Genomic DNA, 576716 nt, shown 5'->3' with positions numbered 1-576716 from the left:
GCAAGCATTAACTTCAGCAAGTGTAAGTCTATTTCTTGAGCTATTTCCATTTTCTATTTGTTAGTGACAGATGCTTGCAATTACTGGAACTTCAGGAACAAGACTTCCTTCCAAACCATTCTGCAAATATATGCAACAGAACACCTTCTCCTTTTGGCTGCTACATTGGGGTGGAGGATTAGGGTTGTTGACGGACCTACCTTCGATATAAAACAACAGCTTCAGAGCTGAATTTTTTTGAAAATCTCCTCCCTACTTGGGATGTCTGTGCACAGTGTGCACAGTGATTGTGTCCTCTGTCCCATTCTCAAACCCTTCTTTTCCTCACCAATTTGTTTGAAAGATGCGTCTCCAGCTTCACTGGGTTTGTTGTGTCATCCTTCTGAGACCAAGCGCTCCTGGTATACCTGCCCCATCTCACAACAACCTAGGCAGTGGTGACTTAGCTTGCAAAGTATAGTAACTCATTTGCAACGCAGATCCAAAGAGTCACCCTTTGATCTTGGAGAAGACAACATTGGATGTAATTACCCAAAGGGACTAGAACTTGGAAAAACAATCACATTTTTCTTGTTACTTAGAACAAATGAGACCTCACCTGGCTTTCCTGTGATCTCCAAGTGCCAGCATTTTCTTTCCTGCATAAATACAAAGCCTCTAAGCTCACCACCACATGCCATTCTTGCTCTGGCCTAGAAAAACACCCATCCCAGATATAAGACTAATGTTTTAAAACTCCAAACAGGGCCGGGCGCGGTGGCTCACGCCTGTAATCCCAGCACTTTGGGAGGCCGAGGCGGGTGGATCATGAGGTCAGGAGATCGAGACCATCCTGGCTAACAAGGTGAAACCCCGTCTCTACTAAAAATACGAAAAATTAGCCGGGCGCGGTGGCGGGCGCCTGTAGTCCCAGCTACTCGGGAGGCTGAGGCAGGAGAATGGCGTGAACCCGGGAAGCGGAGCTTGCAGTGAGCCGAGATTGCGCCACTGCAGTCCGCAGTCCGGCCTGGGCGACAGAGCGAGACTCCGTCTCAAAAAAAAAAAAAAAACTCCAAACAGAAGGACAGCAGGAGGCCTGGGGTTATGCGGGTACCTGCTTGAATGAGCCCTGGGGCTTTGCCTTCCAGCTTAGGCCTGCAGGGTTGACAGTTTACTGCAAAACCAAACTGAAAGCATCTCCCTTGAGAACTTTGAGCCTCTGAGTAGTAGCAGTGAAGTAGTGTCCGCTTGGGATACAGAGACTGAGATGAAAATGCCTGCCCCACTATTTATTGTCTGTAGGATTCTGGCTCTAAATAGGAGTGTATTTGAAAATGGCTGGCTTCTTCTCTGTTTGAAATCATTCACAGGTGATGCAACACCTTCAGCCACCAACCACCACAGAAGGTGCCTATAAGACCATCATAAGAGGAGTCCTTGTCAAAACGAGATTTAATCTCTCCTTGGTGTAGGAGAGACCTGGAACGGCAGAGCGTGTGTCCTCCTACAGGGAGTGGACTCAACCTCCCCAGGTATTTCTTCAAGGGTTCCTTTTTTCCACTTGGAGGGATACGCAGACTGAGGAGGAGAACAGGAAGAACAAGGTCTAGGTGAGAGCTGTTCCTCTCTAGCCAGGCACTGCATATGAAAATGAAGGCTCTGAAAACAGAAGCCCTCATTAGAAGCAGCTTCTGAATTATTTTCTTTAAGCTCCAACATGATTTCAATCCATTTCTTTGTTCCCATTCTTACCATCTAATCTGGAGTCTCATCAGTTCTCTCCTGAACTCTAAAGTAGTTCCTTAACTCCAGCCACTCTTCTCTCCAGGGCTCCAGCCTGCTGCTCTCCAAGGTGACCTTTCAAAATCAGAAACCTGGTCATGCTAACGCTGTGTTACAGACCCCACCATCTCTTACAGTCTTCCCAAAGCCTACCCACCCTGGTCTCTTTGCTGGTTTCTCTTGCTGTGTCCCTTAATCCATGTTCCACACAACAGTCAAAATAATCAGTTGAAAACCCTAAATTAGGTCATGTCTTTTTTTCCAGCTTAAACACCATCACTCTAAGAATTGAGATCATGGGGCCCTGTATAATCCCCTTTCCTGCTGCTCTGCAGATGCTCAGCCCATTCAGCAAACTGTCCCCTGTACTCCAGCCACCCACATCATCTTTTTATTCATGTGACCCACTCAGTTAATTCCAACCTTTGCTTTATTTCCTCGTGCTGAAATCTACCTCCCCAGATCCTGTGTAGCTGGTTCTTTCTCTCCACTATCACTCCTGCAGAGGCCTTCCTTGACCACCCTAAGATTAGCCACAGCCAGAGAATTGATATAATTATTGTATTTCTCTCTCCACTAGATGTAAACTGCACAAGAGTAGAAACATACTTTTCTTGTCTTATTCACCCCTCTATTCCCAACTCTGGGGCTAGTACTAGGCATACTCAGTTAAGATTTGTTGAATAAATGGATGGATGGATGGATAGATGGATGGATGGATGGATGGATGGATGGATGGATGGATGGGTGGATGGATGGATGGGTAGATGGATAGATGGGTGGAGGGATAAATCATCATTTCTCTGATCAAAACCAGTCAGTGACTTGCACCGGGATGAAGTTCACACTCTACCATAGCAGGCAAAGCCCCCCTACATCCGCCCTGCCTACCTTGCTAGCCTTATCTCTAAACCCTCTATAATTCCAGGCTTCTAGTATTTAGAAAACTATACGTCAAGGTTGAGAATAAGCCAAAAGACTTCCAGTGCCTTTCAGTGTCTCCTTAGCACACTGTTTAGCAAACCTACCTAAAGATCACCTGATGTTCTAGTGGGGGAGTAATTTTGTTTGGCTTACTATTCACTACTCATAAGACTAGGACTCTGTCAAAGTAAATGTTAACTTTAAAATACTGGTAAGTTTTAAATGCATAGAGATCTATAAGAATTTCCACAATAATTGTTATAGTTTGTATTAGGCCATTCTTGCATTGCTATAAAGAAATACCTGAGACTGGGTAACGTATAAGAAAAGAGATTTAATTGGCTCATGGTTCTGCAGGCTGTACAGAAAGCAGAGTTCCAGCATCTGCTTCTGGGGAGGCTGCAGGAAGCTTCCAGTCATGGCAGAAGGCAAAGGAGGAGCAGGCATTTCACATGGTGGGAGCAAGAGCAAGGGGAAGGGAGGTGCCACACACTTTTAAACAACCAGATCTCACAAGAACTCACTCACTATTACCAGAACAACACCATGGGGATGGTGCCAAGCCATTCAGGAGAAATCTATCCCCATGATCTCATCACCTCCCACCAGCCCCCACCACCAATACTGGGGATTACAATTCAACATGAGATTTGGGCACAAACAAATATACAAAATATATCATTCCAGCCCTGGCCCTTCCCCAAGTCTCGTATGCTTCTCACATTTCAAAATACAAGCATCCCTTTTTGATATCCCCCCACCAAAGTCTTAACTCTTTCCAGCATTAATTCCAAAGTCCCAAGTCCAGGCCGGGAGCGGTGGCCCACACCTGTAATCCCAGCACTTTGGGAGGCTGAGACGGGCGGATCATGAGGTCAGGAGATCGAGACCATCCTGGCTAACACGGTGAAACCCCGTCTCTACTGAAAACACAAAAAGAAAAAAAATTAGCCAGGCGTGGTGGTGGGCGCCTGTAGTCCCAGCTACTCGGGAGGCTGAGGCAGGAGAATGGCATGAACCCGGGAGGCAGAGCTTGCAGTGAGCCGAGATCGTGCCACTGCACTCCAGCCTGGGCGACAGAGCGAGACGCTGTCAAAAAAAAAAAAAAAAAAAGTCCCAAGTCCAAAGTCTCATTTGAGACAAGACACGTCCCTTCCACCTATGAGCCTGTAAAATCAAACAAGTTATTTACTCCCAAGATACAATGGAGGTATAGTCATTGGGCAAACATTCCCATTCCAAAAGGGAGAAATTGGCCAAAAGAAAGGGGCTATGAGTTTCATGCAATTTTGGAACCCAGGAGGGCAGTCATTAAATCTTAAAGCTCCAAAATAATCTCCTTTGACTTTATGTCTCACATCCAGGGCACAGAGGTGCAAGGGGTGGGTTCCCAAGGCTTTGGGCAGCTCTACCCCTGTGGCTTTTCCACACTGAGGTTGCAAACTGATGGTGGCTCTACCATTCTGGGTTCTGGAGAGTGGCAGCTCTCTTTCCACAGATCCAGTAGGCAGTACCCCATTGGGGACTCTGTGCAGGGGTTCCAACTCCACATTTCCCCTTGGCACTGCCCTAGTAGAGGTTTTCTCTGAGGGCTTTGCCCCTGCAGTGAGCTTCTGCCCGGGCACACAGGCTGTCTCATACATCCTCTGAAATCTAGGTGCAGGCTGCCAAGCCTTCACTTTTGCACTCTGCACAACCACAGGTTTGATACCACGTGGAAACCACTAAGGCTTATGGCTTGCATTCTCCAAGGTGGCAGCTTAAGCTGTACCTGGGCTTCTTTGAGCCCTGGCTGGAGCTGAAGCAGCTTGGATGTGGGAAGCGGTGTTCCAAGGCTGTAAGGCTGTGCAGGGTAGCAGGGCCCTGGGAATGGCCCACAAAATCATGATTCCCTCCTAGGCCTCTGCACCTGTGATGGGAGGAGCTGCTGTGAAGGTCTTTAAAATGCCTTCAAGGCTCTTTCCCAAAATCTAGAGAGAAAGCTATAAAAATCAGGGAGGTGTGTATATCGTGTGTGTGTGCATGCATGTGGATGTGTTTTGGGGTGTGTCAGGAAAGGCTTCCTAAGGAGTTGACATTATAGTTTAGCTGAAAGAGATAAACAGAAGATAACTTGGAGGAGAATAGGTTTGGGGACAGGTAGTGAGGCTAGAGGGTGATATAGGGAAGGGCTATGTTGTACCAGCAAATGGGGAAAACACTGCAGACTTGTGAGAATGTGGAACAGTTGCGTAAGTGTTAGTAATTCAGTGTCAATGATAATATCCAAAAATTTGTAGTGAGCATGTGTCGAAGATTAATTTAACACATTACAGAGGGAACCGGCAGAATGGTAAAGCTGGTTCAAAGGAGAATATGAGAGCTAAAAGCATGTGATTAATAAAAAAAAAAGAATGCTGAAATAAGATTGGTACATTAGATATCAAATTTGTTAATATTCCACATGGCAATAAAACTATAATATAGTTTGCCACCACTTGCTAGAAATATATGTGTAACTGAAAGGGAGCCAAGTGCCTTAGCACTTGAACTCTTCCCCCTGAAAATAGGTTTTTTTTTTTTACCACATGTCCAGGCTGCAAATTTTCCAAACTTATAATAATTAATTAATTAATTGATACATTCTGCTTTCCTTTTAAATATAAGTTCCAAATCTAAGCCATTTTTTGCTCCTATATCTGAGTTTAGGCTGTTAGAAGCAGCCAGGCCACATCTTGACTGCTTTACTACTTAAAAATTTCTTCTGCCACATATCCTAAATCATCACTCTGAAGCTCAAACTTTCACAGATCCCTAGGGCATGAACACAATGCAGCCAATCTCTTTGCTAAGGCATAATATGTGTGACCTTTGCTCTAGTTCCTGATACGTTCCTCATGTCCATCTGAGACCTCAGTATCCTGGACTTTGTTATCCATATCACTGTCAGCATTTTGGTTACGACCATTTAATCAGTCTCTAAAAAGTTCCAAATTTTCCCTCATCTTCCTGTCTTCTGAGCCCTCCAAAATCCTCTAACATTTGCTTGTTACCAAGTTGCAAAGTCACTTCAACATTTTTATGTATCTTTATAGCAGTGCCCCACTCCTCAGTACCAATTTTCTGTATTAGGCTATTCTGGCATTTCTATAAATAAACACCTGAGACTGGGTAATTTACAAGAAAAGAGGTTTAATTGGCTCATGATTCTGCAGGCTGTACATAAAGCACAGCTCTAGCATCTGGTTATGGGGAGGCCTCAGGAAGTTTCCAATCGTAGAAGAAGGCAAAGGGGGAGCAGGCACCTCAAATGGCAGGAGTAGGAGCAAGGGAGGAGCAAGGGATAGGGCAAGGTGCCACACACTTTTTTTTTTTTTTTTGAGATGGAGTTTTGCTCTTGTTGCTCAAGCTGGAGTGCAATGGCGTGATCTCAGCTCACCACAACCTCCGCTTCCTGAGTTCAAGCGATTCTCCTGCCTCAGCCTCCTGAGTAGCTGGGATTACAGGTGCCCGCCACTATGCCCAGCTAATTTTTTGTATTTTTAGTAGAAACGGGGTTTCATCATGTTAGCCAGGCTGGTCTCAAACTCCTGACCTCAGGTGATCCACCCACCTCAGCCTCCCAAAGTGCTGGGATTACAGGCATGAGCAACCGTGCCTGGCAGCCACGTGCTTTTAAGCAACCATATCTCGAGAGAACTCACTCTGTATCTTCAGGACAACACCAAGGGGATGACGCTAAGCCATTCATGAGAAATCCACCCCCATGATCCCATCACCTCCCATCAGGCTCCATCTCCAATACTGGGGATTATAATTCAACATGAGATTTTGGAGGGAACAAATATACAAACTATAGCATAGTTTTATTGCCATGTGGAATATTAACCAGTTTGATATCTAATGTACCAGTCTTATTTCAGCATCTTTTCTTTTATTGATCACATGCTTTCAGCTCTCATATTCTTCTTTGAACCAGCTTTACCATTCTGCCTGTTCCCTCTTTAATGTGTTAAATTAATCTTCGACACATGCTCACTATAAATTTTTGGATATTATCATTGACACTGAATTACTAACACTCATGCAACTGTTCCACATTCTCACAAGTCTGCAGTGTTTTCCCCATTTGCTGGTACAACATAGCCCTTCCTAATCTCACCCTCTAACCTCACCAGCTGTCCCCAAACCTATTCCCCTCCAAGTTATCTTCTGTTTATCTCTTTCAGCTAAACTATAATGTCAACTCCTTAGGAAGCCTTTCCTGACACACCCCAAAACACATCCACATGCATGCACACAAACACACACACACACACACAAACATACACACCTCCCTGATTTTATAGCTTTCTCCCTAGATTTTGGAGCCTAAACAGAAAAAAAAAAAAATGATAAGAGAGGGCATGTCCACCAGGCATGTGCAAAGGCTTGAAGAAGGGTAAGGGACCTTCACCTGTGAAGGGAATCACCCAGCTTCTCCTAGGGCACTAGGGATTTGGCAGAAACAGAAGGATTTCTGTTTCCAAGCATCCAAGTGCATGCTTGTTTTAGTCTGTACCTTCTGCTATAAAAAAAAAAAAAATCTGGGACTGGATGATTTATAAATAACAGAAATTTATATTCTCACAGTTTTGGAGATTTAGAAGTCCAAGATCAAGTCACCAGCAGATTCTGTGCCTGGTAAGCGCTTCTCTCTGCTTCCAGGATGGCATCCGTTGCTGCGCCTTCTCATGGTAGAAAGGATAGAAGGGCAAAAGGGGCTAAATGCAGTGTGAATCTCTTTTACTGACATTTTAATTCCATTCTTGAGGGCTCCACACTGACGATTTAATCATTTCCTGAAGGCCCCACCTCTTAATACTATCAGGTTGGCAATTATGTTTCAACAAGTGAATTTGGCAGACAAACTCAGACCACAGCATTCTTCTCCTGGCCCCCAAAATTCATGTCCTTCTCACATGCAAAGCACCTTTATTCCATCTCTTATCCCCTCAAAGTCTTAACTCATTCCAGCACCAAATCAGAGTCTAAGGACCATAGTTTCATCTAAATAAATATAGGTGATACTCAAGTGATGGATCATCCTGAGGCAAATTCCCCCTCCAACTGGGAGCCTGTGAAATCAAACAAGTTATATGCTTCCAAAACACAATGGCAAGTCAGGCATAAGATAGGCATTCCCTTTCCAAAAGGAAGACATAGGAAAGAAGGAAGGGGTAACCGGTTGCAAGTCTAAAACTCAACAAGGCAAACAATATTAAATCTTGAGGCTTGAGAACAGTCTCATTAGACTCCATGTCCTGTCTTCTGGACACACTGGGGCAGGGGCTCAGCCCCCAAAGTTTCAGGGAGCCCTACCCTCATGGCTTTGCTAGGTGTCACCTATACAGCAGCTCTCAGAGTTTGGGCCAGGTGCCTGCAGCTCTCCCAGGGTGGTGTTGCACACTGGCGGCTCTTTGTAAGTCTTTGTAGAACCCACTGTAGCAGTGACTCCAATCCCACAGCTCCACTAAGCATTGTCCTAGCTCTCTGTGGTGGCTCTGCTCTGTAGCAGTTCACTGCCAGGGCTCTGAGGCTCTCCAAGGCATCTTTTGAAATCTAGATAGAGGCAGCCATGCTCTCACAGCTCTTATTTTCTGTACATATGCACATGTATGTCACCAAGGCTTACTGTCTTGTGCCCTCTGGAACAGTGGCTCAAGCCCCACATGGGCCTACTTGAGCCACTGTTGGGGTGGCCAAGAAGCACTGCATTCAAATACAAGTAGCAGAGACTTGAGGCAGCCCTGGGCAGTGAGCCCTGAAGCCTCACACCTCTGGACCCCTCTCTTGAAACTATTCTGCCCTCAAGGCCCTGGTACTCCAGGCCTGTGATGGAAGTGGCAGCCTGGAAGAGCTCTGAAACGTATTTTGGATCACTCTTCCATTGTCTTGATGAATAGCATCTGGCTTTCTTCTATCCATGCTAATGACTTTATCAAACATTCACTTGGCCACACCCTTGGTATTCTTTCCTGAACAATCTTTTAAATCATTAGGTTGGTGCAAAAGTAATTGCAGTTTTGCCATTATAAAACCAGGCTAAGAATACCAAATCTTTAAGTTCTCTTTCCCTTTTGATGATTATAAATTTTTCCTTTAATTCATTTTTCTTTTATTTTTCCTTTTACATAGCCAGGCTGAGAATTTTCCAAATCTTTAAGTTCTCCTTCCCTTTTGACTATAAATTCTTCGTTTAATTCATTTTTCTTTTCTCAGATTTTACTATAAGCAGTCAAGAGAAGCCATGCTGCACCTTCAACACTTTGCTTAGAGATTTCTTCCACCAAATAACCTATTTTATTGCTCTTAAATTTTGTCTTCCACAAGGTACTAGTACATGGACACAAGTTAGCTAAGTTATTTGCCACTTTTTAACAAGGATAGCCTTTCCTCCAGTTTTCAGCAAGGCATTCCTCACTTTCATCTAAGACCTCATTAGAATGGCCTTTACTGTGCATATTTCTACCAGCATCTGGATCACAACAACTCAGATAGTTTCTAAGAAGACAAGGCTCTCTCTGTGGCTCTTTTCATCTCCCAAGCCCTCACCAGAAGCACCCTTGACGCTTCATCCACAGCAAATCTAGACTTTTATTAGCATGCACCTCTAAACTCTTCCAGCCTCTAACCAGTTTCAAACCTGCATCTACATTTTCAGGTCAGCTATTTGTTATAGCAATGTCATGCTTCCTGGTACCAATTTCTGAGTTCATTTATGCTGCTATTTTTTTCCACAGAGGTAATATGGTTATATTACTCAGCATAGCAGAGTAGTCAAGTGCACAGCCTCTGGAGATGTACTCCCCAGGTTCAAATCCTGGCTCTGCTGCTTGCTAGCTGTGTACCTTGAGCAACTTTCTCTGAGCCACATTTTTCCCTGCTGTAAAATGGGAGTAACAATCATTGTAAATCTGTCCTTATAGGCTGCTAAAAGAATCAAATGGATTAAAATATAACTAAAGTGCTTAGAAGAATAACTGGCATGTAAGCAAGTGACATATGAGTACTACCATGGTACTGATGTATTTATTCCAGCCTCACAAGCTTGTTAGAGTCACCTCTTCCCCAAGTCAGCTACAGCTGTGCAGATGAGACCTGGGACACTGGGAATCTAACTATGTGAATAGGAATTATTATAGCAGCAGCAGAAATAAGTCCATATGTTCATATTTCAAATATATTGTAAACAACTGGGGAACTTGAGTGCTTAACACAGTACCTGGAAAGTAAGCACTCCTTCCCTCTGCCATATCTTTTCTACCCATTCCCAATCCCAACTTTAACCTTATAGTCAAGTTACATTTTGGATGCTTTCAATGTTTTTGTATAACATTGAATCAAAGGGAAGGGTCTGTTTCAGATCATTATTCATCTTTTCATTACTGTCATATATTTTATTGATTTTTCATTGAAATGTTTTTTCAACATTTTAAAATGAGGCTTTGGCTTCAGCAGATCCCAGATCCTGACATCTGGTGAATTACAAACAATTGTGTAGGTTTGTTTTTAATTTTAATTTCAAAAAATCAATAAGTCATTGTGATGTCTTTAGAAGATATTAAATAATACAATCAATTTGGAATTTATTATAAAGATGCTCTTTTCAACAGTGTCTATGCAAAATCAGAATATTTGTGAAGCCTTAAGGTGCTTGGCTTTCTGGAATGGCATTAAGATCCAGAATAGAATGACTATAATCCCAGCACTTTGGGAGGCCGAGGAGGGCAGATCACCTGAGGTCAGGAGTCTGAGACCTGCCTGAGCAACATGGAGAAACCCCATCTCTACTAATAATACAAAAATTAGCCGGGCGTGGTGGTGCATGCCTGTAATCCTGGCTACTCAGGAGGCTGAGGCACGAGAATCATTTGAACCCGGGAGGCAGAGGTTGCGGTGAGCCAAGATCGCACCATTGCACTCCAGCCTGGGCAACAAGAGTGAAACTCCATCTCAAAAAAAAAAAAAAAAAAAGATCCAGAATAGAATCAAGAGGGCCTACGGAGAGCATCCAGGACAGAAAAAGTTTTGCTAAGAACAAGTTCAAGGAAAATTAACATATTTACTGGAAATTACTTTTTTCCATTCAAAATTTTTTTTAAAAATTGCTTTTAAAGTAATCCGAATTTCATCTGCTACTGAATGAATAGCAGAACATCCATGAGAACACTGATGCTGGTTTTGGCCACTAACAGATTTGCAACTAGGTCATGTGCGAAGATACAGGGTGAAGACGGCTTTGTAACCATTCACCTGGAAATAGATTAGAGGCCACATGCAGAAGCCACAGCCTTGGGGATCAGGTAGCTCACTGCTAATCCAGGTAGCCCATCTAGGGGAAAATGCGGCTTGGAGACTTGGAGAATCATGTGCCTTTCCTGAGTTTTTAATCCTTCATGGGGCAGAGTCAGGACAGACCCAGCCCTTCTGATTTCCTGCTCAACACCCTTCTGACATTCCAAGCTAGAAGTGAGAACTCAGAAATTCTGTCATTCTGTCATCCACCACCAGTAGGGGTGCTGCTCCTGGCGGTGCCCTTGGACTTGCTGACTGGAGGTCAGAGCTGAGAATGGCAGTCCCCCAGTTCCCCCAAGAAAGACACGTTGCCTCTGTACCTTGACAAGACCCATGATCAGCAACGAATTCACTGGCCACCTACTCTGTTGGCTGTTGGATTTGAAGACAGGGCAAAAGATAACACACAGACACACATATTTTGTTTAAATTGGGCTTTGCCCAACTCACAGAATTACCTAGGCAAGGCATAAGAGCCACAGCCCTGGCTGTTCCTCTGTGGCTGAGACAACACTGACATCTTGTGGTCTTGAATTCAGCCAGCCCTAAGCGTCACAGGCCAGAGTCTACCCAGCCCTGCCAGGAGGAGCTTTTCCCAGCCCTACAAATGGGAATGGATCCATTCTGTGTGGACTCTGCCTGCAGGGGGCTCATGGTTTAGCAGGACACCCAAGTAACCAACCATGTGCACACACTGGGTGACACAGACAGCGCCTGGCATCTGACCAGCCGCACACACACACTCAACCCAGACAGCAAATACTCAGCGTGCAACACTGCGGGCAGCTCCAGAACTGGCGTTAAATAAGAAGCATGCAGACAATTACAATACAGTGAGAAAGGTGCCGATTAAGGTATGAATAACAGCTGTGGGAACACACAAGCAGAGTGGACAGACAGCCAGAGGATACGGTAAGCCTTCAGAAATGACATAAGATCAGGAACACAAAAGATACTGTGGAGTAATCAAGGAAGCAAGGTGCGGAATGATTAAGTCAGAATTTCCCAGCGTCACAGAATAGATTCAGTTTAGAGGTGGAGTGCTAAGCCCCGGGAGATGGCTTCTACAGCATGAGAGGGGATCGACAGGGTTCATTTGGGGAGAAGCAAGAGTGCGAGTGAGAGACACAGAGAGGGAAAGCGTAAAAGACAAGTCTGTAAAGATAGACAGCCTTGAATGCTAGAATAAAGCGTTCACGTTATTCAATTGCTGAAAGTCACGTTATAACGCTGTATTTAAGAAGAAATGATCTGGCAAAGATAAAGCATGAACTATAAGCACAAGACAAAGACTGGAAAGATGCTCCCCCTCGTGTCAGCAGGGGCTGTCCCTAGGAAAGAGGACTATAATGCTTATTCCTGTCATTTTTCTTTTTTTTTCTATTGTTACATATTTTAATACTTTGGTAATGAAAGAAATGACGATCAAGCTATTGCCATATGAAGCAGATGGATGATAAGAGTGGGAGCCTGGCCACTCGCATAGTCATGGTCAGTTTCCTTCAGGAGGAAGCTCCTTCCCAAAAGCAGACAGGACAACAGGGCTATGTGAGACTCCGGATCAGAATCTCAGCATCTGTCTAACTGGGAGGACCCTTAGGTATCTACTCAACCCCCTGCTGCAGACAAGGGCTGGGGCTCTTGGAGAGGAAGTGGCTCCCCCCGGGACACACAGCCCTTCCTAGACCTCAGGATTCAGGCTCAGCTCCTGATTCCCTCTCAGGGCCCCCTCCTCTTCCCTTCCCACCGCTGCTCACCTCCTCTCATTATCTGTATAGCCAGAAGCCACCACAGCATGGCCAGGACCCAGAGCTTCACGAGGGCCCTCAGGTAGCAGCCAAGCCAGGGCTGCAGCAGCACGTCTGCCTTTCCACAGGTCAAGGCTAAGACATACTGTAAAGCTCCACCTGAAAAAGAAAGCAATGAAATACCAGGACCTGGCAGGGCACGGTGGCTTACACCTGTAATCCCAGCACTTTGGGAGGCCGAGGTGGATGGATCACCTGAGGTCGGGAGTTCGAGACCAGCCTGACCAACATGGAGAAACCCCGTCTCTACTAAAAACACAAAATTAGCCAGGTGTGGTGGCGCAAGCCTGTAATTCCGGCTACTTGGGAGGCTGAGGCAGGAGAATCGCTTGAACCTGGGAGGCAGAGGTTGTGGTGAGCCGAGATTGCGCCATTGCACTCCAGCCTGGGCAATAAGAGTGAAATTCTGTCTCAAAAAAAAAAAAAAAAATACCAGGACTTATTTTTTAAAAATGTAAGGACCGGGCACAGTGACTCACACCTGTAATACCAGCACTCTGGGAGGCCAAGGCAGGTGGGTCACCTGAGGTCAGGAATTCAAGACCAGCCTGGCCAACATGGTGAAACCCCCGTCTCTAATAAAAATACAAAAAATTATCTGGGCATGGTGGTGGGCACCTGTAATCCCAGCTACTCAGGAGGCTGAGGCAGGAGAATCGCTTGAACCCAGGAAGTGTAGGTTGTGGTGAAACGAGATCTCACCATTGCACTCCAGCCTAAGCAACAAGAGTAAAACTCCATCTCAAAAAAAAAAAAATTAAATTCTTGAGTACACATGCAGGATGTGCAGGTTTGTTACATAGGTAAATGCGTGTCATGGTGGTTTGCTGCACCTATCAACCCATCACCTAGGTATTAAGCCCAGCATGCATTAGCTATTTTTCCTAATGCTCTCCCTCCCCACACCCCACCTGCCGACAGGCCCCAGCATGTGTTGTTCCCGTCCTTGTGTCCATGTGTTCTCATTGTTCAGCTCCCACTTATAAGTGAGAACTTCCAAATACCAGAACTTTTATGTTATTTCAGCCAGTGGTTCTCAAAGTGTGTTTCAGAAACCCATGGAAGTACCCATGACCCTTCCATGGAGTCTGTAAACGCAAACTATTTGCATAAAAATACTAAGTACAATCTAGCTTCTTCATTCTCATTCTTGCATAAGCCTAGAGAGGGGTTTCCAGAGGCAACTTGCATGGAATATCACAACAGATTGAATGCAAACAGATTGACAGCGGCACCTGAAATAATTGTTGGAGGATGAAAAGGTAGGCTCAAACTTTATTGAATCTATTCAATTGAATGCAAAGATGGAAATGAAAACCTGTCTTCTGTTAAGCCAGACATTTGTAAAAGTTGAAAAAAATATAAAACAATGCTATTCTTCTCAATAATCTTTTGAAGTAGAATATAGTTATTTGAAATATTATCGTATGTACAAGTATTATGCTATTTTATTTTTTAATTCATAAATATATTTGAAAAATTTCAGTTCTAGTTTATAATATGGTAAATATTGATAGATACAACCCACATAAATAAAAACTCTTTGGAGCTCCAAAAATTTTTTTAAGTGCCAAGAGACCAAAACTTTTAAGAACCACTAATTCTACTTTCTAGCCTATCACCCTACCTCCTTCCCATTCCCTGCCGTTGTCTGAACCTGCCAGATCCCCCACCTTCAAGGGGCAGATCTCCTTTCTTACCATCTTACTCTCACAGGACACCTGGCATGATATTTCCTACTTATGGGTCCATATATCTATCTTTCTTTCCTCCTTCCTCTCTCCTGTCCTCTTTCCCTACTTCCCCAGGCTGTGTCCTTGGTCCCAGGCATGCCTGAGCTGGCAGAATCCTGGGCACAAAACATTTCTTCCCTCTCTTCTGCTTTCCTTCCACCTGTCGAGCCTTGAATCTGGCTCCTATAAGACACCTGTCTTTCTTCTAAGGGCTACTAAAACAGCACTTCTCCCCAGAAATTGGCCCCCAAACCTCTTTAAAAGGATCACAGACCGAGGAACCTGATGGAATGGAATTTGCCCCTGCCCTTTCAGCATTCAGTAATCATTTCAGGAGCCCTAATTCTGTGTCAGATGCTGGGGATCCAAAGATGAGTAAGAGATATCCCTTCAATCTGCTCACAGGTTCCTAGGGAAATGAAGAAGGAACCAATAGTTCTGTCTAGGGAAGGCAGGAGATGCTTCACAGAAGACATGACACTTGTGGATCAGACAAGATGGAGAGGAGTTTTCTGATGAAGAACTGAAGATAATTTTCCTAGTGAGGAAAGAATGCTTTCAAAGGCACACAGAGGCGAAATTTCATGTCATATCTAGGGAACTGACTAGATCAATGAGGGCGTGGGCACATATATGCATGTGTGTGCATGCACATATGTAAGTTTGCATGTGATGTACACACATGTGCACATTTGTGTGAGCCTATGAATGCATGTTTGCACCTATGCATGTGTGTGCTTGTGTATGTGCCTGTGTGCATGCATGCCTGTGTATGCATTTGTTGAGGGCATAAATGTGTCTGTGTGCCTGCATGTAACTTTGCATGTGTGTGTGCATGCATGCGTGTAACTCTGCATGTGGGTGTGTACATGTTTGCATGTGTGTGAGCGTGAGCCTAGGAATGCATGCTGCGTCTGTGCATGTGTGTGCCTGTGCATGCACCTGTGTGTATGTATGCCTGTGTATGGATGTGTATGTGTGTTTGCATGCCTAGGTATGCATACATTGAGTGCATATGTGCCTGTGTGCATAAGTGTGTGAAAGCTTAGTGCTGACAGACTGCGAATGCATCTTGAGCAGAGAGAGGAGGAAATGGGAGGAAAGGGAATTCTCCTAGACATGTTACATATGTAGTCTTACTTTGTCCTCACAACAACCTTACTACGTGGGTGGCATTGTACCCATTCTATAATAAGGATAAGTGAATTGCTCAAGGACCTAACAGTTATAGGTGATGAAGCTATAATTCAGGCCACACCTCTAACTAGTCCCCACCCACAGGGACCTGAGATTGGGGTACTTTGAAGTCTGGAAGCCCAGCTCTTTCCATGTGTCCCCCTCTCAGGTGGAATCTGGCTGAATTCCTGAATGCCTGACATTTCACTGGGAGAACTCCAGTGGATGGTGTGTTCATTTTCCAGATAATCCCTCTAGTGTGTGCCAGGGCAACCCAGCTCCTCTGCCACCAGGCAGAAGCTAGTACATTTTTCAAAGCTTTTTCTGCAATTCAGAGAGCCAACAGCAAAACACAAAACCATAATTTCAGTCTTTGAAAATGGCCAGTTGGAAAATGAAATGGGAGGTCATGGGTTTGAGGAAATTGGGAAAAACCATCAAATGCTCTCCCTGCTCAACAAAGCAGCTGAGAGCTTGAGTTAGCTCTGCAGAGAAATGACCAGACGAGGTCAGGTACTGCCAAGCTCACTGACTTGGCCTTTCCTGGCCTTCCTCCTCTGTTAAATTTGGTCCATGAAACAGCAGTGATTCCAAACAAGCTTGTTCATGCATCATTTCAGCTAAGTCAAAAAGGAGCACTCCTCATTCTAACAGATATTAGGACCTATTTTCTGTGCTAAACACTGTTCTGAGGCCTTTCTATATTCTCTCACATAAGTTACATCTGTTTTCCAGGGCTTACACCATATTTTCTATATTCTATTTATATAGGATGAAATTATACCATACAGCACATATTACATATTTAGTGTATTTTTAGTTATATATTTAAACACTTCCATGTTGCCTATGATATACTTTATGTTTTTAGCACAATCCTTTGAGTCAATTATTTATCACCCCATTTTTTAGACTAAAAAACTGAAGCCCAGCAGGCTAGAATAACTTGCTTTAAGTCCTGCAACCAGTAAAACTGACAAACAGAATGCAAACCTACATCCTCCTGTAACCCAGATTTGTACCTTTTCTTCTGTGTCAGCTCTTTCATCTGGTTTCATTCTTAGTCACAGTCAGGGCATAACCAGATGCTGTGGGATCCTGGGCCACCTCCGGGCACCCTCCTGAATCAGCGTGGTCCTGACCACCACCACCCTTTCTTCATGTCCCAAGGGTGGTTGCGTTGCTGTGAACATACTTAAAATCCCGGCCTAAAACTGTTCAGCAAATTGTGACTTGCTCAGAAATAGAATATTACAAAACCCTTAAAAATTATATTTCATGGCCACAGAAATAAATGCTTATATGTAAAACAAACAACAATAACAAAGGACACAATGTGGTCATCATAACATGAGATCAACATTGTGAAGAAATTCACAGAAAAAAGCCAGAAAGGAAAATCCAATTGCTTAATTAGGGGTTATTCCTGGATGAGGGGCTGATGGGTGCCTTTTCTTCTTCTTTTGACTTTTCAGTATTTCACAACTTTTCCACGATAGACATGCATCGCTTTACAATGAGGGGCAAAAATATTTAAAACCTGAGCGTGGCTTGAAAACTGCTCACACTGCCCAGTTTCATGCACACTTCAAAGGGCATGGGGCTGGAGCAAGTCTCCCTTCCACAGAGCTGGCTGGAGCCTCACAGCAAGAGGGAGTGCACCTGGGGAAAACTCCTCCTCCCGGCGTGGGCAGCCGGGTTTGTTGTGTCTGCCCTCCAGTTCTCCATTCTCACGTCGCCTGAATTTCCCTGGAGAAGGCACAGGCTACAGCCTGAAGCCGACCCTTCCTTCCCCAGCTGGTCTGCAGCATTCAGCTCTGCAACCTCCAAACCCAAACCCAGTCCTAAAACATAAGCCTGCTGGGTGACAGGCTTCACCTCTGAGTTTTAATCAGAAAACTCTCCTAGCCCTGTCTTGGCACCCAGGACCACAAGTGACACTGTAACAACTGCACCTGTCTACTCATTTCTTGCTTTAACAAACATGTAAGCACTTTCTAGAGGGGACAGCCCCGCCTAGACAACAAGTTCCATTGGGAGAGAGGGGCACCTGACACCACATTGGATTAGTGGGGAGATCTGCACATTGTCCCATGGGATAGCAGAGGAAGAGTAGCTTCTGTCCCTGGGAAGGCTGCCCACAAACAGCTGTGTCTGAGCGGGCTTCCAGAAAGATGAAGAGTGATCAAACAGAAGAGAGAAAGGTTTGCATTTTGCGCAAAGCCAACAGCATGAGCAAACACACAAGGAGGGCATTTGAGGTCTTTGGCCAGAAAGTAAGATGCTTAGAGCTGAACTGCCTTGTCGGCAGTGCCAGGGAGGTAGAAATTCCTCCTTTTGGCAAATAGAGCCAGCTAGGCCCCTAAGCACAGGCTTGGTCTTAGAGAGATGCCTGTGGCAGTGCAGGAAAGAGTGCCAAGGCAGAAGGACCACTGGGGATTGCAATGGGCATTTTGTGTGCTCAGCCACTCAGCACTTTAGTAGGAATCTGCCGTGGAGTAAGAGGTATATATTTATTCTGCCCTGGTGCAGAAATCAGAAAATGAAATCAGAAATGAGAATTTATGCAAACTGGGTTTCCCAGGGCCTTCTGCAGACTCAGGCCTGCCTGGGAATCTGGCCTGAGATGGCCAATGACTTCCACTCCTGGGAACTTGGCATCGGGAACCAAAAAAAGGTGAATTCCATCTCCCTGGGGACACTGGTCTGCAACCCAGGAAAAAAGAGAAGCTTGTGATTTTACTTGCTAGGCTGACTAGGGCATAGAGGGAGCTATTCTGCAAGAAATTAAGAAGCAAAGAGGGGAACAAAGAGAGGTCACCAGTGAGAACTGTCTGGACTCTGCACGGCCTTTGTCTCTGGGTCCATTCTGGAAGTCCAACTTTAGGCGTTCCTTCCCATTCCATGAGGTTGGAAGGAGAGTCTGATACATTTCTGCATTTCTTTTTTGTTGTTAAGGTTGCAAGTTTAGTTTCTATTACTTACAACCAAAAAGTCCTAAGTTATATAAAGGTTCTTATAAAAGTTCTAGCCTGAACTAAGTCATTGCAGTGGGGTTAAAAGGAACAACGGTTATTTAGACTATGAAGTCAAATGGGAGGAGACTGCCTGCTTTGTCATCTAGCCAATCTCAATTACTCACAGACTGTCCCCATCACATGCCCTCTCCCAAGGCAACTATGGACTTCAGAAAGAGAATGCTTTGGCTCTATGCTACCTAGAAGCCCCCTTTCCACAACCAGGCCTCAAAGCAGACCCGGAGAGGAAAAATAAGCAGGGTCTCTGCCACATGAGAAATGGACAGAGGGCTCGAATCATCTAGTGACTATCTTGGCCCTTGCCTCATTTAAGAAGACAGTTGGGCAACTAGCACTATTGAATCACCCCAGACTGGGTTTTCTAAGGCCTGGGGATAAGATGACATCATCACCTTTGCGGGGCAGCAAACTAACATCAACACAAGCACCGCCACTACCAGCACATAAAGAAAGATGGTAACAAGCTCCAGGGCGGAAGGAGCTCCATGATTGTCCCTCAACGACATCTACACTTCTCTCCTTCTCCCATGTTTGTAAATGTCACTCCAAAGCCATTTCTCCCTTCAATTAGAAAGCTCTTTATTCACACTTTCTCTGACAAGTTTAATAGTTTCATTTTGCAGTTTGGGAAATTTTCCATTAAAAAAATCTTGCTCAGATTTTTTTTATCTGTTCCAGATTTTCAAATTTCAGGGCAGCTACATATTGGTTGGCCCTATCAAAGAGAACAGGAAGAAAGCCCAGCCAAGCTGGAGCCTGGCACCATTTCGCACAGGCATCTCCTGGAAACAAGTTCCAAACTAAAGGAAAGGCGTATCCTTTCCCAGGTGGATGCGGTTCTGCCATTTCTTTTCTTTTCTTTTTTTTTTTTTTTTTTTTTTTTTGAGATGGAGTCTCGCTCTGTCACCCAGGCTGGAGCACAGTAGCGTGATCTCAGCTCACTGCCAGCTCTGCCTCCTGGGTTCAAGTGATTCTCCTGCCTCAGCCTCCCCAGTATCTGGGACTACAGGCGCCCACCACCACGCCTGGCTAATTTTTGTATTTTTTAGTAGAGACGGGGTTTCACCGTGTTAGCCAGGATGGTCTCAATCTCCTGACCTCATGATCCATCCGCCTCAGCCTCCCAAAGTGCTGGGATTACAGGAATGAACCACCGCACCCGGCCGGTTCTGCCATTTCTAACCCATACCTGCTTCCTAGGTGTTGGATGAGCAGAGTAGATGTGTGCAGCCTGGGTTGGGGAGCACTTGGAGAAGCCCATCCTTTTCTGCAAAAGCTCCTCATAGCCCCAGGTCTCTCCATTCCTGGATTTCAGCAGTCTCTGTTCCAGCGAAGACAAGATGCAAAGCTCCACTCACAGAATCAGACAATGGAGTTACAGCAGATTTTTTTTCCTTTTGACACATTCCAAAGATTCAGAAAATATTTAAGCACAAATGGCTCTCCTTCTTGGGCTGGAAAGTCTCTCTTCCGTCTTTGCAGAAGCCATGCTTTCTTTCCTCTCTAGTTCCAGATGGATTAAGTTATGAGACCAATTCTCCTGCTTTGTGCAGAAATTCTTTCCCTACCTGAGCCCGCAAACCCTTTTCTAATTGATGCCCTGAAGCCTTTTTAAAGAGCCACCTTAAAGCTCAGAGCAGAAGTGAAGATGCAGAAGGGACCACACAGCTGCCAAGAGAGCAGAGGGGAGGGGGTGCTGTGGGTTTGATGAAAGTGGCCTCATTTTCCCATGAAACTGTTCATCTTACAGCCCCCATGAGCATGTGTGAATCCCTTCAGGATGGTGTCAAGCTGTAAACAGGCAGCTCCTTTTATCTCCTCTGACAAAACTGCTCTCCTTTCCACCTTCACTGGATGTTTATTGAGCACCTAGTATGTACTGACATCCTCATCACTCCAACTTTTCTGACATTTTTCCTTTTTCCACTCCAAAGCAGTCAAGAGTTTTCAAGACTCCAAGCTTCCTCGCCTTTCCAGCACCTGTAATAATGCCATATCAGAAGCAAGCAATGCTGCTTCCAGCTTTGTCCAGAGCAGCCAAATGGGTGGCTTTTCAGGGTCAGCCACAAACCAGCAAAGATAAAGAAACTAAGGGGTGGTGCTGGACCTGAGAGACTGGCTCAAAGAAAGTTCCCTGCTGAGAGCCCAGCTTCCTTTCCAGCCCCAGACTTATCCTTACAGATAATCACTCTCCTGTAGCTTCCCAGATGTGCAGCCTCTCCCCTCCCCCACTGCACCTGAAGGGCAGACCAGAGACTGCAGGGGAGAAGCAAGACACCAAGGTCATTCAGCACCTCCACGAGGACTGCACCACCCTGTTGTCCCGTCTTCCTCCAGTGGACACCAGGGAGGGATCAGGATCTCCCCCTGCAAGGCTGGAACAAGGAGACCCATGGACCAAGAGCATCACCTGCCCCAGGAAGACAACAGCCTCAGAGGAGCAGGTAACCCCGGAGAGCCAAGCTAGGGAGGGGTTGAGCAGGTGATATTGAGACCACCCTCACCAGGGCCCAGGATGTCATGCAACTTCTAGGCAGGCTAATGCCACAGAGCCTTCTGAAACCAATGTTTTATTATTATTATTATTTGTTCAACTGAGTAGAAGAAGAAAGAAAAACGTATCCGCTGTTAAGACACATTGTATGTTTGTTTCTGTTCCAAATAAGGGATTGCTTTTATGTACAGAACATCACATAACATTGTAACAAATTTAGGATTGTCTCTCAATTCAGTTTTCTGCCTTTCTCAAAAGCATTAGTTACACTCACTGAAGATGAAGATCACTTACAAGGATACATTTACAAAATCTGGTTGAAGATATATTTAAAAGTTGTTTTTCTCTGACATTTACCTCAGCACAATATTTCCCTGTTATCTGGAGCTCTTGTTCTCTCCTTGGCTATGCATTTGTTTGTAGGGGTGTGCAATTTTCTGACACAGACACCTTCTTGAATTTAAAAATTACAGAAAAAAGTAGCTCTCTCCTTTCTAGTAATCATGTATTCTGAGGTCTCAGGATTTCAGATGTCATTGGCTGCCAACTTCAGGCAGCTGCTCTTTGGTCTCAGGCAGAGAGGTGCCGAGGTGTGCAGAAGGGTGCAAAGAAAGAGAGGTGCAGAGAGAGAGGTGCAGAGGAGAGAGCTACAGAGGAGAGAGGTGCAGAGAGAGAGGTGCAGAGAGAGAGGTGCAGAGGAGAGAGCTACAGAGGAGAGAGGTGCAGAGAGAGAGGTGCGGAGAGAGAGGTGCGGAGAGAGAGGTGCGGAGAGAGAGGTGCGGAGAGAGAGGTGCATAGGAGAGAGTTACAGAGAGAGGTGTGGAGAGAGATGTGCGGAGAGAGAGGTGAGGAGAGGAGAGGTGCGGAGAGGAGAGGTGTGGAGACAGAGGTGCAGAGAGAGGTGCGGAGAGAGAGGTGCAGACAGAGAAGTGCAAAGAGAGAGGAGCAGAGGAGAGAGGTGCGGAGAGGAGAGGTGCGGAGAGAGGTGCGGAGAGAAGAGGTGCAGAGAGAGAGGTGCGGAGAGGAGAGGTGCAGAGAGAAAGGTGCGGAGAGGAGAGGTGCGGAGAGAAGAGGTGCAGAGAGAGAGAGAAGTGCCGAGAGGAGAGGTGTGGAGACAGAGGTGCAGAGAGAGGTGCGGAGAGAGGTGCAGAGAGAGAGGTGCAAAGAGAGAGGAGCAGAGGAGAGAGGTGCGGAGAGGAGAGGTGCAGAGAGAGAGGTGCGGAGAGGAGAGGTGCGGAGAGAAGAGGTGCAGAGAGAGAGAGAAGTGCAGAGAGGAGAGGTGCGGAGAGAGGTGCGGAGAGAGAGGTGCGGAGAGAGAGAGAAGTGCAGAGAGAGAGAGAAGTGCAGAGAGGAGAGGTGCGGAGAGGTGCGGAGAGAGAAGTGCAGAGAGAGAGAGAAGTGCAGAGAGGAGAGGTGCGGAGAGAGGTGCGGAGAGAGAAGTGCAGAGAGAGAGAGAAGTGCAGAGAGGAGAGGTGCGGAGAGAGGTGCGGAGAGAGAGGTGCGGAGAGGAGAGGTGCGGAGAGAGAGAGAAGTGCAGAGAGGAGAGGTGCGGAGAGAGAGGTGCAGAGAGAGGTGCGGAGAGGTGCCACCTGCAGTTGCTCCCTTAGCTTTGCCTGCGTGTCACAAATGCACACGGAGACAGGTCAGCCCTGGAGAACACGGGGGGAAGGACAGAGAAACTCCGTGTGTGTATACGTGGTATGGAGTGTGCATTTGTGGCGTACGCGTGGTGTGTGGTGTGTGTGATGTGTGGTGTGTGGTGTGTGTGGTGTGTGGTGTGTGTGATGTGTGGTGTGTGTGCTATGTGGCGTGTGTGCTGTGTGGTGTGTGTGCACGGAATGTGTCTAGTGTGTGTGTGATGTCTGCTGTGTGTAATGTGTGGTGTGTGAGTAGTGTATGTGTATGTGTGCAGTATAGTATGTGTGGTGTGCAGTGTATGTGATATCTGTGCACGGGTGTGTGGGGAGTGTTCACGGTTACTCCCTGCGTGCTCTGTGCTCTGGATGCAGTGAGGCTGGTCACTTTTGCGGTGCAGGTGGAAAGGTGTTTTCTGGCCGTCCTTGATTAGCTCTCCTGAGGAATGGTCCACCCTGTACAGGTGTCCTAGAAGCTGCCCAGGGAGATCTCTACCTGGTTCTCCCTGCCTGGCAGGCAGCGCCTCCCGGGCAGAGGCTGAGGATGCTGAGGGCTGGGTTAGCGGACAGCGGGACAGCCTGGACACTCAAGCACCTGCCGAAGCCCTCTAGAACTCACTGCAGAGGCTCCATCTTCTTTTGATCAAGTCCCCACACAGAACACTGTGAGGCTTTGTCCCCCCACCTTGAGGGTGCAAGGAAGCCCCCCAGGGTCCAAAGCCAATCGCACTCCATGAGGAGAGGCCCCTGCAGTCTGCAGATGGACCCCTGAGGTCTCAGCCTCCCCGGGTCCAGTCAGAAGCAGCGCTTCTGGGCTGGGAAAGAAGCCCGCATTGCATTTTCTAGATCTGTTCCTCTTCCCTCATGCTGGGTCCCCAGGCTGGAGACCCATCTCCACTCACCCATGCTCCTGGACCCCATGTCTGTAGGTCCCACATTTTCTCTCCACGTGCCTGTGACCCACTGCTCCAGGCAGTGGCTGTGAGAGATGAATTCACATGTACAAATCAAGAGAGGCAGCGCCCACCTTCCTGTGGCAAGACGGAAACAGGCAGAAGCCCCAGACACCTCCTGGCAAATGAAGGTCCGTTGGCACACAAGCCCATCTTCCAAGGCAGTGTCCAGTCCTGAGCTTGTCGGAAGGTTAAGAGGTCCCATGGGGGAGCACAGGGCTGGGCCACGCTGCCTGCACATATGGCCCAAACACAGAATTTGGAGGAGCTGGCAGGGTGAGAAATCATGGCCTCTGCTCAATGTAATGCCCTTCCCTATCCCAAATACTGCACATCCTAGAGAGCAAAGTTCAATGATCAACCACTTAAAGCAGAAACAGGGGCAAGTGTCTCACCTCAGCCAGGCCTATGGGAAGATGGAGCTGAGGATGAGGACCAGGGTAGGAATGAAGCCACCATGGGTGCCTGACCATAAAGAATCCATGAGGGGGCCGGGCGCAATGGCTCACGCCTGTAATCCCAGTACTTTGGGAGGCCAAGGCAGGCGGATCACGAGATCAGGAGATCGAGACCATCCTGACTAACATGGTGAAACCCCGTCTCTACTAAAAATACAAAATATTAGCCAGGCGTAGTGGCAGGCGCCTGTAGTCCCAGCTACTCAGGAGGCTGAGGCAGGAGAATGGTGTGAACCCGGGAGGCAGAGCTTGCAGTGAGCCGAGATTGCGCCACTGCACTCCAGCCTGGGCGACAGAGCGAGACTCCATCTCAAAAAAAAAAAAAAAAAAAAAAAGAGAATCCATGAGGGATGTTCTGACCTGTGGGCTGGAACTGGCCAGCCCTCACCATGCAAATGCACACCTTCATCCAACACCTTCACCCAACACATTGACAGTTCTGCAAATAACACCTACATCCTACACAGTGAGAGTGTGCAAATGAAATAGACACTCACGGTCAGTTGTGAGAATGAAATGGGAGCTTGTAGTTAGGTGAGTGTGTGAATGCAATACGAGCTCATAGTCAGGTTCCACGCAGGGTGGGAGGCCAGCATGCGATCACATCTCCCCTCTCAGACAGAAATGATGCAACCTGGAGGGAGGGCCACCCTTCTCCAGAGGAAATCAGGATCCAGAAACACTCCCCACAGCTGAGCAGGAAAGCTCCAATTACGTGGAACTGAACAGAGACACAGAAAGGACTGGGCTTGCACTAAAACCATTTGATTAAATGGTCGTGGCAGAATATAGGTGGTGGGAATATGAATGCTCACTGTAAAATGGTTTCATCCTTGCTGTGTGTTTGAACATTTGTATAATAAAATGTGGAGGGCAGGGGTGGTGAAACAACATTTGCACCTGCAGAGGACAGGAGAATAGAGAGTGACAGCAGTTCATGTGAAAATCTCTAAGGTCTTCAGGCAGCAATCAATGGCCTCATCTCCAAAAAATCAGCTCCCCCATCACTACTGGGTCCTCAGACCCTAACCCAAGAGCACGGCCATCTTGTGGGTGTAGCATCTTCTCCTCCCAGGCCTGTGATTCCTGGACTTCTGCAAGACTTTGCTATATTTTGGAACTATATCCTTGCTTTTGGTATTAAAACGTCTATTTTAATGTTAAATGATGGTGATAACAGGTTTTTTTTTTTAATGCTTGCATCTAGCAGAATAAAATGTTGGCAACCTTGGACTGGTATCGAATATTCTTTTTGGAAATGTGACTGCCCTGTGGAAACCAGATCTAGGTACTTCCAATATGGTAGAATGTGTGGACTTGGATTCCCACAGCCATGGCCAGGGACCCCAGATTCACCACCTACTGGCTGAAACTGAGATCTCCCTCTTGCCTCCCATCGGAAGTGAATAAACTTTCCTAAGGCAAGTTAGGCAAGTTCTTCACTAAGGCAAGTTTATTTACTTCTGGTAGAGGGGAAGGAGAAGGCCTCAGTGTCAACATCCTTACAAAAAAAAAAAAAAGGAACATTTCATTGCACAAAACTTAATTGAATATTTTTTAAAAAGTCATTTGGGGAACAACTGGGGACATTTGAATATGGACTGGGTTTTAAATGATACTGGGTTTTATGAACTTCTTCAGATATGAAAAATGGTATCGTGGTTACATGGGAGAAGGTCTTTATTTTTAGATACATGTGCTAAAGTATTTAGAGGTAAAGTTTTCTGATGCCTGCAATTTCCTTTGAAATGGTTTAGGAAAAAAATAGAGCAAGAAGCACATTTGGCAAAATGTTAACAGTTGTTGAATCTAGGTGACAGATACATAGGTGTCCATATACTCTTCTCTTAAAACACCTCACTTACTGATTTTTGGGGCAGATTACGATGATATATCAGAGAAAGTACTGTGCCTGAGACCAAGGCAGGCAAGGACAGAGCCATGGCCCCAACATTCACCACCCCCAGGGTCCCAGCCATGCCCCATTCCAAGACAGGCTCATGATGAAATCTTGTGCAGAAGCCTTATCACCTTCCTGCATATTCTAAATGTTCAGCCCCACCAGTAACCTTGCCATTGTGTTTCTGGGATCCCAAGTTATTGAAATTGTTTGTATCTGCGGGGTTAGGCAACTGGCCAAGAAGTCCCAGAAATAACAAAGAAATTCTAAAGCAATGATTTGGGTGACAGAGAGAAAGAGGGACAGAGAGAGGAAGTGACAGGAAAGAGGGACATAAGGTGGGAGAGAGAGAAAGGAGAAGGAAAAGGAGGGAAGAGGAGGAGGAAGTGACAGCAGTGGCACATGACAAAATGTGTGCTCCCCTAGCTTCACTACCAACTCTGCTTATTGCTACTTTTTTTTATTATGCTCATAAGCTCAGCGTGGCCTCTATCATTATGAAGGTAGAGTGCTATCATTGATGGTGTTTGACCACTCACTAGCTGAGTATGTACTCATGTCTGAAATCAACGTGTCATGTGGATGGCAGACTGACCTGCAGAAGGCTAGGAGAGAAATATCTTGTGCTTCAGGGAGATCTGAGCACATAAAAGGACAATAAGGGAAGGCTTCTCGGGCAGGAGGTGAGTACAGTGTATTTCTTGCCATCTGATGCCATAGTCCTTCCCCAAAAGAAAGCTCTGGACTTCAACCCACTTGCCAAAACCAAGTAGAGCATCAAATGAAAGCAGCCACAGAGCACCTGTGACACCTACCTTGGTGAAGAGGCCCTTGAAAGGGCTCTGTGTCCAAGAGGAGAGGGAAGGTAAACCCAGTGATGAACTCCAGCAGCAATCTCCAACTAAAGACCAAAGAGTAGCATGAGGTCCAGACTGCCTTGGCCAGAGCCTCTGACAATAGCCCAAAACATCCTTCCACACTGTAGATAAGTTCCCCGTTCTTCATAGAAATTGACCTTTCTGGTTTTAAAGCTTGAAATTTGTATTTGTTTTATCTGAGTTCCTTTCTCAGAAAAGCATTTTCAGGACTCTTAAAAAATATATATCAAAAACTGAAACTCACCAGATCACTACATCCAGACAATGAGACTTTGGACCCCTCATTCATCATGATTGCTTCCTTGCCCCTCCCTAGTTCCTCTTTTCTTACACATTGTTACATTTCTTCTCTGCTATATAAAACCCTGGTTTTAGTCCATCAAGGAGATGGATTTGAGACTGAGTTTCTATCTCCTTGGCTGCAGCACCGAATTGAAAACTTATTCCTTTGAAAAAAAAAAATGTTTCCCATTCTTGGTCCAACAGTAGACCCAAAAGCTACCACAAAGGGGCTGGCCAATGAAGGTAAGGAGTGCCCTGAGATGGTAGAAGCATGTTTCCCTGGCTTCTGGAATCTTCCATAAACTCTGAGAGGTGTCAGCCTATCTTATCTTCTGTCCTCTGCAGAGACCATCCTCCCCAGCCCTAAGCTCCCTGCCAATGAGGGCTCCAGGAGCAGGAGTTGCTGAGTCAGAGCTGGTGCCTCCCAGCTACTCCAGCACCTGTTAGCTCAGTCTGCAGGCCTGAGTGCCTGCCTTGGTCCCACTCCTCTGTCTTTACATTACTCCTAAAATTCTCAGAGCCTGGAGCTTAGACTACGAGGTCAAGAATGCCACTCTCGCTGAGAACCCTCACTCATCATTTTCATATTTTTCCATCTCCTCTTGTCCCCCAGCCCCCAGCTCCTCAATTCCATACATCTATGATTCAAAGCCCACCACAGATTCCACATTCAAAAGCCACCAAGGGCAGGGAGAAGTGTCTGTTAGGCAGCTGTTCTGGCTGCTGCCTGCTGCAAGTACCTGTAAGTGCTGGGAGCCACAGTACAGAGAAACTGGAGGCCAGCAGAGGGTTGCGATTATAGCCCCATTTCGGGGAGGAGGGAGCTAAACAGAGATTGCAGCCATCACTCCTCACTTCTAGTCAGTCTTTTCACTTCTCTGAAATTTTATGTTGGGCAATTTGTCTCCATTTGCATTGTCATGTTCATCACTCAGGGACTGGCTCTCTCTTCTGCACCATTGCAATAGTTTGCCATTACTTTATGCACACATGCATGAATAAATGCGCATCAAGCTCTGACTGCAGGGCAGGTCCTGTGCTAGGCACTGGGGAAAGATGCCATTTCTGCCACTGCAAACCAGAAAATGAGCAATGCCAAGTTGATCTTCCCAAAGACCATCACTAACTTGTCACTTTCCTACTCTGAATTTCTAGAAAGGGGCTGGGCACGGTGGCTCACGCCTGTAATCCCAGCATTTTGGGAGGCAGAGGCGGGTGGATCACGAGGTCAGGATCCTGGCTAACATGGGGAAACCCCATCTCGACCAAAAATATAAAAAATTAGCCAGGCATGGTGGTGGGCGCCTGTAGTCCCAGCTACTAGGGAGGTTGAGGCAGGAGAATGGCCTGAACCCAGAAGGTGGAGCTTGCAGTGAGCCAAGATCGTGCCACTGCACTTCAGCCTGGGCAACAGAGCGAGACTCTGTCTCAAAAAAAAAAAAAAAGAATTTCTAGAGAGGTCGCCTTATCTCATGGACTAGCTCAATACCTAAAGGAGTTATTAAGACAGAAACTAACTAGTGTTAGTACCTCCTTGCCCAATCTCCACTCCAGGAAAGATAGCCCAGCTTTATTTCTAAAACTCTGAGCTCTCCTTATCTTTACCTCTCCCTACTCTTGGAGAAGCTTAAGAGTTTTGTGTGAGTGTGAGTGTGTGTGTGAATGCAATCCTAAACTAAAGCTGGTCATGTAAAAGGAGGGGATGAAGGTGAAAACTTTCAGGATAAAAGCAGAAGCCAGCAGACAGGAAGTTTTTTTGTTTGTTTGTTTGTTTGTTTTTTGAAATGGAGTCTTGCTCTGTTGCCCAAGCTGCAGTGCAGTGTCGCAGTCTCGGCTCACTGCAAGCTCTGCCTCCTGGGTTCACACCATTCTCCTGCCTCAGCCTCCCGAGTAGCTGGAACTACAGGCGCCCGCCACCATGGCCTGCTAATTTTTTTGTATTTTTAGTAGAGACGGGATTTCACTGTGTTAGACAGGATGGTCTCGATCTCCTGACCTCATGATCTGCCCGCCTCGGCCTCCCAAAGTGCTGGGATTACAGGCATGAGCCACTGCGCCAGGCCCTGAGAGGAAGTATTTTTGCCAGAAGGAGGGGACAATTACTCCTCAGCTGTATTAGGTAGCCAGAGGAACAATCGTGATCACATGAGAAAGAGGAACCTGGGTCCTCTCTAAATTTTTCCGACACCAGATAAGCTTCAGATCCTTTGATGACACCATGGTGGAGAGGAAGAAGTCTCATTAGTAATTGCTACTGGGTATCCTCCCAGCCAGATAGGTGAAGTCTGAGAGCAAATTTAATCTGATTAAGAGAAATAAAGGAATATGGCATGTCATACCCTGTTGCTGTGAAATAAGATTTATACCAAAGGTCAAAACTCCTTGACTGAATGCTTACAGCTCTCCATGACCAGATACAAGCTTGAGTCTCCAACTTAGCCCACCTCTCCACTACCTAACATCTAGGTAACATCTATACCATGTTCAAGCATCGCCTAAAAGTGTCCTCTTATTTCAATTTTTTTGGATTAGTAACTCCCATCCCTGTGCAACACTTGTTGCAGACGTCTTTCTAAATGTCTTATCTTCTTTTTAGAGGAACCAACTGCTGAGTGCCCCTCAGCAGAACTCATCTCCTGACTAATATTCCACAATTTAGAAGCCACTACAGCCGGAAATGTATCCATGTCTACTACATAAAAGATGTCAATAGTCACTGGTCACTAACAAGAGGAGGGGGAGGGGGCATGAAGCCCACCTACCAAGCGGACTGGCATCCTCAGTCGGCCTCACGCCAGCTGTGTTCCTTGGGCAGGTTAATCTCTCTTACCCACCTCAAAATACTGTTATGAAAAATGAGATGATGTATGTAATTATTGAAAAAGAGGCCCACACATAAAGTGCCCCAAGGATGCAAGAGTCCCTCCCACTGAAAACAGTGATCAGCAAAGAAAATGGGAATAAGATGCCATGGTGATAAAGGGAAGACTCAGATTCAGAGAAAACTTAGAGACAGTGCTAAAAATGCAGATGCAATGACCAAGGTGACAGAAAAAAGAAAGCTACGCAGGGCACCGCCAAGTAGAAACTATGGAGAATCTATAGACCCACATGGCCGAGGGCGGTGGCTCACGCCTGTAATCCCAGCACTTTGGGAGGCGAGGCGAGTGGATCACGAGGTCAGGAGATTGAGACCATCCTGGCTAACACGGTGAAACCCCACCTCTACTGAAAATACAAAAATATTAGCCTGGCATGGTGTTGGGCGCCTGTAGTCCCAGCTACTCCGAAGGCTGAGGCAGGAGAATGGCGTGAACCCGGGAGGTGGAGCTTGCAGAGAGCGGAGATCGCGCCACTGCACGGCAGCCTGGGCGACAGAGCAAGACTCTGTCTCAAAAAAATAAAAATAAAATAATAGACCCACACGCAGGGTAGGTCACCAAGTCCGTGACATGAAGCCCACTCCGGGAACTTGGGGCCACTTTTTAATTCTCACCCTGCGCTCCCCACACACCTGTGCCTCGCCAGTGTGACCCACGCTTTGGTCTTCCTCTCTGTGCCATCTGCAGACTCCAACTGACATTTTTTTCTGGCCCAACCTATTTGTGTCTGATAATCTTATACATGGGTCTCAGGCATGAGCAAAAAGGTTTAAACAGGAAAATTCAAAGGATTCATGGAATCAGCTTCTAAAGATCGAAAGCTACTGGCATGCGCTAGGGTATGCATGGCACAACCTGGGTCCTCACCATTTTCGAATTGGGATTTGGGGTCAAGCCAGCTCCCTCTTCCATCAGCAGAAGCCCTTCCCCTGTCCTAGGGCTTATTTGCATGGATGGCACATGGGTTTCTAGGCAAGAGCGAAAAATAGAAATGAACAAATGAAGGCTAGCTTGATTCTAGCTTACCCTGCAGGGAAAAAGTGACTGCAAGTAAAAGCCGAGAGTTGCTTTCATGAGTACGCTGTGAGGCTCCAGACACAGGCGGGGCTCCCGGGGCCTGGATGAAAAAGTGGCACAGAAGGGGGGGGGCCCCACTTCTCCCTGGCACACGGCCCACTTGAATTCAAGAAGACAGAAGCATATGCAATAATGTGGAGCCCCTTGGGGAGCAATGCTATTTGGAGAGCTCTGGGAAGCAGCAGCCAGAGTGAGAATTGGGGCTTTATAAAAGGGCAGGGAGGCGAGGGAGTGGAGGGGCCTCTCTCAAGCAACAGCCAGAAGGAATTCAACTTGGAGACCAGAATAGGACAAAAGGACTGGGCCGATTGAGAGCCCACCTGACTTTCCTAGGAACTCCAAGATCTCTAAGCATACATGGAAGGCTGAGATCCTGCCTCCACTGTGGGAGTAAACAGCCACCAGCATTCAGACTATACATATTGAAGCTATTTTATTGTTAAGTGCATGCTAATGGTCCTGGGGACCATAGGGATCACACACAAATGTGGGGTGAGCACCTCACATTTCAGAGGGAAGAGGCTCCACGTTAGGCACTGAGCTGTGGTCCCAAGGACCAAGCCTCTTGCAGGAGGGACAGGCCTTTATTTGACAAAGAGATAGGCTATAACCACATACAATGGCCCATGATCTAACGCCAAATGAATAGCACAGATGACAAGAAGTTTGAAATTCAGAAAAGGTCAAGGTCAGTGTGTTGAGTGCTCCAGGGAGGATCTCAGAAAACATTCATTTGTTCTTCCCCTACTTTTTGTTGCCCTCATGATATTGATTAATTAAGATTTAATAGAAGTGATCTTAGTTTCCTATTGCTACTACAACAAATTACCACAGTTAGCAGCTTGAAACAACACACATTTATTATCTTACAGTTCTTTAGGCTAGAAGTCCAACATGGGTCACTGAGCTAAAGTTGGAGTGCTGGCAGGGCTGAGCCGCTTTCCTGGAGGCTCTGGGGAAAATCAGTTTTCCTGCCTTTTCCAGATTCAGGAGGATCCCACAGCCCTTGACTTGTGATTTCTTCTCCATCTTCAGCCATCAACATGGCACCTCTCTGACCCTTATTCCATTTTCACATCTCTCTGATCACAGGCAAGAGAGGTTCTCAGCTTTTAGAGACTCGGGGTTAGATTGGGCCCACACAGTAATTCAGGATAATCTCTCCTACCACATTTTTAAATCTTCATCACAAAGTCCTTTTTGCCATGTAAGGTAACACTTACCAATTCCAGGAATTGGCATGGGGATCTTTGGTGGGGGAAGCATTATTCCGCTTATCACAGAGCAGATATTTTCCAAGGTAAAGTAAAAAAGATAAAAGTCTCTACCACAAAAGCATGTCCATTTCTCCTCATGCAGCCTACATTCACGGTATATTCCTAACAGTCACATCACACAGGAGCTCACATTAAGTTAACGGTCAACTAAAATTGCAAGATTGTTTTTTATGTTTAGGGCTAAGTCTTAAATAAACAATACCTATTTCAATATTTTTTTCTTGAAAGAAACTCCATTTTCAAGAAGTAAAGTGTTCAAATTATGATTGATTGATTGAGTGTAGCTGATATTAATCAGCCTTCTGGGTTAGCACTCACAGTCAAGAGAATCACGTTTTCATCTTAAATAAACAAACACATATTTACCTGTGGCTCTCAGAAGTGAGTTTTCATGAAAGACAATTTAGTTTTATTTAAGAAAGTTTGCCAGGCTCTTCTCATGGCTTATAATAAATGTAAATAAAGCCATGCTGCTTCCAGTGTTTAACAAATTCACTATCTATGGAGCACCTCCCAAGAGTGGACCAGGCACTGCTCTGAGCTATGAGAACACAGAGAGTAGTCAGAGCTGCCTTTAAGAACTCAGAGGCCAGGCTGGGTGTGGTGGCTCACGCCTGTAATCCCAGGATATTCGGACGCCAAGACAGGATGATTGCTTGAGGCCAGGAGTTCAAGACCAGCCTGGGCAACATAGTGAGACAACCATCCCTAAAAAAAATACAAAAATTAGCCTGGCATGCTGGTGTGCACCTGTAGTCCCAGCTACTTGGGAGGCTGAAGTGGGAAGACCACTTGAGCCCAGGAGGTCCAGGTTGCACTGAGCTCTGATCATGCTACTGCACTGTAGCCTGGGTGATGAAGTGATACCCCATTAAAAAAAATCAGAGCCTTGTAGGGAGAAAGGATTGTGGCCTTGGGAGAACCTCTCTGATGCAAGATCATATGGGGGTTATATGGGGGGACCAAGGGGGCCACACACCACCCAGGTGAGAGGAAGACACCAAGCCCTTCACAAGGTGACAACTGCTCCAGATTTAAAGTCAAGGAGCAGGAACAGTCCTGGCAGGGGGTAGAAGGAGCAAAGACATGGAAGTGTGAATGGTCTGCTCATGGAGGGTCTGTGGGATTAAGGGGCTGGGGCTGGGGAGTAGGAAGCCAGAGTAGGAGCAAAGGTAGAAGCCGGGTCCCAAGGAGCTTTGAGCCATGACAAGGTAAGAAGTAGCAGGAATGACAATTGGACACCTGGCTCTGATGGAAAGAGAGAGTGATTAAGGCTCTTCAGTCCAAGGGAACCACTGGAGGGGCCTCAGAGCACCAGGCGGGAGAAGGCATCATCTTTGACAGTGCAGGGTCTGCAGCTGGCACCATCTTTGCAGCCTCTGGCCAGGCTGCCCCCTTCCCCTGGGTTTCCAACTCCTCCTCTGGTGAGCAGGAGCCACCAACTCCTCCTCCCTATCACCGCATGATATAAAAACCCAGTGAACTGCAGCTCACGAGAGCCCTGGGACTAGTTCCAACTGCCTTACAAGAGCGAGGGCAGCCCATTGCTGTGAACGCTCAGTGCCAGCCCAATGTGTTCTGGGCAGTCTCAAGGAAACAAACAACCCGCTTAATAACCATTCATTCGGAATTGTATCCAAGAGTGCCCGGCCACTCTTCTCTAGGTGGAAACCAAATCTAACTGATTTATTTTAAGTGAGAGTTACACAAGTCATCACTAAGTACAGATTTAAGCTTTCAGAATTAATGAAAGGAAAAAATTGCGAATGTGCCCAAACCACAGTCCAAACGAGGCTTTGTCCTTGAACAATCGTAATTCAGGATTGTCGTCTCCGGGCCTGATAGTGAAAAGGAGACTTTATCCAGCCCCTTCTCCAAATAATAAAAATTGATTTTTGACTGGGGCAATCTATTGTTCCAGATCATTAACTTCAGAGAATAAATCATTTTCTGGGGTTTGCTGTTTCAGGTGGCTGGCAGTGCAGAACTAAAAGCTGCTTTCAGCTGGAAGGAGACTGGGGAGGAAAAAGCGGCCTCCCTTTTCTGATTCTCTGGGCTTCCTTTTAGGTATTTGAGTTCCAGCTAGAACTAAATGCTTAAGGCTTCTCATCATGAGGGTTGAGTTTCAGCTTTTCTTTCTGAAATGCCTTCTACCCACCCCTCCGGGTCAGCCTGGGGACATTAAGGATGGAGCTGACCCCAGCAGCAACTGATCCATGGGGCCCGGGACATGCCAACCCCACCCTGAGATCAGAGCAGGGAAACAGTGGAAAATAAGAAGTAGCAGTCTTAGTTTCCCTCTCTGTCCTCATCTTCTTTGAAATGTCCCTTTCTGCTAATGAGGCAGCTCTCCCTGGTTCCCCATCCTTGCACAGGTGTGGCTTTAGCCAGGGAAGAGAGGATGGTCTTACAGGTCACCTCCTCTGCCTTCTAGCCAAGGTCACTGGGATTGACAGTCCCTGTGGCTGTGGAGGGGAGACCTGAGGTATGCACTTGCCCTCCAGGTCCTCACTGGTTTCCTCTGGGTGAGTGGGGGCAGGGGGTGTTGAATAGCGTTGGCCCCTGAAATCTTCAGAGGAGACCACTGTTAGCTCCACAGGCCTGTGGCCTCTCAGCCACACCCCATGTGTCCTCAGCCACCTTCCCTACACCCGCACAGCCAGTAGGGAACCAGGAAAAGTGTCTCAAGCTGTTTCTTTGTTTAAGCATCCTACTCTGCCATTTTTCCCAATGCCATCACCAGCCTAGTGGGCCTGAGGCTGCCCAGAGCCAGAGGTTAACCAGGACTGGAGACGCAAGTCCCTATACTGTGGGCTTCCCTTGCAGCAGCCCCATGCCCCTGTCTTCTCGGTCCCAATCCCATGATCACCACTGATGAGGACAAGGAGTGGGGGACTGAGTTCCTCAGGACCCTAGGGAGAAGTTTCCCAAAATCCCTCCATCCTCATACCATGCCCCTTCCCACCTGGGGGAACAGAGCACTCCTGCATCTGTTCTTCCTTCTGATCCACCTGACAGATGCCCTTGTCCTAGAAACCCACACTTACTCCCCAGACTTCTGAGTTTTGTGGTCCAGGCCTAGAGTCAGACCCAATGCAAAGAGAAAAGCTCATTTAGCCTAAGGGAAATGGTTGGGTTTGAGTTGCTTTCTGCTATTTTTAGTGATTATTAATGAATGCAGGACTGGACACGAAGTTCCTGCTTGAATTTTCCCAAGGACAGTTCTGGGGGCCTCCTCCCTCTGAGACACCAGGGATGAGGGGGCTGGTAGGAGGGGTTCCACCTTGGATTCCATCTGTGCAGGGCCTCCCAGGGCAGAGGAGGGACTCTGCTGGCCTACACACATCCCTTCACAAGTGAGTAGGAAAACCAGGGGACCTGGCACCAGGCCAGCAGGAACAGAGGTGCCAGGCCTCAGTGAAGGCCAGCCTCTTTTGGACACCGAACTGCAGTGGCTGAGCCCTGGGGTTTGTTAGGCATCCTGATGTGAGATCTGAAACCCTGGATGCTCAGAGCCACCATCTCCCTACATCTTGTTCCCTGCAGAGGGGATTCTTCTCCCAGACACCAGATCCTGGAAGGGGGCTGACACACTGCCCACCTGCCCAGTCCTCTCTGTCCAGGTCTGAGCTTGTTCCTTAGGAGCCAACCCACCCACCATAGCATCACTGCCTGCTCCATTATCACAGCCTCTGAGGCAGTCACAGCCTCAGGCACTTCCTGCTGGGCAAAGAGGAAAGTGGAGCAGGAGCCATCCAAGCCAGACCCGGACCTGATGAGGACCACCTTTTTGGACACTGTCCTTAGGAAGCCCATTTCTCCTGCCCACTGGGTCAGAACTCACTCCTGTTGCCAGCCGCAGCCGCCCAGGAATGTTCCCCCGACCCCTAGCTCCAGGGCCTCCCACTCCCTCTGAGGCCCCAGCAAGTCATTCACGGGCCTCTGTTATGTGTCCATTGGCATGGGCCTACTCCTTCACCAAGAACCCATGGCCCTGTCTTCCTCTACTGGGGCTCTACTTTTCCTTTTTGTGGCTACACTGTTGCCACAAATTTATTTTCTGCAGATCCCAGAGGCTTGTCCTGGGAGAGGCAAGAGTAAGGACAGTCAGTGAGCAGGGCAGCAGCAGCCAAGGAACCTGCTGAGTGGGGGCTGCAGGGAAGGTGTGGGAAGCAGAGACGCTGGGCTCCTCCACATTGGCTGCAAAGGTCATGAGCTGCTTTCCTGCAAATGCATCTCCATCTGGGATTGAATGTCCTTTGATTGAGTTTAACATCTGATCCTAAAATGTGTTATCATATGTAAAGCCATCTTTAACAATATCATGCCGTAATCTTCAAAATTTAATAAGGCCTCCAGAGATAATTAATAAAATGTAACCTAACTTCAAAAGGAAAATGTAGTAGTATAATGTCTTAGATACTAAAGGACTGCTGCTCCCAGGTGTCCTGTCCCATGACCCTTTCACCACCTTTCAGGGAGCCTTAGCTTCTCCCAGCACCACCCTGCAGGGAGGAGGAAGGGAAGAGTCAAACCAGAACAAAGAGCTAAATTCTTGCCTTTGAACTCAATTCCAAGAGCTGGGTGCTTAAAAGAGGACTGGTTTTCCTTTGAATTTCAAAGGATTTGAGTTAAATGATCAGGAGCCAGAGATCTGAGACTATAGCATGGAGTTGTTAAAGTCCAAGAGTGGAGGAGGTGAGTGTGAAGAGGGTCTCAGGCTAGGATTCAGAACCATTTCCCTGCCGAGGGTCATCAGCAGGGTCTGTAAGTGGGGAGACACAGAATGGACATTACCTGGGTCCCTTTTAAGGGACTGAGAGAGCCAAGTTATATTGAGGAAGAATCTGAAGGCTCGCACAGTGCAGTAGGCTGCCCCACTTCCCATCTAAAATTCTGGAAGGAGATTATTGCCTCAACTAGCTTTTCAGCAACATGGGAGCCCCGGGAGAGTAGAGCTGGTGGTATGGCACGTTTGGGCAACACAATTATTAAGATTCTTGGTTTCAAACCCAATAAAAGCCAATTCTGGCTAACTAAGAAAAATTAACAGTATCTTTAGCTAACTAAACCAAAGATCATCTCTGGCAGGGTCTCAGTGAGAATGCCCATAGTGGACAGTCCTCAGCTGAGAGGTCAACATGGAGATCTCTGACTGTTGTTGGCCTCTGCTTTTGCAGATGCCACTGCTGAGGGTCTGCAGCTGGTGCATGAAGCTGACCCATCTCCTTCTTCAGACATGCCTAGCATCATTCTTGCACTACTGGCCCTCTGACACTCAGCCATGCCCACCATTGTCCTTAGCAAGACTAGGCCCTGCTCTGCCGTGATCTCTGGCAGGCACACAAACCCCCAGCCACCATCTGCCTCCTTCTCCTAGGGTTGTAGAAAATGTCTTGGCTTTTCTCCAGGCTCTGCTGGAGCTGAGAGAGACTGGGGTGGTCGGACAGAGGCTGGCTCAGGCCCTATCCTGCTCTGGAAGATGTTTTTTATTTTGGCTACTCAGAAGCCAAACCTTTTTTCTATTTGTGGTAATCCCAAAACAGAAGGGAGGTAGCTCTACCTCTGAAAACATGAGTGTTAGTAGGGAAGGGGACAGATACTCCCCTCCCCCACTGGCTGGCCATAGGGTGGGCGTGTAGCTGGAGTGTGGCCAACCAGGTGCTACCACTAGAACCTGGCTTAGGAGGCACTGAGTCAGGGCTCAGGTTGGGAAGCTGATTTTTTCCATGGTGGCAGAGGTGGGATGGAGCCCAGCAGTCTGGTGGAGCAACGCCTACAGCCAAGGTGAAGATGGCTTCATTATCAGCTGTCTGTGTCCACTGAGGGACAATGTCTTGCTAGACCCTGCTTTCTTGGGATTTGCCTGAGCCTTGGCCTGCAACCTTGCTCCAAAACAAGGACAACACAGGAAACTGCACTGAGAATTTCCCTCACACCGCATGCAAGGATAAGAGGAGAAGGAGGGGGCTGGGTGCAGTGGCTCACACCTGTAATCCCAGCACTTTGGGGGGCCAGGGCGGGCAGATCATGAGGTCAGGAGATCGAGACCATCCTGGCTAACACGGTGAAACCCCGTCTCTACTAAAAATACAAAAGCAAAATTAGCTGGGCATGGTGATGGGCGCCTGTAGTCCCAGCTACTCGGGAGGCTGAGGCAGGAGAATGGCGTGAACCCAGGAGGCAGAGCTTGCAGTGAGCCAAGGTCGTGCCACTGTACTCCAGCCTGGGCAACAGAGCGAGACTCCGTCTCAAAAAAAAAAAAAAAAAAAAAAAAAAGGAGAGTAAGGGGTCAGGTCTGAATTTGGTGAAATACGTAACCAAATCAACAATGTTTTAAATCAAAAGAAACTGAATGACCAAGATTAAAGTCGGTGTGTAGATGGTGAGAGGGGGTGGTTTTGCCCTCAAAGGATATGAGTTCAGTGATTTTTTTTTTTAATGAGATTGTTTTATGTCTGGTGTGGACGTGACCATAAATATAAATGTGGGGGCCGGGCGCAGTGGCCCACACCTGTAATCCCAGCATTTTGGGAGGCTGAGGCGGGCGGATCACCTGAGGTCAGGAGTTCGAGACCAGCCTGGCCAACATGGTGAAATCCCGTCTCTACTAAAAATACAAAAATTGCCGGGCATGATGGTGGGCGCCTGTAATCCCAGCTACTCGGGAGGCTGAGGCATGAGAATTGCTTGAACTAGGGAGATGGAGGTTGCAGTGAGCCCAGATGGCGCCATTGCACTCCAGCCTGGGCGACAAGAGCGAGACTCCATATCAGTAAATAAATAAATAAATAAATAAGAGCCTCCCAGGAGTGGCAAAGAGAACAAAGCTGCTGCACATCTGGACAGAGCAGTGCCTGTGACTGGGTGGGGGAAAACGGCAACTGCGTTTAACACACTGCGGGTCTTACGGGAGAGAGCCATGGCTGACTGAGGCCCTTCACAGGAATGGAAGGGATGCCTTCTGCATCTCTGACAGAAGCCAATCTCTCCTGGAAGTGAGAGAAAGTGGCCCTCACCAGCTTGTTTCTGAGATAGTTTGGGGCATGGAGCCAGAACAGTACCATTTTATTTCCTTGAACTCCTTCCCCAGGGTCTTCCCTGTGCCTTTCAGAGAACTGCACTCTCACTCTCTTCCCTGCCCTTGGACGACAGTGCCTTTGGCTCTGTGCTCCTTGGGTCACCCTCCTTTGTCCCACGTGTGCCACCATGAACCCACTCGGCAGCCCGGACCCAGCCTGCCTGGAGGGATGGTCAGACAAGTGGACTCCATCTCAGGAGCAATAGGTGGAAAGAAATGGGGGCTCACACCACACCACACCACACTGGACAGTGACAGGAGCCCCAGCATAGCCAGAATGGAAGACTTTGAGGAAGAAGCATGGGTACCTGATAGTGGGAGAAAAGATGATCAAATGGCCTCCCAGGGGCCTTCACCAGATTCCCCAAGAACCAGCAGACATTAAAAGGGGAGGTGGGGCTCCGAATCGGAGACTCCAATATTTGAGAGGCAGGTATCCCGATGGTTCAGCTGTAGATGTGGCCCAAGAAGCTAGGCTACTGGACTATCCAGTTAGAACTCGGGGGTAAAGAAGATTTCAGCAGCCTTTAAGAATGTTTGCAAACCCCCAGATGGAGAGCACATGTCTGGGGATGAGGGGTGAGAGCAAGAAACAGTGCTCCCTCCCCACCCACAACCATCTTCCTGCCCCCAAGCCAGCTCCTCCTTCCTGGGCAGCCACCAGCAGCTGAGGGACACGAAAGAAGTACAGTGCCTCTGACTGCCTCCCAGGAGCCCATCCTGACCTTGACTCTAAAGGGGTTAAACATCCAGTGAAGTGACATTCTTCCCTTTGCCTGAAAATTAGTGATGAGGGCTCCTGCCAAAAACATCTTCTATATTCCAAGGGGATGAGATTTAAATCAAGATTGAGATTGAAAGTGTAATTTTAGATTAAAGTTTAATATCCAAGAGACACCTGAAAGTTACAGAATCTTACCAGGATGCTGTGAGGGATGGGAAAGAGATTCAACAGAGCATAGATGAAAGAAGAGTCTGGGGGAAAATAAAACTGCTCATGTTCACACCTCTCTGGGCTGAGTCTTCTCAACCAGTGAATTACAAGGAGGCCTCAGCATGTCATCCACTCCCTGAAGTTCCAGATGGGCTGGTACACAGGATTTGCTCTGGAAACAGATATGCCTGGTGCTCCTCTTCTCTCATCTTCTGTGAGAGAGAGGGAGAGGGTAAGAGGCAGGGAGAGGAACGGAGCCCACACTGTGTTGAGCTGATGCTTCCCATCCATCATCTCCCTTGTCTAGGCAACCTATTTATCAGATGGCAAAACTAAGTCTCCAAGAGTGGAAGCCATGAGCTTAAATGTTCTTATATTTACATCTAGCTTCATCTGACACAAGGCCACACCCTTTCCTCTGTGTCACAAATAGTATTGGATTACACTGCCATGCCTGAAAACAACCCTCAACTTTCTCTTTATTTTCCCCAGTTCACATCACTCTGCACAAGCCCTCTTCCCTGAGGAGCCTGGCTTTGTTGCCATCAGTAATGCATTTCCCAACATTTTCCTGGACATCAGCTATCATACTGAACACTCACCAATCTGCTCTCACGTCCCTGCCTCCTACAGAGAAGACGGCCATGAAGGCAGATCTTTCTTCAAGAGCTACAATTCTGAGCCCCCACTGGGCAGTGCCTTTATCATGTGAAAACATTCCAGCAACGAAAAAGGCAAAATCTTCTCTATAAAACGTCAGTCTGTTTTCCCAGGCACAACTCCCTAAACATAGACAACCAGCCCAGAAACTGTGGCTCCCAGAAGGAATTTCTTCCAGGAAAACTTGGCCAGACCTAAAACAGCTCATTTTCTTCCTGAAACTGTCTCCTGCCCAGTCTGCAAAAGGCTCAGCTGAGCAGGAAGCTATGGTTTTTCCTTCAATCATTCATTCACACATTGGACCGCTGTTTGCAGAGTCCACACCTGGCCCCTGCCTGTGCTAAGCAGGAGGGGAGTGATGAGCGCAGAGGCTCAGGCCTGGGGAGATGTAGGCAAGTCCAGTGAGCACAACACAGGGGTCCCAAGGAGCTTGGCACAGCAGCAGAGGGCCAAATTTGAATTCAGGGGGCCAAGAACAGGCTGGGGAGGTGACGTGTGGACTGAGATTTGATGGACAGATATCAGCTAAGAGCATCTGTGCTTGCCAGTGTGCTTTGAGGAGTGATGTCGGTGCGGCACACACTGGGGTAGTCTTTGTTCAAGTTCAGAAATGGTTTCTTGGCCGGGTGAGGTGGCTCACGCCTGTAATACTAACACTTTGGGAGGCCAAGGCGGGCGGATCACCTGAGGTCAGGAGTTTGTGACCAGTCAGGCCAACATGGAGAAACCCCATCTCTACTAAAAATACAAAACTTAGCCGGGCATGGTGGCGGGCACCTGTAATCCCAGCTACTTGGGAAGCTGAGGCAGGAGAATCCCTTGAATCCAGGAGGCAGAGGTTGTAGTGAGTAGAGATGGCACTACTGTACTCCAGCCTGGGTGACAGAGCGAGACTCAGTCTGAAAAAAAAAAAAAGGATTTCTTCTGCTTCTGGAAAAGATGGCACGTGACGGGGAATTTACCCTCCTGCCTAAAACAACCAAATATCCAGATAACATATAAAACAAGGGTTTTCAAGACACTAGCATCTGGCTGTGAAAAACAGAGATCCCCAGGAGATGGGAAATCAACAAGGTGCCCTTCCTGACTTGAGAGAGCTCAAGGCTGTGGCGCAGAAGGGAGAGCCCAGGGGGCTGGAGTCCACAAGATCCAGTGCTGATGAGGACAGAGATGCCCAAGAAAGAGTACTGGAGATGTGTGGAGGATCCCGCAAGTATTCAGCAGAGTTCTGACCAGTGCATGCCCGTGTGTGAGGAAGCTGTGTGAGGCTTGGGGGTGGGGCATCTAAGGAATTAGAGGGAGCAGCACCCAACAGGGCCAGAAATGGTGCCTGTTCCCAAGGCCAGCCTGCAAAGTGCCATCATGAATATGGGTCACAGTGACAAGTCTCTGACTTTAGCCCAGCTATGAAATCCCCACAATCCCCATCAATCAAAACCCTGCCTCTCAGTGTCAACCATACCACGTGCTCCTGGCCAGCCCGCACTCCGTGCCTCTGCCATCCCTATCCACACCTCTCCCCTTGGGTAGCCCCTGGGCCTGTGACTCTGAAGTGGACCTCACCCTTCCTGGCTGAAGCTACGGCTTCTCTTCCCACTCCATTGCACACCGGCTGCTCTTCCCTTCTTCGTTTCTCCAACTCCTGCCTCAGCCTCCCAAAGTGCTGGGACTCCAGGCATGAGTCACCACGCCCAGCCCATTATTCATTCCTATTCATTGCTCTGAAGGCAAACTGTCTTCATCACACCAGTTTTGGACATTCTCTTCCTTGGCCAAGGTGCACCAGTGTGAGTGACTTTTCTTTTTCTTTGTGTGTGTGTGTACTTGTTTTAATTGATAGATAAAATTTGTATATATTTGTCATGGACAACACGTTTTGAAATATGCATACAATGTGGAAAGGCTCAATCATAATACACTATTACCTCATGTACTTACCATTTTTGTGGTGAGAACACTTAAAATCTCTCTTAGCAATTTTCAATTATACTTGTTATTAACTATAATCACCACATTGTACAAAAGATCTCCTGAATGTATACCTCCCATGTAACTAAAATTTTGTACCCTTTGACCAATATCTTCATATTCTCCCTCTCCTTTTTTAGGTTTCACATGTAAGTGAAATGCAGGATATGTCTTTCTGTCCCTGACGTACTTTAACATTATGACCTCCAGTTCCAACCTTTTTGCTAGAAATGACAGGAGTTCATCCTTTTTTTTTTTTGAGACTGGGGGTCTCGCTCTGTCACCCAGGCTGGAGTGCAGTGGCACAATCTCAGCTCACTGCAAGCTCTGCCTCCCAGGTTCACGCCATTCTCCTGCCTCAGTCTCCCAAGCAGCTGGTACTACAGGTGCCTGCCACCAAGCCTGGCTAATTTTTTTGTATTTTTAATACAGACGGGGTTTCACAGTGTTAGCTAAGATGGTCTCGATCTCCTGACCTCGTGATCTGCTGGCCTCGACCTCCCAAAGTGCTGGGATTACAGGCATGAGCCACCGTACCCGGCCTGATTTCATCCTTTTTATGGCTGACTAGTATTCCATTGTGTACATAAGACATATTTTATTTATCCATTCATCCACTGGTGAACACTTAGGTTGATTCTGTATCTTGGCTATTGTGAATAGTGCTGCAATCAACATGGGAGTATACATACCTCTTTGGTATAAGGATTTCATTTCCTTTGGATATATACCCAGAAGTGGAATTGCTAGATCATATGGTAATTCTATTTTTAATTTGTTGGGGGACCCCCTGCTATTTTCCAGAAAGCCTGTACTAATCTACATTCTCACCAACAATGTGCAGGAGTTCCCTTTTCTGCACATCCTAAACAACATTTGTTATCTTTTGTCTTTTTGATTAAAGCCCTTCTAAAATATGTGAAGTCGTATTTCACTGTGGCTTGAATTTGCATTTCTCCAATGATTCATGATGTTGAGCATTTTTTCATACATTTTTACATACACATTTGGCCATTCGTGTGTCTTCTTTTGAAAAATGTCTATTCAAGTCTTTTGTCCATTTATTAATCTCATTATTTGTTGTCTTGCTGTTGTTCGAGTTCTTTATATATTTTGGACGTTAACTCCTTATCAGAAGTGTGGTTTGCAAATATTTCCTCCCATTCTGCAGGTTGTCTCTTCACTCTACTGATTGTTCCATTGGCTGTGCAGAAGCTTTTTAGTTCGATGTAATCCTATTTGTCTATTTTCACTTTTGTTACCTGTGTTTTGGGTGTCATATGCAAGTAATCTTCGCCCAGACTAATGTCATGGAGCTTTTCCCCTATGTTTTCTTCTAGTAGATTTACAGTTTCAGGTCTTACGTTTAAGTCTTTAATCCATTTTGAGTTTATTTTTATATGGTGAGAGATAGGGGTTGTGAGTGCCTTTTCCTTATAGCTCTTTTATTTGTCTCACAGTTTCAGATGATTTGACACCCCCTTTTCTTAGGCACTTGGCACAGACCATCTGAGGACTGGTTAGGAGACAATAGATGTAATACTGATTGGCCTCACTCAAGATTGTCACTCAATACTGGCCCTGCACAGAGTCCCTGAGCCTTGGAGTACTTGGGATTCATACTTCTGTCAGAGCTGCTGGGCTGCTTTCTTCCCCATAGTACACATTGCCCAGAAGGCCACCAGGAGGAGGAGACTGGAAAGAGGAGATGGAGGAGGAAGAATAACAACAGACGATTTGCCAAGCTCTGCCTCATCCCCGTAGTGGACTGCAGCAGCATCCTACCCCACATGGGTGATCTCAAAGACAGTCAAAAATAACCATCCTCACAGCTGCCAAAGCTTTGAGAGGAACATTTACTGTCCAGTTGCCTAAAAGAAAACATGAAGATGCACAGATGTCCAGTCTGCTGACTGTTCAGAAACCACTAGTCACTTCTACTAGTACTGCAGCATTGACCTTGGGTCTTCATTCACCTCTTCCCCAATGGAAGCCAGGGACAGCCTTCTGGTCATTGGCAGTAGAGAACAAGCCCATTAACAATGTTTGGTCTGAAGTGGCTTCTGTTGTGTGGGAAACTTAAAGGTCACAAAACATTAAATGTAGAATATCAAGCTAGGAAAGAGTGCATGTCGGGGAGGCAGAGAAATAATAAACACATTGAATATTTTCCCTTCATGCCTTTCATTATTTGACGAGTTGGAGCTTGTGAAACTTACGCAGCTCCAAACGATCTCAATAGTTATCAGTGAGAGAGTTCTACAGGTATTGGGTATGTTTGGCTATTATCTCAAGTACCATGCATTGCAGGTCTCTAGATTGAACATCCATTTCCCTTGTTCTTCTCTGCTCATTCCAGCTTGCTGATAATTTTACACCCAGTACTTTCATTTGACTGGTATTAAGGGACTCTTCATTCTTCTCTTCCCCAAGTATTCTTCTCTTCATTCAATACGTTCTGCCCATCCTCATGATTCCAGCATTTCATTCAACCATCTGCATTTATTTTATCTCCTCTCTAATACTTTACTTTCATTTCTCCCACAGTTTCTCCAAGTTCTCACACATGGTAAAAGAAGCTCTTTATCTCTTGAAACATTTAAGTCCTTGACTAAAGAAACATGCTCTCAAAAAGCACAAAACTATTTGATTAAATAAACTCTCAAAAATATAGCATTAATATAAATACTTGTATACTCTCATTTTTTTTCAAAATTGGAAGACATTTATTTCTCACTAAGTTTCAATTGTTGGCATACTTAAATACAGCCTACCCCTACCCTCATATATATACACATATATATTCTACATATACAAACATATGTATACACATACACACACACACATATATACAGTCATGCATCACTCAACCATGGGGATATATTCTGAGATGTGTCTTTAGGCCATTTTGTCATTGTGCAGACATCATAGAGTGTACTCACACTAAATGATATAACCTACTATGCACCTAGGCTATATGGTATAACCTGCTGCTCCTAGGCTAAAAACCTGCACAGCATGTTAGAATACTGTAGGCAATTGTAAATAACACAATGGTAAGTATCTGAATCCAAACATAGAACTGGAACTGTAAAAAATACAGTATAAAAGATAAAAATGGCACACCTGTGTAGGGTACTTACCATGAATGGAGCTTGCAGGAGTAAAAGTTGCTCTGGGTGGGTCTCAGATATTCCCTTATAGCAAAACAAGAATGGCTTAATAAAGTTGTCTGTTTATTAAGTTGTATAGACTCTGGATACAAGTCCCTTATCAGACATATGATTTGCAAGTATTTTCTCCCATTCTGTGGGTTCTCTTTTCAATTTCTGGATAGTATCTTTGAAGTATAAGTTTTTCATTTTGATGACATCTAATTTATCTATTTTTTGTTGTTGTTGCTTATGCTTTTAGTGTTATATTTTTTTCTTTACAGAGGTAATCAAGTTACAGTGCTATATTTAATAAACCATTGTCTAACCCGAGGTCATGAAGATTTACCCCTATGTTTTCACCTAAGGGTGTAATAGTTTCTCTAACATTTAGATCTGTGGTCCATTTTATGTTAGTTATATATATATTGTGTGAGATAAGGTGTTCAACTTCATTTTTTTTGCATGTGGATATCCAGTTGTCCCAGCAAAATTTCTTGAAAAGACTATTCTTTCCTTCATTAAATTGTCTGGGAAGCCTTGTTAAAAATCAATTGACCGTACATATAATGGGTTATTTCTGCATTCTAATTCTATTTCATTGATCTATATGTCTATCCTTATGGCAGTACCACACTGTCTTGGTGACTGTAACTTTAGAGTCAGTTTTAAAATTGAAAACTGTGAATCTTCAAACTTTGTTCTTATTTTTCAAGATTGTTTTGAATATTCTGGGTTCCTGGCATTTTCATATAAATTTTAAGATCAACTTGTCAATTTCTGGGGGGAAAAAACAGCTGGTACTTTAATTGGAATTGTGTAGAATCTGTAGAACAATTTGAGGAGTATTGCCATCTAAATAATACTATCTTTCAATCCATGAACATAGAACGTCCTTCCATTGATTTAGGTTTTATTTAGTTTATTTCAACAACATTCTGTAGTTTTTAGTGTAGAAGTCTTGTGCTTTATTGTGAAAATTATTCCTGAGTCTTATATTATTTTTGATGTTACTACAAATGAAATTTTTAAATTTCATTTTTTGATTATTCATTCCTAGCATATAGACCTACAATTGAGGCCAGGTGCAGTGGCTTATGCCTGTAATGCCAGCATGTTGGGAGGTGAGGCAGAAAGATTGCTTGAGCTCAGGAGTCTGAGACCAGCCTGGGCAACATAGAGAGATCTCATCTCTACTGGAAAAAAAAAAATGTTTTCAATTAGCCAGGCACAGTGTCACACACCTGTAATCCCAGCTACTTGGGAGGCTGAGCCAGGAGGATAAGTTGAGCCTGGGAGATAGAGGCTGCAGTGAGCTATGATCATGCCACTACCCTTCAGCCTGGGTGACAGAGTGAGACCTCACTTAAAAAAAAAAAAAAGAAATACAGTTGACTTTTACACATTAATCTTGCAATACATTAATCCTGCAATAATTCTGAACTTATTAGTTCTAACAGTTTTGTGTGTATGGATTACTTAAGATTTTCTATATACAAGATTATGGCATCTGCAATTATAGTTTTACTTATTTTTTTCCAGACTGGATGCCATTTAGTTTATTTTCTTGCCTAATCCACTGGCATGATCCTGCAGCACAATGTTCAATAGATGTTATAAGAGCAAACTTCCTTGTCTTGTTACTGATCTTAGTGAGAAAGCATCCAGTATATCATTATTCAGTGTGATGTCAGTTACGGATTTTTTTGTCAATGCCCTTTATCATGCAAAGAAAGTTCCTTTCTATTGCTACTTTGTTCTCTATATGTCATAAAATAGTGAAATGATTTTGTGAGATTTTGTAAAATGATTTTTCTATGTCTATTAATATCACTATGGTTTTAAAATTCTATTCACATGGTTTAGTACATGGACTGATTGTTTTAAAATGTTAAACCAACCTTGCATTCCTAGGATAAATCCCACTTGGTCATGGCATATAATCCTTTTTAAATATTCCTGGATTTGGTTTAACAGTATTATATGGAAGACTTTTGCATCTATACTCATAAAAGATATTAATTTGTAGCCTCATTTTCCTATGATGTCTCTTATTGGTTTGGATATAAGGGTTATGCTAGCCTCATAGAATGGGTTGGGAAGTTTAATATCCTCTTTTATTTTTTGGAAGAGTTCATAAAGGATTTGTATTTATTATTTAAACGTTTGGTTGGATTAAACACTGAAGCCATCTTCAGTATGCCTTCTATTAAAATAAAAATAGTTTTCATATTTTAAATTACACAATGTAGAAATTCTAAGCTAATTTTAAAAGATTAATAAATGCTCAGATGTGTTTACAAAACTTTATTAAGTCACTGTGTACCTCTCACCTCTCAATATCTGCATTCGTAGATATAAATTAATAGCTATGATTTTAAGTTGGTAATTTATATTTAACATTCATTGGCTGGAGTTATCATGTGAATATTCCACTCAGCTAAGAGAAAGAAAGGAGGAAAGAATGGAGGAAAATGGAGAAGAAAAACGAGGAGGGTGGGGAAGGTGGGTAGGGGGAAGGAAAAAAACAAAGAATCAATTTGTTAGAGGTCACACTGTTGTTAAGTACCTGTCTGTAAATCAGACCCCAGCAAACCCTTGCTTCTTTCACTCTGGTCCTGTGTTGACACAGCATCATCTCCTGTGCAAATCTATAGCTATTATAGGCTACCAGCTACTTCTCTTCACACTTGAGAATAAAGCCCATTTTCTGTTTTTTTGTTTTTTTTTTTTTTTTGATACGGAGTCTCACTCTGTCGCCCAGGCTGGAGTGCAGTGGTGCAGTCTTCGCTCACTGCAAGCTCTGCCTCCAGGGTTCACGCCATTCTCTTGCCTCAGCCTCCCAAGTAGCTGGGACTACAGGCACCCACCACCACGCCTGGCTAATTTTTTGTATTTTTAGTAGAGACGGGGTTTCACCGTGGTAGCCAGGATGGTCTTGATCTCCTGACCTCGTGATCCACCTGCCTTGGCCTCCCAAAGTGCTGGGATTACAGGCGTGAGCCACCATGGCCGGCCAAGAATAAAGCCCATTTTCTATAAGAAGATCTTATATGTGATGCTGCCTTTTTCGTCAAACAAATGGTGTGGCTGGCCTCTCACCAAATTATCAGTGTGATAAAGTGAAAAGAGCCTTGGGGTCAGAAGATCTAAGCGCTGAACAAGATTCTTGCTCCAAAGTTAGGAAACCATTGCATACCACCTTTCCTTTCCGGGTCTCAGTTTTCTCATCATTAACATGAGAGGTTCAGCCAGACTGGCTCTAAAGTGACTTTCATGATGCTACAGTTGGGGACAGTTCCTCTGTGTCACTGCAGAAATAGTCCTCAGAGGCAATTTGTTCCATGGTTATAAGAAGGGCCCTTGGAGTCAAAGACACCTGAATTCCAATTCTGGCTCCACATTTTATTGGCTGTGTCACCTTGGAAAGTCTATTATGCTCTATGAGCTTCAGTTTTCTCATATGTAAAATAGGGAGCATTTAAAAATACCTCCTTTATAGGGTTCTTTTATAGATTTAGTGAGGTAATTTGTTGTGCTAGTAAAAAGTAGGCACTCGAAAAATGTTGGCAACATTGTTAGGTGCTAGGCCCTTTGCTGAAGCTACATAAATAAACAAGACAGGGCCTGCTTTTGAAGAGCTCCCACTCCAACAAAAAAGGCAGAAATCGACACAGAAAAGTTTCGAAACAACATAATGTGTTCCACAACAGAGGTTTGTGTAATAGGTGAAAGATGCTGTGGGAACACAGAGGTTAGAGTTTGAGGGAGGGAGGGAAGATTTCACAGAGACGATAACATCCCAGGTGTGCTATGGATAAATAGGAAAAAGCCCATGGGAAGAAAGAAGTGGAAAGACATTCTAGCTGGAGAGGGCATCCTATGCACAGTCACAGAGGCCTGGGGTAGCAGGAGTGTTTTAAAGAAGAAACAATGCAGTGTGGCTCCAGTTTTAGATATGAAGAGAAAGATAGTGAGAAATGAAAATGGAGGGAGCAGTATGAGCCAATAAAAGGTAGAATTTAATGAGCCTCATTAAAAGGTAGAATTTAATTCTGTTTGCAATGAACAGCCCACAGAGGAGGGCCATGGTGAGTGTTGTGTTTGGGGAAGATAGTTTGGAACTCTGGCAGCCTGTGGGTGGTCTATGGGGAGAAGGTTAATAGAAGGAATGAAAAGAACAGAAGGGAAGTGCTTCCATATGAGGGTGGGTTCTCTGCCATGGCAGTGGAGAAATTGTGGGTAATAGCATTAAAGGTCCCAGGCCTCCTTCTTCCAGAATCCTCAGTCACCAGTGCTCCAAATGGGATGCTTCTGTTCTACATGGCAGTCCTGGGGAGAAAGGCAATAGGAAATAGTCATTGTTTGAGCACCATCTATATTCCAGGCACTCACTCACAGAGGCACCATCTGCTGGCTAAGCATAGAAATTCACTACCAGGACACACCACAGTAACAATAGCTACACACCACAGTAACAATAGCTACAGGCAGGATCATTGATGAATGCTAAAAATTAGTAAGAAAAACTTTCGGAAGAAATAAGATTTGAATAGCCTCAAAGTATCTCCACCAAGATATTTGTTAGTTACCCTGATGGTTTTAATATATGTCCAGAAATTATTCGGTACTCTTCTCCTCAGGACTTTGGAACTTAATTCTCTTTCTTTTGAGTGTGGGCTGGACTTAGTGACTTACTTCTAAAGGCTAGAATATGGAAAAGGAAAAATAGAGGAAACTGGGAGACATCCCCTTAATCAAATGATCTAGGTTAACATCACACATAATAAGTCATGTTGATATCATATACCCTGTGATATGATAAGATGGGAAGGACACTTCACCTCTTATGTACTCATAACTGCAGCTTCATCACGAGAGAAGATCAGATGAATTCAAATTCAAGGCCATTCTACAAACTAATTGACCAGTACACTCTAAAAAGTGTCAAGATCATGCAAGTCAAGGAAAGTCTGAAAACAGTCACAGGTTGGAGGAGATTAAGGAGACCTGATTAGACCAGTACACTCTAAAAAGTGCCAAGATCAGACGGGTGTGGTAGCTCACGCCTGTAATCCCAGCACTTTGGGAGGCCGAGGTGGATAGATCACCTGAAGTCAAGAGTTCGAGACCAGCCTGGCCAACATGGTGAAACCCCGTCTCTACTAAAAATACAAAAATTAGCTGGGCTTGGGGGCACGTGCCTGTAGTACTGGCTACTCGGGAGGATGAGGCAGGGCAATCGCTTGAATCCGGGAGGCAGAGGCTGCAGTGAGCCAAGATCACGCCATTGCACTCCAGCCTGGGCAACAAAGTGAAACTCCGTCTCAAAAATAAATAAATAAATGAATAAATAAATGTTTAAAAGTGCCAAGATCATGCAACTCAAGGAAAGTCTGAAAATAGTCATAGGTTGGAGGAGACTAAGGAGACTTGACAACTGAAGGCAAAGCAGTATCTTTGACTGGATCCTGAAACAGAAAACCAAACAAGAAAAAAACAAAATACAAAAAACACTAGTGGATAAACTGCAGAAATCCAAATAAAGTCTGTAATGGGTGACTAACTGTCCTGGTTTGCTGGGACTGAGGGGATCCTGGGGCATGGAACTTTCAGTTTGGGGGCCTTTGTTTTTTCTTTTTTCTTGAAACAGAATCTCGCTCTGTCACCTGGGCTGAATTGCAGCAGCACGATCTCAGCTCACTGCAACCCCCACCTCCCCGGTTCAAACAACTCTCATGCCTCAGCCTCCTGAGTAGTTGGGACCACAGGTGTGCACCACCACACCTGCCCTCAGTTTTAAAATCAAAACAGCCCAGTTTGTCTGGAACTGAAGGCTTTCCTAGGATGCGAAGTTTTCAGTGCTAAAAATAACGAAGGCCCAAGAAAACCTGCATGAGTTGGTTACCCTAGTAATAACAGTATTACAATTGTACCAAGGTTCGTTTCTTAACTTTGACTAACATACCATGGTTGTGTAAGACGTCAACATTTGGGGAAGCCAGATGAATGTTTACAAGAACACTGTTATCCTTCTAACTCTTCAGTAAATCTAAAATGAGTTCAAAATGAAACAAAACAATTGAACTAATTTTATAAAGTGGAGCTGGTGTGAGAATAAATATAAGTATCCTAGTATTGTGTCAGGAATTGGTGGGTTCTTGGTCTCACTGACTTCAAGAATCAAGCCGCAGACCCTCGCGGTGAGTGTTACAGTTCTTTAAGGCAGCGTGTCCAGAGTTTGTTCCTTCTGATGTTCAGATGCGTTCGGAGTTTCTTCCTTCTGGTAGGATCACGGTCTCGCTGGCTCAGAAGTGAAGCTGCCGACCTTCACATTGAGTGTTACAGCTCTTAACGCAGTGCATCTGGAGTTGTTTGTTCCTCCTGGTGGGTTTGTTGTCTCGCTGGCTTCAGGAGTGAAACTGCAGACCTTTGCGGCAAGTGTTACAGCTCATAAAGGCAATGTGGACCCAAAAATTGTACAGCAGCAAAATTTGTTGCCAAGAGCAAAAGAACAAACTTTTCCCAGTGTGGAAAAGGACCCCAGCGGCTTGCCACTGCTGACTCCGGCAGCCTGCTTTTATTCTCTTATCTGGCCCCACCCACATCCTGCTGATTGGTCCATTTTACAGAGAGCCGATTGGTCTGTTTTACAGAGAGCTGATTGGTCCATTTTGACAGGGTGCTGATTGGTGCATTTACAATCCCTGAGCTAGACACAAAAGTTCTCCACCTCCCCACTAGATTAGCTAGATACAGAGTGCTGATTGGTGTATTTACAAATCCTGAGCTAGACACAGAGTGCTGATTGGTGCATTTACAAACCTTGAGCTAGAAACAGAGTGCTGATTGCTGTATTCACAATCTCTTAGCTAGACATAAAGATTCTCCAAGTCCCCACCAGATTAGCTAGATACAGAGTGCCAATTGGTGCATTCACAAACTCTGAGCTACACACAGAGTGCTGATTGGTGCATTTACAAACCTTGAGCTAGACACAGAGTGCTGATTGGTGTATTTACAATCCCTTAGCTAGACATAAAGGTTCTCCAAGTCCCCACTAGACTCAGGAGCCCAGCTGGCTTCACCCAGTGGATCTCGCGCCAGGCAGCAGGTGGAGCTGCCTGCCAGTCCCACCCCATGCGCCTGCACTCCTCAGCCCTTGGGCGGTTGATGGGACCGGGCGCCCTGGAGGAGGGGGCGGCGCTCGTCAGGGAGGCTCAGGCCGTGCAGGAGCGCAAGGCAGTGGGGGAGACTCAGGCATGGCAGGCTGCAGGTCCCTAGCTCTGCCCCACGGGGAGGCAGCTAAGGCCCGGCTAGAAATCCAGTGCAGCCCCTGTTGGCCAGCACTGCTGGGGGACCCCGCGCACCCTCCGGCAGCTGCGGCCTGGGTGCTAAGCCCCTCACTGCCCGGGCCGGTAGCGCCAGCCAGCCGCTTGGAGTGCGGTCCGCCAAGCCCACATCCACCTGGAACTTGCGCTGGCCCACAAGCATCAGGCACAGTCCTGGTTCCTGCCCGCACCTCTCCCTCCACACCTCCCCACAAGCTGAGGGAGCTGGCTCCGGCCTCGGCCAGCCCAGAAAGGGGCTCCCACAGTGCAGCGGCGGGCTGAAGGGCTCCTCAAGCACGGCCAGAGTGGGCGCTGAGGCTGAGGAGGCACCAAGAGCGAGCAAGGGCTGCGAGGGCTGCCAGCATGCTGTCACCTCTCAGTATCTTCACTTTTCATGGCAAAGAGTTGTCAGATGGAGGCTAGCCTCAAGAAGGGACCAGAGATGGAAAAGTCTGGAACTAGACTCCCCTCTGTGTCTCTCTAGGCTGCAGGAGCAGATCCCGCTTCTCTCCCAGCCCATTGTCTCCCAGCAGCCCTGCTTCAGTCTTCTGGCCACACAGCTTTCTCTTTCTCCACGCACATAGCTGTCCAGCTCTACATGACATCTGCTCCCAGCCTCGGCAGTCAGCAAGTAGAGTCTCCAAGTCCCACTGTAAATTCCAAGTTGAGCAAAGCTGGGTCTTGTGCCCAGCTCTGACCTCAATCACTGATAGCCAGAGTGTGGGTGACACAGTCTGTACCTTTCCATCTTCAGAGTCTAAGGAGGTGGGTAATAGGGCAGGCAAATGGGTCATCAGAACAGTAATGTTCATAGTGGTAAGATGTGGGAAAAAAATACAAATAATGTTAAAGGACAAATGATGTTTGTATTGAGCATCTTAGTGTTGCCTCAAGTAAGCAAAGCCATTTTGTAAACAAAAGGAAATGTAAGGTACATACCCATTAATGGTCAAGTCAAAGACCAACAGCTGCCATTCCCTGCCTGAGTCACATGCAGACTCCCATGCAAGACCCCCTACTAGCCCCCTCCTCTCTAGTCTCAGGGACCCTTTCCCTCTGCTTCCAAGTGGCACGGGAGGCATGGCCTCCTACTTCCTCTATTTTCTTTCCGGTCTTAATGTGATATAAATTCTGTATCTTGCCTTACTCAGGTCTGCCCTTTTGAATCTTAAAAGCCTGTTTGAGGAATCAAATAACTGAAATCTGACTATTTCTTGTCATTTTCCTTCCTACTTATCTTACTTAGCCTGAAGATTGTGTGAACGTCTTGATTGACTACAAGTAGAAATCAGGGACATGCATGAGGAACTGGGGAGGGGATGCATTAAGACCAATATTTTGAATTGGACATGTCAAACGTGTGCCTGAAAACGTGTTTAATGTGAGGAAAACCTGCAACAGACCTACATGTTTTAAGTGTGTTTATAGGTGGTTCCATCTCGGAAAGAAAAAATAAATATATTTTGTAATCCCCAGTTACTTCTCTCAAAAGATACAGTATCTTTGCCTCTATTCCTTAACTTTTTTCTTCTCCTTCACAACCAGACAGTCAACTGGTTCAAGCCCAGTGATTGTCTGATTCTGGAACAAGATTTATTAATTTCAGTACGCCTAACAATTTCCATCTTTATTGCTTTAAATTTACAAAACTTACACTACATATCTGCACTTTCATTTTTTTCCATCTTTCCTTCATTTTTATGAAACAGGGACAAAATGCCACCAAATGTTTAAGCAACTGCATAAAGGTGCCCTGGACAAATAAGGTATGCTGTGGCCAAAACTGGACTGTTGGCCAGTGAGTAGTGCCAGAAACACCTGTTGAAAGGGTCATTCATCAGTTGATAAGCAGATGTGTACATTCGATAATGCATGGTTTCTTCCCCATCTTATGTACTGTATTAGATAAGCTTAATTTCATAAAAGTTTTATGCACTCATTGTAAAAAGCTAAACAGAGTTGTGTGAAGAACAAGTTAATTCTCCAGCCCTCTCCCATGCCCCTCCATACCCAATGCCATACATGGAGATAACCAATGTTTGTTGCTTGGTGTGTTTCTTTCCACACTTTTCTCTATACAAACATAAATGTATGTAAATATATGTACACAAACATTTTGTGCTTTGTTGTGTTATTTTTAATCTCAATGGATTCATACTATGAACATTATCTTGCTTTTTTAGCCAATGGCATATAATGGACAGACTTTTAGACCTCTGTATAGAAATCTAATTAATTTTACCTTATGCACAATATTTCACATTATGGATGCATATAATTTATTTATCCATTCCTCAAGATGAACCTTCAGATTAGTTCTAGTTTTTTGACACCACTATAAATTGCCTCATATATTTACAGAAAAAATAATGACCTATTATTTCTGTCAGAATGATGGCCCAAACTGATTTTACTAAATCAAAGGATTTGTGTGCTATTTATATCACTAGACATCACACATTAGTTTCCCAAAGGTTATAGAAATTCACACTTCCACCAGCAATGTTTCAAAGTGCTTATTTCTCACTACCATGGGGTGTTGTTACTATAGGGGTGAAGAGAATTTTGCTCTCCCTCTGAAGGTTTGAGTCTGCTGAAATGAACTGAAAATAGATCAACAGGAGAAAAGGCATATAAATGTATTAATATGCATAAGCACAGAAGCCATACGAAATATGAGACTCAAAGAAGGGCCAGATGGTTGAGGCTTAAATACCTTCTTCTTAGGGGAGAGGAAGATGGGTGATGTAGGCAATGGTGAGGGGGTAGTAAATGATTTTCAAGGGAAAGGAATGGGTCCAAAGAGCAGACAGTAGTTTTTAAATGATTGTTTTAGGAAATTGAATGGGACTGGCAAGTTGTGGGAAAATGAGGGGTAGAACTGCACTGTGAACAAAGGTCATCTAATTATGCAGATAAACTCTTTTAAGGCAATCTCGGAGATGCCCTCAAAAAAATAGATGGGCCAGGCACAGTGGCTAATGCCTGTAATCCCAGCACTTTGGGAGGCTGAGGCCGGCTGATCACGAGGTCAGGAGATCAAGACCATCCTGACTAACACAGTGAAACCCCATCTCAACGAAAAATACAAAAAATTAGCCGGGTGTGGTGGCAGGTGCCTGTAGTCCCAGCTACTCAGGAGGCTGAGGCAGGAGAATGGCGTGAACCCGGGAGGCGGAGCTTGTAGTGAGCCGAGATCGCACCACTGCACTCCAGCCTGGGCAGCAAAGCAAGACTCCGTCTCAAAAAAAAAAAAAAAAAAAAAAAAAAATAGATGAAAAGTCTGTCTGGGTATGGTGATGACGTGTAGTCTTTCCTCTTCTCTGGTGGTTAATCTTTCCTGGTTATTTAATGAGATTCCTAGGGAGAGGGATTAAGATAATTCCATTTCTTTTGGAGAGAAGTTTCCTCAGTCAGATAAGGAAATTCCAGAGAGAGAGCCTCTCCCTGCACTTTGGGGACAGGCGAGAAACAAAAGAAGATTAGAAAATCCTTGGTTCGGAAGCAGCTTCTAAGATCTTTCAATTTATTTTAATTCAAAGTGCTCAGCATGCCAAAGCACCATACTTTTGGGTATTGTTTTCTGAGCATCAACATTATCAATTGTTTTAACATTTGCCAATTTAATGAGTGAACAATGAAATCTCATTCTTTTCGTTTGCATTTACCTGCTTCATTAGTGAGATTAAGCATCTCTTCAAATGTTAATTAGCTAACACTGTGAATTGTCTCTCCTAATCTTTGCTGGGATTTTTTTCTCCTGTTAAGTTGTCTTTTTCTTCCTGTATTAGTTTTCTATTGCTACCATAATACATTACCATAAACTCAGCAGCTTAAACAACACAAACTTATGTTCTAGAGGTCAGAAGTCTAAAATCGGTCTCAATTGGACTAAAATCAAGGTGGCAGCCAGATCGTGTTTCTTTCTGAACATTCTAGGGGAGATCTGTTTCCTTGCTTTGCCCAGCTTTTCAAAGCTACCCACATTCTTTGACTTGGACCCTCTCATCATCTTCAAAGTCAGCAATGACAAGGCAAGTCCTTCTCAAACTACTGTCTCTTTTGTTCTCTGCAGCCAGAAAAGGCTTTTGCATGTAAGGTCACATTAGATTGAGCCCACCAGGATAATCCAGGATAAACCCTGCATCTCAGAGCCCATTAATCACATCTGCAAAGCCTTATTCATAGGTCCAGGGGATTAGGGCATGGACATCTTGGGGGCTGTGACTCTGTCTAATACACTGATCAATGTATGGAAGCACTTTTTTAAAAGAATATAATCTCGTTGGCATAAATGTTGCACACATTCTTTAACCTATTATTGGATCTTTCATATTGTTTATGACTCTACCCTTTTTAGAATGTCTGCTCTCTTCAGACTTGCAAATAACTTTACTTTTTACCTTTCTTGTGGCTGAGTACTTCTGAGATAAATAATAGTTTCCTGAATTTCCTAATTTAAAGCATAAGTAGCGTGAAGAGCCAGAATCACGATGTCAGTGATATTCACACCCTCACCAGGTGTCTGATAGAAAATTTAGGGTAACAGTTGGAATTAATCCTGACAATGGGGTCATTTGGGTAGACTTGGATTAATTTGAATACCTTGGACTCTCAAATTCTTTTGAGTCATCCTTTACCAATAGAAGTGTCCCATGTCCCCTCAGTTTTGACCTGCATAGCTCTGCCTTGCTTCAAGACCCTAAGCAAAGCAGGGTCTTTCTGTGTTACCAGAAAGGGGTCTTAATCCAGACCCCAAAAGAGGGTTCTTGGATCTCACACAAGAAAAAATTCAGGGCAAGTCCATACAGTGAAGTGAAAGCAAGTTTATTGAGAAAGTAAAGGAATAAATGGGTGACTACTTCATAGGCAGAGCAGCATGGAGGGCTGCTGGTTAGCTATTTTTATAGTTACTTCTTGATTACATGCTAAACAAGGGACAGATTATTCACGAGTTTTCCAGGAAAGGGGCAGGCAATTCCTGGGACTAAGAGGTCCTCCCCTTGTCAGATCATACAAGGTAACTCCCAGACATTGCCATGGCATTTGTGAACTGTCATGGTGCTGGTGGGAGTGTCTTTTAGTGTGCTAAAGACACGCTAAATTATAATGCTATCAGCATTATAATTAGCATATAATAAGCAGTGAGGACGATCAGAGGTCAATTTCATCACCACCTTGGTTTTGGTGGGTTTTGGTTGGCTTCTTTACTGCATCCTGTTTTATCAGCAGGGGTCTTTTTGACCTGTATCTTGTGCCGACCTCTTATCTCATCCTAACCTAATTCAGGAGTTTATCATGCTTAACTTCCTGGGAATGCAGCCCAGAAGACCTCATCCTCATTTTGACCAGCCCTTCTTCAAGATGGAGTCGCTCTGATTTGATTGCCTCTGACAATTATCTTACCTGTAATCAATAGGATTGTAATTGTGAAAGTGAGAGACAGGACTAGCTGGATTTCCTAGGCCAACTAAGAATCCCTAAGCCTAGCTGGAAGGTGACCGCATCCACCTTTAAACACGGGGCTTGCAACTTAGCTCACACCCGACCAATCAGAGAGCTCACTAAAATGCTAATTAGGCAAAAACAAGAGGTAAAGAAATAGCCAATCATCTATTGTCTGAGGGCACAACGGGAGAGACAAGGATCTGGATTTAAACCCAGGCATTTGAGCCGGCAACAGCAACCCCCTTTGGGTCCCCTCCCCCTCCTTTTGTACGGGAGCCCTGTTTTCACCCTATTAAATCTTGCAACTGCACTCTTCTGGTCCATGTTTATTACAGCTCGAGCTGAGCTTTTGCTCACCGTCCACCACTGCTGTTTGCCGCCGTCGCAGACCCGCCGCTGACTTCCATCCCTCCAGATATGGAAGGGTGTCCGCTGTGCTTCCGATCCAGTGAGGCGCCCATTGCCACTCCTGATGAGGCTAAAGGCTTGCCATTGTTCCTGCACAGCTAAGTGCCTGGGTTCATCCTAATCGAACTGAACACTAGTCATTGGGTTCCACGGTTCTCTTCCATGACCCACGGCTTCTAATAGAGCTGTAACACTCACTGCATGACCCAAGATTCCATTCCTTGGAATCCGTAAGGCCAAGAACCCCAGGTCAGAGAACACGAGGCTTGCCACAATCTTGGAAGTGGCCTGCCACCATCTTGGGAGCTCTGTGAGCAAGGACCCCCTGGTAACAAAAGGAGTCTCATTCTCCAGCCCCCACCACTCCTTCTTGCTAGAAAACCCATAATTAGGATCAGATCCCAGCCTAACCTAGGGGTATGGATATAAATATGACATTAAAAAGGAGCTAACACCCTGAATTCCAATCTTCTGCTAATTTATAACAGCAAATACTTAGGGATTATTTATGGAAGGGATACTAAGGGAACTAGACCAGGGAGGAAAGGACATAATTGTGATCCCAAATTAATATATCCATATGGATACTCTAACTAGACATTCCGATGCAATATTAGATAAAGCAGTGGCTCTGTTAGACTTCAAGAATGGTAACCTAAACTGTGGATTCAGTGATGACCTGTATTAAATCAAGTGGAAGTGCTAAGATATTTTGGCATAATTTTCTTGGAGAAAATAACTCAAAGATTAGAAACATAGCAATGTTGCAGTGGATTTACATGTGTGATCTACTCATGCATAACCTAAATACGTCTCCCAGAAGACACAGAGAAACTTTATTTAATGAGGCACTAAGAAGTATATTGATGGCCAGGCACTGTGGCTCATGCCTGTAATCCCAGCACTTTGGGAGGCCGAGGTGGGTGGATAACCTGAGGTCAGGAGTTTGAGACCAGCCTGGCCAACATGGTGAAACCCCGTCTCTACTAAAAACTACAAAAATTAGCCAGGTGTGGTGGCGGGTGCCTATAGTCCCAGCTACTTGGGAGGCTGAGGCAAGAGAATCGCTAGAACCTGGGAGGCGGAGGCTGCAGTGAGCTAAGATCGCACCACTGCACTCCAGCCTGGGCAACAAGAGCAAGACGCCGTCTCCAAAAAAAAAAAAAAAAAAGAAGTATATTGATTAGGAACACCAGCATCATTATCAAAGCTCAGCAGTGGCTGTCCTCCACTGGCCAGGGGTGACATTAGTTGATACTGCCACAGAAATGGGATCCTTTCTTTCAGTAGAGGTGGTGGTATATTGCAGTGTTCCTGAGACATTAGCATGCATCAGAATCACCTGGAGGCTTGTAAAAAACAGATTGATGGGCCCCACTTGCGAAGTTTCTGATTCAGTAGGTCTGGGTGGGGTCGGAGAATTTGCACTTCTAACAAATTACCAGCTGATGCTGATATTGTTGGCTTAGAGCCCACAACTTGGGAACCAGAGAGCATACTTGAAAGGAATAGAGGAAGTAGAGGCACTCAACCACAGAGATAAGGGAGGTGCGGGTACAATAACTGGCAGCAGATTTAAATGATTTCAAAATGTTTTAACTCATGGAGATATCCGTCAGTGGTCAAATCATCTTACTGTTCCTGTGACTGGAATAGACTGGGGACTACCAAAGTCCTAATTTTTTTCTGTTCAGTTAATCAATAAACAAAAAAACAAAGATTAGGTCTGGTGACAGCACAAAGATTCCTGGCCTCTCATCCAATTCTCAGTGTTTTGCTACTTCACCAACGTGGAGCTGCTTGACTGAAAGGGAATCCAGCTCCCGTGTGGAAGAGTCCTAGGACACTGCCACAAGTGTGCACAGTAATTCTTCCTTCATACCCACCATGGGACCTTCAGGCACAGGGCTGATGGTGCATGGAGAAGGGACTGCCCGGGCTTGTCAGAGATTACCGGACATTGACTCTAAATTGACAGTAATCCCCAAGGACTCAAAACACCACTGCAGTTCAACTGTCGAACTGGGGGTTTTGGAAGACAGGTGATACAGAGAGCTTCTGCCTTAGTCCATTTTCACAGTTGGCCAGTGTCCATAAACCCACTCTGTAGATATTTACCCAGTTACTGAATACAAAATATATGCTCTCAGTTCTCACCATGGGGAGCTCTGCTGGTTTAAAGCCCATAATTACTAAGGAAGAAATGTTTCTACCAGAGGACACTGGAAGTTGAATCTTCCACTTGGCAATTTTGAGCTCCACATGCCACTGAATTAGCAAGTAACAAAGGAGACTATACAGGCTGGGTTCCCTGCTCCTAATTATCAAAGAGAAATGGGGCTGCTGATACCCAATAGGGACAAGGGGGAGAATGTCTGAAACAATGGAATATATATTTATTTATATATTTTTATATATAATATACTATTTATATATACACACATATAAATAAAATAATTGCCAACTAAAAATTTTGTAGCCATCATAAAAGTCTTTTATGTCCTTCAAAATAAAGACAAACTAGATACTTTTTTCAGATAATCAAAACCTAACAGACCCATGTTGAAACACTAAACACTAAAGGAAAATTTTCAGGCAGAAGAAAAACAATTCTAGATGGAATCATAGATTTCCAGAAAGAAAGTAAAAGCATTAGAAAGAATATTATAAATACACACGCGCACACACACACACACACACACACACACAGAGATCTAAATGAACACTGACTGTATGAAACAGCAATAATTATGACGTCATGCGGGGTTTAAAAACAGACGTGCAATTTTTAAGATACATGAGAATAAATAGTACAAAAGGCAAGAGATACACGAAGTACTTGAAAGCCCTTGAATTACCAGAGTGTGGAAGATCATTTTTGCTAGGCTTTAATAAGTCAAGAATGCCTACTGGAATCTAAGGTAACCATTTTTTTAAAACTGCAAAAAAAGATAAACCTATCAAACTAATAGAGAAGAATGGAATAAATAAAAACTATTTGATGAATCTATAAGAAAGCAAGAAAGGAAAGAGAAAGAAATATAGAGCAGGTGGGGCCAATAGAAAAAAAGTAAGTAAGATGATAGATTTAAACTCAAATATATTAGTAATTATATTTAAAACAAATTAAATATTCCAATTAAGAGGTAAAGGTTATTATTTGGATTAGAACTCAACTATTATATACTTTTTACAAGAGATACACCCAAAATATATGGATATTAAAAAGATGAAAGTAAAATTTAAAAAAGTACCATACAAACCCTGATTTAAAGAAAGCTGGTATGACTGTAGTAATTAATATCAGACAAAATTCACGCCTGTAATCCCAGCACTTTGGGAGGCCAAGATGGGTGGATGCCGAGGTCAGGAGATTAAGAGCATCTTGGCTAACACAGTGAAACACCGTCTCTACTAAAAATACAAAAAAATTAGCCGGGCGTGGTGGCGGGCGCCTGTACTCCCAGCTACCCGGGAGGCTAAGGCAGGAGAATGGCGTGAACCCGGGAGGCGGAGCTTCCAGTGAGCCGAGATGGCGCCGCTGCACTCCAGCCTGGGCGACAGAGCGAGACTCTGTCTCAAAAAAAAAAAAAAAATCAGACAAAATGAACCTTAGTCACGCCTGTAATCCCAGCACTTTGGGAGGCTGAGGCAGGCAGATCACGAGGTCAGGAGATCGAGACCATCCTGGCTAACACGGTGAAACCCCGTCTCCACTAAAAAATACAAAAAATTAGCCGGGCGTGGTGGCGGGCGCCTGTAGTCCCAGCTACTGGGGAGGCTGAGGCAGGAGAATGGTGTGAAACCAGGAGGTGGAGCTTGTAGTGCGCCGAGATTGCGCCACTGCACTCCAGCCTGGGCTACAGAGCCAGACTCTGTCTCAAAAAAAAAAAAAATGAACTTTAGGACCAACATGCTATAAGTGATAATGTGGGGTATTTCATAATTATCAAAAAGTCAACAATCAGTACAATTGAAAAAATATAAATTTGTATGTGCCTAATGGTATAGCATTAAAATAAATAATTTAGTAATTAACAAACCTAAGAGAAAAAAAGAGTCCATAACTGTAGTGTGAAATTTTTAATATACTTCTCTCCATAACTGAAAGAGTAAATAAACAAAAATTTAAAAATGAGAATACTTAAACAACATGTTTAGTATACATCGCCTGACATATATAAAATACAATAACCTAAACTGCAAAACATACCATTACTTTCTCTTTTTTTCCCACAAATAGCACTTTTTATTTGACACTATTTGAAGTCTGAATTTTAAACAGATTCTTGGACTGGTAGTTCATATCCATCAGCTCGTTCAACTTTAACACCTGTCTCGTCCCCAGTGGCTTTTCCAGAACTACAGCCTTCACCATGAAGCTCCATGAGCTTTCCCAATTCAAACTTGGGCTTCTTCAGCATTTTTACTTTTCTAACGAAGACATCATGGAGAGGATAAATAGATTGGCAAGCCTTTTCTACGTCTTTTCCAATGCTGTCTGGAATCAATTTATTGACCACTTCTTTCAAGTCATTTGTCTGCACCTCTCGGGTCATGATTTCCATCATCTTCTTCCGGATTTGGCTGGTACTGAGCATAAGAGGTCTTCCGGATTTCTCAGGACCTGCTGGTGCTGAGCATAAGAGGTCTTCCGTATCTGATTGTTGCGTTTTTTAGTAAAACCAACACAGAACAGACGAAGCAAGTAACCATCGGTAGTCTTGACATCAACGTGAGCTTCAATCATTGTCTGCCATTTTTTGACCATGGAACACATTTTGTCACTGGTAAGATCCACGCCATGGAAGTTAGTCAGGCAGTTTTTACCCTGAACATCTTCAGTAATCAGCTTGAATTTTCTAAATGCAACTTCATCATTCTGCAAATCAGCAAGACTCACTTCAAACACACGACCATCAGATGCAATTTTGGTTCCTTGGGTCCTGGTGACGAGCGTCTTTCCAATATTTCTTATATTGAACATAGCAGGTGCGTTCACATCGTACCAATCTTTCTTAGAAAATGGATCAACCACTTTCTTCTTGGCTCCCTTTTTGCCACCTTTCGTAAGGCGCTTGTTCTTGTCAACCACCATGGTGCTGGTCAGAGAGCCAAAAGGCATACCATTACTTTCAAATGCACATAGAAAATTTACCAAAATCAGGCCGGGCACAGTGGCTCATGCCTATAATCCCAGCACTTTGGGAGGCCAAGGCAGGTGGATCACCTGAGGTCAGGAGTTCGAGACCAGCCTGACCAACATGGTGAAACCCCGTCTGTACTAAAAATACAAAAATTAGCCAGGTGTGGTGGCACATGCCTGTAATACCAGCTACTTGGGAGGCTGAGGCAGGAGAATCGCTTGAACCTGGGAGGCGGAGGTTGCAGTGAGCCGAGATCACGCCATTGCACTCCAGCCTGGGTAACAAGAGTGAAACTATGTCTCAAAAAAAAAAAAGAAAAGAAAATTTACCAAAATCAGTCATATACTAACTCATAAAGCAAGCACCAACAATTTTTAAGAAATTAATATCTTCCAAAGTATATTCCTTAACTGTAATGGAAATAAGCTAGAAATCACTTCTTAAAAAAAGGTAACTAGAAAATTTCCAAATGTTTAGAAGTTAAGCAGTATACTTCTATATAGTACATAAGTGAAAGAAAAAGTTACAAAGGAAATTAGAAAACATCTGGAACTGAATGGCAATGAAAATATGACATATCATAATTTATGGGATTCAGTTAAAGTTATGAATAGAAGAAACTGTTTACCATTAAGTGAACATATGAGAAAAGATGAAATGCCAAAAGTCAAGGCTCTAAACATCCATCTCAAGAAGTTAGAAAAAGAACTGCAAATTAAACTCAAAGTGAAAGAAAATAATAAAGATAAGAACAGAAATTAATGAAGTGGAAAACAAATGCAGAACAGAGAAAAATCAAGAAAGCCAGAGTTCAAAATCAAGGCTTGCCCTTTGAACACTTGAATGAGATTTGTAAATTTATAAATCACTGGAAAAAATTAATCATTAAAAAAAAGAAGGCACAAGAAACCACTATCAGGAATGGAAAGGGGAATTAAAAAGAAAATTAAGTGAAAATAATGTGTAATCTGTTGTCAGTACATTTACTGATTTACATATTTAGATAGAAAGAATGAATTCATAAGAAAAAAAGAAATAGAAATTTGAATTGTACTATACATTTTAAAGAAATTAAACACATATCTGAAAGCCTTTTATCAAAAGATTTAGGCTTAGATAACTGCATTGGTGAATTCTTCCAAACATTTAAAGAAAGATAATGCCAGTCACACCCAAACTTTTCCAGAGAACAGCAACTGGGAAACACTTCCCTACTTGTTCTATGTAGAAGTATAACCTTAGATTCCAAACTCTGACAAGGTTATTATAAGAAAAGAAAATCACGAGCCAATCTCTCTTAAAACAGAATTGAAAGCATTACAAATCTAGCAATTTATAAAAATAACAATACATCACAACCCTAGATGTGCATATTCCAAGAAAGGGAACTTAACATTTAAAACTCAATTAATTTAATGTACCACATAAACAGAATAAGGGAGAAAAATCACATGATCATTTTAATAAACAAAGATAAATCATTTGATAAATTGTATATGTATTCACAATAAAATCTTTTAGCAAAATAGAATTAGAAGGGGACCTTCTTCATCTATTAATTTATAGATACCAGAAACCTACAACCAACATCACACCTAACAGTAAAATCCTAAAAGCTTTTCCCCTAAGATTAAAAAATAAGACAAAAATGACTGGGAGTGAGGGTGCATGCCTATAATCCCAACTACTTGGGAAGCTGAGGCAGGAAAATTGCTTGAACCCATGAGGTGGAGTTTGCAGTGAGCCAAGATTGCACCACTGCACTCCAGCCTGGGTAACAGAGCGAGAATCCATCTCAAAAAAAAGAAAAAAAAAAAAGAAATAAGACAAAAACACTTGCTATCACCACTTCTATTCAACATTATACTAGAGATTCTAACTAGTGCAATTAAGCAAGAACAATAAATGAAAGATTTAAGAATTGGAAAGAAAGACATAAAACAATCATAACAGATTACTATATAGACTACATAGTACACAATAGAAAATACACAAAAACTTGTAGACAAACTATTAGAATTAATAAGCAAACTTAGCAGAATCACTAGATAAAAGGTCAGTATACAAAAAGCAGTGGTAGCTTTAGATTCTAACAAACAAATAGAGAAAAAAATTTTAATATTCCAATTATAATATTGTAAATTTAAAAACTGGAGAATAAATCTAACAAAGAAGGTACAAGAATGCTACACAGAAAACTATACAACATTTTGAAAAATTGAAAATGACCTAAATAAATGGAGAGATATACCATATTCATGAAGTGGAAGAGAATATTATACAGATGTTAATTTCTCCCCAAATTAATCTATAGGTTCAATGCAATTCCTATCAGAATATCAGCAGGGTTTTCCAATTTGGCTTAGAAATTTATGAGCTGATTTTAAAATGTATATGGAAATGCAAAAGGCCAAAAAAAGTGAAAACCCTCTTAAAGATTTTATAAAAATCTTGGAAAGACTTAGGAAGAAGAACCAGGAAGATCTTAGAAAGAAAAACTATGTGGCTAATATGAGCTCCTCAATATCAAGACTTAAAAGCCAAAATAATTAAAGCAGTAATTAAGTCAATGAAATGGAAAATGGAATCCAGAAATAAAACCCACACAATACAACTACTTGGTTTATAACAAAGGTAATGTTGCATATCGGAGGAGAATATGATGGTCTTTTAATAAACATGGTGCTGGGTCAACTAGATAAACATTTGGAAAAATTATTGGATCTTAACTTCTACTTTATACCATTCACAAAGAAATCAAACATGCAGATTGTAAATTTAAAAGGAAACAGGATGGACACGGTGGCTCACGACTGTAATCCCAACACTTTGGTGGGCCAAAACAGGAGAATCACTTGAGCCCAGAAGTTTGAGACAAGCTGCAGCAACATAAGGAGACACCATCTCTACAAAATCAAATTTTTTTTTTTTTCCAAAATGGAGTCTTGCTCTGTCACTCAGGCTGGAGTGCAATGGCATGATCTCGGCTCACTGCAACCTCCACCTCCTCAGGCAATTCTCCTGCCTCAGCCTCCCATGTAGCTGGGATTACAGGCACACACCACCATGCCCAGCTAATTTTTGTATTTTTAGTATAGACAGGTTTCACCATGTTGGCCCGGCTGGCCTCAAACTCCTGACCTCATGATCCACCTGCCTTGGCCTCCCAAAGTGCTCGGATTACAGGCATGAGCCACTGTGCCCAGCCAAAAAAAAATTTTTTAATTAGCAGGGCATGGTGGTATATGTCTATATTTCCAGCTACTTGGGAGACTGAGGCAGGAAGATCACCTGACCTTGGCAAGTAGAGGCTGCAGTGTACTGTGATCACGCCACTGCATTCCAGCTTGGGTGACGGAGCAAGACCCTGTCTCAAAAAAAAATAAACAAATAAAAAATAAAAAAATTAAAAGAAACAAAACAATAAGATCCTAGAAGATAATGTTAAGATTTTTTTTTATTATTTTAGGATAAAAAGAGATTAACTAAACAGGAACCCAAAGGCACTAGCAATAAAGGAAGTAATTGCTAAATTAGACCTGATTAAAACTGGGAACTGCTGTACTCCAAAAAATACTGTTAAGAGAATCAAAAACAAGTCACAGAATAAGAGAACTTTTGCTACATATGTATACATACACACACACACACACACACACACACATATGTGTATGTAGCAAAAGTTACAATATAATATTATATATGTATAATTTTAAAAGGGCTTAAATCCAGAATATATAAAGATCTACTACAAGTCAATAAGAATAACGCAGATAATGCAATAGAAAAATGCAATAGCTTTATGTACATGATACGTAAAGTGGGAAACTTGAACAAGTACTTCACAAAAAAAGTATAGAAAAAATGGCCAATAAACATATTAAAATGTGCTCAATTTTATTAGTCATTAAGAAATTATATATTAAAGCCACGATGAAATACCATTTTACACCCATGAGAATGTCTAAATTTAAAAAGGTTGGCAATACTAAGCATTGTTTAGTACAGCAATTGGAACTCTCATATATGTTAAATAAAATATGGTTCAACAGATCCATACTGATATGGTTTGGGTCTGTGTCCTCACCTAAATCTCATGTTGAATTGTAATCCTCAGTGTTGAAGGAGGGCCTGGTGGGAGATGATTGAATCATGGGGGTCGGACTTCCCCCTTACTGTTCTTATGATAGTGAGTGAGTTCTCACTGGTTGTTTGAAAGTGTGTAGCACCTCCCCCTTCACTCTCTCTCTTCCTTCTTCTCCTTCCCTGTAGAGGTGCCTGCTTTCCTTTCACTTCCTCCATGATTGTAAGTTTCCTAAGGCCTCTCAGTCATGCTTCCTATACAGCCAGTGGAAATGTGAGTCAATTAAGCCTATTTTCGTCATTAATTACCCAGTCTCAGGTTATTTCTTTATAGCAATGCAAGAATGGACTGACACACACACAATGGAATACCACTCGACTTTTTAAAAAGAATGAAGCATTTATATGTGCTTGCACAGAAAAAATTCCAATTCATGTTTTTAAATGAATAGAGTAAAAGGATAAATAGTATATTTCTTATATGTATTAAAAAGGAAAGGATACAAATGTATAAATATTTACATATATTAATACACTATAATTATATAAACCTTTTAGGAAATATACACAGAAACTGTCAGTAGTGGCTACCTTTAAGGGATAGTACTGAAAATAGAAGAAGGCTTTTACCTTTTGTAGTGTTAAATTTACCGTGTGTATTTATTTATAGTGATTTATATATGTAAATCACACTCATATACACAATATACATATACAAAAACACATGTACACATTCATGCAGACGGTTCTTGCTTTAATGTCTAAACTTTGTAAAAAGGTTTCCATATACTTTTTAAATTTTGGCAGACACTTATAAAAAATAATGACTTGGGTTTTGGAATATTGATCTAATGTCCTACTTCTGGCAATGATTAGATAATAGTCCAATCCACCTCTAAGGACAGGCTTAATTCAGAGCAATAATACATTTCCTCCCATTTGGGAGCTTAGCCCTGCTTTAAGCAGGTGATCAAACTAACTGCAGAGTGGAGAGTCAAAGCAGGAGTCTAGTTCTGTGGGAATAAGGGTTCAGTTTATAAACTCTGGGCATCTATGGTTTGTTCAAGCAATTCACACACTATTCATCTTATAATTAATAGAGGTAAACCGGAGACTACAGATCATTGCCCACCACCTAGTACTTCTCTCGTTTTGCTTTTAGTCTTTTTCCTGATTCATCCCAGTCTTTCCTGGTTCCTGATTCTGAGTTCACTTTCTTATCTTTCTCTCTGCTTTCTCCTGACTTTTGCAACTTTAATAAAGTCTTGTTTTTTAGCTTGTCCTTCTTTAAGTACTTTGGTTCATTCTACTTTTAGCTGCATTTTGTAGGTAACCATCTCTACTCATTAGGATCCATTTACATTTTATAGTATTTACATTTGGCCATCACCAAGCCAAGCTGTACAGGCAAGAGAGTTTTGGTACTAATTATATCCAGGCCAAAATTTGCTTTATCTTAGACCACAGCAATCCCTAGTCTGCTCACAGGACAGCCCTGAGTAAAGGAATACAGGAACCTAGCATTTGCAGCCAGTTGAACAGACACAAGGAATAGTGACTATTGATTAATTCTACCAACCATACTTTCATCCATTATATTACTTGGGAAAAAAAAGAAAGAGAATTATCTTTTTTATTATTATTATTATACTTTAAGTTTTAGGGTACATGTGCACAACGTGCAGGTTTGTTACATATGTATACATGTGCCATGTTGGTGTGCTGCACCCATTAACTCGTCGTTTAGCATTAATTTATATATGACACAATAGTATTCCTTGAAGAGACTCATTTTAAAAGTACTGTTATGATGAATTCAAGTGAATGTGATTTGGTGACTGGATACAAGGCAATTATACAAAGATCACTATACTAGTTTGTTGTCATTGTGCTGGTTGTTGTTTTTCCTGCAGCAGTCAGAATTCTTTTTTTTTCCGAGACGGAGTCTTGCTCTGTCGCCCAGGCTGGAGTGCAGTGGCGTGATCTCGGCTCACTGCAAGCTCTACCTCCCGGGTTCACACCATTCTCCTGCCTCAGCCTCCCAAGTAGCTGGGACTACAGGCGCCTGCCACCGCGCCCAGCTAATTTTTTTGTATTTTTTTAGTAGAGACGGGGTTTCACCAAGTTAGCCAGGATGGTCTCAATCTCCTGACCTCGGGATCCGCCCACCTTGGCCTCCCAAAGTGCTGGGATTACAGGTGTGAGCCACCACGCCCAGCCCAGAATTCTTAATGTAAACAAATAAGTCAAGCTATTTTAAACAGAAATAAAATGTGTTAAAAGACAGGAAAACTCTGGAAGGACCAGAAAATCAGACCTGGTATTTCATCAGAGAAGGGCCCCCAAATTACTCCACAGAACTGAAACAGTGGAGTCACCATTGCCATCCTCCCTGGGCACAGACATTGCAGCTTGCCTCATTGACCCAATGGATGTAAAGCACTGTCTGTCACAATGAGAAAATCTGCCTCTGCAGGCTTCACGTATCTGCCACAAACCCTACCAGAATGCTTCGGTATTTCTTTCTATGTTATTAGCTTCTGAATCAAAGTCTGGAAAAGTATAACTAAGTGGCAAAGCCAGAGTCAAATGCCTAATTTTCAGCTACAAGGGAGGCTAGGAAATATCCATGGAGGAGATAGTCTTTACCTCTCACCATGATACATAAAGTGGGAAATTCCTCAAGCACAGGAAATATATCCAATGCTTCTGGATGGCCAAAGAGAATGAGAAATGTCTACTGTAGTTCACTCCTTTAACTGTCCAACACAGCACATGACCTTCTTCTATACTTAATCTTCCCAATCACACAACAGTAATGGTCTCATCTGAAATAATAAAACTACCCCCAGAAATATGTACTCATGTTCCCTAAAGCAATGCCTTATTGGGTATTTTACCCAGCTCCATATCTAGGCTCACTGTGTAATGCCCAATCCTTTTCTAGTTCTATATATTGATATTCTGTACACAATGCCCCACATAAAATAACATCAAAAAGAAGATGGATAAAAAATATAATTAAAATATATTATCATATGTATGACACACCAAGGAAAAAATGCCTATATTTAAACTTGCAAATAATAACATGCTTCTATCTAATGTAATGCAACTAGTACAAAGGTGTACTAACTAACACAAAGGTGTACAAACCCTCTCCCCAAAAAGGGAAGGCCCAGAGCCCATAAGTTCCTGTATCCATGTTTGAGTGATACTCATTCTTCATGTTAATTACAATTCTAGTATGCTTTCCTGGGTAGCCAAAAGTTACAAGGTTAACTCCAACTAACATACATAATATCAACCAGTAGAGAGAGAAGAAAGGGGAAATTAATTAATATATAAAAATATATGCATATCAAGGTGAGGAAGAATATGTATAGACATCACAATCCTCATTTCTTCAACTAGACATGAGGCCATATTTAGTGATTAAAATTTTCCACTACCCATCCCATAATCTTTTTGTCTTCACCAGCCTTTAGCTGACCATGGTTTTTTTTTTCCTAGATGTTTCCCAGGCCAGCTTAACTCTGTCCGGCAGTAATCAGCAAGTGTCAGAGAATGCTTGCTGGGAAAGAAGCCCGCAGTGTGAGGCTGAGCAGGTAGGATGTGGGAATCCAGTGCCACCTGCTGCTGACAACTGTCCTATCCATACTCAGGCCTTCTCAAAGCCCAGCCCCTTCTTTCCTACAAATACCTGGAGGGATCCCTAGAGTAGGATGAGGTCTGGCAACTGCATGTGATGGCTCTACAGATAAGAAAATGGGTCTGCCGGATTTGTTCCCAGAACCCAGAGCAATGCTTGACTCATAGTTAGAAGGCAAGGTGAGGTTTGGGTCAAAATCATAGATCTGGAGCTGTACAAATCTAGATATGAAGACAATCTCTGATTCTTTGTGAGCTCTGTGATCTTGGCCAAACTTCTTAATGTCTCTGAGCCTTGGCTCTTTGTAAAATAGGAATTAAAATGGCATCTCCTTTATAGAGTTGCTCTCATGATTAAGTGAGATAATGCACACAAGTGTTCAGCATGGTTCTGGGTCTGGGACACAGTGAATGTTCAATATATTCAGTTAATATTGTTTCTTTTTACTATTATGAGCACAAAGTAATTATTTTTTAATGAATAAGTTTACCTATATTCAGGGAACCTGGAGTCCCCAGCTCAGGTTGAGCGCCAGAGTCTGTCCCCAGCCTCTGATAATTTTGTTTTGCTCCTAAAAAGAGGTCTGGGGCTGAAGAGGGATCCTGCCCCATAGCCCTACCTATTGTCTTGGACCAAGGCTACCTCCTCTGAGCTTCTGCGTGTCCTGTTCTTGGCAGTGTTTGGGGTCTGCCTTAGAGGTAAGCATGCCTCTAGGAACAGAGAGCTACCACTGGCTCAATCATTAACCTGACCACCACCAATAGCTCAGGCTATTGGGCCCCACTTCCCACTCCCAGGTTTCCCTGCCCCAGCCCTGGCTGAGATGTAGATGTCAGACCAGATGCCACCTTCTGCCCCGTTCTCTATGGACAGATGGCCGCCCTCTCTAAAAGGGCTTTTCTTAGTGTTACCTAGCATACCTGAGGGCTAGGCTATGGTAGGGAAGGAAATAGACTGATTGACTGAAAATCCGCTTGCTACAGCCAATTTGTAAATGATTGAGCTACCAAATTATTGAAAATTGATTTTTGTTTTAGTTTCAGTGTCACTTTCTTACAGGTATTTAACCACAAAGCAGCCTGCCCAGGCTTGAAATCCTTGTCTATTTCACGGTTCAAAGGCAGAGCACTTCTTAAGTGGACATCATTTAACTGTGAACAGTTAGACTTTCTCGTAGATTCAGCTTCCTATCTTCTTTACTTTTGGAGACATTTGCCTTACTCTTTGCTTACCTTCTGAGTCTACTTCTACATGTATTTCTTGCTCTGACAGCAAACTGTCTGCGGCCACCCAGCCTACATATGGTTAAGGGTTGGACAGTGTTCAGGGAATTGGCCATTCAGTAATTTGATGATTCAGCAAATGGATTTTCAGCAAATTAACTCTTGGGGAGTTGGCTTTTGGCAAATAAGCCATTCAGTAAATTAGTTTTCATTGACTTGACCTAGATCCATAGGCAATCTAAGTTCCCAGGTAAAAGAATAGAATACTAACTGGTAGCAAAGAAAGAAAGAGTCACATATTTCTTGTACTCTAAAGGAATTAGGACTCACTAACTCCTAACCACTGTGTGTACCAGCAAGTGTGCACACACACACACACACACACGTGTGCGATCTTTTAACAAAACATGCAGTGGCCGCATTACAGCAGCCAGAGTCTTTCTGAAATGATCCAGAAGTCCAGGAAGCAAAGGAGAGGGAATGAGGCCACTTGTTGCATTGCCACCTAGAAACAAGAGACTGTGGAAGCCTGAATCCACTCAAGAGCTGGTTGCTGTGGGGAAAAAAAAAACCTGATTGAGAATCAAATTCAGTGGCATCACCCTAGATGGCTGGGTCTAATGTTTACGATGTTTGCAAGCTGATATATGCTGAGCACTTTCCATGCACAAGCACCACCCTAAGTGCTTGCATCTTACCTTACCTGAAGGTAAGTACTATTATTATCATCCCCACAACACAGATGAGAAAACCAAAGAACAGAGAAGTGAAGCAACTGACTCAATGTCACACAGCTAATGCATGGTGGGACCAGCACTTAAATCTGAAGCTCAAGACACATTTGTTCTCTGATGGTAGTCAAAGCTTGGTCTCAGCTCAGATGGAGGGCTGAGAACCATGGCATCAGGGTCACAGTCTAACAGTGTGGCACAAAGCCATAGCCCAGGAGTAGGAATAGGAGGCCAGAAGGGAAAACGAGGGGAGAGAACAGAAAATCAAAGTTACTGAGCTCCAGCTCTGTGCTAAAAATTGAGGTCACCACTTTCTTCCCATTAGTCCTAATACTTAGGCAAGATTCCTGTTGCAGAAAGGGGAAACCGAAGCCCAGAGTCAGGGCCCACAGCTAGAAAATGGTGGAGCCAGGTTTAGCATTCAAATAGGCTTGACTGTAAAGGCTACAGAAAGTGGGCTGAAATGTGGGGCTGCACAGACTGAGAAGAGAAGACAGGTGATGGGAAGATGAAGGTATTGGGCATTGAAGGTAAGCGAGGCCAGGCTCCCTGAGAAGGGTGACTTCTTTTCCCAGAAGCAACGAGGAGAAGTCAATCACTTGACCCTGGAAGTATTTCCCAAGGAGTAGCAGGATGTTCTAGAGAAAGCCCCAGCCATCTGGAGGATGCCAGGCACTTGCAGCCGTTTAGTAAACCCCCTCCCAGCTGTCAGACACAGCCCACTGAGGCATTTAATTTGGCAGAGCAAACATTGGTTATCAGTGAGAATGCTTATCAAATGTCAATTAGCATTCTGTCATAATTGATGTCTAACTAACATACCATCGTATGTTGTTGGGTGCCAATTAAATGCCTAAACAGTCCTTTCTATTTTATTGCATCAACAAGACAGTAATTGTACATTTCTCAGTTCAGTAACTTTGGAGTTAATTTTATTGTAAGCCTTTTGGAATACAGAAACCCAGAGAGAATTCTCAGGCAGATATTTAATCGATGTGCTGCTTTGATATTGCTAAAGCTTACCTTACGTTCACTACTTTCCTGAGAAATCAAATTATTCATTTCTAGAAAGGTCAAACTCCACGAGGTGTCAGTGCCACGCTCAGGCAAACATGTATGACAGGAATGAGCTGGACAGGCTGGGGAGGGAAGGGACAGAAGCGTGGCCTCAGCTGTCCTCCCTCTCTGCCAGCCCGAGTGTCTCTGGGAAAGGACTTGCTAAATGCCGGGGACTTACAGTTAGCAGAATATGGACTCCAAGGTACCCAGGGTGGGTATGTGTACATGGCCGAGTCTCAGGCCCTGCATGCAGAGGACATAATAGGTATGTACATTTCTCAGTTCCGTTTGGAGAGGGACCCTGGCACTCTGCCATCTGTACCCCATGGAAGAGGAACAATAACTCTGTGGGAATTGGAAGCAGAGCTCCCCAAAAGCTTAGCAGAGAGGAAATGGTTGAGGCGCATATCCTGAAGTCTAAGTGATAAGGCTTCAACCTTGGCCACAGAAAGGTGTACTACTTATTGTCTCTCAGCTCCAAACCCACCCTTCTATCTCAGCTCAGTGACGCTGAGGCTAGGATGCTGCAAACCACGTTTCTGCTTTGCCGGCTGCTCCCTGTTGGACTTTACCAGTAGGGGGCACTTCAGGGAGACTGGGGAGCTGGAGGATGGAGCAGAACTTGCTCCTTCCCATTGGCTTCTGCTCTTATGAGCATCACCCTAGCAATGCCTCTTCGCCCCAGCAAAGGCAGTTCCTTCCTGTAGCAGCAGCTGGATTCATTCTGCAGTTTTTTTCATCCCATCTACCCTCCCACCCATTGCAGAAACCCAAGCACCAGCCATCACTCCCTACTCAATCTGAGTTCCAGTTCCAGGGGCTTTGCCCAAGCCTTGAGTTTTAATAATTCCATTCTCTTCCCTTATTCCTCCAGCCCTAGGTGTGAGTGCTGCTTCCTGCAGTCACCACGTCTGTGATAGTTTAGAGTCTTTTTTATGTCCTTTCAGTTATGGAGTTCACAATTTTATGCCTAGTAAACAATTCTTTATATTAAAATACTCTCTGCTCAAATAAGTGCTGTGGTTCTGTCTCCCAGGGGGACCCTGACTGATATGGAAGGAAGGACTAGAACCAGAAGGAGGCCTTGCAGAGGGCTACAGGAAACACACTTGTACCAAAAGGAGGAGAACAAACTAGGGGTGAGGGATGGAGGGAAGCGGAGGTGTGCAGGTGAGGAAGCCCACCTGCATTGGGCACTGGGGGAGAGTTAGCCTGCAGGATCAGAACCCAGCTCTGCTTTGTGCTCTCTGTGAAACCTAGGGCAAGTTGTTCAGCCCCTCTCTGCCCACTTTCCTCATTTGTAGAATGGAGATGATACATAAATTTGCTACCTCATAAATTTGCTTTGTGTATTTGATGATGGTTTCCATGAAAGCATCTGACCGAGTGCCTGGCAAAAAAAAAATGCTCAGATGTTGCCTGTTGTCATGACCATCATGAGAGGCTGATGGGAAAAAGGAGGGTAGGAAAACGCACAGAAAGGGAAGTTGCTTGCTCACCTTGGACTCTCACTGGGAAGCATCATGGAGTCCCTTTATACACAGCTCCTCTGGAGAGCGGGGAGGTGATCCCACCAGCTGTAGCTGCTGAAGTTGCCAACAGGGACTTGTTTTATAAATGAGCCAAAGATGGCCTCTGTACATTAGCCCATGGATTGCTTATTTCTGCACTGCAGGCTGAGATCTGTTAGCTCAAAAGCCTGCCAGCACCCAGCTAAAATTTTTACACATCCAATTATTTTTAAAATAGCTCAAACAAGCAATTTTTTTATCCATTTAGAGACTGCTAGCTTTGCAAACTCCCCCCATCTCACCCAACAGCTGTCACCTCTTGATAAGATAGGGTCTTGCAATTATAAGGCGCCAAACTGCTAAGGCCCTTCAGAGCTCCGAGCTCAGAGACTCCCCGCTTTGAGGCTGGATAATCATTTTCTACCCTTTTGAAACACCATGTTTACTATGAACTAAATTATTGCATTACTTGGGTATATTTCAGCAATTTAATATTGTCCACTGATATATCCACTTCTATACCAGTACCATATTCTTTCAATTATTGTCCCTTTATAATAGGTTTTAATATCTGAAGCAAGGTTTAATATCTGGAAATTTTTCATATCAAGATTTCAGTGGCTATTCTTCTATGTTCTAGATAAATTTTTTAAATGATTAGATTAAATGTTTAAAAAAGATGATATTTATCTCATAATATTTTACTCGAATAAATGTTATTTCTATATAAACTCAAAGAGAATTGCCACCTTGATAATGTCAATTGTTCTGGTCCCTTCATCCATTTCTTAGATAAATCACTACTGAGGCCGGGCACGGTGGCTCACGCCTGTAATCCCAGCACTTCGGGAGGCCAAGGCAGGTGGATCACCTGAAGTCAGGAGTTCAAGACCAGCCTGGCCAACATGGTGAAACCTCATCTCTACTAAAAATGCAAAAATTAGCTGGGCAGGTTGGCGGGCACCTGTAGTCCCAGCTACTTGGGAGGCTGAGGCAGGAGAATCGCTTGAACTCAGGAGGCGGAGGGTGCAGTGAGCCGAGAGCATGCCATTACACTCCAGCCTGGGCAACAGAGCAAGACTCCGTCTCCAAAATAAATAAATAAATCACTATTGAGGCCTCCTAAGTGCCAGGTACATTTTAGGTGCTGGGACACTGGGCAACGTCAGCTATGATTCCTGTCCTCTCAAAGCTTTGTGTAAACTGTATTTATTTAAAGAATCATTCACAGGCAGGTAAGAGTTGAATTCTCGCCACAGCATGGCTGCAAGTGGTGCTTGGAAATTAAGGACGTGATGAGGGCTGGATTGGGCTCCACACTTCTCCCAGGCAGTGCTCGAAGGGGAGCTGTTAGCGTATGTTCCCTGCAGAGCACCCAGGGCTGCCTCGGCCAAGTGCATGTTCAAATGGAGACAGCCTGGGAGCCTGTTTAATGACTCAGAACGGGAGCAAGATTTGGAGAAACTGGAAATTAAATGTCTAACTGAGTCCTGAGGATTGCGGCTAATGGGCTCACCTTGGGAAAGGGATTGGGATCCCGGCATTTTGTAGAAGTGACCAGATTTCTTACTGCCTTCCAGATATCTCAGGGTGGCCTCTTGAAGAATTGTTGGCAACAAAGTCAGCAAGGCTTAGAGACTCTTCATGGAGGGTGGAGCCCAGAAAGGGTCCACTGGACTCAGCAGCCCCCTCCCCATCGGCCATCTCCCTGCCCAGTCTGGCTGTCACTGCTGTCTATCTGCTCAGACCTAGTGCCGAGTTCCCAGGCAGATCCATCTCCTAAACAGGCCTGTGCTCATGCAGGTCACCCCCAGGGGACAGTCAGAACAGCTTTGCAGGTTCCAGAGGGCTTGTCTTCTTCATTTCTCCCTTTTCCAGTAAAAATTTATCAATGGCTGGCCCCTTGTCTGGCACTGAGAAAGATGCAGGGATGTACTACTGATGGATAAGACAAGGTTGTGTATAACAAACAAAGGAGTTGGCTCCAGGGCACAGAGAGACTGACAACCCGTTAATTAGGAAAACAAGCAATTTGTGGAAGAGAAAACTTGAATGACCAACGAGCATATGAAAAAAGGCTTGGCCCCATCAGTCATAGGGCAAATAAAAATGAACCAAAATATGACTTCATTTTCTTATAGTCAGACTGAACTTGGAGAAAACTCAAGTAAAGTTTATTCATGTTTTGTTGTTGATTTTGAGACAGGGTTTCACTATGTTGCCCAGGCTGAAATGCAGTGGTGCAGTCATGGCTCACTGCAGTCTCAACCTCCTGGGCTCCAGAAATCCTCCCTGCTCTAATTCTTGAGTAGCTGGGAAGGCACTTGGGAAGGCACCTGGCCTTGACAATGTTTTTTAAAGCTGAGGATGCACACACCCTATGTAAAGCCAACAATTCCACTACTAGTGTACCTGCTGATAGATTCTTGCTTTGGCAACAGGAGATACAGGCAACAACATTCACTGCAGAAGGTTTACAATGTTGAAAAGTCAGAAACAAATGTACTCCCCAGGAGGGAAAAGGATAAGTAACCATGGTTTATTCTTACAATCAAAAGCACTCCACTGCGGTACAAATGAACAAAACATATTTATAAATTAACATGAATAATTCTGAAGAGTGTGAAATTGAATAGAGATTTAACTCAACTTCAGAAGCCTGGGAGTAGAGGGGAAGGGAATGGGAGTGTTGGGGCTTTAGTTGTATTCTTTTAATATTTTATTTCTTCAAAGAGAGAGACAAAGGTAAAACAAATGTGGCAAGCTGTTATCATCTATTAGATTTGGGTGGTGAACACATATTTAAATGTTTTGTTTTTTTTAATGTTTGAAAATGTTTCATAATAAAAAAAAAACTGAAAAGAATATTTTGGCTGGGCACAGTGGCTCATCCCTGTAATCCCAACACTTTGAGAGGCCAAGGTGGGAGGATTGCTTGAGTCCAGGAGTTTGAGACCGGCCTGGGAAACATAGCAAGACCCCACCTCTACAAAAATCCTTTTTTTTTGAGACAGAGTCTTGCTCTGTCACCCAGGCTGCAGTGCAGTGGCATGATCTTGGTTCACTGTAACCTCTGCCTCCTGGGTTCAAGCGATTACCTCTGCCTCCTGGGTTCAAGCGATTATCTGCTTTAGACTCCTGAGTAGCTGGGACTACAGGTGCCCGCCACCATGCCCGGCTAATTTTTTTGTATTTTTTAGTAGAGCCAGGGTTTCACCATGTTGGCCAGGCTGAACTCCTGACCTCAGGTGATCCGCTCGCCTTGGCCTCCCAAAGTGCTGAGATTACAGACATGAGCCACCACGCCCAGCCAAAAATATTTTTTTTAAAAGTAGCTGGGCGTGGTAGCATACCCCTATAGTCCTAGCTACTCAAGAGGCTGAGGCAGGAGGATCACTTGAGCCCAAGAGGTCAAGGCTGCAGTAAGCCATGATCGCGCCACTGCACTCCCGCCTGGATGACAGGTGAGATCCTGTCTCTAAAAAAAATAAAGAATACTTTAAAATACAGTCTTCCAGGAGCTCCTAGCCTCCTAGGGTCATGAGATAACAATGTGATAAAGAGTTTTACAGGGAGTCAGACCGTAGACAAATGCCTGGAAGAACTCGGGGAAAGCATCACAGAAGGGGTGAGACAATTTGGGTCCTGAGGGATCCATAGGAGTCTTTTGGTTGGAGAAGGAAAGTCTGGGCCCCTTGGGCAGATGCTCATGTAAAAGCACAAGGATGGAAAAGCACGCTGTTTGGGGGACCGGGATGGGTCGGAGAGGCAGCTGGGGTGGGAGGGTAGAGGCCTAACCAGGAAGGCTCTGGGCCACGCTAAAGACCTCTTCCTATGGGACAGGGAGAGGAGCAGTATGCGCAGTTTCTCTGTCCCTCGTTTCTCAGACAACAATGATTCAAGAAGGAAAAACAAACAAAAAAAAAAATGTGAGCCCAAAAGAAGATGAGTATGATTCACTGGACTTCTGGCAATGGCTTACGAAAGACCATTGCCTGCAGACCACGTGACTCAGGTAGACTCCATGGCCCAGGCCTGGCCAGTCAGAGTATTGCTTCTCAACTGATGCAGTTTTAGAGATGAACACATGGCCCAATCTAAGTCACAGGTAGGGAGTGACACCTTTACTGGGTTTCCTAGAAAGGGACTCTCCCTCTCCCCCTAGAGCCTAACAGATTGTGGCTGTCCTGCCAGGGGTAGGAGCCTGAGACCAGACATGACATGGAGGAGACAGGAGCGTAAAGAAGGATGGAAAGAAACAGCATCCGTACGGCTTCTGTCAAACCCAAATCAGCCACACCTGAACTGCTCCCACCTAAGCAAGTTTGGATCTGGTTCTCCATCATCTACTTCAGTTAATCTCATGACTTTATCCCTTGTCCAGCTTAGAGTCAGTTTCCCTATCTTCAACTTTGGGCCCCTTAAAGTATGATCGGCCTCCTCCCAGGCTGATGACCTGAGCTTTGTATCTATCTCAAAGACCCTTCTTGGATAACCCTGGGAGGCTGGCCCGTAGGCAGAGAGGGTCAAATGCCCGACAAGAGAAGGTGAGAGAGACGGCTTCAAAGATTGTGGGAGCAGGGCAAGGAGGGTTCAGAGAGGGGCACAAACACCCCCTTCTCCACAAAGCATACAAGTCACCCACCGTTTGTTCAGCCCACGTATTGAATGGGGCCTTCCACGGCGGCTGCATTGCAGCAGGCGTATTTAACATCACCCTTGTCAATCTGTGACAGCCGTTTCTGCATTCTCCTCTCATCGCCATTAACATAGAAATAGCTCCATAATGACACCAGGCCTTCCCGAGCACCGCTCTCTGCTTATCTCATTATCAATGAAACTATCTTGTTATGTGGGTAAACTGGAAACAGGAACGTTCTGTATCAGATGTCACGGGGCAATTCTCCCTCATTATTTCATCACGCCGAGAGAAACTGGAGCAGCTGCTGAAATCTGCTCCTGTTTTTGAGCTTTAGGAGCAACATTTTAGAAGAGAAGCAGCTCAGATGTCAGCTGCAGTGAGTCCTAGGGGGTCTGTGAGGGGCATATTTCCTGACAACTCCCTGGTATTACTTGTCTTTGCACAAAGCAATGCCCCAGAAAGACACAGGGCAGTAAAGGCTGGGGAGGAGTGGAGAGGGGGAGGGGTCCAGGCCTGGCCAGAAATCCCCCCCAGTCAACCACTGGGTTCAGCTTTGCAGCAAGGGAGGCAGAGGGGGCTGCAGTAGCCAAAGCCCAGCTGTAACACCCCGTGACCTGCGGAGGGCTACTAATGGGTAAAAGTAGAGGCGGAGGCTTGCCAATCTGTCTGTTCGCTCCTTTTCCAGAGTTCTAATCGGGAATCTTCATGGAATACGACCTGTCCATCACAACTCAGCCCACTGTTCGTATAATGGCTTTTCCTGGCTGGTGGCTAATTGCTTTAGAATACCTGTGCTGGGCCCGCAGGTCACCATCCACTGTGTTTTATGGCTCTTGCAAAGGAAACCACTTATCAGGTGTGTAAACTCGAGGCAAATCAGGATCCTTAGAACATGCTGTTGTACTTGAGCTACAGGGAAGGAAAGCTATGATGCTTGGAAATACCAGCGTAACTGGCGGTGGCGTCTTCCATGGCTTTGAATGAGACAAGACAGCTGCTCTAGCCCTACCCAACAGAGAAAAGGAAAGAAAATCACAATCTCTCTATGCGGTGTCAATTGTTCCATAAGTGGAGGCTACAAGATTTGGAGACAATTAATAAGAACACTGTTGTATCAAGTTGGGCCCCTCTATCAAGTCTTTGCGGAATTCCATCCCGGGGTGATGCTGGGTAGCAGCCTGGCCCCTCACCTTGTACTGGTGGTGCAGGGCATTTGCCTGAACTCTGACTGAAGATAGTGTCCTCCCCTGCCTACACACATACACCACACACACACACACACACACACACACACACACACACAAGCATATACACCATACACACCATACAAGCTCTTAGGAAGACAGCTCTGTGGCTTGCACAATTTTCAAAATATCATTGTCTCAATGATATCATTTGTATCATGGAATTGGGCTATGAGTCATTCAGGCCTGACTGAGAAAAGGACATTGGTCAGTCAGCTTTGCTGGACAACCTCCACAAGCTCTCAGTGGCATATGACAATAAGCACTAATTCCCATGCTTGTAAGTGTGGCCCACTGAAGACAACTGGATGCTTGTCAAGGCTGGGCTCAGCAGGTCGGCTCTGCTTCGGGCAGTGGGACTGCAGGGCTCGGCTTCCCACTGCAGGTTGGGCTCAGGCCTGCTCTATGTGTGCTTATTATGGGATCCAGGATGAAAGGGCAGCAGCTACCAGGAGGAAACGCTTCTCATTTAGGTTCAATCAGTGAAGTGCGGGGATGCAAAGCCAATCTCTCAAGCACATTGAAAGCCTCTGCTAACCCTATGACTGCTAATATTCCATTGGCCAAAGTCATCTGCCCAAACCCAAAGTCAAGGACCTGGAAGCATGCTCTGCACAGCCTGAGGCCATGGTGAGGGTGAGTGTGGGATCCTATTCCCCCTATGCCCATCCAGATGTGCAGCCTGCCTGGGGGTGCTGAGTGGTGTTTGGGGACCATGGCCTGTGGGAAGGAGGCCAAGCCCTTCTGCCTGAGCAGGGCAGCAGAGATTCCGCGCTCTGTCGGCCAATGCCCAACTAAAGACAGGAAATTCGAGGTGAGTGACACCCAGAGGTTCGGAGAGGAAATGACACCTGGAAAGCCTGGCCCTTAAGTCCAGCCTTTGCCCTGAGGGGTGGGAGCCCATAGGCCTTCCAGCTGGGTCCCCGCAGGAGAGGCCTGGAGAATGGAGGGGAGAGCACTTCGTTGTCATCTGGATCTGCCTGCAGCCCCGGTCACCTGGCTGAATCTGGGCAGGGCCAGGCCAGGCCCACCTTGGACAGGTGCCCTGCACCGCGTGGACAGGACCGAGGCTCGGGAATCCTTGCTTCCCACGGCAAATTTTCCCTCTGGAAAACGGGAGAGACAGAAACGTGTTGCACGGAAGCACCGGGAACGCGGCGCGCCCACGCTTCTGGCCCTGGCTGGGGGCGCCGTCGGGAGACCCATCCCTCATTCCGAGGGAGCCCCCCAGGACCCCCCCGCACCGCGCCCTCCCTCTCCCCTGCGCTTGAGAAGGACTTGGTGCCTCCAGGTCGCGGGAATCTTCATCACTTCTGCAGCACTGGAGGAGGGCGCCGTTTCCACCCCTCACCATAGGCTGTAGCCGCAGGCCAGGACGCTCAGCTGGCCCCGCTGGGGCGTCCTGGCAGACAAAGTCGTCAAGAGGATTTCCAAGCGCAGCGAAGTTGCCCCTCAGATGATCAGGCAGGGTCGGGGGACCCGGCCCTGGGATCCCGCGGCCCGTTAGCTAGCCTGACTCAGCCCCGGTGAGGCGGATCCGGAGCGGGAGCCGGGCGCACTCGTGTGGCCATGCCTGGGAACGCAGGTCCGGGAAATGGGCCGCCGGGAGCTCAGGACCAGCTGCCAAGACCCCAGGGAAAGAAACATCATCTGGAGGAAGGAGGCGAAGGGAGGGAGGCCCCGGGAGCCCCTTGACAGGCCTCATTCACGCTCTGCATGTTGGAAGGCCCTTGACAGAACTGAATCTTTTATGATGGCCAGAGATGCATCCCCTTTGAAAGGAGGGCTGCCAGGTAGCACAGCCCTGCATCCTGTTCCCCAAGTTTCCCTTTCCCCTGGGGACTCACTGAGCACCTAGTCACCCCACGGCTTTGCTCTCCCTTGGGAGCTCTAGCCTGAGTCCGGTGTGAGGCTCCTCCAAGGCTGCCCTGAAGATTTGGAGGCAGCCTAAGAGACATAGCCCAGGGTAACAGGAAACAAGACAGTAACAGACAACTAAGCCCTGTGGAATCCATTCATTCCACAGGAGGTGGGGCGTGACCACCATGAGCTAGCCACCCTGGAAGGCTCTGAAGCTGTGTCCTTTGCACGCTACAGGAGGCTTTTGAATTCGACCACCAAAATTCAGACTTACCAAAGGGCAAACCCCACAGTGAGTCCTCTGCTCAGCAGGGGGCTTCTGGGTTCCTTCCCTGCTTTAAGCCCAGAAAGAGACCTCACATACTTCTGGCTCCCCAGCCCTATGCACCTCTGACGTGAGAACTCACATTTAATGGGGAGTTACTGTGTGGGAGGCACACACTCCCTTCTGATCATTTGGGTGGGCACTGGTCCTACCCAGTTTCATTCAAGAATTGGAGTGTGACTGATGTGGTTTGGCCATGTCACCACCCAAATTTCATCCTGAATTCTCAGTTATTGTGGGAGAGACCTGGTGGGAGGTAACTGAATCATGGGGGCAGGTCTTTCCCGTGCTGTTCTTGTGATAGTGAATAAGTCTCGTGAGATCTGATGGTTTGAAAAACAGAGTCTCCCTGCACAAGCTCTCTTCTCTTGTCTGCCACCATGTGAGACCTGCCTTTCACCTCCTGCCATGATTGTGAGGCCTCCCCAGCCATGTGGAACTGTAAATCCATTAAATCTCTTTCTTTTGTAAATTGCCCAGTCTCAGGTATCTCTTTATCAGCAGCATGAAAACGGACTCATACAGTGACCTTAGATGTGCTAAGAGTAAACTGGAAATTTTGAAGAAGTTCATCCAGGCAGATTGCCTTCACATTTTGGCCAGCTGCCTGGGAGCTTGATGCCATCTTTTGGATTTAGCCCAAGATTCTCAAACTTGTGATCAGTTATACTCCAAGGAATCCATAAAGGAATTTTGCTTTATTTAGTCATTTCATGGAGCATGGCGCACTGGGATATGTTGACAGTCATTTGATGTGATTGTGAGTTTGTTATTGATATAATTAGTGCAGCCAGAGAAAAGCAGCTAAAACTTCTGGGAAATTGACTCGTAATATTGTAACACATAATATAGGGGAAAAAGCAGAACCACAATAATGATTGGGGACTTGTGGTTCCTGTGCGCTTGAAGATGTGTGTGCTTGGGATTTTGATAATTTACAAAGCTTTATGCCCTCATCTCTCTGCTTTCCAGCCTTTTTAAGATCTGAAAGGAAATTTGCAAATTGGCTTCTGAAAACTATAACTGATACATCAGCAAATCAGAGCTGGCCTTGGTGAGTGAAGTCCAAATGCTGGGGCCCAGACCTGGACCCCAGTGATGGAAGGAGCACTGTATACCTGGAGACCAAAGAATCCTTTTCAAAAGAGACACCCACTTCAGGTGCAGGGGTGGCTCATTCTACTTCTGAGAAACAAACTTGCCTTCCCCCTGCCCCTCCTTTCCCATTGTTGACAACACCCCCACCCCAATCCCTGGCCTGCTGACACAGAGAACGTGTCCCAACTGGCAGAGCAAAGTTGTTTGGAGCCACTGAACACTTTAGCCAAATTCTTCAACTCTAAGCTAGCCTGCATCTAGAAGACAAAGACAACTGTTCTCCCATAATAACACAAAAGGTTCTTAGGGTTTTGGGGCATTACCCGTGGTGACCAGAGTGCCTAGTCCACCTCTCTGGAGCCAGGAAGAGAGAGAAATACTCTCTCTAGAGTATTTCTTCTATCTCTAGACGTGAAAGAAATACAGTGCCAGCCACATACTCAATTTTAAATTTTTTAAAAGTCCCATTTTATAATGTGAAAAGAAATAAGTAAAATTAATAACTTATTTTTTATTAATCCAGCATGAAATAATTTATTTCAAGATGTAATGAGTATAACAATTATTAATGAGATATTTTTCCTTTTTTATATGAAATCTGCTGTGGATTTTATATTTCCAGGGCATCTCAGTTCAGACCAGCTGCAATTTAAGTGCTCAGGAGCCACATGTAACCTGTGACTGCCTTATTGGACAGCGCAGGTCTAGAGTACATCTCTGGAGCTCATGGAACAACAGAGCACTGTCACTGCCACCACCCAAAGTCCAAACCAAGGGGCCAGGCCCTCAGCGCTGCCTTCGAAACATAACTGAACCAAAACTACCACAAATGTGGGTGGTGCCTGGGCCCGAAAGACCTAGTGGATAGCATTTGCTGAAAGCCTTCATGGGTCATTCTCATCCCAGGAATGACTGCTTGGGGAAAGGCTGAGCCAGGGCCCCTATATAAACAAGCATACTTGTTCCATCGGGACCCTTGGTTGGCTTTTCCAGGTAAATGAATGTCCACAGGAGGGCACCTACAACATCTTTAGTGCCATTGTTGTTGAATTAAAAATGAAGTCCAAGGCTGGTCTTGTGATGGATTAATCGACTTTTTATTGTGCAATAAGCAATGGAACACACATTTCCTTCTTAGCCTTGGCTGCCAGGAAACTCAGAGCCAAGTAGGTTCTCAGTTAAAAACTATTGCCTCAGCTATTCCTCCATTATGATATGGTTGTTTTCCTTTCACTTTTATTTTAATACTTTGAGGATTTGACAGGGTTTCCATCTTCTGAAACTTCAAGCAACTGTAAATCATTTTTAGAAATGGGCGGGGTACGTATAAGGAAGGTTTCAGATTTTACCACTAGATGGCAGCATTGTACAATAGACTACCGCCTTCAGCCTCCCGCCGGCCCTCCCCACTATCGCTCCGGCCTATTCCACTCCTTTAATAGCTCTATGACTTGGGCCATTGACTTTTAACACTCTGAGCCTCTCCTCTGTTTTATCATGTGAAAAAGGAAATGCTATTGTGAAAACGAACTGAGATGAAATATAGCTGGAGATGTAGTAGTAGCCTTGTGATTAAGTGCATGGATTCTGATGCAGATGACCTGGTTTCAAATTCTATTTCGCCATTTAATAGCTGTAAGTGCAGGCAAGGTATCTAACTTCAAGCCTTAGTTTCTCCTCTGTAAAATAGTGAGGCTAGTGCCTGCTTCTTAGGAATGTTGCAAGAATTTGAGGGCAGGATATAAAGCGCTTAGAACAATGCCTGGCCACACAGAACATCAAGGGTTAGAAGCTACCATCATTATCATCATCAACACATAAAGCACCCAGCACAGCACATGGAGTCATGCTTCTAGACCCCAGTGTGACACTCTTGTGCCTGTTGGTCTACGAGATGTTGGAAATGAGGCCTCCGCATGGGCTCTTCTTTGTGCCAAGGTGGGAGAACTGACTTCTGGCCCTGCTGCTCTTTGGGGTCAGAAACTGGATGGGGAGGGAGGGATGTGGTAGGTGCACTGGGAAGAAAGATGTCTGGGAGCAGCTTGTGCTGTGGGGAAGGCTTGTGGGAAGTGGGCTGGAGAGGTGAACAAATCTCTTTACGAATGTCATTGTGCAGTGTATTTGGATCCCGTCACCATTTTTGACAAAGCAAGTAAAGAGTTGACACTATTGTGAACTTTTGGCTCCCGGACTGTGTTTTAGTTTTTCCACTGCACCCTCCGTCAACACTAAACAAGAGTGGTCCTTCATTTATAATGGTTGCATTTATAAAGCACTCAACAAACATTAACTATTATTGTTGAGTGTCAGAGAACACTCAATAAACATCATGTATTATTATGCGACCAGGCTTCTGCATTCCACACCCACGTGGGTGTAATAACGCTGGGTTTTCTCCAGCGCAGTCTCCACCTGCAGGACCATAGAAACCCCCAAACTCCCTGTTGTTTCCTTTGAAACTCGCTGTATTTTCTGTTTCCAAGAACAAAAATGATTTTGTTGAATTTAATTTTCAAGTTTATATTACAGCAAAAGAAACTCAGATTTGGAAAACAAAATTAAAATTATAGTATTGAATATTCTTTCTTTAAACTCCACCCCCTCAGATATTCTAAATAACCCTCTGAAGGCAGCTTAACCTTCCCTGAAGCTCCTTGGTTCCATGAGAAGTGATTCCCCCTCAACCTCCCTCTCTAAATCTCTTCCTGTGTTAAAAAATCAATATTAGACATGAGGCCTTGCCTCAGTTTGGGGAGCATATATCTAAACACCACAGGCCCTACAGTCTGGCATACTCAGCTTCCCAAACCCTCTGTGCTATATTCCTAAGATTCCCACTGCTTCACTCACTGATAAGGAATAATGTAAGACTAACTTTATTAAAACAATTTGGGGTCACCATGTGGCGCCCAGACAGTCATCTCTTGCTACACAGTGTGTTTGGAGGAATAAGGTAGGAATCAGATGCAAAATCTTCAGTGGGGCTCTCAGAACTAGGGATCCCAAATTAGAGGGTCCAGAGACCTGGGGCCATGCCCCATGGCCACATGGGCCTGTGATGGACATCTGACAGTGAGCACAGGCTTTGCCTTCCCACCCCCACAAAGTTGGAAGGCAGCTGTGGCTCATTGCTGCTATCCTCCTGGGCCACCAAAGGTCACAGCATAGGTCTATGGCCACGGGGAGTCAATCTCTCTTGGGGGTTCCAGCTTCAGCAGCATCAGCCTTGAGAGAAAAGGGGGCTGTGCAATCAGGCAAGTACAAGGTGGGGAACAAAGGCATCCACACTGGGAAAGGAAAAGTAATACTGTCTACTGTAGATGACAAGCTCCTGTGTGCAGAAGATCCCAAGGAACCCATAAAAGCACTATCAGAACTAATACAAAGATCTATTAGTCTGCTTTAATCCTGCTGATAGAGATATACCAAAGACTGGGTAATTTATAAAGGAAAAGAAGTTTAATGGACTCACAGTTTCATGTGGCTGGGGTGGCCTCACAATCATGGTGGAAGATGAAAGGCATTTCTTTTTTTTTTTTTTTTCTTTTTTTTTTGAGACGGAGTCTCGCTCTGTCGCCCAGGCTGGAGTGCAGTGCCGCGATCTCGGCTCACTGCAAGCTCCGCCTCCCGGGTTCACGCCATTCTCCTGCCTCAGCCTCCTGAGCAGCTGGGACTACAGGCGCCCGCCACCACACCTGGCTGATTTTTTATATTTTTTAGTAGAGACGGGGTTTCACCATGTTAGCCAGGATGGTCTCGATTTCCTGACTTAGTGATCCACCCGCCTCAGCCTCCCAAAGTGCTGGGATTATAGGCGTGAGCCACCACGCTCGGCCGAAAGGCATTTCTTATGTGGAGGCAGGCAAGAGAGAGAATGAGCAGGGGAACTCCCTTTTTTAAAACCGTCAGATCTCGTGAGACTTATTCACTACAAAAACAGCAGCACAGGAAATACCCACCCCCATGATTCAATTACCTCCCACTGGGTCCTTCCCATAACATGTGGTAATTACGGGAGCTACAATTCAAACTGAGATTTGGGTGAGGATACAGCCTAACCATATTATTCCACCCCTAACCTCTCCCAAATCTCATGTCCTCACATTTCAAAACATATCATGCCTTCCCAACAGTCCCCCAAAGTCTTCTTTCAGCAAAGTCTCATTTGAGACAAGGCAAGTCCCTTCCACCTTATAAGCCTGTAAAATCAAAAGCAAGTTAGATACTTCCTAGATACAATGGGGTTACAGGCACTGGGCAAATAAACCCACTCCAAATGGGAGAAATTGGCCAAAACAAAGGGGCCACAGGTCCCATGCAAGTCCAAAACCCAGTAGGGAAGTCATTAAATCTTAAAGTTCCAAAATGATCTCCTTTGACTCCGTGTCTCACATTCAGGTCATGCTGACAGAAGAGGTGGGCTCCCATGGCCTTGGGCAGCTCCGCCCCTGAGGCTTTGCTGGATACAGCACCTCTCCTGGCTGCTTTCACAGGCTGGCATTGAGTGTCTGAGGCTTTACCAGTTGCATGGTGCAAGTTGTTGGTGAATCTACCATTCTGGGGTCTGGAGGAGGGTGGCCCTCTTCTTACAGCTCCACTAGGTGGTGCCCCAGTAGGGACTCTGTGTGAGAGCTCGACCCCATATTTCCCTTCTGCACTGCCCTCACAGAGGTTCTCCATGAGGGCCCCACCCCTGCAGCAAACTTTTGCCTGGAGATCCAGGTGTTTCCATACATCCTCTGAAATCTACACAGAAGTTCACAAACCTCAATTCTTGACTTCTGTGCACCTGCAGGCTCAACACCACGTGGAAGCTGCCAAGGCTTGGGGCTTGCACCATTTGGAGTCACAGCCCGAGCTGTACCTTGGCACCTTTTAGCCACAGCTGGAGCAACTGGGACACAGGGCAGCAAGTCCCTGAGTTGTACACAGCATAAGGCCCTGGACCCGGCCCAGGAAACCCTCCTACGTCTCTGGCCTGTGATTGGAGGGGTTGCCTTGAAGTTCTCTGACATGCCTTGGAGACATTTTCCCCATTTGCTTGGTGATTAACATTGGACTCCTTGTTACTTACCCAATTTCTGCTGCCGGCTTGAATTTCTCCCCAGAAAATCGGTTTTTCTTTTCTATCACATCATCAGGCTGCAAATTTTCCAAATGTTTGTGCTCTGCTTCCTCTTGAACACTTTCCTGCTTCAAAATTTCTTCCACCATGTTTGGGCGTGGTGGCTCATGCCTGTAATCCCAGCACTTTGGGAGCCTGAGGCAGGCGGATCACCTGAGGTTGGAAGTTCGAGACCAGCCTGACCAACATGGAGACACCCCATCTCTACTAAAAATACAAAATTAGCCAGGCGTGGTGATGCATGCCTATAATCCCAGCTACTCGGGAGGCTGAGGCAGGAGAATCGCTTGTACCCGAGAGGCGGAGTTTGTGGTGAGCCGAGATTGCACCATTGCACTCCAGCCTGAGTAACAGGAGTGAAACTCCGTCTCAAAAAAAAAAGAAAGAAATTTCTTCCACCAGATACCCTAAATCATCTCTCTCAAATTCAAAGTTCCACATATCTCTAGGGCAGGGGCAAAATGCTGCCAATCTCTTTGCATAGCAAGAGTGGCCTTTACTCCACTTCCCAACAAGTTCCTCATCTCCATCTGAGACCACCTCAGCCTGGACCTTATTGTCCATATCACCGTAAGCAATTTGGTCAAAGCCATTCAACAAGTCTCTAGGAAGTTCCAAACTTCCCCACATCTTCCTGTCTTCTGAGCCCTCCAAGTCTCTAGGAAGTTCCAAACTTCCCCACATTTTCCTGCCTTCTTCTGAGCCCTCCAAACTGTTCCAAGTTCTGCCTGTTACTCAGTTCCAAAGTTGCTTGCACATTTTCAGATATCTTTACGGCAGCATCCCACTCTCAGTACCAATTTACTGTATTAATCTGTTTTCATGCTGCTGATCAAGACATACCCAAAACTCGGTAATTTATATTAATGGACTCACAGTTCCACATACCTGAGGAAGCCTCACAATCGTGGCAGAAGGTGAAAGGCACATCTTACACAGTGGCAGACAAGAGAGAGAATGATCAGGGAAACTCCCCTTTATAAAACCATAGATCACGTGAGACTTATTCACTACCATGAAAACAGCACAGGAAAGACCTGCTCCCACGATTCAATTATCTCCCACTGGGTCCCTCCCAGAACACATGGGAATTATGGGAGCTAACATTCAAGATGAGATTTGGGTGGGGACACAGCCAAACCATATCGTAAGCACAGTAAGTCTCAGGATACAGGATCAGTATACAAAAATCAATTGCACTTCTATGTATAAACAATGAACAATCTGAAAAAGATATTAAGGATACAATTCCTTGCACAACAGCAACAAAAAATAAAATACTTAGGAATAAATTTAACAAAAGAAGTATAAGATTTTTACACTGAAAATTATAAAACATTGCTGAGGGAAATTTTAAAAATCTATATAATTTTAGAGACATTTCATGTTCATGGATCGGAAAATTCAGTGTTGACAAGATGACTATTCTTCCCAAACTGAATAGTTTCCATGCAATTCCTATCAAAATTCCAGCATGCATTTTTGCAGAACTTAACAATATGATCCTAAAATTTATATGGACTTATAAAAGACCATGAATAGCCAAATAAATTTTGAAAAAGAAGAGCAAATTTGGAGGACTTTAATTTCCTAACTTCAAAACTTACTGTAAAGCTATAATACAATTATGAAGACAGTGTGGTCTGGTATGAGAACAGATGTATGGATCCACAGAACAGAGCTGACCATCCAGACAATAAATTCTTTTATTTACATTCAATTTACTTTCAACAAAAGTGCCAAGAGAGTGCCTTGGGTAAAGGATAGCCCTATTAACCAATAGTGGTGAGACAATTTGGTATCCACATGCAAAAAGATGAGCTTTAACCCCCACCTCATTCCATACACAAAAATTAACTCAAAGTGGATCACAGACTTACACGTAAGAGCTAAAACAATATGACTTTTAGAAGATGACATAGGAGAAAACCCTCAAGGCCTTGGGCAAGGCAAAAATTTCTTAGATATAACACCAAAAGCAAAAAACAAAAGAAAAAAATTGATAAATTTGACTTCATCAAAATCAAAAAACTCTTATGCCCCAAAAGACATAGACAAACAACAGACTGAGAAAATATCTGCACAACACGTATCTGATAGTGACTTGTATCTAGAATATACAAAGAATGCTCATACTTGATAAGCAAGCCCATCAAAAACCATGGACAAAGATTTAAATGGATATTTCACCAAAGAAGGTGTATGAATGTCTAATAAGCAAAGCACATGAAAAGATGCTCATTGTATTAGTCATTAGGAAAACACAAAGCAAAAGCACAATGAGACACCATTTCACATGCAGCACAATGGCTATAATAAAATATACAGTAACAAATGTCAAGAATGTGGAGAAATGGGAACACTTATACATCGCTACTAGGGACATAAAATGGTGAAGCCAACTTGAAAAACAGTTTGGCAGCTTCTTAACAAGTTATACATCAATTTTTCATATGATCCAGCAAATTCCACTCTTAGGTATCTACCCAAGAGAAACAAAAATATATTGAAATGGCCTCATTTTCTGGGGTGCCACCTGAAGTTCTTTGTCTCACAGCCGAGGAAATCAAGGACACATACATGCCAAGGGTGAGGTTACAGCAGAAGTTTAATAAGGGAAAGAAAGAGAGAAAGCTCTCTGCCACAGAGAGGGGTCCTAAAAAAGGGTTGCTGTTTCACAGCTGAGTACAGAGGCTTTAAAAGAAACCAATGAGAGCTGCATGTCTCATTTGCATAAGGCATGTATTTCTGGTAGCTCCACCCCATCCTCCTGAGAGACAGGACTACCTGGATTTCCTAGGCCGATTAAGAATCCCTAAGCCTAGCTGGGAAGGTGACCACATCCGCCTTTAAACAAGGGTCTTGCAACTTAGCTCGTACTCGACCAATCAGGTAGTAAAGAGAGCTCACTAAAATGCTAATCAGGCAAAAACAGAAGGTAAAGAAATAGCCAATCTTCTATCGCCTCAGAGCACAGCGGGAGGGACAATGATTGGGATATAAACCAGGCATTCGAGCCAGCAATGGCTACCCACTTTGGGTCCCCTCCCTTTGTATGGGAGCTCTGTTTTCACCCTATTAAATCTTGCAACTGCACGCTGTTTTGGTCCATGTTTGTTATGGCTCGAGCTGAGCTTTCGCTTGCCATCCACAACTGCCATTTGCCACCATTGCAGACCCGCCGCTGACTTCCACCCCTCTGGATCTGGCAGGGTGTCCGCTGTGCTCCTGATCCAGTGAGGCGCCCATTGCTGCTCCCGATTGGGCTAAAGACTTGCCATTGTTCCTGCATGGCTAAGTGCCTGGGTTTGTCCTAATCGAGCTAAACACTAGTCGCTGGATGCCACGGTTCTCTTCCATGACCCATGGCTTCTAATAGAGCTATAACATTCACCACATGGCCCAAGATTCCATTCCTTGGAATCCGTGAGGCCAAGAACCCCAGGTCAGAGAATAAGAGGCTTGCTGCCATCTTGGAAGTGGCCTGCCACCATCTTGGGAGCTCTGGGAGCAAGGTCCCCCCACAGTAACATTTTGACAACCATGTAAGGACCTCCAAAGCGGTGAGTAACATTGGACCACTTTCACTTGCTATTCTGTACTATCCTTCCTTAGAACTGGAGGAAAATATCAGGCACCCATCAGCCTGTTAAAAACGATTAGCGTGGCCGTGGGACTTAAGACTCAGGTGTGAGGCTGTCTGGGGAAGGGCTTTCTAACAACCCCCAACCCTTCTGGGTTGGGAGTGTTGGTCTGCCTAAAACCAGCTTCCACTTTCAATTTTCCTGGGGAAGCCAAGGGCCGACTAGAGGCAGAAAGCTGTCGTTCTGAACTCCCGGCATTAACCAGTTGAGATCATGGTGCAGCCAGAAGTCTCTATTCAACAGTCGCCCATGTGTGCGCCCCTACCTTTCCTTCTGACCCATACCTCCTGGGTCCCAACCACAACTTTCTTGAAAGTGTAGCCCCAAAATTCTCCTTACCTCTGAATCTACTTCCTCCAATCCCTGCCTCCTAGGTAATAATGGTTCAGACTTTCATTTCCTCTAGCAAGTTGTATTTCCAAAGGGATCTAAGGAAGCTCTACTCTGCATCCATAGGCCCCTAGGCTATGAACCCAGAGAGTCTTGTCCCTGTTGTCCCTCCCAATTTAGGCATACAGCTCTCAACATAGGCAGTTATATGGGACCTGTTCCCCACCACCCTTGCCAGGCCCCCATGTTTGTAAAGGGCTAGGAGAAAAGAGAGAGAGAGAGAGAGAGACAGAGGGGAGAGAGAGAGAGAGACAAGGAGGGAGTCAAAGAGAGAAAGAAAGAGAAAGATAGAAGTAGTAAAGAAAAAAGTGTGCCCTATTCCTTTAAAAGCCAGAGTAAATTTAAAACTTATAATTGATAATTGAAGGTCTTCTCCATGACCCTATAACACTCCAATACTACCTTGTTGTCAGTGAAAACAAGGGCATAGCCTGAAAACACTGAGACCACTGACAACCCGTAGCCTTCCTATCAAAAATCCTTAACCCAGTAACCCGCGGATGACCCAAATGCATTCAGTCTGTAGCAGCAACCGCTTTGCTAACAGAAGAAAGTAGAAAAATAACTTTTAGAGGAAACCTCATTGTGAGCACACCTCACCAGTTCAGAATTATCCTTAGTCAAAAAAGCAAAAAGGTAGCTTACTAACTCAAATCTTAAAGTATGAGGCTATTCTGTTAGAAAAAGGTGACTTAACATTAACCACTGAAAATTCCCTTAACCCAGCAGGTTTCCTAACAGGAGATTTAAATATTAATTACTAATCAAAGGTCTGACCAGACCTAGGAGGAACTCCCTTCAGGACAAGGATAGATGGTTCCTCCCAGGTGATTGAGAAAAAAAAACCACAATGGATATTCAGTAATTGATAGGGAGACTCTTGTGGAAGCAGAGTTAGAAGAATTGCCTAATAATTGGTCTCCTCAAATGTTAGAGCTGTTTGCACTCAGCCAAGTCTTAAAGTACTTACAGAATCAAAAAACTCTATCTCAATCCTGACTCAAAAGGTTACCTACACCCTCTCTGAAACGAATTTGCACAAGAACTGTTGTTTATGGGAATGCATCCTGATGGGGCAACTGGGTTGTTATGAAATACTCAGGAACCCAGCCCTGCTCTAGGACTCATCCCTGAGCACAAAGGCAATGTTGGGCACACTGGTAAAGGACCATTCGAATCCAGCAGCCCAGACCCCTTTCTTTGTGGTCAAGAAATGTGGGAAAAAGGATGCAGGACTGCTACGTCGGTGAGCGTAACTAATCTGATAAGCAGAGGTCCATGGGTGATTATGCACCCTGGAAAGGAATAAGCATTAGGACCATAGAGGACGCTCTAGGACTAATGCTCATCAGGAAATGACTAGGGGTGCTGGCCTCCCAAGGTTGTCTTTTTTTTTCAGATGGGAAACATTCCCCCCAAGACAAAAACTACCCTAAGATGTATTCTGGAGAATTCAGCCTGGTCAGAGTGTATGTACCTTTTTCCCTGTCAGACTTGAAGCAAATTAAAATAGACCCAGGTAAATTCTCAGATAACTCTGATGGCTATATTGATGTTTTATAACGGTTAGGACAATCATCCTTTAATCTGACATGGAGAGATATAATGTTACTGCTAGATCAGACACTAACCCCAAATGAGAGAAGTGCCACCATAACTGCAGCCCGAGAGTTCAGCGATCTCTGGTATCTCAGTCAGATCAATGATAGAACGACAACAGAGGAAAGAGAACAATTCCCCACAGGCCAGCAGGCAGTTCCCAGTGTAGACCCTCATTGGGATGCAGAATTAGAACATGGAGATTGGTGCTGCAGACATTTACTAACTTGCGTGCTAGAAGGACTAAAGAAAACTAAGCAGCAGCCTATAAATTATTCAATGATGTCCACTATAACACAGGGAAAGGAAGAAAATCCTACTGCCTTTCTGGAGAGACTAAGGGAGGCATTGAGGAAGCATACCTCTTTGTCACCTGACTCTATTGAAGGCCAACTAATCTTAAAGGATAAATTTATCACTCAGTCAGCTGCAGACATTAAAAAAAAAACTTCAAAAGTCTACCTTAGGCCTGGAGCAAAACTTAGAAACCCTATTAAACTTGGCAACCTCGGTTTTTTATAATAGAGATCAGGAGGAACAGGTAGAACTGGACAAACGAGATAAGAAAAAGGCCACTGCTTTAGTCATGGCCCTCAGGCAAGCAGACTTTGGAGGCTCTGGAACACAGAAAGTCTGGGCAAATCGAATGCCTAATAGGGCTTGCTTCCAGTATGGTCTACAAGGACACTAAAAAAGATTGTCTGAATAGACATAAGCCGCCCCCTCATCCATGCCCCTTATGTCAAGGGAATCACTGGAAGGCCCACTGCCCCGGGGGACAAAGGTCCTCTGAGTCAGAAGCCACTAACCAGATGATCCAGCAGCAGGACTGAGGGTGCCGGGGGCAAGTGCCAGCCCATGCCATCACCCTCACAGAGCCCCCGGGTATGTTTGACCATTAAGGGCCAGGAGGTTAACTGTCTCCTGGACACTGGCGCGGCCTTCTCAGTCTTTCTCTCCTGTCCTGGACAACTGTCCTCCAGATCTGTCACTATCCGAGGGGTCCTAGGACAGGCAGTCACTAGATACTTCTCCCAGCCACTAAGTTGTGACTGGGGAACTTTACTGTTTTCACATGCCTTTCTAATTATGCCTGAAAGCCCCACTCCTTTGTTAGGGAGAGACATACTAGCAAAAGCAGGGGCCATTATACACTAGAATTAGGAGAAGGAAAAAGGGTAAATATATATATACAGACTCTAAGTATGCTTACCTAGTCCTCCATGCCCACGCAGCAATATGGAGAGAAAGGGAATTCCTAACTTCCAAAGGAACACCTATCACACATCAGGAAGCCATTAGGAGATTATTATTGGCTGTACAGAAACCTAAAGAGGTGGCAGTCTTACACTACCAGGCTCATCGGAAAGGAAAGGGAAATAGAAGGGAACAGCCAAGCAGATATTGAAGCCAAAGGAGCCTCAAGGTGAGACCCTCCGTTAGAAATGCTTATAGAAGGACCACTAGTATGGGGTAATCCCCTCTGGGAAACCAAGCCCCAGTACTCAGCAGAAGAAATAGAATGGGGAACCTCACAAGGACATAGTTTCCTCCCCTTAGGATGGCTAGCCACTGAAAAGGAAAAAATACTTTTGCTTATAGTTAACCAATGGAAATTACTTAAAATCCTTCACCAAACCTTTCACTTAGGCATTGATAGCACCCATCAGAGGGCCAAATCATTATTTACTGGACCAGGCCTTTTCAAAACTATCAAGTAGACAGTCAGGGCCTGTGAAGCATGCCAAAGAAATAATCCCCTGCACTTCAGGCCATACACTTCAATCCCTGTATCTTTAACCTCCTTGTTAAGTTTGTCTCTTCCAGAATGGAAACTGTAAAACTATAAATGGTTCTTCAAATGGAACCCCAGATGCAGTCCATAACTAAGATCTACTGCAGACCCCTGGACTGGCCTTCTAGCCCATGCTCCAATGTTAATGACATCGAAGGCACCCCTCCCAAGGAAATCTCAACTGCACAACTCCTACTATGCCCCAATTCAGCAGGAAGCAGTTAGAGTGGTCGTCGGCCAACCTCCCCAACAGCACTTGGGTTTTCTTGTTGAGAGGGGGTACTGAGAGACAGGACTAGCTGGATTTCCTAGGCCAACTAAGAATCCCTAAGCCTAGCTGGGAAGGTGACTGCATCCACCTTTAAACAAAGGGCTTGCAACTTAATTCACACTTGACCAATCATGTAGTAAAGAGAGCTCACTAAAATGCTGATTAGGCAAAAACAGAAGGTAAAGAAATAGCCAATCATCTATCGCCTCAGAGCACAGCGGGAGGGACAATGATCGGGATATAAACCCAGCATTCGAGCTGGCAACGGCTACCCCATTTGGGTCCCCTCCCTTTGTATGGGAGCTCTGTTTTCACTCTTAAATCTTGCAACTGCACACTGTTTTGGTCCATGTTTGTGTTACAGCTCGAGCTGAGCTTTTGCTCACCATCCACCACTGCTGTTTGCCGCCCTCGCATACCCGCCGCTGACTTCCACCCCTCCGGATCTGGCAGGGTGTCCGCTGTGCTCCCGATCCAGTGAGGCACCCATTGCCACTCCCGATCAGGCTAAAGGCTTGCCATTGTTCCTCCATGGCTAAGTGCCCAGGTTTGTCCTAATCGAGCTGAACCCTAGTCGCTGGGTTCCACAGTTCTCTGCCGTGACCCACGGCTTCTAATAGAGCTATAACACTCACTGCATGGCCCAAGATTCCATTCCTTGGAATCCATGAGGCCAAGAATCCCAGGTCAGAGAACAAGAGGCTTGCCGCTATCTTGGTAGCGGCCTGCCACCATCTTGAGAGCTCTGGGAGCAAGGACCCCCTGGTAACACTCCTAATGTGCATGTGGGTCCTTAGCTTGAGTTACTCCACATTGTTTTGTTCCCCTTACTGTGCACGTGTCAGGGGACAGAATTTTCCATTGCAGGCATGTCTAGACAAATCTCCTGTATAGCCGCTCTTATCTGTGAGGCTGTGGGCATGTCTCAGGCTAGCCCCACTGTGCAAGGTCTCTTATCTGTGCCTGCAGGCTGTTCTTTTGTCTGAAAGAACTCAACCCAGGACCCCCCTTAATTGCCTGCCTGATGGGTTTCTTCCTTCCTCCTCTCTCAATATGTCCAAAGACTTACACATAAACGTTGCTAGCAGTAGTATTCATAATTGCCAAAAATTAGAAACAATGTAAATGTCTACAAACTGGTGAATGAATAGACAAAATAAAGTATGCTCATATAATGGAATATTATTCAACAATAAAAATGATGTGATTCATGCTATGATTTTTGGTGAACTTCAAAATTGTTATGCTAAGTGGAAGAAAGCAGACACAGAGAATACATCTGATATGATTTTATTTATGTGAAAGGTCCAGAAAAAGCAAATAAATAGAGACAAAAAGTAGATGATGCTTGGCTTAATCAAGAGGGGGCAGAGATTAACAGTTGGGGTAATGGAAATATTCTAATATTCTAAATGGCAAAGGTTGCACACTTGGTAAACTTACTAAAAAATCTTTTTTTTTTTTTTTTGAGACAGGGTCTCACTTTGTCACCCAGGCTGGAGTGCAGTGGTGTAATCACAGCTCACTGCAGCCTTGACCTCCTGGGCTCAAGTGATCCTCCCACCTCAGGCTGTCAAGTAGCTGAGACCACAGGTGCATGTCACCCCAGGCTCAGCTAATTTTTTTATTATAAAAAATCTCTTAATTGTATACTTGGAATAAATTATATATGTAAAATGTGCTTCAATAAAGTAATGACTCTTCAAACAAACAAACAAACAAAAAACAGTAAAATGAGACCACACAGCTTTTGAAAACTAACCTACTTGAAAAAAAATGGTTTGGCAAGCACAGTGGCTCATGCTGTAATCTCAGCATTTTGGGAGGCCAAAGTGGGTGGATCACCTGAGGTCAGGAGTACAAAGCCAGCCTGGCCAACATGGTAAAACCCCAGTCTCTACAAAAAAAAAAAAAAAAAAAAAATTAGCCAGGAGTGGTGGCGGGCGCCTGTAATCCCAGCTACTCAGGAGGCTGAGGCAGGAGAATCCCTTGAACCCGGGATGTGGAGGTTGCAGTGAGCCAAGATCGCACCACTGCACTCAAGCCTGGGTGATAGAGTGAGACTCCATCTCAAAAAAATAAAATAAAATAAACATTTAAAAAATGGCTTATCATCTCACCAGTGAGTGTTGAGTGGGGATGGGGATGGGGTGGCTTACAGGGCCTGATGCCTTATGCAAAGATGTGTCTTCAAATGTAATTTATAATGTGTAATGCAAAGGACTGAGGGAAACTGGGCAAAATTCTTTTGACTATTGGGAATACTCAGAAGCGGGAGTGACAGAGCACAGACAACATGGATTAAAAGATGCTAAGAAGAGTGTTCCCATCTTGCCTGCTCTAAGGCAGAAGAGGATAAAGAGCAGCTTCCCCCGCAGCCCAAATCCCTGTGCACAGAGCCTGACCTGGCCAGCACAAGTCTCTGCTCTCCCCTCCAGCCTGGCAGAGAGCCAGACAGTGAATGTACACGGTGCATAAAACACTTGCCTTTGATGTTCTGAGGTTGTCACAGGGCGGGGGGTTGGGAGGGGCTGCGGGGAGGGCAGTATTCAGAAGAAAAGAAAAAAAAATCCCATTTTCTCAGGCAGAGAAAAATGGTCACATAACTTTGCAGTTAAAAGTTATTAGAAAAGTGGTGGTGAAGTGTGGTTACAGAAAATTAAATATTGATAAAAAGAGAAAAGTAGTTGTTGTGGGAAAAATTTTACTTCTTTGTACAAAAGAAGTCAATACCTGCTTGGATTTTAACACAGTTGCTTGCTTTAGGATTCCTTTTCCTGTCCTATTTCTTTCATGCAGTCTTGTGTGTTTGCTCCTTAAGGAAGGAAGCTCTGACCAGGCCTTGTGCTGCTGAGAGCTGGGCAACTGGACTCTAGTAGGCTTTCCCCACTCACCCCAAACCAGAGTAGCACTGGCTTAGCTTTAAGGAAACCATAAGTAAACGTTATAATTAAAGGTTAAGGTCTCCTTCCGTGGCTCGAAACCAGTGAGCAGAATTAGATGGCCTGTTCTTTAGCTCATCCCAGCCTGGGAGGCAGGAGGCAGCAGAGCAGTGGCTGAACAAACCAGAGGAATCCTCAATCCTGTAACTAGTGTGTGGGGCAAAGCCCTGGGATCTGTCTTTTCTGGTTTCCAGCACCACAAGCCATGCTATAAAAATGTGTTCAATGCAATTTGCATTCCGTCACACTACGCACTAAGGTCCAGTTAATATACTAAGAGTTGACATCCCACAGCAAACAGCCCTCATGCAGCAGGACGCTGGAAAGGACTTGTCAGTCTATAAAGATTTTGTTTAGGGCACTCCTATTTGGGATGGTGTAGACGGAACTGATGACTAATAAGAAAATACTACACAAAGAACACAGAGAAGGGTTGACATAAATAAGGACGAATCTCTCCAAGCTTCCATGCTAAGGGAACAAACTATTCAAGTTTGGCAGAAATAGATTTTGTCACTGACAGTGGACGGATCCTGATTCATAAGGTAATGTGTTCCCAACCCCAATTACCAGAACAAAAAAAGGAGTAAAACAATAATGCAGTCTTACTAGTTTTGAGGTTAGGGAGATAGGCCATTTGCTATGTCATTGAATAAGTGACTTAAAATTTTCTGAAACATCATCCCATGATGACAAAGACCACTCATTAAATCTGTGGCAAGGGAGATTAATTATTGGATGCCTATACGCCAGGTGCCTTACAAATGTTGCCTGGGCAACAGAAATGACCCTGTTATTAAACACACAGACATACACATGCAATTTTGATTATAAGAGCATAGTCTCACCATTTTTAAAAAACAGAAAATATATAAAAAGATTAAAAAATGGCCAATAATTCAGCCATTAAGAAGTTATTCTTTTATATAGGTATTTATAAGCATATATGTATTCACATTGTACTACATTCATGGATTCGTAAATTTGCTTTTGTCCTCAGTTGTAATATGAATATTTTGAATAAATATTGTTATACATATTTTGAGTAAATATTCCCCAAGAGCATTAGCTGACTGTGGCATCATCTTGTCATATAAATAATGTAATCATTCTCCTACTGTCAGACTTTTTTTTTCCAATGCTCCACTCTTTTAAACAGTTCTTTGCATGTAAAGGTATGTAAGTAGCACGCCATTCTGTTTTGCATCTCTTTGACTAATAGCAAAAATCATTAATTTGTTCTGTTATATTGGCCCTTTGTACTTTGGTGGTTTGTTCTGTGACTTCAGTAATGCTTCTTGTAATATTCACAAATAGTTCTAAGTCCATGGTCTCCTTTGCTTCCCCCTTGAATTCTTTACGAGCTCTGAAAGGCAGGAAAGCACTGTGTGCTCTGCTTTCCTTCCCTTAGTTGAAATTTTTCTTAGAATGAGAGTAGTCAGACCAAGGACCAGGGTTCTGAGTGCCCAGGTCTGGCCCAAACCCTTTCCCAAACACCTCCTGTGAGCTCTGACTAGTCCTGAATCTTTGAACCTGGTGGAGGCGGCCCCTGGCAGCAGGGAGTTTAGAGCATCTGTGTTTGCATCTCAGCAAAACTCTGGAACACAATTTAAGAAACCATTTGCATTAACAATCCATCACAACTCCTATTACTTTTGTTTTTCATTGCAATTCACATTTGCACTTGACCTACTATAAATGCAAAACCTCAGCTAAAACTTGTGAAAATTTTTTAAATTCCTGATAATTCAGAAGTATTTTGAACTGATACGTGCTTAAAAAGGCCTCAGGTTCGTGGAATGTATCGTTACCACTACAGGTTATGTGATAGTGGCCTAGTTTTTATTTAGCTGTAATTAAAAAGAAATCCTAACACACATGCACATTTGTCAAGGATGAATGGTTTTGGAAGCGAGTTCACCTGTGGTCCCAAACGTCCCCTTCCTGCCCACTGGCTCTCTTACAGTGCTTTGTTTGGGATCCTTCTTGTCATGTTGCAATTTGATCTCTTCAATCGCAGGGTCTCCGTCTCATCCACCTCCTGCCACGAGACAGAAACGAGGGCTGTGCACAAAACAAGCATTTCAACCATGTTTCTTGTGGGGAATAGTTACCTTTCACTTTAGTAGACTGATATTTCAGGTATACTTTTGCTGCAGAAAGCATTTGTTCTGTAATCACTTAAAGTATTACCAAAGGATTATTCATACTCAAAATGGGTGTCTGAATGAATTCATGTGAGGATTAAGGAGTGGGTTGTTTTGAGATCTGGAAAGTAGCAATACCATTTTTCAGGTTGAGAAACCAGAGAAGTGCCTGTGAGGAACTGTTTCTTCCTCTCTGATTTTTGCACAGAAAAGATGCTAATTTGAGGGCTGTGTGCATGGGTGGGTGGGAGAATTCATCAGTGAGGAAAAGGCTTCTCTGGATGACCTAAATTCCTCCTTAGAGACTCCATGGCAAGAAATGGTAGGAAACCAGCAACAACATGAATGAAACTGGAGGTCATTATGTGAAATAAGCCACATACAGGAAGACAAATGTTGCACATTCTCACTCATGTGGAAGATAAAAAAGAAATGATCTAACAGAGGTAGAGAGTAGAATAGTGGTTACCAAAGGCTGGAAAGGGTGGTGGGGAGGTGGGATAAAGAGGGGATGGTTAATGGGTACAAAAATACAGTTAGAATGAATAGGACCTAGTGTTCAGTAGCACAGTACAGTGACCATAGTTAACAATAATTTATTGTATATTTCAAAATAACCAGAAGAGTAGTATTGAAATATTCCTAGCACAAAGAAATAAATGAGGCAATGGATATCCCAATTACACAGATTATAGTGTATGCTTGTATCGAAATAACAGGTATTTAATAAATATGTATAATTATTATATATCCATAAAAATTAAAAATTAAAATAGAAACTGAAAACATCAAGTAGACCATATTATATTTGATCTATCCAAGAGAATGGGATGGAAGGAAAAGCCCGGACATGAATTTGAATGTTAAAGGTAGACTTCAGAAAGCAACATCTTATGGGTTGAGGTTCTAAAAGGGACAGTGGCCTTAGGATAGTCGAGAAGTCTTAAAATCAAATTCCAAGAACCTAAAGTAGAAAGCAGAGTATTTAATAGTGGCTAAAGAGGAAGTTCGTTCTTGGATAAAATAATAAAAGGCCAGGTTTTCTAGGGAAATGAAGGCATGCAACCAAACAAGAATAAACATAATATAGAATCCAAGAGGAGAATAGTGCAAGGGAGTTAAAGCCCAGAATGAAATGAAACTGAAGAGGAAACGTCAAAAGAGACTGGTAGGTTCAAAGGAAGATAATAAACAGGGAATGCAAGGGAAGGGCTCAGTGCTGCAATGGATCGGATGATGTTAAAAATCCCCTAGGGTTCCTAAGCTCCATAAGGCAGAACCTGTATCATCGTTACCTTTGTACACCCTGCAGCCAGCACAGCAAGTGACACAGGTAAGACATCCCATCAAACTTACTTAAACCAAGTTAACAGAGGAAGAAGTCAATTCTTTAACTCATGCTTGTCTTTTCTGTAGGGATAAAATATTTTCACAATGGAAAACGCGCAATCAACAGCATAAATGAAGAAACTGAAATGACTACACTTAATGACAAAATTAAAAGGGAAAATTTTTAGTATAAGAAAGTACTTGCTAATGATAGATGCAGAAGGCCAATAAGGGGGAGGGTCCTCAGAGAATCTCCAACCAGCTTGTGCACTGGGAGAACTGGGTGGAGCCACGGGAAGTTCCAGCCTTGGGCAGGAGGGAAGAGCCTGAGCTCTTCAGCTCACATGTGTGGTGGCCTGGAACTTATCTGTGAGGTGGGGGCCTGTTAGCAGGATTCCCCCCTTGCTTTGCTGAGTTTTTTTTTCCTTTTTGCCCAATGAATTCCATTCCCCACACACTTCAATGTGTCCATGTGTCTACATTTTCCTGGTCCTGACACAAGAACCCCGATTTAGCCGACCTAAGGAGCAAAATTCTGCAACACTAAGAACTCAGATGGCCTTAAAGTTCATACAGGTGTCTTAAGAGGTAATAAGTGCTATTATCAAACTATTAATAAAATTTCCCTCCTTTCCCAGAATTCGTGTAAACATTTTGGATTAATAACATACCACTGCATCAACTTTTTTGTCTCTTATTACGGGACTATCGCATCTGACTAAACTGTAAAACTGAAAAAATATATATTCCTTACTCCTTTTGTTCCTAAAAATTATGTAAAATTTCACTAAACACCTTTCTTGCCTCAAGCTATTTTGTATACTGCTTAAAAACAATGACAAAATAATTAAAATTACAAGTGTTTTCTTCCTTGTACAGCATTCTAAATCCAAGGTGCTAATGTTTCTTGAAATGTCCATTAACCATTATCCCAATATTCTAAGATAAAGCAGGTATTTTATTACAATGGAAACGAAAGTACTAGATCTCTTACAGAATTTGTGAAGACACAACAACAAAATACTGATCAACTCCTACTCAATCAGGGCTTGGGGTGTCAAGATGTGTGTGAAGGCAGCATGTAAAATAAAGTATCAGAGTTGGGAAAAACATAAGCAAATGAACAGTATCTTAGATCTTTGTGGGAAAAAAGATATCAAAGAAAAAGCAAACTATGGGAGTCAATGTTGAGAAAGACAAGAGAACTTTTATAATTATGAACTTTATTTTTATTTACTATGCCAACATTTTCAGGAGAGACTTTACATCTGCTTTTTAGAATTCATTTTACAGGCAAATTCTAATATACAGTTTGTACTCTAAACTGACTTAAAATCAATGGGAAAAACAATACTGCAGATATTATTTTTGCTCTTTGTTAGTAATGACTTAGAGACCTTACATTCTCGGGTATTATTTTGTTAAGTAAACGCTTTACCAAGGAGAAAGTGGGTAAGCTTATTCCCAACAAGATTAAAACATGTATCTTCAGTTAATGACATAGTTGTAGATTGGTGCCCACCATCAGAATCATTTAATCAAAAGTACTCTCTCAAATTGCTGCAGCAAAAACTTAAAGGGAGATGTGAAAAATCACTAGAAAATAGAATTCAAGCATCAGAATTTAAAAAGGAACAAGGCCATCATCCCCAAGGAAAAACATCGGGTAGTACAGCTATAATTAATTTTCAAATGTGTGCTTAAGCATGCAAACATAACCACCCAAACGAATTTAAAAACACAAAAACTACTGGGTAAGATGGAAAGTAAATTGAAATGGTGCTGCAGCCTTATTGATCTTAATTGCAAGCCTGTTCGGTGATTTCAAAGTACATCCCCAGTGCCCTAGAGACCAGGAAACCAGTATGACAACTCTGCTCAGAAACCAAGAGTGCACCTCAGTGTCTGTAACACCATTTATGCTACAGGAACATTTGGAAGTGACAGCTGTAGGGGGATCACGCTCTCTCTGATGTACTGAGAAAAAAGTAAAATACTTATCGGAACAATGGAACATTCAAAGAAAACTTAGTGCTTTAATGGAAAAGTGACATGCTGGGAATATATTTCTGTGAACAGCTGTACTGATATCTTCAAACAGCAACAATTACAAATTTATTTCAACAAAGCCACACCCAATAGGAGGCAATTCGATATTTCAGGCACAACTTCAAGCAATTAAGCTCATTTAAAGTGCAAATCTGATATTTTCTTTCATATTCAGATTTTTACTTGTTAAAGTACTTAGTAAATTCTAATATATATATAAATACAATGAACAGTAGCCTATATGCCTGAAAATATTGCACAAATAAAAATGAGACTCCAAAAGAAAAATGTTAGATGGTCTCAGTTATTAGAAACAGTCTAAATGACATAACTCTATAATCCTTTAATGCCTTAAAATCATCTGCACCTGTACCAATAAACTCCTTAGGCCAAGCCTTCTTTTAAAAATTTGATATGCATCCCATTAACAGCCAAATATCAAAGTCTGAATACTCTACTAATTTCCTCTTTCACGAATGTGAAACTTAACAAACCCCATAAAATTTCTTCCTCAGGACTTAGAATTCATATACTGTAACTATCTTCATTGATACCACTAGAACTAAGACAATAAATGGTTTGTGGAGGAGGATTTGGCACAGAGTTGATTTACATTAATAGAAGCAATAAACACAGATCAAGCCAAATCTAAGATGATCTTTGATTATTCAGTAGAGTTACATCCTCACTTCCATTTCAGACTTAACATTTACTAAGAAGCAGACAAGCATGATATTCTTGCAGTTTTTAATGAAAACTGCAGGCAAATACTTTATGTCATGCAAGCATCCTAGATTTGTTTTCTTTTAATATATTATGCTTCATAAATATACGATAAGCCTATCTTCTAAAAGATTAAGACTCAACAAAGGTAGAGAAAAGTTGAGCTAATTGGTTAACATTTCTGCAAATCCATCAGGGAAGGAAAAAATAGAGAAAAATGGAGTAAATACATGGAGGAAAAAATAGAGAAAAATAAATTACTGGAGTCAACATTTTTATGTAATGGACAATAAAGACATTTCCCTCAGACTAGGGAATTAAAAATAAATTTAAAAATTTAGAACTTTTCCCTTAAGGATAAGGCCAACTCGTAAATAATGTTTCATAAGGGTCTAAACCAACTTCTAAATAAACCAAAAACCACTAAGTCACTGGTTTTACTTTAGGGGAATATAGTATGATTCACATATTTGCAACATGTGAGAACGGTTTTCTTTCTCCTTCAAAATGATAGAACATGTATGCCCACTTACAACTGCAGCCATCATGGGTCATCTCCATAACAAAGTGCTTTGCTGATTTGCCTGACTCTAACAGTATCTGGACTATGTGAAGAACGTTCTGAACTTCACTGCTTCTCCATCAGAAGTGCTGGTACATAAGAGTATGGTACAAGATTTGTCTTGCTCACCTCTTACCAAATCCAAGAATGGTTTCTATCCAGTGAATGGCAAATTCATCTGATAGGTAAGGGAATAATGGGTCAAAATGGTAGCAAACACTTCTTTCAAATTTCTACTAAAAGACTTGCTGTTGTTTTTCTTATAAAGGGGCAATTTCATCAACATACATCTTTTAAAGGAATCTCTAGAAATTTGAGTGACTTTTTGGCCATAATCCTGTTTGATATATTTTTGGTCAGCTGCTCAAAACAAACATTCTCCTTGTAAGGTTATCTATCTGAAAGATACTAATTCATTTAAAGCAGCTGCAGGTGAACAACCTAAAGATGACATGATTTGGGAGAAGAGGAAGGCAGATTTACTGAACTGACAAGTGACCCAAAGCATAATTAGGTTTGTGCACATGGTAGCATGGAGGTTCCACACCTACCTTCTACAGCGTATTAAAATAAGAATATTGTCTTTGAAACATCTTCTAGCACCTTTTTAATAAAACAAAATTTCCCATCTTCAATTCTATTTTTTTCCCAAATCTACCTTTAAAAAATTGTCTTTCAAAAATACACCATAGACGAGGTGGGTGGATCACTTGAGGTCAGGAGTTCGAGACCAGCCTGACCAACAAGGTGAAATCTCATCTCTACTAAAAATACAAAAAAATTAGCCAGGCATGGTGGCACATGCCTGTAGTCCCAGCTACTCAGGAGGCTGAGGCAGGAGAATCGCTTGAACCCGGGAGGCAGAAGTTGCAGTGAGCCGAGATTGCGCCACTGTAATCCAGCCTGGGCAATGGAGCAAGACTCTGTCTCAAAAAACAAACAGAAAAAAACAAAAAACACAGAAAAGGGAAACCTAGGAGACTGGAGATGGGGGAGGGGGAGAATATTATGAACTCCAGCTTTCTCAAGATAGTCTTATTTAAATTTGTTATTTTTCTCAAAATATTTTAACTTGTTTTGCTATAGAAAATAGTTTACAATCCCTATATATGGTATATTTATACCCCATCAAAGTTTTGTGCAAATGTTTCAAGTTCATTATTTCAGTCTTCAGATATTAGCAGAAAATCAATAAATATAAATATTACAATTAAAGACATAATGCTGTGGAACCTTAAAATGGCTATCATGGATCCACAAGCCTAAGGGTTCAAGCCTGAATTACCAGCAAAACTCTAGCACCAACATATGTTACAAATGAATACATCTTTAGGTACAGGTTTCAAGGTGTATCTCAAGCGCTCCAAAATTTACCCAGTAACAAATACAAACATAAATGGTATGTGTGTGTATATGTGTGTGTGCATGCACATGTGTTTGTAAAACAAGATGTAAAGGAATATATAACTGATTTATATGTAATAAGAAACACTTTCAGTCTGGGGAATTTGGGAAATGAATCAACAGTAACATTAGCTGACTGACCCTGGCAAGGAAAAATAAAACTTACATAGACTTTCCATTAAAAGCCTAATCTCCTTTATTCATCACAAAGCTTTTGCATAGACCTTTTAAATATACAAAACACTGGCCAGAACTCTGCTTACAGACTACCATCTTCCATTATCACCATATCTTTAGTTAAAATAGTAGCCATATTCACAGGAGAGACAAGTGAAAAGGGGTGAGGTTCTGACAACCACAATAAATACAGACCTTAATAGGACTAAACCAGCAAAGCACACTTCTTGCCTGCTCAGTAAAATATTATGAATTTTCTGACGTGGAGAGGGATGGATAACATGATTTGGGCCTTTGGCAGGCCTCTGAAATGGGTAAGCAAACTTTCGTGTTTACCTGAGATAATTATGCTCAAATGGCATGTACTTCAACCAGGATATAAAATGAAGGAGCCAAACTAGTAGAAGCTTCCACATTTTAATTTAAGATTTGCAGGCTTTCAATGGAACCTCCACCACAGTAGCAAGCTGCAAGCTGCACATAAAGCTATTACAGAAGAGATTGTTTTTAAGAAACAAATTGGCAGGTGATGGCTATGTACTTAATGTATCTTTGGTTTAGGAAGACGAGAATATCGATTAGAGGCCAAACAATCCCCAGAATGCAAATTGCCATTTGGATTCTGCATGATTTCTTTTCGTTGTGTTAGTGGCCTTGGGATGCTTGTCTTGGCCTGGAAGCTTTGAGGCTCTAGTTGGGGGCTGTTTGTTTGTTTTTGTTTGAAAGAGCCTGAGGGGGGGCGGAGCTTAGATGCTTTCAGATTCTGATTATTTGCAAGATTTGTTTGACTAGATGTTGGCTGAAGTTTTGCTGAATTACATGTTGTGATTATTGGTGACTTTTTACAAGTGGGAGTCCTACTTGGAGATGATTCAGAAACTGGAGGCGGTACCAAAGAACTCAATATGGATGGCTTTAAAAGCTGCAAGGACTTGGGCTGAGACATATAACCCACTGGCGGAGACTGATTTCTTCCAACTCTCTTAGCCTGGTCTACTGTACTTGACTCGGGAGGTGTCTGAAGAGAAGTGGGTATAAACTGCATGTCACTAATTTGATTGTTTGCCAAATGATAAGGCTCTTGAGCATTTACAGTAATGTTTAAGTTTGCTTCAGAAGGTGTACTCTTAGCCACATCCATTGTTAATTGTGGGCCTGATGAAAAAGGCTGCTCTTCCAAACCATAGTTGCTTTCTTGGTGCAAGACGTGTGTAAAGCTTTCTTCCGGATGTGCACCGCCCTGATGCATGTCTTGGATTGAGCATTCACTGCGGGCCTCGATACGTTGTGGCTTTATTAGTTTTCCCTGGGTGTGATCTGTGGGTCTGGGAAGGCTGCTGGAAGGCTGTAGTACTTGAGGCTGTTAAAATTAAAAACAACATTAGCAGCAAGTTCTTAGAAATTCCACCCAGATTTAATATAAATACCAATTAGGCTGTGTTGGTACTTATTATGGCTTTAATATGGAAAATATGTGGAGTTTCTTTTAATTAAAAAATGAACTGCAATATTCAAGCAAATTAGACACATACAAGAGTGATAATGCAAACAAAAAATGATACAGGCAGTAAACACTGAACAAGATCCAAAATTAAATGAGAAAAAGAAAACATTAAAGTACTAATTTATTATAGAAAAAATTCCTGCCATAATAGATTCATTAGGTATTTTAAACCTTAGAGCTTGACAGAATGATTCTACAGCTTTTGGTTTAACCTCCACAAAACATTCAGGTGTTAACGGTGACCTTCGGAATACTACTTACATTAAAGTTAAAAAAAAAAGTTGTACACCATGTTAACAAGTGTTGTTCTTCTGTCAAGAATGAAAAGCACCAGCAGATAAACAAGATTTAGAGTAAATCACTATATTCTCAGTTTATGTGAAATTCTATTTATTTAACAAATATAGGTCGAGACATTTAGCTAATGCTAACCTATTTTTAATATTCTTGTTGAAAAGTTTCCAAATAAAATGTTTCAAAGTTTATTTGTTCTGTCTCACTCCTATTATGGCTGACATGTGAAAAACAGATCTACCCTAATGAAAAGTAAACATTCATTTACTTAAATTTAGAATAATCAGCCTTTTGAATGATGGCTCAGAGTAAAACAAATGTGAAGTTGCCTCTAACTGCAACTAAAGAACAGAAGCCTATGACAAGGTTCTTAGGGTCTGTGTGCCTCACATGTACTTCCCTGAAGCTCATTGTGTAGTTATGTTTCAAAAACAATCAGAGGAACTATGCCATTTCCATGATTTGGGGGTATCCAGTAAAAAATACAAATCTGAAAGCTATCTTTCAATGGCCCAAATAGTTAAAATATATGGGCAGGGCCAACTGGGCCTGTCCTGATACAGGGGTATTTGCTACAAATGCATTATCTCTCTCCTCTCTCTCTCTCTCTCTCTCACACACACACACACACACACACACACACTGTTTAAATAATGTGGGCTAAAATGTCAAAAACTTTGGCAAAGGGCTTTACAACATGAAATTCAGAGGGCCATTTCTCACTAATAAGTTTTTTTTGCTATGCTAATCCACAAATAAATCTACATAGTAGCTCTAATTTCCCCAATAGAAGGGGCGGATCTATTTATACTGCATCATTTGTGTTTTTTTCAGTTCTTCCACCTCCCTGACCAGCACTGGACAATGGCTGCCCAGGATCAGCAGCCAGGGATTAGATTATGGCTGGATTGGGAGTGACTGAGGGCAAGGCTCATCAACTCATGGAGGATGGTTGGCTATGATGGCATACAGCTGACTTGCATTAAAAAAAAATCAAGACAGTGACTACTCAAAATTAATCTGTACAGAAATATGTCACATCAAATCGTATTGCAGAATGTTTGAAATAAACAAGTCAGCTCAATTGCTGCCTCAAGCTAAATATCCCAGACTTTAAAGTCACTGGGTATTTTCACAGCACATCAACACAAAAATGAATGAACTGTCCCGCAAAACGGAAGATACTAAAATCACCACATAATTAAATCAACAGATTCTCCCTGGGGTTCCCTAGATAAAAATGACCGTGCCAAAGTGATCAAAAACCTTGAAAGATTAGTGAAAAAATAGAGCAGGACCATATTAAACAAACCAAAATCTACCAAAGGGAATAAAAAGTAATTAGGAAGGAGGCACGATCAATTGGTTGGTTGAATGGGGATTTGTTTTTCCTTTTCACCCTCAAACATGGTAAGATATTCTAGTTCCAAGTTAAAACTCTTAAAGCAATTTAAGACTTCTGAAAATATCAGTGACAATTTAAAAATGGACTTTATTGTAATATGTCTATTGCCAATAAGAAAAAAGGTATAAACATGTGCTATCAGTGAAAAGCATAAAAAGATGATTTTTCAATTAAGACAGGTAATAAACTGATTATTAAGACAACCTACCTCCAGAAATGCCCAGGAAAGGGCCATTGTGCACTATAAATTTGTACTGTTTTGTACTCACCACTTGTACTGTTTTGATTACTCACAGTACCCAACTGACCACTGCTTATCAGAGAAATAAACGGAAATACAGCAGAGTCAGAAAGACAAGCTACTTGTATTAAATGCAATAAAGCTTCATATCAAATATTAATGAATTAGAAAACATCCAGTTTTTAAAGAATAACAAAATGTTGAGTCAACCGAGAGGAATTTAACAGTTTTATAAATAAATGTCTAAACTACAAGTTAGACATCTATACTACTAGTGAATTACATTAACTAAATCAGTGGTTTCTATATGCGAAATAAAATTTTATATTTTTATTAAAAATTAATTTTTGTGGCATGATATAATTTCCCTATCCCCAAATCAGTGTCTTGCTTTATTATTTATTTGGTAACTATATTTGGAAAATCAATTCCACTACTGTAAAAACAAAAAGTCTCTTTCACGAGGAATAAGAAACACCTATAATGTGAGGAACAAGGAAACAACTTGCTCCTGGTATGTGGAAGACTACATGGAAGTGGTTACCCACTAAGGACTGGATTGCCGCTAATTACCCCTGCTAGCAAGTTGAACAACAAGCTACCTCTTAACCTCTAGCAAGCAAGGCAGAGATGTGTTCTGATGGCTTGTTGCTACAATTTCCCCAAATACTAAACATTCAACTGTGTTCATATAAATGCCAGATGTTAATTCATCTTGCTCACATCCACTGCTGCTTCTATGGTCATTAAAAGGATGCCCTCAGACATTTTTAGAATGTAAATATAAAAAGATCCCATATCCTCATGGCTAAGACAAATAGGAATGAATATCAAAAAGCATACACTTTTTAAATGTTTATTATGTATCATGTACTGTACTAGGAGTGAGAAAATCTGGAGCTGAACATAACTTTGTTCCTGTGCTTGAGGAGCTTAGTGAGGGAGACAATAAGGTAAAGGAATGGTGAGATCATGTCTTAAGCGTAACAACATATGGGAACAAAAAGAAAACATGCCTGCCTGGAGAGGTCACAGGAGGCATTCCAGAACCGCGAACAATCTGCCCTGAGTTTTAACAGGGTGAATAGGAGTTTATCAAATAAACAAGAAGGGAAGAATATTCTGTGTAATGAGCTAGTACATGCCAAACACAGAGGCAAAAAAAGAACATGCCATGTTCTGGTCACTTCAAATTTTAGACTGAATTTGAAAGGATAGTGCAAAAGCATAGCTAAGGGCCAGCTCCTAGGACTCATGTCAGGCTAAGTAGCTATGACTTTGTGCTGTAGATGATGGGAGATATAGATGAATTTTAAGAAGAGGAATCAGAATATCTAATGTGTGTGTTTTAGAATGATCACTCCAGTGGAACCAGTGAGGAATGTAACCAGTGGGGACGAAATTGTCAGAAAAACCATATCACAAGCTATTTGGCATAAAATCTGGAGAGGACTGAAAAAGATTTGAAGGGGACAGGCAAGATGAGGTATTGGCTTGTATCCAAAAAAGGCCTTTGGGAAGGCTTTCCGCTAATCGATGGATTTCATAGCCTCGGAAGCCCACAAAACCTAGAGGGCAAAAGGAATCCCCCCACTACGAAAGATCTCATATCTTAACTACTCCCTATAGTCACAAATGAGTAAAACTTTAATCCTGAAACTTGTGGAGGGCTTGGTTACTGAAGCATCAAAATGAGGACCTATCCCCAGACTTACAGAGCTAAGTGCCTCTAACTGAACTCAGCAACTTCAAGTCTTACTTTAGTTATACATGTAAACTTCAGCACACCATTCTGATAATTCTCAGATTAAAGAGTTCCATGCGTCAAGTTCAATAATGTCAGCAATAGGCACTACAGGGGGGTTGTGCAAAGGCTTGGTAGACATCTTTAATGATAATTGTAAATGTCTATTTTAGGCTGCTTTACAAAGATAGCCAAAGACTTGGAGCTCCTTTCAGGCATGTACCATGCTTTATTCATTTTTCGTTATAGTTGGTATTTCTATTATTTGGCACAAAGTAGGGATTAAATATACATTTGCTAGATAAATGAATAAGTGAATAAATAAATATTAGTGGTATATTCAAGAATTACTTATTTGGCCAAGAATTACCAAAGTGATTTAGGTCAATGATGAAGCATTAATGATTAAATAAAAACTAGTTTCAAAAAATAAACACTGATGAAAAATAATCTAATAGGAAAAAACAATTGTTCCCTCCAAATAAGTCTGGTTAGCTTAATGATTCATGTTTAGAAGGATAGCAGGAAATACTGACTGCATGTTATACACAAGCATGTTATACATAAGTACCTCTCATAATGACCTTTTAAAATCTTAGCCACCAAATGTTTTTTATCTGAAGACTAGAAATAGGTTGGGGAAAGTATCTTAACAAGCATTCAGCTACTAGAAAATTCTAATAATTAAATATGACAACATATGTAAAACATTTAGCATAGGACTTCCTAGCACATAGTATGTCCTCAATAAATTTCTTCTATGATTATTAAAGCATATAAGAATGATGAGTTCAAGTCATAGCTATTTTGTAACTGGGTCTTCGAAACAAAAGCAAGTTCTTTAGCAATATAATAATAAACTAGAATATGAGGTTGCTAGGCTTCAAATACATAGTTCAATAATGTCAACACTATCTATAAGTTTTGAATCCACATCAAGCATATTTAATATGACACAGAAGTCAAGGATCTTTAACTGCCTTCCTGGAGATAAGAACCAGAGCAAAGACATGCAAGTTTAGAGAGAACTTTCTTCTCTCTACAAAGGAGGTAGTACAACACAATACTGAGTCACTTAGCTTTTACAATCAGGCTGATCTGAGTTTGAATCCTGGCTCTATCACTTATAGATCTATCACTGAGGTGAGATATTGGGTAAAAATAATCCCACTACCCTGAAATGGAATTTCATAATTTACAAAATGAGGGTAATACCAGTATATATACTTCATGGAATTGTTGCAAATAATAACCAGTAACAGTACAATGCCTGACACATAAACACCTGAGAAATGTCATACTCTGGGCTCTTAGAGAACAGCGTTCCCTTCTTTCCAAGGGTATAGATTCAAACTCTTGAGTCTGCATGCATGATCTCTAGTTACCATGAGACCCCTAGGTGAAACATACTGTTCTTTTCTTTCTATAAATGAGTAAACTGGGGTTAAAAAATGTTAACGTGTTCAAATTCAAACATTTTGGCAAGTGGCAAAGCCAGAATTTGAACCATCAGATAATTTCTTAAAATACAGCACTAAAATTTAATATTCTGTGCAATTTGGTTAGTTCTGATGAGTTCACAGGCTTTCAGAATATACAGTATAACCAGATGATTATTTTAATATATTTTAAAACACTACAGGCAGATATAATACCAATATTAAGGAACTAACTTTCCTGGATAATGTCCTATTTCCTTCTTAGATGATCTAGCCTACCCAGGATAACTTTCAGATACTAAACTCAAGCCACAGTGTGGAGCAGTATTTCTGGAAAGAGGTGATTCCACAGTGACCCATTGGGGGAAACATAATGAACATGAAAAAAGGCAAAGTAGTACCCACCAATGAGCAAAACAGTTCACCTTTACTGTTTTACGACACTTCAAAGATCTACAGCATTAGCATACGGAAAAGCACTCATGCCAGTTTTCATAAGCATTCTTGTTCTAGGGTTATTAGCAAAAGATGGCAGCTAAAATGTCAAGTCCTGATGGAGTAAAAATATGTCAAAGTGCACCAAATAGAAAGCAGGAAATGTTCTAAAGTGTAATAATGCTACTGCATAACAGACACAGAATTTAGCTAATTTTTTTCCTGGGTACATACAAGTTTATTGTTATTATTAAATACATTTTAACCATAAAAAGGAAGGTGGAAATAGAGCCATCTGTAACATGCCTGTACTTTCATGCAGGCTCTGACATGCATCATGCAAACTGGAAAAAAAAACCAAAAAAAGTGATTATGAGGAAGGTGGTAGGAAAAAATCCGAAATTGTACTGTACCACGCTTTGTCAGAGAAGTAATGGACTAACTTCTCAACTCCTTGCCAATGGCATAATGGGAGAGCAGAGACAAGAAAAAGACAGGACAATGGCATCAGAGACCACACACAACACCAAGGATTGCCATGACTGGGTGGCAGCCACAAGTATTTGCTTTGCTATTGTTGTGTTTTCCTAGGCATTATTCATTATTTCATTTAATATATTTGTACATAACAAAAACATTAAATAGATTTATACTTTCTTACTAAAGTAATTTGCGAGTTAGTACAAATACTCATAACCTCAGAAAGGCATGTGTAAAACTTCTCACACACACTTAAGAGGAATCACTTGAAGACTCTTACCAAACAAAATATTGAAAGTAATTCTGATAAAATTTAATATTCATACTCCAAATACCTAAAAAGTTTTAGTCCCAAGTAACCTCTTATGAAGGAGGTAGAAATGAATTTTTAAGTAATTTCAGAGGCTTCTGCATATTATAAGATTAAATAAGTGTTAGATTTATTTATTTATTTATTTATTTATTTATTTTTGAGATGGAGTCTTGCACTATTGCCCAGGCTGGAGTGCAGTAGTGCAATCTTGGCTCAATGCAGCCTCCACCTCCCAGGTTCAAGCGATTCTCCTTGCCTCAGCCTCCCAAGTAGATGGTATTACAGGCGCCTGCCACCATGCCCGGCTAATTTTTTTGTATTTTTAGTAGAGACGGGGTTTCACTATGTTGGCCAGACTGGTCTCGAACTCCTGACTTTGTGATCCACCCACCTTGGCCTCCCAAAGTGCTGGGATCACAGGCGTGAGCCACCACGCCCGGCCAGTTTAATTATTGCCATTGAAGACCACTAAAGGTATAATCTGATCTTAACCTGAATATGATGCAAATTATAAGTGAGGCTCTGCACATCAGTATAGAAAGACTTAATTTGTATCCCTAATACTGTATTACAACTAGATTTAAAGACTTTCGCTTTAGAGATCACATGAAGCCAATCACAGCTTCCAGTGCTTTTTGGGAAAAAGGAATGCTCTTATTCCTCTGTATCTCAAAATGGTGCCTCTAGACCTCAGAAAATTTAGAGGATAGCAGATTGATAATATAAATTGTTTAAAAATAATTTCTGAAATAAAGAGTTCAATGGCTTTTCTAAGTTGATGACCAGTTAACGGGTTTGGTTTTTTTTTTTTTAAGTATCAAAGTGATTAAGAGGGACTTAAGTAAGCATTTACTACAGAGGCACAATCACTCTTAGATGATTAATTTCGTGGGTCTATATCTCAAAGACACAGAATCCATTAACATCTACCTCTCAGATGATGTAGAGTAGTTCAGGAAAAAAAACCTAAATGGCATCATAATAGTACAGTTCCATTGATGTGATCAATAGACACAGTATATTTATCCAGAGTACAAGAATACTGTAAGCATTATGGTACAGAAAAAAGACTGGCTAAAAAAAATCCCACAAGCTGCAAAGCAGATTGTAATAAAAGGCTTTATACAGAAACCACTAACGCTGCACTTCTCATAATTCCAAGAAACTAACCCATGCCTACGTTTGTGGAAGGCCTATTGGACCATGAGTTAGATGCACATTTCTAGTCATTTAACCAATGACTATACTAGATAGTCCTTGAAATTGGCTGCGAAAAGGTACAAAATACCATATTTGATGTTAACCATATTTAAATTAAAAATGAGCATACACGAAATTGAATTAGTAAAGTTTTTTTACTGAGTTACTCTAGTTTGCATTTCATTCAAAAATATTTTATTTTTATGAAAAGTCACTCCCAGAGCTAATTTCTAAGGAAGCTGAAGCTATTCTTATGTATAAAATTGATTATAGTCACACATTAGAGTCAATCAGATTGAGCCTTGTTAATTTATACATTATGAGCATGTTTGACAATTCAACAATTGTCAAATACACATTTGACACATCAAGTGGCCTTAGAAAGTGTATACCCTTTAATTAAATGATATCCTTCCAGGAAATCTAAGAAAAGAGAGACACTGACACTGATTTATACACAAAGATAAACTGCTTACCAATATTCCTCTCTGTAACTAGAAACGACATTAATGCCCAATAGAAAAAAATTAATTTAGAATATATCCACATAATGCATTATCAAGTGGCCATTAAAATGTTAATTTCAAGAAATATTTACCATATAAAAATGTGTGTATATATATAAAATGATACTATGTGAAAAAAGCAGAACGACTGAAAATACATAAATTCAACTTTATAACATAATATTTAAAAGACTGAAAGGAAATATACCAAAATGTTTCTTCTAATTCCTCCATAATGAGTCACTACATTACTATTATAAATAGGACAAATGTACATTTTGAAGGAAGAGTCATTGTATTTACAAAAAATATTTAAGGTTCAGACTCTGGAAGTAGAACAGAATTTAATTATGGTTTGTTCACTTACCCTGAGCAAATTACTACATCATTTATTGATTTATTTATGATTTATTTGCATCTTCCTTATTATAAAATTGGAATAATATCTCTGGCTCTGAGTTGTTGTGAGAATCAAATAATTTAAATGAAATGCCCAGAAAAGTACTTAAGACATTAAAACACATAATAGGTATTCAATTAATATTAGTCTTTTCCCCTTTCTTAAAATGTATGGCTAAATTTTTAAAAATATACATAAGAGTTTCCTATAGGAATATTTGTGAAAGTGTAATTTTTAAGTAGCTCTTAGAAAGATTATCCAACTGTATGAATTTCAAGAGAACAATTCTCCAGCCAAAAGGACTAAAAGAATAAGTACAGTGAATTACTAAACTGAGACAGTGCAGTCGAGGATAAGCAGGCAAATGGCAAAGGTGGGCATTCAGTAAGATCAACGTTTTGGTTAAACTGAGGAAAAGCTGGCTCTTACAAAGGGCTCATCAGCCATTTAAGCCACTCTATTAATATTCAACAATAAACATTTTTTCCTGCCATAGACAATTCTTAGGAGGCACCACTTAAAAACAGTATTTCTGCAAAAAAAAAAAAAAGCTTTACTTTGATTATACACACAAAATCTATGCACATTAAATTATCTACACTTCTTAGCCTTCATATTTAAAGTCAGTATATTAAAACCTAAATGCTCATATTTATATGGGCAAAATAGACCAATGTTTTTTAACTGCAGGTTGCTAGCAACATTTAAAAAAACAGAATAGAGAGAAAAAATATGAGAGGATCAAATATTTTAAGAGAAAGTATTGTCCCATGAATCTTTTATCAGAATTTTAAATATACATACACAGTGAATCAGGTTGTTGTAAATACATACTTTCTCTCAGTAAATGTATACTGGGCTGTCATGTAAAATAAATTTATAATCACTGCATGTCAAAAATGTTTGTGAAACACCCCCTGAAATTTGTAAGAGAAAGAAGATGTAAGACAATATAAATTTGTCATTCTTAATATAATTATGGTGGACACAACACTACATCAAGAAACTGTCAGGCTATTACGACAAATATAGATGCATTTATGTAATTTTTATTGTTTTAAAAGAACTTTTTCCCTTCGCATTAAGTCACTGCACATGGAAGGTAAAAATAAATAGGATTTCTAAATTTATCAAGCCAGGTACTAAAGAGCAAGTTTTAAAAGCTTAGTTAGACACAGTAAGAAATAGGTATTATTTCGAAACATACTTTTTGAAAAGTCAAGTATTCCTGTAAGTACATGCTCTGGCAAGAAATGCTATTTGGAATTACCAGGAAGGCTTTCTATTTGCCAAAAACAATTATTTTTATTAAATTTTCCTACTCTGAGGTAGGTTATTTATTACTCCCAATTTTACACAGTTGGAAATTAGAGTAGAAAGACTACACCAATGCCAGTTAAGTGAATTTGTACAAAAGCTCAAATCCCTACTAACAGCAGGAAAGACCTAAATGTAGATATTTTCTGCTAACCTAGAGAAAATTTAATTTGAAATAAAAAAGTATCATGAAGTAGAGACTAGTAATATACTTAAGAAATGTAAGTCAAAATTTCCTGAGAAGGAAAAATAATAAAGGCCAGAACCTTCCATTTATCTCTATTTTCCTATATTCTTTTTTTTTGAGACAGAGTCTCACTCTGTTGCCCAGGCCGGAGTACAGTGGTGCGATCTGGCTCACGGCAAGCTCCGCCTCATGGGTTCACGCCATTCTCCTGCCTCAGCCTCCAGAGTAGCTAACTGGGACTACAGGCACCCGCCACCACGCCCCGCTAATTTTTCGTATTTTTAGTAGAGATGCGGTTTCACCGTGTTAACCAGGATGGTCTCGATCTCCTGACCTCGTGATCCGCCTGCCTCGGCCCCACAAAGTGCTGGGATTACAGGCGTGAGCCACCGCGCCTCGCCTATTTTCCTATATTCTTCAACGCAGTTTGAACACTGCTGGCCACTACAGCTTTCTAGAGTGACGAGGGCTAAATACTCCCTGTAAACATTAATTATCTCACTCTGCATATTTAGAACGGACTATCTTCATACTAGAAGGTCTACTATACTTCCGTAACTTAAAAAACAACAAACTGCTGTTACTGAAGACTCACAGCCAAGCTTTACCTCGCCTCCCCATTTAGAGGATAAAGGCAGTTCCCTCAAGCTGATGTTCAAGAAGTCATCAAAGAGGCCGAGCGTGGTGGCTCACGCCTGTAATCCCAGCACTTTGGGAGGCCCAGCCAGGTAGATCACAAGGTCAGAAGTTTGAAACCACCCTGGCTAACACGGTGAAACCTCGTCTCTACTAAAAATACAAAAAATTAGATGGGCGTAGTGGCAGGCGCCTGTAGTCCCAGCTACTTGGGAGGCTGAGGCAGGAGAATGGCGTGAACCCGGGAGGCGGAGCTTGCAGTGAGCTGAGATCTGGCCACTGCACTCCAGCCTGGGCAACAGAGCAAGACTCTTGTCTCAAAAAAAAAAAAAAAAAAAAAGAAGTCATCAAAGAACTTTTTAATGAAACATTATACTGGAGAAATCTCTCAACTATCTTCTTAAGCACAATCAACCTCTCCAAACATGAGTACTAGGACCCACATATTGATTAAATGTGGAGACAAGTATCATCTGACTACAAGTTTAGTATAGGAAAAGAAGAGATCTGTTTCAAAACCCTCTGGAAAACCACTAGATTTATTCTAATAATTTCATACCTTTCTTTTCTATATTTTATAACTAAAAAAAAACCCTTTATTAGTAAACTGCTTTAGCTGTTCTCAGGGTGAATTCAAAATAGAGTAGTAGTTTAGAGCATATTTCCCCTCTAAAGGAACCTTTCAAGCTCATTAATAGTTATTAAAAGGCTGTGAACAGGCCCTCTGGTCATTACTTCGCACAAACAGGGACCTACAAGTCTCAAAGATCAAATCCTAGGGCCAGTGCTTTTAGATGCACAGGCCGTGAGAACCTACTCAGGAAAAGACTCATATATATATATATGAGTATATATATATATATATATATATATTTTTTTTTTTTTCCCTAGATGACTAATACATCCAAACTCTGGAGAACCAAAACTTTCTTTTTGTTAATCTGAAGATGCAAAGAAGTTTTGATCTAGAAAGGTTTAAAAAAAAAAAAAAGCAGGTCTTACTAGTATTGTAGGAATTGTAGGATAGTGCTGCTTCACAGTTGGAAACAAAAAGGAAAGCTCTGAACCCAAGAAGGAAGGAGAAGAAGCACTTGAAAATGGAGAGCCACTGAATCAAGGAAAAGACAAGAAAATTCTAATGCTATACAAATAAACCAATGAAATGGGTATTTCTGATAAACATGTTTTTAAAAGTAAAGCTGAAACTCTATTTGTAATACAGAATAATTAATCCCAAACTTCAATTCCGTATTACAGCTAGCTGAGGAGAAGGAGAAAGGGGGAGGAACATGGTGACAAAAAAGGATACAGGCTAAAAGGGGGCTTGAGTAAGTACACAGGTGGGTGTGCTAATCTGAGGGGAAATCTCAAACCTTGCTGTTTACTGGCCACAAGCCTAAGAACATATAATTTGTTGTATCTGCCCTTTGAAATTTCAGATGACTTGACTAGCATTTTAGTATGATTCTTTTTGTGCTGGGATTATTTAAATAGAGGAGAAAAGAAAGCAACTTACTTGAAGACGAGAGAAGTGAAAAGGAGGAGTTACCAAGGTGGTGGGAGAAGGAGGAGTTACCAAGGTGGTGGGAGATAGAAAAGGAGGAGGACAAAAAAACTCCTTTTCTCATTGCTTCCAGTAAACAAACGAACTTGCTACTAAAGAACATCACATAAAAGCCTACAGAAACGATTTTTCTTTAAAACAAAAAGTACAGAAGGGAAGGAGAGGTGTAGCAGCCAAAAAATAAACTTCATGCCTTCTCTGGAATTCATGTCGATACCTCATAATTTTGGCTAATTCAAGAAATAAAATTTTCTTTAAATAAATCACATTCCTAATTGCTTAAAATTTCCTCCTTTGACACCTTTGATACTTCACATGGAAATGGATAATGAAAAAATTGAATGAATCACAAATCATGATAAATCCTTGGAGAAGGCATAAAAATACCTCTGATTGACTGTATTTACACTTCATTTTCATTAATAATAGCTTTTTATGGGTGACTTTTCAAAAAAGATAAAATATAACCAACTTACCAGGCATACTTAAGTACATAAAACAAAATAACCCACACTGTTTTGGAAAAGAGATTTAACATAAACAAAAATTTTAAGGTCAAACAGTAACTAAATCATTAGAAATGTTAGTAAACCATGCATATTCAAAAGCCATTTCTTCTGTGCTGTAAAGCTGATAAATTACAAAAACATCTTAGTTGTTTTAAACCACTTTTAGAAAAAACAATTAGAAATATCTTTATTTTAGATGACAGTGAAATGCAATCCAAGCCCTTAATTAGGAAATATTATTTAAAGAAATGTGCAATGGTCTAGTAAGCCTGCTCCCCACACATTATGCATCTGTCCATCATACCATTGTAGATCACATGTACACTTTTTAAAACAATTAGATAACACAACAATTTTTATTCACATATTTCAAGGTTTTGAAAATGCATTAAAGACAGATGCATGTCAGTAGGTCTAGGGTCACTGGCAATAGGTTTAAACAGTATTAGAATGAAATTAACCTCAGACAGCTTCCATAAGGCTCTAAGTAGAGGTCTGTTTACATGCAGTAAAAGGAAGTGTTAAGAGAGGAGACCACAGAGAGTGCTGCTTTAGCAGATGCCTGCAGAGCACTCAGGATAGAAAAGGAGGTGCTGGGGAGGAACAGGTCATGCAGAAGGGAAATACCATGAAGGGGAAGCCAGAGCAGGATAGGAGTGAGAGACACAGACTCACTCTGTCTGCGGTGCGGTGGAACAGTCCGTGGGATCCCCTGGAAGGAGCCCTGCCAAGGAGAGAAGGAGGGAGCAGAATACCCACCCTGTGCAGAGAGAGATGGGGTAGGGAGGTATAATAAAAAAGGGAACCAAAAAATAGAGAAACCAAGTCATACTTTGTTTTACTTTTAAATAACACAGAGCAATAGTGTTAACGAGAAGACAGATTTCATTTTTTTAAAATACAGGCAGCTCAAATTACTAAAAATACATCATAATCCAAACCTAGTTATTTTTAATATTTTTTTAAAAAATTATTTTCCTCTAATATTTGTAGTACAATGTACAAGAAATAATATATTCTTTCCGGTATACATTACATTTATCATCATATATCTCTTGTTAAAGTAGCAGATTCCAGTCTTTTGCAGAAAAAGAAGGAATTTAAAGGGGGAGATAGACTTTAGGTGTTAAACACACAGAAAATGCACCAATTTGTGAATCAGGCAATACAAAAAAATTATCATCTAAAAATTTTTATTTCGGCCGGGTGCAGTGGGCTCACGCATGTAATCCCAGCACTTTGGGAGGATGAGGCGGGTGGATCACGAGGTCAGGAGTTGAAGACCAGCCTGGCCAAAATGGTGAAACCCTGTCTTTACTAAAACTACAAAAATTAGCCAGGTGTGGTGGCAGCCACCTGTAAAACCAGTTACTCGGGAGGCTAAGGCAGGAGAATTGCTTGAACCTGGGAGGTGGAGGTTGCAGTGAGCCGAGATGACGCCACTGCATTCCAGCCTGGGCAACAGAGCAAGACTCCGTCTCAAAAAAAAATAAAATTTCTTCTTAAATCACAGGTTTTCAGAGGATTAGCAGGTAAAAATAAAGAACATTAGCTAAAGTTAGCAAAACCAACACAGCATTAAAAAAGATTCAGGATGTTGTAATGTGACATGTAGGCCACTGGTTACGTGGACATGCTTTTTAATTTCAATAACTTGTGGCTTTTTAGCTTTACTTATTTTAATCACAGATTATCAGAACTACGATACTCCTGAAATGTCATTTACTTCAATGTCCTCACTTTACAGAAAAAACTTTTTTCAAGAAAGTAACTGTTCAATGTTATACAAAGGGAACCATATTGGGTCTTATGTCCTTAGCCTCCTTACTGACTGAAACATATGCACAAAAAAATCTACTGAAACACTCTTAAAATATCATTAAGGAAAATCAGCCTATAAATCATGATCATACCCAGTTAAATCTGCAAAAGAAATTATGTATATTTTTTCAGACCAATTAATCTGACTTAAAAATAATATTGTATTAAAAATTACGATAATAGTTTAACAGTGTTTACAGATCTTATGAAGGGTCTGAAATGAAAAAAATTTTTCTCACTTTCCGTATCAACATTCTTTGACTCAGGTATAATCAAATACTTCTTTAAATTTAAGGGTGATCCCACATTGTTCAATATAAAACAGAAACATAAAAGATCCATTTTCTATGTTGATGAAGGGAAAAAAAAAAGCCACAAAAACTAAATTAACAATCTTTAGGATATTCTAGTAAATAAAAATCTTATCTTTTGAAATTATTATACTTTTTTCTTTTGCTAATTTGGCAAAAACAGCTTAGAAAACATTGAATAAGGTGATGACCCCAGATGCTCTCCATAGATACTACCTGCTGTTATGCTGTTTGTGAAATGTTTTGGTTCAAAGGCTATATTTATACTAAACAAATTCTCAACCAAATCCTCCCTATGCGTTTTGCAGAACCAAGCTTCTACCCACTGTACTACTAAGTAAAGAAACTTTCAGATGGTAACTTCATAGACATGTTTAAGAAAACAGTCATTGTTTCCTTCACCAAAGAGGTATGTTTACCTTTGCAGGTCTGTGGAAATAGCACTGACCTTGGAATCAGGGAAACTTTTTTTCCTTGGATCTTTCCCAAGCCTTGTAACCTTGAGAAAATTACTGATTTTTGAGCCTCAGTTTCCTTATTTGTCAGATGCAGAGGCTGGACTGGTTCATCTCGAAGAACCCTCTTACTTTTAGTTCCTATAATTTAGTTACTCATATCTGTCCCCATCTCCACTCCAGTAATTTTATAACTCTATTTTTAATTTTGTAACTCTATTTATATGGCATTTAAAACAATCAACTTTGTATTAAATTGTCTCTCCTGCTAGATCATTAATTCCTGAAATAATTTAGGTGAAAGTATCTGTCACAGTACCTATAAGTTCGCAGGAGTTTTAAAAGATATTAGATGTCCCACCTTCTATAGCCTAAAACTCCCCCAGCATGTAGCAGACACTAAGTTAACTATTTACTGATTTAAACAAAATTAAATTAATTTACTGTGTTTATCTAGAGATGCAGCTGTAGCATCTGTCAATCCCGGCCACACACTATAACCACCTAAGAAATTTTAAAACCAAAAACAATGATATCTGTCTTTATTTCCCCAAGACCAACAAATCATAATCTCTGGCATAGGTCTGAGTATAAGAAGGGAAAGACAACCTTGTGAAATAAATACATAAACAGCGCTGCCTGCCACCGCCAAGGGGCACCCATCTATTAGCCTATCAAACAGTTGTATGCCATCAGAGCTTATGCCCAGAAAGACAAAGAATGTTACTCATTTTATTTCTGCCACCTACAATGCGTCTTCCACTTCTCTACCCATCTGTCAAAATCTTATCCAGCCCCCTTAGGTTCTTTCAAACCCATTTCCTAAAAGCTTTTCCTGATCCTGCCTAAATTAATTATGATCATTCTTGTTTATAAACACCCACAGCAATTGGTGGAATCTTTCTTCCTCTTTTCATTACTTTGATTTGAGTATCTTAAAAATTCTTCTATTAAATATAACCACCCTGAAAATAATAGCTCTCTTACTTTCCTTGGTGTCAACTACTTAGCTTCTTGTCAATTTACTTATAGAGAGTAGAAATAACATACTCTGATCAGCATTTAATAGAACAGGGAATTCCAGTTTCAGGAAAAGATGGAGTAGACATACTTCTCCCTTTTCCTGCTGTCAAATACAGCTAAAAACCCTGGGCACTATATATAAAACACAATATTCTGAAAGGTAGAGAGAAAAAGTGAGACCAGCTTGGGACCCAAGGAAAAATATGGTGATTTTCTTTTTGCCTAATGTATCCTAAAATGAGTGATAGAGAAGCCAGCCCCTGGAAATGACAAGGAACACACACAAAAAAAAAATTTAAGAAAGCCTGCACACTCTAGCCAAAGGATCAGGAAAGAGGAAGACTAGCAATGCAGGAAACTTGTATCCAGTAATCTACCTAACACCACAGAAAAACCTGTGGCCCCAGCCCCCATTCCCATCAGAAAGGGAGGACTGGGAAGGCCGGGCGCGGTGGCTCATGCCTGTAATCCCAGCACTTTGGGAGGCCGAGGCGGGCAGATCACGAGGTCAGGAGATCCAGACCATCCTGGCTAACATGGTGAAACCCCATCTCTACTAAAAATACAAAAAATTAGCCGGGCGTGGTGGCGGGCGCCTGTAGTCCCAGCTACTTGGGAGGCTGAGGCAGGAGAACAGCATGAACCCAGGAGGCGGAGCTTGCTGTGAGCCGAGATCACCCCACTGCACTCCAGCCTGGGCGACAGAGCGAGACTCCGTCTCAAAAAAGAAAAAAGAAAGGGAGGACTGGGGAGTGTAGGCCTCCACCCTTGTATGGCTGTGACATTTTCTTATGTACTTCTTAAAATACGCATAAAAAATATTTAAGAAACTTATAAATGGGAGAGGAAAAGGGACTTAAAAGGACATAAAGTTTCTACATGTAGTAGACTATATATAGTTAAATATATATGTATGTGTGTGTGAAATATAATGCCTACAGCAACAACTAAAACATTATTATAAAGACATAAACTCAAAACACTATATATAAATAAAAATAGAATTATTAAAAAACTAATATACAGAAAAGAAAAAACAGAAATAAAGAAAAAAGAAAAAAATAAAATGGCAGACTTACATAGCAAAAATTACATTAAATATAAAGGGCTGAAATATACCCATTAAAAGACAGATTGGTAGATTCATGGCCTAACTATATGCAGATTACAGGAAATTCATGTTAGGTATAAAAATATATATATTTTAAAATAAAAGATGAAAACGATATACCACGCCAAAAAAAAAAAACAAAAGAAATTTGATGTGCTTATATTATTATCAAATAGACTTCAGAGCAAAAAGAATACCCACATATAGAAAGAGACCTCACAAAATGATAAAAAGGTTAATCTACCAAGAAGACACAGTGATCCTAACAGCACACCAAACTGCAGAAACGTATAGTAGCTGAAGCATAATCTCATAAAACTGAGAGAATCGCCAAATCTACAATTACAGTTGGAGAGCTCAACACCCCATCCCAACAACTGATAAAAATAACTAGACAAGAAAATCAGCAATGACATAAAACTCAAGGACACCACTAACAACAGCACCTAGTCAATGCTTACAGAATATTCTATCCAACAATAGCAAAAAGCAATCTTTTCAAGAATCCACAGAACATTTACCAAGACAGACCATAGTTTGGGCCACAAGACAAACCACAACAAAGTTAAAATATTGAAATTATACAGAATGTGTTCTCTGACCACAATGGGATCAAATTAGAAATCAATAACAGAAAGATGACAAGAATATGTCCAAACACTTGGATACTAACATTCATACCCCTAAGTTATCCATGGGTCAGTCAGAGAGGAAGTCTCAAGAGAAAAAAAAAAAAAACCATATCAAACTGAATGCAAAAGAAAATACATAATGTATAGGAAACAGCTGAAAAAATATATAATATGTAGGAAACAGCTGAAGTAGAGACAGAAAAGAGAAAAAAATTCCATCAATAAGCTAAACTGATGTCTTAAGAAACTAGAGAAAATAAGACCAAAATAAACCCAAAGTAAGAAGAAAGAAAAAAAAAAAAAAGCAGACATCAGCAGTTTTGTGGTGTAACCATTCTTTTGTTTCTTTACTTCTCTAATAAACTCATTTTCACTTTACTCTGTGGACTCACCCAAAATTTCCTGTGTGAGATCCAAGAACCCTCTCTTGGGGTCTGGATCAGACCCCTTTCCGGTAATATATTCCATAACGAACCATGAACAGATAATACTTTGGTCTCCCAAATATCGCCTTTTGTCAGGACTCAGAGTTATGAATGGCTTTCACCACATAGCTGCTTTATGACTGCGCTTCACTCTACCTTGAATACAAGAGACCCTACAAGTTAGGAAGGAATATCATCACCCCTATTAAGCCAAAGGATACTACAGAAGATGGATCTTGGTCCCTCTACAACCTTTAGGATTAAGGGTCCCCTTGTAAAGGGGAGGGGGAAATAGAAGCATTTGAATCAGAGCAATTCCATCTTGAACAGGGGCTGGGTAAAATGAGGATAAGACCAGCTGGACTACATTCCCAGGAGGTTAGGCATTCTCAGTCACCGGATGAGTCACTGGATGAGAAGGTTGGCATTAAGATAACAGTTCACAAAGACCCTGCCGATAAAACATGTTGCAGTAAAGAAGCTGGCCAAAACCCACCACAACCAAGATGGCAATGAAAGTGACCTCTGGTCATCCTTACTGCTCATTATATGCTAATTATAATAAATTAACATGCCAAAAGACACTCCCACCAGCACCTGACAGTTCACAAATGCCATCGGAATGTCTGGAAGTTACCCTACATCATGGGTCTCCAACCCCTGGGCCACGGACCAGTACCAATCCATGGGCTATTAGCAACCTGACAACACAGCAGGAGGTGAGCAGCAGGCCAGTTGAGTTGAAGCTTCATCTGTATTTACAGCTACTGCCCACTGCTTGCATTATCACCTGAACTCTGCCTCCAGTAAGATCAGCAGCAGCATTAGATTCTCACAGAAGCAGGAACTTTATTGTGAACTGCACATGCGAGAAATCTAGGTTGCTTGCTCCTTATGATAATCTAATGCCAGATAATCTGTCACTGTCTCCCATCACCCCCAGACAGGACCATCTAGCTGCATAAAAATAAGCTCAGGGCTCCCACTGATTCCACATTATGGTGAGTTGTATAATTATTTCATTATATATTACAATGTAATCATAATAGAAATAAAGTGCACAATAAATGTAATGCACTTGAATCATCCTGAAACCATCCACACTGCTCCCACAACCCTCTCCCCATCTGTGGAAAAGTTGTCTTCCATGAAACCAGTCCCTGATGTCAAAAAGGTTGGGGACTGCTGCCCTATATAGTTTAAAAGGAAGAGAAACCTAAAGTTTTGGGAAATTCTCGTTCCTTTCTCGGAAAACTCATGAATAATCCACCCCTTGCTTAGCATATGATTGAGAAATAACCATTAAAAATAGCCAACTAGCAGCCCTCAGGGCTCTGTCTATGGAGTAACAATTCTTTTGTTTCTTTACTTCTCTAATAAACTCACTTTCACTATAAAAGAGCAGGATCCTTGAAATTGAACATAGAAAAACAGAGAAAATCAAGAAAACAAAATGTTGGTTCTTTGAAAAGATCTGTAAAATTGACAAACCACTAGCAAGACTGACAAAGAAAAAGAGAGAAGGTAAATTACCAAAATCAGAATGAAATAAGGAATATCACTACAGACCCTCCAGCCATTAAGGTAATAAAGGAATATTATGAACAACTTTACAGTCATATATTTGACAACTGAGAAAAAGGGCCAATTCCTCAAAACCACAAACTATCAAAATTCATCCAAGATGAAAGAAGTCATTTGAATAGGTCAATAACTATTAAAGAAGTTGAATTTATAACTTTAAAACTCCCAAAAAAGAAATCTCCAGGCCCAGATAATTTTACTGCTAAATTCTACTAAATGTTTAAAGAAGAATTAAACATTAATTCTACACTATCTCTTCCATAAAGCAGACGAGAAGAAAACACCTTCCAAAGTATTTATGAGGCCAGGTTTAACTTAATACAAAAGCAGACAAAGACAGTACAACAAAAGAAAAATAAAGAATAAAAAGCATTAACCCCCAGAATACAGATGTAAAAATCTTTAACAAAATACTACTAACTAGAATTCAGGAATATATAAAAAGAACTACATACCATGACTAAAGGGGGTTTATTTCAGGCCTATGAGATTAGTTTACTATTAGAAAATCAATCAGTGCAATCAACAGGCTAAAGAAGAAAACTCATAGGTTCATAGCAATTACCAAAACAAAAGTAACAAAATCCAACTCATATTCATGATAAAAACTCTTAGCAATCTAGGAATAGAGGGAAACTACTTCAACTTGATAAAAACCATCTCCCAAATATCGATAGCTAACATCTACCCAAAGGTGAAAGACTGAATGCTTTTTCCCCTTAGATTAGGAAAAAGGCAAGAATGCCCATTCTCATAATTCTTATTCAACATAGTAATGAAAATCCAAGCTGGTGACATAATGCAAAGAAGGGAAATAAAAGACATCAGATCAAAAAGTGAGAACACTGTTACTATTTACAGATGACATAATGGTCAACATAGAAAACCCCAAACTACAGAAAAACTCTCCAAACTTATAAGTGAGTTTACTAAGTTCACAAAATACAAGGTCAATATACAGAAATCAATTTTATTTCTTTTTTTTTTTTTTTGGAGACAGAGTCTCGTTCTGCCACCCAGGCTGGAGTGCAGTGGCGCTATCTCTGCTCACTGCAATTATCCACCTCCCGGGATAATGCCATTCTCCTGCCTCAGCCTCCTGAATAGCTGGGACTACAGGTGCCCGCCACCATGCCTGGATAATATTTTGTATTTTTAGTAGAGACAGAGTTTCATTGTGTTAGCCAGGATGGTCTCCATCTCCTGACCTCGTGATCCGCCCACTTCAGCCTCTCAAAGTGCTGGGATTACAGGCATGAGCCACCGCACATGGCCCAGAAATCAATTTTTTTTCTAAGTATCAGCAATCAGCACAGGGAAAGTGAAATTTAACGAACAGTATCACTTATAACCACCCCAGAAAGAAATCTAAGAAAGCATGTAGATTACACCAAAGAAGATGGCCGAATAGGAACAGCTCCAGTCTACAGCTCCCAGCGTGAGCAACCCAGAAGAGGGGTGATTTCTGCATTTCCAACTGAGGTACCAGTTTCATCTCACTGGGGCTTGTTGGACAGTGGGGACAGGACAGTGTATGCAGCCCACAGAGTGTGAGTGGAAGCAGGGCGAGGCATCCCCTCACCCGGGAAGCACAAGGGGTCAAGGAATTCCCTTTCTTAGCCAAGGGAAGGGGTGACAGACGGATCCTGGAAAATCAGGTCACTCCCACTCTAATACTGCACTTTTCCAACAGTCTTAGCAAACGGCACACCAGGAAATTATATCCTGTGCCTGGCTCGGAGGGTCCCACGCCCATGGATCCTCCCTCATTGCTAGCACAGCAGTCTGAGATTGAACTGCAAGGTGGCAGCAAGGCTGGGGGAGGGGTGTCTGCCATTGCTGAGGCTTGAGTAGGTAAAGAAAGTGGCCGGGAAGCTCGAACTGGGTGGAGCCCACCTCAGCTCAAGGAGGCCTGCCTGCCTCTGTAGACTCCACCTCTGGGGGCAGGGCACAGCCAAACAAAAGGCAGCAGAAACCTCTGCAGACTTAAATGTCCCTGTCTGATAGCTTTGAAGAGAGTAGTGGTTCTCCCAGCATGGGGTTTGAGATCTGAGAATGGACAGACTGCCTCCTCAAGTGGGTCCCTGACTTCCAAGTAGCCTAACTGGGAGGCACCCCCCAGTAGGGGCAGACTGAAAACTCACACGGCTGGGTACCCATCTGAGACGAAGCTTCCAGAGGAATGATCAGGCAGAAACATTTGCTGTTCAGCAATATTCGCTGTTCTGCAGCCTCCGCTGCTGATACCCAGGCAAACAGGGTCTGGAGTGGACCTCCAGCAAATTCCAACAGACCTGCAGCTGAGGGTCCTGACTATTAGAAGGAAAACTAACAAACAGAAAGGACATCCACACCAAAATCCCATCTGTCGGTCACCATCATCAAAGACCAAAGGTAGATAAAACCACAAAGATGGGGAAAAAACAGAGCAGAAAAGCTGAAAATTCTAAAAATCAGAGCACCTCTCCCCCTCCAAAGGAACGCAGCTCCTCGCCAGCAATGGAACAAAGCTGGACGGAGAATGACTTCGACAAGTTGAGAGAAGAAGGCTTCAGAAGATCAAACTTCTTCAAACTAAAGGAGGAAGTTCGAACCCCATGCAAAGAAGGTAACAACCTTGAGAAAAGATTAGATGAATGGCTAACTAGAAGAACCAGTGTAGAGAAGTCCTTAAATGACCTGATGGAGCTGAAAACCATGGCACGAGAACTACGTGACGAATGCACAAGCTTCAGTAGCCGATTTGATCAACTGGAAGAAAGGGTATCAGTGATTGAAGATCAAATGAATGAAATGAAGCGAGAACAGAAATTTAGAGAAAAAAGAGTAAAAAGAAATGAACAAAGCCTCCAAGAAATATGGGACTATGTGAAAAGACCAAATCTACATCTGATTGGTGTACCTGAAAGTGACGGGGAGAATGGAACCAAGTTGGAAAACACCCTGCAAGATATTATCCAGGAGAACTTCCCCAACCTAGCAAGGCAGGCCAATGTTCAAATTCAGGAAATACAGAGAACGCCGCAAAGATAATCCTCGAGAAGAGCAACTCCAAGACACATAATTGTCAGATTCACCAAAGCTGAAATGAAGGAAAAAATGTTAAGGGCAGCCAGAGAGAAAGGCTGGGTTACCCACAAAGGGAAACCCGTCAGACTAACAGCGGATCTCTCAGAAGAAACTCTACAAGCCAGAAGAGAGTGGGGGCCAATATTCAACATTCTTAAAGAAAAGAATTTTCAACCCAGAATTTCATATCCAGTCAAACTAAGCTTCATAAGTGAAGGAGAAATAAAATACTTTACAGATAAACAAATGCTGAGAGACTTTGTCACCACCAGGCCTGCCCTAAAAGAGCTCCTGAAGGAAGCACTAAACATGGAAAGGAACAACTGGTACCAGCCACTGCAAAAACATGCCAAATTGTAAACACCAACGATGCTAGGAAGAAACTGCATCAACTAACGAGCAACATAACCAGCTAACATCATAATGCCAGGATCAAATTCACACATAACAATATTAACCTTAAATGTAAATGGGCTAAATGCTCCAATTAAAAGACACAGACTGGCAAATTGGATAAAGAGTCAAGACCCATCAGTGTGCTATATTCAGGAGACCGATCTCATGTGCAGAGACACACATGGGCTCAAAATAAAGGGATGGAGGAAGATCTACCAAGCAAATGGAAAACAAAAAAAAGTTAGGGGTTGCAATCCTAGTCTCTGATAAAACAGACTTTAAACCAACAAAGATCAAAAGAGACAAAGGAGGCCATTACATAATGGTAAAGGGATCAATTCAACAAGAAGAGCTAACTATTTTAAATATATATGCACCCAATACAGGAGCACCCAGATTCATAAAGCAAGTCCTTAGAGACCTAGAAAGAGACTCTGACTCCCACACAATAATAATGAAAGACTTTAACACCCCACTGTCAACCTTAGACAGATCAATGAGACAGAAAGTTAACAACGAGATCCAGGAATTGAACTCAGCTCTGCACCAAGCGGACCTAACAGACATCTACAGAACTCTCCACCCCAAATCAACAGACTATACATTCTTCTCAGCACCACATCACACTTATTCCAAAATTGACCACAGAGTTGAAGTGAAGCACTCCTCAGCAAATGTAAAAGAACAGAAACTATAACAAACAGTCTCTCAGACCACAGTGCAATCAAACTAGAACTCAGGATTAATAAAGTCACTCAAAACTGTGCAACTACATGGAAACTGAACAACCTGCTCCTGAATGACTACTGGGTACATAACGAAATGAAGGCAGAAATAAAGATGTTCTTTGAAACCAATGAGAACAAAGACACGACATACCAGAATCTCTGGGACACATTTGAAGCAGTGTGTAGAGGGAAATTTATAGCACTAAATGCCCACAAGAGAAAGCAGGAAAGATCTAAAATTGACACCCTAACATCGCAATTAAAAGAACTAGAGAAGCAAGAGCAAACACATTCAAAAGCCAGCAGAAGGCAAGAAATAACTAAGATCAGAGCAGAACTGAAGGAAATAGACACAAAAAATCCTTCAAAAGAATCAATGAATCCAGGAGCTGGTTTTTTGAAAATGTCAACAAAATTGATATACTGCTAGCAAGACTAATAAAGAAGAAAAGAGAGAAGAATCAAATAGACGCAATTAAAATGATACAGGGGATATCACCACTGATCCCACAGAAATACAAACTACCATCAGAGAATACCATAAACACCTCTATGCAAATAAACTAGAAAATCTAAAAGAAATGGATAAATTCCTCGACACATATACCCTCCCAAGACTAAACCAGGAAGAACTTGAATCCCTGAATAGACCAACAACAGGCTCTGAAATTGAGGCAATAATTAAGAGCCTACCAAACAAAAAAAGTCCAGGACCAGATGGATTCACAGCCGAATTCTACCAGAGGTACAAGGAGGAGCTGGTATCATTCCTTCTGAAACTATTCCAATCAATAGAAAAAGAGGGAACCCTCCCTAACTCATTTTATGAGGCCAGCATCATCCTGATACCAAAGACTGGCAGAGACACAACAAAAAAAGAGAATTTTAGACCAATATCCCTGATGAACATCGATGCAAAAATCCTCAATAAAACACTGGCAAACCAAATACAGCAGCACATCAAAAAGCTTATCCACCATGATCAAGTGGGCTTCATCCCTGGGATGCAAGGCTGGTTCAACATACGCAAATCAATAAACATAATCCAGCATATAAACAGAACCAAAGACAAAAACCATATGATTATCTCAATAGATGCAGAAAAGGCCATTGACAAAATTCAACAGCGCTTCATGCTAAAAACTCTCAATAAATTAGGTATTGATGGGACGTATTTCAAAATAATCAGAACTATTTATGAAAAACCCACAGCCAATATCATACTCAATGGGCAAAAACTGGAAGCATTCCCTTTGAAACTGGCACAAGACAGGGATGCCCTTTCTCACCATTCCTATTCAACATAGTGTTGGAAGTTCTGGCCAGGGCAATCAGGCAGGAGAAAGAAATAAAGGGTATTCAATTAGGAAAAGAGGAAGTCAAATTGTCCCTGTTTGCAGATGACATAATTGTATATCTAGAAAACGCCATCGTCTCAGCCCAAAATCTCCTTAAGCTGATAAGCAACTTCAGCAAAGTCTCAGGATACAAAATCATTGTGCAAAAATCACAAGCATTCTTATACACCAATAACAGACAGAGAGCCAAATCATGACAGAACTCCCATTCACAATTGCTTCAAAGAGAATAAAATACATAGGAATCCAACTTACAAGGGACATGAAGGACCTCTTCAAGGAGAACTACAAACCACTGCCCAACGAAATAAAAGAGGACACTAACAAATGGAAGAACGTTCCACGCTCATGGGTAGGAAGAATCAATATCATGAAAATGGCCTTACTGCCTAAGGTAATTTATAGATTCAATGCCATCCCCATCAAGCTACCAATTACTTTCTTCACAGAATTGGAAAAAACTACTTTAAAGTTCACATGGAACCAAAAAAGAGCCCGCATTTTCAAGACTATCCTAAGCCAAAAGAACAAAGCTGGAGGCATCATGCCACCTGACTTCAAACTATACTACAAGGCTACAGTAACCAAAACAGCATGGTACTGGTATCAAAACAGAGATATAGACCAATGGAACAGAACAGAGCCCTCAGAAATAATACCACACATCTACAACCATCTAATCTTTGACAAACCTGAGAAAAACAAGAAATGGGGAAAGGATTCCCTATTTAATAAATGGTGCTGGGAAAACTGGCTAGCCATATGTAGAAAGCTGAAACTGGATCCCTTCCTTATACCTTATACAAAAATTAATTCAAGATGGATTAAAGACTTAAATGTTAGACCTAAAACCATAAAAACTCTAGAAGAAAGCCTAGGCAGTACCATTCAGGACATAGGCATGGGCAAGGACTTCATGTCTAAAACACCAAAAGCAATGGCAATAAAAGCTAAAATAGACAAATGGGATCTAATTAAACTAAAGAGCTTCTGCACAGCAAAAGAAACTACCATCAGAGTGAACAGGCAACCTACAGAAGGGGAGAAAATTTTTGCAATCTACTCATCTGACAAAGGGCTAATATCCAGAATCTGCAAAGAACTCAAACAAATTTACAAGAAAAAAACAAACAACCCCATCAACAAGTGGGCAAAGGATATGAACAGACACTTCTCAAAAGAAGACATTTATGCAGCCAACAGACACATGAAAAAAGCTCATCATCACTGGCCATCACAGAAATGCAAATCAAAACCACAATGAGATACCATCTCACACCAGTTAGAATGGCAATCATTAAAAAGTCAGGAAACAACAGGTGCTGGAGAGGATGTGGAGAAATAGGAACACTTTTACACTGTTGGTGGGAGTGTAAACTAGTTCAACCATTGTGGAAGATAGTGTAGTGATTCCTCAAGGATCTAGAACTAGAAATACCATTTGACCCAGCCATCCCATTACTGGATATATACCCAAAGGATTATAAATCATGCTGCTATAAAGGCACATGCACACGTATGTTTACTGCAGCACTATTCACAATAGCAAAGACTTGGAACCAACCCAAATGTCCATCAATGATAGACTGGATTAAGAAAATGTGGCACATATACACCATGGAATACTATGCAGCCATAAAAAAGGATGAGTTCATGTCCTTTGTAGGGACATGGATGAAGCTGGAAACCATCATTCTCAGCAAACTATCGCAAGAACAAAAAAACAAACACCGCATGTTCTCACTCATAGATGGGAATTGAACAATGAGAACACTTGGACACAGGAAGGGGAACATCACACACCGGGGCTTGTTGTGGGGTTGGGGGAGGTGGTAGGGAGAGCATTAGGAGATATACCTAATGTAAATGACGAGTTAATAGGTGCAGCACACCAACATGGCACATGTAGACATATGTAACAAACCTGCACGTTGTGCACATGTATCCTAGAACTTAAATAATAATAATAATTAAAAAAGCATGTAGTGAACTGTGTTCTGAAAACTGAAAAATGCTGATTAAAGAAATCAAAAATGCTTAAATTAATGGAGAGACATACCATATTCATAAATTGGGAGAATCAACATCTTTATTATTTATTTGAACAGTTTATTTAAACTGTGGTACACCCATATCATGGAACAGTACTCAGCAATAAAAAGAAACTAACTACTGATGCACACAACTACTTGAATGGATCTCCAGGGTGTTATGCTAGTTTTAAAAAGCCAAGCTCCAAAGTTCAACACTGTAAGATACTATTTATAAAAAATCTGAAAATAACAAAATTATAAAGATGTAAAACAGTTTTAGTGGTTACCAGAGGTTAGGAATGGTGAGAGAAAGTGAGAATGGTTAGAATGCAAAGAGGTACCACACATGGGAAAATGCTGTGGTGGTACAATAGTTCTATACCTTAAATATGATGATCATTACTACACAAGTTATAAAATGGCACAGTTACTACACAAGTTATAAAATGGCACAGAAGCGTGCACACACACCATCACTAATGTCAATTTCCTGGTTTTGATATTGTACTACAATTATGTAAAATGTAACTAATGTGGAAAATTGGTTGAAAAATAAAAAAGATCTCCACATTTTTTGCAACTTCTTATCACTCTTTTGTAATTACACTACAGGCAAACTTTGCTTCTTCCAATGGATACTTTAAACAAAGTTTCAAAAATGCCTTCTATAGTTCTAGTATCTGGTATTGAAAAATACAGATTTAGGTAACTGTAAACTTACAACCAATAAACCACTCAACTGCTATAATATCCATATTTAATTTGTTCGTATCCTTAAGAAACAATTATGTTTTTTCGGTTATTGGTTTAACCTGTATACATGAAAGAAAGTCACAGCACTAATGTTTAAAAAAAAATAGAAGAAATGACAAACATAAAAGAATTCTTGTGTTGTCATAAATTCTGCATGCCACACAATGTCTCAGCAACACAGATGGCTCCTGTCAACATTCAGATCATCAAAACACAGGCTGTATTCCATGGCCAATGTCTAATATTGAGTAAAACATTGAATAATTTAAAAATAACTGTATGACCAGATCATAAATATCACTTATTTAAACACCAATGTATATGTGATTTTCTCTAAAAATACTTTTAGTGGCATTTAAAAATATAAGTAATAGTGAATACAAATAAAAGGCCTTAGCAAAGAAGTAATTCCCTTTGAAACACACACACACACACACACACACACGTGCATGCACACATGCATGCAACGTCTCTCCAGAGAAATAAATGGGCTCATTAAAATTTAAAATCAGGACATTTGGCTGGGCATGGTGGATGGCTCATGCCTGTGGTCCCAGCACTTTGGGAGGCCGAGGCGGACAGATCACCTGAGGTCAGGAGTTCAAGACCAGCCTGGCCAATATGGTGAAACCCCATCTCTACTAAAAATATAGAAATTAGGGCTGGGTGCGGTGGCTCACACCTGTAATCCCAGCACTTTGGGAGGCAGAGGCAGGTGGATCACGAGATCAGGAGATAGAGACCATCCTGGCTAACGCGGTGAAACCCCGTCTCTACTAAAAAAAATACAAAAAATTAGCCAAGCATAGTGGCGGGCACCTGTAGTCCCAGCTACTTGGGAGGCTGAGGCAGGGGAATGGTGTGAACCCGGGAGGTGGAGCTTGCAGTGAGCCAGGATCACGACAGAGCGAGACTCCGTCTCAAAAAAAAAAAAAAATTATATATATATATATATATATATATATATATATATATATATATAAATTAGCCGGGTGTGGTGGGATGCACCTGTGGTATCAGCTACTTGGGAGGCTGAGGTGGGAGAATCTCTTGAACAGGGAGGCAGATGTTGCAGTGAGCTGAGATCATGCCACTGACTTGAGCCTGGGCAAGAGAGAGAGATTCCATCTCAAAAAAAAAAAAAAGAAAAGAAAAAAAATTGACATTTTTCCAACATAAAAATTAACCAATAATTTTGCCCATTTCCAAATCAGGAAAGAATATGGTCTAAGAAAATGGATTTGGGGGAGATTATTCATAAGATAAATCGTTTGCCTGCACTGTCTTTTGGTTAGCGTTCCATCCCATTTCTCAGGCAAGAAAAAATAGAGTGGAGTTCTTTGCTGATAAATTTCCACGGTTGCTAGAAACTAGGTAAAATCTGTCTCCTTTGGAAATTATAAACATTTGATGTGATTTTTGTGATGTAACTGTGATAGTTTTCTGCTTTTTCCTTTTCTATTTTATAAATATTTATGATGGGAAAATACTTGACCCAGTATATCTGAGGCCCAAAAACCTAAGTCTTTTTTTTTTTTTTTTGAGACAGAGTTTCATTCTTGCTGCCCAGGCTGGAGTGCAATTGTGCAATCTCAGCTCACCACAACCTCCACCTCCCAGGTTCAAGTGATTCTCCTGCCTCAGCCTCCCGAGTAGCTCGGATTATTGGCATGCACCACCACGCCTGACTAATTTTTGTATTTTTAGTAGAGACGGGGTTTCTCCATGTTGGTCAGGCTGGTCTCAAACTCCCAGCCTCCGGTGATCCACCCGCCTCAGCCTCCCAAAGTGCTGTGACCAAAAACCTAATTCTAAGCACAAAAAGGGTGGTTGACAATGCTGACCATATTCCAATTGCTGAACTTATATAAATTACATATGCATATCTTTTATATATACCGTAACATGGATTAATCTTTGATTCAGTACTATAATTCCAACAGATCATTTTTAATGTATATAAAATCACCTTTTCTTGCCTCTTTGCTATATATAACAGAGTTAGTTCTTAAAAATATGAGAGAAAATTAGCATTAGATCGAATTGTGCCCATTCAGAATTTTAACTTGTAGGCACCTTTTCACACTGATACCGATACAACAGTCTGTGTATTCATGTACTCAATTTTCAGAGTAATCCAGGTCAGGTAATTACATGACAGGTCAGGTAGATCCTTTGGGTCTAACCTGTTCTCCCTGCGTAGAGATTCAAGGGGATAAGTAATAAGGCATTTGAAGGTATGAGTCCAGAAATGTTTCTTTTTTCTAATATTTTGGCTTCTCTGGTTAACTTGAGGTGTTCAAACAAATGGACTACAAAAGGTACATATCATAAGATTTTACAATTTACTTAACGTGCAGAATATTCATATTTTTAAATACTGATGTTAAATGCTTTTAAAACAGTATTGGAAATACATAAAAATAAATTCAGTCCAAGATAATGCTAATTTTTAAGAATATGCTTGTACATGGATCTGTACACTATGCTTAAAAATAGTTTCGTAAGTTTTTATGTTTAAAATGAATCTTGATTTCTCGCATAACCAACAACCTCCAGCAGTATTCACAGTAATATCAACTATTTTCATGTGAATGATTAGGCATCTTCCATATTGTTATTCTTCTTTTCGCGTTACTCATTTCACCATTGTATCCGGGTATTTTGCCCCTCAGATAAGAAAAATAATTGCCCCACTTTCCTCTGGAAGTATCATTTTCTGCTCTTACGGCTCATTCTTATCTCTTTTCCCTCTTTTTTCCTCCACCTAAATCTGAACTCCATGTTTTTTATTTTCCTTCATTTCTTCTGAAAACTGCTTTTACTGACTTGCCCTTTACTTATTGTTCTAGGTAGCTTTCCATATCCATGTAAGTAGATATCATTAGGTCCAGGGCTGCTTTGTCCAAAATGATGTCAATTAGCTACATGTGACTATTTACATTTAAATTAATTACAACTAAACAAAATTTAAAATTCTCTTCCTTCATTTTCAAGTGCTCAACAGTCACATGTAGCTACAGGCTACTACAATGGACAGCACAGAAAGTTGTATAGGACTGTGCCGCTCTAGAGTAGGGCATTCTCAATTCTGGAATACGGTCCTATGGCTGCCCTCTTTTTATAATGCAAGGCTCAGGGGAGTTTATAACACTACATTATTGCTTTCCCAAGCAGAAGATAGACCCCTTACTCCACTAAGACGTGCTTCACACTCTGGTCCTCAATGCTGAAAACACTGTTCTTAAAAACTTATACTTAAAAACATCCTGTACTATGCCTACAGCATGGCTTAGGCAACTCCCTACGGTAGTAGAAACCTTTGTCTTGCCCTAAATGAAGAGCACCCACCAGGTGACTAGCCACTATTCCCTTGCTGGGTTCAGTCTCACAAATAATAACCAAACCAAACCCAAACAGTTTTGATCTTTATCAGTACAGTTCTAACACCAAAAGCACCTGTAGCATGAAAGCCAAATTTTACTACAGGCAGAAAAAAACTCCTAAAATTCTGAGGATCAATATATATAAAATCAATATATATAAAATATATAAAAAATTTTGTGTATTGATATACACAAAAGCTGAGGTTGAATATATGCAGAAAATAGCATGATAAAATGGTTTTCAGGCCAGGAGGAAGAAAGAATTTGTAAGGTAAGAAAACATTACATAACAGGAATGGTCATAACATAAATAGTTGGGAGTGGCTTCCCAGTACCACCTGAAATGATAGTGTGGGGCACAAGGGGTAACCCTCCTGCCCTTGTATTTCCTCGTTTGTGGAGGGAAATATCAGGGGCTTTTTTTAAATAAACTAATGACATCAAACACTTGAATCACACAACCTAACATCACGGCCACCAAGCCACTTTCTGGTCATACTTAGTTGGTGGTAGTATAAGCCTGTATAAACCTTTCAGAAAAAAAACTGTAGTAATTTATTTCAAGAACCTTACAAAGACCATCCAGTAAAGGAATTAATTCCTTAACTTGATTAAAGGTAATGCATTTCTTCATTTTGGTTTAGTAAAAAAATCAAACCAAATATTAATAGCAACCACCATCACCACTACCTACGTAGGTTAAAATGCCACATATACAACATAATCCCATCTAAATAGAGATGACAGATGGCACATACACATATACACACAACACCAAACAAGGCTGGAAGACCATATATAAAATGTTAACAATGACTGTCATTGGCTTGTATGATTTAAGTACTTTAAATTTTTCTTAAGTTGTTTTGCTTCTCTATTTTCTATATTTGCTATAGAATAAATATATCGTTATCTCTCAATAAAAATAGGAAAGGAAAAATCCACTTTACAGTACTTCTCTTTTAAACGTACATATTTTGGCCTCAGGTTACTCATAAAGTATTCTTAGTATTCTATTTTTTCATGCTTTTAATGAGAGGTATTGAATTTTATTATTTCTATTGAGAAAATGACTTACATAATTTAATATGTCAAAAGATTTCTTTGTACTCACATTAGATTGAAACTAACTTGGTTGTAGAGGAGTTTTCTTATTACACTCTTACTGAAACTATGCCTTTTCAACCAAAAATACTTTTTTCTCAGTAATTTAAAATACAAGTATGTGGTCAGGCATGGTGGCTCATGTCTGTAATCCCAGCATTTGGGGAGGCTGAGGCAAAAAGATCACCTGAGCCCAGGAGTGTGAGACCCCTGTCTCTACAAAAAATAAAAAAATTAGCCAGGCATGGTGGTGCACACCTGTGGTCCCAGATACTTGGGAGGCTGAGGCAGGAGGATCACTTGAGCCCAGGAGGTCAAGGCTATAGTGGACCATAATTGCACCATTGCACTCTAGCCTGGGTGACAGACCAAGACCCTGTCTCAAAATAAATTAAATAACTTTTAAAATACAAGTATGTTTCTATGGATTATCACAGTATACTGCTAAGTCTTCTACCATGCAGTGCAAACCTGGGCACCTGTTTTTTTTCCTCTCAGGGAAGTTAAGTCCTTATTGTGATCTCTCACTAAGATTAAGCCTCTGTCCTCCCTTCCCAGAGCTATGATCCTTTTCTCTTCTCTATTCCTTCTAGCCCCCTCACCCTCCTGCAACCATTCAAAAGAAAAGCAACTAAAATAAGACTGCTGTATACAAGTTGTGTAAACACTTGCATAAGTCACTTCTTAGTCTTAGCTTCTTCACATGCAGAAAAAGAGTGAGCTTACTATCATTTAAGCACACTGGAGGTTTCTACAAGCATCTTGAGGGATGGAACTTTATATTTACACATGTATTTTTATATTCTTCTTTATATTTACACATCCAAATTAATACAGTGCCTGGCATGAAGTAGGCACATAAATATCTGCTGAATAAGCAAGTGAATATCTGCTTTTCCTCCTTTCCCCTTTTCTACTACTATATTTCTTCCTCTTATTTCCTGTTGATTCTCTACTTCAGAGATCTTATTTGCAGCCATTAAGTGACACAAAATCCCCTTGGACAAATCTCAATACATTCAAATTTTTGCTCTGCTGCTGTTGGCAGCAAACCACTCTCCTTCAAAGGCTCTTCAATGTGCTTTTGGGGAAAAGAACCTAGAACTAGCAGTCAAGAGTCCTAAGTTATAGTACTAGCTCAGCCACTTATTAATTATGGGAACTTTGCTATGCCAGTTAATCTCCCCAGCTTTTGCTACCTTATCTACAAAACAAAGGTATTTGGCCAGATGATTCCTATAGTAACTTTTATAGTTACTTTTTTTATAGTTACTTTTGTCTGATGAGGAGGAAGACTAACATCCAGTTTCCAGAACAGTGAGGCTGAAGGAGCCAGAGGTGGTATAAAGACTTCCATGAGGATGGCAAAATGGAACTTATCATGCTTAATGGAATCACCAGTCTTCTTAGTAGTACAATTATAAGGCATAACATCCCTATGGGGTAAATGGAGACACCTGGAAAGCCCAAACTTCCATCTAGAAGCAAGGGGCATGGTCTTCTATTAAACAACTGTCTGCAAACAGATGAGCTTCCACCGCCTTTGACATTAAATAATATCACATCATCTTTTTCTGTTGGTATCTTTTGCTTTCTATGATTCAAACACAACCTTCATTTTCTTCACCAAGCTCCTTGATTCTTTCAACTAGACTTTCCCACATCCTTTGAACCTTATAGACTTACACAGCACTTTAACTACATCAATGCATTCCCAATTTCTTAAGAAGTACTTATAAACAGAGGAATCCTTATTTGTCTGTATTTCCTTCCCTAATTCCCCACTTCTAGTTTGAAAGCCAAATATCTGGGATGAAAGGGGATCATCAAACTTTTGTTGAATAAATTAATTCCTACCATTGTATCTTATACAGAGCACAAAAAAAATACTTGTTAGATGAAAAGAAACAAAACTCTTTTATAAACTTTAAAGGCTTATGGCTAAGCTTTATAAACTGAATTGCTGATTATATTAGCCATTATATTTCTCTGTTCCTTTGTGTTACTAGGATTCCACTCCTAAATATAAGGCAAAAGAGTCAAGGCTGACTTATTAGGCAATCTCTTAACAAGAAATGTCTACTACCTGGCCCCAAACAACAGCAGAATGACTAATGTCCATATGATAATTCTCTGGCTCACACACATCCTGCACTAAGTTCTGAGAACTCAGATTAAATGATAGAGTATTTTTAGCACTAAACATGTTTTGAGATATAACATTTTTGAAAAACAAATAAGCATGGAATACATAGTTACTTCCTATTTAAAATAAACCATTCCCTAGTTCTGCCTAAAACATAACTTTTATTGTCTGTATCTTCGTGCATTTATATTTCCTAACACCCTCAACATTTGAGTAATTATAATAAACATATTTGAAAAGTTTTAACAAAAAAGGAATATGCTAAATCATATATTTTCAAAGTGTCATATGCTGCTAAAGTGGGATGACTGCATACAGGACTGCTATTTCCTTTAAGGCATGTGGAACTACTCTCATAAATCATGCAATAAGAGGAGAGTAGACACGCAAATAAAATGAACTATAGTATGTAGAATGAAAAAGCTATTAAAATGCACATTCACTTACATAAGACACACAAGAGAAGCTTTAGGAAAACACATAAACACCTAAGAGACAAGCAAAAATAAATTACCTACAAAAAAATTAACAGCCATGACAGATTCAAAATCATTAGAGATTGCTGTAAAAAGAGTGAAATAAAACATCAAAATAGCAAATGACTGGAGAGGAGGCTAAGAGCAAATGTTACTTACAGGAATTCGTCTCCAGGGTGTTTGGGTATATTTATCAGCATAAGTGCATTTTTCCTCTTTACATTTTTGGTGGCAGATATGCTGAGTTGCCTAAACAAAAACACAAAATTTTTACATTGGTTTAATTCTGCATATACACACCAAGACACACAAGAGAAACTTTAGGAAAACACATAAAACACCTAAGAGACAAGCAAAACTAAATTACCTATAAAAAAAATTAACAGCCATGACAGGAGGTAATCAGGGCTCTTTTAGGGGGTATGTAACCAAATCAACAAAAAAGTCACACATGGCAAAATAGTTCTGGCTACTTTTTTGAAGAAAAAATGTTATCACAGCCAACAATAAGGTCTATTCAGTGGTCTCTCATCTTATTCAGGGAGTGGGTTTGAGAGTCAGCCTGTAAGGTTAGAATTTTGAATAATCTAAATTACCCTTGGCAATCTCTTATATTGTCCATAAAACATACAATATATGATTTTATGTATATCAATATAAAGAGTTAAGTATATGGATGTAGAATATATAGGGATATTCAGTATATAAAGAATACAACTGCAGAATTTACAGTATTTCCCTAAACTGTCATGGTACTACAGTCACTAAAGCTCAGTTTCTTAAATCCATATTTTAATGGGACTCTGCTGGACATTGAATACCACCAGTCCACTTGTCAGGATGTCTGTTCTCATGTGCAGTGTGATGAAGCCTCTTTCATGATGTATTGACTTTACTGGACTGAAATATTTTGAAGAGTGTCAGCCCTTTGACAAGATCCATCTGACCATTTCTGTTCACAAATGATTTCTCCACACGATTCCACTCAAAGCACACTCATTTATATAACACAAAGTAACTTTCCCAAATAATCATCACTTTCAAAAAAGATCATGAAAATACTGATAAAAAGAATTCTCCCGGCCAGGCACGGTGGCTCACGCCTGTAATCCCAGCACTTTGGGAGGCCGAGGCGGGCGGATCACGAGGTCAGGAGAAGCAGACCATCCTGGCTAACACAGTGAAACCTCATCTCTACTAAAAATACAAAAAATTTGCCGGATGTGGTGGCGGGCACCTGTAGTCCCAGCTACTCCGGAGGCTGAGGCAGGAGAATGGCATGAACCCGGAAGCAGAGCTTGCAGTGAGCACAGATTGCACCACTGCACTCCAGCCTGGGTGACAGAGGGAGACACCATTTCAAAAAAAAAAAAAAAAAAAAAAAAAAAGAGAGAGAATTCACCCTTAGTGACAAGCTAGAAAATAACCACATTATTTGTTAAACAACCTCACTGGAGGTAGATATACTTTCTCATAGGAAACTAAAAAATTCTTGATTATTCCATCAGGTTAAAATGATACATTTCTACTTTAATAATATTTACCCATATTCAAAATTTTTCTTAACTGCAATCAGATCATTACAATTTCCTTATACAAAATAAAATCTAAAAACAAAAATGTCTATCATAGAGACATATTTCCCATTCCTAACAAATGAGACAGTCACTGAAACAAAATTCAATATAGGCTGGGTGCAGTAGCTCACACCTGTACTCCCAGTACTTTGGGAGGCTGTGGCTGGCGGATTGCTTGGGCCCAGGGGTTCCAGACCAGCCTGGGCAACAAGGCAAAACCCTGTATCTACAAAAAACACACAACAAAAACAGCCAGGCATGGTAGCATGTGCCTGTAGTCCCAGCTACCCGGGAGGTTGAGTGAGAGGATCACCTGAGCTTGGGAGGTTGAGGCCACAGTGTGCTGAGATTGCACCACCGCACTCCATCCTGGGTGACAGAGTGAGACTCTAACTCCAAAATAACCCCCCAAATTCAATATATAATCAAGTATTTACAGTCTCTTGGAATTCACTGTAATAGGATCAACTTTTAACATATATGAGGGGTATATGAGGAACAGAAAAGATAATTTAAAAACACTATCGTAACGAAAACACTTTACTTATTCCATCCTATTGCAATTCCAGAAATTCAGGTGCTCTTTGATTTATAATGGGGTCACACCTGGATAAACTCATAATATTACTAAAAACACACTTTTGATTTGGGATTATTTTCAACCTATAATGGGTTTATCAGGACATAATTCCGTCATAAGTTGAGGAGCTTACTGAATGAGTATCACTTTTGTACCATCATATAATCAAAAAATCCTAAGTAGCAGACTGTCTATGATTTATTTTCTGTGGTCTATATGCTCACACATGAAAAATAATATTTGGCAAATATATGAGTTTTCCAAAATTTGGAAAAGTCTAGTTTCTAGTGACATGTCAACATATATAAAATGACTAACCAAATCATTTTCTCACCATCTGCCTTCTTTATTGCTGACAGACTGTACAGATGCTCACCTTCTATTTGGTCCCACATTTGGGGAAATGTGTCCTAATCTCTTACCCCAAGGAGCTAGAACTTAATTAGTCTGAACCAATGTGATTAATCCCATTCCTCTATGCTTAGGAAGGGACAAGTAACTCAAATCTAGCCAATCAAACAGGAAAGTCTAGGGTATCTGAGAAAGGGTTTGTTGATTTTAAAAACAGACACTGGAGATCATAGGCCCTTAACCTATCCTTGGGTATTACTGTGTGAGAATGTGACACACAGAGCAACAGACATCTTGTGACCATGAATGGACAGCCAACAGGATTCCAAAAAAGCTGATCTGGAACCTAATCAATCAGCCAAATGACCAATAAGAAACCACTGAAATGGATGGGACCTACATAATTTCTTGTTGAGTTTACAACTGTTTTTATTTTTAAAATCACTTTTAGTTAGGGACTTTTACTCGGAACTTAAAACATCATAAGATATGCACTGATTTACACTGGGTGATTTAGGGCTTATATAAGAGTTGCTATTCATCATGTATCCATGGACCAGGCATTAAGTAGTTTACTATGTAGTTCTATCACAACATAACTATCATAACCCTATATGGTCAGTACTACTTTTTTTTTTTTTTTTTTTTTTTTTGAGATGGAGTCTTGCTCTGTTGCCCAGGCTGGAGTGCAGTGGCACGCGATCTTGGCTCACTGCAACCTCGGCCTCACGGGTTCAAGTGATTCTCCTGTCTCAGCCTCCTGAGTAGCTGAGACTACAGGCATGTGCCACCATGCCCAGCTAATTTTTGTATTTTTAGTAGAGACAGGGTTTCACCATGTTGGCCAGGCTGGTCTCGAACTCCTGACCTCAGGTGATCTGCCTGCCTCGGCCTCCTAAAGTGCTGGGATTATAGGTATGAGCCACCGTGCCCAGCCCAGTACTACTTTTATTATCCTCTAACAGAAGGGGCTTAGGAGAGATTATAGAACTCCCTTCAGAGAACATGGCTATAAATTTCAAAGTCAGGATCTGAACTCAGGTCTGTCTTGGTTTTTCAAATATACTATACTGCTAGCCCACTTAACCTGAGTTCCACTGTCTAATGTGTCTCCCATAAAGGAAATTCTACACTAGCAATTTCCCAAGATTATTCTGAAGAGTCAATGAGAAATGTATCTGAACTATTATTTAACTATGGTATTGTAGTAAAGATAAACAGGCATTCTTAGCATTTTTTAGTAAGGTTTGAATAGTTAAACTTCTATGCCTTTCAGTTAATTCTCAGAGCGCTGCAATCTGATTTTAAATCAGAATATTTTGAATTCAACACTTTATACTGTCAACGTATTTTTATGAAGGTTTGCATGCAAACATAGGTTGGAGTTGAATGTATATTTTTTAAAAAGATAAAAAAGCATAGAAGGCTATAACTGAAAGGGAAATTGGAAATCACCTAGAAAAACCTTCACATTTTGGATAAAGAAAGCACTAGAGAGAGGTGATGGAAACTGTCAGTGCCATTTAGCTAATTAAATTAGAAACAAGTCCTTTAATTCCTAGTCTATGATTCTTCTGATTTTTTTCCTATATTAAGAATAGAGATGTTAAAAAAAATTTTTTAATAGGTGATTTTAATTTGATAATGTGAAAAATACTGTTACTTATCTTTGTTTTCAAATGGTTTGTATCTGTTAAAACTCTCTTGGTTTGAACAAGTGACTTTCTCGAGTTCTATAACTAAACCTTATACTGTTAAAATCTTTGAGTGATTTCTAATTTTCTACTATAAAAAGGATACTTGGCCACCTAAAACTAAGGCATTCACTTTACAGAGATCACTGCTTGCAATGAGAAGCAGTGAATCTTTTCTAATCCTCTAAATTTATGTTGAGAAAACCACACTAACATTAGCCTTTACATGAACTGTAAAGAAAATATCACGAAGTTCTCCTGGTACGGGGCCACAGCTCCTCTGCAATTTGTAAACATGCTAATGAGATTCTAATGTGTTTACAGAGGGAATTTCTAGCTGAATACACCACAGCTTCCCAAGCAATCCACAGGAAAACTAGGCACACCACCTAGAAAAACAGGTGGCAGGCTCTTTTATGACAAATATGATTACTAGGTTTAATATATCGAGTACAGAGAATTTCAAGGTACCTACTGATAAAGATTAATGCTTTCACTTTTCTTTCTTTAGGATGCTCTTCAATATTTCTTAAATCTTTCTAAAAATTATTTTCAAGATGAGATATTATTCAGGACAACTGGTGCAGTCTCTTCAACAAATCAATACAAAAAGAAAAAAAAGAACAGTTCTAAATTAAAAGAGATATAAGGGATATAACCAGTTGTGCATAGTCCTAGACTGACTTTTAGTTTAGGGACATCAAAGTACAGGATGTTTTTGGAACAACTGAGAAAATCTTAGTATGGACTAGATATTAGAAGATGTTAAGGAATTACTATTAATTGCTTAGAGATAATAATATAATTTGAGCTATGAAGAGACCTGTTCTTATTTTTTTAAAGATACATTCTGAGGTTAAAAGAATACTTTATCAAAACTTCACGGCATAAAAAGATTCATCTTTCATTATTTATCATATGTCCATATAAAGTGACCTTTTACATAAATCTTTGTCTTAAATTTACTTTTCTAATTTTACTATTGCAATCCTAATATTTTTGATGAGAATAATTTTATTCTGTCTCCCCCAGTCTTCTATTTTATTTTTTAAGACAGAGTCTCACTCTGTCACCCAGGCTGAAGTGCAGTGGCATGATCTTGGCTCACTGCAACCTCTGCCTCCTGGGTTCAAGTGATTGTTCTGCCTCAGCATCCCAAGTAGCTGGGGACTACAGGCGTGAACCACCACAACCAGCTAAATTTTTTGTATTTTTAGTAGAGACAGGGTTTCACCATGTTGGCCAGGCTGGTCTCGAACTCCTGACCTCAAGCAATCCACCCACCTAGGCCTCCCAAAGTGCTCGGATTACAGGAGTGAGCTACCATGCCCAGCCTCCCCCAATCTTTTATGTTCAGCCTTATCGTGCCATTTTCCTTTAGCTAAATTTTTTTTATACAAAGCAAGTTACTGGATTTTGCTTTAGATCCTCAAGGAAAGTCTCTCCAAGACATAAGACTATTTGCAACTACTATTATATTTGTTATATTTGGTCTAATTTCTATTACTTTAGTTTTATGCTGTTTTTAAGTTTTCCTTATTTTTCTACTTCGTCTTTTTTTTAACTTTTAACTTTTGCAAGATACTTTATTCCAACCTACTAATTACTTTAAAGCATTTCATAAACATTATAATTTATCTAAGTATATTTTTTAAAATTAAGAATGTTGAATATTCATTTGTAGAAGATAAAAAATTCAGTACTTCTAACTTCCTTCAGCATATTCCTTATGTTCTTCCTCAAACTTATTTAATCTGAATATTTTCCAAAATTAATAGCAACTTAAAATTTTAAAATTAAAAATAATTTTTAATTTCAGAAAAATTAAGGATTTATAAATCCAAACAAATCCCAACATTAGAATGATATGTAATTTACATTAGGTAAAATGGGCAGTAAGTTTTCTCCAACTAGTGGCTCAGAAGTTTACACCACTTAGTTTCCATTTCACCGCTCATTCATTTTAATCTTTATCTCCTTATTCTTGAGTTATTTTTCAATTTACCTCTCAAATATCTGAAATGTATTAACTGGGTCTGTCAAGACATTAAAGGTCAGAATTTACCTTTGTATATAAATAAAAACTTGCTTGGATATAAAATAGGAGGTTCATAACCTCTTTTCTGAATTGCACAAGACACAATATCTTGTGCTCTGTAATATATTTTTGTAAAAATCGAAGCTTACATAATTTTCTTTGTTGTCTTTTTTCTTCTCCCTGAAAGTTGATTGGGTTCTTGTCTTTGGCTTTGAACACAAACACTAGGCCTTATTATTTTCCTTTTTAATTTTGTATGTGACAGGACCTCAATTTGTAATATTATGCTACTTTTTATTCAGTTTCATAAATTTTCTTTGTTCCTTTAATCATAATATTTGATTTATCTGCTCTATTTATTCATGAAATGGATCTCCGTGAGCTGACCCCAGTGGCTCAGAGCTCAGTATATGATATCCTTTATATTTTCAGTGAGATTAATATTTCACCAAATTGCTTTGTTAGACCAAAATGTGCTCTTGACTCACAACAAAGATTTCCTTTTGAGTGTTGTGATTTTTAGGCCATTATTTTCTTTTTATCATGGTCTTTTATATACAAACTAAGTAATAATTAAATTCAAGACACCATACATATTGTTTTCATATGAGACTAATATGTGAAATTGCACAATTATTAGATTATGAAGATTCAAACATGACTCTGATGGATCATTCAATAGCATCCATAGGAAATAAACATTTTCTTGGAGTACCCTTCAATCTGATAGTGATGCAGCTACCTAAATCTGAATACCCAGGCTAATTCTGCTCACAGAGAGAGAAAATACCCTGTTCTCAACTCACAAGTACTTGTTTCTTTAAATATATCTGAAGAAAAGCCATTTACCCTTGTATCAACAAAATGAATGTAAATTGGTAAATTTTAAATACCCAAAACTGAGGTCGCTGAATCAATGAAGAATTTTCCAAACCAAATACTTAATATTTAGATTAAAAGTTAAATCACATACTTTTATTACAGTGCATATAATCTAAAAATAATATAAAAGTGCAACTTTGAGAGCCAAAAATAAAGCTAAACTCTACTTCTGGCTCAGAGTTTTATGAAAAACACATTTCACCCAGTTTGAAAAGTCTCTATACATTATACTACAATACTTACAAGCTGAAGTTCTAATAGTTGGATCTTTTCATCTTTTTTCTTTATTTCGTCTTTAAGTTGTTTTATTTCATTTAATAAATCTTCATTCTGAAATATTAAAAAATCTTTAGATGAGGTATTTAAAATACCATAATGAGAGGCATGAAATCAATGATGAAGACACAGTAATGAACAAACTATCTGGTCATTTAGGGGGGAAATCCTCTATTAAAAAAAAATCTAAGATTTCATCCGGTAATGAAGTGTGACATGTTGACAATGAGCAATAGTAGCAGCAACAGTTAGCATTCATTGAGAACTTATTAGATGTTAAAAACTAAGCACTTGCACTTATTTAAGCATTTGATTCTACCCACACTCCTGAGGTAGGTACTGTAATCCTTTTTTACATATAAGAAAACTGGGACATAGGCCACAGAGTAAAAAAAAAAAAAAAAAAAAAAAATCACATACAAAAAAGCAACTTCAGCTAGACTTCAAGGGATACATAAGAGTAGCCTGTGAAAGAAAACAAAGGGCATGAGAAGCAGAGGCAATAGAATAATTAAAGGCACAGAGGCATTTCATGGCTGGTTTACAAATCAGCAAAAAAGATAAATGTGCCTGAAGGGTAACAAGGAAGATTCTTTGACCATGAGCCACTTTTTGAGGAGTACCTCCTGAATCAAAGAGAGAACACCTTCTCAATTGGATCTATAAGAAATGCCTAGTACTATTAAATGGAAACCTACTGTCAAGTTAAGCAGGAATCCAGTTACATTTCCAAAGTGTTAATCATTACCCTATAGTTAGCCCATGTTGTTTGTGTTTCATTATTCAGTTATCCAAAAGAGAAGGTAATATAAGCAAGGAAATTCAAATATAGATGTGAATAACATCTTTCCAGAGAGAAAAACAAGTAAGCAAATAATTAGGATGTGTTGTAACTAAGCAAAGAATGTCATCCCCTTTAGCTACATCGGGAACAAAAACATATATTCTCTTTAACAAAGAGATCAGAAATAGACATTTTACAAAGCCTTGAACATATCACATAAGCATCCCAAACAATGTGGAAGATTTTTAAAATGCTATTATGTACACTATAATTGAAAAAGACTTTATTACATACAAAAGATAATCTCCACTTGTTTTTAAGTTTAGGAATTATAAAAATTCATAAAGACAAAAAAGATGGATTGCAGATCATGAAAGATACATTTCTAAGAATACATTTAGAAGGACACATTTCTAAGTTATGTAGCAAATATAGCTATTCAAAAGAAATGATTTATATTTAATTATATAACATTTTAAGGCACCTTAACAATTAACATTAGTTAAAAGCTATTGATAATCCATGCAAATATGACAGAGGATTTATATCTCAAGTATATTAACAGCCTGTCTAAACATTTAAGATCATTTTTAAGGCCTCAACAGACAAGTAGCCAGTTCTCACAAATATACATATAACTGGTAAAATGTTGTATTTAACTTGTTGAATAAAGTATTGTTTTATAAATATTAAGTTAGTGGTGAAATACCCAATGTAATTAACCAGACTGCAGGAAAAAATGGCACACCATCAGACATAGCAGTTAACCTTTTTGGACAAATATACATCTGTATGTTTAAGAGCCATCAAAATACCTGCACTCTGATTCAGTTATCCTACTCCTAGGAATCTATATGAAAGAAATGATCCTTAGAAAGAGAAAACCTATAACAAGGTGTTATCTGAAAGTTAACAAGTTTACAATTGTCCTGTAAGAGGACAACGGGAATAAAATGTAGCAACTTCATGGAACACTATATAGCCATCATTCATGCAGTCACCAGTAGGTTCGGACTGTGTTACACAGGAAATGGACCCAAAAATGAAATCAACAAATAATGTGCTAAGAACATTAATAGCCAGCATGTATATAGCACTTGCTGTATGGCAGGCACTGCTCTAAGGATTTTTTTCCCCCACCAAAACCATTTCATTGTTTTAATTTTACTTTTAATTGACAGATAACATTGTACATATTCATGGTTTACACAGTAATGTTTTGACACATATAATTTATAGTGATTAGATCAGGGCAATTAGCATTTCCATCATCTCAAACATTTATCATCTCTTTGCATTGGGAACACTGATTTTATATATAAAGATAGGCAAAGAAGTGACATCACACATCAGAAATGAGGGACTACAGTGGAGTTCCAAAGGATAAGCACAAGATTCAGAAGATAGAGGAGTGTGGTAGGCTTGGAATTTTAGTTAAAGGATTCTAAGTGCCATACAATATAATACAAAGGTGAGGGAAAGCATAGCACGTCTGGAGAAGTATAAGCAGTGTCGCTGTTGCACATAGGTTCTGATTAATGTTGAGAAGCAATTGGCTAGTAAACTATGCAAGGGCCAGATCACAGAGAGCCATGACTATCACGCATGGCCTTAGCTAGGGAGTGACAGATTTGCATTTGAGATGGCTTTGACAGGTGTTTAGAGGACAAATTTTAACAACAGCAAGAAAACTGAGCTAGGCACTTATGAAAATATTATAATAATCTAGATAAGAGTAGGAGCCTGACCCAAGAGAGTGATAATATAGATGAAAAGGGAGAGAAGAAATCAAAATTTTGAGATTTTTGGCAATTCACTGCATGTGAGAAAAGAACAGAGGAGCATTCAAGGGTGACACTGTATTTCTAGCTTGAGTGACATGGTGAATAGCTGCGCCAACAAAAGAAATGGTGAATACAGAAGAACAACAAGTATGTCCAAAGAGGAATATGTGTGAATTTTAAATATATTGTTACACAGGTGGGTGGGCAGTAGGGGGGAGGTGGGGACATGATGGAGCCAGAAGAGATCTTGAGGTTTCTTCAGTTCAGTATGTCAAAGTACTGTATGTTGGGGTATTGGTTTCTGAGCTCAACAGTTATCAGTTTTTTCATTAAATAAATAAAATGTTTAAGACATCTCACATACAAATACACACACACACACACATACACACACATATGTGGGGGGTGAGAGAGAGAGAGTCTGTGTTAGAAGTACTTATGGGTGGGACATACAATAGAAGTGTGTCCAGTGGGCAACTGGATTACCAAGCATGAAAGAAAGGAGTTTTACATGTTAGCCATATATGTCATATTTGAAATTATGAGAGTAAGATGTTCAAAGAGGACTGGACTAAAGATATAAATCTAACATTTAAAGAAGAGGAGAAACCTACAGGAAAAAATGTTGAAAGGTATGAGGGATTCCAGAGAGAAGTGACACAAAAGCCAAAGGAGAAAGCTTTTAAAACAAAGGTCATGTCAAACGTCTACAGCATTGAAATGGTAGCTATTTTCATTGTTCCAAGTTTTCACACTAACTGGAAAGGAGTTTAAAAGGAGTCAAGAAAAAGTGTATTTGATTTACTGAAATTAAATGAGATATACACATTTACAAACAAATAATGACAAGAAAGTAGAGGAGGCGCACTCAAGACAGATGAGAGAGGAGGAAGAGATGCAGTTAGGTCCTTAAGCAACAGCAGAAGACAAGAGTTAAGAACACAGAAGAGCTGATCTTCCATAGCACAGTGGACACTTTTCCCCTGTAACTGGAACAAAGGAGTAAGAATGAGACAAATATAGATAAATTAGAAGGCAAGAAGGAGGCCGGGCGCGGTGGCTTACGCCTGTAATCCCAGCACTTTGGGAGGCCGAGGCGGACGGATCACGAGGTCAGGAGATCAAGAAAATCCTGGCTAACACGGTGAAACCCCGTCCCTACTAAAAATACAAAAAAAAAAAAAAATTAGCCAGGCGTGGCGGCGGGCGCCTGTAGTCCCAGCCACTCGGGAGGCTGAGGCAGGAGAATGGCATGAACCCAGGAAGTGGAGCTTGCAGCGAGCCGAGATTGTGCCACTGCACTCCAGCCTGGGCAACAGAGCGAGACTTTGTCTCAAAAAAAAAAAAAACCAAAAAAACAAAAAAAAGAAAGCAAGAAGGCAGGAAGCATAAGATATTTACTGGATGAACAAACATAAGGCTACCTGCAGAGGTTGAGAAGTATAGCTAAGCATGGAACTTGGAGAGAGCTATTTGGAAGAGATCATTAAGGGAATGGGAGAGGGATCTGTCCTGAGATTAAATAAAAGGATAGATTAGAGGCATGGTAGGTCCAATGGAGACTTTAGATCCTACAATTTTAATGGCACGAGATGCAGTATTTGTGTCATTTGAAACTGCACTGCTAAACCATTTTGGATGAAAGGTGACACAGTTGGGGATTTGCTGATTAAAATGCAAAAGAGACCAGAATACTGAAGAAAAGACAAGTATGACCTATTGCAACTCAGCTTAAATAAGAAAGACTAGGAATAATCTGCCTGGAAGGAAATGGAGCAGGGACAAGAAATAAATACTGTGTAACAAAATGTCTATCATATGGCCGGGCACAGTGGCTCACGCCTGTAATCCTAGCACTTTGGGACGCCGAAGCGGGCGGATCACAAGGTCAGGAGATTGAGACCACGGTGAAACCCCGTCTCTACTAAAAATACAAAAAATTAGCTGGGCGCGGTGGTGGGCACCTGTAGTCCCAGCTACTCGGGAGGCTGAGGCAGAAGAATGGCGTGAACCCAGGAGGCTGAGCTTGCAGTGAGCCAAGATCATGCCACTGCACTCCAGCCTAGGCAACAGAGCAAGACTCCATCTCAAAAAAGAAAAAAAAAGCAAAAAATGTCTATCATATAGCATTAAATATTTAGATGAACTAGAAAGGAACACTGGAAAAGAGTAAAGATACCAATTGTGTAAAAATGTTGGAATTAATTTTTTTTCTTTAAAACATAATTTCTTGTCCGGGTGCGATGGCTCATGCCTGCAATCCCAACACTTTGGGAGGCCGAGGTGGGTGGATTACCTGAGGTCAGGAGTTCGAGACCAGCCTGGACAACATGGTGAAACCCCATCTCTACTAAAAATATAAAAAATTAGCCGAGCATGGTGGCAGATGCCTGTAATTCCAGCTACTTGGGAAATCAAGGCAGCAGAATCGCTTGAACCCAGGAGGCCGAGGCTGCAGTGAGCCGAGATTGCGCCACTACATTCCAGCCTGGGTGACAGAGCAAGGCTCCGTCTAAAAAAAAAAAAAAAAAAAAAAAAAAAAATCTTTACATGTAAAAAACTTTTTCACACACACACACACACACACACACACACACACACACACACACACACACACAAATTCAGGAAAGAGGTCAACTTTGCTTTTAAAATGTCAGTCACAAATTCACAATTTTTTTTTTTCTAAACTGGGAGGTCATCAGAGATTACCTAAGTCAATGGTTCTCAACTGAGTGTTAAGAGATGGCCTGCTGTGAACCTGCTGACTTAATGTATTATACTGAGAGTAGGATGAAAGCTCAGGGTTGGGAAGCAATCTGGGCAAGGACAGGTAGTCAACAAGTTGAAAAGCCAAGATGAGAGAATGAGATTGACTACTGTACTATACTCTTATGATTTTGATTGCTTTATATACAATCTTCTTCCCAATAAATCACTCTGCAACCTACGAGCAAATAATGCTTTTCTGCCCTATTAATTCCAGGCCTGGCCCCTTGAATTGTTTTGAAAGTGATATGTGCCACATCCAAGCAGAATTCACATGTGATCCTATCAAAGTTCTCTTCCCACTGGCACAATAACATGTCCCACAATAGGGGCTGATCCGTCTCAGTATGGATCCCAGAATGAGGAAGACACATGAAGCAGAGTCCCAGCTGATCTACAGCCAATATGTAAGTGAAATATAAATTTCATTATTATAAGCCACCATTGCTTTCAGGTTGTTACTGTAGATGACTAGCAAACACTAATAAGTGTACCCTGAAAATGGGATGTAAAAGCTAACTATAACTTGACTTGGAAACATTAAATTAACCAAGAATCTCTGTGTGTGCTTAAGAAATAAATATGTGCTTAAATAGTTGCAAAATAAAAGAGTTTTCTTCAACTAAAAATAGACATAAATAAGAATTATAAAAAAACACTTTCACTCACAAAAATACATCTGTATTCTGTATTTTTAAACATGAAAAAAGAAATTAATCTCATTTTCAGTATACTTCTTCAATTTTGGGATTTATATATGAGAAGCACCTATAACCATTTTAACTTTCATTCCTACTCATATTTTAAAAACTCTTATCATTTATCATTATGAGCAATATATTTTCTTTTTAAATCCTGCAACAGTAGTAATACAAGGACAGATCATTATCCAACTGATAAATTCAAATTAAAGCACCACAGAGATATCATTTCAACTTAACAAAGTAGCAAAAGTTAAGAACAAACCTGATGCTTTAGGTATTAATACATTTATTATTGTTTTCATTGTCATTGTATCATTATTTTAGTATTTAAAAAGAATTTTGAAAAATCCAGCATGACTACATAGTCATACCTTATATACTTTATCACCATCTTCTGGTTCTGGACTGGATGGCAATGACAGTTGAATATCATGCAATGAACCACTTCCATCATGCTGTCAGAAAGAAGGGAAGAAAAACACTAGATTAATATAGTAATTGTGGACATTCAGTTCAACCTGAATTTACCCAGACCAAATGCTAGCATGGTGAAGACCAAATGCTAGCATGGTGAAGAACAAATGGGAGACAAAATTTTAGAAATCTTCATTTCCCCTATATATACTGTTAGAAGGAAATGTGGAAGAAGAAAAAAGGGAGCTACGGCAAGAATAATCTGTGGAAGTAAATAACGGATACTATATAAGCGGCTGAAATACAGAACCATTAAGCATTATGAGAAATTTCCTAAAGAATTTTAAGACTGTTTCACCTAGGAAAAGTGTAAAACAAAGGTCAACTGAATCTGCTTTGGTTTAGACATGTTTTGAGTACCAAGGAGCCATAAACAATAATATTAAGTAACCCAGTAAGGCTTAGCAGCAAAAATAACTGAATTAAAAATACTAGCTACATGAGGATATATATCACATAACTCCATTTATATGAAGTCTGAGAAAAGGCAAAACTAATCTATGGTGTTAGAAATCAGAAGAATGATGGTAGACTAAAGGGAAGGGGGTTACTGACTAAGAAGGAACATTAGGGAACCTAGTAGGAAGCTGGAAATGTTCTATGTCCTGAGTGTACGGTAGTTAAACATACATATGAAAAGCTTGAGCTGTACACTTAAGATTGGTACACCTTAACCACTTTACTGGATGTATCTCATGCCTCAAAAAAGGCTGAAATAAAGATTTTTGTTCCAAAACATTATAAATAAAATAGGATGACAATACTAAGTTCCACCCTTTGCTGAACTGGTTTAGTACTAAGAAACCACATGCTCAATGGTTCAGAAAGACAGCCTCAAGAAAAATGAACCAGTGAAGAATATAACTGGATGACGTGCTACCTTGATCAGGACTGAGCCCCTGACTAAGGCAGCACAACTGAGGTTCAACACCTTATTTGTTCATGATTCCTGGCTGCCTCAGTAAACCCAGTGACTGAACCAGCAACCTTCAAGGAACATAACATTGCAATCTTCCTCAGATATATCTTTTCTGGTTCTCCCATACCATGGATAATGTCTACAATAGGGGAGGTGAGCATGCAGGTTATTTTCTTCTTAATTTATTGTACTGTATACCCACTGACACAGAATCTCTAGGGATGGGGCCCAGAATTTCTAAATGTGTATTTAGGGCAGTTCAAAAGGTAATGCTGATTGACAGTCAAGAGAGTAAGTGTTTGCCAAATTTCCAGCATAGATAAATTACTTTTCTATGGTGGTGTCAAATGGACATTAAGACTTTGATCTAAGAACATAGGCAACATTCTAATGAATAGCAATATTCTCGGAACACATTTTTAAAAATTAAGAAATAAAGAAAGTAAAGTGAGTTTTACAGGACTCATCTCAGTAAAAAGTTCATCTCCGTTATTACTGCCTAGACATATAAAAGCATCGCCAGTCCTACCTACAAGTATATTTGAGAAGAGAGACAGACTGTAAAATTTGAATTATTTCCAAATATCTAAATGTCTTCTTCCCAACTGCAATGCAGGAACCCCAAGGAATATGAGACAACACAAGCACATACTGCTTTGCATTAAATGCAGGTGCACTTGTGGGAAGTGTACAGCAGAATAGAAAAAATAAAACAACAGCATTAAGGATAGAGGAAAAAAGAGAAGTCCAGCAAAACAGAAAATACCAGAGGTCACAAAATACCAGGAACTGAGTAAAGTAGCTCCATAAAGCTGTTGTAAATTCATCGGTTCATCCCTGAGCAGCACTTGCTTGGATCTGATCCTAAACAGCATAGCAAAGACTTTGAAAAATAACCTAAGATCACTTCCCAGGTCCCAGACTAGCCTCTGGAAGATGTATACTCAGAACAGATCTGGAAAGCATGGCAAAAGCTTTGAAAACAGAGCTGGCATTAAAACCACAATCAAGACAGCTAGCTGTACCTTGTAGCCTAAACTCAACCACATTGTTTGCCTGTTTAAAAACAAAATAAAATAAAGATTTAAAGAAGATCAGGAATCTCATTATACAACGTTCAAATATCTAATATATAATCCAAAATTACTCAACATCTAAACAGAGGAGAAAATGTCAACTCACAAAGGAAAAGACAATCAAAAAACACCAACACCAAAATGACACAGAAGGTAGAACTGGAAGAGATTTTAACAGAGCTGTTATTAAAATTCTCCAAAAGAATAAACTCTTGAAGGGACTACAAAGAGAAAATCTCAGGGGGAAAAAAAAAAAACAGAATATAAAAAGTAGAAACAAATGGAGATTTTAGACCTGAAAAGAGTCAAAAACCAAAATTTTAAAATGCACTATTGATGGGCTAAATACTAGCATTTCAGATTATACAATAAACTTAAAGAGTGATCAACAAAAATTATCCAATCTGAATGATGAAGAGCAACAAGATTGGTCAAAAAAAATTGACAGAGCCTGCTCAGGAACATATGCGGACAGTAATAAAAGAGCTAACACTCCTGTCATTGAAGTCACAGAAGGATAGGGGTGGGCAGAAAAAATATTTCAAGAAATAATGGATAAACACACCCCGAATTTGGTGAAAGACACAAACCTACAGATTTGAGAAACCAAATTTAAAAGAACTAAAAATACACCAAACATATGCTCTCTGAATATAAGAGAATTTAACTAGAAACTAATAACAGAAAGATAATCTCCATACACTTGAAAAGTAGACAACCTTCTAAATCATCCTTGGGTCAAAGAAGAAGTCTCAAGAAAAACAAGAAAATATTGTGAATTGAAGGAAAATAACAGACACCACATACCAAAATTTGTGGAATGCAACTAAAGCAGAGTGATAAGGGAAAATTATAGAATGAAATACTTTTATTAAAACAAAGGTGTCAAATCAATAACTGGAGCAAAATAAATGTACAACAAGCAGAAAGAAGAAAATAATCAAGAGCAGAAATTAATGAAACTGAAAATTAAAAAACACAAACAAATCAATGAAACTAAAAACACTTTCTTTGAAAATTGCTAGACATCTAGCAAAACTGCCAAAATGCAAAAAAGAAAGCACAAATCAAAACATTATCAGGAATGAAAGCAGAAATATCATTACAGACATCTCAAATGCTAAGAGTAAATAAAGCAATAATAATATGAATGACTCTACACACACAAATTTGACAACTTATGTGAAGTGGCAAAATTCCTCAAAAGCAACAAACTCTTGAAACTCACCTAAGATGAAATAGATAAGCTGTGTAAACATATGACTACTAATAAAAATGAATTCATGGTTTAAAGCCTCTCACTAAAAAAAAAAAAATCTGAGGCCAGATGTTTTACTGGCAAATTGTTCCAAAATTTAAGAGAATAACATCAATTCTATACAACCACTTAGAGAAAAATCAAATTAAATTAATAAAATCAATTAATGAGGCCATTAATTGCACTTCCCTGATACTAAAACAAAGACAGTATAAGAAGACTACAGATCAATATTCTTCATGTATAAGGATGCAGAAGTCTTTTAAAAAATCTCACACATGTAATCCCAGCACTTTGGGAGGCCAAGACGGGGGGGATCACCTGAGGTCAGGAGTTTGAGATGAGCCTGGCCAACATGGCGAAACCCCATTTCTACTAAAAATATGAAAAAAAAAAAAAAAAAATCAGCCGGGCATGGTGGCGCATGCCCATAGTCCCAGCTACTCAGGAGGCCAAGGCAGGAGAATTGCTTGAACCTGGGAGGCAGAGGTTGCAGTGAACCAAGACTGCACCCCCGCACTCCAGCCTGGGCAACAGAGTGAGACTCTGTCTCAAAAAAAAAAAAAAAAAAAATCGAAGAATCAAAACCAACAATATGTAAAAAGGGAAATACACCATGAGCAACTGAGGTTGATCCCACCAATGCAAAGCTGGTTCAATAGTCAGAAAGCAATGTAATTCACCAAATTGAGAAATAAAAGGTCTGCACAATTATCTCAATAGACTACACAGATAAATTTCCTGGCAAAATTCAATATCCAATCAGGATTTAAAAAAAACTCAGAAAGCTAGGAATAAAAGAACTTGCTCAACCTGATAAAGTTCATCCAAAAAACCCACCAGGCATGGTGGCTCATGCCTGTAACCCCAGTACTTTGGGTGGCCAAGAGGGGCAGGTCGCTTGAGCCCAAGAGTTCAAGACCATTCTGGGCAGCATGCTAAAACTCTGTCTCTACCAAAACTATAAAAAATTAGCCAGGTGTGGTGGGATGCACCTGTAGTCCCAGCTAATTGGGAGAATGAGGTGGGAGAATCACCTGAGCCTGGGAAGTCAAGGCTGTGGTCAGTCATGACTGTGCCACTGCACTCCAGCCTGGGTAACAGAAGGAGATCCTGTCTCTGATTCCCCCCCAAAACCAAACCAAAACAAAACAAAACATCCTACCAGTAACATCATATTTAATGGTGAAACATGGAATATTCTACCCCAAGACCAGGAACAAGGCACTCCTATTCAATATCATAGTGGAGTTTCTATCCAGTGCAATAAGGCAAGAAAAAGAAATAAAAGGCGAACGAATAGGAAAGAAAAAAATAAAATAACCTCATTTAGACACAGAATGTATGGTGTAGAAAGTCCCTTAAGTATCTATAATAAAAGTACTAGAAATTTGGGAGGCTGAGGCAGGCAGACCACATGAGGTCAGGAATTCAAGAACACCCTGGCCATCATGGCAAAACTCCATCTCTACTAAAAATACAAAAATTAACCAAGCGTGGTGGCACATGCCTGTAATTCCAGCTACTCAGGAGGCTGACGCAGGAGAATCGCTTGAATCCAGGAAGCAGGGGTTGCAGTGAGCTGAGATCGTGCCACTGCATTCCAGTCTGGGCAACACAGCGAGAACGTCTCAAAGACAAAAACAAAAACTACTAGAACTAGTACATGAATTTAGCAAAATCACAGGATACAAGGTCAATATACAAAAATCAACTGTGTATGGCAAACAACTGAAAATTGAATTTAAAAAAAACTACCATTTATGATAAAGCAAAATCCAAAAGACAAGGGAAAAAAATCCAAAATAACAAAAGAGAAATACTTAGGTACAAATCCAACAAAACACAGACTCTGTATATTAAATATATAGGTTGATTTCTTTCACATATATGTATATACATATATGTGTATGTATATATGTGTATATGTGAAGGAATATATGTGTGTGTATATGTGAAAGAAATCAGAGAGAACTAAATAAATGGAGATATCCTCTGTTCATGAATGGAAAGATTAAATATTGTTGAGATATCAATTCTCTTCCAAACTCAACTGGAGATTCAGTATTCTCCCTATCAAAATCCCAGCAGAATTTATTTTTTGTAGAAATAGAAACGCTGCTTCTAAAATTTACATGAAAAGGCAAAAGAACTAAAATAGTCAAACAATTCTGAAAAGAGAAAGTTGGAAGAGTCACACTACTTAAAGACTTACTATAAAGCTCCAGTAATCAAGAGAAAGTGATAATAGCAAAAAGATAAACATACATCAATGGAAAGAAAAGAGTCCAGAAACAGACCCACACATTTATGGTCAAAGGCATTTCTGACAAAATTACAAAGGCAAAACACTACAGAAACAATATTCTTTCCAACCAATGGTGCTAGAACAACTGAACATACACGTGATAAAAATAATCTTGGCCCATAACTCATACCACATACAAAAACTCTTCAAACAGATTATACACCTAAGTTTCAAACTTAAAACTATAAAACTTATCCACTTAAACATAGAAAATCTTTGCAATCTTGGGTTGAGCAAAGATTTCTTAGACCAAAACATGATCTATGGAAAAAATGGTGGCAAAAAAATGATAAATTTTACTTCAAGAGCAGAACTTTTGCTCTCACACCTGTAATCCCAGCCTTTTGGGAGGCCGAAGCAGGCGGATCACCTGAGGTCAGGAGTTCTGAGACCAGCCTGGCCAACATGGTAAAACCCCATCTCTACGGAAAAAAATACAAAAAATTAGCTGGGCGTGGTGGCATTCGCCTGTAATCCCAGCTACTCCAGAGGCTGAGACAGGAGAATCACTTGAACCAGGGAAGTGGAAGTTGCAGTGAGCCTAGATCACACCACTGCACTCTAGCCTGGGCAACAGAGCAAGACTCTGTCTCCAAAAACAAAAACAAAAACAAACAAACAAAATTTTATATATTTATATATAATATAATTATATATAAATATATATAATTTATATAATAACTAAAATTAAAAATAATATAATTATATATAATTATATATAATATATAAATATATAATTATATATAATATATAAATATATAATTATATATAATATATAAATATAAATTTATATATAATAATATACATTATATATAATTATACATATATTATATATAAATATATATGATTGCAGATACTTTCTTCCAGTCCATGTCTTTTATATATATATTATATATTTTATAATATGTATTTATATATAAATATAATTTTAAATATATTTTTTAAAATATATATTTAAATAAATATATATTTAAAATATATATTTAAAATAAATATATATATTATATATAATATATAATATATTATATATAATATATTATATATAACATATTATATATAATATATAATATATAATATATTATATATAATATATTTTATATAATATATAATATATAATATATTTATATATAATATGTAATATATATATAAAAGAAGACATGGACTGGAAGAAAATATCTGCAATCATTCAAGTAAATACCGAGCATAATGCGTAACTCATAGAAAGCCTTTTTAAAGTGTCAGCTAATTTTAAAACAATAGTAAGAAAATAATGAGAATGTGAAGGTGCAGGGTTATTACCTCACAATTGTACATAGTTGCCCAAAAAGCTAGTCCCATTTTTAAAAATATCCATTTGTTTCATCACTTACATACCTAATAAAGGAGCTATATCTAAAATATATAAAGAACTCTCAAAAATCAGTAAGAAAAGACATTTGTGTTAATAGGCAAAAAAGACACTTCACCAAAAAAGACATATAAATGGCAAACAGTCATATGAAAATATGCTCAATATCATTAATCTTTACACAAATGCAAATTAAATCAACAATGAGATACCACTAAACACCTATTCAGTGGCTTTTATAATACACTGATAATACCAAGTGCCAGCAAGAATGCAGAACAATAGTTACATTCTTACATTGCTAGTGGCAATACAAAATGATATAGTCACCAAGGAAAACAGTTTGGTAGTTTCTTAAAAAGTTAAGTTTACACTTACCATACAACCCAGCAATCCTACTCCCAAGTATTTACCCGAGAGAAATAAAAACACATGCTCACATGAAAATCTGTAAACAAATGTTCACAGCAGTTTTATTTGTAACTGCAAAAAAAGTAGAAAGCAACATAAATACCCTTCAGCTGGTAAATGAATAAGCAAACTGGTAGCATTAAAATAGAACACTAACTCTGCAATATACAGAAACGAATTCCTAATACACGGTACAGCATAAATGAATATTTCAAGTTGCATTATGTTAAGTAAAAAAAGCCAGACTCAAAGGCTATATATTATACTCAAAAGGCTATATCATATCCATTTATATGATAATCTTTTCATATCAGTGGTTGCCAGGAGCTAGCAGTGGGTGTAGAAATTGACTTTAAAAGAAAAGGAATTCTGGGAGGGGATTGTAATAGCTGCACAATTGTCAATTAAAGCTCATAAAACTGTACACTGAATTCATGCAGGTGGGGGTCTGTGTTTGATTTGAGGGCTCTGCATGGCGTTTCCTGTTCTCTCCCCTGTGTGGCTGCAGCTCGGGTCTTTGGCCTGACCCAGCCCGATCTAGGCTTTGGAAGAGCTACAGAAACATCTAGAAGAAGCAAAGGTGTTGCTGGAGAAGGCTACTAGGAAAGGAGTACGTGATGCCCTTACAGGTGAAAAAATCCAAAATTGAGACAGAAATCCAGAACAAGATGCAACAGAAATCATAGAAGAAAGCAGAACTTCTTGATAATGAAAAGCCAGATGCTGTGGTTGCTCCCGTTACAATGGGATATACAGTGAAAACCAGTAATTATGGATGGGATCAGTCAGATAAGTCTGTGAAAATCTACATTACCTTAACTGGAGTTCATCAAGTTCCCTCTGAGAATGTGCAGGTGCATTTTACAGAGAGGTCATTTGATCTTTTGGTAAAGAATCTAAGTGGGAGGAGTTACTCCATGACTGTGAACAATCTCCTGAAACTCATTTCTGTGGAAGGCAGTTCAAAAAAGGTCAAGACTGATACAGTTCTTATTTTATGCAGAAAGAAAGTGGAAAAGGCTGGGCGCAGTAGCTCACGCCTGTAATCCCAGCACTTTGGGAGGCTGAGGCAGGCAGATCACCTGAGGTCAGGAGTTTGAGACCAGCCTGGCCAACATGGCAAAAGCTCGTCTCTACTAAAAGTACAAAAATTAGCCACATATGGTGGCAGGCACCTATAATCCCAGCTACTAGGGAGGCTGAGGCAGGAGAATCACTTGAACCCTGGAGGTGGAAGTTGCAGTGAGCCGAGATTGCGCCACTGCACCCCAATCTGGGCGACAAAGACTCTTTCTCAAAAAAAAAAAAAAGAAAAAGAAAAAGAAAAAGAAAAAAAGAAAGAAAGTGGAAAACACAAGGTGGGAGGGATTACCTGGCTCAGGTTGAAAAAGACTGCTGTTCTTACACTGCTAATAAAGACACCTGAGACTGGGTAATTTATAAAGAAAAAGAGGTTTAATGGACTCACATCTGCATGTGGCTGGGAAGCCTCATAATCATGGCCGAAGGAGAAGCATAGGCATGTCTTACATGGTGGCAGTCAAGAGAGCATGTGCAGGGGAACTGCCCCTCATAAAACCATCAGATCTCATGAGACTTATTCACTATCATGAGAACAGCATGGGAAAAACCCTTTCCCCCATGATTCAATTACCTCTCACCAGGTCCATCCCACAACACGTAGGGATTATGGGAGCTACAATTCAAGAAGAGATTTGGGTTGGGACATAGCCAAACCAAATCAAGTGCAAAGAAAAAGAGAAACCCTCCTATGATACTGAAACAGATGCTAGTGAGGGATTGATGAATATTCTAAAGAAAATATATGAAGAAGGAGATAATGATATGAACCAAACCATTAATAGAGCCTGGGTGTAATCAAGAGAGAAGCACATCAAAGGAGACAGAATTTTGAGACTTAGAAGTCCTTTTGGGAAGTGTATTGTGGAAATACAGATGTTGCCAATAAGGAAATACTGGTGAGCTGCATATATAAATTTGACATCTATTTAACAGCCTTCTTCTAAGTAAAAGCAATGAATTCTTCATTTCCTATGAGAGGATTTATTTAAATAAAATATGCTTATTAAACACTTAAAAAAAACTGCACACCAAAAGGCTGAATTTTACTGTGTATATTGCATCTCAATAGAACTGCACTAGCTTGAATGATGTACCCCCTAGAAATTCATGTCCATCCAGAACCTGTGAATATGACATTACTTGAAAATAGGCCTTTACGATGTAATCAAGTTGAGTTCACACGGGATTAGGGTGGGTCATAAATCCAATATAGCGGATATCCTTATAAGAAGGGAGAAATTTGGACCCACAGACACACAAGGGAGAAGGTCATGTGAAGATGGAAGTAGAGACTGGAGAGATGCATCTACAAATCAAGGAATCCCAAGGATTGCTGGTAACCATTAGAAGGTAGAAGAAACGCAAGTTTCTCTTACAGAGCCTTCAGACAGAGAAAAGCCCTGATGACAACGCCTTGGTTTTGGATTTCTAGCCTCCAGAACTATGACAGAATAAACTTCTATTGATGTAAGCCTCCAAGGTGTGGTAATCTGTTATGGCAGCTCTAAAAAACTAAGATAAGATTTGATCAAAAAACAGCTAAAAGCAAGTAAAAAGGAGAGAGAAACACCAGATAAATCTCAACAATCACACCCACAAAAAGCTGAAATAGCAATATTATTGTAACACGAGAAGCAGGGTACCATTAAAGAAGGAAAGTATTAATAAAGATAAACAAAGAATTCTAATTAGTAATCAGAGGACCAATCTGCCAAGAAGATGTACCAATCATAAACATGTATATACCTGATACAATAGCCTGAAAATACTACAACAAAAATGGACAGCATTAAAAGGAGAAACTGAGACATCTGTAATTATAGCAGGAGATTAACACTACTCTCAGAAATTCACACATCAAAGGCAAAAATTTAGTAAGGATAAGCAAGATATAAATAGTACAATTAACAAGCCTGATATAATAGACATACTGCTACCTAAGATACAGAAAATATATATTCCATTCAAACGAACAGAGCCATCATAAAAACTGACCACGCTGTTGGCGAGAGATTAACAAACTACGGTTCACAGGACAAATCTGGCCAGCTGCCTCTTTTTACTACAGTTAAGAAAGCTTTCACATTTTTAAATGGTCGCATTTGAAATGTTTTATCTACATAATAGCCTCAATTTTGTGTCTTGCCCAAAATGGCTAAAATATTTACTACGTGATCTTCTAAAGAAAAGTTTTCCAAACTCTGTTCTAGCCCACAAAGAAAACATTAACACCTTCCAAAGAACTTATATCATAGAAATATATTGTTCTGATCAATTTAAAAATTAGAAATTAGAAATAAATTAAGTGAAAGCCCCATATACCAAGTCATTATTTTTGAAAACTGAAAAAAAAAATGAAATAAAATAAATGCATGGGACAGCCCAAGACAACTAGGAGTTACTAGTGTTTAAGTTATTAATATGCTTCAAAAAATTCTGCTCCTTTTTATTAAACAGTCTAGCAGTCCAGATTTTAGGAGATCAAAAAGATAAAAAAGCTATTATTTCCATTAAAGCACAAGAGCCTTAAAGATTAGGAATATAACAACAACTGAATCAAATAATAACCACCCTCCTAATAACTCTGACACTAACCAATGGTTAGTACTCTCTATTAATCCTTGACTAAAAGGAAAGTGCCCAGGCCAAAATTAGGAAACATTTGGTGGGGGGAGGGGGGCGGCGGGGATCATAAAATAGAAAACATACTCTTTCTAAAAAATACTGAAGAAATAACTTCATGCATTCAATTTTCATGTTTCACATTATACATACTAAAGAGCTAACATTTATTGACCAGTGCTGGGTACTGTTCCAAGTGTTTTGCATAAACATATTTAATAAATGCACAGGAGCAAAAATAGTACAAAAAATCCATAGCAACTGAACAAAAAATAAGTAATTCACAGTTAACCAACTGTCTAGGAATTCTGGACTGCTTTACTAGGTGAAATGTTTTAGCAGTCTCTACAGTTTCTAGTTAGAATTTCTGAACTCTGAATGCAATTAGGATGCTAATACATTATCAGCATTTTATTAAAGATGGATAAACCTTCCTCTATTCTCAAAGCATTAGAGGACTATTGTCAGCAAACCATCTTCCACTCTTCTTTTTTGACACATCACAATGGCAAACTTTTGTTCTAATACTATAATTCTTCCACATGTTAACTTGCTGAAAACCCTGTAACAAACTCCATCTTACCCAGGTGATTCTTCCATGAGTTTGCAAAAACTGAGATCTTCCTGTGAGTTCCAGAGCAGCTGCAATGGACATGGATACTTGAAATGACTAACAAAAACGTTTAGCAGCACTGACAAATCCCTACTAACAAGCATCATCAGTGATGTCAACAAAGCTGCCTTGTGTTTCAGATATGCTACAACACAATGACAAGAGGCATCCTAGGAAAGGGAGCAGAGGAAGAGGACAGAGACATTTTCTTTCTTTTCTTTTTGTAAGTTTTTTTTCTTTTTTAAATACAAAGGTATATAGATGAACAATCACATCACATCACACAGTCCAGAATGTGCACTACAAATAATTTTTGAGTAATACTGTAAAATTCAACAGTGGGATTTAAAATCTACTAATTCAAGCTACATTTGAGAGGATTTTAAAAACACTGACTTATAAAATCTGATTTTAATAAGCGCTTTAGAGGTGAAGTGATCCTCACAGATGGTCAGGGCAAAGACACTTTGAAATAAAAAACATATCTATCTGGCATCCAAGTTAACTGGAATGTTGTTATATATAAATAGAACCTTTATAATATTCTAAGCAAATAGTATTTACAAATTTTTTCTGTTTAAATTTTTTATTGAACCTACACATTTACATATCTGTTACGTCTGTACATATCTGAACCCAGATATCCCTTCCTGTAGGTTTGTTTTGGCACTTAAAGATATTCCTAATTTCTACTAATTTTTCTAGATTTTGGTTTTTAAAAAATATCCAACTCCTCAAGCCATCTGTGTTCTGCTACAGTATAAGAAACTAAGTTTTCCTAAACTAATAAATTTTCCTCAGTAACTTTTGCATAAACTCTTTCTATATGCAGGTGGACGCAACGGCACGTGCCTGTAGTCCCAGCTACTTGGGAGGCCAAAGCAGGAGGATCATTCGAAGCCAGAAGTTTGAGGCTGCAGTACTTTATGATCACACCTGTGAGTAGTCACTGCACTCCAGCACAGGCAACACAGCAAGACCCTGTTCTTTAAAAAAAAAAACAAAAAACAAAAAAAAAAAACCCAACCAACCAAAAAAAAAACCTTTCTATAGCCAATTATTTTTTACTAAATACATCAGCACATATTTCTATGTTTCCTATTCTCTTTCATTGCTCTATGTGTTGTGTCTATTTGTGTCAGTATTATACCCTGCTCTAAAGGGTTTTTTCCCCTTTCTCCTTTTCAATGTACACAAATCTTATCCTTTGATGTTTCCAATTTTGGAGTCATTTTGATAAATTCCAAAAACAAAGCTGTTATGATTTTGGCTGAAACTGTATTAAATCTGTAAATCGTACTGAGAAAAACTGTAGATACACACCATACACTCAAATTGTATTTTGTACAATCTTTATACAACACACAATTTATTATACACTCAGATTGTATCTTACACAATCTTTTTATAACACCTAATTTGTTACCCTTTGCAACACATCATTCTCATAATTATTTAATTTAATACATGTATATTCCCCTAGACTATAAGCTAGCTATCTTGATTACTACTTTAATATCTGTAGCATTTATAATATTTGGTCTTCCCACAGAACGTAAATGGTTTCTACAAAGTTTCTCAGGTTTTTAAAAATAAAACATCACAAATGTCTCTCAGTAAATTTATTGATAATTTCATGTTTTATTGATGCAGTGATAGCTGCCTTATTTACTACTGAAGTCCCAGCTCTATGATTTATTGGCCTTGGAGTCTTGAGCATAGTATTGTTTATCTACTAGAACAGAGTTTTCTATTTTGGGGGGTGGGGACACTGATCCACAATAAAAATACATTTTATAACACAACCAAGTACATATATACATGAATAGGTATGCATTTACATGTGTATGCACATATCCATGTGTGTAATATAGGGAGATATACATATATTTCTCTCACTAAAAACAAATTTCATGAAAAAGTATTTGTCCTTATTACGTGTGATGTCCTTTTGATAGTTTTATACTGTTTTACTTCATTACCAAAAATTCTAGTCATGATGAAAATTCATTTTAAGACCCACTAACCGGTTTTAACCTATAGTTTTCGAACAATGTACTGGGTACAGGTTAAAAACTGTGTCCTCTTTATTTTTATCTCCATTACTACCATGATCCTTGGTATGGACAGAATAATAATAAACAAACACAGGTATTGAAGTAAATAAAATTAGCTTTCTGGGCAGCTACATAAAATTGTGAGCAATTAAAAACCCTTGACTTTCATGTTACTATGAAACATGTTGTTGCTATTATTAACTGCTAACATGCATTAACTGCATTACATGTATCAGGTTATGCTGAAACATCAGCATACTATGCTTAGCATTTTAGAATACTATCAGCATAGTATGCTTAGCATTTTAAGATACTATGGATGATACTATGTTAGCAATTTAATGTGTTTTTTGTTTGTTTGTTTTGTTTTTGAGACGGAGTTTTGCTCTTGTTGCCCAGGCTGGAGTGCAATGGCGCGATCTCAGCTCACCGCAACCTCTGCCTCCTGGGTTCAAGCAATTCTCCTGTCTCAGCCTCCTGATCATTACAGGCATGCGCCACCACGCTCAGCTAATTTTGTATTTTTACTAGAGACGGGGTTTCTTCATGTTGATCAGGCTGGTCTCGAACTCCCAACCACAGGTGATCTGCCCACCTTGGCCTCCCAAAGTGCTGGGATTATACAGGCATGAGCCACCGCCCCCAGCCCTACGTTAGCATTTTATGGGAATTGCCTCATGCATTCTTCACAACAGTCCTGAAGTAAGAGCTATTACATTCTATTATCTTTTCTAGGAAACTGCAGCACAGAGAGTTTAAGCAACTTTTCCAACATCGTACAAGTAGGAAAATTTGCCTGAACCCAAAACTCCACCTTGGAATTGTCTATTCTGATTTTTTTCTTGAGACAGACTCTTACTCTGTTGCCCAGGCTGGAGTGCACTGGTATGATCTCAGCTCGCTGCAACCTCTGCCTCCCGTGTTCAAGTGATCCTCCCGCCTCAGCCTCCCAAGTAGCTGGGACTACAGGCACACGCCACCATGCCTGGCTAATTTTTGTATTTTTAGTAGAAATGGGGTTTCGCCATTTTGGCCAGGCTGGTCTTGAACTCCTGACCCCAGGTGATCCACCTACCTCGGCCTCCCAAATTGCTGGGATTACAGGCATGGGCCACCGCGCCTGGCCTGATTTTTCTTAATTACATTTATTCCTATTAACTTTCATCATTGAAACGTAGAGATTCAGCATTATCCCAATTATTCCACAACTAAAAACAACCTGAATGTCTATCAACAGATAAATTGATAAAAGTCAAATTGTGGTACATATATGTAGAATGGAGTCTACTCAGCAATAAAAAGAAATGAACTACTGATACTAGCAAAACACAGATGAATATCAAAACCATTAAGGCGAGTAAAAAAATTCAGAAACAAAAAGAGTACACAACAAATGGTTCCATTTTGATGAAATTCTAAGAAAGATAAAACTTTAGAACCAAAAGCAGAATAGTGGTTGCCTGGGCCGGGTTTGAGAAAGAACTGACTGCAAAGGGAAATGAAGGAACTTTATCAGTACAGAAATGGTCTATATCTTGAATGTGGTGGTAATTACACAATTGCATATATTCATCAAAACAAACTGTACACTTAAAATGGGTGCAGTTTATTTGAATGTACATTCTGTCTCAATAAAGTTGATACTTTTTTTAAATTCTCCTCTTCACCTTCCTATTCCTTTCTTAACAAGCCATTAGGTAAGTCAGAGCAAAATAGGTTTCCACCCCAAAAGCCCAGCAGGAAGTTTCAGAGCCTAAGTAGGTTGAAAGAGCATGTCTCCATAGGGAGGCAGCTTACCAATATATGCCATATCCCAAAAGGAGTGAAAACAGTATCCATGAGGGGTGGGGAAACAGCTTGATATTAGAGTCAAACTTAAGTGGAAAGAATAGAGTGTATGTGCATAATCAGCAGCCTGGCATGGGCTATCAGAGTCAAAGAAGAGTGAGGTGAATATCCACACACAGGATGGCCTGGCAAAGACTGCCAGAGCTCAGGCATGACAATGAGTAAAGGGCTCAATGCCAGGTTTCAGATCCAAAATGGGTAAGGAGGGCATCCATGCGTAGACTCAACTGATGTGCAGTGTCAGGCCAAGCAGAGTGAGAAGGCGTCCATCTGGAGATGGGGATTGGTGTGGAGTATCAGAGTCCAATGGGCTGACAAGCAGTCAGAGCTGGAGTAGTATGAGAAAAGGGTACACGGAAGAGTGGGAGCAGCCATGCATAAGGATTCAGAATCTTAGCAGGATAACAAAAATAGCCGGGTATGGTGGGGCATACCTATAGTCCCAGCTACTTGGGAGGATCGGTTGAGCCCAGGAGGTCGAGGCTGCAGTAAGCCGACACTGCACCACTGCCCAGCCTGGGTGACACAGCAACACTCTGCTGCAAAAAACAAAACAAAACAAAAGAAACGAACTCTTCACACTTTAAGCCCTGAATCCATCCACTGATCACCCACAGATAAAAACAAATAAAAGTGGACCTCTACCTCATACTTTAAATGCACCAAAATCAATTCCAAGTTATTTGAGATTTAATTGTGAAGGTCAAAATTCTTAATTTTTTAGAAAAGAATAGAATATTTTTATGGCCTCAGAGCAAGAAAGGATTTTCAAACAAGGATTTCTAAAAGTGCAAACCACAAAGAAAAAAGTCTGATAAATTCACTGTATTAAAACCAAGAACTTTTTTTCATCAAAGGATATCAGACAGTGAAAAAACACTCTACACAATGGAAGATAATATTTGCAACACATATAACTAACAAAGTACTTGCATCTAGAATATACAAAAATCTCGCTCTCATACACACAAAACATATGATCGGGCAACAAACATTCCATAAACATACAAAAAGGTTCAACTTTATTAGCAATCAGGGAAATGTAAATTAAAACCACAATTAAATGTCACTATATTCTATCCATATGACACAAATTCGTAAGTTGGGTATTATCAAGTTTGCACACATGTGAAACAATGAAAAACAACATCTACTACTTGAGGGGAGTAAAAAAGACTGAACTACTTTGGAAAACAGTTTGGTTTTTCTAGGGTAAACTATTTCCATGCTTCAGGACTCAGAAATTCCAATTCTAATTAGATACTTCAGAGGAACTTTCTCACGGTTGTACCGGGAAAATGTTCATAGGAATATTATTTGTCAGAGTCAAAAAAAAAAAAACTGGAAACAAACAAAATGGACATCAAGAGTAAAACAGACAAAGATATTATGTTTCGTTCATAGATTGGAGCACCAATAGAGAAATGAAAATTAATGAAGTAGAGCCAAACATGAATGAACCTTAAAAAAAAGTTGAATGAAAGAAGCCATAGAGGAATACTCACATTATAATTTCACTTATATAAAGTTAAAAAAGAGGCAAACCTTATATTCACGGAAATACAAACACAGATGGTAAAAATGAGAGGAAAAACAAGGGAAAACTCTAGGTTCTGGAAAGGAAAGGTACTGCAATCAGGAAGGAGCATACAGGGAGCTTATTAATGTCTTATTTCTTAATCTGGGTGGGTAAGAGTACAAGCTCCTTCACATTCTAAGTTAAACTGAACCCTTATGTTGTATATATTCTTATTATGAATATTTCATAAACTCCTTTTTTTCCTGGAGTGATGAGAGAAATATGGGGATAGGGAAACAGGCATGCTCTGGCTCTTCTTTGGTTCTTTGCTACCAAGTGGAAATCATTCAGTAGCCTCTTAGCTCTTGGTGAACCCCACTTAGGATGATGCCACTAACATTCCACCACCTACCACTGCCACTACACCCACTGCCCCCACACACAGTGAATCGGAGAATTATGTGAGGGAAAAATTATTGGTTTTATTCTCAACGTTGGAGGGGAGGGAATAATGAAACTAAACATTTGTATATCACATTTGACAGTTCATAAAATACTATTATATACTCCTTTATTTTTATCCCCAAAACAAGCATCCTGAAGTAGACATAATATAAATCATAGGAATCAAATATTTTGCAATGCAAATAAAATGTTAGGAAGAGGTATCATCATGCCTTTCCATTACTCCATCTTAAATTCTTCATTTCTTATTGCAAGGTCAAAACAGATGATGACTGTGATATGATAAGAGCAAACAAAAAATAATGAAAAGAAATGAGAAAGGGAAAGAGTGGGTAGGTATAACTACTTTAGAAAACCTTTGTAGTATCTACTAAAGCTGAATATTTACCCAACTTATAATTAACCCAGCAATCCCACTTACAGGTATAAATACAATAAAAATGCATACATATGTTCACCAAAAGACACATACTAGAATACAGCAGCAAAACTGTTCATAATAAACAACAAAAAAGGAAACCTGTCCAAATATCTATTATAGAACAAATGAAATAAACTGTGCCATATTAACACAATGGAATACTCTACAGCAATGAGAATGATGCAGAAAATGGATGACTCATGAATATAATATTAAGCAAAAGAAGCCAGATATAAAACAAGTATATCCTATATTATTTCATTTCATTTCAAAGTTCAAATACAGACAAATTCATCTATATTTTCAGAAATCCATTGGCCACCATGAGAATGGGCAAGCAGAGGATTCTGTTCTGGTAATGTTTCATTTCTTGCTAGATGCTGGCTACACAGGTATTTTCAGTTTCTGAAAATTCATTAAGATAAATACTTATTAATTATACCCTTTTCTGTATGTATATTACACTTTGTTAAGAAGTTTTTGAAACAGGGTATAGAGACTTAAAGAGATACCGGCCAGGTGCGGTGGCTCACGCCTGTAATCCCAGCACTTTGGGAGGCCAAGGCGGGTGGATCACAAGGTCAGGAGATCGAGGTCATCCTGGCTAACATGGTGAAACCCCGTCTCTTCTAAAAGTACAAAAAATTAGCTGGGCGTGGTGGCGGGCGCCTGTAGTCCCAGCTACTCAGGAGGCTGAGGCAGAAGAATGGTGTGAGCCCAGGAGGCGGAGCTTGCAGTGAGCCGAGACTGCACCACTGCACTCCAGCCTGGGCGACAGAGCAAGACTCCAACTCAGAAAAAAAAAGAGAGAGACAAGATACCACAAAAAAACTATCTTTTTCATCATGTCCCCACGTTCTTCATGTCAGGGTCAAAATTCTTATTCAAAATTTCTAAATCAGGCAATAAACTATACAGAGGTATTAAGCTAAAATAATTAAAAAGCCCTGAGTTTAAAATGCACTCTACATTAATATGCAACTGGGTGATCTTGCAAAGCACAATTAAATTTCAGTCTTAGTTTTCTGACCATTAAAATGGAATTACTACTGTTGTCATTCTTATCCCATAATGATGTTGTGATGAGTAGAATGAGGTACACAAAAGAGATGCTTAAACTATAAAGTAATCTTAATTTGAGTAAAACCACAAATAAAAGATCAAAGGCCAAATATAATGGTTTACAATTTTTTAAAATTTTGTGTGCAGGGAGAACTTTTTTCAAGTGAACTCTTAAACAGTACTATTTAATAAAACAAAGATTCCTTTGCTTGGGTTTGGCTAAGGGGACACAGAATGATGGTAGAATTAGTGTTGTATGTTTCCTTCACACTCTCTTCTCCCTGCTGTCCCTCAAGGTATCTTCTAGAACACCACTGTGTGCAACAGGCCTTGGAGTCATATAGATTAGGGTTAAAAAAAAATCCTGGTTGTATCACTAATTAGTTTTCTGAGCCTCACCCTTTCCAGCTATGAGGGTGAAGCCAATATTACCTACTTTTCAGACTAGAGATAATGTATATCAGAGAACCTAGAAGAATGTCCAAATAAATTTAACGACTTTAGCCTAAAATTTGAATGGATGCAACAGCCTCCTAAATATTATGACTTAAGTCACTCCCTCTGCTATTCATTTTCTACATATCCCTTACAGTAATTTTTTTAAAAAAATAACAATTTGGCCAAGTCGCTTGTTTGGCTTACTACTACCAACAGAACAATGCCCCAGCTACCTTTATGGCACACAAGGTCCTTGACAACCTGCCCTAAATCTATCTATGTCTTCTGCCTCTTCTCTAGCATCCTACATTTTTTTTTTATTATTATTATACTTTAACTTCTGGGATACATGTGCAGAATGTGCAGGTTTGTTACACTGGTATACATGTGCCATAGCGGTTTGCTACACCCATTGACCTGTCATCTACGTTAGGTATTTCTCCTAATGCTATCCTCCCCCAGCCCCCTACCCCCCGACAGGCCCTGGTGTGTGATGTTCCCCTCCCTGTGTCCATGTGTTCTCACTGTTAAACTCCCACTTATGAGTAAGAACATGCAGTGTTTGGTTTTCTGTTCCAGTATTAGCTTGCTAAGAATGATGGTTTCCAGCTCTATCTATGTCCCTGCAAAGGACATGAACTCATCCTTTTTTGTGGCTGCACAGTATTCCATGGTGTATATATGCCACATTTTCTTTATCCAGTCTATCATTGATGGGCATGTGGGCTGGTTCCAAGTCTTTGCTATTGTGAACAGTGCTGCAATAAACATACGTGTGCATGTGTCTTTATAGTAAAATGATTTATAATCCTTTGGGTATATAACCAGTAATGGGATTGCGGGATCAAATGGTATTTCTGGTTCTAGATCCTTGAGGAATCGCTACACTGTCTTCCACAATGGTTGAACTAATTTACACTCCCACCAACAGTGTAAAAGTGTTCCTATTTCTCCACATCCTCTCCAGCACCTGTTGTCTCCTGACTTTTAATGATCGCCATTTTAACTGGCATGAGATGGTATCTCATTGTGGTTTTAATTTGCATTTCTTTAATGACCAGTGATGATGAGCTTTTTTTCATGTTTGTTGGCTGCATAATTGTCTTCTTTCGAGAAGTGTCTGTTCATATCCTTTGCCCACTTTTTGATGGGGTTGTTTTTTTTCTTGTAAATCTGTTTAAGTTCCTTGTAGATTCTGGATATTAGACCTTTGTCAGATGGACAGATTGCAAAAATTTTCTCCCATTCTCTAGGTTGCCTCTTCACTCTGATGGTAGTTTCTTTTGCTGTGCAGAAGTTCTTTAGTTTAATTAGATCCCATTTGTCAATTTTGGCTTTTGCTGCCATCGCTTTTGGTGTTTTAGTCGTGATGTCTTTGCCCATGTCTATGTCCTGAATGGTATTTCCTAGGTTTTCTTCTAGAGTTTTTAAGGTTTTAGGTCTTATAATTAAGTCTTTAATCCATCTCGAGTTAATTTTTGTATAAGGTGTAAGGAAGGGGTCCAGTTTCAGTTTTCTGCATATGGCTAGCCAGTTTTCCCAACACCATTTATTAAATAGGGAATCCTTTCCCCATTGCTTGTTTTTGTCAGGTTTGTCAAAGGTCAGATGGTTGTAAATGTGTGTAAATGTAAATGTGTGGCATTATTTCTGTTCTGTTCCATTGGTCTATATATCTGTTTTGGTACCAGCACCATGCTGTTTTGGTTACTGTAGCCTTGTAATATAGTTTGGAGTCAGGCAGTGTGAGCATACTACATTTTTAACATATCCAGTTAATTAACTGATCACTGGATAAGGCACATACCTTTTAAAAAACCTTTTCTTCCCCCCAGAAACAATAATTCGTGGAGAATTAGAAATGAGAAAAGAGATTTTTTAAAAAACACACAAAAAAGAAATTACATTCTTACCATCCAGGAATCATCACTAGTAACACCTTAGAGCATATCCCTCTGGAGAAATATACAGATGTAGATATAGATAGATAAATGATCATAATATACATACAGCCTTATAACCTACTTTTTTCAGTCAACAATCTCCCCTTTCCATTTTAGTAAATTTCCATCTCATCTAATATACAGCCTATGTTCAAATTTCCCCAACTAATCCAAGATGTCCTTTATAGCTGATCTGTCCAAATCAATATACAATTCAAAATTTCACACTGTATCTACTTGTCCTTTACATTTTTTTTAATGTAGCACCATCACCTTCCCCCACCATCTTTTTAGGACACTAAGAAGCCAAAGAGATCTCAACTTTTCTTACTGAATGTCCAACCTTCTGAATTTGTCTTGTTCTCATTATCACCCATTTTGCCAGAAAGAGAAAAACATACATTTATGACCCCTTAAGGTTAAAAATGTGGGAATGAATTGAAAGTCTGTGTAAGAAACTAACATTTGGCTAGGCGTGGTGGTTCACGCCTGTAATCCCAGCACTTTGGGAGGCCGAGGTGGGCAGATCACAAGGTCAGGAGATCGAGACCCTTGTGGCTAACATGGTGAAACCCTGTCTCTACTAAAAATATAAGAAATTAGCCGGGCGTGGTGGTGGGCGCCTGTAGTCCCAGCTACTAGGGAGGCTGAGGCAGGAGAATGGCGTGAACCCAGGAGGTGGAGTTTGCAGTGAGCCGAGATCGCGCCACTGCACTCCAGCCTGAGAGACAGCGAGACTTCGTCTCAAAAAAAAAAAAAAAAAAAAAAAAAAAAAAAAAAAAAAAACATTTTCCCAGTCTTCTACTTTATTCCCAGCATAAAATCAGGTTTCTTCTTTGGATAAATTACAACCACCTCTGAAGGAAAAAACCTTCACTCAGTAGATGCTGAGGGTCCACTGATATCCACACAATGCCATAAAGTAAAACCAGCCAGTTGACAGGCATGGCCATGTACAAAGTCCTGAATAAACAACAAAGAATCATTATAAATTTGAATAAATATTCCAGAAGAAAGAGAAATCAAAATAAGCATAAAAAACAAAATGACCATTTAAAAAGAGAAAGAATACAGGGAACCAAAGAATTCTCAATAAAATGAAACAAAACAAACAGAAACTCTCTACTTACCATAGTTCCTGAAAAAACAGTTGAATGATATGAATAAGGAATAGTACACACAAAAGTTCTTGGAAATTGAAAATATGATTGCCAAGATAAACAGTTAAATAAAAACAGACAGCTGGAATATCAAGTCGAGAAAATATACCAGGAAACATAACCAAACCCAAAGAAAAAGAAAAACGTATAACAAAAAATAAAAAGGTAAGGAGATTCAATTCAGAAATTCTAGTTTCTGATTACTAAAGATTCCAGAAAGATAACAGATAAAATAAAGGAAAGAGAATAATCACAGAAATAACAAGAACATTTCACACTACATTAATCTCCAAAGAGCCTACTAAATGCCAAAACATCAAGTGGAAACCAACCAACCAACTACAACAAAACTCAAGTCCAAGGACATTACTGTGAAACTGCAGAATGCTAGAAATAAAAGATTAAAAATATTCCAGAGATAAAAACAGGCAAAACACAATGTACAATGGATCAGAATGTAGTAGACTGTTCAACGGCTAAATAAGATCCTAGAAAAGCAATGCCCTCAAATTTCTAAGGGAAAACTCTCTTCTATTACAACGAAACTATTTCATACCAACCAAACTTATTAATATCAATCAAATGTGAGACCAGGATAAAGAGATTTTCAGTAATGAAGTAACTAAAACAGTGTGCCATTCATTAATCCTCTCTTAGGAAGTAAATTAAAGATATATTCCAGCAAAGTGAGAGAATAAACTAGGAAGAAAGAAGACATGCTATCGAAAGAATGGATCCAGTCCCAGATTATGGCAAAAGTAAGTCCCTGCATGACAGCTCTAGAGAAGCTTTGGACAGTAACCTGTTCAGATGAGAACAGGTTGACTGAGGTGGGGAGGGGGCCAGACATACTGTTTTTTTCATTAAGCCTTCGAATAGTGTATGAATTTTTTTGAAAACTATATATACGTATCACATTGTTTTTTTTAAATTCAGTCACATTAGAAACAAATTTAAAGAGGCAATGACATGAAATTTTGAACTCAGTCATCTTTTAACTTCTATTAGCATTTGGGAAACTTTAAAGATGACCTACAAAGATTTTGCAATTTTCTTCTCATAATTTTGCTGTCATCACATAAACAAAAAATAAAGTCAATTTTACCCGTGTGTAGTACCTAAGAGTTCAGAGGCCATAATGACAGAAAAGAACCATTAAGAGATTTACAACTTTACACAAAGAACCTCAAAAAACACTTTTTTATTTTTATGGTACCAATCATTGGTTACCAATTCACCTACTACTACCTGAATTATGCTACTTTTTTCATTATTAGAAGTGGCCTGGTCTTATTAGCTGCTATTTAGTCATGCTTCATGATTCAGGGCAAAACACCCAAACACAAAAGATGGTACGTGGTACAGCTAGTACAATGACTGGCTCACAGTGGATATTTGACATATTTTACCTATTTCCCACCATTCCCTACCACCTCTTCCCTTTGACACTAAAACTCCTAATCAAAAAATCATCTCCCCAGACCAGCCAACAGAAAAACACTATATACCAATGCCTATTTTCTAGTTACAGTTGAACTAGGCTGTAAGCTCAATGTCTGGATAATTCAATCATATAATTTATTTCTGCCTCAAGAGAAGTTAACAATCTCATATCCAAAAAGGATTCTCCACTCTTTTGTTCCTTAGCTCAAAAAAGTTTCTTTTCAAAACAGTAGTCAAATATCCACAAGAATGGAGAGAAGTAGTACAGAAGATCCCTGAGTAACAGAAAACAATTTACCTGACTTTAACAGAATATTTACATTAACCATCATTTCTAACACAGGAGCCAAATTTCACTTCAACTAGCCTTTCGTGTGCATATACTGCATGTTTTGTTTTGATGGCCACCAGGAATTCTAAGACAGAAAGCAAACTGAGCAGCAGAGAGAAGTCAGGCTGTTCTTTCTTAACTGTAGTTTTAAGCTAAAGTTGGCTATTCTACAAAGTACAAATACAGATTTAAAACCAAACGAAAGGTATCTATGACTTAAAATTAGTATTTTATTCCTTGATTTTCTGCTATACATCTGACCTTGTCTGTAAGTGCTAAAACAAAGTAAATACTACTGAATCAGATGCCAGGATCCAACATCAGGTTATCCTGTGGCTTTGGACAAGTGACATCACTGCTATGAGTCTAGATTTTCTCAAAAAAAAAAAAGAAAAGAAAAAAAAAAACAGGAGAAGATTAAACTTGAAGATCCCAAACAAAAACTGAATTATATGACTATCATTATGTAAAGCAAAAATTGTTGTTTCTTATTTGTCACTTAGCTGAAATCATAGTAGCAGCCCACTGAATACTGAATGCCTATGTTTCAGGCATTGGATTAGCCAATTTACAACTATTATTTCTAATTCTCTCAACAACCTTATAATGTAGGTATTATGAAAATGAAGAAACAGAAGCAGAGATTGGCTTACCAAATATCACACAACTCATAAATACCAGGGACTGTGTAATGAGACCCTCATGCAATATCCCACAGGTTTTTTCCACAAAACTTTCTACTATATACTATTTACAAGCATTATTCTACAGAAATCTAAAAAGACATGAGAAACCCAGTAAGTATTTTTTTAAAAAAAACTAAAGTCAATCCATTTTGCAATTCAAAATATCAGAGCTGGAAATGTTCATTATGTACTCACCTGATGCAGGAGACGTTTCAGTTTGAGTAACTGAGTTTTTACAGCAGTGCAATCCTGAACCATGTGCCGAAGGGTCATCTCATCCAGTATCACTGTATTTTCTGGTACATCAACAAACATCTTCTGAGCCTGGAAAAAGGGCATCCCTCCATAGCTTTCAAAATGACCCAAAGGAGATTCTCTATAGGGAGAGCCTCTGGAAGGGCAGGGAAGAAGGTGGAGGGAAAAGATATACAATACAATTTCAGAAAGAAATAAAGATAATGAAATTATTGCAGTGATTATTACAAATCACTTATCATTATCACCATGGCTCTGACTTCCACTCACCTCAGTCACTGATGTGTTTCCACAAAAGGCGCAATCAGCTGTAGTTTATTAAAACAATTATCTTCTGTATCCCCCATCTTTTGTGTATTTTACATACTGGAAGAATAAACCTTCTTTAGGCACCGGAATAGAAACAATACTCTGGAAAGACTTTATGTGAAAAAGTTAAACTTATTCTTCCTTTTCTGCACTGACTGTTGTTCATTAGTTTTTAACTTTGTTTAACTTCTTAAATTGCACACCTTTTTTAGCCCCATAACGATGCTACCAACATTAACTCTCAGTTTGTATACATCCTTGGACTCCCATTTCTTGAAAGTCTCAACAGGCAGTTAAGATGAATTTTTTGTTTTTATATTACTAATAAAGCATATTTTCCAATAAAGGTTACTTAAGCTTTTATAAAAGTTTTATATATACCGCATATTTCCTAATCTTACAGTGCATTAAAAAAATCTACTCTCGGTGAAACCTCATCCCTACTAAAAATACAAAAAATTACCCCAGCATGGTGGCACGTGCCTGTAATCCTAGTTACTTAGGAGGCTAATGCAGGAGAATCCCCTGAACCTGGGAGGCGGAGGTTGCAGTGAGCCAAGATCGCACCACTACACTCCAAGCTGGGCAACAGAGTGAGACTCCGTCTCAAAAAAAAAAAAAAAAAAAACTACTCTAAAATTTTTTACATTTCCCTTCAGTTTCATACAATAACATACATGCTGAATAAGGAAAAAAATAAAAGTAATGTGTTTCATGGGAGTAAAAAGCAAAATATTTTAACCAGAAGTCATAGTTATAGCAATTTAAAAATTGCTACCTTAATTCCAGTTGGTTCTTAAACTGTGAGGAGAACTTTTTTTTTTTGAGACAGAGTCTCGCTCAGTCATCCAGGCTGGAGCGCAATGGTACGATCTTGGCTCATTGTAACCTCTGCCTCCGGAGTTCAAGCGATTCTCCTGCCTCAACCTCCCGAGTAGCTGGGATTACAGGCACCCACCATCATGCCTAATTTTTGTATTTTTGTAGAGAGGGGGTTTCACCATGTTGGCCAGGCTGGTCTTGAACTTCTGACCTCAGGTGATCCACCCGCCTTGGCCTGCCAAAGTTCTGGGATTACAGGTGTGAGCCACCATGCCCGGCCGAGAACTTCTAATATATGTGAAATCGCCCTCGCTGTCTGTCTGTCTCTCTCTGTCTCTCTGTCTCTCTCTCTCTCTCTCTCTCTCTGTGTGTGTGTGTGTGTGTGTATTTGGTTGGCTAGTTAGTAAGTAGAGACGGGTTGCTCAGGCTGGTCTTCAACTTCTAGCAAAATTTCAAGAAATAAGACATTGAAAAAATATTATCTCCAATATAATGGCTATTTTAAAATCAAGATTAAAATTAAATTCATAATGCATTAAATGTGCAAAAATTCCAACGCATTAAATTTCAACCATATTGAAAACGTAGAAATATGGTTTCTACCAAATTTTCTAGCTTTTAACAAATATTCCCACATCTCTGAATTCTCAAATATTCAGTATGAGGTCGATTTTTACAAGATTATTTTTCTCTGAAACTACTTCTCATTAAGTACTTCAGGCCCAACTTTCTTTTAACCCAAGAAAAAGATTTTTAGAAATTTACAAACTGTTGATTTTATGATGCCACAGACAGCCTGAATCCTATTTATTCTTCATCTTCTTCCCTCAACACACCTGCCTCCCGCAGTGACTAGTGACTTCCTTTTTTTTTTTTTTTTTTGAGACGGAGTCTCGCTCTGTCCCCCAGGCTAGAGTGCAGTGGCGCGATCTCGGCTCACTGCAAGCTCCGCCTCGGGGATTCATGCCATTCCTCTGCCTCAGTCTCCCAAGTAGCTGGGACTACAGGTGCCCGCCAGCACGCCGGGCTAATTTTTTGTATTTTTAGTACAGACGGGGTTTTACCGTGTTAGCCAGGATGGTCTCGATTTCCTGACCTCGTGATCCGCCCGCCTCGGCCTCCCAAAGTGCTGGGATGACAGGCTTGAGACACCGCGCCCGGCATTTTTTTTTTTTTTTTTTTTTTTTTTTTGAGACGGAGTCTCGCTCTGTCGCCCAGGCTGGAGTGCAGTGGCGTGATCTCGGCTCACTGCAAGCTCCGCCTCCCGGGTTCACGCCATTCTCCTGCCTCAGCCTCCCGAGTAGCTGGGACTACAAGTAACGCCACCACACTCGGCTAATTTTTTGTATTTTTAGTAGAGACGGGGGTTTCACCATTCACAGGGTGGTCTCGATCTCCTGACCTCGTGATTCGCCCGCCTCGCCCTCCCAAAGTGGTGGGATTACAGGCGTCGGCCACGGCGCCGGGCCCAGAGTGACTTCTTAATTCATACCTAATTACCTGAGATTCCCAAAGCATCCTACAATCTCATCTCCAAACCCACAACCTCTGAGTAGTCTTTGTCAGTCTCTCCATTCTGCCCTCCACTGTGCACACTTGATCTAGATAATTCCTCTTCATCTTAAATCAGCTGACACTACTTCAGAGAACACTTCCTTAAATCCCCTAAGGCAGGACTTGGCACTTCCACAGGTGTTTTTATAGCGACCTGTACTGTGTCCCATTATAGTATTTATTACAGTATACTTTGTTTGCAATTCAGGCCAAATTACAAACTCTATGAAGGAATGAACTGTGTACTCTTTTCCTTTGCATCTGAGTTTTTGGTTTTTTTGGTTATTTATTTTTTTGTTGTTCTTGTTTTTTTTTTTTTTTTTTGCACTGAATGGGTAAGGAACATGTATTTTACCCACTAGAATTTTTTTTAAAAGCTTATATCTCCAAGATTCTAAAATTCTGTAGCTGTCACATGACAAAAGCACTGCTTTAGAACTATAATCTGAATAGCTAATAATCAAATTAAAAGGTACTTCTTATTTTGTCAAGTGAGAGAGCATTAGAAAGGGAATACACTGAAGGAGACTGGTCTGCAGGCTACGCCATGAGAATCAGGTATGGAATATGGACATATATTGACATAAATGTGATCCAAATGCATGGAACTAATAAATTTAAAATGTTTTAAGGAAGAGTCAACAAGTCTTGTTCACTAACTGAAACAAAGAACTGACATCTAGAAAAGCCACAATAGCCACCTCTCACCTCAGATTTAGGTTTAAATCCTATCTGACAGTAACTAGCTGTTGAAAATATTTATTATCTTTGGGCCATAGTTTCTTTAACTCTCAATGTTCTCTACTGCTCATTGAACAAAGTTTATATGCCTTAGGTTGCATTTCAAATACCTCCACCATGAGATTCAAAATTAACCCTGTATTTTCTCTTAGTACTGAAATGCTACTTTCTTCAGAAGCCCTTCCTGATCCCCTCAACTAGATAAAACTATCATTTTATGATCCTTAATTTGTTTCACAGCATAAAGAAACCTATATACTTTTCAACTCTAATTGGATTGTAAGCCCTTTGAAAACAGAGCCATATCTTATTAATTTTAATATTATCTGCATAGATGATCTGAGTCCAAATTCAGCTGCCACTTACTAGCCACACAACACACAGGGCAAGTTACCAAATCCCTCTATGCTTCATTTCCTAATCTATAAAATGGGCAAAATAACAATACTTGTCTCCTTAGGTTAGTATAAGACTTAAATGAGGTAATATATGTTAAAGTGCTTGGACTAATACATAATATATAGTAAATATTAAATAAAAATGACTTACTATAATATTATTAAGTTTCCAACCTCTTTATCTTGAAACATTTCTTGAAATAGAAGTATCAAAAGAATACTACAATGAACAACAATATACCCTTCACCTATATTTACCAACTGTTAAAATATTGACACATTTGCTTTGCATCTATGTATTTGTTGCTAAACCATCTGACAATAAATTAAAAGTGACATAAAATCCCACTGGGAGAAACACATGAAGTTTTCTGGGGAAAAAAATCAATATAACAGAGAAATCTAAGAGACAGAAAGAGGGAAAGATGGAACAGAAAGCAAATATATAACAGGGATTATTTTCAGAAAATAAAAGGAGACTATGAAGATAGGAGGGAGCGGGAACACGGGACAGAAAGATAATGAAGATTTTAATCTCAGAATTTGAGATTTCAGATTCTGAGAAGATGATGCAGTTTCCACATTAAAAAATAAATCTCAGAATGGGAGGTAAAATCACTTTCTAAGACTAAAGACACAAATCCAGGGGCAAATGTGTAAGAAGGGTAATAAAAAATAAGAGATGAAGGGGGAATTACTGGCCATAATCCCCCACATTAAGTTGATACATTTGTACCTCTGTATAAATTTTAACATTCATGAATTTCTAACAGAAACTCCGGTAGTGAAAGCAACATGAAGACTGCAAAGCTGCTGTGGCATGAACACACTAGAATGCTAGTAGCCATGTGTTAGTGAAGTGAGATCTTATGTGGCCGATCATAGCCCAGGCAGGCAGGTAAATATGAAGAAATGAACCATTAGAGATATGGGTGAAGGCAAAAATGAGTTCAGTGGTTTCAAAGGCATGAGAATGAAAGCCCACTGTCTCCAATATTATCTAACCTTGCTCTTTAAGTGCTGCCAATAAAATCAACAAGATAAAAAAAAAGATGCAAACTAGAGAAAAGAATCTTGAAGAGATAACCGTCTTTACCCACTTAAACTGAATTCACATACAGTAGCAGAACCTGATATTAAACCCACAAGCATACAAATCATTGTTGCATAATTATTTAATGCAGTTTTAAAGGAATTTCTCCAAATTCTATGGCTACACCCATATACTTACAAATAACTTTATTCTTCCCACTCCCAACAGAACTTCTTGATTACTAAGATGTGTGATTTCATGCTAATCTAAAAGTTTGTGATTTATAGGTTAGACTGGCAAGTGCAGATGTTTGTATATCTGTGTGTGTATACTTGTGTATGTGTGTGTGTGTGTGTATGTGTGTGGGGTGGGGAGATTTTTCTTCTTCATTTCTTATGTAACCTGAGTCACAGTTTTGATTTCATAAAATCATTAGTGTTTCATCACCATTAATAAAAACTTTATACTAAAAGTTAAATGTACGTATTTTTATGTTTGTGGTAACATTTTAAGACAATCCCAATCAAAATTTCAGCAAGTTATTTTGAGGATATCGGCAAGGTGATTCTAAATTCTTTATTAGAACAGGCAAAAGACCCAAAATATCCGAAACAATATTGAAGAAGAAGAAAGTCGAAGGCCTAACACTACTCAACTTCAAGACTTACTATACAAAGCTACAGTCATCAAAATGGCATGTGTGGTATTGGCAAAAGAACCGACATATCAACTGAATACAATAGAGAGCTCAGAAATAGACCCACATATACACAGTCAATTGATCTTCGACAAAGGAGCAAAGGCAATTCAAAACAGAGTATAAAAGATAGTCTTTTCAACAAATGAGACTAGAAATGGACATCTACAAACAAAAAGAATGACTTTAAATCTTTCACAAAAATTAAGTCAAAATGGATCAAAGGCCTAAATGCAAAATGCGAAACTATAAAATTCCTATAATATGAAAAGGGAGAAAATCCAGGTGACCTTGGATTTGGCAATGAGTTTTTTGGATATAACATGAAAAGTGCAACCCAAGAAAGAAAAAATGGATGTTGAAAATGTTAAAAATTTTTGAAAATCTGTCCTGCAAAAAGTACTATCAAGAGAATAAGCCACCGACTGGAAAAAATTATTTGCAAAACATATATCTGATAAAGGATTGGTATCTAAAATATACAAAGAACTCTTAAAACTCAACAAGAGAATAAACAACCCAATTTTAAAATGGGCAAATAGCTAGAGGCCATTATTCTAAGCGAATTAACGCTGGAAGAGAAAACCAAATACCACATGTTCTCACTTATAAGTGGGAGCTAAACATTGTACTCACAGACATAACAATGGTAACACAGACGCTGGGGACTACTAGACAGGGGAGGGAAAGAGGAGCAAGGGCTGAAAAATTGTTGGGTACTATGCTCACTACCTGGGTGATGGGATCATCTGTATCCCAAACCTCAGTATCACATAATATATCCATGTATATGTGATACAAACCTGCGTATGTACCCACTGAATCTAAAGTAAAAGTTGAAATTATAAAAAATAAAATAAAAATAAGCAAAGATCTGAACAGACACATCACCAAAGAAGATATACAGATGGCAAATAAGCATGTGAGAAAATGTTCAACATCATTTATCATTAGGGAACTGCAAATTAAAACAACATTGAAATACCACTACATACCTAATAGTTAATGTCCAAAGCATAGTACCAAATGCTGATGAGGATATGGAGCAGCAACAGAAGTTCTCATTCATTGCTGGTGGAAACGCAAAAGGGTAAAGCAACTTTGGAAGACAGTTTGGCAGTTTCCTACCAAATTAAACATATGCTTCCCATATGACCCAGCAATAGTGCTCCTTGATATTTACCAAAATGAGGTGAAAAATGTACGCCCGTGCAAAAATCTGTATATAAATGTTTACAGCAGTTTTATTAATAATTGTTAAAACTTGGAAGCAACCAAGATGTTTTTCAGTAAGTAAATGAATAAACAAACTGTAGTACAGCCATACAACAAAATATTATTCAGTAATTTTTTTTGAGACAGGGTCTCTCTCTGTTGTCCAGGCTGGAGAGTGGGGTGATCTCGGCTCACTGCAGCCTCAACCTCCTGGGCTCAAGTGATCCCCCCACCTCAGCCTCCCAAGTAGATGGGACTATAGACACGTGCCACCACGCCCAGCTAATTTTTTTGATTTTTTTGTCAAAACGAGGACTCAATATGTGCCCAGGCTGTTCCTGAACTCCTGAACTCAAGCTATCCTCCTGCCTTGGCCTCTCAAAGTGCTGAGACTGCAGGCATGAGCCACTGCACCTGGCTAATTTTTTTTTTTAAATGAGATGCCACAAAAATATATAGAGGAACCTTACATGTATTTTGGTAAGTGAAAGAAGCCAATCTGAAAAGACTATCTACTATCTGATTATAGCTCTCTGGCATTCTGGAAAAGGCAAAACTGTAGAAACAGCAAAAAGATCAGTATTTACCAGGAGTTCAGGAAAAGAAGGGAGGGATGAATAAGTGGAACACACAGAATTTGAAGGGTAGTGAAACTATTCTGTATGATACTGTAATGGTATGGCATTATACATTTGTCAAGGCCCATAGGATATACAAAACAGAGTGAACCCTAATATAAACTATGAATTTTAGTTAATAATAAAATATCAATATTGACTCATCAATTATAATACAATCATGCAAGATGTTAATCATAGGAGAAACTGTATCTAATGGAAGGTGAGAAAGCATATGAGAACTCTATTTTTGCTCAATTTTTCTGTAAACCCAAAGCTGCTCTAAAAAATAAAATCTATTAGTTAAAAGGAAAGAAAGAAAAATAAAGCATGACAAATGAAGAGAAACACTGCCAGAATAACAGAGATTTCTAAAACTCCATTCCTCCATTAAAGCACTAAGAACACTGGCAAATTTGTCAAAATCAACTTTTTCAGAACTCTAGAAATCAGCCAAATGCTTGCAACAACTAAGGAGCATTTAATCAATAAAAACTGCTGAATCTCAAAGAAACAGCAAGCTCTGTGGCATTTTAATTTATCCAATAGCCACACCCATCTCCTTACCTTTGTGGTAGCTTGAGAACCAAAAGCATTACAACAAGCATGGCAGCTATGAAATCCAGCAGTCACTAGAGATTGGGGGACAAAATGGGTTTAGAACTCTCCAAAAAGCACCACTCCCAAAGAACTGCTATGATTTGATCTCCCTGGCCGCTCCCTAGAAAAAGCCCATTCTCAGGAGTTGGTTTGAGCTGATTCAAAGCTTGTTCGGTAATTCCCTTATCCCTAGTGCACTGCTTAAAATCTCAGCTGCCTGAAATGGCAATATCAATTGGGACAAACAAGAAGCTGACCAAAAATCATAAAAGGAAAACCTGAGGAAAGAAATGTCCACAAGAGGCTTTGAAATGCTCCAATATAGTCTTGGGAATAGAGAAGAACATATACATGTATAGGCTGTGTATGTACATGCCAAGGAAATACCAGAGAATCCCCTAATCTTCCACCTTTGGCTGACTTTGAAACTCTAAACAAGCAGGAAGTGAAGGCCAAGGCAGAGCTGCAAACTACTTACAGGACTGCAGGTGTGCCTAAGCTGCAAACTACTTACAGGGACTGCAGGTGTGCCTAAGCAAACACACAGAGCCCCCTGGTGGAGGCTGGGAGACTTACTAGTTCAAGGCATTCAATGAAATCTCCATCCAACCATTAGCTGACCACTAATCAAACCAAGCAAAGACGTCAAATATTTTTTTAAAATACAGACTTTTTACAGAATCTGTCTAGAAAAGTCAGTAAACAACCACAAAAAAACACAACAACAAATCCTGGCCAGGGAGAAATCTGATTTAAGTAGTTTTCACATTATTTGTATTTTTTTTTTTTCAAATTTTTTGTGACAAGCAAGGAATGATGCTCATACATTCCCGTAGTTAAGTGGCCAGAGCGAAGTGGGGAGGGGCAGAAAGAACGTAACTAATGACCAAACATGTCCCAAATTTGATGAAAAACATTAATCTGTATATCTAGGAGGCTCAACAAACTACAGATATGATAAACTAAAAGAGAGGCGCATTATAATTTAACTGTTGAAAGCCAAAGAAAAAGTGAAAATCCTTAATGCAGAAAAAAAGCTGGGGGGGGTGGTGGTGGCAGGGCGGGGGGACTCATCATGTGGAAGACACGCTCAGTAACATTAACAGCCGATTTCTCATCAGAAAGCATGGGAGTTGAAATATTACAAGGAACACTGCCAACCAAGAAGTCTACATCTGGCAAAACTATCCTTCAAAATAAAAGAGAAATTAAGACATTCCCAGATAAACAAAAACAGAGAATTTATTGCTAACACACCTTCCCTACAATATATAGTGAAGTTGGAGACTTGAACACCTCACTTTCAATAATGGACAGAACAATTAGAGATATATGAGAAGCAGAAGATTTAAGCAACATTATAAACCAACAAGACCAAAAAGACATCTACAGAATATCTATAAAAATTAAATTAGCAATCCAAAAAACTGCCACAAAGAAAAGCCCAGGCCCAAATAACTCCACTGGTCAATACTACAAAACATTCAAAGAAGAATTCACAAAAATCCTTCACAAACTCTTCCCAAAAGTAGAAGTGAAAGGAATACTTCCCAATTCAATCTGTGTGGTCCTGATATCAAAACAAGACAAGGATATCTCAAGAAGAAAAACAAAACAAAACTACAGACCAGTATTTCTTAAGTGTGTATATATATATATATATATATATATATATACACATACACACACAAAAAAAATCTTCAACAAAATACTAGCAAACTGAATCACACAACATACCAACACAACACGCAACATACCAAAGTATTACTCCACATTAGTAGAATGAAAGCGGAAAAAAAAGATTATCTCCATAGACACAGAAAAAGTAATTGACAAAATCCAACACCCTTTCATGATAAAAACACTCAACTATCCATGAATGGAAGGGAACTTCAAACTGATAGAAAGTATCTTTTAAAATCCACAGCTAACATCACATTAACAATAAAATATTTAAAATATTTATTTTCCCCCCATATCAGAAACAAGACACACCTATTGGCTTTCACCACTTCTACTCAACAGAGGTTGTAGCCATAGCAATTATGCAAAAGATAAAAAGACATTTTTATCCAAAATGGAAAGGAAAAGGTAAAAACTATTTGCAGATAACATATCTTGTATATAGAAAATCCCACAGCTGGGGTGCCCAAGCCCCTAACCAGGGACCAGTACCAGTCTGTGGTCTGTTAGGAGCCAGGCCACACAGCAGGAGGTAAGCAGAGGGCATGCATGTAAGCATTCCTGCTTATCTGACAGGAGCTCCACCTCCTGTCGTATCAGCGGCAGCATTAGATTCTCATAGGAGCACGAACCCTATCGTGAGCTGCGCATGCAAGGGATCTAGGTTGAACACCCCTTATGAGAATCTAACTAATGCCTGATGATTTGAGGTGGAAGAGTTTCATCCCAATCCCAAAACCATCCCCCAACCTCCCACCCATGGCCTGTGGAAAATTTGTCTTCCAGGAGACTGGTCCTTGGTGCCAAAAAGGTTGGAGACCACTGTCCTACAGGACTAAGCAAACAGAGGGTTAAATGACTCATGTACATGAACACTGCAGCCACTCAGGACTGCAGCAAAGCTTATAATAAAGAGGGAAAGTGGGCTAAGGGCCAAGCCTTTTGTAAGCTCCAGGTAGGAACCAGTAAAGAAGAGTTGATACAGCCAAATGCCCTAAGTCTCAAAAAATGGGACTTACAATCACTTCCTTTAGAAGTGACAATGAGAAATGAGGACAAAAACCCCATCTCTAAACAGTGAAGTATTAGGGTGACTGGAAAATAAGAATCTTTGGTGTAAAAATGTTACTGGGGAAGTAGTATATTTGGGAAAGAGCTAGGTTTCAGTTATGATTAGGAGAATGTAGGTGAAGAGATGAAGAATGTGAGTTTGCTAGGATATGAGAGAATTCCAGATAGCATATCAAAAGGTGTAGAAAAAAAGGAGGTCTGGGCAGAAAAGAAGAGAGGAAGATTAGGCCAGGTAAAAAGACAGAGCAGTATTACGATGAGAACATGAGTGGATGTATTAGTTCTCAACCACCAGTCTTCCCAACACCCCTGAGTTACGGATAAGGCATGATCCTATAACTAATGACAATAATAACGGGAGTTAAGGGACAGAAGAAAGCGAAGCAATACTCAGGAAGTTTTAGAATGGAAACAGGACTTTTGCACATGCAATATTGAAAAGGCCCTGGGGCTAGTATACCCAAACCTTTCTAATATTAAGGCACAGAGAGAAATTAATAGTTTTAAGGTATGCTGGGGTAAGGCTCGTCTTAGAGGAGGTTTCTTTTTGTACCACCCATTCCATAACTTGCTGAGGTGGATGTAGGTGTCTCAAAACCAGCACCAACACCCCAAAGATTGAGAGTTTCAATAAACGGATCAATCTATAACCATTCACAACAAACCAGTGTACCTCAGCCCAATTGTTGGGAAGTTCTGTGCTAAGTCAGTCAAATTAGCAACCCCTAAGAATGCTGTGCATTTTTCCCTCCTCAGTAAGAATCACTCATGTGGATGATCCACACCATAGTCCCTTAAAATACACTAAGTAGAAGGGATTTGTGATCATATGTTTTGGAAAATGGCTACATATTATATTTTTTACCACCTTTTGCAAAATCACAGTACTATATTTATACACAAAAGCACAATTGAGTCCACCATTTAAAAAATGTTTATGATCTATTCATTCTCATACTAATTTGACCAGGGACCCTCTCTTTTCTTACAACTGCTGACATCCAAGGAACACAGTTGTTTGAAAATGTTGCTTAACTTTTCTGACAAATTAATTCAGGAAAAAAACACATCCTTTATCTTATGCGTACTGTATATGTTGTAATAAATCAAATTTTATTCTTTGCTTTTGCTGCAAAGAATCTTAGAATCAATTTTTTCCCTCACTTTAGGAACTACACAACACCATGTTTTTCTTCCATTATTTCTTTAAACCAATTGTACTATTTGTATTGTAAATGCACTCCAAAATGACCTGAAATCCCTGTGGAATGAGATAAGAAAGTGAAAAGGAAAAACTAATAACTTCCACAGAGTGCCTACTGTAAACTAGACACTACTCTAGGCACTTTTATCCCTGATTCTCAAACACTGAGATAAAGATATTATTAATTATGTTTTAAAGATAGTAAAGTGAAGCAGAGACGGTTTAAATAAATTATCTAAGCTTGCAAAGCTAATCTGCGCCAGGTCAGGTTTTGATTCCAGGTTTGAATGACTACGGAGCCTCATTACAAAATAAGATCTGACCAATTTAAAGACTATCCTCTACTTTGAAAAAGAAAAGACTAAATAGTACCTTCAGCACTAAACAGTACCTTCTTCTGTTTTTAATGGTACTTGTGGAATTTTTAAATTTTAACTTATTACATGAGCAAAAGACCAATCACTTGGCACTAATTTTAAATATTATTTGGAAAAACTAAGAAATTTAACACAGTTAACATTTAATCATTTCCAAATGACAGCTAGAAAATCATACCATAACTTGAAGTCCAAAAAGCAGATATAAATAGAGTATTTATATTTAAGATAAAACTAATGAAAAAATATTTGGGCCAAAAAGAACAAATTAGACATATTATTCCAATTAGTACCACATAAAACTTGAAGTGCTTTTTGGTGCCTCTAAAAACAAACCAGACAAAAACAGGTTTTTTGAGGGTTCTGGGAAAGGGAGAATTATAATTCAAAATCAGAGGACAGCAAATGAAATCTAAGTCAGAACAGTACTTACCTGCTCAAGTCACTTTTTCCATGGTGATGATAGTGGTCAGGGTGGCTGAGGTGGTAATGCTCCTGTCCACTCCACCTCTGGGGTGGCCTTTTCCAAAAACCTTCCTGAGGCTGCCGAACATTTCTGTCTGGTCGGTCAAAGCGGTTCATATTGTCACACTCCACTAGACAGATTCAAAAGCAAAAGACTATAAACATGTACATACTCCATAAAAGTTGACTCTTATAGCTTGATAATTAAATGCTGTAAATCAAATAAAAATAATAGTTTAAAAATATCAGCCATTTATGTTAATCACAATATCAAGATTTCTAAAAGCATAACCAGTTCTTCTGGTGAAAACTGAACTTAATATTATTCAAAATGAAGTAAATTATAATACTTTTACATTACAGTCATGTAAACAATTAACTGCCACACTGTTTTAAAACAGGCAAATTAACCTTGAAATCAACATTATACATTTTAAACACTCATAATCAGTTTTAGGTGGTTTTCATCACTGTCACAAGTTGGCTCTGATTTCAGAATGAAAATGACAGGAAACAGCAGATTTTTAAGAGAACTCATTCCTATAAAGGACTGCTACAATTAATTTTCACTGATCTCAAGAAGCACAAATTAACTTTTCATCACAAACAAATCACACTTTTAAAATTAAGCTCACATTTTCGGAAAGTAAGACGCTTCAATCTGCCTGCAGTAAGAGCTTGTTCAAAAAGTCTAAAATGCCACTGAAAACAAAGCCAGTAGTTTGCAGCAACAAACAGTACACTCCCTTAAACCCAAATACCACAAAAACACGAAAAGAATCTCTTTGAAACACCCCAAGCTTCTTCACTTACCCAAATACTTTTTCCTCACATATCTGAGCACTCACTAAGAGAGTTACTTTGCACAAGGGAGACATTGTGTTACCGGCTGCCTACTCAGACATAGTTGTACCCAAGGCACTGCTGAACAGGCCTTCCTTCCTGCTCAAAACCCAGCCCTCCCTGTGGGAAGCAAGCCCAGTTTGCCCTGTGACTCCATCTTCACTCAGTGCTTACATAGCTACTGACTTAGGACGGTTACTAAAAATACTGCTAAACACTAACCCAAGCCACAAAACAGGAAAGGTTTCTCTAGTCTGAGAACTACTACATGAGAAAGTTCAAGTCCTGCATGTTCAGAATTCCTTGTAATAAAAAGCTATAAAAATCAACATAATCCCCATTAAAAAAAAAAACCTCGCTTATTTAAATTACTGTTTCACTGAACCAAAAACCTGAATTTGAAACATGACGAGTGTTTCATTACAGTATACCAGATAAAAACAAACTTTGGCATTCCAAAAAAGGATATTGTAGTTTTAAAAGTATAGATGTTCAGTTCTCATATATACTGAATTCATTTTAATGTATTTCCTCTAAATGTATAACAATTTAAAACATTTTTAAAAGGACACTGAAATTTTGTTTATATTCATTATAGTCACCTTGAGGAAGAAGAAATATACATTTAATAATGTGAAAAAAGAATTTTTGTTCATGTTTTAAAAGAAGCCTTACATTTGAACTTATTTCAATTTGTTGTCATCTTACAGGAATAAACCAAGTTTTTTTTTTTTTTTAAGTTCAGTTATAGAAAACTTCACAAATAAAGGCATGGTGACCATTATGTCCAAAAATGTCAGAAGTAGAAAATAAGATAGCAAAAGAAAATTTAAAGTAATCATCTCGAGAAGGTTTTTCTTTTTGTTTGAGACAGGTTCTCAATCTGTCACCCAGGATAGAGTATAGTGGTGCAATCATAGCTCACTGTAACCCCAAACCCCTTAGCTCAAGTGATCCTTCCACCTCAACCTCCACAGCAGCTAGGACTACAGGCACAAGCCGCCATGGAGAGTCTTTTTTTTTTTTTTTTTTTTTTAAGAGATGGGGACTTGCTATGCTGGCCAGGCTGGTCTCAAAATCCTGGCCTCAAGGGATTCTTCCACCTCAGCTTCCCAAAGTGCTGGGCTTACAGGCATGAATCACCATGCCCAGGCTTCAAGATTTAAAATTGCTTTTAGCTTAGTGCCTTTAGCAACATCATATATAAATTCATATTTGTATTATATTCATAGATTCAGTTAAGACCCAGTTAAGTATTTCTACATGGTATTAAAATGTTTCTTTAGTTTAAGTAACTCTATATAACGAAGGGATAATCTACATTTAACTGTTCTGAATTCATATTTTTCCTCAATTCAGGAAAGAGAAATTCCACTCACTCCCAAAGCAAGAAATATTGTCCAAAAAACCACTTGATAGGTTATTTGAATGATATCCACACAGTAGTCCACACAGAGGAAGAAGCAAGCAAATCGGGCGAATAGGCCAGGAGATGGGTTAAATATTGTGAGCAATTACAATGTAGAAACTGATGTGGTGCTTTTGTATTTGCTAAAAGTTATGGGCTCCACATATAGACTCCAAATTGAGGAATCTTTATTGAAACTTGAACTCAAACATGGACATAATGGTAAGTAAGCATTAGAAGCAAACATTTGCCATAACCACAAAAGACTAATGTTCAAACTTAGACAAGGTGGGCTTAAACTCTAGAGAAATGACTGCTCCAAGATTCTGCAGGAAGTATCATGTTTAACTTCTCAAGGCATCCATCAATCACGTGTTTATATATTTTTAAACGCTGTTAAGAAGATAATGTGGAATAACACTGCTGATGGTTTCTTAGAAAAGATTAAAGGTTCCCTGACAAAATAACTGAAACAATAGAGAAGAAATGAGAAAGCAAACAAAATTACAAGACAGAGACAAATTCGGTTTCCAGAGACAATTTTTTTTTTTTTTTTGAGATGAAGTCTAGCTCTGTTGCCTAGGCTGGAGTGCAGTGGCATGATCTTGCCTCACTGCAGCCTCCGCCTCCCAGGTTCAAGCTATTCTCCTGCCTCAGCCTCCCGAGTAACTGAGATTACATGCACACATCACCACGCCTGGCTAATTTTTTCTGTTTTTAGTAGAGAAGGGGTTTCACCATGTTGGCCAGGCTGGTCTTGAACCCCTGACCTCAAGTGATCCACATGCCTTGGCCTCCCAAGTGCTGGAATTACATGCGTGAGCCACCGCCCCTGACCCAGAGACTGATAAATTTAAATTTAAAACAGGACAGATAAGATTAAGAAAGAAAAGTCCCTCTGAATGTGTGTAATACCATAAGGAATGATGGTGGCTTGTGGCAAACTAAAGAAAAAAACTGGTGAACTTCAAGGTATCCCAGTTCAAAAACCCAATGTGCTGATCACAACCAGATGCAGATGCAGGTGAGACTGGGCCCTAACTATGAGTTGAGAACCCCAGCTAGAGAAAAATATAGGCCTTCTGAAGGAAGTCTTTAGCATGAGATAAGAAATAAAGAAGAAAAAAGTGTGATTAGCAAAGTATTCTGAGGGGGAAGTCAAGCACCAAATTTTCTGTTTTACCCTTAAGCTCAAAAATAAATTTCTCTAAATATTAAAGGACAACCTTACAAATGTTTTATTGATACAGGCACTAAAATATCAACCTTAGACCCCGCAAGTGTTAGCTTACACTCAGGGTCACCAAAACACTCAGGTGTGGACTTCTCTGTTGGGGATCAGAACATGATACTACAAAGTGTGGCACTTTGGCAAGATGAGTACTTTGAACTGAGGGAAACTGGAAATGCCTCAGAGGCAAGGTCTTTCAGATCTACCTATCCTCCTGTTTCCTGCCCTTCTTCCTTCTGCAAAGTGAGTTACAGAAACCAGAATTCCTCTCCCCAAGGCAGGTCATAGAAACTAAAAATCCTCTCCCTCAAAGGAAGCCCTAAAACCTAGAAAGGTCACTCACTCTCTTTTCCTTTCTTCCTTGAAGACTCTCATTCCAGAGGGGTTCTGCACCATACCTGGGAGGCAGGAATACTACAGAGAATCTGAACAGACAGGCCTTGCTGGGTCACCCTCCCCGCCCTCCATCTATCACCATTAGATCATAACCTTTTGTCCAATCACATTTCTATATAGCTGTCCATTCTTTACCAAGCCTAAGCATAAAATCAGGGTTTTCCCTAGGTCTTTGGGTCTTCATTTCTGAAGAATCCCGTGTCATGTACCATTTTGATTAAATAAATGTGTTCCACTTTTTTTGTTAACCTGTCTTTTGTTATAGGTGTGTCAGTCATGACCCTTAAGATGGTTGAGAAAAAGTATCATACTTTTCTGCCCCTACATTCTCTGACATGGTTTGGCTCTGTGTCCCTACCCAAATCTCACCTTAAATTGCAATAATCCCCATGTGTAAAGGGCAGGACCAGGTGGAGATAATTGAATCATGGGGGCAGTTTCCTCCATGATGTTCTGGTGATAGTGAGTTCTCATGAGATCTGATCATTTTATAAGGGGATTTTCCCCCTTTGCTCAGCACTTCTCTCTCCTGCTGCCATGTGAAGAAGGACATGTTTGCTCCCCCTTCCAGCATGACTGCAAGTTTCCTGAGGCCTCCCCAACCATGCAGAACTGTAAGTCAACTAAACCTCTTTCCTGTATAAATTACCCAGTCTCAGGCAGTTCTTTATAGCAGCGTGAGAATGGATTAATACAATCTCCAAAAACTTTCCTCCAATAACAGTCTCCAAATCCTAACTCACGAAAGTCCAGAAAACATTTGACCAACATTCTCTCCTTATTTTTGCTACTACATATGCCACATTTAATAGGGAAAGATTAACTGCACAAATGCATTCACCAGAAAAATACTCTCCTCATGGCTTCTTCCATGAAATGATAATCTGACAATTGTCATTCATAATGAGGTCACAGCAAACTTGTATCCAAATTAAAGATTTCAGTGAGGTGCCACTCTTCTGTGGGCCAAAACTCCACTGATACTGGGAGAATTAGTGGCAATTCATTATAGTTCATAGTGACCAATCTAAACCTTTTTTTTTTTTTTTTTGAGATGGAGTCTCGCTCTGTCGCCCAGGCTGGAGTGCAGTAGCGTGATCTCGGCTCATTGCAATCTCTGCCTCCCGGGTTTAAGCGATTCTCCTGCCTCAGTCTCCCAAGTAACTGAGACTACAGGCACGTGCCTCCACGCCCGGCTAATTTTTTGTGTTTTTAGTAGAGACAGGGTTTCACCATGTTAGCCAGGATGGTCTCAATCTCCTGACCTTGTGTTCTGCCCACCTTGGCCTCCCAAAGCGCTGGGATTACAGGCATGAGCCACCATGCCTGGCCCCCATCTAAATCTTTATCAAACCTGCATAATATCATCAACAACCAGAAGCTATAAAGGACTAAAACCTGTAGTGGAAAGCACATTATTAGACTCCCTAAATCTCTATCAGTCCCTGTAACATTCTCATCCTCCCAGCCAAAAAACTGTAATGGGTGTGTATAATTGTTCGGGACTTAAGAGCCATAAAAAGAAAAATTTCCCACTTTCCTATAGTACCAAACCTAGATACTATTTTATCTTTGGTGCCTCAGGAGGCTACATATTTTAGATCCATGTTCTTACATGCTTTCTTTAATGTTCCTTTACTCAAAATAGCCAATAGTTGTTTGCCTTCTTCTAGAAAAATCTAAAGTACTGTTTATGTGGGATGTTCCCAAGAGTTCCCTCCTACTTTTCACAAGTCCCCAATCAAGACCTCAAAGACTAAATTTCCCTGTGATTCTACTTTTATCTAATATTTGGGTAACTTTCTGTTGTCTGCTAAAGATAAGGCAGGCTCTAAGATCCTTTCTTTCTACTTCCACTCAGAAAGGGCATAAAGTTTCCAAGAGAAGTTGTTACAATTCTGTCAAAGTAAAATGCATTACCTAGCATGTGATTTATTCCGAGGAAGTAAATCCCTCACTCCTCACTACCAGCCCTAAAAATTACCATTAAATTTCCCAGATCATCAAGTCTCATTATTCTTCCCCTATAACTTTCCAATGGTTTATGTTTTTCCTCTGTGTTCTACAATATTTTTCTACTTGATCTTTCAAGTCACTAATTCAGATTCAATAGCAGTGATGCTTTCTGTCATTTACTGAATAAACTGTTCTGTTGGGAAGTCTTGTCTTTTAACTCCAGAAAGAATTGTGCTGCAATTCAATCTAAGTGATTATCTCCTTTGACTACTCTAATCCTCAGGGTTCTGTCATTTTCCTTGTTCTTCCTCAGTGTTGCCTGTGATTTTTTTCTTTTTCAGCACTAGAACTCAGCTGTTTGCCAGAGCATACTAAGCGACAGCAGAACCACAAAAAGGTGTAACATTCTCTGTCTCTGTGAGACAGTGGTGGATATTGTCCTCAACTTTTCATTCTCTCCTTACAGAATTATACATGCAATGTCCTCTATCATGTGCAGAGCCTTCATTATGAAGAGTACACTTCCCAGTCTCAAAGGTGTTAGGTTTGGCCATGTTACCTGCTTTGGCCAAAAGAATGTGCTTAGAAATAAGTGTCCTCTGTGAATGAAGATAGTTGTCAGGTTAGCTCCAGGGGTGTGGGTGTTTTTCTTTATTTTATTTTTTTTTTTTTGAGAAGGGAGCTGGTTTTATTTTAATTTTATGGGCTCCTTTCTCCCGTTTTTTGGTGATCTAACTGCATTGGTTAAAAGCAGCTAAGCAGTTCTTTAGAATACGCTCTCTAACCAAATCTAACTTTATTTAGACAATGTAGATGGACAAGCTTGACTGTTTGAACTAAAATGGGAACATTAAACAAATATCACAGCCCTCACTAACAACATTGTGACTTTGCTGTCAAGTGTAGATTCCCCTCTTCAAAAAATCTTGTGACCATTTCGTATGGCTTATCTGGAAACTTCTGTAAATCTTACGTTTTAGTAAAATATTTTTTGTTATTCTAAAAAAAAAATGTGCTAGTTCTTAGCTAAGACTTTAAGAGACATAATATGCATGTTTCTGCTCATCCTGTTGCATTTCTGCTGTCGTGAGAACAACCTGCCCCACAGTGGTCCTGGTCTCAAAATGAAGAAACATGGAACAGACCTCAAGCTAGTCCCATAGCCTGAGCTTCCCAGCTAATCCTTAGATCCATGAATGAGAAAAATACACGTTTATTTTGAAAGCAACTGAGATTTTGAGAATGCCATACAGCATTCTGGCAGGAAAAATAAAAGCCTCACCAGTATGACAAATATAAGCTTGTAGTAAAGCAGCAAAGCAGGCTACTAACACCCCAGTGAAGCACTGGAACAGACACCTCCCCTCTCTGAAATATTCCTTGCATTTTTCTAGCACCATGGATAAAAGGATCCCACTCACCATTTTCACTTTATTTCCAGCCCATGGAGGCCTGTGAGACCAGGCAAATGTTGATTGACAGGAAATTCTCAGATTTCTAAGGGCAGCCCTCTCCCCAGGAGTATCCCCATTTCAACCTTTGCCTCCAGGGCTTTTTTATGCTGGTTTCTGGTTCTCCAACAGTCTTTAAGATAAAAAAAATCCTACAAGTGCTATGTCACTGGAGTGAAAAGAACCTAAGGCCCCTCTCCCATATGGATTACCTAAAGCCTCACCCCAGCAGTTACTTGGCTCTAGAGAGAAAGATAGACTAGAATTGGGAGTAAAATGTACAGAATGATCCATTCAGAAGGTCATCACATTCCCAGAATTAATCTCTATAAAATATTTATCAAATTAAGATATTATAGTGTTTCACAAGTAAGATGGTATGTTTCTGTAAATACATTTCTTCCTAAAATCAAAATGAGATAAAGGGAGGAAAAACTGGGTACATACACAGAAAAAAAGACAACTCTTATCTGCAACTTACTTTATGGTATACAATGTTATTGGATGATAGAGAATTATATCTAAGACTTACAAAATCAGGTTTTAAATATTTAAGTTAGTTTGCAAATGAACCTATTTTACCTCACTTAAGACTGATTCTCAGTCTGAAAGGCTCCATTAAGATTAAGAAGTCTGCAAGTAACAAATATCAAATTGGCTACAGTCGAGTAGCTCAAGTATATACCTCTGAAGGTTCAATATTGTCTCAACTTACCATTTTCAAGAGGTGCATCCTCAGGCAGATCCACATCAAGCATAAGATCATCATCCTCAAGGTCACATGATTCAAGATTATTCAAAATATCCTGTGAACAAAAGCAGTAAAAAATATACCATAATCTAGCTCTAAGGATATGTCAACCATTATTTTTTAAAATCGAACTATATGATATCCTGAATTCACTCATTATCTGCACTGAAAGAATAAAATAGGTTTTCAAGTTTTTTAAAAATAAAAATAGATTCAACTAGTTTAATTAAGCTATTTCTAACATCCTTCTCCTAGTCTTCCTCCTAGTCTTTCCTCCCCAATAGATTTTTATTTTCATATTAAAAAACTTTTAAGTCCATGTTTTTAACATCTTCCCTGGTAAAATACTGAAGAATCAAAAATAGTAAAGAATTGCCCAAAATTTATTCATAATTGGTATAAGAGGTGAGAGGCTGTTCTATTATTTCCAGGGATTGGACCACTTACATAAATAATAAAATAAGTCTTTAACAATGTGGTTATTCCATTTCCTTTCTTGTGCCAAACCCATCTCCTGTTACCATTAAGCACTCTGTCACCTCCTTGGCTTGACTCAATTTGTTCTTTTTCTATGATAAGACTAGACTATTCAACCTAGCATATGCAGTCCCTGCTGGCTTTTATTTGCAACCTTACTAGCTATTATCTCTTCTTAAAAAAGTAGTGTTTTATTTTCAAAGACTGTTGTTCTGAAGCCTAAAGAACTGAATAAACAAAAACTAAGGTTAAGGTAATAAACTCAGTTTGACCTATAGCCCACTGGTGCGTCCTTACAATCCAAGAATGAATCCAAATATCATAAGACCTTTCCTTAGTATATACAAGTAAAAAGATCAAAAGTCCAACAAACTTTTAAAAGACTGAGACATCATGGTCATAAAAAACTCTTTTTTTTTTGAGACGGAGTCTCGCTGTCACCCAGGCTGGAGTGCAATGGCGCGATCTCGGCTCACTGCAAGCTCCGCCTCCTGGGTTCACGCCATTCTCCTGCCTCAGCCTCCCGAGTAGCTGGGACTACAGGCGCCCACCACCATGCCTGGCTAATTTTTTTGTGTATTTTTGGTAGAGACGGGGTTTCACTGTGTTGGCCAGGATGGTCTCGATCTCCTGACCTCATGATCTGCCTGCCTCGGCCTCCCAAAGTGCTGGAATTACAGACTTGAGCTACCGCGCCCAGCCAAAAAAACTCTTATAGAAGGGAAATATCTACTTTATTACAGACAATATGAATAAAATTAAAACTGTTTCCTATGTTGGGTGTTCCATGCAAATACATTCAATTTTGTGTTGGGCCCTCCAAAGACTAAAAGTAACTAGAAAAATTATTTGAAAAACAAAATCTCTGGAAATTTTTTTTTCATTTTTAAAAACTCCATTGCAGAATGTTTGACATGCAATTAAACTGTACACATTTAAAGCAAACAGGAGAGAGTGCCAAGATGGCCAATTAGAAGCAGTTACAGTCTGCGGCACTCACGGAGAGGAATGAAAGCAGTGAGTGAACTCAGCACCTTCAACTGAAATATCCAGGTTCTCACACTGGGACTGACTAGACAAACAGCCTGACCCACAGAAAATGAAGAAAAGCAGGGTGGGGCAACAGTCCACCCGGGAGCAATGTGGAGCCAAAGGAACCCCCAACCTCTGCCAAGAGAAGTGGTGAGTGATTGTGCAATCCCACCTGGGGAAACCACACTTCTCCCACAGGTCTTTGCAACCAGAGGATAAGGAGATCCTCTCATAAGCCCATGTCACCAATACACAGAGCTGTGTGGCGTCCAGGTAGAGCAGCAGCTTGGGCACACACACAGAGATACATGAGTTTTGCATATTCCACCCCCGGGATTACCAGCAAGGCAGATCTGTCCCTACATACCACTAGGAGTGGAGCTGAATCCAAGGATCCAAGCAGCATCGATCTGCAGGCCCACTTGCACGGCACCTTACACGTTAAGACCCACTGACTTGGAATTCCAGCCAGCCAGCAGTAACAAGGAGTCTGCCTGAGAAGGACTGAGTTTCCAGGAGGAGGGGCAGCCGCCATCTCTGCCGTCTGGTCAACTCAGCTGATCCAGTCTGCTGGCTCAGGAGAGTCCAGACAGTCCGAACAAGAAAGTGTCCCCCACAACGCAGCACAGCTGTGCTAACAAAAAGCAGCCAGACTACTTCTTTAAGTAGGTCCCTGATCCTGTTTCTCCTAAATGGATGAGATCACCCAACAGGGTCTCCAGCCACTTCCCACAGGTGCCTCCTTCAGGCTGCCAACAGGTCAGTAACCTCTGGAATGGAGTTTCCAGAGGGAGGATCAGGTTGCCATCTTTGCTGTTTCACAGCCTTCACTGGTGATATCTCCAGGTAAGAAAAAAACTGAGGCAACTAGGGTCTGAAGAAGAATGCCAGCAAACCCCAGCAGCCCTTTGGAGGAGTAGCGTGACTGTTAAAAGAAAAACAAACAGAAAACAACAGCAATAAAACCATCAACAAAAAAGACCCCACAAAAACCCAATTCAAAGGTCAGCAACCTCAAAGATTGAAGGTAGATAAGCCCATAAATATGAGAAAGAATCAATGCAAAAACGCTGAAAACTCAAAAGGCCAGAGTGCCTCATCTCCTGCAAATGACCGCAACACTTCTCCAGCAAGGGCACAGAACTGGGCTGAGGATGAGATGGCTGAACTGACACAGTAGGCTTCAGAAGGTGAGTTAACAACAAACTTCGCTGAGCTAAAGGAGCATGTTATTACCCAATGCAAAGAAGCTCAGAATGATAAAACAACACAGGAGCTGATAGTCAAAATAGCTGGTTGAGAGAGGAACATAACTGACCTGATGGAGCTAAAAATCATAACATGAGAACTTCCCAATGTAATCACCAGTATCAATAGCAGAATAGACTAAGTAGAGGAAAGAATCTCAGAGCTTAAAGACTATCTTGCTGAAATAAAACAAGCAGACAAGATTAGAGAAAAAAGAATGAAAATAAATGAACAAAACCTCTGAAAAATATGCAATTATGTAAAGAGACCAAACCTATAACTGATTGGGATACCCGAAAGAGATGGGGAGAATGGAACCAACTTGGGAAACATACTTCAGGATATCATCCAGAACTTCCCCTGTGTAGCAAGACAGGCCAACATTCAAATTCAGGAACTGCAGAGAACCCCAATAAGATATTCCAAGAGAAGATCAACCCCAAGACACATAAACATCAGATTCTCAAGGTCAAAATGAAAAAAAAAAATGTTAAGGGCAGCCAGAGACAAAGACCAGGTCATCTACAAAGGAAAGCCAATCAGACTAATGGCAGACCTCTCAGTGGAAACCCTACAAGCCAGAAGAAGTTGGGGGCCAATATTCAACATTCTTAAAGAAAAGAATTTCCAACCCAGAATTTCATATCCAGCCAAACTAAGCTTCATAAGCAAAGGAGAAATAAGATCCTTTTCAGACAAACAAATGCCGATGGAATACATCATCACCAAGTCTGCTTTGCAAGAGCTCCTGACGGAAGCACTAAATATAGAAAGGAAAAACCATTACCAGCTACTACAAAAGCACAATGAAGTACACAGACCAAGTGACACTATGAAGCAACCACATAAACAAGTCTGCAAAATAACCAGCTAGCATCATGATGACAAGATCAAATTTACATACAATAATACTAACCTTAAATGTAAATGGGCTAAATGCCCCAATTAAAAGACACAAAATGGCAAGCTAAATAATTAGCCAAGATCCATCGGTATGCTGTCTTCAAAAGACCCATCTCACATACAAAGACACACATAGGCTCAAAATAAAGGGAAGGGGAATATTTACCAAGCAAATGGAAAACATAAAAAAAGCAGAGGTTGCAATCCTGGTTTCTGACAAAATAGACTTTAAACCAACAAAGATCAAAAAAGACAAAGAAGGGCATTACATAATGGTAAAAGGTTCAATTCAACAAGAAGAGCTAACTATCTTATTAAATATATATGCAGCCAACATAGAAGTACCAAGATTCAGAAAGCAAGTTTTTAGAGACCTACAAAGAGACGCAGACTCCCACACAATAATAGTGGGAGACATTAATACCCCAATGACAATATTAGAAAGATCATCAGGACAGAAATTTAACAAAGATATTCAGGATCTGAACTCAGCTCTGCATCAAGTAGACCTGATAGATATATACAGGACTCTCCACCCAAAAACAACAGAATATGCATTTCTTCTCATGGCCACAGGGCACTTACTCCAAAATTGATCACATAATCAAAAGTAAAACACTCCTCAGCAAATGCAAAAGAACTGAAATCATAACAGTCTCTTGGACCATAGTGCAACCAAATTAGAACTCGAGATTGGGAAATTCACTCAAAACCACACAACTACATGGAAACTGAACAACCATCTCCTGAATGACTCTTGAGAAAATCATGAAAGTAAGGCAGAAATCAAGTTCTTTGAAAGTAATGAGAACAAAGAGAAAACATACCACCATCTCTGGGATGCAGCTAAAGCACTGTTAAGAGGGAAATTTATAGCACGAAATGCCCATATCAAAGAGCTAGAAAGATCTCAAGTTAACAACCTAACATCACAACTAAAAGGACTAGAGAACCAAGAGCAAACCAACCCCAAAGTGAGCAGAAGACAAGAAATAACCAAGATCAGAGCTGAACTGAAGAAGATGGAGACACAGAAATCCTTCAAAAAAAAAAAAAAAATCAATGAATCCAGGAACAGTTTTTTGAAAAAATTAATAAAATAGACAACTAGCTAGACTAGTAAAGAAGAAAAGAGAGAAGAATCAAAGAAACATAATCAGAAATGATAAGGGGAATATCACCACTGACCCCACAGAAATAGAAACAATCATCAGAGAATACTATAAACACCTCTATGCACATAAACTAGAAAATCTACAAGAAACAGATAAATTCCTGGACACATACACCTTTTTTGGGAGAAAAGCTGAGTAGCTGGAAGAGAAGCTGAGGCAGGGCTTACATGTCTGCTAGACTTGCTGGCTCCTTGCTTCTAGCACTCCCATTATCTCAAGTACCCATATGTTTCTGGTTCACTTGATACACCATTTCCTTTCAACCCCCACATCCTCACCACCTGTCTCTTTGAGCACCAATAAATAGCATGGGCTCCCAGAACTCAGGGCCTTCACAGCCTCCACATTCACAATGGCCCCCTGGTCCCACTTTCTCTCTCAAACTGTCTTTTTCTCATTCCTTTGATTCCACCAGACTTCGTCCCCCCACGACCTGCTGTTGGGTCTGATCACCCCAACAACCCTCCCAAGACTGAACCAGGAAGAAACTGATTCCCTGAACAGACCAATAACGAGCTCTAAAATTGAGCCAGTAATAAATAGCCCACCAACCAAAAAAAAAAGCCCATGACTAGACAGATTCACATCTGAATTCTATCAGAGGTACACAAAGAAGAGCTGGTAGCAGTTCTACTTAAAACTATTCAAAAAAATTAAAAAGGAGGGACTCCTCCCTAACTCATTCTATGAGGTCACCATCATCCTGATACCAAAACCTGGCAGAGATACAATAAAAAAAAAGAAAACTTTAGGCCAATATCCTTGATGAACATAAATGCAAAGATCTTCAACAAAATACTGGCAAACAGAAGGCAGTAGCACATCAAAAAGCTTATCCACCTGGGATGCAAGGCCTGTTTCAACATACGCAAATCAATAAATGTGATTTATCACATAAACAAAACTAAAGACAAAAACCACATGACTATCTCAATAAATGCAGAAAAGACCCTCGATAAAATTCAACATCTCTTCATGTTAAAAACACTCAATAAACTAGGCAGTGAAGGAACATACCTCAAAATAATAAGAGCCATATATGACAAACCCACAACCAATATCATACTGAAAGGGCAAAAGCTGGAGGCGTTCCCCTTGAAAACCAGCACAAGACAAGGATGCCCTCTCTCACCACTCCTATTCAACATAGTACTGGAAGTTCTGGCCAGGGCAATCAGTCAAGAGAAAGAAATGAAAGGTATTCAAATAGGAAGAGAAGAAGTCAAATTATCTTTGTTTGCAGATGAGATAATTCTATATCTAGAAAACCCCATCATCTTAGCCCCAAAGCTTCTTAAACTGATAAGCAACTTCAGCAAAGTCTCAGGATACAAAATCAGTGTGCAAAAATGGATAGCATCCCTAAACACCAACAACCGGCAAGCTGAGAACCAAATCATGAATGAAGTCCCATTCATAACTGCCACAAAAAGAAGAGAATACGTACGTATTAACACAGCTAACAATGGAAGTAAAGAACCTCTTCAAGGATAACTACAAACCACTGCTCAAAGAAATCAGAGAGGAAACAAACAAATGGAAAACCATTCCACACTCATGGATGGTTGGTAAAATCAATATCATGAAAATGGCCATACTGCCGAAACGAATTTATAGATTCAATGTTATTCCCATTAAACTACCATTGACATTCTTCACAGAATTAGAAAAAAACTATTTTAAAATTCATATGGAACCAAAAAAGAGCCCAAACAGCCAAGACAATCCTAAGCAAAAAGAACTAAATATATAGGCACCCAGGAGCCTATATACAGGAGCACCCAGATTCTGGTGGCATCATGCTACCTCACTTTACAGACAAGGCTACAGTAACCAAAACAGCACAGTACTGGTATAAGAATAGATACATAGACCAACGGAGCAGAATAGAGAACTCAGAAATAAGACTGCACACCTATAACCATATGATTTTCCACAAACCTGACAGAAACAAGCAACAGAGAAAGGACACCCTATTTAATAAATGGTGCTGGAAGAACTGGCTGGTCATACGCAGAAAATTGAAACTGGACTTCTTCCTTACACTACACATAAAAATTAACTCAAGATGGATTAAAGACTTAAATGTAAAACCCAAAACTATAAAAACCCTAGAAGAAAATCTAGGCAATACCATTCAGGTAAAGATTTAGGCACAGGCAAATACTTCATGATGAGAATGCCAAAAGCATTACAACAAAAGCAAAAATTGACAAATGGGATCTAATTAAGAGCTTCTGCACAGCAAAGGAAACTATCATAAGGGTGAACAGACAACCTATGGAATGGGAGAAAAATTTTTGCAATCTATCCGTCTGACAAAGGTCTAGTCACTAGACTCTACAAGAAACTTAAGCAAATTTACTAGAAAATAAGCAAACAATCCCAATAAAACATGGGCAAAGGACATGAACAGACACTTCTCAAAAGAAGACATACATGCAGCCAACAAAGATGAAGAAAAGCTCAACATCAATGATCATTAGAGAAATGCAAATAAAAACCAAAATGAGATACCATCTCACACCAGTCAGAATGGCTATTATTGAAAAGTCAAAAATCAACAGATGCTGGTATGGCTGTGAAGAAAAAGGAACACTTTTACACTGTTGGTGGAAGTATAAATTAGTTCAACCATTGTGATAGATGGTGTGGTAATTCCTCAAAGACCTAGGGGCAGACATGCCATTTGACCCAGTAATCCCATTACTGGATATATAATTGAAGAAATATAAATAATTCTATTATATAAAGATACATGCATGCATATGTTCATTACAGCACTATTCACAGTAGCAGAGACATGGAATCAACCTAAATTCCCATTAATAACAGACCAGATAAAGAAACTGTGGTACATATACACCGTGGAATACTATGCAACCACAAAATGGAATGAGATCATGTCCTTTGCAAGGACATCATTAGAGTTGGAAGACATCCTCATCAAACTAACGCAGGAACAGAAAACCAAAGACCGCACGTTCTCACTTACATGTGGGAGCTGAATGATGGGAACACATGGACACATTGCAGGGAACAACATGCACTGGGACCTAGCAGAGGGCAGGGGGTGGGAGGAGGGATTGGATCAGGAAGAATAACTAATGGATGCTGGGCTTAATACCTGGATGATAGAATTATCTGTGCAGCAAACCACCATGGCACACATTTACATGTGTAAGAAACCTGCATGTCCTGTACATGTACCCATAAACTTAAATAAAAGTCGAAGAAAAATAAACTGATAAATGTTGACATTACAGTCATGGTACGGAAACATCATCAAAATCAAGACAACAAACATATACATTAACTCCAAAATGTTCCTTATGCTTCTTCACAAATGTTTTCCATTTGAACATAGTTCTGTGTTAAAGAACTAGAAGTTAACTGGTTTAAGAAAAAAAAAAAGAGAGCAATCAAGCAGTTATCTAAAACAGCATGTACAGAATTAACCATTTTATGAAAATAAAAACACTATAATATACATAGAAAATACTTGGAAAGAAACCAAAATACAGATTAACTTTTAGAAATATGAGATTTCTGGATGGGCAAAGTGGCTAATGCCTGTATTCTCAGCACTTTGGGAGGCTGAGGCAGGAGGATCGCTTGAGCCAAGGAGTTTGAGACCAGCCTGGGCAACATAAGGAGATCCCATCTCTACAAAAAAAAAATTTTTTTAAATAAATAAATAGGCCAGGCGCGGTGGCTCATGCCTATAATCCCAGCACTTTGAGAGGCCACGGCGGGCAGATCACCTGAGGTCAGGAATTCAAGACCACCCTGGCCAACATGGTGAAACTCCGTCTTTATTAAAAATACAAAAATTAGCCAGGCGTTGTGGCAGGCACCTGTAATTCCAGCTACTCAGGAGGCTGAGGCAGGAGAATCTCTTGAACCCGGGAGGTGGAGGTTGCAGTGAGCCGAGATCGCACTACTGCACTCCAGCCCAGGCAACAGAGAGAGAGACTGTCTCAAAAAATATAAATAAATAAACATAATAAAATAAAATAGAAGAAATGAGATTTTTATTTTTTTGATTTACAGTACCTATGTTTTCTCATTTATCACAATAAGCATTATAAGTAATTTCATTCCCCCCAAAATCATATCCTCTCAAGAAACATTTGGCTGTTTGTGTATGTGTGTCTGAGTATGTGTGAAACAAGACAGTGTTGGGTACCCTGGGCCAGATCTGACAATTAAGGCCACGGCAAAGAATCCAAAGCAATATAGTGTTGTGCTCTAAGTCCAGAGCAGGGCCTGCTGAGCAGCACTGAATCAGTGAAAGGAGAACTGTCACCACTGTTAAAAAGATGCCAAACTTTTAATAACCAACTAAATGCTACATTTTATGTGATTTTCTGTACCTTTCATTTTATAATGAATGGTTAAAAAATACAGCCTCAAAGAATGGGAGTGAGCCTACTCTAATGAATGTAAAGGTGACAGAATAATTATATCACTCTATGAAGTTACTAAAAAAGCCCAGTCGAAAAGGAAAGGGGAAGAGGAACACGGAAGGAAAGAAGGAAGGAAGGAAGAGAGGCAAAAAATGGAGGGAGAGAGAGGAAAAAAAGAAAATCAAACATATATAAATAAATCCTTATTTATGATGTTTCAAACATTCCTCTCATTAGATAAAGATCCACTCTGTAAAATGGGGGAGAAGAAAATAAGCAGATTACATATGCACAATATGACTACAATTTTAATGCTGAAAAATACATTCAAATATCTGGCAGGTGATAAACTGAAGGACAAGTATAATCTTCCAATATGTGACAACGTAATCACATACTTATGTTTTTAATTTTTTTTTTTACTTTTCTGTAATAATAAATTTTTCCTTTATGTAAAAAGGACATAGGGCTTTTATAATAAGTAAAACTTCATGTTGGATTAAGTCCTGGCACCCCTGGGAAGTTCAAATCACACAAAACCAGCCTGCCATGTGGGAACCTTCAACCCAGCCCATTCACTAACCATGACAAATATCAGTGCCACCCGCCCCTCCCCTCCATGCAAACCATTGTGAACCAGTGTGGGTGACTGCCCTGTTCTCCCCAGAAAGTCTCATTTTGTGAGTTAAGTCTTTTCAAATACTTTTGGTACATGTGTGGTACCATCAGTCTTGGCAGCCAGCCAATTTGGGGGGCTAGGCATTGATCCAGAATAACATTCTCAATAATTTACAAATAACACTACTAATATATGCAAAGCACTAACCTGGGTACAGGATATGCCCAGGTAAACAAAACTAAAGAGTTTTAAAAAGTGACAAATTGAGATTTGCACTAGAGAAGTATTATTCTGGCTGCAGTGCAGAGAATGGATTTAAGTGAGACAGAAAAACCAGTTTTGTTGCTATTGCAGAATCCATGTGGCATATGTCAGTGGCCTGATACTAATCAGTGTCAGTGAGAACAAAGAATAAGCAGTAATGAAACACACTGAGGAGTTAGACTCTACAGGACGAAAGTTAACTGAGAAGTAAGCAAGAAGCCATGGATGACTCCTTAGCTCCTGGCTTGAGAAACAAATGTATGATGCTTATTAACTAAAATATAGCATAAAAAAGGAAGGCCAACCTAAATAAAGCTGGAAAAGATTAAACAAGTAAATAAAACAAATGATGGAAGCAAAACAAAAAAAGGAAAGTCAACCTCAATAAAGCTGGAAAAGATTAAATAAATAAAACAATAATGGAAGCAAAACCAAAAAGGAAGGCCAAATCTGGTAGAATGTAAAAGAATACATAGTTTTGAAGCCCAATTATTTTGATGTGCATGCTGCATCTTTGAGAAGACAAATTCAAAGGACAACTGAATATAGGGGTCTAGGTTAAGCAAAGAGATTTAAATTGTGGGAGTCATTACCAAATAGATGACAACCAGAAGATGTTGAACAGTAAGTCTGACAAAACACCGTAGAGTAAGATTACTGAATTCTAACATCTGCTTTAGGCAATTCTTCCCTTGTCCATCTTTTGGGGAGGTCTATGTTTAACATCAGATTTTGAGAAGAGTGACATCACAGATATCATTAGAATTAGAGTAAGGGTTCAGGTAATAGGAGAAAAAAAAATTAACTTACTCTAACTTTTCTTCACCAGCTTAGAAATCATCTGCACAGGGTAGAAACTGCATTTTTACAGGAAAAGAGGAAACCACGCAGTGCGGAAATTGGTTAATGTGGGAAAGAGTTTCTATTCCCTGTTTGTTGTGGCAGCCTCTTTCTCTAACTGGCAGTCCTGCACTTATTGGGAGCCAACATCCATATAGACCTGTTTTCCTTAGTAGACCATTAAAATGCAATCATTACTTGGGAGTATGACAATGAAAACCCAAATATGTATATTCTCTGGCTTCCAGAGGCTTCCCGTAAGACTGACTGGAATTAAAACTCTGAGCACATATGAGCAGGTTTACCATAGAACTTCCTTGGACTTTGAGAACACATTTCTATTCAAATAGAGTGAACTGTGAGACGGTGGGTCAGTGCTTCCTTCACACATATCTCCTCCACTACAAATGTTTCTGACAAATGAATGACACCATCATTAGTTTAATTACACTGTAAAATTAATTTTGGGGGGTATAGTTTATAAATTTTAAAGCACAAATAGATGTGTAAACACCTACGCAATTAGGATGCAGAACAGTTTCTTCACCCTCGAAGAAGTCCCTCACACTATCCAGTTATAGTTACACCCTCCTCCCATCCATACCTTCTGTCAAACACTGATCTGTTCTCCATCACCATAGTTTTGTCTTTCAAGAATATCATATAAATGGAATCATACAGCATGTAACATTTTGAGAATGACTTCATTCACTCGGCATAATGCCTTTAAGGTTCATTGGTTTCTTTTTACTGCTGAGTACTATTCCACTGCGAATGTACAGTTTGTGTACCAGTTTACTAATGAAGGATATTTCGATTCTTTCTAGTTTTTAACTACTATACATGAAGTTATTATAAGCATGCATGTACAACTTTTTGTGTGAATATAAGCTCTCATTTTTCTATGGTAAATACCCAGGAGTAGGACTGCTAGATGATACAGTGAGTGTATGTTTACTTCTCAAGAAACTGCTAGGTCATTTCCCAGAGTTGCTGTAACATTCCACATATCAATCAGCAATGAATGAGACTTCTAGTTGCTCCGCATCCTCAACAGCCCTTAGTTACTGTCAGTAATCTTTATTTTAGCTCTTCTAATAGGTGTGCAGTGGTGTCTCAGCATGGCCTGAATTTGCTAATGATGTTGAACACACTTTTACATGTTTATGTGCCACTCTTACATCCTTTTTGATAAAGTGTCTATTCAGGTCTCTTATACATTTTTTTATTTGGGTTGTCTACTTACTTATTGCTGACTTTTAAGAGTTCTTTATACATTCTGGATAAAAGTCTTTTGACAGATATGTGAGTCACAAATATTTTCTCCTAGTCTGTAATTTAACTTTTTATTGTTTCTTGACAGTATCTTTGGTATAACAAAGGTTTTTAATTTAATGTAATCCAGTTAATTTTTTATGGATCATGCTTTTGGCATAATTTCTAATAACTTTTCACCTAATCTCCAGGTCATAGTATTTTAAAATGTTTTCTTACAGTTTTACACTTCACAATTACACCAAAGATCGATTTTGGAATAATTTCTGAATAAGATGTAAAATTTTAGTCAAAGTTCAATTTTTGTTTTTTAATATATGAACGATCAAATGGTTCCAACAACATTTGTTGAAAGATTTCTCCACTGAGTTTCTTTTACATCTTTGTCAAAGATCCACAGGCCATCTTTATGTGGTTCCATTTCTTTTCTGGAGCCTCTATTACGTTCCATTGATTTACCTGACTGTCCCTTTGTCAATGTTACAGTGTCCTGATTGCTGTAGCTTTAAAATGGGTTAGTACAATTCCTCCAGCTTTGTTCTGCTTTTTCCAACAAAACATATTGGTACTCCTGCTGGGATTCTGATTGGTATTGCATCACTTTGGGATGGAGTGATGTCTTCACTACACTGAGTCTTCCAATTCATGAACACCACATTACTTTATGTATTTATGTAGGTCATATTTTTATTTAGATCTTCTGTAATTTCTTTCATAAGATCCCTATACTCTTCAGTATAGACTTTGTTAGATTTATACCTAAGTGTTTTGGTAGATCTTATAAACAACATTGTTATATTTACTCAAGTTTATAACTAGTCATTGATGATACAGAGAAACAAGAATTGTGTGCATTGATTTTGTATCTTGCAACATTGCTAAACTCACTTATTAGTTATAGGAATCTTGTTTTTTTTAAGTCAAACTTTTAAAAATTGACTTTTGAGGACAATGATCCAATTGGAACAGAACACACATTTAGTAGTTCACTAGCTAATCGGACAAACATGCTCGACTGTGGTGGCCCACCAGGTTTGTCCTAAACAAGCACTAATTTCATTTAGTGTGAAACAAAATCAAGCAGCTTGAGCTCCATATCCCGTTTGTACCAGTGGCATATGCTTGCTTCCTGTCCACTCACTTTTAAGTATTTGCATGACTAATCCTGTCCAATATTAAACAACACTTAAAATCAAGAAAATGGGAGCAATAGGTCAAAGGACTAAGAAGACTCCTTAAACAACTTTGTTAGTAAGCTGAGAATACTCCAACCTGCTTCCCCATCAACAAAAGGAACTGGAGGGGTAAGTTTGTTTCGAAGGGGTTGGCATAGTGAAATTACAGTCATTTGATACTGAGGATCAAGGCATGGAGCCCCCTGTGTATCCTGTGGATTTCAGGGGAGTTTAATGAAATCAGAACAGAGGTGGCTCCTTGTGTGCCACAGGATGTGACCCTTTGGCATCTGGCTACAGAGCAACCTGGGTAATGAATGTTAAATTTAAAGCTAGTCTTACTCCCTTGTGATCTGGACCAGAAAATCAAGATGGCAACCCTATTTTCAAAGATTGTTGGTTTAGAAATGAATTCAAGGTGTATTCCCTCTCTAAATCTGTAACTTTTGAATTATTTTCCATAATCTGAACAAAGACAAACTCTGTCTCTCATTTGTTATCTTCTAGAGCACAAAGAGGCTTTTTCCAGCCCAATTTATTTAGCTTGGAGCATTTGTATATATTTTTTCCAGCTGAACCATTTTAATTTCCATCAGAAATATAAGAAATGTTGTTTCTCGGCATTTTCACTAGCATTTGGTTTTATCACAATTTTTTATATTGGTTATTCTATAGGTGTATAGAATGTGATTTTAATTTGCAATTTCCTAAGGGTTAATTATGATGAATGTCTTTCCATGTCCTTATTTCCCATCCATATCTCCTCTTTGGTGAAATGTCAAAGTCTCTTACTCCTTTTCTAATTAAATTGCTGATATTTTGTATTGTTCAACTTCAGAGTTTGTTAGATATTTTGGACACGAGAACTTTGTCAGATATATGGTTTGCAAAGTTCTTCTCCCACGCTGTAGCTTGTTTTCATCCTCTTAATAGAGTTTTTTGCAATGCAAACATTTTTTCTTTTAATGAGGTTCAATTTGTCAATTTCTTTCTTATGGATTATGTTTTTAATATCAAAGAACTCTTTGCTTAGCCCTAGTTCCTAACGATTTTCTTCTATATTTCTTTTAAAGTTTCATAGTTCACATTTTATATGATCGATGATCCATTCTGAATTAATTTTAATAGGTGGTGAGAGGTTTAGGTTGAGATTTATTTTGTTTTACTTTGTTTTACCTATGGATATCCAATTGTTTCAGTACTATTTGTTAAACTGCCTCTAACCTTTTTCAAAAATCACTTGGGCATATTTGTGTAGGTCTACTTCAGGGTTCTCTATTCCGTTCCATTGATCTATGTGTCTATGCTTCTGCCAATACCACGCTCTCTTGATGACTGTAACTATTAAGTCTTTACATCAGGTAGAGTAATTCTTGCCACTTTATTCTTATTTTTCAAAATTGTGTAAGCTACTCTAGTTCCCTTGCTTTTTTATATAAATTTTAGAACAAGCCTGTCTATATCTACAAAAAAGTATTTCCAGGGTTTTGATGAAAAAATTGCATTAAGTCTTTATAAATTTAGGAAGAAGTGACATCTTAAATATGTTGAGTCTTCCACGTAGAGAATGTCATCTGAAAATAAAAATCCCTTTTCTTTCTTTCTCTTGGCTTATAACACTGGCTGAACTTCATTAACTACATTGAATAAGAGTGGTGAGAATGGACATATTTGTCTTGTTCTCGAATTTAGGAGAAAAGCATTTAATCTTTCTTCATTAAGTATTAACATAATGTTAGCTGTAGGTTTTTTGAAGATGTCAAGTTATTTTCTATTAGTTTGCAAAGGTCATTAATTGATGTTATATTTTGCTAAATGAAATGTCTTTTCTCCAACAATTGTTAGGATTTGTTTTCCCATAAGACTGTTAACATGATAGATTATACTGATCGATTTTCAACCTTGCATTCCTAGGATAAGCCCATTTGGCAAATAGTGTTTGGTTTTTGTTTTGTTTCATTGTTTTACATGTTGGTTTCAATTTGCTGACATTATATTTTTGTTTTGTTTTGTTTTTACATGTTAGTTTCAATATGCTGACATTATATTAAGACTTTTAAGACTATCTTTATTTTGAATAAAACTCTTCAAGTTTCTCTGTCAACACAGGCTGGGAGCTACTGTCACCAGCAGCCACCAGAGGCCCAGACAAAAGAGTGCTCATACGGTATTCACTTGCATGGATCGCTTCAGGGCAGGCATTGCAGTTATGGGTCAGATTGTGGACATGGCTTCAATGAAACACACACAATGCGAAAATTTAAGAGTTTTTAAGTACTTACAGAACTTGAAGCATACAGGGAATGCCTTGAGGCCACATGCGGAGCACAAGCAGGTAGAGAGAAAAAGAGTTTGGCAACTAGTACTATTGGGAAATAGGGTGTGGTCACTTTAAGTTCATTAGCAAATAAGTGAATGGTCCATTTAATGCAAGCTGTGGGAAAGAGAACGCTGTCTGCTAGGCAGGAGTCATGCCTCTCAATTCTTACCTCTGGCCACCAGCTTGTCATTTGGGTGTAGTATAGAACTGGAAACTGTGTCAAGGGTGACTATGGCCTGCCTCTGCCTCTGGCACTAGAAAGTTAAACCTGCATTTGAAATGGCTGCTGAAGCCACATAAAATTACAAGCATGCACTACGATGTTAATGAGGGATATTGGACTGCAGTTTCCTTTTCATATAATTTATTTGTCTGGTTTTAGTGTGAGGTTATTGCTGGATTTGTAAAATAAATTGGGGATCTCTTTCCATTTTCTTCTACTTTCAGGAAAAGTCTATGTAGAATTACTGTTATTTCTTCATTAATTGTTTGGTAAAATTGGCCAGTGAAACCATGTGGACAAGATCTTTTTTGGAATTTTTTTTTCCACAGAGTAAATTCTTTAATGGTTATAGGGCTATTCAAATTATCTATTTCAACTTGGGTGAAGTTTAGTAGTTTGTGCTTTTAAGGAATTGGTCCACTCAAGTAGTAAAAATTTATGTGCTTAATTTCTCATAGTTTTCTCTCATTATCTTTTTAATGTCTGTGGAGTTTGTAGCGGTATCTTTTTCCTTCAACCCTGTAATCTTTGTTTCACTATGCCTTTGTCAGTCTTGCTAAATGTTTATCAATTTTATTGATCTTTTCAAAGACCACCTTTCAATTTCGTTGCTTTTTCTCAATTACTTTTGGGCTTTTAATTCCATTAATCTCTGTTTTCCTGATTATTTCCTTCCTTCTACTTGATTTGGAATTAATTTGATTTTTTACTAGTTTCTTAAGGTACAAGCTTTGATTACTGATTTGAGACCCTTCTTCTTTTCTAATGCAAGTATTCATCACTATAAATTTCCTTCTAAGCACTGCTTTAGTTACATTCTACAAATTTTGATAAAATATATTTTCATTCTCATTCAGTTCAAGCGATCTGCCTGCCTCAGCCTCCCAAAGTACTAAGATTACAGGTGTGAGACATGGCACCCGGCTACAGATGGCATTTATTTATTTATTTAGAGATGGAGTTTCGCTTTTGTTGCCCAAGTGGAGTGCAGTGGCACGATCTCCACTCATTGCAACTGCCACCTCCCTGGTTCAAGCAATTCTCCTGCTTCAGCCTCCCAAGTAGCTTGAATTACAGGTGCCCGCCACCACACCAGGCTAATTTTTGTATTTTTAGTAGAGATGAGGATTCGTCATGTTGGCCAGGCTGGTCTCAAACTCCTGACCTCAGGTGATCCACCCGCCTCAGCCTCCCAAAGTGCTGGGATTACAGGCATGCACCACTGTGCCTGGTCTCAGATGGCACTTTTAAAATGGTGAAAGAAAAAAACTGTCAACCAATGGCAAAAGAATGAAGTCAGATCATTACCTCACACCATATACAAAAACATAAAATGGATCAATGGCCTCAATATAAGAACTAAAACCATAAAACTCTCAGGAAAAAAACAAAAGAGGCTGGGTGCGGTGGCTCACATCTGTATTTCTAGCACTTCGGGAGGCCAAGGCAGGCAGACTGCTTGAGTCCAGGAGTTCAAGACCAGCCTGGGCAACATAGCAAAACCCCGACTTTTTTAAAAAACAAAACGAAACAAAAACATAAGGATAAGTCTTTGTGACTTTTACTTTGGACTGGTAATGAATTCTTTGATACGACATTAAGAGCATAAACAATGACAACAAAAATAGATAAACTGGACTTCATAAAAATTAAAAACTTGTATATCAAAGGACATTATCAAGAAGCCTACAGAATGGGAGAAAATATTTGCAATTCACACATTTGATAAGAATCTGGTATCAAGAAAATATAAACAACTCTTACAACTCAACAACAAAAACACAAACAGCCCAGTTAAATGGGCAAAAGACTTGAAAAAACATTTCTCTAAAGATATACAAATAGACAATAAACACACAAAAAAGTTCAACCTCATTTGAGACTAAGCGAATCAAAACCACAATAAAATACCACTTAACGCCCAGTAAGATGGTTACTTAAAGAAAGAAAGAAAGAAAAAAAGACAGAAAATAACAAGTGAATATATTTGAAATTTCCATAAAGGGTTAAGTGATTGCCTGGTTTAAAAATAAACTCTATGAAATCTCTCAAAAAAAAAAAAAAGGCCAAAAAAGGTAAAAGAACAAAGGTTTAAAAAATAAATGAAAACAAAGAGAAAATGAAAAAGAGGCTCAACAGAGATATAACAGCCAATTATTAGAAGTTCTAGAAAAGGGGCACAGAAACAATGGAGGGGATATAATAATTAAATATGAACATTTTCCAGATTTAAAAGAATAATGGAACAAATTCTCCAGGAAGGTTTAAAAAAATGCCATTATCTTATTTAAAATTACTAGCTGGTAGGTACCCAAAACATATTTAGTGAAAATAAATAAATCCAGACTAACACTCATCCCGACTTCTAATCCAGTGTTCCTATCTCCGACTCTTATTGTGACACCCAAAAATTCCTACTCCGAGAGATTTCAGGTAAACTGTTTCTGGAAGTGTGGGAAATACACATACACCATGGAATATTACTCAGCCATAAAAAAGAATGAGATCATGTCTTTCACAGTAACATGGAACTAGAGGGTATTATTATAAGTGAAATAACTCAGAAACAGAAAGTCACATACCACATGCTCTCACTTATAAGTGGGAGCTAAACAATGGGTACAGCTGGACATACAGAGTGGAATAACAGACACTGGAAACTACAAAAGGTAGGAGGATGGGAAGGAGGTGAGGGCTTAGAATTTACCAATAGGTACAATGATCATTATTCAGGTGATGGGTATGCTAAAAGCCTAGATTTCACCACTACACAATATACACATGTGAAAAATCTGCATCTGTATTCCCAAAATATATAAAAATTAAATTTAAAAAATCTTTCTGGAAAATAGGCTCAGGCCATGACTCTAACTCTCTGTAAAACTCAAATGGCCAGATGTGGTAAGAGTGAACAACTTTAAACAAGCTTACAAAACATCACCAGAATACAGGCACTGTACAGAAGAAACTTCCTTAAAATATACTGGTTCCCAGACCAAGAAAACAGAACAAGGCTCTGTGAATATGTCTACATAAATTCTTCACAAAGAATACCCTATGAAACAAAATTATTACTTTAAAAAAAAAAGTCTGTTCATCATTGTATTCCCTGTGAATTATTAACCAAAGAGGGTAGACTTCAGCTATAGCTCAATTCTTTACAAATTTCTCTTCTGCTCTCAAGAAATGATCTTAGATTTTTCTCTATCCTTCCCTGGAACAAACCTACCTTAACACCCAGGAACTTTAAAAATAAACAGGAATAAATTCAAAATCTGAGAAATAAAGAGGAAGAAATGAGTAGGAAAGCATGTAGCTCCTTTCAAAAGGCACAAACAAATATTGTTTCATTTTGGCGTGTCTCCATGCTAAAATTATGGCTTCTCAAAATATTTTAAGAATTCTACTACAATAAAAACAGGAGTTTCAGAGAAATGAAATAATTTTCCTGATAAGCAGAATAATCCCTGTAAATATGATAGCTTACATAGCAAAGAGGGAATTATGGTTGCCAGTCAGCTGACCTTAAAATAGAGGTATTATCCTGGATTATCTGAGGGGGCCCAATGTATAATAATCACTCAGAATGGAAGAGGGAGGCAGAAGACAGACAGAAGGAGAATGGTCAAAGAGGTGCGGTGTTGCTCGGTTTGAAGACAGAGGAAGGAAGTCATGAACCAAAGGCAGTTTTTAGAAGGTGGAAAAGACAGGGAAATGGATTCTTCCCTCGAGTCTCCAGGAAGGCACCTAGCCCTGCTGACATCTTGATTTTAGCCTGCAGAGACATGTGTCTGACTTGTAAGCTAGAGAGGATAGTAAGATAACAAACAGTGTGTTGTTTTAAGCCATTGTATTTGTGGTAATTTGTCACAGCAGCCAGAGAAAACGAATACACCCTGTTTCTCAAATGCTATAATTAGGCTTATTTGTTTCTACTGTTTTAGAGTCAATCCTATACTTACTGCATTCACTTTCTATAATTTAAATATTTGTTCCTTCCTTTCTGTGATGCCTTACAAAGGCTGAAACAGAAATAGGCCACTACAGAAGCACATTAGCACCTGAAAAAGGAGAAGAGTCAGGTGTGACTGGTGGGACTTCTAATGGTTGCAGTAATGTAATATGTTGTAGACCTCAGCAGTAAGCTCAAATCAAGTTTTGCTTGACTGGACTTTACTTAAGCCTTTTAAAATTTACTTTTTTACTTCAGCCTTCACAGGCTTCAGATGAGTAATTTCAGCTATACTGATTATAACAGTCGGTGGCAGACTTCAGTTAACATATATATTTAATAAATCAAAATGCCAAGTGCATTAGTGGTATGTGTAGTCTTTTTGTTAGATGAGAGAAAATGAATGTATTGAGTGACCTCAATTCCTTTAGCAGTCAGAATTTCCTTATTTTAGGTTCAATTTTCTGTCCTCAAACCAGTCAAGTTACAGTGCATCCATCAGTGCCCATTTAACCTGAGGACAGCCCCATCACATTTTTGTATATTACATCAAATGAAGTTTCAGTAACATTTTTTAAAAGCTTTTCTTTTTGTTCTGTTTTACTGCAGAATTTCATATCTTAAGGACATTATACTTTGGGGGAGGTGGTAATAAAAATATCATAGGATGATTTTATGAGTAGATTATGGTAATACCAGAGATTTATTAATCAATGCACTTAAGATTTACCAGTAAGCTTTAGGTAAGAGTAGAAAGTCACTGGAATGTTCTAGGAAAATAGAATACCATGCATAGCAACTTTCATATAGTAATACTGACTAGCACTTTTATATGCAGAAGTTTCTACACAACTGAATAGGAGCTGGTATGGACACAAGTAAGGTGGTAGATGTGTTTTTTTATCTAAATTACAAAAATAATACTGCTCTATACTAGCATAGTCATTACGGCAGTTTATAACTGTAAAATATTGGAAACAATCTTGATGCCCATTGTTGGGAGAGTAATTGAATAAACAATGCACAATCTACAAAATAAGTAGTATACAGCGGTACAAAAAGAATAAGGATGATCTCGGCCAGGTGTGGTGGCTCACGCCTGTAATCCCGACACTTTGGAAGGCCAAGACGGGTCGATCACTTAAGCCCAGGAGTTCAAGACCAGCCTTGGCAACATGGTGAAACCCCATCTCTACCAAAAATACAAAAATTAGCCAGTCTCATAACCCAGTCTCAAAATAAACAAACAAATACATACATAGGTTAAAATTTAAAAATAAAATATTTTTTTAAAAAGAAGAAAAGGGAAGATCTCTATGAAGTAACATGAAATAAATGAGTACTTTAAATAAACCACGATGTGGGCAGAACCCAAAACGAAATACAAACAGCAACAAATGAACCTAAAAGTATTACAAATGAATAATACAATCACGCTGAAAGGATTGAGAACTAAAACAACTAACGTAAGTAAACTTGGAAAACAGTACTTATTGTATTCTGTAAGGTTAAGGTTTAAAAAAAAAATGCTAAACAAATATTGTAAGTTAGTAAATCTTTTTCATAGGGTGTAAGTTAGCAATTCTGAAACTGTGTGTATATAATATAGTATAAATATAGTATAGTTATGGTATATAATATACTATATATACTATATCTATAACTATGTATGAATATATACTATAATCCTTATACACACACACACACACACACACACACACACACACAGTGTTGAATAACTAAGAAAATATATTGTGGTTGAGAAACCAAGTTTCTCACTTTCTGAGAAAAGGCTTAAAAATAAGAAGAAAGGCTAGAACAAATTCTGTGGCATTTGATTGGAGTCAAAGGTATCCGTGTGAGCTCTTGGTCTTTAATATATACGGAAATGGATACAGAAATAAATATAGAAGAGAAGTGTGTGTGTATACATATAATTGTCAGTTCTGTCTGCCACAATAACTAAAAGTAATTACACCTCAGTAGCAACGAACACACCTAGGCCCCAGATCTTGGTTTCTAAATCTCATTCTCCAATAAAAATCTTCCTTGGAGACATAATGACTCAAGGGCTAGGGCAGGGAAAATACAAGATAAGCCTGGAATATTTTGTGGTCATATGAGACACTACTTATTCAGCTACGGCTGAAATCTGGGTTTCCCAATGGTTGGTCTAATGTTATCATGCTATTTTCTCCTTCACCATGTACTAAAAGGTAGAAAGAGGTTCCACAGACCAACTTTCCTATCTGTGTCTCCATGCAACCCAACTTAAGCTACCAAGCTGGCAGCTTCTGCTAATACAGGTTGCCTGACTCCCAGGACCAGGAAAGGGATAAAAGATTGCGGAAGTACCACACAAATGCCACTAGAAGTTGAAGAGCCTGAAAGCAATACTTATAATCACCACGGGACAATAAAACCAAATAACCTAAATTGAAAAATATTTAATTACTTATTCAGGCCAGAATAGCAACTTCAACAACTCCTAAAATTCATTCAATTAGTGAAAGACTCTTAGCTTCAGTGTCCTCATTAACTATAACAATTTTATAATAGCTACTTGATCCAAATTGCAGAATTCAATATTTTCTCCAAAAATATTACCCATTATACATCTACTCTATGCCAGGTACTATGCTAGGTAAAAGGAACATATTACACTCTGTTCTTTTTTTTTTTTTTTTTTTAAGACAGGGTCTCACTCTGTCACCCAGGCTGGAGTGCAGTGGCGCAATCATGGCTCATTGCAGCCTCAACCTCCTGGACTCAAGTGATCGTCCCACCTCAGCTTCCCAAGTAGCTGGAACCACAGGCATATGCCACCATGCCTGGCTAATTTTTTAGTGTTTTGTACAGATGGGGTCTTGTTACATTGCTCAGTCTGGTCTCAAATTCCTGGGCTCAAGCAATCCTACCACCTCAGCCTCACAAAGTGCTGGAATTACAGGCATGATCCACCGCACCCCGCCTACTCTGTTTATTAACAAATTACTTTTAAGTTCACTGACTTTTTCTCTGCAACACAGGCTTTGATCAAGAAGGAGTTTAGGTAATCCAGTAACTTCATTTTTATGAGAAAAAATGTTCAGAAAAAAAGTACTCTGTTCATGGTCTCATACATAGGTGGGGTGTATGAAGATCTGATACAGAAATATTTATAATATTTAATGTTATATCTTATTTTAAAAATCTGATTTATAAATATAATTTGTCCTTTCAGTTTGAGATACTGAATTTTTCTTCCTTTCCACCATCTTATTTCCCTGGGGTCATTTCTAACTACCCTCTACCCCATACCCTATACTCAGCAATGCTGATGTTCCTCTCACACATCATGATTTTGTGATATACTCATGCTGTACATGCTGTTCCGTATGCTAAAATGCTCACCATCTAATTTCCTTGGCCAACTGGTAAAACTTGCATTCATTCTTCAACACTCAACTCACAAGTTAACTTCCTCTTCAAAAGCTTCTGAATGACCCAACACACACACACACACACACACACACACACACACACACATACTTTCCTTTTGTTATTTCAAGAGCATATGCATACTAATCATTTATAAATTCATACTACGATCATGTGTTTATAATTTATCTGCCTATCAAACAAGATTTTGAACTAATTAAGGACAAGGACAGCCTTATCCACCTCAGTGTCCTCAGAAATTAAGAGTATGCCTGGAGCATAGTAGAAGCTCAAGAATTATTGAACTGAACTTCATATTGTAACATAATCTATAAGAAACATTAATGCTGAATGAAGAAAAATATAATTATGTTTAAAGAATCACAACAACTACATTTCATACATTTAAACTTTTCTTCACACCTAAAAGTTATATTAATAGGACAAAAAGATCTATACTGATAATTAAATGTACATGGAAGATTCACTACTGGAGTTGGAGTAGCTCCCTTCTATTCGTTCAAATTTTGTAACTCAATGTCAAAGCATACCTGAAAGTATCAATATCAGTTTGAGATTTCTATTTACCTACATTAGGACCATCTCAACTTTCTATAAGCTGTCCCTCCACTACCACATCTATGCTAGCATCACATTTTTAGTTACTTGCAGCTTGCTATTATGACACGTGATACCTTAGAAACTTACTTTGTAAATAGGTTATGTCATAATGTGTATACAAAACTAAGTGAAAAGTATTAAACAGTACCTTTAATTTTTTAAAGGTTAACAAGGATTTATTCACAGGAATACATGTAAGTAGAGAAAAATAACAGAAAAGCTAAACAAATGAAATGAAGAGGATCCAAACCAACTTTCACTCTGTAGCTTTTCACTTGCAACCTATGTGCATACATCTACGGCACAGAGGGCCACCAACATGCACCAAAATACAGCGTAGGAACCCTGCATTACACCCATTAACTTAAACATATCTTTAAGATCATGCTTTGAACAAAAAAAAAGAAAGCTTAGAAGGCAGTATGTTGAGTGGGGATAAAACACTGAAATACAGCAATCATTTTTCAACTTCTACAATTGTCTTTATGTGCCAACTGACATTTACGCAGCCTTTTACACATCTTTTACCACGTAATTTAAATTTTAGAAGTTTTGATAGAATCATGAGTAGTATATAACCATGCAGAAAGCACATCACACTGACAGCACAGAGGCAAAGATTTTGCACAGGTATATCAGCTTTCCACATTGTGCAGGTTACACACAATGCAATATCAATCTTATTCCTAACAGATCCTAAAAAAGACATTTCAAGGACTAGCTGTAAACTACAGTACTTTATATGTCTATATTCTTAATGAAAATAAAACCCACAAATCTTAAGAAGGAACAATTTAGTGTAGCAGGGCTACACTAAATTGGTAAACTGCAACACAAATTGCTGCAACATAGGTAAATGAATACCAGTCTCACTCTATGTGATGCAAGCATGCTACTTCCCCACTAATTTAAATTACTTTCAACCACTATGAGCCAGAAAGCATGCCTAACCCTTAAACTGCACTTTAAAAAATAACATATTGGCCTAGAAATTAAATCTAATGAAGTGCAACCATCAAATTATATCCGCTACATTAATGTTCAATGCAAAATTAAGATGTCATCTTTAGTTTGATATACCAAGCCCCATTTATTCCACCCAGCCTGCACACCCCAAAAAAGGTAAAAGGAGTGACTCATTTGGCATTTCACAGGGTGCTTCATTGTTCATGTTTGTTTTGTTCTATTTCCAACTTTTTTGGGGTACCTTAAATTGTAACTTCCAAGAACCTGCTTCTACTATGGGAAGGCAAGCTGATTTTAACTATATTAGTTCTGTTTGTGCAGTTCTTCATCAATATGCAAAACAAAGCCCCATCATGTGGGAAAACTTGGATTAAAAAAAAAACTTTAAATAAAAAAAGAAAAAAGCTTCTTTACTATTTGTAACTCCCATTCTTAGGTTTCCTTTATTGTGCGCTATAGAATTGTTCCTCTTTCTTGTCCCTATGCATCATTTATATGGTTCCTGTTTTGGTACAATTCTCCATAATATTCCACAATGTGCTGTTTTGTGAGTAGACTGAACAGATTTTTTTTTTTTTTTTTTTTTTTTTGCTTCTTCAGATCCAGTGCAGAGTTGTAGCTGGAGACATATTTCAACCCACAAAGGCTCCACATGTTAAAACGTTTCCCAACATCAACCTAATACAGTGACAGCAACACCTCCCTCCTGCCCCTTCCAGTAGGGTTGAGATTGTAGTGTATTCCCTACCGGTTTACCCTTCCCCCCGTAAAGGGTAGTATTTTCCCTGGGTGCAGAGGCTCCCTCATAGTCTCCAAGACTGAAGGACCCCTAATTTTGGGACTGCAGCTTAAGTGTATTAAACACCATAAACAGCTGCAAGACGCTCTTTTTAAGGGAAGAGGAAACTGGTCAGAGAAATGCCTCCAATTTTTATCGCCTACTTGATTTTTAAATCCATGAAGGATCTTACACCGAATGTGTCTCTGAGATCATCTTTTGGGTTAATCCATGATGCAACAGCATCACAAAAAAATATAAAATCTTGGATTACACTACTGGGATTCACAATGATCATGGTACAAATTCCACGGAATGCTGAATCCTTTTCCTCATTGTCTCTTATGTTTCTCAGAAAGGTGCACCAGGGTCTTCATACTGCTGTAGCATGGGGGCCACCTCTTGAAGACACACGTAACCAAGACGACCAATCGTTATTGCTGTATTCTCTAACAATGTCTTTGGTGTGTTGGGTCTGTTAATGATTTCTACAAGCTAGTGCAACACCATAGGAATATAAGGCTGCATCTCTATATCCATTTGAATGGAGATTTCTCCAACTGCCTATGTGGCATTGTTGCAGACTGAAATGAATTCTGGATTTGGGTTGATTCCCAGTATTGGCATGAAATCAGCTATACAAGGCTTAACATGCTGAAAGCAAGCTTTTGTGAGGTCACCTAACAGGGCAAAATAACTCTGTCGAACTTCTAGCATTTTATCCTGCATCCACTGATGCATTAGTGTTAGGATGTTACTTTGGGCTACCAGCTGTTCAATGTTGCCTCCAAGTCCTTCAGCCAGGCCACTCAGTAAATCAAGAGACACTAACATAAAATCTTTATCTGGAGCTTCATATTGATCTGGTTGAGCATTGTTTAGCATGGCTTGGGCAAGTTTTCCTCATTGTCTCTTACACAGGTTCACAGTATGGAAGAAAGCCAGACTGCAGTGCTGTGGCAACTGAAGATAGGCACTCAGGTAAAGGGAAGAGATCCTTATCTTCACCATTTAACATGTTCCATTTCTGGGTCAGTGGAGGCATTAGCATCTGAATATATTCTGGTTTGTTTGAATGATGTCCTACTGAATCTGCTAATGTTCCTAAGGCATTGTAAAGCACGAGCAGGTTCTTATGCTGGTATTTACTAAATGCAAAGACCAGGGTATCAAGTATATAAGCAAAGTGAGTAACAGGTGCTGTACAAGCCTCCTCTTCTAGGCAGCAAAACCAGATACATGTTAAGGTCTTAGAATATTTATACTGTGTCTGTATGATTAAGATTAAGATGTCCAAGATCATCTCCATAAATCCTCCTTCAAATAATCCATGTATTAATAGTATAGAGGTTTCAGAGCCCAAGTAGGATGAGAAAGACATTGATGTGGAAAAGGATACGGTGGCAGAAGTGAAGTGGGTTACAAAGATGGAAGTTAATCAAATAAGAACAGTCGTGCACCATATAACAACATTTTGGTCAATGACTGACTGCATATAAAACTGGTCCCTTCAGATTATAACGGAGCTGAAAAATTCCTATTGCTTAGTAACATAATGATGTCATAACTATCATAACATCATAGTGCAGTGCATTACCTTTTCTATATTTAGATATGCTTAGATACACAAATATCGTTATTGTTACAATTGCCTACAGTATTCAGTAAGGTAACATGCTATACAGGTTTGTATCCTAAGAGCAATAGGCTAATATCACATAGCCTAGGTGTATAGTAGGCTACAACTTCTAAGTTTGTGTAAGTACATTCTATGATGCTTTCACAACAATGGAATTACCTAACACATTTCTCAGAATGTATTTCCATTGTTAAATAATGCATAACTGTAAATATTTTAAGGATAATAATGGAAGTCAGGTTTATCACCGTCAGAGATGGGGACTGCAAATATAGAAAGGGAAAAAACTAGAATTGAATCCTGTGGTGTTAGGATGGAATTGGTGGTATTAGTTTGAATTCACGGTTTTCAAAATATATAAATAATGTGGACATAAATATTGATACATGTGTGTGGAAGTATATATGTATATATATAAATATATTCCCTAGCTCTCACCACTGAAGATGCCTATGAGCAGCAACTTTTCAATAGCAGTGAGCACATCTAGCCCCCAAAACTTGGCTCTGAAACAGCATTTCCTAATAAAAAGAACAAGGGCTCTAGGAGAAATCACTCATTCCAGGCCTAGGGCAGAAAAAAATGAAAGATGAGACTAAAACATCTTGTACAAAAGAGCAAGGGAGTGCTCAAAGAATTATGAGAGAAGAAAAACACACAGGAGTCTGTTTGAAGGAGCACTCACTGGCCAGGAGACTGAAGAGACTAAAGTCCCTGATTAACAAAACCAACGTGTGATTCTAACACGGATCTTTTTACTATAGAAGATATTACTGCCTTCAGTTTTTGGCTCAGAAGAGGCCAAGGTGCAACTCTCTTTGGTTGTACCAAATCCAGGTTCATCCAACACCAGCTGCCTCCACCATGCTGCTGAAGTTCCACCCCAGCTTTGAGATCAAAGTTGTGTATCTGAGGTGTATCGAGGTAAAGTCAATGCCACATCTGCACTGGCCCCCAAGATCGGCCCCCAGGGCAACCAGTACCTCGAAGGATCTGAGAATTACAGTGAAACTGACTATTCAGAATAGACAGGCCCAGATTGACGTGGTACCTTCTCCCTCTGCACCGATCATCAAAGCCCTCAAGGAACTGCCAGGAGACAGAAAGAAACAGGAAAATATTAAACAAGGTGAAAATATCACTTTTGATGAGATTGTCAACATTGCTCGACAGATGTGGCACTGATCTTTAGCCAGAGAACTCTCTGGAACGATTAAAGAGATCCTGGGGACTGCCTAGTCTGTGGGCTGCAATGCTGATGGCCGCCACCCTCATGACATCATAGATGACATAAACAGTGGTGCGGTAGAATGGCCAGCTAGTTAAGAAGCACAAAGGAAAATATTTCAATAAAGGATCATTTGACAACTAAAAAAAAAAAAAAAGTTATTATTGGTCAGATGGAGAAACTTGAATGGGGTCCGAGGATTTGGTGGTAGTAATGCATTCATGTTAATTTTATGATGCGAATGGTTATTCTGTGATTATATAGGAAAATGTTCTTGTTTCCAAGAAGTATACATTAAAGCAGGAGTCTAACCCCTGGGCCATGGACCAGTACCAGTCTATGGCTGGTTAAGAACTGAGCTGCACAGCAAGAGGTGAGCAGCAGGCAAATGAGCATTACTGCCTGAGCTCTGCCTCCTGTCAGATCACCAGCAGCAATAGATTCTCATAGGAGAGAGAACCCTATTGTGAACTGCGCACATGAGGGATCTAGGTTGCACACACCTTATGAGAATCTAATGCCTGATGATCTGAGGTGGAAGGGTTTCATCCTAAAACCATCTCCATCTGCACTCCAGTCCATGGAAAAACTGTCTTCCCCAAAACCAGTCCCTGGTGCCAGAAAGTTTGGGAATTACTGTATTAAAGTATCTGAAGGCCATAGGGCTTCAGGTAGGAAGCTTATGTGCAAATGGCTCAAGGGGGTGGGAGGGAGTCATTTGTACTTTTTGCTGTCACTTTTTAATAGGTACAAGTACACTGGTTTCTGCATCACTTTGTAGAGATCATCAACACCATCTATCCAACCCTTCCCACCACTTCATGAGTATGAATGAATGTGGAAAATAACATTCTACAGTGGCCTCAGTAGAAAAGATAAAAAAGGCTATGTATTCACAGTGAAAGGACAAATGTAAACAAGGCAAAGTCCAGCCATGAAATAACCTTATGGATCACAAACCAAACTTTGAGACTTTATTCTAACCCAAAGCAATAGAATCTAAACATTCATACTAAGAAGAAACTTAATACTGATGCAGGATGTACGATAAAACCTGAGTTAAAGGGGCATAAACATCAGAAAATGAGAATTTTACTGAAGAAAAGCCCAGGCCAGGAGCGCTGTAATCCCAGCACTTTGGGAGGCCAAGGCAGGCAGATCACGAGGTCAGGAGTTCGAGACCAGCCTGGCCAGCATGGTGAAACCACGTCTCTACTAAAACTACAAAAAATTAGCCAGGCATGGTGTTGTGTGCCTGTAATCCCAGCTACTCAGGAGGCTGAGGCAGGAGAATTGCTTGAACCCAGGAGGTGGAGGTTGCTGTGAGCCGAGATCGTGCCATTGCACTCTAGGCTGGGTGAAGAGCAAGACTCCGTCTCAAAAAAACAAAAGAAAAGAAAAGTCCAGTCCTTGTCTTCAAAATTACTTCAGTGTGGCCGGGCGCGGTGGCTCACACCTGTAATCCCAGCACTTTGGGAGGCCGAGGTGGGCGGATCACGAAGTCAGGAGATCGAGACCATCCTGGCTAACACGGTGAAACCCCGTCTCTACTAAAAATACAAAAAAATAGCCAGGCGTAGTGGCGGACGCCTGGAGTTCCAGCTACTCGGGAGGCTGAGGCAGGAGAATGGCGTGAACCCAGGAGGCGGAGCTTACAGTGAGCTGAGATTGCACCACTGCACTCCAGCCTGGGCCACAGAGCCAGACTCTGTCTCAAAAAAAAAAAAATTAAAATTACTTCAGTGCAGGTATGAAGATCAATACAAAGTAGTATACTATAAACTGAAATAAAGTGCCAAAAGTAGGAGGAAGCAACATGATTAGACGTACGAAGAAAGGAGTAATTAATTCTAACGGGAAAGAGCCATTTATCGAGCACCTAAACACACTAAGTCAGTATCACAGCACAGAAAGATGAAAAGAGGCTGTCCTCACGATACAACAGGAAGGAGAAAGGCAGAAAACCAGGGTGTGATTTAAAGTGCCATGGGGTCTCATCATTGAACAGTTAACCCTTAGAGGGAGGGGAGAAAATAAAAGTCTGAATACAGCCTTAAAGGAGGAATAGATGGGAGCATTAAGAAAAATATAAATAATCTCAAATGGTCTTAGCCTGGGAATGTAGGCAAGGTAGCAGTAGTATGAAAAAGGCCCTGAACATGGATACAGATTTTTTTTTGATTTTAGATTCATGATGTGTAAGTTTACTCCATGAACATGTTGCATAATGGTGAGGTCTGAGCTTCTAGAAACCCATCACCCAAACAGTGAACACTGTACCCAATAGGTAATTTTTCAACTCTTATCCCCCACCCATCCTCCCCACTTCTGAAGTCCCCAGTATCTATTATTTCCATGTTTATGTCCATGTGTACCCACTGTTTAGCTCCCACTTACAAGTGAGAACATGCAGTATATGATTTCCTGTTTCTGACTTATTATACTTAGAATAATGGCCTCCAGCTCTGTCCATGTTGCTACAAAGAATACAGCTTCATTCTTCTTTTGTTGTTGTTGTGTTTTGTTTTCTGGAGAAAGAGTCTTGCTCTGTTGCCCAGGCTGGAGTGCAGTGACATAATCTCAGCGCACCGCAGCCTCCGCCATTGCAGCCTCTGCCTGGGTTCGAGTGATTCTTGTGCCTCAGCCTCCCGAATAGCTGGGATCGCAGGCATTTGTGCCACCATGTCTGGCTAATTTTTGTAGTTTTAGTAGAGACAGGGTTTAGCCATGTTGGCCAAGCTGGTCTTGAACTCCTGGCCTCAAGTGATCCGCCTGCCTCAGCCTCCCAAACTGCTGGGATTACAGGCATGAGCCACTAGGCCCAGTCTCAGTTTCATTCTTTTTTATGGTTGCATAGTATTCCATGGTGTATATACACCACATTTTCTTTATCCAATCAACTACTAATGGACACTTAAGTTGATTCCATGACTTTGCTATTTTGATAATTTATATTTATTGTGATAAACATACAAGTGCAGATATCATTTTGATATAATAACTTCTTTTCCTCTAGGTAGATGTCTAGTAGTAGGACTGCTGGATCAAATGGTAATTCTATTTTTAGTTATTTGCTAAATCTCTGTACTGTTTTCCACAGAGGTTGTACTAATTTTCAGTTTTCATTCCCACCAACAGTGTTATAAGTATTCCCTTTTCTCCACATCCTCACCAACATATGTTATTTTTTAACTTTTTAATAATAGCCATTCTGACTGGTGTGAGGTAGAATCTCTCTGTGGTTTTGATTTGCATCTCTTTAATGATTACTGATGTTGAGTTTTTTTTATGTTTGTTGGCTGCTTGTATGTCTTCTTTTGAGAAATGTCTGTTCATATCCTTTGCCCATTTTTTTAATGGAGTTATACATTTTTTTTCTTGTTGAGTTCCTTGTAAATTCTGAATACTGGTCATTTTTCAGATGCATGGTTTGGAAATATTTTCTCACATTCTGTAGGTTGTCTGTTTACTCTGTTGTTTCTTCTGCTGTGCAAAAGCTTAATTAAGTCCCATTTATCTATTTTTGATTTGTTGCATTTACTTTTGAGGTCTTACTCATAAATCTTTTGCCTAAGCCAATGTCCAGAAGAGTTTTTCCTAGGTTTTCTTCACGGATTTTTATAGTTTTCGATCTTACATTTAAGTCTTTAATCCATCTTAATTTCTGTGTATAGTGAGAGACAGGGGTGCAGTTTCATTCTTCTTCACATGGCTAGCCAATCTGCCAAGCACCATTTACTGAATAGGGTGTCCTTTCCCCGTAGTTTATTTTTGTTGGTTCTGTCGAAGTTCAGTCAGATGTATGCATGTGGCTTTACTTCTTGGTTCTCTATTCTGTTCCATTAATCAATGTGTCTACTTTTATATCAGTACCATGCTGTTTTGGTTACTACAGCTTTGTAGTATAGTTTGAAGTCAGGTAATGTGATGCCTCTGGCTTTGTTCTGTTTGCTTAGGATTGTTTTGGCTGTTTGGGGTGTTTTTTTGGTTCCACTTGAATTTTAGGATTGTTTTTTCTAATTCTGTGAAAAGTGATGTTGGTAATATGATGGGAATTGCCTTGAATCTGTAGATTACTTTGAGCAGTATGGTCATTTTAATGATATTCTTCTAATCCATAAGAATGAAATGTTTCAATTTGTTTGTATCATTTATGATTTCTTTCATCAATGTTTTGTACTTCTCCTTGTAAAGGTCTTTCACCTCCTTGGTTAAATGTATTCCTGGGTGTGTGTGTGTGTGTGTGTGTGTGTGTGTTTATTGTAAATTGATTTCAGCTCTCAATTTGGTTCTGTTTGAGCACTGATGGTGTATGGATATACCAATTTTTGTATATTAATTTTGTATCCTGAAACTTTACTGAAGTTATCAATTCTAAAAGTCTTTTGGAGGAATCTTTAGGGTTTTCTAAGCATAAGATCATATCAACAACAAACAGATAATTTTACTTCCTCTTTTATAATTTGGATGGCTTTTACTTCTTTCTCTTGCCTGTTTGCTCTGGCTAGGACTATGCTGATAGGAGTGATGGGAGTGGATATCCTCGTCTTGTTCCAGCTCTTAGGGGAAATGCTTTCAACTTTTGCCTATTCAGTATGATGTTGGCTACAGGTTTATCATATAGGGTTCTTATTATTTTCAGGTATGTTCCTTTGATGCCTAGTTTGCTGAGGGTTTTTATCATGAAGGGATGCTGTATTTTATCAAATGCTTTTTCTTCATCTATTGAGATGATCATATGGATTTTGTTTTCTGTTTATGTGGTGGGTCACATTTATTGATGTGTGTATGCTGAAACATCTTTGCATTCCTAAAATAAAACCCACTTGATCATGATGAGTTATCTTTTTGAGTTGCTGTTTGATTTGGTTTGCCAGTATTCTGTTGAAGACTTTTGCATGTGTGTTCATCAAGGATACTGGCCAGTAGTTTTTTTCTTTTGTTGTGTCCATGCCAGATTTGGGTACCAGGATGATATTGGTTTCATACAATGAGTTAAGAAGGAATTCCTCCGCCTCCTCCATGTTTTGGAATAGTTTCAGTAAGATTGATGCCAGCTCTCTTGCATGCCTAGTAAAATTCGACTGTGAATCTGTCCAGTCCTGGGCTTTTTTTAGTTGGTAGTTTTTTTAATGACTAATTCAATTTCATTATTCATTATTTTTATTTCTTACTGGATCAATCTTGGGATGTTATGTTTGCAGGAATTTATCCACTTCCTCTAGGTTTTCTAGTTTGTGCACATAGAGATGTTCATAGCAGTCTCTGATGATCCTTTGTATTTCCATGGCATCAGTTGTAAAATCACCTTTATCACTTCTGATCATGCTTATTTGAATCTTTCCTCTTTTTTTCTTGGCTAATCTAGCTGGCAGCCTGTCAATTTTGTTTATCCTTACAAAGAACCAAGTTTTCATTTCATTGATCATTTTTATGATTTTTTAATTTCAATTTCATTTAGTTCTGCTCTGATCTTTGTTATTCAGATACAGATTTAAAGCAACAACAATATGATCTCACCAGAGTTTAATGAAAACAGTTTGACAGTAGTATAATATTGTTAAATAAAGTGAAAAACTAGCAAAATGTAGAGAAGGTGCAACCACCTGAGATAGTATATGTGAATACACATTAGAAAGAATAAAGCACCTCAGCCGGGTACGGTGGCTCACGCTTGTAATCCCAGCACTTTGGGAGGCTGAGGTGGGTAGATCATGAGGTCAGGAGATCGAGACCATCCTGGCTAACATGGTGAAACCCCGTCTCTACTAAAAATACAAAAAATCAGCCAGGTATGGTGGCGGGCACCTGTAGTCCCAGCTACTTGGGAGGCTGAGGCAGGAGAGTGGCGTGAACTCAGGAGGTGGAGTTTGCAGTGAGCCGAGATCACACCACTGCACTCCAGCCTGGGAGACAGAGGGAGACGCCATCTCAAAATAAAAATAAATAAATAAATAAAAAGATCAAAGCATCTCTGGTCTCTTCCTTAGAGTTAAATAACCCAAGCGAAGTAAAATGTCACAGATACAAAATTAGAGAGCAATTAAAAACTTCCTAAATTCATTCTAAAACTCAAAACCAAGTAAGGCAAATATAAACCAGGTTTGATATTTTTATATTCTTCTTCCATATTTTTGGACTAGAGAAATTCCAAATTTCAGTGCAAATAATCTAGGGAACTCATATACCCACGCAAACACTGCTAAGAATATTATGACATTCAGCAGACATTTAAATCTCAATAAAGTCTAGCTGTATCAGTCACAAGGTAGAAACCCAAATCTAGCCAGCTCTCCTCTTAGTAAAACACAGATTAAAAAATGTAAATAAAATGTGTTAGCCTCATGAAAATGAAGGCATACCTACTTGTTGGTGTGTCAAAAGCATACAAGTAAGTTTTTGGATCTACCTTTTAAAGTGAACAAGAATCTCATTTAAATAAGGAGTTAAACTTCCCCACTATGTGAAGATAAGGCAAGGCTGATAAAACAAAAATAAAGCCAGATACTTTCAGTGATGATCTGATTCAAACACTTCTTTGGGCCTCCTATAAAAATCATTCCAAAAATAAAGGCACTCCATGTGATGATTTAAAATTATCACCTCCTAAATATTTCAGTGTTAGAAAATCAATCATCATGACATTGTAGTTCAACTATTCTTCAATGAGAGCTCTTGTATTGTCCTAGCATTGCTGCAAAGAAGATTCTGAGTATGGCTCACTGTGTTTACAAGAGAAAAAAATGTTTTTGCCTAAGATTGTGCACATACAATGATTATAATATTTATCAGAAAAAATGCTATATTTAATCAAGAAAGTTAAATATCAGTTAAAAGTTTATTGAGTTCAAAAATTCTGAGACTGAGAGTGTAACAAGTAGTAAACTACTTCCTAACCTATTAGTGCCAATTTACTCAACTCCTCTAGAATTCATCCTAGTCTGAAACCAAAGGTAGTAGGTAGTCCATAGCTATTTCAAAGGACTAATATAAAAGATGAGGAACAAAAAAAGATGCTATCATGAAGTAAAGAAAGATAACTTCATATCAGTACCTGTGTCAGGAGTCCCCAAGCCCACTCCCAAAATAGAAAATTCACTAAAAGGAGTCAAAGGATTCAGCATACAGTAATATTAACAACTAAGATTTATTCCAGCAGGATACAAAGCAAAATAAGAAAGGAAAAGTCACATGGGGCAAAATCAGGTGAAAGCTTCCAAGAGTCCTCTCCCAATGGAGTTACACAGGATGTGCTTAATACCTCCAGCAACCAGTTGTGACAATACATGCAAAGAGTGCAAAGTCTTGTCCACGACGGATGTTCTTTTTTTTTTTTTTTTTTTTGAGAAAGCCTTGCTCTGTCACCCAGGCTGGAGTGTGGCATGATCTGGGCTCACTGCAACCTCTGCCGCCCGGGTTCAAGCAATTCTCCTAGCCTCCCGAGTAGCTGGGACTACAGGCACGTGCCACCACACTCGGCTTATTTTTGTATTTTTAGTAGAGACGGGATTTCACTGTATTGGTCAGGCTGGTCTTGAACTCCTGACCTCAGGTGATCCACCTGCCTCAGCCTCCCAAAGTGCTGGGATTACAGGCATGAGCCACCGCGCCCGGCCCACCGTGGATGTTCTTAAGAAACTCAGCTCCCAAGGTTTCACTGGGGGATGGTCTTGTGGGTACCCTCTGCCTCGCATGTATCAAAATTCTAGACTCCCAAAAGGAAAGCAGGTAGTCAGCATAAATCACATTATCTGTGCAAACAGTTTAGGCACAGCAAGCCTACTGTGCTCTTATCATTTATGAAAAGTTTTATAGCACTCTAAGGAACTGTTTACCAGCCAAGTGCCAACCTTTCAAGCGGGTTATCTAAGAAGAGGCAATCTTAGACCTGCGACATTAACTCTTTTCTGCATAGCACCCCAAGCATATTGTGGAAGAATATTAATGAGTGTAAATTATTGTGCCTAATACCAACTTCGGATGAAGTCTTAAATGTAAAACAAAACAATTAGAAAGCAAAATAACAAACATCTGCTGAGCTCTTGTTATATCCCTGGCATTAATAAGTACTTTATATATATGACCTCATTTAATGTTCATAGTAATCCCATGAGTTAGTGAGAGATGATACTCAAAATACACAACAACCAGTATCACCAGGGAATCACATGACTGTCATACCATTCAGGCATGTACTTCCTAACATCAGCCCTGGAGGTGCGTACAATTACCATCTATATTTTTTAAAAAGGAACACAGAGAGGCTGGGCATGGTGGCTCACGCCCTGGGATTACTCCCAGCACTTTGGGAGGCCGAGGTGGGCAGATCACGAGGTCAGGAGATCGAGACCATCCTGGCTAACACGGTGAAACCCCATCTCTACTAAAAATACAAAAAAATTAGCCTGGCGTGGTGGCAGGCACCTGTAGTCCCAGCTACTTGGGAGGCTGAGACAGGAGAATGGCGTGAACCCAGGAAGGCGGAGCTTACAGTAAGTCGAGATTGCGCCACTGCACTCCAGCCTGGGCGACACAGCTACACTCTGTCTCAAAAAAAAAAAAAAAAAGAAAAGGAACACAGAGAATCCAAGGAGACACAGCTAGTACATGACAGAGGTGAAGTTTTAACTTAGCTTGTTCCGGAGCCCTGGCTCTTAATCATTATGCAATAACATCTCTCTGTAAACAAAATACCTCTATGGCCTTAGGATGGGAATGGGTGTCTTACACACACACGCCATATATGAGCATGTGAAGCAAAAACAATGAAGTAAAACATTACTAGATTTAATTGTCAAAAGCAAAAACTATGAACGGTAAAAAGATACAAAAAACAAAACAGAAGCAACAGGCTCAGAGAAGATTACTGCAACACATTTAACAAGAATTAAATTCCAACCACATAAAAAACTCTTCCATATCAATAAGAAAAATGGCAAAACCCAACTGAAAAATCACTGAAGTAAAAATTTACATAAAAGGAAACAAAACTGCCAGTAAAATGTGTGAAAAAAATGACAAAATCAATAATAGTATAAATGTAAATTAAAATTATGTATCATCTCACACTCACCAGACTGATTAAAATGTTGAAGTCAGATGACGACATATGGGGTTCAGATGATAAGTGACAGAAATTCTCATCCTCTACTGGAAGGTATACACTGGTAGGACCATTTTAGGGAGAAGTTTGATAATATCATTAAAGTTGAAAATACACTATTCCTAGTTTTATATCCTAGGAACGCTATAGCTAGGTTTATATCCTAAAGAAACTGACTTATATGATCAAAGAGAATTGAATCCGAATGTTCACTGCTACACCATGTAGACATTATTATTAGCAATAAAGAATAACTGAAATGTAGATTAGCAGGGGAACAGAGAAAAATACAGGTATATTCAAATGACAGAATATTATAAAGTAATAAATATGAATTAGAACTACAATACAAATACACATATACACAAAAAACATAAAATTGAGTTAAAAAAGAAACCTGTAGAATATTACATATCACTTACCTAAGTTGTAAAATACGTACAAAATCATACTGTATATTGTTCATGGATATATAAATGCATTAAGGATAATGGCCTATACAACATGCCTTAGAATTCACAATTTTAAAACAACGCACATAAAAAGAACTAACTGCTATATTTACTACTAGGGTGTTTACTGAATGCATTCTTTCCCAAATAATAAAGGCTTCTCTTTATGAGAATTCATTCATATGCCAGAGAAGGGAGAAAGGCTAAAAATCAATTATCTAGTTTCCATGTCAAAAACTTTGGAAAAGAAAAAACAAATTAAACTAAAGAAAAGTAGAAGAAAGGAAATAAAGATATAAACCAAAATCAATAAAAACAGAAAATAAGCACAATATAGAAAAATCAGCAAAGCCCAAATTTGGTTCTTGGAAATGAAGAAAAAGAGAGGAAACACCAATAACCAGTATTAGGAATGAAAAGCAGACGTCCCTATAAGATGTTAAAAAGAGGATAATCCTAAACAACTTTCACCAACAAATGACAAGTTTAGATGAAATGGACAAATTTTCAAAAACCAACACGAATATACATACAAATTTTAATATGCCAATATCTAAAAATTAAAACTGTTATTAAAAACCTTCTCATAAAGAAAACTCCAGGTCCAGAAGGCTGAATTCTGGCAAATTCTTTTACATACCTAAGGAATAAGCACATTAGTTGTACACAAATTCTTTCAAAGGACAGAAAAATAAGAAACACTTCTCAACTCATTATAAAGCCAGCATGATCTTGATACCAAAACATGGCAAGAACAAGTAGAAAAACAAGAAAATTACAGAGTAGAACAATCTTACTCATGAACATACATGCAAAAACATAGACTATTAGCAGAGCTGGGTATAGTGGCATGCACCTGTAGTCCCAGCTACTTGGGAGACTGTGGGAGGAGGATTACTTCAGCCCAGGAGTTCAAGGCCAGACTGGACAAAAAGAGACAGACCCTATCTCTTTTCTAAAAATTAATTTTTAGGCCGGGCGCGGTGGCACATGCCTGTAATCCCACTATTTTGGGAGGCCAAGGCGGGTGGATCACCTGAGGTCAGGAGTTCGAGACCAGCCTGGCCAACATGGTGAAACCCTGTCTCTACTAAAAATACAAAATTTAGCCAGGCGTGATGGCAGGCGCCTGTAATCCCAGCTACTCGGGAGGCTGAGGCAGAAGAAACGCTTGAACCTGGGAGGCAGAGGTTGCAGTGAGCCAAGATTGCGCCATCGCACTCCAGCCTGGGTGAGAAGAGCGAGACTTCGTCTCAAAAAAAAAAAAAAAAAAATTTAATTTTAAAAAATAATTTTAAAATATAAAAATTAGAAAATCTAGTTTAACAACATTTGAAAAGATAATACATCACGACCAAGTGAATGTATTCTAAGAATGGAAAGGTAGTTTACTATTTGAAAATCAAGCCATGCAATCTACCACACTAACACAAAAAAAACTTCATTATCTCAACAGACGTAGAGAAAGCATTTGGTAAAACTTAATATTCATTCACAACAAAAATTCAGCAAACAAAATAAAAGAGAATTTCCATACTCTGATTAAACTCCCTCTCAACTCCCAAAAACTTTAATGGTGAACTATTAAGGCTTTCTCTCTGAAATTCTATCACCATTTCAATTCAACATCACGTTGGTGGTCCTAACTTGTGTAATAGGGCAAGCGCTGGGGTGGTGAGGCAACTTTTTTGCAAATGGTATGATTATAGAATGTATATACAAGTTCCAAAATCATCCAAAGGCAAATTATTATAACTAGTAGATGAATTTACAAGGTTATTAGAAAAGTCCAATATACATGATAAAAATCAGGTATATTTGTATATACAACAAAAACTCATAAAATTATAAAAATGGTACCACTTACAGTGTCAAAATCAAACATGCATAACATTTTATAGAAAAGTACAAAACATTAGCAAGAAGTATTTCTAAAGTCTGAAATTAATGGAGGACTATATCTCCATCATAAATATGTCAATTCTCTCCAAAATCATCTATAAATTCAATGCAATCCCATTCAAAATCCCTGCAGGTCCTTCCTGGAAACGGACAAGCTCATTCTAATATTTAATTGGAAATACAAAAGGTTAAGAAGTGCTACAGAAATCTTGGAAAAGAACAAAGCTGGAAGACTTACCCTACCAGGCAGCAAAATTTATTTTAAAGCTACGATAATGAAAATAACATATAACTGACAAAATAAACAGAAATATTTGTCTATGCAATGAAATATTTATATATGCAGTCACTGATTTATGACAAAGATGACCCTGAAGTACAGTGGGGGAAAGATGACTAAAATAAATTAATCGTGACATCTATCTCACACCATACAGAAAAATAATTTCCAGATGGGGACTAGAGACCTACAGGTAAAAGGTTAAAAATAAATAATGCTTTTAGAGCAAAACATTGAAACATATATTCATGATATTAAGGTGGGAAAAGACTTCACAAACAGTTTTTTAAAAAGTGGTAACGGTAAAGGGAAAACTTGTAAAACTGGACAATATCAAAATTGGTAAGTTCTATATCAACAGACACTAAGAGATTTCAAAAGCAACTCACAGTAAAGAATACACTCTACATATATAAAATGTAAATATACACATGAATACAAACATCTACATATTGATATAAAATAAATATTTATGTCAAAAAATATGAAGAATTTTTACAAATCATTAAGAAAACAAACCCAACACAAGACACTTCACAGAAGAGGATATATCCTAATGGCCCAATAAACATATGTGAAGGTGCTCTGTGAGTAGTTATCAAAAAATACAAGACAAAATCTCAATGCAATACTACTATACCCACAAAATAGCAAAAATGCAAAAAGGCAGAAAGCACCAAGAATAGACAAGAAGGTGAATTTTCCGGAATGTTCATTTACTGCCAGTGGGGAGTGTAAACAGGCACAATCACTTTGAAACACTGACAGCATCTTTATCCATCAGCATAGCCTATAACCCAGGAATCTCTCTCCTACACATTTTCCCAACAAAAATGAATAAGTGTTCACCAAAAAAACATATATCAAAATCTTCACAATCATGCAATACTCTAATAGCCAGAAACTGGAACCAACCTAAATGCCCATGAACAATAAGATAAGTTGTAGTATATTCACACAAAGGAATATGATACAAGAGTAAAGAAACTACAACTGACAAATACATAATATTAATGAAAAGAAGCTAGATATAAACCAGCACCTTTATGATTTCATTTATATAAAGTTCAAGAACAGTCAAAGCTAATTTATAGTGACCGAAACCAACAGTGATTGCAGAGTAAGAGAATGACTGACTGAAAGGAACAGAAAGGGAACACTCTGGAGCGATGGGAGTATTCTATATCTTAATATGGATGATTGTCAAACAAGCATACAAATTTATCAAAATTCTCTGGTCTGTCTGCAGAAGATTTGTGCATTTTACTGTACGTAAATCAGACCTCTGCATAATACTGGTAGCATGTAAACAAATAAATAGCCAGGATTCTAGACTGGTGTTATGAAAAGTAATCAGTCTACAAACTATTTGTTGGGATCCTTGACATGATTAGGAGATTGCATCAGAATGTATATCAACACATTGTTTCTTTCAAAAAGGAAGACTTACTACAAAAACAATGTCAGCAGAAATGAACAGTGGGTGGAACTAAACTGTGTTAGAAGTGACACAGTTGATGTACATTCTAGTGAAAGCTCCTTATCTTTACCTGGACTGGTAGAAGCAGTGTTGCAGAGACAAGAAAAGTGAGAATATGCTAAAGGTCTTGAGGGGTTAAGTAAGAGATACTACTTTGAACCACTGTAGGAAAAAAAAAAAAGAAAAAGAAACAGAAAAAAAAAGCAAGACAATTTAAATAAAAATAATAAGATGGCAGAGTAAATACAGTCCAAGTATAACAATACAAACATAAAAGGATTAAACTCACTAGTCAAAAGAAAAAGACAAACTGAAAATTTTAAAATAATAAACTATTTGCTATACATAAAAAAGGCTGATAGTAAAAGAAGAGAAAATATATAAATAAAACTGGTAAGGTATATTAATATTTGGAAAAAAAGGAGTGTGAAAACAAAAAGCATAGTTAGAGATAGAGAAGATCACTAAGTAATGATGGAAAGTCCAATTCACCAAAAAAAAAAAAAAAACAAACCAACAATTCTGAACAGGTACACGCCTAAAATTTATACAAAACAAAAAATTCACGTAACTTCAGAGCAAAAATGGTAAATCCTACATCACTGTACGAGAACTCAACACATGGTTCTCAACTTTTGCCATCAACTCTCTATTCTTTCTCAGACTTTGTCATCTTCTCCTTAGATCAGAAGAGAAAGACAGAAACACCATCTTGTTCCAAAGCACAGAATGGATGTTTTTTTCTTCCCATACCAATAGACATAAACCTACTGAACAAGGAGGAAACTCATGGATCTTAAGGACTAACAGTTAATCCAGATGCATTCTGAAATCTTTGACAGAAAGCTATTTTGTGATTAGTTACAGGAACAATGAACTGAATCAAGGTGGTTAGCCTCCAAAAACTGTCAGGTACTAAGTGGTTTATTGCTGCCATCTGCTGGACACCTTTTTCATTTGCACTTCAATCATATTTGCCTTAAAACTCCTAGTAAGACAGCATATAAGGTCTTAAACTGTTATCTTTTCTGAGCCTCCTTTATCTAATGAGATGAAGACACTGTCTCTAAATTAAATGTTTGTATGCAAGGTGTTGACAACGGTTAAAAAAAATGTTTGTGCAATTTAAGCCTCCGTTAACAATGGCTTAAGTAAAAGGTTTATAGGAGTATAGAAAATTACATTGCCTGAAATCCACTTGGAATTTAATATATCCACAGACTACCAATTTTCCCATACAACTACTGGAAAATCGTATTTTATATACTGAATAACTGCAATGAGTCACTTTAAACATACCAATTACACTTTACCCATATGGCATATTATCCACATTACTTGCCATGTTTCTTAAAATATGCACATATAAATTCATGGCAGGTCTTCTAACACTTGCCCATAGCTGATTCCCTTGCCTTCCAGGCACACACAAAGATTACACTTCCTGTCCCTTTAGTACTCAGATGGGACCACATGATTAGTTCTGGTCAACAGATCATGAACGGAAGTGCCAAGTGTTGCCTGCAGGCCAATGCAAGTAATTATATGTGTGAGACCCTCTGGCACTCTCTTCCTCTGCCATAGTGAAAAGAAGGGACCTCAAAAGATGGTCAAGCCCCAAAATCAAAGTAGTTTAGATCACTAAAGACAGCTGCCCTAGAGAGCTGTCCAGACCCACAACAAACTTTCTAAGAGTAAAATAATACACTTGTATTGTATTATCCCACTGAGAGTTGGCACTTCAATGTTACCTCAGTATAGCACAGGCCAAGGTTTCTCAACAGCAGCAGTACTGCCATCTTAGGCTAGATAATTCATTGTGGTCTCTGTCTTGTGGACTGTGGGATGTTAAACAACATCCTTGGCATCTACCCACTAGATGCCAAGAAGCACTCATCAATATGACAACCAAAACCACCTCCAGTCATTGACCTCCTCCCCCAGTCTTTGAGAACCACTGGCATAGATTAAACTACTAATATAGTATGCACATATGTATGAGGAATATATATGTAAACATGTTGAGTATATTTAAGTCAAATGTCATATATTCTCCATGCTTTATTTCATATTAGAGTCAGATATTTTATAGGCTCTTAACAAATATGAATTTCCATTTCTCAAAGTAGTAAAGTTAATTCATAAATTTTTTACAAAATCAATCATATCACAAGTCTCTCTATAGTAGGGTAAACAAAATATTCCAAGAGTATATAAATCCATACATACTATGCTGTTCATTTCAGAGGACTCATAGCTCCCAACTGGATGGACATTTCCAATGGGTTCCAAGCCTTCTTCATCCCACATGTATGTTCCATCAGAGCTATCAGATGGAGAGAGTTCAAACGAAGAACCAGCTCTGTAGTCTGTATCTGGTGAAACCAAATTATTCCCAGAAGTATGTTTTGTACATTCACTCCTGTCTTCAAGAGAAAAAAGGTTACTGATTCACAAAAATATAATTGTTTCTCGTGTCCTAAAAATATAAGTGCTAATAATTTGATATATCATAGCAAAAAAGCTGGCTCAAAAAAAGCACTCATAACTGTAGCATTTTCTATATCCTAAGCAATAAAAACATCAAGAGCCAAAATCTTTAAAATAACCTACTGAAATATTTTCTAATAGAGGAAAAGAAAATTCATTTAGTCATCTTTCACTTCTGTAATATTTCCAAAAATGTAAATAAACCCTCATATTCCTATATTTCCCAAGATATTTATTTTTAAACACTGGCCAGGAAACTCCTTTTCCTCTGTGTACACTATTTAACTTCATAGATTAAATAATGTAGGGTACTCATAATTGCCTCCCTATAAGGAAATAAACTTGTTCCGGCAGTCTCTTTTAGAAGACCTATAGACAATCAAGGGTTTGTACATGCATTTCTATGCACGATCTAGTCCCCTGATTATACCACATGTCTATATCTAATCCCTTTAGTTGTTCTTTATTCAGGTATATGGGCATACAAATACCAAATACATTTTATCCAGCATTTAGTAACAGGATAACCAAACATAAGAGGAAATGTTTAACAGGTATTATTTCACTTTCTTCAGTTTAATAAATAAATAAAGCTCTCTCAGGAAGTGTATCTAAAAAATTGCTAAACAAGAAGAATTTTCTAGGATAAAAAAATCCGTGAGATTAGACATAACCTATATTATCTCATTGTACCCTTTGGTACAGCTTTACTCTTAACAAATAGCAATGAAATGCTATCCTAAGAGAAGAGATGGTTTGTTTAATGGCATACCACACTGGTTGAGGTAAGCAGGGGAAGTCATTTAGAAGCACTGCATATACTAAGCAGGAATAGGCTGTGTATAACAGCCAAAGAACAACAAAGGTTAAGAGTGGTTTTATTAATATTGTCTTGGATAGGGTGAAAAATGGGGTATGGAGCAAAAGTCACAGGAAAATAAACGTTAACCCACCTCAATTTTGTCTAGATCTATCCCTCCGTGAAACTGATAATATCTTGAAATCTATCTGAAGATAATCCTAAATGTAAGTTCAGTTATATTATTTAAAAGAAAGCAAAAAAACTTAAGGTAAGTAATATTTACCAGAGACACTTATATCTATCCATTCATCAGTTTTACTGAAGGCTTTTTCATTTTCCTTGGGGGAATCAAACATATCCTGTGGTGGCCCATTTTCATGTTTCTCTTCTTTGAGAGACATTTCCTCTGGAGTTATTCTAGTTCTGTTGGAGTCTTCTATATCTATAAAATCATCACTAAAGTCTTCACTTAAATCATTCTTATCAGAAGATGACAAAGACGACAAGGAAATGTCATCCACATCATCACTCAGGTATCTCATTTTAGCATCATGTTTCATGGTCTGGTTGTTTTTTGTTCTATAACTTTCATTTTCAATCAGTTCTTGGTCCTTATTAGCAGCTCTGTCCTTAGCCAAAACTGTAGCATCTTCCTCTACACATGTGTCAGCAGGTGAATTTTTATTTCCATCAACTGTCATAGTCCCAGAAAATGGAGATCGGCTAGATTTCAGTAGAGAGGGATGAACCATTCTATAACCTAAAGTAGAAGTTACACCTGGGCCATTTGGTAAAGCCAACTTCTTTCCACCAGCAGCATAAGGCCTATTAAATCCATACCCCAAATGTTCATTCCCATTGAGTACTTCTGGCTGCCGGGAATTTCTTGTTAGCATACTTGACCGTAGAGGCACTCTAATGGATAGCTGTTGGTTCTGATAAGGCTTTGTAAGATCCACAGCTCTATTAAAGGAATGTGATCTGGTTATAGATGAAGGTGGAAGGAATGAATTCTGAATGGAATGTGAAAAACTTTGTGACCTTACCATTTTTTCACAATTAATAGATTTACTACTGTCTGGGGATTGAGCTAAGCTTTCTCCAGAACTGCTTCTGGTGGCACAGGAGTTCGCTCTAGGCCTTTGCATGCTACCAGCTGATCGGTTTCCATAAAATCCATTCAACTGTGATTTTGGAGTATTGATCGAAGAATATGAAGTCCTTCCTAATAATGTGCCTTTGGTGAATTTACCCAAATTAGATGGTCCAGAAAAAGACTTTTGGTTTAACTCCTCTGTAGATGACACAAACATAGTGGATGGCTTTGCTAACTTTGATGTGAATAAAGAAACACTTTTCAAACCTCCCTTTATCCCATTTTTATCAAACATTCCTTGAGTAGGAACACGTTTTTCAGGATCAATTATTTTATCATGTGAATTTTGAGTATTGTTAGGCTCTTCGACACCTTGTGCACAAAGCTGATATTTATTTGCTTTCCTCCAATTAAATGAATGAGATGATGGACAATCAGAGCCATTATTTTTGATGTAACTTTTGACATTACTATTCTTGGAAGTTCCTAATAAATTAACAGGTGTCCCATTTGGCATTGGCTGCAATGTACTTCTTACAGATTTTGTTCCATACTTTGGCAACTTGGAACCCAAAAATGTCTTGATTTGTGTTTTTTCTTCCATGAGCTATAAGGTGCATTTGTTCTTAAAAGTTGAAAGAATCTGTGAAGAGAAAAAAGAAGTACATTAAACATTCCTAAATAAGGATAATTACATGAATTATTACATAATATGATACTTACACTTTTATACGCAGAAAAACCCAAAAGCTACTCATGATTCCTACAGAACTCCTGGCAAATACCGAATGCACTAATTAAATTAATAACTTTATGTTGGAAGAAAATAAAGAACATTTTTATAAACTTTTATAAATGTATGCTATGAATGACAGCAAAATCTAGAAATAAAATTAAACCACCAAATTTGACTATGTAAAAAATAATACTTACAGAGTACTTCTTCCAATTTCCAATCCAAATAATTTTTTCATTTTGGGTAAAAGTCTCTCCTTTAAAAATAAGAACATATGGAAAGCCACAGCCAGTGCACTCAGGCAAGAGAATGAAATAAAAGGCATTCAGATTGGAAAAGAAGAAGTCAAACTATCTCTGTTTGCCAATGATATGATTATATATCTAGAAAATCCTACGGACTCCTCCAAAAGATTCCAAGATTTGATAAATCCAGTAAAGTCACAGGTTGCAAAATCAAAGTACACAAATCAGTAGCATACCAACAATGACTAAGCTGAGAATCAAGAACTCAATCCCTTTGACCATAGCTGCAAAAAAATAAAATAAAATACCTAGGTATACTTAACCAAGGAAGTAAAAGATCTCTACAAGGAGAAGTGCAAAACACTTCTGAAAGAAATCACAGACAATGCAAACGAATGGAAATACATCCCACACTCATGCATTAGAGGAATCCATATCATGAAAATGACCATGCTGCCCAAAGCAGTCTACAGATTCAATGCAATTTGTATCGAAATACCAACATCATTTTTCCCAGAATTAGACAAAACAATCCTAAAATTCATATGGAACCAAAAAACAATCTTAAACAAAAAACCAAATCTGGAGGCATCACATTACTCAACTTCAAATTATACTACAAGGCTACTATAGTAACAAAAACAGCATGGTACTGGTATAAAAGTACATACATAGAGCAAAGGAACAGAGTAGAGAACCCAGAAATAAAGCCAAATACAATCAACTGACCTTTGACAAAGCATACATAAATGAAAATTGGGAAAAGAACGCCTTATTCAATAAATGTTGCCAGGAAAACTGGATAGCCACATGTAGAAGAATGAAATTGGATCCCTATCTCTTACCATATACAAAAATCAACCAAGATGGATTTAAGACTTAAATCCAAGGCATGAAACCATAAAAATGCTAGAAGAAAACCTAGGAAAAACTCTTCTGGATATTGGTCTAGGCAAAGAATTTACGACTAAGACACAAAAAGCAAATGCAACAAAAAAATAAATGAGACCTAATTAAACTAAAAAGCTTCTGCTCAGCAAAAAATAATCAGAGTAAACAGACAACCCACAGAATGGGAGAAAATACTTGCAAACTATGCATCTAACAAAAGATTAGTATCCAGAATCTATAAGGAACTCCAACTAATCTGCAAGGAAAAAAATAATCCCATCAAAAAGTGGGCAAATAACATCAACAAACATTTTTCAAAAGAAGGTATACAATGACCAAGAAACATGAAAAAAAAATGCTCAACATCACTAATCATCAGGGACGTGCAAATTAAAACCACAATGAGATATCACCTTATCCCAGCCAGAATGGCTATTATTAAAAAGTCAAAAAACAATAGATATTGGCATAGATGTGATGAAAAGGGAACATTTAGGTACTGCTGGTGGTAATGTAAATTAGTACTACCTCTATGGGAAACAGTATGTAGATTTCTCAAAGAACTAAATCTACCATTTGATCCAGCAATCTCACTACTGGGTATCTACCCAAAGGAAAACTGTATCAAAAAAAAAAAAAACCTGCATATGTATGTTTATCACAGCAAAATTCACAATTGCCAGATGTGGAACCAACCTAAGTACCCATCAACCAATGAGTGAATTAAAAAAATACACCATGGAATACTACTCAGCCATAAAAAAGAATGAAATAATATCTTTTGAAGCAACGTGGATGGAGATGGAGGCCATTATTCTGAAGTAATTCAGGAATGAAAAACCAAATACCACATGTTCTTACTTGTAATTAAGAGCTAAGTTATGGGTATGCAAAGGCATACAGAGAGGAATAATGGACACTGGAGACTCAGAAAGGGGGATGATGGGAGAGGGATGAGAGATTTTTTAAAAACTACACAATGTAGTAGGGTACAATGTATACTATTCGGGTGGCACGTGCACTAAAATCTCAGACTTCACCACTACACAATTCATTCATGCAGCCAAAAATCACCTGTTCCCTTAAAGCCAGTGAAATAAAAGGTAATTAAAGAACATATTATTTTTTTAAAAAAATACATGGTTTTATAAAAGCTAGAAGACATTCGAAAAACCTTAATTACTAAAGTCATGAGAATTTTTTTTTATTTTTAAAACAACTGATTCCAAGTCAACCCTGGCCTAAGAAGTAGAGTTCCTATAATACATGTTATTATGTCAAAAGTAAATATTTAGAAAATCGTACAAATGTTCAAGTATAGAGTGAAAAAAGACTAAAGAACGTCCTGTTACCAACAACTAAGAGATATATATATATATTTGTGTGTATGTGGTTTTTTTCAGCAGAAAACCTATCAGTTACACACTGTAATACAAAAAACTATTTAAACTAAGAACTTATAAAGTTTAAAAAGTAGCGGACAGAAAAAAATTCTGTATGGTACAGTATGACTGGCAGCCTGATTACTGCCTGGAAGCAGTAGTGAGAAAGAAATGTGAACTAAAAAACTTGAAAATTTTAAGAAATACCTCTAGTTTGGATAGAAAAAATTTGATTTGCCATGCCCTACAAAAGTTGAGGAAAAATATCCCGAGCACAGAGGCTTCAAAACCTAGGCAGAGGCATCACCAGGATCTGCCAACTTCTAAGTCCCTATACTGAGTTGAGGGAAGGATCTGAAGCCCATAGACATGTACTGTACCCTCAGCAGTATGAAATGAGACTGGTATAGGACATTTAACGCAATCTAAGGAGATGGGAAAGCATAGGGCCACAGAAGGGCAAAAGCGAAGTCTTGACCTAGGTATCCAAATTAAGCCTGAGCAAGACAAAAAGAAATGCCCATACAATCATATAAACAGTTTCTTGTAACACAGAACAACCTAATAAGAACATGCATCTAATGAAACAAAAGCCCAAAGATGAAAAGACAAAACAGGTAAATTGAAAAGAAAGGCTTCAGCGTTAAGGAAACCAATTAAGAAGAACAATGAATTTGAAAGAAAAAAAAAAAAAAGCAAGGAAAAGAAGCAAAGACTTAAACAAATGGCAAGGAGAAAAATCTTAAGGTAACAAGAGTATATCGAGGAGGCTAAGGTGGGTTGATCACTTGAGACCAGGAGTGTGAGACCAGCCTGGACAACATGGCAAAACCTCATCTCTACAAAAAAAATACAAGAATTAGCCAGGCATGGTGGCACACACCTGTTGTCCCAGCTACTCAGAAGGCTAAAGCGGGAAGATCAACTGAGCCCACGAGGTTGAGGCTGCAGTGAGCCGTGATCAAGCCACTGCGCTCCAGCCTGGCTGAAAGAGTGAGACCCTGTTTCAAAAAAAAAAAAGTATCGAGGAGAAAAAAAAGACAAAGATATTGAATTAGAAAGAAAATGTAGGACAAAGGCTGAACAGAAAGATAATTAGTATCCCTGAAGTAGAATAACTAATTAAATGGAAGAGAAAAGGCAGGAGGACATAATAGAAAATATCCCTAAAATAAAGGTGAAAAAAAATCTATGGAGGGAAAGAAAAAATATATCAAATCACAGATGCAAATACGTATCCTATTTAAGTTAATGAAATACCAAGGATAAAGAAATAATTCTCCAGAAATACAAGTAGAGAAAAAAAATCACCTTTAAAAAATTTTTTAAACTTGGAATATACAAAGGAAATAACTGGATAACCTTCCAAAGAAATGCTGGAGCCTCTGGGGATAACTTAATCCTGTAGGAATCACATTAATTTTACCATTAAAAATTTATTCTAAATTCACCACTTCCATTCCACAATTCTAGTTCTTATGCTCATCATTTCTTCCTGTACTACTACCAAGGATTCCTACATTTGTCAAGATTCCAACCTTACTTCTATTCAAACTGTCAGCAGTTATCTTCTTAAAGCAAAGATCTGGATCACGTCATTCTACTGATTAAAAACCATCTGTGAGACTAGGAACAACAAAATAAAACCCAAAACTCATTGTACAGGGAGCAAGCTACTCTATTTGATTCTACCTTATCCTTGTTATATACTTAAGCCAAGATACGTTATTTGTCATTGCCCAAAATCCATCCTATATTTTCTAACTTCTTTGCCTTTGCTAAAGACCCCTTGGAAGATTCTATCCTCAAAGTCCAAAATCACCACATCCACCAACATTTCCAGTTAAAATTAATCTTACATCATTCTCTATTCTCTTCACAGCAATAATATAGCTGAGTTTGTCTTCTAATTGTGTGCATGTCTATTTGACCCACAGGAAAGTAAACCTGCTGAGAACATAAACTAAGTCTTATATACTGTACTTTGAGGCCAGCTACAGGACTACAAATTTAATAGATCCTCAACTTTTAAGTAAATTCATAATCTCTTAATGTAAATTAATTCAACAGTAAGGAAAGACTAAAAAAGAACTTTGTTTTGTGGACCTGTGATTGACTGGTAATAGCTCCCTTGGGCAATATGTTGAAAAGGATTCCGAGGCCGGGCACAGTGGCTCACACCTGTAATCTCAACAGTTTGGGAAGCTGAGGCGAAAGGATCGCTTGAGCTCAGGAGTTGAAGGCCATACTGAGCAACATAGTGAGACCTCATCTCTACTAAAAATTTAACATTAAAATTTTTAAAAAACAAAAAGGATGCTGAGGTCAAATCTAGCTTCTGAAGTAGTGACATGATCAAGCAGCAATGTTTGCCAGGAGCAGAGCAAGGGACAGTGGCAATATCCATGCCAGACAACTGTCTTCCTCATTTTTGATAATGGTCTTTTCCACAAAACATACTACCATACCCACAACCACTTTCGGTATAAACATAAGAAAACTGGTATTGATATTACATATTAGGGTCATTTTGCAAATCAATAAATAATACATGTTAAAGATTAAAGAGCCTGTGAGTCAGAAAGGCTTTAACATTTCCCCGCCTGTCACAAGTAGACCACGGAAAGAAAATTATATTCTTTCCTTTCTCTATGCCTCTATTTTCCTGCCTAAGATGAGGGTAATACATGTTATCTCCCAAGAGCATCTTCAGTATTAATAACTTAGAGGCACAAGATGAGCCCACAAGAGAGACACACTGTTACTGGTGTTTGTGGTTCCACCAGTTTGTGGGGGAAAAGAATAATGTTAGAACCTGAATGTGCTATTCTCTATGAAGAATAACGATTTCTAAATGTACAAATAATTGCAACACAAATCACATCAATCATCTTGAACTTTGGTCTTAAGATAAACTAGTCTGACAGCTCCACTATGAAGTTTACGTTATGAATATTATCACTTCATTCGTTGATGAGCTACCATCTGTCTTTAAAAGTTCATGAAATTTTCCCTTATATTTGCTTATAATTTTGAAATAAAATAAAATAGACATTGTGAGTCTGCTTCATTTTGGTAGCCATGCTGTCTTTGATGCACTTTACCTAAACTGTAATCTGTTAGGTGTCTAAAAAATCCATTCATTAACAATTTGAAAAAATATATGTTGCCTACATCATCTAATGATATAATCTCTGAGACACTTTAATACCATCTGTGAGCTTTAATTTAGTGGTGAACTAAGACTAATATCTGGACCAGTGCTTGAAAATGTCAGTTTTTTTTTAGTTTCTGCAAGAATAATTTTTTAAAGTATAGCAAATTTACAGTATTGGTATTTAATATTTAAAAATTTTTTTCAGGCCGGGCGTGGTGACTCACGCCTATAATCCCAGCACTCTGGGCAGCTGAAGCATGTAGATCACCTGAGGTCAGGAGTTCGAGACCAGCCTGGCCAATATGGTGAGACCCTGTCTCTGCCACAAATACAAAAATTAGCCAGGCATGGTGGCACACACCTGTAATCTGAGCTACTCGGGAGGCTGAGGCACAAGAATCACTTGAACTCGGGAGGCAGAGGTTGCAGTGAGCCGAGATCATACCACTGCACTACAGCCTGGACAAAAGAGCCAGACTCCATCTCAAAAAAAAAAAAACAAAAAAAAATTCAAAAATACTTATAAATGCCTTTTTTTAAAACTGTAAATCAAGCTTCTCGCTTTTAAAAGAAATCCACAATTGGATAAGGGAAAAGCAGCAGCAAATATTATTAAGCACTTACATGATAGGTACCATGCTTACCACTTCATACTTTTTGTTTAATCTTCATAACATTATAAGGTAGTAGATTTCTTCCCATCTTAAATAGCTAAAACCAAGATTCAGAGAGGCTAATATACTTGTCCAAAGTCACAAATTCATAAACTGTCAAAGAGGATTCGGGTTCAAGTTTACCTGATTCCAGGGCCAATGAAAACTGCCTTCATGACAAAGGAATGAAATACAGTCAGTGAGCCAAGCAATGATGTTACAGTCAATAATGGACTATATTTACAACGATGGTCCCATGAGATTACAGTGGAGCTGAAAAATTCCTATAGCCTAGTGACATGCTAGCCATTGTAACATTGTAATGCAATTACTTTATTTTTTACATATTTATTGTATCTGTTTGTACAGAGTTTATAAAGTCTATACTAGTGTGCAATGATGTCTTAGGCCTTCACATTCACTCACCACTCACTCACTAACTCATCCAGAGCAACTTTCAGTCCTGTAAGCTCCATTCAAGTGCCCCATACTGGTATACCATTTTTTTCTCTTTTATATAGTATTTTTATTGTAACTTTTCTATGTTTACATAACTTTAGATAAACAATTCCTTACCATTGTGTTACAACTGCCTACAGTATTCAATACAGTAATATGCTGTACAGGTTTGTAGCCTATAAGCAAGATAGTATACCATATAGCCTTGGTGTGTAGTAGGCTATACCATCTGCATCTGTGTAAGTATACTCTATGATGTTCACAGAACAACAATGGCCTAAGGAGGCATTTCTCAGAACAGATCCCCTTCGTTAAGCGATGCTGCCTGTATTCTGAGAAGCCTACTAACAACAAGGGACAAGAATGAAGGAAGGGACTGAATGGCTAATGTCAGAGGAAAACCATAAAGACTGCAAAGGACCTAGATATTAATTACAGAAATTTAGCAGAAGAACAGTAAGAGCTGTCACTTTTTCAAACTCCTTTCATATCCATTACCTCATCATCTGAGGAACCACCCACTCACTGTCTTTTTTTAGTTTTTCAAATAGTTTTTTAGAAGGTATAAATTGTCTGCATTTTAGGGGTTTAAACAGACATAAACTCACTACTAAGTACAAGAGCAATTAACTGAACAACAATACTGATGACTACACACGTATAAGCAGTTACTTCGGAAATCTGCTTTCAAGTTCAGACAACTAGATCAGAATTTAAAGTAATTTTTTTTAACCTTGTGTTACTCAACTACTTCTTTCATATCCCCTTTTCCCATTTTTTCCTGGCTGTCATCTGTGGCATAAGCTGATTCAAAGGCTTGATTATAGCAATTAAATAAGTGGCCAGGCGTGGTGGCTCACACCTGTAATCCCAGCACTTTGGGAGGCCCAGGCAGGTGGATCACCTGAGGTCAGGAGTTTGAGACCAGTCTGGCCAACATGGTAAAACCCCATCTCTACTAAAAATACAAAAAAAAAAAAAAAAAATAGCTGGGTGTGGTGGCTCACACCTGTAATCCCAGCACTTTGGGAGGCCAAGGCGGGTGGATCACCTGAGGTCAGGAGTTTGAGACCAGCCTGGCCAACATGGTAAAACCCCATCTCTACTAAAAATACAAAAAAAAAAAAAAATTAGCTGGGCGTGGTGGCAGGCACCTGTAATTCTAGCTACTTGGGAGGCTGAGGCTAAAGCATTGCTTGAACCCAGAAGGCAGAGGTTGCAGTGACCGGAGATTGCGCCATTGCACTCCAGCCTGGGTGACAAGAGTGAAACTCCATCTCAAAAATAAAATAAAATAAATTAAAATAAAATAAAATAAAATACCAATTAAATAAGCAAAAATGACAACTTTAGCCAAAGTAAAGGTTTAAAATGGTGCGCTTACTTCCAGATTCTTCAAAGTTTTAAAGAGGACATGCCATGCTCAACACAAAGCCTCTTTATTGTATCAATATGACCTTTCTGTGCTCCAGCTACAACTTCATTTTCACTCACATAAATGGAGTTCAAAGTAACTTGTAAAAGTTAAGCTCAAAAGGAATTTGTGGTTTAAGAACATTAAATAAGGTTATTATGCAGATCCAATGTATATTACTTCCTGAAATTTAAACTTAAAAGAACAAAAATACTAACAAGAGGAACCAGAAGTTCCCCTGGCCAAACCATAAAAATTTCTCCCTCCAAATTTTACCAGTTGGTACAGGAACACAAAACTCAAATACCTGTGGGGCATGCAAATGTCATTAATGTGCAGAGGGCTAGGAAAAGATGACACATGCCAAACTACGTCAATATTGACCCATATACTGCCTTTTAAAATAGTAGACACCTATAACAATTAAGTACAGACATTTTACAAACACCAGGTCAAATCAAAACAAGCAAACATTTAACATTTCAGTCTATACAGGATCTGCTTGAGCAAAGTTCCCTATATTAAATTAAATGGGCAGTAGGGACAGGGCCATAGGAGATCCAGCATCAGGAAGAACAGTAACAGGAGTAACATTAACATGGATGGAAGACTACTAGGCCATAAATTCACTAATGGCACATACTGGGTTTGATTCACCAGAATACACTACTCAAGCCCCAGCTTGCTCAGTATATGACAAACAGTAAATACCTAAACATGAAACATTTTGTAAACATCTACATACGTTAGAATTATAGTTTCATAGAAAAATGTTAGTGAGGCCAGGCACGGTGGCTCACGCCTGTAATCCCAGCACTTTGGGAGGCCGAGGTGGGCGGATCACCTGAGGTCGGGAGTTCAAGACCAGCCTGACCAATGTGGAGAAACCCTGTCTCTACTCAAAATACAAAATTAGCCAGGCATGGTGGTGCATGCCTGTAATCCCAGCTACTCGGGAGGCTGAGGCAGGAGAATCCAAAAATCCAAAACGCAGAGGTTGCAGTGAGGTGAGATTGCACCACTGCACTCTAGCCTGGACAACAAGAGCGAAACTCCATCTCAAAAAAAAAAAAGAAAAATGTTAGTGGTAGTTTCTACATAATAGAATACAACATGGTAATGAAGACCTAATTATTGCTATATGCAACAATACAGATAAAACTAACAGGATCCTTTAAACAAGAGAATCCAGAGACTTGAGGATAAATATAGTGTGATTCCATTTATATGAAGGTCAGATTTCCATTTTCGATGTAAAAAGCTGCAATTAATATCACTCCTACCTAAAAACCTGGAAGAGCCAGATAATCTTCAAAATCATAACCTTTCATAAGCCCATCAGAAAGCTGTTATTGTAAGGCAAGCAAGTCAACCAAATTCCAAAGGGAGACAAGCCCCTCCCAGGAGAGACGGGACATTTAACAGTTTCACTTTTGGCTGAGCATAAAAGACAGAAATGACCACCATAAAAAGGAGTAATAAGCTAACATTTTAATGTCTGCTTAAAAGCCAAATGTGGACTAGCACAACAGCAAGCTCTTCCTCATGGGCCTCAACCTAGCATTCAAGAGAAACATATAAGAAAGCCCCCTCTTAACGGCACAGGCATGCAGGAGGTGATGAAAGCCTGCACTGGAACAAACACAAACCCTCTCACTTCCCTGCCTCCTTCTGTCCTCTGAAGCAAAAGCCTTAAACTGCTGGGGAAGCAGCAGCAAGACTTCTCACCCAGGGGCACAGGAAAAAAATCCAGTGCATGTGGAGGAAACAGAATGGAATGGGAGAAATGTTCAGTTGATCCATTTATGTGAGAGTAAGGTCAAGAACTGATTAAAGTAATTATGATAATATGTGTTAGAATACAGCAGTGGTTCCACAGTGCTTGTGTGTATCAGAATCACCCGGAAGACTTCATTAAAACAAGATCTCTGGACTCCACTCCCAGAGTTTCTGAACCAACATATCAAAGGTAAGGCCTTAGGAAAAAGTATTTTTAACAAGTTTCCAGGTGATGTTGATTCTGCCGATCTGGAATTCATACGTTGGAAATCCCTGGGACAGAGACTAACTCTGCAAGAGCGGGCTAACTGAAAAGGGGTTGACTGAGACATTGGCAACTTGATCTGGATGGTGTAAAATTCACCAAGAGTACATCATTTAAGATTTATGTATTTTATTGTATGTAAGTTATACTTCATTTTTTAAAGCTTCTCTTAAAAAATTAAAAGCCTCAAACTGCTTCTACTCCTATAAATAGTAAAAATAAGCCTTACTGCAAAGACAACTTATTCTACAAATTGATAAAAGAAATAAGCATGTATCCTGCTCTTCTTGTATTTCAAAGTAACCAAAAAATTGATGGAAAATCTTCTTTATAGAAGAACCACAACTGATAAATACAGAAAAAAAGATAGAATCACAAAGTAAGAAAATCTGAAACACTCCATTAAATATCAAAACACCCCTCAAAAAAGGGAGTGTGACAGTTAAAACTGAAACTATTAAAAGGTAAGTGGTAAATAACACCAGGGATTAATTATGCTGTTTTCTCTACACATGATGTTTGAAAACATCCATATAAAACTTCCATTTAAAAAAGTAAACCCCAGCCAGGCACAGTGGCTCACACCTGTCATCCCAGCACTTTAGGTGGTTGAGACAGGTGATCACCTGAGGTCAGGAGTTCCAGACCAGCCTGGCCAAGATGGTGAAACCCCATCTCTACTAAAAATACAAAAATCAGCTGGGTGTGGTGGCAGGTGCCTATAATCCCAGCTACTTGGGAGGCTGAGATAGGAGAATCACTTGAACTCGGGAGGTGGAAGTTGCAGTGAGCTGACATTGCACGACTGCACTCCAGCCTGGACAACAGAGTGAGACTCTGTCTCAGAAAAAAAAAATAAAATAAAAATAAAAAAGTAAACCCCAAATAAGGATGCTTTCATCAGGGAAAGAGATAGGAAATAAATTTCAGCACATTCCACATTATCCTCCTTCTCTTAGCATTCATTTTCATTCTCTCTCAGGAGCACTTATATACCCCTATTCAGAGAACTCCCAAACCCTGGATCTCTACATTTAACTCCTCCTACAAAAGACAAAGGACTCTTGAATTAGCAAAATCATAAACTTCTAACTACCCTGACCAAGGCTGATCAGCAGTAGCATCAATAACACCTAGAAACTTGTTAAAAATAGATTTTCTAAGGCCTTACCTTAGATATAGTGCTCAGCAATTCTGTAGAGCCCAGAGATCTTGTTTTAATAAAGCCTTCCAGGTGATTCTGATACACACAAACACTGTGGAACCACTGCTCTATTTTAACCCCTATTATCGTAATTAGTTTAACCTGTTCTTGACCTGACCCTCACATAAATCAACTAAACATTTTTTACATTCCATTCTGTTTCCCCCAGATACAATGGACCCTTCAGAGTTGCAGGTGCACCAGGGGGAGATAAATGAAGTCCCCTCCCAATTCCACAACTGTATAAAATACTATTGATACAGTAATGCCTGAATTAACTCATCCTAGGGGAATTAAGTAATCCTTTGGACATAAAGCACTTTTTAAAAAGAAAAAAAAAAGTTGGGACAAAAAAGTGTATGTCCTGAAAATTAGATATTCCTGGTCTTGAGTCATTTCCAGTGGGAGAAGGTTACAGGAATCTTTCTGAAGAGCAAACTTCACTAAGCAAAGCAGGGTCCTAGGACCAGGAGACAGTAAATGCCTAGGTTCACAGGTCCCACATACAGAAACTCCTCTACTTTCAACTCATAAGCTTCTGTACATATGAACAAGGCAACCAATCAAAATGAAAGTTTCTCAGCAATGCCTGACACCAAAGGAAAATGTTAGCGATTATTTACAAAAAGAATTTATGAACAGCCTTTCAGAACTTAAAACTGTTTGTAAATAAATGAACTTCTGTACCTGAAAAGAGTGGAGATGGTGGAGGAGGGAATAGTTGAGGCAATCACATTACGTGTCTGTGTATAATTAATAAATATATATATACACGTGTGTGTGTGTATATATATATACATATATGTATATGTATATATATATACACATATATACATATATATATATTTAGATAGGGTCTCACTGTCACCCAAGCCAGCATGCAGTGGTGCTATCACAGCTCACTGCAGCCTCAACTCCTGAGCTCAGGTGATCTTCCCATCTCAGCCTCCCAACACATATATATTTGAATTTAGACAAAGTAAAATTACTTTCCAGAGCTAGAGGAACATTAATGGTATAGGTGATTCCACCCATCATTCCACTCTATAAAAATATACTTACAAAGTGAACATATAGGAAAAGACATGAATCTCCTCCTCTCTCAGTAAGTCTCAGTTTATACATGCTTGGCACAGTATGAACAAATTACCAACAGTGATATACTACTATCTGAAAATGGGTATTTTTTGCAGAAGCCAACTCTCTGAACTGACCAACTCTTTGGTACTCAACCAAAGCTGCAAGAAAAGATAACCAGGTTAAACTTAAGTCACCATCTGGCTTCTCAACGGCAACTATACAAGATTTTTAAACTCCATGCTAACTTTAGACCCTAACCTCACCCAAAATGTCCTATTTCATAGTTATCTATGTCTTCCAAACCACTGTAGGCAGGGGAAAACAGAGGTGAGCAACTCAAGAGGCATGTGTGTTCTTTACTGTCTAGATGGCTAAATTCCACCTAATGGGAAAGGAAAATCATACTTAAAATCATGCATTAAACCACATTCTCTTCTTCAACAGAACTACTATATGCTTTCCATAACACCATTATGTCACCCATAGAAGCATTATTTGTCTACTAAGTATTTACTGAACATCCATTATGTGCCAGCAACTGCACAAGTTATTGTGGATACAGTTGTCACAGACAGATATGAACCTTGCACTCCTAGAGCTAATGGCCCAGCAAAGACTAGACATTTAAAAACACAAAAATATGGCCGAGCGCGGTGGCTCACGCCTGTAATCCCAACACTTTGGGAGTCTGAGGCGGGCGAATCACGAGGTCAGGAGATCAAGACCATCCTGGCTAACACGGTGAAACCCCGTCTCTACTAAAAACACAAAAAAATTAGCCGGGCGAGGTGGCAGGCACCTGTAGTCCCAGCTACTCGGGAGGCTGAGGCTGGAGAATGGCGTGAGCCCGGGAGGCAGAGCTTGCAGTGAGCCGAGATCACACCACTTCATTCCAGCCAGGGTGACAGAGAGAGACTCCGTCTCAAAAAAAAAAAAAAAACACAAAAATATAATAAATGTCATAAAAAAGAAATATGAGGCCATACACTGGGAAGCAAGTCCAATGGAGGGAAAAGGGAGCTAGGGAATTTTCAAGGTTTCTATGGACGGTGTAGTTAGTCATCAGCCCCAATTATTCGACTAATTGTAAAGGTTTATGCCTGACTTGTTGGGAGTTCTGGGGTTAACAGACATGTGTTTACACATATAGTCTTGTGTCTGAAATGCACTACCCCTCACCCTTCACACATTCTTCATGGTATCAAACCGTCTTTGCAGAAGCCAAACCCACCAGCCTCAGATGTGGGCTCTCATTTCTTGTCAACACACCAAGTAATGCCCCTCAGACACTCAAAGTTTATTTTCCCTCCACTGGAGGCCAAGTTCTTTGAGAACACAGACTGACTTTCAATCATCTGCTGCCTCAGTCAAGCCCTAAGACATAGGCTGGCACCTAACTGGTTTTTTACAAATGTAGGTTAAAAGCAAGAATAAACAGCATATTCCTTAACAGTGTCTTGCTAGGTATTTTACTAATTTTTACCTCAAATTTACATTATCAGCACATCTATATGTATATACACACACACACATAATGTATAACAGCTTATCACACAATTGGCAGTATATTTCAATTAATATCTGAGGTCCTATAGAACTGGTTTATAAGCTCCTATTCATAGGTTCCTGTTTACGTAAGTAAAACAGGTACTAATGCATGATATTGATTTTTTTCCACCTCTCCACAAACTATATTGGGTTACTAACCCTAATGAAGAAACCGATCTCTTCCCTGATAGCTTCCTTCTTAATAATGTATTCTAATTTAGAATCTCAATCTCTACGCATATCCACGACACCTACTTCTTTCATTTTTTTGAAGAAGGAACTTAAAACTTTTGGCATAAAACATTTTTTTAAAAAAATACTAAATTACAAAAGAAATAGAGTATAGCGCAGTTTTAGTCTCAGTATGACTGTGCTCTTCAAATACTGGCTCCCTGTATGATTTAGTTACAAAATGTTTTAGATAATTGCTCACACAACTCTTAATAGCAACTAGGACACCCATACCTTAACATTTTTTAAAAGTAAAAATCCTTAAAATAGTTAACAGCATTTAACCAATCCCGAGTACCGACACTGAGAATCTGCTTGATTTGCCAAATACCAAAGTGACTAAAGTTAGGTGCAATGTTTGCCTCTATGAATTAATTATAATAACCATCAAATATCTCATTGTGCTTAGGACTAACAGAACTCAACTTCTTCCTTTGTAGAGAGGCCACACTTAATCCACTGCAAACCTCCACCTCAGATTAATACAACACCTTTTTTTTTTTTTTTTTTTGAGACAGTTTCACTCTTGTCACCCAGGCTGGAGTGCAATGGCATGATCTTGGCTCACTGCAACCTCTACCTCCCAGGTTCAAGTGATTCTCCTGCCTCAGCCTCCCAAGTAACTGTGATTACAGGCGCCCGCCACTACATCCAGCTAATTTTTGTATTTTTAGTAGAGACAGGGTTTCACCATGTTGGCCACGCTGGTCTCAAACTCCTGACCTCAGGTGATCCACCCACCTCAGCCTCCAAAAGTGCTGGGATTACAGGCGTGAGCCACAGTGCCCAGCCACAACACTTTTTTATAAAGTAACTATAAGACAAGATCCTGAAAAATAAAGAAGGTACATACAGTACTTGCCATAAGCAGCTTATGATCTGGTAAAGGAAGAAATGCTTTCATTACACCAATGACTTAAAATACATTCATTTAGTTATTAAACATTTATTGAAAGCCTATTATGAATCAGGCTCTAAGATAGAGGTTGTGGATAAAATAAGACCTTCCAATATAAGGGAAAAGACATGTAGACAAGAGAAGGGGAATGAAGTACTATAACTGCTAGAGCAGAGTATATGGGGTAGCACATGGGGGAACAAAAAAGAAAGTGCTTAACTGGGAGAGAGGGATAACATAAATGGCTTCGTAGAGGAGGCAATGCTTGAGCTGAGTTTCAAAAGATAAATGGTAAATAGAAATAAAGACACTGAATGTGAAAAAACAATACAGCCTAAGAGCATAAACAAAAACATAGAATCAGCATGACACATTCAGAAAACTGTTGTTGGCTGAACAATGGTAGTGAACAGGGTTTCAGAAATGCATAAGAAGAAAGGAAGAATAGTGGAAAAATACAGCCTACAGAGTGGCTTATGTGCCATACTAAGAAGTCTGGACTTTACTATGGGCAATTAGGAAACTAAAGGGTTTTAAACCATTAAAAAAAAAGATCTGACCTGAATTTTGAAAAGTCACTTTGATTTAAGTACGCAGGAGATGGGTTAAGAAGGGGAGATGGGTTAAGAGGTTAGTTACAACATGAGAAAGACAACAAAGATTGTAGCAAAAAGGTACAAAAGATATCAGCAATATTAAATCTAAAGAATTTTTGTCACAATAATGGGCACAAAATGAGAACATAATATTTAGCAAATAAATGGATGAGTGATTGATTAGATGTGGGAGATAAGAGGAAAGAGCTCAAAATTCTGGGCTTGTCTGACTGGACATGATGTTTTTCCCCAGGCATAATGTTTGCCTTTGATTGAGGGCAAACATTATGTCTGGGGAAAAACATCACAAACTTAGCACATCAAGCTAACTTTGAGGTGCATATCTAGAGAGCATACGCGAGGGTGTTTACCGGTCAAAGGAGTCTGAAATGCAAGGGCAAAATCTGAAAGGAAGATGATGATTTGGGAATTATCAGTACAGGAACGATGGTCAAATTTCCCACCAAAAACAAGTGAGGTCACCTGGAGAAGATGTACAACAAGGAGAGAAAGGCACAGTCCTGGTATCACCAACACTTAAAAAATGGATGAGGGGGAAGCGGGGCGGGGGGCGGGGGGTGGCACAGAGAACGTATGATCCAAGAGTAAAGAAGAGAAATAAAAAAGTAATTTGCAAGAAACTTTGAAGATAACAAGCAGTAGTGTCAAATTCCACATATAAGTAAACTAAGAACCAAAAAGAATAATTGGGCTTAGTAGTTTACAAATTTGGTCACCTTTGCCAAAGCAGTTTCAGGAGACAAGATGAGGACAGAAACCTGACTACAGCAGGTTCAAGAATAAAGAGATAAACAGTCAGGAAACATACTCTATTCTTTCAAACAAACCCTATTTAAAAAAAAAAAAAGTAACTTGAGACAACATAGACGTAATCTTGTTTTTTTGTTTTTTGTTTGAGATAGAGTCTCCCTCTGTCACCCACCCAGGCAGGAGTGAAGTAGTGCAAACACAGCTCACCGCAGCCTCGACCTCCTGGGCTCAAGCAACCCTCCCGCCTCAGCCTCCCCAGTAGCTGGGACTACAGGTGTGTGCAACCACACCTGGCTAATTTTTGTATTTTTTGTAAAGAATGGGTTTCCGCCACATTGTCCAGGCTGGTCTTGAACTCCAGAGCTCAAGTAATCCACCCGCCTCAGCCTCCCAAAATGCTGGGATTACAGGCATGAGCCACCATGCCTGGCCTGGGTTTTTTTGTTTTTTTGTTTTTTTGTTTTTATTTTGTACCCTCTTTTCTGCAGGAAAAGAGCTCAAAGAGGAGGTTAAAAATAAAGAAAATAGTGGGGACAATATTTGGAACAAGATCCCACCATGAGATCAACATGGGCTTCCAGTCCCATTAGGAGACTGAAAATGCTAAAGGGGAAAAGAAGGCAGAAGTTCTGATTTACAGCTAAGTCCAGAAGAAAGTGGCAGCTTGATGGGAATGGTAAACATTGTGCCTGTGGTAGCCATGCTAATTGCAGGCCCCATTCACCCACCTAAGTCAGGATTGGCTAAACCTGAAGGGTGTGGAAATCACACCTGCAGCTGAATGGGGCTGCAGGAAGTAGGGACTCGGTCTTACTAAACGTTATGAGCAAACTCAACCAACAAAAGCATACAGAACTTGAGCAATACAAGTAATTTCAAAAACATAAGCATAATGAAAATATCTACAACATATACTCAATAGCCTAATTAAAGACTCGTTTTTTTAATACTCAGCATCTAGCACAGAGCCTGGCATATAACAGATGTTAGTATATACAAATGAATAATGTCCTGGGGCTGGCTCGGGCTGCTATCTCAAGAGACAGGAACACCCATGGAAGACAGGCTATACAGGATCTCCATGACCGAGGCAAGAAACTGTCCTTCCTATGCAACCAGAGGGTGGAAAGGCTTAACCGTCCCTGCTGAAAACAAAAGAGGAGAACATGACTGTCAGGGCCCTTAACGATAACTAATTTTTACCAAGTAGGTATATGTGTAGCACTGTGCTATTCACTTATAAGAATTGTATCTTAGGCTGGGCGCGGTGGCTCACGCCCGTAATCCCAGCACTTTGGGAGGCCAAGGCAGGTGGATCACCTGAGGTCAGGAGTTCGAGACCAGCCTGGCCAACATGGTAAAACCCTATCTGTACTAAAAACACAAAAATTAGCCAGGTCTGGGGGGCACATGCCTGTAATCCCAGCTACTTGGGAGGCTGAGGCATAAGAGTCAATTGAACCTAAAAGGCGGAGGTTGCAGTGAGCCAAGATTGTACCACTGCAATCCAGCCTGGGTGACAAGAGACTCTGTCTCCAAAAAAAAAAAGAATTATCGCATCTTAACCTTAACCTCCTACCTTAACAACTACTAGATAGGTATATTTATTCCCATTTCACAGATGAAGAAATAGCTTTAGGAAAGTTAAGTAATTTGTCCAAGTTCACATAGAGAGTCAGGAATCAGGACCACTGAACCTGTCAGTGGCACTTAATATGGTAAGAGGAGGTGGTGGCGGCGGCAGTGGTGGTGGTGGTGATAGGTACTCTTTGAAATATAAAGATACTACCAACAAACTTTTATATATACAGAAACCTTGCCCACTCACCGAGAAGACTGCTCCCCACCCCCGTCATTCTTCCTACTCCCCAAGAGCTTCTCCAATAACTAGCAGGCCTGAGGAGACACTGCCACCTAATGGCCAGTGCCATGAACTATGTCTTGTGGCCCTGTTCCCACACCTCACCTTGGCTCCTCTACCTTCAAGATTGAGCCTCAGAAGGATTGTATGGACACAAATCACCTATTTTGTTTTTGTTTTTTTTGAGACAGAGTCTTCCTCTGTCGCCAGGCTGGAGTGCAGTGACGCAATCTTGGCTCACTGCAACCTCCGCCTCCTGAGTTCAAGCAATTCTCCTGCCTCAGCCTCCCGAGTACCTGGGACTATAGGCGTGTGCCACCACACCCAGCTAATTTTTTTTTTATATTTTTAGTAGAGACAGGGTTTCACCATGTTGGCCAGGATGGTCTCGATCTCCTGACCTCGTGATCCGCCTGCCTCGGCCTCCCAAAGTGCTGGGATTACAGGCGTGAGCCACCGCGGCCAGCCTACAAGTCACCATTTTGCCTATCTTGCTCTCATGAGTGATCCATCCCACACAATCTCTTATTCTGGCACTATCCATAGAACACTGTACCAAAAGAAATGTTCTCCACCTGCCCTTACCCAATACATATATCTGCCCTGTCAATACAGCAGCCACTAGCCAAATGTGGCTATTATTATAATGTGGTAAGGCCACAAAATAAGCATTCTTTAACTACATTAAAAGAAATACAGTCTTAATGCAGACTACTGAAATCTCACTTAATTCTAGTTGGAATGACTTTTCCAAGCATTATATTTTCTCCTTTCTTATTAAACTAATTATAAAATACTCTATATTTTAAAACTTCTGGGCCAGGCATGGTGGCTCATGCCTACAGTCCAAGCTATTCGGAAGGCTGCAGTGGGAGGATCACTTAAGCCCAGGAGTTCCAGTCTAGCCTGGGTAACACAGTGAGACCCAGTCTCTTAAATAAATAAATAAAGCCAGACATGGTGGCACACCCATAATCCCAGCATTTTGGGATTTTGGGAGGCCAAGGTGAGTGGCTCACTTGAGGCAAGGAGTTCTAGACCAGCCTGGCCAACAGGACGAAACCTCATCTCTACTAAAAATACAAAAATCAGCCAGACATGGTGGCAGATGCCTGTAATCCCAGCTACTCTGGACACTGAGGCACAAGAATCGCTTGAACCTGGGAGGTAGTGATCTGAGATCACACCACTGCACTCCAGCCAGGGTGACAGAGGAAGACTCTGTCTCAAAGGAAAAAAAAAACAAAAAACAAAAAAACTTCTCCCTATAATTCCACCACCCTAACACAACTATACAACTATTCTCATTACTTCATGTACCCTTCTAAATTTCATCTACACACACAGAGTCAGCTATATGAACTATCTAGGTACAATTTAATGTTCTACTTTTAAAATATCATTGTTTTATAAATATATCCCACAGTTCTACAGTTATATTTGTTATTTTAAGGGCTACAATATATTACATTGAATTAATGTGCTATAAATCATTTAATCACAGATGACTGGACCAAAGATTATAAATATCTTTATCCTTCATTAACCACTTTTAGAGCTACCCTGGCAAAAGGGATACAAAGGAGGTAAGGGTAAAGAAACATGTCACATGATGAAAAGCTGAAGCGCTTATAAATGGTTTAGCCTAACAAAGCCAAGAGCACACATAACGGTTGCTGTCAAATAGTTTAAGATACTATATGTAGGGTCAAAATAGTTTAAGTTGTGACAAACGGGCAGAACTAGGATCAATGAATAGAAATAAGAAAAGGGCAGTTTTCAGCCCAAAAACTAAAACTTTTCAAACTATCAAAATTATTCAACAAAGTAAACTACATAAAACACTAAGCTGTCCATCTGTGAAAGCATTAAAAAATAAGCTAGATAAGCACTTGACAGAGATAGTGCAGACTCTTAAATTGGTGGGAGGTAAGATTAGATAACCTCTCAGGTTTCCTTTCACTCAAATATTCAAATATTTATTAATCACCTAGCTAGTATAATCCTAGCAATGTGCTAGGTATACAAAAATGCACAGAACAGACCTGGTCCCTATGCATTTTGCACTTACAACCTAGTGTAGGAAATAGAGAAAAAGAAAAAAAAACAATTAAATAATTACAAATCATAAGTGCTATAAAGGAAAACGAAATGCTTTAGGAAAAATAACAAACTGGGCATCAAGTAAGGCCTCTCAGAGGGAGAATATTTTAAAGTTGTGGACTAAAGAAGAGTTAAGCTATGCAGAGAGTGCTCTGGCGCAGTGGAAAGCCACTTAATGTATAAACGAGCGTGATGCGATCTGATGTACTTTTTGTTATTATTATTACTTTTTGGAGACGGAATCTCGCTGTCACCCAGGCTGGAGTGCAGTGGCATGATATCGGCTCACTGCAACCTCCACTTCCCAGGTTCAAGCAATTCTCCTGCCTCAGCCTCCCAAGTAGCTGGGATTACAGGTGCCACCACCATGCCTGGCTAATTTTTGTATTTTGAATAGAGATGGGGTTTCACCATGTTAGCCAGGCTGGTCTTGAACTCCTGACCTCAGGTGATCCGCCTGCCTGGGCCTCACAAAGTGCTGGGATTACAGGCGTGAGCCACTGCACCTGGCCGATCTGATTTACATTTCTAAAAGATCATTCTGGCTGTTATGTGGAGAATGAATAGGAAAGAAGAAAATGTAGAAGCAGGAAAAAATCAGGTAGGAAAGTCGGTAGGAGTCCAGATGAGAAATAATGATAGACTAGGCTGGTTGAAGTAGATGGATAGAAAGGTACAAACAAGTTTCTTTCTTTCTTTTTGAAACAAGGTCTCTCTCTGTCGTCCCACTCTGGAGTACAGTGGGGTGATCATAGTTCGCTGCAGCCTCGACTTCCTGGGCTCAAGCAGTCCTCTCATCTCAGCCTCCCTAGTAGCTGGGACTACAGGCACATGCCACCACACCCAGCTAACTTTTTAATTTTTGTAGACGGGGGTGGGCGGGGGAGTGTGGTCTCAGTATGTTGCCCAGGCTGGTCTCGAACTCCGGAGCTCAAGTGACCCTCCTGCCTCCCCAAGTGCTGGGATTATAGGCGTGAACCACTGCACCCAGCCAATAGATGGGTTTCAAGATATATAGGGGAGAGAGAAACTACAGGACTCAGTGATGGGTTAAACTCAAAGGATAAAGTTAAAAGAGAAACCAAATAAGCTTCAGGTTTCTGGCTTGAACAATTAATGGGATTGTGCTGTCATTTTCTGCGACAGGAAGGTTTGTGGGAGGCATGGATGTGGATCAAAACAGGAATCCAACTTTAAGTCACCATGATTGTGTTTAGGCCCTTAATAGAAAGTTTCTACTAAAAATTACTCATGACTCATTCTTTGCTCTTTAAAAAGCAGTCTGTGGAAGGAGAAATACTATAAAGGTGACTGGGCCAATTGAAAAAAAAATTGGAATACAAATGGTAGATTAAACTATTGCGTCAATGTTAAATTTAGTGAAGTCCATACTGTACAATTTTTTTTTAAATCCCTATGACTGGGAAATACATGTTGAAGTATTTAGGAGATAAAGGGCCATAATATGCATATAAACATATATATACCTATTCATATATACATATATATGAAAGAGAGCAAATGGTAAGAAAATGGCAAAAAACATTAACAAGTAAATCTGGATAAAGAGTATTTAGATATTTTTTGTACTAATCTTGGTCTTGCAACATTTCTCTGAGTATAAAATTATTACCAAAAAAACCCAAAACTTTTTTTAAGACAGTCCCAGATTTCTCTTATTCATGCCAAATAATTCAAATTCCTTTAAACTCACCTCATATGTATCTCCCTCCTCAACCTACTCCATCATGTCTCATCCATTACACAGAGTAGTGGCCCCATCAGGGAGACAAGGAACATACACAACATACTCTATATAAATAAATGGCATAAGAAGTGAGGATTCTCCCTCGCCCTCGCCCTCGCCCTTGCCCTCTCCCTCTTCCTCTCCCCACGGTCTCCCTCTCCCTCTCTTTCCATGGTCTCCCTCTCCCTCTCTTTCCACGGTCTCCCTCTGATGCCGAGCCGAAGCTGGACTGTGCTGCCACCATCTCTGCTCACTGCAACCTCCCTGCCTGATTCTCCTGCCTCAGCCTGCCGAGTGCCTGCGATTGCAGGCGCGTGCCGCCACGCCTGACTGGTTTTCGTATTTTTTGGTGGAGACGGGGTTTCGCTGTGTTGGCCGGGCGGGTCTCCAGCTCCTAACCGCGAGTGATCCGCCAGCCTCGGCCTCCCGAGGTGCTGGGATTGCAGACGGAGTCTCCTTCACTCAATGCTCAATGTTGCCCAGGCTGGAGTGCAGTGGCGTGATCTCGGCTCTCTACAACCTCCACCTCCCAGCCGCCTGCCTTGGCCTCCCAAAGTGCCGAGATTGCAGCCTCTGCCCGGCCGCCACCCCATCTGGGAAGTGACGAGCGTCTCTGCCTGGCCGCCCATCGTTTGGGATACAAGGAGCCCCTCTGCCCGGCTGCCCAGTCTGGGAAGTGAGGAGTGCCTCTTCCCGGCCGCCATCCCACCTAGGAAGTGAGGAGCGTCTCTGCCCGGCCACCCATCATCTGAGATGTGGGGAGCACCTCTGCCCCGCCGCCCCGTCTGGGATGTGAGGAGCGCCTCTGCCCAGCCACGACCCCGTCTGGGAGGTGAGGAGCGTCTCTGTCCAGCCGCCCCGTCTGAGAAGGAGCCCCTCCGCCCGGCAGCCGCCCCGTCTGAGAAGTGAGGAGCCCCTCCGCCCAGCAGCCGCCCCGTCTGAGAAGTGAGGAGCCCCTCCGCCCGGCAGCCGCCCGTCTGGGAAGTCAGGAGCGTCTCCGCCCAGCAGCCACCCCATCCGGGAGGGAGGTGAGGGTCAGCCCCCGCCAGGCCAGCCGCCCCGTCCGCGAGGGAGGTGGGAGGCAGCCCCCGCCCGGCCAGCCGCCCCGTCCGGGAGGGAGGTGGGGGGTCAGCCCCCACCCGGCCAGCCACCCAGTCCGGGAGGGAGGTGGGGGGTCAGCCCCCGCCCGGCCAGCCGACCCGTCCGGGAGGGAGGTGGGGGGTCAGCACCCCCCCTCCCCGGCCAGCCGCCCCGTCCGGGAGGTGGGGGGGCACCTCTGCCCGGCCGCCCCTTCTGGGAAGTGAGGAGCCCCTGTGCCTGGCCACCACCCCGTCTAGGAGGTGTACCCAACAGCTCATTGAGAACAGGCCATGATGACGATGGTTTTGTCAAATAGAAAAGGGGGAAAGGTGGGGAAAAGTTAGAGAAATCAGATTGTTGCTGTGTCTGTGTGGAAGGAAGTAGACATGGGAGACTTCATTTTGTTCTGTACTAAGAAAAATTATTCTGCCTTGGGATGCTGTTGATCTATGACCTTACCCGCAACCATGTGCCCTCTGAAACATGTGCTGTGTCCACTCAGGGTTAAATGGATTAAGGGCGGTGCAAGATGTGCTTTGTTAAACAGATGCTTGAAGGCAGCATGCTCGCTAAGAGTCATCACCACTCCCTAATCTCAAGTACCCAGGGACACAAACACTGCGGAAGGCCACAGGGTCCTCTGCCTAGGAAAACCAGAGACCTTTGTTCACTTGTTTATCTGCTGACCTTCCCTCCACTATTGTCCTATGACCCTGCCAAATCCCCCTCTGCGAGAAACACCCAAGAATGATCAATAAAATAAACAAATAAATAAATAAATATATATATATATATAAAAAAAAAGAAATGAGGATTGCCAAGAGGCTTCTTGCAATCTTCCATCTCCCATGAAGTAGCATGTGCTCTCTGAAATGTACTATGTCCTGATCTGTAACAGATGGCTGGATGATAGACTCCTTTCAGTTCTGGATCTACTCTTCTCATGTAATATATAGCAATAAATCTACCAAATTAGCATGATCATGTGATATCTGCAGATTAGATGTTCCTCCTACATATGCCCATGGTTTAGCTGGGTATCCCTAGGTATAGCAATTATTACACTATTTTATTTTTAAAATCATGTTTTCCTGTGTTCTACTTTCTCCACTAGACTGAGACCTCCTTGAAGACAAGCAGCACAAAATATTTAGTTTTTTTTTTTTTAATTCCTAAAGATTATTCTAATACATGGCTGGGTGCGGTGGCTCACGCCTGTAATCCCAGCACTTTGGGAGGCCAAGGTAGGCGGATCACCTGAGGTCGGGAATTCAAGACCAGCCTGACCAACATAGAGAAACCCCGTCTCTACTAAAAGTACAAAATTAGCCAGGCGAGGTGGTGCATGCCTGTAATCCCAGCTACTCGGGAGGCTGAGGCAGAAGAATCGCTTGAACCCGGGAGGCAGAGGTTGCGGTGAGCCGAGATTGCGCCACTGCACTCTAGCCTGGGCAACAAGAGTGAAACTCCGTCTCAAAAAAGATTATTCTAATACATAAAAAGACACTTAATAAAAGCTATTGGGTGAAGAAATAAATATCACTGAAAAATCTTTCTTATGATTGCAGCTCTACTAAACATTACTTTTTTTGCCCTTGGATACAGCAGTATGTAGAAAGTCTTACTCTAATTCAATAGCAAAGGAGACATAACTTCTAGGGGTTGCTGACAAACAAGTGAAAATGCCTATGACCTTATACACAATCCCAAAATCTTGTTTACTTCAATAATTATCATTATAATTTTATAAAATATGATTAATAAAAAGTAAAATATCTTGGGCCTGAGTCTCAACCACACCTTAAAATTAAAGTACATTATATTTAACCCACAGTTCAATTGGTCAATACAACGTAAGGAACACTTCAGTGACAAGAAAACATGTCATAATCTAGACCTTTGTTCTCTATTATAAAATAATCTAAGTAAAATTATGTAAGGTAAGAACATTCAACTGAGTAAACAAATTAAAATCTAATCATTTTACTGGGAAAGGGCAGTTTTTCAAATGCCACAACGAAACTTGCCAAATAGAAGAGTACTCAACAAGAATGTACATAAAGTACTCCAAAAACAAAACTGTGTAAATAGACATGTATCTTTATCCAAAATGATTAGATGGTAACATTCAAAATGTCCCAGTACCAAATGTCAAAATACTAAATGCTTTTAAAGTATGTTTCTGAGTTGTATTAAGAGGAGGAAAATACAATGTTTCTTACTCAGCTAGGTATCCTGTCCATATTCTTGCTGTCAATTCTCCTAGTTCCCTTAAGATCTCCCCAACTCATGGAATATAATGCACGTGATAATTTGCAATAGTTCTCAAACCCGTCCTGTCCTCTCCTCATTTCTTAATCTAGAATCTTACTAGCTAGTATTCTAGCACAGGCCTACTTAATTTTCCGCCTTCAGTTTCTTCCCCTTCAATCCATTTTTTACACTTTTCCTGAGATTAGTATTCAAAATTCTAATTCCGATCATATCACTCTTCAATTTTAAAATCCTTCAATAACTCTCTGAAGTACAAATACCTAAAAACAGCAGCTGATATTTATTAAGTACTTGTGTGCCAGGTACAAATGTTACCTAATTTAAACCTCACAATCCTACAGTGTAGATATTTTTATTATTCTCATTTTGCACATTTAAGGAAATTGAAACTTAGGGAAATCACATATAGACACATAGCTAGTGAGTGCGTGCAGCTAAAATTACCCAAGCCTTCGAATTGCGGCTTTGGTATTCCTTTACAGCTGCTCCCTCTCACCACTAACCAACAAACCCTGCCTTCCAACCACACCAAACCACCTCAAGATCTGTAATCATAAGATGCTCTTTCAGGACTCCTTACCAAAGTGCACACTACTCCCTTGACTCAAAATGCCACTTGTCCACCGTGGGAATTCTCTCCAAAGCATTCTTCCTTTCTTTCCCACCTTCCCTAGGGAAAATCCTCTGGACAGAATAACATAAGCCAAAATGATACATACATCCCACTATCAACTTCAAAATGCTATAATACAGAGTACTCAAATAGATTTTCCAAGGTAATGTCCATGTGACAATCTAATGCCAGCCTCATAAACCCCTAAATTCATCAGAGGTAAATAAAGATCAACAATAAAGAAACATATATTCAAAAGATAACATTAAAAAAGAAAAAAATAAAGCAACAGCAAAAACTAACAAAAAAAAAACCTTTAATACTTTTGTAAAATATTCACAAAATATAAATTCAGATATTTTGAAATATGTGCAAAATACATTTAGAATGAGAGAATCTTAAGTTTTAAAGTAGAAAATACTGCAAATCTGGACTTTTCTTTGACGGCACAAATAAGACAAATCCTATCTAAGATCTACTATTAGCAAACCAAAAAAAATTTCAAGAGACTAAAGGGCTCTTCTATGACTATGTCTGGGGTCAAAAAATAATTCTTCAATACTAAACAGCTTGTGCTTATGAAACATATTAAATGATGCAGAGGTACAGTGATTAAGTTACCACATCTCAAGCATCAGCATATTATGCCAGTATCTTCCAGGAACATGACACATTGATATCAGGAGCTTCTCCTGGGTATTAACTGACAATTAAACAGCATCTTCACAGTACTAGTCAAATACATTAGGTTACAATTCCACACACTAATACTCAAATTTTGTCTATTCCAGTCTCAAGATCTTCCTGTAGTTAACTGCTCTTTTACTGTCATGTGGATAAATAAGCACCAAACGTTACCTGCAAACTTTTAATCTCTTTTCTAGCCCATTAATAAAATGTCTACAAGATCCTTTCTGGCACATATCCCAGCCAGAGCCGTTTCCATACAACTTTTCTTGCCTTTTCCCTGTAATACTAACACATCATCTTCTTAAGCCTTAAGTAAATTTTTTGTAAAAAGTAAAAATTACTTCATAACAACATCATCTAATTGAGATATTTAGGAAATCGACCTTTAATGGATACAGAATAATCAGTCCATGGTTTAAGCACTATTCTAGGGTGGTCAACTCAAAACTATATTTTGTGTTTGGCGTTCCTACTGGCTATAACCAAAATGCATTTCCTGAATACTTGTTTTGTATAATACCCAGGACCAGGTAGAGTACTTACACTGACGGGGCTTCTTATAGTGGTCTACTCTAGATATTAGACCTAGCCCAAGGAAACAGTAAAGACAATGAAGAGAGAAGAGATACCTCACAAAGACTTGACAACAAATGGAAAATGAGAGATAAGAGAAGTCTGGACTACTCCCAGGTTTATACTTTGGGCACCTGAATGACTGGCAGTATCATTAACTAAGATGGGAAAATTAGCTGACTACATGAACAAGAGACAGTAAAGACAGCTGGAAAAGAATAGGTATGAACAAGAAACAGGGCCAGGCATAATGGCTTACACCTGTAATCCCACCACTTTGGGAGGCCAAGGGGGCCGTTTGAGGTTAGGAGTTCGAGACCAGCCTGGCCAACATGGTAAACCCCGGACTCTACTAAAAATACAAAAATAAGCTGAGTGTAGTGGCAGGTGCCTGTTATCCTAGCTACTTGGGAGGCTGAAGCAGGAGAATTGCTTGAACCCGGGAGGCAGAGGTTGCAGTGAGCAGAGATCACACCACTGCACTGGGCGACAGAGCGAGACTCCATCTCAAAAGAAAAAAGAAAGAGAAAGAGAAACAGGAGAACGATGCTTTGGAAGGCAAAGAAAGTTCAAGAACATGGGCATGATGGTCTAAGGTTCACAGTGGATTTAACAATTAAGAACTATGTCAACAGATAGATACAGTTTCTGTGAACAGAGGAAGCAAAAGTAAAATGTTGCGGGGGAATGAGTAGTACACAACGCAAAAAAAAAGAATGTGTGAAGTGTGTTTGGAACAGAATGTAGAAGGTTTTGCTGCATGAAAGGTTCATGTAGCAGAAGACAAGAAAAGGAAGTCTGAGTCAAGGGCTTTGAATTCTAGATTTTATTTTTGGAGTTTATTCTGTGAACAGGAGAAGGAAAGGCATGTAACATTTTTTTCCCCCTTTTTAAGACAATTTTCTCAAAATGTCTGAGAAAATTGGATGACAGGGTACATGACAGGGTACATGAGGAACTGGAATGACAAGAGTTAAGGCAGGAGTAGCTACTAAAAGGTCTTACAATTATCTAAACAGTAATGAGGACCCGAAAGAGATTGGCAGTAGCCAAAGTAAAAAATAAGGAATATGTGACAGAGATATTCTTTATTCCCAGGCTGCCTGTGATACTGTGATATGATATCATATCCCATACACATTTGGTCTCTGCCCCTGGTTCCTGACACATAGCTCCTAAAACCCATGGAATCTCCAGAGTGATGAGTGTCTTTTGTATGCTAATGAGGACTGCTAGCTGGGGAGCCCTAGTTAACCTCAGGATGGAAGCTGGTTACCAGAAAGACCAGAGCATGAGTACAGGTTGGGACTTTTCAGCCCCATCCCCCAACCTCCAGGGGGGGGAAGGGGACTGAAGGCTGAGTTGATCACCAATGGCCAATGATGTAATCAATCATACCTATGTAATAAAACCTCCACAAAAGGCCAAAAGGACAGGGTTCAGAGAGCTGAATACGTGGAGATATCTGGAGAGTGGTACACCCAGAGAGGACAGAGAAGCTCCATGCCCCTTTCCATGACCTACCCTATTCATCTCTTCCATCTGGCTGTTCATCTATATTTCTTAAAATATGCTGTTTAATAAATGGGCAAACATAAGTGAAGTGTTTCCCTAAGTTCTATGAGCTGCTCTAGCAAATTAACTGAACCCAAGAAGGGGGTCATGGGAACCCCAATTTATGGCTGGTCATAGACACAGGTCACAACCTGGAGCATGCATCTGAAGTGGTGGGGGGGATGGCGCCATCTTGTGGGACTGAGACCTTATCCTACAGCATTTAACACTATCTACAGGTAGACAGTGTTAGATTGGAACTAAATCATAGGGCAACCAGCTGTTCTTCACTGGAGTCTATGGTGTCAGAATTGCTTGGTGTCCAGCAAAACAATCTCCATACATTTAGTGTAAGAGGTGCTGTGTGGCCAAGTGCTATGTGGCTCACTCTTGTAATCCCAGCACTTTGAGAGGTCGAAGCAGAAGGATCACTTGAGGCTAGGAGTTTGAGACCAGCCCAGGCAAGATAGCAAAACTCCGCCTCTAAAAAAAAAAAAAAAAAAAAAAAAGAGTTACAAAGGCCAGGTGCAGTGGCTTGTGCCTGTAATTCTAACACTTTGGGAGGCCAAGGTGGGAAGATCCTAGAGGCCAGGAGTTTGAGACAAGCCTGGGCAACTTGGCAAAACCCCACCTCTACATAAAAATGTTTAAAAATTAGCTGGGCATGGTGGCACACGCTTGTAGTCCCAGCTACTCGGGAGGGCACATCACTTGAGTCCAGGAGGTTAAGGCTACAGTGACCTATAATCAAGCCACTGCACGCCAGCCTGGGTGACAGAACAAGACACTGTCTCAAAAAAAAAAAAAAAAAAAAAGTGTTACATTGAGTGGTACATGAGAGTAGGAAAAACACTGTTTTTCTTTCCTATCTTCTAATAGTGCCCTAAATATTCCACTATTACTGTATTACCATACTTATCACATTGTATCATAATCATTTGTGGACTCGGACCTTCTCTTGTTCAGCCTCTTATTACTAACACTAACAAGTCGGGAACACAGGAAGTGGCCAAAAAACGTTTGTTGAACTCAGTAACTCATCAGATGTAGAAGTAAGACCTACAGATACTACAGAGAAACCTAAATAACTTGTAAGATGGTGACAGAGAAAACACTAATGGAGAAGCCAAGAGGGGGATCAAGTTTAGGGGATGAGTGTCAGGGTAAGAGGATGGTTAAGGTCAACATCCAAATAGAGACGTCAAAGAGGAAAAAAAAAAACCAGAGAAGGAAAAAAATTCAGACAAAAATAGAGATATGGGATAGAAAATAAATCATCAACAAGTCTCATTATTTGCTCATGAAAAGAAATATTTAATAAATATGAATTTCCTAAGACTTTAGGATATGACTGTGTTTAAGAACACTATTCGAATTGCTTATGTATATTCTGTACAAATTGAATGGCGTAAATTCCCAACCAAATGGGTCAATCAAAACTGGGTCAACATTGGATAATTATTTGCTTTACTCATTCATTCAACAAAAAATTTATTGAGTGTCTATAAGTGGGGGCAAGAGAGCAACCTGTCACGAAAACAAACAGTAAAATACAGCAAATACTATAACAAAAAAACCTCATAATGTTAACAGGAACACAAGTAACAGAATATAATGAAGGACAGATGGAAGAGGCATAATGAACATATGTCTAGCAGCTTTCCTGGAAGAAGAGGCATCTATGTTGGGCTCTTAAAAAGATAAAGTGATGGCCAGGTGCAGTGGCTCACACCTGTAATCCCAGCACTTTGGGAGGCCGAGGCAGGAGGATCACCTGAGGTCAGGAATTCAAGACCAGCCTGGCCAACATAGTGAAACCCCGCCTCTGCTAAAAATATAAAAAATTAGCCGGGCGTGGTGGCATGCACCTGTAATCCCAGCTACTCGGGAAGCTGAGTCAGGAGAATTGCTTGAACCTGGGAGGCGGAGGCTGCTGTGAGCAGAGATTGTGCCTTTGCACTCCAGACTGGGCGACAAGAGTGAAACTCCGTCTCAAAAAAATAAAAAAATAAAAAAGATAAAGTGATTTAATGAGAAGGCTGAGAAGATGAATGGTATTCTACAAAAAAAGAAATAGTGGCCAGGCACGGTAGCTCATGCCTGTAATCCCAGCACTTTGGGAGGCCAAGGCGGGCATATCACCTGAGGTTGGGAGTTCGAGACCAGCCTGACCAACATGGAGAAACCTCGTCTCTACTAAAAATACAAAACCAGCCAGGCGTGGTGGCGCATGCCTGTAATCCCAGCTACTTGGGAGGCTGAGGCAGGATAATCACTTGAACCCGGGAGACAGAGGTTGCGGTGAGCCAAGATCACGCCATTGCACTCCAGCCTGGGCAACAAGAGTAAAACTCCGTCTCAAAAAATAAAAAATAAATTTAAAAAAAAAAAAAGTAATAGTATGTGCAAAAGCAGAGAGATGTCAAAGCATTTCTCATTTTCATGGAATCTCCTCTTGGAGTACTATCTGTATGCTAATAAAAAATCTGATCTTTACTCTGTAGTCCTATGGTAAGAAACATCACATGTGCATTAGAATCCCCTGGAGAGGCTGGGCACAGTGGCTCACGCCTATAATTCCAGCACTTTGGGAGGCCAAGGTGGGAAAATTGCTTGACACTAGGAGTTCAAGACCAGCCTGGCCAACACAGCAAGACACCCTAGGGAGCACTCCAGATCCCCTAAAGCATGTGCAGGCAAAAGGTAGGTAAACAGGCAAAAAAAAAAACAAAAAAAAAAGAAAAGAAAAGAAAAAATTAACTTCTGTAGAGAATAGGGAGCCACAGAAGATTTTTTTTTAGCAAAAACAGAACCTGGTCAGATCTGTGTTTCGGAAATCCAAAACTTGGGGCATGGATCAGTGGCTAAGGGAAGAAAATCTGGAGAAAGACCAATGAAGAGGGTTAAGAAGCAACTGTAATGATGCTCCAACACTAAATATTGACTACTATTTACTTAAACATAAATGAACCACGAAAAGAGGCATATAAAGTGCTATAACTGTAATATGTGCTTTCAACACAGTTTCTGAATTCATCTCAAACATCAACTCAATAATCATAAGCAGTTACAGTAAAATGAGATCAGGTACATTAGGAAAAAAAGGGGTGGTAGAGAAGAGTAGCTGTCAAAATTTCCCTGGAAAAGTTGCTCATTTGTTCTGCAATTTAACTTTTATTTTTAAAAAGGTAAAACTACCATAACAAATAGGTTGCTAAATCAAAATTTTGAAGCTACTACAAGGCAAGCACTGCACAAAACTGCAGTACAGTCCATCATGATGATGATGATGGACCTTGAGTGCACAGATGAGGATAAAGTTAATTTCATTTACGTTTCAACGACGTAGATCCTGCATTTTTTTTCTCTGTTGAAACATTTTGTTAACTACATATATTTGTATTGTGAAAGTAAAAACTTGGGACCCTAATTTCACTATGCCAAAAGAAAAAAAAGTAAGCTGGAAGCTGAGTCACAAAAGAAGCTGCTTTTCCTTTTGTTTTTTGTTGGGGTTTTTTTGGTTTGTTGTTTTTGGGGTTTTTTTTTGTTTTTTTTTTTTTTAAGTTTTTCTTTGGAGTTTCTGTCTTGTTGCCCAGGCTGGAGTGCAATGACGTGATCTCGGCTCACTGCAACCTCTGCCTCCCGGGTTCAAGCAATTCTCCTGCCTCAACTCAGCTTCCCAAGTAGCTGGGATTACAGGCATGCACCACCATGCCCGGCTAATTCTGTATTTTAGTAGAGATGGGGTTTCACCATGTTGGTCATGCTGGTCTCGAACTCCTGACCTCAGGTGATCCAACTGCCTCAGCCTCCCAAAGTACTGAGATTACAGGCTGAGCCACCGTGCCCAGCCCCCTCTCCTTTTGTTTCTAAGCTGATAGCTACAGATAAAAAGTTAAATGTGTCCACGGGTAACTACTCAGTGTTCACCTTAACAAATACATAACCAACTATTCCCCTACCTGCTCCTTTTCCTTCGCAACATGTGGATTCAGTAATGTGATAATACCCTCTCTCCTGCCCCTCCAGCCTGCTTTTTCCATTTAAATACCGAAGCCCTCAAAATCATCTTTGGAGAAAGACAGACTTGTCTCCCTGGCATGCATCCTTAACCTTGGCAAAATAAACTTCTAAATTGATTGAGACCTGTCTCAGATACTTTTTGGTTTACAGTATGTAAATAAGAATACAAAAAAAGAAGAGCATCCATCTTTTAAAAAACAATTCCTTGACTGGACATCCCCTCCAGCTACCACCCTGTTATTTAGCTTTACTTTACAGCATACTCCTTGAAGAAACTGTCTATCCCAGCAGTCTACAATTCCTTTCCTCCAATTCTCTCTTAAGCCCACTCCAATCAAGTCTTCACTTCCACCACTAAACCAGAAACAACTTGTTAAGGTCACCAATGATTTTCATATTGCTTTATCTTAGTCCTCAATCTAATAGCATCTGACACAGCTGATTACTCACTCGCTCCTTCTTACAACATTTCACTTGGCTTCACTGATACAACTCAGTCTTAATTCTCTTCCTTCTTTATAGGCGTGCGGCTTCTTGGTCTCCTCTGCTAGTTTCTCTCCCTCTGAAAACATTACAGGATCCCAAGGCTAACTTGTGGGACTTCTCCAGCCACATTCACTCCCTAAATTATTTTAATCCATTCTCGAGGCATTACATACTATCTCTCTGCTAATAACTGCAAATTTATATATCTCTAACCCAGACCTCTGCTGTGAACTGCAGACTTGTGCATACCCAGCTCTCTTCACCATATCTCCACTCAGATTACTAACTTAAAATGTCCAAAACTGAACTCGTTACTTCCCCCGCTAAAACCCTGCTTCTTCTGCGCTCTTACCCATCTCAGGAAATGTTAACTCCATTTGTCCAGTTTTTCAGGCCAAACTCAGCCCACATTCAATCCATCATTAAATTGTTGGCTCTGGCTTCAAAATGTATACAAAATGTGGGCACTTCTCCCAATCCCTGCCTAAAATCATCATCTCCCACTTAGGATTACTGCTGCGCCTGCTAAATAATCTCATTATGCGCCACCCCTACATAGCAGCTGAGAGTTCTACTTATAACAAGTCAAAACTCTGGTGGCTCCCCACCTTTTAAAAGCCAGTCTCACTGGCCTACAATGCCATATATGATCAGGCATATCCCCCCAACCCAACCCACCTCTCTGACCTCATCTACCAATCATTTCCCCTCAATGCCTGCACTGGCCTACTTGCCACTCCTAGAACAGGTCAAGCAAGCTTCAGCCACAGGATCTTTGTATTCCAGTTCTATCTTCATCAAGTACTCTCTCTCTCCTAATATCTGCATAGATCACATTCTTTCTTCAAGATCTCTGTTCAAATACTAGTTTTTATTACAGCCTTCCCTAACCACCTTAGATAAAACAGCAGCATCACCCTCACATGTTCTTTTCACCTCTTCCTGCTTTTTCTCCACAGCAATGTAATAGATGACATATTACACATATACTTATTTTCTGTATCTTGTCATTAGAATGTAAGCTCCACAAAGGCAGAAAATTTGTTTTGTTGACTGAACTATTCCTAGCAAGTGCTCGGAATACATTTCTTGAATGAATGAATGAGAAAAATCCAGACTGAGAATCTATTCTCTAAGCCAGGATTGAAGGAATTTAGAATGTAAAACATCTCAAGTCCTGGAAAAACATGACTGCAAGAAAGGCCACAACAATGGCCAAGTCTACATCTCTAGCTAGTACCAATAATAAATAAAGGTTGACAAGCCATACCATACTACTCCTAAAATGAGGAAAATATACCTGAGAAAAAATTTTAAATAAGGAAAAGAAACAAAACAAAACAGAAAGATGGCCATCCCTGCCTCCCCACCCCGAAAAGAAATATCACCTGGATGTTTCCTATAAAGTGGCCTACCAACTCTGACCAAAATATCATCAAGTCCATTCTACAGACTTAAATAGCTATTATGAATAGTCCCTGTTTTTCTAAGCTAAGATCTTCAGAGAAAATTATTATATAACTCCCAACCCTAACACTGGCTGCCAAGAGATAATGGTCAGAGAAAGCTCTCAAATTGCCCTAAAGCACTCAGGCTGCAACGAAATATCATTAATATGATGACAACAACAATTCAAAGTACCTTCTGGTATCTGTCTTGCTTCTTTGTCCCTAGCGTATTCACTAGGGCCTTCGTCATCAAAGGTTTTGCAATCTTGACATGGGGGCAGTGTTGGGGAGGAGGGTAGGCAACTCAAAAAAACAGGACTGGAATTTAATTTTGCATTTTAAAGAAAAGCAGGGCCAGTTGTGGTGGCTCACACCTGTAATCCCAGCACTTTGGGAGGTAAAAGCAGGAGGGTCATTTGAGCCCAGGAGTTTCAGCCCAGCCTGGGTAACATGGGGAGACCCTGTCTCTATGGAAAATTTTTAAAATTAGCCAGGCATGGTGGTACATGCCTGTAGTCCCAGCTACAGGTTGAGTACAGGTTGGGAAGCCAAGGCAGGAGGATAGCTAGAGCCCAGGAGGTCAAGGCTGCAGTGAGCCATGATGACACCACTGCACTCCAGCCTGGGTCCAGAGACCCTGTCTCAAAAAAAAAAAAAAAAAAAAAAAGAGAGAGAGAGAAGTAGAATGCTGGGGAACAGAAAACACTTGCTCAGATACAAGATGTCACTGGGCTTTTCAATACCAGGCACCAAAAGAGAGATCACAGAAGGACCAAAACCCTGAGATGCCCATCGTTCCTCAGCTAAAGAGCCATGCCTTGCATTTCTATTCTCACACACAGAACTCAAGATACAGGGTAGGAGACCATGCCAAAGTGAACAGCTGGGAGCAGCGATGGCAGGGAGGAGAGCAGTAACAACTACCATAACAAAGGGAAGGAAGGAGTAATCCCTCATGCTTTTTCTCTTTTCCCTTTCCCACTGTCCTTATCAAGGACAGAAACAGGGTAGATGAAAACAGGAGAAGGCAGAGAACAGAGGGTAAGGATGGCCTGAAGCAAATGGTTGTAGAAAAAAATCAATAGCAAATTCCTTTACCAAGTAACTCTTTGAAAAACAGACATATGAAGTAAGTTAGGAGCTGACCAAGAAAATTTAAAACAAGCCCCTGTCTTACGTAGCTATAAAGTACAAAGAAAACAGAGATTCTTAATTATTTGGAATAATCTGTGGCATTTTTAAGACCAACAGTCTTCAAAGATGATCCAACTATACTGAAACTAAGCTACTGATCAACTTGAAAAAATAAACAGGTAAAAAACTTCAGTGCTCATGGATCCAACCTTTAAGAATCCTCTGGCTTCCCAATGGCTCCAAACCTTAATATAATCAACCAGAAGTCTTTAAAGGTAGAGAAGTAACTCTAGGACATTCCAAACCAATCAACTCATCAGAGAAGAGCTAAAAACTCAGAAATTACATCTCACATACTATGATTGGTCAATTCACTTAAAAAGAAAGGACTGTTCTCATTGGTTGATCTCAATAGGCTGAATCACACCCCAGCATCAGCACCTGTAGCAAGCAGAAGTCAGAAGCCAAAGAGGCAGAAAGCCATCAGATACTCAGAGAAAACTTAAGTAGTCAATAACAACGGAAAGACAAGTTCACCCTATACAACCACAATCAGCTTATGACAGCAGGGCACACCAACCACAACTGTTTGTAGCCTGAGGTGGCAGCATTCTACATGCTCATGTCTGTGCTAATACTTCCCTACCCCTCTGCCTCCTCCCTGATGGCTCTTCCCCCATCCTCCCTGACAGCTGTCACATTCTAGAGCTACTCTTCCTCCACCCACTCTTTCATTTTGGTAATTTGGTGTTTCCCAGTTCAGTCTCTTGACCTTTCTGTATTATTTCATCCTATATTCACTCATTCCTCTACTCAGTCCCTATCTTTGACAAGCACACAATCCAGTGGGGGAGACAGATATGTTACTAGAATAGGTACAATACATCACAGTCAACGCTGTGAAAGAAATATAACAAAGTGCTGTGAGCACATATTCATCTGTCATTACCCCACTCAATGTCTTCCAAATCAATACACTGCCTTCCCACTCTGTTGTGTATCAGTTACTAATTCCTATATATTTCCAAAATATCCCGATCTCCACTTCCACCTCAAGGTTTAGCCTTCATTTCTCACATGAATATTTCAACCACTTCCTATTATAAACATAATTCAATATATAGCCACATTGTCACATGAGCAATCTCCCTAAAAGAGATAACATACCATATCATCCCCTTGCTTTGCAACACCTAATCTTTCCAATGTCTAAGAAATGAAGTCCAAATCCTTGGCATGGATAATAAGATAATACTTTTGAAATAGCATCTTTTAAAAGCAGGCTGACTGAGTTCCAGTTCCAATGCTTACTACCTATGTTATCCTTGGCAGGTCACAGTCTCTATATTTTCATATCCACAAAATGAGGATACTAAAAGAACCTACCTCCTAGGGTTGCTGTGAAGATTAGGTAAGAAACTCCATGCCAAGAACCAGCAAAACACCCAGCACTCAATGTTAACTATTATCCTGGGATGTCTCATCTATCTAGAATGGGAGTAACCTGCTCCCCAGTGGGAGCAGATTACTAAGGTTTCCTTTCATATATTTTAGAATGATTAGCAATAAGAGTTAAAGACAACCCTCTGGTTAATCTTGAACAGACAAAAATTTCAATTAACCAATATATTGCTGTCATAAAAATGTTAGTTTAACTAAAACTTACCATAATTTATTAAAAAACAAGTACACATTTGTATTAAAGTTAGGTTATTTTGTTTTCCTATTTAAGTTCAGAAAAAAGAATGAAAACATAATAATGTAGTTTTCTATAATATAAAATACACATAAATGAAATTTTATCTCAGTTGTATATTAACTTTCCAAATATATATACATAACAAAATGAATTCTAGAAGCTTAAGAAAATAAAAGTATGCATCAAACAGGTACATGGCATTCATTCTCAAAAAACACAATCAAAGGACAAAAATCACTGACTTTTTTCTTTTATCTTTTTTCTTTAAAATAGAGATGGGGGTCTCACTATGTTAACAGCCCAGGCTGGTCTTGAACTCCTAGGCTCAAGCGATTCTCCCGCCTCACCCTCCCAAAGTGCTGAGATTACAGGTGTGATCCACCACACCCAGCCACACTGATTTTTTAAAAAAATATATAATATAGGGATTACCCCATCTCTATTAAAAATACAAAAATTAGGCAGGCGTGGTGGCGCGTGCCTGTAGTCCCAGCTACTGGGGAGGCTGAGGCAAGAGAATCGCTTGAACCCAGGAGGCAGAGGTTGCAGTGAGCCGAGATGGCACCGCTGCACTCCAGCCTGGCAACAGAGCAAGACTCTGTCTCAAAAAAAAAAAAAAAAAAAAATATATATATATATATATATATATAAAAAAATAAATTTAATAATATAAAATCTATAAAGCCTACAATAAGAAAAAATAGATCAGAAATGTTTTTCAAGAGATTAATATATTTATGATGTTAGTGCTAATGAAAATTGGTGAGAAGATTCCAATAAATTTATGGACGATGGACAAATAAAGGAGAAAATAAAACTAGAAGAATACTGCATTTGCTTGTCTATTATGGACTATGATGTTAAACTGCAAGGAACCTTATCCTCATTTTTAAAAAACAAACTTTTAAAAGCAAAAACCTATAAAGTATGATAGAAATGGTCAACCAAACTCTACTGGAGTCTGTAAATCAATATCTTTTAGAAGTAAATCTAGTAATATTTTTCAGAATTAACAAAACCTTCATACCCTCTGACTTTGTAATACTGCTCCTGGGCCTTTAGCCCAAAGGGAAGAAGCAAAATGATAAACAGCTATATACTAACGGCATTATCTGCAAAATAGTAAACAATCTAGATGTCCAATTATTAAGAAATGACATTGTAACACTGTATAATCATCTAAAGGTATAAAAACTATAGCAAAAATAAAACATCAAATATGAAAGCAAATATTAAGCATTATGTGTATGCTTTATCATATAAAACCACTGATATGACAAGAAATAAGAAGAAAAATTAAGTTTGTTTTGATTTTTAAAATTTCTTTGACCATTGTTTGTAAGATAAAAAGCCTTTTGGAATTGGTCAGGCCCACACCACTAAGTACACATTTCAACTTTTTAGAGACAGCCACAATCATCAATTTTTTCCCCCAAAATCCTATCACATAGGAGTAAGATAGGCTCCTCTCACAGACAAGCCACACAAGTAATTTTAGCCATGCTATTAGCCAGCTGCAACCTTCTTATATTAAAATCTCATTGTACCATCAAAACTTAACTGTATGTGAGATGTCCATATGGTGATCAGAAGCCACTTGTTATGGGGCATCTGGAGAGAGCGCCCCAAGCACTGAAGTTAAAACTATCTGGCTGAGAGGAATAGTGAAGGTTAGGTTTCTCCCATATCCCCAAATGAATTATCATGTTTCTCAGCCACAAGGGTTCTAAGTCCCTAGGAGTGGCAGCCATGTATTCAAAGAGGGAGAAAGTGCAAGCAGATTTGCACTCCCTCTGAAAAACTGGCAGCTCCTTCATTTCACCCCAAAGCACCATGGAGTAGTGAAAAACACACAATGATGAGGTCAGGAGATATGAGATGTAGGTGAGCCTAAGCAATCTCAAACAAGTTGTCTTTTTAGGCTGAGTTGTTTAACCGTAAAATTTTTAAAGTTGAACCAAATAATCTGTTAATTCTTTCAAGTTCAATATTCTATTGACCCTTTTTTCAGAACACATCCAAGTCGCTCACAACTCCCATTCAAATTGTAAAACAATTAAGATTTAGAATTAGGAGACTGGGGGCAAAAGTGAAATACACAGATGGTCAAAAGACCTGGACTGTAATCCCCGCCATCCCTTTCTACCTGCGTGACTTTGCGCCTCAAAATAAAGTTGTAGGACCAATGAAGCAGCAATCTTTATTGGTCATGCCCTTTTTATTCCTGTATCATAAAATGGATTTTTTTTAACATAACTGGGGTTTCATTCCTAACCAGCCTACAATCCCAGCACTTTGGGAGGCCGAGGTGGGCGGATCACGAGGTCAGGAGTTTGAGACCAGTCTGGCCAACATACTGAAACCCGTCTCTACTAAAAAAAAATTAGCCAGGTGTGGTGGTGTGTGCCTATAATTCCAGCTACTCAGGAGGCTGAGGCAAGAGAATCGCATGAACCCAGGAAGCAGAAGTTGCAGTGAGCCGAGATGAGGCCATTGCACTCCAGCCCAGGCCACAGTGCAAGACTCTGTCTCAAAAAACACAAAAGAAACCCCAAAACCTGGTGGAGACAGACACATAAACAAATCATTAACTACCAGTTGACAAATACTAACTGGAGAGTGTACGAATCAGTTAAGACAAGAGGGATGAAATGTCTAGACAAGCCTCAGAAGTGCTACTTTCGTAAGGTCTTCAAGGGCAAGTTGTTTACTAGGTAGAGAATTCTCAACAAAGAACACTGAAAAACCACAGAGGAAGATGTCATCTTCAGAGAACTGCAACAGTCTTATATAGAGAGGGCAGGCATAATGGTAGAAGATGACACTAGAATGGAGACAAATACCGCTAATCATGAAGGACTTTGAATTTTATCGATATAGACTATGGAGAGTCACTGAAGGACTTGTAAATATGGATTCAAAGTCCCTTCCTCCAAAATAGTCAAAGGAGTTGAGTCAAAGCAACAAAAAATGCAGGTCTGAATGTGGAAAGGTAGAATTTTTACAGAATTCTTAATAGAGACTTTCGGCTTGCTTTCAGGATGGCTTCTAGTGCTTTCTTAACTATGGCTTATGCTGAAGTACGACAGTATGAATTATGGCTAAAGGGTTCAACAAAGTGTGCATTTTTAACCTGAAGATTATTTGAAGCCAATGTTGTTTAGAACACAAACGAAAACAAAAAATAACAGTAACAAGCTTTCATAAATTAAGAGAAACAGTAATAAAGTCCAAGAGGAAGAAGACTGATTTCAGGCAAACACTCAGGAATATTTACATTTTTATCACATATGGATGACGGATAAGACATGTTTTGAACCCATCTTTTGCAGGAGAGCATCTTAAGTTCCTTTTGGTTAAAGAGCAGCTGCCATCTCTAAAGTCTCTAGTCTAAAAGATGATGCTTTAAAAAAAACAACTGGCCAAATGAATAGGTTCCGTCATATTTTAATGCTCAGGAGAAAAGGAATGCTTTTCATATGGCTATTTTAAAAAGCTTAAAGCTCAATTTCTCTCTTACAGGAGTGAGCTACCAACACTCTAATCTGAGACCAGAGTCCCTGCGTCAGTCATTTCCACTCCGCTAAGGCCTTGTCTGGGAGCAGCCAGCCTCATTGGTCGGGGAGCCCACACAGATGAATATGCAATTACTGAAATGGAAACAAGCTTCGCCACCAAGGACCACCACAAAGGAGTCCCTTCATTCCTCCTTTTACTTTATCAAGAAAGTAGGTGCATTATTTAAAAATGTATGAAAATACATGTCTAAAGACAAGAGAGAAGATCTGAACCTACGGCAACGGTGTGCCCCACCAAAGTTTCACCTCAGGATGTGTTTTAGGGTGTGTCTTTCATTTAGCCCAGTAATTGAAAGAAAAAAAAAATCGAACTCATTCGGGGAGCCCCGGTACTTTCCCTATCCACCCTCACACGCAACCAGGCTCCGAAATCAGAGTGCCTCAGCCTCGCCCTGATTTCTCCTGAAAGGCGGCGGCGCCCGCGGCCCGAGGCCCCGCGCTGTCACAGCCGCAGGGAGGGCGCCCTCCGGCCTCCCGGGTCCGCGCCCGCCCCGCGTCCGGCGGCTCGCGAGGGGCTAGAGAGGCTCACCCTGGAGGCCGGGTACGGGAGGGCGACACCGCCTCAGCCCGGGAGTTCGGGCCTCCGCCCCGCCCCGGACTGCGTGCCTGGTCTTGGGCTGCCCCCGGCGCCCGCCGCGACCCCGGCCCCGGCTCTGGCCCTGAGCCCGGATCTCACCGTGCGGAGGTCGCGCTGCCTCCTCGGCCGCGGCCCAGCTGCAGGCCGCCCTGCGACCTGCGGGCCCGAGGACGGAAGGTGAGACGAAGGGCCGCCCGTCACATCCCCGCCAGCCCCGCCGCCCGAGCCGCAGCAACCAGCATCGCGTCCGCGGCCTGAGGGAGCGCCGGACTCCAAAGCCGCCGCGCCCCCTCCCTCGGCCGGCGCCCGCCCGGACTCCGCCCTCCAGGGCCGGCGCACCGCGCACGCGCAGTCCCGCCCCGCCGCGGGCCCGTGCGCAGGCGCGAGCCTCACGGGGCTACGGGGACCGCCCCCACCGCCTGATCCGGCCTCAGCCCACCTCTGGCCCCGCCCCGCCCTCACGCCAGGCTTTCCCAAGCTCCGCCTCCGCTTCGGGCCCCGCCCCCTCCACTGACCTTGCCTGGCCGCCTCCTGACTCAGGTTTTTGCTGGGCCCACGCAGTGACGCCAGTCTTGCGGCTGACCTCACCTCTAGCCGTCCCCTGGACTACATTTGCTGCTTGAGTGCGGTCAAACCTGACAGCTCCTCCTCCTGGATGTGAAAAGTGAGGAGTGGTCTGAGCATTGGGCATGACTGAACCACGCACCTGCCTACCGCATCAAAACACAGGATCTTGCTAAAGCTGAGGGGAAGGGGCACCCCAAGTGCTGATCTGGTTTTCCCTTTTTTTTTTTTTTTTTGAAACAGAGTCTCGCCCTGTCACCCAGGTTGGAGTTCGGTGGCGCTATCACAGCTCACTTGCAGCCTCCTGGGCTTAAGCGATCCTCTCGCCTCAGGCGTGTATCACCAAGCCTCCGAAATAATTACAACTAAGACCACACTAGTCAAAGTAAACTATCACAAGTTGACCCAAATACCCGGCTAATTTTTATTTTTTCTTTTTAGAGTTGGGGGAAGTGGTCTTACAGGCTAGTCTCAAACTCCTGGGCTCAAGCAATCCTCCCACCTTGGCCTCCCAAAGTGTTGGGATTACAGGCGTGAGCCACAGCTCCTGGCCAATGTGGTTTCTTTGCCAGAAACCAGGTCTTTCTTCCCTTTGGGGCTTCCATCCCCCAGAGGCCATCTCTTCCCCTCTTGTTTTTCCTCGACGCGGCCAGTCCTGCTGCTGAGAGTCCTCAGCCTGGAAGGCTTCCGGGCCTGGCCGGCTGTTTAAAGCTCTGGAGTTGCCCTTACCTGGTTGTAGACTTGCAGTTCTCTGAAATCCTCGTCGGCCCCAACAGCTCGGTTGTAATAACATTTCAGGAGAACTGCTTGAAAAATATCCAGTTCTTTCCTGTCTCCAGATCAATGATACTCAAATGGAAAAAGCAGACGGAATGCCTGATTTGTATAACCACACTTCATTTAATAATACACTTTCATATTTAGAAAATAATGTCTTTTAAATATCAATCCCTAAGATATTTAATGTATTGGACAATAATGTGTGCTTAAAATATTGACAAAGACTAGGTCTAAATGCTGTGCAATCTCTCTTTGGATTAAGTGAGATTAGAAAAGCAAACACCAGGCCGGAGGCGATGGCTCAAGCCTGTAACCCCAGCACTTTGGGAGGCCAAGGTGGGAGGATCACAAGGTCAGGAGTTCAAGACCAGGCTGGCCAATATGGTGAAATCCCGTCTCTACTAAAAATACCAACAAATTAGCCGGGCGTGGTGGCGCATTCCTGTAATCCCAGCTACTTAGGAGGCTGACGCAGGAGAATTGCTTGAACCTGGGAGGTGGAGGTTGCGGTGAGATGAGATCATGCCACTGCACTCCAGCCTGGGCGGCAGAGTGAGACTCCATCTCAAAAATAAAATAAAATAAAATAAAATGCCCAGGCCAGTTGTGGTGGCTCACGACTGTAACCTCAACACTTTGAGAGGCTGAGGCGGGAGGATCACTTGAGCCTAGGAGTTCAAGATCAGCCTGGGCAACATAGAGACCTAGTCTATTAAAAAAAAAAGAAATTAACCAGGCTTAGTGGCATATGCCTGTAGTTCCAGCTATTCAGAAGGCTGAGGCAGTAAGATTACTTAAGCCCAGGAGGTTGAGACTACAGTGAGCTGTGATCATGTCACTGCACTCCAGCCTGAGTGACAGAGCAAGACCCTGTCTCCAAAAAAAAAAAAAAAAAAAAAGAAGGCTAGGAAAAAACTTTCCCATAATGCTAATACATGTACATACTTAGCAGAATCACAATAGCATTTTAGTGTATTTTCCTAATTTTATAAGCATCCTTGATACGTTTTATTTGCTTTCAGTTAATTTTCCTGGGTCTTTTCTTTTTTTTTTGAGATGGAATCTTGCTCTGTCACCCACACTGGAGTGCAGTGGTGAGATCTGGGCTCACTGCAGCCTCCACCTCCCAGGTTCTGCGATTCTCCTGCCTCAGCCTTCCAAATAGCTGGGATTACAGGCATGTGCCACCACGCCGAGCTAATTTTTGTATTTTTAATAGAGACAGGATTTCACCATGTTGGCCAGGCTGGCCTCAAACTCTTGACCTCAAGTGATCCGCCCGCTTCGGCCTCTGCTGGGATTACAGGTGTGAGCTACCGTGCCCGGCCTGCCCTTCCTCCATCTTCAAAACCTGCAAGAGTAGTTTGAGTCCTTCCCACATTGCATCACTCTGACCTCCTCTTCTGTCTCAGTCTTCCACTTTTAAGGACACATGATTATGTTGGGTCCAACTGGATGCTCTAGAATAAGAACCTTATTTTAAGGCCAGTTGATTAACAGCCTTAATTCCATCTGCAACCTAAATTCTCCTTTTTTGGCATCCTCTTGATGTAAGAGAGAGACATTCTTTCAGGGGAAGTTTTAGGATTCCATGACAAACAGCACAATGAAACAGTTGATCCAGAGCCCCAGTAGGAGATGATTCTGGAGACCATCCAAAAACAGACAAGTTGGGTGCAGTCCCACACACCTGTAATTCCAGCTACTTGTGAGGTTGAGGCTGGAGGATTGCCTGAGGCCAGGAGTTCAAGCCCCACCTGGGCAACATAGCAAGACCCTGTCTCTAAGAAAAAAAAAAATACAACAGACAAGAATCTCTGATGAAATCTCCTGGCTAGGCATGGTGGCTCAAGCAAGAGCTTTGGGTGGCCAAGGCAGGAGGATAACTTGAGGCCAGGAGTGTGACCAGCCTGGGCAACATGGTGAGAACCCCCCATCTCTACAAAAATAAAAAATAATAAAAGTTAGCTGGATGTAGTGGTGCACACTTGTAGTTCTAGCTACTCAGGAGGCTGAGGTGGAAGAATTGCTTGAACTCAGGAGTTTGAGGCTGCAGTGAGCTATGATTGCACCACTGCACTCCAGCCTGGGCAGCAGTGAGATCCCATCTGTAAATAAATAAGATTAAAAGAGAAATCTCCCCCTTTCATCTCACAAATATTTACTGAGCATCCACAGGCACTGTTCTGGATTAAGTCATGAACAAGGACAGGAGTCAATGGGATTGATTTTCTAGAAGAAATCACCAGTTCTTCACAGAAGGCAGTCTGATGATGGGAACTCTCGGCTCCCACAATCACAGAAAGTTTTCCTTGTTGGCCCTAATTTCGAAGACTTTGCATGCCTTGATGCCTTCTGGATCTAGAATCCAGCAACAAGGAGCATCTTTACCAGTAAAAGACAGAGTATCCACAAACTGGCCTCCTGGTGAAGATGTAGAAAGCCTGCTTCTCAGCTGTGAAGATGACAAACGGGAACAAAGTAGAATGAATTCCTTCTTTTCATTCCCTAAATTGATTGGCGAGGCCCAGAAAGATGAAAAATAATGTGTTAGTCAGGGTTCTCTAGAGGGACCGAACTAATAGGATAGATGTATATATGAAAGGTTGTTTATTATGGAGTATTGACTCACACGATTGCAAGGTGAAGTCTCACAATAGGCCATCTGCAAGATGAGAAGCAAGGAAGCCAGTCCGAGTCCCAAAGCCTCAAAAGTAGGGAAGGCGACAGTGCAGCCTTCAGTCTGTGGCCAAAGGTCCAAGAGCCCCTGGCAAATCACTGGTGTAAGTCCAAGAGTCCAAAAGCTGAAGAACTTGGAGTCTGATGTTTGAGGGCAGGAAGCATGCAGCATGGGAGAAAGATGAAGACCAGAAGACTCAGCAAGTCTAGTCCTTCCGTCTTCTCCTGCCTGCCTTATTCTAGCCGTGCTGGCAGCTGATTAGATGGTGCCCACCCGAATTGAGGGTGGGTTTGCCTCTCCCAGCCCACTGACTCAAATGTTAATCTCCTTTGACAACACCCTCCCAGACACACCCGGGAACAATACTTTGCATCCTTCAGTTCAATCAAGTTGACAATATTAACCATCACAAGTTCACCCCTTGTCAACCTTGAACCCATACACATCTCCTGAAATCATACATAATCTTCAAATAAAGATAATAATAAGGTCATAATTATGCCTAATAGAATACAGCCATCCTTCATACAACCGGAAGTGTACTAATCCTTAACCTAAATGCTATTTCGTAAAGTTAACAACACTTAAATGCTAATATGAAGTCAATAAATCTTATGTCACATGACAAAGGAAAAATAAAGGAAATAAAACGAAGATATTTTCTTAGTACAAGTGTACACATGCACAAACATGTTCTTAACAAAAGAAGGAGGAAAGACTAATGACAATTACAGTCCTCGTTGCTGCAACTGGTCATGTGGTCGTAGCTGGTCTTGACGACTACCTTCTTCTACTATTCATTCTGTATTCCCCTTGCCCTCAGCAAGCACCTCAACAGGTCATGGTTTTTTACCTGGTAGAGTGACCCAAACCTTCATTCATGAAGGGTCTGGGCTATTTGTATTCCTGCCTGAATTGGGTTGTTGTAGTTTCCCATTGACCTTAATCATAGGGCATGGTAATACTAAGAGACACCCTAATGGATCTCCTGTATTCCATTCATATTCTTCTTTACCTTCATTGTTGAGTAGTAGACTGATGTCATCTTGGTAGTATGGCTCAATCAACCCAGCCAACACTGTAACTCCCTTCTTAACCTGTTGACTTAGAGGTAGGTGGAGCCTAAAGTGGCCAGGTGGCAATCTTAACTTCCAGCTTAATGGAATCATTGTTGTGTCTCCTGGTGGCAGCATTCCTCTTTCTGGAACTAACACCTCCAGGCCAGCAAGACATAACGTTGCAGGAACAGGAAGCAAAAATTTTGCTAGTAGGTCACTAGGGATGATGATGAGTGGAGGTGATGGTGAGTGGTGCTACTTCCACTTCCACCCCTTAATTCCTGGATCCATGAATCCTCAAGGAGAAATCCACAGGAGAAATAGTGTCATACATTGGATGCGGATTCAGGGTATACACATCCTGCTGGAGAACTTTTCCCCAGCCCTTCAAAGTATTGTCACCTAGCTGACATTGTAATTGTGACTTTAAAAGGCCATTCCACCATTTTATTAATCCAGCTGCTTCAGGATGATGGGGAACATGGTAAGGCCAGTGAATTCCATGAGCATGAGCCCACTGCTGCACTTCTTTAGCTGTAAAGTGAGTGCCTTGGTCAGAGGCAATGCTGTGTGGAGTAACATGATGCTGGATAAGGCATTCTGTGAGTCCACGGATGGTAGTCTTCGCAGAAGCATTGCATGCAGGATAGGCAAACCCATATCTGGAGCAAGTGGCTATTCCAGTGAAGACAAACTGCTGTCCTTTACATGATGGAAGAGGTCCAATATAATGAACCTGCCAACAAGTAGCTTGCTGATCACCCCAAGGAATGGTGCCACATCAAGTGCTCAGTGTTGGTCTCTGCTGCTGGGAAATTGGGCAGTTAATGGTAGCCGTAGCCAGGTCAGCCTTGGTGAGTGGAAGTCCATGTTGCTGAGCCCATTCATAACCTCCATCCCTGTCACCATAGCCTCTTTGCCTGGCCACAGCAGGCAAGATGCCTGTACATTGGCAATCTTCCCTTCATCTCTTGTGCAGAGTGCACAAAATAACAGCTTTAGATAAAATTCAGCCCACAGGTACATTTTGTTTGGCCACACCATGATTTTTAAAATTTGAATTCATTACCAAAAATTTAAAAGTTGATGAATTTCACATATTTAAAAAATCCACATTTTCAGTTCTCTCCAATTGGCCAGAGTCATATAAGGCCCTTTTGTCTACACTAACTCCATCCACTCATTTGCTTGCCTGGTTCCTGTAAGCATTGCAGTCTGCCAGCCTGCTATAGAGGTTCCAGAGAGAGTATGGATTCTACATGATTTAGCTTACAAATTCATGGAGAGTTCACATTGCTTCCATGTTTTCCTCTCCTGTGAAGGAAAAATTAAACTAACATGATTGTGAACCTGATATGCACTAGATTTTTTTTTTTTGAAAATTGTTGTGGTAAAATACACATGACATTTACTCCCAACCATTTTTAATTGTATAGCTTGGTACTATTAAGTACACTCATGTTGCTGTGCAACCATCACCACCATCCATCTCCAGAACTGTTCTCATCTTGCAAAACTGAAACTCTATACCCATGAAACAACAATTCCCCATTCCCCTCTCCCCCAGCCCCTGGGAACCACTGTTCTACTCTCTGTCTCTATGAATTTCATTACTCTGTGTGCCTCATATATGTGGAACCATAGAGCATTTGTCTTTTCATGACTGGCTTAGTTCACTTAGCATAATGTCTTCAAGATTCATTCATGTTGTAGGGTGTGTCAGTATTTTTCTTTTTAAGGTGGAATAACATTCCATTGGATGCATAAACCACATTTTGCTTATCTGTGCATCCATTGGTGGACACTTAGGTTCCTTCCTTCTGTTGGCTATCATGAATAATGCTACTATGAATGTGAGTGTGCAGATATCTCCTCAAGACTGTGCTTTCCATTCTTTTAGTTATTTACTCAGAGGTGAAATTGTCGGATCACATGGTAATTCTTTTTTAATTTTTTGAGGAAATGTCATACTGATTTCTATAGCAGTGTGTGAGTCCATTCTCGCATTGCTATAAAGAAATACCTGAGGCCAGGTGCGGTGGCCCACTCCAGTAATCCTAACACTTTGGGAGGCTAAGGCAGGTGGATCACCTGAGGTCAGGAGTTCAAGACCAGCCTGGCCAAAATGGTGAAACCCTGTCCCTACTAAAAATACAAAAAATTAGCCGGGCGTGGTGGTGTGTGCCTGTAATCCCAGCCACTTGGGAGGCTGAGTCAGGAGAACCGCTTGAACCCAGGGGGCGAAGGTTGCGGTGAGCCGAGACTGTGCCACTGCACTCCAGCCTGGGTGACAGAGTGAGACTCCATCTCAAAAAAAAAAAAAAGAAAGAAATACATGAGACTAGGTAGTTTACAAAGTGGCTTAAGTGGCTCACAGTTCTGCAGGCTTTATAGGAAGCATGATGCTGGCATCAGCTTGCCTTCTAAGGAAGCCTTGGGAGGATTACAATCATGGCAGAAGATGAAGGAGAAGCAGGTACATCACATGGCAAAAGCAGAAGCAAGAGAGAGAGAGTGAAGGGGAGGGATGCCACACACTTTTAAATGACCAGATATCTTATGAACTCAGAGTAAGAGCTCACTTATCACCAAGGGGATGGCCAAACCATTCATGAGGGATCCACTCCCATGATCCAAACACCTGATATCTTATGAACTCAGAGTAAGAGCTCACTTATCACCAAGGGGATGGCCAAACCATTCATGAGGGATCCACTCCCATGATCCAAACACCTCCCACCAGGCCCCACCTCCAGCACTGGGGATTATAGTTCAACATGAGATTTGGCGGGGACATATATCAAACTATGTCAGTGACATAGGCAGACCTGCAAAAGCTAAGAAATATGTTTTTCTTGTGAGAATTAAATGAATTAAATATCATATAAGAAGCAACTGAAGTTAATCACGAACATTAACATGTAGGCTAACAATAGATCCTTAAGAGACTTAATTATTTAAAAATTCTGAGTATGACTAGTTTTGTAGTTATAAATTTGATAATCTCAATGAAAGAAAAATTTCCCCTGAAAATTATCAAATTTAATTCAAAGTGGAAGAGATCTGGAATGCCTTTTTAAACTCTAAAAGAAACTGTTGCCCAGGTGCGGTGGCTCACGCCTGTAATCCCAGAACTTTGGGAGGCCAAGGCAGGTGGATCACCTGAGGTCAGATGTTCAAGACCAGCCTGGCCAACGTAGTGAAACTCCGTCTCTACTAAAAATACAAAAATTAGTGGGGCATGGTGGCACATGCCTGTAATCCCAACTACTTGGGAGACTAAGGCACGAGAATTGCTTGAACCCAGGAGGCAGAGGTTGCAGTAAGCCGAGATCATGCCACTGCACTTCAGCCTGGGTGACAGAGCAAGACTCCGTATCAAAAAAGAAATTGTTAAAGTTACTCAAAAAATTGATACAATAAAAGATACTTAGATACTTGAATATTTTAAGTACATTATTTCATATTTTCAAGGAAAAACTAATTACCACAAGAAAACTGTGAATCTGAAAAATAACTTGTACTGAGAATACTTAAAGAACTCACCAAATTAATAATGAAAAGACAAACAACCCAAATTTTGAAATGGGCAACTGTAATAAATAGACACTTAACAAAAGAAGACACATAAATGAGCACATAAAAAGGTGCTTAACATCATTAGTCACCAAGGAAATGCACATTAAAGTCCAATGACATCTCACTTCACATTAACATATAATTTGGCTAAGAATTTCAAAGGACTGACAACACCAAATGTTGGGAAGAATATGAAACCCCTGGAACTCTCTCATATACTGCTGGTGAGAATTTAAAACGATAAAACTATTTTGAAGCTCACTCTGTTAGTTGTTCATAAAGTTAAACATGTCCTTGCTGTGTGATCCAGCAACTTCAGTTTTAGGTATTTACTCAAGAGAAATAAAAACATATGTCCACAAAATGACTTAAGTGAGTATGTTCATAAAGGCCCAAACTGGCAATAATTACTTGTTTATGAACAGGTAAATGGATAAACAAATCGTGGTACACACATACAAGAGAATAGTAGGTCAGCATTTAAAAGGAATGAACTACTGAGACATGCAACAGAAGCCAGACACTAAAGAGTACATACTGTATTATTTCATTTGTATAAAATTCTACCACAGAAAAAATTAGCCTATGATGATAGAAATCAAAATAATGGTTGCCTTGGGGGCAAATGGGAAGATGGTGAAGGAAAAGTCGCATGATAGTATTTTCTGGGGTCCTGGAAATGCTCTGTGTTTTGATTGACATGGTGGTTTCATTGGTGTATAAATTTGTCAAAATTCATTGAACTATTCAAATAAAAGCTGTTCGTTTTAATATAATAATTATACCTCAATTAAAGAGTATTTTTTTTTTTTTTGGCTAGGCATGGTGGTTCATGCCTGTAATCCCAGCCCTTTGGGAGGCCTAGATGGGTGGATTGCTTGAGCCCAGGAGTTGGAGACCAGACTGGGCAACGTGATGAAACCTTATCTCTACAAAAATTAGCCAGGTCTGGTGGCATGCACCTGTAGTCCCAGCTACTGGGGAGGTTGAGGTGGGAGGATCACTTGAGCCTGGGAGGTTGAGGCTGCAATGAGCCATGATTGCACCACTGCACTCCAGCCTGGGCGACAGCAAGACCCTGTCTCAAAAAAAAAAAAAAAAAAAAAAAAAAGTATTTTTAAAAGTCTATTATTTCCTCACTGGTTTAAGATGCTACTTTGTCATGTATTACCTTTTCAAATTCAATTTAGTCTATTTTTATATTTTAAAATGTTCTATATATTGAGCCATTATCAAAATGTTTTCTTTTTTTTTTTTTTTGAGACGAAGTCTTTTTCTCTCACCCAGGCTGGTGTGCAATGGTGCTATCTCGGCTCACTGCAACCTCCCCCTTCCCGGGTTCAAGCAGTTCTCCTGCCTCAGCCTCCTGAGTAGCTGGATTACAGGCGCATGCCACCACGTCTGGCTAATTTTTGTATTTTTAGTAGAGACGGGGTTTCGCCATGTTGGTCAGGCTGGTCTCGAACTCCTGACCTCATGATCCGCCTGCCTCAGCCTCCCAAAGTGCTGGGATTACACGTGTGAGCCACCTTGCCCGGCCTCAAAATGTTTTGAATACAGAAACTGAATAATATATTTTAATACCTGGTAAAGCTAGCCCTCAGCCTCTGCATTGGTTTTTTATTTTTTTCCATGAGTTTTCTGGTTATTTTTGTTTCTCTGTTCTTCCAAATAAATTTTATAATCAACCTATCTAGTTCCAGGTGAAAAGGTAGATGGCATTTTTATTGGAATTGCTTTATATTTATTTATTTTTTATATTTTTTGTAGAGACAAGAATCTCACTATGTTAATTAGGCTGGTCTTGAACTCCTGCCCTCAAGCAACCCTCCTGCCTCAGCCTCCCAAAGGGATAGGCATGAGCCACCTTACCAAGCCTGCTTTGCATTTATAAATTAGTTTTATAATACCTTATTTAAAACCTCATCTTTATAAGATTGAATCTTCTTATCCAGCAACTTGGCATGTCTTTCTATTTTTTCAAATTCATTTTTGTGAGTTCAGAATTATTTTGTAGTTTTCATCTTTTGGACGTTATCTCTTATTTTTATGCCTGGTATTTTGTGTGCTGTAATAAATGGAGTCTTGTTTTCCACTATGTCTTCTGTTTCTAGTTTGTATGTATGCATGTCTTTGGTGTTTATATGTTAATTTGATTGTAAACATTTGGTACTTTACTACATTATCTTGTTTGTATGAGTTTTCTCACCAATTCTTCAAGGTTTTCCAGACATAATCATGACCTCTGTAAATAGCATTTATTGGCTAATGCTGCCAACATTATGTTTTATAGTACAGGACATAATGAAATCTTTGTTTTTTTCATTGCTTTAGCAGAAAAGCTACTAAGATGCTGACTTTTGGGCTATGATACATTTTTTATCATGTTAAGGATATAGCTATCAATTCCTAGTTTACTGAATGTTTTGTTGTAAAAAAAAAGTACACCAATATTGAATTTGCTAAATGTCTTTTCTACATCTGTAGAGATGATCATATATTAATGAAACACTTTGCATTCTCAAATTTCAATTTGACATTGAAACACTGCATTCTTAAAATCAACCCCACTTGATCACAATGCATCATTTAATCTGCTGCCAGGGTCTATTTTAAGTTTTCTGCATTGAAATTCTTAAGGGAGAATTGTCTGTGGTTTTCTTTTATTGGAATAAAAATCTTTGAAATTTATTCCAAACAAATCTGAAATATATAGGAATAAAAACAATGCAATCTTTGTCAGGTTGGGGGATTAATAGTATAATTAATAGAGACTCTTGTCTCTACAAAAAATACGCTTCCTAAAATGAAATGTCCTGAAATAGTTTAAGTAACAATGGAATTAGCTGATCCTTAAAGATTACGTAGTCCTTTGTGATATCATTTGGCTTAGTGTTTCTTTGTTTTTATGAAAGAACTATTCAGCCTTTTCATTTCCTCCTCAGAAATTAGTTTTAGACTTTCTGTTTCTACTGGTTTCAATTTTAGTAAGTTGTATTTGTCTAAAAAATACCCATTTCTTCCAGATTTTCATACTTATTTGCACAGAGTTGAACAAAGTACTTTCTTCTTAAATTGCTTTCTATTTTTTATGCTATTATTTCTATATTTTTGTATTTGTGTTTTCTCTTCTTTAAAGCTTAAATTAGATAAGAGTTTGTGTATTTTTTGTGTTTTTCAAATATCTAGCTTTTAAATTTATTATTTTTACTCTTCTGTTTTCCAAATCATTATTTATAATTTTATCTTTATTAATTCCTTTTTTGCTTCTCTTGGTTTTACTCTGCCATTTTGTTTTCTATTTCAGACATTAAATTTATTTATATTTATGCTTTCATTTTTATTGCGCCAGATACTTAAAGGCATAAATTTTCCTGTAATAACTGCTCTTTGGGAAAAATTCTCAAACCATGTTTTCCCTCTGCTTTCACACCAACACAGCAATCGACACAGAAAATGTCTGTGACCAAATGTGTGAAGTTTTTTCCCCACCAACAAGCAGTGGACACCAGCTGCATATTCTCCAATTCCATTCTGATACTATCTACTTGGAGACAGCATCAGATCCCACAGGTTGAGGGCTCTCAGTCCCTTAAGCTAGTCTCCCTCCCTTTAGACACCCAGTGGCAAGTCCGAGACTCTGGAACTTCTGACTGATCGGCTTCAAGTTGAGGTTCCCAGCTGGGGATGGTGGCTCATGTCTGTAATCCCAACACTTTGGGAGCAGGAGGATCACCTGACGACAGGAGTTTGCCATCAGCCTGGGTAACACATTGAGATCCCATCTCTATTAAATAAAAATGTTGGGGTTACATGACCCTCTTTGGATTTGATTAATTTGCTGCAGTGGCTCTTAGAACTCAAGGAAACACTTATATTTAATGGTTTATTTTATTTTATTTATTTTTTTCTGAGATGGAGTCTTGCTCTGTTGCCCAGGCTGGAGTGCAATGGCATGATCTCAACTCACTGCAAACTCCACCTCACAGGTTTAAGCAATTCTCCTGCCTCAGCCTCCAGAGTAGCTGGGATTACAGGCCTGGCCACCATGCCAAGCTAATTTTTGTATTTTTAGTAGAGACGGGGTTTCGCCATATTGGTCAGGCTGGTCTTGAACTCCTGACCTCATGATCCACCCGCCTCGGCCTCCCAAAGTGCTGAGATTACAGGTGTGAGCCACCACGCCCGGCCTAATGGTTTATTTTAAAGGATGTAACAAAGGATACCGATGAAAAGATGCATAGGCAGAGGTAGGGGGGAAGGGGTGTGCCACTCCTCAGAAACTTCCATGTATTCAGCTACCTGGAACCTCTCTGAACTCAGGCATCTTGGCTTTTCATGGAAGCTTCGGGACCTCAGCATTCTTCCCCCAGGGAATGGAGTGGAACCCTCTCTGGAATAAGGGTTTTAGGACTCACAGTCAGAAACGAGGAAAGATTAGAGTCCTGCCTTTGGGCAGGTGAAAGAAGGGGAGGAGAAGGTCAGAGAGATTCTGTTTCCTGAGACTTAACACACCCAACATTGTAACAGAAGACTAACAAAAGTTATGGGAGTTATGCGCCAGGAACTGTGGACAAAGAACAATATACATATCATAACAACAAACACAGCTACTTTAGCATTATTACAGAGATTATATGTCTTGGTTTTATTATTATTTTCAAGAAATTCAATAATTTTATTTTTTCATTTTCCAAGGAGCTGCTTAAAGGAGTATTTTTAAATTACCAGGAAAAAGGAATTTTCAGATTAAAAAAATCTGTCATTAATTTCTAGTTTTATTGCATTATGATCAGATAATGCAATTTTTAATTTCTTTTCTTTTCTTTTTTTTTTTTTTTTTTTTTTTGAGACGGAGTCTCACTCTGTCGCCCAGGCTGGAGTGCAGTGGCGCGATCTCGGCTCACTGGAAGCTCCGCCTCCCGGGTTCACGCCATTCTCCTGCCTCAGCCTCCTGAGCAGCTGGGACTACAGGCGCCCGCCACCACACCTGGCTGATTTTTTATATTTTTTAGTAGAGACGGGGTTTCACCATGTTAGCCAGGATGGTCTCGATTTCCTGACTTAGTGATCCACCCGCCTCAGCCTCCCAAAGTGCTGGGATTACAGGCATGAGCCACCATGTCCGGCCACAATTTTTAATTTCTATTCTTTGGAATTTCTTGAGATTTTCTTGGTGGCCTAATATTTGGTCAATTTTCATGAATGTTTTATGTTCATTTGAAAAAGAAGGTAATTTCTCTTTTATACATATACAGAATTCAATATTGTTTGGTAGGATCTGTTATTTTGCCCTCCCCATTTAACAACAAATAAGAAACCAAAATTGCAAGACACTAGAGGACAACCTCTAACATGGAAAATAGAGACCCAGGCAAATAAACCTGAAAGGATCTGGAAACTCCAAGAGGAAGAAAACTAGCCCCCTTATGCTTCATTCCTAAAAACTATAAGTGATACATCCAGAGAAATAAGAAAAAATATTGCATCCATGAAACAAGAATAAATGTCATAAAAAACACAAAAGAGTCCTTCAAAATGAAAAAGATATAGCAGTGATGAAAACTCAATAGAACGGCTAGAAAATAAAGTTGAGGATATCTGCAAATGGGAGCAAACAGAAAAAGAGATTGAGAATAGGAGAAAAAGATGATCTTGAAAGCTTGCCAAATTCCTGGGGCACTAAGGGGAAGCCCCTCACTGGCAGCTGAGCTGTGAGGAGGTTTCGTGGTGGGACATGGGCTTAAGGGGTTCCCCACACTGGGCAGGGCAGACAGGGGACATGACCACCGCTGTAGACTCCTTTCCCACCACTGGGCCTGCCCTGCTGAGTTGCCTCTTGGTGCAGGGCGCCCCTTCTCTGGTCTGATATCCCTCCTGGGCATTTGTCCAGAACCCCCTAAAGCCCCTTCCTCCATTCAGATCTATTCCAGGCCACACACCACCGATGGGACCATTCATCAATGGCCAGGTTCCCAGCCTCAGGACCCAGAGACCTTGGCCCTGTTCCCTACTCCCAGTCATGTCTTAGGGTGCCAGCTCCAAATCTCTCTAGTACCACTCCTGCAAACACTCATTTTGCCTCCTTTCTCTCATAATAAGGCTTAACATCCTCTCAGGTAACGCTTCTCAAAAAGGAGCTCTAACTGTTAACGATGAAAAAAGTGTCTTCGCTCTAAGTTAAGGAGCACCCACCAGTCTTCAGAAACACAAAGACCAATCTCTACTTCTATTGATGAGAGAGGAAATGCCTCCATTCCTTCCAGATGAGTCACTATTCTTGAAGGTGGACAGAAGGCTACTTGTTAAAGCAGCAATATGCGGGCTTCATTTTTATACCCCACAATAAAACGTGGAATTCCAAGTGTCTCTTAAAACAAATGCAGTAAGTATATGCGTAATGAGGTGGGAAACTACCAGGAAGTATCTTTGTTTTTTTTGAGACAGAGTCTCACTCTGTCACCCAGGCTGGAGTGCAGTGGGTCAGTGTCAGCACACTGCAACCTCCGCCTCCCAGGTTCAAGCAATTCTCCTTCCTCAGCCTCCCGAGTAGCTGGGATTACATGTGCCCACCACCACGCCTGGCTGATTTTTGTATTTTTAGTAGAGACGGGGTTTCACCATGTTGGCCAGGCTGATCTTGAACTCCTGACCTCAAGTGATCCGCCCGCCTCGTCCTCCCAAAGTGCTGGGATTACAGGCATGAGCCACCACCCCTGGAAACTACCAGAAAGTATCTTTAAGTGAAAAAACAAGTTTCTCTGTGCCTGGGAATTGCACAGCCTCACCACCTTGCTGTAAATCCTGGCTCTGCCACTTGTCACTTCCATGTTGTGAGGCTTTGGGCAAGCTACTTTATTTTTCTGTCCCCTAGTTTTCATGTTTGTAAATGGGGAAAAAATTAGGTTGCTATGAGAATTAAGTGAGCTTATGTATGTAAGCCTGGCACGTAGGAAGTGCTAAATAACTAGATATTACAACATGCTCCCATTTATGTGAAAAATTTAAGATGTTACCAAGAAATAGGCTCACTGTCTGATGCACATAGAAGACAATACTAGGGCACCAGCTTTTGAAAAAATAAAAGGCTCTATTGCAAGGTCAACCAGCAAGGGGCTTTACTCAGATCTGTTCCCCCCATCTGGGGCTTAGGTCAAACTACTTTTTTGTTGTTGTTGAGATAGGGTCTCACTAGGTTGCCCTGGCTGGAGTACAGTGGTGCAATCACAGCTCACTGCAGCCTTCACCTCCGATGCTCAAGCCATCCTCCCACCCCAGCCTCCCTAGTAGCTGGGACTGCAGGCACACGCCACAACACCTGGCTAATTGTTAAATTTTTTGTAGAGACAAGATCTCACTATGTTGCTCAGACTGCTCTTGAACTCTGGGCCTCAAGCAATCCTCCTGTCTTGGCCTCCCAAAGTGCTGGGATTACAGGTGTGAACAACTGTGACCAGTCTAATGTATATATTTTTTATTTTTTTATTTTTATTATTTTTTTTTTGAGATGGATTTTCACTCTTGTTGCCCAGGCTGGAGTGCAATGGCGCGATCTTGGCTCACCGAAACCTCTGCCTCCCAGGTCCAAGTGATACTCCTGCCTCAGCCTTCCAAGTAGCTGGGATTACAGGCATGTGCCACCATGCCCAGCTAATTTTGTATTTTTAGTAGAGATGGGGTTTCTCCATGTGGGTCAGGCTGGTCTTGAACTCCCAACCTCAGGGGATCTGCCCGCCTCGGCCTCCCAAAATGCTGGGAGTACAGGTGCGAACCACTGTGCTTGGCGAGTAAATTTTTTTATACTAATAACATATTTTCATGTTATACTTCTTTTTATCCTTTTTTATTCTTTTTTTTTTTTTAAAGAAAGTCTATCAACATGAATTTTAAGAGGACACAATTCAGCCCATAATGGCAGGAAAAGAGAAATTCCTTTATTTGACTGTAACTAATCTGGATTTTTTCCTGAGTTTCTCTCTATTCGCTGTTTTTTGAGAAAAAATAATTACAAAATATTAATCTATTTAAAACTTGGATATAGGTGATCTTTCGAATAATACTGTTTAAGAAGTCTTCAATGTTGTATAAAAAGGCCCAAGATCTCAATGGCTGCCTCCGGTTTTGCTTTTCTTTCTAAGATGGTGTCTAAACATATGGAGAGAGGTTGTAGCTTTCAATACGTTATGGCAGCATTTGGGAGAAGTTGTGCTGCTGCACTAGGAAAAAGTAGAGAGTTGACCTGCTGTTTTGGGGCAAATGGGGTTGCCAAAAGCCCATGGTAAGAGGGGAAGCCAGCTGGACGTCCTGGGTCGAGTGGGGACTTGGAGAACTTTTCTGTCTTTCAAGAGGATTGTAAAACGCACCAATCAGCGCTCTGTGGCTAGCTAGAGGTTTGTAAAATGCATCAATCAGTGCTCTGTAAAAATGCACCAATCAGTGCTTTGGGGCTAGCTAGAGGTTTGTAAAATGGACCAATCAGCACTCTGTAAAATGGACGAATCAGCAGGATGTGGGCAGGGACAAACAAAGGAATAAAAGCTGGCCACCGCAGTCAGGAGTGGCAACCCGCTGGGGTCCCCTTCCACCTTACGGAAGTTTTGTTCTTTTGTTCTTCACAATAAATCTTGCTGCTGCCCACTCTTTGGGTCTGTGCCATCTTTAAGAGCTGTAACACTCACCAGGAAGGTCCACAGCTCCATTCTTGAAGTCAGCGAGACCACGAACCCACCGGAAGGAACAATGGGACCAGGTAATATTTAAAAAAGAAAAAACACATTTATGGCAGCAGGGAAATATTGGGGTCATCAAGTGGGATGTCTCCTGCTTCCTTTGGTTGTTGAAGCAGTATCTCCTGCCTATCTTTCCAGGCAGAAGACTCCAGCCACAGTTACAAGAAACATTTCTCTTGGCTTGTTCAAAGCTCAGTAGCTCTCCCTGATGCTCAACCTCATTCTCAGACAGTGGACCCTTCTGAGGTCTGCCTGCCAGCCAACTCCGTCCCATCTGGGAAGTTGGCCCAGTAACGGGCCAGGTAGGAAAGGGATGATGGATGATCCCCAGTCTAGGAGAACTGAGGACATTGTGAAGAGGACTCAGGATTCCCAGTTGCCATGCAGAGGTTATAGCAAATATAACTTATGTGAGCTGGCATCTGGCTCAGCCTGACATAGTGGATAGGGCTCAGAAGCAGCTTCTCCAAGCAGTGTGGATACCCTAAGTCAGTTGGCAGCCCCTGAGCACTTCCTGACCCATTGGGCTTAGAGCTGGGCTGGGGACCAGGAACCAGCAACCCAGAAAGGCTTCTCTCAAAAACTACGAAAATTGCCCTGGATCTTTAAGTTGGGTAAACATGCCCATGCCCCGCTGCCCAGTGGTGGTGCTAGCGATGGGGAACCATCAGTATAGTGACCCAGTGCCACCTCCCTCACTTCTTCCCAACTGGCTCCTATGCCAGTTCTGCCTCCAATTTCCTTGGTACTTGGGGTCAGCTGTGGAGAGGATCCTCATCCCAGGCCTCTGGCCAGTAGCCAGTTCTTCCAACAGAGATCAGAAAAGGATGAATGCCTCTGAGGAGTGAGTGGCCTGCTCATGTGGGGAGAAGCTGGAAGTCTGTTCCTGCTACTGTGACTCAGCAGGTTAGGCTGAGGCTCTATGCGCATGTAGGTTCCCATGGAGTCAGCTGGGTAACCTGGGCATATTAGAATCAAACCTCTTGAAAGAACAGTTCCAAAATCCTCTGTATCTCTCTGCTCCATTCTACCTGCACACTCCATGCACCTCTCTGGCTCATGCACCGAGCAGGGTGGAAGTTTCAAGCTGAAGTATTTCCTACAGGTTGGAAAGGCAGGAAATAAGAATAGCAGATACCTTTAAAACCAACATCTATAAATTAACTATTGCCATTGCTGGCAGCAGAGGTTCAAAAAATAAACATTAAAATATATTTATTTTCTTTCTTTCTTTTTCCTTGTTTTTAAAGAGATGAGGGCTTGCTCTGTCGCCCAGGCTAGAGGGCACTGGCCTGAACATAGCTCACTGCAGTCTTGAACTCCTGAGCTCAAGTGATTCTCTCACCTCAGCTTCTGGAGTAGTTGGGATTGCAGGCATGCACCACCATGCCTGGCTAATTTTTAAAATTTTTTTGTGGAGACAGGGTCTCACTGTGTTTACCAGGCTGATCTCAAACTCCTGATCTCAAATTATCCTCCCACCTCAGCCTCCCTAAGTGCTGGGATTACAGGCATGAGCCATGGTGTCCGGCCTTAAAAATCTATTTCTGATGGGATGGTAGTTCATTACTTAGGATAGATAGAGATTTAAATTTAAAAAAAAAGCAAAATTCAACATGACAGAGCTGTGACTAGATCAGAATTTACTTCTCCCCCATGGAAAAGTCATGATGAATGTGGTCCAAGGTTGGTATGGGGGCTGGATTCCTTCAAGTTTTTTTGCAGTCCCTCATTCCTAGACTCTGGCCCTTGACAAAGATTCTTTTCTTGGCCAAATTTTACTCAAACTCCTCTGAATTCTTTCTTGAGACAGGGTCTTGCTCTGTCACCCAGGCTGGAGTGCAGTGGTACAATCATGGGTGAGCTCACTACAGCCGTGACCTCCTGGGCTCAAGCAATCCTCTTCCCTCAGCTTCCCAAGTAGCTGGGACTACAGGCATGCACCACCATGCCTAGCTAATTGAAAAAATATATATTTTTGTAGAGACAGGGTCTTGCTGTGTTGCCTAGGCTGGTCTCAAACTGGTGACTCAAGCAATCCTCCCACCTTGAAGTAGGGAGCAATCCTCCCTCCTGAAGTGCTGGGATTACAGGGGTGAGCCACCGGGCTCAGCCCCTAAATTCTTTTTTAACCAAGTCTAACTTTGGGACTTTTGTGTTTGTCTCTGCATTGAATTAGGGTGGAAGAGGCTAAATTTTTAGGCGGTGGTAATTACACAACCCGCTAAGAGGTCCCATGCTTGAAACTTACATGTATGATGAAGGTGTAACAAAATTGAGATGCCATGCAGCCCTGGGCCCTGAGAAGGATGCTGACTGTTTCTTGTGCAAAGTGACCCCTTGTTTATCTTAAAAGAGAAGCATGCATATTAAGCAGGAAGGATTGCTGATTTGATATCGCTGATCTTGGTCCTAGTGGTATAAATGCCGTTTATCTGATATGGCTGGGAAGGTTTTGTGAATCTGGGCTCCTTGCCAGGCACCAGCATGTCATTGTTGAAAGTCCTCAGACTCCCTTACAGGAAGAGCCATTTCCCTTTTCAGCTCGGTGGTTCTTCGGAGAAATGAAAAGTTCTGTGGTTAGAATGGCTCATTCCTCTCCATCACTGGCAGGAAGGCCAGGGAGAGGGGTGGGGATGGTGCAAGTCTCTGAGGAGGGTGGGCAGAGGGTACCTCTCGTTAGAAACTGCAGTACAGGGAGCAGAGGGCAGGTTTGGAGACACTGCCAGAATGGCCCAAGACATTTTTTTCCAAGAGTCAAAGCCAAAGAAAAGTGATAGCAATAACAAAAATGAGCAGCTCTCTGTGCACTGAAATGGAGCACTTTCCAAGCTATGATGTCAATGGGGAAATGCCAGATACCAAACAATCTGTATAGTATGCTCAATCTGTATAGAAGAAAAGAAATATGTGTATATACATAAATATTTATAAATTCACAGGTCATCTCTGGGAAGATACTCAAGAAACTGGTAACAATGGTTACTTTCACAGAGGAAGATTCCATTACTATGAGATGTGGGTGAAAGGGGACTTAATTTCTACTGTACATATACCCTGTGTAGCTTTTTGATGCTGTACCATGTACATAAAATACCTATTCATAATAGGAAATCAATACAAATTAGAAAATAATAATAAGAAAACACAACTGAAAAGTACCAGAATCAGTGGTTGAAGCAAGCAGGCTTGAGGGAGGAAAGAGCAGGCAGCACTGGGAACAAGAATGTGAGATGCAGAAAAGCCAGGAGTTGGGACCACAGTGTGATGTGAATAAGCCATGAGAGCAGGTGGGTGAGTGAGCATCAGAGAGAGGGAGCTGTTCTCTGGGGCTGAGCATTCGTGGGATAGGGGGATGGGAGCAGACAGTTAAACTCCACCATAACTCACTTAAAATGGTCCAGAAAAATTCAGTCTTGTAAAATGTATGGGATCATGTTATTGAGAGGCTAATGAGATGAAAAGATGCAGGACAGGTCTTGTAATTGTCTTTTTTTTTTTTTACGTTATCTAGAATCATTAAGAAATAAGGTGGCTTTAGAGAGCCAAATTTTATCCTTTTTTCCAAAAAAATTATTTTTATTTTTCTAGAGACAGGGTTTTGCTCTGTCACCCAGGCTGGAGTACAGTGGCATAATCATAGCTCACTGTAAACTCAGCTTATTGGGCTCAAGTGATCCTCCTACCTCAGGCTTCTGAGTAATGGGGACTACAGGTGCATGCTACCATGTCCGGTTAATGTTTTAAAAAAATTTTCGTAGGCTAAGCGCAGTGATTCACACTTGTAATCTCAGCACTTTGGGAGGCAGTGGTGGGAGGATTGCTTGAGCTCAGGAGTTCAAGACCAGCCTGGGCAACAGTAAGACCCCATCTCTACAAAAATTAGAAAAATTAGCCAGGCATGGTGGCACACCCTTTGTCAAGAAGACTACCAGTTACCGGGAGGCTGAGGTGGAAAGCAGTGAGTCATGATTTTTTTTTTTTTTTTTTTGTAGAGACAAGGTCTCACTCTGTTTCCCAGGCCGGTCTCAAATTTGTGGCCTCAAGTGGTGATCCTCCCGCTTCAGCTTCCCAAAGTGCTGAGATTACAGCCATGACCCACTGCACCTGGCCAGGACAAGTGTTTATAGCTGGGAGTTCCCCAAATCCATCCAGGTCCTGGCCGCATTTGCTGCTATCTGTAACAAAGATTCTGTCCTCGACCAAACCTGAGTCAGGCTCCTCTGGCCCTTCTTCTTGACTAGGTCCCTACCTTAGCCTCTGTCTTTGGGCCACTTAGTCCAGCAAGATCCTGCTGAGTCAGTTTAGTGGAAGTGCCCCACCTTGGTAGTTGATTACTCTCAATATCTGATCAAATTCCTCACTCCCCACCCCCAATTCACATTATTTATCATGCTGGCCTGCCTTTAGCAAATAAGAATCCTGTTAAGTCAAAAACAAAAGATAAAAATGGCTGGTGAGGATATGAAGAAAAGAAAATTCTTGTGCACTGATGGTAGAAATGTAAATTGGTGCCACCATTATGGTAAATAGTATGGTAGTTTCTCAGAAAATTAAAAATAGAACTACCATATGACTCAGCAACCCCCCTTCTGGGTATTTATCTGAAGAAATTGAAATCAGGATCTCAAAGAGATACGAGATACCTGCACTCCCATGTTCATTGCAGCATTATTCACAATAGCCAAGGTATGGAAACAACCTACACATTTCTGTATGAACGAACAAGGAAAATATAGTATAGATTATGGAATATTATTCAGCCTTAAAAAAAAAAGAAAATACTGCCATTGGGACAGCATGGATGTATCTGGAGGATATTATGCTAAATGAAATACACCAGACACAGAAAGATAAATACTATCTGATCTACAACTTACATGTGGAATCTAAAAAACTCATAAAAACAGAAAGTAGAATGGTTATTTCTGGGTGCTGGATGAAGTGGGAAATGGGGAGGTGATGGTCAAAGGGTACAAAATTTCAGTTAAGAAAAATAAGTTCTGGAGATCCACTATACAGCAGATGCCTATAGTTAACAATACCGCATTGTATACTTAAAATTTTCTAAGACGGTGGCTCTTACATTAAGTGTTCTTACTACACACATACATGCATGCATACACACACACACACACACAAATAATAATAATAATAATAATAATAATAAAGACAGAGGAAACTTTGGGAGGTGATGGATATGTTTATGACCTTGATGATGGTGACAGCCCCATGGCTGTATATTCATCCCCAAACTCATTGAGTTACATACATTATATATGTACAGCTTTTTTCATGTCAATCATGCCTCAATAAAGTGGTTTTTCAAAAAAAAAAACAGTTGGTCTAGCAAGAGTCCCCCTAGCTTTGATGTTTCCTCTGAGGAATTTTCCATCCACTAACTCCCATTTCACTCAGCTAAACATCACATTTGTCCTTCTTGTATTTACAGTGGAGCTTGATCTCTATCCTCCACACTGCAAAACCCTCACTGCAGTAACTCCTCTTGAGAAAAGCCTTCCTACCATCCTTAACAAGTGTCTTAAGTAATGTTTCTTTAATACCTGCTAGTAGATGACTGCCTCAACTTAAATATGAGGGCAATGCTAGGTTCTATGGCTGACTTAGACATCCAGGACAGAAACAATCATCTCAGGTGTATTAGTCCATTTTCATGCTGCCATAAAAAACTGCCCAAGACTGGGTAATTTATAAAGGAAAGAGGGTTCAGCATTTCTGGGGAGGACTCAGGAAACTTACAATCATGGTGGAAGGCAAAGGGGAAGCAAGGCACCTTCTTCACAAGGTGGCAGGAAGGAGAAGTGCCAAGAGAAGAGGGAAGAGCCCGTTATAAAACCATCAGATGTTGTGAGAACTCACTATCACGAGTACAGCATGGGAGAAACTGGCCCCATGATTCAATTACCTCCACCTGGTCTCTCCCTTGACACATGGGGATTATGGGGATTATAATTCAAGATGAGATTTGGGTGGGGACACAAAGCCTAACCATATCATCAGGAATCTCGAGGCTCGTAGGTATCCAGTTGATTGGGGAGAATGGGTCAGGAGAATCCTGGGAAGTTGGTAGTCATGTTCTCTTCATTTCATTGCCCAATCTCTCCTCCTCTTAACATCCTCCTTCCTCTGTGGGAGATAAGAATTTTAGCTTGCCCCATTTGAAAAGGAAGAGAGAGTTCAGAAGAGGGAAGAAATAAAGCACCAATCTCAATAGATCTAAATATGCATTGTCTTCAAATTCACATTATTTATGGCACAAACTACAGCAGGATTTTCATGTCTTTAGAAATTAAAAGACAGTGATAATACTACATGTTGAAGTAATGGATATAGTCAAATCATATAAAAAGATAAGCTTCTAGGCTGGGTGCAGTGGCTCATGCCTGTAATCCTAGCACTTTGGGAGGCTGAGGCAGTTGGATCACCTGAGGTCAGGAGTTTGAGACCAGCCTGGCCAACATGGTTAAACTCTGTCTCTACTAAAAATACAAAAATTAGCTGGGCGTGGTGGTGGGCGCCTGTAATCCCAGCTACTCTGGAGGCTGAGGCAGAGAATTGCTTGAATCCGGGAGGCGGAGTTTGCAGTGAGCTAAGATCATGCCATTGCATGCCAGCCTGGGCAACAGAGCAAAAACTCCATCTCAAAAAAAAAAAGGAAAAAAAAAGTATAAGCTTCTAGCTTCAGATGTTTTATTATATAAGAAGAAAGATGCGAGGTGTGGTGCTCCTGTGAAGGGATGGTGGAGGTGGTAGTGGCAGAGAAGGCCTCTACAGTAAAAACGGCACCTATGGCATGATCCCATGTGTGTACAATTACATACTTCTATGTGAGTGTGAAATATATCTTTAAAGTTCAAAATGATGAAAACAAAAGAAACCTTCCATTCAGGATGTTAGGAAAAACAAGGAAAAAAAATCTAAAAATGAAGAACATAACTGTAGGAGACCAGAATATGCTACCCCAAAATATGACTGTAGGAAACCAGAATATACTGCACCAAATATGCTTCTTTGGCATAAGGATTATCTTGAGCTGATTATTTTCAGCAACAGTGGCCACAGGAGAAGCTCTGAAACAGAGTATAAGTTACGCTTTGGTAAAGGAAATTTAAATTTATAGAGGAAATCTCCATTAGTAAGAGTGTCTTCTTCTCTGTACCAGGAAGAGAAGGATGGCTGTGAATCACAAGATATGCAGCCATAAAAAAGAACGAAATCATGTCCTTTGCAGCAACGTGAATGCAGCTGGAGGCTATTACCTTAAGCAAATTAATGCAGGAACAGAAAACCAAATACTGCATGTTTTCACTTATAAGTGGGACCTAAACATTGGGTACTCACGGACATAAAGATGGCAGCAACAGACACTGAGGACTACTAGAGGAGGGGGAGCACAAGGGTTGAAATAATATTAGGCACTATACTTAGTACCTGGGTGATGGGATCAATTGTACCCCAAACCTCAGCATCATGCAACATACCCATCTAACAAAACTGCATCTATGCCCTGAATCTAAAATAGAAGTTGAAAAACTGAAAACAAAACAAAACAAAACTCTACTAAAAAATATACTTTAAAAAAATCACAAAAATACAAAAATTAGATGGGTATGGTGATGTGCACCTGTAGTCCCAGTTACTCAGGAGGCTGAGGCAGGAGAATCACTTGAACCCGGGAGGTGGAGATTGCAGTGAGCCAAGATCGCACCACTGCACTCCAGCCCGGGCGACAGAGCAAGACTGTCTGTGTCAAGGAAAAAAAAATCACAACTCTAATACTCTAATCCATTGAGAAGGCTCCAACTTCAGTCTGCATAACCTCTCCTGGTCACCTGGTTTTCTGGCTACCTTCCCATAGCTTGCCTCCCTCACACCTTTCTTCTTTTGTTTTAGCTTAAAGCCATGTCTTTGGTATCTCTTATCTATTTATTAGATATATATGTTAATAAACTTCTGTTTGTTAATCTTCTTTTTGGTACAGGATTCCAGAGAAAACCTAGAAGGGTAGAAGAAAAAATATAATAAATATAATAAGGTATTACATATAATTACCCTATGTAATAAAGGTAACATAATTATTGAGTCTGAAAATAGGAAAAAAGTAAAATTAATAAGTAAAATCAAATAAAACAGCATAAACAAATAGACAAATTCTGGCAAATGTAATGACGAAAAATAAAACACAATTACTATGTGTACCAGAGACATTTTGAAAACATTAAACTATATATTTTTAATATTCTATAAATTATATTCCCCAGAAGCCACTCTGCCATTATGGCCCCAGGGAAGGTGACCAAATGTCTACCCCCCGCCCCCCCCCCCGCCGCCACACACACACACACAACAAAACAAGGCATTAACAATGAAGGAGTGACTTCCAGACAAGAGGGAAACAAAAGAAAGGCTCTCTGGTTCTGGGAGGAAAGTGAGGAGTAAGAAAGAGATGCATAGGATGTCAGATAACAGTGACCCTGCGTCTATCTCTCTACACATTCAGGTTTAATGTTAAAATGGAGGAAGATGGCAGATAAAAATTACCTTGGAACAAAAGCCTGAAGTAAGGGGGGTGGGTGGGGGGAGCTTGTGTTTCTCTTCCCAGTTGGTGCTTTGGAAAGGCGCCTCTGAAAAGGAGCCCTCATATCAACCTGGGGGAGAGGAGGCAGCATGGGATGTCCTCAGAGGGAGGGCTGTAGGAACCACTCCCCCTTCCCCACTCCAATTTCCCTTATGGAAAACCAGGAATCTAGGATATCTCTTAAGCTCTTGGTAATGTGTGGGGAGGCAGCTCGGTTGAGAGCCAGAGACCAGCCAAGGTACTACCTTGGTGAGAGCAAAGTGACTGCACAGCAAGGCTGTGGTGAAGATGTAGATGAGGGTACTCATTTCCAAAGTGTGGCTTTGGGACCTGCCTCACCTGGGAGCTTGTTAGAAGTGCAGACTCTCCATCCCACCCCAGACCTACTGATCAGAATCTCTGGATGTGGTGCCTAGGAGTCTGTTTTCACAAACTTTCCAGGTGATTTGCATGCATGCTGAAATCTGAAAGCACCAGCCTAGACAGACTGGCCAGGAGGCTGATGACAAAATGGTCTAGGCATGGAGGGCTTGCAGGAGTTTGCACAGGGAGGTTCCCATGAGGCCAAGGTGCCTGCTCCACTCCATGGCCAGATGTGACAGGGCACACAGCTGGGGAGGCTGCTGAAGACACGCTGTACTCCCCATCAGCCCAGACGCTGATTTCAGAAGTAGGAGACTGAATATTGACAGAATAATCAGAGACATAAACCAGAAGAGATTGCTAAACTTTTAAATGGCACATCTAAGTTTTCCTCATTATTACACACAATGGAGACTATCTTATGATCATTGCAGAGAAAATTAAAAGCTATACTCTTTGGACCTGAGTAGACTGTGTGAGCTTTTTATCTCAGCACACACACAAAACTTGGAATAATAAAATGCTGTTTGTGATGGACAATGGGTACTAACAAAGAGTAATACAAACATGAAAAGGAATACTAGGCAGCCATTAAAAATTATTGTTGACTTTTTTCTTAAATGGAAAAAGAAAACTATAAATGATCTACTCTTTTTTTTTTTTTTTTGAGATGAAGTCACGCTCTGTCACCCAGGCTGGAGTGCAGTGGCACGATCTAGGCTCACTGCAAGCTCCGCTTCCCAGGTTCACGCCATTCTCCTGCCTCAACCTCCCAAGTAGCTGGGACTACGGGTGCCTGCCACCACGCCCGGCTAATTGGAATATTACCCTTTTCCCCCAAAGATAACCACAATATATTTGGTGTATATATTTCAAATCTCTTTCCTGTGTGTGTGTGTGTGTGTGTGTGTGTGTACGTATATGTATGTGTATATATGTATATATGTGTATATATACATATGTATACATATATACATATATATATCTTTCCTTTGTGTGTGTGTATACATACATGTATACATATATATATACACACACATATATACGCATATACACAAAATATACACTATATACACACATAACTCCAATGATCTATTCTTAACTGGTAAAAAGAAAACTATAAAACAGTATCACAAAACGAATTTTTCTAAGGAGTTATGTGTGTATATAGTGTACAAATATATTGTGTGTATATGTGTAAATATGTGTGTGTATGTATATGTATACATATGTGTATACACACACACGCAAAGGAAAGAGATTTGAAATATATAGCACCAAATATATTACGGTTATCTTTGGGGGAAAAGGGTAATATTCCAAGTAGCTTTTGTTTTCTTTTTTTGCTCATGTGCATGGTCTATTTTTTTCTTTAACGAATATGAATTTTTGTGTGTGATTAAGTTGTATAAGGAGGTTTATTAAAGTGTGCTTTAGGAAAAAGAAATCCTATATTTAAAATGAGGATGGCGGCCAGGTGCGGTGGCTCACGCCTGTAAGCCCAGGACTTTGGGAGGCAGAGGCAGGTGGGTCACCTCAGGTCAGGAGTTGAAGACAAGCCTGGCCAACATGGTGAAACCCTGTCTCTACTAAAAATACCAAAATTAGCCAGGCGTAGTTGTGTGTGCCTGTAGTCCCAGCTAGCTACTCGAGAGGCTGAGGCAGGAGAATTGCTTGAACCCGGGAGGCAGAAGTTGAAGTGAACCAAGATCACGCACTGCACTGCAGCCTGGGCACAGAGCGAGACTCTGTCTCAAAATAAATAAGTACATAAATAAAATAAAATGAGGATGGAGTCTTCTTCTTATTATTATTTTTATTAGAGACAGGGTCTTACTCTGTCACCCAAGCTGGAGTGCAGTGGCACAGTCATAGCTCACTGCAGCCTCAAACGGTTGAACTCAAGGGATCCTCCTACCTCCTACCTCAGTAGCTGGGATTTCAGGCACCAGCCACCTAATCTGGCTAGGATTGCTAAAAAATAGTAATAGCTACAATGTGTTATGTGTTTATTAAGCAGTGGGTCTTGCTCTGAGCACTTTGCATGTATTTATTTATTTAAATCTCACAAGTGCCCTGTGAATTAGGTACTCTTATTACCTTATTTTACAGAGATAGAAGCTGAAGCTGTGTGTCCCCGCATGTCACACAGCTGGAAAGTGACAGAGTCAGGGTTCTAGTTGAGAAAATAGGATTGATGCACCTGTACTCTTAGCCAGCACAGTGTTGTGTTTTAGATATGCCGTTAACATGGTATAGCCACACAATGAGACCAGATAGCATTTGCACCAAATTCCAAAAGATACATATTGCATAAAAATGCCCACAAGATAATTTTAAATGGAAAAAGCCATACACAGAGCTGTGTGAAACTGGAGAGTTGACCTGGTCTTCCCCAGTCAGGGCCAGCTGCCTCTCATGTGTGGAAGTAGAGAGAAGGTTCTGACCCATGGTTCAGGAGGGATCCTCTCTGGGGGTCCTCAGCATCAGGAGCTCTTCCCTGCTGGATGGCTGGAAGAGCATGACCTGCTGGATGGCTGGTCTCTACCAGGTCACCTGGGCCCTGGCTGCTGCTGGTCCTCCAAGGCAGCACAGGGATGGTAGGGCAGTGCATGAGGCCCCTCTCCTCCAACCCCCTTGCAAGCCCCAGGGTATCTGCTTCCTACAGCAGCCATCCCAGAAGGCACATTTTCATTTTACAGATGGTTGGGGCAGTTTTTCTTTATAGATGTATAAATTTTTAGTAAAAGTTATACACAAACATGGCTAAGAGTTCTAAGAGGATACATGATGAAGATAATGATAAAGCACTGCTTTGTGCCACCTCTGACCATACCCTATCTCTCCCCAAGCGTACACTCATAGTTGTAGTTTACTAAATTCGGACATTGCTGCTTTACCTCCTATAGATCATGATTTAGCCCTCTTACATCACCCTCCCCTCTCTTCATTCTCCCAATGTAGCTCTATTTCTATTTTTGGTCAAATCAATAAACAGGCTACCTTATTAGGTCCACACTGACAATGTTCTTTGTAGAGCTAAGGAGTGCGTTTTGACCACATTGTCCTTCTTGTATAGCTCTGTGTCTTTCTTTTCTAATGTCCTAACATTCTTTCTTTTCTTCCATTAGACAATAAACACAAAAACAAAGTCTCTGTGGTATCAGATACAGAATTATCTTCTTTTTTTTCTCCCCCCAGGAGAAAAAGCTCCCTTCCAATGACCTCTGTCTTCCTACTACAATCTGGGCTGTCCTGACATAATTTGGGGGCTTTGATTTGGGCAGTTGAGGAAGAAGATTTGCTTCATTGAAGGTAGTGATTAGCACTTCTCCCCAAAATCCAAAGGGATGGGGGCAGGTGTGGTGGCTCACGCCTGTAATCCCAGCACTTTGGGAGGCCAAGGAGGGCAGATGGTGAGGTAAAGAGTTCGAGACCAGCCTGGCCAACATCGTGAAACCCTGTCTCTACTAAAAATATAAAAATTAGCTGGGTGTGGTGGCACACGCCTGTAATCCCAGCTACTTGGGAGGCTGAGGCACAAGAATCGCTTGAACCCAGGAGGCAGAGGTTGCAGTGAGCAGAGATTGCGCCATTGCACTCCAGCCTGGCAACAGAGCGAGACTCCGTCTCAAGAAAAACAAACAAACAAACAAGACAAAGGGACGGCAATGGGTTGATGGGCCCCTCACAGAGGGTGTAACTGAGGACACATCCCAGGTCCAGCCTTGCTGTGGTGATGCATCGTTCTTTAAACCTCCATTCCGTTTTGGGCAACAGAAGCCCCCCGTCTGAACAACAGGATCTCCTGCCCCACTCCCATCCCTTTCTATGACTCCAGTGTCTTCCCTTAGTCTGATTCTTTCATCCTGAGCAGTCCCCAGGCTTCAGCAGATGGTCAGGAAGCCCCCCATTGAAGACGTTCCCTGTGCATCCTGGGATGGGAGGGACTTCGGTGCTCAGATACCAGGGGTCCAGGTTGACACTACCACTGGGTCAGCTTTTCTTGTCAACTTCCCTCCCAGTGTGACCCTTGGGCTCTTCTGCCTCCTTAAATTATGCACCTGTTACATCAAGCATCGCCACCCACATCTCCCAAGGACAAACACTAGTACCAACTGTCAGGGACCATGCCCAAACCCACAATGAGGAAGGAGCCCTTTCCTTAACATCCTCATAATTAGGAGCACGCCTCCCTTTTTCCTGGGAGTCAGTACACCACATTGTTATGCTGCGCCTGTGTCCTGTTTGGCTTGCTTCCTGCCTTTTGGGGCCAGCCTGAAAAATAAAAAAGCCACATTATGCTTCAAAGGAGGCTCCCTTGGTTACCCTGAGAGGGGCTGTGAAATGGCCTTTCCAAAAAGACCTTCATTTAGTTTTTAGCCAAGAGTCTTTGTTCTCCCAAGTCCTTCTGAAGGAAAGGGAGATAATAGCCAAGGATGTGTTACATGTTTCGTATTTTACATATATTGGTGGAAAACAGGCTGGAAGAAAATATACCGGTATTTTAGCCGTTGTTATCTCTGGATATGAATGTAGAAGTGATACTTTTTCTTTTTCATACTTTTCTGCATTTTTCTTTCTTTTTTTATTCGTTTTGGTTATTTTCTTTTTTCCCTTTCTCTCTTTCCTTCCTTCCCTCCCTTCCTTTCCTTCCCTCCCTTCCCTTCCCTTCCCTTCCCTTCCCTTCCCTTGCCTGCCTGCCTGCCTGCTTGCCTTCCTTCCTTCCTTCCTTCCTTCCTTCCTTCCTTCCTTCCTTTCTTTCTTTCTTTCTTTCTTTCTTTCTTTCTTTCTTTCTTTCTTTCTTTCTTTCTTTCTTTCTTTCTTTCCTTTTTAGACAGAGTCTTGTTCTGTCACCCAGGCTGGAGTGCAGTGACACGATCTTGGCTAATTGCAATCTCTGTCACCTGGGTTCAAGCAATTCTCCTGCCTCAGCCACCCAAGTAGCTGGAATTATAGGCATGCACCACTAAGTCCAGCTAGTTTTTGTATTTTTAGTAGAGATGGGGTTTTGCCATTTTAGCGAGGCTGGTCTTGAACTCCTGGCCTAAAGTGATTTGATCACCTTGGCCTCCCAAAGTGCTGGGATTACAGGCATGAGCCACTGCGTTTGGCCCACTTTCTGCATTTTTCTAATTGCAGAAACTATATCTAATTTTTGAAACTATGTTCACCATCTGGCCAGGCACCATGGCTCACACCTGTAATTTCAGCACTTTGGGAGGCAAAGGCGGGCAGATCACTTGAGGTCAGGAGTTCAAGACCAGACTGGCCAATGTGGTGAAAACTCATCTCTACTAAAAATACAAAAAAATTAGCCAGGCATGGTGGTGCATGCCTGTAGTCCCAGCTACTCGGCAGGCTGAGGCAGGAGAATCGTTTGAACACAGGAGGTGGAGGAGATTGAGCCACTGCATTTCAGCCTGGGCGACAGAGGGAGACTGAAAAAAAAAAAAAAAGAAAAGAAAAGAAAGAGAGAAAGAGAAACTATATCCCCATGAAATGCTATTTAACAAATGTTTAAAACTATTTAAATATATATAACATAGCAGGAGTAAAAGAGGTCATTTTGAGTTTGAACTGGAGTCGGATCTATGTGGACACATCTGCCACTGGTGTGCTGGGAGCAGAGGCCTCCTTTGTGAGGATGGGCACCCCAGAATGTCAGAGATGGTTAGTCACAGCTGTTTCCCTAGCACCAGCAGTAGGCACTCAAAATATGTTTTTAAAACACATTAGTGAGTGAATGACGGGGGAGGAATTCCTGTAGGTTGAGCCTGATCCAGTCAGGAACTTGGTTGGCACCAGGGAGGCAGCCAGACTAGGCGTCCCTCAGCTTTGTCTCTCAGCCCAGCCTTTAATGTCCTGGGAGAACAGGATGTTGTAAGTAAAGACGGAAAGGCCGTCATTATAACAACAAACAATCTTGCTTTAGAGCTGCACGAAGAAAATGCATCACAGAAGGCAGGGAAAGTATATTCACTGCCCTGCTTCTCTGTAGGCCACCCACATTCTTTGGCAAAGGGGACTTCTCTGTGAAACAGAGATGAAGCCCATTCCCTGGAACTAAGGTGCTTGGTGAAGCAACAGTAGCAGCCAGCAGCTTAAACCTGGTTTTAAGCACGCTGGAGGCGGCTTCGACTTTGTTTTCACCATGTAGGCTACTGTTACAAAACTTCATTAGAGAACAAGACACGCTTAAATTTTTCTACTTGTGGGGAGGGTAGTGGCAGTTTCTGTTTGTGTTTCCTCCCACCCCCACTTGGTCAAGCCTAAAGCTTATTCTTGAGCATCAGGAAGCAGAAGCACAATGGGAAGTGGGACTTTCCACTACAATCATCCTTGAGTATGAGGTCTGGGGGCTAATCCTTTCTTGTTCACATGTACAGATTAACAATGCAATGCCCATATGGGTGTTCACAGCATTTTTGCCAAACCCCCAGGCTCTCTGGGACAGAGACCTTACTATTTGGTTCAGGTGACTACTTTCTTCACTCCTCGGTGATGTACCTGCATGAAATGTCCCCAGTCATCATTGCTCGGCAGTCAGAAACTGAGGAAGGTGGATGTTCTCAGTCCAGTGGGTCTCTGGACATCAGTTGTCCACTTGAGGTACAGGAACAAATCTCTTTTTTTGTTTGTTTGTTTTAATTTTTTTGTTTTTTGTTTTTTGTTGCTCTTGTTGCCCAGGCTGGAGTGCAGAGACACAATCTTGGCTCACTGCAACCCCCGCCTCCCAGGTTCAAGCGATTCTCCTGCCTCAGCCTCCTGAGTAGCTGGGATTAGAGTTGCCCGCCACCACACCTGGCTAATTTTTGTATTATTAGTAGAGATGGGGGTTTGCCATGTTGGCCAGGCTGGTCTCGAACTTCTGAGCTGGTGATCCACCCACCTTGGCCTCCCAAAGTTCTAGGATTACAGGTATGAGCCACCACACCCGGCCCAGGAACAAATCTTTCTTACTTCATTTTTATCTCTAGGTTATGGAAAGGGGTGATGGGGGTGGGGGAGGATCCTCTGCATTGTCTTCCCTAAAAAATAGGATCAACTGGGGAGACTTGTGAGCATCCCTTGGAAGCAAAGATGGACTGAACATACCTGTCTAGGTGTCCACATACTCTCTTCAGACCCTGTGAAGGCTAATTTTTCTTGTCAACTTGGCTAGGCGATTGGGGCCAGTTGTTTGGTCAACTAGTCTGGATGTTGTTAGGAAGGCATTTTGTAGATGTGATTAACATTTACAATTGGCAGACTTTAAGTAAAGCAGATTACCCTCCATGATGTGGGTGGGCCTCATCCAATCAGATGAAGGCCTTAGGAGCAAAAGCTGAGGTGTCAGGGGAAGAAGGCATTCTGCCTCAAAACTGACATAGAAATCCTGTCTAGATTTCCAGCCCACTGGTCTGCCCTGCAGACTTTGGGCCCAAGATTACAATTTCAACTCTTGTCTGAATTTCTATCCAAAGGGCCTGCCCTAGATTTCAGACTTGCCAGCATCCACAATTGCATGACTCAATCCCTTAAAATAAATCTCAATCTTTCTCTTTCTTATTGTTTCTGTTTCTCTGAAGAACCCTGACTGAAACTGACAAAGCCTCTCTCATTGACCACACTCTGAGCCCTCTTCTCAACTAGGCCTCCTCCATGGCCTGCTGAGCCCAGTTTTAGCAAAAATTCTGCTGAGGCAGTTTATTGGGAATCCCCCCTGCCCTTGATATCTAATCAGGTCTCTCTCCCCTATCCCAAGTTCCCCATAGTAATTCTCTGTCCTCTGCCTCACTGGGCCCACTGGCTCTAAAGCCCCACTTGTCCCTGTTTGTATTTGAAGTTGAGTTCCATCTCTCTCCCTGTCCCCTTCTGTTTGGGCTGCTATAACAAAATATCATCAACCAGAAGGCTTATAAACAACAGAAATTTATCTCTCACAGTTCAGAAGGCTCAGAAGTCCATGGTCAGGACATCAGCAGATTCAGTGTCTGGTAAGGGCCAATTTTCTGGTTCGTGGATGATGCTTCCTGGCTGTGTCCTCATATGATGGAAAAGGTGAGGGGTCTCTCCCAATGCCTCTTTTAGAAGGGCACTGATCTCGTTCATGAGGGCTCTGGCCTATGACATAATCATCCCTTAAAGTGCCCACCTCCTAATTCCTTCATCTTGGAAGTGAAGTTTCAACTTATGAATTTGAGGGAGACACAAACATTGAGACCATAGCACTTACCTATTGCAATGCTCTTAAATAAACTGTCTTGCCATTTTTAACAAGTGTTTGGTGAATAATTTCTCTTTAATAATACAGACCCTATACCTAATGCCAGTAACTATAAGGACTTTATAATACTCCAGAGTCAGACTCAATTTCTCATCTGGCTGCTGCCTCCTGTGTTCCCACAGCAATCTGAAGTACTGAAGTCAAAAACAGCACATGGGCCTTGCAGCATCTGGGGTGCAGCAAGCAGGGTGAAGGGGGAGACTGCCTTAGAATGGAGGGTGGCAGCTCCAAGGAATGGGAAAGCTTCTCAATCCCTTTGGTCTAAGTGGGAAAACAAAAGAGCTGGCAGCAATCTGGGGTGAGTTAGGGCCCAGGAGCTAAAAAGCAGGCCGGTTTCATGATAACGAGCTTCTTTTTTGTGTAGGATGACTGTAGCAAGTTTATCTGCAAGACCCACAGGGACCTCAGCAATGACACATTGTGGGATAGATTGGGAAGCCAGATTAGGTAATCACAGAGCTGGAGCACCTCTCTAAGAACCAGCTGGGGCTCTGCAGGGGTGTGACAAGTGCTCATCCGGATGAGGGACTCACAGAGACAACTGGCACATTAAACAGATTGCACTGTCATCTTCCTGACAGCACGCCCACAAAGGACCATGCTCAGCTGTCATCTTCAAGTGTGGGAGCAGCTTCCCTCCAAGCCCTGGGCAAGAGGCCACAAGATCCAGGTGGGGACCCAGCCTCAGACAAGTGTCCAGTAGTGGAAACTAGTAGAAAACCAGGACAGATGGGCAGGGACAACAGGGCAGAGAAGGTGAGGCCTGAGGCTTGGTGGGTACCCCAAAAGAGGTTTGGCTTGGTACAGATCATGAGTTGAGGCCATGATATCCTCCTGTCTGGTAAGGAATGGTTCCAGACATGGCTGGAGTTGCTGCTTCTGAGGAGTGTCATGAAGACTGCAACAGGGAAGGCTTGGGGCCCTGAGGCCAAGTCCGTCATGTCATTCCAGCTCCCCTTCAGGGAATGTGGAGATACACTAAAGGAATGTCTCTCTTTTATTGTTGAAAATGTGCACCTTTTCCTTCAGAGGCCTGCATCACTGCACAGAAATAATAATAATAATAAAACTACCTAAAGTTTGTTGAATAATTTCCTTAGGGAAAGCACATGACATACATAATTGCATGTAAACAACCTTATAGTTCCCATTTTAAAGCTACAAAACCCACCGGGCACAGTGGCTCACCCCTGTAATCCCAGCACTTTAGGAGGCCGAGGCAGGTGTATCATGAGGTCAGGAGTTCAAGACCAGCCTGGCCAACATAGTGAAACCCCCTCTCTACTAAAAATACAAAAATTAGCCAGGCATGGTGGCAGGCGCCTGTAATCCCAGCTACTCGGGAGGCTGAGGCAGGGAATTGCTTGAACCTGGGAGGCAGAAGTTGCAGTGAGCTGAGATTGCACCACTGCACTCCAGCCTGGGCAACAGAGCGAGACGCCATCTCAAAACAAAAACAAAAACAGAAAAAAAAAACCTGAGGCTTATGGAGTTAGTGCCCCCAAATAACACAGCTGAAAACTTAAGTTTAGCACAGTGAAAACTTAATGCAAATGTAGGCAATCTGAGTCAATACTTAACCACCATGTTATTATCTTAGCATAAAAGTTCATTCTAAAGTATGCTGACCTGACCACATCTCAGGCATACTGAGATTACTGACAGTAGCTTTAGGACCAAATGACCAGGAGCCTAAATTTGCCTCTGCTATTTCCTGGCTGAGTGACCTCAACATGCACTGCTTATTGGCAATAAGAGTCAGATTCTTCATCTATAAAATGAGGATGGCAATGTATGTAGTATGTAGTAATCATCCGATATGATTACTTTCTGGTTTGAAACCCATCTTGAAGCCAGGCCTGAGATGTGGTTAGGTGAGGGCCCCATTCTGTTCATTGGGGACCTTACCACACACAAGGGGATCTCTAGGTTGGCATAGTCATTTCCTCAGGACATTACCAGCCTAAGTCCTCATCTTCTGGAACAGTCTCACTTTCTCCCACTGAGTAGGAATGTAGCTATTTGTATTCTCTTTCTAGAAGCAAGAGGACCTCTTCTGAAGGGTGAAGAGGAGGTATGAAGACATCAGCATCACCTGGATTCAAAGAAGAGAACTGACCATAATAAATTAGAAAACAATTTGTATTACCTGCTTCAAATACTCTTTAGACAGGTTGATAGTCCAAAGTGTTGTTGACATTTTGGAAATAGTAGCATCCAACGTGTGTAAGGAGCTGGGCTTTAGAATGAAAGATCTAGAATTAAATTCTTTTCCCACTGCTGATTAGCTGGGTGGCCTTCAGGGAGTTGCTTAAATTCTCCATGCCTCAGGTTCTTTGTCAGTAAGGAAAATGCTGCATTGGGTTGTGACTAAAAACAAAATGATATTTATAAAGCAACTATCCTGGTGATGAACACAGAATGCAAGTTCTATCAATGTCCATTCTTTTCTTCTTCTTTGTTAAAAAGGTATATGTGTGTAAAGACAACTCACATCAGGCTAGAAAGCCTTGGTTGATTGAAGTTTCATTTCATTTTAAGAGATTTCTTTTTCCTGGGGATCTCCAACTCTGCTAGAAAGCTTATAAGTCCACATGCTGCTGGTGGGCTGAAGTCAGAGCCCTTCTAAGGACACCAATGGGATCATTCAGCACTAGGACTAGGACAGCACTGGCTCTCTGGGTTTCCCTGTTCCAATTCTGTGGCACAACTTCTGGCCATGGTGCTGAAAGACACTTTTCTTGATTTCTTAACTACTTTCCCTTCTCTCCACTTCATTCAGTCACAGGGTGGCTCATGGTCTTGTGGGCAGCCTGGGCTGGCCCCTGGTGAGTCCCCATACATAAGCCTCACAGCTCTTCACTGGAGCCTTTTGCCCAACTTAGGAAGACGAAGAATTGAGGTTGGAAAATAGGAGACAGGTCAGTTCCAACAATTTCTGATTCAGTGTTCATTCTAATGAACAGCTCCCTGCTCAGAAATGTAATAACAATGCTGATAGTTAGCATTCATTTAGTCCCTACTGCTTTGCCTGTATTATTAAATTAAGTAATGATATCTTATAAGCAACTCTGGCCTGATATATAGTAAGTACTTATAACTGTTGTTTTTGCTATTGTTATTTTCACTTAATTCTCTCAAATCTCTGATGAGCAGAAATTGCCATCCTCATTTTACAGATGAAGAATCTGACACTTATTGCCAATAAGCAGTACCTATTGAGGTCACTCAGCCAGAAAACAGCATAGGCAAAATTATGTTCCTGGTCATTTGGTCCTAAAGCTATTGTCAAAACATTACACTACCTCTGAAGATCCTTCTGGCCAAACAGGCAGAGGTCAGTATGATTACTTGACCCAATCTATTTCTTCTGAGCTCAATTCAGTGGTGCGTTGGGGCTCATATGAGCTTGCAAGAACCAATTGTGTGCATTTCTTCCCAACTCTGTGTTGGTAGCATGATGTCAACCAGTGGGAATATTTGCACCACACAACTAGGTAAACACTGCAAATCAGGGCTTTCTAAATTTTTCTGGAGATATGGATTAGCAGTACTTAACTAGCCAGGATTATTAAACTAAGACATGGGTAATGTCAAGGACTATCATATATGCCTGTGGATTTTAGTCTATGGTTTTCTGACTACATATATACCATGAGAGAGAAATGGGATTCAACACAATTGGTGTTATTTATTTCTGCATAACAAATTACTCTGAAATTCAGTGGCTTAAATAACAATAAATATGTATTATCTCTCAGAGTTTCTTTGGGCCAGGAATTTGGAAGAGACTTAGTTGGCTCTGTTGGATGGTTCTGGCTTGGAGTCTCTTATGAAATAGCAGGCAAAATGCCAGCTGGGCCTCCAGTCACCTGAACAAAGTTGTGCCACTCACATGGTCGGCAAATTCGTGGTGGCTATTGTCAGGAAGCCTCAAGTCCCAATCACATGGACTTCACAGAGGGCCACTTGAATGTTTTCACAATGTGAAAAGATAAACAACAGCCTTCTCCAGGGTGAATAATCTGAGAGAGCGAGGTAAAAGCTGCAACATCTTTTATGAACATCAAATTCTGCCATTTCCATAATATCCTACTGGTCACACATCAGCCCTATTCTGTGCAAGAGATAACTACACAAGGGCATGAATAGCAGGAGATGAGAATCATTGGAGGAATCTTGAAAGCTGACTACCATGATTGTACAGAGAAATTGTGATTCCTTCATCCTTCAGGGCTGACAGCAAATAATTTTCTCCTAAATCCCATGCCACTTGCCTGACAGCTGTAGCACAAAGTTTTTTTTTCTAAGCAATGAAGAATGATGGCTATTGGATAAGAAAACAAATGACAGTGTCTACCCCAACATTATACACTCCCCAGATAAGAAACTCTTCTTGTACTCACCATACAATTAGCCTCTACATGTTTGCTCTCAGCTTATTAACCAGAATAAATTCCTCTTGTGTCTTTTTTGCTTGGTTTGCACAAGCCATCTTTGTGTCTCTCTGATTGAATAGACATCCTTTTCATGGGGTGGGGCTGAAACCAAGAATTAATCTCTGGGCATTGAGTAAAGGGGAAAATGAAGCTGATACGGAAAATTAAGTTAGTTTCTTTGGCTCTGAGAAGATAAGGGCAGATGATGCCTCTATCCCAATTGGCCTGATCACAGGTGCATTATTCTGAAGCTGCTGCTTACTGAGTTAGTGTCCAGGCTGAAGGAGAATGTGTATGACTCCTCTAAAGGCAGTTGTCTCTGGAAGTATCTGAAACATTTTAGTACAGTGTACAGTGAAGGAAAGAGAGGGGAAAGCCGTTTTACAACACAAAGTGTTTATGATTATTAACATTTGATTTCTTCATAATTTAAATGGTGCAGTAAGTTCAAAAAAAGAAAAATATTGTTGCCTTGACTTAGCAGATTGTGTTTTTCACTCAAAACTTTAGTATGAAGAGCTCAAAATAGTAACTAGTTAACACATCTTCACCTTGTAAAAAGGCTTGGATAAAGCAGACACTACGAACTCTCATCCTTATTCCTTCTAACCTCCAAATTGAATGTGCATAAATCCAAGGGTTCTCAAATAGAAAACATATGTTTCTTATAACTGAGATAGCTGAGTCTGGGATAAAATGCTTTGAATGTAGCATTTCTTATTAATTAGATTAATTGTCAGGTCCACCTATAATCTGTGTTTTGTGTAGAAAATCACACCAAGCCCAAGGCATGCCAGACTTACCTGAACCATTTGTGATGGAATCACCAGATAAGCAGATTAAAGAACTACTCAGACTGTGGTATCTGGACTTCTGAAAGATACACGATGAATGTCTTATTACCAGTAGGACAAAAGTGAGGAATGGGGGCTGGATAGCAATATTTTAGAGACAGTCATATAATTGGTTGTCTTGAAGGGGTCCCAAATGACAATCTCTATTGACCTGAAGTGAGTTTCCCTTTCTTCATCCTAGAAGAATTAATATATTCTTGTCAAAATTCTTACCTGTAGTAGTCAGGGTTCAATTAGAGAAGCAAACCACTGGGATATTACATATACCAGTGCTTTGTTAGTAGGATTCGGCCTTACATAGGCTGGTAAGATATTTAACCACCTTAGAAGCTGGTTAAATAGTCTCTATAGGGCTGTCGTCTTCATATCTGATGCTGAACCATGAAGTCCTCAGGGCAGGCTGGGAAGGGAAGGGAAGATGATTGCAAAGTGGTAGAGAGCAAGGACAAGCTGGAGATGACAAGCATGAGCTGAAATGAACACAGAAGGACTGGAACCCATGTTAGTATTGCACTGCCTCCAATTTTAAATATACGGTGTCTTGTAAGAAAAGCAGATAAACACATAACTTACCCATGAGTGGAGAAGCTGAAGTACAAATTCAGGGGAGGATGGAGCAGCTGCAAGCCTGGCTGGCATCCCATGCCAACAAGGTGACCCAGTAGATAAGTGACAAGGTGACTGAGCTGCCTGGTGCTCTTGCATAGAATTTTCAAGTGTTAGAAAAATGTCTCCATGCCTTGCAATTTGTCTCTTGTGGCCAAGCCTAACTGAAAACAAACAGGAAAGGGATTCTAGGAAATCTGCTTCCACCTAGCCAAGCTGACATGTTACTAAGCCACCACATCACTTCACAGGCTAAAGCATTAGGTTCCTGGTGCAAGGTCCTGCTCTTCGCTCTATCAGCTGTCCATAAATCTGATGACTTCAGCATCCAATATCTGCGACTCTTGTTTCCTTGACCTCCTTATTACCAGTGAACTCCTTGTCCACTCCACCTCACCCATGACTTGCATAGTCATCCTTGACCTTATGTCCCCTCCAAGATGGTCCATCTTCATAGTCTAATTAAAATTTCATTCTCCCTGACTGCTCCTTTCCAACCAGCTTGCATGCTCACTTACCCCACTCTGTGTTTTTACTTCATTAGGATTTCTAGTCTGTTGACTCTTGCTTTCATCCAAAGCATCACCTCTTTCTCTTCATTATCCTCCTCAGTCAGACTAGATTCTCAACACTGTCACTTTAATGGCCCTAAACCTTATTTTTCTTTTTTTCTTTTCTCATGGTCATCAACGAAACCCCACCTCTGGATGACCCCACATAATTTCCTCTCAAGGCCTTACCTGAGCAGCCAAGAAGTGCTAGAGGAACTTAAACAACAGGACTATAATCACTTATCTCAAATGGTCATGGCTACTGTCCCGAGCTTCTCCTACTACACTTTCCAGTCAACTTATATTTTTATATGAAACAAAATATATAATTGTATTAATTTATGTGTGGAAAAACAATTATAGATTCACATGCAGCTGTAAGAAATAATACAGAGATCCAGGCAGGGCGCAATGGCTCATGTCTGTAATCCCAGCACTTTGGGAGGCTGAGGTGGGCGAATCACTTGAAGTCAGGAGTTCGAGACCAGCCTGGCCAACATGGTGAAACAAACCCTGTCTGTACTAAAAATGCAAAAATTAGCTGAATGTGGTGGTGCATGCCTGTAGTCCCAGCTACTTGGGAGGCTGAGGCAGGAGAATGGCCTGAATCCAGGAGGCGGAGGTTGCAGTGGGCCAAGATCGCACCATTGCACTCCAGCCTGGGCGACAGAGCAAATCTGTGTCTCAAAAAAAAAAAAAAAGAAAGAAAGAAAAATAATACAGAGATCCTTTGCATAGTTTTCCCAGTTTCCTCTAATGGTAATATTTTGCAGAGTTATAGCATAATATGACAACAAGAATACTAACATGGATATAATTCACTGATCTTATGCAGATTTCCATTTTACTTGTCCTCATTTGTGTGTGTAAATTCTATACAATTTTATCATCTGTGTAGGTTCATGTATTCTTTATCATAACAAAGATACTAAACAACTGTAACAGCACAAGGATTCATTATGTATTCTTTTATAGTCACCCCCACCTTCCTCCCACCCCTACTCCATCCCTAACTCCAGAAAAATCCTAATCTGTCTTCCATTTCTAAAATTTTATCATTTCACAAATGATATATAAATGGACTCATTCAGTATGTAACCTTTTGTTACAGGGATTTTTTTCTCAGTATAAGTTTCTGGAGATTCATCCAGGTTGTTGTGTATATCAATAGTTCATTCTTTTTGATTACTGAATACTATTCCATGTATGTACATACTACAGTTTGTTTAATCATTTACCTTTTGAAGGACAGCTATGTTTATTCCACTGTGGGGCAAAAAGGCTATTATCAGCATTTGTGTATAGGTCTTTTTGTGTGAACAGAAGGCTTCATTTCTCTGGATTAAATGCCCGGAGGTGTACTAGGTGGTATGGTAGTTGCACTTTGTTTTTAAGAAAACTATCAAGCTATCTTTCAGAGTGGCTGTACCATTTTACATACCCACCAGCAACGTGTCAGTGGTGAATTTTCCTCATGTTCTCACTGGCATTAGATGTTGTCTCTGTTTGTATTTATTTATTTATTTATAACGACTGGGTCTTACTATGTTGCCCAGGCTGGTCTCAAACTCCTGTGCTCAAACCATCCTCCTGCCTCAGCCTCCTAAAATTTTGGGATTACAGGCATGAGCCAACATGTGGGGCCTGTTTTTAATTTTAGTCATTTTGATAGCTATGTGAGGTTATCTCACTCTGGTTTTAATTTGCATTTTCTTAGTGGCTAATAAGGTTGAACATCTTTTCATGTGCTTATTTGCCATCTGTATATTCTCTTCAGTACAATATCTCTGCATGTATTTGCCCATTTTTAGTTGCATTATTTTTTTTTAATTTTTTTTTATTATACTTTAAGTTTTAGGGTACATGTGCACATTGTGCAGGTTAGTTACATATGTATACATGTGCCATGCTGGTGCACTGCACCCACTAACTCGTCATCTAGCATTAGGTATATCTCCCAATGCTATCCCTCCCCTCTCCCCTCACCCCACAAAAGTCCCCAGAGTGTGATATTCCCCTTCCTGTGTCCATGTGATCTCATTGTTCAATTCCCACCTATGAGTGAGAATATGCGGTGTTTGGTTTTTCGTTCTTGCGATAGTTTACTGAGAATGATGATTTCCAATTTCATCCATGTCCCTACAAAGGACATGAACTCATCATTTTTTATGGCTGCATAGTATTCCATGGTGTATATGTGCCACATTTTCTTGATCCAGTCTATCATTGTTGGACATTTGGGTTGGTTCCAAGTCTTTGCTATTGTGAATAATGCCGCAATAAACATACGTGTGCATGTATCTTTATAGCAGCATGATTTATAGTCCTTTGGGTATATACCCAGTAATGGGATGGCTGGGTCAAATGGTATTTCTAGTTCTAGATCCCTGAGGAATCGCCACACTGACTTCCACAATGGTTGAACTAGTTTACAGTCCCACCAACAGTGTAAAAGTGTTCCTATTTCTCCACATCCTCTCCAGTACCTGTTGTTTCCTGACTTTTTAATGATTGCCATTCTAACTGGTGTGAGATGGTATCTCATTGTGGTTTTGATTTGCATTTCTCTGATGGCCAGTGATGATGAGCATTTTTTCATGTGTTTTTTGGCTGCATAAATGTCTTCTTTTGAGAAGTGTCTGTTCATATCCTTTGCCCACTTTTTGATGGGGTTGTTTGTTTTTTTCTTATAAATTTGTTTGAGTTCATTGTAGATTCTGGATATTAGCCCTTTGTCAGATGAGTAGGTTGCGAAAATTTCTCCCATTTTGTAGGTTGCCTGTTCACTCTGATGGTAGTTTCTTTTGCTGTGCAGAAGCTCTTTAGTTTAATTAGATCCCATTTGTCAATTTTGTCTTTTGTTGCCATTGCTTTTGGTGTTTTGGACATGAAGTCCTTGCCCATGCCTATGTCCTGAATGGTAATGCCTAGGTTTTCTTCTAGGGTTTTTATGGTTTTAGGTCTAACGTTTAAGTCTTTAATCCATCTTGAATTGATTTTTGTATAAGGTGTAAGGAAGGGATCCAGTTTCAGCTTTCTACATATGGCTAGCCAGTTTTCCCAGCACCATTTATTAAATAGGGAATCCTTTCCCCATTGCTTGTTTTTCTCAGGTTTATCAAAGATCAGATACTTGTAGATATGCATCGTTATTTCTGAGGGCTCTGTTCTGTTCCATTGATCTATATCTCTGTTTTGGTACCAGTACCATGCTGTTTTGGTTACAGTAGCCTTGTAGTATAGTTTGAAGTCAGGTAGTGTGATGCCTCCAGCTTTGTTCTTTTGGCTTAGGATTGCCTTGGAGATGCGGGCTCTTTTTTGGTTCCATATGAACTTTAAAGTAGTTTTTTCCAATTCTGTGAAGAAAGTCATTGGTAGCTTTATGGGGATGGCATTGAATCTGTAAATTACCTTGGGCAGTATGGCCATTTTCACGATATTGATTCTTCCTACCCGTGAGCATGGAATGTTCTTCCATTTGTTTGTATCCTCTTTTATTTCCTTGAGCAGTGGTTTGTAGTTCTCCTTGAAGAGGTCCTTCACATCCCTTGTAAGTTGGATTCCTAGGTATTTTATTCTCTTTGAAGCAATTGTGAATGGGAGTTCACTCATGATTTGGCTCTCTGTTTGTCTGTTATTGGTGTATAAGAATGCTTGTGATTTTTGTACATTGATTTTGTATCCTGAGACTTTGCTGAAGTTGCTTATCAGCTTAAGGAGATTTTGGGCTGAGACAGTGGGGTTTTCTAGATATACAATCATGTCGTCTGCAAACAGGGACAATTTGACTTCCTCTTTTCCTAATTGAATACCCTTTATTTCCTTCTCCTGCCTAATTGCCCTGGCCAGAACTTCCAACACTATGTTGAATAGGAGTGGTGAGAGAGGGCATCCCTGTCTTGTGCCAGTTTTCAAAGGGAATGCTTCCAGTTTTTGCCCATTCAGTATGATATTGGCTGTGGGTTTGTCATAGATAGCTCTTATTATTTTGAAATACGTCCCATCAATACCTAATTTATTGAGAGTTTTTAGCATGAAGGGTTGTTGAATTTTGTCAAAGGCCTTTTCTGCATCTATTGAGATAATCATGTGGTTTTTGTCTTTGGCTCTGTTTATATGCTGGATTACATTTATTGATTTGCATATGTTGAACCAGCCTTGCATCCCAGGGATGAAGCCCACTTGATCATGGTGGATAAGCTTTTTGATGGATTCATTTTGCCAGTGTTTTATTGAGGATTTTTGCATCAATGTTCATCAAGGATATTGATCTAAAATTCTCTTTTTTGGTTGTGTCTCTGCTCGGCTTTGGTATCAGAATGATGCTGGCCTCATAAAATGAGTTAGGGAGGATTCCCTCTTTTTCTATTGATTGGAATAGTTTCAGAAGGAATGGTACCAGCTCCTCCTTGTACCTCTGATAGAATTCAGCTGTGAATCCATCTGGTCCTGGACTCTTTTTGGTTGGTAAACTATTGATTATTGCCACAATTTCAGCTCCTGTTACTGGTCTATTCCGAGATTCAACTTCTTCCTGGTTTAGTCTTGGGAGAGTGTATGTGTTGAGGAATTTATCCATTTCTTCTAGATTTTCTAGTTTATTTGCGTAGAGGTGTTTGTAGTATTCTCTGATGGTAGTTTGTATTTCTGTGGGATCAGTGGTGATATCCCCTTTATCATTTTTTATTGTGTCTATTTGATTCTTCTCTCTTTTCTTCTTTATTAGTCTTGCTAGCAGTCTATCAATTTTGTTGATCCTTTCAAAAAACCAGCTCCTGGATTCATTAATTTTTTGAAGGGTTTTTTGTGTCTCTATTTCCTTCAGTTCTGCTCTGATCTTAGTTATTTCTTGCCTTCTGCTAGCTTTTGAATGTGTTTGCTCTTGCTTTTCTAGTTCTTTTAATTGTGATGTTAGGGTGTCAATTTTGGATCTTTCCTGCTTTCTCTTGTGGGCATTTAGTGCTATAAATTTCCCTCTACACACTGCTTTGAATGCGTCCCAGAGATTCTGGTATGTTGTGTGTTTGTTCTCGTTGGTTTCAAAGAACATCTTTATTTCTGCCTTCATTTCGTTATGTACCCAGTAGTCATTCAGGAGCAGGTTGTTCAGTTTCCATGAAGTTGAGCGGTTTTGAGTGAGATTCTTAATCCTGAGTTCTAGTTTGATTGCACTGTGGTCTAAGAGACAGTTTGTTATAATCTCTGTTCTTTTACATTTGCTGAGGAGAGCTTTACTTCCAAGTATGTGGTCAATTTTGGAATAGGTGTGGTGTGGTGCTGAAAAAAATGTATATTCTGTTGATTTGGGGTGGAGAGTTCTGTAGATGTCTATTAGGTCCACTTGGTGCAGAGCTGAGTTCAATTCCTGGGTATCCTTGTTGACTTTCTGTCTCGTTGATCTGTCTAATGTTGACAGTGGGGTGTTAAAGTCTCCCATTATTAATGTGTGGGAGTCTAAGTCTCTTTGTAGGTCACTCAGGACTTGCTTTATGAATCTGGGTACTCCTGTATTGGGTGCATATATATTTAGGATAGTTAGCTCTTCTTGTTGAATTGATCCCTTTACCATTATGTAATGGCCTTCTTTGTCTATTTTGATCTTTGTTGGTTTAAAGTCTGTTTTATCAGAGACTAGGATTGCAACCCCTGCCTTTTTTTGTTTTCCATTTGCTTGGTAGATCTTCCTCCATCCTTTTATTTTGAGCCTATGTGTGTCTCTGCACGTGAGATGGGTTTCCTGAATACAGCACACTGATGGGTCTTGACTCTTTATCCAATTTGCCAGTCTGTGTCTTTTAATTGGAGCATTTAGTCCATTTACATTTAAAGTTAATATTGTTATGTGTGAATTTGATCCTGTCATTATGATGTTAGCTGGTTATTTTGCTCGTTAGTTGATGCAGTTTCTTCCTAGTCTCGATGGTCTTTACATTTTGGCATGATTTTGCAGCGGCTGGTACTGGTTGTTCCTTTCCATGTTTAGCGCTTCCTTCAGGAGCTCTTTTAGGGCAGGCCTGGTGGTCACAAAATCTCTCAGCATTTGCTTGTCTGTAAAGTATTTTATTTCTCCTTCACTTATTTTATTTCTCCTTCACTTATGAAGCTTAGTTTGGCTGGATATGAAATTCTGGGTTGAAAATTCTTTTCTTTAAGAATGTTGAATATTGGCCCCCACTCTCTTCTGGCTTGTAGGGTTTCTGCCGAGAGATCCGCTGTTAGTCTGATGGGCTTCCCTTTGAGGGTAACCCGACCTTTCTCTCTGGCTGCCCTTAACATTTTTTCCTTCATTTCAACTTTGGTGAAACTGACAATTACGTGTCTTGGAGTTGCTCTTCTCGAGGAGTATCTTTGTGGCGTTCTCTGTATTTCCTGAATCTGAATGTTGGCCTGCCTTGCTAGATTGGGGAAGTTCTCCTGGATAATATCCTGCAGAGTGTTTTCCAGCTTGGTTCCATTCTCCCCATCACTTTCAGGTACACCAATCATACGTAGATTTGGTCTTTTCACATAGTCCCATATTTCTTGGAGGCTTTGCTCATTTCTTTTTATTCTTTTTTCTCTAAACTTCCCTTCTCTCTTCATTTCATTCATTTCATCTTCCATTGCTGATAGCCTTTCTTCCAGTTGATCGCATCGGCTCCTGAGGCTTCTGCATTCTTCACATAGTTCTCGAGCCTTGGTTTTCAGCTCCATCAGCTCCTTTAAGCACTTCTCTGTATTGGTTATTCTAGTTATACATTCTTCTAAATTTTTTTCAAAGTTTTCAACTTCTTTGCCTTTGGTTTGAATGTCCTCCCGTAGCTCAGAGTAATTTGATTGTCTGAAGCCTTCTTCTCTCAGCTCGTCAAAGTCATTCTCCATCCAGCTTTGTTCCGTTGCTGGTGAGGAACTGCGTTACTTTGGAGGAGGAGAGGCGCTCTGCGTTTTAGAATTTCCAGTTTTTCTGTTCTGTTTTTTCCCCATCTTTGTGGTTTTATCTACTTTTGGTCTTTGATGATGGTGATGTACAGACGGGTTTTTGGTGTGGATGTCCTTTCTGTTTGTTAGTTTTCCTTCTAACAGACAGGACCCTCAGCTGCAGGTCTGTTGGAATACCCTGCCTTGTGAGATGTCAGTGTGCCCCTGCTGGGGGGTGCCTCCCAGTTAGGCTGCTCGGGGGTCAGGGGTCAGGGACCCACTTGAGGAGGCAGTCTGCCCGTTCTCAGATCTCCAGCTGCATGCTGGGAGAACCACTGCTCTCTTCAAAGCTGTCAGACAGGGACATTTAAGTCTGCAGAGGTTACTGCTGTCTTTTTGTTTGTCTGTGCCCTGCCCCCAGAGGTGGAGCCTACAGAGGCAGGCAGGCCTCCTTGAGCTGTGGTGGGCTCCACCCAGTTCGAGCTTCCCCGCTGCTTTGTTTACCTAAGAAAGCCTGGGCAATGGCGGGAGCCCCTCCCCCAGCCTCGCTGCCGCCTTGCAGTTTGATCTCAGACTGCTGTGCTAGAAATCAGCGAGACTCTGTGGGCGTAGGACCCTCCGAGCCATGTGTGGGATATAATCTCGTGGTGCGCCGTTTTTTAAGCTGGTCCGAAAAGCGCAATATTCGGGTGGGAGTGACCCGATTTTCCAGGTGCGTCTGTCACCCCTTTCTTTGACTCGGAAAGGGAACTCCCTGACCCCTTGCGCTTCCCTAGTGAGGCAATGCCTCGCCCTGCTTCGGCTCGCGCATGGTGCACGCACCCACTGACCTGCGCCCACTGTCTGGCACTCCCTAGTGAGATGAACCCGGTACCTCAGATGGAAATGCAGAAATCACCCGTCTTCTGCGTCGCTCACGCTGGGAGCTGTAGACCGGAGCTGTTCCTATTCGGCCATCTTGGCTCCTCCCCCTAGTTGCATTATTTTTTAACTGTTGAGTCTTCAGGTTCTTTATATACTCTAGACACTAGCACTTTGTCAGACATATTGTTTCCAAATATTTTCTTCCATTCTGAAGCTTGTCTTTTCATCCTCATAACAGAGTCCTTTTGCAGATCAAAAGTTTTTAATTTGATGAAGAGCAATTTATCAGGTTTTCCTTTTATGGACTTATCCTTTTGGTATCAATTCTGAGAACACTCTTCCTGGCCCTCTATTCTGTAGATTTTCTCCCAAGTTTTTTACTGAAAGTTGTATAGTTTTACATTTTATATCTATATCCATGATCTATTTTGAGTTAATTTTTGTATAAGATGTAGGACATAGGTCAAGGTTTATTTTTGTTTGTTGTTTATTTATTTTTGCCTGTGGATTTCCATTTGTTGGAAAGATTATCCTTCCATTGAATCGCTTCTGCCCCATTGTCAAAAACAGTTGGGCATGTTGGTATGGGTTTGTTTCTGGGTTCTCTGTGCTGTTCCACCGACCTGTGTGACTATCCTTCTGCCAAATTACACAGTCTTGGTTACGTAGCTCTGTGTCTTAAAATCGAATACACAGATTTCTCCTTCTTTATTTTTCCTTTCCAAAAACTTTAAAGTAATCTTGCTTTTTTGCCTTTCTTATGAATTTGAAAATAATCTATAGCTACAAACATTTTGCTAGGATTTTAATAGTCATTCCTTTCTACCTGTATATCAATTTGGGGAGAATTAATATTTAACAGTGTTGAATAGTCTAGTTCATGAACATGATGTGTCTTTCTGTGTATTCGGATCTTCTTTGATTTCTTTCATCAGCATTGCATAGTTTTCAGTATACAAATCCTGTATATGCTATTTTATATTTGCATCTGAGTAGTTAATTTTATTTGAGCAATTATAAGCGGTATTGTATTCTAATTTCAGTTTCCATGTGTTGCTAGTATACAGAAACAATTTGCTTTTTATATGTTTATCCTGCAGCCTGCATTGATGGTGACTTAATTCTGGGAGCTTATTTGTAAGATGCTTTGGGATTTTCTATGCAGACAACCATGTCATCTGCAAAGTGATGCAGTTCGATTTCTTCCTTTCTAACCTGTATGCATTTTATTTCCTTTTCTTGCCTTAATTGCACTAGCTAGAAATTCTAGCACTATGTTGAATAAGATTGGTGAGAGCAGACAGCTTGCTTTGCTCCTGATCTCAGGAGGAAAGAATTCAGTTTTTCACCATTAAGTATGTTAGCTATAAGTTTTTGTAGATTGTGTATCAAGTTAAAGAAGTTCTCCTCTATTCTTATATTTCTGAGTTTTTCCTATGAACGGGTGTGGAATTTTGTCAAGTACCTTTTCTATATCTATTGATATGATCATGGGATTTTAAATTCTTTAGTATGTTAGTATGATCGGTTATAATGATTAATTTTCCCATATGAAAATTAGCCATGTATCCCTGGGAATAAACCCTGTTTGATCATGGTATATAATCCTTTTTGTAGGTTGTTAATTTCTATTTGATAATATTCTGTTAAGGGTTTTTGCATCTATATTCATGAGAGGTATTGGTCTGTAGTTTTATTTTCTTGTCATATCTGGTTTGGGTATAAGGTTAATACTAACTTCATAAAATGAATTGAGAAGTGTTTCCTCTGCTTCCATTTTCTAGACAATATTGCATAGAATGGGTATTTGTTCTTCTTTAAACATTTGATGGAATTCACTAATAAAATCATCTGGGTCTGGAATTTCTTTTTTAGGAGTTTGGAAATTATAAATTCAATTTACTTAATAGTTGTTGGGTTAGTAACTTTGTTTTCATTTTTTATTTTTTTGAGAGGGAATCTCGCTCTGTCACCCATGCTGGAGTGTAGTGGCATGATCTCAGCTCACTGCAACCTCCGCCTCCCAAGTTCAAACGATTCTTATGCCTCAACCTCCCTAGTAGTTGGGATTACAGGCAAGCGCCACCGCACTGGGCTAAAGGGCTATTTAAATTATCTATTTCATATTGGGTGAACTGTAGTAGTTTGTGCTTTTTTGAGGGATTGATCCATTTCATCTAGGCTTGGAGATTTATGAGTGTAGATTATAGTATTTCCATATTATCCTTTTGCTGTCTCCAGGATCTGTAGAGATATCTCAGTTTTATTCTTGATATTTGAGATTTTTGTTTTCTCTCTTCTATTCTTTGTTGTCTTACAAGAGTTTTGTGAATTTACCTTTTCCAAAAAAAAAGGTCTTTGTTTTATTGGTTTTCTGTAGATTTGTGTTTTTAATTTTAGTGATTTTGCTGTTATTTATTTATTTATTTTTGAGATGCAGTTTTACTCTTGTTGCCCAGGCTGGAGTGCAATGGCACAATCTTAGTTCACTGCAACCTCCGCCTCCTGGGTTCAAGTGATTCTCCTGCCTTAGCCTCTGGAGTAGCTGAGATTACAGGTGTGCACCACCATGCCTGGCTAAATTTTCTTGTATTATTATTTGAGATGGGGTTTCACCATGTTGGCCAGGCTGGTCTCGAGCTCCTGTCCTCAGGTCATTCACCCACCTTGGTCTCCCAAAGTGTTGGGATTACAGGCATGAGCCACCGCGTCCAGCCAATTTTGTTGTCATCTTTATTATTTGCTTTATTCTACTTGCTTTGGGTTTATTTTGCTCTTCTTTTGTAGATTCTTGAGGTGGGAGCTTAGATAATTGAGTTGAAATCTTTTCTCTTTTCTAATGAATGTATTCAGTGCTATTAATTTCCCTCTCAGCACTAATGTAGCTGTGTCTTATGCATTTTCATATGTTTTATTTTTTAATTTTCATTCAGTTAAATGCATTTTTAAAATTTCCCTTGATGCTTTCCCTTTCACTCATGAATCATTTAAAAGTGTTTTGTTTAGTTTGCAAATGTTGGAAGATTTTCCTGTTATCTTTCTGTTGTTGATTTCTATTTTGGTTCATTATGATTACAGAACATACTCTATATCATTTCAGTTATTTTAAATTTGTTGGCCAGGTGTGGTGGCTCACACCTGTAATCTCAGCACTTTGGGAGGCCAAGACCAGCCTGGCCAACCTGGCGAAACCCTGTCTCTACTAAAAATACAAAAATTAGTTGGGCGTGGTGGCACATGCCTGTAATTCCAGCTACTAGGGAGGCTGAGGCACGAGATTTGCTTGAACTTGGGAGGCGGAGGTTGCAGTGAGCTGAGATCATGCCACTACACTCCATGACACAAAATATTACCTATCATGGTATATGTTCTATGGGCATTTGAAAAGTATGTGTATTCTGCTGCTGGTGAGTGGAACATTCTATAAATGTTGATTAGATACCATTCCTTGATGGTGTGTTGAGTTCTTGTACATCCTGGCTTATTTTCTGCCTAGTTGTTCTCACAATTATTGAGAGGGAGTTGTTGAAGTTTCCATTGCTTCATTCTGCTTTCAATTCCATCAGTTTTTGCTTCACATATTTTTCAGCTCCAGCATTTGGTGCATACACTTTCAGAATTATTAAGTCTTCTTGGAGGATTTACACTTCATCATATATAGGGTTCTTCTCTCTCTTTGGTAATTTTCTTTGCTCTGACATCTACTTTATCTGACATTAGTATAGCTGCTCCTGCTTTATTTTGTTTAATATTTCTTCTCTCCCCTCCATTCTGCGGTTGAGTCCATTCAGAGTTTTTTCTTTATATAATCTGTTTCCTAGATGAGTTTTTCTAATTCTTTTCATTTGTTTCATGCATGTTCCAAATTGTTTGTTAAAATATTGGCCGGGTGTGGTGGCTTACGCCTGTAATCCCAACACTTTGAGAGGCCGAGGCAGGCAAACTGCTTGAGGCCAGGGGTTGGAGACCAGCCTGGCCTACATGGTGAAACCCCATCTCTGCTAAAAATACAAAAAATTATCCCAGCATGGTGGTGCACGCCTGTAATCACAGCTACTCAGAAGGCTGAGGCTTGAGAATTGCCTGAACCAGGGAGGTAGAGGCTGCAGTGAGCCGAGATTGGGCCAATGCACTCCAGCCTGGACAACAGAGCGAGACTCTGTCTCAAAACACACACACACACACACACACACACACACACACACACACTATATACATATATATATATATATATATATGAGCTACTTTAAAGTCTTTGTCAGATAATCCTAATCATCTCTTTCTCATCTTAGTGTTGGCATCTATAATTGTTTGTTTTTCATCTAGTTTGAGATCTTCCTGGTTCTGTATATGATGAGTAATTTTCACTTGCAATCTGGATATTTTCCTATAATATGAGCCTGTGGATCTTATTTAAACTTTCTGTTTTAGCTGGGATTCCCTGGCACTTTTCTGGCAAGGGAAGGAGGGGTCACCTCTTTGTTACTTCCAGGTAGAAGTAGAAGTCCAGGTTCTCTACCTGGCCTCTGTTGACATCTGAGGTTGGGGGAGGGCCCCTCATTACTGCCAGATAGAAGTGGAAGTCCAGGCTGATCATGTGGTCTCCACTGACAATTTGGGGTGGGCTCATTACTGATTGTTGAGCATAAAAGTCTCAGTTCCCTACTTGGACTTACCTGACACCATCTCAAAAGGGGTCTTTGTTGCCTTTTTACAGCTCTGACAGAGTAGAAGTCTAGGCTCCCCATTCAACCTTTGCTGGGCTGGTGGGGATGGGGGCCATGGTCTTTTCCATGGAATTTTGCTGGAGTGGGACAGCTATGCCTAAAGGCTGCCCTTTTCCCATTTATTTGGCTAAACACATCAGGCCTTTATTGGGGCTGTATTTTTTTTTTTTTTTTTTGCTGCACTAATTATCTTGACTGAGCTACTGGCTTCTTCTTTAGTTTCAAATGTGGGATAAATGAGGCAAAAAGAAAACCCAGAGAACTCGCCACTGTGTCATTCTTCCATCTTGAGATCTCTAGGCAGCTTTTCCTTCTCTGCGTCTTTCAGTCGCCTGTGTTTGTTTTATACATAAAACGTCGAGGGTGTTTAGTGGCACTTAGCAGGAGGAATAGGGAAGGGTTCCTCTATTTCGTTTTCCTGGAAGCAGTTCTCTCATTGTGGTTTTAGTTTGCATTTCTCTAATGCCAAATGATGTTGAACATCTCTTCTTGTGCTTATGTGGCATCTGCAATTCTCTTCCGTGAAATTCAACTATTATCTTAAGCTCTTATTCTCTCAACCTTCTGACAATCTTATTTCCTGCTTTGTTAACAGCAGATTTTCATCTTCTCAAAGAAAATTGAAGTCATTGAACGGGAATTTCCTCAAATTTCTAACACCAATCCCACAAATAAATCAAAATTTGCCCCCTTCAGCCTTTCTCTCCTGCTGCCTGGGGTCCTACCCCCTTCCTCTTTTCAGAACCCTATGCCATTAATTATTGCTTATCTTTCCCATATATTCAATTACTTCTCAATCAACTTTTCCCAAGAAAATTTAAACCTGCTCAAGCTTCACTTTGTTAAACAAAAGCATACAGGACCTCCCCTCCCTTGTGTTTTTTTGTTTCTCTCTTCTATCTCAGTCAAAATTTCTCAAAACGAACACTTCATTTCTATGAAAAAAAATTTTTTTTAATAGAGGCAGTGTCTTACTATGTTGCTTAGGCTGGTCTCAAACTCCTGGCCTCCAATGACCCTCCCGCCTCAGCCCAAAGTGCTGGAATTGCAGGTGTGTGCCTCCATGACTGGCAAAACAAGCACTTATCTTTCCAGTCTGGCTTCTATTCTCTTCCCCTCACTGAAAGCTCTTGCTCAGGTCAATGAAGGCCACCAAGTCACCAAATCCAGTGGGCATTCATCCACCCTTACTTTACTTGACCATTCTTTTTTTCTTGAAATAACCTCTTCCTTATACTTTGGGAAACTCTCACTCCAGGCTTTCTTCCTGGTGCTCTGGATACTCATTCTGGTCCCTCTTGCAGACTCTTCCTCCCCACCAGGCTATTCAGTATAGTGGATTCCTCAAGGCTCAGTCAGGCTCTTTTCTCTCTTCCATTTAAAACCTCTTCCTGGGAAACCTGGCTTCAGTTACCAACTCCATAGCAAAGACTTGCACATCTATATCCCCACCCAGACTTCTCTGAGCTGCGAACTCTCATATTCAATCACCTTCTCTAAATCTCCACTTGGCTGTCACAAAGACACATCAACCATAACAATGCCAGACAGAACTCATGCCCTTTCCCCATAAGCCCAGTCACCTTCTGTTACTCTTTTCTCCATTTCCACTACCACCACTACTGTCCAAACCATCACCATCTTTCACCTGGTTGTCCATAAATAGCCTCAACTGGACTCCCTGCATCCCCTCCACCTGGATGGATGGATGGTTCTTTGTACCACAATGCCAAAATATAAATTGGATTATATCAGCTCCTGCTTAAACCCTTTTAATACCTCCAATTACACTGAGCATCTATCAAGCCCCAAATCCTTTTTTTTTTTCTGAGACAACCTCTCCCTCTATCACTCAGGCTGGAGCGCAGTGGCACAATAATAGCTTACTACGGCCTCGAACTCCTGGGCTTAAGCAATCCATCTGCCTTGGCCTCTTAAAGTGCTGAGGTTACAGGTGTGCACCACCATGCCCAGCTAATTTTTTAAATTTTTTATTTGTAGATACAGAGTCTTGCTGTGTTTCCCAAGCTAGTCTCGAACTCCTGGGCTCAAGGGATCTTCCTGCCTTGCCCTCCCAAAGTGCTGGGATTACAGGCTCAAGTCACTGCACCCGGTCAGCCCCAAATCCTCAACCTGGCCTGTAAGGGTTTCTGTGTTCTGGATCCTGTCTCTTGTCTAGTCTCATGTCATATCATTCCTTCCCTTTCATTTATCACTTAAGCTCCAATGGCCTTCAATCAGTGCCTTTACCTTCATCTCAAAAATACCCCAAAGGGTATGATTTTCTCAAACCTCAGCAATATGAAGGTCCAGAAATCCAGAGGGGAAGCCACCTCCTGTTCTAAATGTGAACATTCTCTGCTTCAGGACCTTGAGTTACGATTCCGTTCCTCCCAGCACTGCCCATTTCCAAATCTGTCCTTCATCCATCCGCCTGGAGGCTTCCACCACTGCCAGTGGATTGTTTCTGTCTTCTGTCTCCTATTCAGATCAATACACTCCTAATGGATCCTGGCATTGGGACATGACATCCTTACCAGCATTGCTTCTGTGGCTGTGTTATGCTGAAGCATAGTGCTTCGTCACCATGCTTCCATGCTACAAGTCACGGAATAATGCCCTTTACACCCTGACATTCAGTCTCTAGTAGCCCCCTTCCTTTACATCCCTATAAGCAACCTTTCCCACCCAGCTCCAAACTTGAACATGGGGAAAATATGAGAATTTTTTGCAAAAAGTCTGTTAGAAATTGATTTAAAAATGACAATTAAAAATGTATTTAGGTGTAGAAGAAGCTTCTACTGAAAAACAGGTGAACAGATGGGGCTGGGGGATTTTGTGATTATTACGTAAAGCCTGTATAGAGGAGAGGAAGGCACTGGGAAGGAGTATCAGGATGTGAAGTAGGACCTTTCTACTCTGCTGAGACATTAGTTTTGAAAATAATTGTGCATGTACTATGCTTCAGGGCCTTGAGAGTTAAGAAGGGGAGAACTTGTGTCACTTCCTCAGGGAAGCCTTTCTGGATCCCTCCTGCTACTTTTGAGTTTCATCTTTTCTGAGTTCCCATTGCACTTTCCATTAATTCACTAAATTAATTAATTATTAATTTTTATTAAGATATAATTTATACACCATAGAATTCATTCTTTTAAAATGTACAATTTAGTGGTTTTCAGTATATTCAAAAAGTTATAAAATCATCACCACTATTTAATTTCAGAATGTTTTCAATATCCCCAAAATAAGCCTCATACCTAGTAGCAATCACCTCTCAAACTCCTGTTCTCCCAGCCCCTGGCAACCACTAACTTACTTGCTGTCTCTATACATTTTCCTATTCTGGACAGTTTGTATAAATGAAATAATTCAACATGTGATCTTTTGGGTCTGGCTTGTTTCAATGTTTGTTCATATTGTAGCATGCATCAATACTTCATTTTTATGACTGAATAATATTTCCTCTTATGGATAAATTACATTTTACTTATCCATTCATCAGTTGACTGACATTTAGGTTGTTTCCACATTTTGTCTATTGTAAATAATGTTGCTATGAATACTAGTATATAAGATTTTGTGTAGAAGTATGTTTTCAATTATCTTGGGCATGTACCTGGAAGTAGAATTGCTGAGGACATGATAACTGTATTTTTAACTTTTTGAGGAACTTCCAAATTGTTTTCCAAAATGCTGTACCATTTAACATTCGTACTAGCAATGTATAAAGTTTCCAGTGCCTTTACATCCTTGCCAACACTTGTTATTATTGACCTTTTTGATTTCAGCCATTCTAATAGATATGAAATGACATCTCATTATGGTTTTGATTTGCATTTCTCTAATAACTAACGAAGTTGAGCATTTTTCATGGGCTTATTGGCCACTTGTGTAACTCTTTGGAGAAATATCTATACAAATGCTTTGGCCATTAAAATATTGGTTATTTGTCCTTTTACTATTGAACTATAAGAGTTTTAAAATATATTCTGAATATTAGTGACTTATAAGATATATAATTTACAAATGTTTCCCCCAGTCTGTGGGCTGTATTTTCATGTTCTTGTGCATTTTTTGAAGCACAAATGTTCTTAATTTTGGAAAAGTCCAGTTTAGCCATTTTTATTATTGTTTGGCTTGTGCTTTTGCTACTGTATGTAAGCAACCACTGACTAATCCAAGGCTGTTAATATTTATGCCTGTGTTTTCTTCTAGATTTTCATAAATTTAGCCTCAGTTTTCTCACATAGGCAATGCAGATAATAAAACTTAAGATCATAATATTGTAATCTTAGTATTGTTCAGAGGCTTGGATATGTTGACACATGGAAAGCCCATAATAAAGGGTTAGACTCTGCTGTTTCATAATTACGAGTGTTTATTCTTCTTACCTTCCTAACTTCAAGGAGTCCTTTAATCACTTCCTGTTTAACTTGAGAAGAGTTGGCAAATACACCTGCTAACAGCAACTGATAAACAATGTTATCTGTAGCTTTCTAATGCTTGAGCTTCCACAAAGGCCTTCTTTAAACCCAGGTAGGCTGAACAACAAGGTACTCTATCCATTGGGCTCATGCACTAACATCACTGTGAACAGAGAACAACACCTGCTGTCTGTGGCACTGGCCAGGGGTGAAGAGAGGGACTATGAGGCCATTTTCCTGGAGTGGTTGGGGCATTAGAACTGGGGGAAGGCAGGCAATCTCAGAACTTACCTAAAAAGAGATGCAACCCACAGACTCCTAGAAAGCAAAGCAGAGTGGATTGCAGATTTCTAAGGTGGTAGTCATGGGGGAGGAGGCTTATCCCCATTCACCATCTTAAACATTTGGTAGGAGAAGTTATGCTGGGATTTCTTTAATTTATTTATATTTCCTCGTGTGTGTGTGTGTGTTTTTTTCTCAAAGAAAATGCTTCAGGTTTTTTATTTTTTTTGTGGGGGCGGTGGTGGGGGGAGATGAAGTCTTGCTCTGTCATCCAGGCTGTAGTGCAGTGGCACAATCTCAGCTCACTGCAACCTCCACCTCCCAGGTTCAAGCGATTCTCCTGCCTCAGCCTCCCAAGTAGCTGGGATTACAGGCACACGCCACCATTCCTGGCTAATTTTTGTATTTTTAATGGATATGGTTTTTATCATGTTGGCTAGGCTGGTCTTGAACTCCTGACCTCAAGTGATCTGCCTGGCTCGGCTTCCCAAAGTGCTGGGATTACAGGTGTGAGCCACAATGCCCAGCTGAAGCATAAGTCACCTACTTCCAGCAGGAATTTAACCAGTGACCTAAGGATTGCTTCAGTTTTTTAAAAAAAGTTTGAAAACGACTGATGTAATCCAACCCATCATAAATGAAAATGCAGCCCACAAAAATTCAGTGATTCACCCAAAGTCACACAGGAAGGGAACAGCAAAGCTGGAACTCCAAAGTGGGTGTCTGTTCTGACCAGGAGACCAAGATTCTTTCTATGTCACCTGCTGCCTCCCTGTTAAGTCACCTTCCACAGCATCTGAAAAATTCTTAGCATGTGCTGACTTGAGTCATAGAATATCTTTGGTTGTAGATATATTGTCCCCATGAATAGATTTATCTGATCATAGATGTTTGGATCTGCAGGGCGTGGGGACTAGATTTAGGATCAAGAGGATGGATTCCAAACTCAGGTTCTGGTGGATTTGGGGTGCCACTTAACCTGTGCACATCTCAGCTTTTTCATCTGAAAAATGGGATTCTAAATTCTCTTCCTGCTACCTTTCTTTCATTGTTCTGAGGATCGCTCAAACAAAAGACATGAAAGAGATGTGTAATTGTAATGTATTCATTTAGATCTTCATTTATTCCTTTAGTAGCAGAATATTGGTGCTCATGGCTTTATTTGGTTTAGAGAATCACTAGTTCTAACCTTCTCATCACAGGGTTTTTCTTCTGATTCCCGAGCTGGCAGGGAGAGGCTGTGCTAAGTGGCTGAAAGTTTGTCACTCTGTCCCACACCTGCCATGTGACTACATGATGCCATGTGACTACACCCAGGACAACTCCCTTCAGCTCTTGCTCATATTTCCAGATGCTCACTAGACCTAAATGCTCACTAGATCCAAATACCTGAGTATCTAAGAGGCATCTGTATTTATTCTCCCCCAAGCCTGGTTTGTCTTCCTCATCTTGGTATATGGCACCTCCAAAACCCTAGGTACCATCCTTATGTACTCCCATGTCCTCGATTCTCACCTCATTTACAAATGGAAATGGAAATTTTCTCTACAGCATCCATTCTGCCCTCTCCCACTACTCAGCAACTATGTCATTTGTGTAGGTCTGACTACACCCGTACCTTTATTGGTACAAGCAAATTAAAATAATTTCACCCTCTTACCTATGGTGATGGTTTCCAATAAATCCCATCTAAGCTAAGCTAATCAGTCCATTGGCAGCTGGGGATTAATGGGAGTATTAAGCCAACTATCATTTTAATTCTCCTGGAAACAGGGATTTGTTTAGAAGTGGTCGAATCAAGCCCCAACTCAAGATTTTTATTTTATGGTTATTGGGAATGATGCTTGCTTCCTCCTATATGTGAACAGAACTAACTCACAATCATGTACGTATATTGTTCTAGGAGCCATCTTGGAGTTATTAATAAAGTTAGCGTAAGAATAAATGGACACATAGAGAGTGGGAGAGAGAAAGGGCAGACCTGAGAATCACAGAAAAATAAACCTGGAGACCTGATCAAACCTTGCATGAAGCTTCCACTCTTCCACTTTTCATTTGTGGGAATCTGTAAGTTGCACTTATTTTTCAGACTGTTAATATTTACATTTTCTGTTACCTGAAATCAAAAGCACCCAAACTGATAAACTTACTTAAACCACTAGCAAGTCATGTAACATCTGTTTCTAAAACTGTGTAACAAATCTGTCCATATCTCACTGTTATCGTCACCACCACCTAGTTCAAGGCAGCAGCATCTTTGGTCTGGACTATTGTAACAATCCCTACTTCAATTTTCAGCCTCTACTGTTCAATGTAGCCCCCAAACAGCAGCCAGAGACATCAGTTAAAAATGGAAACCAGATCTGGTTACTTTCTTGATGAAAACCTTTCAAAGATTTTCATTTGCTCTTAAAATAAAACTCACTGTTCCCCTTCCCCATCCCAGCCAGCCCTACTGGATGGACATGTCCCCTGCGTCTCCCGTTGCTTCTCTTTGGGCTTTCTGCCCCAGCCTCATGCCTCTCCTCGAACAGCCACTCCCTTTCCCACTTGCTGTTCCCTCTGCCTGAAATATTTTCCTTTTGCCCTCACCTGACAGCCTTATTATTATCGTTTAAGTCACAGCTTGAATATCACCTCTTCAGAGAGGTCTTTCCCAACCACCTCTCCCAGCTTCCCTATCTGTTCCCTAGTTTATGTCCTCCAAAGTGCTTATCAAAATTTGTAACGATTTCTTTTATACATTTACTTGTTTATTGTCAGTACAATGTAAGCCCCTCATGAGGACCTTGTCTGTCTTGTTTAAACTTGACTTACAGTTAGGCTCAATAAATATTTGTTGAATTGTTGTTGAATGGTGAACACCCAACAGCTGTGCGGCAACAGGAAATGCCATAGGGAGGTGCACCAGAGCGCCACCCAGTGGCATCTTAGGCCTGGCATGGAGGTTTTCAGAGCTCAGTCCAATGACACAACTTGAAACATTGATCTGAATCATCTGGCAGGTGAGAGACAATGAACACCCAGTCAGAGGCTGGGAAGTGATGGAGGAGCAGCTAGGATCATAATCGGTTGCTTTGGCTGAACACACTGCAACTCAGTAACATCGGTTTACTTGGGAGTTTGTTAGAAATGCATCCTTGGTCCCTACCCAGGCCTACTGAACCAGAGTCTGCATTTAACAAGATCCCAGGTGATTTGTGTGCACCGAAGAGTTTGAGAAGTGCTGCTCTACAGCATCTTGGATGTGCATTGCCTGCACTGATATCCAAAAATCCCTGTGCCAGGAGGCACAAACCAAGCTTTCTCATTTACTGTATGACCTTCAGCAGTATTATTAACCTCTTATTCTTTAGTGCGCCCACTAAAAGCCCTGGCCCTATTATCTTGTGGATGATATCATGATAATAAAATAAAAAGCCTTGGGCTGAGGCTCTCCTGCTGGCCTATGGTCTTTGGAATTTGGGAGAATTAGTAAGAGAAAGATGAGAGCAAGCCATAGAACAAGAGCAAGTGAAGAAGAATGAACACCTAGAGAGAAATATATATTAATATAAAACAGCAAACAATGGCCTCAGAGATAACTCAGAGTAAATCTCAGTTAAATCACTCTTCATGAAACAGAACTGTTCATACCACTCCCCAAAAGTGGTGGTTCTCACTCATGGCTGCATATCAGAATCACCTGGGAGCTTAAAAAGCCCAAGCCAGCCAGCCCTTTAAACCTACCACATCAGAATCTCTGTGCCAGGGACCTAGACAGCTATAATCTGTAAGGCTCTCTGGGGCTTCTCAAGTTTTAAGGTGCACACAAACCAACTCTAGGGGTCGTTAAAATGAAGATTTGGATTAAGGAGTTCTGAGCTGGGCCCTGAGACTTGAGGGCCTGAGACATTTCTTTTTAAAAAATTTTTATTTTATGTATGTATGTATGTATGTATGTATGTATGTATGTATGTATGTGTGTATGTATGTATTTACAGAGACAAGGGCTCACTATGTTGCCCCGGCTGGTGTCCAGCTCTTGGACTCAAGTGATCCTTCCATCTCAGCCTCCCAAAGTGCTGGGATTACAGGCATGAGCCACCACGCCCAACCCTGAGACATTTCGAACAAGCTCCCAAATGAGGTTGGGGCTTCCAGTGCAGGGATAACACATTGAGTCACCAGGAACCAGGTGATTCAAATTTGCAAACGAAGTTGAGAACTGTGCTTGTGAGGATGTTGTGGGGATTAAATGAGGGAGTAGTTGGGACACTTGTGGTGTGTAATCGCCAGTCAATTATCACAATTCTCCTACACACCCTTTTCTTGAGTGACAGCAAAGAGTAGATGATGAAGTCCCTGATGGAACATATCTAATATCTATTGAGCACCTACCGGGTACCATGTGCTTTAAAGTATGCCACCCAAATGAGTCCATTCTTGTGGATGTGGAACAAACTCAGAGATAAAAAATTTGCTCGAACTTGCTTAGACATTTGTTAAAAAATACTATTCGATGACACTTGTGAAAGCATGGTAAAGACTTTATTCAGGACCATCGCTATAGGTGTAGGGACAGCTGCAATGGAATGTTGCAATGGGTGAGAGAGATGGACAAGTCGGAAACGATAGCCCAGGAGCAGGGTGTGGTTTGCTGGATGGAAAATTACTAAGATGAAACATCAAGAATAAAAGGGATTCTGGCTAAACCTATCGAACAAGATTCTTGCTGAAGACAGGCCAGGGTGATCAGAAATCACCTGGGGGATGGTGCAGGCTGAGGAACCTGATCAGATATCCAGGGCTGATGGTTCTTGCTAAACTAACTTAATAGGGTTCTTTGCTACAACTGGGTGTTACAAGGAAGTTCAGAGATGGGCCTAGAAGAAGGTTCAAGAGCCTGACTCGAGTTTGGTCAAGCAGAGAATCTTTGTCACATTGAATAAATGGTAAATCCTGGATTCATGCCCAGGGATTTCCAACACCCAAAGCTGAGCCCTTTCCAATCTGCCAAGCTGGCTGTGATCTAGAAGGCGAAGGCGGTGCATGTGTTGGACAGCTGCAGAGGGCAGGGCAGCTGAGCTGAGGATGCTGTGCAGGGGATAATGGAGGCCATTGTGAGAGCTGCCAGGTGGATGGAGGGAAGAGCAGGTGTGTGATGTTGGGGCCAAGGAGCAGCTTAAGAGAGGAGCAGCAAGTTACCTCAACCGAGAACAGAGGGAAGACTTAAGGATTATATCTCTGGCCTTCACCCAGTGCTTTCCCAGCCCTCGTTACCTTAGAAACATTGCCCACAATTGCCAAATGTCATTTATTGTGCCTCTGCCTGAGGAGTGGGGTGCTTCTCCGAACCCTCCTGCCCCACACCCCATAGTTTGCAGTGTTCTTCCACCTATGATCACAGCATGAGGGCTAATCACCACCACTTTTCAGATGAACAGTCCCAGGTTGGAGAAATCCAGGGACTGCCCTGACTTATCAGTCAGACAAAGACAAAACCCAGGCCCAGACCTCTTATCAAAATGCTGTGGTGTGCAGGGCTTTGGAGGCCTCCATTTGGCTAGACATTCAATGGCTGTTCTATAGACAGAGAAAAGGGACTGACTCCATGGGGCCATCAAAGACTCCTCTGGCCAACGTGCATGACACTGTGTTTCCTTTAAGAAAGAGAGAGATGTGGAATCATGTCATCATTTGAGGTAGAAACAGTTAAGTGTCAGGTTTCGTCTGTATCACGAGCAGGCAAAGGAAAACGTGTCGGAAATCCTGCAGGAATCAATAACCCACCCACGCGGCCTCAGCAGGAGACCCCCAGGCTCTGCGGAGAGGCACTACCATCAGGGCTGGCAGCTCAGGATGTACTGATCATTGAGAGGGCACTGCCACCTTGTGGTACCTGCTGAGCACTGCGCCACCCTCACATTCTGCCCAGTGCGAGTATTTATGCATGTCGGATCTCTGCTTTTCCCTTCTCTCTTCATTTACCTTAGATGACAGGACAGATAATAGTGATATTTACATACACAGGGAACACAAGAAGGGAGACAGTTGTGGTGGGAAGGAGAGTGAGCTTGTATTTGAGAGAATTGGACCAGGAGTATCTCTGACAGGGAGAACAGCAGAAATTCTATTAATTATGAGGCAAAAAGAAAGATATGAATAAATTAGGCCAACTTCTTTGCCAATGAATTTATTTATCTATATAGAAAATTTGTGGGATCCCTTTTCCCTTTAACAGGGAATATAGATACTGTATAGTTCAGGCAGTATCTAGTTGGTATCTACTTTCTTGCTAGACAATCAAATGCACAGCCCTTTCCCTCCCCAGGAAAATTGTGCCAGTGAAGGTCTCCGGAAGGGGCCAATCCTTTACCTTGGTTACAACTTTCTACTTTATTTGTGATGTCAAGTCCATTTGGCAATAGGCAGAGCCATCTTTCCCAGCAAGAGGATGAGGTGGGTGATAATATTCTACGGTACTTACATTTCTTTGTGAAAGAACTCAAATACATTCTAGAATCAATGGATCTTAGAGTGGGAGGGGATCTTAGAAGCCAAATTTTATAACTTTTAAATGGGATTTTTACAATCCCCGGGTTCTGCAGAAGTGGCACTGGGTGTTCCTGGGCTGGGGGCACCAGTTGGGCTGTTGGTCCCCTCCATTATCATCTGTTTCAATGATGAGCTTTGATGTAACACTGTATTAGTTTGTTAAAGCGGCTGTAACAAAATACATAGACTGGGTGGCTTAAGCAACAGAAATTTATTTTGCACATTTCTGGAGGCTGGAAGTCGGAGATCAAGTTGCCGGCAGTGTTGGTGTCTGGTAAGGGCTCTCTCCTTGGGCTGGGCCAACTTTTCACAGTGAGCTCACATGGTCTTTCCTGGACATATGCTTGGGGTGGGAGAAGAGGGAGCTCAGGCTCTCCGGTGTCTCTTCTCATAAGGACACAATCCTATGGGATCAGGGCTCCGCTCTTATGACCTCATTTAACTGTACTGGGTTTCAACATAGGTATTTCAGGGGACACAAACATTCAGTCCACCACAAACATCTAGTTTGGAGAAAAAAAATTCGATAGTGTTTGAGAATCTTCTGCCTGTGTCAGAGCCCTGGGGGACTGAGATGATAGAGGGGATGGGCCAGAGGGGGTCTTGACTCCCAAGGTTACCCAGCGAGGGGATGGCAAGGCCTGGTCACACTACAGGAGTGCATGTTATGGGGCCTTCCTCTGTGGATGCCAATTTAGGGAAAACTGTTCTTAGAAATCATGGTGGTTTTCTTACATAGGACTATGTGGTTTTAAAAAAATAGAGAAACAAAAGAAAAAAAATGGTGATTTCCAAGTCAAACAGAAAATTTTAAAAATCCAGAATGGGGCTAAAATTGGCTACACATTGAAATTCAGTGGGGGATAATTCTCTTGAAATACAATTAAATCAAGTACACAATGAAGCATAGAGTGCACGCTTAATTTATCTAGAGCCAGGGATAACTGTTTAGTTTTGTGATAAGGACTTGCAGAGATTCTGAAGGAAATTTCTGGGCTATCTTGATAACCTTATTATTATACCTGATTTCACTTACTTGGACATGGCTGTACCGTAATTTCTATCTTTGATTTCCTAGCTATTGTTAACACCTGTATTTTACTCACAAATGTAACGAAGAGACAAAGAGGCAGTGGACATTTTCTGGCAGTATCTGGAAAGGATCTTGGTACTGCGTCGTCGCATCGAGCACGTGTCTGACACACAGCAGCTGTTCAGTAGATACGTATTGGATGGATAGGTGAATATGTCAGAACTAAGTGACACAGACAGGGATTCAGGGGGTCAAATGGATGCTGGCTTACAAATGAGGAAGTGATTGCTGGAGGTGACATTTTCTGGTGCTTGATGCTTGCTGGTTCTGGACGTCCACCTCCTGGTGGCCTCTTCCAAGTCCAGTCTGTGTGTCTGCATATCAATGTGGTCTTTAGTGTAGAGTGTGGCTAGAGGCCAGGGCAGGAGAAGTTAGGCTGGTTCCCCGGGCCTCCAGTGAAGATGCCCTGAGCCCTCGAGCTCTGCAGATGAGGCTCTAGCACAGTCTCTGCTATTTTCACCCTTCTTTCTTCCTTCCTGACTTCTCCAGACTCAGTCTTCTCACCTTGCTCTTGTTCCCCTTTCCACAATGTGGCCCCAGTTCTCCAGGGCTGCACGGAACTTGGAGAGAGCACTGTGGTGCTAGTGATGACTAACATGGGCGGGGGGACCTTGTTGGTGTGTCCCCCTAAAATTCATTGTGTCTGCAGGGGGTGGCATTAAGGGGTCACAAGTGAATGGAGAAAAAAGACCAAGGGGTGCCCAGGAAAGGGTGAGCAGTTGCTCCAGAGGAGCCTAGGAGGGAGGCAGGAGAGGAAGGCTGGTGGGGAATGACGCTCAGCAAACTCAGACTGATGGGGCTTATCTATTCTTCCCCTCCGCTCTGTGGGACGGAGCTTGCTTTCTCCTGCCTCCACGGTCCTGGGTCAGCTGCGCCTTCATCATCAGACTTCCTCAGTCACCTTGCCCACCATCTCCATTTCCCTTCAGGGCCCCGGGTCTCACCAGATATACAGATATACATTCAGGGATGGGGACTCCTGCATTAGTGTCACAAACCCAGAGGCCCACAGGCTCTGCAGGGAACATACAACTACAGCCAGGGATAAAACACTTGAAGGAGGTAGAAGTAACATTACTCTTTACATGTTTTTGTGATTGCAAAAGTGGTACATATTCATTGTAGAAAATCAGCAGAGAGCTTGAGGACTGTGAATCCATCACCTTAGGGGTTGCGCAGAGCAAAGCGAGCCTGAGAAGGATTTAGGCCTTTGAGGGCTGTGGTCTAACTTCTGCCAGGCCAAGTGCCAGGGATGGGCGGACTCTGATTCCTATCCCAGCTCAGGGACTGTGCCAAGGGCCCACAGGGAGGTGGACTTCAGACAGGATTCAGCCACTTTCTTTGTCCTCTTCCCCCAGAGGCAGCTGAGCTGCTTAAAAGAAGGCAGGGGTGCAGGGGAGGTTGTGGGGTGAGTGGGAAGGAGGGCAGAGAAGAAGCCCTGCACGCAGTGTCACAGGGGACAAGATCCTAAAAGTGCTTGGGAACATGGGCAGAAGAGCCTGAAGGTGATGAGTCTCCCCAAGCCCACTCCATGAGTGGGAATTGGGGGGTGTGGGCCGACATGGGGCTTCTGAAGTGAGTAGCTTCAGGCGGGACTCTGGTCATTCCTCACCAGGTGCTGCTTCAGCCCTTCCCATCTCCTGCCAACCCAGGCCAGGGTGGCCATTCCCAAGCCCTCCTTTCACTCCTGCGGGAAGCCTTGGGGATGCAAGGCTTGAGCTTAAGCCATCCCTGAAAGCAGCCTAACCAAACCACCTTCCTCCCTGCCTCTCCTCTGAGCACAGATGAGGACGCTGATGTGTTCGGCCTCGTCTCTTTCTCTTGGGGACTCGGGATGGCTCTTGTCACAAACCCAGAGGCCCACAGGATCAACAGGGGACACAGGCACTGAGGTTGACACAAGAGCATGTGTCCTGGGCAAAGGGCCGAGCTGCCCTGAGCTCTACAAACTGTAACAATGTAGGAAGGCAGCCGGGTAAAGCCTCATCTTCTGACATCTGGATTTAAATAAACTGTCCTGATTTTTAAATGTTGGCAACAAACCTCAAAACATTTTAAAGTAATGTGCAGGCCTAGCCCCGTATTACCAGAGGCTGTCTTTGACTGGCATGTACTGGTGGCTGATACTCCATGAGCACTTACCATGACAGGGAATGTTCTGGTCCTTTCTGTGTAGTCAAGTTGCCACTTCCATCATCTCACCTCCCAACTTGGGAAACGATGCACAGGCAGAGGAAGTGACGGGCAGCAGATCACGATTTAATACATGGTGTTTGAATGCTGGCAGCCTGGCTTGAGGTCCCATAAGCAAACCCTGGGGCTTTTACCCCTTTCTATGTAAGACTGAGTCCCTGCAAGGCATGGCCAAGACTTAACGAACAGCTCTGTTTTAATGAGTATTTTCTATGTGCTTAGTGAGTACATGTTATCTTCAAGCCTCACAACAACCCTGTGATGTCCATGTTAACATCCTTATGTTAAGGGTTAGAGGATTTAGAAGGAGTGATGTTAGGACACCTTTTCAATAAATGGTGCTGGGAAAATTAAATTGCCATATGCAGAAGAATGAAACTGGACCCATATCTCTTACCATATATAAAAATCAACTCAAGGATAGACACGGTGGCTCATGCCTGTAATCCCAGCACTTTGGGGGCCAAGGTGGGTGGATCACCTGAGGTCAGGAATTTGAGGACAGCCTGTTCAACATGGTGAAACCCTGTCTCTACTAAACCCCAAAAAATTAGCCAGACATAGTAGCGCATGCCTGTAATCCCAGCTACTTAGGAGGCTGAGGCATGAGAACTGCTTGAACCTGGGAGGCAAAGGTTGCAGTGAGCTATGATGGTGCTACTGTACTTCAGCCTGGGTGACAGAGCAGGACTCCGTCTTAAAAAAAAAAAAATCAACTCAAGATGGATTAAAGACTTAAGTGTAAGAATGGACACTATAAAAATCTTGGAAGAAAATCTAGGAAAAACTCTTCTGGGCATTGGTCTAGGCAAAGAATTCATGACAGAAACCTCAAAAGCACAAGCAACAAAACCAAAAATAGACAAATGGGACTTAATTAAACTAAAAAAGTTTCTGCACAGCAAAATAAACCATCAACAGAATGAACAACGTGCAGAACCGGAGAAAATATTTGCAAACCATGTATCCAGAATATATCCAGAATATATAAGACTATTATATATTATCCAGAATATATTATCCAGACTATTATCCAGAATATATAAGAAACTCAAATAACTCAACAAAAAAAATCCAAATAATGCCATTAAAAAGTGGGCAAAAGACATGAATAAACATTTTTTCAAAAAGAATACATACACGTGGCTAAGAAGCATATGAAAAAATGCTTAACATCAAAAGTCATCAGAGAAATGGAAATTAAAACCACAATGAGACCTTATCTCACACAAGTGAGAATGGCTATTATTAAAAAGTCAAAAAATTACAGATATTGGTAAGGATGCAGAGAAAAGGGAACACCTATACACTGTTGGTGGGACTGTAAATTAGTACAACCCCTATGGAAAACAGTATGGTGATTTCTCCATACTGTCTTAAAAATAGAGCTACCATTTGATCCAGCAGTCCTACTACTGGTATCTACCCAAAGGAAAAGAAATCAGTATATCAAAAAGAAACCTGCACTTGTATGCTTATCACAGCTGTTTACAGTAGCAAAGATATGGAATCTATCCATCAACAGATGATTGGATAAAGAAAACGTTACATATATATAACGTTTATATATGTATATGGAATGGAATACTACACTGCCATAAAAAAGAACGAGATCATGTCTTTTGCAGCAACATGGATGAAACTGGAGGTCATTATTTTAAGTGAAATAACTCAAAAACAGAAAGTCAAATACCACATGTTCTCACTTGTAAGTGGGAGCTAAATAATGTGTACACGTGGACATGGAGTGTGGAATAATAGACATTGGAGACTCAGAAGGGTGACAAGGTGGGAGGGGGTGAGGGATGAGAAATAACTTAATGGGTACAACGTATATTATTAGGGTGATGGTTACACTAAAAGCCCAGACTTCACCACTAGGCAATCTATCCATGTAACAAAACTGCACTGTACCCCCTTACATTTATTATTATTTTTAAAAAGGAATGACTTTCCTGAGGCCTCTCAGCCTTGAGTGTAGGGGGCTGTGACCGACACTCAGGTCCATCTGGCTCTTTCTGTGCAGCCTGGTGTCTTTCTGAATCCTGTGTCCAGCCTAGGACCAGGATCCACGGGGCCACTGGGGAAGGTGGGTGAGTGTCTGGGCTTGGCCACTGAGGCTGCTGGGCAGGACTCCTGGAACAGCCTCCTGGCCTGGGGCTCACTCCAGGGTGGCAGGCTCACTTGGTTCGGTCCTTCTCCCTCTTCTGCGGTGAGAGGCACTGCCAGATTCCCCTGCAGACCATCTCATTGCCCAGGGCATAGTTGATGGCATTGATCGTGGGCACCATTTTGGCAATGAGGGCGGGCACCTGTTGTGGCAGAAAAGTCCAGAAAAGAAGCTTCAAAGCCACTGATCCTCTCTCTGGTCTCACCTGGTGACCCCGGTCACCCTCCACCTACAACTGCCAATCATTTAGTTCTGCAGCCTTGGAGGCTTCCCTGACTAGTTGGTGGAGATGCATGGCTCACGGAGTCCATGGAGCCATACTCTTGTCCAGACCCACCTGCTCCCAGCCTGGGGACTAATCTCAACCCCTGGTCACAGAGTCTTTATCTACACCATCTGGCTGGCTGTCCCTGTCATCTCACATGAGGTTTGGGCAATGTCAAGCAGCAGCCTGGTATGACTCAGAGACGAGGTGGGGGATTAGGGGGGCAAACTAATGCTCTATGCCTTGTGAGTATCCAAAGGAAGAAACACAGAAAGGAAGAGACTGACACAGAGGTCATAAATCCAGAAAGTGAGATGAGATGAGACAGAGAACAAAGATGGAGAGGGGTCTAGTTTTAGGTACTAGAAGTATCTGTACCATCTGCAGTTTGGGGGAGATGGAAGTCACGTCTGCGATGACTGCGTATAGATACAGGATGGCATAGGGGCCCCAGCCGAGCAGCAGCGTCCTTGCTGGCAGAGTGGTGTTTACCTGGGGAGAAATTGTCACAGGAGATGTCAGCTTGCTCCAGGTGGCCCACAGCCCTATGTGGCCAAGAAAACCAGGTCAGCACTCAGCAGGGCGGGGCAGCATGGACCAGGCTTCAGGAGGGGGCTGAGTCTGCAGGGGAACTTGGGACCAGATGGGCCTCTCTGTTGTTTAAGACTGTGTGACCTTAAGCCTTTTATTTAAACTTGCCTGACCTCAGCTGCTGTGTCTGTAAAATGGCCTGACAATACCCAACGTGGCTGGAGGCCGAGACTGGGTGGATAATGAGCGCTTCCTCCTGGGTCTGTACTCTTTGTTTGTCAAATACAGAAGGGGTCTCACTATGTTTCCTAGGCTGGTCTCGAACTCCTGGGTTCAAGGGATTCTCCTGCCTCGGCCTCCCAACGTGCTGGGATTACAAGCATGAGCCACTGTGCCTGGCCTGCGTCTGTGCTCTTTAAGAGGAATCCTGGGCTCTGTGACTGCGTGCTCAAGGGGCCCCAGGCTGAGCTGCCCTCAGGCCTCAGTCCTAGAACCAACTCGTCATCCACAGCTACAGCCACCCGGCGAGACCACCCTGTCTGGGCTCCCAATGTGAAATACAATCAGCGGGGGAGGGGCTTGTCCAGAGAGCGGGAGATGCTGGGGTGCCGCCTGGGGCCATGAGGGGGCGCAAGACTCGCGCTTTAATTTCAGCGGGAGCTGCCAAGTTCCAGCCCCGCACAAACACGCGGACGTGCAATTCTGACGCTCAAGTTCTTGCCTGTTTTCTCCCTGACCTGACTTTCTTTAACAAAGAGGGTGATTAAGCTGGAAGAGGGCATATTTTCTTCCATCTTGGATTATTAAAATATGTTGACCAAGAGACTTTTTTTTTCCTCTTAACTGTCCCTTATTTGGGGAAAAAAAAACCCACGAACAACGGAGCTCAGCACCTCGGGGCCCTCCCGGGAGCCGAGGCCCTAAGACGTGGAATCCCCTGGGGAGGCTACGCGGTCTCGGGAAGCCGCTCAGCTTGGGATGAGGTCCCTGGACCCCTGCGTGTGACCTTGGCGATGCCCACCAGAGACAATGGTTTAAAGTCAACGCAGAAAAATGAGGAGATCATGGTGGCAGCCTTGTCTCCCGGCTGCCTGAGCCTCCAGTAAATGTGAACTTTGCACCTCCAGACAGGGCTTGGGACCGGCATCGCGGAGGACAGCCTAGAAGCGGCGCCTATGCCAGCAGCCAGCTGGGAGCCAGGGGACTGGATTCTGGTCCCAGGAAAGCCCTTTCTCTCCTTCTGACCTCGGGGGAGCATCGGGGCTCCAGCTAAAATAGATTTGCACAGTCCTTTTCCAATTTACAATAAATAAATAAAGTGGCAGATGAAGTGACTTAAAAAAAAGAGTTTCTTTCATGCACTGTGATTGACCACATGGGTGGTGGAGTCCCAGACCTAGGTTTGAATCCAGGTGTGTGGTTTTTGGTGAGTTGCTTAGTTAACCCCCATCTCAGCCTCAATTTTTTAGTCCGCGACACAGGGATAAGAAAACCTCCTTCTGGCCGGCACGATAGCTCAAACCTGTAATCCCAGCACTTTGGGAGGCTGAAGTGGGTGGATCACCTGAGGTCAGGAGTTCAAGACCAGCCTGGCCAACAGATACAAAAGATACAAAAATTAGCCAGGCGTGGTGGCAGGTGCCTATAATCCCAGCTACTAGGGACGCTGAGGCAGGAGAATCGCTTGAACCCGAGAGGCGGAGGTTGCAGTGAGCCGAGATTGCCACTGCACTCCAGCCTGGGCAACAGAGTAAGACCTTGTCTCAAAAAAAAAAAAAAAAAAAAAAAAAAAAAGAAAGGAAAAAAAAAAGAAACAAAGAAAAAAAAAAAAGGCTGGACACGGCAGCTCACGCCTATATCCCAACAATTTAGGAGGCGGAGGCGGGCGGATCACCTGAGATCAGGAGTTCGAAACCAGCCTGGCCAACATGGAGAAACCCCGTCTCTACCAAAAATACAAAATTAGGTGGGTGTGGTGGCACATGCCTATAATCCCAGGTACTCGGGAAGCTGAGGCAGGAGAATCGCTTGAACCCCAGAGGCGGAGGTTGCGGTGAGCCGACATCACACCATTGCGCTCCAGCCTGGGCAACAAGAGTGAAACTCGGCCTAAAAAAAAAAAAAAAAAAAAAAAAGAAAGAAAACCTCTTTCCTCATAGAGTGGTTGCAAAGAAATAATATTAAGATCTGAATTTGTTCTAATCTTTGTTGCTTGTTACGACTCCTTTGCTAGAGGTCATCCAGGTGACCAAGTTAAAATAAAACCGTGGCAAGGGAATAGTAATTCAGAAACTAAAAAATGGCCAGGAGGGCTTATTTTGAAGTATTGTATTTCTTGGACAAATGTGCTTATAGGTTGATTTTTATCTTTTGGGCACCACCCTGTGACTGTGATTAAATTAAACATCTCAAAGCGGTTTAAAAGTAGCATTTAAAAAGCCTGTAACTTTGTGCCAAACCTCACATCCTTGGCAAGAGTTAAGTGGAACAGCACGGATGTGTCCAGTAGGGAGCCCTGGTCCCCAGAGTTACGGGGTCTGGGTGAATCTGAGCAGTCCTGATCCTTGCTCCCCAGGCCTTGGCGATCTGAGCAAAGGGAGGGTGGTTTCCAGTTCTAACATCCTATGCTGTGCACAAGCTGGATTTTCTCTTGATCACTGAAAACGCAGAAAACCCCTGGTTGCTGTCTGTCACATTGTTCATATTCCCTGGTGTCCCTGAGAGGAAACGAGAAATTACTGCTGCTCTTGAGGCAGGAGAATAGCAGAGGGAATTGGAGGTTAAAGGGCGGAATGAGTAGAAGCAGAAGCAAGGTGAAGAGGCAGTGAGCAAGAAGCAAGACAAGAAACAGAAGTTGAGCAACCAAAACACAAATAAGATTAAAAAGTGAGTAAGAAGCTCCTGTGGCCAGCTAGGTCTGGACCAAACCTGTCAGGGGCAGCTCCTCAGAGATGCGCATGTGCATTAGAGAGAAAAAGTATCCTTAAAATGACCCCGTATGATAATAAGCTTATTAAAGCTGATGCATATGGACTGCATATCATGCATGTACTTAAGATTATGGGATGGAGGTGACAGGCAAGCACACAAGGGCCAAAGTAACATAAGCAACCCACCTATCAATCAAAAGGCAGATGCTGGCTAGAGATTAGGCAGCCTTGGGAAGAGAAGAAAAATAAACATATAAAAGAGCCCAAAATACACCAAACTGGTGCTGATCTCACTTCGCAGAGATTGGTCCACCCTCCCCTCTCTGAGAGTGTAATACTGTGCTGAATAAGCTTTTGCTGCAAAAGCAATGAATATTTGTTTTGCTGTTTGTGTGTGTCACATCCAATTCTTTGTTCGGGACACCAAGAGCCTGGAGCTGCGCTGCACCATCAGATAACACTCCGGAAGGGGGTCCTTACCTGGAGATGGCCACTCTTCCCCAGTTTCTGCTCCATGAGACTGTAGGAAGTGATCGTGATGAAGAGGGGCATGGCGAAGTTGAAGAAGGACATGGTGAAGAGGAAGCTGGTGAAGTTTCTACAGGGAGAGCGGGTGGAGGATTGGGGTTAGCTCTCAGGGATGGCCAGCTGCCCTCAAGGACCCACCAGCTCTGCCCTAGATGATCGGTTGTGGGGAAATGCCCCATTCAGACAAGCTCGCAGTGTGGTTGCTCCCGGGTCCCAGGTGAACTCCCTTTAGGAGCCAGGGAGCTACAAGGAGGAAGAGGCCTCTTTCTTGTTCAAGTGCTCAGCCCTGCTTTCCTGTTTGTCCCCCAAGCATGAAGAATGGGAAATTTTAGTTTGGGAAACATGTTCACCCAATGGTGGGGATGTCAGTGGGCCAAGAGAAAGGAACATTCAAGGAGCATTCTAGGCCCAAAGGTTTTAAAAGGAGACGGGATAACAAGAAGACTGGATACTGTGTCACTGAAGAAATGGTTGAAGGCACCACAGAAGAGCTTGGGTTCCCAGGTAGTGGTCATGGGGAGGTGAAGGGAATAGTGGGAGTCCCAGGGAGACAGATTCCCATTTTCTGAAGGGAAGACTATGTCACCTTGGAGCCGTCCACCAGGGAGGGGCAGCTGGAAGGACTGGACCCTGGCTGGGGAGTGCCATGGAGGGACACTTGGACCAGGCCCAGCGTTCTCAAGAATGCATCACCTGGAAAGCCTGTCATCCAGTGCAGATGCCTCATGATTAAACACCATGGGTAAAGCAGATGAATGCAACTTGGCTCTGGTGGAAGCAAGAGGGGCTGGAGCCCATGTGACCATTCCTCAAGGCAGTTCCTAAAGGATCCCCCTAAGCCCTTGTCTCCCTAGAGCCTCCTGATGGGGCAGTACCAGAACACGAGCCCCATGAGGGTGGGGACCCTCATGCATTCTGTCCTATTTCTCCAGGGATTGCCTCATAGCGTATGCTCAGGGCATTCCCTCCCAATGCAAGGACCTTAATGTTCTTTGAATCTATTGTACCAAGGGCGTGGCTCCCTCTAGAAATTGATGAGGTCAGAGCCATGATGGTCGACTGTGCTGAAGATGGCTAAGAGGTGGTGCGGCTTGGTGACTGTTACCACTGACACAAGCCAATGGCTCCCTGTATGATGTCTCTTTTTGGGTTCAACTCTGGGTCCCAATTTTCACAGCATTCCCATCACCTGGCCAGTTTTCAGAACAGGCTTTTTCCAGTCCCACTGTCCACCTGCAGGTGGGTATCATGATTAAGAAGTTGAGATTGTCTGGCAAACGTTGACATTTCCCCATTTGGATTTTCAGCTGGGGCACCCTTGTCATAGGAGTTCAAAGCCAAGATTCCCATGGATAGGAGCCTCGAAGCTGCTCCTCCCACCTCACCTGTCCCCCTTGGAGTAGTCCAGGGTGCAGCATGTCCCCAGTGGCTCATAGTCGTAGTGACCCCAACCCAGAAGGGGCAGAGCTGCCCAGAAGGCAGAAGACAGCCACACGAAGAGCACCAGAGAGACGGCTGAGTTCCAGGCCAGCTGGCTACCTGCACAGGACAGAGGAAGAAGAGGAGGTTGTGAGGAGGAGATGGCCTGATAGAGTGAGAAAGAATGGACTTCCTGATCTCGAAGAGTGTCCCTTCAAGTGATCCACCAGCCTCAGTCTCCCAAAGTGCTGGGATTACAGGATTGAGCCACTACATCCTGCCAGAAGGAGGTTTTCTTATCCCTGTGTTACGGTCTAAAAAATTGAGGCTGAGAGAGGGGTTAACTAAGCAACTCACCAAAATGAGAACCCCAGCTCTGATGCTTAATAACTCAGAGCCTCAGGCAAGTGAAGAGCTTCTTTGAGCCCCAGTATTCTCGCCCACAATGGGAATGATAATCCTTGCCTCAGAGGATTGTTATGAAGAATGAAATAGATAATGGATGGTGAAGGTCTCCAAATAGACACACTATACCATCTTCTTCAGAGGACAGAGACGAGGGAGTGGCAAAGAGACAGATACGTTTTCAGAGACAAAGTTCAGGAAGAAGCATAGGCAGGGGTTCAGGTGAGGGTCATAGGGGATGGAGGCAGAAGTCTGGACTTACCACCATCCTCAGCACTTGCTCAGAATCAGGCCACTGCCCCTGCTTCCAGGACACCCTCTGAGAATGCTTGACTCGGGGGTTGGGGCTCAATCTCAGTGCCAATGGCAGAGGCTGGGTCCCAGCAGCATCTTTTGATATGAACCAGCCATGCTGATTTGACCTCCTCTAGTCCCTTCCCTGAAGCCCCCCTCTCTGCTGCAGTGTCATTGGGTCCTTCCCATTCAGTGGTTCCTCCTGGATCTGGCTTCAGGATGCACTTCCCAGGTGCCCTCCTCTGTCTACTGTTTTTTTGTCATACTCCTTTGTATATAAGATACCAGGGCAGAGGACAGTTCTCCAGATGGGTTTTGATCGGGAGAGAAGAGCATGTCTACAACCTCCCTCATCTGACAGTTTGCTTCTACTGATACGGCTCCAGATGGAGTTTGCTTGGATGTGACCTTCTGATATGAACTGAATGTTTGTGTCCCCTCAAATTTATATGTTGAAGCCCTAATCCCCAATGTGATGGCATTTGGAGGTGGGGCCTTTGGGAGATAACTAGGCCATAAGGGTGGAGCCCCCATGATGTGATTAGTGCCCTTATAAGAAGGGACACAATTAGCTGGACATGCTGCATGCGCCAGTAGTCCCAGCTAGTCAGGAGACTGAGGTGGAGAATTGCTTGAACCCAGAAGGCGGAGGTTGCAGTGTACTGAGATGGTGCCACTACATTCTAGCCTGGGCAATAGAGTGAGACTCTGTTTCAAAAAAATGAAAGAAGGAACACAAGAGTGACAATCTCTCTCTTTTAATGTGAGGACATGGCAAGAAGGTGAACATCTATAAACCAAGAATCAAGCCCTCACCGAACCTGACCATGCTGACACCTCGCATTTGGACTTCCCAGCCTGAATAACTGAGAAATAAATTTCTATTGTTCAAGCCACCGAGTCGATGGCATTCTATTATAGGAGCCTGGGCAGACTAAGACACCTCCCATCCCAACTGTGGGCACGATAATTACGTGCAAGGACAGGAAGACTCAATATAGTTAAGATGTCAGTTCTTCCTGTCTTTTTTTAAAAAAATTTTTGAGACAGAGTCTTGCTGTGTCACCCAGGCTGGAGTGCAGTGGCGTGATCTCGGCTCACTGCAACTTCCACCTCCCAGGTTCAAGCGATTCTCCTTCCTCAGCCTCTCAAGTAGCTGGGATTACAAGCTCATGCCACCATGCCCAGCTAATTCTTGTATTTTTAGTAGAGATGGGGTTTCACCATGTTGGCCAGGCTGGTCTCGAACTCCTGACCTCAAGTTATCTGCCCACCTCAGCCTCCCAAAGTGTTGGGATTACAGGCATAAGCCACCATGCCTGGCCTTTTCTTTTCTTCTTCTTCTTCTTCTTTTTTTTTTTTTTTTTATTGAGGCGGAGTCTCATTCTGTTGCCCAGGCTGGAGTGCAGTGGTGCCATCTCAGCTCACTGCAACCTCTGCCTTCCAGGTTCAAACAATTCTCTGTGGGCACAATAATTAATATCTACCTGGACCATTGTGCTGCCTCAGACTTTCAGCTTTAGAAACAGATGGCCAAGGTGACATGCCTACAACCACCCAGGGATGGAGTAGATGAATTCAGACCTCCTCATTCCCCTTTGCCTGCCTTCACACTGCTCTGCCATGCTCTCAGTATAGAAAGGGCTTTGATCTAAGGCCTCTGGCACAGGGATTAACTGTTCTATATTGAGGCAGAGAAGCCTGTTGCTATCTGAGAAGGTGGTGTGTGTGTGTGTGTGTGTGTGTGTGTGTGTGTGTGTATAAGATGGTCCAAGGGAGCATTAGGGGCAGGGGCTGGGATGTAAGGAGTGGGAGAAGTGCTCTGAGGCCAAGTGGACAAGAGGGCTAACCTATCGCCACTCAAAATGATGAGACCGATGGCAGCATTTTGGCCTGGAGAGAGGCATATGACAGGAGAGACCCATGAGGGGCAGTGAATTTTCAGGGAAGGGGGCTATACATGTGACTATGGCAAGGGAAGTTCTGTGGATTCCAAAGAGGACATGCCATGGTTTGAGGCTGTGCTGGCTATAGACCTCACAGCAGCCTCTGTGCTGGACAAATTCATAGCTCAGGACTTGGAGGTACCAGGTCATGCCCAGTGCTGGCTCTGCCCTTAGTAGCGAGGCAAGCTGCTTAACTTCTCTGTGCCTCTGCTTCCGAGGCTGTGAGCTGAAGGTTTGCTAGGAGGGTTAGCTGAGCCACAGCTCCCCAAAACATGTTTATGTACCCCTGGTGGTAAACAGGGTTCTAGATGGTCTCTGGTGAACAGGTTTTTATTTTAATTGTATTAAAATTATAAGAACATTAAACCTGTGATTTCCCAGATGTTGTTTAGAATGAGCTTGTAGCAGGTGTTTACATTTTAAAAAATGAGTCACTTTTAAGAAAAAAAAAATTAAGGAAAAATGGAGCAGTTTGTACACTGATATGGCCAATTATGAAGATGGTATTTGACAGTGCAGCTTGTGAAATCTAGAGCTGGACAGTTTTCATGAAGCCTCATGGAAGTGTGGGGTGCCAGGGCACATGCCCAGCTACACACACATACACACAGCCTCTCTGCGCCTGTCTGCAGAGTAGTGCCTGTCTGCAAGGGCATTTTCTGTATCCCTGATCTCATTTCATTTTCAAAATAAAACTGAGATTGGTTATTAAAATCATCTCAGCCGGGTACGGTGGCTCACGCCTGTAATCCCAGCACTTTGGGAGGCTGAGGTGGGTAGATCACGAGGTCAGGAGTTCAAGACCAGCCTAGCCAATATGGTGAAACCCCATCTCTACTAAAAATACAAAAATTAGCCAGGTGTGGTGGCACATGCCTGTAGTCCCAGCTACTCAGGAGGCTGAGGCAAAAGAATCACTTGAAACCAGAAGGCCGAGGTTGCAGTGAGCCGAGGTCACACCACTGCACTCCAGCCTGGGCAATAGAGCGATTCCGTCTCAAAAAGAAAAAGAAAATCATTTCGCAGAGGAGGAGACTAAGGTTCAGAGAGGATCCCTGACTTGCCCAAGGTTGCGGTAATGGCAAGAGAGGCCCAACAGCTCTCCTGCACACTCTCCCACCCTCCCTCCTTTCCTGAAATGAGTGCCTATGCATGCACACTCACACCTACCCACACTTCCCTGTACTGGGAAACACGGAGCAGTAGCTAGTTATGACTGCCCCTCCCTGCCTCTTATCCTCTCCACACTGCATCGGTGTCCCTCCACTCCAGGAGCCCAGATACATACGGGTGCAGTAGTGGTGATAACGCCCCCATGCGATGGCTGCACTGCTGCAGATGCTGGCCAACGCTGTCACAAAGCCCTGGAAGCCGTGAGCCTGGCAGCCGTCCGAGCCGTAGGGCCAGCGCCTGTGGGAGACACTGGGCACCAGTGACCTCTCCTCCGATCCTTTCCACCTCCCACACCTGCCAAGTACAGCTTGGAGTGTGTGTTCCTGAATGCTGCCCTTCTTCTCTGAAGAGGGCCTTAATATTGGTGTCTTTCCTATGAGGCGTTGGAGCTCAAGTAACTGGGCTGAAGGGGTGGAGCCCAATGCACACTCTCCAGGCTGGGTGACTTTGACTGCACCATGGTTGGGCCATAGGCTCTCTCTGCGTGATCAGATCCCTCTGTCACAGGAGAGCTCATGCCTGTATTTGATAGGTGGGGAAACTGACATTCAAAGAGGCAAAGATACTGAAGCCAAGGTCACACAGAAGATGAAGGCAAAGTCAGAGGGGAGATCCCAGGCCTCCCCAGCCTAAAAGGGCAAGCAAAGGTGGAAACTTCAATTCTCTGTGGGAGGAAGAGTTCTCACTGATGCAGACCCCCCAGGCTGGTCAGCACTGAGCATGCACATCCGGGGGGGCTCCAGCCTCCGTCTGTAGTGTCCAAAACCAGAATGAGAATGTCCAGTCTGCTTCAGAAAACAATTTTATAAACACCTTCTGAAGCTGTGATGGAAGACCCTGGTTTTTGTATAAGGAGGTATTAGACACTAGCTAGTTATGACTGCCCCTCCCTGCCTCTTATCCTCTCCACACTGCATCGGTGTCCCTCCACTCCAGGAGCCCAGATACATACGGGTGCAGTAGTGGTGATAACGCCCCCATTTGTGTTCACAAACACTTACGTAGAGTCCTAGGTATCAAGCATTATTTTAAGTTATTTACACATAATAGAAGTAAATACTTCCAACCACCTATATGAGTTAGGAAATAATATCCGATTTATGGAAGAAGCCCAGAACTAGAAATGCTGAAGCCAGAATGCAAACCTAGGTTGCTTGGTTACAGAACCCACACCATTGATCTCTACAGCCTACCATCTCTTTCATCAGGTTTCAGCAACCCCTGTCTTCCAGAAATCAGCTGTCGTTCTTCAGAATCAATCTGGAATTCAGCCCATTTTAGCCTGCCCACCCTCTGCCCTTGGCCAATTTTCTGTAAGTAGTAAAAATGCCCTTGGCCTGGCTGCCCAGGGCCCAGGGGTCAGGCCCCAGGCAGGACCCCAGAGCCTGTGGACTGGGGAGGGGGCTGGTACCGGAGAAGGCTGGATGTGGCTGCAACGAGGGCATTCAGGCTGATCCCACTGTCCGCAAGAGCCAAGCTCAGCACCAGTAGGTGGCAGGGAGTCCGCAGCTCCGGGGTCTTGCAGAAAGAGAAGATGGTCAGGGTATTGAGGCTGAGACCGGAGAGAGCTGAAAGGAAGGGTGGGGGCTGGCATTGGGGCTGCTGAGGCCCAGCTGGGGTCAGAACAGTGTGTGTGGGGTGGATGGAACATCAGCAACCTCCTGGACAGACAAGGAAGACAATCAATATAGGGTAGCATGCTTCATGCTATAACAGTCATAATCACTGACAGCTGCCAGGCACTTAGCACACACCAGGCACCAGGATAAGCACTTTATATGAGTCATCTCATTCAATCTTTACTTGGATACTCTCTTCTCCATTTATAGCTGGGAAACTGAGGCTCAGAGACACTAGCTAACTTGCCCTAAGTACACAGCTAGTAAGCGGTGGAGCTGGAACTTGAATTCAGGCCTTTTGGATTTCAAAATGCCTTCTCCAAGGACTGTAGAGCAAAGTCAGAGAGGCTCCAAGGAGAAGAGTCGATGTTAGAGCTGGGAGCTGCCCAGGACGCCAGGCATGGAAGTGAACATGAAGGGGGCGTACTCTGGCAACAGAGAGACCCGACCTTGAATTTTGGCTTGGTTGCCTCGCTTGCTGCTCCTTAAGCTCTCTGAACCTCAGCTTCCCCTATCTAAAGTGAGGAACAGGAAAAAATCCTGCCTTCAAAACTATGAGAAGCACTTACCTGCAGGACAGTGCATGGAAGAGCATTCCAGGAGGGAATAGCATGTGCAAAGACATGCTATGGTACAATGAGATACCACCTTACTCCTATAAGAATGACCATCATTAAAAAGTCAAAAAACAATAGATCAATGCCATGGATGTGGTAAAAAGGGAATGCTTATGCACTGCTGGTGGGAATATGTAAATTAATACAACCTCTATGGAAAACAGTATAGAGATTCCTTAAATAACTAAAAGTAGATCTGCCATTTAATCCAGCCAAAAACACACATGCACATCTATGCTTACCGAGGCACAATTCACAATTGCAAAGATACGAAATCAATGTAAGTGCCCACTGACCAATGAATGGATAAAGAAAATGTAGTATATATACATCATGGAATAATAGCTGTAAAAAGGAATGAAATAATGTCTTATTACAGCAATTTGGATGGAGCTGGAGGCCATTATTGTAAGTGAAGTAACTCAGGAATGGAAAACCAAATGCTGTTTGTTCTCAGTTACAAGTGGGAGCTAAACCGTGAGTACGCAAAGGCATTCAGAGGACACAATGGACTCTGGAGACTCAGAAGGGGAAGGGTGGGAGAGGGAGTGGGATTAAAAAAACCTACAAATGAGGCACAATGTACGCTACTTGGGTGATGAGTGCACTAAAGTCCTAGCATTTGCCACGATGTAATTCATCTATGTAAACAAAAATCACTTGTATCCCCAAAGCTATTGAAATTTAAAACATATTTTAAATAAAATAAAAACCAAAGCATTGTGTATATAATGACATTTCTAGTCATTAAACATGAAATAAAAATGTAAATTTAAACCCCTTCCAAAAAATAAAGTGGTAAAATTTTATGGCATGTTTGAGGACCTGGAAGGATGCTAGATTGTAGGGTTCTCAGGAAAGGGAGACACGGGCTGGGGCCACCAGACAGTCGTGTCCAGAGCCTTCAGGACCAATCTAATGACTGTCACTTCCTCTCCATTGTCAGTTCTCATTAGGTGAGAAAACGTGCTGATGATTTCTCTGGGTCTGCTTTGAACCAAAGCTGCGTTCTCCATCAATTTAGCTTGGGCTGGCCCAGATTCAGGATTGACACTGTCTCTAGCTCTGGCCTCAGCGAGCATCTTAGGGATTCTAGGTTGAGGTAGGTACCTCGCAGACCCAGGTTGCCTCCAGAGGTGAAGTGCTTGGGCTCATAGGAGTAGACACAGTGAAAATAGTGGTGGGGCTGGAGAGGATGGGAGTGAATGAACTTAAATACCCTAGAGTCTATTTAGGCTAGCACTTTATACCCATTATCCCATTTAATCTTTACAACCACCCATTCGGAATGTCAAGGCATTGAGGGCAGAGAGCTGAAGGGACTTGGTTCCAGCCACACAAGAGCAGGAGGCAGAGCTGTCTGTCCCCAGAGCCTTTTGGGGGACTGATCTTATGTGGGATTCTCAGCAGGATTTCCAAGGAGTGGATTAAATTTTCTCCCGGCTGGAGGGACATGAAAAGTCCTAAAGCCTGGCTCTTGATCATCTCCTGGGCAGATGTCCCCTTTCAAAGTCCCTCCCTCCCTGACCCTTGCCTGGCTTCCTCTCTGCTCCCAGCGGGCAGTGTGCTGCACCTCACAGGTTCAATTGTCAGAACACCCCCCGAGTCCGGGCACAGAGGGGAAGGCAGCCAATGGGACCGGACACCCAGCTGGGTTTGGGGACCTCTCCTCTCCTTGCCAGCTCCACACTGGTGGCCTGGGTCCTCAGAACCCACTGGGCCCCCGCTGCACCCCAGGTTCTGCCTGGCTCACCTTCCACCAGTAGCACCATCCCCACAGCCAGCACCTCGAGCTCCCCGAAGCCAGTGGGCAGGGCACTGGTCTCTGCCATCCTCACTCTCCCTCACTGCCAGTGGCCCAGCTGTCTCTGGCTTCCCACAGCCAGGCCCTCCCTTTTAAAGGGCCATCCCATGTGCGTGGAGGCACATGCAGGTTATTATGTTGGACCTTGGGCTGTTTCTGGATGCCTCCCCGCTGCAAATGGTCCTCTTGGCCCAAGCAGAAGGAACCCATTCACGAGTTGGACAATGCAGCCTTTGTGAAGCCAGAATGGAGCCCTGTCTCATTCATTTCAGCCCCATTGCACAGGATTAAGGTCGGGGAATCCAAATGGTGTGTGGCTGAGAGCCTAATTGGAAAAGAGTTGCATAACCAGGGGAGGGGAGCAGGAGGAGGGATTTGAGCCGCAGCTGTTCCCAACAAGCCTGGTGCCTGTGTGTGTGTCCTCAGGCTCACATGAGTATACTCCAAAGCGCTGGGGAAAGGATGAGGCTTGGGAAGTCGCCTGCTGTCAGAGGAAGAACCCCATCTGGGACCAGAAAATGGGGTTGGGGTTCTGGTTCTGAATCTGCCACTAACTAGTTATGCGCCTTGGAGTGGGACCACTGGACTCTTCCGTTTACTTTTCTGCAATGTCAATGTCTTTTGTCTGTGGCCTTTATATAAGTCCTGGTTAGATATCACGAATATAAACCTCAGGGCTGCATTTCCTGTCTCCCATAGAGCACCTGAGCATAAAAAATGTCCTAGGACACTGTCTTAGAACAGAGGGGCTGCCTGCCGTCTTGTCAGTCTCCGACCCCGAACCCGCCCAGCCTTGCCGGCCCCACTAAGAGCTTTGGCTGCTACAAATGACTTCTTGATACACTGGCTCTTTATGCACTGTTATGCTCTGGCTCATGATAAAATTTACACCAGGAAATACTGATCTAGGACAACTTAGTTCATTTTCAGATAAAGAAACCAAGCTCCAGAGCACTATCAGCAACATAGCTAATATTGAGTGAGGTCAGGCCCTGTGCTAGGGGATCTTCTGATGAGTCCTACAACAACTCCATGAGTTAGATACCATTATCCTTTCCATTTTAGATGAGGAAACTGTGGCTAAAAACAGTTAAGAATCTGCCTGAGGCCATGCAGTAATTTATGGATGGAGCTGGAACAAAAGCCGATCTCCTATTCCTCAGGCTCAGGCATTTTTCAATGGCATCTTCTGACTCACCTGGTAGAGCAACCCACTCTGTTCCAGGAATGCCCACTTCCCAGGCCTTTCCTCTCATGAGTCCTCACTTACATCCAAGCCTAATCCCTCTGCAGGGCTGAGCTTATGGCTGCGCCCTCCAGAGCGTTCCCTGTTCTTTCTCAATTTCTTTTTTGTTTTTTTGTTTGTTTTTGAGATGGAGTCTCGCTCTGTCGCCCAGGCTGGAGTGCAATGGCGCAATCTCGGCTCACGCAACCTCTACCTCCCCAGTTCAAGCTATTCTCCTGCCTCAGCCTCCCGAGTAGCTGGGATTACAGGCATGTGCCACCATGCTCGGCTAATTTTGTATTTTTATTAGAGACAGGGTTTCTCCATGTTGGTCAGGCTGGTCTTGAACTCCCGACCTCAGGTGATCTGCTGGCCTTGGACTCCCAAAATGCTGGGATAACAGTCATGAGCCACCCTGCCTGGCCTTCTGTCTCAATTTCTACCTTATGGTGTTGGTTAATACATATGTCAGTCCTTTTTTCATGCCTTCGAGATCACAAAAGCCTTCATGAGAGGAGATAAAGCAGGGCAAGGCCAAGATTAAAGGGTAAAGTTCATTTGGGCAAAAGACACAAGGAGGAAGAAGCAGAGATGTGGGAACAGGCAAGCTGACGGCTGGGTTTGGGGAGGTGGAAGTATAGCTGGGAAGCACTGAGAAAATCCTACTGGCTGCATTGGAAGGAAGGAAAGAATGAGAAGCCAGTATTGTTGAAACAGACCTGGCTCCGAGCTAGGCATTTTATGTGTGCACTGGGGCCCCAGATATCTTTGCAGGTCATACCTCACTGGTCTAGGCCTGCCTGGAGCCACAGGCATGAAGGACTGGGGAACCTTCTAGAAAAGCCAAACAACATAGGTAGGGCATGCTGGACCAGAGAACAATGCCTCAGGGTCAAATGTGAAGAATGAATGAATGAGTCGACTGAGTGTCTACTGCTGGGAATCATCCCTGGTCAGTCCCCACTGGCATCTTGAGTAGATATGGTGGGGCGAGATAGGGTTAGGAGAGAATAAGTAAAAATTGAAATTAGTCTGGGTGCAGTGGCTCAGGCCTGTAATCCCAGCACTTTGGGAGACTGAGGTAGGAGGATCGCTTGAGGCCAGGAGTTTGAGACCATCCTGGGCAACATGGCAAGACCCTGACTGCAAAAAATAATTTTTTAAAAATAGCCAAACATGGTGGTGGTTGCCTGCAGTTCCAGCTACTTGCGAGGCTGAGGCAGGAGGATGGCTTGAGCTCAGGAGTTCGGGGCTACAGTGAGCTATGATTACACCATTGCACTCCACTCTGAGTGACAGAGCAACCCTGTCCCTATAAAGCAAAACAAAGCTTTATGGATGGAGAATTTCCAAAGGCCCTTATTAGAGGTTGGGGTCCTGTCTCCAAAAAAACCTGAAAGTGCCTTCTCTAAGACCTCTCTGAGCTACCTCTCTGGGGCCCTCCTTGGAGTAGGGCACCTTGAGGAGAGGGGTGCCCTTGTCCCTTATGTGGAGACATCTCCACCTTTGGCATTCGTAGCAATGCCCAGAAGGGCTCAGCTGAAATAGTAGTGTGTTGAGTCCATATCCATGGGGCACTCAAGGCAGGCAGCTGTTTGCCTGGCAGCCTGGGACAGTTTGTGGGCTCATGAGAGACACCTCTGATGTCTCCCCAAAATATCTGAATCTGTCCAGTTCTTCTGTAAGTAGGGTCTTATAAGTACCAGTGAAACTGGGCACTTACAACTTGTGAGAGAGCTTCTGTTCCCACAGGCTGTCAAGGCCTTGGAATTTGAGTTTGATTTTCACAAACACCCTGCATGAAGTAACTTTATTTCTCTTTGTCAGATAAGGACACAGAGGCCAAGAGATAATGTGACTCACCCAAGGTCACAGCCCCTTAATGGAGCAGCTGGGATTTGACCCCAGGAAGCCTGGGTCCAGAGCTTAGCCTCCTTCCAATGCCTTTAGCACCATCAGGAAGAGTTGCTTCATTTCACTGCTTTTTTGCTATGAGACAGTGTCACAGGAAAGAATTTCCAAAGGCCCTTACTGAGGCGGGGGTTCTTTCTCCATCTTCCCTGGCACTCCAGTGGGGTCTGTGTTGTCCGTGGCCTTGTTGGGATGGGATGCTTTGCAGATGACAGTCCCATGGCTGCTCGCCTCTGGAAAGCTGCCTACTTGTCTTGCTTTGCTGTGCCCTGCCCTGGCCTCTCTGGGCCTGTGGATATTGCTATGGAAGGGGGTCCCCCGCCCCTACCCTCAGGACTGAGTGATTCAGAAAGCAATAAGCCTCTGAGTGCTGCGGCTGGGACTCCCCTCCCTAATCCCCAGTCTGTCCATGTTTATCCGATGGCCTCAGGAGGGGGTGTAAGGGGCTGGCGAGCAAGTGGGCAGCTGCTGAGCTTGCTGGGCCGGTGGGACGGAGCGGTCCAGGGACAGGCCCCTGCCTGGGCCAGAGAGGAGCCAGGAGCCATGAGGGTGGCATTAGGCATGCTCTGGCTCTTGGCCCTTGCGTGGCCCCCCCAGGCCCGGGGCTTCTGCCCCTCTCAATGCAGCTGCAGCCTCCATATCATGGGTGATGGCAGCAAGGCCAGGTATGGTACCGGGTGCGTGGGACGGGCAGCCCAGCCTCCATTGCTTTGCCAGCTAGGCTGGGTTGGGAGGAGTTGGAGCTGGGGCCCTGGGTGAGGTCTTCATCTCCCTTGGCCCTTGAGGACCAGGGATCCTATGGGGTGGACTGTGCTGCATTGTTTTCCAGCAGGCAAGGGGGTGACTCTATTCGAGAGGTACCAGGTATCTATACACATGGGCCCGAGGGTGAGGCACAAGTATGTCAGTTCTAAGAAGTCCTTCCTAAGTCCTCCTCCAGGCTCCTGGTGAAGAGCCCTCCTTAAAGGTCCAGGAAATCTCCTCCCTTACTGCTTTTTCTTCTCTTTTATTTTTTCTATTCCCTCTTCTTTTCTATATTTCCCCAGCCCCTTCTTTCCCAGGCCACTTGCACTCTCTTGCCTGACCTCTCTACAATATTCAATCATATCCCAGGCATTTCCTACAACCCCACCCATGATGGGACCACTTGCCTCTCATTCTCTTCCTCCTCTCCATCTTCGCTGGCCAGATCCCAGGAGCCTCAGCCTCAATACCTTTTTATGAGTGCTCCAAAAGCCAGGAGTGCCCATCCCATGACAAGCATGCTTCCTTCCATCCCCAGCCTTTTCCTTGACTTTCCCCACCCTCTGTCTGATCCCTCAGAGCACCTCCATTCTCTCCTCCTCTCCTTTCATGGGACATTCCCATGCCACTGTGGCTTGTGGACCCTTGCTCTTCCACTACTGCTCATTTTCTTCTTTTCTTTAGCAACGTTTAAATCATCTTTTCTCCAACTTCTTTAGCTTATCCATTAATGACCTCTGCATGGTTTCTGAGCCACTGATGGTTTCTGATCCTGGGAACAATGTTATTGGAGCTACCCTTTTAATAATCTTGGCAATGAATGTCGAGTTGATTGGGGGATGAGAGGAGAATGGAGAAGAACCACTAAGAAAAGACACCTCAAATGATCTGAGAACCAGAATGAGCTCCACTGTAGCCCAAGTGTCCAAGGCATCAACTCATATGAAGTGTAAGGGTCCTGTCCCCAGTAGAAGCCAGGCTGAGCCCTGAACAGCCTGCTGTTCCCAGCCTGGGCAGTGTCACTGGAGTGACAAAAAGCCTCCCACCACCCGTAGAAGGCATAGGGCTGAAAGCCACACAGCATCATTGACAAAACCGGTCCTGGAACCCAGGCATTCCGATTCAGTTTTCAGAACACTTATCTGGTGATGCTGCCATGGGCAGGGACCAGTGGTAAGTTCCAGGCAGCAGAGTTAATCTTAAGATGGAAAATGAGTTTCTAGGGCCGCTAATGTAAGTCAGTGGGCATTCCCTTCTCTGAAGCCAGAGCTCTTGGTTCTACCCGCCTGACTATCCCATGGCTAACATGCACCAGCCCATCTGCATGGAGGGTCCTATGAGGCCATGAAAGGTGGTAGCGGGCCCTGAGGTCCCCTGTGGCTATGGGCACAGACTGTGCAGTTAGACCAAAGCTCGTTCTGCATGTCAGAAGCCTTCCTCAGATCCCTCTCTAACCTGGGCCTCTCAGAGAGCCCAGCCTTTATGTCTGAGCTGTTGTATCGTGAAGTGTGTGCCTGTGGGCACTGGGGTTGCCTGGGAGGAGCTGGGCTATGCATCTGAATGGATTTGTGCCCATGCTGTTTGTCCCAGTTTGCCTCTGGTTTTACCCCACCCGGAGTTGTGCTGGAGGTTTGAGCTGTGGTGTAGGCTTGCATTGAGTTCTTATGGTTTCCTTTAAATGCCCCTTTTACCGTTTTCTCTCCCGTTCAAGATAAGTTTTCCAATCACCTGTCTTTCTCTCACCTACATCCAGACCTTCCTCCTTGCAATACCCAAACCTGTATTACTTTTTTTGAGACAGGGTCTTGCTCTGTCACCCAGGCTGGAGTGCAGTGGCACAATCATAGCTCACTGTAGCTTCCAACTCCTAGGCTCAAGCCACCTTCCCACCTCAGCCTTCTGAGTAGCTGGGACTACAAGCATGAGCTATCACACCTGCCCGAACCTATTGTAGTATCTGGAAATATCATTGCTGTAAATGCTCTTTCTTCCTGAGCTAGATTACACACTGTATGGAGACAGGGGCTATGAGGCTGATTCTCTTCTGAATTGCTCATCACTTAGTAAGAGTTCCATGTATATTTGCTCAAAAGGAGTGAGTAAGAATATCCGTGCTGTTTGTGGACACTGTTTACAAGAAAAAACAAGCCCAGCCCAGCTGCCTTTAAGTGGAGCATAGACTTATGCTGAGGGATGCTGGTGATATGTGTGTGCACCTCCAGGAAAGCCTGATATCACCAGTAGGTTATGCTATTACAAGAGAACAACCTCCCTTAGAAGGGCCTGTTCAGTGGCTGGGGGGCTTAGGATTTTGTTTTCAGTTTACGTAGTATAAAACATAGCCCTGAAATGTAGGCTTCTTGAGGGCAGGGACTGCCTCCTATTATCTCTCTATCCTCTGCTTTAGTCTCAAACTTAATGGAATAAGGTTTAAGAAGTCGTGGTTTGGGTAGAAGAGCTGATAAGACTGACCCGATCTACTTGCAGTGCTGAGATGCAAACATTGATGACAGTGATCCATACCCTTGGGCTCATGCAGGGTGGCAGGCAATGTGCTGGGCTTCCACATGCATTACCTCATTTAAACCCCATAACCACCTTGTGGGGTCTATTTGATGGCAAAACTGAGGAAAAGAGAGGTTACCTAATGTACTCAAGGACACACAGCCAGCAAGCAAAGAGCCCAGGTGTGAATCCAGCTGTGGGGCTGCCAAGTCCTGGCTCTTAAACAACTTGATCATCGATCGCATGGCTCCGCAGAGGTGGGAGAGACTTGAGGTGGTTTCATTTTTGATGTCCTTGGTATATTTTTTGTTAAACGATAAACCAAAACAGTTACAAAAATTGAGGTATAATTTAACAAACGAACACTTTTTTTTTTTTTTTGAGACAGTCTTGCTGTGTCACCCAGGCTGGAGTGCAGTGGGGTGATCTCGGCTCACTGCAACCTCTGCCTCCCAGGTTCAAGCGATTGTCCCGCCTCAGCCTCCCGAGTAGCTGGGACTACAGGGGTGCACCACAATGCCTGGCTAATTTTTGTATTTTTTAGTAGAGACAAGGTTTCACCATGTTGGCCAGGCTAATCTTGAACTCCTGACCTCAGGTGATCCACCCGCCTCCACCTCCCAAAGTGCTGGGATTACAGGCGTGAGCCACTGTGCCCGGCCAAACGAACACTTCTAACGCATATTTGCAAAGCAACAGTGCACAACGCGATCATGGGGTTTATTAATGCTGTTCATTCTTAGTGCACTGTGGGTGCTGCGGGCTGTTATGGGTCGTAACAGTGTAAGGGTGGGGTCTTGCCGGACCGTGAAGACCAAATCACCTTCCTGGGACCATTGTGAAAGGCTCTGAGAGCAAGACCTCTGCAAAGGGAAAAGTAGGTCTGCTTACTCCGGGCCCCTCTCCAGGTCCCCGTCATGGCTTGGACTCTGGTGTGGGTGTCCGGTGATAACAGGCAGAACTGGAGGCCTCGCGAAGGGAGGTAGCGGTGGGAGATCCCAGACCCGGCAGGATCCTTGCTCAACTATCCCTCATTTCTGCCAGCAGGACAGTAGTGTGCAACGACCCCGACATGACCCTGCCCCCGGCGTCCATCCCCCCGGACACCTCCAGACTGCGCCTGGAGCGGACGGCCATACGCAGGGTTCCTGGCGAGGCCTTCAGGCCCCTGGGCCGCCTGGAGCAGCTGTGGCTGCCTTACAACGCCCTCAGCGAGCTCAACGCCCTCATGCTGCGGGGCCTGCGACGCCTGCGGGAGCTGCGGCTGCCCGGGAACCGCCTGGCCGCCTTCCCCTGGGCGGCGCTCAGGGACGCCCCCAAGCTGCGGCTGCTGGACCTGCAGGCCAACCGCCTCTCGGCTGTGCCCGCTGAGGCCGCGCGCTTCCTGGAGAACCTCACCTTCCTCGACCTCTCCAGCAACCAGCTGATGAGGCTCCCGCAGGAGCTCATCGTCTCCTGGGCTCACCTGGAGACCGGTATCTTTCCTCCCGGCCACCACCCCAGGCGGGTCCTAGGTAAGGGTCGGCAACCTTCACCTGGGGTCTTAGGCAAGTTACCACGCTTCCCTGAGTTTCGATTATTTGGAAAATTGAAATCATACCTTCCTTCCAGGTTTGAGCAAAGACAGTGAGATCCACAAGAGCGGCGGGTTTAGGAGCTCAATCCACAAGCCAGACTGTGGCAGTTCATATCGCAGTCATAAGAGAGGTCTTTCCAGGTCATACAACCAGGAGAAGGCCCCTGAGACTCAATTTCCCAACTCAGAGCTGAATGGGTTAGTACACTACACCAGCTGGACCTGCTATTTTTTCGGTTCCTTCCTGTTCTTAACAAACCAACAGCTTACCATGTGAACCAGATCTTTCCTGCCCAAGGCACCTGCCTGGTCCTGAGAATGACAGAAGGGGCATAATTCATTCTGGAAAATTGATTTGAATTATACAACTCATACATGAATAAATACAAATGTTTAAAATATTGCAGAAGAGGTTAAAGACCCTTCTGTCCTCTCTCCCTATTCCAACCCCTTCCCAAAAGTAGTTACTATTATCATATTTATATGCAAGCTCCCTATCTGTTCAGATACATTTCATATGCATATGTATATACATATACACACATACATACATGGATTCAGAAAAGTTATGTGTATGTTTTACATAAAATTTTGTCATACATACTAACCAACGCTAACTTTTTGACCCAACACTATATCTCGTAGATCTTTCTAAATTACTACAAATGGATCAAGTTTATTTTTAAAACTACTGCACAATATTCTATAGTATACTATATCTGCACTATGTTATAAACATATTTATACTATAGTTTATTTAGCCATTCCCCCTTTAATGGACTTTTACATTGTTTCCATTATTTGGTAACACCTATGATGCAACAGAGAACATTCTTGGCAATACATTCCTTTTTTTTTTTTTGAGACGGAGTCTTGCTCTGTCGCCCAGGATGGAGTCCAGTGGCACGACCTCGGCTCACTGCAAGCTCTGCCTCCCGGGTTCACACCATTCTCCTGCCTCAGCCTCCCGAGTAGCTGGGACTACAGGCGCCTGCCACCACGCCTGGCTAATTTTTTGTATATTTAGTAGAGACGGGGTTTCACCATGTTAGCCAGGATGGTCTCGATCTCCTGACCTCGTGATCCACCCACCTCGGCCTCCCAAAGTGCTGGGATTACAGGTGTGAGCCACCGCACCCGGCCGGCAATACGTTCTTGTGCACATCAATGTTTCTCTAGGATAGGAACTGAGAAGTGGAGTTATCAGGTCACAGAGTGTGCATATTAGACATTTAAAAACCCATCTGGGCCGGGTACGGGGGCTCACACCTGTAACCCCAGCACTTTGGGAGGCCGAGACGGGTGGATCACTTGCAGTCAGGAGTTTGAGACCAGTCTGGCCAATATGGTGAAACTCTGTCTCTACTAAAAATACAAAAATTAGCTGGATGTGGTGGTGGGCACCTGTAATCCCACTTACTTGGGCGGCTGAGGCAGGAGAATCACTTGAACCCAGAAGGCGGAGGTTGCAGTGAGCCAAGGTTGCTCCACTGCACTCCAGCCTGGGCAATGAGTGAGACTCCATATTTTTGAATGCCTTCCAATTCTAGGTGCTGGGAATACAGCAGAGAACAAAAGAGGTGAAAACGTATACACTCATGGAACTAACAATTAAAATGGCCAAAATGTTTAACTTTTGTCAGTCTGGCAAGTGAAAGTTTCACTGTTGTTTAACTTTGCCTTTTACATTCATTCTTTCTGGCCCTATTGTGATAAAACGAAAGCCAGGTAGCTCACCACTGGAGCCAGGCATTGATGAATCTTGGGTTGCAGATGTATCATTAAGTGCGTTTAACCAATGACACAAGGCAGCAACCACTGGTGAGATGGGGTGAGGGGGAGGTGGGAAAAGGAACTGGCACCCGTGGGTTGTGCTCAAAGAGACCTGAGAGACATGAATATACAATCAGATCTGAATGCACCCACCCCAACCCTGTGATGCACGTATTAAATATATCTGTGTGAATGTATAAGATATCATTGATTATTAGATATACTATTAAATTCAATAAGTCTTTGGGGACTAAAAGAACATCATATCAAGTGTATTTATCTTGCATTTCAGTAATGCAACCCTATAAGAAGGAATTGTGCCTTAGAATTGAGGACACATAGTACCCCTCATTTATATGCACATGGTACCCCTCCATCTCTATAATGTTCTTTGACAGAGTGGGTACAGTGATCTGCTTTCAGCTCTGTAAGAATGTTCAATTTTAGAGTAAAGACAGTAGGGGATATAGCCTAGGATTTGATTTTCTGGCCCTGTCACCCTGCTGTTTACGCCCATTTAAGCCTATGTCAAAGGGACCATGGCTCAGAGCAGCCACCTTCATTGCCGGGATGATGCTGAAAATACCATTTATACTGGGAGAACTGGCATCAAGGATCAGGGGTCAGTGATGCATTTCTGGAAATGGATTTTGTCATATTGCAATTATTGTGGAAATACTGCCTGGCCAGTGGCCTGAAAGGATCAGTCCAAGAATGGCAACAGTAATTGCCGGTTTTGTCAGTATGCTGTATATCTACCCGGTACTTAATATGATTTATTTCTGATTATGCTTAAAGCAACCCTGAAAAGAAAGTAATGCTACTATTTAACACAGAAAAATCAAATTTCAGGTCATACTACTAGCAAGGCAAGGAGCTGGGTCCAGAGGCCAGTTCTGCTGACTCTGAATGAGGACCTGCCTGTCCTTCCAGAGGGGAAGGGGTGCTGGGCCTGAGGACGTTGAGTATCTATCTGAATATCTTGTCTTCTTTTTTACTCCTGCAGGGCTACAGGACAACCCCTGGGCATGTGACTGCCGACTCTATGACCTGGTTCATCTTTTGGATGGCTGGGCCCCAAACTTGGCCTTCATTGAGACTGAACTGAGATGTGCCAGCCCACGTAGCCTGGCCGGAGTGGCCTTCAGCCAGCTTGAACTGAGGAAGTGCCAGGGCCCAGAGCTCCATCCAGGAGTGGCCAGCATCAGGTCCCTTTTGGGTGGCACAGCACTGCTACGCTGTGGAGCTACTGGAGTCCCTGGGCCCGAGATGAGCTGGAGGAGGGCCAATGGCAGGCCCCTTAATGGTACAGGTATGTGAGCTACAGGGATGCTGCACTGAGAACCTAGACTGGGGAGGGCAAAGCAGCTCCCCAAATGGGGATTTGGCAGGGCCAGAGGGAAGTTGTCTAAGCAAAGCTGGGCTTCCACCTGTCTGAGTTGAGTTTGACAGGGGCTTCCCAGAGGTGAGGCAAATCACTGTGACAACAGATTCAACAATGACAGTGGCTCTTGACCTGTCCTATCATATCCCACCAGACACTCTATAGAGACTTGGGGCCCACCCTGAGAGAACAAAAAGCTGACTTTTTGGTGGAAGACCCTCTTTTAGTGTGTTAATATTTATAATAAATTTCCCAGTTGTAAATATTAAACCAGAATTACCTGGAGTAATTAATGATGTGAGCTACCATCTATCGAGCTCTTCATGTGGGTCTAGCACAGTGCTAAGTGTATTATGCACATAATGACATTGAACTTCAAAGAGCAACCCAATTTTCCTTCTTATTTTGCATATAAGTAAGCTGAGGCTCTGAGAGGCTAAATGCTACATTACACAGCTCATACATGGAGGAGCTGGGGTTCCAGCACAATCTAGCTGATCACCTTTGCAAAATTCCAGGGCCCTTAAGAACATAGTGGGTTGGCTGGGGGCTCACACCCAATCCTAGCACTTTGGGAGGCTGAGGCAGGAGGATTGCTGGAGTCTAGGAGTTACCAGCATGGGCACCATAGTGAGACCTTGTCGCAAAAAAAAATATATATATATATTCCTAGGCTTGGTGGCATGTGCCTGTGGTCCCAGCTACTCAGGAGCTGAGGTGGGAGGATCACTTGAGCCTGGGAGTTCCAGGCTGGAGTAAGCCATGGTCACACCGCTGCACTCCAGCCTGGGTGACAGAGCAAGACACTGTCTGAAAAAAGCAAACAATAACAAAAAAACCCATAGTGTGAACTTGTCAGATTTAGAAGGCATCATTCTTAGGCTCTGCCTCAGCCTGGGGCTCCAGAGGCTCACCACATTTGAGTCCAAGGTAATGTTGATACCCTTGGCTGGTCTAAGAAACACTGAGTGACTGCCAGTGTTTTCTTACGATGACACCTGAGTGTGTACCACCTGGGGCTGTGAACTTGGCCCTGAAAGGCAGCTTGGGGCAGATGGGCCCATTCGTTCTCCCACACATGCCTGTTTTCCTCCTAGTGCACCAGGAAGTCTCCAGTGACGGCACGAGCTGGACTCTGCTGGGCCTGCCTGCAGTGTCCCACCTTGACTCCGGAGACTACATCTGCCAAGCCAAGAACTTCCTGGGAGCCTCTGAAACTGTTATCTCCTTGATTGTCACTGAGCCACCGACTTCCACAGAACACAGTGGGAGCCCAGGAGCACTATGGGCAAGGACAGGTGGCGGAGGGGAAGCTGCTGCTTACAACAACAAGCTGGTGGCCAGGCATGTCCCCCAGATTCCCAAACCCGCTGTCCTGGCCACTGGACCCTCTGTGCCCAGCACAAAGGAGGAGCTGACCCTTGAGCACTTCCAGATGGATGCCCTGGGAGAGCTCTCTGATGGGCGGGCAGGACCCTCAGAGGCACGAATGGTGAGGTCTGTGAAGGTGGTGGGGGACACTTACCACAGCGTGTCCTTGGTGTGGAAGGCACCCCAGGCTAAGAACACAACTGCCTTCAGTGTCCTCTACGCGGTCTTTGGGCAGCACAGCATGCGGCGGGTGATTGTGCAGCCTGGGAAGACCAGAGTGACCATCACTGGGCTGTTGCCCAAGACCAAGTATGTGGCGTGTGTCTGTGTGCAGGGCCTGGTGCCCCGGAAGGAGCAGTGTGTTATTTTCTCCACCAATGAAGTGGTGGATGCTGAGAACACTCAGCAGCTTATCAATGTGGTGGTGATCAGTGTGGCCATCGTCATTGCCCTGCCTCTCACGCTGCTTGTCTGCTGCAGTGCTCTTCAGAAGCGCTGCCGAAAGTGCTTCAACAAGGACTCCACTGAGGCCACAGTTACCTACGTCAACCTAGAGAGACTGGGCTACAGCGAGGACGGCTTGGAGGAGCTGTCCCGGCACAGTGTCAGCGAGGCTGACAGGCTTCTCTCAGCTCGTTCCAGTGTGGACTTTCAGGCCTTTGGAGTCAAAGGGGGCAGGAGAATCAATGAGTACTTCTGCTGAGGGATATGCCTCCGCAACTCACACACCTGCCTGCCCACGCTCCTTCTTTAGCTCTGACACCTGAGTACACGATCACCCACTCTTACCTGCTCGGGTACCTGCTTACTCAGATACTTACACACAACAACAGCAGCAGCAGCTGCTACTGCAACAACCGCTAACACTTGTTAAGCACTTACTACAGACTAGAAAGTGTTCTAAGTGCTAAATTCTTGTAACAATCATTTGCAGCAGGCATCACTATTCTCTCCATTTCCCTGGGGTGGGGGGTTAAGAAACTTGCCTGTATCAGTCAGCTTTTGCTGTATAACAAATGAAAGCAAAATCTTGGTGATGTATAGCAGTGAACACTTATTTTCACACTCACAGGCCTGTGGGTTGATTAGGGTGGCTCTGCTCTGTGTGTTTCATTTGGAGCCTGGGCTGGAGAGTAGCAGTGGGTACCTGGGGCAGGTTTCTCTCGTGGTGAGGTTGAATGATAATAGAGGAATGATTGTTCATGCAATGCCTGTTATGTTCTTAGTTCAGAACTGGTATACTGCCACTTCTGTCCATATTCTATCTGCCAAAGCAAGTCTCATGGCCAAACCCAAGTTTGATGGGGCAAGTAAGGACACTTCTCCCCTGGAGGTGATGGTAGAGCAAGGAATATGTGCTGAACAGTGATTTAATCTGCATTGCCCAGGATTACACAGCTAGGCAAATTTAGATGGCTCTGAGATTTGGACCACACAGTTGGGATCCACGGTTAAAAGTCCTTACCATCCTCCTATACTGCACCTTGATTACATTTATGCTAATTCATAGGCACTCACACACACCATCTCTCTATGCATTAGCCATATTGGTAGTTACCCATCCTCACTAACACACACACTACACTCATAACCCACTGTGCCCTCAGTGAATTCTAATATTTATTCTCTGGGTGCTATTCTGCCTAGAGACAATCATTTGATTTTTCGATAAATGCTAGAGTTTGAGACAATGCCCAAGAGAACATTGCTCATTTGCTTTCAGAATGTCAGGCTGGAGGGATCCAAGAGACCTCATTACACTCTGTGCTGTCTGGCACATTCACCTCTGTCCCATGCAGCAGCCTTTGTGATTCTTACCAAAACCTACCTGGGTTCTTGAGGGTGTCTCGGAGCCTTCCTGGTTGCTCATCAAGTTACTTCAAAGGAAAATTGCTGTTTGCTTTTTCTTGGAGCTAGGAAACCACTGAGATGTTGTCTCTGTGCACTGGGGAAAGTGAATGTTCCCAGCAGAAGGCTCAATTTGTTCCTTATTTATAAAGCCGATCTCTGGCATGAGGAGCATCCAGGGTACCTGTGCCAAGTCCTTTGGGTAACAACTGAAGAAATTTTGGGACAGCAAGTGATCCAAGAAAATTGTTTTGCTAGTATTATGCAAGAGACTCCAAGTATTTGTAAGTATTATGTCATGTGATTTATTAGACATAAGCCAGTGTGATGCAGTGCTTCTTACTCCCCTCACATTTACAAAAGACCTTACAACATATTTCACTCAGTTTTCTCACATTTGATATTCATGACAACCCACTATGGAGGCTGGGCTGTTTGATTTTACAGAAGAAGACCAAAGAGGTGAATGATTTATACAAGGAAGTGATGAATTCTCTTTCAGAATCTAGTTCTTTGACAACTTTCTCATCAGGCTGATGGTCTTTATTCAGTATCCATCCCTGCAATGTGGTCTACAGAAGGTTCACTATAGAAATCAACTTTTTAAAAATCACTGAAACCTGGGATCAGAACCATGAGAGCACCCATGCACATGAGCATGGAATTTCCATTCTTGGATATCTTCTGCCACCACCTGGAGGGTGCACCTGACTATAACTTGTGGACCATAGACATTGGTAAGAGAGGCTGTTTTGTTGTAAGATGACAAAGACACTGTGTACATTGGGAGCCAGCAAACTTTTTTCCTGTAAAGAAAGGCAAATAGTAAATATTTTAGGCTCTGTTGCTACTACTTAACTCTGCTGATGGGATGCAAAAGCAGCCATAGACAATATGTAAATTAGTGGGTATGGATGTCTTCCAATAAGACACTTTTTACAAAAACAGGTGACAGGCTGGGTTTGACCCTGAGATTGTAGTTTGTTTACCCCTTATGAAAATTTAGAAAGATATTTCTGGTGAGTTTTGGAGACCCAAGACTCAATTCTGACTCTTTGATAAATGAGAGTGATAGACACCCCCAAAATTAGGACAAATGTAAATGCAGTAGATGAAAGCAGTCATCTGTTGAAGTGATCAGGATGTTGCCTTTAAATGATGGTCTGAACCAATCATGATGGGACAGTTATTGACCTAAAGACAAGTAACATTTAGCCAGTTTTATTGAGTCTTGTTTGAAGAAAAATCAGGAACTTAAAAGCAAGAAATCTGTAGTATTTATCTGATGTTAACAGAGACAGAAAGAGAGAGAGAGAATTCAATCTTGCCAATGATCCAATGGTTTATTGGGACCTATTTTCATGGTCTGGATGGAAAGGCCTCTGATATGGTTTGACTGTGTCCCCACCCAAATCTCACCTTGAATTGTAATAACCCCCATGAATCAAGGGTGGGGCCAGGTGGAGATCATTGAATCACGGGGGCAGTTTCCCCCATACTGTTCTCGTGGTAATGAATAAGTCGCATGAGATTTGATGGTTTTATAAATGGAAGTACCCCTGCACAAATCCTTTTGCCTGATGTCATGTAAGACATGCCTTCGCTCCTCCTTGCCTTCTGCCATGATTGTGAGGTCTGCCCAGCCATGTGGAACTGTGAGTCCACTAAACCTCTTTTTCTTTATAAATTACCCAGTCTTGGGTATGTGTTTACCAGCAGTGTGAAAATGGACTAATACAGCCTCCAAGATGATAAGCCTCCCAAAACTCATCTGTCAACCTTCCTTTGTGTATCCTGTCTTCCCTGGTTTGCCCTTGTAGAGAAGAATCATCCTGGATTACGCTCATGAATATTCAAGTCATGGGAAGAAACACATTCTTATTGTAAAAAATAAAATGATGTCTGGCTTACCTTAGTCTTTTAGTATGTGAGTCTGATGAGTATGAGTTAGTCCCTGAAAATTGAATGCCCTCTGAGTATCCTGGCAAAAGAATTTCTGGCCTTCCAATGCTGAAGACCAATTTGGGCCATGGCGAGGCTGCAGCATAGCTGGCCTTGGAAGCCTGGTTTGTAGGTTGGTTGGAATCATAGCATCTTCATGATGTCTTTTGATGACTGCAACATGGTTTTATTCCTCATGATTAAGCAGAGAATATGTCCAAGGTCACTTGCCCATTGAAGTTGCTGGGTACAAAAAGGCAAATACAGAAATTGTGCTCTGGAAAGTGGATGTGGGCTATCAAACCTAGGCTATCAATCGAGGGATTCAGTGAGCAGTTTGTCTAGAGGACAAGAGCTGGAAATTTTTGTCTTAATTATCATATAATCTAACAAAGGCAAAAATCAACATACAAGTACCTGAGCATATTTATTCACAAGGGCATTGTAGTTAGGATAGGTTAGATTTATGCTTAGGCAACCATTCCCAAATTTCCATGGCTTAACACGGAAAAATGTATTCCTGTTCCACAGACTCTACTTAAGTTTGGGAAATACAGAAGGAGGGAGGGCTCTGCTTCACTAATTTACTCAAGGACATGGCTGGGAAGACTCCACCATTTGGAATGTCAGTGGTTGCCACAACAAGGAAAAAGATAAATTGGAAGATCATGTTAGGGCTTTTCAAACCTCATTTCTTGTAACATTTCATTAGCTAGATCAAGAGTCTTGTAGCCCACCTATTTCAAGGAGGCTTGGAAAGGTCTTTTGTGTCTCTGCCACAGGCATACCTAAGAGCGTGGGTAGCTGAGGCAGCATCTCAGACATGCTGGCAGCAGACGATGGGGGTGGGAAAGAGTCCTAGCTTCAGAGAAACGGAGTACAGCGTGTCTGCTCCCTGATAGGATGCCCTGTTCTCTGTCTGAGGTAGCCCAGTGTTTTACTAATATTGGGAAGGTGAGTGGCATTTTCCAATTGAATAGATAGGACACTCTCCTATTAAGATTCTATTAAGACAAGCCAGGGAGCTGCCTCCCTGCAGCCATTTATATCTAAGCATTTCACAAACACAGAGTAATTCCTCCCCCATGACTCTGTCTCTATGGAGAATTTTAAGACCCTAGTTCTGAAAAGCATCCTGCAAGAGGGAAGATGGGTTGTAATATTTCCAGACCCTCTTGCCATTGTTGTTAGGGTCTCTTGAGTTTAGGGACTACACTGAACCACAGGTTGTTTAACATAAATAACTTGACCCATGCTAACTTCAATTATCCTGGTCTCCTGCCTCAATTTCCAAGAGAGCCACTCCCTCTGTTCATATGCCAAATAAGGAAACCAGAGAATGAGGGGGTCAGGAAAGGAGTGGGGGGCAGTAGAGAAGTGGCCTAGATGATTCTAGAGATAGCATGCCAGTGGGTGTGCTTCACAAGCTTCCCGCAAACTTCTTGAAAGTTGGATGGAGCTGGATTCATTTGAAAAGGCTGGCATGAGATGGACAGAGAGGAAATTGTGGGGGAATGGAGGACTCTTAAGATCTTTATCCTTTGGGGTAAGGGGAGAGAAAGGAATCCACTAGTGGTTTGGAATAGTCATGAATTAAATCACATATTTCCATGAAACAAGCCTGACAAAGCCTTAGCAAAGCTGGTAGGGGACTCTGGAGTGATAATTGCTCATCAGAGTTTTCCCCCATCAGGGCAAACTGGCCAGGCCCTCACCACCCTCAGTCACTGAATGTGGGATGTGGCTGCTTTGGGAAGGACGTGACCTCATGCAAGCACTCCTTGCAGCTGAGCATCCACTTATACCTTGAAGGGGGATCTAGGAAGCACATAGCCATATGTATGACAAACTTTGTGCCGATAGCTCTCTCTTTGTTTTGGATTTTTACCTTTAGACAAACACAGTGGTCCCCCCAGGTTTTAGAGTTAGACTGTTTGGAAACTCCTGCAAATATTTCTGGCTTGGATGGAAAGCCTGGAGTGTAATCAGCTTAGCTGGTGACCCATTTCCCCCCTCACTGGTTAGCTAAGCGGATTTTCTTTCCTGAGGCCTTTTGTAGGGTACAATGTATATCATGAGTCTTAAAGGAACTCATGGAATTTCAATATTCAACTGGAAGTGCCCTAGTTAATAGAGATGTAGACTTTTCGGATCTTAAAGAGTTTGTCAGTGGGAGGAGGATTAATGGGCACCAACTGTGTGCTAGGTGTTGTATTTAACATAATCTCAAACTTTTCTAAAAATATGGCTGGATGCAATGGCTTGCACCTGTAATCCCAGTTACTTGGGAGGCTGAGAAGTTTGAGACCAGCCTGGGCAACAGAGTGAGACCCTGTCTCTGAAAAAATACAAAAATTAAAAAATAATGAGAAATAAATTCCTGGAAACACTATGAGGTATTTGTTAATATTCTCATGATACAGAAAAGACTCACAGAGATTAAATTACATTCCAAAGATCTCAAGATTCAGAAGCACAAACAAGAGAGAAGACTCCTTGGGACAGGGTCTATAATAGGTTTGCCCTTGACCCTGTTCCTTTCATTGGGCAAGAGTATAGCTTAAAGCAAATGACCAGTAAATATTTGTGGAATAAATGAAGAGTGAAAGAGCAAGCATATAAAATTGTATACATCTCTTTTTAAAATGTAGGTTGCCCATTTTGATGAAGTGAAATGCACAGTATTAAGGAAAGGTTGTGAAGTCCAAGAAAACAATCTTTTGGTTTAATCAGAAAATACCATCTTGTATTTGAAACTGGTGACCCAAGCTGCAGAAGCAGCTGTCTTGATGCAGTAGGAGCATGACTACACCACCCGTGGTGTTGGGAAGAGAACAAATGATAGGAATGAACACAGAATTACTTTGTTACTCATCACCTATTTTCACTTTGAGAAAATGATTGGAAATTCTAGGTTTCAGGAATCAACTGCAAATGATGAAGCATTAGATGGATTCTGGCCACATCCCCTGAACAGTGGTGCTCAGAATAGCACTGCCTGCTTGTTTCTCAGACTTCTGTTTAAGACTCTAAGAAATGTAGAATCTGTATGGAATTGGACATCTGACTTGGAGTTTGCTTTTCAGACTCAAGAATTACACAAATGTTGAATTTCCTGACCCTAGTTAAGAGACATTGATCCCCCTTCGTGTGTTCTGACTGAACTTGTGGTCTGGGCTGTAACAGACCTCAGAGCTCCCATGGGCTTTCCTGCTGCTGTGTGACTTACATCATCATGGATTACCAATAATAGGATTTGCCACTCGGAAGCTGGGGCGATACTTATTCAAAACTCACAACGTATTTTCTTACAGAGAAATATGGCTTCAGTTTTTCATTACTTCCTGTTAGTTCTGGTCTTTCTGGATACACACGCAGCTCAGCCTTTCTGTCTGCCAGGATGCACTTGCTCAGAGGAGAGTTTTGGCAGGTGCGCTCTGCTGGCCAGATGTTAGAGGGTTATGGGGAATGGGTTTTCTTTGGGGATGATGTGGAGTGGAAGCAGGCTTAGAATTGGCAGGAAATCAGCAAAACTCTATGAGACTCATTCTAGTTGGGACTGAACTTTGCTGAACTGTGCATTTTTACCAAAATGAGTCTAACTCTTTTATTTCAATGAATAATAATATTTTTATTCTGATTCACATGTCTAATGCCAGGATCAGCCTGACCCCACTTTTCAGTCCCCTGTTGTTTATCTTAAAGCTGTTCTGGTTTCTTGTACAGGACTCTGCAGTGCACATCTGTCTCCTTGGGAAAGATCCCTGGGAACCTTTCTGAAGAGTTCAAGCAAGTGAGAATTGAAAATTCACCCTTATTTGAGATGCCCCAAGGGTCTTTCATCAACATGAGCACCTTGGAATACCTCTGGCTCAATTTTAACAATATCAGTGTGATCCACCTAGGAGCCCTGGAACACCTGCCAGAACTGAGGGAGCTGAGACTGGAGGGGAACAAGCTCTGCTCAGTACCATGGACAGCGTTCCGTGCCACCCCTCTCCTGAGGGTCTTGGATCTCAAACGCAACAAGATTGATGCACTCCCTGAGCTGGCTCTTCAATTCTTGGTCAGCCTGACCTACCTTGACCTATCCTCCAATAGGCTTACAGTTGTATCCAAGAGTGTCTTCCTGAACTGGCCAGCCTACCAGAAATGCCGGCAGCCTGACTGTGGGGCTGAGATTCTCTCCAGCCTGGTGGTGGCCCTGCATGACAACCCCTGGGTATGTGACTGTCGCCTAAGGGGGCTTGTCCAGTTTGTCAAGTCCATTACCCTCCCAGTCATCCTGGTGAATTCCTACCTGATATGTCAGGGCCCTCTGTCCAAGGCAGGGCAGCTTTTTCATGAAACTGAGCTTAGTGCTTGCATGAAGCCACAGATCTCAACCCCCAGTGCCAATATCACCATCCGGGCAGGACAGAATGTGACCCTGCGATGCTTGGCACAGGCCAGCCCCTCACCATCCATTGCATGGACTTATCCCCTGAGTATGTGGAGAGAATTTGATGGTAAGCCACATGCACCCTCTCAGTGTATCTGGAGGGAATGGAGAGGTCTGTAGCAAACCCATCCTCATTAGAGAGATTCAAAGCTGGGTCAGTCACGAAGGGTGGGTGCAAGTAAGATTGGGATAGCCCTGAATTATGCTCACTAGAACAGAAAAGATTTCAAGGTAGTGTTCCACTATTGGCATTATTTTAAATGTTTGCATACAGATCTCTTTGCATACAGAACATATACACATATATAAACACATATTTCAGGGCTAATTTAATATCTTATGCAAATATTATAAAATTTTATATGAGCAGATATAGTCTTTGGGAATCTTCTAGATGCAAAACACTGGACTATGTATTTTAGAATTCTAGAATTTTTTACTAGGATTGATTTTAGAGATGATCTATTAGTTATTTCCTTAACTTGCCTGAGCAGAATCACCTGGGGTGCTTGTTTGAAATAACACTGACATAAAATTGTTCAGACCTTATTGGCTTGAATTTGTAATACTGGGACCCAGGGAAAGGAAGTGACCTCTGTGGGCCCTGGGGCTGGAATTCAAACCTGCCTCTTCCTTCCTGGAACCCTCTGCTCTGTTTTCATACCTCAGCTGGGATTACCTTTAATGCTACTCTGTAGGGTTGGGCATATCACAAAGCCGGGGATGGCCTCCCTGGGGGTATCCCAAAGCTGAAAAGAAAAATCTTCGTACATTCCTCGTGTCCTGTCTTCTGTTCTCTGTCTAGAAGACAACTAGGAATAGCTGGGTAAAACTTGGGAAATATAGTCATTTGCCCAGGTATTTGTTATACATTATGACAAAACTCTGGATGGTTTAAAAATACCCAATTAACTGAATTTTCACATTCTGTATTGTTTTGATAATACCTTATTGGTTTGGCATTCAATATCAATGAAAGAAAATTATAGGATTTATTGTTGTAGCCTCTTTGAAAACCAAGAAATGCATACAGGTGTTGTCTTTCGTGGTGTTCTATAATCACTGTTTGGCAACGTGTTATATAATCTCTCAGTAAAAATATAAGCATTGAACACTTACTTTCAAACTAATGAGGTAGGTGATTGCTTATCATCCCATTTTATTGACAAGAAAATTGTCAAGAGAATTTAAGCAACTTGCCCAGTACCACACTGGATAGGAGCTCCATTAGGGATAGCAGCCCAGGCATGTGGCTCCAGGCTCTGAGGAACTGTGCATCTGGAAGGTAAGAAGGCACTTCCTGAAGCTCATAATATCGTACAATCACATAGTTGCAAGAACTCTCCTGAAAGCCATGGCTCAGCAAGGCGAAGGTGGTTTGGTGGGTGCAGTTAGTGAAGTTGAAAGAGTATGGTCTTCATAGATTGAAGAGCCAGGTCCCATATCAATTGTTGCTTCTGAACAACTCTCACTACGGGCAAGTTGATGGATTGCTCCAATCCTCAATATCCTATGTGTAAAGATCAGTTATTTATCTTACAGGATTGCTGGGAGGCAAACACCTGACACCAGGTACGAGGTTCATAAGAGGTTACCACCATCTTCTAACAACAACAATAACAAAAAACAAAGCAAAACAAAACAAAACTGGCATTGCTAGACACTTTCCAGCAGTCTATCAGATAAATGCACAGCTGTTTTGTTTTTCTTTCCACCCAGTGTTGACATCTTCTACTGGAGAAGACACTGCTCTGTCAGAGCTGGCCATACCTGCTGCCCACCTGGTAGACAGTGGTAATTACACCTGCATGGCCTCCAACTCCATTGGCAAGAGCAACCTTGTAATCTCTCTCCATGTCCAGCCTGCCCAGGCCCTACATGCACCTGATTCTCTTTCCATCCCCTCGGAGGGCAATGCCTACATTGACCTGCGGGTTGTCAAGCAGACAGTGCATGGGATTTTGCTGGAGTGGCTTGCAGTGGCTGACACCTCTAAGGAGGAGTGGTTCACCCTCTACATTGCATCGGATGAAGCCTTCAGGAAGGAGGTGGTTCACATTGGCCCCGGAATCAATACTTATGCTGTGGATGACCTCCTTCCTGGCACAAAATATGAGGCCTGCCTCAGCCTAGAGGGCCAGCCTCCACACCAGGGCCAGTGTGTAGCTTTTGTAACAGGCAGAGATGCTGGTGGGCTAGAGGCACGTGAGCACCTCCTGCATGTCACAGTGGTCCTGTGTGTGGTGCTGCTTGCAGTGCCTGTGGGCGCCTATGCCTGGGCAGCCCAGGGCCCCTGCAGCTGCAGCAAGTGGGTCCTGCGCGGCTGTCTTCATCGCAGGAAAGCCCCCAGCTGCACCCCTGCAGCCCCGCAGTCCAAGGATGGCTCCTTTAGAGAACATCCAGCTGTCTGTGATGACGGTGAAGGGCACATAGACACTGAGGGGGACAAGGAGAAAGGAGGAACGGAAGACAACAGCTGAACAACCCAGGCCATGGGGTGGAAACGGCTTGGGCTTCAAGCCTCTGAAACCAACCCTCTGCAGCAGCTCCATCCATTTATCCAGCAAGTATATATTGAGCACCCACTGTGTTCCAAGCACTGAACTTGACACAGGGGGTTCAAGAGTAAAAAGGGAAACAGAGTCTTTATCTTCATGATAAAGGGGACATAGTCATTATCTTCGTAAAGTTAAAGTCAATGAAGATTTGTCCATCAAATTAATCATTTTATTATACATGGTGATTAGAAATCACTAAATATTACTCTTTGCATATACTTAGCCTATAACATTTACATGCTTATACGTAATGTCTACGTATAATATTTTACATATATTATCCTGTAAACGAAGGTAGACTTCTACCCACTTTTTATAGGTGAAAAACTGCAGCCTGGACAGTTCAATGATACACCCAGAGTCCACATCTGGCAGGAGGCAGAAGCCCCATTCAAAAGAGGTTCCAGTTCCATCGTTTCCTTGAATGCCTGTTTTGCGGTATTCTTGTGTCTTTCATTGTTTATAAAGTGTGACCCTCTCTCTTCATGACAAACTCCTAATGAGATCACATAAATGTGATGTTCCAAAGAGCTGCCCATCAGGGTGATGAGAGCTGTTGGGTAATGTGAGTCTCTTTTTGTAGGTGTCTGTTCCCCTGTGAGCACAGCCCTTGGTGCTGCTGGGCAGGCTGGAGCCATCAGCACCAAGGAAGAGTAGGGGATTGGCTGCAGCCCTGGGTCTGGCAGAGAGCAGACTCTGCAGGGCCATACCCAGAAGGAAGAGCACCCATACGTCCGCTGCTTTCCCCTAGTCAATGTCTAAAGCCCTCCTATGAAATCCATGAGAGGTGGTCATTTCCTCTTAGCCGGACCCATGTGGAATGGAGGGGCCCCAAGAATCCCAACATCAGCTCATCATCCCACTGAACAGCCCTTCTAGGGGAGACCATTCCCAGGATTTAATTCACATCTGTCTCCCTGCCGTTTCCCTCACTGGCCACATGCAAACCTTTCTAAGAGTGTAAACATGAACTAGACTCATTGTGACATCTCCACACGTTTCCTCCTTCCCACCTTTTTTACCCATTCCTAATCATCCTTTTAGGCCTCTCTCAAGTGTGTACATTACGTCTTCCACAGAGCTTTCCTTGACTTCACACCTCTGGGGAAAAGGACAGTATGCACATTGTGTCCATTGGTTGTGAGACATTTGCAGGCAAAGACTGACCTTCCTCACGGTGGCCACTGCACTCGTCTAATACCTGGATTGTGTTCATAATCAATGTTAGTTAACAATAAATTTTAAAAAATTGAAGATGGCTCTCATTTTCAGACTAATTGTCCGCTCATTTCTTCAGATTCTACTCATTTGTTTTCTTCTGGGCATTAGAAAAAAAAACTCTAAATTAAAAAAAAAATTGGGACAGGGGTCACTATGTTGCCTGGGCTGGTCCCAAACTCCTGGCCTCAAGCTATCCTCCCATCTCAAAGTCTCCCAAGTACTGGGATTACACCTGGCAAAAATAACTTTTAAATGAAAATTTTTAGTCACGCCAAAAGTAGAGAGAATCTCATTCCTCCTCTTCTGTCACCTTCAGCAAGTTTTAACATTTCCCAAGCTTATTTCATCTTGTCCTTGCCCTCAACATTTTTTTTTAACTGGAGTGTTTTAAAACAAATACAAAGCTTCACACCAATTTACCTGTAAATGTTTTAGTTTGAGGTCTAACAGATGAAGTTTTAAAAAACATAAACACAATGTTATTACCACTCCTAAGAGCAGATATTTTAAAATTAGATGGACATATATATATATTTAGATATGCACATGTGTAAAACACACACATACATGTAATGTAGTAGATAATTTATTAATGTGGAATTTCCTATGATAAATTTTTGAAGAAAAGTGGTTGGAGCAAGAAAAGAACTTGTACTTCTTGTGGCCTCTCTGTACTTCCTTCCATAGCATCAAGGGGGATTGATATGGTTTGGCTATGTCCCCGCCCAAATCTCATCTTCAATCTTAGTTTCCATAATCCCCACATGTCATGGGAGGGACCCAATAGGAGGTAATTGAATCATGGGGGTAGTTTCTCCCATGCCATTCTCATGATAGTGAGTAAGTTCTCAAAAGATCTGATGGTTTTATAAGGGGCTTCCCCCTTCACTCAGCTCTCATTCTTCTCTCTCCTGTCGCCATGTGAAGAAGGACATGTTTGCTTCCCCTTCCACCCTGAGTCCTCCCCAGTCATGCAGAACTGTGAGTCAATTAAACCTGTTTCCTCTATAAATTACCCAGTCTCGGGTATCTTTATTAGCAGCATGAGAACGAACTAATACAGTGGTCTACGGATCTTGAGGGTGTCACCATCATGAAATAGCCTGGGCTACCATGAAGGTGAGAGTGGATGTTCAGACCTTCAAGCCAAGCAAAAGAAGCTTGGTGGTGCACATGAGACAGAGGGGTCAGGATGAGAGAAGGGCTGTGGAAGAGCAGCAAGCAGTGCAGGGGAGAGCCAGGAGCATGTTGGTGGGTAGGGAAGTATTCAGTTGCTTCTGTAAACATAGAAATTTAGGGAGAGGGAAAATGGTCTAGGGAGGATTTCTGAGAATCTGATACTTTTTAAGATGCTTGGGCTGCCCCTTGAAAAACTCTAGAGTACAGATTCACATTACTCAGATTGAATAAGGCAATTTCGCAGTGGGGATGCAAGAACAGACCCTGGCTGGAATGTGGTTTCTTGGGCTTAAATTTTGGTTTTCTTACTGACTTTGTTGTACCAGGGAAGTTACTATTTTTCATGTACCTTAGTCTTCTCACCTATAAAATAGAATAATAATAGTACATTAGTGTTCTCACCTGTAAAATGGGGATAATAACAGTCCTTACCTCATAGGGTTATTCTGGTAATTATACGAGGCTTTTTTTTTAACATACAAAGTTCTCAGAACAATACCTGGCACATAGTAAACCCTCAGTAAATGTCACAATAATAAATGTTACCATCATTTCAGGCATCTACATCAGTTTGTGCTTTCTTTGAATGTGACTCAGCACATAGGGCCATTTGGAATATCACATCTTATTAAGACTACATATGTGTGTATACTTATAAATATATATATGTAATAACATGATATCTGGGCTAATATCCTTCACATGTTCTGTTTAATTCATGTTGAAAAGATGCTACAGTTTCCGATATAGTTGTCATGCCCTTGAGAAGCTTATTTATTTAGAGTTTAGACCATACAAGTTTAAGGCAAATGCCTTTGATTGAGGAGACATTTGTAAGCAGGGCTACTTGCTTTTAAAATGAAGACTCCCTAGGCCCAGGCGATTAGCAATTAAAGAGAGGAATGTTGTTCTTTTTCTTTTCTTCTTTCCTTCTATCTTGTTAGAGACATACACCTAACACCTAGAAGAGAGCCTGGCACAGAAGATATACTCCAAACTTGTCACCCTAGGAATGGCTGAGTAAATTATTGAGAAATGAATAAATAACCGAACCTCATTCAGGCCTCAAAAGGGGTACATGTGCACGATTTTATAACATCAAACCGATGTCCCCAACATCAGCCTGTTGCTACTCTGCTTTATTGATCAAATGATGGTCGCTTAAGCCATGACCGCCTCATTCTGGAAACTAGGCCCTTCAGAGAACCCCTCCCTAGGTTGTTTGTGAGTTTCCTAAGGGGTCCTCCATGTGGCACATGCCAGTCTCCTGCCTCATTCCTCATGTGGCATCTTCTCCATTCTCCCTCTCCATCCCTTGGTGGCCAAGGCCTTGAAGACTGTCAGGATGTGCCACTGCCTGTCAACAGATGCCAACACCCCTGGCAGGTGGACTGGCCTTGGATTCCCTCAACGCCTTCAGTCCCTAAAAATAGAATCACCGAAATCCTTAGAGAAGCAGAGCATGGTGGCTCCTTCCCAGCTCTGATCACACTTTTCTAGCAGGATTCTGAGGGACAGCTGCTTGAGGACAGAGTGCCACAAGTTCTTAGAGACCTCTCATTGTTCCTAACTCCCCTGGAATGTCAACGCCCAAATGCAGGCTGCCGGCTACACAGGCCACAGATGCTGTGGCATCTGCCCTGTCCTCCACTCCCCTCTGGATCCACTCTCTTCTCTTTTTCTAGCATGAAGTAAAAGCTTCTGGACCTACAGGTGGGTGGAAACATCCTGGGGGGTGAGGATGCATGGAGGGGGTCCTCTCTTTCAGGACATGGTGTTCTAGTATGTGGGCCACAGTCACGGCAAGTGTCTACTGAGCTTGTGTAAGTAGATACAAAGCCGGTGCTAGGCACTTTACATATATTAGATCTTTTCATCCTCTCTGCAACCATACTTTGCACCCTGTGTTAATGAGGAAAGTGAGGCCCAGAGAGACTTGACCTCTTGCCCAAAGTCACAATTAATGGCAGAACCAGAATTCAGACCTAGGGCTGTCAAACTGTAAAGGACTTTGTTATTTCACGTGATTGGAAGATCTGAGCTCAGCCGCAGGAGGAAAATGACTCTGCAGAGTATTTGGTGTCACATCCATTTATTGTCCATGAGGCTACAGCTCCATTCTCAGGGCCAGGAATGGGCAAGCCTGCCCAGTGTGCCATTCCTGCCTCCCAGCTCTTTCCCTGGAGGCCTACCATGGTGCCAGCCTGGAGCTCTGCCTGTCCTACTGGGACCTAGCAGACAGCCCCTTGGCCCACCATTCGTAACACAGGGACTTGGCTGGCCTCACCCCACTGGCGGGGTCTCCTCCAGTGCTGACAACACTTGCCGGTGCCTTAAGTTTGGCTGCACCCTCCTCCTCTTTCCTAGTGTGGCTCATGCTGGCTACCGGGCACTTCCCCATCCATGGCCAGTTTGCAAGATTGGCTCTGCCTTGGTCCAAGTTCCTGGGGTTGTCCAAGAGACCACCCTCGGTCCCGGATCCACTTGCAAGCCCAAGCTTCCAGCCTAGAGGTCTTTAGGACGCCTGTCTGAGAGACGACAGTGCTTCCCAAGCTTTCATGCCCACCCTAGGCCTCCCAATTCCTGCCCTTGCCGGGCTGCACTGGTAGGGTGGGAGAGTGGGCAATTAATTCTAGCTCCAGGTTCCATTCCTCTCCATGCAGCCCTGCCTGGGCTTGTCCTGTTTGGGAGAAAAGTCCAGTAGACAAGGCCTGCAAATGTCCTGCTGTTCAAGATATCTGCATGGCAATTTGGACAAAAATTTTCAGCCTTCTTTAGAGTCACATCTGGGGGTCGAAGAATGGATCCACCTGCTGAAGCAGCCAGGAGGCAAGTTGAGCTTCACTGTGTGTCAGAAAGACTGGTCTCCACAGGTCAGCAAACATAAATGAAAGCAGGGAGCAGGGGATCAGCATGGCCTTTGGGTAACAGACTTTATTTTCCATTTACAAAAGAGGTTGATTGCATGCAAGCTGTAAGGATGCTGTATTCCCTGTGGAGGGCAAGCATGATCCAGCACAGTCCTCTCCTGAAACACAGGCTGGAAAGTACTTATTTGCTCAGTCTGGGCTCCTGGATTGCTCGAGTCCACCTCTTGCTTAATACTGTTCACGTTGGGGACTGTAGAAACCCCAGCAAGGATTCTGCACACTGGCACATCTCAGTAACACCTCCAAACACAGACTCAGAAATCAGGAAAGCCACAAATGCATACAATCTCTTTAAATGAAATCACCAATGTATTCTAGAGGGGTTGTTAGTAAGTAGAGCCAAATGCAAAGAACTGTTCTACTTTTCTCTCTCTGTGCACACATGTAGATTTCCTGATAGCAGGTTCCTTAAAGCAGGGCACAACCTATTTGTATTAACCCCAGAGGCCTTGTATGACTTCTGTCCTGGGGAAGGTTGTCACAAGCTGATAAGGGCTGCCCTGGCTAGACAAGATCTTTGCTACCAACCTGCTGTGTGGCCTCAAGCAAAGCATTCCCTCCTTGAGAACTCATTTTCTTCATCTTGGCAAATTAAAGACTTGGAGCTCTGGTTCTCTCTGACGGTAGCTGGCCAGGACGGTAGCGGGGATGGAGTGAGGGAAGAACAGAAGTAGAGGTGTGTGAGTCACGGCAATGCCATCATCCAGTGGTAGCCCCTAAGCCCAGCACAGTGCCTGCTGGGGCGCTTGGCAGAGTAGATGTGAGGCTCCTAATACTTTCTGGAAGAGCTGCACCCACAGAACTGGGCTGCAGAAAAATACTTTGCATTCATGCCGCTTTGCACTTGGTTAAAGCCCTCATCACCACTATTTTCTTCAATCCTCACCCTAGACCTGCATGTGAGGTAGACAGGGCCTACTTTCTTCATTTACAGATGAGGAAGAGGATGATCAGCGACTTTAAACAGCTTTCCCAAGGTTACGCGATGTGAGCAAAAGAGCTGGATAAAAACGGAAGTCTCACCACATCTCAGCCCTGATATTCATCAACTGCCCTGAATTGTCTCTTCAAGGATGGCTGGTGGGGCAGCTCCTCAGAGAGCAGCCCTGATGCTCTTCTAGTTGCCTTTAGGGCTACCTCTATAGCTCCAGCTTTGACATTTTGCGGCTCAGGGCAGTCCTGGCTGGAGACATCTGCCCTCACTCTTGGCAAGATCAATCTTCCACCTCTGTGTCCTCTGTCCCACGTGGGCATACCAGGGTCCACAGTCTCTGCCCAGACAGAATGCTCTATCTTTCCAAATGCATCCTGGCACAGTCCCACAGTCAGTGTGTTTTCTGTGCATCCTTGCTCTCCCCTTACCTACATTTGCTTTCCTACAGCCCACGAGGTTCGCTGACCTCCAGCCTGAGACAGTGCTGAGCCTCCTTTTCCTGCTCCTGCTCTCAGCTGCAGGCGTCAGGATCCAGATTCTAGTCAGTGTTGCTCCACGTGGCCAGGGCCCTGCTGCTTGACTAAGGATGATGATGAGATCCCAGTAGAACCTGAGGGACTGTGAGGTCTGGGATGGGTGAGCTGGCTTCTCGTCAATTCTCAGCCCTGAAGAATGGAGGGCATTGTAGTAGTGCCAAGGATTTGAGTAACGGGGACGTATTTGCCAATTGCATCCTAGAGCCCAATGTCTTGCCCAAGGCCCTGACTAGAGCCCTGTCAGAGCGCAACTTCTTGTTGCGCCAGAAGGTGGCGGTAGAGATGAGGACAGTGGGGATTATACCATTGTGCAAAACAGGGGTCAGTGACCTTAAGGAGCAGAGGAAGGGGAGCATAGTCCGAGCAGCAGGGTGGTGGGGGTCAGGGGCGGAGGAAAGATGGGGGGTCATAGGGCATACACTAGAAGTAAGCCTTGTTGTGCACACTCTTCTTCTCAAACTTTTGCTTGAGCTCAGAGATCAGAGTTGACTGGACGGGGCTTCCCATAGTTTTGGGTTTTGGCGGGGGTTGGGTCGGCTGCGGAGTGAGAGAGCCAGAGACAGTAGGCACGGTCCACTGGGCTGCGCCAGTGCTGGGCGCCACGCTGGGTGGTGGAGGGAGAGCCGGAGCTCTCGGGAGCAGAGAGCTTTCTGGGCTGTTGTTGTTACAGTTCTCATTGGGAGGTTTCTCTTTGAGCATGAACTTGGTAGCGGCTTTGGTGCTCTTGGACTTGAGCCACTCAATGCGGATGGTGCGGGGCGCAGGGCTGGGCCGCTTGCGGAGCACCCGCCGCATTGGCAGGACCTTGTTAGACTTCTTGTTGCGCCAGAAGGTGGCGGTGGAGATGAGGACAGTGATGGCCACGACGGTGGCCATGGTGCCGGCCAGCACACCCACGGCCTTCATGGGGTTGTCCTTGGTCTGTATCAGGAAGGCAGCCATGGGGCTCCGGGAGAGGGTCTGAAAGAGAAAGCCACTCCCTGCACTCAGCTGTTCCCACCTGGTCCCTGGAGTACAGAGTAGGTATGTGCTTCCTTAAGCCTAATGGTTTTTAAACTTTCTGGAGTCAGGAGTCCCTTTGAGAATCTGATAGGCACTATGGGCTTTTGTCCAGGAAAATGCACACAGAGAGAGCATGATGCATGCAGTTCTCCAGAAAAATGCACGCAGACCCAGCATGGTGCAGACCACTCTCTGGTACAATATGCTCAGACAGAACGCAATGCGAGCAACCTCTTTTGGATTCAGAACTCCTGCTTTAGCTGGAGTCTGTCCTTGAGATGGTAGGAGATCACTTGCCTTTGATTGTGGCAAGTGGGGGAGGGGGTCCATCTGCCCAGATGTATCAGGAGTCTCTTAAGTGACTAGTTTTCTGCCAGACACTGAGCTGAGAGCTACACATAATGACTTCACTCTGCTTTTCAACACCCGTGTGAAGGAGGCATCCTTATCCCATCTTACAGGAAAGGTAACAGAGGCTTAGCAAAGCCCAAAGTCACACCATTAATAAGTATTGAACTAGAAACTCAACCCGCTTCCAAAGACTGTGTGTTTGATGGCACAGGCTGCCTTTGATAACGTTGAGTGTCTTTTGGAGGAAGCCTGGAGATGGTCCTTCTCGCTCTGCCCACGTTGCAGAGAGGTCTGAGCTGGCCTGCTGACCCCTTTTTCCTGACCATGGCTTTGTACTCACCTCAGCATCTGTGATGTCAATCTTGAGTAAGGCTGTGGTGCTGAAGGATGGGGAGCCCCGGTCCTTGGCCTGCACCTCTAGGGACCATAGGCAGTCCCTTCCAGGTGTGATGTTGTGCAGGGCATCCAGGGAGCGGATGGAATTCTTGAGCCAGATCTCCCCCGTGTGGGAATTGATGTCGAACACGTTGGCGGGCTCTGCATGGGTGATGGAATAGTCCACCAGGTTGTTGGGTTCCTCTGCATCCTCGTCTATGGCCTGTGCGCAGGGAGAGACAGACAGAGCTGGGCTTTGGGGACAATCCTTGTGTACTCTGGCTAAATCAGCACGTCATATGGGGCTTGCTGGGTTGATGGGAAATGGTCCTGATCCTATTTTGAGAGGATTGAGTTGGGAAAGGAACAGAATGCATGCTCTCCTATAAGCCAGGGTTTACGTAGGTCTTACACATGGGCTAGCCGATTCCATTATCAGAACAAGTCTAGGAAGCAAATATTGGTGAATCCATATTACAGATGCAGAAATGAAAGCTTAGATGCAAAGTGGCTTTCCCATGGATGCAGAGGTATAAGAAAGGGAGTCAGGATTCAAAGTCAAGTCTGCTGGGTTTCAGAGTTCATCCTTTTTGCCACATTGGCAAAATGACAAAGTGCGGTGAGAAAACCACTCTTTTGAAAAGCAGGCAGACCAGCTATGTGAAGGCAAGCCAAACACTTAACCCACCTGGCCTGTTTTTTTCATTTGTTGAATAGCAATATCTTCTTTCTCAGAGTTTAATTCTCTGTTGAGGTGGGGATGGGGATATACAAAATGTCTTAAAGTCCTTTGTCCATGGTGGGAAGCCAAAAAATTTTATCTTCAATGAAATTCTTATGCCTCAGTATCTCTTGGAGCTGCTGGACCCAGGCTTTTAGGGGAGCTCAGCTGCCTCCAAAACTTACCTCAATTTTCACTGGGGTCCCTAGCACCATCGTCTTCTTCTGAACGCTCTTTCCAAACTGAGGGGGGTGGTCATTGACATCCAGCAGTGTGATAAACACCTCAGCTACGCTGTACTTGCCTTCCATGTCCTCTGCCTTCACATAGAAGTTGTACCTGGCAGTGGCCTCAGCGTCCAGGCTAGCCCAGGGCTGGGTGTAGATAAGCCCAGTGGATGGGTGGATCAGGAAGCTGCCAGGCAGAGCACATAGGCATGGGTGTGCACGCATATACACATATGTGCATACATACACATGCCTGCAATAATGAGCTGCCTCCTGAAGCAGGAGTGAGGTGTCATGCAGCTCCTCCAAAGTGTCCTACCTGCTCCCTCCTATCCTTGCAATCTAAGTGAGGTAGATCCACATGTGGACTCACCCATCTATCACTATCCAGCTTAGCAACTCCAGTTATAGTCTTTCTCTCTTCCTATGGCCTGCCCCCTCCCCAGCCAGCCCTGCTTGCCTGGCTCCTGAGGTCCTGGGCCCTGAACTTCCTCACCCTCTGCTTCAGCTTTCCACTGCCTCTCTCCACTTCTCTTCACCCAGGCTCCTGTCCCTCCCAGGCCCCTCCTGCCTCTGCCACAGACCTCCTCCACCCTCAGCCTTCCAATCCCCTTGCCCAAGGCCCTGTCCTGGATTCTGGATCTACTTACAGGTCTGCCCCAGTCCCATAGGTGGAATATTTCACTTCGCCCCAGGGTCCTGTATCTGGATCCACAGCCTGGAAGAGAAAGAGCCCTGGGTGGCACGTGCCTCTTTGTCAGGGTATGTTGGCAGCTCCCATGCCCTGAGGGTTGCTTTCAACCACAAAGCAAGGGGATTTGGGGTTTGCCCAACTGGGGAGAAATTGGTGGAGAGACCTGCCCGGGATCCCTAGTTTTCCTCCAAGAAGTTTTAAGTATTGAAAGAGCCAAGAGATTTAGATCTGGAAAACACTCATCCCTCCTTTATAAATGAGGAAGAGGGGATGGGTCCCATGCCCTGTGATTGTTGTTTACACATATATCCTCATTACTGTCCTGTGAGGTGTTGTAATACCCATCATATGGATGAAGAAACTGAGGCTAAGAGAGGGCAAGTAGCTTGTCCAAGGACAGCTAATGAGTGTGGGTTCTGCCACTCAAACTGCAATGACCTTCCAGATTTGTCTGGCTTCACAAGGCCTCCTATCCCACCCAGTCCCTGGGCCAGTGCCCAACCCACTGTGACAGCCACCACGCTGGAGCCCCCTGGGGCGTTCTCAGGAATCCTGGCAACGTAGTAGAGGGAGTCGAACTTGGGGACATTGTCATTGGTGTCCAGGAGCTGGATCACAACATCCGCTGTGGAACTGAACTTCTCTGGGGTGTTCACTTCAACAGCCAGGAGCTGGGAAGGGGGGAAAATGGGGACTTGTCTGGGTAGGCACTCATGCTGCAGAGAGCCTTCCCACCTCATCTCCCCAGGACTGATGTGGCATCCATCTGCCGTGTCTCCCGATCTTCCTCGCAGCTGCCAACCAGCTATTCCTGTAAGGGTCACCTCTAAGGCCTGGCATCTTCCCCTACCCCGTCAATTGGCTTGTAATGCTAGCTTTCTTATCATTCCCATCTGTATTGGGGTCAGTTTATTTTGTTCCACTGAGCTGCATATCCTTTCCAGTTCCAATTGTCTTAACTATTCTTATAAGTTTATTAGCCCATATAAAAACCAGTTTAATTTTGTCAAGCCTTGTTGCCACCTGTCCAAAGGACATTCTAGGGAAGAGTTAATTGGGGGCATTAAATTCTTTTTTTAAAAAAATAAAAACAAACAAAAAAATAGGTCAGGCGCAGTGGCTCACACCTGTAATCCTAACACTTTGGGAGGCCAAGGCGGGTGGATCACCTGAGGTCGGGAGTTCGAGACCAGCCTGGCCAACATGGTGAAACCCCCATTTCTACTAAAAATACAAAAATTAGCCGGGTGTGATGATGTGTGTCTGTAATCCCAGCTACTCGGGAGGCTGAGGCACGAGAATCACTTAAACCTGGGAGGCAGAGTTTTCAGTGAGCCAATATTGTGCCACTGCACTCCAACCTGGGGGAAAGAGTGAGACTCTTGTCTCAAAACAAACAAATGAACAAAACCAAAAAACAAAAAAAACAAAAACAAAAACAAAAAAAACAAAAAAAACGAGTCTTGGCTCTATTTCCAGGCAGGAGTGCAGTGGTACTATCTCAGCTCACTGCAACGTCTGCCTCCCAGGCTCAAGCCATCCTCCCATCTCAGCCTTCCAAGTAGCTGAGACTACAGGCGTGCACCACAATGCCTGGCTAATTTTTGTAGTTTTTGTAAAGATGGGCTTTTGCCGTGTTGCCCAGGCTGATCTCAAACTCTTGGGCTCAAGCGATCTGTCCCCCTCGGCCTCCCAAAGTGCTGGAATTACAGGTGTGAGCCACCACGCCCAACCAAATTCTTTATTAACTTAAGGAGAGTTTGAACTTTTTAAACAAGGTATGCCTTTACATCTCTTTCTTTATGTCTCTTTGTGAAATTTAGCATTTTTCATCATTTGCATGATACATATTTCTTATGGTAATTCCTACAAATTTTATGTGTTGGTTGTTATTGTAAAAGATAATTTTTATCCCATATTTTCTTATTATTTTTTGTATGTAGGAAAACTACTGGATTTTGTGCATTAACTTTGTAATCAGCCATGTTGGCAATTTTGCTGAGTTTCTAAGAGTTTCTTTTTTTTTTTTTTTGTCTTTTCTCTCAGATTCTCTAAGCAAACAATCATCACCTGCAAATAATGACTGTCTTTTTTCCTCCTTTCTAAAGTTTGAACTTCTTACTTCCTTTCCTTATCCAGGAACAATGTTATTTCAGGAATTGTGTTAAATAGTAGTGGTGATAGCAGGCATCCATGCTTTGTTCCTAATTTCATGGATTGCTTTTATAATAGTATTTCACTTTTAAGCATGATGCAGGCTATAGGAGAGTATGTGTATATGTGTATAATTATAAATAAGATAATTTTAATAGTGTCAGTGAAGTATTTACTTTTCCTATTAACATATTATATATGTTCATATATGATATGCATTTTATAATACATTTATGATTTTACATAATTACAAATGATATCACAGAAGTATTTTTTTCCTCTTCAGCTAAGATTGTTATCAGAAGAGATGACAAATGTCAAGGCATATGATAAAACATCTATCTTGATAATAAAATAGTTTACTCAATCTATTAACATGGCAAATTATATTGGTAGTTTTCCTTTGATCCCACACCACCACCTGCATTCCTGGGGCTGGTTGTGGTGTGGAAGCCAGGAAGCTCAGTGAGGCTGGATCTGTGAGCAATCTGCAGGAGGGGCAGAGGGCTGGAGAAGAAAAGAGTAGGGCCAGGAAGGGCAGAGAGTGACAAGAGACCCCTCAGGAATGAACCAAGATGCTGGTATGAATTCCTGGGACCCTCCCATTCAGGGCAGTGAATTCAGGGCACCACCTACCTTGAAGGTTAATACTTTGGACTTTTCAAAGTCAATGGCAGCTGAGTTCTCCACAATGATTGTGACTTGGGCTTCATTCAGGACTGTCTGTGGAACCACTCGGAAGATGCCCCTGGGTCCCACCAGCTGCAAGTTGAATTTGGCATTGGCTCCCTAGAGAATTTGGAGAGTGGAAACAAGGAAGATGAATGATGATAGAAATTCATAATCATACTATATAGAAGTCTTCACGTGCCCTTAACCCTGGGAGATATTATTAAGAGAGTTTCTGCATCTGACTTTTCCTTGTGAATGGACTGTGAGTGCCTTTAGGCTAAGCAGATAGTCTTTGATTGGTTACTCTCCCTCCTCTCCCCCTTGGTTACAACTTCTTGTTTCATTCATTTTGTGGCCCACCTGGTCCCGGCTACATACGCAGAGCAGGTTGATGCAGACCCACTTAGCTTTGGGACCTTGGCTTCATACCGTTTGTGAGAAGGCAGAGCGGAGGGCAGGACCACACACCTGGTCGGAGTCATTGACGGTGATCTTGAGGCCCCGCAGGATCTCTCCCTGGGGTGGGTGCTCATTCATGGACAGCTCAAACCTGTTTTGGGGTCCGCTCTCTCCATAGAATGTTGGCGGGTGGTTGTTGAGGTCCACAATCCTGATGGTGACTGGGACGGTGGCCTGGGCAGCTGGGCTCCCCGCAGGGCTCATTTCAGTCACCTGGGATGGGGACAAGTGGCTATGGCTGTGTGGCAGGTGGACCCTTCATATGGTCCAGCTCCTACCTCCCCTGCAGAATGTATAATCCCCTCCGTTTGAGTGTGTCCTGGCTTAGCAACTTGGTTCTAACTGATAATATATGGCAAAGATGGCAAGCTATCACTTCATGATTACATGACAAGAGATTGTAACGTCTGTCTTGTGAACTCTCTCTCTTGCCGATTTTGATGAAGCAGGAAGCTACAGTTAACAGAGACTAATGGTGACCTCTAGCCAACAGCCAGCAAGGAGCTGAACCTCTTAGTCCAACAGCTCACAGAGAACTGAGTCTTGCCAATAATTGGGTGGGCATGGAAACCAACCCTTTCCCAGTCAAGCCTGCAGATGAGACCCCAGTCCTGGCTGACAATCTGATTGCAACCATGTGAGGGACCTGGAGACCGAAGACCCAGCCAAGCTGAGCCTGGAGTCCTGAACCACAGAAACTATGAGATATGAATGTGTATTGTTTTAAGCCACTAAGTTTGGGGTAATTAGTTATGCAGCTGATAACTAATACAGCCTACAAAGCCAGGGCAAAGATCCCATAGGTACCTTGTGAACCATGTGGCAGATATCCTATGAACCTCTTCAAGACCACCTTTCCCTTGTTCTGTAAGCATGCTCTGGTCTTTTGTATCCTAAAATAACCCTACCTGGACTCCACTCCTTGACACTTTCACTGCTATCCCTCTTGATTCTCATCCCACCCCTCATTCAGATTCTTCACCCTGACTTCCACACTGTATGTGGCACTGCTACTCTTTCTCCTTCCCAAGTGCTCTATTCCCACAGCAATGTGACTCTGCTCTCTACATCTTCTCCTCAACCTCTCTGATCCCTCCTGGGTTTCCTTTACCTGCCCCTCTCCTCCTCCTCACTCTCAGCCTCTTCACACAGCTCCCGCAGCTGTGCTTGGCCAATTGTCCTCTCTCTTCTTCTTCCTCTGGGTGCTTTTATTCCCTCCCATGCCTTCCACAGCTACCTGTAGGTTGACATTCTCTCCCACAATTCCAAACCTGTATGCCCAAGTTTTGATGTTTGAACTTGCATGTCCCTCGAGCCTTCAAATGCATCCTTCCTCACCTACTTCACTTGCCTGCTGTCCTGTACTCCTGACGGCACGGGACCACCTGGGCTTCATCTATCCCTCTCCCATCCCTTTCCCTCAAGATCAGGCAATTTCCTCATTCTGTGCAATCTGCCTCATGCATACTTTTCATTTTGTCCCTTTCTTCCATCCCACCTACCCTCAGCCCCACAGGCTGTCTTCCTCTGTTACTTTGGCCGATGGCTCTACCTCTCATCTAGTTCCCTCTGAACCCAAGTTGAGACCAGAGTTCTCAAATTCTGGCTGGGACTGGTACCAGAATTACCTGGGTGCTTATAATACGCAGATTCCTGGGTTTGCCCCAAACACACTGAATTCCTATGCCCGGGAGTGGATCCTGAAAATCTTGGTTGGCCCAAATCTCCAAATTTGGGAACTCCACTGGTCTGGTGAGCAGCCAGGTGAACTTTTCAAGTGGCTGTAATCCTGCTGAAAACCTTCCAATGGCTCCTTACTGCTCTTGGGTAGGACCAGCTACATAATTTGCAGGCCCAGCGAAAAATAAAAATATGGGATCCCTTGGTGAAATTATTAAGAATTCCAAGACAGCAAACAGCGAGCATTAAGCTTAGTGTGGGATCCTCCTAAGTATAGTCCTTGTGTGACTTCACAGGTCACATGCCCGGCTCTAGCGACAGATCCATACCTCCCATTCAGGACCTTTGCTCCTCTGGCCCCAGCCTGGGAGTCCAACGTTTCCTCCTTCTCCAGGCTGCCCATCTTTCTCTGCTCTGGCCTCAACTGACTCCTTGTTGTTCCCCCAATATATCAGTTCTCTCCCCTCCAGCCTGGGCTTGCTGCACTTTCCTGTCTTGGAATGCTTTCACTCCACCCCCACCCACCCAATGCCCGCCTCTGGCAGCATGCACCTGCAGGATCCCACCCATGCTCAGGCATTGCTGCTTCAGTTGCACCTCCTCTTGCCTTTCTGTGACTCCCTGTTTGTGAATTCATGTCTGGTGCAGGTGCTCTTTAGAACAACATCTAGCCCCCTCCCCAGACTATGGGCCCCAGGAAAAAGGGCCTGGGTGTCTTCACCTTTATAGACTTCCAGGGCCAAAGGTGGGCAGGGAAGACAAAGCTAGAGGGAGGGTACCTGTACATGCAGCTCATACACCTCTCTCTGGAGCTGGGCCGGGCTCTGAGTGATGGAGATGGCTCCAGATGTCTCATTAATTTCAAAGGCTCCATCGTTCCCTGTCAAGGGAGATGCACCCTGAAGTTCTGCACAGGACCACAGGGAGGCGCAGGGGAGTCGTGCCACAGGATCGTCCTGCATTGCCTAGGGAAGTCTTCATAGAATGGAATCCTGTCATCTGTGTCTTGTCAACATGGAAACAGTCTCAGAGGGGCTAAGTAACTTGTCTAAGGCTACACAGTTAGTGCAGATCTGGGACTTGAACTCACTTCTGTCCAGCTCCCACATTCCATACTGTGTCCCTTTTCTTATGCATAATACTATATGTGCATGTGTGCACGTGTGTGTGTGTGTGTGTGTGTGTGTGTGTGAAGAAAAGAGAAAGGAAGCAGGAGGACATACAGTGAGAGACGGACATGGAAGGGGAGGGGGGAAAGAAGGGACAGGAGGGAGGGAATAAAGAGAGGAGAGGGAGGGTGTGGAGTGGGACAGGCAGGAGATGGGGTGGGTGCTCAAGGACTGGGTAAAGGTTTGCAGTGGTGATGGGAAGGAAGGCAGCTGAGGTCCTGTGAGGCTGGGGAAAGGAGGCTGGCAGCCCACATGTGAGCTGCTGGAAAGTGAGTATGCACAGGCATGTCCTAGAGAAAGGCCGGGGCATATAGACATGCACACTTCTGGTACCAGGCACCAGATGCGATGCCCTGGCCTGGCCCAGGGACAGCTCATCTGGCTCAGTTGCTGCCCAGCTGTGGGAAGAGCACAGACTGTGGAGCTAGCAGGCTCAGGTTCAAATACAATGATGGAAACTTGGGATGCCTACTCAGCTTCTCTGAACTTCAGTTTTCTTGTCCATATATAGGGCTAGCACTAGGGAGATGCCATATCACCAATGCATTTGATTCATTTAATTCATCTATATGCTGTGGGATAACAATTAAAAAGAATGAGGAAAATACATAGCCACTTAAAAAGTGTGAGAAATGTTGCCACGCATTCCCATCAAGGAGCAAATACCCAGGGGGAGAGGAGCATGGGTTAGCACCTCCGTGTTGCTCTCAGCGCCCCTGCCCCATGCTCTCTTGGCTGTTGGATATCATGACAGGCAGGGACCGAAGCACACAACCCAGAGACTTGCTTGTCTTGGACACAGCCCTTCCTCTCCATACATCTTGTAATCCTGGTCCTACAGGTGAGGGAGCTGGAATCTAGAGAGGTTGAGGAACCTTGCTCTGGTCACCTAGAGAGTCAAAGCTGCAGCCCCCAAAGCTGCTCAGACTCACCATTTACAAGGCTGTAGAGAATTCGATTGGGTTTGCCCCGGTCTCCATCCATGGCGACCACCTTCAGTACCTCCGAGCCCTCGGGGAAACAGGAACAGCCGCTGCCTGATGGGCAATATGGGGACCCTCCCCTCCCCAAACAATGTCTCCATGATGAAAAGGAGGTGCTACCCCCACCTAGGAAAGGGTCAGGCCTCTACGTGGCGGTGGAGCATGGCCCTACTCTCCTCTGCAGGGGGATCGAAGCACCCACTGGCCTCCAGGGCTGGAGGGATAGCCTGAGCCCCTGCTTCTTTCTCACCAGTAGGGGTCAGTACCTGTGCTGCCCAGGGATTCTCAGGCCTCTTGCACCAACTCCTGGCCCACACACCACACTCAGCCCTTGCCTCTACTGCTCCCTAACCTCTAGCCTTACTTTCACTGCCCTCTCCATCTTTTGCTTTCATCCCACCCCAGAGGTGCATGAAGGAAGAGGTGGGAGAGAGGCCAGGCCTCAAATGCGAGGTCCCAGAATTAAGATTTTATCCTGTGGGCCTTTGGTGCTGCTGGAAGGGTTTGGGCGTAGGGCTGCCCCAACTATATAAGTCTTGCTTGACTTCTGCCTGTTGTCCCCTCTTAAGCCCCCCTACACAAGCCTTTCTCTCTGGTCAACTCCAGGCTACTTCTTAACCCAGCCCAGGTGCTGCCTCTTCCCTTGGAGCCTACCCTGAGCCCTGTCCCTCAGCACCACCTCCTCCCCTTAGCTCCTCAGTGGGATGGCCTGGGCCTACGCTGGCCCACCCTGCAGCCCCCATCCAGAGCAGTCCGGCATCTCTCTCCCTCACTCTGAGCCCGTCTCCACCACTGGGTCCTCAAAAAGTGTTTCATTTTGCTTTGTAAAGTCAATAATAGGCCGGGCGCGGTGGCTCACACCTGTAATCTCAGCACTTTCGGAGGCCAAGGCGGGTGGATCACCTGAGGTCAGGAGTTCCAGAACAGCCTGGCCAACATGGTGAAACCCCTTCTCCACTAAAAATACAAAAAATTAGCTGAGCATGGTGGTGTGCACCTGTAGTCCCAACTACTCAGGAAGCTGAGGCAGGAGAATTGCCTGAACCCAGGAGGTAGAGGTTGCAGTGAGCCCAGATCGCACCATTGCACTCCAGCCTGGCGACAAAGCGAGACTCCGTTTCCAAAAAAAAAAAGTCAAGAATAATCAGACAAACGCAAATTGAGAAAGCAATTCAATTGCACAGAGTTCTTAAGCTGTAGCCTAGCGAGGCCTGGCTCCAGCCTGGTCTCTGCCCATGGGGAGCTCATGGTCTAGTTGGGGGCAAAAGGGCCAGTTCATGGCCTGAGGCTGGGTGAGTCCAGAGCTGGCCTCTGTGTGAGGAGGGCAACCGGGACCAGACCAGCCATCTCCAGCAGGGGGTCCCTAAAATCACAAGGGTCAGGGCAGGAGGCATTTGGAGGGATCGCTGGCTGAGGGGGACAGCCACCCACCGGAAGGGTGTCCTCGTACACATAGCCATAGTAGGGTGTGCCCACGAAGACAGGGGCCATGTCCTGAACATCCTCCACATTGACCGTGACCGTGGTGGTGGCTGAGAACACCACATCAGCCCCATGAAGCCTCCCACCGCCATCCTGCAGAAGAATCGGAGGCCACAGGAGAGTGAAGACAAGTTGAGATGTGGAATTGGACAGAATCCGTGAAAACCTGGCTTCTGCCACCTATGGCTGTGAGGCCAGCTGTCCTCTCCAAGTTTCTGTTTGCTTCTGTGTCACCCGGAGATAATTCTTCTCTCACAGGAGTGTTGGGAATGTTAAAGTGCCACCATTCCTTTGCAAGTGGGGTTAGTTCTCTCTTCAGAGAAATCATATCAGATGAGTGGCAGGAGAGGGGGCATTCAGAGCTAAATTCCCCCTCCCAGCCAGAAACCAAGCCTCAAGCACCTCCTGAGGATCTACTCTGTGCTTGGCCTGTGCTGAGTGTCAGGGACCCACAACAGCAGGACTTGGGCCCCGCACTGAGCATCATAATGGAGATGTGCAACCAGCCCAGCCCGTGCAGCTATGGGCAGGCGAGGCTGACTCGGGCCTCCTGGTACAGGCTGCAGTGGGATGGCCTGTAAGCCAGGCTGTGACCAGCAGGGGCTTGCCTGCAAAAGAAAGTGCTGGGCCTAGAGGGGCTGCTAGGGTTTTGCGCTCTTTGTGGGGGAAGAAGCTTTGGTGGGCACCTGCTGGTTTCCAATGTTTCCCACACCACACACTTCAGAAATATGAGGAACTTAGTTGAGCTTCAGGGGTGGGCAGATGAGGAAACTGAGGCTCAGAAGGGGTGATTGGGCACACAGAGAGGAGGAGGTGGGTGAGCAAGCCTGGCCAGCGAGAGGGAGGTGCCCAGAGGCCATGCTGTTGAGGATCTGAGGGGGATGCCATTCTCTTGGCCATCCCACCTGGTCTTACCTGGGGGATCCTGGCCCATTAGTTTCGAGGAGGCATATGCCCTCCCACAGCCCACAGACCCCAGCCTCCCTGGAGAATATGTCCAGGCAGGAAAAATTCCGAGCAGCTGCTCCCTATTTCCCCACGCCCATCATGTCTCCTGCTCTCCAAACTGCTCCCACTCCCCTGTAGAACCTAACTTGGTTCCAACCCAAGGGCTGAGGAGACACTGGATGCTCCCCTGTCCTGCTGTGTTACCTTGGCGACCACGGTGATGTAGTGGGTCCGGGACCTCTCGTAGTCCAGAGTGGCCCCAGCCTGGAGGCGCAGCACACCGCTGTGGCGGTCCACGGCAAATGGGGAGTGCAGGTTCTATAAGAATTAGGGGGCAGCTGGACCTCAGCAAGAATGCAGGCCAGCCCCAGGAATGCCCGCTCTGCTTTCTGAAGGGGGTCCTCACTGCCCCTCATTACAGGACCTCAGGGCTGAGGTTCCTACTTCAGAGCACTCAGCTTTTCTGGTCCCAGGTTCTCCTTCATAGGACTTGGGGCTTTCCCTCCCACACCCTCAGTGAAAAACACAAGGTTCCCTTTTGGGCCTTTGTTTTTCCTCCTGCTCAGCTGGAAAGCAAATTTTCTTGGGCTCAGCTTTGGGCTTAGCTCTGGCCTGGAGGGTCCAGCAGATGGCAATGTCTGCGGAGTAATCTAACCCAGAGGGAGCCAGGGGTTAAAAGTCACAGTGAAGGAGAGAAACGTTGGGACCTTCAAACCCTACACCAAGCAAGTGACTGCGGGCCAGTCCCAGGCAGCCTGGCATCGGGGGAGAGGGTGTGCAGCCTGAAGGAGGCAGGCAGGGAGCACCGGCCTCTGGTAGGGTCCCTGGGGGCCCTTCTGGCTGGGTAGTGTCAGGCGCTTGTGCCAGGTGCTGTTATTGGGGACTTTACACATATGTAGTTTTCAGAACAATGGAACAAGGATGTGTTTTTATCACTCCCATGTGATACATGAGGAAACTGAGCTGGGAAAGTTAGATAACGCGCTGAAGGTCACGGGAGTGGTGAGGGGTGGGGTTTCTCCAGCACCCGTGCAGTCCAGGGGACTTCTGGGCCTGTGTTGTTAGGGGAATCAGAGCTCTGCTTCTTTTGAGTGTTGTCTCTTCTGCTCTTTTTTCTATTGACCATTCTGGGCCTACACGGGGTTCTCCACCCATGTGGCAGCCCCTGGGGAAAGGGCTGGGGATGTGGAGGGCTGAGGGTCCTGGGGACGTTGGAAGAGGGAGGGGACAGGCTGACTTAGAGGACGCCAGGATGGGCCCATCAGGGGAAGAAGGCTTCTGTCCCTCTCACATCCCCTCCTGCCCATCCCAACCCTTCATGTACTTCTCGGGAATCATAGAGGCACCGACCTAAGGGCCTGGGGCGATGGAGGTAGGGGCCATCTAGGTGTCCCCTCCGGCCCAGCCCCAGGTTAGGTCCTGTGTGTCCTGCCTTACCTGCAGGAAGTAGGTGACACTCCCTCCAGAGCCTGTGTCCCTGTCCACTGCATGGACCTTAAAGATGATGCTCCCAGCAGGTATGTCCTGAGGGGGTCACAGCCACAGGGGAGGGTCAGAGACAGTGACAGCATTCTCAGGGGGACAGAGGCATAGGGGCATGCAGCAGTGGGGTCGGGGAGTGAAGTGTCAAAAAGAGGTGAACAATTGAGGATAAAATGTGTGAGCACCCAGTGGGGGCTGGGCCCAGAGAGGGTGCAGGAAAGAGGGAAAGGGAAATTGGAGCAAAAAGACGTGGTGAGGGGCTGGGGGATGTGCTCAAGGAGAGAGGGAGAAGAAAAAAACCAAGACCCCAAACAGATAAAAGGTCTACCTATGAAACAGCAATTCAAAAAGGAGGAGATGGCTCATAACCACAGACATATTTAGGATCACCAGGGACCATATACCTACATTTTAGAGCAAGAATGAGACATCTTTTTCCTAGTGACTTAGCAAACTTTTTTTTTTTTTTTTTGAGATGGAGCTTCGCCCTTGTTATCCAGGTTGGAGTGCAATGGCGTGATCTTGGCTCACTGCAACCTCTGCCTCCTGGGTTCAAGCGATTCTCCTGCCTCAGCCTCTCGAGTAGCTTGGATTACAAGTGCCCACCACCATGCCAGGCTAATTTTGTATTTTTAGTAGAGACTGTTTCACCATGTTGGTCAGGCTGGTCTCGAACTCCTGACCTCAGGTGATCTGTCCATCTCGGCCTCCCAAAGTGCTGGGATTACAGGTGTGAGCCACCGTGCCCAGCCTGAATTAGCAAACATTTTAAACTTTGAGAATTCAGTATTGTCAAGGGGCAGAGGAGAAAAATCCTCCCATTGCAGGAGGGAGCAAACAGGTGCCTTCTGGAAAAGCAATCTGGCAACACCCTGTGGGCATGTGTGCTTTTGATGCAGTAATTTCAAATCCTGAACTGTATCTTAAGGAAAGAATCCTAATTAATGAAAAACAAATTGATGCTCAGAAGTTGATGTGTCTCATGATAGCAAAATTTAGAGCACCTTAAATATCCAAACATCAGGCAATGATTCTGTAAATGATAGACTGTTCACTTATGGAAGCTATTAAAATGATAGTTACCCAAACTTTACAATTAATGAGGAAAATGCTTATGTTATAACTTAAGTGCAAATAGGATATAGGAAGCATATGTTTAGTATAATCACAACTATGCCAAACAAACAGAAAAAAACAAAACAAAACTCTATAATGACAAAAAGGACTAGAAGGAAATACACCAAAATTTAACAATGTCTCAAGTTGGAGACAGCGAGGGTGATTTTGAAAACTCTAGTTTCTCTTACTTTTCTACACATTTCACAATTCTACACTGAACATGTATAATGGAAAAAAGCAAATGAACATTCCTTTGGAATAAAAGCGAATGTTGGAGGGAGCAGGTGGTGACAGAGAGGTTCTCCACAGGGCAGTGAGCCATGGCCAGGCCACAGGGCAGCCCCAGGGGTAGGCTATGGGCCTGGGTGGGAAAATCAGCCCCTCTAGCAGCTCCTCACTTACCTCGGGAACCAGGGCAACATAAGGCTCCTGGATGAACCTGGGCGCCTCATCATTGGCATCGGTCACCAGGATCACGACTTTTTCGGCCACCTGAGAAGGGGCAGAGGGGTCAAGAGCCAGTGCAATGAGACCTTCTGAAGGATGAATGGATAGCGACCTCTATCACTCCAATGTACACGTCTCTGCCCATCCCTCCTCTCTCTCTCTCTCTCTCTCTCTTCCTTCTTTTATTCATTAATGCAATAAACATTAAGCAGCCTCTTAGTGCCAAACACTGTGTTTCATCCTGGAGGCAGAAGACTGTCTGATGATGTGTTATTTTGCAGTAGTCATGGTGGCTGGGATATCAGGGCAAAGATCAGCATATTAAAAAACACTTTATGATCTCCTCAAGGTGATAGCAGCAGTATGCCAGGCACTGAGGGCGGGGCCCCTGCACTGCACCAGCGCACACACATGGCCTGTGTAAATGCATCCGATGGGGTTGAGAGTTCCTGGGCTGTGGTGGTGGAGAGCAGGTGGGCTTCTTAGAGGAGTGAGAATTAATCCATGAGGCAGTTTGCCAGAAGGAAAGAGGTAGAAAGTTGTGCCAGGAAGAAGGGGTTGTATGTGCAAAGGCAAAGAGGAGTGAAATGCATGGTGAGCTGAGGATGAAAGTAGATTTATGGCTAGATTATGGCCTGGGTGGGGTGGATGTGAGAGAAAAGGCAGTGAGGCAGATGGTGCCCAACGAGGAGTCCTGGAACACCAGGCAGAAGCTTAATTTTCATCCCGCCAGTGGCGGAGGCCAGTTGTTAGTGCTTTCCCAGCCTCAGAGTGGGCAGATCTGACTGTTCCATAGTGACAACTTCAGAGGCAGTTGGGGTCGGAGAGCCTGGAGGCCAGTGAGCCCCTGGGGTTTGTTGAGTTATCCAGTGAGCACTGATGATCGCTGAGAGAAAGTGGTTGCTGTGGGGTGTTGAGCTCAGGTGACTGAGCAGGAGGGCAAGACCTGGGTGGGGGAAGCAGATGGGGAGGGCAAGTTTGAGGAGATGCTGTGGAATGTGGGTTAGACCCATTAGAAGCTCAGCTCAGAGAGCCTGATCTCTCCATTCCTTCTTTTCCTTCCTTCCCCCTGGCCTTGCTGCAGCCCTCTCCTGTGGGCACTTTGGGCAGGTCTTGCTGGGCCCTAGCTTAAACTTGCAGAAAAGCCCCCATGAAGGCTTGGGGAGGAATCGTGCCAGCCTCACCCTTCTCAGGCCCAAATACTGCAGGCTGCCAGGGACTGCCTTGGACGTGCACTCACCAGATTCAGGCCATCAGAAATGCTGATGATGGCTTCAATCTCATCTTCCCTCTGTGAAGCACAGGGACTGAGTGAGTGTCCAGGAGTCTGACACGCCATAGGACCCCTGTGGCTGGATGGAGCTCTCCCTGCCCCACGCACCCATCAGAGGAGGTCTGGGCGTGCCAATAGATCCCTGGAGCAGGGTAAGTGGTGGTGACAGCATGCCTGGCAGAGTAGAAAGCTGCCTCCCCCCATGCTTGAGACCTTATTTTGGGACTTTTGTGTCCGGGGTTCTTATAAACTCAGAGACCCAGAGGGTCTGTTGGGGCTCCAACAGAAAATACTCTCCTGCCACAGTGAGGCGAGATGTCGACCTTAGTGTGCTCAAGGTCCCATAAAGACTTTTCCTCTTTCTTTTCCCTTTTCTCCCCTTTTCTCTCCACACCTCTCCACATTCCAGGGCTCTGCAGAGGCTCACATCCATGGTGTCTCAGTGCTCCCAGGATATGGTGAGACCTCAATGGGGAAGGGTATCGGATGTTGCCAGATCCCGCGGGTGCCAGGGAGTGGGGTACTGGCAGCACAGTCAGGCTCCACTGCTGTGTCCCCACAGCAGTCCCTGAGACCTCCCTTTCCTTTCTCTACCCTGTCCTGCAGCTAGTGGAGGCTGTCACGAGCTGGCAGCATCCCCACAGCTGAGGTCCAGTTAGCCACACACCAGGCTGCTATGCGGTCTGAAAAAGCCCATGCCCTGTTGCCTGCAAGTTCTCAAGTGTGTAGAGTGGAGGAGCTCTGCCAAACTCAGACTCACTGCCAACCACCCTTTCCAGCCTTGACCTGCTCTGAGTTCCTGTGCCTCTCCCAGGACAGGCTTGAAAAATCACTTTGTGAGGTTTCTTTCAGAAACCTCAAAGTGCAAACGGATTTATTTTTAATGGAACATGCTTAAAAGATTAGCAGGGCTGGCAGGTGCTCGTTAAAGGAGCCCACTCTTCGCTCTGTGTGAAGGAGGAGCATGAAAGTAAAGCCCACTCTGCTGATGGGAAGTGGCCCAGAGATCTCACAGAGTGGATGTGCCTGGGGTGTGCCCCCTCATCCCCTACTCTGTGGAGAGGTTCTAACCAATGTGCTCCAGGGGAACTTCAGCCCACCGAGGTCTGTCTACAGGCAGTGGCCCCGCAGCACTCCCCACACCTCCCCATACCTCTCTGTCCAGCTCTTCAACCAGGGTGATGTTTCCAAAAGTGGGGTCAACAGAAAAGACGCTTCTAGTGCTGGGGTCAAAGCTGATGTGGTAGGAGATGGGGTCTCCCTCAGGGTCTGTCCCATTCAGGGTGTATACGTGAGAGCCTGGAAGGAAACACAGTGGAGAGACATAGAATCTGAGACCCAACTTTTCCTAAAAGTGGCAGATGCTCAGGACCAACGATTCAGCTGTTTATAAAGTGACTATTCAACTCAGTGCCAAAGGTACTGCCCTGAACTTGGTGCTCATTGCTGGCCTCACCCCTGCTGGCTGCTTCCCTCTTTGTATGTTTATTCTTCACAGCGGGTGGTTGTGATGATCAGCCACTTTCCAGATTGTAATCTATAACACGGGTTACAGAGCAGGTGCAGGTCTGCCGTGCCTAACTGTAGTGCCTATGTTCTGCTCAGCCTGGTAATAACTCCTCTCTCAGGATCCAAGATTGAGGGGCTCCTGGGTACAGGGAAGGGGAAATGGGAGCAGCCATTAAGGCAGGAGGGGTGACCCACAGTGCACCACTGTCCCCGATGCCTGGACCTGGTTCTGCAGGGATTTCTGAGCCAGGTGCCTACTTTGCTCTGCTCTCCCTTTTCCCCGGGTTCCCACTACCCACAAAGTGAGGGAGAAGGAGTGTGAAATCTCCCCTTTCTCCTCCCCTCTCTCTGCATATCTCAGCAAGTTGGATGTTCTTAGGCCGTTTTAAAGCCTAGAGACCTGGGGCTCAGGGAGGTAAATACATTTGTTCAAGGTCACACAGCCATAAGGGGCAGCTGTAGCTGCCTGCCTCGCGGGGCGACCCTGTCTGTGGGGGGGAGCCCTGGTCTCCAGGACTGGCCAGACTTAAGTCGCCATGGCAGCAATGACCTTCTTTCCTGCCATTGCCCAGGGGAATTCGGAGAGCAAACAAGGAGCCCCCGGGCGCGCGCAGCAACTTGGGTGGTGCCTGGGGCACTTTGTGTTCTAAGTCTGCCTGCACCCCTCAGGGAGACCTATCGGGAGCAGGTGCCAGGGCTACTCACCTACAGGGGTGTCCTCTGGGAGGCTGAACAGAGCCATGTTTCCGTTGGTGCTGCCGACCCCGTTGTCGAAGAAGTGCGGGGCGAAGTTGGCCTGAGCTGGAAAAAGAACACAGAACAGACGGACACCCAGGCAAAGGACACCCAGACACCAGGAGGGAGCTTCGCACCAGCGCGGTCCCGCGTCAGGCCCAGCTACTGGGCAGGAGGGCGCTCCGCCTCCCCAACCCAAGTGCACCGAGGGACCCCACTGGGGCGCCGCCCAGAGGATGCCCCTGACCCCCACTCCGCCCCCGGTGGGCTCGGGCTTGTCAGGGACACGTAGCATGTGGGCGCTTAGAACCCAGGTAGCAATCCAACCCCTCCTTCATCAATGGGCAGATTGCACCCGCGCTCGGAGAGGGGCAGTGCCCCAGCCCAGCCAAGGTCAAGCCGCGAGTCAGGGCACTATCTCCTGCCCCACGCAGCATCGGAGCTGCCACCAAGCCTACAGCTCTGGTTCCCAGCAAGCGGAGAGCAGCGGGGGTCCGGGCGCCAAACCCTGGGGCCCTAGGATGCCAGCTCTGGAGAAGCGCCCCGGAGCTCCCCACTACTCCGCTACCCCACTCCCCACTACCGAATGGGCCAGGAAGATGGAAGGACTTCTCCGCTCCCGTCCACCAGCCCGAGTCCCACTCTGGAAGTGGTCCAGGACCATGTCCCTCTGGCCACCTGGGTGACGCCAGCGCCCATCTCCCTCGCCATCCACGCGGCCAGCGCGGCCCAGCGGCCACTCACCCAAGCAGAGGCGCAGCAGCCCCAGGGCCAGGGCGGCCCACCGGCAGCGCCTCATGTCTCCGCCGGCGCGGAGTGTCGCCTGCCGCCGCCGAGACCGGGCGCAGGGGCACGGAGCATGCCCTGGGCCCGCGGGGAGGGCAGAGACCACAATGGGGGTAGCGGCGACTGCAGCCGCGGCGGGAGGGGGCACGGGGCGGGAGCGGCGGGTGGCGTGAGGGCGCTAAGAGGATGACACGGCTCGGATCTGCTCCTGCCGGCCGCCTGACGAGACCAATTAGCGGCGCAGAGCGGAGCGACAGGCTCCCAGCCGCGGGCGGGGGCAGGAGGGCGTGACAAGAGGACTCCCCGCCCGCCACGCCCCCTTTGCCGGCGGCCCCCAGTCCTGGACAGGAGGACACCATGGGGGACAGGAGTGTCTTTCCCCCAAGTTGTCCTGAGGCTTTCCCAGGGTACTTAAGTCCTGGTGGGGCTTGGGCTTCGCAGTTTTCTTTTCTCATCAACTTCCTCTGTGACTTTCAGGGGCTTAGCTGTCTTCTCTGAGCTAAGCATTCCAGAAGAAAAGTTAGTGGAGCGGCCGAGAGGGCCTTGCCTTAGCAGTCTAAGCAGGTTCTATAAGCCGCGTGAGACCAAAGGCAAAGAGAAAGGGTGATGGATGGGCAGCAGATGGTAAGGGGTTATCAGGACCCCCTCTCTGTGATCTCAACCCATTCCTGCCCTGTTCCCCAGGCTGGACCACCTCTCCCAAAGGGTCTGATCTGTGTGGTGGGCAGCAGGGAGGACCCTCAGGTGTCCACCAGGGTGAGAGGCAGTTCTGCTCCCCATTCCCAGTCAGTGCCCAGTCTGGGACCATGAAGGGGCAGCTGACCCACTCTTCAAACCTTCCAAGGAAGAGTGAAGGGCCTGAAGGCAGAGTTAAGCCCCATCTTAGGACAGACTTGCACAGAGCTGGCCAAGATAGATCTGAACTGCCCGAGAGGCACGAGATCTCATTCCTAGAGGGTATTTACACAAAGCAAGGCACTGCTATTGGGGTCCTGGATGCTGATAACTTGAAGACACAGGTAAGCCCAGGAACCTTTTTGGCTGCTGGTAAAGCTCCTTGGGCTTCCTCGTTCTCCTGCTCTGACACTGGAGGGTGCTTGGAAATGCAGCCTGTTTTCCTTTTCCTGGTTGGGCCATTTATGGGGGTACAGGTCACTTCAAGCCCAAGCCAGGCCACTTCCCAGGATGCCCTTGGGTGGATGTGTTCTCAGATAGAGGAGATCCCTCCTCTGTGTGCTCCTGGGAGAGGTCTCCACAGCTGAGGACTCAGCATTCCCCCCCTCCCCCTGCCAGGGGCCTTTGAGGGAACAGAGCACCCCCCATCCCTTGGTCTAGCCCTACATGATCTACTGTGAGCAAGGGTCAGGGATTTGCAGAGAAGAAGGAAGATGAATCAATGGTTTTAGAATGTGCAGCAGTTTTCAGGCCTAATTGGCCGAAACCCTTGTTGAGTCTCCTTAGGCTTGGCTCTTTTGCTGAAAAGACACACTTTAAATTGCACAGATGTTCTGAATCTGCCTCCCAAAGTGCTGGGACAAAGCTAAGGCAAGTATTCTGCAAGTCCCATATAGGGATGTGGAGACTGAGTCTTGCCGTGGATTTCCCAGGAGCCAGAGGCAGAGCCAAGGTTTCCTGGAGTAGATGTCTTGGTGGGCCGAGAAAAGCCAGCTCTCCCTGGGTCCTGTTAGCCCTGCTCCTCACCAATCTAGGGCCGTTGATTTCTCTCTCCTCAGTTCCCTCAGTCAACAGCCATGCACTGGAGAGGGAAGGGGAAGGAGTAGCCTACATGCCATGTGCTGTATGTGTGCTTATGTATATTTGCCCATATTATCTTATTTGACCTGCACTGCTCTCCCAATGTGATTTTCTCTGCTTTGCAGAGGAGGGAGATTTCCTCATTGGCTGTGTACGACCAAGCAAGTGACTTATTCTCTCTGAGGTGCAGAGCTTGGATTCACATACAGTTTGGGTTGGCTCCAAAGAAGGTTCAAACTCTTTTTTTTTTTGAGCTGGAGTCTCACTCGGTCACCCAGGCTGGAGTGCAATGGCGGATCTCAGCTCACTGCAACCTCTGTCTCCTAGGTTCAAGTGATTCTCCTGCCTCAGCCTTTCAAATATTGGCATTACAGGTGCACGCCACCATGCCCAGCAAATTTTTTTTCTTTTTTTTTTTTTTGGTAGAGACGGGGTTTCACCATGTTGGCCAGGCTAGTCTTGAACTCCTGACCTCAGGTGATCCACCCATCTTGGCCTCCCAAAGTGCTGGGATTACAGGCATGAGCCACTGTGCCCGCCTGGTTCAAACCCTTTTCATGGCAGAAGAAGATGATCTTGAATCTACTGAAGCTTCAGCTTCTAGGCCTCTCACTCACACATCACACATTCCTTCCAGAGCCCCAGTTTTGTATTTTACTTTGTATTTTCTTCTTCTTTCTTTTTAGAGATAGGGTGTTATTATGTTGCCCAGGCTGGCCCTGAACTCTAGGGATCAAAAGACTCTCCTGCCTCAGCCTCCTGAGCAGCTGAGAATACAGGCAGCACCATTACATCTGACTTCTATTCTGATGTAGAAGGGTCTGAGAAAGACCCTCCACACCCCCCACTCCAACTCCTGCTGCTTCCTTCAGCTGTTTTAGGTTCAGATCTGCTAGTGTAACCAGCTGCCCAAATTTGCCTGGGACTGAGGGGTTTCCAGGGATGCAGGACTTTCAATGCTAAAACCAGCAAAGCCTAAGGTAACCTGGTATTTGGCGGTCACCCTAGATACAACCCTGTCCTCAAATCACCTAAGGACCTGGGAAAACAGCAGCTCTTTATGGTGGTTCTCACCATGGACCCTGATCTTGACCTTGCAGTATGGAAGGTCTTGGCTTGTCAAGGCTCAGTAGGACTCATCTGCCATGAGACATGGGACCTGACCCTCACTTACAGAGCCTGGGCAGCCTCAGGCACACCAGTCACACTGTCTTCCAAATGCCCGTCACCCCTGAAGGGTGGTGAGCTCCCTGTCTCCTGGGACCTCCTTGCCATGGTACCTGCAGTGCAGTACCACATAGTGTCATCTTAAAGTCAGCTTCTGACAGCTCTTCTTCTGGTGGATTTATGGCAGCTTCTCCAGCTATTGATAAGCGAGAATTGGCGTGTCAGCTGTTAGCCTGGGCATGCATGTGTTGTAAGTCTGCCAATATGCCAACTCAGGCTCACGTGCACATCCATGTCTTTGCCTTTATCTGATCTACCTGAGTGTGCCAACCCACAGTCCCTTGCCCATGTGCATAGACACAAATTCACACAGCTGCTCACAAACATACACAAGAGTTATAGTCCCATTTGTACACACATACACACATATCCAACAATGTGTGAATCCACTCACATCTTATCTCCACGCATAGACACACGTGCATACCTGCACTGACAGCAGTTGGGCCAGGTGACTTCCAGGCTCCATCTGGTACTGAGGATGTGGTGAGCAGCATGTGCCTGCGATTCAGGCTCATTTCCTGACAATATGAGGGGGGAGCCAGGTCGGGTAGACAGTCGCAATAGGTTTCTAGTGCCCTGCTTCTGCCCCAGCAGTCTGAGACAGTGAGGGTGAGACCATTTGACAGACTGACCTCTGTCCTGGTGTGTTGGCATCCTGAGCTGCTCTGTCCAAAGTTTCAACAAAATGATTGCTCACGATAGGAAAGTCCTGGCCCAAGGCAGAGTTTGGTACTGAGCTTGACAGAATAGGGTCAGGGGATCTGAATAGGCTTGGATGTATCAACTGTGTACTGGACATACCCTCTCTAGATACAATTCCGTCAGGTACTGTCCCAGTCCAGGTAAGGTCCTGAAGACTCTCCTCTGCAGGTCTGGGCCAGGATGTCCTCCCCTGGCTGGAAACTGGGAGTCCCGCCCCACTCAGTGAGCTCTGAGGTTAGTAGTTCAGCTGTGGGCTCAGTGTGCCTGGGGAGCCTGGATACCCATCTACTGTGACATGTGGCTTCCCCTGCCCCCTTGCTGTGCCCGGGCCAGGTGTAGAGTGGCTATCTCAGTTTCCTCTGACATGAGGATGGGGTCCCTTTCCTATCTGAGACCTTGCCTATCTCTTTAACTGAGGGACTCTGTGGTGCCACCTGTTTCCTTGTACCCATCTAATAGGTTAGTGGCTCCAGTAACCATTTTGCCCACTCATTCTGACTCCTGGCTTGTATGGGCATTCATACGGGTGGGCAGAGCCTCCTCTAACCCTGACTTTGCCTACAGTAGTCTCCTTTGCTTTCTCAGCCTGCCACATGGCTGAGACTGAGTAGAGGAACACATCAAAGGATCTCTTTCTTCCCAGAAGATTCTTTTTCCTAGCATACCTCTGCCTCCAAGCAGAACTGCTCCCTATTTGGAACCTCAACAGAGCCTTTAAAAGACTTTAGTAGGCCTGACTCGGTGGCTCATGCCTATAATCCCAACACTTTAGGAGGCCGAGGTGGGCAGATCACTTGAGCCCAGGAGTTTAAGACCAGCCTGGGAAACACCGTGAAAACCTGTCTCTACAAAAAAAAAAAAAAAAAAAAAAAAAAAAAAAAAAAAAATTAGCTGGGTGTGATGGCATACACCTGTAGTCCCAGCTACTTGGGAGGCTGAGGTGTAGTCCCAGCTACTTGGGAGGCTGAGGTGAGAGGATTGCTTGAATCTGAGAGGTTGAGGCTGCAGTGAGCCATGATTGCACCACTGCACTCCAGAGTGAGCGCAGTGAGACCTTGTCTAAAAAAAAAGTCTTTTGTGCAGTCTGCTTTTGTGTCTCCCCTAGAAGGCTGTGCACCAGGGAAGAGGCTGAGTTTCATTCATAGTTTGCTTCAGCATTAGCATAGGGTCTGGCACAAAATAGGTCCTCAATGGGTAATTATTGACTGGCTGAACGAATAGAGGAATATATATATATTTTTGTTTGTTTGTTTGTTTGTTTGTTTTGAGACGAAGTCTGGCTCTGCACCCAGGCAGGAGTGCAGTGGCATGATCTCTGCTCACTGCAACCTCCGCCTCCCAAGTTCAAGTGATTCTCCTGCCTCTGCCTCCTGAGTAACTGTGTGCCACCATGGCCGGCTAGTTTTTTTGTATTTTTAGTAGAGATTGGGTTTTGCCATGTTGGCCAGGCTGGTCTTGAACTCCTGACCTCAGGTGATCCGCCTGCCTCAGCCTCCCAAAGTGCTGGGATTAAACGGGTGAGCCACTGCGCCCGGCCAAATAGAGGAATATTGAATGAATGAATGAAGAGGCATCTGACAATGTCATAAGCCTTGGTTCCCGGTCATGGCCTTTGTCATGCTCCTTATCCATCCATCCATAAATTGGCAGAGTGGAGAAGCCAAGGGTATACACTGAAAATCCATGCTGAACCAGGCAGGAAATGGAAATGTGTGAAATGGCTGGGTGAAAGGCAATAGGGAGTGGTGGAGACTATGGCACATATATAAATGTTTACATGCACAGCATATTTAAACATTGAGTTGAAATTCTTGCATTTAATGTGGAAAGGGACTTCTCAGAGTGGACATCTTATAATTTGACACCCTCCCCCCATTCTGGTTGACACTTTGCATGTCCTGAGGGGCAGTGTAGTTTAACTGAGGTTAAAAAGCAGATGGGTGCCAAAGACCTCTTCCTGAGATGGAGCTGTTGATAACCTGAGTCTGCTTATTGCTTCTAGAGCTACCTACATGTTGCCAGGCTCCTAGTAAATGGGCAAGGTCCAGCCACCACTGGGGAGATCAGACTTGAGCCCTGGACACACCTATGCTCCCAAAGCAGGAAAAATGCTGCAGAGTCTGTAAGGGGAGTCACTGTGTGAGCATTAACCGGCCAGGGTATGGCCCCCGCAGGGCTCCAGAAGGTGGTTTACCACGGGCTATTTGCCCAGAGATGAGCTGGGAGGTGTGATAGGCAGTTTCAGCCTCATTTTATGGATGGGGAGAAGTTCTGAGAGGTTATCTGACCTCCCCAATGTCACAAAGTGGGTGTATGACAGAGCCATCATGTGAGCCCAAATCTGATTTTGAAGCTCATGCTCTATCAATTACAGCGGGGTCCCACCCTTTCAGGGAGTATCGACCCCTTTAGTTGCCACGGAGACTGTACACTTCCTCTATTGATGCTACTGTAACCTGCAAACTGGTCTAGATTCTTCAAGACTCAATTAGGGCAACATAAGAATTCCAGTTTTATTATTTTAAAGTCACTTCCAGATGTTTGGGTTTTCTCCCCAAACTGGAAAAGTGTTATTCACAAGAGTTTCCCTTTAGTCTCAACCTCCCTTTGAGAGCGAAATTCTTCCACTGCTGAAAAAGTTATTTATTTATTTTGAGACGGAGTCTTGCTCTGTCGCCCAGGCTGGAGTGCAATGGTGTGATCTCAGCTCACTGCAACCTCTGCCTCCCCGGTTCAAGTGATTGCTGAGAAAGTTTAAAAGTGCATGTTGCAAGTTTTGAAGGTGGTCAGTGAGAGTGGGAAGGAAAGTTTTTGGTATCTCTGAGGGAAGCAGCACCTGCTCCCAAGGAGCCACGGACCTCTAGCTTTGCGTGAGCGTCTCTGTCGGCCTGGGAACCTGCCACAGGCTTTCCCTCCCTCCTCAGAAGGACAGATAGGACAGGCTAGGGCGGAGCAAGTGCAGGGTCCTCTGCTCCTTTTATGTTCTCATCTTTGACCTAGGCTGTTTTGAGGGGCTGGTGTCCCTTGAGGGCCTCGTGTCCTCACAGCTGTGGCTCACAGCTGTGACCCTGCAATCCTGGCCCTCAGAGAAGGTGCTCCTTCTTTCCCACAGGCCAGGCTGTGTCTTCCTCTTATTTGTGTGTATTAAATATCTAGTCTTCCTCACTTACAGCCCTCACAGAGGCTGAGGCTTCCAGAACTCTTGCTCCCCTTCCTTTCCATGGTTCCCAGAAGCAAGTCAGCTTATCAGTGGGGCACACGGCCTTTGAGTCTTCCTTTTGGTTGACTCTCCAGCACGCATGTTTAATTTTTGTGTGTGTGGCTTTTTTCTTTACCTTTTTTGGGGCTTGGGGTGGAGAAGAGACAAGGGAGAGGAGAAGGACACAGAAATGGCCAGCTCTTGCATTGCTGCTAGGTGATTCACTTTGCCAAAGGAGTTCCTGGTGAGGGTCTGACACAGCACGGAGCCGCCACTGTGGACGTGTTAGCCCCGCAGCTAACACATCTCCAAAGCCTCTCCACTGCTGTTCTGAATGCCCCAACGCTGGTCCTTGGTGCCGCACTTGCCACCCCTGCCTCAGCTCCCTTCCTTCTGTCTCTTAATGGCCCTCTCTCATGGCATTCTCTCCTGCTTACTGAATCTCTGGTTCTTCATTGCTCTCAAGATAAACCCCAAACACTGAGGACTTTCCAGGCCCTTCCATAGGCCCCGGCTGAACCCTCTGCTTCCCTTTTGTCCTGATGCTGCTGTCCAGTTGCTGACTTCTCCTTCAACACTCAAGCTTCCTGCCTGGCCCTTGCTGCATCCTTACTTCACCCCAACACACACACACACACACACACACACACACACACACCACACACACATCCCTCACCACACACTCCAACACACACACACAATCACACAGACACCACACACACAAACCACACACCACACAAATGCATCACACACACAACCACATACCACATCACACATCACACCACACACTGCACACAACACACCACACACCACATTACACACATACACCACACACACCACACATCACACATGCCACACACACATCATACATACCACAAACAATATCCACAAACCACACATCCACCATATACCACACATACACCACACACACACCACACACACACCACACACACACAAACCACATGCCCCAACACACACATACATCACACACCACACACCCTACGCACACACACACACCACACACACAAACCACACACCATACAAGTGCATCAGTCACACCACACACCATACACATCACACACACCACACATACAACCACACACCACATATCACACACACCACACACAACACATACCACATTACACACATACACCACGCACACCACACATCACACATGCCACACACACACCATACATACCACAAACCACACATCCATCATCCATCACACATCAACACACATCACACACACTGTATAAACTACACACATGCTACAGACATACATATGGCACACACACCACAAAGTCCATACCCTCACACACACACCACACATCACACACACTTCACATATACACATGTACAAATCCTGTACCCTCACATACACATCGCACACACACACATTACACACCGTACACACACACCATTCACCACATACACCACACAACCCCCCCCCACCTCCCATGTCCTCCACACCCCTCTGCACACCACACACACACACACACACACATCTTGCGCCCCTTCTCTGGCTGGTGTCTTCTGCTGAGTTTGAGCAGTCTTTTCATTCCTTCCTCATCTTCCACTCTTTCTCCTGCAGTCCCAGCCCTCTGTTCTTACCTGGGTGCCCACAGCTTTGTGGAGAAATGATTGCCTCTCAGACATCAGGGGACCATATTTGTTCATCTCTGAGCCTCAGAACGCAGCTCAGGGCCTGACAATTACTACCCCGGGATAGATGAACATGGAGATTAAAGGACCTGCTCAGAGGGCAAATAGTCAGGTGTGAAGTGCAGCAAAGGGCCTGGCGCACAGAGGGGCTGGGTTCAGGGAAGTCCCCGCCTCACCTGCCCCACTCGGAAGGGGTATTTATGCCCGTGGTGAACAGAACACTGCAGAGCCTGGGAACGAGTGAGTGAGCGAGTGAGTGAGCCTGGGAGTGGAACATATGGAAGAGATGTGAAAAGTCTGGCCTGTGACAAGACAAAGACTCTGACTTGCCCTGGGCACCACTGTCCCCAGAGCCCTGGGCACCACTGTCCCCAGAGCCCTGGGCCAGGGAATCTCTGCCCATCAGCCCAGAGGGGGCCTGGCGTTCTCCTACGCAGCTGTGGAGGGTGCAGCGGTGGGGCTTCTCACCTTGCTGTGAGAATCGGATTAGAAGGGAGCTTTGTTGAGAGATAAGCTGCTCAGACCTGAGCCATCTGTGCCCTCTGAGCCTCAGCCCTGCAGCATTGTGTTCACTGTGGGCATAAACACCCTCCCCCAGGATGGGGAAGGAGAGGCAAGGATTTCCCTGAACCAAGTCCCTCTGTGTGCCAGGCCCTTTGTGGGCACTTCACACCTGGCTATTTGCCCTCTGAGTAGGTCCTGTAATCTCAGTTTTCTAGAAGAGACCCAACATGCCCAGCTCACACAGAACACCCTTAGCAGGGCAGGGCTTCGAGCCCTGTTGTGCCGGACCCAGGGCCTCTGTCCCTGCTCCTCACACAGTTACATAGTGTTGTGACAAAGAGTGGCCTGCAGGGAAGGCTTTAGGGACAGGTTTCTTCTAGCAGAAAGTTATGCCTCAGGCTCTATCACTGACCTTGTCAAACAAGGATGTGTCTGCATTGAGTTTATTTATTTATTTATTACTTGTTTGTTTGGATGCTCTTTCCAGCAGACTCATGTCAGGAGGCTAGGAAGGGATTCCTTGGGGACCACTGGATGCTGGTAGTTAAATGCCAGGAGGCTGAATGGACCTGAAGATGGAGGAGACTCTGCAGTCTTGGTCAGCCACCCTTGGGTGCTTGCCACCCTGCACTCTAGCAGGATTGATGGTCTCTGGATTTGTAGCTGTGACCGGTCATGGTGGAATGCTCGGTGGTTTGCACTGGAGAGGCCCACATGGTGGCGACTGAGGCCCTGTGGGGTGAGGTTGGCTCATGATAGCTCTGAAAGTTGATGGCACAATTGAGACAAGGACGTGGAGTTCTGGAACTTTCCCAGGGTCCTTGCAGCCCGAGATGAAGCCCTCCAACATTGCAGCTCACTGCTGTGAAGGCTGAAAGGGGAGACAGGAGGCTGCTGGGTACCTCAGGTGCCAGGCATGAGGTTCTCCGCTGTCTGGAGTCTTGCTTTGGGAGTGCTACACCTGTGGGAGTGCCCCAGGCACCACCCAAAGGCGGGGCTCTGGCTCAAGCTTGCATGGTTTACAGAGCCTCACATGATGTCCTGGGAGGAGCAATGAGTAGACAAGAGGGACAAGGACAGGAAGATGGCGAGGTCAGAGCCAGGTTGTGGGGAGAGAGAGGAAAACACAATTAAGTTGCATTTTCAAACACATTTAAAAAAAAATTTCAAAGCAAGAATTAGATCTTATGCTTTTCCCTGGAGGCCCAGAAGGGGCTTTTCGTGGCAAACAAGACCAGCCCAGATTATTTCAGTCCCATCAGAGGGAACCTAATTGATTGGTAGAAGAGGAAGAGAAGGTGGCTGATCCTAAGTGGAGCCCACCTAAGCTGCCTTAGGTCTGGGAGGCCTGTTTCTAATGACTCTGGTAGGAGGGTCTGCACATGGATGTGTGCCCTTGGGCCCTCTGGCTGTCTCCTTCCAGATGGCACATGCCAGGCAACGTGTCCCAAAACTACATTTGCATCTTTTGACAAACCAGTCCCATTTATGGGAGGAATCATCCACAAGAAAGAAAAAGCTGCATGCATTAAACTATTTTTATAGTTTTTTTTTTTTTTTTTCAAGAAAGATGGGAGTCTCCTTATGTCGCCTAGGCTAGTCACGAACTCCTGGCCTCAAGCTATCCTCCTGCCTCAGCCTCCCAAAGTACTGGGATTACAGGCATGAGCCACCATGCCTGGCCCATAGTTTTGTTTTTAATTGCAGAAAAAAAAGTGTCTGGAAACAATCTGAATATCCTATAATAGAGAAATTGTTAATTAGTAATGATAATTTGGCCAGGTGTAGTGGCTCACACCTGTAATCCTAGCGGTTTGGGAGGCTAAAACTGGTGGATCACTTAAGCCCAGGGGTTCAAGAACAGCCTGCGCAACATGATGAAATGCCGTCTCTACCAAAAATACAAAAATTTGCCAGGCATGGTGGCGCACGCCTGTGGTCCTAGCTACTCAGGAGGCTGAGGTGGGAGGATCACCTGAGCCTGGGAGGTGAGGCTGTGGTGAGCCATAATTGAGCCACCGCACTCCAGCCTGGGTGACAAAGTGAAACCTTGTCTCAAAAAAAAAATAAATAATAAACAATAAAATAAAAAATTAATGATAATTCATGATGATGGAAATGTTTCATGGGGACAAAACCCTGTGGTTATGAACACTGCACAGCAACAAGAAGAAAAATGATTCCGACTTAAGTTTAAAAATTAAAAAATGAGATATAATTAATTAAAAATAAAACCAGGTAAACACGTTTGTACGAAAAACAAAGGACACACAAATGAATGAGAAGGGTTACTAAGTTATGGTCATGAGATTATTCTTTCTCCTTCTGTTTTCAGATTATTACTATATGAAATGTGGTGTGGTAATTAAGATCATGAAATCTGGAGTGAGCCAGATTATTTAAATTCAAAGCCTGAATCTATCACTTACTTAGTAGCTGTGGGACCTTCAACAAGTTACTTAACCTTTCTGTGCTTGGTGCCTCATTTGTAGAAGTGAGAATAGTAATAGTATCTAACTTTTAGGATTATTGTAAGGATCAAATGAGTTAGCAGATGTAAGTGCCACCCACACCTAGTAATTGCTATATAAGCACTAGCTATACAAAGAAATAAATTTAATTATAATTCATCCATCCACTCATGTCTTAACCACAAATAAGTGATAATATTGGTGTGTTTTTCTGTTTTTTTTTTTCTATTGGTAAGTGCTTTGATCTTCCCATAGTGATAATCCTAGTAATATATAGCGTAACTTACTCTTTTCCATTCCATAACTTACCATTTCATGAGCATTTTCCACCAGCATTTCTGGTGGAGACACATGATTTCCTGACCCCTGATCCTCCTCCACCTCCTTTCCTCACCTCAGATCCCAAGACTATCTTCTCTGGCTCCTACAATAAATTTTGTGGTTGACTGGTTGCAAATATGGTTGCAATTCTCCCTCTCTCCTTTGCAGTTTCTCCCATCATGATAGGGAGTCTATTTGCCTGCTCCTAAAATCTGGACTGGACTTGCAACTTGTTTTGTCCAGAATGAATGTGGTAGAGATGAAGGAGGGAAGCTCAGAGCCTGTACCTCAAGAGGCCTTACGTGTTTCCATTTACATAAGTGGAACTCTGCAGACACCACGTGAACAGTCTGGGCTCGCCTGCGAAGAGCATGAAAGACCACATGGAGGAGAGGCTAGTTGTTCCAACCGAGACCATTCTAGACTCACAGACATCAAAAATATGAGAGACCCCAGCCAAGATCAGCAGAACTGCCTATCCAAATCTTAGAAGAATGAGTCCAGCCAAGACTAGAAGAAATATCCAGCTGACCTGTAGACTCATTGAAAAGAATAAACACTGCTTTGGGTCACTAAAATTGGGAGTGGGTTGTTCTGCAGCTATGGCTAACAGATATAATCACAAGGAGCAAGACCATGGGTCTGAGGCCCCTTTCACTGAGCCACTGGGAAGGATGGGCTGCCAGCCCTCTTCACCTCCTCCTTTCCAGGGTCTATTTTCTGGGCCCTCATGTCCATCCTGGTATCATCGTTGCTGAAAACCTCATATCCTCAACGGGTAACATTTGTTCATGCAGTCCGAGCTCCTTCCTGAAGGCAGAGACAACCCTATGGCGAGGGAGGAATCTCTCTGTGCCCCTTCCAGCCTGAGTCTCCCACTATGGGCTCAGCCATTTTGCTGGGTTTCAAAAACAGTGAGGGGGCAAGGAGCTCTCAGGACCTGGGCAGCCTCTCAGGCTCCAGACTTCCCACAGGACCTCCCCAGTCTTCCCAAATAGCTTCACCGTGGCCCCAGGATGCGTAGAAAGAAGGTGGCCTGAATGAAGCTTCAGGACCACAGTACTTCCTGGCTGGTGGGGCCTTCACAGCCATCAGTCTGACCCCAGCTTAAGCCTGGGCAGCCCCTGGGCTTGGGGATAGTGCTTGACACCCGTAAAGAGCCAATAGAGTCAGCACATTGAAACTTCCTTTAAAAGAACTGGGCCAGATGCAGTGGCTCACGCCTGTAATCCCAGCGCTTTAGCACTTTGGGAGGCCAAGGCAGGAGGGTTGCTTGAGGCCAGGAGTTCAAGACCAGCCTGGGCATCATAGTAAGACGCTGTCTTTGCAAAAATAGAAAAGTTAGCTGAGTGTGATGGCACGCATCTGTAGTCCCAGCTACTGGGGAGGCTGAAGCGGATCACTTGAGCCCAGGAGTTTGAGGCTGCAGTGAGCTATGATTGTGCCACTGCACTCCAGCCTGGGTGACTGAGCAAGATCCTGTTTCTTAAAAAACAACAACAAAAAGACTTGCTGCTATACAGATTGCTATAAATTTTCTAAATACTCTTTTAGGCTGGGCATGGTGGCTCACGCCTGTAATCCCAGCACTTTGGGAGGCTGAGGTGGGTGGATCACGAGGTCAATAGATAGAGACCAGTCAGGTCAACATGGTGAAACCCTGCCTCTACTTAAAAAAAAAAAAAAAAATTTAATTTTTTAAAAAAGCCCTTCTCCCTCTCCCTCTCCCTCTCCCTCTCCCTCCTCTTTGCACGGTCTCCCTCTGATGCTGAGCCCAGCCCTCTCCCTCTCCCTCCTCTTTGCACGGTCTCCCTCTGATGCTGAGCCCAGGCCTCTCCCTCTCCCTCCTCTTTGCACGGTCTCCCTCTGATGCTGAGCCAAGGCTGGACTGTACTGCCGCCGTCTTGGCTCACTGCAACCTCCCTGCCTGATTCTCCTGCCTCAGCCTGCCAAGTGCCTGGGATTGCAGGCGCGTGCTGCCACACCTGACTGGTTTTCGTATTTTTTGGTGGAGACGGGGTTTCGCCATGTTGGCCGGGCTTGTCTCCAACTCCTGACCACGAGTGATCTGCCAGCCTCGGCCTCCCGAGGTGCCGGGATTGCAGACGGAGTCTCGTTCACTCAGTGCTCAATGTTGCCCAGGCTGGAGTGCAGTGGCATGATCTCAGCTCGCTACAACCTCCACCTCCCAGCCGCCTGCCTTGGCCTCCCAAAGTGCTGAGATTGCAGCCTCTGCCCGGCCGCCACCCCGTCTAGGAAGTGAGGAACGTCTCTGCCTGGCCACCCATCGTCTGGGATGTGAGGAGCCCCTCTGCCCGGCTGCCCAGTCTGGGAAGTGAGGAGTGCCTCTTCCCGGCCGTCATCCCGTCTAGGAAGTGAGGAGCGTCTCTGCCCAGCCACCCATCATCTGGGATGTGGGGAGCGCCTCTGCCCCACCGCCCCATCTGAGTTGTGAAGAGCGCCTCTGCCCGGCCGCGACCCCGTCTGGGAACTGAGGAGCCCCTCTGCCCGGCCGCCACCCCGTCTGGGAGGTGTACCCAACAGCTCATTGAGAACAGGCCATGATGACAATGGCGGTTTTGTCTAATAGGAAAGGGGGAAATGTGGGGAAAAGAAAGAGAGATCAGATTGTTATTGTGTCTGTGTAGAAAGAAGTAGACATAGGAGACTCCATTTTGTTCTGTACTAGGAAAAATTCTTCTGCCTTGGGATGCTGTTAATCTATAACCTTACCCCCAACCCTGTGCTCTCTGAAACATGTGCTGTGTCCACTAAGGGTTAAATGGATTAAGGGCGGTGCAAGATGTGCTTTGTTAAACAGATGCTTGAAGGCAGCATACTCGTTAAGAGTCATCACCACTCCCTAATCTCAAGTACCCAGGGACACAAACACTGCGGAAGGTGGCAAGGCCCTCTGCCTAGGAAAACCAGAGACCTTTGTTCACATGTTTATCTGCTGACCTTCCCTCCACTATTGTCCTATGACCCTGCCAAATCCCCCTCTCCAAGAAACACCCAAGAATGATCAATAAATACTAAAAAAAAAAAAAAAGCCTTTTTAAAGCAAATTGGTAAATGTAATAAATTCAGCAAATCAGCCATTTAGCATGTTGATTTTTGAAGATGTTTTTGTCCCATTGACCCAGAGTCCTGGGCCTTCCACATATTGTCATCCCCATGGGCCTACCACAGTGCTGAGATATAAAGCAGTACTCAAGAAAGACACCATAGAACGAGGAGTAGTCAGTATTCAGCAAGTGTGTGTCATAGCTGGTGTTGTTGGCTCAGGAACACCCTCTAGGCAACTCTGAGTTAATTTGCATTTCTACAGACAGATGCACGGGCTTTGTCATACATCAGTGAACTGGAGCACACGAGGCCAGATTTCTGGAGCCTGGCACACTCAGCAATCCTGGCGTTGCTTACACAACACCCTGGGAACACTGATTCATCTCCCTCCTTGCTGAATCCCAGCATCAGTCCATAAGACAGAAGGTGGAACCACCAAGCCTGGACAAGAACGTGCAGGCTTTGGTTGTCGGTGTTGGAGTTGCTCATCTCCTGTGCCAGCAGCCCTGGCAGGGCTGGGTCTGTCTCCATAGCAACAGCAGGACATGTTTACGGGGCACCATGTGGCAGGCTTGATGCCAAGTCCTGTATAGACATGAACCCATCGACGGCTCATCATGGTCCAGTGAGGCAGATTCTATTATAACTCCCTCTTCACAGAGGGGGAGACTGAGGCTTAGCAGTGCTGGGTGACTTGCTCCAAGGCACAGCCAGTGGGTGGTGGAGCTGAGATCCCAGCCCAGATGGCTATTTCCTTCTGGGAAGTCAGCCGTCTGGCTTGCACGCGCATGTCTTCATACACCGGCTACAGAACACTTTCTGTCCACAGGGGAAGCAGTTTGTTGTAGTGGAAAGAGGTGGAAAGATCCTAGTTTCTGACTCTGCCTCAGTTTCTTTCTCAGTCTCAGTTTCCCAATCTATATAATGGTGACGAGACCTCCCCACGGTGGTCTCAAGGATTTAAATGAGATCACATGGCAAGGACCCAATACATATGTTTGTTTTGCTCTTCTTGTTCTAAGTTGTTCATAAATTTCAACAATGGAATTTTAAAAATATACACACAGAAAGAAATCCAGTCTCAGCACAGAAGCCACACACCTAGATTTATTCTCCAGAAGTAACAAAACTGAAAAAACGGATGCACGTGTACTTGCACGGGAGTTAACATGGCCACGTCTCCTATGCACTGTGTGTGCTTGGGTGTATATCTGTCCATCTGTGTGTGTAGTGTGTGTGTGCTGTGTGTAGCATAGGAGTGTAGTGTGTGTAGTTGTGTAGTGTGTGTGTGTAATTGCTTGTCCATGTGTAGTGTCTGTGAGTGTATTGTGGTGTGTGTCTGTGTGTGCATGTATTTGTGTGTGTGTCTGTGTGTATAGTTGTGTAGTGTTGTGTATTTGTGTGTATGTATTTATGTGTGTTTGTGTGTATAGTTGTGTGGTATGTGTTTGTGTGTAGATGTACTTGTGTATGTGTCTGTGTCTGGTATACGTGTGTGTGCTGTGTGCATGTGTCTATGTGTGTATGATTGTGTGTAGTGTGTATGTGCATGTAGTGTGTTTGTGTGTATAGTGTGTGTCTGTTTGTGTAGTTGTGTAGTGTGTATGTGTCCGTGTGTTTGTATGTATAGTGCGTGGTGTGTGTGTGTAGAGTGCATGTAGTATGTGTCTGTGTGTGTAGTTGTGTGGTGTGTGTTTGTGCTGTGTATATGTGTCTAGGTGTGTATCACTATACCGTGTGTTGTGTGTATATGCTGTGTTTCTGTGTGTAGTTGTGTAGCGTGTATGTGTCTGTGTGTCTGTAGTGTGTGGTGTGAGTCTGTGTGCGCATGTATTTGTGTGTGTCTGTGTGTGTGGTTGTGTGGTGTGTATCTACTTATGTGTGTAGGTATTTGTGTTTATGTGTTTTGGTTTGTTGTGTGTGTGTCTGTGGTGGGGGCTCACACACCCCCTCAACTTCCTGCCTCTGAGCAGTTGGTGCAGGAGAGGGGAAGTGGAGGGGGAGGGTGTGAGCTCTTGGGGCTCGCCTCCACCTCTCTCTGGAAGGTTTTCACCTTCTTTCACAGAACCAGGGGCCTGGGGGAGCAGAGCCACAGCCTGCGCTCACCCTGCATCCTGCCTGGGCTGGCACCTCACACTGGTTCAGCAAGAGGTGTGTGAGAGCTGGTTATTTTTATCCTGGCCGGCTGGGTGTGATGCCAGTTTGGAAGAAAGGGCTGTCAGCATCTCCGGGAGAAGGTCTGCGGCTGGAGTCATGCTGTCTTGCTTCCTCCCTCTATCCCTCTCCTGCATCACAGCTGAGCATCCCCTTGGTAGCTGGGAAAGGCATGGAGGCTCCGGCGCTGGTCATGGACCCCATGGGCCATGGCCGCAGAGGAGCAAGTGGGGCCGGGACCTCCTCAGCCTCTTGAGAGTGGGCACTGGGGCTGCAGAGTTCAGGCAGGAGCCCCAGGTTGGTGTCAGGCTGTCTGACTCAGGGTCCACAGTCTCCCCTTGGGGATCTGCCTGCCCTACCCAAGCTCCAGCAGCCTGACCCTTCCACCTGGGCTGGGCAACTCCAGTGAATATCTGCTCTGGGCCTGCAGCCCCTGTGCAGGGAACTGGGTGCCCGCAGCCCTCCTGAGCTTGGGCCTGTCCGCCACAGGCCTCCCAGTGTCCCCAGGCCTCAGGGAGAGGGCAGCCTTGCTCTTCTGGGCCTCGTTCTGGTCATGCAGCCTGGATGCTGCCTGCTGGCATCTCTGGGGCTGCCTTATCTCCTGCCAAGCTATGGCTCTCTGGACCCTCAGGCCCACTCCCCTGCTGGTGACCTGCATGCTGATCTGTGCCCCAGGTCCACAGGGTTCACAGGCAGCTTTGGTCCTTAGCTTCTGGGAGTACCTCTCAAGCCCTGCTACCATCTGTCTTCCATACCCCACTCTTGCCCTTCACCCTTGCTGCCTCCTCTGCCTGCATCCCCCACCTCCACAGTCCTCAGCCAGGCTCCTGGCTCATAAATGAGCCAGGTCTCATAAATGTCACCTCCTCAGACACCTCCCACCTAAAGTAAGTGTGTTTCCACACAACATCTTCTAATTGCATCCTGCTTTTTTTCCATGGCAGAATGTATTCAGTTTAAAATGATTAATTTGTTGACTTTTGGGGGGGAGTCAACAAATTAATCAACAAAACAAAGATGTCCTCCCAGCCAGAGCCTGATGCCAGCCATGGGTGGGGGCTGATCAGTGTGTGTGGCTGGTCCCATGGCCACTGTAGAACTTCTGCCCCACAGTCTGGACGAGGTGGGGGTACTTACCTTTCAGGTTTGTTGAGTTGGGGCTAGGGACTCGGTGGCAGCAGAGCCTGGTTCTCCTGCCTGACCAGGCCTTGGCAGGACGCCTCTTCCCTGAGGGTGGACACAAAGGAAGAGAGACTGTCTTTAGTGGGCTTGTCTGTGAGTGAGCTTCCCCTTCCAAGGCACAGGGCTCAGGAATATTTATCCAGAGAAACTCAGGATGAGCCAGGCTACGAGAGGTCCTAGGGAAAGAGTGGGCCTTGTTGTGATTTACTTTTCAGAAATAACAATGTTGGGAGACACATGGCCCCAAAACACATCCTTTTCAGATTCCTGTCCAATAAGTAGTTTCTTTGACATAATAATTCTCCCCTTGGCAATCTAGCCTAAGAAAATAAGCCTGAGCTGGGTGTGGTGGCTCATGCCTGTAATCCTAGCTCTTTGGGAGGCTGAGGTGGGCGGATCACTTGAGGTCGAGTGTTCGAGACCAGCCTGACCAACATGGAGAAACCCCATCTCTACTAAAAATACAAAATCAGCCTGGCATGTTGGTGCATGCCTGTAATCCCAGCTACTCAGGAGGTTGAGGCAGGAGAATCACTTGAACCCGGGAGGCGGAGGTTGTGGTGAGCCAAGAGCATGCCATTACACTCCAGCCTGGACAACAAGAGCAAAAACTTCGTCTCAAAAAAATAAAAAAAAGAAAAAAAGAAAAAAAGCCTGAATAAAGGACATACTTTATGTACATATATACCTTTTACCACATAATTAAAATGTGCAAAGTAGGCCAGGTGTGGTGGCTCATGCCTGTGATCCTAGCACTCTGGGAGGCCAAGGTGGGAGGATGGCTTGAGTCCAGAAGTTCAAGACCAGCCTGGGCAACTTAGAGAGACCTCGTCTCTGCAAAAAATTTTAAAAATTAGCAGGGCATTGTGGTGCGCACCTGTTTTCCCAGCTACTGGAAAACCTGAGGTGCGAGTATTGCTTGAGCCCTGGAAGTCAAGCCTGCACTGAGCCGTGGTCATGCCACTGCACTCCGACCTGGGCAAGAGAGCAAGATCTTGCTTCAAAAAAGGAAAAGCACACAATTGTGAACTATCTAAATGTCTAAGCATGTAAATTCATCATAGTACGTTCACTTGTAGCAAGTTATACCTGAAAATATTAGTTGATTAATGCTACTTCAAGAGTTTGCTACAGATAGTCCTAAATGGATAGGAAACTTTATGGGGGAAGGTATCTATCCTCATTTAATTGTCACTAGGGTATCACTGGCAACCTCCAACATGTCCAAAAATAGAGGTCTGATAAATTGCATGTCACGGGCTGTGTTTATGAGGAATTCTAATCACTGTTTTCCTTATTATATATGTGGCACATTTTCATCGCAGAAACTTTGTAAAACAAACACTTGTTATAATCCCACTACTCAGAGATGGCTGCTGCTGACACTGGGTTGTAAATGCTTCCAGAATATCTTCAATCATAAGCATTTTGGGTGATTATAACAATATATATAGTGATAAATAAAAAAGATATAACCTTGAACATATAGGTACATCAATTAATTTTTAAAAATTCTACATGCAAGGAAATAAACAAAATGTTGAACATGGCTACTCTTGAATCATGGAATTGAGTGTTTTTCTTCTCTTTATATATTTCTATAGCTCCAGCTCCCCCCACCCAAAAGTTTGAGTAACCATAACCACTAAAACAAAAAATAAATGTAGGCAGTTTCTAGAGGGTTAGACAAGAGAAAAATGGATTGAAACACTCAGCTATCTGAATCAAGAAAGGCAGCCAGGCATGGTGGCTCACGCCTGTAATCCCAGCACTTTGGGAGGCCGAGGTGGGAGGATTACGAGGTTAGGAGTTCAAGACCAGCCTGGCCAAGATGGTGAAACCTGTCTGTACTAAAAATACAAAAATTAGCTGGGCTTGGTGGTGGGCACCTGTAATCTCAGCTACTTGGGAGGCTGAGGCAGAGAATTGCTTGAACCCAGGAGGCGGAGATTGCAGTGAGCTGAGATAGCGCCACTGCACTCCAGCCTGGGTGACAGAGCAAGACTCCATCTCAAAAAAAAAAAAAAAAAGAAAAAAGAAAAAAGGGCAAGAGAGCTAAATATTCATATCTATAGAGGTAAAAAGATGGTGTCCCCTTCTAAACATGCATAAACATACCCCACCTCCCTACCACACACACCTTCATTTCAGCTGCTCATGGATATTTTCTGGGCATGAGGTTTTGGGATGTTCAGACTTAGATGGTCTACTAATTAATGTATTCATTTGCCCAACACTAATTTACTCTGTTCCAAGCATGACACAAGTACAAGAGAATGGCTCCAGAAATTCTAGATAGGTAGGACTTAAGCACAGTAATCTAGCTGAGAGGTTGTATGTGTGTTTGCATGGCGAACACACCACTTTACTTAGGCTGGGTATGTATTTGGGGGTGCAGGGGCTGTGAATGGAACCCCCAAGCCACCTGCAGGCAGTCCTGAGCCCCAAACCTATAGGTTCAGGAGAAAGAGCCCATCTTTCCGGGGCTCAGGACTGCCTGCCAAGGCCTGCCCGCCAAGGCCTGCCCTCCAACAAATCCTGATCAGAGTCTTCCCAGATGCTGAAATCCTGCTCAGGGATCTGCACCCTGGGGGCTGCCCTACCTTCTGTGGAGAAGATGGAGAAGCAGAGAAGCAGGATACAGAGCAGGCTGGAAAGGACTAGAAGCCTCATGGTGAGAAGGCAGATTTTCACGTCCTGGGAAGGGAGCTGTGCTGCAGAAGTCCTCCCTTGGGGCCACCTTGGACATTTATAGAGTCATAGAGAGGTGTTTCCCAATGGGCAGAGCCCTAGTAGCCTTGCAATTCTCCTAAAGGGTAAAGTCAGCCCCTCCCAAGAGGAAAACCAGCCTTTCAAGATGCATTTAGTAACCTGTAACACAGAAAGCTGTAAATGCCCAGCCCAGAGAGGTTTCAGAACTGGCTTCAGTGGTGAGAGCAGGAACCAACTGCCCAGGAAGAGCCACTGTCTAGAGTTGAACGTTAACTTTTAGTGTCAGTAATAATCCTATCAAATGCAGCTCTTCCTGCTCATTCCTCAGCTGTGTCTGGAAAAAGGATCATAAAACCCTTGCAGGTTCTGATCCAAGGATGAGTCTTGAGTAACCAATGAGATGTAGAGAGCACAGGTCCTGGAGTCAGATGACCTGGGTTTGAGTCCTGGTTCTGCCACTTAGCAGTGTGACATCAAACTTGTCCTTGAATGTCTTTGAGTCGGCTTCCCATCTGTGAAATGGGCACAGGACTATCTCTCTCACAAGCCTGTATTGAGGCATGTATGAGAAGCCATCTGCACCAAGGTGCTCACACAGCTCTTAAAGGAGGTGGGGCCACAGGTGGACTTTGATGTTTAAGACAGTGATGAAATGAGAAGACACTTCAAGTACAGGGTCACCCTGAACAAGGCCTGGAAGAGAGGAGCCTCTGCCCAGGGCAGGCATGGGGGAAAGTCTGACCACAGGTGCAGGAGGCTCAGATGCCACCCATTCACTGGACACGTGACCTGGGCTGAGCCATGCGCTTGGCTCCAGGGACACAGAAGACACTGTGCCTCGCCTCAAGGAGCTCCTGTTGGTGGAGGAAGCTGTGCAGACAAGTGACTGTCTCACAGCATTGTAAGTGCTGTCTATACTGAAGGAAGGGGACGTAGGTTGCTCAGTCAGAAGGTGGGGGAGGGAGGGGACACTCTGCAGAGATGGAATAAGATTGGGTCGGAGATGGCCTGGCATGGTAGGCCAGGTCATGGTGGGCTTCCTGGACCAGCAGAGGAATCAGACTGGCAAAAGGGAGGCCGGGGGATCCTTCAGCCGGGTAGAGACTGATGACAGGAATGCTTTGGGCTCCTTTTCCATCAGAGTGGGTCTGAGTTCCCTTTAATAATGGTGCATGGGTGCCTGAACACTTGCTAGGCTCTGGCCTCAGATGGTGTCAGAGGGTTCAGAGCCCCTGGGCCTATGAGAGGTGGTGGGTAGGAGGAATATTTTTCGGAAGAAATTAGGATGTTTCCCATGCACCCTGATGAGCCTCTGCCTGGGCTGCTCTCAAACCTCCACTCCCAAACTGAGGGAAGAGAGATACCCTCTCATATTGTTTTATATTGTTTTATACTCAGTACCTCTTTTAAGAAAAAACAAGGAAGTAAAACCAAAGACAGGCAGCCCGGCGCCAGGCCTGAAACCAGGCCTGGGCCTGCCTGGACTAAACCCAGTAGTTAAAAATCAACTCATAACTTAAAAACCAATGTTATTCATAGATTCCAGACATTGTATAGAAGAACATTGTGAAACTCCCTGCCCTGTTCTGTTTCTCTCTGACCACCGGTGCATGCAGCCCCTGTCACGTACCGCCTGCTTGCTCAAATCAATCACGACCCTTTCATGTGAAATCTTTAGTGTTGTGAGCCCTTAAAAGGAACAGAAATTGTGTATTCAGGGAGCTCAGATTTGAAGGCAGTAGCTTGCCGATGCTCCCAGCTGAATAAAGCCCTGCCTTCTACAACTCAGTGTCTGAGAGGTTTTGTCTGCGGCTCACCCTGCTACATTTCTTGGTTCCCTGACTGGGAAACGAGGTGACTGACGGATGGCCGAGGCAGCCCCTTAGGCGGCTTAGGCCTGCCCTGTGGAGCATCCGTGAGGGGAACTCCGGCCAGCCTGAGTGACGTGATCCAAAGAGCGCTCCCGGGTAGGCAATTGCCCCAATGGAACGCCTTGCCAGAGCAGCGTGTAGCAGGCCCCCACGGAAGATTAACACAGTGGCTGAACACCAGGAAGGAACTGGCACTTGGAGTCCGGACATCTACAACTTGGTAAGACTAGTCTTTGGAACTTGCCCCACTCCATCTGAGTGGAAGCGTGGCCTGATCACCCACAGTGTGCCTGTATTGGCATTTTGTTCTGGTTTTGACTTGGCTTGAGTTGGTAAGACTAGTCTTTGGAACTTGCCCTACTCCATCTGGGTGGAAACATGGCCTGATCACCCACGGCATGCCTGCATTGACACTTTTGTTCTGGTTTTGACTTGACTTAGATTGTGTGATACTTTGGTTTTAGTTTTGACCTGGCTTGGATTTCTGGATACTCTGATTTTGGTTTGGTGTAAACTGCAAAAGTGTGTGTGTGCCCTTTTTACCTGTTTTTTGTTTTGTGGTGTGTGTGTGGTGTGAACATGGTGTTTTGTCTTGAAGAAGCATGGGTCAGGCAAAAATAAGCCCACCCCACTAGGAACTATGTTAAAAAAAATAAAAATTTCAAGAAAGAATTTAAGGGAGATTACGATGTTACTGTGACACCAGGAAAACTTAGAACTTTGTGTGAAATAGACTGGCCAGCATTAGAGTGGGTTGGTCATCAGAAAGAAGCCTGGACAGGTCCCTTGTTTCAACGGTATGACACAGGGCAACCTGTAAGCCAAGGCACCCAGACCAGTTTCCATACATAGACAGTTACAGCTGGTTTTAGACCCCCTTCCCCTCCACAGTAGTTAAAAGAACAGCAGCATAAGCAGTTGGGAGAGGCAAGGAAAGACCAGCAGAGAAAAAAAAAAAAGAGGCCATCTATACCAATTCTAAGTTAATTTAGACTAAACAAGGTCTTATTAATAGCAAAGGATAATTGAAATCCCAAACTTACAAGGTTTTCAACAAAAGTGAAGTTTGCTAAAAGTTAACAGCATAACATATATTGTGGTAACTTCTAATCTTGTGGCCTTAGAGAGTCTAGTCCAAAGACATAAAGAAAGTTCGCTTTAAAAAAAGGAATGGTTATCTTCAAAAAAAAAAGCGGGGGGGAGGCAGAATTTATGTAAAAAGAGTGTTATATGGTAAATTCTTGTCCTGAAATAAATTAACTGGTTGTTTAAAGAAAAAAAATGTTTGTAATAAGTCAGAAAGTTGAGGCATGTTGAAGAATTGTCGGCGAAAGTTGTGAAAGAAAAAATGTTATAAAAAAATTTATGCAAAAAAGCCTCCTGAGTACTACTATTGAAGAAACAGTTTATGTGCAAGGTGTATAAAAATAGTAAAATATACCTTTGGTAAAAAGATTATAAGGAGGCATAAGAATGTGGATTTTTACCAACATTAAAAGGTTAAAAAATTATTGTTTTGAAAGTTTAAGCAAGTTTTAAAACTTTAATTGTAAAGAAAATTCTGTGTATAAACATATTAGCTAAAGTTAAAAAGGTATCATCCAGCTTTTCTGTGAACTGGACATTAAAGTAAAAATGCAACAGGTTTTTCTTAAAGCATCAACCTGCTCTTTAACAAAAATTATAAAAGGTTAAAAAGAGTCTATAAAATCTCACCTTATGGTCAAACATGAAAAATTGGATAAATATATCTACAAGGTTTTATTAAAATTAAGTTTAACATTAATAACACACTAATATAAAGGTAAAATTTAGCTTATCTGGTATAAAAATCATACAAGAAGCATTATTAAATATAAAATGGTGTTTAACTTTCTTTGGTCTAAAAACTAATAAAAATAGGTACTAAAGGAAACATTCCTTTTACTAGAGGATCATAGAAGTTAAAGACTTAAAACAAACTTTGGAAATTAAGACAGCATACCAAGATGCAAATGCCTGGTTGAAATGGATCAAATATTCCATCTGCACATTAAACAAAAGCAATTGTTATGCTTGTGCACATGGCAGGCCAGAGGCCCTGATTGTCCCCCTTCCACTAAGGTGGTCCTCCAGTCGACCAGGCGTGGGCTGCATGGTAGCTGTTTTCCAGGATTCTACAGCCTGGAGTAATAAGTCATGCCAAGCTCTCTCTGCTATATCCTGAAGTCCCTGAGGGTCAGCCCCCGAAGGCCATCCAGCTTCTGTCTCCCAACGCTAAGTTCACTTCTTGTCTCTCGTGGCAGGGAGGAGACTTAGCATTCCTTGGAGACCTGAAGGGATGCAGTGAGCTTAAGAATTTTCAAGAGCTTATCAATCAGTCAGCCCTTGTTCATCCCCGAGTGGATGTGTGGTGGTATTGTGGTGGACCTTTACTGGGCACTCTGCTGAATAACTAGAGTGGCACTTGTGCTTTAGTCCATTTGGCTATCCCTTTTACCCTGGCACTTCATCAACCAGAGGAAGAAAAAAATAAAATAAAATAAAAATCATAAAGTGAGAGAAGCCCCTTATAGGTCTTTCAACTCTCACATCTATTTAGATGCAATTGAAGCCCCGCAAGGAATACCAGATCAATTTAAAGCTTGAAATCAAATAGTTACAAGATTTAAATCAATATCTTGGTAGATGACAGTCAATAAAAATGCAGATTAGATAAACTACATCTATTACAACCAACAGCAATGAGCTTTTCATGAATTTAAAAGAAAAAATTGTGTTGGCCCCAGCCCTGAGGCTACCTGACCTGATGAAACTCTTTACACTCTATGTGTCAGAAAGAGAAAAAATGATAGTTGGAGTTTTAACCCAGACTGTAGGGCCCTGGCCAAGGCCAGTGGCCTATCTCTCAAAACAACTGATGGGGTTTCCAAAGGCTGGCCCCCATGTGCAAGGGCCCTGGCAGCAATGGCCCTGTTAGTACAAGAAGCAAATAAGCTAACTCTTAGGCAAAACCTAAAGTCCTCGTATGCTGTGGTGATTTTAATAAATACCAAAGGACACCATTAGCTAATGAATGCTAGACTAACTAGATACCAAAGCTTGCTCTGTGAAAATCCCCGCATAACCATTGAAGTTTGCAACACCCTAAACTCCGCCACCTTGCTCCCGGTATCAGAGAGCCCAGTTAAACATAACTGTGTAGAAGTATTGGACTCAGTTTATTCTCGTAGGCCCAACCACCGAGACCACCCTTAAACATCAGTAGACTGGGAGCTGTACGTGGATGGGAGCAGCTTTGCCAACCCTTGCAAAGTGACTCTGAAGAAGACGACAAGCCTTGTTCCGGTCACACCCGGAAGCTGACTGGTTCACGCATGGCCGAAGCATGAGGAAACTCATCGCGGGAATAATTTTCCTTAAAATTTGGACTTGTACAGTAAGGACTTCAACTGACCTTATGCTAAGCTGCCTGATCAGTGGACAGGTAGCTGTGTAATTGGACAGGTAGCTGTGTAATTGGCACCATTAAGCCATCTTTCTTCTTACTGCCAATAAAAACAGGTGAACTTCTAGGCTTCCTAGTCTATGCTTCCCGTGAAAAATGAAGCATAGCCATAGGTGATTAGAAAATAATGAATGGCCCCCTGAAAGAATCATACAATACTATAGACCCACCACTTAGGCACAAGATGGCTCATGAGGATATCGAACCCCCATCTACATGCTCAACCGAATCATACAGTTACAAGCGGTTTTAGAAATTATTACTAATAAAACCGGTCAAGCCTTGACTGTTCTTGCCCGGCAAGAGACTCTGATGAGAAATTTTATCTATCAAAATATACTAGCTCTTGACTACTTGCTAGCAGCTGAAGGAGAAGTTTGTAAAAAATTTAACCTTACTAATTGTTGTCTACACATAAATGATTAAGGGCAAGTAGTTAAAAATATAGTTAAAGATATAACAAAACTGGCACATGTACCCATGCAAGTGTGGCATGGGCTCAATCCGGGAGCCATGTTTGCAAATTGGTTCCCAGCAATGAAAAAATTTAAAACTCTTATAATAAGAGTAATAATAGTAATAGAAACCTGCTTACTGCTCCTTTGTCTGATACCTGTATTTCTCCAAATGATAAAAAACTTTGTCACGACCTTAGTTCACCAAAATGCTTTAGCAGAAGCATACTATATAAATCACTATCAATCTATTGCACAAAAAGACATAAGTAGCAAAAATAAGACTCAGAACTCCCACTAATAAAAACTGAGAGTCTCAAAGGGGGGAAATGAGGGAAGAGAGAGAGACCCTCTCATATTGTTTTATATTGTTTTATACTCAGTACCTCTTTTAAGAAAAAGTGACAAGGAAGTAAAACCAAAGACAGGCAGCCTGGTGCCAGGCCTGAAACCAGGCCTGGGCCTGTCTGGCCTAAACCCAGTAGTTAAAAATCAACTCATAACTTAGAAACTGATGTTATTCATAGATTCCAGACATTGTATAGAAGAACATTGTGAAACTCCCTGCCCTGTTCTGTTTCTCTCTGACCACTGGTGCATGCAGCCCCTGTCATGTACCGCCTGCTTGCTCAAATCAATCACGACCCTTTCATGTGAAATCTTTAGTGTTGTGAGCCCTTAAAAGGGACAGAAATTGAGTATTTGGGGAGCTTGGATTTTAAGGCAGTAGCTTGCTGATGCTCCCAGCTGAATAAAGCCCTTCCTTCCACAACTCAGTGTCTGAGAGGTTTTGTCTGCAGCTCATCCTGCTATAAAACCAGCTCTGCTCATGCTTCCAGCCCCAGCTCAAGAATCTCCCTGCCTTGAAGCCTTCCCTGGCCCCTGGTACAGGTAGTGTTAATGCATGCTGTGACCTTTACCTCAGCCTGTTGTTTCCCACTGGATAGTGAGCTGCTGGAGACTCAAGACCTGAGCCCAGGGGAAATGATGGGCAGGATCCCTGTGGGTAGGGGCAGGCCATGTGGGCCTGTTGCACCTTTATGCGTGGTCGGGCCTCTCTGGTCAGCTCTGAGCAGTGCAGAGCTCTGCAATGTCTTGGGTGTGCTGAAGGTCCACTGTGACACCTGCCCACCTGGCCCCAGCAAGCTGTCATCCGGAAGGTCAGACTTGAGCAAGAGGAGGAAAGCAAGCCCAATGCCTAGAGGATATAAGAATTGAGGAGCATGCAAATTCTCTTCCAGCAATGACAATGCTAAGATGTGTGGGAGGTTGTTTCCAAGTTGTTGAGCATGGGTTGGGGATTGCCCCTGGCTGAAGAAAAAATGTGAATTTTGGCTGGGTGCAGTGGCTCACGCCTGTAATACCAGCACTTTGGGAGGCTGAGGTGGGTGGATCATGAGGTCAGGAATTTGAGACCAGCCTGACCAACATGGTGAAACCCCATCTCCACTAAAAATACAAAAATTAGCCAGACATGGTGGCGCGTGCCTGTAATCCCAGCTACTCAGGAAGCTGAGGCAAGAGAATTGTTTGAACTCGGGAGGCAGAGTTTGCAGTAAGCCAAGATCATGCCACTGCACTCCAGCCTGGGTGACAGAGCGAGACTCCATCTCAAAAAAAAAAAAGAAAGAAAGAAAAAGAAAAAATGTGAATTTTGTGTCATGCACAGAACTGCGTTTGCCCTTGCAATGTGGTGCCCACCTGTCCTTTGCCTTAATAACGATGACCGTCTTTTTTTTTTTTGAGACGGAGTTTCACTCTTGTTACCCAGGCTAGAATGCAATGGCACGATCCTAGCTCACCATAACCTTCGCCCTCCGGGTTCAAGAGATTCTCCTGCCTCAGCCTCCTGAGTAGCTGGGATTACAGGCATGCGCCACCATGCCTGGCTAATTTTGTATTTTTAGTAGAGACAGTTTCTCCATGTTGGTCAAGCTGGTCTCAAACTCCCGACCTCAGGTGGTCCGCCCGCCTCGGCCTCCCAAAGTGCTGGGATTACAGGTGTGAGTCACAGCGCCCGGCCTAAGGATGAACTTCTAACCAAAAAATCTGATGCTTGTTCCTAGCTTGAAGGACATATGGGAAGATGCCAGTACCTGGTTCAACACTTCAGGATCTCCCTGGTTCCTGGAAGCCAATTCAGACATTGCCCACTGCCAGATACTGGCCAATGGTGCACTTCATTGGTCTTCTATTTTTGTCACAGATTAGAGAAGCAATTTAAACCACGTGCTCAGGCTGCTCAGTGGGCAAATCAATGGCAGGAGACATTTTGATGGGCTGCCCTCATGCTTTTATGCATTTGCAAAAACTAAAATTGATCCACATAAATAAACTGGTTTCTTTGAACTACACATCATGCTATGTCAGTTACCTGACTGGCCCCAGAGAGACTCTTTGCAGGCTATGCTCTGAGTCCTGATATCTGTGCGAAGTGGACAGCAGCCACAGCAGAGGATAGGGGCAGGAAGACCCCAGGAGTCTACCAGGGACAATTGCAGAGCTGGAGCCCAGGAGAGGCTTGAGGGTGAGGAAGAGGTGGGGTTCCTCTTGAGGCTGCATTGCTAGCTGGGACACTGCTCTTATTTGGAATGCCTGCTAAGGGTTAATAAACTCAGCAACATTCCCTAACGGTGCTTCCTAAGGTTAGAATTACATCCATGTTCCATATCAAGGATCAGCACCACAATTTTATTTTTCTCAGGGCTCATTTGAGGGTGTTGTCATGAGTTCTCTGGGCAGCATCACACCTTCAGCTAGCACTCACCTGTTACCTGTTTTTTGTTGAAATAGTTCCTTGCTGCTTTTGGCAAACCATCATCAGAGGGGAAAAGAACAAGCTAGCTGACAGAGTTCAGCTACGGACTAGGCCAACTCTTAAAGCTCACTGTAATCGCTTAGCAGTGGTGCAGGAATTAGGGGCAGATTCTGAGGTTAGTGAAGAGAAAGATTCATCTGGATCCACTGATCAACTGAACCAGGTCTTCGGTCATTTTCTCAAGATCCCTCAACCACTCAGCCATGGAGTCAGAAAGACTTTAGGTTCTCAACACAGCTCTTCTTCTCACTGAAGAACAGAGACTAAGCGCACTAGTCTCTGCTAAGAGCAGGAAGAATTTCCTATCTCAGGGGCTCTCTTCCTTCCCTACTCACACATACAATTCACAGATTTGCAGGTTTTCCTAGGACCATATATTTCTAAGGAAGAAAAGATTCAGATGTCAAAAAATTCTACCTGCTTTTAAAACACTTACAGAAAAATGACTGAAGCAATCCATGCCACATTAATTTAAATAACACAGGGCGTAAAGTGTAAGTTCTGCCTCAACTCCACTCCCCAGGGACAATCACTGTTCACAGATTTTCACCTGCTTTTAACATTTCAAAGAGAGCTGTCAAATTCTTGCTTTAAAAAAGGAAGAAACACCTCGGGCTCTTTAGAAAATTCAAAATCTCATGTTGAGCTGAGAAAGGTGAAAATGAGAGGCATTTTAACAGGAACACCTGTTAGTTTTGAGCATAAGCAGTTTTGGTACAAAAAATACTCAAATTTGAGGCTTTAGATGATTTCCAAAGGTGATTTTGAAAACTTGCCTCCCTTCCTGAGAAGAAAAGTTCTCCAGAGACACACCTGACACACTGGGGAATTTGTAAGGAAGACTTTTTTTTTTCAATTTAATTTGTAATTTCTAAGGCCAGTTAGGAAATTGCCTGGAGCATCTCCACCCTTTACTGGCAAACCACTCTGGGCGTGAGTCCCACACTTCACTCCCAGTCACCACGCTCTTCTTTCAAAAGTGTTTTATAGACCCCAACATTGATCAGAAATGACTCTCCCACCTTATTTACTTAGCAAACTGCAGCTCAGCTTATAATGAAGGGAGGCACCAGGCCTGGGCACCATCCTTTGCTTGTCCCCTCATTTAATTATCTCCCCACTTCAGGGAGACAGGCATTTACTTGTTACCTCACTCAACAGGGAAAGGGAACCTTCCCTTCACTCCATAAAAAAGGTTATGGGAATTTTTCAACTGGAACCAGATCTGTCTGACTCCAAAGTTTCTTTCCAGAGTTCCGTGAGAGCTCATGCACAATTGAGAATAACTCACAACATTGATGTTCAGTGTACACACACTCGCCACGACCTGTACAAAAACCCAATAGTTTCCTCTATTTTTACAGTTAGTCCGAACTTCCTTGTAAGTCTCCAGCCTACCGCCTCTGGGCATCCTGCTGCTGAGGTCAAAGCTGGTATGTCTGTCCAGTATCTGTTCCCTCAACCCCCGATCCTTTTGAGGACACCCTTGGCTCTCGTGGGTGCTGTGAATTTTCCCACTGTTTATCAACAAAAAGAGTAAAACTCTGTATATTTGAAAAGATTTATTCTGAGCCAAATATGAGTGACCAACAGCACATGACACAGCCCTAGGAAATCCTGAGAACATGTGCCCAGGGTAGTTGGGCTACAGCTTGGTTTTATACATTTTAGGGATGTAGCAGGAAGAGCCGCAGAAAAAACCCCTCAGACACTGAGTTAAAGAAGGAAGCGGTTTATTCGGCTGAGAGTATCAGCAAGACTCCTGTCTCAAGAGCCGAGCTCCCCAAGTAAACAATTCCTGTCCCTTTTAAGGGCTCACAACTCTAAGGAGGTCCATGTGAGAGGGTGGTGATCGATTGAGCAAGCAGTGGGGACGAGACTGGGGGATGCATACACAGGTAATTAGAATGGAACAGAACAGGACAGGGATCTTCACAGTGCTTTTTTATGCAAATAACCGATTAGGTCAGGGGTCGATCTTTAACTACCAGGCCCAGGGTGTGGTGCCATTCTTTTTTCCTTTATTTTCTTAATAAACTTGCTTTTACTTTACTCTGTGGACTCACCTGGAATTCTTTCTTGCACGATGTCCAAGAACCCTCTCTTGGAGTCTGGATTGGGACCCCTTTCAAGTAATAGTTATGTACAGAAAGGTGGGACAATTCGAAGGGGTGGTGGTTCCAGGTCATAGGTGGAGACCTGGGATTAATCGAAAGGAATGTCTGGGTTAAGATACGAGGTTGTGGAGACCAAGGTTCTTATTATGCAGATGAAGTCTCTAGGTAGCTGGCTTCGGAGCTCTTGTCAGACCTTCAAAGGCACCAGACTCTTAGTTAATTTTCTCCCGGATCAGGGAGAAGACCTGGAAAGGGTGGGGATTCTCTACAGAATGTAGATTTTCCACACAAGAGACAGCTTTGCAGAACCATTTCAAAATACATCAAAGAAGTATATGTTGGGGTAAAATATTTCAATTTCCTTCAGGGCTTACTATCTGTCATGTGATACTACACTAGAGTCAGGCTGGAATTTGGTATCTTATTGCTATAAAAAGTCTGCTTTATTAGTCTTAAGATCTCTGTTTTAATTTTTTTTTTTTTTAAGAGGGAGTTTCATGCTGTCCCCCAGGCTGGAGTGCAGTGGCACGATCTCGGCTCACTGCAAGCTCCGCCTCTCGGGTTCACGCCATTCTCCTGCCTCAGTCTCCTGAGTAGCTGGGATTACAGGCGTCTGCCACCACGCCCGGCTAATTTTTCTATTTTTAGTAGAGACGGGGTTTCACCGTGTTAGCCAGGATTGTCTCGATCTCCTGACCTTGTGATCCGCCCGCCTCGGCCTCCCAAAATGCTGAGATTTGTTTTAAGGTTAATATTGTTTAGTTGTGCCTGAATTCCAAAGGAGGAGAGTATAGTGAGGCATATCCGACCTCCTCTTCTTATCATGGCCTGAACTAGTTTTTTCAGGTTTACTTTGGAATTCCCTTGGCCAAGAGCAAAGGAGTCCATCAGTCAGCTGAGGGGCTTATAATATTATTTGGGGTTTACGTTGTTTATTGTCTCCTTGTACCCTGGGTTGATCTGTCCACCATAGCATTGGTGGTAGGGCTACCCTGCCTCACTATGGCAGCAGCTAGCAGGCCTGCAGACTCCTCCGCAGGGAATGTGCTGAAATGTCATGATCTCCACTATGCCACAAAGATGAGACTAAAAGGCAATGTCTTTCATTCTCCCATGGCCACTCTAGGTTGGTGTTGAAGCATGTGTGAAACCAGTCCCTGGGCTCTTGATAAGCATACCCCCTTCATGTTTGGCCTTGCTCTCTCTCTCTCTGGAGTTTCTGTCTTTTGCCCCCACCCCTTCATACCCAGCCCAAGTTTCAGCCTAAAGTAGGGGACTCAGGACCCTTGTATTTGGTGTCTTTCTACCTCCCCTACACTTGTTAAAATAGCACAGGCTTTACAGCCACATGATCCATGCTCTAACCAGCGCTCTCCTATGTTTTAGCTGTGTGACCTGCACAAGTTGCTCAACTTCTCTGTGCCTTTGTTATTTTCGATGTAAAATAGTAGGTGCAGCTGGAGAGGAACAGATTCACTGGATGAGAGTGTAATGTTAAAAGCGCCATGCAATATGAACATAATTTTTTATTATTTTAGGTGGCCAATTTTCAGAAATGGGGTACATAGCTTTCCCTTCCTTTCTCAATTTTTCTTACCCCCCACGTTTATTATAATTGAGTATTACAATAGTTAAGGATAAAAGGCTTTTACTTTTTTGAGACAGGTTCTCCTCTGGCTATGCTGCTCATGCTGCAGTACTGTGCCTATTCACAGGTGCAATAATATTATGTGCCCTACAGCCTCAAACTTGTAAACCAAAAGTAAATTCTAAGCCCCATCCCCAACCAATTGAGTGGACTCCTCCTCTGGGCCAAGGGCATTCTAAAGTAAACCTAAAACGCTAGTTCAGGCATGATGGGAATGGGTGGGAAGACAGGCCTCATTACCCCCTCCTCCCGTTGGAATTCAGGCACAGCTGACCAGCATTAACGTTAAAATAGAGACCTGAAGACTCTTTGTAGCAATATTACAGCTAGCAGGCCCTGAAAGAAATACGTATTTTACCTCCAAAATGTATTTCTTTGACATATTCTGAAATGGCCCTGCAAAGCTGTCTCGAGGGGAAAATCAACATTCTGTAGAGTTGATTTTCATCCTTTTCCAGGTCTTTTTCCAGATCCAGGAGAGAATTAACTAAGAGTCTAGTATCCAGTCTGATAAGAAGCATTTATAATCAATTCTCTCTGAAGCCTGCCACCTGGAGGCTTCATCTGCATAAGAAGAACCTTGGTCTCCACAACCTCTTATCTTAACCCACACAATCCCTTCAATTGATTCTAGATCTTTAGATAAACTTTCAACAAATTGCTATTCAGAAAATCTTTGAATCCACCTATGATCTGGAAGCCCCCCAGCCCTCTGAGTAGTCCCACCTTTCCGTACTGAACCAATATACATCTTACCTGCATTCATCGAAATCTTAAGTCTCCCTAAAATGTACAACACCAAGCTATAGCCCAACCACCTTGAGCACATGTTCTCGTGATCTCCTGGGTTCTGTCATGGGCCATCGTCATGCATAGTTGGCTTAGAATAAAACTCTTCAAATATTTTACAGAGTTGGATTCTTTTCATCAACAAACTCTTGGGCTCAAGTGATCTTCCCACCTTAGCCTCCCAGGCAGCTGGAACTATAGGCACATGCCATTGTACCTAACTACAGATAAAAGAGTTTAGAACACTCAACTAACAAGGCCATTCTGACCCTGAAATTCTAGTGAAATTGAACTTAACGCTGATCCAAAATGTAATACTATTCCCCAGGAATTTTTTTTTTAAACTTCTGGATCTTTTTGGTTAACATCGTAACCACTGGCTTAGATTTCCAGTTTCTGCAGAATTCTCATTTTTAATTTATAATATGATAATGAAGTATATTTTAAAATTAATTTTTTGATAAACTATAATAATATATTATCATGGCAGACACAGTGATGTTATATGTACACAGTGTGGAATCATGGAATCAAACTAATTACCATATCCATCACCATAAATACACATCATTTATAACATCTCCTCATTCCCCCCCACCCACCAGCCCCTGGTAACCACCACTCTACTCTCCGCTTCTATGAGTTTGATTTAGATCCCACATGGAAATGAAAACGTGCATTTTTTGTCTTTCTGTACCTGGCTTATTTCTCTTAACATAAGGTCCTCCAGGTTCATCCTTGTTGTTGCTAGTAACAGAATTTCATTCTTTTTAAAGGCATTTTTTGAGTGGCATTCCATTGTGTATATATAGCACATTTTCCTTATCTATTCATCTGTTAATGGACAGTTAGCTTGATTCCACATCTTGGCCATCATGAATAGTGCTGTGATAAACAGGAGTACAGATATCTCTTCGAGATACTGATTAAATTCCCCTAGAATTTATAGCCAGTAGTGGGACTGCTGATCTTCCTTTCTTTTTCAACAGCAATCTGTCTCCAAAAAATACCCAACCTCCCACTTGTGCTCAAGGATAGCTGATACTGCTTTAATGAGGAACGACTATTTTTCTTGCCACAATTTGAGGCAAAGGAAGCACACACACTGAAATTAAGGTCCAAATGACTGATCCTAGGCTCATATCCAAGTGCAGATTTTGACAGAGAAAGGTGAGAGGACAAACAGAGCAAGTGCGAGGAGGAACTCGGGCAGGAGGGAGGGAGGTTGTGTAGAAAGGAGGATTAGCAGTGCCAAAGCTTTCCTCTTTTGCCGGTGCTTAGAGCTGGAAAACTGCAGGTAGGGCTGAGATGGATCCTGTTTGTCAGCGTCTGTTCTGTACTTTGCAATTTGACAGCAGGCTTCCCAGCAGACATGTGTCACCTTGCCTCCGCATTTTCACCCCCACACCTAGCACACCCAGGAAAGGGCAGGGATGTGGGAGGTGAAGCTAGGGCCATGTACTCCGGGGTAAACTTCAACCTCACAGAAGGAGCCAGGCTAGGAGGACCCTGAAGGCCCTGGGTTCAGTTCCGCAGGGCGGAGAGACTGCTTTCCTGGGCCATTCCACTAGTTCCCGGATCTGGAAAGCTCCTTGTAAAGTGTTTCCATAATTTTCATTTTCTCCCCATGTGTCCTTTGCCTTTTACAAAATTACTTAAGGGCAGCTATAATGTACTAAAAAAGATACCAAAAGCCCCATTTTCTTATCAAATGCCCATTTTTTTCTGCCACTCAGAATTAATAACAGTGAAAGTCTTGTCATAATTTATCCAACTTCTTTTTAAATAACCGTTCTATTTAAATGAGGAAGGCAATCATGCTTGCATCTTCTGAGAAACAGTGTGGTTAAGGGTGGCGTCATTTGATTGTCACACAGCAGAGTCCTGAAGGACATTTTATAGCTTTTCAAGAATACCCACATTTTTGTCAGGGTCTTGCAGGCAGAGAAGGTTGGGTTCTCTGCAAAGGAGATCAGGAAGTCCCCATGATGCTACACATGCGAGCCAGGCCAGACATTCCCCTTTCCACAAAGTACCAACCCTTCTGGGCTGGTGCGTTTGGACTCAAATGTCCCTATATGCACTCCTCATATTTGCTTCCGTCCTCTGAACTCCGGTGGCAATTAGTCTGAATAAACCTCTTGTAATTTCTGGATAATGATTTTATAATTACCTTGAATCATTGAAGTGTGTTGCTATTTCTTATCATTTAACTACTCTCGTACTACTTTAGAGTGTCTAATAAATGTTGATTTAATCTCTTAAAACAGTGGCTTCTAATGATTAACATTCCCCACCCACAGTAAAGGCTTCTGCCTCCAGCACTGCCTTCTCTCTCTAGAATTAGATCCTCCTAGCAACTACCCACTCCCACTGCTCATTGGATGCTGTCTTCTAGAATGATGGGTTTCCAGCCATTCATCCTTGTGTTTCCCCACAGCTGGTGCTAACAGTTCATTCCCTCAAGGTGTACCAAATGGAATGAACCTATTAAATCCCTAACTCTACTAACAGATCATACCAAACCAGTAACGTGCCCTTTCTTAACTTCCATTTATATTCCTGTTTGGGGGTCATTCTGTGTTGCTGACCTCAGTCCGTTCAGCCTGCATACTTAAAAGTACGTAACTGGGCCTTCTCTCTTCTTCCCCCAACCCCACCATGTGAGGACACAGCAAGAAGGCTGCCATCTACAAGCTAGAAAGTGATCCTTGACTGAGTGTGGTGGCTCATGCCTGTAATCCCAGCACTTCGGTCTCAGAAAAATAAAAGTGATCCTTCACCAAAAACAGAACATGCTGGAACCTTGGACTTGGATTTCTAGCCTCCAGAACTGTAAGAAAATAAATTTTTGTTGCTTAAGCAAAAAAAAAAAAAAAAAAAGAAAAAGAAATCTTCAAAAAAGTACATAACTGGGTGGGGTGAGCTTGTTTGTACTTCAGAAGATCCCCTCTGAATCATAAATAAGTAATAATTAGTTACTGAGGTCATTTATCAAAAGACAATGCTTTAGATATCTGTTCTTACAGGACAGTGAAGTATTAGAAAATCATGGGAAAAAGAAAACCACCGGCAAATATTTTTCCATTTTAAAATGCCACTGACTTTAAGACATGCTAGTTTTGAGAAAAAAAAGAAAAATCCTGAAATAGAATATGCACTTCAGAAATGAAATGCAAAAAAATGCTGTCTCTTAGAAATGAGATAATTCAACTACTAAGCAAATAAAATAAACCTGTAACATTCCTCCAATGAGATGGCCATGGACCTGTTTTCTCTGTTGACTGTGTAAAAACACTCTGGGGACACAGGTGAGAAAATCCATGTCAGGCATATGGAGGGTTAACTTGGAGGAATGATGGCCCACTGACACCATACCTGTGGGTCATCATGCTGCTTTTACAAATTGCCCAGTGGAAAGCATAAATTGAATGTTTAAAAACTACTAAACTTGCGTATACGGTTGTGAGGAAAAACGTCCATTCAGTCCTGCCAGAACACATTAATTTTATCTCGAGTGTAGCCACGGGGATCCTCGCACTTCTACTATCTGTATCCAGTGAGGTTGCAACAACCTCACCATCCATCAAGCTCTCTGTAGAAGGTGGAAGGTTGAGAGAAGTCCCCTGAGGAAGAGTGACATTGCGCTGGGTGACTCAGTCTGACGCAAGCCACAAATGAGGCAGAACAGGATGCTGAGGCTGAGGGGAAGAGCTTGTGCAAGGCCTCCCCTCATGCTAACTGCGCAGCAGCCCATAAGATGCGGGCCATAATGGTCGTTATGATTCTCCTCCCCCACCAGTCTTTTATTTAGGTTCATTTTTGCTTGTGGCAAAAAATACTCTCTTCATGGTTCTCAGATGTTAATGAATTGAATGTTCACCGTCCATCTTCCTGAATTGCTTCACAAAAGAATCTTACTTTAAAGGTGGAAAGTCCTCAAGGTCATAGCTTTCTAATCTATTCCTGAAAAGTCATTTCCATTTTGTGCTAGTTAAAAATGGAATGCATTTAGGATTTCATCTTATTGATGAAATTGACCTTAAAAAATGGTCAATTTTGATTTGTAGCTCGGAGTGAACTGGGCAATACAAAAAAGGACTATTTTGTACCGTAAGAAATAGATGTGAGGAAGGCACGATGATTTCCAGTATCCTTCACTGAGGTCAATTTTTTTTTCACAGAAAACTAAAATGTTCCTGTTCTATTTCCTTTAATTTACTCAGAATACTGATTCCCAAGATTTTAAAAGTGACTTACACTTTAATAGAATCTCAACCTATTTAATTTGTATAGTGCTTTTGTGATTCTCAAGCAAAATTCTACTTCTTCAACTTTTACTTTGGATTCATGGAATACATGTGCAGGTTGTTACTTGTGTATACTGCGTGATGCTGAGGTTTGGAGTACCAATGATCCCATCACCCAGATACCGAGCACAGTGTCCAATAGGTTTTCAACCCTTGCCCCACTCCTTCCTCTAGGAATCCCAGGTATCTATTATTACCATCTTTATGTCCATGAGTAGCCAATGTTTAGTTCCCATTTGTGAGAACATGGGGCATTTGTTTTTTTGTTCCTGGGTTAATTTGTTGTTTGTAACAGGATGATGGCCTCCAGCTAACTCTATAAGGACAAGCTTGCTTTCTTTTATATGGCTGTGTCCTACACGATTTTAGATCTATCATCTATCCTCCCGGCATAATTGGTTAGGGAGTTTGTCTCATTATTCTTCCCAGCCATATGACCTTGTGCAAAGATCAAACTTTGGGCAAAGAGTTCAATTCAAACATCAGCTATTACTAGTGTAGCTGGGCCACCCTACCCCACTGGAATTATATGTCTTGGGTATCACTCAGTTTTAGTACCTTTAACCTGGACACGTTACCCAGATACAATTTCAAGGTAAACATGCCTGCCTGTCTTCCTAGTTTTTTTTTTTTTTTTTTGCCCAGCAGGAGTGCAGTGGCACAATCGCAGCTTCGAAATGCTAGACTTAAGCAATCCTCCTGAGTAGCTGGGACTACAGGCATGCGCCACTGCACCCTGCTGATTTTTAAATTTTTGGTAGAGATGGGTTTTTTTGTTGTGCAGAGTGGTCTTGAACTCCTGGGCTCAAGCAATCCTCCTGCCTCAGCCTCCCGAAGTGTTGGGATTACAGGCATGAGCCACCACGCCTGCAGGTTTTAACATGTTAAGCAAAGCACACACCCGCAGCAAGTGGGAAATCCAGCTTCAAGAGAATTTCCATTTCTTACCATCTTTTTCCACTTTGTCCATCTCTCCCTGCAGCCCTCCCCCATCAAGCATCCATTGTATGAAATGCCCATACTACCTTTTTCTGTGTGCTTTACCTACTATGCTTACTCTTGAAAATTTCCTCCTGGGCCATCTTAGAAACTTATTATTCAGTCTGCATTTCCATTTTGCTTACCTTTCTGTGACACTCATCCAATGGCCTATGGCCGTGTTTACACGGATTTGATATGCTTTAGAAGGCAATTACTTTTATTCATCATTGTCTCCCCTGGGCCCAGCTAGCATGGCACCTGTTACATAAAAAATTCATGTTTTCTGACTGTTCAGTAGATGCCATTTTAAGCAACAACTCAAAGGGCCTTTTTTCTCGGGATTATTTTAAAACATGTTTCATTTATCCTCTAGTATTTCAGACGATGTCAGAAAATGAAAAATGGACATTTACTTTTTTACCTAAAGCCTATCACTTTGCAGGTCATTACTCTTCGCTGTGAATGAGGAAAAAAAAAAACAAAAACTCTGTGGTATGTTAAGAGCCAAGAAACTAGTGATTTTTTTCTATTACCATTTACAACTGGTATGTTTTACAAACGATCACATTTTATATATCAGCTTACCTTTTATATGTTATTTATTTATTTATCTTTTTGAGACGGAGTCTTGCTCTGTTGCCAGGCTGGAGTGCAGTGGCGCGATCTTGGCTCACAGCAACCTCCGCCTCCTTGTCTCAAGCGATTCTCCCGCCTCAGCCTCTCAAGTACCTGGGACTACAGATGCACACCACCATGCCCAGCTAATTTTTGTATTTTTAGTAGAGACAGGGTTTCACCATGTTGGCCAGGATGGTCTCCATCTCTTGACCTCATGATCTGCCTGCCTCGGCCTCCCAAAGTGCTGGGATTACAGGCGTGAGCCACCGCACCCGGCCACATTTTATATATTATTTTGCATAGCCTTCATTGTCTTAGCAAAGTCAGAAGAAGTCCAATAACATAATGTCATTAAATTAACAACAACGACAACAACAACAACAAAACAACCCAGGATGGGGGCAGTGGCTCAAGCTAGTAATGCCGACACTTAGGAAGGCCAAGGTGAGTGGATTGTTTGAATCCAATTTAAGACCAAACTGAACCCCTCTATTTAAAAAAAAAGTAAAACAGTAAAAAAATCCTTGGTTTTCTAGATAAACTGCCTGATACCATCACTGAAATGATATCATTTTGTGTGTGATATTAATTTAAAAAAGACATAAACTTTGGGTTCTAAAAGGTGACTAAGGAAAACAGGCACTTTAAGATCACACTGATATGGGTATCAGGATGGGGAGAAGAAAAATAGAAAATTGGCATTTACATTTTTACTAATAAAAAAAAGCATCAATAGCTAAGACTTATGTAATGCTTACTAAGTGCCTGCACGTTTAACCATAAACCTATAAGACAGGTTCCAATATATTCATTTTACAGGAGAGGAAACTGGGCACACAGAGGTTAAGTAATTTGCCCAAGGTCACATAAGAAATAAGAGTTGAGATTCAAATAGAGGTAGTCTAGCTACAAGTATCATGTACTTATCACACTGCACTATACTATACTGGCAAGAAACTAAGTTGCTTTCTTGAAGAAATCCCTATTCAAATGGCATGCATATGATTCACTTGGAAAAATTAGACTAATCAACATCTGGCTGAAACCTTTGTTTCAGAAATAAGCCTCCTATGTACTTTGAGATGATTAACAGTATTTCTGCATTACTGTAATAAACATTTGTCAAAAAGAGCAATCACCTCAGTCATCATACAGACTTCTTTCCCTTCATTAAAGACTTCTAAATATAACTCTTCTGTATCAAAGAACTTACAAATGTCTCAAGAAAGTAATGGTGTAGCAGTGTAAGAGAAGTAAAAGTCTGCTAGGGGAAACTAATGAAGCATTTTCCTCATTACACTTTTGGGTTGATATATTTCATTAAGACAGAACTAGTTCTGTTTTGCTTTGCTTTTTAGTGCTTAGTCTGAGAGGCAATGCGAGAAACCAAAAGTCTTAGGAGAAAAACTGCTTTCATAATTTCCAGTGTAAGCCACAAAGAAGCTTTTCTATAAAGGCTTGAAAGCTTGAAGAGGTGACAAGAGCAAGCTGTATTCAATTAGACAGTTCAATAAATATGCAAAAATAAAAAAACACTTAGCAATCATGAGTATACTGTTTGTATTCTGGAAAAAGCAACATATTTCATGCTTTGAATATTTTCTCTTGAGAATAGTTTTAAAGTTATTTCCTTTTGTAACATTCAAAAGTAAAACACACATATATAATTCCATCAAGGATTCTCTGTATGATTAACATTCTGTACAAGTCAAACATGACCACATCTATATTGGAAAGAGAGCACTGAGAAGCAACAGCAGGAGAATGCATCACCTGTGCCTGTTTCAGGATGAACAGTTTTGTTAAGTTCAGCAGATGAATGTAACAATGACCACTTGTTTCCAAATACCCAGATGTTTCTTACTGGCTCCTCACTAATCAATAACACAAGTGCTAAGTTCTAAGTATTTAAAAAAACAAAAGACTGCAGGTGACTCCTTCTCTCTGGTCCCTTTACCAAAGCTCCAAATCACTTATGACATTAATTACAATATTCTGCACTCCAAAAAAATATGCAAACACAGGTTTGCTAAATTTTAGTTACTCAGTGAACCTACTAAATTTTAAAGTAGAAAAAAGACTTACATTCTCATGACACAAACTTTAGTTTTCACATTCACCAAAACATTTTAAAATCACTCAAACATGAGAATTGAAAATGTGTGTGCTTATTTGGGAGAGGATTACTGCATTTATTCTCCAGAAAAAAAGGCAGACCTGAGGCATCACATTACCGGAACATTTAAATATGATGACATGTTTCTTATCTTCTAAACTTCAACGAAAGCTGCTTGTACAAACTATTTAATGCATATCTGCCCCATTAAACAAGATATTTGATGTAGCAGAGAAGCCAGAAGCTGAGTCACTTCATTTCTTTCTGTTGCCTCCAGTTGCCAGCATAGTTGCAACTCGCATAAATATATTTAATGTATCCATGTAGATACTCAGCATCCTAGAAAAGAAAATTATGCCCATTATATATGATGCAATTCTAATAGTGATGTTGAATTCTTAATATAGAAAAGAAGAAAAATACTATTTGTCTTAGTGATATAAAATGGAAATTAAAAATAAGATGTTTAACTGCCAACTAATGAAGTACTAGACTAGAAAATAGTTAAGGTCTTCCTTTTGGCAGACTCATCTTTTAAATGTTAAAGAGCAGTTTAAAAAAATCATTATTTTATTCTCTGACACTCTGCATATATCAACTTGCAAAGAAAACTAGGTGGCAGACAATGAAATAATCAAAACAAGACCAAAGAAACACCTTTATAAAAACCTGTTAGACACAAGTCTAGCATTTTTTAATATAAAAGACCCACTTCACCCCTCTAAAGAAAACTTCTACAAATCTGTAAGCTTTACAGTACAGCAACTTTTTCTTCCCCCTAAACCATTACATTAAGTTTTATTTTTAGATAAAATCAAATTACTTTAAAAAAATGTGACAGACACAATGAAACTCAAGAAAATTGTTTAAATAAAATAACCCACTTTGGTCGACTCCAAGAAAAAAGAAAAAAACATAATAACAATTAATACCAACTAAAGTTGCATATCTCTGAAACTAGACTCTTTATACTGAAGAGTTTCTAATTTCTAGAAGTATAAAATAGGCTTTTCTATTAAAAATTCCATGTCAATTATATACATTTTCCAATAAATAATACTTGATTAATACATTTCTTCAGTTTTAAAGTCTGCAAAATACACTACCAAAAAAATTAACTGAGCAGTAAGAGCACATTATTTATTGCACCCTGACACTGGCTCACAAAAATAGACAAAATATTCTGATAATGGAATGAATACCTAAGTATTACACTAAGTTGCAATAAAATCAAGAGGTTTTTTTGGATAGTTTACTAAAGAGAGAACAGACAAAACTGCAACAGAAGTAAAACAGGAAATCTGACAAAGCCATTGGTGTGGTTTGAGCTGTGACCCTCCTCTGCCCCCCAACAAAATATAATGAAATCCTAATCCCTGGTACACAGGAAGAGCACCATGTGAAGATGGAGACAGAGACTGGAATGATCCATCTACAAGCCAAGGAATGTCAAGGACTGCCAGCAGTAACAAGAAGCTGAGAGGCAGGGAACAGATTTTCCCTCAGGGCCCTCAGAAGTACAACTCTGCTAACACCTTGATTTTAGATTTCTGGCCTCCAGAACTACAAGAGAATCAAGTTTTGTTTTAAGCCACCCAGTCTGCGATACTTTGTTAACAGTATCCCTAGAAAACTAATACAGCCATAAACCAAAACAGGTCAAATACACACAAGCATCCTTATGTGACAGAGTAACAGTGTTAAATAAAAAGCATTACTTACGAGTTAATGGGATCATATTTTTGAACTCCATACATTGGTGATACTTCTGCACGCTTGATTACTTTCTGGGTATCATACAGAAGGAACATGCTGAAAAGAACTAATCCACCGTACATTGCCACTGAGTAAAGAGTGGCACCAGCCACGGTGGTAGGTGGAAGAAACATAGATCCTGAAATCAAAATGCGAAAACAAGATTTTTTTTAAAAAAGGATTTCCGATAACTGAGTTTATGATTTATATTACTTAAAAAAAAATCTCCTTGGTATACTGTGTAGGTAAGACGACATCTGGGTACATGTACTGTCTAATCTTATTTGCATTAGTTCAAAATCCATGATACTCATTCCTCCAATGAGCCACTTGCCCATTTCACAGGAAGGTTCTTGCATCAGAGCAATATTCATGTTCTCCAGACCAACTTTCCCATTTTAGATGTGTTTGGTAAAGCCAGTAATAATGGTTGACCATGTTGCCATGATTTTTATATGATGTCAGGTAGTAAAATCCAGTCAAATTAGCATAAATCTTTAAAAAAACTTTTAAAATAAATGACTCAATCAATTAGGATATTGGAGTATTTCAGGTTACAGGAAACTATGCACCAAGAATTAAGTGTTAAAACACAGCAGCTTACCCAATGAGGACACAAAGACGAGACCCAGGCCCACTCCCAGGGGTGCACCCATGTTCAGAAACTTTTCACTGGGCGCACACATGGCCACAGTGGAGAGGCCTCCCACAATGCCAGCTGTGTACCATGCAGCTCTGATGAGAAGAGGACCCCCTAATATTGTCAGAGGAGCCACCACTGCACCCATCACACCTGGAGAAAGAGGAAGTGCTCATTAAGTATTTACTAAATAACAAGCAAAAGGAAAATATCACTTCTAACATGCCACTTTATATTATACCTTACTGTTTAAGCACTATGATTCAAAAAGTTCTGCCTTTAGATAATACTACCCCCACCAAATTCTACAGCCCAAATTGGTGACTACTCAAATTCTATATCACAACATTAACACTATTCCTAATCAATCACACTCACAAGCAAACACTAATCTACTTATTTAGTAACCATCAAATTCCATGTAGCTATTTGAATCTGAGCTTACCACTAGTTTCTACAACATTCATATAATAATTGAGATAAACAAGCTTAAAACAAATAACTCAAGGTCAAACCTACTGCTGTCAAAAGGGAAAGCATATGATGATAAACTTAAAATGTGGGAACTTCTAAGACAGACACTGCTGTTTCTTTATGTAATAAGGACTGCTAACAGCTTATAAATAAGTAATTTTAGTTGTCAGATATTTATAAACAATTTCGTAAAAAATTTACCAGTAATTCAACAAAGGTAAATGGAACTCCTTAATTGAAAAAAAACTTAGATAATGCATTATTTCAGTGCTAAGAAGAATAAGTTACCTTTTTCTTAAATGTCGTTTACCTCATAGACTAGGCACAAAGCTATCTTTATACTGAATTTTCAATACTAGCTTAAAGAATAACATTTCTAGATCAAGTTATATGGTTAATAAGGTATACTATCTCATGATGATGAATAATTTAAAAATACTTTTTGCTCTAGGCAAAACAGTGGGTGAAATTTCTACACAGAACACTTCTATTAGGACTCCTCTCAGTTTTTTGTTATTTCGCAGCAACATTTTTAGCACAACTTTCTCTATCCTCAGTTTTTAATTTTTCTAAACATACCAGACAAAAACAACTCTCAAATGATGCGTACTAGATATAAAACCCTCCTGGTATCGAACAAAATACACAAAAGTAAATCTCTGCATATACTAGACTGTCAGAAGATACAAGTTTCGTATTGAAGATGTCCATGGTCTTAGCAAAATCAACTTTTCAAAGCAAAGGTCTGGCAATAATGCAGCCAGTAATGACTGAAGAAAATGGTGTTTTCTAAACATGAGGCTTAAATTCCATGTAGGTCATTTACAACTGTGAAGAGCCACCCAAAAAAGGTGGTAGTCAAGGTTGTCTCGTAACAATTTAAAACAGAACATACCAGAATGTAGCAACCAAGCAAGATGCTTTGGGCCTGGGCTCTGGTCATATGGTATTGATCGTACCAGCATTCCAGCTCCAACCATGGCTGCAAAGGTCACACCAATTGTCTGAAAGACAAGTACTATTAAGAAAAACTGATCTTTATATGAAAACAAAGCAGAAACCCACAGGTTTGAAGTACAATTAGTTACTTCTAATAAACTAGTTGTAAAAATATTAAAGATAATAAATCAAAGCTTAAGGCCAGGCGTGGTGGCTCACGCCTGCAATCCCAGCACTTTGGGAGGCTGGGGCAGGTGGATCACCTGAGGTCAGAAGTTTGAGACCAGCCTGGCTAACTGGTGAAACCCTGTCTCTACTACAAATACAAAAATTAGCCAGGCGCAGTGGTGCGCGCCTGTAGTCCCAGCTACTTGGGAGGCTGAGTGAGGTGGGAAAATCACTTGAACCCGGGAGGTGGAGGTTGCAATGAGGCAAGATCGTGCCACTGCACTCTAGCCTGGGTGACAGAGCGAGACTCCATCTCAAAATAAAAAAATAAAAAATAAAAAATAAAAAATAAAAACTTTAATTTTTCTGGCACATTAAAAGCTCTGGGTTTATTTCAGAGTTTTGGCTAAGTTAGCACGAGTGCCCCCTACTGCCATATATGAGGTTTTGCAGACAGCTTCAAATGCATGTCTTAAGCTTGAACTGGCAACACATCTTTTAACAATTTTACTCTTGTTGGACAGAGGTGAAACAAAAACCCTTTAGGGATCCCAAGATAATTAACTCTTAATTAAAAAATATATTTTTGTATAGCACAAATAGCATTTTCTTTAAAATCAGTGATGCTTACAAATTAGTAATTTTTAAAAAAAATATATATAGCACATCACTTTGAACTCCATATTTGCTAAATGAAGACTTGAAAAATAGAAAGTAGATTATCACAGCACATGGAAAAGAAAAATGAGAAATAAGATTCTACACTTCTACCCTTCCAGGTTTATGGCTAATTTGGTCCTCATTCCTTTTCTTTGCCTATCTTAGATTTCCAGTGTTATAATTAAATATTGCTTGTGTATGACAAGAAGAATGTATTAACATGTAATGGAAATAAGATGGTGCTAATCTCCAAGAAATTTAAATCAGAGATTGCAAACTTGTAGCCCTTGGAATCAGGCCACAGATGTTTTGTTTGGCAAACTATGTTTAAAAAAACAAACAAAAAAAAAGAACATGGTGAATGGTTTTAGTTGAAAAGGTTAACTCTAGATGTCAGTAACCTCTAGATGTCAACAATCTCCTGTGTGACACACTAGGCCTCCTCACTCATCTGTATTATCTGTCTCACCTATGAACATCAAAATATTCAACCTCTAATATAAAGTACAGGTAAACCAAATAGCTGGTTTTGCCAAGAATGGGAAAACCTTAACATGAAAAAGCATACTGAGCTGGGTGTAGTGGTATGGACCTGTAATGTCAGTTACTTGGGTGGCTGAGGTGAAAGGACCACTTGAGCCTGGGAATTTAAGCCAAGCCTAGGCAAACATAGAGATCTAGTCTCTATTTTTAAAAAACATTAAAAAGAAAAGAAAAGCATATCGAGCTCCACTCCACCATTTTCTAACGAGAAATAATTACTACAAACTATTTCACACATCCTCTGTGGACAGCAGCAATTAAATTTTTTTAAGATCTTCTATGATCCAGTCTCACTCCAAACTCTGCATTCCAACCATACGGAACTGGCACAGCTGCCAACATGCCCCAAAATTTCAGGCCTCCTTAATTCAATCCATCATGCCTAAGAATATCTCCTTCCATATCTGGTCGACTTACTCTGGTACTGTCTCATCTCAAAAGCTTTTTCTAGTAGGTACCCTGGCTGCCCAAGAGCAAGATCAGATACCTCTCCTCAGATGCACTTGGGACAAACTTTGACATTATCTGTGTGTCTATGTGTGTGTTTGTATATATATGTCTGTCACACCCAAAAGGTTACATCTTCATCTCTGTAACACTTGTCTTTGGCTTTCCTATTTTCTGTATTACTAACAGTGGAAGAGGGTAATCTTTTGCCCAGAAGGGACTGAGGATATGGCCCAAACACAAAACTTCTTTGAAGCCTCATTTTAGGGCCTAAAATTTTAGGTAAATATTGTCATGTTTATTACAAAAGTATTGTTTTAAATTATTTGCTTCTGATTAAAACTGACATCCCCAGTGAAACATTCTGTGCCTTTGTGAACCTCTGGGCTGGGAGATTCATGACGTCTATGTGAAAAAGCATGATCCTAAGAATATATAAATATCCAAATGGCTGCTACTGTAAATGGTTATCCTTTAGTAAAGTACAACACAGTGAAAATAATATGGTTTTCGTCCCTATGTGGGGAATCAGTGTTACATGAACTCTCCTTCCCCTCCAGTATCACACTCTGCTCTAGTTCAGGTTCTTATCATCCCTCATTTCAGATCTTACAAAGGCACAGCTGGTACACCTGCTCCATGTCTCTTCCACATTGGTTCTAAAAACTCAAATATAAATCACGCTTTTGTTGTTCCAGTATCTCCAATGGCCTCCGACTGCTTAGGTTCTCTCCTCAGCTTGACAACTGTATCCTTTCTAACCACGTCTTCTTTACCCTCCAGACCTCAAACACTTGAATTTCCCTCTAATGGGATTGTAAGTCACCTCTGAAATTAGGTTTTCCTACCTCCTCTTCCCTTAAACTGTTTGGTAAAATTGGACCGCCCTTGTCTACTTAAAAAAATTTTTTTTTAATTTTTAAAATTTTCTATTTCTTTAAAAATTACAGACAGTGTCTCACTATGTTGCTCAGGTTGGTCTCAAATTCCTGGGCTCAAGCAATCTTCCTGCCTCAGCCTCCTAAAACGCTGAGATTACAGGTGTGAGCCACTGCACCTGGCCCTCTTGTCTACTTCTAAAATAAATGAGACATGTTAGCCTTCAACAACCCTGATGAAATAAATGTCTCCTTCACGGAACTTGCCTAACAGTCCAAGACAGAAACTCTCAACTGACTTTGCACTTTCTTATTGCGTATCTGTGCCACTTATTCCAGTTCATCTCTTCTACCAAATAGCAGGAGAATAGGGGACACATATTCAAATTCTCTTATCTAGCAAAATAACAAGGGCTCCAGAGAAACCGATTAAATATAAAATCTTCTATAAGGTCAAGAATCTTAGGAATAATAGTAGCAGCACTATTCTGCTCTTAACTGCATAGGCATTTCCCTCTGACTTCTAAGATGATTTTGCATTTGCTTTATTTTTTTAGTAAACTGCTACAAATTAGAGGCTGTCTGATATCTGCTGCTAGACAAAAATGTTGTCTCTGTAAGTTTGATTTCTAACTCCTCTGGTATTATTCGAATACATGTTTAATAAAGAATAATAGCTGACCTACCTAGAATGAACTTCCTACTTTTATCTCAGCTGCACTAATACAGGTTGAGTAACTCTCATCAGAAATGTCTGGGACCAGAAGTGTTTCAGACTTCAGATTTCGGACTATTTATCATTACACTTCATTGTTGTTAGGGTTCAGGATCCCTAATTCAAAAACCCAACATGTGAAATGCTACAATTTTCTTTGAGCATCATGTTGACACTACAAATGTTTTGGATTTTGGAGCATTTCTGGATTTTAAATTAGGGATGCTCAACCTGTAATTCATACATTATTTGAACAAAAACTTGTTCAATACAGTATTCTTTCCATTTAATAACCCTTCCCTCCAATATATTTTATCTAATCTTTTGATCTTTAGATGAAAAAGGAAAACAAAAACAGCTGACTTACCACCCAAGAGCCTCTCATCATGAAGTTCATGAGAACAGGCGTTCTGCTGATTGCTATGGCAGACAAAGCTGTTAAACCAATACTCCCTGCTAAGTACATATAGGTGGAATGAATTCTATCCTTGACATACTGAGGCCAAATTCTGTAAGAAACATGACATGATTAATCTATGAAATTACAGATTTGATTTCTGGTTGAGTCACACACTAGCTGGGCGACCTCGGGATAAATCATTTTACACTTTAAATCTTATTCACTTCATTTATCATGGAAATAATTATGATAATTATGCATACTTGGGAGTTACTGTAAGGACTAAATGAGATAAAACATACAAGCACATATAAAAAACAACATATTTTTGGCTGGGTGCGGTGGCTCATGCCTGTAATCCCAGCACTTTGGGAGGCTGAGGTGGGTGGATCACCTGAGGTCAGGAGATCGAGACCAGCCTGGCCAAAATGGTGAAACCCCGTCTCTACTAAAAATACAAAAAATAGCCGGGCATGGTGGCATGTGCCTGTAATCCCACCTACAGGAGCCTGAGGCAGGAGAATTGCCTGAACCCAGGAGGCGGAGGTTGCAGTGAGCCAAGATCGCGCCACTGCACCCCAGCCTGGGAGATAGAGCAAGACTCTCTCTCCAAAAAAACAAACAAACAAACAAACAAAAAACATATTTCATATTTTCTCTTTGCTTAAACACATATAACCTTGCTAAAAGATTTTTATTTAGATTTGAATAAATAAATGTCAAAGAAGCAAAAAGAGATTCTCTATTTGTGTGTATACACAAAGACTAGACACAAAACATTCCAAAGTGACTAAAGATAGGAATGAGAAGAAAATTTGAATTTTTGTTTTAAGGCTGGAGTTGTTTAGGAACAGTTTACTTAAAACAATTTACTTACACAGCCTTTTCAATAGCTCCAATCTCATTAGACAGTCCCAAGCCATAGTAGCACAATGCTCCAAGACCAACAGCAGCCCCTCCAGCAACAAACCATCTTCCCATCTGATCAACTGCAGAACACAGAAGGAAATGCAGGTTAGTACTGGCACATCTGGACAAAGCCTTTAAAATATTTATCAAGGGAATCAAATCATGTACCATATTTAATAGAAGCCATAATCAGTGCATATGGGGTACAGAAATTGCCTCAATGTTAGGTAACCAGTAGAAAAAAACACTCCTGAAACAAAGGTGTAAAAATCAGTACAAAAAAGAAAGGATCAGGCTTGGTGAATCTTCAACCTCCCTCCAACAATATTTGAGGGAGCAGTATACCTGTAGACGTGGAGCTACTTCTGTGATACCTATTATTTTACTAATAAGAGGTTGAAGTATATTCACATGACATTCATGGAAAGTAAAAAATGAGAAGGAAATGTTAACAGTCATACCATACTGCATGGTATTAACACAAATGATGCTTTACGTGGAAATCAAGAAAAAAGAGAAAATATAATCAGTGTTTATGCAGCAGAATCAAGTGAGAGGAGGCTCCCGTTTTAGGGTACTGAGAGGCAACTAATCAACTCTAACTCAATAGAGGTATTCATAAAGGGCATCTTATTCTTTTAGTCTAATTCGTTTACTAAGAATATTACTAGGCTGTCACTACATAATTTGCATGATTTGGTCTCTAGGGTCAAATCAGAAAGAAATGACCTGAAGGATACTGATTAGGGCTCTCTCCCACTGTAAAGACATTTTGCAAGATTATTAAGGAGCAGTGGTATTCTTTGAATAGCTTTAGGATGATTAACAATCTAGTTTCTGAACTTGCAAAGTTGATATCCAAACTGAACCAAACTGGCAATATATTAAAGTACTGCCCTCCTGAGGCCCTATGTGAGCAGTGAGTTAAAGGATTCTTCTTGGACAGCTAGGCTTTTATTAACATCTATGTGTTGGTGATTTATTCTTAATCTGAAACATACACAAATATTATATGCTTGAATGAGGATTCTACACACTTAAAATGAACTTTCTCAACAGAGTATACCTTTTGGACCATGGCATATTAATAATCCTTTTCTTTAAAAAAAAGGAAAGTAAAATTTCCACTGGAAGAAATATGATTGATAACCACTGAATCCAGTGCAAAGTACCAATCTTTTCTGGGTCGTCAGATCTCAGAATAATAATGTGGTCTTCCCAGAAAATGCACAAATACACATATATTTTTAGGAAGTTGTTCATGGACCTCTTAAAACATATCCATAGATTCTAGGTTAAAAACTAAAGATAGCCACCTACTTTTAAATATTTTTTCCATCGATGGTTCCAATGCTGCCTCTTTGAGTTCTTGGCCAGTTCTCCCACGCCGGATCCCAATTCTTGTTTTGGTGGCATATTCCTGACACACATGCAAACAAAGACACGTACCACCCACATGAAAACAGAACGTTAATAAAATAAAATGCAAGATCCCTTTACACTAGAAAACTCTAGTTAAAGAAACTTGGTACTTTCTATATACCTAACTTCACTATGGAAATTTATTAGCCAACTTAAAAAACTAAATGTAAAAATAAATAAATAAATGTAGACCTTCCCTGTGCTCCACCTTTGGAAGTTAGTAATTCATTATATTATTCTTAGTTTCAATTTCAGAAAAATTGTTTCTTTCACAAACTATAGATTTACATACCTAGAATTGTTATATTTTAAATCCTAACCAAATACCAGGGTGAGAATCTGTTAGCATTTTTAAGATATGCATTCTACAAGCATTATTAGCTATATTTTGTCATCTGGGATATGGACTCAAGAACAGCATCTTTCCTTAACATGAAGCCAAGAAGAGGGAAGACTACTACTTCCATTGTGGCTCTTTTTCAACAGTGGAACAGTTAATTTAAAAGAGAAAATGTCTCCTAGCTTCTTTATATTGTCCTCATTACCTCACACTTCAAACCTTATAATCTGAATGCCAGAAGATAAATCTATTATAAAAATGGGTTTCTTTCTAACCTGACAGATATTATCAACCTCTAAATAAGAGATAATATATTTAGTAATTTATTAATAAGCTATTGGCCAACTGGTAATATCCCTGGGTTCTTAAACTTCTGACTATGTGCTCCAGGATCTCCGTTACACTATGTAACTCTCAATCCCTCACAATGTACTCTAAATTTTCTAAATGAGAAACTCCAGAAGCTGTAAGCGAAGACAGAGTTACAGAAACTCATTTTCTATTTCATATGGGATAAGGAGGGACCAGAATGATACAAACTAATGGGGAGAAAGAGCTGATTGGGGATATTATCAGGGCTAACTGACGTATAACACACTAAAGGCAGAGCAGCCATACTCTGCCAAAAAGAAAGGGCACAAATGGAAAAAGAAGCAATATAAAAACATTCAGATTATCTTTACCCTGCTAGGTGTTAACAGCCATTGATTCTTCGTGATGGAATTCTTCACAACAGGGGAGGCCTTGGTGAAAGCTGGGTGGAAAACCCTAGAAGGTAGTGTCCGGAGACACACCAGCCTTGCAGCCAACATGGTGGTGGTGCACCAGGTCTACCGAGCAGATCTGAAATGCTAGTTTAAAAAAAAGGCAAAACCAACCAAAAAAACATAAGTAAAACAACCTACTAACCAATTAAGAGAAGGACATATGAGAGTCAGAGTCAAGGAACAAACTATTTTTTAGTAGAACAGGAAATAAAGCGACCTTTTTAATTTTCAGCGATGAATTCTTTGCCCAACCATCCACTGTAATGCAAGAAACCCATCCCAGAGAACACAGCTGAAGATGGAGGAACAAACTAGGTTTAAGTCCCAGTTTGACCAATCAAAATAGATGACTGCAAAAATTATGTGTAACACAGAACGGCTGTTAATAACTGGACGTGATTACAGAGTCTGTGATGGTTTTTACAAATGTAGTTTTGGCTTAAGATTTATACCAGCATCCAGTGGGAAAATTTAAAAGAATCTACATAACTTTTGGGCAAAGGAATAGTGTCATCCAAAGAAGACATGAATAGCTCTTCAAGGTTATACTGCATTACAAAGCTAAAAGGTATTAAAAGAAGCCAACTATATGAATTTCAGCTAATCATACCAAATATTACTTTCCTTCAACATGAGATATAAAAATATTCTAAGTTAACCTATTCTATATGTCCTACTATAATGCGTAAAGGACATTTAGTCTTTCAAAGTAAACAAGTAAACTCAGTTACCAACCAGGTTTCCCTTACATTAGACTCCCTCGATGGTGTCTTCAAAAGAAAAGCATGCTAAAAACTGGATTATCTTAGCTCCAGGGCACATTATACTAGATGGGTGGTCAACCAGAAGTCAGCAGACAGTGTTTCTGTAATGCTAAGGTGAGGTGACTACAATAGGTCAGAATGAAATGACGAGTGTAAACCAACTGGGGCTACCAGCCCATCTCTGCCAATGATTTGTAGTGAATTCTAGGCAAGTGATATACTTCTGGGCCCATTTCCCCATCTGTAACATAAGGATTCCGTGTTCAGACTACAGCGTTGACCCTTAGACTACCTGCTTGAAAGTGCCCCGGATGCATCTTAAAATGTAGGCTCCTGGGTCTTTCTTTGCTCCTAATGATTCTACCCCTAGGAATAAGACCAAGAACGTGTGTTTTAACGAACACTCCAAAAGCTAAGAACTATTGCTTTAAGATACCCGAGCGTCCTCCGAGCTCTGCAACTGAACTATTAAGGGTCTTAAAATTCGGCACCCGGCCTTTGGGAAAACACCCAGCGCTTTTGGAACTTTCGTGCCATTACATCATCTCAACCTATGGCTGTCCTGTATCTTCCTCAGTACTCAGTCCACTGGTTGGGGCCGAAGAGGTCCAGCTCAGAGTGACCTCCATGTGGCGTAACAGCCCAGAGTGGGAATCCCGCTTCTGACAGGTTAGAAGTGACCTTGTGAGGAGTGTGGATCTCTAAGACTCAGATGTCGTTGCTATAAAATGGGGAAAATACTACCGACCCTAATCCAAGGGCTTATGCCTCCGTGAGCATTGATGAGTTTGGGTGCCTGGTCCCCGAGAAAGTTCACCCAGCCCGCTAGATTCAGATGAGAACCCGGCAGCAAACTTCCCTGTCAACCCACAACACCTCTGCCCCTGCCCCAGGTGCCGCTACCAGCGCAGCGGCTGTACGGCCTCGCCGCAAGGATGACTCAGCACCTTGTTGCCCGAGGACAGAAGCACAGCTACACTGAGCCCTTGCCCGCCTGACCAGGGCCTTGTGCCGCCGCCCTCTCCACCAGGTCACCCACAGGACTGCGACCCCAACGCGCAGGCCGGCCCTGACGCAGCCAGCAGCACCGCTGCTTCCAGCCCTTCCCCCCGCACCCAGCGGTCCCGTGAGGGCGGCTGTCAGGACCACCGGGGATCCCGGGCGCCCGCCGGCCAGCCGGAGCAGTACCTCGGTCCCCGGTCACCTTCGCCTCGCAGTTTCCCTTCCGGGCCCCTAGCGTCGGCCTCAAAGAGCACAGTTCCTCCGGCGCACTGCATGACGCAACATCGAAAGGACGTAAATAGTACGAGCAGCCAATCACGGGCAGGCCTCTGTCGGAAAAGCGGCCACACTGGGGGAGGCGGGGTTCCGGGTTGAGGAGGCGGGGTTCCAAATTGGTGGGGCGGGGCCAGTTGAGGATTGTTGCAGGGAACGTCATAGTCAGCGTCCATTTTGCGTGTGGGCATGGGAGTCGTCTCGGCCATCTTTGTTTTGGGCAGTGGAGCTCTGTTTTGCTTTTGTTTTAGTCGTTTCACTCGCCGCAGCTATAAGAATTATGTAAAAATTGAAAGAAAGTAATGTTAGAGTTAAAAATTATTCCGTTTATTCCGTTCCTTTTTGAAGGCCTTTTTGTCCCTTAATTTATCGTGAGATAAATATCTTTTCAAATGTGTCTGCTTCTGAGCCGAGTCATCCGGTTTCTGGGGTCTCATGCCAAATGTTAGATGGTGACATCCAGAAAAGATTTTTTCTAGATGGTTTTTTCATTGCTTTGTGACTTTCCCGCCCACATTTTCAAGTTTCACCCTAAACCTGTGTAATAGGCCTGATAACAGCCGCCTCTGCCTTGCACCCAGGATTGCTCTGAGGACTAAGATGTTTCCATTGCGCGTAATTTGATAGGTGAAGAGCTAGTTGTGGAATACGCGAGAGAGTTACTTTCTTTTTCACTCTCCCTCTATTTCAACAGATATTTACTGAATGCTCAACTTCGTACCAAGCTCTGTTCTAGAAATATATACAAATGAATCAGCCGGGCGTGGTGGCTCAAGCCTGTAATCCCAGTACTTTGGGAGGCCGCGGCGGGTGGATCACTTGAGGTTAGGAGTTCGAGACCAGCCTGGCCAACGTGGGGAAACCCTGTCTCTACTAAAAATACAAAAATTTGCCAGGCGTGATTGGTGCCTGTAATCTAAGCTACTTGGGAAGCTAAGGCAGGAGAATCACTTGAACCCAGGAGGCGGAGGTTCCAGTGAGCCCAGATCCCGCAACTGCACTCCAGCCTGGGCGATAGAGGGAGACTCAGTCTCAAAAAAAAAAGAAACCAAAAAAACAAAAACAAAAAAACAGCAAATGAATTAAACCCGTGTGTGCTACCACTATTTTAACAAAATAAAGTCCTTGCTCTGTGGCTTTACTTTCTGGTAGAGACAGAACATAGAAAAAATATAATGTGATAACTTAATACCATGAAGAAAGAGCAGATTAAAACCCTGAAAGGGTGATAAGGTGATTAACAACATGCAAAATTCATGAACCTTTATCTCCTAAGCAGTAGTTAATTGTGATTTATGATTCCTAATCATGTAAACCTTGACAAATATAAAGACTTGCCTTCTATGTGGATAATAAAAGAGTCTGGCAGCAACACAATTCTTATCTCTTTACGCTGAAAATGGCAGGAAAACACTAGAGAAATCTCACGAAACTGAACAGATCAAGCATGATCAGTTTAATTTTTATTTTGATCTATGCCCAATTTTATTAGCTAGCAAATAGGTTTTCTGTTTGGCTCCTTCAGTGATAGTCTTTTTTTCTAGAGCTTCTGTTATCAGCAAAGAGAAAGGATTTACAACACAGTACCAGAATAAAGATCTTGAAGTCAATGACTCAAGCTTTCTTCAAGATTCCTATTAAAGCTTATTCTCTCCATATTGGAAGAAAAATGTCTGATTTCATATTTTCCTTTCTCAAGTAAAGGGCTTGTATTGTTGTTTCCACAGGGGTCAAATATTTTGAAGCAGGGGAGGAATCTGGTCATATCATTGGGAAATATATGCTCTTGTGGCAGTGTAGGAAGGGAGAGGTTCCATGGACCAGGAGACCAATTAGGAATTTATTGTAGTTGTTCAACCAAAAGGCAATAAAGGCTGGAATTAAGCCAGTAGAAAGACACAGAGGGGTTTATGACAGAGATATATTGCTGAAGTGGAGTTTGCAGGATTGAATGGTCGGTCAAATATAGCTGATAAGAATGAGGAAGGCTCCCTGAGTAATCCTTCTGAACTGGGTGGATAATTTTATCATTAATTTAGCAATAGGATACAGGGAGAGATACAAGTGAGGGGAAGTAGATACATAAAACTTAGTTTGAAGTGTTTAATTGTTAAGTTCTCTGCTTCTAAGTTCTTAGAGTGTAGGATAGAGAAAAGGACAAGCCGGGAATGGTGGCACATGCATGTAGTCCCAGTTACTGGGGAGGTAGCCCAGGAGCTTAAGGCCGGCCTGGGCAACATAGGGTGATGCTGTCTTTAAAAATAAATAAGTAGGCTGTGTGTGGTGGCTCACGCCTGTAATCCCAGCACTTTGGGAGGCCGAGGCGGGTAGATCACAAGGTCAGGAGATTGAGACCATCCTGGCTAACATGGTGAAACCCCGTCTCTACTAAAAATACCAAAAAAAAAAAAAAAAAAAAAAAAAATTAGCAGAGCATGGCGGTGGGCACCTGTAGTCCCAGCTGCTCGGGAGGCTGAGGCAGGAGAATGGCATGAACCCAGGAGGTGGAGCTTGCAGTGAGCCGAGATCGTGCCACTGCATTCCAGCCTGGGCAACAGAGCGAGACTCCACTTCAAAAAAATAAAAAATAAAAAATAAAAGAATAAATAAGTAAATAAAAAGGAAAAGACATGATTCGTAAATTCCAATACTATATATATGTCACGGTTTTTATTACAGTCTGCTGATGAATTCCTTATTCTCCACTTGCTGGCTAAGTGAGATATGCTGCATTATAGTGGAGAAAACTCAGAGCCAGGACAAAAGATAAAATATTTTATTTACTTTCAGTTAAAATAAATGCTCTCACCTTGCCCTACTATGCTTTCCCATCAGAAGATGTGGTATGAATGAAACAGAGTTGGAAAGGGAGTTTGCTGGGGCTTTAACCTCTGCCCTCCCTGATGGAGTCTCCCAACAAAGGGAAGGTGCTTCTTCCTGAAAGGTTGCAGATGTTTCTGAATGTAGGGACCAATTGGCACCTGCTTCTCATGTGGTTGCTAAGTGGCAGACAACAGAGCAGGTAGGAAAGTTACAAGATCTTCCCCATCTTGGCCTTGTTTTCCCTTGGAATCCCTAAGGTCTAGATAAACACAAGAATGTGATTGTGAGCACGCACCTGCTTGTTTGCACCCTTCGAGATGCTGCTCAGTAGTGAGGCGACACTAGAAGTATGTGTGGGTGAGATGCCCAGATGGGCACCAACAGACCATTTAGTGTATGACAAGGCAGAGCCATTTGACTCTGCTTGGGTGAGAGATCAAACTGTGCCAACTTCAAAAGTTATATCCTGCCAGCCACAGAAAGACAATGAAGCCATGGGGACTACTCCCTTTAGATTTTGCTGAACGGCAGCTGCATGACAATGCAATGACTAAGAGGTAGAGTGGAAGGACAGAGAAGCTACACTTTTTCCCCTCCTGTTTAATGTAAATGTTTCTAATCCAGTTGTGGCCCAGGAGAGGAGAAAGGACTTTGAACTCCAATGTGACTGATGGTAATAAATCCTGAAACTGACAGACAAATTGTCAGACTGTTCTGAGCTTGCAAAATGGAATAAATAGGCTGTCTGCTCTAAACTGACTGGGGCCTTGAAAATGACATCGATGGCAGTTTAAAGAAAAATGTAGCTCAATTTTGCATTCACCTAACTGACAATATATACCCCTCACATATGTGCAACTAAATGCTGTAAGTGGGCCAAAGGACAAGGTCATTAGTGGGGTAGTATCTGTGGAGGGACAGATATTGGCAGAAAATTGAGACTAGTGTCATGCTTTCTGGTCAGTCTTCCAAGAGGAAACCAACACTCAGAAATTGTAGTAGCTTTTCTTAAGAAAAAGGTATTAGGTTGTTCTTGCACTGCTATAAAGAAATACCCGAGGCTGGGTATTTTATAAGAAAAGAGGTTTAATTGGCCCATGATTCTGCAGGCTATACAGGAAGCATAGTGGCATCTGATTCTGGGGAGGCTTCAGGAAGCTTCCAATCATGGCAGAAGGCAAAGAGGGGCAGGTACATCACATGGCAAAAGGAAGAGCAAGAGAGAGAGAGTTGGCGGGGAAGGGCCAAACACTTTTAAATGACCAGATCTCCTGAGAACTCACTATCTCAAGGACAGCACCAAGGGGATAGTGCTAATCCATTCAAGAGAAATCCACTCCCATGATCCAGTCACTTCTGTCCAGGCCCCTCCTCCAATAACGGGAATTATAGTTCAACATGAGATTTGGGTGGGGACAAATATACAAACTATATCAAAAACATAGCAAGGTAAATGGTAGATCTGGGTCTAGAACATGCGATGGAGGCAAAAGCTGGTGCTTGAGGGATTAAAAAAAATCTCTCTTTTAATATATAATGCATGGATATGCAGACAGCACATGTGCTAGTAAAGCTATGACATTAAGATGTCATGGGGGAGGGAATCAGGCAAAAGCATCTGAAATGAATTCCTAGGGAAGCAATAATAAAAAAAGGCTGAGGAGCACTGGCCTAGAATACAGGATTTCTGTGATTCACTCTGATATCAGGCTCATCAGAAAAATTTTTGGTGTTACCCTCTATGACTCTATCAGTGAGTTGTTATTTGAGGTGATTTTGTGATCTTGAAGGAAATGAAAATATTTCACCCCCAAATATATTTTCTTGACATTGTTCAAGATGACTATTCAGAAAGGCTGGAAATAAAATAATAGCTAAAAAGCTGTCTTTTGTGGGAGAGATTAGCATTTGTAGAAAAAGTCTGCATTGATAAAGTCCTGCATTCTCCGAAGGTCTTCTCTTGTCTGATCTAGGAAAGACTGAGAGTCCGGCACCATAAAGGTCTGAAAGAAACATTTACCATCTTTCTCTCTGAAGGCTACTACCTATGAAGTTACATCTGCATAACAGGATCGCTGTTGCTAGCCAACCCTCCTCTTCTCTCTCTCCCATAACCTGTCTTGCCGCTGTAACCTGACTTACCACCGTAATCTCTTTTTGGCCATACCCTGAGCCCCCATTCTTTCTGTAACCTGGAGATGATGTATAAGCTTTTGTACCCCATTGTGGGGTTGGGGTTATCACTCTGTGATTTCCCCCATACGTGTTAACAGACTTGTGTGTCTTTTCTCTTTATTAATCTGCCTTTTGTCATCTTATTTTTCGGCAAAACTTCAGAGGGTGAAGGAAGAATCTTCCCTTGGGTCCTAAAACCTCTTGATAAATATTCCATAACTATATCCCTTGTGCTTCAGTATCACCTTTTCTTTTCCTTTTCCTTTCCTTTCCTTTTTCTTTCTTTTGAGATGGAGTTTTGTTCTTGTTGCCCAGGCTAGAGTGCAATGGCCTGATCTCGCCTCACCGCAACCTCCACCTCCTGGGTTCAAACAACTCTCCTGCCTCAGCTTTCTGAGTAGGGAGGGTTACAGGCATGTGTCACCACGCCCAGCTAATTTTTGTATTTTTAGTAGAGACGGGGTTTCTCCATGTTGGTCAGGCTGGTCTCGAACTCCTGAACTCCAGGTGATCTGCCCACCTTGGCCTCCCAAAGTGCTGGAATTACAGGCATGAGCCACCGTGCCTGGCCCCAGTATCATATTTCTAACTACATTAGGACATCTCTATCTAACATATCTGAGGACATCTCTATCTAGCATATTTGAAACCAAATTATAGCCTGGAATCTGAAATGGATTAGAAAGCACTTATTACTGGGAAATATCTCAAACTCCAAGGGTAGGAAGTACAGCTGGGTACCATAAAGACTTAAGTCAAGAACTGGAAAGTCAGGAAACACAATCCCTGTATCAGCTTTGATTTAATCAGAGAATTTGGACTATTAATATTATGAAATAAGGAATACATGAGAGAAATAAAACCTTATGTAATTGTGGCAGGATCTGAGGAAGTAAAGATCCAAAATGCATCAGAGAAAATTCACTGACAAGACTTGGTGCTATCAAGGTTGACAGGAAGGTGAGCTGGATGTGGAGCGAGAACAGGCAGGGATGACTTGGAAACCACTAGCACCTCTGAGTCTTTCCCTTATGGCCCTTGATCAATGATGATCAATGGTGAGCATCACCTACTCAGCCTTCCTTCTGCCTCCTAAGTCTTATCAAGTTTCTCTTGCAGCCAACCCTAACTCTGAACTATGTAGGGAGGGATTTTTTTCTTTATTGATCCTGTTTTGTATCTTTTTTTTTTTTTTACACGGAGTCTCACTCTGTCACCAGGCTGTAGTGCAATGGCATGATCTCGGCTCACTGCAACCTCTGCCTCCTGAGTTCAAGCGATTCTCCTGCCTCAGCCTCCTGAGTAGCTGGGACTACAGGTGTGCACCACCACGCCCAGCTCATTTTTGTATTTTTAGTAGAGATAGGGTGTCACCATGTTGGCCAGGATGGTCTCGAACTCCTGACCTTGTGATCCACCTGCCTTGGCCTCCCAAAGTGCTGGGATTACAGGCATGAGCCACAGCACCTGGCCCTGTTTTGTATCTTTTTTTGCGTAGAAACTATACCTGTGACTATAATGGCTTCCGAATCCTGTGAGTCCTTCTAGTGAATCTTCAAATCTGGAGTTCATCTTGAAAACCACCGATACAGTAAGACATCACATCAACCTGATTATTGAGAGAGTCCTCTAGTAGGCATACACATGGTACTTAAATATGTCCATATTCTGAGCCAGTTTTTATAAGTCCATTTATACCTCTCTCCCAGATCACCTAATGCCAATCTTGTTTTTTCAAATTCTTACCAGTTGGCCAATCTTGTAGCCACTGTCCAAGAGTCAGTGTAGACCTGTATTTTAGTCCCTATCTCCTTTAGTGCAAATTGAACTTTCAAATGGTCTTTTCTCCTAAGCTCTTTCTTCCCCACTGGGAAGACTTATTTTCATCACTGTCTTTCAAGGCTGTCCCTGAGTTAGGGCTGTAATATAGCAACATGCAGACCCAACTATAGGTTAGGCCCATGCTTATGCTCTTAGGTTAACTGGTAATAGAAAAAGGTCCATGAAATCATAGATTTGGGTTGAGAAAAAGGTGGCAAAGCAGGAACAAAAGATACCATGAGAGTCTCAGGCATTTACCCAAGCAGTTATTTGCGTCCTCAAAACCTGCTTGAGACTGTTCCTGTAAATACTGTTTCCGTTAACAAAGGAATAATGTTGAGAATGTCCAATCTTATTGATTTGGAGGATCAGGCAACACCCAGTTTATGATCCTGGGTCCTGAAGTCACTTGGTTTTCCTTGGCCATGTACTCATGACCTCTGCTGCCTTACCAAACAGGTGCCACCTTTTTGCCTTGGCAACTAGATGCCACAATTATCTCCCAATTAATTTCTCTGGACCTACACTTCATCCCTTGTCACTACCAGTAACAATTTGGGTAATTATGATGGCACCACATGTCTGCAAAAGAGGTGATCTGTCCTCTAATCAAATGTGTGAGCAATTTTAGAATCCTATTTTGAAGGTTTTTCTCCTGGGTACCACTTATTTTATTAGCATCTGGTAGGAAACAGATGGTACATCAAAAAGAGGCGATTGAAGAATGTCTAACACAATCACTATTGACAAATGTGTATGCTGGGATAACAGAAACAGAACGGATAGTAAAGCACCCTGGAATTAGCAGCAGTGGGAAGCCGTTACCATGTTGGTCCTAGAGGAACAATGGGTGGGAACAGTTAGTGGATCCTGGCAGGGATTGGAGGTATAGGAGAAGGATCACCAAACAGGTGCCATAGCCACCATTCAACCATGGCATGGCAGGATGGGAACCAAAGGGATAAATATCTCAACCTCTCACCCTCTAATTTCCTCCTGATGGCTGAACCCAACTCTAACACAGAAGGAGCTAGGACAATACAGTTCCCAGGGGTCAGCCTCCCAGGGACCAGGGTAGGGTAGAGGAGTAGATCTCAAGTTTCTCATCTGTTGTGGACTGAATTGTGTCCCCCAGACAACTCATATATTGAAACCTTAACCCCCAATGTGACTGAATTTGGAGATGGGGTCTCCAAGGATAGAATTAAGGTTAAAGGAGATCATAAGGTTGGGGGTTGATCCAATAGAACTGGTGTCCTTATCAGAAGATGAAGAGAAACCAGAGATCTCTCTCTGTCTCTGCCATGTGAAGACACAGTGAGAAGTTGGCCTTCTATAAGACAGGAAAAGACCTTTCACCAGGAACCAACCTGGCTGGCACCTTGATCTTGGACTTCTAGCTTCCCAAACTGTGAGAAAAATAAATGTATATTGTTTAAATCACCCAGTCTGTGGTATTTTGTTACAGCGGCCTGAGCAGACTAATGCATCATCTATAAGATGAAGACTGTAACATGTGTCTCATGAGATTCCTATGATGATTACATGAAATAACATGGATTAGATTTCTAAATACAGTACGTGCATGATAATTGCTAATATTTATTACTTTTATTATTGGTATTCAGAGTTAAACAACCAGAGTCTCATTTCATGATTTTTAGTTACCCCTCTCTCTGTTTTTTCTTTTTATAAATTCAATTATCTTTCTTGAGGTGAATAAAATAGATCTTTATACATTATAGATACTATGTGGTCTAGGATACCTTCTTATATTCTATTTGTAGTCTGCTTTTGTTAATGTCTCACTTTTTCCACCCTCTATCATATTGAATTAGTGTCTCATTTCAGTAGTTTATAATGTCTTCCTTACTGGTTTATAACAGATGGTTCTGAGCTCATTACTCTGTAAATATAGATTATATATTTATTTTCAGAGTGAATTATTTGGTATCAGTCCCTGTTGAAGTTCACCTGCCATGTTTGAAAATGTTCTTGTCAAATAGCAGCCCCAACACTATTTTCATTTTTAACTTCTATGTTTTACATCTTGCCTTGCTTATCTTTTTAGTACATAAATGCTTATGGGTGGAAAGCACTCATTTTATATTACCTTATATGTCGGTTTTAAGTGTCAAGCACACTGATAATTTAAAAAAAATGAAAATCTTTTTAGTTAAAAAATTTCATATATTTTAGCACTAGACTTCTTTAGATTTACTGGAATGGTGGGTGTGCTTGTAATAAAGCACTGTCATCTGGACATTTCAGTTCTGAGCCACATGATCAGAGATGCACAAGTGTGGGAACTGCATGGATCTTTTTTTTTTTTTTTTTTTTTTTTTTTTTTGAAACAGAGTCTGGCTCTGTAGCCCAAGCTGGAGTGCAGTGGTACGATGTTGGCTCACTGCAACCTCTGCCTCCTGGGTTCAAGTGATTCTCCTGCCTCAGCCTTCTGAGTAGGTGGGACTGCAGGTGCCTGCCACCATGACTGGCTAATTTTTATATTTTTGGTAGAGATGAGGTTTCACCATGTTGGCCAGGCTGGTCTTGAACTCCTGACCTCAGGTGATCCACCCACCTTGGGCTCCCAAAGTGCTGGGATTACAGGCGTGAGCCACCACGCCCAGCCTGCAAGTATCTTTAAAAGATGGATAGTAGTAGCTGCGTGCAGTGACTCATGCCCTTAACCCTAGATAGTCAGGAGGCTGAGGCAGGAGGATTGCTTGAGGCCAGGAGTTCAAGGCCAGTCTGGGCAACATAATGAGACCCCATCTCTACAAAAAATAAAAAGGATAATAATGATGAGTTTGTTAGCTATTAGGTTACACCATTTTAGCAATAGTACCGCAAGTAGGCCAAAAGAGTAGTTTAATCATAGTTATGGGTGATTGAGTTCCACTCTGGGCAGACATTACTAGTACATTGGTCACTTTGCATTTATTATATTGTGTACTCTTCTAAGATGGTCTCAGAGGCTTGCCCTTCCCCTGTTGTCCACCTCTACAAGAATTTAAATGGCTTTATTTATTTAACCAGGGACAGGGCTTTTTTAGGTGTGTGCATTGGTGGGCAAAAAGGGCCACCAAATTAAGGATTTTCAAGGGAGGAATTACAATGATGGACCACAGGTCTAGTCTGGGTCAGAATGGAGGGGAGAAGGATGAGAGAAAGTAAAAGCTGGTTTGGTGGGTGGATTGGACATTTTCAAATTTGTATAATTGCTTGAGCTGGTGATTTCAATGAAATGAGGTTGCAGTAAAAACAAAAATTAGATGTCTGAAATTCAGATTTTGGAAGAAGTGTAGTTGTTGGTAATGGCAAGATCTTGGGTATGACCAAGGGATAGGTGAGTGAGGTACAATAGAGGAAGAGATAATTATACAGAACAAATAGCTGAGAGGTCTAGGTGTTGGAAGGATCTTCAAGCAGAGAATGGTGACACTGCCAGGGTGGAAGGAAAAGCTGGGCGTGGTAAGCACAATATTGGTCCCCTAAAGATGTTGTAATCCTCAGGACTTGAGAATGTTACTTTACACAGCAAAAGGGACTTTGCATATGTGATTAAGTTAAAGATTTTCAGATGGGAAGTTTATCCTGGCTTTACCTGGAAGGAGGAGAGGGAATTTAATCACAAGGGTCTTAATAAGAGTGAGGCAATAGGGTTAGAGTCAGAGAAGGAGATGTGACCCTGGAGGCAGAGGTTGGAGTGATGTGGGGTCTTGGGTCAAGGAATATGGGCAGCCTCTAGGAGCTAGAAAGGCACAGAAATGATTCTTCTCCTCCAGAACATGGCCTGGCTGAAACCATTTTAGACTCCAGAACTGTAAGATAATACCTTTATATTGTTTTAAGTCAATAAGTGTGTCATAATTTGTCACAGCAGCAATACAGCAGGTATTACTATAGAATCATCAATAAGGAGAGGGATGGTAGTAGGGATGGCATGGGTGGTAGATGACATAACTAAGGAGGGAATGACTGACCCCTGCACTGAAATGTTACTGGGGTTGTAGAAAGAGGAAGGAATTTTACAGTTGAGTCCCAGGGGTCATGGTGGAAGACTTGGGAAGGGTGGAAAATTAATCAGATTAAGGTAGCCATAGAACTATGGTAATAGAGAACCTGGGGAGTTTGGGTTTCGGGTTGTATCTGGATAAACAAGGGAGAGAGGTAAGAGCCCAGAGGGTCTTTTAGCTCCAAGTACTGTAGTTTCATTTACAGTATTCCTTGTTTATCTGTGGATTCACTTTCTAAGGTTACAGTTACCTGAGGTCAACCACAGTCTAAAAATATTACATGGAAAATTATAGAAATCAACACTTTATACTTTTATTTTTCTTTTTAAAAGATGGGGTGTTGCTACATTGCTCAGGCTGGAGTGCAGGGGGATTCACAGGTGTGATCGTAGCACACTACAGCCTCAAACTGTTGGCCTCAAGTCATCTTCCCACCTCAGCCTCTCAAGTAGCTGGGACTACAGGTGCATGGCACTGCACTTGGCAACAATTCATAAGTTTCAAATTGGGTGCATTTTGGGTAGCATGATGACATCTCAAGCTTTCCTACTCTGTCTTGCCTGAGACATGAATCTTCCAGCGTATTCATGCTGTAAATGCCCCCTGCCCATTAGTCACTTAGTAACTGTCTAGGTTATCAAATTGACTGTCACAGTATCTCAGTGTTTGTGTTCAAGTAACCCTTATTTTACTTTATAATGGCCCCAAAGCACAAGAGTAGTTAAGCTGGCATATTGTTATAATTGACCTCTTTTATTAATGGTTATTGTTGTTAATCTCTTACTGTCTCTATGAAAAGTTTATCATAGATATGTATGTATAGGTAAAAACATTCTGTATACAGGGTTTGGTGCTATCCACAGTTTCAGGCATCCATTGGGAGTCTTGGAACATGCCTCCCTGAGGATTGGGGGCGTCTAGTAGATTTACTCAACACATATTTATTAAATACCTACTCTGAGGAGGCTCTGATGTGGATATGAGTGGTTTAGTGGCCAAAGGATAAGCAAGTGCATCCTCTTGGGAATCCCAGGAATTAGAGGTGCTCCAAGCTTCTTTCTGTTCTGGAGGCAAAGCAGTGTGATAGGCTGTGTGGGTAGAGGGCGAATGAGAAGGAATGGATGTTGATGGGAATTATGTCTTGCTTGGAAAAGGTAGCTTGGGATTTCCACTTTTCTCTGGTAGTTTGATGGGCAAGAGAAAAGACAAGCAACCTAAAACCGAAGAAGAATCAGACTGATGTCAGATTTCTTATCCACAGCATAGGATGCTAAAAGTCAGTGGAGCAATGCCTTCAAAACTTTCAAGGAATAGAATTGAGAACCTAGAATTGTATAACAAGCAAGAATACAAGCAGGCATGCCAGTCTTTGGCCTCTGTGGCATAATATGAAATATACTTATTTGGTCTTTGTCCGACATTCCTGTCATAGAGCTCCTAAAACACTTGGAATTTCCTGAATGATAGGAGTATCTTTTGTTACTCTTAATGAGCCCCTGTGATGACTCTTCAGTTTATGCTAATGAGATTAGTTGGGATAGGGCCAGTCACTGGAAAGACCAAGTGATAAGAGGACTAGAGAGTTAGAGCTTTCAGCTCTACCTACCACTCTCTGGAAAGGGCAGAGATGCAGGTAGGAGTCGGGGAGGGTGGAGATCAAGCTCTATAAAAACTCTTGAGCAAGACTTGATGGGCTTCCTTGTTGTGGAACACATGGAGGTTGCTGAACACTTGCAGGTGCTAGTGAGGGAGGATGCACACCCAGAGAGGATGTGAGAGCTTTGCCCCACCACACCTCACACTATGTATCTCTTCATCTGGCTGTTCATCTGCATTCCTTATAATATCCTTTATAACAGACCAGTAAATGTAACTTATGTTGGATATGAGTTCTAAATTTCTTTTCAAAGAATCAGTATGCCAGTATGTTCAATTCTTTGCCTTCTACTTTTAAACTTAACTTCCTCATAAAGCAACCTTTTTTGATTACCTGCTCCACTCTGACTCCTTTCAATCAGCTGCTACACCCTGACTCATTCCAATTACCTACTCCACCCTGACTCATTCCCATTACCTGCTCCACCTTGACTCATTCCAATTACCTACTCTACCCCGACTCATTCTGATTACCTGCTCTGTCATAACCATATTTTCCACCAAACCACTCACCCTGTCACTCTCTTCTGCCAGTCAGAATTGTTTCTGACTTCTTCTGCCACTCACCCTGTCACCAATTCTGCCAGTCAGAATTGGTTTAGCCTGTGTGGTCTAACCCTAGCCAGTAGGGGAACGACACAGCAGCAGGGGCCACGTGCATCAGGGATAAGCACCCCTTCCCCTCCCTTGTCCAAGTGTTCCCTCACCATTGCTCCATCTGTAAGGATGCACCCTTCTATAGAAGTACCTTGCCTTGCTGAGAATTAAAAGAAAATTTTATATTCGAGTGCTATTTCTTTTGTGGCACTGAAACTTTATATATAACAATTTGGGGGCTCGCCCATGATTACATTCCCCTCTGGGGACACTCTCTGGTTCTCTCTCGTGAGGAGGTGTGCCCTGCCCCCTTGTGGCGGCCTCAGGGGTGAGAAATCAAGGCCCACCCAGTGTGAGGAATAACCCAAGCTCTCAGCAATGCGGAAAAAAAAAACTGGCCAGCGACCTAGCTTAAAGGATCCTCACATACTGTGGCGACAACTCTGTGCACAGACCAAGGAAGGAGAAGCCATGGGAGCTGGTAAAGTATTTCCTTGGTGGGCTGGGTGCGGTGGCTCACGCCTGTAATCCCAGCACTTTGGGAGGCCGAGGCGGGTGGATAATGAGGTCAGGAGATCGAGACCATCCTGGCTAACATGGTGAAACCCCGTCTCTACTAAAAATACAAAAAATTAGCTGGGCGTGGTGGTGGGCACCTGTAGTCCCAGCTACTCGGGAGGCTGAGGCAGGAGAATGGCGTGAACTCTGGAGGCAGAGCTTGCAGTGAGCCAAGATCGCACCACTGCACTCCAGTCTGGGCGACAGAGCAAGACTCTGTCTCACAAAAAAAAAAAGTATTTCCTTGGTGGTCTGGACCAAGGTAAGAAAGCCATGGGGTGGGGAGGGGGCGAGGAGGTGTGGAGGGGGGGTGAAGTACTCCTTGGTTGGAGTGGTTTAGAGGTTAAAAAGATGCGAGACATCCCCACTGGGGGGAATTGAACCTCACACGAACCTCTAGTAGTAGAAAGGCCAAGAAATTACCAGTGGGGAAATTGAGCCTCACCCCAAAAGGCAAGAAATTTCCAGTGGGGGAAGTTGAGCCTTACCCCAAAAGGCAAGAAATTTCCAGTGGGGGAAGTTGAGCCTCACCCCAAAAGGCAAGAGATTTCCAGTGGGGGAAATTGAGCCTCACCCCAAAAGGTAAGAAATTTCCAGTAAGGGAAATTGAACCTTGAACCTTACCCCAAAACCATCAAGATGGGAAACACCCCAAGCAAGACAGGTAACAAAGGGGATAAAGATGGTAACAAAGATATCACCCCAGGTACCCCCCTAGGTCTCATGCTAAAACACTGGAAGGATAAAGAAAGGACTAAACATAGGAAAAAGCAACAAATGATAAAATATTGCTGTTTTATTTGGACTCAGGGACCCATCCTTAAACCCTCAATCTTTCAGCCAAAGTTTAGGTCGAATGAGGATGTAATGTCTCAGCTTCTAATCTGATATATTAATGATAAAAGTCCAGTGTCTCAAGAAGAACTAGGCTATGCTCTTTGTTGGAGGCAAGGACCTGCCCTCCTTTTTCCCTTAAAAACAAATTGGGAAGAACCCAATCTGGCATCTCAAAATGAAAAGTCAGAGGAGCCAGCTTTCATGCCTAAAGACTCCAGCACATGGGATCCCCTAGGCTACCTTCCCCCACTCAGTGTCCCCAATCTTTCCCCTCAGACAGCCACTGCCACCACAGATCCCATTCCAAATTCTCCCTCTACTCACGTTATCCCTCCTCCTTATAACCCCGACTCTTGGGAATTACCGTTCCACCAGCCTGTTCCCCTCCCAACCTAAAGACTCCTCTCTAAAAGGACTCCAGCGTCAGGTAGAACAATGTAAAAAAGATATTCAGAATTTCCCATTCCCCTCCGTACCTAAGAGGTCAGCCCCGACCCTCTTCCCTTTGAAAGAGGTACTACAAGAAGCGGGGGCCATTGGCTTTGTAAATGCTCCCTTAACCAGTTCAGAAGTCTGGAATTTTAAAAAAGGAGCTTAAACTGCTACTAGATAACCCTTACAGAGTGGCATACCAAACTGACCAATTCTTAGGCCCTCAGTTATACACTTGGGTCAAGTTAATGTCCATCTTAGGCATCCTCTTTTCAGGGAGAAGAAAGGAGTATGATTCATAGGGCCGCTATGGTAGTTTGGGAATGTGAGCACCCTCCCGGTATAAATGTCCCTACCATGGACCAGAAATTCACCTCCCAAGACCCCTGGTGGGACAATGACAATGCAGATCACTGGGAAAATATGCAGGACCTAAGGGAGATAATAATAAAAGGAATTCGGGAATCAGTACCCTGAACCTGAAATCTTTCTAAAGCATTTGATATACAACAGGAAAAGGATGAAGGGCCTATGAGATTCCTAGACAGACTGAGGGAGCAAATGAGGCAATATGCAGGCCTCAATTTGGATGATCCCCTTGGGCAAGGAATATTGAAACTCCAATTTGTCACTAAAAGTTGGCCAGACGTTTCAAAAAAGTTAAAAAAGATAGATAATTGGGAAGACCATCCCCTAAGTGAGCTTCTTAGGGAAGCTCAGAAAGTATACGTGAAAAGGGATGAAGGAAAACAGAAACAAAAGACAAAGCTTGTCTTCCACCTTCCAACAGATGGCTCCAAACCCAGGTACTTCTAGGCAGAGTTTCCAGGGAGCCAGAAACTATAAAGATTCCGAACCAACTTTTAAAGGACTCCAGCCTCCATTAGGAGGACCAAGGTCCTTGTCTACCAGGCCCCCTAAAAAGTATGGGGAAGCAGGGTTAAAGAATCCCAGAACTAAGAGAGAGGAAAGGGAGAGAGAGAGAGGGAAAAGAGAGAGAGGAAAAAGAAAGAGAAAAAGGCAGAAAGAGAGAGGAAGAGACAGAGAGACAAAGAGGGAGTCAAATAGAGAGAGAGAGAAAGACACAGAAAGTCAAAGAGAGAAAGGAAGAGAGAAAGAGAAGTGGTAAAGAGAAAACAATGTACCCTATTCCTTTAAAAGCCTGGGTAAATTTAAAACCTATAATTGATAATTGAAGGTCTTCTCCATGACACTGTAACACTCCAATACCACCTTGTTGTCAGTGTAAACAAGGGCATAGCCCGAAAGCACTGAGGCCACTGACAACCCATAGCCTTCCTATCAAAAATCCTTAACCCAGCAACCCACGGATGGCCCAAATGCATTCAATCTGTAGTGGCATCTGCTTTCCTAGCAGAAGAAAGTAGAAAAATAACTTTTAGAGGAAACTTCATTGTGAGCACACCTCACCAGTTCAGAACTATCCTAAGTCAAAAAAAAAAAAAAAAAAAAAAAGGCAAAAAGGTAGCTTACTAACCCCAAAATCTTAAAGTATGGGGCTATTCTGTTAGAAAAAGATGATTTAACATTAACCACTGATAATTCCCTTAACTCAGCAGGTTTCCTAACTGGGGATCTAAATCTTTTTTTTTTTTTTTGAGACAGAGTCTCACTCTGTCGCCCAGGTTGGAGTGCAGTGGCATCATCTTGGCTCGCTGCAAGCTCCACCTCCTGGGCTCATGCCATTCTTCTGCCTCAGCCTCCCAAGTAGCTGGGACTACAGGCACCCACCACCATGCCCAGCTAATTTTTTATATTTTTAGTAGAGATGGGGTTTCACCGTGTTAGCCAGGATGGTCTTGATCTCCTGACCTCGTGATCCACCCGCCTCGCCTCCCAAAGTGCTGGGATTACAGGCATGAGCCACTGCACCAGGCCCAGGGGATCTAAATCTTAATTAATTACCATACAAAGGTCTGACCAGACCTAGGAGAAACTCCCTTCAGGACAGGACAATAGATGGTTCCTTCCGGGCGATTGAGGGAAAAAGACACAATGGGTATTCAGTGAGTGATAAGGAAATTCTTGTAGAAGCAGAGTTAGGAAAATTGCCTAATAATTGCGCTGCTCAAACGTGCAAGCTGTTTGCACTCATCCAAACCTTAAAGTACTTACAGAATCAGGAAGGAGCCATCTATATCAATACTAAGTTAATATGGACTGAACAAGGTCTTATTAATAGCAAACAATAATTGAAATCCCAAACTTACAAGGTTTTCAACAAAAGTAAAGTTTGCTAAAAGTTAACAGTGTAATATATATTATCCTAACTTCTAATCTTTTGGCCTTAGACAGTATAGTCCACAGAAATGAAGAAAGTTCGCTTTGGAAAAGAATGCTTATCATCTTTGAGAAAAAACAAAAGGTGGGGGGGAGGGGGAGAATGTATGTAAAAAGGAATGTTATATGGTAAATTCTTGTCCTAAAAATAAATTAACTGGTTGTTTAAAAAAAGGGATGTTTGCAACAAGTCAGAAAGTTGGTGCATGTCAAAGAATTGTCTGTAAAAGTCGTGAAAAAATATTATAAAAGGGAATTTATGCAAGAAATGTTGTATAATTTAAAAGTATTTAGGCCTCCTGAATGTAAAACTATTGAAGAAACAGTTTATGTGCAAGGTGTATAAGGAAAGTAAAATATACCTTTGGTAAAAGGATTATAAGGAGGCATAAGAATGTGGATTTTTACCTATGTCAAAAGGTTAAAAAATTTTTGTTTTAAAGGTTTAAGCAAGTTTTGAAAGGTTAATTGTAAAGGAAGTTCTGTGTGTAAACATATTGGCTAAAGTTAAAGAGATATCATCCAGTTTTTCTGTGAACTGGACATTAAAATAAAAGCACAACAGGTTTTTCTTAAAGCACTAACCTGCTCCTTAACACAAATATAAAAGGTTAAAAAGAGTCTATAAAAACTTACCTTATGGTCAGACATTAAAATTAGATAAATATGTCTACAATGTTTTATTACAATTGAGTTTAACATTAATAACACACTAATATAAAGTTGAAATTTAGCTTATCTGGTATAAAAATCATACGGGAACCACTGTCGAATATAAAATGGTGTTTGACTTTTTTTAGTCTAAAAACTAATAAAAATAGGTGCTAAAGGAAATTTCTCAGTAAGAAGGTACCAAGGACTACAAAGTCCACTGCTGATGTCCCCACATTTAAAACAAAAGGTCAGTTTCTTAGAAATTATATACTTGGTTTATCTTCCACTTTCCTTTCCCTCAAAACTAAAAGTCTTTTAGCACAGGTACCACCCCTAGAACTTCCAGTAAACTAACACCAGCTTGAAGATCACGTTCTCATCAAAGGGTGGAAGGAAGGAAAACTTGAGCTAGCCTGGGAAGGACCCTACCTTGTGCTGCTAACTACCGAGACTGCTGTTCATACAGTGAAAAGGGGATGGACTCATCACACCTGAGTCAAGAAAGTGCCACTGCCTCCAGAGTTGTAGGCCATAGTCCCAGGGGAAAACCCTACCAAATTAAAGCTAAGAAAAATTTAACACTTTCATCTATTCTATTACTCTTTCTTCTTTCCTTGCTCTATTGCTGACCATCTAGTTATTAACATAACCAAGTCAATTTCACCTCAAACTATTGCATTTAATGCTTGCCTTGTTATACGCTGTGGGGACTTGCCAGGTCAAAGACAGCTCTCTACTTCAGAAAAGTACCTCTGTCTCTCCTGACTTTCCTCAGACTGGGCATTAGTGAATTAGGATCATTTAATCTGAGGAGATTTCAATAAAGACCCCAGTGTCAACCAGGAGTCTTGTTCCCTGATGTAGTGCTTTTATGCCATAGTTGGTCCAACATTCTGTGGACCACTAAAGACCAAGAATGGACTGTCCCAACCGGTTTTTGTAATTTCCTAAAACCATACATTCATTTTACTAGAGGGACAGCCCTTCCCCTTAACTGTCAGCTAAACCAGTGTAATTCTATACAGGTTATTATCTCAAACCCCCAAAGTTCTTCCCCTTTTCTAAGCCGGTTCCCTTCTTTAAGCCGGTTTTATGGTATGGGGGCTGAGGTTTCAGAGACAAACCCTATTAGATTCGTTTCTTTGATCCCCCACCAACTGCATCTTCCTCTAAGCCTTCTTCCAAAACCTCTCACAATGGAACAATTGCTCTTCTTCCATCTAACAACAAGACCAAGATAGCTATCATAAAAGTTAAAGACTGAAAACAAACTTTGGCAATTAAGACAGGATACCAAGATGCAAATGCCTGGTTGGAATGGATCAAATATTCCTTCCCCCATGTTAAACAAAAGCAATTGTTATGCTTGTGCGCATGGCAGGCCAGAGGCCCAGATTGTCTCCTTTCCACCAGGGTGGTCCTCCAGTCAACTGGGTGTGGGCTGCATGATAGCTCTTTTCCAGGATTCTACAGCCTGGAGTAATAAGTCATGCCAAGCTCTCTCTCTGCTATATCCTGAAGTCTGGCACCCCGCGGGTCAGCCCCTGAGGGCCATCCAGCTTCCATCTCCCAACACTAAGTTCAATTCATGTCTCTCATGACAGGGAGGAAACTTAGCATTTTTTGGAGACCTTAAGGGATGCAGTAAGCTTAAGAATTTTCAAGAGCTTATCAATAAGTCAGCGTTTGTTCGTCCCCGAGCAGATGTGTGGTGGTATTGTGGAGGACCTTTACTGAACACTCTGCCAAACAACTGGAGTGGCTTTATTTGTGCTTTAGTCCAATTGGCTATCCCTTTCACTCTGGCATTTCATCAACCAGAGGAAGGAAAAATAAGACATCGTAAAGCTAGAGAAGCCCCTTATGGGTCTTTCAACTCTCACGTCTATTTAGACACAGTTGGAATCCCAAGGGGAATACCAGATGAATTTAAAGACTGAAATCAAATAGCTACAGGATTTAAGTCAATATTTTGGTAGGTGACAATTAATAAAAATGTAGATTGGATAAACTATATCTACTACAACCAACAGTGATTTATTAACTACACTAAAGTTGCTCTTAAAGGAATAGCTGAACAATTAAGGGCTGCTAGCCAGATGGCTTGGGAAAATAGGATAGCCTTAGACATGATATTAGTAGACAGAGGAGGAGTTTGCATCATGATTAAAACTCAATGTTGCATCTTCATCCCAAACAATACCGTCCCTAATGGAGGTATAACAAAGGCATTGCTAGATCTGACTGCTGTATCCAATGAGTTAGCCAACAACTCAGGGGTAAATGACCCCTTTACAGGATGGCTAAAAAAGTGGTTCAGTAAATGGAAAGGAGTAATAGCCTCAATTCTTACTTCCCTCATAGCCGTAATGGGTGTACTTATTCTTGTCGGGTACTGTGTCATACCATGCATCCATGGGTCAATGCAGAGGCTTATAAAAACGGCACTTACTAAAACCTCCCTTAACTATCCGTCACCTTATCCAGAGAAGCTTCTTCTTTTGAAAAACCAAGCAAAACAACTAAGCCAAGATATGTTAAAAAAATTTGAAAAGAAAGCTGTAAGGAAATACAAGGGGAGGGGTTGTTAGATATGAGTTCTAAATTTTTTTTCAAAGAATCAATATGTCAGTATTTTCAATTCTTTACCTTCTACTTTTAAACTTAACTTCCTCAAAAAGCAACGTTTTTCGATTACCTGCTCCACCCTGACTCCTTTCAATCTCCTGTTCCACCCTGACTCACTCCAATTACCTACTCCACCCTGACTCATTCCCATTACCTGCTCTGTCATAACCATTTTTCACGCCAAACCACTCCCCCCGTCACGCTCTTTAAATTAGCCAATTGGAATTAGTTTAGCCTGGGCAGACGAACCCTAGCCAATAGGGGAACGACACAGCAGCAGGAACCATGTGCGTCAGGGATAAGAACTCCTTCCCCTCCCTTGTCCAAGTGTGCATTCACCATTACTCCATCTGTAAGGGTGCACCCTTCTATAGAAGTACCTTGCCTTGCTGAGAATTAAAAGAATTTTATATTCGAGTGCTATTTTCTTTTGCGGCACCAAAACTTTATATATAACAGTTAAGTGTTTCCCTGAGTTCTGTGAGTCACCTAGCAAGTTATCAAACCCACGGAAGGAGGGTTGTGGGAAGCCCAATTTATAGCTCGTCAGTCAGAAGTATCTGTCTCCAGGGAGACAGTATCATAATTGAATTGAATTATAGGACACTCAGTTGGTATTGAAGGAAAGCAAAATATTTCCTCCCCAAATATTGAGAATTGTTAAGTTAAAGGAAAACACTGCATCAGCATCTATCTGCCTGATGGCAGGACACAGATCTTTCCTTACTGGGGACAGCACTTGCTTATCAGCCCAGAGAAGGCACCAGAAGGTACTAGAGGAATCAGGAACACATTTTACTATCTTCTCACATTTTCTTTTCTTTAAAAGACTGGAACTGCTCTCCTTTTTGTCTTGTCACTATGCAGGATTTATGGTTCTTTAACAGCAGAGGTTAATAAACCTCTGCTTGTTTTTCTTTTGTTAATCTGACTTTTGTTTTCAGGAGAGTGTCTCAACTAAGAACCTAAAAAGGGAAAGAAAAAAAAAATTATGTTTTCTCCCCTACAATTTGGCAATCCAGCCAGGAGAAACAGAGAAACTCTGTGGCAGGCCTGGTTTCCATTAGCAACCAGAGCGGCCAGTTACCACTAACCATTTACTATAATTCTGATGACTGCATAAGTTAAACATTAAAGAACTGGAGAAACTGATGCCTGAGTATGAGGGCTGTAATGAAAAAACAAGCACATTAAGACCCCATCTGGGTTTTCTCAGACCCTGAAGTCTGATTGAACGATAAAAGCATTCTGACACATACACCTTGTACCATAGCCCACTTAAGACTAAGAAACTTTCCAAAGCTCTAGAGTGTTATATATAAAGTTTCAGTGCTGCAAAAGAAATAGCACCTGAATGTAAAATTTTCTTTTTAATTCTCAGCAAGGCAAGATAATTCTATAGAAGTGTGCATCCTTACAGATGGAACAATGGTGAATGCACACTTGGACAAGGGAGGGGAAGGGGTTCTCATCCTTGATGCGCTTGGCCCCTGCTGCTGTGCTGTTCCCCTATTGGATAGGGTTAGACCACACAGGCTAAACTAATTTTGATTGGCTAACTTAAATAGTGTGACAGGGTGAGTGGTTTGGCAGGAAAAATGGTTATGACAGAGCAGGTAATCAGAATGAGTCAGGGTGGAGCAGGTGATTGAAAGGAGTCAGGGTGGAGCAGGTAATCGAAAAAGGTTACTTTATGAGGAAGTTAAGTTTAAAAGTAGAAGGTAAAGAATTGAACATACTGACATATTGATTCTTTGAAAATAAATTTAGAACTCATATCTAACAACAGAAAACTTTCCAGACCACAGACCCTGTAGCAGGACAAGCCGCAGACAAAACCCCTCAGACACGGAGTTAAAGAAGGGAGGGGTTTATTTGGCTGGGAGCATTGGCAAGACTCCTGTCTCAAGAGCCGAGCTCCCTGAGTGAGCAATTCCTGTCCCTTTTAAGGGCTCACAGCTCTAAGGGTGTCTGCTTGAGAGGGTTGTGATCGATTGAGCAATCAGGGGGTACATGACTGGGGGCTGCATGCACCAGTAATTAGACTGGATCAAAACAGAACAGGGATTTTCACAGTGCTTTTCTATACAATGTCTGTAATCTATAGATAACATAACTGATTAGGTCAGGGGTTGATCTTTAACTACCAGGCCCAGGGTGTGGTGCTGGGATGTCTGCTTGTGGATTTCATTTCTGCCTTTTAGTTTTTACTTCTTCTTTCTCTGGAGGCAGAAATTGGGCATAAGACAATATGAGGGGTAGTCTTCTCCCTTATTCCTCCCCCCCTTTGAGAATCTCACTCAATAGTGGGAGTTCTCACTTTCATTCTCACTACCCATGTCTTCTTGCAAGATAGATTGATAGTGATTCATATAGTACACTTGTGCTGAAGCATTTTGGTCAACTAAGGTAGCAATGAAGCTTTTTATCATTTGAAGAGGTACAGGTAGCAAACAAGGGAGCAGTAAGCAGGTTCCTATTACTATTATAACTCTTATTATAAGAGTTTTACATCCTCCTAGCTCTGGGAACCATTTTCCAAACATGGCCCCAGGATCAAATCCATGCCACACTTGCACGCGCACATGTGTCAGTTTTGTCATATCTCTAACTAGGTCTTCAACTACTTGCCCTTGATCATCTATGGGTAGACAGCAATTAGTAAGGTTAAATTTCCCACAGACTCTTCCTTCTGCTGCTAGCAAGTAGTCGAGAGCCAATCTATTTTGATAGATAGCACTTCTCATCTGAGTTTCTTGCTGGGCCAGAATAGTCAAGGCTCTGCCAGTTTTATTAGTGATTATTTCTAAGACAGCTTGTAACCGTATGATTTGGTTGATCATGTAAATGGGGGTCTGGTATCCCCATGAGCCATCTTGTGCCCAAGTAGCAGGCTCATAATATTGTATGATTCTCTCAAGGGGCCATTCATCATCTTTCCAATTTCCTATAGCTATGCTTCTCTTTTCGCGGGAAGCATAGACAGGGAAACCCAGGAGTTCGCCTGTTTTTATGGGCAGTAGGAAGAAAGATGTTTTAATAGTGCCAATAACACAACTACCTGCCTACTGGTCAGGTAATTTGGTGTAAGCTCTATGCCCACATATCCAGTATAATCCAGTGAGGGCTGTCCAGTCCTGGTGGTACTCCAGGTGGGTCCACATGGTTTGCAACCTTGGGAATTTACTAGATGGATTCCTCTCTGTTTGATTTGAACCCCACCAAGTGACTGTTTCTGTGGTACCATTATACAGTTTCTGTCCTAGACAACTAAGTCATCCTACGGGGTGAGTGAATTCTTTTCCTTCTCTAGCTATGCAATATTTTCCAATAATTGAGGACTTTAGGACCCAGAAATTATCAGGGTGATTCTTCTGAGCCAGGAATTCATCAGGAACTGGGTCTGCAGGTACTAATTCTCGGACTTCCCATAGCCATTGATCTCCTATTACAGTTCCTCCACATACATAACATGAAGTGATATTGAGAGACTGGGCTACATGCTCAGGTAATTGCAAAAACAAGTTTCTTGTTTTTCCTGGAATTTCTGGTACTGGCACATTTAGTTCATCATGGAAAGTTTGAAACACTGGCTCAGGAGAGTGTTTGTAAACTTCTCCTCAAACCAAGATATTTACTTGAGGATCCAGTCCGGCCCCGTCGATTCCTTAGGTCACATGCTCCCCTTTTTTCCAGTGAGGATCAAGGGATTGGTTATTACAAGCTCTAAGGGGTTACATTGTCCCTTAGTACAGGAAGGGCTATTTTTTCCTTTCTGAAGGTGGACTGGATCCTTTTCATTTTTTATCCAAGTGGCCTAAGTGACACAAGACCAGTATCCACATTCATTTCCACACAGTCCTAATTCATGACAAATGTACTTATTTTCGGTCATATAGCCTTTTCCCAACTAAAAGAGCCACATCCTCTGCCTAACTTATTGCTATTAGTGACAGCACAGGCATCAAATTTCAAGATTATGCATTTGGGCACCCTTTTTCTTCTCTTCTGGCTAATACTTTACTTGTATCATTTATGAGTCCCCACCAGTCTTCAGTCCTTAATCTTATTTCAAAAACTGGACATGGGAGGCTCAGAGGGGTCATAAAACACATCTGGTCAGTCGTTTCCTGGGCTACATACCTTGCACTGAGTGTCATTATATAAACATGTTCCTTTTAAAGTTCCTAGGCATTCATAGTAACTATAGAACAGAAAGATTGTTTTAACTTGTTGCCCTACCTTGGTAACCTGATGTATACACTGAGAGCAGTCCTCCATGTGGGGAAAATCAGTGGAAGTTTTTACTATACAAGTCCAAATTATAAGGAAAATGAGTCCTATGATGATTCTCCTCATGTTTCGGCTGTGCGTAGACCAGTCAGCTTCCGGGTGTGACTGGAAGAGGGCTTGTTGTCCTCCTCAGAGTCACTTTGCAGGAGTTGTCCGGGCTTGGTTTTGCCTCCCAGGTTTCATCAGCTGCAGGTTTCACATGGCTGTGGAGGATCCAGGCTGGGATTCCTTCTACCTTTACAGCCGTGGGGGTGGTCAGGATGATGGTCTGAGGTCCTTTCCACTGTGACCACAAAGGGGCTACGTTCCAGTCCTTGATCCACACGCGATCACCTGGAGAGAAAGGGTGAACTGGGGGGAATAAGCTGATGGGACATCTCTCATTTACCCGTTGAGATTGTTTGTGTAATTTTTCCTAAAGCCTGTAGCTGTCGCTGTAATTCAATTTCACCTAACTCTCCGGGAGTGCCTGGAAGCTCCCGTAGTATAGGAGGAGGCCTATGATACAGTATTTCATAAGGGGACCAACCTGTTTTCTTAGAAGGAGTGCACCTAATTTTAAACAATACCGTAGGAATGGCTGGTATCCACTTTAATCCTGTTTCCTGACATACTTTCCTTAAACTATTTTTGATAGTCCAATTCATTCGCTCCACCTTTCTGGAATTCTGAGGTCGGTAGGGGGCTTGTAGCTTCCAAGTGATTCCTAATGCCTTTGCTGTCTTCTGTACCAAGTCAGCCACAATCGCCAGCCCAGTATCTGAGCCGATTCATAAGGGCAGTCCAAACCTAGGAATAAGATCTTGGAGAAGCACACGGGTTACCTCATAGGCCTTTTCAGTTTGTGTTGGATAAGCCTCCACCCACCTAGAGTAAGTACACACAAGAACCAGCAAATACTTGTTACCTCCACATTTCAGCATTTCTGTGAAATCCACCTGAAGATCCTCAAAAGGAGCTGCTCCATAAGCTTGTATGCTGGGTGGAACAGTGGGGCCTTGCCTCACATTGTGCTGTCAGCAAGTAATGCACCGTTGTGCTACTGCTTTGGCAGGGGCTAGCAAGTGTGAGATGTAGAAGTACTGGCCTAACAATTTTTCAAGTGACACTTGCCCTAGATGAGTGGTTTCATGCATGGCCAATATGACTGTGGCTCCCAGCAACTGCAGCACAGCTACCCTCTCATCTGGCAGTCTGATCCATCCTCCTTTTATTACTTGCCCCCCTTCTGTGTGGAAGAATTCTTTTTCTTCCTTAGAAGAGGTAGGTACCAGGTCAGGCATTTGAGGGAGTAAGGGGGCTGCTACCAATGCCTGGTAAGGGGTAGATGCTGCTTTTCAAGCTTCTGATCAGCTCAAGACTTTCCTAAGGCCACTGAGGTGGAGGCTCCCTGGTGTCCCCTGCAGTGCCTGACTGCCACCTTCTGAGGTTTCCACACTGTCTCTAATAATTGTAGAATTTCTTGTTGATATTTTATGTCCTTTCCTCCAGAGTTTAACAGGCCTTTTTCCTTATATAATGCTGCATGCACTTGGAGGGATAGAAAGGCATATTGAGAGTTAGTGTAGATGTTTACAGTCTTACCTTCACTGAGTTCTAGAGCCCAAATTAAAGCAATGAGCTCAGCCCTCTGGGCTGAAGTGCCCTGTGGCAACAGTTTGGCTTCAATGACAGCATCCAAAGTTACCACCGCATATCCTGCACATCTTTCTCCTTGTGAATTGATGAAGCTGCTTCCATCCATGTATAACTCCCAGTCTACTGATGCCCATGGCTGGTCCTGAAGGTCAAGTCTGCTAGAATAGACTGAGTCCAACACCTCTACACAGTTATGCTTGACCAGGCTCTCTGATACTGGCAGCAGGGTGGTAGGATTTAGGGTGTTACAGACTTCAATAGTTCTGCGGGGATTTTCACATAGCAAGCTTTGGTACTTGGTTAATCTAGCATTTGTTAGCCAATGATGTCCTTTGGTATTCATCAAAGTTACCACAGCATGGGAGGCCTTTATATTCAGGTTTTGCCCAAGAGTTAGTTTATCTGCTTCTTGTGGTAACAGGGCTGTTGTTGCCAAGGCCCTTAGACATGGTGGCCAGCCTTTGGAAACCCCATCTAGTTGTTTGGAGAGATAGGTGGCCAGGGCCTCACAGTCTGGGTTAAAACTCCAACTGCCATTTTTTCTCTTTCTGACACATAGAGTGTAAAGGGCTTTGTCAAATCTGGTAGTCCTAGGGCTGGGGCCGACATAAGTTTTTCCTTTAACTTACAAAAGGGTTGCTGTTGTAGAGGTCCCCATTCAAAAGGCTCCCGGTCACCCCCATTTGTAACCCCGTACAAAGGTTTGGTGAGTACTGCAAAGTTTGGAATCCATAATCTGCAAAACCCCACAGCTCCTAGGAATTCCCTTGCTTGCCTTCTGGTTCTAGCTTCCAGTAGGCTGCAGATGACCTGCTTTCTTTCTGACCTCAGGCTGCGCTCCCCTTTCCAAATAGTGAATCCCAGGTAGCGTACCTGCTGTCTGCAGATCTGAGTTTTCTTCTTGGACACCTTACACCTACAGTCTTCCAGCTGCCACAGCAGGGCATCCATCCCTTTTGCACACCCGACTGCCGTGGAGTGTCCCAGCAGAAGTTTGTCCACATACAGGAGCAAGATGCAGCTTAGGTCTTTAGCAGGAAACTTTTGCAGGTCTCAAGCCAGGGCCTCCCCAAAGATAGTAGGGGAGTTCTTGAACCCTCGGGGAAGCCGGGTCCAAGTGTACTGAGTAGTGACACCTGACTCCGGATCTTTCCACTGAAAGGCAAACAGCTTCTGGCTCTCAGGAACTAGTCTGATGCTAAAGAAGGCATCTTTTAAGTCCAGACAGGTAAACCAGCTGTCCTCAGCTGGCCAGCAGCCCTAACAATGTGTAAGGGTTAGGAACTGTTGGGTGCAGAGTCACTGTAGCTTGGTTGACCAAGCACAAGTCCTGTACTGGCCGGTAGTCCTTGGTCCCTGGCTTAGGGACAGGCAGGAGGGGGGTGTTCCATGGAGACTGTCAAGGAACTATAATTCCATAGGCTTTCAAACACCTAAGATGAACCTGGATTCCTTCGAGAGCTTCTCTGGGAACCGGATACTGCTTTTGTCTAATTGGTTGGGCCCCAGGCTTAACTTCTATGAGTATGGGGGCTTGGTTGACCTCCAGTCCCTGAGGATTATCCTCTGCCCATACTCGGGGCTATCGCTTAGCTAGAGCTGGTTTTATCTCTTGGCGGCCTGGCTTGGTTAGAAAAAGTCTCCATTCTTCATCCCGGGGGATGGTAAGGGTCATGATAACTCCTGTTCCTGGTAACTTTAGCTGTAAAGAGCCCTGTTTTGTAAAGAGATGGTGGCTCTCAGCTTGCTAAGCTAGTCTCTTCCAAGCAAGGGACAGTCAGACATTTATAAGAACTGGTGAACTATCTCATGTCCCCCCACCGAGCAGGTCCATGGTAGACAGAAAGCTTGCTTAGTGGAAACTCCTGTTGCTCCGATTATATCAATGGTTTTGTTGGATAAAGAAGGGGATGACCGGGGTGGTCACTACTGAATGTTCAGCACCAGTATCGACCAAAAACTTAATGTCCTTGCCCCCAATTGTAATCCTGACTGTGGGCTCCTTGGGGGCGCTTAAGCCTAGTTCCCTTCAGTCCAATAGCCCTTCAGCCAGATTGAACAAAGCTCCCTCATCTTTATCTGAGGTCTTTTGTTCCGAATCACCTTGCTTTTCCTTCAGTTGGGGACACTAATCTTTTCAATGTCCTATTTCCTTACAATAGGCACATTGCTTACATTGCAAGTGTGGGCAATTAGACTGGGTATTCTTCCTGGAACCCCCCTTTCCCTCTCCTTTTGGGGGAATTCCCCTAATGGCCATGGCCAGTAAGTCGGCGTTTTGCCTAGCCTGGTGTTCGCCTTCCTTACGGCTTTCTCTGGGGCTTGTTGCATCTCTATTCACAAACGCTTGATTGGCTATTTCCAGTAACTGTGAGGTATTCATACCCACAAACCCAGCCTGTTTCTGCAATTTTCTCCTGATATCTTCTGCATTTTGACTAACTAAGTCCATGTTAATCATGCACTGATTTTCAGGGCTATCTGGATCAAAAGGAGTGTATATATGGTAAGCCTCACACAGTCTTTCATAGAATTGTGCCGGATTCTCCTCTTTTCCTTGGATGATCTCAGAGACCTTATTTACATTTGTAGCCTTTTGAGCCCCTTTCTTTAGACTTTCTATTAATGCTTCATGGTACCGCCTAAGCCTCTCCATATCTTGTCCCTCGTTTGGGTCCCACTGGGGGTCTGTTCCTGGCAGCTGAATTCTTATATATTCTTGGGGGTTTTGGTAATTGGCTGGGATGTGCTCCTGTAGCCACTTAGTTGCCACCCAGAGCACCCTTCACCTTTCATCTGTATTAAAGAGGCACATAAGCAGCAGGTGGCAATCAGCCCAAGTAGGATTATGAGTCTGTATAATAGTTTGGAGCAAGTCAATTAAAGCTTGAGGCTTTCAGTGTAAGATGGAGTATTATTTTTCCAATTGAGGAGGTCAGCAGAGGTGAAAGGTTGACACACAAAGGCATGCCTTTCCACCACGTGTCCGTCCTCATCTACCCCAGTATATCGCTGCTCTCTCAGGGGCATTTGGATTCCAGTCTTGGGCTGTAAGCGAGCTGCCAAGGGAGGAATTTCTCCCGCGGCTTCACTTCCTCATTTGTCTGCTCTGGGTGGTCTAGGGTTGTGGTTATCTGGTGGAGGTGTAGGTGCTGTGGGCTCAGGGTTGGGGAGCCCTTCCTCTTGATAAGGAGGGGGTACTGCTGGTACCAATTCCTGCCATGATTCTTCTGGTGTTGGGTCAGACAGGACTTTTGGTGCTGACTTCCCTCGGCGGGTGGAGCGAGAACCTTCCTTAACTACCTGTCCCTTTGCTACTAGTACTGCTGCTGCCTGTCCTCTTAATTACCGTGGGGGGTCCAAAATTAGCTGTAACCAAGAATCTATATAGGGGAAGTGATCTGGGTACCCTGGCTTACAGGTTACCCTGTGCCATACTTTTGAGACAAGGGACCTGTCCAGGCTTCCTTCTGATGGCCAACCCACCTCTAATGCTAGCCAGTCTATCACACACAAAGTTCTAAGTTTTCCTGGTGTCATGGTGACTCCATAGTCTCCCTTAAATCCTTTTTTGAAATTTTTCAACATAGTTCCTAGTGGGGTGGGCTTACTTTGTGCCTGACCCATGTTTCATTGACACAAAAGACCACGCTGACACCACAAAACAAAGAACGGGTAAAAAGGTCACACACACACTTTTACAGTTTACACCAAACCAGAATCAAAACCAAAATCAGAGTATCAAGAAATCCAAGCCAGGTCAAAACCAAAACTAAAGTATCAAGCAATCCAAGTCAAGTCAAAAACAAAAACCAAAGTGCAGTTACAGGCACGCCATGGGTGATCAGGCCATGTTTCCACTCAAATGGAGTGGGCAAGTTCCAAAGACTAGTCTTACCACGTTTCAGATGTCCAGACTCCAAGTGCCTGTTCCTTCCTAGTGTTCAGCCACTGCGTTGATCCTCCACGGGGGTCTGCCATGCGCTGCTCTGCCGAGGCATTCCACCAGGGCAATTGCCTACCCAGGAGCGTGCTCAGGATCCCGGTCGCTCAAGCTGGCTGGAGTCCCCCGCAGGGATACTCCACAGGGCAGGCCTAAGCTGCCTAAGGGGCTGCCTCGACCTTCCGTTAATCACCTTGCTTCCAGGTCAGGGAACCAAGAAATGTAGCAGGACAAGCCGCAGACAAAACCCCTCAGACACCGAATTAAAGAAGAAAGCGGTTTTTTCGGCCCAGAGCATCGGCAAGACTCCTGTCTCAAGAGCCGAGCTCCCCGAGTGAGCAATTCCTGTCCCTTTTAAGGGCTCACAACCCTAAGGGGGTCCACTTGAGAGTGTCATGATCGATTGAGCAATCAGGGGGTACATGACTGGGGGCTGCATGCACTGGTAATTAGATCGGAACAAAACAGGATAGGGATTTTCACAGTGCTTTTCTATACAATGTCTGTAATCTACAGATAACATAACCAATTAGATCAGGGGTCGATCTTCAACTACCAGGCCCAGGGTGTGGCGCTGGGCTGTCTGCTTGTGGATTTATTTCATTTCTGCCTTTTAGTTTTTACTTCTTCTTTCTTTGGAGGCAGAAATTGGGCATAAGAAAATATGAGGGGTGGTCTCCTCCCTTAACCCTAGTTAAAGATTAGATGTAGATTGAATGAAACACTCCTGCTTGTAATGCACTCCCACACGTTGGCATAGAACTTAAAATGTACATAAGTATTGGAGCAAAACCTGTAACTTTGAATTGGCCTGGTGAGTTTTCCTGATCTTCTCCCTGTAACCAGTTGCAGAAATAAACTCCCTTCTTACCCAGTCTGTTTGCTTTTTGTTACTAGACCAGGAGAACAAGCAGCCAAACCTTGTTTGTCCAGGAACGACTCCACTCAATTCAGGACCTATGGATAGAATCCTGGGAGAACTGGCAAATACCACTTGGTTATCGGGGTTTTTAGTTTTCTAACTATGGTCTTTGTTTTCCTTGTCTCTGTCTCTTTGTGTGGTTTGTCATGAGGAGGAAAATCATAATAAAATTCTTCTTTTGTCTTCTTTTATTTCTTGAGAAGTGTGGCTTTGCAACCAGCAAATTTATTCTCTAGTCTCTGCCACTCTGCCAGCATAAGTTCCTGGCCTTCTGTCAGGCAGCCAGCTGAGAGTCCAGCTGGGGGACCAAAATGTCTGTCCAAATGTGCTGGCTCTTGGGAATTTGTCTTAATTGTCTCAACCTTCATTGCCTTGCTAATAATGAGGGTCTTTACTTTCTTAGGCCATCTTTGGAAAAACTTGAGATCTTGAAAGAGACTGAATTTTTCCACCCTCTTTGGGGACATAATTGTTGTGTCTGGTTATAAGCCATAAAAAGCTTACCGGTTTTAAGTCACAATTAAATCAAGTATTCCTTGGGAATTTAGGCTTTTGTGTCTAAAAGCATTTTTTTTTCTTTTTTAAAGAAAGCCCCCTCAGTTCCTTGGAGATGTAAATCTTTTTTTTTTCTTTCTTTTTTTTTTTTTGAGACGGAGTCTCACTCTGTCACCCAAGATGGAGTGCCGTGGCGCGATCTCGGCTCACTGCAAGCTCCGCCTCCCAGGTTCATGCCATTCTCCTGCCTCAGCCTCCCAAGTAGCTGGGACTACAGCTGCCCGCCACCACACCTGGCTAATTTTTTTTTATTTTTAGTAGAGACGGGGTTTCACCATGTTAGCCAGGATGGTCTCGATCTCCTGACCTCGTGATCCACTCACCTCGGCCTCCCAAAGTGCTGGAATTACAGGTGTGAGCCACCGCGCCTGGCCTGGAGTTGTAAATCTTACCATGTCTTTGCAATGTTAACATCCAGGGAATTAGCTAAGCAGCATTCCTTCTGAGATCTAATTTAAAATAAGAGTTAATTTAAGAAAGGAAAAGCTAAGAAATGGGAATGTTTTCTCTTTGCCCAGTTAAAATCTGATAAAAAGACTTTTTAAGGAACTCTATAGTTAAAAGTTGACTTTCTTAAAAGCTGATACTTAGACTATATATGCATACATATATATTCTTAAGGCCTCCGTTCTCTCTCTAGAAAAGCTTCTCTGTAGACTAACTTCCTTTCTTCTTAAACCATTGCCAATCATATATGCTTCCTCTGTCTGTTTCTCCTCTTGTTAATATAATTTTTGCCTCAAAGACTTGTTCTTCCATTTACTTCTGTCTGTCCCTCTTTCCTCTTGCCACCCTCTGTGCCACATGAGGGGACCTAAAGAAGATTCTAAAAGCCCTGGTACCCCTTGAGAAAACAGAAAGAGCTCCACAGACTCTTCTTTTTTAGGAGAACTTCTGTTTTTCCTCATAGAATCCCAAGAGTTGTGAGTGGAGAGATTTATCTTAGGTCTAAAGCTCCACTGTCTTTTACATTGAACTCCTTGACCTCGTTGGCTTTTAGGTACACACATATGTGTGATGGTTAATATTGAGCATCAACTCGATTGGATTGAAGGATGCAAAGTATTGTTCCTGGTGTGTCTGAGAGGATGTTGCCAAAGGAGATAAACATTTAAGTCAGTGGACTGGGAGAGGCAGACCCACTCTTAATCTGGGTGGGCACCATCTAGTCAGCTGCCAGCATGGTGAGGATAATGCAGGCAGAAGAACGTGGTAGGAATAGACTTGCTGCGTCTTCTGGCCTTCGTCTTTCTCCGGTGCTGGATGCTTCCTGCCCTCAAACATCAGACTCCAAGTTCTTCAGCTTTTGGACTCTTGGACTTACACCAGTGGTTTGCCAGGGGCTCTCTGGCCTTTGGCCACAGACTGAAGGCTGCACTATGGGCTTCCCTACTTTTAAGGTTTTGGGACTTGGACTGATCCACCACTGGGTTCTTTGCTCCTCAACTTGCAGACAGCCTATTGTGGGACTTTAGCTTGTGATTGTGTCAGTCAATTCTCCTTAATAAACACTCCCTTTATATAACTCCTGACCTCAAGTGATCTGCGTGCCTTGGCCTCCCAAAGTGCTGGATTACAGGAGTGAGCCACCATGCCCAGCTGAACTTAAAAAAAATCTTGGCTTATTTTAATTGATAAGCACTCATTTATCTTAATTTGGTACCATATAGACAATATACAAATATATGTATACACATACATACGTGTAGACATAACATACACACACACACACACACACACACACACACACACACACACACACATATATATATGAAGTCTCCTGTTAGTTCTGTCCCTCTAGAGAACTCTGACTAATACAATGAGTATTATAAATTAAATAAATAGGCCCGGATATTTTTTAAGTTTGGCCAGGCACAGTGGCTCACGCCTCTAATCCCAGCACTTTGGGAGGCCGAGGCGGGTGGATCACGAGGTCAGGAGTTTGAGACCAGCCTGGCCAACATGGTGAAATCCCATCTCTATGAAAAATACAAGAATTAGCCAGGTGTGGCGGTGTGTGCCTGTAGTCCTAGTTACTGGGGAGGCTGAGGCATGAGAATTGTTTGAACTCAGGAGGCAGAGGTTGCAGTGAGCTGAGATTGCACCACTGCACTCCAGCCTGCACTACAGAGCAAGACTCTGTCTCAAAAAAGAAAAGAAAAGAAAACAACAACAACAAAAAAACCCACCAGAAACAAACAAAAAAACAAAAAATCTCAAATATTTTTTAAGTTCATATGACTTAGGTAAATTATTTGGTAAATGAGATTAGATTAGTATTGTTGGGTTAATAAGGATAATTATGTCTTCTGGGTTATCAACAAAACATACATGTATTTAACTTTTAAAGTTCTTGATTTTATAATATTTGCCTAACATGCAGTCATATGCAAATGGTTAATGAAAAATTTAACTTGAGGTGATAGCTAGATTTGTGTAATACGAATTTTCAAACATAATTGTTAAATAAATAAAATAGATATAAATGACATAAATAAACTACATGGATATAAAAAGTTAAAGAAAGAAAGAGAATCAAAAATTTATAAGAGGTTATAGAAAGTTGATAGACATCTTATCTTGTCTGGTTAATGTCCATTAAAATTGGATGGGTTGGGTGTGGTGGCTCATGCCTATAATCCCAGCACTTTGGGAGGCCAAGGTGGGCAGACTGATCCCAGGAGTTTGAGACCAGCCTGGGCAACATGGTGAAACCCTGTCTCTACCAAAAATAAAAAAACAAGGCAGGGTGTGTTGGCTCACGCCTGTAATCCCAGGACTTTGGGAGGCCAAGGTGAGTGGATCACTTGAGGTCAGGAGTTCGAGACCAGCCTGGTCAACATGGTGAAACCCTGTCTCTACTAAAAATACAAAAATTAGCCAGGCATGGTGGTGGGCGTCTGTAATCCCAGCTACTCGGGAGGCTTAGGCAGGAGAATTGCTTTCACCCGTGAGGCAGAGGTTGCAGTGAGCGGAGATTGCACCATTGTACTCCAGCCTGGGTGACAAGAGTGAGTCTCTGTCTCAAAACAACAACAACAACAACAACAAAAACCGAGCCAGGCATGGTGGTACATGCTTGTAGTTCCAGCTACTCGGCAGGCTGAGGTGAGAGGATTTCTTGAGGGGAAGTCGAGGCTGCAGTGAGCCCTTATTGTGCCAATGCACTCCAGCCTGGGTGACAGAGTGAGACCCTGTCTCAAGAAAAACAAAAACAAAAACAAAAACAAAAGATTAGATGAATTTGTTTGTAAGGTTTTATTAAAATTAGACTTAATAATATACGGATAAAAAGCTGAAATTAGGTTCTTTTGAACAAGATTTATATATGTATAATATTAATGAGAAAAAAGTTAGGTTCACCTTTTGAGTAAACCGCAAAAACAGAAGAGGGAAGTGTTTGCCTCATGCTGTCTGCATTAGGTCTTTTGTTTAAAAAATTGAGTCTCCTCTCTATCAAAGAGTGAAGGTTTTCACTTTCTGAAATCTTTTTTTTTTTTTTTTTTTTTTGAGACGGAGTCTCGCTCTGTCGTCCAGGCTGGAGTGCAGAGGCATGATCTTGGCTCACTGCAAGCTCCGCCTCCCGGGTTCACGCCATTCTCCTGCCTCAGCCTCCGGAGTAGCTGGGACTACAGGCGCCTGCCACCACGCCCTGCTAATTTTTTTTGTATTTTTTAGTAGAGACCGGGTTTCACCGTATTAGCCAGGATGGTCTTGATCTCCTGACCTTGTGATCTGCCCGCCTTGGCCTCCCAAAGTGCTGGGATTACAGGCGTGAGCCACGGCGCCCCGCCCTGAAACCTTTTAATTATCACTTTGGCTAAATGAATGATTATTATTCCACAGCAACCTGTAATCCTATTTTGATCAAGTGTTTTAAACTTCTGATATATTTGACAGGCTTCCTAAAATCAAATATCCAATTATAAATTAGATATTTTTGACCTCAAACTAACTTTTGAACATTCAAAAAAAGAGCCCTTTGAAGTCAAAAGAGACATATTAGGATTATTTGGTATGTTAAATTGTACAGGAGACATTGTCAAATACAAATAATGTTTAACTTTCTTTGAGTTATATTTGCATAAATATGTTATTAATATGTTTTCCCAAACACAAAAGTATGAGTTTTCTAAAACAAAAAAATTATGATATGTCTTGGTATATGTTATCAGTTATAATTCTGATTGTTAAGTTAAATTATGTGCCACAGAATTAACCAAATTTCCTTGTCAATTGCATCTTTATAGCTATTCTAAGTCTATTCTCATCTACAGGCAATTATTGTTTTACTTTGTTTTCCTCAAAAGGCAGTTTACAGTTGGCTACATTCTAAAATTTGCTTCTTCTTCAAGGAAATTCATAGGAAAGGGTCATGGCAAGTACTCTTGAAGATAGTTTTCAATAAGCTTAGAAATCATATCATTAGACTAGGTAAAAACTTTCAGAAAGAAACTAATGGTTTCATAAAGATTACTAACCCAATGTGGAGCAAAACAAGAGTTAATTACATGAGACTTAACCAACAAAAGACCAAAATGATTTTTTTAGTGACTTCTTTTTGGCTTAAATCATTGTCGATTCCTTTTATGGTTTGTTTTCCATAGTCAAGGAAACTTATTTTTATTTTTTAAAGCTATTTATAGCTATTTTAAAAAGTTATAAATTTGGGTAAATTATACTTTTTGAACAAACTTAGAATATTTACCTTTCTTTCTACCTGATCTCTCCAGAATTTAGAAATTATCTGTGAATATTTTTGTTTTATGACAATATAGTTATTTGCATAAGTTCAATAAATATTTGCTTTTTTCATTGCAGAACAATTGGAAACACAGGTTACATTACCAACATTTTGACTGGGATGTCATATTTTCAAGTATAACCATACTGCTTTAAGGAATTAAGGCCAACTTTAAAGAGCCATTGAAGCTCTTAGAAGAACCCTCCTGAGACCTTGTTTCCACGATTCCCTTTCAAGGTTTCTAGCCTTGGGGTAAGTAAAAATGTCACTTTCTGACAGGCCAAGGAACCCCAGAATATTTTGGGGACCTCAAAAAAATTAACCCAGGTACTACAGGTAAAATCAAATGGTGAATTCATGGCTTGGCTTCCTAGCCTGGAGGGGCCTTTAAAGGTCTTATCTGAGATTCCTTATGATAAGCTTCAGCAAAGCAGATTTAAAAAGAGCCTGGATAGCTAATTACTACTCTTGTTCCACTTTACACAAATAATCAGGCCAAGTAGAATAAGACTACAACTTGTTTTACAATTAAATTAGTCTTATTATAAATATCTTTAGTAAAAATGGGGATAATTGTAAAAAGTTATAACTCAAAAGAAAACTATAGTACATCTGTCATTAGATTTTAGCCCTGTCATTTTTGAGTTTAATTATCTAGACTAAATCCTGAACTTTCAGTTTTCTCCAATATTTGGCTACAACTCTCCAAACTAGCATTTCTAATTTTTCTCCCACTCTTCTGTCTTAAAAATCACTAGAAATTTAAACTACACCTTTCCTAAAGCCATGTAAGCTAAAGTTAGACAATTTGATATAAACTTCAGAGAAATGACATAATTTATTTTTAGATGGAAAGTTCACTGAAACATCTCATACAAACTACAATCCAAGAAAATCTGTCAGATTACCTTTGTTTACTTCCATTCCAACAAGATACTCTGAACACAAATCTAAAAATCTTCTCAGCTGACTGCCCTCCAGAATCAGACTAGTTTGTAGACCGCTTCAGACATTAACCTTTGTTTTTCTTTTGCTTCTATAGGAGTACTGCTTTCTAAATGTTTGTTTGCCTATACCACATAGAAAACTAATGTGATGAAAACCCACCTACAACATCACCTCCTGGAATTAGACACAGCTGTTCAACTGAATCTGACTGTTCTCAGGACTAAAAGATTATTTCAATAGGATATGGGACAATGTACCCAAACTTGTTCTTTTTTCTGGTTACATGTTTTTTTCCCTACTTGCCAATCCCTTGTCTCAAAACCTCTAACTCAAATCTCTCCAAAGCTACCAACTTAGATTTTCATATGTAAAACTTTCTGAAAGTAACGTTTCAAAATGGGTCTGAAGGAAACTAAAATATTTCTCCCCCAAATATTGAAGACTGTTAAGTTAAAGACACTGAAAAGGCGTTGGAACACTGTCCCAGCCTCTATTTGCCCAGTGGATAAATCTTTCCTTACTGGAGACAATACTTGCTTATTAACTCAGAGAAGGACCCACAAGCACCAGGGGAATCTGGGAACAGGTTTTACTATTTGCCCATATTTGAATGCCTTTTAAAAGACTGGAACTGCTGTCTACTATGACTAGTCACTATATAGATTTATGGTTATTTGTTAAAATGCTATTCAAGCATGGCGCCAAGCCACTGCCTTGTGAGAGAAATGCTCTTGAACTGAGGCCTCTCCCGTGTGATGAGTACAACATGTGTTAATACATTTCTACATGTTTTTCTTTTGTTAATCTGATTTCTACACTTTCAGGAGAGTGTCTCAGCTAAGAATCCAAAAGAGAAAGAAAAAAATGTTTTCTCTCCTACAGTGTCTACTGGACATTTGGTGTGGGAAGAAAACCCTCCACACATCTGGTCACAGAAGCATTCTGTGTTGAGTGTGTGAGTAGGAGGAGAAAAACTGTTTCTTCCTTTCAGCCTGTTTTCTCTGGGATGATTCCTCACCCTTCCTCTTCTCTGCATTGCAGGGGACTAGTCATGTGTGCTGCATTTCCTAGGCCTCTGTTTTACTGGCTTCTGGTCGGGTTCAATCAATGAAATACAGGAGGAATGAAGAAATCAGCGTATGAGTCTCCTATCCCCATGCCTCTAGTCGAATCCGACCGTGGCTGTGTCTTCTTTGCGGCTCTAGTTTCTTCTAGGTGACCTGGCCCATGTCTGGGATCTGCTAACATTGCCTCCTGCTTTGTCCCTCAAGCCTAAGGAAGGCTGTGAATGTCCACTGTCTGTAATGCCTGTGTTGCCTTTCACCCTTGTTTGGTTCTCATTTCTTCCATTATTTATGCAACTGATTTTCTCCATTTAAGTCCCCCAGTTTAAATACTTACAGTGATTTCTGTTTCCTTGGAAAACCGAATAGATTAGGACATTTTCAGGCATTCATGGAATCAGGTGGCTTATCTCTAGCATAATCCTTAGGAAGTGCCATGATGATATGTTCTAGAAAAATTAGGAAGGAATTCCAAAAAGAGGATGAACCCCATTCAAGAGGGCAAGAGGGCACAGTGGGTCCAATCTAAGAGGGCAGTGAGGGGAAATCCAGGCAAGAGCCATGGATTTAGCCTGGAGCACAGTTTATCTTGAAATAGCGGTACAGGAGGCTCAAAAAAGGCCATTTGAAACCTCCCCCAAAATAAAAGTCACGTGAGACCACAAGTCACTGTAACCCAAACTGAAACAAAATAAAATATGCAATGATTTTAACACAATTGGTAGAGTGTAAGATAACCCATTTCACCTTGATACAGGGATCACGCTCCTCTCTGTGGCCCACGGATTGGCACTGAACTTGCAAAAAGGGAAATATAATCTTAGCATTACATTTGGCTTTGCAGTAAAAAATATTTAGAGTCATATTAATGTAAATACTGCTTATTGGCTTTTAGCTCTTAAAGTCAACCTAAGTAGAAAGAGTGGAAGGCTTGGTCGTAGTTACAGCTGAGAATATAAACGTTAACAACCTTAGTACTGTAAAATGAAAGTGAAGTTGCAGAAGGTCAAGGGAGGAGAGTTGAGAGGGAGGGAATGAGTATCAATATTCCCATTTTGTGAAGGGAAGAATGAACCCACTAAAGTTGATGAACAAATAGAGGACTACTACATTACTTAAAACTATTAAGGTAGCCTGTAGTGAAATTAAAAACAGTATTATAATTGCAAACATTGGGGAATGGGAGCAGAAAATGTGCATTCAATAGATATTGCCTCTAATTCTTAGATCTTCTACAGGCTGTCTCTGGGGCAAGGAAGGTGGGAGACATGGTGAGGGAGGGAGGGCAGGGAGGGTGAGGTAGTCTATGTTTCTTTCCAGTGTAAACTTTCTTTTTTATCCTTTTCTCTCTTTCTTTCTTTTTTTGAGATAGAGTTTCACTCTTGTTGCCCAGGCTGGAGTGAAGTGGCAGGATTTTGGCTCACTGAAACCTCTGCCTCCTGGGTTCAAGTGATTCTCCTGCCTCAGCCTCCCGAGTAGCTGGGATTACAGGCATGTGCCACCATACCTGGCTAATTGTGTATCTTTAGTAGAGAGAGGGTTTCACCTCTTGGTCAGGGTGGTCTTGAACTCCTGACCTCAAGTGATCTGCCTGCCTCGGCCTCCCAAAGTGCTGGGATTACAGACGTGGGCCACGGCGCCCTGCCCAGTATTAACTTTATTTTATTCTTTAGGTTGTTAACATGTGTATCTATTACTTTAACACTTAGAATATATTTAGATGGTTTTAGAATGTATTGGAATAAATCAGAATAAAATGTTGACAGTTTGTCTCTGGAAAGTGAAATTGTATTTCCCCCCTTCTTTTTGCTTTATCTTTTGTGTTATGAGTATTTATTTACTTTTTCATAGAAGCATTTGTTTATGTTGAAAAAATGAGCAACTCTTCCACTTTTCTTCATCTTGGAGAAAGTTAAGTTCAAACTCTGTATTATCAAGAGGCAAGAGTGGGTAGTGGCTATCAGTGTGGTTCAAACCTTACTAGCCATGTGATGTTGGGCAAGTTATGTAACTTTGTGGTGCTTCTGTTTCTTATCTGTACAATGTAGACATGAAATGTTGTACCTGCTGATTAATGGCTATTCTGAGGATGACACGAGGGAATCTATAGTAAATGTGCGGAATGGTGTCTGGCTTGTGGCAAACTCTCTGCAAGTGCTTACTATTTTATTGCTTTGGCTCCAGGATAATCTTCCAAATGTCTCTTTCTGCACTTGCTTTCTGAACTGTTTGCTGTTCTTCCTACGCAGATTTTATTGTCCCACTTTTCCCTTCTCTCTCAATCTCTTCATTTCCCAATCAAATTCTTCCTTCTAGGTCTAGCTCATGTACCACTTCTCCATGTAGCTTTCCCTGATCTGCCCAGCTAGAAGTACCTTCTCTTTCTTTTATACGCCATACCTTTCATCTATGCCATGAGTCTTATGGCACTTCATACTTCTGATGTGGGATACTATTTTTTCCAATTAGGTCAGATGTTACTGGAGAACGGAGTATTTTAAATTACCTGGCAGAAAGTAAGTACCCCCAAAATGTTTTAAAATATAAATAAACAAGTTAAAGAAGAAAAGTACAAGCAATGTTGTATCTTAGTTAAAATAAAAGACTCAGTAGTCTTTCCCTCTCTGGTAAAATTGCTATTATGCTGGTTTCTCTTGTTTCTTTCTTACAATAGTCTGGGATAAGACTTAGAAGGGGCCTTAATAATAAACCATGTTTTCCAATTACAATAAATCTTCTGTGGCTCAGTGCTGGGGCTCATTAGAGTAAGTTCCTTTTGTTTATTGAACAAAGACCAGAGTTTTTTTTTTTTTACTACAATGCTGCCTCATTTCTTCATGACATTTGATCCAGTTCAATTGTTGCAGAAAGACCCTATTTACTAATAGCAGAATTTTTTATTGTTTCTATAGGTGGCGCTAGCTGTGCATGTTAAAGTCACAAATCAGGCTGAAAATGAACCTTGCCTAGAAATAATCGAATGTCCATTTGCTTTTCATTCTTTCTCTTAAGCTTTTTTCTTCTTTGTATTTATTTACTGTTCAAAAATTTCCCTAAGCAATGTTCTGCAGATGCGGCACTCGAATAGGTCATTAAAATCAGGTCCATTAACATGGGACCATTTTTAATATCTTTGGATAATTCAGGCTTTAAAGAAAAGAAAATATTAATAATGAAAAACCTTAAATTATTTATAGTGATTTTGAATCTGTTATGCTGTAGGATTAATTTGAACAGATTATGTCTCGATCATTCCTGATTAAATGCCGAATGCTATTTATTAATATCAATGGAAGTACGCCTATTCTAGCAGTTCATATTTTATATTTCATGCCTAACCCCCCATAGCCTTATTATACCTCTAAGTAAAATGCTGACATTTCTTCCTTCAATATTCTTTTTTTGTATTATGAGTCTGAGCATTTAATGTTATTAAGTTTAAGGCAGTGTTTTATGTTTGAAAAATAATTTACAGCAGAGACAAAAGGTGAGCATCTTGTGCTTTGGCCCATGAGTCCAAGGCCTAAACACACCTGGTAGTAAGCTCAATGAGACAGAGTAAATCAGAGGCAGTGTTCTCTGCTTCTCTTTCCTTTTTTTTTTTTTTTTTTTTTTTTGAGATGGAGTTTTCCTCTCATTCCCCAGGCTGGAGTGCAATGGCGTGATCTTGGCTCACTGCAACCTCTGCCTCCTGGGTTCAAGTGATTCTCCTGCCTCAGCCTCCCTGAGTAGCTGGGATTACAGGCACATGCCACCATGCCCAGCTAATTTTTGTATTTTTAGTAGAGACAGGGTTTCACTATGTTGGCTAGGCTGGTCTCGAACTTCTGACCTCAAGTGATCCACCCTCCTCGGCCTCCCAGACTGTTGGGATTACAGGCGTGAGCCACTGCACCCAACCTCTGCTTCACTTTTCAAAACATATTCCCCAGGGTTCTTGACACACACACACACACACACATGATCAACATTGTCTATGTGTAAGAAGTTGATCAGAGGAATTGCAGTGGATACATGGAGAGAAGTGCAGCCTATATAGACAGTATGGCACTGACTGTGGGGAAAGTGAATAACGTTTCTAGAGGTAAGGATGTCTTCATGGGAGTGCGACCTGTGCAGTCACCTAGAGCCCTCTGCTTAGAACTCTGTGCTTGATTTAATGCTCTGTTTTTGCTGTCTTGAAATTTGTAATTTTTTAAAACATTTTTGTTTTGTGCTGAGCCCTTCAAATCATGTATCTTGCCCTATTTATAGGTTTAATGGCTTTAAAAACAAGCTGCAGGGCTAAAGAATTATAATATAATATTAAAATAATAGAATTATTATTAAAAATGTTATAAAGAATTAGGCTACATTAAAGAATTGTAATAGAATTATCCTATGTGACTATCTTGAAGGCTTTGAGATTGAGTGAAACAGAGATTCAATAAGAAATTCCTTGGAAATGACCCCAGCACATTGTCAGTGGGCCATGGGGCAGCTTTCCCTGTAAAGCCTCAGCGTAAGGCAGCTGAAAACTCTGCTGCCAGCATTTGCTCACCCAGATTTCAAAACGCACAATCAGCATGCTCATTCTGACAACTTTTTTGTTAAGGATTTTTGACACTTTTCCAGAAATACTCATATCACTTCCCATCGCATTCATTTCCTGTGTGGATGTTGCACAGAACATATTTTCTGATAGGTGGAGTGCATTTCCTTGCCAGGCCTGCTAAGTAAGACAATTAGCAAAGATAGAATCAAGTCACCTATATATTTAGCCTAGTGCAGTGGCAACAAACCTATAATTGCATTAGTAAATAGGGTGGTTTTAAAATTTGAAGCTGAAACTCATAACTACATTCTTGGCACCCTTTTGCAGAGGGGGAGAGAGAGAGAGGGAGGACTTTATCAGCTGTTCACATGGCTGTGTTCATCAGCAGAAAATAAATGAGTCTGTGCTTAATACAAATTCTCCTTGCAGCGAGCTTGCACTGAAGTTTTTAAAATTAGTTCTGGGGGAGAAATCTGAGCCTGCCATCATGGCTTTCCCTCCTGCTATACATTCTAGATGCCTCTCTTGGTATGTTGTACAGGGTTTGAGGGGCTTATCTATTGCAGCTATTTATATTATCATATCTATTTAATAAGACAAATTTTCTGTTACAGCCTTTATAATAAGCATTTTAACAGCAACACATGGAGACAGCATTCATATCACCATGGACTTGGCTCAGCAGATTTTCTGAGAACACTTGAATATTTAGCATGTTGGGTTTCTTGAGCCTTGTCCTTGAAAGAAACTAGAATAATATTTAGATCTAAATCCCTTTATGTAGAAGCACTTATGTTCATTCATTTATTATCCATTTGCTACTTATTCTTGGTTCTTGCTTTAGAAATAAATATAAATTTGAAGTTTGAAGATTTATACCGGGCAAAGGCTCTAAGGTTGAGGTCAGTGATAGTTGGAGTTAAAAGAGATCTTAACATTCTCTTGTGTGGCCCTTCCAGAAAAAGGAAGGAGTTTATTCAAAGTTAACAGATTAATTAGTATCCACTTTAAATATCTAGCCTCCTTTGAGGCTATTTTCAAGGAAAGAAGTCATCATGTATCTCAGAACTACCAAGCTTAGAGTAGATGGGAGCCATACAGCTTGCACACTAACCACAACATTCGAATTATTAAGACAGTGGGGAAGCAGCATTTGCTTCCTCCTGCCAGGTTGTGAGTGCCCATGAGCCAGGGCCTCTGAGAAGTAGAGCTGAGCTTTTGCTCTGAAGGGCTAATGACAAAGACTGTTTGGGATGTGATGTGGTTTGGCTGTGTTGCCACCCAAATTTCATCTTGAATTGTGGTTCCCATAATCCCCACTTCTCATGGGAGGGACCCAGTGGGAGGTCATTGAATCATGGGGGCAGTTACCCCCATGCTGTTCTGATAGTAAGTGAGTTCTCACGGGATCTGATGGGTTTTTATTTTTTTGGAGATGGAGTTTTGCTCTTGTTGCCCAGGCTGGAGTGCAGTGGTGTGATCTCGGCTCACTGCAACCTTCACCTCCCGGGTTCAAGGGATTCTTCTGCCTCAGCGTCTGGAGTAGCTGGGATTACAGGCATGCTCCACCATGCCTGGCTAATTTTGTATTATTAGTAGAGACGGGTTTCTCCATGTTGGTTAGGGGGGTCTCGAACTCCCGACCTCAGGTGACCTGCCCGCCTCGGCCTCCCAAAGTGCTGGGATTACAGGTGTGAGCCACTGTGCCTGGCCTGTGTTTTTTTTTTTTTTTTTTTTTTTTTTTTTTTTTTTTTGAGGCGGATTCTTGCTCTGTCACCCAGGTTGGAGTGCAGTGGTGTGATCTCGGCTCATTGCAATCTCCGCCTCCCAGGTTCAAGCGATTCTCCTGCCTCAGCCTTCTGAGTAGCTGGACTACAGGCACCCACCACTACACCTGGCTAATTTTTTACTTTTGGTGGAGACGGGGTTTTACCATATTGGCCAGGCTGGTCTCAAACTCCTGACCTTGTGATCCGCCGATCTGATGGTTTCATAAGGGGCTTTCCTCCTTTGCTCGGCACTTCTCTCTCCTGCCACCTTGTGAAGAAGGACAGGTTTTCTTCCCCTTCTGCCATGATTGTAAGTTTCCTGAAGCCTCCACAGGCATGTGGAACTGTGAGTCAATTAAGCCTCTTTCCTTTATAAATTACCCAGTCTTGGGTGTTTTTTCATAGCAGTGTGAGAATGAACTAATATAGGAAGAATCAGATCTCTGCATCATTTTACCAGAAATCAATTCTTTATCTTGCAATTTCTGCAGGAGATCATGGTATTTAATTATAATTTTATATAGTTTGAGGTCAGTAAAGCACTGCTGATACAATCGTTGTTTTACAACAGTTTAGGATTGAACTGAATCAACTGAAGGATAGACTTCAGTTAATTTCAGATGTAACATAGCAAACATTTATAACGTAAAAACTGGGAGAAAAACCAGTTTGTTCCTTTGTAGATGTGTGGGGATAGTGGTGAGAATTTATGGATTAAGATTTTCTTTCTTATTTGGAGTTCCATTAATGTAAGGTAAAATGCTGTCCTTATGGTAAAGCAATTCATTTGCTATTTTTGTAGTCTCATTTAAAAAAGAATGTTTAAAATAGGTGAACATGGTGGCACATGCCTGTATTCCCAGCCACTTGGGGCTGACACAGGAGGATCTCTTGAACCCAGGACTTTGAGGTTACAGTGAGCTAAGATCGCACTACAGTAGCAACAGTAGTGGGCAGCAGAGTGAGACCTGGGCAACAGAATGAGACCTTGTCAGTAAAAAAAGTACAAAACATTTTAAAAATTAAAAAATTTAAAATAATAAAGGCCATATGGAAATATTTGGGTAGTAATTGTCAAATAAAATGAATATTTCTATAGAAATATGCACCAGAAGTTTATTCTTCTTTTTAGGACAGTGCCCAGATCCTGTTGGATTTTTTGTTGTTGTTGTTGTTCCCTCTTCAGTTTTTTATTACAATATTGTAGGGTCAGAGGAAGCAGCTCATCATTTGGTTTAATCTTTTTCCTAGAAAGGATGCTGCCCATAGCTGGGGCTCCCAGTGAGTGACCAGGATTATCCTAGAAACTTGTAAGAATTAAAAATGTGCTACAGAAGCAAAAACAAAACAAAACAACCTATAATTTCAGTGGTCAGAGATAAGCACTGTTAATACAATGGATATATACTTCTAGAACTTATTCTATTAATGTAGGCTAATCCCTGTTTATCTCTCTTTCTTTCATTTATCTATCTTTAAGTTCCCCCAACAAATATGTATCCATAAAGTAATTTTACTGCCTTCAGGACAGTTGTCTTTTTCATGTACACTTCTGTGCTCCTCCTGAGAGAGGGGCTTAGAACTAAACCGTCTCCTGGTCCATCCCCCACAATTTCTGTTTTTTTTTTTTTTTTTTGGTTTGTTTGAATGTTTGCCTGCCTGGGAACTGCCAGCCGTGCCCATCCAAATCTGCAAATCTTCCTCTAGACTTTGGGAGACAGAAAAGTAGCTCCTACTTCAAGAGGTTAGAATCCTCAGATGTGGCACTTTCAAGGAAAAGGGTTGTTTACCTGAGTGATAAGAATATCTGGAGGAGAGCTCATCACTAGTCGGTGTGTAGTTGCTGTGACTCCGTCTGTCCTGGCAATTTCTAATCTGGTCCTGCCTGTGAATTGCAGAGTGCTCCACGGTGTTCTCCAGCACCCCGTGAAGAAAAGCCTGTGATGGGATTGCAGTTCGTTCTGTCTTGCTATGATTGCTTGTCTGTTCCTGTGGCTTCTAGTGGCTCTTTTCCTTGCTGGAGTAAGAAGTTTCCTTTTTTGCTACTTCAACTTGCTATTTCTTAAAAAATAAATAAATAGAGGGCATCCTTTACTTCTACAAGCAAGAAATAGAGGAGAGAGAGCTCAGGAGATTGAGAAATAGAGAATTTCCCTTAACATTCATTACTTTTATTTCAGAACTTTCAGTCACCTCTGGGTCCATCTATCTGTACTCTCTTTTTTTCTGCTGTCTCTTCTAAAGTATTAGCTTATACAGGTTTCAGGAAAGAACTTGGGAATCCAAAAGTCAATAGAATTCAAAGAATTGTCAACATACTTATGTACAATAACCAATCTCAATCAACCTCAAATGAACAGGGCTAAAACTTGTCTATAAAGAAAAGCTATTTCAACTGTTCGCCAAATTATAAGTCTATGAGTCATTTTATTTGCCATCTTCACAGATACCATGTATTAAAGTCATTCACCTACTGGGAATATTTTTGAAAAAATTTATTCTCTCATGGGAAATTACAAAAAATTTAGAATCGCACATTTTAACTACTGAATATTAATGCAACCTTTCCTAACTACTAGTAGAAGAATCAAATCCCTGTTGCAATTAAGGAGTTGGACCAGCCTCTTTCACATGCACAAGTAATTTCTTCACTATGGTATTCATTTTTACTTCAGGATTTAGACAGGATTGTAATGGGACCAATGCAAGCAGAACTATGTACTTTGTAAATGTGCATAAATGTGCCCATCTTTGGCTTTATGAGAATTGATTGTAGTGTTTACATTTGAGATGAATGAGTTCAGAGTCCTTCATTCCATTTGTGACATATACCATTATACGGTGTTATTTTCTGTTAAAAGATTCAGTTAAGCTGATGGTAAAATTGAGTTGACTACCTTGACTTAGCTATGGCATGTCAAATGTCATAACTTGGGAGCCCAATGAGTGGATAGGGATTATACTGATTCTATTAAGACCAGTGATTTTGGAATCAGGAAACTTGGATTTTAGTCCTGTGTCTATTTTTTAAAGTTTTTTTTAGGGGTGGGTGGGCAATCTTTCCTTTATTTTTTAATTTTTTATTTTTTTTGGAGACAGAGTCTTGCTCTATCCCCCAGGCTGGAGTGCAGTGGCATGATCTTGGCTCACTGCAATTTTCACCTCCTGGTTCAAGCGATCCTCATGCCTCAGCCTCCTGAGTAGCTAGGATTACAGGCACCTGCCACCACGCCCAGCTAATTTTTGTATTTTCAGTAGAGATGGAGTTTCGCCGTGTTGGTCTCAAACTGCTGACTTCGGGTGATCCACCCACCTCAGCCTCCCAAAGTGCTGGGATTACAGGCATGAGCCACTGCACCCAGCCCCTTTATTCTTTTTTTTTTTTTTTGCCTTTATTATTATTTCTAATTGTTACATAATAATTGTATACACTTATGGGGGACAGCATGATATTTCTATACGTTATACTATGTGTTATGGTCAAATCAGGGCAATTAGCATATCATCATATGTCTATTAACAACAAAATTAGACAGTTGTGTTTGGGCCGCGTGTGTGTGTGTGTGTGTGCGTGCGTGCACAGATGTGTGTGTGTGTTTATTAAAAAAATGATATAAGTTTCTATGTTCTGAATGTTAGTGTGCCCCCCAGATTCATATGTTGGAACCTAATACCCAATGTGATAGTATTGAAAGCTGGCACATTTTGGGAAGTGATTAAGTTATGAGGGCTCAGCCCTTATGAGTGGGATTAGTACCCTTACAAAAGAGGCTGAAGGGAGCTGCTTTCCACCTTTCACCCTTCGAGGACACAGCACCAAGGTGCCATCTTTGAGGCAGAGATCTGGCCCTCACCAGACGCTGGATCTGCTGGTGTCATGATCTTGGATTTCATGGCCCCCAGAATTGTAAGTACTAAATTCCTGTTGTTCATAAATTACCCAGTATAATATATTTTGTTATAACAGCAGAAACAGAGTAAGACACAAGGTAAGAAGTTTAACATAGCTAAAACATTGCAACTGTGAGCAAGGGATAGAAGATAGCACTGGACAAGTAGATCAGATCATGAAGGATATTATATGTTATGCTAAGGAAATTGGATTTGATTCTATAGGTATTGGGGACACTAATTTTTAAAAATGTCTTAGTTTGAAATAACTTTAGACTTAGACTTACATAAGAGATGCAAAAATGTATAGAATCCCTATTAGTATACTATCTACCCAGCTTCCTCTAATTTCAACATTATACATAACCACATTATAATGAACAAAACAAAAAAATTAACATTGGTATAATACCTAAATACCTAATAACTAAACTACAGACTTTATTCAGATTCTCACCAGTTTTCCCACTAAGGTTCTTTTTCTCTTCCAGGATCGAAGCCAGAATATCAGATTGAATTTAGTTGTCAGGTCTCCATACTATTCTCTAATCTGTGACAGTTTTTCAGCCCTTTTATGGCTTTCTTCACCTTCAAATGTTTGAAAAGTACTGTTCAGATATGTTGTAGCATGTCCTTCAATTTGGGTTTGTCTGAAGTTTTCTCATGATTAGATTGAGGTTATAATTTATGTTAGTCTGTACTTGCGTTACTATAAAGGAATACCTGACACTGGGTAATTTATAACAAAAAGAGGTTAAATTGGCTCACAGTTCTGCGGGCTGTACAGCAAGCATGTTTTTTGGTGAGGCCTCAGGAAGATTTCACTCATGGTGGAAGGTGAAACGGGAGCTTGCATGTCACATGGCAAAGCAGGAGCAAGAGAGAAAGAGTGAGGGGGGAGGTGTGACACACTTTTAAATGACCAGATTGTGTGAGAACTCACTATCATGCAGACAGCACCAAGCTATAGAGTCCTATGGGAAGTAAAACAGAGACTGTGTGTATAGACAATACTATCAGTGGGTTTGAAGGAACCGAGAAAGAGATAAGAAGGTAGGATGGAAGAAGACCCAAGTTAGGAGGTCCTTATTACATCCTCTCCCCTCATCATGCTCATAAACTATGGTTGTAAGTATATTATTTGGTAAGTATGTGTCTTAGTCTGTTTTATGCTGCTATAAAAAAACACCACAGACTGGGTAATTTATTTTTAAAAAATTATTTCTTACAGTTCTGGAGGCTGGGAAGTTCAAAGTCAAAGGGCTGCATCTGGAGAGGGCCTTTGTGACGCCATCCCATGGTGGAAGGTAAAAGGGCAAGAGAGCAAGAGAGAGCCCAGTTGGCTTTGATATCAACACATTCTCGAGATAAACACACTCCAGATGTTAATCCATTCATGAAGGCTCTACCCACATTGCCTAATCAACTCTTAATGGTCTCACTTCTTTATACAATCACAATGGCAATTAAATTTCAACATGAGTTTTGGAGGGTACATTCAAACCATAGCAGTAAGTATAGTATTTATTCTTTATCATTAGCCTAGATAATTCCCCTTATTTCTCTAAGTGCTTTATATTAAAACATGCACAATGTTATCTGATGGTATTCTACATAATTTGTCATTATGTTGTCAAAGAATGTGCTTCACCTGGTTGGCACAGAATCACCTACAAGCATTTTATCTCAATGCTGTTATAGCTCAATTTAGCTTGTTTGGATTGAGTATTTGGAGAAGGTCTCAGTGTGCTCGGTAGATGGGTCAATTTGCTTTGCTTGATCAGGCTCCCAAGTGCCCCTCAGACCTCAGCCTTACAAATGCCTCATTATCAGCTGAATGGAGAGCAAAGTGAAAGGAGAGAAGATAGCTCAGCTCCAATCTATCCCCACGAGGGAATAATAATTCAAAACACATGCCCTGCTCATGCAGGAGCAAGAGTGTTATCTCTGTATAACATTACTCAACATGGAGGTCACATTTACCTTAGTAAACAAAATTACTTCCTTTATTCTGTTGGGAAAGAAAAAAATATTTGCCTCTAGAACATCCTTTGAGCATGAGAAATTAAGCCTGGAGTATAATTCATTTGAGCTAAAAGTACAAGAGATTCTGGAGGCTGAATTTGGGCTTGTAACTGTTTATTTACATTTATAATGGACATCTTTTTACTGTGAAAACAACGTAATAATATTACAGAATGTTAAAAAAAAGAAAGAAAACCACTCCTAATCCCATTAACACAGTTACTATCCTTTTTTTTTTCCTGGTTTCTTTCTATATGCATCCATATTTTTACATAATTATAATTGTATGGAATATACAGTTGCATCCTTGGCTGTTTCACTGACTCATGAGCATTATTCTGAGTTGCAATGTAGTCTTTATAATTATTCTTTTTATGACTGTATAATATTCCATGGAATGGATGTGTCCTCAGTTAATTAAGCACTCCTCCACTGTAGAACATTTAGTTTGCTTCTAATTCATCACTACCATAAATAAAGCCATATTGAAAAATGTCTGCTGTATTTTTTTCACCTATATTTTGTATTATTCTCAAGATGTATTTCGAAAGCAAGGTTACTGAGTCACAGAGGATGAACATTTAAGCTCTATCATCTATCTATCTATCTATCTATCTATCTATCTATCTATCTATCTATCTATCTTATATTGCCTTTTAAAGAGTTTACTGATTATGATGTCGCCAGTTAAGGTTTGCTTAGTGAATGTGAGCTAGGAGTTTGGCAGGACTGGTTTCACCAGATATGGGTCACAAAGACCCCACTGATAAAACAGGAGGTGGTAAAGAAGCCAGCCAAGTCCAGTCTCAAGCCTGTAATCCCAGTAATTTGGGAGGCCGAGGAGGGCGGATGGCTTGAGGTCAGGAGTTCAAGACCAGCCTGGCCAACATGGTGAAACCCTGTGTCTACCAAAAAATACAAAAATTAGCCAGGCATGGTGGCATGCACCTATAGTCCTAGCTACTTGGGAGGCTGAGGTGGGAGAATCGCTTGAACCCAGGAGGCAGAGGTTGCAGTGAACTAAGATCATGCTACTGCACTTCAGCCTGGGAGACAGAGTGAGACCCTGTCTCAAAAAAAAAAAAAAAAAAAAAAAAAAGGCCAGCCAAAATGAAGATGGCAACAAAAGTGTCCTCTTGTTGTCCTCACTGCTCATTTTACATGAATTATGATGTATTAGCATACTAAAGGAAATTCCCACCAGCAACATAATGATTTACAAGTGCCATGGCAACATCCAGAAGTGACCCTATATGGTTTGAAATGGAGATAAACCCTCAGTTCTGGGAATTCCCTACTTCTTTCCTAAAAGACTCATGAATAATCCACCCCCTGTTTAGCATATGATCAAGAAATAACAATAAAAATAGCCAACCAGCAGCCCCCAGGCTGCTCTGCCTGTGGAGTAGCCACCCTTTTATTTCTTTTTTTTCTTTGAGACAGCATCTCACTCCGTTGCCCTGGCTAGAGTGCAGTGGCGCCATCTCGGCTCACTGCAACCTCCGCCTCCCGGGTTCAAGCGATTCTCCTGCCTCAGCCTCCTGAGTAGCTGGGACTACAGGCACGCGCCACCATGCCTGGGTAATTTTTGTATTTATAGTAGAAATGGGGTTTCACCATATTGGCCAGGCTGGTCTCAAACTCCTGACCTCTTGATCCACCCACCTCGGCCTCCCAAAGCGCTGGGATTACAGGCGTGAGCCACTGTCCCCGGCTATTTCTTTACTTTCTTAATAAACTTGCTTTTACTTTACTGTATTGGCTGGTTCATTAATTCCTTCCTGCATGAAGCCAAGAATCCCCATGGCCTCTCAGGCTGAACCCCAATTTTGAGGTGTGTGTGCCCTGTGACAGATGGGGAATCCAAAAAGCCAGAGCAGGGTCAAGTGGAATGGGTCTACTCATGTGGGAAGAGGTGGAAGGGCACTGTGAGTTCTTTCCAGGGATTTGCTGAAAACCAAACATAGTGAAGATGAAATTCTGTTGTGAAATTCAAGCCAGAGGTGGACTTCCATGTAGAGGAACAAATGGAAATCGGAAGTCATAAAATGGGTCAAAAGTGTTTTTTTTTTGAGATGGACTCTTGCTCTGTCACCAGGCTGGGGTGCAGTGGCGCGATCTCAGCTCACTGCAACTTCAGCCTCCCGGGTTCAAGCGATTCTCTTGCCTCAGCCTCCCGAGTAGCTGCGACTACAGGCGCATGCCACCATGCCTGGCTAATTTTTGTCTTTTTAGTAGAGACAGGCTTTCACTGTGTTGGCCAGGATGGCTTCGATCTCTGGGTCAAAAGTCTTATCGACTCTTAAAAGATTAAAGAGACAATGGGGATGGAGAAGCCAAAAGGGGTATGAAGTACTAGGCAATTTCAGCCAGAAGTTTTGAAGTGTGAATAGGTTACAGGCTGGGCATGTATGGAACTGACACACTGGAGTATTTCAGATATGCACAATAACACTGGAGTTGGCAAAAATTAAAACTTATTTAGTGTTCACTCTCTGCTGGATACTGTCTTAAGCTTTTAATGGATTCTTTCATTTAATCTTTACAACATTCACAGGTGCTACTATTATTCCCATTTTCCAGTGAGAACACCAAAGCATAGAGATAAGTGGCCAAGTGACTTTCCTAAGGTGACACAGTGGTCAGCTGTGGAGCTGATTCAAATCCAGGCCATCTGGCACCTGGCTTCTGCTCCACTGTTCTCTCTGCTCTTCTGGAGTTTCTTATTTTGTGAATGTAGTGTGGGTAAAAAATACATCATTCTTCTTTTAATTTTTATTTCTTTGGTTTCTAGTCTTGTTTAATATTTGAGTAAGACATTTTTAACATAACTTTGGGACATGGATGATGGGATCATTTACACATTTGAAAAATGTACCCATGGACAAGGAAGTGAACATATTCTATATAATAACATATTGATATTGAGACTATGCGAAACTGAGTAGAGACATCCAATTAAAAATTATTATTATTATTATTTTAGATACAGGGTCTTGCTCTGTCACTCAGGCCAGGGTGCAGTGACACAGTCATAGCTCACTGCAGCCTCAAACTCTGAGGCTCAAGTTATCCTTCTGCCTCAGACTTCTGAGTAGCTAGGACTACACCACAATGCCCAGTGAATTAAAAAGTTTTATTTGAAGAGATGGGGTCTCACTATGTTGCCCAGGCTGGTCTTGATTTCAAGGCCTCAGGTGATCCTCCTGCCTCAGCCTCCCGAAGTGTTGGGATTACAGGTGTGAGCCACTGTGCCTGGTCTCAATTTTCAAATTCAAGAATGTTTGCCTGACACTGATACTTCCTAGATTATGGCTATATATTTATTGTAAATATTCCATCTTTGAAATAAAGGGGAACACAGTGATGGCTTATTATTTCAATGTGTCAGGAGCCATATCTCATTGTGCCTGGAACCAGATCTCTTCAAATGTAATCATTATAGTTAAAAGATTGTCTTTGGGGTAGAGTGAGCTAGGAATGAAATCAGGCTCTTCTAGAGGAAGTTTGTGGATGTTCTGGGAAGAAACACCACCCCCAGCCTCCTGGGTTGTCATGCTCCTACTCCTGTTTCCCAGTAGAAGTTCTGAGGAAGATGCTTCACTGGCTTGGAGAATCTTTGGTTTTGAAATGCCTTATACATTTATTTTTTCTTTTTAATCAAAAGCCTTTCTTTATGTAACATTGTAATTAGGTTAATGCTGAAAGGACTTCTGGTTTCAGCTTCTATATGTGAAGAAATTGGAAGTTGTCACTTCCATTTTTACAACCATAAAAACCTAGTCAAATTGAAAACTAATGACTTTTCTTGGACTTATTGTGGAATGAGGTTGCAGGGCAAACCATCACCCTGAAATCTGGGGAGACAGGTCCCTCCAAAGAGACACAGTTAACAGCTACCTACCTAAGATGGAAGCTTCTGGAGTCATAAACTATAGCACTTTGGTGTTATGTTGGGAAATTGCTGGAGGTTGAGTGTGGATTAGCATGAGGGTGAGGTTGAGTAACTCCTGGGGAGTGCAGTCTTAGGGTGACTGCCACAATTCCATGGGTTTTTAGCTTCAAGAACCTTACTAGGTTCTCATGATGAATATCAGAAAAATCTTTTTGTAACTCTGGCAAGGAGAGAGTAATCATTGTGAAATATGCACATAGTCTTCATAATGAATACCTACTCTCCAGGGATAAAAATTTTGCCGGGAAATTGTTGCACCAAGAAGAGACAGATTCCTTTTTCTTCAACCGTCTCTAGCCTTCCTGTCTCACCGGACAGGGGAAAAACATAGACAACAGATGTGAGGGCTTTAAGAAAATAGACTATAAATTACACAGCCAAGGAAGGCAGGGAGAAAAAAAGCTATATTGTGATGAAACTCTTGTGAAGGTCACAGCACTGAGTCACAGGTCCACTAAAATATTGAGATTTAATCAGACTATAGGACACTTCTTCCATTCATCTTACCACCACACCAACAGGGCTCCAGTATAATAACAGCAGATTGCAGCCAAGAAACTGCAAGGTATATACTCTATCTAAGGAGGAGTACTTAGGGAAGCCTAAAGTCAAGAGGGGAGACACCAATAAGGACACTTGGGGGAATTTGAAGCCTCTGGCATAGCTGCAGCAAACATTAAAGATAGCCTAACTCCTACCCAGATGACCACAAATCTTCACACTAAAAACTTATTTAACCCTTATTACCTGATACAACACATCTGGGCTTTGACATAAAATTACAAGGCATACTAAAAGTCAAGAAAAACTTCTAGAGATAAAATACTACCATCAGAATCAGATTCAAACATGACACAAATTTTGGAATTATCAGGCAGGAAATTTAAAATAATTATAATTAATGAGCTAAGGGCTCTGAAGTAAAATGAGCTAAGGGCTCTAGACAACATGCAAGAACAGATGAGTAATATATGCAGAGTTGGAGACTCTAAGAAAGAATAAAAAGGAAATACCAGAAATAAAAACAACTGTAACAGAATGAAGAATGCCTCTGATGGGCTCATAAGCAGATTGGATACAGCCAAAAAAGAGTCAGTGAGCCTAAGGTTTGTCCATAGGCACTTCCCAAACTGAGATGCAAACAGGAAAAAAAATAAAAATCAACAAACAACAGAACAGAACAGTAAGAATTGAGGGACAATTTCATAAGGTGTAACTTATGTGTAATTTGAATATTGGAAGAATAAAGAGAACAGAACAGAAAAATATTTGAAGTAATAATGACTGAGAACTTTCCAAAATAAGTGACAGACTCCAAACCACAGATTCAGGAAGCTTAGGGAACACCAAACAGGTTAAATGATCAAAAACCACTTACCTCAGCATATCATATTTATATTGCAGATAACCAAAGATGAAGAGAAAGTCTCAAAGAAGCTGGGTAGGTAAAGGTGGAGGACCACTTACCACAGAAAAGCAAGGATAAGAATTACACCAAACTTCTTTTTTTTTTTTTTTTTTTTTTTTTGAGATGGAGTCTCACACTCTTGCCCAGGCTGGAGTGCAGTGGCATGATCTTGGCTCACTGCAACCTCTGACTCCTGGGTTCAAGCAATTCTCCTGCCTCAGCCTCCCGAGTAGCTGAGATTACAGGTGCCCGCCACTGTGACCGGCTGATATTTGTATTTTTAGTAGAGACAGGGTTTCACTATGTTGGCCAGGCTGGTCTCGAACTCCTGATCTCATGATCTGTCCACCTCAGCCTCCCAAAGTGCTGGGATTAGAGACGTGAGCCACTGCACCCGGCCATCAAACTTCTAATTAGAAATCATGCAAGTAAGAAGAGAATGGAATGAAATATTTGAAGTGTTGATTGAAAAATCTCACTAACCTGGAATTTTATTTTTATTTTTTTCCAAGCCAGACTGTATCCAGCTTTATTAAAGATACTTTCCACAAACAATCATGGTATTTCAGGCAGGACATGGGCAGACAGTTGTTAACAGTATAAAACAATGTTCAAACTCCCTTATTCAATGGACTACTGAAATCAAAAAACCACTGTTAAACCCAATGAAGTCTTCATCTGATGCTCTGAATGGGGAAAGTTTAGAGTAAGGGTTGACCTGTCATATATAGCATGTTGTTTAACAACTTTTCATGAGCCAACCCGGACTTTCAGGAAGTGAAATGAAAATATCAGAAGTGATCTGAAGATCCACAATCTAGAAAGGGAACCATTGCTCTTTTGAGGGGTGCCATCTCACTGGTATCACTGGAAAGTCCAGATTGCCTGACACACTGGTAACCAATTGTTGGGGGTCAGGTCCCAACAGATGTCTGGGCTTCAGGGAGTTAAGTCTATGCTGAAAGGTGGAAAGGGAGAAGAGGACATAAAAATGAATTTGTTTTTCCCTCCCACAAGGCTTTTGTGCGAAGATGGCCATGGGTGTCAAAGTCAGGGAATCCTTCCTCCTGGGAGCCAAGAGGAAGTCTCTCAAAACTAGAAGGGAAGGGTGTTTTCCTCACATCAATCCAGCTTCGGAGACATTCTATGAGTGACATATGCCTCTTCCCCCAAAAATAGTAATGAAGTGTTCTGTGTGCTAACAACATAGCTTAAAAAAAAAGTAAAACAAAATTCTGCATTTTTATAAAACTTGATAAAAATAGTATTTCAAATTGTACAGTCACCAGAAGTACACAGTTATAAAAAACGCACACATTTCACTTGGCATCTCCAGTACCTTCAGCTTTCTGTGCCTCGTCTCTTTTGGCATCCCCATTTTCTGCTGGGTTATTCCCCTCCTTGCCAGCATCAGCTTTTCTTTTCTTTTTTTTTTGAGACAGAGTCTCGCTCTGTTGCCCAAGCTGGAGTGCAGTGGCGCCATCTCGGCTAACTGCAACCTCTGCCTTCCAGGTTCAAGTGATTCTCCTGCCTCAGCCTCCCGAGTTGCTGGGATTACAGGCATGCACCACCATGCCCAACTAATTTGTGTATTTTTCAGTAGAGGTGGAGTTTCATCATGTTGGCCAGGCTGGTCTCGATCTCCTGACCTCAAGTGATCCGCCGGCCTCGGCCTCCCAACATGCCGGGGTTACAGGCGTAAGCCACCGCGCCTGGCTCCCTTTTTCCCTTTGGGTACCTTCTCTCCCTTCTTTGCAGGGGCATTTTTAGGCTTGGGCTCTGGCTTTGGAGGAGCAGGTTTGGCAGACAGCCTCATGGATCTTCTCTGTGGTTTGTCCTTCACCTTGGCTTTATCTCCTTTAGCATCACCTTCAGCCTTTCTCTTGGGCACGGTGGCGGCGACAGCGGTGGGACGTAGGCGCTGGGGCAGGATGCAGCAGGCTTTGGTCAGATCAGTGGTTGTTCTCGCCTCTTCTCACACTGCCCCTAGAATTTTATATTCAGCAAAATTATTCTTCTAAAATGAAGAAGAAATAATTTCTCAGGCCAATAAAAACTGAAAAGAAATTTTACCACCAGATACTCCTTGCAAGAAATGTTACAAGAAGTTTTCAGGCAGAAGGAAAATGATACAGGTGAGAAACTTGGATCTGTATAAAGAATGGAAGAGTGTTGGTAAAGGAATAAACAAAGGTAAAATAAAATAATTTATTTTCTTATTCTTAATTGATCTAAAAGAGAACTGTTCGAAGTAATAATAGTAACAGTGTATTGGGTGATGATTAGCATGTAGATAATTAAAATGAATGAATGCAATGTCACAAGGGGCTAGAGAGAAATTGGGACCAGGTGCTTGTTATCAGGTGCCTGCCCTACATGTGAAGAGTTATGATGTTATTTGAGAATAGATTTAGATTAGTTAAGAACATATATATGATATACTTTAGAGGTAGAAAATTTTAAAAGAAGTATAATGGGTGCACTAGGAAGATAAAATTCAATCATATCAAATACTCAAAACCAGAGAAGGAAGGAAGGAAAAGGAGGGCAAAAAAAAAAAAAAGAAAGAACAGATGGGTGCGGTGGCATGCAGTTGTAGTCCCAGCTACTTAGGTGACTGAGGTGGGAGAATCATTAGAGCCCAGGAGTTTGAGACTAACCTGGGTAACACAGTGAGACACCATCACCTTTTTTTTTTTTTTAAAAAGAAAGAACAAATGCAACCAATAGATAGCAGTGGCAAACGTGGTAGATACTAATCTAACTCTATTAATAATCACCTTAAATATAGGTGGTTTCAATACACTGATAGGAAGACCGATTTTCAGACTGGAGAGTGAATTGAAAAAATAAGACTCAACTGTATGTTGTCTACAGGTATTCCACTTCAAATACAAAGACCCAGGTTAAAAGTCAAAGTAAACATATGGAGATTAATATTGAAAGGTCTTTGTGAACGTTTGCAAAAGGTGGGGGGACATATGTCAGAAGGCAGATAAGTCCAGCCTAGATGATTTAACATTTTTGTGTAGCGGCGCAGGAATCCAGAGGGTAATTTGTTCTCACGCTGATGACTGGAAACTGTCATTTCTTATAGTGGAGGTTTTACTGGTTTCAGTGTTGCTAGAGCAGCAGCTCTCAAAATGGTCCGTGGGCCAGCAGTATTTGCATCACCTGGGAACTTGTTAGAAATGTAGATTCTTGGGCTCCAACCCAGGCCTACTAAAGTGGAAGCTCTGGGGGTGGGGCCCACAGTCTGTGTTTACTAAGCCTTCCAGGTGATTCTGATGCACACTCAGGTGTGAAAACCTCTGCTGTAGAGCACGCTTATGTGAGTGTGTTCATGCACCACATTCTGGGCATTTTCAAGAATAGGTATTCATTCTCAGACATATGCTCCCTGCTACTGCTTCCTATGTAGGGATGCATTCATTTTCCTAGTCAAACTGGAACAATGTCATATGTGTCTGAAAATCCCTTAAACTTTGCTTCCCAAGGGTCGGTTCAAGACGAGAAGCATCTGTATCTCCTGCGGGCTTGTAAAGAAGGCAGAATCGTGGGCCCATCCCAGATCTACTTAAGCAGAATCTTCATTTTTGACATGATCCTGTAAGTTTATTGTAATCTAATTAAGCAATTAGGTAGTGAAAATGCTCATTAAGAAGAACAAGCATTGAAAATTGAGTAAAGAAAATAAAACAACCACATTTATTGTCATAAAAGGGGTTCTGGACTGGAGTTTAGGACCACTGGGGCAAAGCTGAAGGGTCTAAGATGCCTCCTGAAAAAGAAAGCCAAAGGAAGTTTCCTTATAAAAGATGACAACAAAGAAGTCTTCAACCAGCCATAGCCAAGAGGATGTGATTGGGAGGGCTTTGAAGAGTTTGTCACTCCATTGTGTCTGAGTCTTTCTAAAAATTATTTTATTTCTAAAAATTTCATTATTATTATTTCAGAGCAGAGTCTCACTCTGTCACCTAGGCTGGAGTGCAGTGGTGTGATCATAGCTCACTGCAGCCTCAAGTTCCTGGGCTCAACTAAGCCTCCTGCCTCAGCCTCCTGAGTAGTTGGGACTACGGGTGTGCACCACCACACGTGGCCAATTTTTCTATAGAAACAGGGTCTCACTATGTTGCCTAAGCTAATCTTGAACCCTTGGCCTCAAGCAATCCTCCTGCCTTGGCCTCCCAAAGTGTTGGGACACAGGCATGAGCCACTTTGCCTTGACTGGGTCCAATTCTTTACTCCTTGGATTTCATACAATAATTGGGTGTCCCTTGGAGAAGGGGTGTGCTGTAGATAAAACCTGGCAAGGCTGTTTCTCTAAGACATGAGGGCATCAATCATATGGCTTTGACACTTCTGCAACAGAGCATAAGATGAAGGAAGGGAGACTGCTGTGCAGTGTTGATATCTTGGGGGTTCCAGGTTTCAGTTGTAGCAGGAGAAGGACACATCCTGGCAACATCTGGCAGGGAATAGAGAAACAATAGCAGCACTCAGATGAAGCTGACATGTTCATAAATACACCTGAGATATACCTGGGGACTCCAAAAAACACTTAAAGGGCACTTCAGGGGCATGACCCAATGAAAAATGAGTCATTTCTGCTAATCTCACCACATGAGCTCCCATAGGCTATGATGGGCTGGACAAAGTCCTATTCACTTTCAAAGACAGTTTTGTGCCTCTCTCATTTGGATCATTCCTTCTACTAGCTCTTTGTTTAGGCTGCAGAAGCATTTAGAACCCACACAAGAAAAAGCCTAGGGAGCAATATTATGTAGGAGAGTTTCCTTTGCCCCATGGTTTGATCTGTTTCTCTGCTTGATGTTCTTTATTTTGGGAAATGAGTGGCCTTAACATCCCCTTGAAATAGGTAATGCAGGTCAGCATATTTGTTAAGTTTTTTTGTACCTTCCAGGCCTTGTCCTCCTTGAATAATACAGTCTGAAATCAGCTGAAGTCCAAACTACCATATTCTCAGCTTTTATCTCATACCTTACAAGTTTCCCCCTAAGAATACTGTGTTTGCTTTCCAGAACTTTGGTTGTGTATTTTATTTCCTCTATGGAAAGATCCAGGTAAAGTTTAAATTACAGTTAATTGATAGAGGCCAAGGAGGCATACAGAAAAATTTAATTAGTTTCCAAGCAAAGTAATGTGTATTAATCTGACTTTCCACACTAGAGACTGCATATCTTAAGGTGCACACAAAATGTTCTGTTTAAACATCCAGGGTTTGAGTCATTTTCCTAGCTTATTTTCTGTCTAGACAGAGAAGAGAATCAAATCCCTTTTTAAATTATAAAATTGTTCTGTGATTAGTTATCATGCCTGTCTCCTGAGGCATGCACGGAACTTCATAAATAGTTAACACCTGTTAACGCTTGATTATTCACAGAGCAGATGCTGTTGGTGTCCCCTGCTACAGGCCCTCAGTCCTTCTCTGCTTTTGGCTGTAGTGTGGTGGGAGCTTTCAGGCAGACCACCTCCCACCACAAGCACTCATGGATCTCAGCTCTTTCTGCCTTAAGTATTTATTCAGTGTGCAAGGAGCTCACTCAGCCCACGTGCTCTAGCCTGGAAGTGTCAGGGAGTTGAGGCCTCCACCATAATCAACAACCACTGGGACAGGTGTCCATGGATAAAGGCCCTAGCCCCAGCCCTCACCCTCTCAATGATTTTGAGACCAATGGTTTTTTTTTTTTTGAGACAGGGTCTTGCAGTGTCACCCAGGCTGGAGTGCTGCAGTATAATTTCAGTTCACCTCTGCCTCCCAGGCTCAGGTGATCCTACCACCTCACCCTCCTGAGTATATGGGCCTACAGGTGTGTGCCACCATGCCTGGCTAAATTTGAGACAGAGTTTCTTCATGTTCATGTTGCCCAGGCTGGTCTTCAACTCCTGGGCTCAAGCAATCTGCCTGCCTCGGCCTCTGAAAGTGCTGGGAATACAGAAGTCAGCCACCACACCCAGCCCCTGGACCAATGATTCTGAGCTGCATTTCTGCCTGGCTCCCCTAATAGGACTGAACCTAATCTCTCATGACAGTCACCAGCTAATCAAGCACCCTTCATTGGTTCTCCCTCCTTCCCTATCTCACTCCTCTCTTTTTTCTCTCTCTGGCTTCCTGGGATCACATCTCAAATAAACCACCTGACCCATGTGTATGGTAGACACATGTGTATGGTAGATGCACCTGAGAGGGATAACTTAAGTATACACTGAGAATGGCAGACACACCTGAATGTGTGTTGGGAGTTCCAAGTGTGGCCAACCCGGCCATTCATTCCTTATCTATGAGGAACATCTGAGCTGCTGGCCCATCCCCCTCCTGAGGAACGGGGGACATACAGGGGATTGAGGCCCTTTGTTTTTGGTTAAATGAATGTTGCCAGGTGGAGGTTGTTAGGGGGAAGAGTGTTAAGTGAAAATTCTATATAAACTGCTCACTTTCCACAGGCAGCAGCCACTCTCCCGTTCAGCCTGCAGCCCCTGGGCTGCCTTGTGTGTAAGTTCCTCTCAATAAACCCTGTGTCTCTCTTGCTGGCTTTTGATCTTCTCCTCAGCCTCTCAAACTTGGTGCTGCCCCTAGTGGAGTTAGCAGGGGTCTGGCATAACACCATGTCCTTGACTCAGGTTCCACTTCTGGGGAACTTAAATGAAGAAGAGCTGACTAATTTGCAGGGATATAGGCATCTCTAACATAAGCTTATGTTTGATTAGTACTTGCCCGTAACTATTTATTATCCAAGCAGTACCTTTGAGAGCCCACCATGTGCTAGGCAAAAACTTTAGGACTGAACAAAACAAAGAATCCCTGCCCTAATGAACCTTCCACATACCTCTTGTATCTCCAAATAACCATATGAGTTAGATGTTTTTTACCCCCATTTCATGTATAACTAATGTGATTGAAGATTTCTGGCTCTTTGGGAATATAAACATAAAACAATTTTGTTTTTCCGAACACTGCTACATTTTCTCTGTGCTAAGAGTGTCTTCAGATTTCTACCCAGTGTTATGTTTCCAGCCACTTTTAGTGATGAAACAATCTCATTCCAGTTTTGTGACTCACTCCCATGCATTTTAAAACTCTAGCCTCATGATCAGTTCTAGTTTCCTCCTCTTAGTCTTGGCTGCATATTGGTAACATCTGCAGAGCTTTACAAGTCCTGACACTTGGGCCCTCCTGCCAGAGATGCTGGGGTTTAAGGCTTCAGGTGACTCTAATGTGATCCAAGATTGAGAGCCCTGCTCAAGGGGTCTGGAGGAGCAAGTGGGGAAGAGACGGCTTTCACTTATCTTTCTCCCACCCTGTTCCTCTGGTTGCTTCCCTAATACTGGAGCTCATTTCTCTCCTTGACACTGGTCACCACCATGGATTTTGCCTGTTGTTCTCTGACTCAGAGAGGATGGGCAGTGTCCAACAGGCCCACTGATGTCTAGCAGTGCCTCTGGGAGGGTGCTTGTCTGACTTTCCTGCCCTTGAGCTAACCTAAAGCTAAACTGTGGCTTCCAGTTTTATCCAACATCCTTGAGAGCTCTAAGCTCAACCAGTCTCCATAGCCTAAACCTGGGGTTTCTGGACATGGCCAAGCCTATTCTCTGTATCTCTTGGGGCTCAAACTCTAGAGCCCATTCCCAGAACCCTTTTCTGCCTTTTTATCCTGCTAGGAGTCCCAGCGCTCAGGAAAACACCAAGGTCAGTGATGTAAATCTCCCCCTTGTGGGCTCCTTCACCTTGCGGGCTTTGTGGGGAACTCTCCTGGGGCCTCCCTCTCTTCCAGGTTGGCTAAGGAAAAGTATGTCTGTCACCGTAAGCATTCTTTTGCTCCTTTCCCCACTTGGAGACCTTGTTCTCCCTCCCTCTCCTGGGCACATGAGAGGGGGGTTGGTGACTGTGGAAGTGCAGTTCTAGCTGAAATGACCCCTCTCAGCAAACCTTGAATTGGTTCCTGCTGGTGAGTTTTGAAGAAGGGCACTTGCTCTCTTTGGATTTTAGCCATGGGCTTTGGTTGCCAGTTCCAGGAAAATAATGTCCCACAGAGCCCCTCATTCCATCCTGTTACATCCTGGTGAGGCACAGCGAGCAGAACTGACAGATCCAAGGTTACTGTCAAGCTCAACAGCTCTACTAGCAGACCTGAACCCTAAGCCCAGTTTCTTTCCCCTTTGTTCTCCAACTGGGGTGTGGAGATCCCAGGGCCAAATGGGGCAGAGGTGAAGCTAATGTTCCTTCTTGAAATATCAATTTTTGAGGAAAAGTAATTGTTTTTGTATTTAAACAAATACAAGTATTATAAAATAGGATGTAACATTTTGATCAATTTGAAAGAAATCATGAGGAATTTTCTGCTGTGGCAGCTTCTCTGAACTCTACCATCTGTGTGGGTGATCTGTTGGGGGAAGTAAGGCTTGATCCTATTTACTCTCCTCTACACCTACAATGAGAAAGTTTTAGAAGCGATACTTTATAGTATAGTGTTTAGCAGCTCCTCCAGTGCTGGGAAACGCCAGTTCACATGGCCTTCATTTCTTGGGAGCACTTAAAAAAACTCCACTATGAAACGAGTGTGTGTGTGTAGGTGTGTGGTGGTTTGTGGTTGTGGCAAACAACTTAGCTGATAGAGATAAGATTGAACAAAAGGGATTCTAAAGCCCTCAGGTCCAGAAATATTCCCTTACAGTGAAGTTTTCTTCTGAGGAGTTCCTGATATTAACTCATACCAAATACAATGTATATGTCATTTATACCTTTACAACTTGGAGAGAGGAGAGGGTGGACATGATAATCATGAACTCATTTATAATCAGCTTAAAAATACATTATCTAGGCTGGGCGTGGTGGCTCATGCCTGTAATCCCAGCACTTTGGGAGGCCAAGGTGGGCAGACCACTTGAGGTCAAGAGTTCGAGACCAGCCTGGCCAACATGATGAAACCTTGTCTCTACTAAAAATATAAAACAACCAAGCATGGTGGCAAAAGGCTTAGGCAGGAGAATCGCTTGAATCCAGGAAGCAGAGGTTGCAGTGAACTGAGATTGTGCTACTGCACTCCAACCTGGGTGACAGTGAGACTGTCTCAAAAACAAACAAACACAACACACACAAAAAACCAACATTATCTTTTAGGGATGGTAGCAGATTTTCCTGTTTGTTTTGCTTTGCCTAGGCTGGGAATGGCAAATATCTTTTAATTTTCTGGTCAGCTGTGTTAGGCAGTCACTGCCTGGAGAGCTGTGTTGAGAAATTCTGAGGCCATAAACAGGAATAACAAGAAGGTAATTAGTGTTAGATTAATTACCAAAGTCAGCGGCTTAGGAGGGGAGAACAGCTGTACTTCTAAAACTTATTTGCCAAACCTGTCCCAGTATTTTAAATTTAAAAGCATTTGTTTATTTATTTTTATTTTTTGATACATTTTATTTGTACATATTTATGGGGTACATGTGATATTTTGTTACACGCATAGAATGTGTGACCATCAAGACAGAATATTTGGGTGATATACATCACCTGAGTATTGATCATTTCTGTGTTGGGTACATTTCAAGACCTCTTTTCTAGCTATTTTGAAATATCCAATACATTACTGTTAACTGTGGTCACCTAACTCTCTTGTCAAAAGTTAGAACTTATTCCTTCTATCTAACTGTATTCTTATACCCATTAACCAACCTCTGTTCATCCCCTTTTCCCATCCACGCACACTTCTCAGCCTTTGGTGTCTATAATTCCACTCCCTACCTCTGTGAGATCAACTTTTTTTAGCTCTTACATATGAGTGAGAACATGGGGTATTTGTCTTTCTGAGCCTGGTTTCATTTAACATAATGACCTTCAGTTATTTTGCAAATGATGTTATTTCATTCTTTGTTATGGATGAAGAACATTCCATTGTGTACATATACCACATTTTCTTTATCCGTTCATCTGTTGATGGACACCTAGGTTGATTGCATACATTGGCTATTGTGAATAGTGCTGCAATAGACATGGGACTGCAGGTATCCTTTTGATATATTTCTTTTTCTTTGGATAAATACCCAGTCATCGGATTGCAGGATCGTATGATAGTTCTATTTTTAGTTTTTTGAGAAATCTCCTTACTGTTTTCTATGGAGGTTGTACTAATCTACACTCCTGCTAATAGTGTATGAACTCCCTTTCCCCACATCTTTGTCAACATTTGTTATTTTTGTCTTTTTAATAATAGTCATTCTAACTGGGATAAGATGATACCTCATTGTGATTCTGATTTGCATTTCCCTGATGATTAGTTATGTTGAGCATATTTTCATATACCTGCTGGCCATTTATATGTCTTTTGAGAAATGTCTATTCATGTCCTCCTCCCGTTTTGATTGGGATTTAAAAAAAAATTACTGTTGTTTGAGTACCTTGTATATTCTGGCTATTAATTTCCTCTCAGATGAGTAGTTGGCAAATATTTTTTTCCCATTTAATAAGTTGTCTTTTCTGCAGAAAAGGCCTTTGACAAAATTCAACAACCCTTCATGCTAAAAACTCTCAATAAATTAGGTATTGACGGGACATATCTCAAAATAATAAGAGCTATCTATGACAAACCCACAGCCAATATCATACTGAATGGGCAAAAACTGGAAGCATTCCCTTTGAAAACTGGCACAAGACAGGGATGCCCTCTCTCAAAACTCCTATTCAACATAGTGTTGGAAGTTCTGGCCAGGGCAATTAGGCAGGAGAAGGAAATAAAGGGTATTCAATTAGGAAAAGAGGAAGTCAAATTGTCCCTGTTTGCAGATGACATGATTGTATATCTAGAAAACCCCATTGTCTCAGCCCAAAATCTCCTTAAGCTGATAAGCAACTTCAGCAAAGTCTCAGGACACAAAATCAATGTACAAAAATCACAAGCATTCTTATACACCAATAACAGACAAACAGAGAGCCAAATCATGAGTGAATTCCCATTCACAATTGCTTCAAAGAGAATAAAATACCTAGGAATCCAACTTACAAGGGACGTGAAGGACCTCTTCAAGGAGAATTACAAACCACTGCTCAAGGAAATAAAAGAGGATACAAACAAATGGAAGAACATTCCATGCTCATGGGTAGGAAGAATCAATATCATGAAAATGGCCATACTGCCCAAGGTAATTTACAGATTCAATGCCATCCCCATCAATCTACCAATGACTTTCTTCACAGAATTGGAAAAAACTACTTTAAAGTTCATATGGAACCAAAAAAGAGCCCGCATCGCCAAATCAATCCTAAGCCAAAGGAACAAAGCTGGAGGCATCACGCTACCTGACTTCAAACTATACTACAAGGCTACAGTAACTAAAACAGCATGGTACTGGTACCAAAACAGAGATATAGATCAATGGAACAGAACAGAGCCCTCAGAAATAATGCCGCATATCTACAACTGTCTGATCTTTGACAAACCTGAGAAAAATAAGCAATGGGGAAAGGATTCCCTATTTAATAAATGGTGCTGGGAAAACTGGCTAGCCATAGGTAGAAAGCTGAAACTGGATCCCTTCCTTACACCTTATACAAAAATCAATTCAAGATGGATTAAAGACTTAAATGTTAGACCTAAAACCATAAAAATCCTAGAAGAAAACCTAGACATTACCATTCAGGACATAGGCATGGGCAAAGACTTCATGTCTAAAACACCAAAAGCAATGACAACAAAAGCCAAAATTGACAAATGGGATCTAATTAAACTAAAGAGCTTCTGCACAGCAAAAGAAACTACCATCAGAGTGAACAGGCAACCCACAAAATGGGAGAAAATTTTTGCAACCTACTCATCTGACAAAGGGCTAATATCCAGAATCTACAATGAACTCCAACAAATTTACAAGAAAAAAACAAACAACCCCATCAAAAAGTGGGTGAAGGACATGAACAGACACTTCTCAAAAGAAGACATTTATGCAGCCAAAAAACACATGAAAAAATGCTCACCATCACTGGCCATCAGAGAAATGCAAATCAAAACCACAATGAGATACCATCTCACACCAGTTAGAATGGCAATCATTAAAAAGTCAGGAAACAACAGGTGCTGGAGAGGATGTGGAGAAATAGGAACACTTTTACACTGTTGGTGGGACTGTAAACTAGTTTAACCATTGTGGAAGTCAGTGTGGCGATTCCTCAGGGATCTAGAACTAGAAATACCATTTGACCCAGCCATCCCATTACTGGGTATATACCCAAAGGACTATAAATCATGCTGCTATAAAGACACATGCACACGTATGTTTATTGTGGCATTATTCACAATAGCAAAGACTTGGAACCAACCCAAATGTCCAACAATGATAGACTGGATCAAGAAAATGTGGCACATATACACCATGGAATACTATGCAGCCATAAAAAATGATGAGTTCATGTCCTTTGTAGGGACATGGATGAAATTGGAAATCATCATTCTCAGTAAACTATCGCATATTCTCACTCATAGGTGGCAAATGAACAATGAGAACACATGGACACAGGAAGGGGAACATCACACTCTGGGGACTGTTGTGGGGTGGGGGGAGGGGGGAGGGATAGCATTGGGAGATATACCTAATGCTAGATGATGAGTTAGTGGGTGCAGTGCACCAGCATGGCACATGTATACATATGTAACTAACCTGCCCATTGTGCACATGTACCCTAAAACTTAAAGTATAATAATAATAAAAAATAATAAAAAAAATAAGTTGTCTTTTCATGGATTGTTTCATTTGCTGTGCAGGAGCTTGTAGTTTAATATAGTCCCATTTGCTGATTTTTGTCTTTGTTGCCATGCTTTTGTGGTCTTAGCCATAAAATCTTTGCCTAGACCAATGTCCTGAGGAGTTTCCCTATGCTTGCTTCTAGCAGTTTCAGATCTTATGTTTAAGTCTTTAATCCATCTTGAGTTGATTTTTGTGTATGGTGAGAGATATTGGTCCAATTTTATGCTGCATATGGTTATTCAGTTTTCCCAGAACCGTTTATTGAAGAATTTGTCATTTCCCCACTGACACATTCTTGACAGATGCTCTTGACAGCTTTGTTGAAGATCATTTGGTTGTAAATATGTGGATGTATATCTGAGTTCTCTATTCTGTTCCATTGCTCTATGTGTCTATTTTTATACCAATACCATGCTGTTCTAGTTACTATAACCTTATAATATATTTTAAGTCAGGTAGTGTGATACCCCCAGTTTTGTTCTTTTTGCCTAGGATTACCTTGGCTATTTGGGCTGTTTTTGCTTCCATACAAATTTTAGGATTTTTCAAAAAAAATTTTTGTGAACAATGACATTGGTATTTTGATAGGGATTGCTTTGAATCTGTAGATTGCTTTTGGTAGTATTTGTCCCAGTTTGTTTGTTTGTTTGTTTGTTTTTGTTTTTATTTTTATTTATTTGTTTGTTTGTTTTCCCCTGAGACGGAGTCTTGCTCTGTCACCCAGGCTGGAATACAGTGGTGCGATCTCAGCTCACTGCAAGCTCCGCTTCCCGGGTTCATGCCATTCTCCTGCCTCAGCCTCCCGAGTAGCTGAGACTACAGGTGCCTGCTGCCATGCCCGGCTAATTTTTTTGTAATTTAAGTAGACACGGTGTTTCGCTGTGTTAGGCAAGATGGTCTCGATCTCCTGACCTCGTGATCCACCCGCCTCGGCCTCCCAAAGTGCTGGTATTACAGGCGTGAGCCACCGTGCCCGGCTGGTATTTGGCCCAGTTTTATGTTGACTGGTTACACTCACCAGAGGAGACAACCCGGAAGTCTTCCAGAGATTTTATTTTGCTTAGGTTTTGCCATTCAGGTTCTTGGTTGCAAATTGTAGGAACTTAGAAAACAAAAATGTAAGGATAATGGGTACTTCACTGAATCGCTGCAAAGACTAGAAAATCCAGCTCAGAAAATGGGCAGCAACTGTGGGGAAGCTGGGTACAGCCATGGGCAGACGCAGGCAGAAGCTGCTTCCTTTTCCAGTACTCCCAGGGGCCTCCACTGCCTCCAAACATACCACTGCCCTGGGATGCTCCCTGCCTGTGCTCTTGACCTTTTTTTTTTTTTTTTTTTTTTTTTTTGTTTGTTTGGAGACAGGGTTTCACTCCCTCACTCCCGTCACCCAGGCTGTAGCGCAGTAGCATGCTCTTGGCTCACTACAACCTCTGCCTCCTGGGCTTAAGCCATCCTCCTGCCTCAGTCTCCCAAGTAATGGGAACTACAGGTGTGCACCACCATGCCCCGCTAATTTTTGCATTTTTAGCAGAGATGGGGTTTTGCCATATTGCCCAGGCTGGTCTCAAACTCCTGACTTCAAGTGATCTGCCCGCCTTGGCTTCACAAAGTGCTGGTATTACAGGCACGAGCCACTGTGCCTGGCCCTCTTGAAATTTTAAGAGTTTCAGCTTCTTATGAAAATGTTTAAACATATACAATAGCAGAATAAAATGAAACTCCATGTATCCTGTGTTAGTCCATTTTGCATTGCTATAAAAGAATATCCAAGACTGGGTAATTTATAAAGAAAATAAGTTTATTTGACTCATGTTTCTACAGGCTGTGCAAGCATGGCACCCACATCTGCTCAGCTTCTCGTGAGGCCCTCAGGAAGCTTTTAGTCTTGGTGGAGGGGAAGGGGAACTGGAGCGTCACATGACGAGAAAGGGAGCAAGAGAGTGAGGAGGAGGTATCAGGTCCTTTTTAACAAGCAGGTCTTGAGGCAACTAATAGAGCAAGAACTCACTCATTATTGTTGGGAGAGCACCAAACCATTCATGAGGGATCCACTCCCATAACCCAAACCCCTTCTGTTAAGCCCCTTCCTGCAACAATGAGGATCACCTTCAACATGAGATTTGGAGGGACAAACATCCAAACCAGATCATATCCATTCTCAGATTCCTTGTTAGAATTCTGCCAATCTTATTTAATTTATTCCCCACTGAAACATTAATTTTGTTTTTTGCTGGAGTTATTTTGAAGCAATCTCAGACATCACATTAAGTTGCTTGTAGATATTTTATATGTATATATATATAAATTTATTTTTTTACATTTATTTTTAAAAATGGAGTCAAGGTTTCCCTGTGTTGTGTAGGCTGGTCTTGAATTCCTAGCCTCAAGTGATCCTCCTGCCTTGGCCTCCCAGAGTGCTGTGAGCCACTGTGCCTGGGCTACACTTTTTTCTATCAGATAGGGACTTAAAAAAACATATGCATGATACTGTTATCTCAACTTGAGATGCTGCCTTTTCTATAAATTTCTGTTGGACTCTAGACATTAGTGAATCCTAATAATTTTTGTTTCTCTCCAGGCTTTTTTATTACTTCCTCAAGGTTCATCATCACATGCTTACACCTGAGTAGCCAGGGAATTGGGAGAGGAAATGTCTGCTCCTTTGGTATTCATGATGGGACATAGGGCTATGTCACCCAACTCTCTTGGAATTACTTTCAAATAAGAAGGGTATACACATTCTGGGCACACAAAATGGCAGATAAGGCATAATAGAGATTGCAGTGTGCTCACAACTGTCAAGTGAGTAGCCACTTGTCAAAATTGCTGTTGATATTTTCTGATTGCTTTGGATTTATAGCCTAGCATTCTTCTATAACTTTGTAAAAATACTTTGATGATTATTAAGCTTTGATTTAAAGTGATATTGTTTCCACCTGGATGGAAGGCTATTTTCTTCTTGGGAGGTTTATTAGCAATTACATATGTAAATCTATGCATACTTTTTTTTGATACATTCTCTTGGGAAAAATTACACTGAAAAATTATTAATGTACATGAAAACAACAGTTAAAATTCCCAGAGGATAATTGAGGCATTGAATATCTTTACATATTTTAAAGCATTCACCAGTATCACTTGAGGGTGGCAGGGTTAGAGGAAGAATATTAAAATAATAATTTGCCCTGCTGAGATATTTTAAAAATTTGAGCAATTAATGTCTGTATATTATACCGAAAGAAGAATTAAGGTTGTGGACTACAGAATTTGCTGCAGTAAGGTGAAGATAACTTCAGGATCTTAGTTCTACCCGGTAGGCTCCTTACTTAATATAAATTTACAATGTTTCCTTGTATAACAAGTGGGATGCATAATTATTTTTTGCCTTCTTGTTTTGAATCAAATATTCATCACCATTTGCACTTTCTATTGTCTTGATTCTTTTTAATCTTCCTCCGGTCAGCAGACATCATGAATGATCATCACAATCTAATTTCTAACATCAGCCATCACTGGGGATGAAATGTATCAAAGTAAACTTAACAAATATCTTTTGATTAGTATTGATTATTGATCTATCCACTATGGAAGTGGAAGTCAATGCAAGGTACTCCAACCTCAAGGGGAACAGGAAGGTGAGATGCAAGATAAAGGAACCAGAAAGGAGCTAAAGTAGAAAGCTCTTAGTTTACAGAAGAGAAAGATTATGATTACTTTTCCTGGAGACATTAAGAAAGCTTTCTAAGATAGGTGGCACTTTTTTTTTTTTTTTTTTTTTTTTGAGACAGAGTCTCACTCTGTTGCCCAGGCTGGAGTGCAGTGGTGCAATCTCAGCTCAGTGCAACCTCCGCCTCCTGGTTCAAGCAATTCTCACATCTCAGCTGTCTGAGTATCTGGGATTACAGGCACACACCACCACTCCTGGCTAATTTTTTTCTATTTTTAGTACAGATGGAGTTTAGCCATGTTGGCCAGGCTGGTCTCCAACTCCTGGCCTCAAATGCTGGTCCCACTTCGGCCTCCCAAAGTGTGAGGTGAGCCAGCACAGGTGTGAGCCACTGCACCTGGCTGGGTAGGTAGCATTTGAGCAGGACTTTCAATATTAGAGAGGACCCTGACACACAGCTACAGTAGTTTAAGTGCAGTTCTAGGTGGAGGAAGCACTTGCAGGAAGGTGTGGGCAGGCACTAGGAATTACCCAGTTTAACTGGTGTGTGTGAGGGAGAGACAGAGAGAAAACAGTGTCTCCATCAGAAAATAAGACGTTTCAGAGTTTATTGGCAAATCATATAAGAAACAAAATGATTCAGAGTTAGTAATAAATACCATACAGGGAAAAAGTCATTGTCATATAAGATGTTTCTATTTGGAGTACCCTAGTAGAGATGCATCCTCGCTTGGCCTCAGTTTCACAGGGCAGGCAGCCTCAGCGGGCATAAGCAGGTGCAGGGAGGTGTCCCTCCTGCCTGAGGAACTGCCTCAGGGCCAGTGCTCACAGGCTATCCCACACCCTTACCCGCATTTCTGTTAGTCTTACATACATCCTTTTCCTGGCTGTGACTCTCTGGCCTGCCTTTCATGGGTCGAGGAGGGGTTTTACCAGAACTGAGTCACAGTTCTTTTCAGTTGGATCTTGCTCGTGGTTTTGTGCTACAATCAGTGAAAGCAGGTCAAGAGCTCAGCAGGTGGACACCTTTCCGTGCCATGAGAGTGAGCAAGCTGGTATGGGAGGCAGGCTGCCTGGGTTTACATATCAGCTCCACTGCTGAGAATCCCTGTGATTTTAGGCAAGTTGCTTATTCTCTCTCTGTCTCAGTGTTTCTCCATCTGCAAAATGGTGGTGGCCATACTGTTTTCTCACAGGGTTGTCCTATGTGTGAAGTTAGCCAATAGGTGTACAGTGCTTAGAACGGTATCTACTTAGCTTTAGCTCTTACTGGTCCACGAGGGCCTGTGGAGGGAGCTTGGGTGGGGATGGGGCACTAGGGCTGATTTGTGCATGGCCTTGAGTGCTGGGTAGGAATCCTAGACCAGAACCCTACTAGCTGGAATACCCCAGTTTGGCCTGGATGAAGGTCTTCATTTCTGAGCTCAAAATCATTTTGAAGAGAATAAGAGTGAAATTAACCCATTTCTAGTTGCTGCAGGGGAACTGGGTCCGTCTTCTGGTTTTAAGGCAAGCCTGGAAGAGGTCTTTGGGGGTAGATTAAATGTGCCTATGTGATATGGTTTGGCTGTGTCCCCACCCAAATCTCATCTTGAATTGTAACTCCCATAATTCCCACGTGTTGTGGGAGGAACTCAATGGGAGGTAATTGAAATCATGGGGGTGGATCTTTCCCATGCTGTTCCTCATGATAGCGAATAAGTCTCACAAGATCTGATGGTTTTATAAAGGGGACTTTCCCTGCACAAGCTCTCCTCTCTTGTCTGCCGCCACGTGAGACGTGCCTTTCACCTTCCACCATAACTGTGAGGCCACCTCAGCCACATGGAACTGTGACTCCATTAAACCTCTTTTCTTTTGTAAATTGCTCAGTCTCAGGTATGTCTTTTTTTTTAGGGGGATGGAGTTTTGCTCTTGTTGCCCAGGCTGGAGTGCAATGGTGCGATCTCAGCTTGCTGCAACCTCCACCTCCTGGGTTCAAGCGATTCTTCTGCCTCAGCCTCCTGAGTAGCTGGGATTACAGGCATGCGCCTCCATGTCCAGCTAATTTTTGTATTTTTAGTAGAGATGGTGTTTCACCATGTTGGTTAGGCTGGTCTTGAACTCTTGATCTCAGATGATCCGCCTGCCTCAGCCTCCCAAAGTGCTGGGATTACAGGTGTGAGCCACCATGCCCTGCTAGTCTCAGGTATGTCTTTATCAGCACCATGAAAATGGACTAATACACTATGCCTGCATTAAGCCTGCCACACAACTAAAAGATATGCGATTGAATCAGGTGTGTGCAGCCCCTACCAGAGGTATGGACTCATCCCTGCACCCTGCAGCTACATACCATTCTAAGGCAGGTCACACAAGAGCAACAAGGGATTATGGTACACAAACGTGTATAGAGGGAGATATGCTTGTCAAGATAAAAAAACCAAGGCCATGGTTATAGGAGTGAAAAATGAAAATTCAGCTGACTATAAATCTTCAAGCAATTTTGTGCATCTTGAAAGCGTTGCCTCTGTCAATACAAAGTCAAATGTTATTGTTGGTTTCGAACATGTTTTGCAGAGCAGAAAACGTAAAAGTAAGATTACCTAAGAGAAAATCAGTGCCCTGGAACCTGATCAGCTTCCAATTGCACTGCAGCTCATAGGCCAGACCAGGCTGGAGCCAGGATGATTTAACTCCTGCAGTGCCTCTGGGCTGGGCCTGAGTGCCTCCAGAGGAAGCCTACTCAGAGGGTCAGCTGGAGGAAAAGGAAGGGAGAGGAGGTGTGGAAATGCATTTGAGGTGAAGCTTTAGTTTTCATATATCTAACCATGAATTTCTCCTCCAAGGGCAGGAGAAAGAACCCCATCCACCTCCATGATGAATATATCAATACCAATCCCTGCTCATTGGTGAGTTCCATGGTTACTTTAACTGCTCCAGGACCCCACCACTTTCTTTTTTTTGTTGGGAGTAGTAGGAGGAATAGGGTGTCACGTGGTCACTCATGCTGGAATACAATGGTGTGATCATGGTTCACTGCAGCCTCAACCTCCTGGGCTTAAGCCCATTTCAGATTCTCAAATAGCTGGGACTACAGGCATGTGCCACCATGCCTGGCTAATTAATTTTTTTTTTTTTTTTGTAGAGATGGGGTTTTGTCATGTTGCCCAGGCTCATCTTGAACTCCTGGGCTCAAGCCATTCTCCTACCTTGACCTCTCAAAGTGCTGAGATTACAGGAATGAGCCACTGTGCCTGGCCTGACCTCACTGCTTTCCCCAAAATTCCTCACTGAGATGACCTCATGAAACCTTGGATGGAATGTTGGCTTCTGAATATGCCTTAGAGACTACTTTATTCAGTGGTTGCAATTTTTTTCCAGGAGAGTAAGAGAATTTAGAAAAATTGATTGCTACTGCATATTTATTTCTTGTTAGGGCACTGGTAGGTAATGATGCCTATCCAATAATGTTAGCTTAAGAAGTGTTGATGTAATCCAACCCCCTCACCATAGAAGAAAAATCTGAGTTCCACCCAGAGGGAGAGGTTTACCTGAAGGTCTCCAGGATAGCCAATAAGAGGCAGAGGCAAGATGGGGATGGAGGGCCTCTTGTTTTTCTGTTTCAGTATTGCTTCCACCACACTAAATGCAGCAGTGGGCTCTTTCTAAATTGTTTACATATTGTAATTGCTTTAATTATTCTCTTCCCTTTATCTTTTTTGATAACACCAAAGATTATGGGTCTTATTCTGTCCAAGCTGACCTCACTTGGGATGCTGAAATCCTAGAAAGGAAATGGAAGTAGCTAGCTGCTCCCTTTTAAGTTCTTGATATTTCCAAATGTCTTCAGTGATGAACATTTTTTGAAGAGAAAGTCTTAAAACAGGGCATAGTAACTTCCTCTCCATCAGAAAAATGCCAACAGCTCACAGAATCTTTCTTAGCCTTTCTGACACTTACTGTAGAATGCTGCTGATCATTCACATGGTTCAGATAAAATGAGGGGCCTCACACACTATGTAGTACCATGTTTCCCAAAATATGTGGCACTTATCAATGCTATGTGAGATGATATTAAGTAGTATAAAGATCATACCTTTTATTTTAACAGGTGTAAGTAGGTATTTATTTAAATGTAATATATGATAAAAGTATAATGAGCACAGCAAACCCATGACATTTTATTGCTTAGAATGGAGCTAAGTAAAAACGCAAGTTGAGGTAAAGAAAAATATTAAATAAATAATGGTATAAGTGGCACTGAGATTTGGAAAAAATTATAACAGTGATGCCTAATATCACACACAACGGTAGTTTGGGAAACACTTATCAAAGGACACATGTAACACGTGCAAATTGAGCAGTTGTAACACTCCACAACACTGGAGAGCACCATGGAACCCCCTGTTAATTTCAAAGTGTAAATGAGTTTTTCATTTCCAGCCCTCATTTCTGTGAAGTGGGGGGAAACTTAATCTTGACCCTTCACAAACAGTAAGCCTGAGCCAGCAGTTTCCCAGGTGACTTCAAGATTCTCTTCTCAGTCTCCGTGCAGGACCAGCTGTAGCCCTCATGCTGCCGCCCTCACCCAGCAGAGTCCCCTTCAGTGATGGACTGCAGGTCAGAGGAGTGGGGAGCGGGCTTCCTCGTGGCCTCCAGTGTTGCTCTGAGAGGGATATCTACACTCCCTTATTCAGTCCTGTCTGCTGCAGGTGGCACCACTTAGTCCTGCCTGCCTTGTGACTCAGGTGGTCTGTGTTGCCCAGTCTAATCTTCTGGAGCAGGTGATCATGTACGGGTGCAATTGCTTCCCAGCCTACCTCCAATCAGTGTATACACATATACAATCACACCTCCAGTGAGTGCTCACGGACACACACATGTGCACACTCCCTCACACCTCTGGGAGAAGTTTTTTTGCTTTGGATCTTTTCCAGGGTAATTCACTTTGCTGGACCCATGCATGGGTCTGGGCATGTCTTTGCCCTTCCTAGCCAGCTGCACCTGTCAACTGTCTTTCTCTTCTGCTCATGCCTTGTGGGTACCAGATGCACCTGTGGGGGCTTCTGCTCAGCACAACTCCCTCTAGTCACACTGTCTCCTCTAATGAGTGTGTGGGGTGGAGGTAGCAGAGGCTCACTTTCACACTCCCCACAGGTTTTCTCTCCATCCTCTTCCCTTCCTTCTATCCTGGCTCCTCATTCTTGGTGACCTTTCCAGTCTCATGGAGATCAATGACAAACAGGACAGAAATGGTCTCTGCCTCATTGATTGAGCTCACATTTCAGTTGGGATTAGAAATACGAAAGGAGAATAGACATGTAATAAAAAATACAAATAGCTGGACATGGTGGCATGTACCTTCAGTCTCAGCTACTCAGGAGACTGGGGCAGGAGAATCACTTGAGCCTAGGAGTTCAAGTCCAGCCTGGGCAACATAGCAAGACCCCATCTCAAATAAGTGAATGAAGAAAACAAAGGTTTTATGAAAGAAGGGTGAGAAGCTAAGATAAATAATTCTGTGATCAGCATCTCTTGCCCCAAGTATTGTTCAATCTCCAGATTATTTCAGATTATAGATTCTTAAAAGTAGATTGTCAGAAAAAAGATGTGATCATTTTCTGGCTTCTGGATACATATTTTCAGATTCTTGAAGATAATCTAGAGAAGTTTGGGATGCTTGCAGGGTATGCCCCTAATATTTTGAGATTGGAATTAAAGAAGGAAATAATCACTTATATGTAAGTGATTACACATACTTATAAGTACATATTAAAGACAACATTATATATCACAAACCAGTCAGGAGACAGAATCCAGAGAGTAATTTGAACAGGGAAAATTTAATATAAAGAATTATTAACTTTATGTTATTTATATCAAGTTGATTGACTGTATTTTCTTATTTTCTGTATTCTTCATGCTCCAGCACTTGTAGCCTTGATCCTGGAAAGACTGCCCCTCCCAGGGCTAGCTAATTCCTAGAGATGGCCAATGACTCCTCTGTGAGCATATCATTGATATACAAACCACCAATCCAGAGCTGCATTGCCAACCATCTCCTTTATCAATCAATCAAGCCAATATTACCTATGGCATAAAAATCACCCTAGAGGCCGGGTGCGGTGGCTTATGCCTGTAATCCCAGCATTTTGGAAGGCTGAGGCGGGTGGACTACCTGAGGTCAGGAGTTTGAGGCCAGCCTGGCCAACATGGTGAAGCCCTGTCTCTAATAAAAATACAAAAAATTAGGCATGGTGGCAGGCACTTGTAATCCCAGCTACTTGGGAGGCTGAGGCAGGAGAATCGCTTGAACACGGGAGGTGGAGGTTGCAGTGAGCTGAGATTGCACCATTGCACTCTAGCCTGGACAACAAGAGCGAAACTCCATCTCAAAAAACAAAACAAAAAAACAAAAATCACCCTAGAGAGAGGTTTTGGACAACCAGGGACCACCCGTAAATAGCAAAGCACTTTGAAATTTTCAAACTACCCAATCCTAAGCTTATTCAGCATACCTATTCTGCCTTACCCATTCCTTCCTGTGAAAATCTTAATAGAGGGCTCTCTTCTCTCCCCTCTGCCAATCCTGGTGCTTTCCTTGGTGTCATGCTGTGCCTCCTGTTTGTAGGGATATATGAATATAAACTTCTTCCTTCATGACAATCATTTTCATGTCTGCATGTCTTATCATGCTTGACTAAAACAAATCCCAGGTATCTTTTGGCACATGAGGACATTACCCACTAGGAGAGAGAAAACTATGAAGAATGCAGAAACAACGGATAAGGGAAACAGCTCAGCCATTGCTTCTAAGATGGTGGCAGAATATCAAAGAAGGAACAAATCTTGAAGAGGTCCTTCTTTAGAGCAGAAATCCAGATCTAATTGAAGAGCGCCGTGGGTCATGGCCCACTGAGTTGAAGAGAAGCTTTTTAAGGTGTTTCTCCTGTGGGACTCACTAAGACTCGAGCCCTCTAGGGTGCTGGGGCAAGATGTTCCCAGGATTGCATCTTGTTGCAGAATCTACTAAGGAGCTACTCGTGAGATTGGTGCTACTGAAATTCACAGGGTCGATGTGGTAGTGTGGGTATCCCTGGTGCCCCTGCCTGCTAGCTCCTGCCCAGATACGCAAGCAGAGAAGATAGGTTGGAACCAGGAGGAGATGCCTACTCCTCTTTAGGGGTTCTCAGTGCCCTCTACTGACAAAATCTAGCATTTTGCCAGCTGAGAAGGGGGAAATGTCCTCCCTTTCCAGGAGGCCAGTGAAGGTGGATTTGGAGGTGAGAGGCAAATATACCAACTTCTGTTCCTCCCTGACTGAGGGTCTCTTCTAGGGCATGAATTCATTAGCACTCTGGCCCTGCTCTGCAATGGCCTGTTATACTCTCATGGCCAAGTTCCTGGACCAAACTGAGGGTTGGGCTGCTATTTCTCATGGCCCAATAATGAGATGTAGATGAACTGGGGAGGAAGAGTTTTTATTTCTGCAACCAGGTACGGGGAGAAGGCCTGGAAATTATTGCCAGACCAACTCAAAATTACAGTTTTTCAGAGTTTATATATCTTCTAAGCTATATGTCTAAATGTAAATGTGCATTCATCTAAAGACATTAGTGATTAACTTATTTTAATCTATAGCTAAGGTCTGAGTCCTGAAGAATTTCCTCTGGAGCTTCTGTAAATTTACTTAATCTAAATGGGATCAGGTGCTGGGGTGATTACCCTTATCTCGTCTCCTGCTAAATCACGGAGGTTTAGGGAGTTCCTTCAGGTCCTCAATAACCTTGTTTGTGGAGGCCTGGGGAGTTTATTCAGACCCACAATAAAACGTAATCCTAGATGGTCCTGTTAAGAATTCCTTTGTTATTTTTTCCTGCATTAAGTCCCAGGAAAGGCCTAGGCAAAACTCTTGGTGGGCTTTTGTTACATCCCAGCCTTTGTATAAGGGCACTGGCTTTTAATATTCAACTTAACCACTCAGTACTGAAACAGTTGTTATGGAGGCTTGAGTTACTGAGACCTAGCCTGCCACAGCCAGAGAAAGCACTCAGTTTGTCCTGGATGGTGGGTGCCCTAGGGATATGGTTGCAGCACCCACAGCATCTGCAGTAGGTACTTATCACACACAGTATATATTGATCTATGTTCCTTATTGTCTGTGTTCCTGCCCTAGAATGTAAGCTTTAGGAATGCAAGGGTTTGGTCTGGTTTATAGACTGCAGCTAGAACAGTGCCTGGCACATAGGGAAGGCTCAATTCATTTCTGGTGAATTAATGAATGCATTTCCCAAGGGTCTCAAGGAAAGAATGTGAGCATTAATGGCTCTGGGTTACCCACAGTATTACTTTGTGGACTCTGGAGATCCCTTTGCTAATCTTGGGCTGGTAAACAGAGAGACATTCGGAGCAGCCCACACATTCCCTTTCAAAATGACTGTGAGAGTGGCAGCTTTAAAAGAGTAAGGCAGAACACAGTTTTTAATACTTCTGGACAACCAACACAAGGCTCAAGATTGCTTATTTTTCAAGGGTAATTGCAAACCATTGCAGCTGCACTGTCCCGAGCTTGCTGGGCATATTTCACTGCAGTGGAATACACCTGTGACTGCTGCTACCAAGGGATGGCAAACCCAACCAACACAGAGCCTTCTCCAACACCGAGCCTTCCCCAAGGGAGTTCAGCTCATCCATCAAAATGTTAACTCCTCAGCTGTGAATGTTCAGGAATCTTGAAGGCACCATCAACATATTCAATTTGTACTCTGGTTTCAGTATAAGAGGAACACTCTCACTCCAGGTGTTTTATTTACCAGTACTGTTTTGAGAGAGGGTCTGTATTTCAGGGTATTTTATTTTACTTTGGGATGAAAGTCTACATTTGTCAATTTTATCTGGCATTAAATCTTCTTAGACTGTAATGGAAAAGGCCAAATATTTATTTTATCTGATATTTTTATGCATCAGAAATTTTTTTATGGGATTCAAAGAATAGAATCTGAGTTGGGATTTGGACTTTCGGATCTGACTGAAGGTCCAGGTAACTCAAGTGGAGACAAGTACAAATTCCAAATTAAGTTGGTGATAAATTTACAGAACAGCATGGAATTTATCCCTGAGCCTGCAGTCAGGTTTTTAAAAAATGATCAAGGGTATGAATGCATGATTCAAAGTAATCTCAGGAAGCAACACAAAGTTCAGAAGCTTTATCAATGCTAGATAGATTAATGGGGTTTGAAATGAAATATCATAAATCAAGTGTGAGCAGACGTTAATCCAAATCGTGCCTCCAGCTTGGGAGATTATGTGTAAGATAGGAGATAGTTACTCATAAGAGACTACTAGAAAAAAAGACCTTGTTTTTAGTGAGGGCCTATTTTGTCTCAGGTTCAGAACCAGGGGCTCAGGAATCAGGGCTGCAAAAGGGCATGTCCCCATTCACACAGCAGCACAAAGAAGAGGGAAATTTTCCTGCACTGTCTTCAGATTTAGATTTAGATACCAGAGAATTCAGGGAAATAGAGCCATAGTATTCTCAGGGCCTGGCTGATGGCTGATTCCAGCAGTACGCTGTTTTGAGAAGGCAGTTGCTGAAGTGGCTAAGAGCCTTGGTTTTCCCATTCACAGTACAGAAATGACAAGAGTAGTAAGTCACAAGTTTGTTGGAATGATTAAATGAGATACTCCAAGTACTCAGCACATAGTAAACATTAAAACATGTCAGTATTTTCACTATTAATGAACATAATGTGGTCTGATGTGGCAAATTTCTCAAAGCTATGTCTTTCCCTTTAACTTTTCAGTCCAGAAGCCACTGGGATTCCTGGAGTGTTTTCGGAGCAGTGAGTACCACAGACTTTAGCAAGCACACTGGATGAGAATCCAACAGTGACCTTGCTTGAGGAAGATGAACAACGCTTCAGACAGCATGTCAAATAGATTCAAGTTTTAAGAAATCAGGAAGAAACCATCTTGGAAAACAAATATTGTGAGCAAATTGACCACAAAGCATGTTAACTTCCAGTACTGGTAATGGTTAAGTTCAGTTGCGGGTAACAGAAAAACTGAAGCTAATTGTGGTTTAAAAATACTTTTTTAAAAAGTTTGTTTCTCTTTTACTGAAGGAACCAAGAGGTTTGGCCCCTTTGCGAGCATCAGGAACTCAGGCTGCTCCTAACCATGTTGCTCTGCCACCCTGCAGATGCTGCCCTTAGCTCAAGATGGCTGCTTAGGCTCCAGCCTTCACATCCATATTCCAGCCAGCATAAATCAGGAAAAGACTAACAAGGGCAGGCCTTCTCCTTTTAAAAATCTTTCAAAAGATTTCACATGATACTTGCACTTATATTTTGTTGTCCAGAGCTTTGCTATGTGCCAGCAGCAATGGTGGCTAGAAAATTTAGTCTTTATTTTAGATAACTATGTGCTTATCAAAAAATTGGGGCTTTTTTTTTCTTTGTTTTACTAGGAAGACAGAGAAATGAGATAGATACTGGTCTCTGTCACACATCCCTTCCCTTTGTTCTGTAGTGGATACAGTCAGCCACATTGGACACACTAAGGTGTGTGTTTCTGCCCATTTTTGATGTGGGAGATAATGACAAAGAATTGGGCTCCTCTATTTTACAGCCAAAATTAAAGGGTATGATTGTTTTTATTTTACAGATTAGAAACTTAGAGATGCTAAGTATCTTCCCCAAGATAACACAGTGAGTGGTAGACACAGGATTCCAGCCAAGGTTGGTCTGACTGACAGCAAAGCCCCTGCCCTTCTCTTCCCCTCTCCACCAGCAAGCTGTTGGTAGAAGGCTTGGTGTGGAAACCCCTCACCAGTCACACAGTTGAGAGGCCATTCAAACATCCACATGTGTACACCAGGCAAACTGCTCTGGAAATAGAGAGTAACAGCTCTTTGTCCTAGAACATTTGCTAACCCTGTGCAGGTCAGGTACACTTCTAGTCAAAGGTTCCAGGCTCAAGGGCTGGGGCTTTTGCCATGAGAAGCTTCCCCTGGGATGCTGAAGGTCAAAATAAGGAGGGTTTTTTCCTTCAAGTGTTTATTGAAGGAGCATTTTGTTTTCATCTCGAATAAAGCAAAGTGGTTCATCTTCTATGATTTAATTCTCATTCCCACTCTCATTCTAATTTTTTTTTCTTCCTGGAAAAGTTTGCTGCAAGACCGCTCTCTTTTATTTTCACTGAGAAATGATGGGGGAAAGACGTAATCGGTTTTGGTGAACTTCATTCAACTTAAAACCCAGGGTGTCCTCCACTAAAATGAAACAAACCAGAAAAACCCAAACACACATTATAATCACTGATAAAACATCAGGTTTACAGACATTCTTGATGGAAGCAGTATCAGGGCACTACTGTATGCTCTGTAGCAACAAAGCTGGAGGACACAAAGAGGGTTCCTAGCGATTGTGTGAAACATGATTTTTACTTGACAATTTCTTTTGTCCAGTATGACTCACTTTATGCATGCATTAGAAATGTATAAGGTTATTAGGTGGCAGAGTCCCAAAAGAATCATCATAATTAAGGACAGTAGGATGCACCAGAAGGAACCATAAGCTGTGGAATTGCATAGATCTGGATTATTCAGTAGCTGAGTCTATTTCTAGATTGTGGCTTTCGGCTGGTCTTTAACCATCAGTTTCTTCACTTATAAAATAGAAATAATTACACCTGGTTTGTAGGGAGATTTTTAGGATATGTATATATATATATACATTCTCATTGATAAGTGGCTTAAGATACAAGGTATCAAAATAATGTATGTCATAGAACAGAGGTCAGTGTGCACATTGATCCTTCAGCTGGAGACCTTCATTAGTTCCGGTGGGCATTTTGTATCAGTTATCTATTGATGTGTAACAAACCACTCCAAAACTTAGAGCCTTAATGCACAGGATTCTACAACCTGGCAGGGTTCTGTAGGGACAGCTCACTGCTGCTCCATGTGGTGTGGACTGGGGTCACTCTGGTGGCAGCACAAACCAGGAACTTGGCTGGGGCAGGAGCAAAATGGCTATACTCACCTACCTGGCACCTTTTGTGTAATGACAGGAACACTCGGCAGCTGGCCAGCTGTCTCTTCCTCTCCACATGCTCTCTCCAGCAGAGTGGCCCATCTTACATGGGGACAGAGCTCCAAGCGCACAAAAGAAGAACCTGCCAGGCTCTAGGCCTGGGACTGGCACCAGAGCCACTTCTGGTGCTTTCTGCAGGTCAAGAAATTCTCTATCCAGCCCTGGTCATGAAAAAGGGACATACACTTCACCTCTTGATGGGAGGAGAAGCAAGATACACACTGGTGGTGGTCATTTATCCAGGAAAATCATGATATAAAATTAATTACTCTTCCTGGCTCTGCCTTGACAACCAGCACCGAATGTTGGCAAATCCTAAGGAAAATAGAATTGCTGCCACCTGCCCAAACAGAAACAGGTGCTATTAACAGGCCCAGCAGCAGGTCTGGGGTGCTAGAAGAGGGGGCGGGGGAACAAACTATCTCTCCTAAGTGCTTTTCCAAAAGTGACACCTTTACAAAAAATTTTAATGTAATATGTTAACATAATGGTTGTTAGAATTGTGATTAAAAAGTCAGAAGAAGCAGTTTAAAAGCAGTACCTTGAGATGTGTAGATAATATGATCAAAGGCGGACCATTTATGTATTTTCCTACCTTAAGAACAACAGCACAGACTTCTCTCCCCACCCCTAGCGCCCAGAGAGAAACAAGGACTTCCTCGGTGTTAGAACCTACTATGCCCCTCATAGGAGCACAGCATCCTAGAAGTAGCTTTCTCTATATACCTTCTGCTGCTGTGAGGTCACCTCTGTGTGTGTGTGTGTGATTGTGAGTGTGGGCATGCATTTAAGTGTGTATAAGTATGCTGATGCGTGCACGAGTGTGCAAAATGAGTGAGTCTGTGTGACTGTGTGCATGCTTGAGTGTGAGCGTGTGTGTGTGTGTGAAGGCAACTGTATATCTGAGTATGGAGACACAGCATGTAAGTGAGAACAAACTCAAAACTGGGCAAAAGAAAGAGAGCACATGGCATTCCGATTCAAAGTTATGTGGTTGGGATCTGCCAGCACTTGGAGAATTTCCTGACTCCAAAGCGTGCAGCTCTGTCTTGCCCATGGCCAATGGTGGCACATCAGAGCCTTTCTAAATGATTGGAATAAATGATATGATCCTGCCAGCCCAGAACTGATGGAGTCTGGGCCAAGTTGGAGGAAGAGAAGGCATTGAAGGTGCAGGGATTTGGGATGCTGATGGGTGGATGGCAGGGCTCTCCGAAGCAAGCCAGCCCCCAGACTCGGGAGCCCAGCCTGCTGCCCCTTCTTCCTGGCAATGGGCAGTGGGGATCCTTGAAGCGGGGAGCGTAGTAGTGCATTATAAACTGGTCCTTTTCTTTCAGTGCTTTTGAGGTGGTCCCTACCAGCCTTGTTGTGCTCCTCCCAGTCTGAGGTCTACCCACTACCCTGTCCTGATTTCTGAAAAACTGAACCCCACAGATCTCTGAGCTGGAAAGAGTAATGTGATTAGCATCTTTACATACCAGTCTTCTCTTTTTAAAAGAACATCTCAGTAGCAGGATGAGATTTTGTCTCTGAAGCCTGGGGAAATAATTTTTCTCTTTTTTTTATTTGTGCTGTTAATGTTTCCTATCTCCTTTCCACTTTTAAATACCGTGAGGTTGTGTTTGTAGCGATGGATTCTCAGTATGTTGCCCAAGGTGGCCCTCTGGTCTCAAGCAGTCCTTCTGCCTCTATCTCCCAAGCAGCTGGGACTACAGGCACATGGCAGTGCAGCCAATTATATGGGTTTGTTTTAAGTTTGTGATTATTGGTGAGTTTTCATTAAAGCAAATAACAACAAAAAAGTAACTCATGGAACACTTTGAAATATATATTTTATTGTGGTACAGGGCTATCTGAGAGAAGCAGTGTTATGACTGGTTTGTTAATTAATATTAGTAATTATTAACATTTATTTAAGTATTTATGCCAAGCACTAGTCTAAATGCCACATGCATGTTGTTCTCATTTTGCATACGAGAAAAACATGGCCCAGAGATGGTAGGCAACTTTTCACAGTTACACAGATAATAAAGTAGTGTGACTTTCTGCTACCAGGCTTTCTGCCACTCTGAGCACCCAAGCTCTGGATCAATATGCTCTGCTGCATCAGTTACGACCGTGACCCAAATATCTCAAGTGTCAATGGCCTGGAAATATAAATTGATATTGACATTGATATTCACCTTTTATTGGCTCTAAGCCCCTGCCTTCTCAAGTCCTGTCTTTTCCAGCATCAACTTCTTTGATTATTTCTAGAACACCCCAGGGTGCTTTCTTGTCTCCACAAATCAGCTCTGGTTGTTGTTCTCTGCTAGGACACAGAAATTAAAATCACTTACTTTCTGCTGCACATCTGAATGGCCTAGTTTTAAATGTAAACATTCACATGGCACAGCGAGGTAAAACGACTGTTGTCAACGTGTCGCCATATCCATCTCCTTGCTTGAACCTTATGATAACTCTTTTGGGTTGTAGCACAAATGTTACTATCAACTCCTCTTAGCTTCATCTTGTAAATGAGGAAACTCAGCCTCGGAGAGGCTATTTTTCTGGGAAATCATAGGTGGTAAAGAGTGGAGTTAGATCCCAAATGACCATACATAATGCTTCCTTGTTGATCTCTGGACACTGTCATTTGTACTTGTTGCTATAAGTGTCCGTAGCTTTGATGCTTATTTTTGTGACAAAAACATATTATCTGTAAGGTAGAAAGAACTAACCCATGGAAATTAAGAAACACTCTTCTGAATAAACCTTGATTCAAAGAGAAAATAAGATAGACATTACAAGTATGTACACAGAAAGGAGAACATATGGAATACAGCTAAAAGTATATTGAGAGGAAAAGACATTGTTCTTAGATACCTTCATAACAAAAAAGATTGAAAATAAATCACCTGTTTTCATTCAACACAGGAAACTAGAACAAGACTGTAAAATAAACAGGAAGGACTTAAAGTTTATGAAATAGAAAAAGATAATATAAACGATCAATATAACTAAAAGCTAGTCTTCAAAAGGACAGGTAAGATGGAAAGCTCCTGGTATGTGTCTGTGTGTATGAGTTCATGCATGTGTGTGTGTGTTGAGGGGGTGCGGGGTAGTAGATATTAGCAAGGGACTATATCCAAAGTATACAACAATATTTTAAAGTGTAAAAGAATGTTGCAATTAGCTTCAAAGAAATACATTTTAAAATGTGCAGAAAATTAGCAATTTTCTATCAAAATGTAATCAGTGAACCAATGGGTTCACCTTGCCTGCTGCCTAGACAGAGCTGATTTATCAAGACAGAGGAATTGCAATGCAGAAAGAGTAATTCACACAGAGCCGGCTGTGCGGGAGACCAGAGTTTTATTATTACTCAAATCAGTCTTCCCGAGCATTCAGGGATCAGAGTTTTTAAAGATAATTTGGCGGGTGGGGGCTTGGGAAGTGGGGAGTGCTAACTGGTCAGTTTGGAGATGGAATCATAGGGGGTTGAAGTGAAGTTTTCTTAATGTCTTCTGTTTCTGGGTGCAATGACAGAACTGGTTGAGCCAGATTACTGGTCTGGGTGGTGTCAGCTGATCCATCCAGTGCAGGGTCTGCAAAATATCTCAAGCAATGATCTTGGATTTTACAATAGTGATGTTATCCCTCAGGAAAAATTTGGGGAGGTTTAGACTCTTGGAGCCAGAGGTTGCATGACCTAAACTGTAATTTCTAATGTTGTAGCTAATTTGTTAGTCCTGCAAAGGCAGACTGGTCCCCGGGAAAGAAGTGGGTCTTTTCTGGAAAGGGCTGTTATCAATTTTGTTTCAGAGTCAAACCATTAACTAAATTCCTTTCCAGAGTTAGTCTGGCCTATGCCCAGGAATGAATAAGGACAAATTAGAGGTTAGAAACAATGCGGAGTTGGTTAGGTCTGATTTCTTTCAGTGTCATAATTTTCTCAGTTATAATTTTGCAAAGGTGGTTTGAAAAATATTCATTATTAAATTTTATCCAAGAATACAGAAAATTTGAAAAGACTAATAACATAGGATATCGAAAACATTAGTAAAAATTACCATTCAAAAAGGCAAAAGACTTAGATGGTTTTGCCCATGAGATATACCTAAGTTTTAAATAATAAATAATTTCTATGTTAAGGAAGCTCTTCTGGGTAATAGAATATATTTTATAAGGCTAGTACAAACATAATGCCAAAATCTTAAAAAAAAAATTAAAAAGGAAACTATAAGCCAATTTTACTTATGAATATATGCATATAAATTCCAAAGAGAGTACTGAATTATAAATCAGTTCTGGCAATACAGTAGAATAATAATATATCAGAACCAGATAGGATTTCTTCTTTTTTTTTTTTTTTTGAGATGGAGTCTCGCTCCATTGCCCAAGCTGGAGTGCAGTGGCATGATCTCAGCCCACTGTAACCTCCACCTCCTGAGTTCAAGCATTTCTCCTGTCTCAGCTCCCCGAGTAGCTGGGACTACAGGTGCCTGCCACCACGCCCAGCTAATTTTTGTATTTTTAGTAGAGACGGGGTTTCACCTTGTTGGTCAGGCTGGCCTCAAGCTCCTGACCTCAGGTGATCCACCTGCCTTGGCCTCCCAGAGTGCTGGGATTAGAGGTGTGAGCCACTGCACCCAGCCAGGATTTGTTTTATCAATGCAAGGATGGTTCAATATTAAGAGATCTATTATTATAAGTCATTACACCAACAAATTGTGATTATGTTTCTAGTTGCAAAAAGCCATTTAATAAGGTTTTTAAATAGCTAATCCTAAAAATAAAAATCCTGAAATCAAATAAACTGAAAAACCTAGTACAAGCTAAAGACTATTTGTGAGAAACCAAGCATAATCACTACACATGTTGAAATACTAAAACCATTGTCCTTAAAATCATTCACAAGATGTGCATGCCTGTCCTTTCCTCTCTATTATCATTGCTTCAGCTGCCCCTTTATGTGTGCATTTAATCTCCAGAATGGACTTCTTTTCAGAAGAGATTGCTGTCTAACTGCTTGCTCAGCATTTTCATTGGATGCCTAACAAACTTCACATGGTCTCACTGGAACTCCAGATTCTCCCCTCCTCCCCTAAGCTGAACCTTCCCTGCTGTCTTCTCATCTCAGAGGAATAGCACTCCTTTGACTCAGTTGTTCAAACTAACAACCTGAGCTATCCTTGTTCCCTCATCTTTTAATCTAATCTATTAGCAAATTCTGCCCTTTCTATCTTTAAAATGTAACTTAAATCCACCTCCACTGGCAATTAGGAGACTGATGGGGAGACGATTAACTTAGAAACCCACCCCTACACTGCACGGCTTGTTATATGGTACACACAGAACCTAGTAACTGAAGATCTAACAAAAGCAAAAGTAAAAGAAGGAAAAGTCGCTTTGACATTGAGTCATGGCAAGTACTTCTCCCTGCCTTTCAGAGCCACATTTCTGAGAAAGCTTCCTGACTGGAATAATAAATTGTGCTTGAAAAACATAGAAACAGAGGAGAGGGCAAGGTTACTGCTGAAATGGAAAACTAAGTGACACATGGCTTGAAAACTCTCAGAATCACTGGCATTCCCTGGTCAAGTTGAGTGGAACAAATCACTCCCCAAACAAAATGTAAGTCAAGATTTCTTTTCAGATGCTTCAAGTGCAGTTTCTTTCAGTTCTCTCCATCCCCTCCCTGTTCCCTCTCCCTCCTTCTCTCCTTCTACCCTCCACCCCCACTGAAAGGCTGTTGGTGTAAACACCACCTACCCCTTTACGGAAACTGAGGTGTTAGAGTTAAGAGATGATTCACCTTTTGCTGTTTTGGTGCTGGAGGCTCCCACCTCCAGATTTTTTTTTTTTTTTCCCAATACAGAGTCTTTCTCTGTCACCCAGGCTGGAGTGCAGTGGCGCGATCTCAGCTCACTGCAACCTCTGCCTCCTGGGTTCAAGCAATTCTCCTGTCTCAGCCTCGCTAGTAGCTGGGATTACAGGTGAGCACAATCACGCCTGGCTAATTTTTGTATTTTTAGTAGAGATGGGGTTTCACCATGTTGGCCAGGCTGGTCTTGAACTCTTGACCTTGTGATCTGCCCACCTTGGCCTCCCAAAGTGCTGGGATAACAGCTGTGAGCCACCGTGCCCGGCCCCACCTCCAGATCTTTAGACAATCAATCAACTTACTCTGTTCTGGAAAGCCACTCCTTATACAGATCCTTCTGGTGTCTATAGTAGCATTCTGAAAGTGGTTTGAGTTTCCTTAGTGCAAGCCAACTTTACAACCATTGTTGATGTTTGGCACTAAGCAAACTCCAGATATAAACATGAATTAGGAAGGCAAGGAGTGCCTGTCTGGAGATGGAAATAGGCACTTAAAGATCTAGGCATACAAACAAGATAGCTACTTCTGAGACAGTACCAAGTGCTGCAGGGTACAGAGAAGGGAA

At 42.0% G+C, this 576716-nt stretch overlaps 7 protein-coding genes, 3 long non-coding RNA genes and 5 pseudogenes across 39 annotated transcripts, besides 46 other annotated features; 5 read left to right on the top strand and 10 right to left on the bottom strand.

Annotated features, from left to right (window-relative positions):
* Positions 33968–34469: an enhancer, noted in NCBI's record as "H3K4me1 hESC enhancer chr10:86350401-86350902 (GRCh37/hg19 assembly coordinates)". NCBI's record gives its function as "activates a minimal SCP1, AML or CMV promoter by ChIP-STARR-seq in primed H9 embryonic stem cells {active_cell/tissue: H9 hESC(primed)}" and the evidence as "EXISTENCE:reporter gene assay evidence [ECO:0000049][PMID:30033119]".
* Positions 35826–36339: an enhancer, noted in NCBI's record as "H3K4me1 hESC enhancer chr10:86348531-86349044 (GRCh37/hg19 assembly coordinates)". NCBI's record gives its function as "activates a minimal SCP1, AML or CMV promoter by ChIP-STARR-seq in naive and primed H9 embryonic stem cells {active_cell/tissue: H9 hESC(naive and primed)}" and the evidence as "EXISTENCE:reporter gene assay evidence [ECO:0000049][PMID:30033119]".
* Positions 36340–36854: an enhancer, noted in NCBI's record as "H3K4me1 hESC enhancer chr10:86348016-86348530 (GRCh37/hg19 assembly coordinates)". NCBI's record gives its function as "activates a minimal SCP1, AML or CMV promoter by ChIP-STARR-seq in naive H9 embryonic stem cells {active_cell/tissue: H9 hESC(naive)}" and the evidence as "EXISTENCE:reporter gene assay evidence [ECO:0000049][PMID:30033119]".
* Positions 36874–37671: an enhancer, noted in NCBI's record as "OCT4-NANOG-H3K27ac-H3K4me1 hESC enhancer chr10:86347199-86347996 (GRCh37/hg19 assembly coordinates)". NCBI's record gives its function as "activates a minimal SCP1, AML or CMV promoter by ChIP-STARR-seq in naive and primed H9 embryonic stem cells {active_cell/tissue: H9 hESC(naive and primed)}" and the evidence as "EXISTENCE:reporter gene assay evidence [ECO:0000049][PMID:30033119]".
* Positions 41216–41715: an enhancer, noted in NCBI's record as "H3K4me1 hESC enhancer chr10:86343155-86343654 (GRCh37/hg19 assembly coordinates)". NCBI's record gives its function as "activates a minimal SCP1, AML or CMV promoter by ChIP-STARR-seq in naive H9 embryonic stem cells {active_cell/tissue: H9 hESC(naive)}" and the evidence as "EXISTENCE:reporter gene assay evidence [ECO:0000049][PMID:30033119]".
* On the bottom strand, positions 49777–52442 carry LOC124902550 (uncharacterized). The gene is made up of 2 exons (XR_007062378.1): positions 52355–52442; positions 49777–50718 (listed from the first exon to the last, which is right to left on the bottom strand). It is a non-coding gene; the product is annotated as an uncharacterized LOC124902550 (long non-coding RNA).
* Positions 56997–57513: an enhancer, noted in NCBI's record as "OCT4-NANOG hESC enhancer chr10:86327357-86327873 (GRCh37/hg19 assembly coordinates)". NCBI's record gives its function as "activates a minimal SCP1, AML or CMV promoter by ChIP-STARR-seq in naive H9 embryonic stem cells {active_cell/tissue: H9 hESC(naive)}" and the evidence as "EXISTENCE:reporter gene assay evidence [ECO:0000049][PMID:30033119]".
* Positions 63808–64695, bottom strand: RPS3AP5 (RPS3A pseudogene 5; annotated as a pseudogene).
* Positions 81576–82075: an enhancer, noted in NCBI's record as "H3K4me1 hESC enhancer chr10:86302795-86303294 (GRCh37/hg19 assembly coordinates)". NCBI's record gives its function as "activates a minimal SCP1, AML or CMV promoter by ChIP-STARR-seq in naive H9 embryonic stem cells {active_cell/tissue: H9 hESC(naive)}" and the evidence as "EXISTENCE:reporter gene assay evidence [ECO:0000049][PMID:30033119]".
* Positions 87405–88109: an enhancer, noted in NCBI's record as "NANOG hESC enhancer chr10:86296761-86297465 (GRCh37/hg19 assembly coordinates)". NCBI's record gives its function as "activates a minimal SCP1, AML or CMV promoter by ChIP-STARR-seq in naive H9 embryonic stem cells {active_cell/tissue: H9 hESC(naive)}" and the evidence as "EXISTENCE:reporter gene assay evidence [ECO:0000049][PMID:30033119]".
* Positions 89362–89861: an enhancer, noted in NCBI's record as "H3K4me1 hESC enhancer chr10:86295009-86295508 (GRCh37/hg19 assembly coordinates)". NCBI's record gives its function as "activates a minimal SCP1, AML or CMV promoter by ChIP-STARR-seq in naive H9 embryonic stem cells {active_cell/tissue: H9 hESC(naive)}" and the evidence as "EXISTENCE:reporter gene assay evidence [ECO:0000049][PMID:30033119]".
* Positions 98992–99491: an enhancer, noted in NCBI's record as "H3K27ac hESC enhancer chr10:86285379-86285878 (GRCh37/hg19 assembly coordinates)". NCBI's record gives its function as "activates a minimal SCP1, AML or CMV promoter by ChIP-STARR-seq in primed H9 embryonic stem cells {active_cell/tissue: H9 hESC(primed)}" and the evidence as "EXISTENCE:reporter gene assay evidence [ECO:0000049][PMID:30033119]".
* Positions 99492–99993: an enhancer, noted in NCBI's record as "H3K27ac hESC enhancer chr10:86284877-86285378 (GRCh37/hg19 assembly coordinates)". NCBI's record gives its function as "activates a minimal SCP1, AML or CMV promoter by ChIP-STARR-seq in naive and primed H9 embryonic stem cells {active_cell/tissue: H9 hESC(naive and primed)}" and the evidence as "EXISTENCE:reporter gene assay evidence [ECO:0000049][PMID:30033119]".
* On the bottom strand, positions 106597–296525 carry CCSER2 (coiled-coil serine rich protein 2). 19 transcript variants are annotated; one of them, NM_001351290.2, is made up of 12 exons: positions 296306–296525; positions 252645–254100; positions 251299–251495; positions 207253–207343; positions 199221–199383; positions 186407–186602; positions 161098–161181; positions 154656–154742; positions 147450–147539; positions 125107–125239; positions 117781–117820; positions 106597–111665 (listed from the first exon to the last, which is right to left on the bottom strand). In NM_001351290.2, the coding sequence occupies exons 2-12, from the start codon at positions 254059–254061 to the stop codon at positions 111602–111604; spliced, it is 2562 nt and encodes an 853-aa protein (NP_001338219.1). In that variant the 5' UTR covers positions 254062–254100; positions 296306–296525; the 3' UTR covers positions 106597–111601. The 19 variants fall into 19 exon arrangements, with proteins under 19 accessions (NP_001338219.1, NP_001338221.1, XP_005269962.1 ...); NM_001351292.2 differs by having other exon boundaries at positions 125155–125239; XM_005269905.5 differs by lacking the exon at positions 117781–117820.
* Positions 110532–110701: an enhancer, noted in NCBI's record as "experimental_17686 CRE fragment used in MPRA reporter constructs". NCBI's record gives its function as "activates a minimal promoter by MPRAs in K562 erythroleukemia cells, with activity observed for the introgressed 10:86274254 variant allele {active_cell/tissue: K562}" and the evidence as "EXISTENCE:reporter gene assay evidence [ECO:0000049][PMID:34662402]".
* Positions 112435–112635: a silencer, noted in NCBI's record as "peak1039 fragment used in MPRA reporter construct". NCBI's record gives its function as "represses an SCP1 promoter by STARR-seq MPRAs in K562 erythroleukemia cells {active_cell/tissue: K562}" and the evidence as "EXISTENCE:reporter gene assay evidence [ECO:0000049][PMID:32103011]".
* Positions 159692–160527: an enhancer, noted in NCBI's record as "OCT4-NANOG hESC enhancer chr10:86224343-86225178 (GRCh37/hg19 assembly coordinates)". NCBI's record gives its function as "activates a minimal SCP1, AML or CMV promoter by ChIP-STARR-seq in naive H9 embryonic stem cells {active_cell/tissue: H9 hESC(naive)}" and the evidence as "EXISTENCE:reporter gene assay evidence [ECO:0000049][PMID:30033119]".
* On the top strand, positions 168953–170615 carry CACYBPP1 (calcyclin binding protein pseudogene 1; annotated as a pseudogene).
* Positions 232868–234215, bottom strand: TNPO1P1 (transportin 1 pseudogene 1; annotated as a pseudogene).
* On the top strand, positions 235404–235994 carry RPL12P29 (ribosomal protein L12 pseudogene 29; annotated as a pseudogene).
* Positions 272547–272841: an enhancer, noted in NCBI's record as "tiled region #13339; K562 Activating DNase matched - State 12:CtcfO". NCBI's record gives its function as "activates a minimal TATA promoter and a strong SV40 promoter by Sharpr-MPRA in K562 cells {active_cell/tissue: K562}" and the evidence as "EXISTENCE:reporter gene assay evidence [ECO:0000049][PMID:27701403]".
* Positions 273948–274117: an enhancer, noted in NCBI's record as "experimental_17641 CRE fragment used in MPRA reporter constructs". NCBI's record gives its function as "activates a minimal promoter by MPRAs in K562 erythroleukemia cells, with activity observed for the non-introgressed 10:86110838 variant allele {active_cell/tissue: K562}" and the evidence as "EXISTENCE:reporter gene assay evidence [ECO:0000049][PMID:34662402]".
* Positions 291108–291157: an enhancer, noted in NCBI's record as "active region_3681". NCBI's record gives its function as "activates an Ori minimal core promoter by ATAC-STARR-seq in GM12878 lymphoblastoid cells {active_cell/tissue: GM12878}" and the evidence as "EXISTENCE:reporter gene assay evidence [ECO:0000049][PMID:35858748]".
* Positions 294505–294584: an enhancer, noted in NCBI's record as "active region_3680". NCBI's record gives its function as "activates an Ori minimal core promoter by ATAC-STARR-seq in GM12878 lymphoblastoid cells {active_cell/tissue: GM12878}" and the evidence as "EXISTENCE:reporter gene assay evidence [ECO:0000049][PMID:35858748]".
* Positions 295632–295981: an enhancer, noted in NCBI's record as "active region_3679". NCBI's record gives its function as "activates an Ori minimal core promoter by ATAC-STARR-seq in GM12878 lymphoblastoid cells {active_cell/tissue: GM12878}" and the evidence as "EXISTENCE:reporter gene assay evidence [ECO:0000049][PMID:35858748]".
* Positions 296032–296761: a silencer, noted in NCBI's record as "silent region_2554". NCBI's record gives its function as "represses an Ori minimal core promoter by ATAC-STARR-seq in GM12878 lymphoblastoid cells {active_cell/tissue: GM12878}" and the evidence as "EXISTENCE:reporter gene assay evidence [ECO:0000049][PMID:35858748]".
* Positions 310200–311078: an enhancer, noted in NCBI's record as "NANOG-H3K27ac-H3K4me1 hESC enhancer chr10:86073792-86074670 (GRCh37/hg19 assembly coordinates)". NCBI's record gives its function as "activates a minimal SCP1, AML or CMV promoter by ChIP-STARR-seq in naive H9 embryonic stem cells {active_cell/tissue: H9 hESC(naive)}" and the evidence as "EXISTENCE:reporter gene assay evidence [ECO:0000049][PMID:30033119]".
* Positions 326739–327239: an enhancer, noted in NCBI's record as "H3K4me1 hESC enhancer chr10:86057631-86058131 (GRCh37/hg19 assembly coordinates)". NCBI's record gives its function as "activates a minimal SCP1, AML or CMV promoter by ChIP-STARR-seq in primed H9 embryonic stem cells {active_cell/tissue: H9 hESC(primed)}" and the evidence as "EXISTENCE:reporter gene assay evidence [ECO:0000049][PMID:30033119]".
* Positions 329981–330220: an enhancer, noted in NCBI's record as "active region_3678". NCBI's record gives its function as "activates an Ori minimal core promoter by ATAC-STARR-seq in GM12878 lymphoblastoid cells {active_cell/tissue: GM12878}" and the evidence as "EXISTENCE:reporter gene assay evidence [ECO:0000049][PMID:35858748]".
* On the bottom strand, positions 330455–345134 carry LINC00858 (long intergenic non-protein coding RNA 858). The gene is made up of 6 exons (NR_038220.1): positions 345049–345134; positions 336694–336890; positions 336334–336520; positions 336070–336139; positions 332977–333707; positions 330455–331868 (listed from the first exon to the last, which is right to left on the bottom strand). It is a non-coding gene; the product is annotated as a long intergenic non-protein coding RNA 858 (long non-coding RNA).
* Positions 354699–355898: an enhancer, noted in NCBI's record as "P300/CBP strongly-dependent group 1 enhancer chr10:86028972-86030171 (GRCh37/hg19 assembly coordinates)". NCBI's record gives its function as "activates an origin of replication core promoter dependent on BRD2, BRD4, P300/CBP, MED14 and CDK7 cofactors, with strong dependence on P300/CBP, by STARR-seq in HCT116 cells {active_cell/tissue: HCT116}" and the evidence as "EXISTENCE:reporter gene assay evidence [ECO:0000049][PMID:35650434]".
* Positions 360264–360413: a silencer, noted in NCBI's record as "silent region_2553". NCBI's record gives its function as "represses an Ori minimal core promoter by ATAC-STARR-seq in GM12878 lymphoblastoid cells {active_cell/tissue: GM12878}" and the evidence as "EXISTENCE:reporter gene assay evidence [ECO:0000049][PMID:35858748]".
* Positions 365154–380061, bottom strand: RGR (retinal G protein coupled receptor). Of its 3 annotated transcripts, none has more exons than NM_002921.4 (7): positions 379945–380061; positions 377367–377523; positions 376071–376204; positions 372104–372257; positions 370671–370788; positions 367108–367221; positions 365154–366606 (listed from the first exon to the last, which is right to left on the bottom strand). In NM_002921.4, exons 1-7 carry the CDS (start codon positions 380021–380023, stop codon positions 366475–366477), a joined length of 888 nt encoding a protein of 295 aa, NP_002912.2. In that variant the 5' UTR covers positions 380024–380061; the 3' UTR covers positions 365154–366474. The 3 variants fall into 3 exon arrangements, with proteins under 3 accessions (NP_002912.2, NP_001012738.1, NP_001012740.1); NM_001012720.2 differs by having other exon boundaries at positions 376071–376192; NM_001012722.2 differs by lacking the exon at positions 367108–367221 and having other exon boundaries at positions 376071–376192.
* Positions 379416–379915: an enhancer, noted in NCBI's record as "H3K4me1 hESC enhancer chr10:86004955-86005454 (GRCh37/hg19 assembly coordinates)". NCBI's record gives its function as "activates a minimal SCP1, AML or CMV promoter by ChIP-STARR-seq in primed H9 embryonic stem cells {active_cell/tissue: H9 hESC(primed)}" and the evidence as "EXISTENCE:reporter gene assay evidence [ECO:0000049][PMID:30033119]".
* LRIT1 (leucine rich repeat, Ig-like and transmembrane domains 1) lies at positions 383568–393594 on the top strand. 2 transcript variants are annotated; one of them, NM_015613.3, is made up of 4 exons: positions 383568–383796; positions 387428–387894; positions 390736–391041; positions 392211–393594. In NM_015613.3, exons 1-4 carry the CDS (start codon positions 383675–383677, stop codon positions 393185–393187), a joined length of 1872 nt encoding a protein of 623 aa, NP_056428.1. In that variant the 5' UTR covers positions 383568–383674; the 3' UTR covers positions 393188–393594. The 2 variants fall into 2 exon arrangements, with proteins under 2 accessions (NP_056428.1, XP_011537928.1); XM_011539626.3 differs by lacking the exons at positions 383568–383796; positions 387428–387894 and adding an exon at positions 387990–388154 and having other exon boundaries at positions 392211–393525.
* A 5930-nt stretch (positions 393595–399524) lies between these two features.
* Positions 399525–404629, top strand: LRIT2 (leucine rich repeat, Ig-like and transmembrane domains 2). Of its 2 annotated transcripts, NM_001284223.1 has the most exons (4): positions 399525–399703; positions 400000–400781; positions 402257–402286; positions 402434–404629. In NM_001284223.1, the coding sequence occupies exons 1-4, from the start codon at positions 399594–399596 to the stop codon at positions 403192–403194; spliced, it is 1683 nt and encodes a 560-aa protein (NP_001271152.1). In that variant the 5' UTR covers positions 399525–399593; the 3' UTR covers positions 403195–404629. The 2 variants fall into 2 exon arrangements, with proteins under 2 accessions (NP_001271152.1, NP_001017924.1); NM_001017924.5 differs by lacking the exon at positions 402257–402286 and having other exon boundaries at positions 399570–399703; positions 402434–404543.
* On the bottom strand, positions 405493–430577 carry CDHR1 (cadherin related family member 1). Of its 7 annotated transcripts, none has more exons than NM_001171971.3 (17): positions 430299–430577; positions 429525–429620; positions 428464–428609; positions 427278–427328; positions 425993–426082; positions 424427–424513; positions 423194–423307; positions 421991–422134; positions 420509–420587; positions 419187–419287; positions 416737–416940; positions 416233–416385; positions 413949–414113; positions 413399–413466; positions 412707–412935; positions 411766–412023; positions 405493–406035 (listed from the first exon to the last, which is right to left on the bottom strand). In NM_001171971.3, exons 1-17 carry the CDS (start codon positions 430351–430353, stop codon positions 405838–405840), a joined length of 2238 nt encoding a protein of 745 aa, NP_001165442.1. In that variant the 5' UTR covers positions 430354–430577; the 3' UTR covers positions 405493–405837. The 7 variants fall into 7 exon arrangements, with proteins under 7 accessions (NP_001165442.1, XP_011538640.1, NP_149091.1 ...); NM_033100.4 differs by lacking the exon at positions 405493–406035 and adding an exon at positions 406420–411032; XM_011540338.2 differs by having other exon boundaries at positions 429525–430577.
* Positions 410249–410438: a silencer, noted in NCBI's record as "silent region_2552". NCBI's record gives its function as "represses an Ori minimal core promoter by ATAC-STARR-seq in GM12878 lymphoblastoid cells {active_cell/tissue: GM12878}" and the evidence as "EXISTENCE:reporter gene assay evidence [ECO:0000049][PMID:35858748]".
* Positions 410249–410855: a biological region, named in NCBI's record as "H3K4me1 hESC enhancer GRCh37_chr10:85974015-85974538".
* Positions 410332–410855: an enhancer, noted in NCBI's record as "H3K4me1 hESC enhancer chr10:85974015-85974538 (GRCh37/hg19 assembly coordinates)". NCBI's record gives its function as "activates a minimal SCP1, AML or CMV promoter by ChIP-STARR-seq in primed H9 embryonic stem cells {active_cell/tissue: H9 hESC(primed)}" and the evidence as "EXISTENCE:reporter gene assay evidence [ECO:0000049][PMID:30033119]".
* Positions 420821–421321: an enhancer, noted in NCBI's record as "H3K4me1 hESC enhancer chr10:85963549-85964049 (GRCh37/hg19 assembly coordinates)". NCBI's record gives its function as "activates a minimal SCP1, AML or CMV promoter by ChIP-STARR-seq in primed H9 embryonic stem cells {active_cell/tissue: H9 hESC(primed)}" and the evidence as "EXISTENCE:reporter gene assay evidence [ECO:0000049][PMID:30033119]".
* Positions 421322–421822: an enhancer, noted in NCBI's record as "H3K4me1 hESC enhancer chr10:85963048-85963548 (GRCh37/hg19 assembly coordinates)". NCBI's record gives its function as "activates a minimal SCP1, AML or CMV promoter by ChIP-STARR-seq in primed H9 embryonic stem cells {active_cell/tissue: H9 hESC(primed)}" and the evidence as "EXISTENCE:reporter gene assay evidence [ECO:0000049][PMID:30033119]".
* Positions 430362–430481: a silencer, noted in NCBI's record as "silent region_2551". NCBI's record gives its function as "represses an Ori minimal core promoter by ATAC-STARR-seq in GM12878 lymphoblastoid cells {active_cell/tissue: GM12878}" and the evidence as "EXISTENCE:reporter gene assay evidence [ECO:0000049][PMID:35858748]".
* Positions 430552–430681: a silencer, noted in NCBI's record as "silent region_2550". NCBI's record gives its function as "represses an Ori minimal core promoter by ATAC-STARR-seq in GM12878 lymphoblastoid cells {active_cell/tissue: GM12878}" and the evidence as "EXISTENCE:reporter gene assay evidence [ECO:0000049][PMID:35858748]".
* On the bottom strand, positions 439820–451313 carry GPR15LG (G protein-coupled receptor 15 ligand). 2 transcript variants are annotated; one of them, NM_207373.3, is made up of 3 exons: positions 451193–451313; positions 448545–448634; positions 439820–440433 (listed from the first exon to the last, which is right to left on the bottom strand). In NM_207373.3, exons 1-3 carry the CDS (start codon positions 451260–451262, stop codon positions 440348–440350), a joined length of 246 nt encoding a protein of 81 aa, NP_997256.1. In that variant the 5' UTR covers positions 451263–451313; the 3' UTR covers positions 439820–440347. The 2 variants fall into 2 exon arrangements, with proteins under 2 accessions (NP_997256.1, XP_005269868.1); XM_005269811.4 differs by having other exon boundaries at positions 439830–440263.
* Positions 444467–445287: an enhancer, noted in NCBI's record as "NANOG-H3K27ac-H3K4me1 hESC enhancer chr10:85939583-85940403 (GRCh37/hg19 assembly coordinates)". NCBI's record gives its function as "activates a minimal SCP1, AML or CMV promoter by ChIP-STARR-seq in naive H9 embryonic stem cells {active_cell/tissue: H9 hESC(naive)}" and the evidence as "EXISTENCE:reporter gene assay evidence [ECO:0000049][PMID:30033119]".
* Positions 447786–448287: an enhancer, noted in NCBI's record as "H3K4me1 hESC enhancer chr10:85936583-85937084 (GRCh37/hg19 assembly coordinates)". NCBI's record gives its function as "activates a minimal SCP1, AML or CMV promoter by ChIP-STARR-seq in naive H9 embryonic stem cells {active_cell/tissue: H9 hESC(naive)}" and the evidence as "EXISTENCE:reporter gene assay evidence [ECO:0000049][PMID:30033119]".
* Positions 451794–451843: an enhancer, noted in NCBI's record as "active region_3677". NCBI's record gives its function as "activates an Ori minimal core promoter by ATAC-STARR-seq in GM12878 lymphoblastoid cells {active_cell/tissue: GM12878}" and the evidence as "EXISTENCE:reporter gene assay evidence [ECO:0000049][PMID:35858748]".
* Positions 452664–452903: an enhancer, noted in NCBI's record as "active region_3676". NCBI's record gives its function as "activates an Ori minimal core promoter by ATAC-STARR-seq in GM12878 lymphoblastoid cells {active_cell/tissue: GM12878}" and the evidence as "EXISTENCE:reporter gene assay evidence [ECO:0000049][PMID:35858748]".
* Positions 453038–457886, top strand: CERNA2 (competing endogenous lncRNA 2 for microRNA let-7b). Its single transcript, NR_134505.1, has 2 exons — positions 453038–453392; positions 456385–457886. It is a non-coding gene; the product is annotated as a competing endogenous lncRNA 2 for microRNA let-7b (long non-coding RNA).
* Positions 453218–453719: an enhancer, noted in NCBI's record as "H3K4me1 hESC enhancer chr10:85931151-85931652 (GRCh37/hg19 assembly coordinates)". NCBI's record gives its function as "activates a minimal SCP1, AML or CMV promoter by ChIP-STARR-seq in primed H9 embryonic stem cells {active_cell/tissue: H9 hESC(primed)}" and the evidence as "EXISTENCE:reporter gene assay evidence [ECO:0000049][PMID:30033119]".
* Positions 453254–453303: an enhancer, noted in NCBI's record as "active region_3675". NCBI's record gives its function as "activates an Ori minimal core promoter by ATAC-STARR-seq in GM12878 lymphoblastoid cells {active_cell/tissue: GM12878}" and the evidence as "EXISTENCE:reporter gene assay evidence [ECO:0000049][PMID:35858748]".
* Positions 457555–457604: an enhancer, noted in NCBI's record as "active region_3674". NCBI's record gives its function as "activates an Ori minimal core promoter by ATAC-STARR-seq in GM12878 lymphoblastoid cells {active_cell/tissue: GM12878}" and the evidence as "EXISTENCE:reporter gene assay evidence [ECO:0000049][PMID:35858748]".
* Positions 462664–463379: an enhancer, noted in NCBI's record as "H3K27ac-H3K4me1 hESC enhancer chr10:85921491-85922206 (GRCh37/hg19 assembly coordinates)". NCBI's record gives its function as "activates a minimal SCP1, AML or CMV promoter by ChIP-STARR-seq in naive and primed H9 embryonic stem cells {active_cell/tissue: H9 hESC(naive and primed)}" and the evidence as "EXISTENCE:reporter gene assay evidence [ECO:0000049][PMID:30033119]".
* Positions 463712–464213: an enhancer, noted in NCBI's record as "NANOG hESC enhancer chr10:85920657-85921158 (GRCh37/hg19 assembly coordinates)". NCBI's record gives its function as "activates a minimal SCP1, AML or CMV promoter by ChIP-STARR-seq in primed H9 embryonic stem cells {active_cell/tissue: H9 hESC(primed)}" and the evidence as "EXISTENCE:reporter gene assay evidence [ECO:0000049][PMID:30033119]".
* Positions 469289–469802: an enhancer, noted in NCBI's record as "NANOG hESC enhancer chr10:85915068-85915581 (GRCh37/hg19 assembly coordinates)". NCBI's record gives its function as "activates a minimal SCP1, AML or CMV promoter by ChIP-STARR-seq in primed H9 embryonic stem cells {active_cell/tissue: H9 hESC(primed)}" and the evidence as "EXISTENCE:reporter gene assay evidence [ECO:0000049][PMID:30033119]".
* GHITM (growth hormone inducible transmembrane protein) lies at positions 471546–485605 on the bottom strand. Its single transcript, NM_014394.3, has 9 exons — positions 485521–485605; positions 483485–483652; positions 482360–482459; positions 481008–481119; positions 480098–480239; positions 476276–476384; positions 474871–475059; positions 474234–474405; positions 471546–472850 (listed from the first exon to the last, which is right to left on the bottom strand). Exons 2-9 carry the CDS (start codon positions 483611–483613, stop codon positions 472766–472768), a joined length of 1038 nt encoding a protein of 345 aa, NP_055209.2. The 5' UTR covers positions 483614–483652; positions 485521–485605; the 3' UTR covers positions 471546–472765.
* Positions 485098–485667: an enhancer, noted in NCBI's record as "NANOG-H3K27ac-H3K4me1 hESC enhancer chr10:85899203-85899772 (GRCh37/hg19 assembly coordinates)". NCBI's record gives its function as "activates a minimal SCP1, AML or CMV promoter by ChIP-STARR-seq in primed H9 embryonic stem cells {active_cell/tissue: H9 hESC(primed)}" and the evidence as "EXISTENCE:reporter gene assay evidence [ECO:0000049][PMID:30033119]".
* Positions 485325–485524: a silencer, noted in NCBI's record as "silent region_2549". NCBI's record gives its function as "represses an Ori minimal core promoter by ATAC-STARR-seq in GM12878 lymphoblastoid cells {active_cell/tissue: GM12878}" and the evidence as "EXISTENCE:reporter gene assay evidence [ECO:0000049][PMID:35858748]".
* Positions 485668–486237: an enhancer, noted in NCBI's record as "NANOG-H3K27ac-H3K4me1 hESC enhancer chr10:85898633-85899202 (GRCh37/hg19 assembly coordinates)". NCBI's record gives its function as "activates a minimal SCP1, AML or CMV promoter by ChIP-STARR-seq in primed H9 embryonic stem cells {active_cell/tissue: H9 hESC(primed)}" and the evidence as "EXISTENCE:reporter gene assay evidence [ECO:0000049][PMID:30033119]".
* On the bottom strand, positions 542303–543781 carry HMGN2P8 (high mobility group nucleosomal binding domain 2 pseudogene 8; annotated as a pseudogene).

This window comes from Homo sapiens, chromosome 10, assembly GCF_000001405.40.
Source record: "Homo sapiens chromosome 10, GRCh38.p14 Primary Assembly".
NCBI classification, from domain to species: domain Eukaryota; kingdom Metazoa; phylum Chordata; class Mammalia; order Primates; family Hominidae; genus Homo; species Homo sapiens.
Note: the sequence above shows the minus strand (reverse complement) of the source record. Positions and strands in the feature narration are given on the sequence as shown.

Excerpts from the sequence above, each read along its gene's own strand:
- CCSER2 (NM_001284240.2), bottom strand. The coding sequence starts at position 254,061 with ATGGAAGAAAAAACACAAATCAAGACATTTTTGGGTTCCAAGTTGCCA. Across the intron at positions 199,384-207,252 it reads GGATGCACCTCTTGAAAATG|TGGAGTGTGACAATATGAAC; the intron begins GTAAGTTGAGAC and ends GAATCTGTCTAG. Across the intron at positions 186,603-199,220 it reads GGAAAAAGTGACTTGAGCAG|AGGCTCTCCCTATAGAGAAT; the intron begins GTAAGTACTGTT and ends CTGCCCTTCCAG.
- RGR (NM_002921.4), bottom strand. The coding sequence starts at position 380,023 with ATGGCAGAGACCAGTGCCCTGCCCACTGGCTTCGGGGAGCTCGAGGTG. Across the intron at positions 372,258-376,070 it reads TTATCACCACTACTGCACCC|GTAGCCAGCTGGCCTGGAAC; the intron begins GTATGTATCTGG and ends TGTCCTGTGCAG. Across the intron at positions 370,789-372,103 it reads GACTACTCCAAGGGGGACAG|AAACTTCACCAGCTTCCTCT; the intron begins GTGAGGTGGGAG and ends CTCTCCCTGTAG.
- LRIT1 (NM_015613.3), top strand. The coding sequence starts at position 383,675 with ATGAGGGTGGCATTAGGCATGCTCTGGCTCTTGGCCCTTGCGTGGCCC. Across the intron at positions 383,797-387,427 it reads GGTGATGGCAGCAAGGCCAG|GACAGTAGTGTGCAACGACC; the intron begins GTATGGTACCGG and ends TTCTGCCAGCAG. Across the intron at positions 391,042-392,210 it reads CAGGCCCCTTAATGGTACAG|TGCACCAGGAAGTCTCCAGT; the intron begins GTATGTGAGCTA and ends TTTTCCTCCTAG.
- LRIT2 (NM_001284223.1), top strand. The coding sequence starts at position 399,594 with ATGGCTTCAGTTTTTCATTACTTCCTGTTAGTTCTGGTCTTTCTGGAT. Across the intron at positions 399,704-399,999 it reads TCAGAGGAGAGTTTTGGCAG|GACTCTGCAGTGCACATCTG; the intron begins GTGCGCTCTGCT and ends TTTCTTGTACAG. Across the intron at positions 402,287-402,433 it reads AGGCAAACACCTGACACCAG|TGTTGACATCTTCTACTGGA; the intron begins GTACGAGGTTCA and ends CTTTCCACCCAG.
- CDHR1 (XM_011540337.2), bottom strand. The coding sequence starts at position 429,849 with ATGCTACGTGTCCCTGACAAGCCCGAGCCCACCGGGGGCGGAGTGGGG. Across the intron at positions 413,467-413,948 it reads CCAGCGTGGTGGCTGTCACA|GCTGTGGATCCAGATACAGG; the intron begins GTGGGTTGGGCA and ends TTTCTCTTCCAG. Across the intron at positions 412,024-412,706 it reads GGACCCCAGTGAAAATTGAG|GCCATAGACGAGGATGCAGA; the intron begins GTAAGTTTTGGA and ends CCCTGCGCACAG.
- GPR15LG (XM_005269811.4), bottom strand. The coding sequence starts at position 451,262 with ATGAGGCTTCTAGTCCTTTCCAGCCTGCTCTGTATCCTGCTTCTCTGC. Across the intron at positions 448,635-451,192 it reads CTCCATCTTCTCCACAGAAG|GGAAGAGGCGTCCTGCCAAG; the intron begins GTAGGGCAGCCC and ends GTCCACCCTCAG. Across the intron at positions 440,264-448,544 it reads CAACTCAACAAACCTGAAAG|CCTTCACAGCAGTGAGCTGC; the intron begins GTAAGTACCCCC and ends CTCCCCTTTCAG.
- GHITM (NM_014394.3), bottom strand. The coding sequence starts at position 483,613 with ATGTTGGCTGCAAGGCTGGTGTGTCTCCGGACACTACCTTCTAGGGTT. Across the intron at positions 482,460-483,484 it reads GGCTGTTAACACCTAGCAGG|GAATATGCCACCAAAACAAG; the intron begins GTAAAGATAATC and ends CATGTGTGTCAG. Across the intron at positions 476,385-480,097 it reads TGATGAGAGGCTCTTGGGTG|ACAATTGGTGTGACCTTTGC; the intron begins GTAAGTCAGCTG and ends CTTGTCTTTCAG.